The sequence below is a fragment of the Mercenaria mercenaria genome, chromosome 8 (genome assembly GCF_021730395.1).
Source record: "Mercenaria mercenaria strain notata chromosome 8, MADL_Memer_1, whole genome shotgun sequence".
In the NCBI taxonomy this organism is placed as follows: domain Eukaryota; kingdom Metazoa; phylum Mollusca; class Bivalvia; order Venerida; family Veneridae; genus Mercenaria; species Mercenaria mercenaria.
Genome location: NC_069368.1, coordinates 36,203,937 through 36,780,652, shown reverse-complemented (window position 1 = coordinate 36,780,652; position 576,716 = coordinate 36,203,937). Strand labels below are relative to the sequence as shown.

General features: G+C 34.5%; 3 protein-coding genes and 1 long non-coding RNA gene across 13 annotated transcripts; 3 read left to right on the top strand and 1 right to left on the bottom strand.

Annotated features, from left to right (window-relative positions):
* The first annotated feature begins 130,944 nt into the window (after window positions 1-130,944).
* On the top strand, window positions 130,945-453,201 carry LOC123566576 (uncharacterized). Of its 9 annotated transcripts, XM_045360815.2 has the most exons (10): window positions 130,945-131,277; window positions 204,957-205,052; window positions 302,995-303,126; window positions 385,689-386,409; window positions 432,510-432,643; window positions 436,453-436,672; window positions 440,370-440,390; window positions 442,782-443,081; window positions 443,305-443,331; window positions 448,982-453,201. In XM_045360815.2, the coding sequence occupies exons 4-10, from the start codon at window positions 386,331-386,333 to the stop codon at window positions 449,110-449,112; spliced, it is 912 nt and encodes a 303-aa protein (XP_045216750.1). In that variant the 5' UTR covers window positions 130,945-131,277; window positions 204,957-205,052; window positions 302,995-303,126; window positions 385,689-386,330; the 3' UTR covers window positions 449,113-453,201. The 9 variants fall into 9 exon arrangements, with proteins under 9 accessions (XP_045216750.1, XP_045216749.1, XP_045216757.1 ...); XM_045360814.2 differs by lacking the exon at window positions 130,945-131,277 and having other exon boundaries at window positions 204,851-205,052; XM_045360822.2 differs by lacking the exons at window positions 130,945-131,277; window positions 204,957-205,052 and adding an exon at window positions 302,073-302,224 and having other exon boundaries at window positions 432,510-432,634.
* On the bottom strand, window positions 192,582-199,618 carry LOC123536155 (bromodomain-containing protein 4-like). Of its 2 annotated transcripts, none has more exons than XM_045319057.2 (2): window positions 197,737-199,618; window positions 192,582-197,141 (listed from the first exon to the last, which is right to left on the bottom strand). In XM_045319057.2, exons 1-2 carry the CDS (start codon window positions 198,122-198,124, stop codon window positions 197,083-197,085), a joined length of 447 nt encoding a protein of 148 aa, XP_045174992.2. In that variant the 5' UTR covers window positions 198,125-199,618; the 3' UTR covers window positions 192,582-197,082. The 2 variants fall into 2 exon arrangements, with proteins under 2 accessions (XP_045174992.2, XP_053405702.1); XM_053549727.1 differs by having other exon boundaries at window positions 197,737-199,601.
* LOC123565411 (uncharacterized) lies at window positions 328,337-329,224 on the top strand. The gene has a single exon (XM_045359279.2). It carries the CDS (start codon window positions 328,337-328,339, stop codon window positions 329,222-329,224), a length of 888 nt encoding a protein of 295 aa, XP_045215214.2.
* Window positions 453,202-562,488: 109,287 nt separating the features above from the next.
* LOC128559169 (uncharacterized) lies at window positions 562,489-567,648 on the top strand. The gene is made up of 3 exons (XR_008372231.1): window positions 562,489-562,624; window positions 566,285-566,370; window positions 567,539-567,648. It is a non-coding gene; the product is annotated as an uncharacterized LOC128559169 (long non-coding RNA).
* The last annotated feature ends 9,068 nt before the right edge of the window (window positions 567,649-576,716 follow it).

Genomic DNA, 576,716 nt, shown 5'->3' with positions numbered 1-576,716 from the left:
CATTGATGAATTATCTTAGTGCTACACACAAACGTTCCCCATGATGAGTCAGTGTGCAAAATCATGATTTATGCTTATCGGTCAGATTTCAAGGTCACTCTTTAAGGTTAAGTGAAAAATTGTTTCTGCTCCATAACTTGAAGGATTTTTATTACTACACAAAAATGTCCACCATGATTATACTATGTGTCGCGCACATGACCCATGGTTGTCATGTCTGTCTCTAAATTGTTTTGATTGTTTATAAAGATCTGTCCCTTTTCCTCTGTCCAAACTTTGTCAGTAGCTCACTTATTTTGATATTGTTCAAAATAACCAAGACTTACAGATATACAGCATCCGTATGTACAGATCAGCTCACGCGGAAAACCCATTCTACTCGATCCTCGGAGGATGGCCAAAACGAGTATCAAGGCTCCGACTCGAAGTTTCTTCGAGTCAGTCATTTTCCGTCAAGGATTTTCGCTATCTGACTCCGAGGATTTATGCGAAGTCGCTCGAAGGAAGTCCTCGAAGTGACTCGAGATGAAATCCAATTAGCAGAATACACACCTACATTTGTATATTGGTTTCTTTTGTTTCCGAGTCGCTTGACGGAATTCTTTCGAGTGACTCCGAGACGAATAATTTATTACCTAGTATACAAATTCAAATGAGCCTTCGAGTAACTTCGAGGACAGATTTCAGATTACTCGAAGCAGGGTGGTTATATTTTACATAGTGGTACGCGACATAACACAATATTTGTAAATAAAAATAATACTGAATTGTAAATAAAAATAATACTGAAGTTTTTTTATCTTACTTTAAGATAAACCAAATTTTTCTGTTTACTTATGACATTTTATTACTTTTTGAGTGATACGGCAGTAGTATTTTTATCCTATTTATAATTCCTTCCAAATGAATAAAAGAAAGACCGCTTTCATGATGAAAATTAATCATTTCTCCAATAATTTCCATGAATTAATAAAAGTCACTTTTCTTTCATGGCCATTATCTTAGCGTTTATCTAGTATCATATAGTTTGTAGTTTAGTCCATTTTACATCAGTTTATTTCTAAATTTAATTTGCACTGTCAGAAACTATTTCAATATTATATTTAACAAATCTCTATTCTTTAACAGCAGTTATTTGAAATTCTGTTTACGTTTAATTTACTTTTCTAGCGGGCGTAATTTTAAAGTTTATCTAGTTATAAAGTATTCATAATTTAGTGCATTTTTATGACTTTATTTCTAAATTAAATTCGCAAAGTCAGAAATTATTTCTATACCATCATACAACAAAGCAGTTTCCTTTAACGGCGCTCATTTGGAAATTTGTTTTATTATATATGATTGATCATTTATCCCGTTCTACATAAATTTACTTTTAAATCTAATTCGCATGTATTTCAATATCATACTAAACAATTTACTTTTAGCGGTGTTATTTTAAAGTTTATTTTTATAGCTCTTTGATTTAATTTGCAAAGTCAGAAATTATTTAAATATCAAAATTTAACAAATCACTTTCCTTTAACGGCGTTGATTTCAAAGTTTGTTTAATTTCGTTTGATTAATAATTTAGTTTCTCATATTAAATAGATATACTTCTTAATCTAATTCGCATGGTCAGAAACTATTTCAATATCAAAATTCACAACAGTTTCATACATTCAAATAAAAAAAAAAGCTAATTATGTAAAAACAATCCGTAAGTAAGGAAATACTGCCTCGAAGTTTCGTCAAATCATTTCGCGGCACTCGAAATGACCGATTTATTGTTTATTACAGACTCGGAGTCGCGCGGAGTGGCCATAAAATACCGGAAATCATTAAAGTGTTACCTGTATATTTCGACTCGGAGTTCCGTCAAGTAATTTCTCGGAGTGACTCGACGAAATTCCGCTAAAGTAATAAAACTATATCAGTCGGTACTCCGAGTCAGAATTAGGCAGTACTCGGAGAAATTCCTCGCTATGCAAGATTTTTCCTTCGAGGAAAAACGGAAAGTGGGTTTTCCGCGTGAGCCGATCTGTACTTCGAAGACAGGGAAGCTGGCACTTACAGTTTTATACAGCCACAAACCAATTCATGAAAATGAAATCTTGGTAATGATTTAGAAAATGTCTTTTCCATATTTTTCACAGATCTGATTAAGATTTAGACTGTCTTAAACTTTTAATGACGCAGCATCTAGTGTAGTACCGTAAAATACCATAATATATACGTACAATAGCAAATAACTTCTAACTTTTCAAAATGTTTCTTTTGGAAACTGCGATAGATAAATTGGTTCTTCCCTTGTCATTTGCTAACAGAAAGCAATGTAAAAGATCTCCATTACATTCAAAAGCTTTTGTATTTTACTTTGATTTAAAACACTATCGTAGTAACATCCCAGCGAGACCATTTGGAATAAATTGATGGGAATTACATTCAGAGGTGTTTTAATACATCAGTGTAAGCACTCCCAGAGGCATGTCAAGCGTGATGTTATGTCATATCAATCTGTAAATATGACATTTTATGGCGTTTTGGGAGACCCATTAAAATTTTTGTTTATTCAACAATGCTAAATTAAGCCGAAAATGAATTATTTTTTGCAATTCTACTTAAAACTTCCGGGGCAACACAAATAAATAGGAACATCATTTCAATCTGTTCTTGTATCATGACAGTCTGATTCGTCAATAACATCGTCAGCGTGATAGTGGAACCCCTTTAAGCTAAGGGATCTAAATCACTCTCGTTTATACTACTGGAGTAGTGGACAACGTGGAAACTATCTTTAGATATATAATAATAAATATTAAGTGAATAAAGTGAGATATAAAAAGTATTTATGTCATGACACGATTGTAAAGTAAATGCCACTAGATAACTAGTCTACAAACTTAAAAATAGACATCATCAGCGTGATAGTGGAACCCTTTTAAGCTAAGGGATCTAAATCACCCTCGTTTATACATTTCAAGGCCGCAGACAATGACATTTTGAGTTAACTGGAAACTATTTTATATTTGATTTCTGTTGTAACATTTAAACAAGTGTAGCTTTTATTTAGGAATTTTTAAAATAAAAATCTTCTTGTCTGAAACTGCAAGGCCTAGGCTTTTGATTTTTTTGCCCCCGACGGGAAGCATATTAGTTTTCAACTGTCCGTCCGCTCGTTCGTTAGTTCGTTAGTTAGTTCGTTTGTCACAACGTTAACATTTTGCATGAAGGCACTTTACTCGCGAACCACTGCACCCAGTACGTTCAAACTTCACATGCTGATAGTACTTATTGAGTACATCACTCCTACTGACTTTGGGTCACCAGGTCAAAGGTCAAGGTCACAGGTGTCAATGTTAACTTTTTGCATGAAGGCACTTTACTTGCGAACTACTACACCCAGGACCTTCAAACTTCACATGCTGATAGTACTTATTAAGTACACCACCCAAACTGACTTTGGGTCACCAGGTCAAAGGTCAAGGTCACAGGTGTCAATGTTAACTTTTTGCATGAAGGCACTTTACTTGCGAACCACTGCACCCAGGACCTTTAAACTTCACATGCTGATAGTACTTATTGAGTACACCACCCCTACTGACTTTTGGTCACCAGGTCAAAGGTCAAGGTCACAGGGGCCAACGTTAACTTTTTGTATGAAGGCACTTTACTCGCGAACCACTGCACCCAGGACCTTCAAACTTCACATGCTGATAGTACTTTTTGAGTACACCACCCGACTGACTTTGGGGTCACCAGGTCAAAGGTCAAGGTCACAGAGGCCAACGTTAACTTTTTGAATGAGGGCACTTTACTCATGAACCACTGCACCCACGACCTTCAAACTTCACATGCTGATAGTACTTATTGAGTACACCATCCGTACTGACTTTGGGGTCACAAGGTCAAAGGTCACAGGGGTCAACATTAACTTTTTGCATGAAGACACTTTACTAGCGAACCACTTCACCCAGGACCTTCAAACTTTACATGCTGATAGTACTTTATGAGTACACCATACCTGCTGACTTTGGGGTCACAATGTCAAAGGTCAAGGTCACAGGGGCCAACGTTAACTTTTTGCATGAAGGCACTTTACATGCGAACCACTTTACCCAGGACCTTCAAACTTCACATGCTGATACTACTTATTGAGTACACCACCCCTTCTGACTTTGGGTCACCAGATCAAAGGTCAAGGTGCTGCGGGGGCATTTGTCACCATTTGTGCCAGCTCTTGTTGGTACGTTGCATTGCCTAGTGGTCCTTTACCAAGACTGTTCAAATTATTTATCTGGGGTAAAAAGAGGCCATGCCCTAGGGGTCCCTAGTTTTACATAGACTTACATAGGAAAAAACTTTTAAAAATCTTGACTGAAAGTTGGAAGGCCTAGGCTTTTGATATTCAGTATGTAGCATTGCATAGTGGCTCTCTAACAAGATTGTTCAAATTATGCCCCTGGGGTAAAAAGAGGCCCCGCACCGAGGGTCACATAGTTTCTATATGAGCTTTATAGGAAAAAATTACTTCAAAAATTATCTGATCATATTTCCTAGTTTGTTTAGTTATAATTACCTTATGATCCCAAGTAATTAGGGGTCACTTGACTGTAAAATTGACCTGCTGACCTACTTTCTTGTTTTTTTTTAAGATACAGCCTTGAAATTTGGATGACATGTACAGTTTTGCACACCGATCTTAAAAATGATTTTCAGTGACCTTTAATATGACCTACTGACCTACTTTCTTGTTTTTTAAGATTCAGCTTTGAAATTTAGATGACATGTATAGTTTTTCATGCCGATCTTTAAACAGACTTTCAGTGACCATCAATGTGACCTACTGATCTACTTTCTTGTTTTCCAAGCTACAGCAAAAGAATTTGGACCAATTGTAATAATTTTTTACAGATTTCAAAAGTAATCTAACATAATCTTTACCTTGACCCACTCTCCTAATTTTCTTGTTTTTAAAGCTTTAGCTAAGAAATTTTTTCAAGCGAGCAACTCTGCTTAGGTGAGCGATATAGGGCCATCATGGCTGTCTTATTTCTGTATTTTGCATATATTTATAATGTACTTATTGTTGGATTTTTGAAACAACCCATCTACAATATTTTTCCGTTACAGCTTCTTTTTGTTGTGGGCCTACTTTGCGATGCATGGCTCTATGGCTGTATTTGGGGTGATCTGTCCTTCTGGGAAATCTACCCTTACATTTTATCTTTTGTAAAGGCTTGGATTTCTGATTTCATATTCCGCAATAACCTCCATTTGGTCTAGCTGACGCTTAGCTTACATTTAATGTAATATTTATTGACCAGTGTACCCGATTGCTACTCTCAGATATTATTCCATCGCGCGCCAAAAACTCTTGTTCAACTTGAAAATTAATTTACAAACGTACATTAACGTGATCTTTTTACATAGAAACCGTTTTCAAATTGAAATTTTCTCATGAAAACGTCTAAAGATGCAAACTGTGATAAACGCAACGTTTTGTGCATTGCGAAGAAATAAAATACTTTCAACTATAACCTTTAAATAATCCTTAGTTCGTACATGGTTTGGCAAGAGATACGTTCTCGGTACATTTATGAATTTGACTTTAGTTTCGTCATAATGGTTACTTCCGTCACGAGATACACTAATTCCTTACTAGTATGATCCGCCCAGACACATTTGTTAGTATAAATTTTAAACACAACGCCATTATTCGCTCAATACTGGCAAACTAATAGTGATTAAAAGATCAAAATTTCCCGAGTGGCGTTATTTTAATGCTGCTCCTTACTTTACCAGTCAATGCGTTTCATATACGAAACGGTTATTGTAACATACTTTATTTAGTCTGTCAAGGTGAAGTATTTGATGAACAGTATTTAAGAAGTTGTTAGACAGCAATAAAAATATACATATTTTAGACTGTTTCATACTCACTATGCATTGTACATGTGTTTTTCAACCGTTAAATATTTTCAAAGCTCATTGTAAATACTTCTCACAATACTCTAATCGAATAATGAGGATAAAGCATTGTTGTCTAGTCTCAAGGCAAATGTTGAGTTTTGCTAAACTCGGGACTAGAGGGCGTGGACGGAAGCACGCATTTTCACCTAGCTTCCATGAACAGGCTTAATCAAGACGGGCGTGCAAACTTTTCGTTTTTATTGTGTTGATCTACCTGTGGAGTTTCCACTTATTCTAATTGTGCTTCTATAGGGAATATATTAACCTGTTTAAGAGCATAATATTAATCCAAAGGGCATGGTATTAGTTAAGTCACAGACAATACTAGTAGTCTAATATCTAGCAGCTTAAACGCACGACACACAGGAACAAACAATACAAAGGTTGATCATGACTGTCACAATAGAAAAAACACATCTCAAATCTGCAAAATTTGTTAGTATCAGGCAACTTTTTCTTGACTTTATAAAGTTTTAAGGCAAAACGTCTGTGACTAATAGATAATCTTCTTTAAAAAGTCAATAAAACAGACATAACAGCATCGAACAAAAACAATGCCGCACGTGGCACTGGTTCTTTTATTGTTCAAGAGTGGAGATATTATACATTTACTTGTATTTCTGTAGGTAATAAATAAAAGATACAAAAATGAATAGAAATTTTGATCAAATCATCAGAAACGTTTTTGACGTGGTCTAAAACGTTCGCATTGACGGATAGCGAAATACTAAGAAACGGCAGATATATGCCAGGTGGTTGCAAGGTGTTCTACAGGTTTCTGTAATATACTGAAATGGAAAAATGCTACCTAGACAGTACAGAGCATCACTCTGTTGTTTCAAAAATTGTTGTTATCCTGCTTTATTGTTCGGACAAAGATGTATTAGCTGATTGTCGTGTTTAAGCATTAGTTTATTTGGTATTGTATGCTTTTACGTAGTAAAGCACTACATGAGAGATAAATTATAGCCTCTATCCGAGGCACATAATCTGCTATAATCCTAGTTGTCGCCGAAAACGATAAATACACCAAAAGTACCGCTTTGTCAAGGGAAATAGATTAATATGTCTGAGTCTCGTAATAGTCTGAAATGTCTTATCTGTACATTAAACATGACACGCACATATACGAAGTTGCATTGGAATCATTTTAAAATAAAGCAACAAACTTCCATGTACCAATAATGCAATAGCGCTCCACAGATATTTTGTCAAAGACCTTATAGCCCTACAATAGCTTAACTCTTTAATAATATGTTACCACATTAACACTCAATCGTGAACACGTGCATGATATTTTACTAGCATTTATTTCAAACTGTGGAATTTTGTTTGCGCAACAAACCCCCATGTACCGTTTATGTCTTAGTCCATTTGGCACACAGCCCTGCATACTTCGACAGTCTCTGACAAAAATCTGCATTACCCACAGACCGCATGATAGTCCGATCGAATGTCCTACCGGAAGATTACTTATACTTTCTGTACCCTCACAAAACCACGCTTTCCAGGGGAAATAGTATATTAGTCTTCTTGGGCCTACTGTAATAAATTCCATTTTTTTTTATAATTGTATATCTAGATAAGCCTATCATTACAGTTTACAGGTATTATGTATTATATAAGTGTGATGAAATGACATTATGAATTTGTGATACAGACTTGCAAATAGTCAATGTACTTTAATTATCATTCTAACAAGATCCGATTTTCTCTTGGTACGTCACAACTATCACAGTTATTACATCACAGTGTCAAACGCTATAGCGGCATGCTCAAAATCAACACGTCACAAAACGGGCAATTATACGTCACAAAACGGGCAATTATTTCTTAGATGTCGTCAAGAACATATTTAATTGATAATCCTGTTAAAATATGTCTCAAACAGTTATTTTCTCGTGAATAAGATAAAAGTTTGTCGTTCGGATGCATATCATTTATCACTCACTATTAAAATCTGTTATACTTGAATCCATCGTTAAGAAGTAATAGCGACATTAAGTCCCCAAAAGTGTAATACAGTTTCACAAGACTAGTAATGTAAACTTTGTTAGTAGTATCCAAACAATATCACACTATTTATGACTTTGCTAACCTGACCCACGTTTACCGTATTTGGTAGCTATATATTAACATGCTCCAATTTAATGTTTCAGTGTTACTTATCTTTACCACTGTCAAAACAAATGGTTTGGATAGTAAAATGTTTGGTTGGATGATTTGTCACTTTTTCCACAACTTCACTTGCAAGGATTTATTCGTAAAGTGACTGCTTTCTGTTTCTTATAACAGTTTGAGTAAAATAAGAAAAATAAATCACATGTAGACTTTGTGAAAAAAATCAATATTAATATCCCCAAATTGTAACCATAGTTATATGGGCAATTATATAAAAAGTGTATTTGTGAAATGATTTTTATATAAGATTTGCGTAACAAGTTGTTTGAAATACTAGAAAGTCATTGTTTTTCTTGTGTTCATGCAGAAAGTAGATACTAATGTAACTTGGTCCAAAAGAAATAAAATTCTAAGATACATGGTGTATTTTACAAAATATGATAATGCCATGGCAAACCTATTCCAAAATAAATCCATGTTCTGGATACCACACGTGCACTGTTAATCAATGTCTACTTGACTAGAAGCCACTAACATCATTTTTGCTAGACTTACTTAATATGTCAATTAAGTGATCTTAACCCGTCATTAACAGTCAGGCATAAGACACCAGATAATTACATGATGTAACGAATTTACACTAAAGTTATATATCTGGTCGTGTCGTATCAAATTGAATAATTTATTATTCTCTTTGGTAATGTGCTAAATGAACATGTGATCATTTCTGAAACAATGCAGGACCCTTAAAATGGCTCATACCACAACCTATTCTAGGTTCACAGTCAGCAAAATGATTATGGTGGTTTTAAATGCGTTAAGTATTCTAACCTGTTCAGTCTGTAAAATATCAAATATCAATTTTAAGCAATTTTGAAAACATGCCGTTGTTGCCGTAAATTCTCGTTGTTTTAATTATTCCCGTGATGAGCTGACAAGTTCCACAAGTACCACTTTTTGTGCACTGACTAACAGCTCTCCCTGAAAATTCCATGGTCGAAAGCATAAACTTGTTTATAAAAGCACATTAGATTTTTGTTTTTCAAATTCTAAGATGTCACTGAACCTGTTACTGACTGTTTCATATATGACCATCGCTTTGTAAGTTGCTATATTGAACAGTCTCGACCACAGACTGTCATGGACCGAAACTGGAAGCCAATCTCAAATGATTCTTTTCAGGGTGATCTTTTGGATCTGAATTCATTATCAAATAATACTTCTAATGTGAATGATTTGGTAGCAATCTTCAGTAAAACGACCTCTGAAATAATTGACAAACATGTTCCTCTGGAAGAAAGAACTATTACTGTACGGCCAAATATACCATGGTATACTAGTTATCTTAAGTAACTGAAGCAATACAAACGATCGATTGAGAAGATATTCTTGAATGATAAAACAAAAATTACTGAATTCGTTTACAAAAATGTCAGAAATCAATATAACACTGTGGTATCAACAGCAAAGGATGTATCAACAGGAAAGATAAGTATTATCAGATGAAAATTAGTGAGGCAGAAGGCAATATCAAAAAGTTGTATGGGGTTACGTCATGCCTGCTTGGTCGTACGAGGGACAATCCATTGCCACCCCACACAAGTGAAATGACACTTGCAAATGATTTCCTCAATTTTTTGTCGGTAAAATCAAGAAACTGAGAAATGAGTTGACAATATAGATAGTTTTCAGTATACTGCTGCTGAGTCGAATTTCATGAACAACCCTCTATGTGATGCAAAATTTAGTGAGTTAGAACTTATTTCAGAAACCGCCGTTGAGAAACTGATAACATCTTCAAAGCCAACAATCTGAAAGCGAACTTGCCATATTTCATCAAAGTTGTTACAAATATCATCAATACGTCACTGATATCAGGCGTGTTTCCAAGTGAGTGGAAGAGTACAGTCATTAGACCCCTGAGAAGAAAAAAGGCATTCCCTTAGTACTCAAGTACTATCGCCCTGTGTCCAATTTCTCATTTTTATCAAAGACATTGGAAAAATCTTGATTGCAACATTTATATTGAGTCAAATAACCGTTCTACACAATGATCAAAATGTACAGTGATCTGTTAGATGGTTCAGATAAGAAACAAGTTACGATCATGGTAATAATTGACCTTAGCGCTGCTTTTGATACTATTGATATTCCAACTGTTTTGAACATTCTGAAAGTTGATTTGGCATTACTGACACGCCGTTGCAATGAATAGAATCTTATCTAACAGAGAGACAAATGAAAGTCATCATTAATAATGCATCCTCTGAGACTGAATCAATGCATTATGGTGTCCCTCAAGGCTCCTGTGCAGGCCCTGTGATATTTACAACGTACATTGCTGCCCTGAACAAAGTTGTTCAAAAGTATTCTGCAGAACTCTATGGATATGCTGACGATCATAAAATTTCGCTTTCAGAATCCAAGCTGGGAACGTGCAAAATGAGTCAAATGTTTAAAACCAAGTTCGTAGCTGTTTGGATGACATTATTACGTGGATGACGAAATTCAAACTGAAGATGAATAATTCAAAAACGGAAATTATTATCTATGGAACTAAGAATCAGCTAGCTAAAGTTAACATCACGAGTGTAAAAGTTGGTGGTTATGAAATGAGATGCGTTGATCATGTTAGAGATCTTGGTGTGCATATGGATAATACTCTGGAATTTGACTTACGCATTAGAGAGAAATGACAAATTGCATATGGTCAGCTGAAGAATCTGAAAGGAATTCGAAAATACCTGTCACAAAAATCAACAGAAATTCTAGTGCATGGTTTAATTCATTATCATATTGATTTCTGCAATGGTCTTTTTACCGACGTACTAGCGTATCATATTTAAAAACTTTTAAAAAAATCCAAAATCATGCTGCACGAGTTGTGACTAATGTTTCATTTAATAAACCAATTACTAAAATCTTGAAACAACTACATGGCAAGAGTGATGTTTAAAGGTCTAGTGTTGACTTTTTCGATTTATTCAAAGCACTGCTCCATCTTATCTTAGTGAGTCCAAAATACTACATACAAAACAAGATCATCAAATGAAATAAACTTTGCTTTACCAAGAACAAGAACAAAATTTGCAGGTATATCAGTATGTGTAATAAGTCCAAAATGGTGGAATGCCCTTCCAAGAGACTTGAAAGGAATCAAAAGTGAAAATAAGTTCAGATGTAAAAGGTTTTTCAAGTGACTTTACAGATAAAAAGGAGGACAATAATGTGACACTGTCAGAGTTTTAAAGTGACTGTATAATTTGTTATTGTTCCCAGTAAACATTTGACGTCGGCTAGACGTCGCATAGACGTCGGATTAACGTTGGATTTTGGTTGGATTTGTAAACCGTTTAGACGTCGGATCCCGGCGTTGGCTAGACGTCGGGATCCGACTATTTTCCAACTTAAATCCAACCATTTTCCAACCAAAATCCGACCATTTTCAAACGTAATTTTTGCGGTCAAACAAGTAATCAACAGATTAATTTCATATTTCGGCGACCTAGGTCTAATATAATAAGTCTAAAATGTAATCCAATAATTGAAACTTTCAAGTTTGGTCATTAATTTGCACGATTCTTCAACTCCACTAAAATTTCTACCTAAAATGTATGAAATTCGAGAGTTTCAACGTTTCATCGAAAATTTATGCATGTATGCTAGTGCTACTAACGAACTTAATTACTGCGTGCAAAACAAGCATGTAATATTTTAAATTTTGAAGGAAATCTTCAATACGTTGCGGAACTACGTAAGAGCATTAGTGCCAGGCATATGTTATTTATTAACTCGAAATTTCGAGTTACTTTCGAGTTACTAAGTCAAAATTTCGAGTTACTAAATCAAAATTTCGAGTTAGTATCTCGAAAATTTGAGTTACTAACTATAATGTTTTACGTTGATGTATAGGTCCTGGTCAAGATTAGTACCTGGTGTATCCGTCGGGTAGCCCTACAGGGTCATATGATTAAGATGATCGGATAGCGTTTGCTCATAGAAAATATCACTATTTAAACCATGTTTATTTATTTATTTATTTTGTTGGGTTTAACGTCGCATCAACACAATTATAGGTCATATGGCGACTTCCCAGCTTTTATGTTGGAGGAAGACCCCATGTGCCTAAACCATGTTTAAGTCTAGAAGGTTTTCGACCTAGTTTGAGCCGATATGGCAATGCAATATAGACATACCTTAAATGAAAGTGTAGTATTGAGTCTGACCAAGATCAGGTACTTGGACGTATCTAGCTTCTGAGGTCATAGAAGGTGATCGGGAAGTATTCAAACTTAAAATATTTCACTATTTTGACCATATCTAGAAGGTTTTCGTCCAAGTTCGAGCCCCTACCACTGAACATGTAAATGAAGGTATATATTCTAAATACAGCTTGAAATCTGGAGTAGCTCTAGGGGCTATGGTAGATCATACATTGATATGTTCAAGTCCCTACATGTTGGGTAGGTACAATATATGGATGTGTAGACTTCGAAATTTCGAGTTAGTTGAGTTAAAAAACAGAACGCACCTGGAACTAATGCTCTTCCGTAAGGAACCCTTTGTGTAAAGTATTTATAAACCTCCATCTAACCTCCAACAAACATCAAATTACTGGAAGACTGTGTAAACCGATGCAGGCTTATCCCGCGAATGTATGACTAATAGACAACACGTGTAGAAGAATTAAGACCCTTTAGTGAATCTAAGAAATATTTATACACGTATAATGCATTTTTTACTTGAACAGTTTAGAACTGATGAAAAAAAATGCAGTTCTGAAAGCAATTTGGTAACATGATTTATAATTTTTGATGTGCGAAAGTAATATTATTTATAAGCGCATGTTCGGGTCTTTACGCAAAACAAGTAAATATCTTTAAACTGTAGTAGTTTTGCTAAATTATAGCATTTAAATTTACAAAAAAAAAAAGCAACATTCAACATACTTTCTATCCAACCTAATTCCAACGTTTCCTAGACGTCCAAGTCTGACGTCTATTAGACGACCAAAATCCAACGTCTAACCAACGTCGGTACGTCAGGTGTTTACTGGGTTAATAGCTCACCTGAGCACGAAGTGCTCAAGGGTGAGCTTTTGTTGTCAGTTATTGTCCGGCGTCCGTCGTCGGCCGTCAACACCTCCATGCCTAAACCACCAGTCCAATTTTGATGAAACTTCACAGGAGTGTTTCTTGCATGATCCTCATTGAAAATTAGTCAAAGAAATGAATTCCATACAGAACTCTGGTTGCCATGGCTACGGAAAGGAAAAACTTTAAAAATCTTCTTGTCCAAAACCACAGTAGCTAGGGCTTTGATATTTGGTATATGGCATCATCTAATGGTCCTCTACCAGTTTTATTCAAATTATCTCCCTAGGATCAAATATGACCCCAGGGGGGGGGGGGGGGGGGGGGGGGGGGGGGGTGATCACATGGTTTACATAGATTTATATAGGGAAAAAATTTGAAAATCTTCTTGTCCAAAACCACAGGGCCTAGGGCTTTGATATTTGGTATGTAGCATCATCTAGTAGTCATCTACCAATGTTGTTCAAATTATCCCCTTAGGGTCAAATATGGCCTCGACCCGGGGGTCCCAAGTTTAACATAGACTTGTATAGGAAAAAACTTTAAAAACCTTCTTCTCTTAAACCACAAGACCTAGGCCTTTGATAGTTGGTTTGTAGCATTGCCTGCTGGTCCTCTACCAAGGTTATTCAAATTATGCCCCTGGGGTGAAAAGAGGTCCCGCCCAGGGGGTCCCAATTTTACATAAACTTATATAGGAAAAAACTTTAAAAATCTTCATGTCTGAAACCACAAGACCTAGGCCTTTGATATTTGGTATGTAGCATTGCCTTATGGTCCTCTACGAAACTTTTTTTCAAATTATTACCCCTGGAGGAAAAATGGCCCCACCCCGGGGGTTCCAAGTTTTACAGAGACTTATATAGGATTTTTAAAAAAAATCTTCTTGTCTGAAAGTTCAAGGCCTTTAATACTTGGTATGTAGCATTGCCTAGTGGTTCTCTAATGGTTCTCTAACAAGAATATTCAAATTATGCCCCTGGGTGAAAAGAGCGATCCAGGGTCATCATTACTCACTTGTATAGAATTATGACAAAACCGTTTTAGCTCCTCTGAGCGCTAAACCCTGTGTCCGTCGTCCGTCGTCCGTCGTCAACAATCTGACACTCTAGAGGTCACCTTGAAACTTGGTCAGAATGTTACCCTCAATAAAATCTTGGACGAGTTCGATATTGGGTCATCTGGGGTCAAAAACTAGGTCACCAGGTCAAATCAAAGGAAAAGCTTGTTAACACTCTAGAGGTCACAATTTTGGTTTAATCTTAATTAATCTTGGTCAGGATATTACTCTCAATAAAATCTTGGACGAATTTGATACTGGGTTATATGGGATCAAAAACTAGGTCACAAGGTCAAATCTAAGGAAAAGCTTGTTAACACTCTATAGGCCACATTTATGATGTATCTTCATGAAACTTGGTCAGAATGTTACTCTTGATAACATTTAGGTCAAGTTCGAATCGGGGCCATGTAGAATCAAAAACTAGGTCACCAGGTCAAAGCAAAGGAAAAGCTAGATAACACTCTAGAGGCCACATTCATGGTCATATCTTAATGAAACCTGGTCAGAATGTTAATCTTGATGATCTTTAGGTCAAGTTGAAATCTGGGTCAGGTGCGGGTCAAAAACTAGGTTACCAATTCAAATCAAATGTAAAGCTTGCTTACACTCTAGAGGCCACATTTATGATAATATCTCTATAAAACTTGGTCAGAATGTTAATCTTGATGAGTCTTAGGTCGACTGTAAATCTAGGTCAAGTAGTCAAGTAGAGTCAGAAACTAGGTCACCAGGTCAAATCAAAGATAAAGCTTAAAACACTCTAGAGGCCACATTTATGACTATATCTTAATGAAACTTAGCCAGAATGTGAACCTTGATGATCTTAAAGTCAAATTCAGATCTGGGTCAGGTGAGGTCAAAAGAGGTCACCAGGTCAAATCAAAGGAAAAGCTTGTTAACACTATAAGCCACATTTATGACCATAGTTTAATGAAACTTTGTTAGAATGTTAATCTTGATGATCTTTAGGTCAAGTTCAGGTTGGGTCAAAACTAGGTCAATCTGCGTTTTTGTTCTAAAATGGACGTAGTTTATTTCTGCGTTTTTTATTTCTGCGACCTTCGAAAAAAGCAGGAATTAATTTTTGCGGTTTGCATAAACCGGAAGTAAATTCTGTGCATGGGAAATAGCTACCACATTTACTACGTCATAATTAAGGAATCAAATGCATATCGTTCTCGTCAGTTATGTCTTGGTGGCATTATCTAGGTCGGAATCTAGGACAGTGAAGTTAGCGCAGCTGATTTATGTTTAAATAATATTTATTATATAACGTTTGTCAAACTTTTCATAAACCTAGCGTGTTTTGTGATAAACTTGTAAGGAGTACACGCCCGAAACGGTAACCATTCATTCGTGGACAACAAATTTATACAATAACAAAAGCAATCAACCACAATCGATAAGGTGTGAATAACTTGACAACAGACGAAAATCTTGTGAGATATAGATAACGGGTCATTATACATGTATCAAGCAAAATATCAAAGTTTGCTTCCGCGTCAAAAATTCTGCTGATAGTTTAAATGTGCGGAATTTATTTCTGCATGACATCCTCGGCCCGCAGAATAAGCAGAAATAAAACCCCGCAGAATTAACCCGCTATACGGTAACACTCTATAAGCCACATTTATGACCGTATCTTAATGAAACTTGGTTAGTGTGTTAATCTTGATGATCTTTAGGTCAAGTTTAAATCTGGGTCAGGTGCGGGTCAAAAACTAGGTCACCAGGTCAAATCGAAGGAAAAGCTTTTTAACACTCTAGAGGTCACATTTATGACTGTATCTTCATGAAACTTAGTCAGAATGTTACACTTGATGATTGTTAGGTCAAGTTTTAATCTGGGTCAGGTTGGGTCAAAAACTAGGTCACCAGGTCAAATCAAGGGTACACCTAATTTTAAGTTTGAAACTCATGGGAATAGATGAGAATGTTTGTCTTGATGACCTCTAGATCAGGTTTGTTTGTTTGTTTGTTTTGGGTTAAACGCCGTTTTTCAACAGTATTTCAGTCATGTAACGGCGGGCAGTTAACCTAACCAGTGTTCCTGGATTCTGTACCAGTACAAACCTGTTCTCCGCAAGTAACTGCCAACTTCCCCACATGAATCAGAGGTGGAGGACTAATGATTTCAGACACAATGTCGTTTATCAAATAGTCACGGAGAACATACGCCCCGCCCGAGGATCAAACTCACGACCCCGCGATCCGTAGACCGACGCTCTACCTACTGAGCTAAGCGGGCGGGCTCTAGATCAGGTTTGAATCTTGGTCATGTGGGATCAAAAACTAGGTTACCAGGTCAAGTCAAAGGTAAAGCTTGTTAACAATCTAGAGGTCAAATTTATGATATGTCTTCATGAAACATGGTCAGAATGTTAATCCTGATGATCTTTAGGCTAATATGGAATCTGGGTCATGTGGGGTCAAACACTAGTCCACCAGGTCAGATCAAAGGAAAAGCTAGTGAACACTCTAGAGACCACATTTATGACCATACCTTTACGAAACTTGGTCAGAATATTAATCTTAATGATCTCAAGATTAAATTTTAATCTGGGTCAGGTGGGGTCAAAAACTAGGTCACAAGGTCAAATCAAGAGAGTAAAGCTTGTTAACACCCTAGATGCCACATTTATGATTGTATCTTCATGAGTCTTGGTCAGAATGCTTATCTTGATGATCTTAAGGTCAATTTCGAATCTGGGTCATGTGGAGTCAAAACCTAGGTCACTAGGTCAAAGTAAAGGAAAAACTAGTTAACACTCTAGAGGCCACATTTATGACCAAATCTTAATGAAACCTGGTCAGAATGTTAATCTTGATGATCTATAGGTCAATAGGTCAGATGAGCGATACAGGGCCTTCATGGCCCTCTTGTTTGGAATATGACCATCTAGTGATATGCAAATACTGTAAAAAAGTTGTATTTGATATCTGTAATTATTTTTTCTTAAATTAATTAATTAATCCTTTTAAAATAAAATTCAGTTATACATTTTAAGGTTATTGTAAAGCGCAAAAGAATATTTTTATACCTTTTGCGCTATATAAATGTATTCGTATTCATATTTGTATTTGATTCAATTATGCAAGCGTTGTGGCAGGCAGCCATTTTGTTTTAATTTAAATTCATATCTGAAATGTACTTGCAGGATATGGAATATATCCTGTCTCCACGTGACATCTTTTGACCAATAGAAATGCAAGAATCTTGTACGGGCGAGATAAACAACAATACTTCCAAAAGCTCGTATTCAAGGTTTTTAAATGATTTTTGGACGGTTGTCGAAGACACACCGGCCAGTGCAAACACCCCGCCCCCTCCAATAAATAGATATACGGTAAACATCCTTATTCGATTTTTTGAGCACTCCTGTGACTCCGTTGGAATAAAATAGTTCTATACTTTAACAGACGCTTGCAGTTTACGGATGTTTAAAGCGACCCACTTATTCGTTTGAACTGTGAATAACAATATAAAAGAGTGTTTGATAATAAGATACAATGATAACGTGATTCCCGCCGAAACGCGAGGACGAGTCTAATTCATGATAACTGATGAAATAACAATTCATAATGCTTTCACATTACTTGACAAGCAAATATTAGTATTTCTTTCATTTTGAATATCTATTAAGTATATGGCAGCATAATGGCAGCATAGCTCAGTTGGGTAAAATGCAGACACCAATTGGATATAAGGAAATTGTTTGTGGGTTCGAATCCTCGTGAGGATATTTTTTTCAGATTTTTTTTTGTTTTTCCTATTCGTTTACATTTTTGCTTCCGTATTTTTGTTTCTTTCTTTGATGGTTTGTATTGTATATATGTCTTTATATAACACAATAGTATGTTCGTTATTTGCATGGCTTAAGTGCATGCATTTAGTCAATATACCGGTAATCTTAGATATTTAATATTATTTCTTAAATGAGCCGCGCCATGGGTAAACCTACATTCTGCGTTTTAAGGTCACTGATTTTACTATAAATAACATCTCCGATAGACGGAAGATGGTACCCTAGCACTGGTCTTTCCCAGAAATGATGTTTCGGTAAACCGTCTGTTAAAATAGCTGAAATATTGTTGAAATCTAAAAGTAAACCAAAAGAACATATAAAATTAGAAAAATTGTTGCAGGCTATGGCCCATCATCTATCTCATGTAAAGTGGTGAACATTCAAAATGTAATAGTATTTTAACTGTTACTCGGACCAAAAACACGGTCTCACATCTGGTGCGCAATAAACAAGACGACGTCTTGTGATTAATCACAGTATTTTTGTGTTAGTTTGCTGTTATATAACCTGTATATTGTTTTTTTTTGTTTTATACTTGCACTGAATGAGGGTGGTCAATTGGTTAAATTTCCGATCAAATCTTGTTTCATATTGCCCTACAAAGAAGCATGGCCCATTGATCCATAAACAATATTTTCTTGATAGTTAACCGTCGAACCCGTTGAAACTTGATATTTATTGTATGATTATTGAATCACTGTGATTTTCATATAGGTCATCAAAGTTAGTTCGAATTTCAAAGTCACACTGTTGCTTTGATATCGAAAACGATTCTCAGCCGCTAGCTGAATAGTGCGTTTTTCTTTTACAATTTGTCAGCAGATGAGTCTTGCATATCTGTGTTTTACAAAGAGGATATTTATTAAACGAGTTTAATAAAATAATTAAAAATAAAAAAGAAATAAGATAAACTATTTTTATAAATGCCTGCATGTTGAAAATCCTAATTTTGTTTGTTTTTAGGACACTTTACACTAGTCTAACATTGATTTATTACTACATTAAAGTTTATAGAAAACATAATGTTTTTTTCTTTTCTCCTACAACCATGTTTGAAATGGGTTTGTTACAGAAGTGGTTAATTCAACCGATATAAAGAATGTACAAGCCTCCTAGTGAAACCTTTATTCAAGAATACAACAGTCTTTCCCTTGTGTCTATGGTGAGGAATCCAAAATTCTACTCTGCAGCATTTTTGAGACGACACCACAAGAACATGACACTTGTACTGCAGAAAATGGAAACAAGGTTGAAATTAACCTTTATCTGCCAATTGTGCACCATCACAAACAATGCAAACAAAGGCTTACTGTACTTTATCTAATTGTTAAAATGAGCCCTAGTGTGACTTTTGGTAAGCATTTACTTGTTAATGACAATTTTCATTTTTGCTCTGTTTGTATTGACACTTTCAGGACAACCGTCCTGCAGTGCTTTCAGCGCTTTGATTTTATTTCTTGTCATTGCAAACATGACATTACACAAAGTTATGCATATTACTTAGAAATTCAGTCAACAAGAATATAATTTCAAGAATAATAATTTTACATTAAAATTACTTTAAGTACGAACATTTATTTAGAGTACGGATGAGTAAGAATGTATTGACAAACTCTTTCAGGAATAAAAGCATACCGACCGATACATTCCAAAATTATTGATATGATTCCTAAAAGCAAACAACCACGCAAGTTACACAATGGTTATCGACAAAAAATAAGCTGACGCTGAGTTCAAAAGAGAATAAAAAGAGGGAGAAGCGAGTTAGCACTGTAGTCCGTTTGGGATCGGTAACTGATACAGCAAACCATACTATGGATTAGATTGCATCTTTTTTGCTACAAAAAGAGGTTATTATGGAAGAAACATGACGCATATTCTAGATATCTATCTGTGCTAGAATAAATATTCGTCTCTGGTAAAGCATTTCAAAAGTATAAATCATGTATTACATGCAACAGCACGTGAATCGCCATGTAAATAGACGATTTTTCGCCCATTATTGTATTTGCGGATTCAGTGAAAAAAAAATTATGCAACTTGAAGAATGCAACGAAATGATGAAAAACTATCGAGTATTTGTTATAACGTTTGTATATATAATGATAAGCACATTAAAAAGGAATGGCATATTTTACGTGGTTACTGTAACACCTAATCCTATATCGACAGAAGAGTATAATGATAATTCCTATTTATAACAGATTACGGCACGCTGTTGGCATTTAGTAAGGACCGAATAACGCTCAGACTTGAAACAAAAACAGTGTTAATATAAGCATATGTAGGTATGACCGAAAAAAAAATTAAAGCGTACTCAAGTTACTCGCAGATTTGTTGATTTTTCATTTTTTTTGTCCTTATTTTAACATATGAAATTATATACTAATATAAAATGACAGCTGTTATAAATGTATTCAGGAGATTTTACAAGGTGTGATAGCGCAATTGTTTCCTGTGTCAACGGAATAATGTAAAGTCCATGTAATTCCTAGTAAATAAGAAATATAATAAACTAGGTTGAACAATAAAATCAATAACTGTGTAAAAGTGTAAAACTATATATATATAGCTGTACAATGTATTTATAAATAACAATATAAACAGCTTTGTAATATTCATTTAACGGTTAGTACATCCTAAACTTTTATAAAAATGATTAGAGGAAGGAACATGGAAAACATCGAATATTTTATGGACGAGAGTATATTTTTCCATGGAATTTACGAATACTTTATGTATTTAACAAGGTGATGATGGAACACATGTCACATTCAATAATGAGGGTTAAATAACATAAAACAGTTGACACATTCTAGGTAATGCTTTGAACCTATATTTAGATTGCACGGAAAATGTTTGCTTTTCACTACAAACTCATGGGAGAGAATACTACGTCAGAGAGTATTTTTACGACATAAGGTTCGAGTCAAGCATCTAAATAGATTGAGGACATTAACTGCGAAATAAACGCCAAATCGAAGGCTAGAAAACAAAAGAGCAATTACAATAAACTCAAACAATATAGAATTTCGCTGTTTGTATTCGCAGGTCCATTGGTCAAAGGATTTTTCAAATGTTTTGTGCATTTCTGTCGTCCTGCTTTCACGAAAAGTTTAACGAATAAAAAAATCCCAATATGCAATCATTGGAGTTAAGAAAACGAATTATTACAGAAAAAAATCTACTTACGAAATGGTTCGGTTCCTGTGTCTTATAACCATTTTCAGAGAAATAAAATGCGTACATTTAGCATGTTTTTCCCTTTTCAGGTTTCTTTTTATTATAATTCTTTATTTCGAAAGGATTGCGTTTTGGTATTTGGTGACATCATCATCATCTTTTGGTTTGTCCAGTACTTCCAAAGTTAATGTTTTATGTGGTGAATAGTAAGTTAATATTTTATGTGGCCAATATTTCTATACAATGTACGATCGAATTGTGGAGACGTTTTATTTGCTTTCTTCACATGCATGTAGACTTCGGTCGGTATGCTTTAATATAAGCATATGTAGGTATGACCGAAAAAAAAAAATAAAGCGTACTCAAGTTACTCGCAGATTTGTTGATTTTTCATTTTTTTTGTCCTTATTTTAACATCTGAAATTATATACTAATATAAAATGACAGCTGTTATAAATGTATTCAGGAGATTTTACAAGGTGTGATAGCGCAATTGTTTCCTGTGTCAACGGAATAATGTAAAGTCCATGTAATTCCTAGTAAATATGAAATATAATAAACTAGGTTGAACAATAAAATCAATAACTGTGTAAAAGTGTAAAACTATATATATATAGCTGTACAATGTAATTATAAATAACAATATAAACAGCTTTGTAATATTCATTTAACGGTTAGTACATCCTAAACTTTTATAAAAATGATTAGAGGAAGGAACATGGAAAACATCGAATATTTTATGGACGAGAGTATATTTTTCCATGGAATTTACGAATACTTTATGTATTTAACAAGGTGATGATGGAACACATGTCACATTCAATAATGAGGGTTAAATAACATAAAACAGTTGACACATTCTAGGTAATGCTTTGAACCTATATTTAGATTGCACGGAAAATGTTTGCTTTTCACTACAAACTCATGGGAGAGAATACTACGTCAGAGAGTATTTTTACGACATAAGGTTCGAGTCAAGCATCTAAATAGATTGAGGACATTAACTGCGAAATAAACGCCAAATCGAAGGCTAGAAAACAAGAGAGCAATTACAATAAACTCAAACAATATAGAATTTCGCTGTTTGTATTCGCAGGTCTATTGGTCAAAGGATTTTTCAAATGTTTTGTGCATTTCTGTCGTCCTGCTTTCACGAAAAGTTTAACGGATAAAAAAATCCCAATATGCAATCATTGGAGTTAAGAAAACGAATTATTACAGAAAAAATCTACTTACGAAATGGTTCGGTTCCTGTGTCTTATAACCATTTTCAGAGAAATAAAATGCGTACATTTAGCATGTTTTTCCCTTTTCAGGTTTCTTTTTATTATAATTCTTTATTTCGAAAGGATTGCGTTTTGGTATTTGGTGACATCATCATCATCTTTTGGTTTGTCCAGTACTTCCAAAGTTAATGTTTTATGTGGTGAATAGTAAGTTAATATTTTATGTGGCCAATTTCATACATGTACGATCGAATTGTGGAATTTTATTGCTTTCACAGCTTACTTCGCGGTTGCTTAATAGCATATAGGTAGCGAAAAAAAATACGTACTCAGTTATCGCAGATTTTTGATTTTCATTTTTTGTCTTTTACAAAATATACTATAAAGACAGTGTTATAAGATTCAGAGATTTTAAGTGTGATAGCGAATGTTCTGTGTACGGATAATGTAAGTCCATGATCCAGTAATATGAAATAATAAACAGTGACTAAATCAATATGTGTAAAATGTAAACTATATATATTCTGTAAATTAATATAATAACATTAAACGCTTGTAATATATTTAACGGTTAGTACATCCAAACTTATAAATGATTAGGGAAGGAACTGGAAAACTCGAATTTTTATGGACGAGAGTATATTTTTCCATGGAATTTACGAATTACTTTATGTATTATTAAAACAAAGATAGTGATGATGGAACAATGTGTCACATTCAATAATGAAGGGTTTATTAAAATAACTATATAAAACATTGATACAACACTTACTAGGTTAATGCTATTGAACCTTATATTTTAATTAGATTGCACGGAAAATGTTTGCTTTCACTACAAACTCATGGGAGAAATACAACTCAGAGAGTATTTTTACGACATAAGGTTCGAGTCAAGCATCTAAATAGATTGAGGACATTAACTGCGAAATAAACGCCAAATCGAAGGCTAGAAAACAAAAGAGCAATTACAATAAACTCAAACAATATAGAATTTCGCTGTTTGTATTCGCAGGTCCATTGGTCAAAGGATTTTTCAAATGTTTTGTGCATTTCTGTCGTCCTGCTTTCACGAAAAGTTTAACGAATAAAAAAATCCCAATATGCAATCATTGGAGTTAAGAAAACGAATTATTACAGAAAAAAATCTACTTCCGAAATGGTTCGGTTCCTGTGTCTTATAACCATTTTCAGAGAAATAAAATGCGTACATTTAGCATGTTTTTCCCTTTTCAGGTTTCTTTTTATTATAATTCTTTATTTCGAAAGGATTGCGTTTTGGTATTTGGTGACATCATCATCATCTTTTGGTTTGTCCAGTACTTCCAAAGTTAATGTTTTATGTGGTGAATAGTAAGTTAATATTTTATGTGGCCAATATTTCTATACAATGTACGATCGAATTGTAGTGACGTTTCATTTGCTTTCTTCACATGCATGTAGACTTCAGCACAAGGGGTCATGATTTCGCAACTATAACACTTAAAATGATGAGGATCCCAGTACTGTTATTAACAAAACATTCTTCTGACATTTGTAGCAGGTATTTCAAGTAAGATTTTGTATGTGGAAATCTGTGGGAATGCCAATGTGTTTGTCATACCACAGACTTAAAAATGGTACTAGTAACTTCCTCGCTTGATATTCAACATAAGAACGATAGTATTAGGACTGCAGGTGCCAGGTGGGTATCATGTCACGTGTCTACCGCGTGATATTCCCGTGAGGCAGCATTATGATGTTGGGCATTGTGCTCACTGCTTCAGGTAGACACCGTCGTTTATAGGACAGAAAAATTGTTGAAAGGACGATAAACCGGGACACACATAAAATGGCATAGTACAGACGAGGTGTTATTTATAAATGGGCCGTTTCATGAGAAAACCTGTATTAGTGACATGATGCAATTTTTGCATTATAATTAGTTTAATATACTGGAAAATCATGTCTATTCGTATGTTCAAGCAGAAACTAGAAACTAGTGTATTATAATTCAGTTATCTAAGGCAAATAAAATTCTGCCATATTTTACAAATGATAGTAATTTGTGCTGGCATTTCACCTGAAATTCCAAAGCACACATGCACCATGAGAATATAAAAGTATAAAACCCCTGTGACGAAACAAAAACTACCGGTTGAGTTATTTTGCATTTAAATCATTATGTCTCCCCCATAGAGGATATTTGTTTGTTTGCAGTGTGATATAGAAATATATCTTCACCGATAAGGGAGACAATTGAATATTTTCACGAAGGCGGAGCCTGAGTGAAAATATCAGAATTGTCTCCCTTATCGGTGAAGATATATTTCGATATCACACTGCAAACAAACAAATTTTCTTTTTATTTTATGCTTAGTGGTGCAGATCAACGAATTTTCTGTTTATTACATGCTTACATGTTCAAATAAGACCAATACTTCATGATGATATTAGAATATGTTTAGGCTACCGTGTTACATATGATGCATCCGCTAAATTACCATGGACACTAAGGCACATTGATATCGAATATTGGTGAAATCAACACGACGCCATTTTGTTTTTGAAAACAAAAACTGCATTTAAAATATTTTGTTAAAAAAAATGCACAATCCGCGGCCAACAGACAGTAATTACGTATGGATATTTAAAACTTTTCGGTCAATGCCGTCAGTTCGTTAAATAGCCGGAAGCTTGCTTTGTTTACAAACGCGCAATCCAATTCTCACCGGGAATACGCTAAAAATGGTTTCATTTTTTTTGTCCTTATTTTAACATATGAAATTATATACTAATATAAAATGACAGCTGTTATAAATGTATTCAGGAGATTTTACAAGGTGTGATAGCGCAATTGTTTCCTGTGTCAACGGAATAATGTAAAGTCCATGTAATTCCTAGTAAATAAGAAATATAATAAACTAGGTTGAACAATAAAATCAATAACTGTGTAAAAGTGTAAAACTATATATATATAGCTGTACAATGTATTTATAAATAACAATATAAACAGCTTTGTAATATTCATTTAACGGTTAGTACATCCTAAACTTTTATAAAAATGATTAGAGGAAGGAACATGGAAAACATCGAATATTTTATGGACGAGAGTATATTTTTCCATGGAATTTACGAATACTTTATGTATTTAACAAGGTGATGATGGAACACATGTCACATTCAATAATGAGGGTTAAATAACATAAAACAGTTGACACATTCTAGGTAATGCTTTGAACCTATATTTAGATTGCACGGAAAATGTTTGCTTTTCACTACAAACTCATGGGAGAGAATACTACGTCAGAGAGTATTTTTACGACATAAGGTTCGAGTCAAGCATCTAAATAGATTGAGGACATTAACTGCGAAATAAACGCCAAATCGAAGGCTAGAAAACAAAAGAGCAATTACAATAAACTCAAACAATATAGAATTTCGCTGTTTGTATTCGCAGGTCCATTGGTCAAAGGATTTTTCAAATGTTTTGTGCATTTCTGTCGTCCTGCTTTCACGAAAAGTTTAACGAATAAAAAAATCCCAATATGCAATCATTGGAGTTAAGAAAACGAATTATTACAGAAAAAAATCTACTTACGAAATGGTTCGGTTCCTGTGTCTTATAACCATTTTCAGAGAAATAAAATGCGTACATTTAGCATGTTTTTCCCTTTTCAGGTTTCTTTTTATTATAATTCTTTATTTCGAAAGGATTGCGTTTTGGTATTTGGTGACATCATCATCATCTTTTGGTTTGTCCAGTACTTCCAAAGTTAATGTTTTATGTGGTGAATAGTAAGTTAATATTTTATGTGGCCAATATTTCTATACAATGTACGATCGAATTGTGGAGACGTTTTATTTGCTTTCTTCACATGCATGTAGACTTCGGTCGGTATGCTTTAATATAAGCATATGTAGGTATGACCGAAAAAAAAATAAAGCGTACTCAAGTTACTCGCAGATTTGTTGATTTTTCATTTTTTTTGTCCTTATTTTAACATCTGAAATTATATACTAATATAAAATGACAGCTGTTATAAATGTATTCAGGAGATTTTACAAGGTGTGATAGCGCAATTGTTTCCTGTGTCAACGGAATAATGTAAAGTCCATGTAATTCCTAGTAAATATGAAATATAATAAACTAGGTTGAACAATAAAATCAATAACTGTGTAAAAGTGTAAAACTATATATATATAGCTGTACAATGTAATTATAAATAACAATATAAACAGCTTTGTAATATTCATTTAACGGTTAGTACATCCTAAACTTTTATAAAAATGATTAGAGGAAGGAACATGGAAAACATCGAATATTTTATGGACGAGAGTATATTTTTCCATGGAATTTACGAATACTTTATGTATTTAACAAGGTGATGATGGAACACATGTCACATTCAATAATGAGGGTTAAATAACATAAAACAGTTGACACATTCTAGGTAATGCTTTGAACCTATATTTAGATTGCACGGAAAATGTTTGCTTTTCACTACAAACTCATGGGAGAGAATACTACGTCAGAGAGTATTTTTACGACATAAGGTTCGAGTCAAGCATCTAAATAGATTGAGGACATTAACTGCGAAATAAACGCCAAATCGAAGGCTAGAAAACAAGAGAGCAATTACAATAAACTCAAACAATATAGAATTTCGCTGTTTGTATTCGCAGGTCTATTGGTCAAAGGATTTTTCAATGTTTTGTGCATTTCTGTCGTCCTGCTTTCACGAAAAGTTTAACGGATAAAAAAATCCAATATGCAATCATTGGAGTTAAGAAAACGAATTATTACAGAAAAAATCTACTTACGAAATGGTTCGGTTCCTGTGTCTTATAACCATTTTCAGAGAAATAAAATGCGTACATTTAGCATGTTTTTCCCTTTTCAGGTTTCTTTTTATTATAATTCTTTATTTCGAAAGGATTGCGTTTTGGTATTTGGTGACATCATCATCATCTTTTGGTTTGTCCAGTACTTCCAAAGTTAATGTTTTATGTGGTGAATAGTAAGTTAATATTTTATGTGGCCAATATTTCTATACAATGTACGATCGAATTGTGGAGACGTTTTATTTGCTTTCTTCACATGCATGTAGACTTCGGTCGGTATGCTTTAATATAAGCATATGTAGGTATGACCGAAAAAAAAAAATAAAGCGTACTCAAGTTACTCGCAGATTTGTTGATTTTTCATTTTTTTTGTCCTTATTTTAACATATGAAATTATATACTAATATAAAATGACAGCTGTTATAAATGTATTCAGGAGATTTTACAAGGTGTGATAGCGCAATTGTTTCCTGTGTCAACGGAATAATGTAAAGTCCATGTAATTCCTAGTAAATATGAAATATAATAAACTAGGTTGAACAATAAAATCAATAACTGTGTAAAAGTGTAAAACTATATATATATAGCTGTACAATGTAATTATAAATAACAATATAAACAGCTTTGTAATATTCATTTAACGGTTAGTACATCCTAAACTTTTATAAAAATGATTAGAGGAAGGAACATGGAAAACATCGAATATTTTATGGACGAGAGTATATTTTTCCATGGAATTTACGAATACTTTATGTATTTAACAAGGTGATGATGGAACACATGTCACATTCAATAATGAGGGTTAAATAACATAAAACAGTTGACACATTCTAGGTAATGCTTTGAACCTATATTTAGATTGCACGGAAAATGTTTGCTTTTCACTACAAACTCATGGGAGAGAATACAACGTCAGAGAGTATTTTTACGACATAAGGTTCGAGTCAAGCATCTAAATAGATTGAGGACATTAACTGCGAAATAAACGCCAAATCGAAGGCTAGAAAACAAAAGAGCAATTACAATAAACTCAAACAATATAGAATTTCGCTGTTTGTATTCGCAGGTCCATTGGTCAAAGGATTTTTCAAATGTTTTGTGCATTTCTGTCGTCCTGCTTTCACGAAAAGTTTAACGAATAAAAAAATCCCAATATGCAATCATTGGAGTTAAGAAAACGAATTATTACAGAAAAAAATCTACTTCCGAAATGGTTCGGTTCCTGTGTCTTATAACCATTTTCAGAGAAATAAAATGCGTACATTTAGCATGTTTTTCCCTTTTCAGGTTTCTTTTTATTATAATTCTTTATTTCGAAAGGATTGCGTTTTGGTATTTGGTGACATCATCATCATCTTTTGGTTTGTCCAGTACTTCCAATAGGAATATCAACTCAGATAGTATTTATGTGGATGAATAGTAAGTTAATATTATGGGCCAATATTCTTACAATGACGATCGAATTGTAGTGACGTTTCATTTTTCTTCACATGATGTTAGACTTCAGACAGGTCATGTTCGCACTATAAATTAAATGATTGGATCCCAGTACTGTTTTAACAAAAATTTTCTAACATTTGTAGCAGGTATTTCAAGTAAGATTTTGTAGGAAATCATGTGGAAATGCCAATGTGTTTGTCATTACAAGACTTAAAAATGGTACTAGTAACTTCCTCGCTTGTATTAATTCATTAAGAACGATAGTATTAGGACTTGAGGTGCAGTGGGTATCATGTCACGTGTCTACCGTGTATATTCCCGTGAGCAGCATTATGATGTTGGGCATTTGTCTCACTGCTTCAGGTAGAACGTCGTTTATAGGACAGAAAATTGTTGAAGGACGATAACGGGACACACTTAAAATGGATAGTACAGACGAGTGTTATTATATAAATGGGCCGTTTCATGAGAAAATCCTTGTATTAGTGAATGATGCAATTTTTGCATTATAATTAGTTTAATATACTGGAAAATCATGTCTATTCGTATGTTCAAGCAAAGACTAGAACTAGTGTATATAATTCAGTTATCTAAGGCAATAAAATTCTGCCATATTTTACAAATGATAGTAATTTGTGCTGGCATTTCACTGAATTCAAAGCACACATGCACCAGAGAATATAAAGTATAAAACCTGTGACGAAACAAAAACTACCGGTTGAGTTATTTGATTAAAATGTCTCCCATAGAGATATTTGTTTGTTTGCAGTGTGATATAGAAATATATCTTCACCGATAAGGAGACAATTGAATATTTTACGAAGGCGGAGCCTGAGTGAAAATATCAGAATTGTCTCCTTATCGGTGAGATATATTTCGATATCACACTGCAAACAAACAAATTTTCTTTTATTTTATGCTTAGTGGGGCGATCAACGAATTTTTGTTTATTCTGCTTACATGTTCAAATAAGACAATACTTCATGATGATATTAGAATATGTTTAGGCTACCGTGTTACATTGATGCATCGCTAAATTACCATGGACACTAAGACATTGATATCGAATATTGGTGAAATCAACAACGCTTTTGTTTTTGAAAACAAAAATGCATTTAAATATTTTGTTAAAAAAAATGCACAATCGCGCAACAGACAGTAATTACGTATGGATATTTAAAACTTTTCGGTCAATGCCGTCAGTTCGTTAAATAGCCGGAAGCTTGCTTTGTTTACAAACGCTGAACTCAGCTTGAAGGTCAGATTAAAAACAACCCGAAAAACGCAAACAACTGGGGAATATCCGAAAATCAAGCTGCAGAATTAAATATCATCATGGATTTAATGGAAATATTGGTCTAGGAGCTGTATAGCATAACGAATAGCCTCACAATAGGATGGAATTTGGAACACAACTGGCTGGGTGGGGAAGAATTTCGACGAAAATGCTGGCATATTACGTAAGGTTGAGTTGATGTCTTGTGATAATAAACTAAGACAACAACCAACTAAATGTGCTGTAGCCAGTAAAATCTACTATACGATAGTGAGGAACCGAGGAAAAGTGGAGGAAAAACGTATCTATCATATATAGCTATGGCAAGGCAAGCAACCAACTTTGAAGGTAACATTTCTAGAGCATTATTATTTCTTTTGCAAATTTTATCATACACGGGTGGTAAACGCGCAATCCAATTCTCACCGGGAATACGCTAAAAATGGGTTGCGCGACTTCAGGTGCTGGTGTTGCGTATCAATATATACAAAATCGAGGTAGGTGGGTTTTTGTTTTTGTAAATAATGACACATTTACGAGAGTTTTCGAAAAAAAGCAAAATGCTATTCGACACAAAAATGAATAAAGATCGTATGTGTGAAATACCAACTTATTAATTTAAGAATCAGCTCTGTTATCACGAAAAATCTGCTGGCTCGAGCTGTCAAAAAAGCATGGAATCATGAAAAATGCAAATTTTCTAACTCTTGTGCCTTCTTTCTGGAAATGTGACGCTTCTAATGATCAAACACGTTTAAAACAGTCATGAATATTACATACACTTGAATGAAATGCTGCTTTTGGGGGAAAGATTGGCCAAAAATAATCGGGAATTGGGTTGCGCCCCGGGAATGGAGTTGCGCGTATACATTATATACATTATGATGTATACGAGCAACTCCATTCCCGGTGCGCAACCCCATTCCCGATGATTTTTTGCCAATTATGTCCCCGTAAGCAGGATTTGAAGCAAATAATTTTGATATTCGTTACTTTGTAATAGTTGAGTTATCATAAAAAGCATCAAATGTCCTCAGATTAGGCATATGAGGTCAGAAACTTCCATTTTTGTTGATTCCATACTTTTTTCACGCTTCGTGTCGCCTGAGTTTTTGTGATAATAGAGCCGAATCATAAACTACAAACCAGATATTTTACACATATGATGTATTATCATATTTGTGTCGAAAAGCATTTTTCTTTTTTCGAGAAAATTTATTCTTGTCTCATACTGAGCAAAATCATAACTTCACATACCTCAATTTCGTCTTTTTTACGCGCAACACCCGCACCGGACGTTGCTTAACCCATTTTAAGCGTATTCCAAGCGGGAATTGGATTGCGCGTTTACCACCCGTGATTATAGCTAGCTTGTCCTATATAGGATTGTCTAGCTGTACATGTCTCCTGTATGGCTTGAATGTTAGGATTATAATAGGATACCAGCAATTATAAAGGCAACAAGGGGAGTTAATTAAAGAATATATTTCAAGGGAGATAATTTTATCTGAAAAAAAGAAGTTCGGCACTGAGTGATATAGGGAAATATCTCACTGATATTTTTCAGTATTTCACCAGTAAGCATAAAAATAAATATTGTTTTTGCCTTCGCCGATCCGATAATCTGTCCGCATTAAGCTTGTCCGGCTTTCACAGGTAAAACTGCTCGCTGGATTTCGACGAAACTTCACAGGAGTGATCGATACCAAGCCTAGTTGTGCATATCGCCGGCACGTCCCGCTTTGCTGAACAAATGACTACAAGAGCTAAAAATAGAAAAATCTTGATCGGTTTTCACAAGTCAAACTGCTGGCCGGATTTCGACGAAATTTAACAGGAGTGATCAGTACCAAGCCAAGTTGTGCAATCGCCGACACGTTTCGGCATCGCTGCACAAAGTGGCCGCCAGAGCTAAAGATAGAAAAATCTTGTCCAGCTTTCACAGGTTAAACTGCTAGCTGGATTTCGACGAAACTTCACAGGAGTGATCAGTACCAACCCTAGTTATGCATATCGCTGGCACGTTTGTTCCGCTTCGCTGCACAAAATGGCCAGTAGAGCTAAAAATAGAAAAATCTTGTCCGGCTTTCACAAACTGCTTGACAGATTTCGATGAAACTTCACAGGAGTGATCCGTATCCAAGCCTAGTTGTGCAAATCACCGACATGTTCCGCTTCGCAGCACAAAATGGCCGCCAGAGCTAAAGGTAGAGCAATCTTATCCGGCTTTCACAAGTCAAACTGCTGGCTGGATTTCGACGAAACTTCACAGGAGTGATCATCACCTTCATGTATTAAATCCGTTAAAACCAACTACAACTTATATTTTGACTTTCGCCCTGCATATCAACAAACATGCCCCTCTTCCATCCTTAGAATACATATGGTAGGGGGGTGGTGGGGGGGGGGGCGTGGGAGACAAACGTTTTTGTGACAATAACACCTATTTCTAAACTGTTTCTAAATATTCAAATGCATGATGTTTAGTTAGTGATATGCATAATTTGTTACATAAATAACATGAAATATACAAACCATGTACGACGACGTTGCAGTGTTTTCATGACGTTCTTAACGTCACGTCTCTGAATGACTTCGTTGACTTATTTTAAAGAATTGTAGGGAAGATAATTTCTTGATTTTTGTTTTAGATTTGAAAGGTAAAAGAATGTGCTTCATGAATATTTTGTTATCTCAATTTAGTTTTTTTGTGACTTAAAATGAGAAACTAGAAATGTATATCAGGAAATATTCACAATATCACACTTAATCAAACTTAGAGCAGAAGCACCAGTTTAAAGCTACGAGCATAATATCATATCCTTTTGTAGTTATATAGGGAACAGAAAAAGAATATTGATTTCTTTTTGTTTTAAGATCTTCATGATATGTATTTTCTTTTTGTATTTCTATAAACAATATACATTGAGAAATTAACAACTGCTGTCTTAATACTGTGAACGACTTGCGTGGTATTTGTTCAACGTTAATATAAAACACTGTTACTGTCTTTCGACTTTTATTATTTGGTAGCCAAGTTTGAGACCTCACCAGATGCAAAAATAATTTGCTGTGAAAGACTACGGGTTGTCCAGAGATGTTGTAGTTTTGGTTCAATATCAGTCAGCATAAATGATCGGACAATTTGTTCTCCCGTTTTCCATGATTTTCGTTAATAATCAAATTTGCAAACATGCAACTTTTCCTTTTAGTTAATATACTTTCTGTAAGCTTGTTGTTATATGTCAATATTTATATCAAGTAGAGTATGGTGCAAATGCAATCAAAATATTTACATAAATCAAAAATGTCATTTAGTGTCCATCGGGTGCCATTTTATTTGTAACGATTAATCGCATCGAGTCGATATTTGGTCCGAGTGTTTATTTAAACTTAAAATAGATGTTCCACCTTATCACCCAGATCATGTGACACAAGGTGCATAACTCTGACACCAATTTTGCATGAATTATGCCCCCTTTTACTTAGAATTTAAGGTTAATTTTGATGCATTTTCACTGTATCTCAGTTATTACTAAATGGATTTGATTCAAACTTGAATAGATGTTCCACCTTATCACCCACATCATGTGACACAAGGTGCATAACTCTGACACCAACTTTTCATGAATTTTGCGCCTTTTACTTAGAATTTAAGGTTAATTTTGATGCATTTTCACTGTATCTCAGTTATTACTAAATGGATTTGATTCAAACTTGAATAGATGTTCCATCTTATCACCCACATCATGTGACACAAGGTGCATAATTCTGACACCAACTTTTCATGAATTATACCCCCTTTTACTTAGAATTTAAGACTAATTTTGATGCATTTTCACTATATATCATTCTGATTGGCTTAGAGCCAAAGGGAAGTAACCTTTTTTTAACTTTTGTACTGAGTTACTTCCCCCTAAATTCCATGAATTAGTCTATTTTTAGAAATTCTATTTTTAGATTTTCAATAATTTAGGTATTTTTCTAGTTTTTTTATTATGTCCTGTGTAAAAAGTAATAACATTTTTCTGTGGTAACATGTGTCGGTAAGACATTTTTTGTATTCATTTTTAGTGTATCTCTTATATTAGAGATTTTTATATTTACCTCATCCCTCATTCTGGGCACATATACTAGTATTACTTATATGTGCCGAGGAAGCCCAAGATGAAGTACTCCAAAGACGAGAAAAATTTTGTTTTAAGTATTAAATTGTTTTTAAACGTTTTATATTATTCTAAGTATTTTTAAAAAATTTTATGGTGGATGGTTGCCATTCTTCTGTGACAAGACCGTATGGTGGGGGTATAAGACACTCCTGTGACAGTTCTAGTTGGATTTACTAAAAGTTGATATTTGGTCCGAGTGTTTGGATTTACTAAAAGTTGATATTTGGTCTGAGTGTTTGGATTTACTAAAACTTGATCATGATTTGGTCTGAGTGTTTGGATTTACTAAAAGCTGTTTCCTTACAAACGTTGTGAAGCAACAACCTTGTATGACTTTGTATGAGTTACTGGTGCTACCAATTTATCATGATCTGTCAAAAGACCATAATGAGTTAAGGGATTATCTAATTTTTGTCACTTAATATATCTATTTTACATTGTGAAGTTCAAACGAACGTTCTAGGACCATCACCGTTCCCTTTACGCATTATGCTTTTACCCTTCCACAGAATACTTGAAAAACATTGATTAACACAGAACTTCGTATTTGCTGACTTTTGCAGCAATTTCATTTTTTGCACAGCTTAAATTTAGGAAAAATGCGACTATATGCTCCCCCTTCCGGGAGCATAAAAATCCCACAAACGAAGAAATTCAACGGTCGGCTCTAACTTATGGTTGCACAATCTGCCCATTTATCACGATTCGTTGTATCATTAGATTAGTCTATAACTTAAATAGGTTTGTTTTTCACTTAATTCCACTAGGGTAAACAATGTAAGGTAATATCTTAACGGCGTCTGGTTTCTGGCAGAAGTCTAATTAGGCTGTCCTATTTCGTGACATTAACTGTAGACATCTTAATTTGCCAATTGCTGCATTTAATTGGATCATTTGTGGAAGAAAAGCAATCGTATGTCAACCTTTTCCTGTCCTACGAGAAATTTTGAGTTGCCCGCGGGACTTCATTTATGTAATCGGCATATTATGTTTTTAATATAACATATTGTGAATCTTGAGTGTATTTATGTTTTTGCTTTATAAAATAATAATAAAAAAAACATAAGAGTCTTTATTTGTTTTACTGGCCAATAGAAGGATTGCTGATGTGTGATTTGGAAACGTTGGCAACCAGGTACACCAAGCGTCGTATTGGCTGGATACATTTGTATTTAATTTATACTCAACATGAGATTGCATATACACTTCTTAAACACTATACATCATAAGCAATTAATCCTGTTATCACTGGAATTCATACTAAAAATTAGACATCTTGTGAAGTAAATGGTTTAATATTAAATCACAAATATTAATATTAATATCGCTTTTATTATCATCAATACTCTAGTTAGGAGGGGAAGTAAGAATTGTTCAGAGAATTTCACATGGAAATTACGATATTGTTCAAGAATTAAGACAAACGGTTTCACTTAAGCAAAGGCCACTTAAGGAAAGGTACATATAACGTTTTAAACTTAAACAAAACTTGAAGCATCACGCTCGGATATGACTCGAGCAAGTTTATCTATAATATATTGTTTGTGTTCACGCTCATAGACAAAAGAAACAATTTGAGCCAAACAACAATTACTTTTAGATATTTAATAGCCTCTCCAATACGAATCTGTTAGAGGAGTAAAGACAAAGAATGGCCTACATTTTTCAAAGTTATGAGATCCAAAATCAGCATCTGCATAGAGAATCCTACATGAGTGTCTTATTATACTGAATTTATTAAACGAGTTAAATAAAATAGGAAATGGTAAGGCTTTTTCCAGCATTTTCTCACTTCAGAGAGTAAGATAAATTCAATAAGAAAAGGAACAAATATCATATTCCTTTTATCACTTTTCAGCCTTTTAGCTGAAACAATGAAATTTCGTCTCAGACGAAAACAATTTGATCAATTCCATTTTTACTTGTGACGACGTCTGCGTTAAAGTATCTAGTGTAACATCGAAATTATTTGACTTAATTTCACTCCAGCGACGTCAACATACGATACATTGTAATTAGCTTTCCCCACTATCATTTCAATATTCTACATAATTTGAAGCACGGCATAGTTTTCAATATAACTAAATTATACGTGTCTAAAAAATTAGGAATAAAATACCTACTCAATTATTTATCATTCTAACACGACCTGATTCATTTTCTGATTCAGCAAAGAAACAGAACAGAACAGAACATATATTTTATTTATGACTTGTACGTACATACATTGTCATTAGATAAAGAAAATATAATACAAACATAGTCACGTATTCCTAATTAACTATAACGAAATTTTTTGACATAGGTATCGTTCTAGGTAAATCATTTTTAGATAAATGTGGTAACAATTAATTCAGGGATAACTTATCACAAAAGCTTAAACCTGCATAATTTCATATCTGACTATTATGAGGATGAACTATTATACAATTTTTCTTTTCTTACTGTTAATGCTTCTTTAATATTCCTGGCTAATCTAATAAGCATGGTCTTATTTTCTGATTTAAGCAATTCTATAAATTTTAACATTGACGGTCGGTTGAAGAAGTACTTTTTAATATATTGTGTTCTTATTTGTGAGTAACAAGGGCAAATCAGTATGAAATGGTATTCGTCCTCGATATCACGTAAATTACAACAGTCACAGTAACGTTCATTTCTTGATGTTCTGTTTCTACCATATCTACCTGTATGTATTTTAAGAGAACGGGCAGACAGTCTAATTCGTGATAAAAACCCTTCTTTTTTTTGGTAGTATGTCAAGGTACCTTTCATTAGAGAAATCATTTTTACAACGTTCATATAGTTCTAAAACGGTATTATTTTGTATTGAATTATGCCAGTCTTGCAAATAATTGTCAAAAACCCTCTGCTTAAATATTTTAGGAAATACATTACAGTCTACAGATTCAGGATTTGAAAAAAAAACGTCTGCAAAACCATATATACCAAGTAATCTTTTAACATTAGCAGTCCAATTATTATAACCTTTGTTACAATCATTTAAACTTTGTTCATAAATCTTTTTCAAAATAATATTATCTGTGTACAATAATTTACACCAGTATTTCATAATCCTAACATATCTTACATTATATAAAGGATAACGCTGCAATTCACCATAAACACATGTGCTACTGGTACTTGTTCTAACATTTAATATCCTTTTACAAAACTTCAAATGAATACGTTCAATTTCCTTCGACTTTGAGTATCCCTAGACTTCGCATGCATATCCTAACATGGAACTCACAAAGGAATCAAATACATGACATTGTATTTTTGGCTTTAAATTAAACTTTTTGCAGTTACACATTAATACATTCAGTGCTTTATGTGCTTTTCCGCTTAGGTGTTCCTGGTTCATTGCAAAATTACCACTATAATTAAACACAGTACCTACATAATTAACGTTATCTACTATTTCTTATTGATTATTATCATAAGTCCACTTTTCATCAGCCATTGTTCTACCTCTTTTCCTAAAAACCATCACTTTTGTATTTACCTCCAGACCCTAACATTTACAATAAGTACATAATAAATTCAAACTATTTTGTAGATTTTTTTTATTTTAATGAAGAAATTCCAGTACTCAGAGCAAACATTTACCTAGTGTAATTTTCGGCAGTGTCTCACTGCCATCTTCAGCACTGACTGACCAGTTATGGTAGGTCACGTGACGTAGGAAGGTCACGTGATCGGAGGAGAGGTCCGTAGACGGGGGAAAGCTCCAGGCCCTCGTCTCGATTGAGCGATGGTCTCCGCTGTTTTATTTCTATAGCTTCTTTGACTTTGCGTTTGATAAGTCCACTTTCACTTGTCAGAATCTTTGTGTTTTCAGATTTGATGGTATGTCCGGTGTTTTGACAATGTTCATGTATGGCAGAATTTGTTCTGGTCACATGCTCTTTAAGTCTAGTCTCTAATGTTCTGGCAGTTTCCCCGATGTAATCTTCTTTGCAGTTTTCACATTTCACATGGTATATAATTCCACATTTTTTCAGTTTATCGGTTTGATCTTTCACCCGAGTGACCTGACTCCTTATCGAGTTGTATGGTTTGTGGAACATGTTCACTCACTGGTCTTCAGTGCTGAAGAAGGCAGTGAGACACTGCCGAAAATAACACTAGGTAAATGTTTGCTCTGAGTACTGGAATTTCTTCATTAAAATGTTAAATCCAGAGCATGCGAACAACATAATCAGTTGTATTTTGTAGATCTTCGATAGATTTGCCAAGGATGGCCATGTCATCAGCAAATAATAGTAATATCAATACAATATCATCTATAAGCAATCCTGATTCTACATTACTTTGTTAATATATTTCTAAATCTTCAACAAACAGTGAAAAAAGTATCGGCGAAATTACCTCCCCTTGACGTAAACCAACAGCATAATTGAAAAAGTCGGAATATGTATTACAACATTTGACGCAAGATTTTACCTTTCCATTTACACTTCAATGTAAAAGTAATAGACGAGTGATCACGCCACTCGTTAATAGAATTTACAGTAATTTTATCTATACTAGGAAAATTACACTCTTCTGTTAATAAATAATCTATCACAGACGCTCCCTGCTGTGACACAAAAGTATATGATCCGGTATTAAAATCATTACTCAATCTACCGTTAACTATGCGTAGGTTACATGATTTACAAAGGTCAATTAACCTCAGACCAAATCCATTATATGACATATCTAGTGAGGCCCGGTCAATGGGCTTATCGGGCACATAGTCTGGATCGTCTGTGATATTATTTACGCTATCAAAGCTAACAAAATCTCTCTTTTGACCGACTCTGCTATTGAATTCCCGTACCAGATATACTGATCCTAATTTTTCAAAACAACTAACATCATTTTCAATACATTCAAACAAGTCAACATTAACCGTGTTATAAACAGGGGAATTTTCGCCCCAGAGATAAACACCACAAACAAAGACATCTCTCTCAAAATTGAAAAAGTTTTTTTTTCAGTTTAATCCAAATCAGCGTATCATGGCGGTTCTTAACCACTTCAATGCCATCAGAAATAGTATCTCTGTAATAAAGTGCTACACCTCCACTAGGTCGTCTTGCTCTACGATGCTGAAATTTCCTAAAGAAATTGTGTCCTGTATATCGAGCCAGTTCAATGTTACTATTTCTGGATGACCAGGTTTCATAAAGAAAAATGATGTCATGCTGTGAGAGTATGTCAACAAAATCAGAAATTCCTCTTTTATCACTACTCAAACCATTTACGTTCCATGATAAAATAGTGAGCTCACCCCTGCGTTATCCTAGTCCTCAACTTGCTTCCCATCAATAAACCGTTTGTCATACACTATCCGCGCTTGTTTGCCGTCCCTTCTCGCCGCCTTCATTTTCGGCATCAGTTGCCTCGTTTCTCGACAATTTCCTTTGGGAACTGCTCGTATACTTGATGTCGGGTACCACATAGCAATTTACACTGTTTTCTAACATATTCCTTTTCCTTGTATAATGTAAACTTTGCAACTATGTTACGACAACGCAGGTCCCCACGCTTTGGGCCAATTCGATGTACTCTATCGAACTGAATTTTAGCCACAAGATTTGGGCGATTTTCATTTTTTTTTTTTCAACCAAAAATCCTTTCAAAACTTTTTCGCAGTCCTCCGTAGTTCCCGTAGGGGTCTCAGGAATATTTGTAAACACGAGATTATTTCTCATTGACAGCGACTGCAAATATGTGACCTCATTTTGAAGATTATCTTTCTGTCTTTCAAGGGAGGTTACTTTACTGTTTGTCTGGGCTAATATAAAATCGACATTTTTCGACTTTTCTTCAACTGCATTTAACCTGCCACTGTTTTTCTTGTCTATATCATGCAAGTAATTCCAGATTTTTTTTTTAAGTCACAGTCAAATTCACCAACCTTTTTCTCTAGTTTCTCCACAGCTTCCAGCCTCTGAAATGCGAGCCTCAATACGCTTCAAGTAATTAATGATATCCGCATTTGTAGGATCAGCATTTCTAATGTCGCCTGAAACAGGCTCTATATTGCCTTTATTTGACGCCATTCTGTCCGTAAAGCTGAAAATTGTGTGTTATTTTACAACAGTTTACTGTTCTGACGTCACAATTATTACGACATATCGTTAAACGGCATAGCGGCGCGTTGGAAAAGAAACCAACAAAACACAGGCAAATATTTGATGAACGTCGTCAAGGATATACTTAAAAAGCCTTGATAACGTGTTAGAATCGAAATAATATAACTCATTTATTTATTAACTAGTGATTTGCTCTTGAATAAAATCATTGTCGTTCAGATGCGTATTATCATATCACTCGGGCCGCGCCCTCGTGATATAATTACTTCACATCTGAAATCCAAACAATGATTTTATTCAACGACAAATCACTGGATGAGATATATTTAAGAGATAATAATATATCTCATCCAGTGATTTGTCGTTGAATAAAATCATTGTTTGGAGTTCAGATGCGAAGAATTATATCACGAGATCTGAACGACAAACAATGATTTTATTCAAGAGCAAATCACTAAATGTGATATATTATTTCGATTCTAGCACGTTACCAAGGATTTTTTAAGTACATCTTTGACGACGTCCGTCAAATATTTGCCTGTTTTTTGTTGGTTTCTTTTTCAACGCGCCGCTATGCCGTTTGACGCTATGACGTAATAACTGTGATGTCAGAACAGTGAATTGTTGTAAAATAACACACAACTTTCAGCTTTCTTCGTTTGATAGGAAAATGAATGAAGTCGTGTTAGAATATTTCTTAAACATAAAGTAAAATAAAACATAAAAATAACTAAAAGAACTAAACTGAAAGCCTCTGGTTAGTTTTAAATATTATGTTAGTGTTTTTATATCAAATTAAGGAAATAAATATAATAATACTATACATGTACCTTTATCTAGTGAGAAATGAAAGAGTTATTATCATAAATTAAATAATGTATATAAACTTTAAAAATAAATGTATGATCACCAGGGCTGTTAACAAAATACAAGAAGTAATAATTTTGTTCCGTAGTATGTCTGGAGTAGGGCACTTCATTATTGGTAATCACTGTCACACATTCCCGCAGTGTCATGTTTGTTCATGTGTCTCATAAAGAAGCGAACATGCGTTATGAGCCGATCTGAGATAGAGAATATGTTTGAAGATCTGTTTAGATTCGAACCCTGACCCTTGCGGCGACAGCGTATAGCGGTAAAATAATTGTGAAGCTACCAAATTGCTCTTTCGTACACAAACCACTACAAAGTGTTGCGCATTGAACTGTTGTGATCATTACTCTATTGACTGTATTAGATATACATGTAATAAAACGCACCAATGTACCACATGACCTGCCCCAACAGACTGCTGAATATCATGTGACATGATAAAATAGCAAACTTAGAATTACTGCTGCGAGTAAACATCTCATCCATTCTGTATTTTTCTAAAGTCTAGTCTGTCGCATGTCAAGTCTAAAGCCTCGTCTGTCGCATGTCAACTCTTGTATTTTGAAATAGCACTTAAAAAAATAAACAAAAATCAAAGTGGAAACGGTTCAAACAGAATTCCAGTGTGACATTGATAAACATGAAATCTGCATAGACTCTCCTGAAAGCCTTTAACAAAACGTTGTTCCTGGAATACTGCCACTAGTAAAGGATTAAACCGAACACTTGGCAGAATGTATGATGAAGCGTGAGTTCCGTAAGACATTGACAGGAAGAAGCGTATTAACAACCACCAAATACATGTGCCAAAACTTGGGGAATGTACTTACGTGCATCGAGTTTGACTGATAACAAGGAACCAAATGATCTTATGACATGGTCAGCGTCGTCGGGGGATGGATGATCTCTCATAATTCATTAAAATCAAACCGATAAAAGTAATGTTTCTATGTGAAAACAATGTATGGTTAGTTAATTGTGATTTACTCAAATAAACTTGATGAGAAATTTAGTACGTAATATATACACTTTTACAATCCTATTTAAATGATAAATACGAAATTTTCGAATTTTAACGAAGCATTAAATACAATGAAATGGAGGAAGGTCTCAAATATCAGATAGTTTTTAGACTGCAAACTAAAAAGAAAGGACAGTATTCATTTCCGGTTTGTAAGCAACATTGTTCTTGGTATGGGTGCTCATGCGATCAGTGAGAATTTAAGAAATTTTCAGTTCATCGCATTGATGTCTCTGCACTACTTTGTCAAAAAAAAAAAAAAAAAAAAAAAAGAAAAAAAAAAGAGAAGAAAACTTACATACACAGTCATTCTATTAATAAAAACAGTGTAATACATACATGCAAGTATAAGCTTATTTCCTAAACCAAAAGGCTGGAAGCAACAAAACCATAAAACATATTTTTTCATGCTGCATTTAAGAGCCTGTTGTATACACCAATTAACTTTATTAACTTAATTTATTTTAAACACGTGATTTAATTGCTTGATAGATTAACGGTTGTAAAAAATAAATGAAAGATTCGTTTATTAGTGACTGAGTAAATGTCAAACCTTTTCTGGGTAATTACATTCTAGACTGATAAGAACAGTTGTCCTTACAGTACACAAGTTTTATAGAAGCCTAAATGCTAACCTTCTCTTTTTTGGTTTTGATCAAAAATGTATTTATTTTGAAAAGGAGTTGTCAACGCACGCACGCACGCACGCACGCACGCACCCCCCCCCCATACACACACAAGTATGCACTATATCATTGGGTTTTGCCTCACACCGACACATTTATAATTATAGCTCATATTGTCACTTTCCACCTTTCCGTTGCGGGACAGACCACAGTAATGCCATCCTCATATGAATGAAATGTTTGCCCGAAGTGAAGTTTCGAAACCACATCGGTGAGGGGCAAGTGCTTTAATCAGTTGCTCACCGAGGCTCCTTACATTGAACATAACATGAAATAGGAAATCCTGAATCTCTTGAAAAGTAATCAAGCTTGACGCAGAACAGTCCTTCTTTATTCATGCTTTGATACCATGTAACGATGGCCACTCGAATGGGGTTTAATGTTACAGATCAGTAAGGCTGTACAATGTACTCAGAACAGATTGTATACAGGCAATTATGTCGGTAACAGTATCAATTTTTCATTGGCAAAACACACACACACACGCACGCGCGCACGCACGCAACACTAACACACGCACAAATTTCCGAAAGTGGTTTGGGGAGTATCCGTCTCAATGCTAAAATCAAGTCATTCCTTAATGCAAAAAGCCTAACAAAATAGTTCTTAAAAGTAGTTCTACCTCCTTCACCGAACAATCTGTTGCATAATTACACTATCGTACTTAACCTAGCAGACCTGTATCATTTAATCAGTGCGTTTAATATCGGCAATACTTATTATACAGCGCAATAATACAGCCAATAAACTTGTGGGCTTGCAATTAAATGGAACTACTGCTGTTCTTTGTGACCGTGCTATTATCTGTCGGAACCATGTATCATTAGCGTGCATGAGTAACTGAAATTATGCGTTAAATTTATAAACACTTACGGATGAAACTCATTAAAAAAACAAGGTTGATATATAACTGTAACTAAGAAGAACAATTTGGATTTTTTTTTTGTTCCGTGAATACATTTTTGTTTTAATTAACGCTTTCGATTCGGTATTAATAAATTTGTCCGAGTGAGTATATTTTTTTTCTAAATCTGTTTTTGAAACTTGGATGTGTCACAAAATAACCAGAATAATACAAAAACATTCTCTATTCATATATTGATGAAAAGATATAATAGATATAAAAATTCAAAACTGTACTGTACATTTGGAAAATTTGTTCAGCATAAATAAAGAGTTTCTCGGTCCAAAATATAGAAATTAAAAGTGAAGAAAAATAAACATTTGTTTGCTATGTGCAGGCTTGAAACTTGAACAAAAATAACGAAATAAATGCAAACTCTATCGTTCACTTCTGCTACTGTACAGTGTATACACTAAATGTTTGTCCGCACACTGGGAATGTGATATTTTTAGATAGCAGAGCTTAGCGGTGACGTCACAGATCCGATCTTATTATAATGCTGTCGTTGAGACGTGTCTTCACAGGACAATATCAGCCTTTCAGAGAGCTGTATTTTAGGAACGACGTTAAGCCTTAGATCAACAATAAATTTGTCTTTAGATCTATTAGAAATATTTGTGAATAAAACTGACGGGTAAATTTGCTAGTGTTCAAGTCAGTTTACATAAAATCGACGAATATAATGTTTAAAAATATCGTTTTACCTAAAACAATTGTCCCGCCCCATCTAGTTTCTGAAAGCTTTGATTTCAAAAAAGTAATTAAATTTCTAAAATATCAATATTTGAAATAGTTAAGAGACAAATATTCGTGATAATCTTACAAGTGTAAAATCAAGTGTAAAATCAATAACTACTGCAATATAGCATGACAATAAAGTCTGTCCACAGAGCATGTTTCACAATAAGTCCACTAACCCTGGATGATGCTTTATATAAACACCCGAATTGTACTAAACATTCGTATAGGTTCAACATCTGCATATATACTCAATTAATAAATCTCTGTTATCATATTTCACAAGTCAGCAGTGACATTCTAGTCATTTTAACTAGTTAGGACCAAAGAAGCTAATACGTTCTCTATATGGATCTCGAGAATTACAATGAATTTAATATAGAGATAATGTGCATAAAGGGATGTGATCAAATTCCGAACAGTTGACTGTCCCACACATATACAGGTATTATAGTAATTACATATCTGTACAGTATATAAAGCATGTTTGCAGACTTATATTTTTCAATTTATGATAGTAAGTGCATTATAAATATTATATCATAGATGACAAAGTGTATTAAACATTACATTACAATTTCATAAACATTGCGGTGGTCTAGTGGCTAAGGTGTTGGCCGCTCACCCGGGGCTTGTGGGTGCGAGTCCAACCGGGATCACGACAACACCTTCTCATATGAAGCCAGTAACTTGCTTTTTCAGGAAGCCGACTAGGGAATGGTGCAAAAAAAGCTTGAAGCTTTTATCACAATCGAGCTAAAATAAATTAGTATAAATTTAACTAATTCTGTGCTGAAAAAAAAAAGAATTCCCTCATCTGCCTGCTCTTACACCTTAGTAATGGTATGAGTTACACACACACACACACACACACACACACACACACACACACGCACACACACACATATTTGGTTAATTAAAGGGTCCCTATTAAATCTCTATATATAAAATTTTGACCCATAACTGATAATCAAATAGACCCACTCATCGGTTCCTAACACTTTAGGCTAGTTTCATAGGGGTATCTCCGGCCCCCCCCCCCCCCCCCCCCCCCTCGACCATTGATGAAGTGGTAAAATAAAAAACAGTTGGGTGCCAAAAGACCCAATTTTCCACTTCGTGGCCCGACAATAAACTTCTGACCCAACTGTTGACTCTCCGAATTAAATCAGACCCTATAATTAACCAAGTTTAAAACTATATATATTCTCTTCATATGTAACAGTCTCAGGACAAATGTACAGCCTCGACCGGGACTCGAACCTCGGACCTTCGGCTTACTGTACCAACGCTCTACCAATAGAGCTACCGAGGCCACCCGATACGAGGACCGCTACAATAACATAATGCAATTAAAATTACATCGACCAGTATTCTTCAGTTTGCTTGATATTTAAACATTAATGACAATGTTTTCTTCCGTAAAAACGAAGAAAGAGTGTCATGTACCTTATCGTTATCTAAAAACAATTTAAGAGCAAAAATATGGCTTTTAAAAGATTTCGAAAATGACCTACAACGACAACACATGCGGCTCGTATGCTTAACACTGTACATGTACTAACCAAAGAACGCTGGAAAAAAAGGTTATTACTATGCCTATTCTACTTAGGTTACATGCATAGGGGTTGATTATCATGAGAAACGGAAGATGCTTTTGCTGCAAGGTTGATAGCTTGGCTTGGTGTCTCTAATACAGGCAATACCGATATTCGAATAATCAACAATGCAGTTAGAATAAATTCTAAATTCTATATAAATAAGGTTTTAAACTTATTTGACCAAATATGTACCTAGATTATTGCCAGAATATTTCAATAACTTGAATAGTCTTTCAAATCAGTATTTCTAATTATACATCTAAACAGATATGGCTTATCATAAAAGTACTATATTGACAATGGTGGAAGCGGATTATAGACACTATGATAAATCTCAAAAAGGACCGAGTATATGTTTGAACAGTGTATTATTATTCAACTTTAAAATAGTACACACTGTATTAGACCAATTGCGGACATCATATGAAACAGATAGACCTTATACAAAACATAACTGAGTCAATATGAAAAAAGCAGGGCACATTTTCGCCTTGTGACACGCCTAGCTCAAAAGGTATTTGATATAAATTGATGAAACCTTGCATGAGTCTTAATCATGATATGAACTTGTGCACCTCCTATTTTTCATCTGGCTCCACCCCTATTTCCAGAGTTATGGGCCCTGAAATAGTGAAAAGTACACATTTTCCGCTTGTAACGCGCCTAGCTCTAAAATATTTCATATAAATTGATTAAAACTTGCATGAGTCTTTATCATGATATGGAATTGCGTACCTCTTATTAGCTCATCTGATTTTTTGAAAAAAAAAATGATGAGTTATTGTCATCACTTGATCGGTGTCGGCGTCGGCGTCTGCGTGGCTTGGTTAAGTTTTATGTTTAGGTCAGCTTTTCTTCTCACCTATCAAAGCTATTGCTTTGAAATTTGGAACACTTGTTCACCATCATAAGCTGACTCTGTACGGCAAGAAACATAACTCCATCCTGTTTTTGCAAGATTTATGGCCCATTTTGGACTTAGAAAATATCAGATTTCTTGGTTAAGTTTTATGTTTAGGTCAACTTTTCCCCTAAACTATTAAAGCTATTGCTTTGAAACTTGCAACTCTTGTTCACCATCATAAGCTGACCCTGTACATCAAGAAACATAACTCCATCCTGCTTTTTGCAAGAATTATAGCCCCTTTTGGACTTAGAAAATCAGTTTTCTTGGTTAAGTTTTATGTTTAGGTCAGCTTTTCTCCTAAACTATCAAAGCTATTGCTTTGAAACTTGCAACACTTGTTCACCATCATAAGCTGACCCTGTACATCAAGAAACATAACTCCATCCTGCTTTTTGCAAGATTTATGGCCCCTTTTGGACTTAGAAAATATCAGATTTCTTGGTTAAATTTTATGTTTAGGTCAACTTTTTCTCTTAAACTATCAAAGCTATTGCTTTGATACCTGCAACACTTGTTCACCATCATAAGCTGACCCTGTACAGCAAGAAACGTAACTCCATCCTGCTTTTTGCAATAATTATTGCCCCTTTTGGACTTAGAAAATCAGTTTTCTTGGTTGAGTATTATGTTTAAGTCAGCTTTTCTCATAAACTATCAAAGCTATTGCTTCAAAACTTGCAACAGTTTTTCACCATCATAAGTGGACGCTGTACATCAAGAAACATAACTCTATCCTGCTTTTTGCAAGAATGATGGACCTTTTTAGACTTAGAAAATCGTGGGTAGGACAATATTTCTATTATACAAAAAAAATAAGATGAGCGTCAACACCCGCAAGGCGGTGCTCTTGTTTTTCATTTGGGTCTGCCCCTATTTTCAGAGTTATGGCCCCTGAAAAAGTCATATTTTAACCTTGTGACGCGCCTCACTCAAAAATATTTCATATAAATTGATTACACCTTTCATGAGTCTTTATCATGATATGAACTTGTGCACCTCGTACTTTTTGTCTGCCTCCGCCCCCTATTTTCAGAGTTATTGCCCCTGAAATAGTAAAAAATGCACATTTTCACTTTGTGACGCACCTAGCTCAAAAAGTATATGGTATAAATGGATGAAAACTTGCATGAGTCTTTATCATGATATACAAATGGATGAAAACTTGCATGAGTCTTTATCATGATATACTTGTGCACCTTCTATTTTGTGGCTGGCTCCACCCCCTATTTTTAAAGTTATGGCCCCTGAAATAGTCAAAAATGCACATTTTCACCTAATAATGTGCCTAGCTCAAACTCAAAAAGTATTTGATGTAAATTCATGAAGCCTTGCTTGAGTATTATGATGTGACCTTGCACACTTGGCATTCTTCTTGAGGATCTTAACGCTTATTTATCCCCCCGCCAAAGGCGGAGGGGATATTAGAAATGCTCTCCGTGCGTGCGTGCGTGCGTGCGTGCGTCCGTCCGTCCGCAACGATCTTTGTCCGGAGCATAACTCCAAAAGTGCTGGAGGGATTTTCTTCAAACTTCATACACTGATAGAACACATTGGGAGAAAGTGCAGTGTGCAAGAACAATAACTCTACCTTGCCTATTTTTTTGAGTTATTCCCCTTTATCTTATTTTCTTAAAAAAAATTGTTCGGAGCGTAACTCCAAAAGTACTGGAGTGATTTTCTTCAAACTTCATACACTGATAGAACACATTGGGAGGAAGTGTAGTGTGCAAGAGTAATAACTCTACCTTGCCTAATTTTTGAGTTATTCCCCTTTATCATATTTTCTTTAAAAAATTTGTCCGGAGCATATCTTCTTCATGCATGGAGGGATTTTGATATATCTTGGCACAAATGTTCACCACCACGAGGCAGAGTGTCATGCGCAAGAACCAGGTCCCTAGGTCTAAGGTCAAGGTCACACTAAGAGGTCAAAGGATACAAGAATGAAAACCTTGTCCGGAGCATTTCTTCTTCATGCATAGAGGGATTTTAATATAACTTAGCACAAATGTTCACCACCATGAGACGGAGTGGCATGCGTAAGTTCCAGGTCCTTAGGTCTAAGGTCAAGGTCACACCTAGAGGCCAAAGGTCAGATACATGAATGACTTTGTCAGAAGTATTTCTTCTTCATGCATGGAGGGATTTTGATGTAACTTGGCACAATTATACACCATCATGAGATGAAGTGTCATGCGCAGTTCCCTTCTTTAGAATTACTTCCCTTTGTTGTTACTTTAAATAGCTTTTATTGTAACTTTTCATTACTAGACGTAGGGAAAAATCGAGACCACTTTTCTGTAGTACAACATGCATGCTACATCCAATTTTGAGATGTATTTTGACCAGTCTCTACCTGGTAAAGATTTTTGTGTGAACTTTTTTATAATTGACCGTAGGGAAAAAACAATACCACTTTTCTGTGGTACAACATAGATGTTACTTTACAATTTTAGGTGTATTTTAAGGTATCTCTACCTGGTAAGGAGTTTTTTGTGGACTTAGAAAAACAAAAGACTTACAATGATTACTAAACAACCACAAAATTAAAATTCCATTTCAAATACAGCTGCTAGAGTAAAGAAATTTGCTGTGACGAGCGTATATTGTGACATTCTGGCACTCTTGTTCCCTGTTAGCTTTTCATTCCTTCTTTTTACAGTAGCCATATAGAAAAACATCATAGCTGTACTGTTCATGAAAATTAATAAGATTTAGCAGTAAACCACCTCCCCACTGACTTATTCTTTCTTCAACATCTTAAAACCCTTGATGCGGACCACAACTAAATGGTTCTTCAAAGCTTTCCCCAAAATTAATACTTTCAGACACTAAATTGCCAGGAACTTTAGCCTTCAATTATAATATGCCCGGCGGGGGGATTAGCCATGTCTAACATGGCTCTTGTTACAGAGTTATTGCCCTTGATATAGCCAAAATAGTGGATTTTTTGTTTGTGATGCTCATAGCTTAAAAAGTATATGACCTATAATAATGAATCCTTTTCATAAAATGTTAATTGAGGCTATACCCCCTTAAGACTGCAAACGTTTGAATTATTGCCCCTTATTTGTGACAAATGTACCAGTGACGGCACACCCTGTGTCCTACAGACACAATCTAGTTTGTAGTATGATAAAGCTGATAGAAAATTATTGCTACGAAAGTGCATTTTATATGAGGTATCTAAGCCGTCTGAGAACAGCTTATTTCTATTCAGGAACACATTAATGTAGACATCTCGCAATTACTAAATGTGTGATAACTTGGACAGATCATTTTACAAGTTTGTAGGCTGCAGTCTGAATTCAAAACCAAACTACGCGTAAAATTAAAATAAATCATTGTCACACAATTATTAAGGTCATCAATATTTGTTCTAGAAGTCATGTATACGTGGTTCTTGTGTAATTACCGTGTTCAGCTGACATTATTAATATATCATTCATACAGTATATGATTAATGAATTTCTTTTAAATAAAACTAAATACAGACATTTTACTACTAACGCGCGTGTACTAGAATCTAACCCTTCTTCGACTTCATATTTGCTTTCAACTCTTTTAAGAAGATTCTTTTGAAGCGTAGTATGCAACTAACAACAAACATTTTACTGAGTCTTTGAAATGAAATGTGCTTTGTAAGCAGAACTCTAGTGAAAAATAATAACACTGTAATCCGTATGAACCAGAAATGGCAACCATAACTAATCAATTCTTCAGCAAATGGTTAAAACATAAATATCGCTTGGTTCTTAAAGACATTTATTTATGCATGATTTTCTTTCTATCAACGGTTAAACGCACAATTTGTATGATAATGTCAATGTTTGACAACTGTACACTCCCGAGTCCCATGATTAATTCAGTAAAAACAGTGGTACATTACTGTGATTACACTTAAGTAACATGTACTATATCAAATCATATCATATCACGTGAATTACTTTAACATGGGCTCATTTGAAAAATGTACTAACCTATATGTACAATTTTTATAGCTATATGCATGCTTTCCGTTGATAGTCAGAAAATGTATATTGGACGTATGTCTTCAATATTGCCAGTTTTGTATCTTTCCGCTAAGACTATATTGTAGTGTAAGTATATTTATTCAAATATTGCTGGTTATGTACGGTCTTTCTAAACATAATACAAATTGTGCCGAAAATGGTACACAGATCCCTTTATGGTATTTGCCCTTCACTTCCACGCACTTCAACAATCGAGAAATTTAAGAGGTGACCTCTTCAGAGCATTCTTCTCCTGGCGTGATCTTAAGTAACTGAAAGAAATATTGCTTGTATACGATAAACAGATCGCCCAGTCAGCATCTAGCCTTCGAAACAAGAAAATGTCACAAGGACTTAGATCTAGTAAATAAGCGGGGTGATTTATTTCTACCACATTTTGATCTCTCAGACACTTTTGAACGATGACACTTTTTTTGTGAGTTGCCGCAGCATTTTTATGAATTAACTGAAGATCGTGAAGACCAGTCCGTATTTTAGTTTACTTTTCGTTTAACAGCTTCCAGTACTTCGTCTCTATAAAACATTCCAGCGACACTTTCCTGACGGTGTAGAAATTTGTACAACAGTACCCTTGAATTAAAGATAGAATACAAAACCTTTTTAACACTTTTAGTTCTTTGGTAGGTACTGGTCTACGGCATTTTGCCAGCAGTGTCTGATGTCATAAAATTATATCCAGATCTCATTTCCTGGTAGCACATTTGACCCTGTTGGCCTTTTGCTCCTCTGTTAATACGTTAGGCAACCATCAGGCACAAACCTTTCTTAAACCCAAGTGCTTGGTGAGAATCTTATCAGTTCTCTCTGCTAACATGCCAAGAAAAGAAACTATCTCAGACACCGTGTACTCGGCGTCTTCATCAATCAGACGTCTTACAGCAGCAATGTTCTTTGACGTCACTGTTATTTTGGGCCTGCCTTGACGAGCCCTGACTATAATGACTGCCTGAACATTTAAAAATTTACGTATCCACCTATAAACAGGTTTGTGTGCCCCCCCCACCCCCGCACCCATGAGTGGTGGGGGCATATAGATTTGCTCTTGTCCATGCATGCGTGCGTGCATGCTTCCGTGCTTCCGTCCGTCCGTCCGAAGTTCGTGACGCGCCTAGCTCAAAAAGTATTTGATGTAAATTGATGAAACCTTACATGAGTCTTTATCATGATATGAACTTGCGCACTTCCTATTTTTCGTCTGGCTCCGCCCCTTATTTCCAGAGTTATAGCCCCTGAAATAGTCAAAAACGCACATTTTCACCTTGTGACACGCCTAGCTCAAAAAGTATTTGATATAGATTGGCGAAATCTTGCATGAGTCTTAATCATGATATGAATTTGCGCACCTTTTATTCTTTGTCCGGCTCCACCCCCTACTTCTAGAGTTGTGGCCCCTGAAATAGTCAAAAATGCACATTTTCGCCTTCTGACGCACCTAGCTCAGAAAGTATTTATATAAATTGATGAAAACTTGCATGAGTCTTTATCATGATATGAACTTACGCATCTCCTATTTTTTTTATCTGGCTCCGCTACCTATTTTTAGAGTTATGGCCCCTGAAATAGTCAAAAATGCACAATTTTACCTTGTGACGCGTCTAGCTAAAAAGTATTTAATGAAAATTCATGAAACCTTGCATGAGTCTTTATCATGATATGAACTTGTGCACGTCTTATTTTTCGTCTGGCTTCGCCCCTATTTAGATAGATAGATAGATAAATAGATTTATTTCGGTAAGGAGTGCACATACATGGACAATTAAAAACAACATGTATAGTAATAACAACATAATAACATAATGCATACATGAAATTAAAAATAGCCATGACAGGCACACCGTCACCAAGGATTACACAAAAAAGAGAAAACTCTTATTTCCATTGTGGTCCTTTGTGTTGGTGGCATGACATAGAGAGGCATAACAGAGTTTACAGAATTATGTGACTAGATGGAAATTGAAGTATATGACTAGATGGAAATTACACAGCTATATCAAATAAAGAATTATGTGACTAGATGGAAATTTCACAACTATATCAAAAAGTAAATTTGCACAGTTATGGCCCCTGAAATAGTCAAAAATGTACATTTTCACCATATGACGCGCCTAGCTCAAAAAGTATTTGACATAAATTGATAAAAACTTGTATGGGTCTTTATCATGATATGAACTTGTGCACCCCTTATTTATCATCTTGCTCCACCCCTAAGTTTTAAAGTTATGGCCCCTGAAATAGTAAAAAATGCACATTTTTACCTAATGACCTGCCTAGCTCAAAAAGTATTTGATGTAAATTCATGAAACCTTGCATGAATCTTGCACAAGGCATTCTTGTTGAGAATTTTAGCGCTTATTACAGAGTTATGGCCCTTGAAATAGGCAAAATAATGGACTTTTTGTTTGTAATGCTCATAGCTCAAAATGTATATGGCCTACAATAATGAATCCTTTATATAAAATGTTGTTGAGGCTATACCCACTTAAGACTGCAAACATTTAAATTATTGCCCCTTATTTGTGACAAATGTACCAGTGGGGGCACACCCTGTGTCCGTCAGACACATTCTAGTTTTTTCTGATACTGCAGACTAACCATATGAAGCATGCATTCACTGAGTATCTGCCTTGCAGGTATTTCCATAGAGCAAAGTACTTTAATGTATGCTCTAGTTTCAGATTTCTGATCGCTTTTTGTAGCTACATATATTTTGCTTATAATTTATATGACTACTCCTGATACAAAACTAAATAACTCCAAAATGATACGATATTGCGTGTCACCATTTTCAGACTGAGTGCTTTGATTCAGTAAACTATATAATTATACACTTTAGGCTGTAAACTCTGCTCAATGCATAAATAAGTAAAATAAAAAATAAATAACGTATCCGTTTTAACTGTATTTTAATTTATATCCAAATGTATTCATTTTCACACAATAATCCTAAATTTGAACAAATTTAATTCTATGAAACATTTATTAGCACTACCATCAAAATCAGTTTCACACTTCAATTTCAAGTACACCTAAACTTAATCACCGCTAATAATGGGAATGTCCACCGCCTGCATTGCATTCTGCCTGTACATCGTCTTCCATTGAGGAAACAAATGTCTGCAAGAATTGCTGATCCAAAGCAGCCCATTCACGCTGGAGAATGTTCCGTAATTCCGCTACATTACGGAGATTGTTTTCACGGAGTTTAAGCTTCATGTCCGCCCAGACGTGCTCTGGGCTCATGGAAGGTCATGGATCAATAAAGTCGATGTTACACAACGTTAAAAATTTGCACTGGCGAATCATGTGTCAGGCTTTATCAAAGCAAGATAAGCATAAAAACTTAAAATTACATTGTGAATCTACACGTTACACATTGCATTTGAAATTAGTGCTCACCATGAGACATTGTCGCTTACCTGAATTTTTAGAAACATAATTTGCAGATTTGTGTAGGATTCAAAATAAAACCATTTTTAGGACAATTGGTCAAAATTTAAAAAAAGTGATAACACTTTAAAACCCGCGCAGAACGTTCGGCCTTAGGTGTATATATTTAAAAGAGGTAGTGTCTACTCGAAGTGTTGAAGTGTTTTTTAGTTCCACTGTTTATGATACGTCACATAAGAAATAGGAATTTGAGCCCTTTGAGACACATATTACCTGTCAGGATGAAAAAGTTATAACAAAAACATTCGATACTTGAAAGATATATATGTTCAAGACGATTCTATCACAACATATTGGAATGAGTCAAATTATTTTGAAACTGTAGCTTCTTTTGATAAATGCGGCCTAGTAAACATTGAGCAATAACAGTGAAAGGTTTTGCTCCTCCGGGCTTCTTCAGAAAGCATTAATGATTAAAAAGTTTGCTGTCATTTGCCGTCCAAACTTTTCTAAGCCAGTAGGAAATAGTTTGTAACGTTTTCCAGACATAAAAATTAATGCTTTCTATATATTGCATAGTCCTTATGTAATCATTTAGATTACTCATTGATTGATATTCCTCAAGGATATTTCCTTCTTTACATGATCCATTACCAAATCAAATAATGCAATACTCTATTATAATTTTAACCACAGGAGTATACAACGTGGAGCTAAGTCAAATAGCGTGAGACAGAATAACACACTGGTAAATGATGACTCTTATTGAGTAGAAAAGCAGGAAAACATACATTGCAACCTCTCTATAGTAAACACCGTAGAGAAGACTAATTTATGTTTGTTTTAGAGAAGTTGTTGCTTTGGAGTAGTTTATTAACTACAGGTCTATCTAATGATACAAAAATATCGTCTTTGCAGAGAGGTGTTTTCACTTAGAGATGTCCTTTAGATGGGTTATACTGAATTGAGTTAGTGAGCTGAATTTTACGGCGAACCGACACATAAAGGCCACATACACACCCTATAAACGACTGTATTTCCCTTCTTCCTGTTGCGACCGATCAAAACAATAAATTGACAGCTAAAAGTTGAAAAACACCATTTTAAAGACTGATATGCTTTGATGGTATGCATATTTAAATTTTAGTGGAAGCTGAACATGATTTGTTTCTGTATATAATGTGTTAGTCTGATTACAGATAGAATTATAGCAAAAAACTCGATTGATCACTGATTTTGTCCAGAAATTGTACATTGTTGGCGTTAGAAGTACATATTTTCTTGCTTGAAGAATGATCTACATGTAAATCCCACTGTTTCATGGATAAAGAAACAATACTAGTTTGGTAAAATAAAATAAAACCATTGCTAAAATCTCCAATTTGTTTATAACCGTCAATGAAAGAAGAGTCGGTGTGATTTCCTGACTATATGCATGTTTGCTTGAGTACTGTACAAATGTTTTTGACTTTTGTAAAAGAGACTGTATGCCTGTTTGCAACTGAATATCTATGAAATATCGGCTTTTCCTATGCTCTTGTAGTATTTCGTCATGATTATAACCCGCAAACGAAGTTTGAATGAGGGTAGTATATAGGAGTCAACATGCGGTCTGTCTGTTCGGTCTGTTTGTTTGTGTGTCCTCATAAATTTGGTCGCGCAATTACTTGAATACTATTACACCTACCTCTCTCAAACTTTACACACAAACATCGGCAATATGTAGTTAATGCCCGTCTTATTCTTTTCCTTTTCTCTTTAATGTGACACTTAAAGGTAAAACAGGGTCTATTTTTCGTGTCCGTGCCATAACTTCTTTATGCATTAAGGGATCCTGAAATAAGTTGGCACAAATGTTCACCATCATGAGACGATGTGTCCGCGCAAGACTATTCTTTCTAGAGTTTTAACCCATTGAAATCGATTTTATCATCGCAAAGTCATACAGCCGTCGTGTTTACTACCCGCCGTGATTTGACCGTTATTTCTCATATATTTATAGTTACCAAATAACACACAGCTTTCGATATAAATGTTTCTTTACAGGTGGATAATCAGACTTTGACCATGTAAGGGATTTGCTTGTAACTTTAACATCTGATCATTTACACTCATTTATGTTCACTAAACACTTAATACATGTTAGATTTTCACTGGAGGTATTTTTAAAATTTGATTTTCCTATCCTGGTTGCCCAACCAAGATAGAGTTATTTTATCGTAAGTATAAATTGGATAAGCATACTTTGCTTAAGGAAAGGTATTAATATTAGATATATTGTAATATATTTGTAAAATATTTTCATTAACTATTATGTATTGAGATGGAATTCGATAGAAACGCAAGTTTAAAAAAATATTATTATCTCATTATCTCCCTTTGTCTATCTTGGTTGCGCAACCAAGATAGATTGGAAATAAATGAATTCAGAAGCTACACACAGATTTTAAGCTTGCCGTTTGGTCAGATTGTTAAATAGTTGGTATGTCTATCAAATGCAAACGTAAAACTAGAAATTATATCGAAATAAAATGAATTACTCAGCTTTTTGAATACTTTTATATTAAAGGGGAATAATTACAATTTTTTATAAAAAATAATAAAACATACATTGCTAATAGGAATCTAACTCTATGTAATGGGTCTTTTTGTTCCTTAAATAAATCTCTACCAGAATATACAAAAAGTAAAAAATGGCATTAAATGTTGTTTAAATGTGATTGACCACCTTTAAAATATTTTAAATTTGCCGATGATATTAAAACAAAGTCGGGGTAGAACTCACGTCATTTTTAAACCAAGGGAAGTGGATTGAGCCAGGCTTAGCAATGAAAACAACTAAATCCGCAAGGACAGATTCCCGGCGTGTGCAAGCGTTATCACTATCAAATGTAAATTATTTCAAACATGAGAAATAACAGTCAAATCACGACAGGTAGTAAACACGACGGTTGTGTGTCCAGCCACAGGGTACTTGTGGGTGCAATAGTTTTTTAAAAGGCAGTGGCTACGATTACGGTACCGTAATTCTAGCCTCCGATTCTAGGATTACGGAAGTTCCGCATTCCTAGACAATCCTATGAGGATGGATAAAAAAAATTGTTGGCAGACGGACAGACAGACAGTATGTGTGTGTTCGGGTTTAACGTCTTTTTCAACAATCTTTCAGTCATAGAAACGACGGTGTCTACTTGTAGCAGTGAGCACAATGCCCAACTTTATAGTGCTGCCTCACTGGAATATAACTCCGTAGACACGTGACATGATACCCCACCCAGTCACATTATACTGACACCGGGCTGACCAGTCCTAGCACTACCCTCTTAATGGTGAGCGCCAAGCGAGGAAGCTACTAGTACAATTTTTACGTCTTTGGTATGACGCGGCCGGGGATCGAACCCACGACCTCCCGCACTCGAAGCGGACGCTCTACCACAAGGCTACCGAGGAGGTGACAGACAGACAGACAGACACACGTACAGACCGATGGGAGTCAACCTATATTCCCCTCCTGTCTCATCTCATCGACATTTTGAAGTCGTCAGGTAACATTTCTTCGCGGGACTTCCATAGGGAACGGACAGACGGTTAGTTTCTTGCATGACATTGTAGGGACCCTGTGTTTTCTTTCAGTTTCTAATTCTGTATTTTATGATAGTATATGTCTGTGAAACTAATACGGCATACTTGTATGTAAACGATTCTGAAGCATTCAATTCATTATATAATTAGGTAGGATAGCGAGTCAAAGACCCCCCCCCCACAACACACACACCCAATGGATTAGTACATGCATAGCACGAGGGGTTCGACATTAATGATATTATATATATGACGACTGATCAATAGATACAATTTGGTATGTATATTTTTTTATTATAGTTACGCCCTTTAAGGACATAAATCGCCTACTGTAGTCGCAAAATGGAATACAGTGTCAGTCGCAAATACGAGTTCAGATCAAATATCAAAATTGGCAAGTTGGCATACAGTGAATGTTTTTTACCGACTAGATAAAAAGTAATTACTTTCAAAAACGCAACACATATGCAATATCTTATTTACATATATTTATGGAGTATGCATGCTTATTTCAGAAAATGTCATGGACTATTGGATTGCAAATCAATTTGACGTGTTATTCATCAGTTTCGTGACTTGGTCGAGTGAATTTTCATCAGTCAACATTTGGCAGCATTTTGTAAACATTACTTGTCTGTTTCATCTATTATATGACCATATGTATACACATATTTATGTTAGACTATCGTTAAACTTAAATACACATACCGTGTAAAGCAAAATAATTAATTTTAAGACGATTTCTTACTTTCGGCCTGTCTGTTTATTGTTCTGATCGGTCGCAACAGGAAGAGTGGGAGTACAATCGTTTATAGGGTGTGATATATCACATAGAAGAAGTTTTATTGAAAACGTAAATTGAAAGATATCTCTAAAAATATTTATATAAAAACATATATATATAGAGAGAGAGTTAAACATATCAGTTTCAAACATAATAAAATCGCAAAACATGTGAATAAAAATGTATGATGGTCAGATTTTGTGATAAATATGCTTTTTTGTCGCAAAGAATAAAATATGCTGATTGAAACTTTTTCAAACAACTCTTACAAAGATTGAATGCCATAGTATGTACTGCTCTGTGGAGCAGAGTCCACACAGTCGATTAAAATATCTTTAATAGTAAGCGGTACTTGACATGGTATTCATGCTGATCTTTTTTGTACTGAAGGTAAGAATGAGTCAAACGGATCTGACCTATCCGACTGAGGAAAAGTACAACTTTCTCCCTGCGGATTGATGTCTACAAGACAATCGCCGAAATATGCTGATGTTCTATGACATTTCTATGGAATGAAACATAACATACTTACTAAATGTCATAATGGAATTTTTTATTATATTTGGTTCGATACATGTATATAAGAACATGTTACACAGACTTATCTCGATTAATTATAAAAATAATTAAATCAGTGGCTTCATTTTGGAAAGGGTAATGTGTGTCCTTATGAGAGACATAACGAAGCCAAAGGAAAATTATTTTAACTGACGGACTATTTCTTCATAAAATGTTTTAATTAGCAGCACATTAAATAAAAACGAAAGGTCTGTGCAGCTAATGTTTTCGTTAAAATTAGCGCAGCATTGTTCTGTTTATATCATGACGATAACCGAAAGTTGTCACGCAATCAATCCCAGCCATGTCCCTTACAATTATTTAGCTCGGCTGCTTTCACAGGGAAAACACTTCTTAGCAATTAAAGAGCATGCATTTAATGTTCAGTATGGTATAGAAATTAATTACTAATTAATATTTAATTTACAATAATCACAATATCAGAGGAAACATGTAACATGATATCTGGATGTCATGTGGCGAATCATGTGATCATTATGATCCTGATCAGTAAACAAATGAGAAACATATGATGGTGAAACACATTAAAAGTGGTGGAAATTCGCTTTTATCAATAATATATTATACTAGTGCTGGTACAAATTCTATAAAACGTTTCTCAACCTAATCATATATTCATGATTAAATACTGTCAAATCATTATCAAAGCTGAAAGACTTGACTTCAAGTACCGTGAGATTGCTGTAAAAGGTTTCAACTTACTTTATGCACGAAGCAGCACTGGTGTTGAACATTTAATTATCTCTGTTACCTCCCACATGCAGACTGAATCACCCCGTATCAGATTCTTTTTCGCTTGACTGTAGTATATGCTTCCAAATTATACGAAGTAGCAACAGGTCATGCGCTTCGAATGGAATTCGAATCTAAATGTACGATATTCATGCGTTAAGGCTTATCAAGCTCGTAGTTAGTATTAAAACAGTGCTGTCTTTCTACTCATCTAAGGTACACTTAGATTCGAAAATTTTGTGCACGGGCAGTCTTACATGTAGCGAGTCGCAATATTGCACTTCCCTTATGAGCAGAATCAGGGTGGCCATTTTATAAATTGCGTGTATGTTTTGTGCTTTTAATTAATGGCAAGATCAGGATTCTCATACAAGGATAAAGAAAGTTATCAAAACGAAAGTTTTACACCATCCATGAAAAATAGCATGCCAAAATCTACTGAACTTCAGGATATAAACGGAATGGGGGCCCATCCAGCTCGTTTTTTTCACAAAATAGCGAAAATGTTCCCGAGTATCAATCAACAAGCACAGAACCCTTCCGTGATTTGAATTTTCCGCGAAAAATTGCCTCATTGATTCATACAAAGCTGCCAGCAGTTAGTTTTGCAACTGACATCAGAATTTTACATGTATCGGCTGTATAAATTTTCTAAAGAATTAACAATCATTATCTCTCACCTTAATTTACAGACATCCAAAATCATGAAGTTCTAATTATAACAAATATTGACGGGGGCCAAAATTCGAAGTGTACCCTGCTACCTAAAATGTATCTTCACTAAAAAACAGTACATAGAAATTAATAACCAAGGCTTATAGGCTGTCAAATTGAATCGAGATTAATGGATTGATTAGTATGTGATGTATAACTACCAGATATTTTCTGACCAAGTTAAATAAAGATTAATTTATTGGTGGGTGCTAGGGTGTATATATATATATATATATATATATATATATATATATATATATATATATATATATATAGTCAAACCCGCCTGCAAAACCTCCCTTGGGGACTGAAAATGTTGGTATTTGTGAAAACTTGAATTTTTCAAGACAGGTAAAGTGTGACTTTAGTAAGCAGGTTATATGTATTTGAAGGTTGTCTACAGTACGGGTCTGACTGCATAAGGGAGTTCATCGCTTCTTAAGACAAGAGTAAATTACCAAGTAATGTCACAAAAAACAAAACAAGATTATGTGGGATAAGGCCGTGACTTTATTATAGTTTTTAAATGAAAATTGTGGCATATTGTAAATATATAGCATGGTATATATGAAAATGATGAGGAAATATGAAGGGCAAAGCTCCAGCTAAAATGCATGGAAGCAACATATCAGCGCAGAAAACTATGAAAATAAGCGCAGAATATACCAGACCTAATAGGAAATTGTAGGTTCTAGTAAATCGCACTAATGAGAAATGAGGCAAAGATGCTCTCAGAGATCTCTATGACATGAGATGATATATCAACAAAAACTATTCTTCCTAAGTTAAGTAAATACGAAATGAAACATAACACTAAGATCACACTAAGATCACACAAAACAAAATAAAATATTGAAAAATTTGTTTTTAATGTAATTTATGAACAAACGGACCCGGTGCAAGGGAATGGTTATAGCAAACTACTGAGCTAACCGACAGACTTGAAACGTAAGAAAACAGGGTTGGGGGGGGGGGGGGGGGGGGATTTACATGTCTGTTTCAGTATAACCCATGTGTTACAGGTATGTAGCAAAGTGATCCACAAATTATATAATATGTACGGACCGACACGTACATATAATAAATGCAACTTTCGACTGATCACTAATAATCGTATGGCCGATAAGTTGAATAACCCTGTTAATATAAGACACAGTCAATCCATGGACCAGGTGAATGGCCGACTACAAGGTCAAGGCCCCCCTCTAACGGTTAAGGGGCGCCCGCCCAGTAACACCAATAATAAGAGATGACCTACCGAGCGCGAGTTTGCAGATACGAGAAGGTCAACCTAGACAAGTGAGCTTTTATTTTTGATACTGCCGTAGTATACAATTATAATAAAATATTTTGTGGATCATGAAATATTGCTTACAACACGGACAAAAATTAAAATGAAATTAGAATTGACTTGAGCCAAACCTTTTGATAAAGAAGACTTTCTTTACTGTACCCCGAATAAAGATCACCAATTTGTAAGCGCCATTTAAGTCACGACAATAAAATAATTCTAAAATGTTGAAATCAAATCAATGCAAAAAAATGTATATTTACTAATAAAAAATAATGTATGTTCTCTAATAAAATCAAGTTTATATACACATACACCTACTGTGCAAACGCTTTTTTTTAATTTCATCTAAAAATTACCCAGAAAGACGGGTTAATCTTATGCTGCGAGCTGGCTGCCCCAACCCTAACTCATTTCTAATTTTTATAATATTTTTATATATGAAGGGGTGGGGGAGGTAGGGAGAATCCGAGGCTCTGACCAGCGAAAAGGCTCTCTCCACCCCTGCTTTCCGAGTATTTACTAACATCAGTGTTTCTAGTAGATAAAATTGATGTGCCAAACACAACAAAAACAATATAAAAAAATGGGTAATGTCCGTGAACTGTCATCAAATTATAAATCAATGAATTTCTTACAGAAATATTTCAGTTATGTTTTTTTTACAGAATAAATGACATTAAGACCATCTCCTCATTTTTCTGCAAATACTATGCCAGGATTTGTGTAGTAAACCTCGAATGAACTATAGCCCGAGCTAATTGATGAAAACTTCGTGCTTACATTTAAACCAAATTTAACAAAAAGCAAGAAAGAACCATAAAGTACCAAAAAAAAAAAAAAAAAAAAAAAAATAGTAACATTCGAAATGTTTATAAATGAATATATGCAGTTTAAAATCAAGTCGGTTCCATTCAACCGTATTGTTCCATGATGATTAAATGTACCAGCAGAAGCATACTAGCACAATTGAGTTTACACTGACACAATGTAAAGAGTTTGTTCAACAGTATAATGTAGATTACCGAAGCGGCGTGACACGTTTGGTGCAGCAGTACATTTGTAGCAGGGCTCAGCAGTATGGTACACCATTATGGCCCTGAAATAAATTAAACTTGACGGCAGAAATATGTTAACACAACAAATATACGGTAATGGGAAGAGTGGGAGGGAATTTTTGTAAACGATGGATAAGCAGTGAGGCGTTATGTTAAGCAAGACAATACCGAAAATTAATTTACGGAAACATACGGAATCTTCATGAGTGCCAGGTCAATACTTACGGACAATACTTAAATTTATTGGTGGGTGCTAGGGTATTTATATATATACAGTCAAACCCGCCTGCAAAACCTCCCTTGGGGACTGAAAATGCTGGTATTTGTGAAAACTTGAATTTTTCAAGACAGGTAAAGTGTGACTTTAGTAAGCAGGTTATATGTATTTGATGGTTGTCTACAGTACGGGCCTGACTGCATAAGGGAGTTCATCGCTTCTTAAGACAAGAGTAAATTACCAAGTAATGTAACAAAAAAAAAAAACAAGATTATGTGGGATAAGGCCGTGACTTTATTATAATTTTTAAATGAAAATTGTGGCATATTGTAAATATATAGCATGGTATATATGAAAATGATGAGGAAATATGAAGGACAAAGCTCCAGCTAAAATGCATGGAAGCAACATAGCAGCGCGAAGGTGCAGAAAACTATGAAAATAAGCGCAGAACATACCAGACCTAATAGGAAGTTGTAGGTTCTAGTAAATCGCACTAATGAAAAACGAGGCAAAGATGCTCTCAGAGATCTCTATGAAATGAGATGAAATCTATATATTTCAACGAACGTAATGCATTTTAGATTTTAATACTAGTAAGATTTACAATATGCCATACCGAAATGCACATTATGTGTATTGAGGGCCACACAACATTTTATGAAAATAAAATTCGCCAAAACGAGATATGCAGTGAATTCTAAGTACACATTACTTAATAGGTACAGCAGACCATTGAGAAACAGTTTAAGTCTACAGCTAGAAAACACCTTTTGCTATAGTATCTAAATTTTTTAAGATGTATCAAAATCTATGAAACTCGCTGCATATTTTACATATTGTATATCTTTTAACGTTACAATGTCATTCAGGTACATGTACATATGTACATATTATCCAATAGTTCGATTACTATAAGCCAGGGTCATCATGAAACCTTTTGCCCTTAAAGTTGTTACATAACTGATGATGTTAGGACAGATGTACGTACACACGGACAGACAAAGGAAGCAGTGGAATAATTTTATAGAGCCTTTAAGTATGTGCTAGGTAGAATGAAAAATATTTTGTTTTACTTAGGAAGATTATAACTATACCCGTCTGTTGAACTTGACTGCTATATACGCGAACAGACCGACAAAAAAACAACAACATTCAATTAGAAATATTTAGATAACTTTATCTTCTCCTAAATGTCCATTATTAAAATAGATATAATGAAAATGACGGACGCACGAACGGCCAAATGCAGAGAAAATGAAATTATGTTCATGATTCATCGATAACATCCATCGATGTACCACGTTTTATAAAATGAAATCAGTTTAAATTACCAAAGGAACGACTGCACAGTAACGTTTTGACGTAGTTTTTGGATGACATCCATAATCTCTTTAAGTTCCATATTACCATGCCAAGTTTTGTTAACATACCTTCAGAGGCTTCAGTTAAAATGTATTATCTATTTTGAACGAACATCAGACGGACGGACGGACGGACGGACGAATAGGAAACCAATAGGCTTAAGACTTTCAACTAAAAGAGTCTTACTGGAACTGACTTGTTACGTCATAAACAGGATATGCTTGAACAATTTCCTGTGACGTCTTCTTTGTATTCATATTATTCGAAATTATTCAAATCATTATTGTTATTATAATTATTATTATTATCATTATTCTCATATTTGATTCAGATCTGTTTTACACCTATTTTCCGATATTTCATGGTATTTCGTTTTCCATATCAATGCATTTTATAACTTATTCTTTTACATGCAGGCACTTAAGTAATGCATGGACCTAGATAAAACGGATCTAATAGAAATAACCTGGTACAGCAGTTACCTTTCAACACAAGGTGCCGCAATAGCTGCCGATTTTAACCATGTCACGCCGCTTTTATAGCTAAACTGTTTGAAGTCATTAGGAGAATAACCGGTTATATGTATAGGCGTTATGTTAAGTAAGACAATACCCACCAAAATTAAAAGTATTTATTTCTTAAGAGAACATAAATTTACCTGTTTTTGAAAGCAAAATGGGCCGATAATCAATAATGCAATACAGAGCCTCATGATTTTGATACATTAATACATTTTAACCTTTAACGACATTTTGCTTGCATGAGACAAATTAATGGCTTATTTCAATGTCATTTTCATTCAATCAGAATATGAATGTTTAAATGAAATATTTACAATAACTAATGGCTTATAACTTACCTTACTCACGCAAAAGCTGTGAGTAAATCAATTATTCTCTAATCTCAATTACCTTCAACAAGACAAAAAAAAAGAAACAATAAAAGTAGGAATAAGGTATATAATTGGCAGCATATAAGTGTACAATTGTTTGCGAAGTAAATTCATATTTCAACAATCGATTTAATGTTCTTCGTAGGTTCCAAGTGATCTAGCATCCGGGTAAATTTGAACTGAAACGAGACTAAAAGTAACTTTAATCATGTTGTTAAGATAAATGTTTCAAGTTTGCGTAAAACACAGGCGTGAATAATTAATAATCTATTATTTATCTGGTGTTTAAGATTTTATAAGAAAAGTCATCACCAGAACCAAACAGATACAACCAAAATTGTAGCTTTACAACTAACAATCGGAGTGATTTACTTAGAAAATTTAAACAAACACACATTATAAATACTCAAAACTTAACATTAACCTGCGTAGAATAGTAAACATAAACCAAAACAACATTTATTTTATAATGAAATTAACTAATATTTTAGACAAGTGATTTTCATGACAGTTTGTTTCGTTGAAGCAAGCTATAACTAAAATACAAGCACAACATACATCATGGGAGAGAGGGCGGGTACAGACTGTTTGCTGCCAATCATAAACCTCGAGTGGTGAGAACAATATCAGTTCACACTTATATACGCCGAAATATTTCCCGCAATTCACGTGACAAAGAGCGCCCAAATATACTAGCATAAACTTCAGACCAAACTAGTACTGGGATAAACTACCAAGAAAAGTAATTTCGAAACGCGAATAATTTTATTTACTCACGCAAAAGCTGTGAGTAAATCAATTATGCTCTAATCTCAATTACCTTCAACAAGACAAAAAAAAGAAACAAAAGTAGGAATAAGGTATATAATTGGCAGCATATCGAGATAACAAAGAGAGAAAATGCTAACAGTCTTCTGTATCAAAATTATTGACGCAGTAAACGGAAAACAAAGAAATACTTACTAACGATACTTAATTACCGTGGTTACCTTGTACATTAATATCCCACTTCTATGAAGGACCATCAGATCACCAAAGCCCAATCGTCTCAAACCCATTTCAGCAGGAATACATTGCTTGCAGAAAACATCATGCAGCATTCCGTTGCTTGCAGAGCACATAACGCAGCATTCCGCTGCTTGCAGAGCACATAACGCAGCATTCCGCTGCTTGCAGATTACTTAATGCAGCATTCCGCTGCTTGCAGAGCACATAACACAGCATTCCGCTGCTTGCAGATTACTTAATGCAGCATTCCGCTGCTTGCAGAGCACATAACGCAGCATTCCGCTGCTTGCAGAGCACATAACGCAGCATTCCGCTGCTTGCAGATTACTTAATGCAGCATTCCGCTGCTTGCAGAGCACATAAAGCAACATTACGCAGCATTCCGCTGCTTACAAAAAACATAACGCAGCATTCCACTGCTTGCAGATAACCTAACGCAGCCTTCCATTGCAAGAAAACATATAACGCAGCATTCTGCTGCATGCAAATAACCTAACGCAACATTAATAACACATACCACAGCATTCCGCTGCTTGCAGATAACATAACGCAGCATTCCACTGCAGGAAGAGCACAAAAATCAGCATACCACTTCTTAAAATTCCACTACAAAAAGAGCACCTAACTCAGCATTCCGCTGCTTGCAAATAACCTAACGCAACATTCAACTGCAGGAGGAGCACATAAAGCAGCATTCCACTGCTTGCAAAAAATCTAACGCAGCATTCCGCTGCAAGAAGAACACATTACGCAGCATTCCACTGCTTGAAAATAACATAACGCAGCATTCCACTGCAAGAAGAACACATAACGCAGCATTCCACTGCTTAGAAATAACACAAAGCAGCATTTCGCTGCTTGAAAATAACATAACACAGCATTCCACTGCAAGAAGAACACCTAACGCAGCATTCCACTGCTTGAAAATAACATAAAGCAGCATTCCGCTGCTTGAAAATAACCTAACACAGCATTACACTGCAAGAAGAACACATAGCGCAGCATTCCACTACTTGAAAATAACCTAACGCAGTATTCCACTGCAAAAAGAGCACATAAATCAGCATTTCACTTCTTAAAATAACCTAACGCAGCATTCCTGCAAGAAGAACACACAACGCAGCATTCCACTGCTTGGAAATAACCTAACAGAGTATTCCACTGCAAGAAGAACACATAACGCAGCATTCCACTGCTTGAAAATAACCTAACGCAGCATTCCACTGCTTGAAAATAACCTAACGCAGCATTCCACTGCAAGAAGAACACATAACGCAGCATTCCACTGCTTGAAATAGCCTAACGGAGTATTCCAATGCAAGAAGACACATAAACACAGCATACCGTTGCTTGCAGATAAACCAACACAGCATTCCACTGCAAAAACAGCACATAACGCAGTAATCCGCTGCTTGCAGATAACATAACGCAGCATTCCACTGCAAAGACAGCACATAAAGCAGCATTCCACTGCAAGAAGAACACATAACGCAGCAATCCGCTGCTGAGATAACCTAAACGCAGTATTCCACTGCAAGAAAAGCACAAAACGCAGCATTCTGCTGCTTGCACATAACCTAACGCGGCATTCCGCTGCAAACAGCATTCCGCATCTGAAAATAACCTTAGGCAGCATACCACTGTAAGAAGAGCACATAACGCAGCATTCCACTGTAAGAAGAGCACATAACACAGCTTCCACGGCTTGCAGATAACCTAATGCAGCATTCCGCTTCTTGAAAATAACCTAACGTAGCATACCACTGTAAGAAGAGCACACAACACAGCATTCAGCTGTTTGTAATACATACATTGCAGCATTCCGCTACCAGCAACTGTAAGTTAAACAATATAGATAATTCTTTTACATGTAAAACACTAAGTACAGTATTCCGATGTAAATAAAACCCAGTGTGACATTACCATATTTATTTAACCTCAAGTTATTAGTCTCAAGCACCTTTTAAGAGTGTAACATATAGAAAAATAAAATGCACGCAATATATTCAACCTGGGTACTAAGTATGTTTAAAAGTCTTAATTATGAGAACAAAAAGACGATCTGTCTTTCACATAGCCATCTCTTGATGACACATTTCACCTGCCATGCCTCTGCCACAACCTCTCACAATTACTTCTGTTAGCAACCATAGTAACAGCCCCGACCGACAAAGAATGAAGTCCAAAAACATCTAACTGAAGTTTTTGTTTTAAAACCAAGATGAACAGAAGAATAAGAAAGCGGCTGTCTGAATCACTTCGCAAAACATACGTTTATTAAGCTTTTTCTTGAAAATGTCTGAACGTAAAATATATTCTGAAGACACGATATAAGTGGTTTTCGTGTATATTTTTCTAAGTTAGCGGCAAGGCAGGAGGAATGTCCGGTATACGTTTCCGTCCCTAAAACCAACACGTGTCTGACTTTCAATAACTATATCTAACGATGAAATTCTGAAATCTTGAAATCCTTAGTGATTAATTGATAATTGATTCTTAAAATACGGGCAAATGAAAAAAAAAAAAAAAAAAAAAAAAAAATATATATATATATATATATATATATATATATATATATATATAAAGAAATAAACAACATAATCTTAAATCAGATAGGGAATGCTCTCAGAAGGGAAATGTTCAATAAACTGTGTCATAATATTAGAATTCTTTACCACCGGTCTGGCAGTTATTCTTTTACAGTCATATAAACAGTTTCAAACAATCATTGTTACAAGGATTTTGTACATTTGACAGAACGTATGATCAATTAATAGAATAGAAAACCATGTTTAACTTTGACTTACTGCAACAGCTATCACTTATAGACACCAAGTACAATGTCCCAGTGAATGGCGAACCAGGTAACGTCACTTTCTCACACCAGTCACGGAACTTCTTAAATTCAAGAGATGTAAACGGTTCTTTGCCTCCAACAAACAAACAGTTACAGTGAAATCATATCTGCTCATCTTTTAACAGTTTCTCGTCTTCTGTGTGTATTAAACAAATCTGCAAACAAATGTCAGTATTTCAATTAGATATACACTGTCACAGACACAGACAAGTGAAACTAAATTGTTGGTTAAAAAGCTATACATAGCTTATGTTAACTTGTTAAAATATCTCCGACAATAAATAAATTTTGATTTGATTTGATTTGATTTGTCACTCTTTATAACGATGTTTATGTAATATAACTGTAAAAACTGCATACCATTAGTGGTACACCTGTACAAATGGATTAATCTATTATCAACAGCGGGTAAATATTGCATGTAATGTAAGAATCACACATAGATCTACTGTCTCTTTAAATCAAATTTATAATTTGTAGCAGACCTTTATAACACGTTTAATATAAATGTTCAATAACGTCTCTATATACACATCAATAGTATTTCAACCATTGTTTACACAAGGATGATACATAAATTTTAATTGGTATTACATCTGCTAAAATGAAATCATCTAAATTCCCACGGTACTTAACAAGGGGGAGATCTCAAACTAGACTTTAACTGTCAAACTGTCAAAAATCCTTGCCACAATGTTTCAAACTTTACTGTACCGAATATAGAATTTTTGTAATACCCATGTGTCTGAGGTTCTAAATCATGAATTGTGTAGAGGCAACTTTTTATTGTACTCACTAGTAAAACGGTCCATACAATTCACTAACATTATAAAAATAAACTACAAAATCTTTAACAGCAGAAAAATAAAATCACTAAATTTTCTAGATCAGACCTGTTATTCTTTAAAAACAAATGACGGCGGCTTTTTTGATAAAAAAAGTAACATATCCGTAGTAAATTACAGAGAGGATATCTGTATCGGCATTAATTCCAAAATGTGAAATACTATTTTCTATCTGCCTTCCACTGAGTTTTCTGCTACGGAAACACAAAGATTTGCAGAAATTCGCTTGGCATTTAACGTCTGCATAATATGAATAAAAGCAATACTTATCACCTTCTCAATGATGGTGACTTTCGTGAGTGGCTTTGCTACTGTGGATTCTAGCTTGTCGGGCGAATCGTCCCACGTTACCACACGTATAGCAGACGATATATCTAGTTCCGGTTTGTAATCCCGCCATTGGAGCTCTGACTGCACATGTGCACCGAAAGCTTCGAAAAGACTAAGAGAACATTCCAGTTAGCATTTTAAACTTATATGAACACAACAAACCCTATATTAAAAGACTTAATACTTATTTTAGTCCAATATCAGGAGTATATGATAAATCCGCAGTAACATAGGCTTATTTGTTTACGATTAATAACAAAATGCTTGATCTCTGCTCTAAACTATAAACCTGTGTAATAAATGTTCTCATGAAATTTAACGTGCAGATTAACGGACTTGTGTTTATATAACATCGATGGTAAAGCATACATTGTGGTAATCAGGGCGATTTCAGCATTGTGAAAATAAATTCAAAGGACTTACAGCAATGTCCACAGGTCCAAACTACTGACAGACGACTCAGTCACGACTGTGTCTGATTTTTTAAACTTCTCGAGCCTACCCTAACTCTTTCTGCAGCTCTTTAGATCTTTCTGTCGTCATCTAAATCGCCAGCAACCTTCCTCTTTCCTGTCGTATACTGCAGCTCACTCTGTGAATCTTCTCTAAAATCCCACTTCTCATGTTTCTATTCATAGAATTATTCATCGAAGAAGTCATTCAGGTCCCATAACGAATCCTTGTTTGTATTTTCTGAATCGTTCATACTGAATTACAGACTGTTTGCTGCCAATCATAAACCTCGAGTGGTGAGAACAATATCAGTTCACACTTATATACGCCGAAATATTTCCCGCAATTCACGTGACAAAGAGCGCCCAAATATAATAGCATAAACTTCAGACCAAACTAGTACTGGGATAAACTACCAAGAAAAGTAATTTCGAAACGCGAATAATTTTATTTAAGATATTATCAGATTGGTTTTATATTTTTGGTGAATGGTGTTTAATTGTGATGAAGCGCCGTGAAAACATTTTTAGCTCGACTATTCATAGAATAGTAGAGCTATTGGACTCGCCCATGCGTCGGCGTCCGCGTCCGCGTCCGCGTCCCGATTTGGTTAAGTTTTTGTATGTAAGCTGGTATCTCAGCAACCACTTGTGGGAATGGATTGAAACTTCACACACTTATTCACTGTGATAAACTGACTTACATTGCACAGGTTCCATAACTCTATTTTGCTTTTTTACAAAATTATGCCCCTTTTTTGACTTAGAAATTTTTGGTTAAGGTTTTGTATGTAAGCTGGTATCTCAGTAACCACTTGTGGGAATGGATTGAAACTTCACACACTTATCAACTGTGATAAACTGACTTACATTGCATAGGTTCCATAACTCTGTTTTGCTTTTTTACAAAATTATGCCCCTTTTTCGACTTAGAATTTTTTGGTTAAGGTTTTGTATGTAAGCTGGTATCTCAGTACTCACTAATGGGAATGGATTGAAACTTCACACACTTGTTCACTGTCATGATCTGACATGCACAAAGTAGGTCCCATAACTGTATTTTGCTTTTTTACAAAATTATGCCCCTTTTTCAACATAGAAATTTTTGGTTAAAAAGTTTTTGTATGTAAGCTAGTATCTCAGTATCCACTAATGGGAAAGGATTGAAACTTCACACACTTGTTCACTGTTATGATATGACATGCAGTGCAAAGGGTCAATAACTCAACTTCGCATTTTACAAAATTATGCCCCTTTTTCAACTTAGGAGTTTTTGGTTAAATTCTTATATGTAAGCTGGTATCTCAGTACCCACTTACGGGAATGGATTGAAACTTCATACACTTGTCCACTGTCATGAGCTGATAAGCACTATGCAGGTTCCATAACCCTATTTTGCTTTTTTACTAAATTATGCCCCTTTTTTCGACTTTCTTATTCATTCAATCGACAAGGCTGTTGAATAGTCGAGCGTTGCTGTCCTCCGACAGCTCTTGTTTTGTTTGCTTTAGCTGAATGCTATTAGCGGAACTGACGATATGTCAAATATTATAGAGTAGTTATTTTAAGGACTATGCTATTTCGACAATGCAAAATTCGTATGTAAAACTGAGATTGTCGTAACAACGCGAGAAATGCACGGGGATCAAAAAGAAACTAATAATTATAAGAAAATGTATCTCCGAATGAATTATAAAGTATCAATGACACTCAAAAACATGTCCCAACAGTGCACTAGAAGAAAATGCATAGAAATTTTCGGGGCAAGTATTTGGTACCGTAAGTCTCTCATATATATACAATATATATATTCTTCAATCAAGGATATGTCAGTGTAAATGAGTGAGCGTTAGCTTTCTAAGAAACGCCGTTTAAACTATGTTACACGAATCACACGTGCACCGCTCTTTTATAAAACTGTGTCCTCCATGTTTCTTCAGTGAACGAAATAAAAAGGAGTATTTTACCTTAGATTTCTTATGTAGAGTATGATTGACTTTCTAATCTAACTAAAACATCACTTTTTTATAACATCCCACTGTCCGATCTTTCTGATCACTTAACGATCACTCACAATTACAAAATAAAACCAACGTGTCATCAAAATTATCACTTTACACGTCTTCATGGACATCACGGCCTACTAACATTAAATTTGTAATCATGCGCCAACCAAACAATGATGAAAGATCGGTACTTTTTCAAAGACATGTTTTATTTCCTGTAATTTTCTGATATTCTAACCTTCAAACAACCGAATTGTATGCACAGAAATAACGAAACATTTATGCAATATAGCTTTTAGTATAAATTTTGGATCTATCTTTTTCCAGCCCAACAAAAACATGTATATGTCACAAACCCGGTCTGTCCTCGAAATCAGTGTCAAAGGTTACTAGAACATAAATACAATAAATAAACAACCGCTTACTATGTTCTTGTATGTCCTGTAAGATGAAATGGCTCGTGTTTATACATTCATATATATTCCGTATCGGGAACATTGACAATCACAAGTCGATCCTTACCACAAACATGAAAACAGTTACTTTTATGCCTTTGTTTACATTTCAAAAGTAACTATTCACATATACGTTCAAGAACGTAAATTTTGTGCTTTCCGACCCACATGGTGTGTAAACTTCTGTATTTAGAAGTATGGTGTATTCGGCAAACCATTTGTAACTTCCGACGTGGTAAATGTCATTGTCAGTTATGTTTACGAAATTTAATTGAATATTTATGTTTTATACTTGCAAAAAGAAAAACTTGATGGTCATGGTCGCTGGCTTCGAATTCCTCGCCCATCACCTACGTGAGATCAAAACCCACTTGAGGTGTGAAACTTTCACGTAAGGAAGCCATCCAACTGAGGTTAGTGTCTCGATCTAGGTACTAGTCTGAGCCTCAAAAAATGTCTGGAGGGACCCCTGGAGCCTTTCACCACCAACAAAACCTGGGAAAAGTTCATTGTGTCGTTTCGGTGTTACTCACAATCAAACAAAATAAACATTGTTCCCGTTTTTGTTTGTTTGTTTTATATAAATGAATATGCAAAAAGGGTTTGTTTGTTTCAGTGTAACGTCAAAATATAATATTACAATTATATATCAACAGTGAACGCCACATGCATTATTTGTTCACGAGGGGTTATGCTTTATCTTACAGGTTAAAACAAAATATATTCCTATTGTATAAAGGGTAAAGGTAAATATATATGTATATGTGTGTGTACTCGTGGAATTAAATGTTAAGTGTAAAAAGTATATTTCACAGTTCAAATCATCCATGCTAATAATACGTACGATATGTTTGCTTTCTCCACTGTCTAACATGTTCGAAATGATTTATTCGATTTTTATCTTAGAGTTCTAGTTTATTTTTCACCTTAAATTAAAGCAAACGTGTTCATATAATTTTACAACAAACTCTGAAGTTTAGTAGGTTGTAGCATTCTCTAGGTCAATGGTATTTTTATTACCTTCTGTAGTCAGTCATTATCTATTGTAAAAAAAACTCTTTTTAACCAAAGTGGAAAAATTCAGGTACTTGAAAATGCAGCTTTCTAAAGTTAGAATTCTCGATGTCATTTGTCAGACATACCTTGTAAATAAATAATATTATTACAAAATTAATACTGCTATTTCTTTTGTTGCACTTTGCGGACTTATGATAAAGTTATTTGTGTGCATCTGTTCACAACGAAGCACTGACCCTGAGGACTATGTATGAGAAAATATAAGAGTGAACTAAGTGTTGACTGAAAAAGGGCAATATTTATTTTGCCGAACAATACCTTAACAAATATATATTTTCACATATCTGGGCGAAAAATACCGCTTAACAAAATATATATTTTCACATATCTGGGCGAAAACTACCGCTTAACAAATATATATTTTCACATATCTGGGCGAAAAATACCGCCATTGCAAAACAATACATTAAAAAATATATATATTTTCACATGTCTGGGCAGAAAATACCGCTGAAAAATACCTTAACAAATTTATATTTTCACATATCTGGGCGAAACATACCGTCCTCAACAAATAGATATGTTCTCATATCAGAATGGAGTTACAGTCCAATACCATAACAAATATATATATTCACATATTAGGGCGGATATAACCGCCGAAAGCATATCAAGAAATGTAGATGAATTTGCATATTAAGAGAAATCTTTCAAAATTAGAAAATTGTCACTTGAAAGAGGAGGCGGAATGGCATGTGGTGGTAAGATAAACCAGAAATTAGCCAAAATAAAATTAAAGAAAGAAGCGTGCTATTCACTCTTCAATGCTGACGAAGAAGGAAGATGCCGTTTCACGATTGGCTCAACGGTATAAAAGGAATTCATTGATTGGCTTTTACCGTAGTATATAAATTAATATATTTCAGAATAGGACCGATTTGCTCCAAATGTACAACAATGACATAAATAATTTTATCTACCTATAAAATTCATATATATATGAGCGGTACAATTCCTGTAAATGAGCACTACGTAAGCGCTCAGGCCCCTCTCGCACACCATACCTATAGTTCGGACTTCTTTACCGTGTAAAGGCATGTGCACAAAAATGACTAATTTTGCCAACACCTGGTAAATTGTAATGTGTTTTTTAGAAAAGTAATATACGGAAATAGAAAAATAGCTCTCAGCTCATTTACACGGATAGTTTAGCTTTATTATGTATGTTATAGTTTTTCGCAGTTATGCACGATGACATAGAATACTTACCCCGAAAATTGTGACACGAACATAATGATAACTTTTCCCACTTTACTTTTTAAATTAAAGTAAGAGTTCAGCACTTCATGGTTTTGATGTATTGTCACATTGGAATAACGTTTGTTTTACAGTAACTTCGAAATTAATCAGAAATAATATCATGTACCCCACCCACCTAATTCATAATTTCAAAAAAGCATAGGCCTTAAGGGACACTTATTGAAAATGATATCAGTGGGATTAATTATGTGATATGTACAGATTTACTCTCGAAGGATCATTTTAATCCTGTAAAGTATCAAAATATCCTATTCAAGTGAAATCATCCATTTCAATGTAGTTTTGATAGTCCTGTGTTATCACTTCCTTCTACAGTATAGATTTACTATATTAGAAAACAAATCATCTATTAATCCAGTAGAATAACAGAGAAAAGGGACTGAACCTTGCAGTAGGGTATATAAAAGGTATTTTTGCAGTTTCCTGTTCTTTAGACTTCAGTAAATGAGAATCCACCGGATGACATCTTGTCATCTTTGGGGATTTTTTTTTATTTAAGAAAATTCAAATTGGCCGCCATCGTCATTTTGAAACTATCGTGATGTAAATTCTACAGGTACCTTATTATAAAAGTAATTTATCATTAAAAAAAAAGAGTTCTAAAGAAATATAACCATACACTCCTTTACTTTTATAGTCAGCTGAAATTTCATAGTCATGTTAAATGTTTGTTTAGAACATATTTACACAGGATAAGATAAAGAAGGTATTCGTTTTGTTATTTCTTTAATGAAAATTAGCACTTTTACATGGGGTTCTAGATTTACTTTCCTGATATACTACTACCATATTCAAATTGCTCTTCTCTACTCCCAATTCGTTTTCACATTTGTAAATTTAGAAAAGTTGTTGTTGTTGTTGATGATGATAATGCTGCCACTGCTGCTGCTGTACCTATCTGTTTGTGATGTACAGATCGGCTCACGCGGAAAACCCACTTTCCGTTTTTCCTCGAAGGAAAAATCTTGCATAGCGAGGAATTTCTCCGAGTACTGCCTAATTCTGACTCGGAGTACCGACTGATATAGTTTTATTACTTTAGCGGAATTTCGTCGAGTCACTCCGAGAAATTACTTGACGGAACTCCGAGTCGAAATATACAGGTAACACTTTAATGATTTCCGGTATTTTATGGCCTTCCGCGCGACTCCGAGTCTGTAATAAACAATAAATCGGTCATTTCGAGTGCCGCGAAAATGATTTGACGAACTTCGAGGCAGTATTTCCTTACTTACGGATTGTTTTTTACATAATTAGCTTTTTTTTTTATTTGAATGTATGAAACTGTTGTGAATTTTGATATTGAAATAGTTTCTGACCATGCGAATTAGATTAAGAAGTATATCTATTTAATATGATAAACTAAATTATTAATCAAACGAAATTAAACAAACTTTGAATTCAACGCCGTTAAAGGAAAGTGATTTGTTAAATTTTGATATTTAAATAATTTCTGACTTTGCAAATTAAATCAAAGAGCTATAAAAATAAACTTTAAAATAACACCCGCTAAAAGTAAATTGTTTAGTATGATATTGAAATACATGCGAATTAGATTTAAAAGTAAATTTATGTAGAACGGGATAAATGATCAATCATATATAATAAAACAAATTTCCAAATGAGCGCCGTTAAAGGAAACTGCTTTGTTGTATGATGGTATAGAAATAATTTCTGACTTTGCGAATTTAATTTAGAAATAAAGTCATAAAAAATGCACTAAATTATGAATACTTTATAACTAGATAAACTTTAAAATTACGCCCGCTAGAAAAGTAAATTAAACGTAAACAGAATTTCAAATAACTGCTGTTAAAGAATAGAGATTTGTTAAATATAATATTGAAATAGTTTCTGACAGTGCAAATTAAATTTAGAAATAAAACTGATGTAAAATGGACTAAACTACAAACTATATGATACTAGATAAACGCTAAGATAATGGCCATGAAAGAAAGTGACTTTTATTAATTCATGGAAATTATTGGAGAAATGATTAATTTTCATCATGAAAGCGGTCTTTCTTTTATTCATTTGGAAGGAATTATAAATAGGATAAAAATACTACTGCCGTATCACTCAAAAAGTAATAAAATGTCATAAGTAAACAGAAAAATTTGGTTTATCTTAAAGTAAGATAAAAAAACTTCAGTATTATTTTATTTACAATTCAGTATTATTTTTATTTACAAATATTGTGTTATGTCGCGTACCACTATGTAAAATATAACCACCCTGCTTCGAGTAATCTGAAATCTGTCCTCGAAGTTACTCGAAGGCTCATTTGAATTTGTATACTAGGTAATAAATTATTCGTCTCGGAGTCACTCGAAAGAATTCCGTCAAGCGACTCGGAAACAAAAGAAACCAATATACAAATGTAGGTGTGTATTCTGCTAATTGGATTTCATCTCGAGTCACTTCGAGGACTTCCTTCGAGCGACTTCGCATAAATCCTCGGAGTCAGATAGCGAAAATCCTTGACGGAAAATGACTGACTCGAAGAAACTTCGAGTCGGAGCCTTGATACTCGTTTTGGCCATCCTCCGAGGATCGAGTAGAATGGGTTTTCCGCGTGAGCTGATCTGTATTAACTGTGTTTCTTTTCTAGTAGTTTGTTATTTCAACGAAAATGATATTGCAAATAACAACAAGACCTTTATAAATTACTACGCAATCAGCTGAAATACAATATGAAAAGTACGCTATCATGTGGTTCTTATGACAGCCATTTTGAATTCTATAAATAGAAAATTGCCAAAGGATCTCGCGAAAGTCATGAGATACTATGTATGCCCCATCTAATGAACAACATAAAGCAATATAACCTTAACTAAACCCCGCTACAAAGTTTGTTATTATTTTTTTATCAAGAAGAACAGCATTGAAATTCGACGATGGCGGCCATTTCGAATTTTCTTAATAAATAAAAATATTTCCCCAAAGATGACAAGATGTCATCCGGTGGATTCTCATTTACTGAAGTCTAAAGAACAGGAAACTGCAAAAATACCTTGCATATACCCTATTGCAAGGTTCAGTCCAAGTTCTACTGGACAATATATGCAAAGTCATTCCATTTATACAGAGATATATCTACGGGTGTTATTTTGGGAAACATCTTTATAAGCTATAAACTTATCATCTTTATATACATGTATGTAATATTTTAAAATGACATTTACTATAATTGAAATTCAGTTTTTGTTTTTTTTTGTCCATTGCATCTATGGCAATTTCCGGACAGATACCCGGTGCAATTATAACTTTACGTTAAAATTCAGTTCATGTTCCAACAAGACGCGGAAACAGAACGCATATCGATGTTTCCTTAACAAAAATGTAATTGCATAGGATGAAATCAAATACTTTCCCTTTTCTTTTCACTAACGTCAATATGTATCTCAACGAAAAATCACTTTTGTTCTTCATATTTCAACTAAGATTTATTAGGGACTACAGAAATTTCTCAACAATTAGAAAATATCATCATGTAAAAGAATAAAATCAATACTGGCTACAATGATAAATGTTTCATGAGCACAAAACCGTGCTATATATCGCTAACTTCACAGAGACTGCCATATCCACTTTTTCTATTAAAATGTTGACGTTGCTAAGGATTCGCTACTGTCACTATAGTTACTCCAAATTTCACATTCATATTTCGAATAGTTAACGGCTCTGTGTAATAATTTATTGAGTTCTTTTCTATGCATACACGACATTTTATTCTTCTTGTTAGTAAATAAAGACTCTAGTGGAATTTTCTTGGAACTTTTTGACCACCTCTATGACATGTTTTGTATACATTTACATTGGACCAGTTCCCAATTCAAATGATGCATTCTTCATATACATGTATGTCTACGAGGTACGGTCTGAAAATATCCGGACTTTGCATCCTCCTGTCTTTCCACGTGCAGCTACCTAAACATATAATACATGAGCAAAACTACATTTATTGCCTATAAATCGGTCAGTTTATTTTCAGTGAAAAGTGTGTATACACGAAGGTTTGAGCATTTAAACAAGGTAGGTGTTAGGGATACCATGAACTCTAAGCTTGAGGAACAGAGATCTGTAATAAAATTCCTTCTTTTGAGAGTGAAATGGTTGCAGAAAAGTTTTTTCTAAAGCCTACATATCCCGTAGCTGGGTTTCACAATTTAAGGAGGGTAGGACAAGCGTGAGGGACAAGCCTAGGCCTGGAAGGCCTAAGGCAGTGACCCCTACAATGGTTGCAAATTTAACGGTTTTTGTAACAAACATTACAGAGCGACATTGCAAGAGGAAGCTTATCGGTTTAGAATTGGTAAAGCGTCGGCATATCAGATATTACATGCAGAATTAGGTATGAGCAAGGTAAGTTAGTTTAAACAGTATTTATTAGATATATCATGTACATAAATATATACAGTAACATTTACAATCAAAATGATGTAAAGGATCTGAAAACAAGTTTTCAGCGAAAACTTATAATAATTCATTTCCTCAAAGTATACAAAGCAAGGTAAGTGATGGGTGAGTGTCGAAACAGCCTGACAGAAGAATAGCAAAAGTACATTTGGGGCGTTTAATCATAATTGATAAGTTTTTTAACTATATTGTCACTGGCGAGGAGGGGATGTGGGTTCACTATGCTGAACCTAAAACAAAAGCTCTGTCAATGCAGTGGAAACAAGCTGGTTCTCCATCTCCCAAGAAGTTTAAGCTCTCCCCATAAGCTCTCCACATCTGCCGGCAAGGTTATGCTGGTTGCTTTTGGGCTCACTTTATGCCAAAAGGTCAAACTTTGACTACTACATACTATTCAGAAATAATTTTGAAAAACCTCAAAGAAAAACTGAAAGTTTGCATCCCAGGCTAGCCCTGAAAAGTGTCCTTCTTTTGTATGACAATGCTCCGCCTCATACTGCCTCATCTACTGTAGAAATTATCAACACCTACAATTGGCAATTGTCGTCCAACCCTCCGTACAGTTCAGCTCTTGCCCCGGCGACCGATTAAAATGCTCAGAAATATGACAACAGGGCGGCTTTTATTTCAGCTGTAAATCGGCACCTCAGCAGCAGGTCTACTTCGTGGTTTGCGAAAGAACAAAAAGTCCAGATATTTTCCGACCGCCCCTCGTATCATTAGTGTTTGTATATGCTATGAAGAATACAAAATAAACAGTTACTGTTATTAGTCAGAGGTATCGTTCAATGTATCAAATGGTTTGATTGAATCACATGGTTTTGTGTTATATTGCAGTTTTTGTTGAAATAAAAAGATTATCAGTTATTAAACTTGAAGGTAAAACTATACGGTGGATTTCGAGGAGCCATTTTGCAGATTCACCTTGTTGTTGTTGTTACATGTATTAAAATTCCAAAGCGTTATAAATATTTAAACAATGGCAAGTAAACAGAAAAGGAGGCAAGCCAGTATAGATTATATACATTACAAGCCGGTCACCAGTATAGATTATATTCATTACAAGCCGGTCAGAAGACTGATTGGAATAAGGCATACTTAGGTGCAATTTTGAAGCAGATGAAATGCGAATTGTAGCTGACTTAAAACAATATGCCACTGTGGGCCCGAAACTCGTGTGGAGGAACTAATCCAACGGCAAGTAGATTGTTTTATTTAGATTCCCATGTACACATACCTTAATTTAATACGACGCTTGTGTCTCGGTTATATTTTGCACACTTTGTTTCAGCCTATCAGATGGAAAGATATTGATGAGCTGGCGGCAGCAATATTACCAATATACTCAAAGTTCCGTCTATTTATGTTTATTTTTTCTACAAACATGTTGCCATAACTTCCATTAATAATAAATTGTCTTCTTTAACTCATTTCGCACCTGATCCTATATTACAATTCTAATTGCTTATACCTGGCACTCTGTTATTGATTGTAACATTCACTTTTCTGTTCAAAAGATGTTAAGTGTCTTTCGTCTTACTAGAAAACGAAATTTAACATTGTATAACAGACATATTTCAATTTAATTTTCACTTGCCCGACGGGCATTGTAATCTTATTCAGCGAAAAGTGAATAACATGAAACTTTCGGAGTCGACTTGGTCCGTATTCCACTTTTGTAAGAACCAGTATAAGACGAAGAATCTAGACATTTTAAATTCAAAACCTGGAAGCACCTCCTGTATCATTGTAGTAGCACTGAAACATAACACCTTCAGGCGAGATACTTCACAGAAAAATTAGCCGCCTTATTTGATGTACCTTTTGAGTTCAAGTACGTTCTTTTATACTAGTAACTAGTCCTTCATTAAGCTAATCAGCTGAAAGAAATCTATGAAGTGTTCTTTGGAACAATACCGTGCAACCAATTAAACATGTAATGTGCAAAGCCTGTAAAATTCCGGTTTAATCAGAACACATTTAATTTTCACCACAATCAAAAGCATGAATAAGAAGAACACTAAATTTTAGACAGCAACATTATATTTTAGGTTCTCATCAATGGTATTAAACAGAGAAATCCAGTCAATCTACCTAAATACTGTAGAACGTTTCATCTTTTGTCTAAGTTTGTTTATTATTTGGGATATAGCTTTACATATTGAACTGTATTTTGTATATTTAGACACTTTTATTAGAACCTGATGTTGCTTTAACATTTAATTTCACAGAAATGTGCTTCAGTCCTTAAAGCAGTATTTATTAACTATCTGCAGACACAGGTTAAATGTCATTTAATTCGCAACACATATCAAAGTTTGTTGATTTTGCGTGAAACTTTAAAAACAAAGAAGAACGTACTAATACTTGACGTAGACAAGATATTATTTTTACCAAAAACACATAATATTATATTAAGTTTTAAGACGCTATGCTATGACTCTGAACACTCTATTTCCGCATTTTTTATAAATGGATTAAGAGTGAAAACGTATCAAATAAATCTCGTGTTAGATTGTTGGTGCGGGCATAAACATGACTTTAAATACACGTTACGATGCTGTTTTAGATCTATGCATTGGACGTTGTATTTTAGTTTTGCGATGAGTGTTAACTCAATAGTAAATCTATGTATATGTTAGTAATATTCATTGCAATAAAGTTTGTAAATTGCAGAGAACGAAGCATAGACAGTCACTTCTAAATACCTTTAGCTTCATTTTCTCACGATTATTTTTACTGTGCTATGTTTTTAACAGTTCGTTTTATGAATTATAACAGGTGAATGGAATCATCTATAAAGACTGCAGTAAACAATGGAAAGTAGCAAATTCTTTTGACACACTTGTATTCTGTATAACGTTATTAAATACATGCTCAGATTGTACGTTGTTACTTATAGACCTAGAGCTTGGCTAAGCGGAGTAGCGTTTCATTGACACTTTTCCTGTAACAAAATGATGTTGGTGTGAAAGTAAGGCAGGTACCCCAAGTTCCCATTACAAAGGTCGACTGTGTTCTTCTTTCAACTTTCAATACTATGTCTGTTGTCTCTTTGTTAACTGTGAACATCTCGCTCATATTTACAGCGATTTTCAATATTAATAAAAATATAAATTGTAGATTGGTATCTAAGGTAACGTATCTGCTGTATCAAAACACTGTCAATTTGTGCGTGGCCTGCTTTGAATTCTGGACTCAACGCTTACAGGAATTATATTCGTAACTTGGTATCACAAGGGATTTTCTACATAGCAATTCATGCTGCTTTGAATGTTACGGGAGGGATCTGGCTGTATCTGTATTATACAGCACTACAGCATTATTATCTAAAGTATTATGCAAAATAAAACAAGAAGATGTGGCTATGAGATGAAAACTACTCGCCACATTCTGATGTTAGTTAGCTTGCATATATTCCTATAACAACTTATATGATGGATAAAACCTAGCTTAGACGGTCAATAAAACGTTGTTATTTCAGCATTCTAAACTTTTCAGAAGTTCAGATATTTTATTTACTAAAATTACACATTTACTAAAATTAAATTCCACAGTTGGTTTAGAGTTCAATTGTAGAAAAGTTTGCAGGATTAAATCTAAATTATTTAAAGAATCGTCGACCTTCACGGTTCAACATTAATGCCAATTGAATGTTTCTAAGCAATAAATTGTTTCAATAGGAAACACATCGTACATCATTCTGGTTTCCTTTTTAGTTTTTCAAATCATTGCAGGGCATTATTAGACTGTTTTAATATGATTTTTAGTATTTTCATTTTTTCCCTAAATTTCGAAAATGCGAAATCTGCAGGGAAATGAACTTGCGAAGTAAACAGAATTCAAGAAAATTACTCTGTCAAACATTGAAATACAATTAGACATAAATACTTCTCCTTGCAGACATAAAGCCGACAACATATGGTTAAATTTACAAAGTGTTAAGTGCTCTTGGGCGCTGTAACTACTTATTGGTATTTCAAAAACATTTCTTTTCGCTAAGTCTAGTCTGTCAGTACATAAAAATATATTATTTTGTAATGTTACTCTTATTTAGAATATATCGAACAACACAAAAACCTTTGTCATTATCGTGATAAAATCCCAACCTGGTTAGATAATAAAAAGTTGGCCATCAATTTTCAAAAACACGGAATGTTCTATTAAAACTTTGTGGCACAATTCAGTTCACTTTTTCTTCCTATATCATACAAGCGCAAACGTGAAAATAATGACATCAAATACTTTTTTTATTTTAATACTCCATTATTGAAATAGATTCAGTAGCAGTCACAACAGATATCTGATGGAGACATACATTACAGGTTGAAAATAAAGCTGACCCCGCAAGGTCCCGGTACAAAAGGAGATAATGTTCCTTTTTTTAACTTGCTACGTTATGTCCGTTTCATTTATGTCAATGGTGTTACACTTTTCATAAACACCACCCCTATGATATAAATGTATGTGTTGTCTGCTTTTTAGTCTTTGCTGAATACTTCTAGGTATTCTATTCTTACCTTTTTATTGTTTAAAGAAGCAAGAACATTCTCTTGAACAAAATATAACATGGAATTCTCTGACACCCATGCTATTTTGAATGTTACTGCAGTGATTTATCTGTTAATATATTCCTAAACCAACTTTTCATGCAAAATACTAGTAAGTAAACCAATAACGTGCAAATAATGTAAACTGCTTGCATCATTGATTTGGTCAGTAAATCATTTTTATCAAAGCATTGTTCTTCTCACAACTTCTTACTCGTTAACCAGTTTTCAAAAAAACTCTGGTTCTTTGATTGGCATATGTCCATGTCCACGGGTGTGCCGGTGGACTTTCGTCTCCGCCCCATAACTCGAGTTTAGACTGACTGATTGGTGTGTAGGTAGCTTGCATAGAGGCAGAAACAGCAGATTGAAACAGCATGTAAGATTACTACATTCAAGGTCAAGATCACAGTTGCTTAAATTCGAAACCGTTCCACGTTCAGTAACCTGAAACAAAAATGACAATTGTCAATGAAACTTAGAGACAAAGACATTTGGATTGTATACGGAAATGCTAGAATCAAGTTCAAGGTCACTGTTACTAACAAGGAATCGGTTAAACCGAATGATGCTCCCCGATGCGTGTGCTTGTCCCAATATGGGATATTGACCATATCGACATTATAGGATAAATCCCGTTTTCCGGTATTTCCGTAAATAGGGTCAGGGGGCCTGGCGAGATTAACCGATATAAAGACCGTGTACAATTAGCGGTTATTTTTGCCAGAAGATAAGGATTTAAGAAAGTTCTTACTTTCTCACAATGGAAATACTATTCTACAACCTCGGCAACAATTTTTTTTGCAAAAATAATCTGTTTACCTTGAAAAATGCGAATAATTTCACACCTTCGGTATCGAGCCACGGAAGCAGCAGTGTAGAATAAAAGATTAAATTTCAAAAATAAAGTAAACTTTGAGGACATCTTTGCTACATCTTAATAGCAACAATGTTTAATGATAATCTGCAATACTTTTTTATTCATTTTCTTTGTTTAAAACTTGAAAAAAAGGATAATCTAAACACTACCGCCATGTAGCGTAATGGCCGGTACCCCACTCACCGTAAAACCGGGAACGGGCGTTTATTGGTGGTTAATACCGGAAAACGGGATTTATCCTATCATGTCGATATCGAGAATAACGTATTAGAAAAAAAAATGGAAATAATAAAAAGAAGAAATTTGAATAAAGGAAGATTATTAAAGCAAGGGCCAAATCATTAAATGTAATATTTGTCTCTATCATTTTGTGAAGTTTCAATGAAATGCCATTAATACTTTTCAAGTAATGCTCCGAACAAGCCTTATTTTGTATAAAAAGGGAGATAATTCAAAAATTAGGTTAAGTAGAGTTATGGTTCTTTGACACTGCACTTCCCGTCAATGACCTTAATCATTTTGTGAAGTTTCAATGAAATGCCGTTTATACTTTTCAAATAATGCTTCCGAAAAGCCTCATTTTGTATAATAAAGGGAGATAATTAAACAATTTTGTAAGGTAGAGTTATGGTTCTTTGACACTGCACTTTCCATCAATGGCCTGTATCATTTTATGAAGTTTCAATGAAATGCCATTAATACTTTTCAAGAAATGCTTTGGAAAAGCCTTATTTTGTATAATAAAGGGAGATAATTCAAAAACTATGTAAGGTAGAGTTAGGTTCTTTGACACTGCACTTTCCGTAAATGGCCTCTATCATTTTGTGTAGTTTCTTGCCTTAAATACTTTTCAAGTAATGCTCCGGAAAAGCCTTATTTTGTATAATAAAGGGAGATAATTCAAAAACTAGGTAAGGTAGAGTTATGATTCTTTGACACTGCACTTTGCCTCAATGGCCTCTATAAATCAAATGCCATTAATACTTTCAAGTTATACTCCGGACAAAAGTGTGACGGACGGACGGAATGACGGACAAAGCGGCACTTATATTCTCGCCCTTCGGGGAGCATAAAAATAGAAAAACGGTTTCTCGTCAATAACTTGAGTAGTAATGATGTGGGGCTGCAATGAACCTTGGTGTGTGGGCTTCTTGCGGGAGCTTTGGATTGCAAATGAAGTCAGTAGGATCAATACCAAGGTCATCACTACAAAAAAAAAAAAAGAAATATCTCAAATACCGTTCAATATTTTTCAAAAATTCTTTTTATTAGTCTTAGTTTTCCCCACCTACGTCTATACACTTTTGCCATCTTTGTGGGAACTTCTGTATTCTCTCTGCAAACTATGAAGTAGACCTACTGCTGAGGTACCGTTTTACAGCTGTAATCAAAGCAGTCATGGTCCCATATTTGTTTCCAGCAAGCTTTTTTTGCAGTTCTGGAAACAAAATATTGCAGTGACAAGTACTGGGCTGTACGGAGGATGGGACAGTTCTACTGTAGATGAGGCAGTAAGAGAGGGGGCGTTGGCATGTAAAGGAATGACATTGTTCTTGGCTAGCCTGTGACGCAACTTTGTCACTTTCTTTGAGTTTTCTTTTCAAAATTACTTCTTAATAGTGTCTAGCAGTCACAGTTTGACCTTTTGGCATGAAATGAACCAGTTTTATTCCAAGCGAGCTGCATAACCTTGCCCACAGAGGGAGACAGTTTTAACTTCTTGGGAAATGGGGAACAGCTAGTTTTCGCTGCTTTGACTGAGCTTTTGTTTCAGTTTCAGCATAATGAGCACAAATTCCATCCCCAGTGACAATACAGTTCAAAACCTTATTCATCACATTGATCATTTGATCATGTTTAAAACAAGAACTAAACAATGAATGTTCCATACATGGCTGTTGTTCTTATTCAGTAGTACAAGTATAACCATAGTAATCCTTACATAAACTACATTACAAACTGGTTGCTAGACGTTCATCCGAATGTGTTTTGCAAAACGAATGCGCGTCTGCATCTAAGTTTACATGCTGTTGAACTTGTGCATGTGTTATTCCTACAGAGAAACGTGTAATATGAATTGGGTAATAATGCGTCGAACGCAAATCCAGCAATTAATTTATGATATTTAATAGTCCCTAACTACTAGTAGTTTACTACATGTCAGTGTTTAAACATTTCAGAGCGGGGCCGAATAAATGCTAATAACAGCCGCAGTATAGTGCGGTCTGTCACGTGACGCAACGTCAAACCACTATATTTAGTATCTACTTTTACTTTGACGAGCGTGTCGTAAACAAACCACGGGTAAATGTCTGTTGTGTTCCGACGCACACCTATGTTTTGTCGTTGATGGAGCCGCCATAAACTACACGAAAGCTGCAGATCACTACTGACGCATGCACACAACAACGGACCAGACCGGACGGCTATGGTGTCTTTTTTTTGGCGACACTGAGTACAATTTATTTTATCAATTTGTTCGTTGGGACTTAATTTCGTGCTTGGGCTGAACCACGAAATCCACGAAAATTAATTTCCAACGAATATTAATTATTTCACAGTAGCTAGTTTATCATGTCGTAACGGTCAGCTCCAACATTTAGAAAAAAATAGAACAGCACAAAAACATAGAAAGAAGGAGTTGTTTCACATGAAAATTAAACAGCATATAAAAGCATATAAAACATGTATATTACTGTTACTCTACAGTATAAGCATTTAATTCCAGAACCGGACTGCATAAAGGGGCCACATTTTCGGATAGTTTTCTTTCGGACGCTTTCAAAAACAATTTTCAAAGAACCGTTCCATATGTTCGTGTCGATACATTTGCAATAATGTCCCAGTGCTGAAATTTCACATAACTAAGTTTAAAGTAGTTTTAAGCTATTGTTTCCTTCAAATTGCATTAATTGTAAAGGACGACAACGTTTTCATTCCGACGGTTTAGAAATGAAAACATCGAAAACTTAAAGGTATTTTCGTTTTTGTTTGGCAAAACATTAAGAAAATCATATAAGCGTTTTTGTACAGGACTCTTAGAAATGGAAATAGTATTCCATTTGAAGTAGCTAAAAATCTAATTGGAAATGTCAAAACGTTATTTCAATGAAAACATAATTTTGTTCAAACTGATAAATCGTTCAGAAAGCATTATACAGTGTCTGGTATATTGAATGGCACTAGTCCTAAAGGCTTTCTATAATTGCTGATCGATTAGCTGGTAAAGCTAGACTAAATCTGCTAAACTCCAAAGCACATTGAAAAGTAAATAGTCTCGGAATAACTTGTGCCTTGGGCATAATCAAATATAAACTAGTATTTGCTTTTAACGTGAGATAAAACATCCCACATTAGGGACCTGTCTGAAAATACATAGCTAACTATTTCATTTCAGCTGTGTAAAAAATATACCACTAATACCATTAGCATTTAGGTTAATTGTTTTTTTTTCCATGGTATACATCGAATTCTGCAGTATATGAAACACGAGGACCATGATGGACTGAGTTTCACATCTCGCACATGTTTTTTCGGGCTATAGTGATAATTTTAATAATTTTGGTACAGGGTCTCTGTGAAATCATTCTGAAATAAAACAGTGTCAAACAAGATAATTTTCGCAGTGCCTTCTATATACGTTTTTAGTAATCTGGACTGCAGGCAGACTCTAGGCAGACATAATTTCATCTCCACTTCACTGCTAAATATTATATATTTTCAGAAAAAAATCCTTTTTCAAAAGAGCTTGACATTTACGTAACTTAAGACCTACTGCTAGAATTCAACAGTTATTTAGTCTTGCTAATTGAAATTGTATGAAAGTTTAAACAATGAAACACAGAGCATTACATAAAACAAAATGTTATGTTTTGATATTTAAGTTCCCCATTTCTTTTCAGATTTTATTTCTGGTTAAGTTTTACGTTTAATTTTTTGGCGTATAGTATTTTGTTTGGTGCTTTTGCTGTCTGAACTTTATTTAGCAGATTGTCTGTAGGAGTGAAGATAATGTTTTCTTTTTTAAGTGACTCTTTTAGGTCTGGCTTAATGCGGGTGATAATTTGATAATATTTTAGGTATTCATTATTTTCCAGGTTGTATAAGTACTTGAATTGTTCAAAGGTATAAAAAATCATTTTTCCTGTAATCAAATAAATGTTCTAAATAGTTTATTCCTTTTTCATGCCATTCTTTGTAATAAAACAATTTATTTCTATTCCTTATGTCAGAGTTTTTCCAGATTATCTCTTTTACACTTATGTCATTTAATTTAACCTTTTTAATGGTATGCCATGCAATAAGAAACATATTGTTTTTATGCCCCCGAAGGGAGGCATATAGTTTTTGAAGCGTCTGTCGGTCTGTCCGCAATTTTCGTGTCCGGTCCATATCTTTGTCATCCATGGATGGATTTTCAAATAACTTGGCATGAATGTGTACCACAGTAAGACGACGTGTCGCGCACAAGACTCAGGTCCGTAGCTTAAAGGTCAAGGTCACACTTAGACGTTAAAGGTCATTTTTCATGATAGTGCATTGATGGGCGTGTCCGGTCCATATCTTTGTCATCCATGAATGGATTTTCAAGTTACTATGCATAAATGTGTGGCACAGTAAGACGACGTGTCGCGCGCAAGACCCAGGTCTGTAGCTCAAAGGTCAAGGTCACACTTAGACGTTAAAGGTCATATTTCATGATAGTGCATTGATGGGCGTGTCCGGTCCATATCTTTGTCATTCATGCATGGATTTTAAAATTATTGGGCATGAATGTGTGGCACAGTAAGACGACGTGTCGCGCGCAAGACCCTGGTCCGTAGCTCAAAGGTCAAGGTCACACTTAGACGTTAAAGGTCATATTTCATGATAGTGCAATGATGGGCATGTCCGGTCCATATCTTTGTCATTCATACATGGATTTTAAAATAACTACGCATTAATGTGTGGCACAGTAAGACGACGTGTCGCGCGCAAGACCCAGGTCCGTAGGTCAAAGGTCCTAAACTCTAACATCGGCCATAACTATTCATTCAAAGTGCCATCGGGGGCATGTGTCATCCTATGGAGACAGCTCTTGTTGCATATGTTTTCAATGTCTTTATCATTCAAATTACATTCAGATACTAACTTCTCCCTGCTGTGTTGAGAATTGCATTGTAAAATGTCTACCAAAGTACACTCTCGCTGTTACACATAAATCGTTTTACCCAATATGCTTTTATTGAGTTCAAAAAAACATTTGATATCTATCATTTTTAGTCCTCCTCTCTCATAATCAAGTTGTAGCAGATCACGTTTATTTTTTTCTGGTTTATTGTTTCATATGAAATTATACATTAATTTTATTCGTATCCCCCGACGAAAGTCGGAGGGATATAGTTTTGGCGTTGTCCGTCCGTCCGTCTTTCCGTCCGTCTTTCCGTCCATCCGCCTGTCCGTCCGTCCATCCGTCCGGAGCCATATCTAGGAAATGGTTGGAAATATTTATATAAAACTTCATATACATATTCACCACTATGAGTTTTTGCGGCCCGCCAAGTTTCAGTCAGATTTCCCTAGTAACACCAGAGTTATGGCCCTTAGAATTTTCTAGTGTTAACTATATATGGTACTATAAATATGGTAATTTCTGCATCATAACTTTTGATATATTTGACCTAGAACTATGAAACTTAAACAGACTCTTTTCCTTGAACATTTATTGTAAACATGTGAAGCTGTGTACCCTCACCTTACCTTGATCACCCCCTCCAAAAAAAAAAAAATATTATTTTAGATTTTTTTCAAACAAACATCATATACATGTTCACCACTATGAGGTTATGGGGCCCATCAAGTTTCAGTCAGATTGCCCAAGTAACACCAGAGTTATGGCCCTTAGAAGTTTCTAGTGTTAACTATATAGGGTACTATAAATATGGCAATTTCTGCATCATAACTTTTGACATATTTGACCTAGAACTATGAAACTTAAACAGAATTTAGAGCACTATACTGTGGTTGTGCACACACAATTTCGTACAGATTTCTTTGGTAACTTCAGAGTTATTGCCCTTTAATTGTCTGAAAATCCACATATTTGTACATAACAAACTTACCATTTGGCAGAATTTCATTAAATTTCTTTCATTTCTTTTCCCTGAACATTTATTATCAACATGTGAAGTTGTTCACCCACACCTGGCCACCCACTTACCTTGGTCACACCTCCTCCCCCTCCCAACCCCCTCCCCCCTAAATTTTTTTTTCATGCCTTATTTTAGATTTTTTCAAACCTTCCATGAATATTTATCAACATGCAAGTTGTACCATTCCCCAACCTCATATTTCAATTAACTGCATTTAATTTTAAAAGCTTAGCTTATTACAATAGCATATCCCATTCAAAATAAATTCTTTAGCCAGAGTCAAAGTATCGTACATTTATATTATTATGTACTGATTAAACATTTGTTTTCTGTTAAATTGATTTTGACTGATGAAATTATTTGCTTCTTATTTACATCCTTAACTTTTTGCCGGATTTTTTTTTGCCATTCCTCACCACAAACCCTTTCGGCGGGGGATACCAATTCATCGAATTTGCTTGTTTCCTTTAATTTCTTTTCAGACGGACTCGGTAAAACTGTAAAGGGATATATAAGTTTCGGTAATGCAAAGGTTTTTATCACTGTAAGTTTTCCTAGTAATGTTAGTTTTCTGTGTTCCCATTGTTTCAAACAGTTTTTGAAGCTATTTAATTTTGGGTCTAGATTAAGGTCTACATTTTAAGCTCGACTATTCAAAGAATAGTAGAGTTATTGGACTCACCCATGCGTCGGCGTCCTCCGCGTCGGCGTCCGCGTCGGCGTCCGCGTCCCGATTTGGTTAAGGTTTTGTATGTAAGCTGGCATCTCAGTAACCACTTGTGGGAATGGATTGAAACTCCACACACTTATTCACTATGATAAACTGACCTACACTGCACAGGTTCCATAACTCTATTTTGCTTTTTTACAAAATTATGCCCCTTTTTCAACTTAGAAATTCTTGGTTAAGGTTTTGTATGTAAGCTGGTATCTCAGTAACCACTTGTGGGAATGGATTAAAACTTCACACACTTATTCACTGTGATAAACTGACCTACACTGCACAGGTTCCATAACTCTATTTTGCATTTTTACAAAATTATGTCCCCTTTTCGACTTAGAAATTCTTGGTTAAGGTTTTGTATGTAAGCTGGTATCTCAGTAACCACTTGTGGGAATGGATTGAAACTTCACACACTTATTCACTGTGATAAACTGACCTACATTGGACAGGTTCCATAACCCTATTTTACTTTTTTTACAAAATTATGTCCCCTTTTCGACTTAGAAATTCTTGGTTAAGGTTTTGTATGTAAGCGGGTATCTCAGTACACACTAATGGGAATGGATTGAAACTTCACACACTTGTTCACTGTCATGATCTGACGTGTCCTGTGTAGGTCCCATAACTCTACTTTGCATTTTTGTTAAAATTATGCCTCTTTTTTGACTTAGAAATTCTTGGTTAAGGTTTTGTATGTAAGCTGGTATCTCAGTACCCACTACTGGGAATGGATTGAAACTTCACACACTTGTTCACTGTCATGATCTGACATGCACTGTGTAGGTCCCTTAACTCTACTTTGCATTTTTTCAAAATTATGCCCCTTTTTCGACTTAGCAGTTTTTGGTTAAGTTTTTGTATGTAAGCTGGTATTTCAGTATCCACTTATGGGAAAGGATTGAAACTTCACGCACTTGTTCACTTTATGAGCTGATAAGCTCTGTGAAGGTTCCATAACCCTTTTTCCCATTTTTACAAAATTATGCCCTTTTTTAATCGACTTTTGTATTCATTCAATTGACAAGGCTGTTGAATAGTCGAGCGTTGCTGTCCTCCGACAGCTTTTGTTATCAATATTGTACGAGAATATCATGCAAAGTGTTTTTTGTTGATTCAGATGTCCAATAATTTTTTTTTCATATCTGTGTTTACCAACAATACAGCTCTTAAATTGTCGATTTATTGAAATTAATGTTTAAACCCGATACATTTCCAAAATTAGTGATGACATCAAGAAGATTTTCGAATGAGTTTCTTTGTCCGTTGTTTAAGAAGGTAGCATCATCTGCAAAAAGTGTTTGTTTAATTTCTTTATCATTGATCGTCACACCTTTAATATAATTATCAGTGTAGATATATTTTGCTAAGAATTCAATACATATTATGAATAGCAGAGATGATAATGGACATCTTTGTCTTACATCCCTCTTTATTGGAAAGGGTTCAGACAAGTTTCCGTTAGTTATAACTAGGCTACCTATATCGCTGTAAAATAGTTTTACCCAATCAATAAAAGAAACATCAACATTTAGGTGGTGTAAGCACTACAACATGAAAGCGTGGTCGATGCTATCAAATGCTTTCCCCTTTTTTGGTGGTAATGTAATAATTCCTTGTTTTTGTAGGTCTGTTAGTTGTTTTCTTCTATATGAATAGTTAATTGATTTAACGTAGTGTGTTTTAATTGTTTCCCAAAACTCTTTGTAAAATTCACTAGTAATTCCGTCTGAACCAGGACTCTTTTGGTTTTTCATTTCTTTTAAAGCTTCTAAACATTCATATTCAGTTAAATACCCTTTACGTTTTTTCTTTTCACTTCCATTTAGTTTTTTATAGGCTGATTTAAGAAGTCATAATCTGTTGTTTTTTTGTTTGTTTTTTTTTTTTTTGGTCGTTTTGAATACAAATTTTCATAAAATGCTTTTTCTGCTTTAAAAATTTCGACTTGATCATTTATTTCAGCATCTCCAATTTTGATTTTGATTATGTTTTTCCTCTCTGCATTTTTCTTTTCTAAATTTGCGAAATATTTAGTATTTTTTCATTCTTTTCAATGCTTATTGCTTTGCTTTTTACCAAAATGCCATTTATTTTTGAATCATTAAATTTTCAGTTTCATGTTTTTTATTTCTAAACTAACTTTATTATGTTCTATGTCCTCAGTCATATTAACTTTTTGCCTTCCATGTCTTCTATTTCTTTAGCGAGTTTTTTCTTCTTCTTTTTCCACGTCTATTTTTATATTATTTGTGGCATATTTTATTGTCTGGATTACATTCTTAATTTAGTTCTACGATTTCATTTATACTACTTTTTTATGATTGTTTGATATTCATCTTCATTTAATAGACTGTTATTCATTTTAAAATAACCAGGACCTCTTTTAATATCGGTGAAGTCAGTTTGAATCTCCACAACTGAATGATCCGTTTTGTATCCTGGTTTTATTTGCAGATATGAGTAACATTTACCAGTGTATCAGAAATCAAAAAATAGTCAAATCTACTAAAAATAATTGGTTTTGTATTAGAGTGTCATGTGTATTTTAACTGCGTTGGATTATGTTCTGATTATTATATATTATCATTATTAATAAATATAAAACGTTATCCAAAATGTTAATTGAATTACAAAATTGCTGACTACATGTGCGAAGGTGTTTAAAAATACGCAGAAAAATGCTCTGAAGCACTGACATTTCAAAGTACGATACATAAGAACATACTGACTGTAAATTCTTCAGTTCACAAACATTATCTACATTATTTATCATTTCCATGTCAATGGCACTGCCATTCAACCAGTCCACTACCGTTATGGCGTCGTCATCTTAGTCAAAGTAATCAATACATTTTTCAATTTACCAGGGATCTGAGGTTTCCTTGCCCTCAAACGGATTTCCTACACACCTTCCTGGTATCAAATAAAACTGTACATTAAATAGGCATGTGATCAAAAGTTAGACACTGAGCTATGATCAAATTTACATTCTCTTATCCACATCATGTAACACTTTCATTGATTTGGTTCTCTGATGTGGGAGTGCATTTTATGTATATTTAAACCATTTGTATATTATGTTCATATCATCCAAATGAAATTGGACACTGAGCTAAGATTTTGGAATATCAACTGAACATTATCATACACTTTCATTGATTTGTTTCTCTTGTACGGGAGTAAATTTTATGTATATTTAAAGCATTTATGTATAAATTTGTTTATATAAATCCATATACATTAAGTACCTGATGAAAATGAAAGTGGGTCTGAAAAGAAACTACCACTGCGTTTATCTTTTTAAGAATGGCAACACTATCTAAATGAAACTTAATTTCCTGTATAGAGACTATCTTGACATTTCTGGAATAAGTTTTCGGTGTTTTCTGATTTCGGATACGGCACTGGTCATTAGTTTTATTTCCCGCCATTGTATGTTGTAGTTTCATACATAGGGATTAATATTGCATATTGATATCTGCATATAAACGTTTTACAGTTGACAAGGTATAAAAGATGAAAGGTAAAGGTAGATTTCCTGGAAGCACAGAGGCATATCTTGAAGGAAATAGGGGGAGCATTATCAATCCCGTTTTTAGCTCACCTGAGCACGAAGTGCTCAAGGGTGAGCTTTTGTGGTCAGTGATTGTCCGGCGTCCGTCGTCGTCCGTCGTCCGTCAACACCTCCCAGCCTAAACCACCTGTCCAATTTTGATGAAACTTCACAGAAATGTTCCTTGCATGATCCTCATTTAATGTTAGTCAAAAAAATGAATTCCCTACAGAACTCTGGTTGCCATGGCAACCGAAAGGAAAAACATTAAAAATCTTCTTGTCCAAAATAACAGTAGCTAGGGCTTTGATATTTGGTATGTGGCATCATCTGATGGTACTCTACTACCAACTTTGTTCAAATTATCACCCTAGGGTCAGATATGGCCCGGCCCTGGGTGGGGGGGGGGGGGGGGTTGGGGAGGGGGTGTCACATGGTTTACATAGATTTATATAGGGAAAAACTTTGAAAATATGCTTGTCCAAAACCACAGGGTCTAGGCTTTGATATTTGGTATGCAGCATCATCTAGTGGTCCTCTACCTAAACTGTTCAAATTATTTCCCTAGGGTCAAATATGGCCCCGCCCGGGGGGTCACATGGTTTACATAGACTTATATAGGGAAAAACTTTGAAAATCGTCTTGTCCAAAACCACAAAGCCTAGGGGTTTGCTATTTGTAATGTAGCATCATCTAATGGTTCTCTACCAAGTTTGTACAGTACCTGATGACCCCAAGCGATTCGGGATCACTTGATTATTGACCTTGACCTACTGACCTACTTTCTTGTTTTTTAAGATACAACCTTGAAATTTGGATGACATGTACAGTTTAGCACACCGATCTTTAAAACTTTCAGTGTCCATAAATGTGACCTACTGACCTACATTCTTGATTAAGTTACAGCCTTGGTATTTGGATGTCATGTACAGTTTTGCACACCGATCTTAAAACTGACTTTCAGTGACCATAAATGTGACCCACTGACCTACTTTCTTAATATTTTAGCATAAATTTGGCTTTTGAAACATGTACCTCATATTATTCAGATGAGCGATGCAGGGTCATCATAACCCTCTTGTGTACTAAATATGATGTGTGAATTGCAATTAACAATTATTGTAACTTTGTGTCATTGGTATTGATCAATGTTGTAGCAAGTTATTCGATTACTACAATAGTGAACACATGAAATGCTTCATGTCACTGGACAATATTTTCGTCAGTAACTTACCTGGTTTCTATTCGCTAGTATTTAATTAGTGCCTAGCAAGTCTTTATCGTGTGTTCCACCACATGGTGCCTCGAGATCTCGACCAATTGTTAGACGGCTTGGGAGTCATTTCTCAAATTTAAGTCATCCCCTCCTATTTCCCAAAAGATTTTCATGGTCAGGGTAGTCTTATACTGTGATGTCTTATCTGATTCGGTATTTTCATCTTTGTTTTGGTTACAAAATATTTTCAACATATCAGGTTTTTTTTCTGTTATAGAACAGTAAGGTCAGTACTTTAGTTTTGTCATTTTCTCTGTGCGGCGGTTTTTAGCCACCAAATTATGTTTATTCGGTTTTCTTTGTTTAAAATTACATTTATATCTTGCTTTTATAGCACTTTGAATAAATATGATTTTACATCCGGACCTAGGAAAAAACAGGTGCTGTAAACGTTAAACTTACATTCAATTTCTATCATATCAAAATCAACTGGATGCATAGAAAAAAAAGCAAATCCACAAATAATAAAAGCACATTCGATTTGATAGACACTACTGCCCTCCGCCCCTGCCAAAGGTTAGCGAAAGGTTAGTGAAAGCCCGCCCGCTTAGCTCAGTAGGGAGAGCTTTGGTCTACAGATTGCGGGGTCGCAAGTTCGATCCCTGGGCGGGGCGTATGTTCTCCGTGACGATTTGATAAAAGACATTGTGTCTGATATTATTCGTCCTCCACCTCTGATAATTCATGTGGGGCCACTAGTGAGCCACTAGTTAGAGGGACTCACAGCACCCGTCGCTTCTCTACAGCTGAGCCACTAGTTAGCGGGAATCGCAGCACCCATCGCTCCTCTAGAGCTGAGCTACTAGTTAGCGGGACTCGCAGCACCCATTGCACCTGTCGCTCCTCTAGAGCCGAGCCACTAGTTAGCGGGAATCGCAGCACCGATAGCTCATCTAGAGCTGAGCCACTAGGTAGTGGGACTCGCAGCACCCATCGCTCCTCTAGAGCTGAGCCACTAGTTAGTGGGACTCACAACACCCATCTTTCCTCTAGAACTGAGCCATTAGTTTGAGGGACTCACAGCACCCATCACTCCTCTAGAGCTGAGCAACTAGTTAGCGGGACTCACAACACCCATCACTCCTCTAGAGCTAAGCCATTAGTTAGCGGGACTTACAGCACCCATCATTCCTCTAGAGCTGAGCCACTAGTTAGCGGGTTTCAGCACCCATCACACCTCTAGAGCTGAGCCACTAGTTAGAGGGACTCTCTGCACCTATCACTCCTCCAGAGCTGAGCCATTAGTAGCGGGAATCGCAGCACCCATAGCTCATCTAGAGCTGAGCTACTAGGTAGCGGGACTCGCAGCACCCATCGCTCCTCTAGAGCTGAGCCACTAGTTAGTGGGACTCACAACACCCATTATTCCTCTAGAACTGAGCCACTAGTAAGAGGTACTCACAGCACCCATCACTCCTCTTGAACTGAGCCACTAGTTAGCGGGACTTACAGCACCCATCATTCCTCTAGAGCTGAGCCACTAGTTAGAGGGACTCACAGCACCCATCATTCCTCCAGAGCTGAGCCACTACTTAGTGGGACTCACAGCACCCATCACTCCTCTAGAGTTGAGCCACTAGTTAGAGGGACTCACAGCACCCATCACTCCTTTGGAGGTGAGCTACTAGTTAGACGGACTCACAGCACCCATCACTCCCCAAGAGCTGGGCCAGTTGTTAGAGGGACTCACAGCACCTATCAATCCTCTAGAGCTGAGCCACAAGTTAGAGGGACTCAAAGCACCAATCACTCCTCTAGAGCAGAGCTACTAGTTAGCGGAACGCACAGCACCCATCACTCCTCCAGAGCTGAGCCACTAGTTTGCGGGACTCACAGCACCCAACACTCCTCAAGAGCTGAGCTACTTGTTAGAGGGACTCACAGCACCCATCACTCCTCTAGATCTGAGCCACTAGATAGAGGGACTCGCAGCATCCTTCAATCCTCTAGAGCGGAGTTACTAGTTAGCGGGACTCACAGCACCCGTCACTCCTCTAGAGCTGAGTTACTAGTTAGAGGGACTCACAGCACCCATCACTCCTCTAGAGCTAAGCCATTAATTAGCGGGACTCACAGCACCCATCATTCCTCTAGAGCTGAGCCACTAGTTAGCGGGACTTAGCACCCATCACTCCTTTAGAGCTAAGTCATTAGTTAGCGGGACTTACAGCACCAATCATTCCTCTAGAGCTGAGCTACTAGTTAGTGGGACTCACAGCACCCATCACACCTCTAGAGCTGAGCCACTAGTTAGAGGGACTCACAGCACCTATCATTCCTCCAGAGCTGAGCCATTAGTTAGCGGGAATCGCAGCACCCATCGCTCCTCTACAGCTGAGTCACTAGTTAGCGGGACTCACAACACCCATTATTCCTCTAGAACTGAGCCACTAGTTAGATGTACTCACAGCACCCATCACTCCTCTAGAGCTGAGCCACTAGTTAGCGGGACTTACAGCACCCATCATTCCTCTAGAGCTGAGCCACTAGTTAGCGGGACTCAGCACCCATCACTCCTCTAGAGATGAGCCACTAGTTAGCGGGACTAACAGCACCAATCACTTCTCCAGAGCTGAGCCACTAGTGAGCGGGACTCTCAGCACCCATCATTCCTCTAGAGTTCAGCCTCTAGTTAGCGGGACTCACAGCACCCATCGCTCCTCCAGAGCTGAGCCACTAGTTAGAGGGACTCACAGCACCCATCGCTCCTCTAGAGCTGAGTCACTATTCAGAGGGACTCACAGCACCCATCACTCCTCTAGAGCTGGGCCATTAGTTAGATTGACTCACAGCACCCATCGCTCCTCTAGAGCGGAGCCACCAGTTAGAGGGACTCACAGCACCCATCACTCCTCTGGAGCTGAGCTACTGGTTAGCGAGTCTCACAGCACCCATCGATCCTCTAGAGCTTAGCCACTAGTTAGAGGGACTCACAGCACCCATCACACTTCTAGAGCTGAGCCACTAGTTCGAGAGACTCACAGCACCCATCGCTCCTCTAGAGCTGAGCCACTAGTTAGAGGGGCTCACAGCACCCATCACTCCTCTGGAGCAAGTTAGCGAGACACACAGCACCCATCGCTCCTCTAGAGCTGAGCCACTAGTTAGAGGGACTCACAGCACCCATCACTCCTCTTGAGCGGAACTACTAGTTAGCGGGACTCACAGCATCCATCACTCCTCTAAAGCTGAGCCACTAGTTAGAGGGACTCACAGCACCCATCATTCCTCTAGAGCTGAGCCACTAGTTAGAGGGTCTCACAGCACCCATCACTCCTCTAGAGCTGAGCCACTAGTTATGTAGTTTTAGGTAATAATGTGGTCTGACTTTAAAATAGGTCAGTCATTCTCAATATCAAAGTAAATATACTCACTGCACCCATCACTCCTCTGGAGCTGAGCTACTAGTTAGAGGGACTCACAGCACCTATCACTTCTCTAGAGCTGAGCTACTACTTAGAGGGACTCACATCACCCATCACTCCTCTAGAGCTGAGCCACTAGTTAGAGGGACTCACAGCACCCATCACCCCTTTGGAGCTGAGCTACTAGTTAGAGGGACTCACAGCACCAATCACTCCCCAAGAGCTGAGCCACTTGTTAGAGGGACTCACAGCACCCATCACTCTTCTAGAGCCGAGCCACAAGTAAGAGGGACTCACAGCACCCATCACTCCTCTAGAGCGGAGCTACTAGTTAGCGGAACTCACAGCACCCATCACTCCTCCAGAGCTGAGCCACTAGTTTGCGGGACTCACAGCACCCATCACTCCTCTAGAGCTGAGCTACTTGTTAGAGGGACTCACAGCACCCATCACTCCTCTAGATCTGAGCCACTAGATAGAGGGACTCGCAGCACCCTTCAATCCTCTACAGCGGAGCTACTAGTTAGCGGGACTCATAGCACCCATCACTCCTCTAGAGCTGAGCCACTAGTTAGAGGGACTCACAGCACCCATCTCTCCTCTAGAGCTAAGCCACTAATTAGCGGGACTCACAGCACCCATCATTCCTCTAGAGCTAAGCCACTAGTTAGCGGGACTTAGCACCCATCACTCCTCTAGATTTGAGCCACTAGTTAGTGGGACTCACAGCACCCATCACTTCTCCAGAGCTGAGCCACTAGTTAGCGGGACTCACAGCGCCCTTCATTCCTCTAGAGCTGAGCCACTAGTTAGAGGGAGTCACAGCACCCATCGCTCCTTTAGAGCTGAGCCACTAGCTAGAGGGACTCACAGCACCCATCACTCCTCTAGAGCTGAGCCACTAGTTAGAGGGACTCACAGCATCCATCACTCCTCTAGAGCTGAGCCACTAGTTAGAGGGGCTCACAGCATCCATCACTCCTCTAGAGCTGAGCCACAAGTTAGCGGGCCTCACAGCACCCATCACTCCTCTAGAGCTGAGCCACTAGTTAGCGAGACTCACAGCACCCATCACTCCTCTAGAGCTGAGTCACTAGTTAGCGAGTCTCACAGCACCCATCTCTCCTCTGGAGCTGAGCCACTATTTAGCGAGTCTCACAGCACCCATCACTCCTCTGGAGCTGAGCCACTAGTTAGCGAGACTCACAGCACCCATCACTCCTCTGGAGCTGAGCCACTAGTTAGAGGGACTCACAGCACCCATTGCTCCTCTAGAGCTGAGCCACTAGTTAGAGGGACTCACAGCACCCATCACTCCTCTAGTGCTGAGCCACTAGTTAGAGGGACTCACAGCTCCCATCACTCCTCTAGAGGAGCTGAGCTACCCTTTAGAGGGACTGACAGCACCCATTACTCCTCTAGAGCTGAGCCATTAGTTAGAGGGACTTACACATCCATCACTCCTCTAGAGCTGAGCCACTAGTTAGAGGGACTCACAGCACCCATCACCCCTCTAGAGCAGAGCCACTAGTTAGAGGGACTCACAGCACCCATCTCTCCTCTAGAGCTGAGGCACTAGTTATGTAGTTTTAGGTAATAATGTGGTCTGACTTTAAAATAGGTCAACCATTCTCAATGTCAAAGTAAATATAGAGTTAATATAATTGATTAATATGAACGGTGCATGTTAAATGTCAAATGGTTATTAATAACAATGTGATATGTTAGACAGATAATAGTGTGCCATTGTGTGAATTTTGAAGTAAACAGAAGGCGAGAATGCAGATCAATTAAAATAAAGATAAATCATCGTCAAGTTATTTTAAGTAAACATAAAAGCCTTTGTACGATAATAGCTATCTTTTTAGCTTTGATTATTCCATCCTCCCTGTACATTCGATTAATATTTACTTCATATTTTAAAGCATTTCTTTTCAACAGAGTTTATTGTACAGTCCGTGTCTGATAACTTCGGGGTGACTATTTGGACGAGTCTAAGTCAGGAGGGTAATCGATAATTATCATTTATCTAAGTAAACACTTTTATATTATAATACTAACTGAAACGCTTACTTTGATGTAGAAGATTAGTACCGATCGTAGGGTGTTAGCCTTACATGAGCGATTCTTCCATATTTCCATTGTCGCGTTGGTTCGAATCCCCACGTGATTTATACTTTTTAAATCCTTGCTTTTTATTTATATTTTAATTATTTTTTTCAAAGACAATGCAGTAATACAGCTCTACGATATACAATAACGAACTAAAATATGAAAAAAATGATGATGCTTGAAATAACCTTCAGAATATTTTGTAGTATGCATTAAGCATCATTCTTATACCGAAGAGTGTTTCTCTTTGCAAAAAAAAGACGTGGACGCCTCGGACATCCTGACTACACTAATACTGGCAATATACCAGAAAGGAATTTCACCTGCACGAAATTTCCGAGTGTTTTCGTGACTATGCATTCATAATACGATGTGTTTACACAGAGCTGAGGTTTGGTCCCCTTTGAACAGAAATTAATTCAATAATATTTCTATCTAAATAAATAAAAATATATTCCAGGAATGAATGATTATGGTGGTTACCCTGAAAGAGAGAGAAAAAAACAACAAAAAAACCAACAACAACAACAACATTCTCCTCGATTCGAACCTACGGCCTGCAATATTCGATATTTTAAAGACTAATGCTTAACCACTGAGCTACCGGGACTGACAGACGTGTTACAAGAAAATATACCTAATATTGTTGTTTACGTAAGCTGTTTTACCTATTTTGTTAGTTCTATAAGTCCAGAAAACATAAACAAACGTGATGTCACTCCGAAGTTATCATACACGGACTGTATCTAAGCTACTATTTAGCCCTTTATTGAGTTCAAGTTTGGATCAGAAGTATTTAAACAATACACCTGATCTGAAAAATGACAAATAAAAGGTAGGTCTGCATTATATTTTAAATATATGAAATAGCTAAGAAATTTGAACTTTATAATTCAACGTCAATTAGTGAGGCGTGAATTATCCGCTATCATCTGCGTTTACCACAATATTGTTATGGGCTAAAAGTGCAGACACGCCTCGATGCACAAAGTTGAGCTATATATATGTGTGTTTTCAAAGCAACGAATGCTCAGTCTTGTATTTTGTTCACCTTTTGTTCCCTAGTATATGTCAAGGAATGAAACACGTTTGAATTGTTCTAATTTCATAAACTTTAGCCTGGGAAGTCGTTGATAATTCGTGCTTTGTCAGACGAAATCATACCTAATATCTATACATTAAAGATCTCACTAAATTTGCGCTTATAAGTGTTAATTGGCATTAAGGCCAAAAAAATTAATGTTTAGTTTCTCAGGCCCCGCCGCATACGATTTTGACCCGCCGCATCTTAAATTTTTATCAAAGAAAAACTGAAGAAATTCGCGGAAAGAGAAAATTCAACAAAAATTGAGGACAAAAGAAGGAAAATGTGTGAATACATACGAATAAGTCGTCAAGAATGGTTCCTTTGTTCATCAATGTTTTTTAAGTGTGTTAAATATGGATGTACATCATTGGATTTCATATAAAACGGGCAATGTCGTTAATAAAAAAGAAGATAAAAATTTAAAAAAAATCCGCACTGCCTCATTAAATTTTGCAAAAAGTGGCCTGAGAAACTAAACATTAATTTTTTTTGGCCTAATTAGGCTTCTGATAATGCCAATTTGCAGGTAGGAAAAAAGTTAGGAATTGTCAGACTGGATTCCTGGGGACTACATAAACCTTTACGTACAAGTAACAATCTTCAAACGGAGTGAGGTTTATGTAAAATGATATATTTGTACATCACCGGAACATATTGAAATGTCAGTAATAACTTTCTTATACATGTAAGGCTGTACTCGCTCTCAGTATTGAAGACTAACATAGATATGGCTTCAATACACGTGTTTATGTTGATCACATTTGAATCTCAAGGAGCACAAACACAAAGCGATACGAAAATAATGCAGTGATTAAATCATTTGGCTAACACATAAATTGGATCCGTAATGTCATCCACACTTTTACTTATTACAGAAAATGTATAACTAATGTTTGATAATAAAAGGTCCACTAAAAATGTTTGTACAAATGTACTATTTTTTTGTATTATAATCTAACAGAAAACAGACATTATATCATCTTAAACTGTGTATATTTTCTAAATCTTTACATAACCACGCGGTCATGTTTCAGAATATTACATTTTGATTTCGGCAAATGTTTTAAATTGCGTTGCAATGTTGCTTCTTTTTTGTTTGAAATTGTTTGTTGTTCACTGTACGAGTATACATTTAACAAAATGTATAGAACATATACTTGGGCCTCCGTGACTGAGTGTTTTAAGTCAGTGACTTCAAATCACTGGCCCATCAACGCTGTTGGTTAAAAACCTCATTTGGAGAATGTCGGTGGTATTGCCTAGGTGCCCGTCAATGCCTGTTATAATGTACGAAGAGACTCACCACTGTGGGTTCAAAACCTAGTTTTGGTAAGGTTAGTGATTCTACCTATACGTCTGTCCATGCCTGTTATGATGCACGTAGGGCGTCCAGGGTCTTCTTCCACCGTCGAATGATTGTGTGACGTACATGTATTACCCAACACAGAAGATTAATCTGAGAAATACACTCGTTAGTGGTTTGGTGTAAAAGTGTTACCTTATGAGGGCTTCGTACATTCACTTATGACGTACATTAGACAAATAAGAAATCAATTGCTGTATGAAATGTAATAAAGATAAGTATTTTTGCATAAAAATTATTTTTTCGCTGGAACCCGACATGTATTAACGAAAGAAAAATGATGTAAACAAGGCAATTCACGTGTTGCTAATACATGTTTTTGTTTTTATGTTTAGATGATGTGACTGGGCCGAATATTTATTTTTATATGCAAATTGCCATCTTGTATGTAAGTCTGATTTGTTTCTATCAATGCCTTTTTTGTAGAATAAAGGTTGCAGTCTATTCCGTATTATGTTTTGCTGGATTAGCTTCCGGGCCTAATGCACTGCCATCACCCCATACAGAGCCGCATACGCTATGCTTTACTCTCCCTGTTTTCTCTTTTTCGCATTCGGCATAAGCAAAAAAATATTTTAATAGTATTCAATAACCGTGAATACTTGTGTGATTGTTTATTTATATTTATCATATCAACAATGCTGGGAAGTACTAACTGGTATGTTTTATTAACTTCTCTAAAAATGCATATAAATTTTGAGAGCAGGTCAGTTTGATACTATATTCAAAATAATTCTTACAAAATGTTTCATTTGCGAAGTTATATACCTGTTTACCGAATTTTAAACAAAATGTAAGAATTGTTTGTAATAAATAAATTATATTGACTCAGAAGACAGAATGTTCCCGACATCAAATAATTTTCCGCGGGAATTTACATGCGGCATATGGTCGTATGAGGTAAGATAGTACAAGACGTTGCTTAAAGCCATGCTTTGCGACACGTCGATTTGCAACGACGTTTTTTGTCATTATAGATTTGCAAGCAACACTTAGTTTAACTAAAATAATCTAACTGAGGGTGAAAAAGCAGCTTATATATTAAGACAGGAACTTCAGTTTAAACAGCTTAAAATTAAGTATGATTTGCCTGGATTTTATTTGAATTATTCACTTTGAAACTAAACAACTCCAACCTTTTTACACTACGTTCCATACTAAAAATATAGCATTAGGAAACGGTTGCCCCCACTATATGATGTAAGCATTGGGAAACGGTTGCCCCCACTATATGATGTAAGCAATAGGAAACGGTTTCCCCCACTATATGATTTAAACAATAGGAAACGGTTTCCCCCACTATATGATTTAAGCAATAGGAAACGGTTTTCTCCACTATATGATTTAAACAATAGGAAACGGTTGCCCCCACTATATGATTTAAGCAATAGGAAACGGTTGCCCCCACTATATGATTTAAGCAATATAGGAAACGGTTTCCCCCACTATATGATTTAAGCAATAGGAAACGGTTTACCCCACTATATGATATTAGGATACAAAAGAACTCGCTCTTTGATGATACTTTGACAATAGAATATCAAAACAAAGACAACTATCAAACAGGGAATCGTACCAAAATCGCAGCCTCCCTAAAACGAAACCTACAGCACGCAGACGTGCACACCACAAACACACACACACATACACGCGCGCACACACAAAGCCAACACACGAGGACAAAACGAACAAACAAAGGAACACACACACATACACGCGCACACACACAAAGCCTATACAAGATGACAAAACGAACAAACAAAGGAACACAGTGGGGCACCGCCTTGGAACGGTCAATGGCAAAAACACCACTGGGGAGCTTAAACCGGTGAAAGATCTGCGCACCCAACCTCACTCTTACCCCCACCATGTTCCAAAGACACGGGACAGTGTAAATAAAAGTAATCCCCTTCAGGTGAATCTCTAACACACGTAATGGAAACAAAAAGGCATGGCATGTAAAACACAAAAATGCTCGTGTATAAAAATATAAAAAGCAAACCTTTAGAACCAAAAACGTATGTACTCAATGCCTTTTCAGAAGATAGAGCAACAAGAGAAACACCCTTAAGGGCCCGACGAAACAGGCCAGAAGACAGATATCAAAACAGTTCAGTCCTGGTAGGATTTAAAAACTGCTTATCATAGAGTTCTCCCCCTCTTCCGTCAGACACAATCAAAGAGGGAAGCGTAGTGTCCAACTGTAAACGGGTTGAACACTAAACATGCGGTATGTCTCAAAACAGTTGGGTCGTAACCTCTTTTAAGAAAACGTTTTATAATTTTACCAAATACTTTTGGAAAATTACCATGACCCAAGACTGAAGTATTAGTAAGAAGGGCTTTCAGCTTTGCAAGGGACATGTTACCTTATTGTAGTGAATAAGGACCGAGCAAGTAAAACTTCATTACACATTTGACATGCTTTATATAACTTGTGTCTTGTATATGCCACTTGGTCTTGCTATGCTGAATGTTAAAAGTTATTTAAGTATGTTTGTATGCTTACAGAACAATGAAGTGACGTAAGGTCTTTGATTATAATTTAACCTTTGCATTTGAGCTAGGTGTCTGGGTTTTGCGTGCAATAACGCAGTACATCGTCTGCTTATGGTGAATGTTTGTACAAAGTTATACTTTCAAACAAAAGTAACAGACCAATGACAAAAGAAAACTTGAAATATTTGCCTTATTTGTGTGACCTTGATCTGTGAGCTAGGGGTCTCGGCCATGCAAGCGACACATCGTCTACTCATGATGAATGTTTTTTTTTTGTGTGTACTTACCCATTTAAACATATTTTATAGACAATACGATGGCGAAGTGCGAAAGCACGACGGACTGTCACTATTGCACTGTCGCGCTTCGCCATTGTACTATCGTGTTATCGCTATCGTGCTGTCATGCTCCGCCATCGTGCTGTCGCGCTTCGTCATCGTACCGTCTTACCTTCGCGCTTCGCGTTCATAAGAAGCAGGCGCTGGCCCTACCGGAATCCCATGCTTATTTGTGATAGCTTTCTGTGAGTGCAGTGTGCAGTGTATGTCGTAAATGACGAATTTTTTCCTTTCGATTTGCAAAATTTCAAATTTTTATTCTTGATGTATGATCTGACCCTAATAATGGCATCAGATTTAACAACACAAACGAGAAAAATAAGTTTCACTAGAAAAAAGAAGCAGGAAAGAAAGCAATTTATACATGGAAAATCCCTTTCGTTTTCAGTTTGATGAATGCGCCATAAAGAAGGTTGCCTTTTTCGTGTGTAATAATTTTATTTTTTTTATTTTACTTTAAATATTCATTTATTGTATTTTAAGCATTGTTATTTGCCACATTTATTTCATATGATAGGGGGTATAGGCCTTTTATTCCAACCTAAATTCTGGATACTGCTTTGTAAAGTTAATTTTTTAAACCTAATTGATTGTATTAGTTTTTTTTTTTTGATTGTATATAAGTAAGTTTTATATTACAAGTTCTGTATAAGCATTTATGCATTTATTATTCCCCCGCCAAAGGCGAAGGGGATATTAGAAATGCTCTCCGTCCATGCGTGCGTGCGGACGTCCGTCCGTCCGTCTGCAACGATCTTTGTCCGGAACATAACTCCAAAAGTACTGGAGGGATTTTCTTCAAACTTCATACACTGATATAACACATTGGGAGGAAGTGCAGTGTACAAGAACAATAATTCTACCTTGCCTATTTTTTTGAGTTATTCCCTTATATCTTATTTTCTTAAAAAATGTTTGTCCGGAGCATAACTCCAAAAGTACTGGAGGGATTTCCTTCAAACTTCATACACTGATAGAACACATTGGGAGGAAGTGCAGTGTGCAAGAACAATAACTCTACCTTGCCTATTTTTTGAGTTATTCCCCTTTATCATATTTTCTTAAAACATTTTGTCCGGAGCGTATCTTCTTCATCATGTATGGAGGGATTTTGATATATCTTGGCACAAATGTTCACCAACACAAGGCGGAATGTCATGCGCAAGAACCAGGTCCCTAGGTCTAAGGTCAAGGTCACACTTAGAGGTCAAAGGATACAAGAATGAAAACCTTGTCCGGAGCATTTCTTCTTCATGCATAGAGGGATTTTGATATAACTTGGCACAAATGTTCACCACCACGAGACGGAGTGTCACGCGCAAGATCCAGGTCCCTAGGTCTAAGGTCAAGGTCACACTTAGAGGCCAAAGGTCAGATACAAGAATGACTTTGTCCGAAGCATTTCTTCTTCATGCATGGAGGAATTTTGATGTAACTTGGCACAATTATACACCATCATGAGACGAAGTGTCATGCGCAGTTCCCTTCTTTAGAATTACTTCCCTTTGTTATTACTTTAAATAGCTTTTATTGTAACTTTTTCATTACTGGTCGTAGGGAAAAATCGAGACCACTTTTCTGTAGTACAACATGCATGCTACATCCAATTTTGAGGTGTATTTTGACCAATCTCTACCTGGTAAAGATTTTTGTGTGGACTTATTATTTTTTTTTAAGATTAATTGTTACTATAAATAACTTATATTGTAACATTTTTATAACTGACCGTAGGGAAAAAACAAGACAACTTTTCTGTGGTACAACATATATGTTACTTTCCAATTTTAGGTGTATTTTAAGGTATCTCTGCCTGGTAAGGAGTTTTTTTGTGGACTTAGAAAAACAAAAGACTTACAGTGATTACTAAACAACCACAAAATTAAAATTCCATTTGCAAATACAGCTGCTAGAGTAAAGAAATTTGCTGTGACGGGCGTATATTGTGACATTCTGGCACTCTTGTTCCCTGTTAGCTTTCCATTCCTTTTTTTTACAGTAGCCATATAGAAAAACATCATAGCTATACTGTTCATGAAAATTAATAAAATTTGGCAGTAAACCACCTCACCACTGACTTATTCTTTCTTCCACATCTTTAAAACCCCTGATGCGGACCACAACTAAACGGTTCTTCAAAGCTTTCCCCAAAATTAATACTTTCAGACACTAACTAGCCAGGAACTTTAGCCTTCGATTATAATATGCCCGGCGGGGGGATTAGCCATGTCTAACATGGCTTTTGTTAAGAATAGTTGTGCACTTGTTAAGGATTGTTGTATATTGAGTATTTTTTTGTGATTATTAAGTTATTAACTCACACTGCAACTCCTTAAATGTTCAATTTTCTGCCATGTTATTGTAGGCGTACGCATGGCTATGCCCATTGCTCGTTCGGTAATAAACGAAACTTATTACACTGTATTAATGTTTGGAAAAAACAGTGTCTTATATTTTTAGCTCCACTATTTGGAGAATGGGGGTGGTTGAGGGGAGGGGGGGTGGCTATTCTACTCGCCCCGGCGCCGGCGTCGGTGTCGGCGTCTGTGTGAGCTCTCTTGGTTAAAGTTTTTCGGCAACCTTTGTTTTTCTTGTTACTATTGCTTATATCTTACTGTAACTTCACATACACATTGTTCAGCATACAAACAAAGTATGTGCAAGGGCTGGGCCCATTATACCTAAAGTCAAGGTCACCAAGATGTTATACGTAAAGGCTAATTTTAAGGGTAAAGTGTTCCGGCAACCTTTGTTTTTCTGTCATATCGTTGTTACTATTGCTTATATCTTACTGTAAGTTAACATAAACATTGTCCAGCACAAAAACAAAGTATGTGCAGGGGCTGGGCCCATTATATCCAAGGTCAAGGTCACCAAGTTGTTATACTTGGAATTATTTTCATGTTAATTTTTTTCGAAAGCTTCGTTTATAGACATATCTTTGGTACTTTAAAAGATAATGACGACTTGAAATTAAAAAAAAATTCTTTATAATCATCATCTGCATGTGTGATTACAATCTCCATAACTTTAATTGTATTATTGACAGAATTATGCCCCTTTCATACTTAAAAGTTTTTTGGCAATCTTCACTTTCTGGATATAACTTTAGTACAATATAAGATAAAGACTTAAAACTTAAAATGTATCTTTATCATCATCATCTGCATGTGTAGTAACAATCCCAATAACTCTGATTTGTAGTTTTGGCCAAATTATGCCCCTTTCATAATTAAATATTTTGACAAACTTTGTTTTCTGGACATAACTTTGGTACTATATAAGATAATGACTTGAAACTCAAAATATATGTTAACCATCATCATCTGCATGTGTGGTAACAATCCCAATAATTTGTGTTCCTGGCAAAATTATGCCCCATGGTGTATCTTACCTTTAAAGTAGAGGTGTCTTATTGAGACATATATTCATTTTACTGTCAAATCGCCGAATAGTGGAGCGCGCTGTCTTACGGACAGCTCTTGTTAGGTTTATACTTTATTTTTTGTAATTTAAGTATTCATGTGTTTAATGTTTGATATGCATAAATATAGTTAAGCGTTTTGCAAATGCCGATCACCTAACAATAAGGCAAAAACCGGCCTTTGAACCAAGGTGACATGCATTTTAAAGTATCCTTGCTCTGTCATCTCAGTGTAGGTTTCTTACAGGCTTACCTTAGCAATCTTTCTTGAGAGGTGGCTGATTGCACATTATTGACTGTTTGTCTTTCCAAAATACCAGTTGATCAGTATTTCACTGTGTTGTAAGAATAATTTGTATATCCGATATATTAATAACGTAACACATAAGCACAGATAGTGCCTGACTCCCTTTTCATGGTGTCATTGCTATAATTATTGTTGAATTGCTGTTAATAATAGGGTTTGAATCTTTTCTGGCTAATTTGGGTTCATTATGTTGATAACCGGATCCCAGCGTCACACACTATCATAGTATGTCATATACAACAGTTAAATGGAACCACAAATTTGTTAGAGCAAGTACTCGTTGTAAAATACTATGTATAAATTTGGACCAATAAAAAACAAATTCTATAAATAGCACGTCTGCTGAGGTGGATGACAGAGCAATTCGGTATCCAGCGATTGAAGAAGTAGACACATCGAGGATTCAACTAATAATTTATCCCAGTACCTTGATGAAGAAGTTATTGCAACTACACTGTCAGGGTGGATAAATTATTAAAAAGAAAAAGTTTGAAGTTCATAGACTAAAGAAGATTTGCAGAATTTCAACAAGGTTTCGAGCTATAGGGCCAGCGCATAGGAGTTTTACCTTAAGGGTAGTTGAATGCTATAGACGATAACAAATATAGGCTGAACATCGGAAAGCTGAGACAGAGACCCAGAGTTTGATAATCTACTGAGACAGTAGGAGAGTTCCAGCTTATAGACGGTTCAGCATTATTGGCGAAGTACAGCTAAGGCATCGGGGATATACAGTCGAGACTGTTTTAAAAGACCGACTTTGGGAAGCAGCGAAAAAGGTCACATATGACAGGGAGTCTCTTAAAACAGTCTCACTTAACAGGATGACGCTGGTTTCATATATTTTTCCAATTAAAGTACATGAATATAGGATACTTATATATTGGCCTCTTTTAAGGTAGGAATGGAAAATGATTAAATACTATTTCTTTTATTGCATATTGATAAAATATCAATTTCAGATAATTGGCATCATTCGTATGATGTTGATAAAACAAATATAAGCTCATGATCTGGCAAGAAAATAAAGGGGAGCAGTAAAATATAAATGTTCCATTTGAACTATTTTATACACTGAGGTTTATGATATTTATATTTTTGTGTACTAATTGTTCATTGACATTTATTCGATTATTGACTGCATCTTTAATCTGTGTTTCCCTCTTCGTTTCCTGTTAAATACCGCCATATATGGTATTTGAATGCTACATATGATAGCATATAGGCGCTGAGCATTCCAGGAGTTGGGGCATTCATATAGAGTTGTAACTTCAATTAAGAGGACAGAGGCCGAGCATCTATGCGATAGGTCTCGTATGTTGTTGATTCAAAGACATTGTCTGACGGGAACTTCAACAAAAAGACCAGTCAAGTATAGAGTCTCCAGCCTATAGGAGTTTGAGCTAATTATTAATAACTGAAGATAGGAGTTTAAAACATTTAGTGATTTGCCTGATCCCTGAAATTATATAGCTCATAACTGAAATCATTTACGAATCATTGGTACACGAATCATGTCGGCAAGGTAGCCAGCGGAAAATTCTATAATTGAGATATTTGGTCTCACCAGCTCTACGTTTTAACAAAGGACATTCCACATCGTTTGTCAGCTAGTCTAAGACATAGTCACCTAAGCGATTGGACCCAATTCATTGTTCAAGATACTAAAGGCGTAGGCACTTCCCTGGGTCATATAACTCGTATCCTGACATGTGTATAGTGGTAAAGGTGTTTATAGTTACTGTAATGAACTGTCAATATTCATTGCTGCGTATTCAGACGCTTTTCTCCTAAGGAGGTGAAGAAAACAACAACAACAACAATACCCTCTAAGTAAATACAACAACGTAATCGTCAGCATATAACACTTGGGTTATAATTTTCTTGTTCCTTTTAAACTGTGAGTTTCACGCCCATAGGCGGGATAAAATGATGCTTGTTGTGTTTCATTCATTTTACATCTTAGTCCTTCCTCATCATTTAACTTGAAAGTATCATATAGAGCCCACATTCCTAATTAGACATTTGAGCCGCGCCATGAGAAAACCGACATAGTGCATTTGCGACCAGCATGGTTCCAGACCAGCCTGCGCATCCGCGCAGTCTGGTCAGGATCCATACTGTTCGCTTTCCCTATTGCAATTAGAGAAACTGTTAGCGAATAGCATGGATCCTGACCAGACTGCGCGGATGCGCAGGCTGGTCTGGATCCATGCTGGTCGCAAATGCACTATGTTGGTTTTCTCATGGTGCGGCTCATTTATCAGAATTATAATGGTTTTCATAACATCTGAGCTAAGTTTGAAACTCAGTCATTTCGGATGAACAACTACGTAAAGTCTGAATTTAAGCAGAATCTTGTGTATACAATACATTTCGTTCCATATACCGAAACTTAGCAACAATAAAAATTCTGCTCACACTACAAAGGCAATGTGTTTTCTCCAACATTCATGAAACTGCATTAGACTGTCTGTTTGCCTAGGGTCTACAACAAAGACACCAGTATCGTTATATCATCTCCTGTTCTATCAGTACTACGTTCATTTGTACACTGCTTCGTTTGGCACGGAGTTTTCTTTTGCTGCATCTTGCAGCAACTTTCGTACTTATTGGCTTATTGACTACCTGAAGATATGATCAAAACTATCAATATAATGAAAGAACCATTGACATGATGTCGCATCTAAAATGAAGTTAGCTTTACCTCATTAACTACTGTTAATGATAATAATAATATTATAGTACCTCTCGATTTGTATGCCAAGCATATTTGTATTGTATTTTGTTGAATATTATCGGTGACCGTAACACGTCATATTTGCTTTAATAGGCTTTAAAATTAATGTTTTACTATTGACTAAAATAAACAGCCAAATTGCTTCTTTCATTGAGTCAATCTAAATAAACATTTGTTTCTGCAGCACGTTATATCCAGCACCAAATTTCATTTTTAAGTTGAATCACGGTGCGCTTGTTATCTTGTAATAGATATACCGACAGTATCAAACATTAAATCTTTCACAGTGTCCTATAGCTTATAATCAGTCTTTTCATTTGGAATGTCTACAAGGAAAATACAAGATACGTAAACACCAAAATGCACGGATGTATCTAAACTCGTTTAAGTACAACGTTTGTATAATATAATGAAGAGCTGATTAAGAACTGAAACAACACTGTTCAAACAGAACTGAAACAACACTGTTCAAACAGACAGCTTGTTTTCTGGTCCATTTGGATCATAGATATTTACTTCATGTTTTGTGTCAATATACCAAAGTATGTTATATTATTCGAATGGGTATTGCCAGTCTGACTAAGTACATATCCTATTACGCTACGCTTAAGATCTGAACACGGCTATTGATAGCCTCGTTCGACGACCCTTCCGCTAGCCAATCAAAGCTAACATACAACTCTGCAAGCTTAAAAAAGCTTGGTATTCGATATCTACAATTCTTATGTACGTAAGACGTCAGATAGCGTTGCTCATCGTAGGCACTTGCTCTGTAGCGAGGGGCCCCGGTTCGAACCTTGGATAGACTGAAATTTTTCTACTCTTTACATCGAACAAGTCGTCTGATTGGTTCAAATAAAAATAGCAATATTGGAGATCCAAAATATACAGAAGACGAATGTGAATAGGTCGTTCTCAGATCTTCGTTTAGAAGATTAAGTACTTTAGTCAGATTGGGGTATTGCCTACTTCCTACTTCATTGAGAAAATCCAGAGAAAATGGCGTCATCTAGCGTAAGTTTAGACTCGGACACTAAGTATGAAATTGAACAGAGGTAGCAAACTCAGGTAGCAACAAGTTCTACATTTCACATGTAATATCAAACAACCGTAAAAGTTGAATTCGGCTGTGTGCGGCCTTACATCAGTTTCGTTTGTATATAGTCATTGTTCTTTTTTCTGGTATAGTAATTGTTTCCACGAACAAACATACAAGCATGTAAGGAACTACAATTTGTGTTAATATACAAAATACCTCGAAAAGATATAATGTTCTAATGTTCTTGCCAGCTACACACTCAAGAATTATCAAAATGTCGTTTGTTCTCAGAAGTCTTCATTAATCTATTTTCAACATAAAAAGACAGTAGTCTGTTCTGAAAGGTCACTAATTGTAAATTGATGTGTTTGAGTTATTAATTCTCCCTCGCATGAAATATTTTACATAATAGCGTACAACAGCTGTTTCATAGGTAAAAGTATCACATTAAATACAGCACAGTGGCTGACAGATCTATTTGAAAGATAAATAGTCGATATTTTTAGCTCAACTGAGTCAAAGGCCGTCAACATTTTCTAAAAAAAAAACATCTTCTCCTAGAAAACCATTGGGCAGAATTACACTAAACTTCACATGAATGATCCTTGTGTAGCCTACTTTCATAATTGATCAAAGAATTGAATTCCATGCAGAACTCTGGTTGGCATGGCAACCAAAAGGAACATTTTTTTGTCCAAAACTTCAAGGCGTAGATGGGTGAAAAGAGGCCCTGCCCTGGGGGTACCAAGTTTAACATTGACTTATATAGGAAAAAACCAAAGGTCTTCTTGTCTGAAAGTTCAAGGCCTAGGCCTTTGATATTTGGTTTGTAGCATTGCCTAGTGGATCTCTAACAAGATTGTTCAAATTATGCCCCTGTGGTGAAAAGAGGCCCGCCCTGGTGGTCACTACTTTCTTGTTTTTTAAGATACAGTCTTGAAATTTGGATGACATGTACAGTTTTGCACGCCGATCTTAAAACTGACTTTCAGTGTCCATAAATGTGACCTACTGACCTACTTTCTTAACATTTTAGCATCAGTTTGACATTTGAAAATGTAGCTCATATTACTCAGGTGAGCGATACAGGGTCATCATGACCCTCTTGTTACTGTGAAACTATCTGTACGTTTTGTGTGTAGTTTTCGTGAAATGTTGTATCGACTAAATTTCTGCGCTGATAGACGCTGTGTTTTGGGAAACTACTGGCTTGTTATCGACTACGATCTGCGGAACTAGTCAGTCCAATTTATCATTATTAGTTATATTTATTAAAATAATATATTTTCAAAAAGCACTACAGACTATGAAAACTCGCTATCAAACTATCAAAATTGCGTAAAGTGTAAGTGTTAGGTCTGCTATCATTATTGGATTTTGTGTGTCCGTGGAGTTTCATTCTCATTTAACTTTTGGAAAGATCATGATTGACCTTTCGCAATGATTCAATACTCCTAATGTACTCGGAGTTCTGTCCATTTATGTTTAATTTCGTACGAACATGTTCTCATAACTTCTACAAATCATAAATTGTCTTTTTAATTCACGGCGCACCTGATCCTACAACTCTAATTGCCTGTATGCGATAATGTGTATGCATTGGAATTAAAATACAAATTTCAAGTAGGCATCATCTATCTCAATTATATACGTAGTTAACTGCATCATAGTGCACAGTCTGAAAAATATTTAAAATAGCATTTTCTGAAAAAAAGAGTTAATTGAGCATAATATCTCATGCAAACCATGCACTTTTTACCTCTAGGCAGGAACAGATCATCAATAGTTTGAAAGGAAAAATATGTAAAGATCAGATCATTTAATGCCCTTGGGAAAGGGTGACATTTTTGTAATGAAATTTGTCAACAAGCATACGATTTGTTTTTAAAAGTTAAAACTCACATAATTTCGCAAGGTAAAATATGTTGAGAAAGCTATGACTGGAAAGAGAACAATCTCTTCTACACATACATATGCGTCAAAGTATGGGAAAAAATCTAGAAATATAAGAAAATGAAAGAAAACAATTTCAGGACTATTAGATGCATGACTGTGTTATCCTGTATAGTAGATAACACAAAAATTTCCATTGCAATTATGTAACATGGACAGGATTATGATTGACAAACGGTGTTCACTCGACGATTTCACTGTATAAACAGATTGTTTCCTTTGTGTAAAGAAGGCTTAGGGTAAGTCTGTATAATATGTAATCTATTATAACATTCGCTTGTATGTTCAAAGGATAGAAAATGTACATTACTTTTTGCGGGGCTTCAATAAAAAACAAACGTGTTAGTAGAAAATGAAATCACACATTGTATAACACGCATAAGTCAACTGCACTGGCAACCGCCAGAGACATTTCTTTCTTATTATATTTCGTGAAATGAGTATCACACGAAAGTTTAGGACTTAATACATGTTGATTCTTCCATTTCTTTAAACACAGTTCAAGACAGTGCCAGCCTTTCTGAATTAAAAAAAAATCATCGCACGTGCTTATATACTTAACATAAATTTCATTCACTCTAATTTCATTCATATTTTGCTCCGACGAGAACTTGAAGTGTGTATAATGCATATCGGATCCCTCTCTGTGGTAAATGCGAAAACTACGGAATCCTGTTCGTGCCACTTAAATTGTCGCCTCGCCAACACCCGACAACGTGATAATTATCGCGTTGTCGCCTTGTCCGAAAACATATATACATGCGAGATTTAACAATCCTCGCGAGGTTAAGAGGGCGATAATTTTGTTTCCATGGCAACAAATACAAAATGGCGGATTTATTAAATATTTAGTCACACATTTGAACTGAATTTCTTTATTTCTGTAAAATAATTTCTCTAATTTTTCCAGCTATTATGAAAGATATTATGTTTTACACCTTACACTCAAGAAACATATGAATATTAATATATTTAAAAGGTTATTTGCTAAATAAAGGATTCAGCAGTGTGTAAATGATGTCTTAAACACACTAAAATGGCTGCCTCCATGATCAGCCATTTTCTTAAATTTCAAACTGCCATACCTTTTTCAATAATGGTCCGATTTTATAAAATCTTTCAGCGTTATGAAGGACTTGTGAATGGCTTTCATATAGAATTAACTTATTTTCAGGCTTTTCTCACCCTTTAAGTATACTAAAGTATTGGTAAATTTGATAATAAAATTTAAATATGCATGTTATGTGAAATTGTTAATTTATTTTCAATTTAAAAGTATATTAAGGGAGGGAGGTAAAACACCATGATTTATTCCCTTAGAAACTCAAATTTTTAACACTGAAGTTAAGCGTGCCGGTGTAATGAAGTATTTCGACCCCCATAGAATAATGACCCCCGGTCATTATTCTATAGAAAATGTGATTCCTTTCCTGTAAAATATTGACTCCCCTTATAAAAAAACTGACTCCCTTTGAAAACTCTATAGAATAACGACCCCCACCCCCCGGTCATTATTCTATAGAAAAACTGACCCCTCCAAGTAAAATACTGACACCCTAAAGATGACTCCCTTTGAATCTCATAGAATAACGACCCCGGTTATTATTCTATAGAAAAAGTGACTCCTTCCATGTGAAATACTCACTGCCGAAATTACTACATTCGAACTCTCATACAATATCGATTCCCGGACATTATTCTATTTAAAAAAGTTACTCTGTGAAACACCGGCTCCTAAAAAGACTTTCGACGATAATATCTATTAAAAAGTGATCCCCACCAAACCTTAATTACGGACAATTTTACTAGATCTACAACTCTAATACCCTCCATTGCCAATAGTTAACATTTTGATTGTACTACTACTACTGGTGCCGCTACTTCTATTGCTATTACTACATGTACTTCTTCTTCTTCTTCTACTACTACTACTACTACTACTTCTACTACTACTACTACTACAACTGCTACTACTGATACTATTATACCTGCTTCCACTAATACGTCTTGTACATCTACCTCTTCTTCTCCTGCTGCTGTTGTTGCTGTCACTTATTCCTCTGCTGCTGCTGCTACTGCAACTGCCACTACCACTGCCACTACTACTACTACTACTACTACTACTACTACTACTACTACTACTACTTTCTATTGTTGCCGCTACCGTACTTTACTGCCACTGCTAAGTATTGCAACTTCTATTAATACTAAGTTCTATGCTAGCAGTTTCTTGTGCAGTTTTCTTCTGAGGAAAATTACTTCATACCGAAGTTTGCAGGGATTATTGACATTGGTGTGTTTTGTGAACGTATTGTGAATTGTTATTTTCCTGTAATGTATACACCAAGATACAGCGTCTAGAAATAGAATCCCTTTTCCCGTTGCGGAATGCTCTGATTTCTGTGTCAAGTGATGGTATCTGGGGCTAATGGTCAAACGGAAGGACGGACGGACAAAGGCAAATCTATATGCCCCCCTTCTCCGAGTGGGGGCATAAAATGCAGCAATTAGGCCTTAGATAATGAGTTATCACTAAATTTGACTATCGTTTTTTATGGGAGTCAGTATTCTTCGTGAGGTTCAGTTTACTTCACGTGGGGGAGTCATAGTACTATGATCTGGTGGTCATCATTCTACGACCGGGGGGTCACTTTTTCTATAGAATAATGACCCGGTATGGGGGTCAAAATACTTCATCACACCGGTGCCGATAGAAAAGTGAAAAGTTTGTCAAAGAGGGTTCCCGTGCCAGGTGCAGAGAGTCAAGAGGGATCCTGTGAAGCAAAATTGCACCGACCGAGAGGGATCCCGTGCATTATCGAAATCGAAAGTAGGGCGTTTTTAAGAAAATATGTTGAAAATAACCACATAGTGTGTATTTACAAATAAGATGGGATCAACGGCTTCACATCTAAGGTACACGATGCTTGCTACATTCAAGGAAAGTCGTATTTAAGCTTCATAAACACGGGGACCATATGCCGCTTTTCATGGAATAGCACTGTGCATTTTTGCAGGTTCCATGTGCACCGCCGTATGAAAACATCTGCGGATGTCTCTAAATTACATTCTGGTGTTTTAGATGTGTAAATGTTGAGTTCTGCTCAACCCTGAACTAGAGCGCGTGGACTGTAGCCCGTCCATGAACAGGCTCAATCAAACCGAGCCTGCAACATTTTCGTTTATGTCGTGTTGGGCGACCTGTGGTTTTCCAGTTTTTTTTTTAATTTCATCCGAGCCAGTACCCTCCGTCTACATTCCATCTTCGTTTAGACTTGTGTCATCTGATAAAACAAATGTAACGATAAAAAACAAAGGTATATAGCTACGTCTTCCCGTGGTTCATATGTTCTTATGCACAAACCTGTGTTCAGGACGAACATTTCGATTTTCCGAGCTCCCTGACGTTGGAGTTTCACATAGAAACAGAGAGGGATCCGTTTTCTCATTTAGCACAGAGAGGTATGCATACACACCGTGTATTATTTCGTTTAAAGCACAGACAAAGCGAGATGTTTTTAAATTAACAGAAATAACGACACACGACAGCCTTAATTGATAAAGTAACCCTTTATACTAAACAATTGTTCTTTGAAATGAAATCTACAAGAAATTACTTATCATATATAAGAAGCATGAAGTGCAATCAGTCAAATGTGTAAGTTCTTATGCATATATCAGCACTGGCTTAGTGAGTCAGCAGAAGTTTAATATGAAATTTTATTAAGGTGTTGTCATAATCCAAAAGGAACATAAATAAAGCCAGGTTTTACAAATGTATTTTTATTTTTTTTACCATGAATCTGTTTTGTTTTACATCCCATAAGAATCTTCCATATTTATTGGTTAACTTGTGGGATCAGTATGATAAAATGACAAATATTTGGGACTTAACTCGTCCTCTTTCCCCCCCCCCCCCCTCCTCCCTCACCCCAATCATCATGACCCCTCATATTTCGAGAAGGGTCACTTACAAACCCAATATATTGGCATTTGTTTGGTGGAAATATAGAACAAGAACTTGATAATTATTTTCTTATTTCTCATACATAGAAGTTATCCCAGAATCTGTGATTTTTTTTACAAGAAGAGACCACAAACATGACAAAAATGAGTGAACGATGAAAAAACTTGTAGTGATCAAACTGGTTTCTTTGACACAAAATTCTTCAACTGCCAGAAAATCGTTATAGAGTTAGGTTTATAATGTAAAAAATATTCTGACAACAAACAATTATTTTGAGAACTACGTTCAAACAATGACTACTTCGTTAGATTTTTTCGTCAAAGACTCATAGATTGTCATACACAAAACTGGAAAGAGTCTATCTATCGATGGATCAAGTAGATGTCACCATTATAAACATTTTAAAACTTTATTAAATACAGAACGTAACCTTACAATAAATTTGCCATTTAAATACAGGCTAGCAATGTCAAAATTTCGTTGTTCAAGCCATAAGCTGCATGTTGAAACTGGTAGGCACAACAATACCCCTTTTGAATCTCCTATCTACCAATTTTGTTAATCCCCTGCCACAAGTGGTGGGGGTTATAGGAATGATCTCCGTCCGTCCTTCCGTCCGTCCTTCCGTTCTTCCGTCTGTCCGTAACACTTTCGTGTCCGCTCCATATTTCCTAAACCCCTTGAAGGATTTTCATGAAACTTGGGTCAAATGATCACCTCATCAAGACGATGTGCAGAACCCATGAGTCAGCCTTGTCGGCTCAAGGTCAAGGTCACAACTCAAGGTCAAAGGTTTGAGCCTTCCATTTTGTGTCCGCACTATATCTCCTAAAATCCTGAAAGGAATTTTATAAAACTTGGGTCAAATAATCACCTCATCAAGACGATGTGCAGAACCCATGAGTCAGTCATGCCGGCTGAAGGTCAAGGTCACAACTAAGGGTGAAATGTTTGAGCCTTCGATTTTGTGTCCGCTCTATATCTCCTAAACCCCTTGAAGGATTTTAATCAAACTTGGATCAAATGGTCACCTTATCAAGGCGATATGCAGAATTTATGAGTCAGCCATGCCGGCTCAAGGTCAAGGTCACAACTGAAGGTCAAAGGTTTGAGCCTTCCATTTTGTGTCTGCTCTGTATCTCCTAATTCCCTTGAAGAATTCATATGAAACTTGGGTCAAATGATGACCTCATCAAGGCGATAAGCAGAACTCACGAGTCAGCCATGCCGGCTCAAGGTCAAGGTCACAACTCAAGGTCAAAGGTTTTAGCCTTCCATTTTGTGTCCGCTCTCTATCTCCTAAACCCCTTGATGGAATTTTATAAAACTTTGGTCAAATGATCACCTCATCAAGGCAATGTGCAAAACTTATGAGTCAGCTATGCTGGCTCAAGGTCAAGGTCACAACTTAGGGTCAAAGGTTTGAGCCTTCCATTTTGTGTCCACTATGTATCTCCTAAACCCCTTGAAGGATGTTCATCAAACTTGGGTCAAATGATCACCTCATCAAGAACTCATGGATCAGCCATGTCATCTTAAGGTCAAAGTCACAACTCAAGATCAAAGGTTTGAGCTTTGTATCTCCGAAACCCCTTGAAGGATTTTCGTGAAACTTGGGTCAAATGATCACCTCATCTAGACGTTGTGCAGAATTTATGAGTCAGCCATGTCAGTTCAAGGTCAAGGTTACAGCCAATGGTCAAGTGTTTACCCTTTCACTATCCATAGCAGTGGGATTTAGCTGTATTTCAGACTGCCTTGTTATAATAGAAGTAACACTAATATTGTTGAATGTGAATATCATGCCTTTTTTCAATGAAGTATACAAAGTTTTTATAACATACTTAGCTCTGATAATGAAAAGGTCAATATAAAACAGCATTGTATCTTGAGAAGCTTTTAAATAATGTTTGACCTGTTTAAGTGTAATAGGAGCGGAAAAATGTGCAGCCCGATACAGGACTCGAACCAGCGACCTTCTGCTTGCAAGTCAGATGCTCTACCAACTGAGCTAATCGGACTTGCAAGCAGAAGGTCGCAGGCTCGAGTCCTGTATCGGGCTGCACATTTTTACGCTCCTAGGGTCGAACCACAGCTGGGGAATAGTCCTGTATGTAAAATTCCAATATGGGTGATCGTATGTGGTAGAACTGATTTATAAATCTATATGGCCGATATATTTCTGGGGAATTTCTCTACACTACAATGAAGACAAGAGTCAACAATTTAGTGCTACAATTTTATTTATAGAATTAATCTAGGCTATATAAATCTATATTTATTCAGAATTTATTTAAATTTAAATAAACAAAGAAACTTAAAGAATGAAAGTAGAATTTTAATTATTAATCTAAAGAGAAGAAGAGAAATAATTCAATGTTTTAATTTTAGAGATTTGCTGTCAGCAAGTATTATGTGAGAATGATCTCAATTAAACAAATGAAGCTCTTAGGCTTCGGTGACGTACCGGTTTCCCGGTACAGCCTATCTAACTAACAAAATACTATGCACGGGTATATAAATGGAATTTCCCGCGCATAGTCACATGACAGGTATAAACAATTAATAATTGGACCTAACATAAACCAATGAAAATACTTGAAACAATATTATAAACCAATGAAATGATCCGTAGTAAAATACATTCGGCGATGAAGACAATATGGCGGCGCCCATGAATTACAACAACAAGTGAAACAAGAATAGTTAGAGAAAATATTTTAAGCGTAAATCTGACCTGTTACAAAGTATGATATTCAGCAGCCTATAGAACTATTATATTAAGATATGTTTGCTAGTCGACTGTGTGCTGAATCTATGAATATGTATCTCAACTTAATCAGTGTATATGTATACATTTTGTGGGATCACAACTATTTGATTGAACCACTTACTATATATTATGTACTGTATTTTGGACCAGAGGCCTTTGTTACATTTAATAAACTTTTGACTTGACTTGACTTGACAATGAATGGTGTCTTGTGTGAATTGTCCAAAGTAAAACATCGTCTCTGCTTTTAGTAAAAGACGAACGGCATTCCATCTTAAACTGAATAAAAAACTTTTCCTTATACTGTTCATTAACCGGAAAAAAATACGTTTTATAGAATATACGTGAGGTTTTGAGCGTCTAAGTTTGATGAAGCGTAAGAGATATATAATTTTCTTTTTCTCTATATCGGGTGAGCAAAAATACACGTTATTTATAGTTGTACAATGAAATGAGTTTCCTAAAATGTTAATCGTCGTGTGAATTATTTTGTTCCGTATATTTTACCTTATTCATTCTAGCTGTAGCCTGACTCAATAATTCCAGGGATTCTAGTTAACACCAATGCTGATTTGAATGTTACAGCAGAGATTTGATTGTGACTATATTCTTATGCAAACATTTTACGTAAAATAAAATAAAAAGCGTGAAATGGCATACAATACAGTAGAGCTGTCATTGATTGGGTCTTTGTCATATCGACGATACCGATATATCGGAAGACAGATATCGACGATACATCGATATATCGATTATTAAGTTAGAGTAACAACCTATTTGTTCATGTACATGCTATATGCCTTCTTGTTAATGTTATTTTTAGTTTTATTGCCTGCTTTTCATGTGTTTTACTTGTATTTATGTATTTCCCCATACAGGTGGTGCCGACTAGTTGGAAAAGACTGCTATGGTACAAGTTTAGAAATGACCTTTATTGGCAACTTCCGTTACTTAGGGCGTATTTTTTTGCAGGCAGAAAAGTTGTTTTAGAGGGTCTGAGTGTTTATCTGGATAGTTTTTTTTTCTGTGTGTAAAATATCGATTTTTAAAAATGGGAATCGATAATCGATCGACCAAACAATATCGTTGATACATCGATATCGTTTCTATCGATGACAGCCCTACAATACAGCAATATCATTTAAGTAAGGCAAGCGTTTGCAGCACTGACTGGATCGATAAAGCATTCTTATCAAAGTATTGTTTAACCACTTATTTATACTTTTTACAAGTTCAGTAATTAAACTTACGTAAAATGACACAATTACTGATATTAAATTTCACAGTTCGGATGTTTTTTGTACAACATTTTAGAGGATTAGATTGAAATTGTTTCAAACATTAAGGAATCATCGACCTTTACGATTCAAAATTGATGCCGCTTTAGTGTTTCTAAAACTGCGTTGTTTCTGTTCAGAAACACAACTTACACGATTGAATTTTCGCGCTTAGTTGTTCAAATCGTATCAGGGTGTTATAAAACAGTTACAATATATTTTTAGTACTTCATTTTAACATAAATTTTGAAAATGCGAAGTCTACAGGGGAAAATAAGATCTACATTTGAAAATGAATTTGCGAAAGAAATTGAATTCAAAAACATTTCTTTGTCAAACACTGAAATCCATTTAGACATAAATATTTCTCCTGTCAGGACATAAAGCTGGCAACTTATTGTTAAATTTACGAAATGTTAAGTGCGGTTTTACACGCAATGCATCTAAATGCTTTGTTTTCCATGGAATTTATAACTAGACTGGAAGCAAATTCGTTTAATTTATCAGTAGGACACGAATACAAGAAGCCACAGACCCACCTAACTCTTTATGGCAACTTGTTTTAACTATGGCGAGAAGTGACAAAGATTTAAACCATATGTCAGTAAGAGTGTCGCTTCGGGAAAAGCCGTGACTTAATTATTATTATATCATTATAGAAAATTCAATAAAATATCATGGCATATTATACGAAATATAAGTATCATGAAATGAAGTTTCTAGCTAAATCAAAATCATGATAAGTACACATGCACTAGACAATGCAAGGAGAATGCAAAGTGCTACGCAAGTACAGCGACAGGAAATCCGAGGCTAAATGCTCAACAAATTTTCAATATAATGATGAAGATTCTATTTCAGATGACCTAAAGTATGCTTACAATTATACAATGTATACACAATATACCATACCGAAATGCACAAAGTGTGTTGAGGGCCACCAAATATTTTATCCAAAAAAAATCCCATTAAAACTGTACATTAAATATCATAATCTACTTATATAATAACCGCATCCAAAAATTCATTTCTTTAAAACAATCGAAAAATTTAAAAAGTAAGTACACTGCAAGAGCATAACAAGAAACTGTTTATCATAATCTGAATTCAATGTAATGCGACTGTCGAAAAAGCATACTTCCTACCACTTTAAGAATGATAGATTATGAGAGGTAAATGTAACTTTTAACTTCTTATAATCCAGTCTTTAAGAAAATCAAAATCCACTTAAAGCATGGAACTTCTGTATTGTCTTACTGAAATAAACACATTAACAATAGTTTTCACTGTTTCAATGTACATGATAATGTGAAATTTAGCTATTTATTTTAGCTTTGTTACCTTAGTATTGAAATATCGGCTCGATCAAACTCCAACGAATGGAACAAAATATATTCTAAAACAAAATAGAGTACAGGTACGCTCTATAAGTACAGTTGCACACTGTGAGAGATAACGAAATATGCAGTACCACTCCCGACTAGTAGTAATAGCATAAGCTAGTATTGAACGATACAAATAGATAAATTCTTTTATTTTCTCCAATTATGAAGAATAAAACAGAAATATTATAAATATTTAGGAATAATATCTTTATGTACATCAAGTAACAGGTAGCATATATATTAGTTATAATACAAATGATACAATGGCAAATGTTTATAGAGGAAAGGCACACATACATGAACACAAATACATAACAGCATCACAGAATGCAAATCGTGCTGAATGATTGGGTCAGTTTCCACCTTAACAGTCCGGGTACACCTGGCATATTGCCAAAGTTCAAGTATTAACATTGATATCATGGTTCAACAAAGTAGCGACGTTAAATACATTTTTATCAAAATTAAACCAGGATGATATTTCTTAACCTTCTGTATGGTGTAGTGATGCGAATTCAACAAAAAAATAGTCAGCATAAAACACTCCACTTATGATTTATTCATGACTTAGAATGAGAAGCATATGTTTGAAAAAAACATTCAAAAATTTGTGATTTTTGCAAAACGTATAAACTGTCATTATTTTGCCAGTATAATAAAATCTCATATGGCCTGTCTTATGCCTGACTTCTATGGGCAAACATTCAACACATGGTCAATGATGTTATCATACAAAATTAGACAGCTTTTGTATTGTTCTCAGGTAGCAGGGTACACTTAGATTCGAAATTTTGCACTTCCCTAAATGAGCAGAATCTGGGTGGCCATTTTATAAATTGCGTGCATGTTTTGTGCTTTTAATTAATGGCAAGATCAGGACTCTCATACAAGAATACAGAAAATTATCAAAACGAAAGTTTTACACAATCCATTAAAAATAGCATGCCAAAATCATCAATTTTGCACTTTTTGAACAGCCCCCAATGATCCCGCTGCAGGAACAATGCCCAATTTTTTTGCATTTCTCAATTTAATAGTCCCTACTAAACTTCAGGATATAAACGGAATGGGGGCCCATCCAGCTCGTTTTTTTACAAAACAGCGAAAAAGTTCTTGAGTATCAATCAACAAGCACGGAACCCTTCCGTGATTTGAATTTCCCGCGCCAAGGTGACTCACCGATTCATACAAAGCTAGCAGCAGTTAGTTTTACAACTAACATCAGAATTTTACATGTATCGGCTGTTTAAATTTTCTAAAGAATTAACAATCATTATCTCTCACCTTAATTTACAGACATCCAAAATTACGAAGTTCTAATTATAACAAATATTGAGCTGGGGGTGCAAAATTCGAAGTGTACCCTGCTACCTCAATACTGGCGTGACATTAACGTTCCAGCAAGGGATACTATCGCTTCACAGAAGGGACGTAACTCTAGATGTTTTGCATCACTGACCAAAGCAAGAGCTACCTTACGTTTGTATATAATCTAAGCCAGCAGGTCTGGCCTGCACTAAATGCATGTTCATTTCTGATTCTCTTCACGGGGGTAATGACATATTTTGTAAGTAAGTTTTTTTTTTCCATTGTTGTTTAGTTGCAAACATTCCTGTGCTTATTTACTTGTCCACCTTAAGTGTAATTCCGTATTCTTGTAGAAGCAGAAGATCAAGTAGCTGACAGTTGTTACTTAGGTACCTTATAAATGACCAAAACGTTTAGAAGACCGAGTTCAAGTACGGTGTGTCTTTTGTCTGTTAATCAAAAATGAAAGAAGATAGAGCAAATAACAAACTCGGAGTGATGGAGATAAGAAAACCCTTCACTCCCGCAGAAAGTGGGACTCTGTATTACATCTAACAACCTTTTACGATTTAAAAAGCATATAATGCAAAGACAAAATATGAGACAAAAGTTAGAGGTAATATATTGTGCGACACTCTTCACTCCATGTACCAATGTACCATGTACTAACGTTTTAGTTTTACATGGTCGTCTTATTTGAAAACATATTAATTAGTTTTGATGTCAAAGATAAATATAGAGCAAACTGAATCTAAATGATTAATACGAATGGTGCATGTTAAATGTCAACTTGCAGTTAATAATCGTGTGATGTTAGATAGATAACAGCGCGCCTTTGTGGTTCTTTTAAAGCAAACTGAATGCGAGTATCTAAATCGATTAAAATAAACATAAATCATTCTCGAGTTATTTTAGGTAAACACAACGACTTTTGTTCTTAAATTGCCTTACAGTAATAGCTATCCTTTGTATAGCTTTGATTTTTCCATCTTCTCTGTATATTCGAGTTATCTTTATCAAAATAGTTGAAGCGTATCTCTTTAAAGAATGTTTTATGATATTATATATTTGCGTATTACATCTAAACTATCGCAATATTACGGTAGCCTAGTGTTATAGTGCCCGCACTCAAAAGTACCAGCTTCGAGTGCGGGAGGCCGTGGGTTCGATCTCTGGCCGCGTCATACAGAAGACGTAAACATGGTACTAGTAGCTTCGTCGCTTGGCGCTCAGTATTAAGAGAATAGTGCTAGGACTGGTCAGCCCGGTGTCAGTATAATGTGACTGTGTGGGATATAATGTCACGTGTCTACGGCGTGGTATTCCATTCCAGTGAGGCAGCACTATAAAGTTGGGCAGTGTGCTCACTGCTACAAGTAGACACCGTCGTTTATTTGACTGAAAAATTGTTGAAAAAGACGTTAAACCCGAACACACACACACACACACACACACACACACACACATATCTACGTTACGATTGCCCTAAAATGAGCAATTCATCTGAAATATGACAAATGAAATGCAATTCTGCAATATCTAAAAAATTAAATAACTAGATTGCAAGTAGCCATAATTGCGTGTTTTCAAAGTAACCAATTCAAGCTTACTACTTTTCTTTTTGTTCCTCAATATGTGTCATTTGGTCAATCGTTGAAGGAAGCACGGTGTATTGTATAAATCAGTATGTAACTACTTGAAATTAAAACAGTAATGTTTAAGAATATATTCAGCAACATTTTTCAGTTGCATGGTAACAATTATTTCAGAGACGTTACTGTAGTTTGTGTTTAAAATTTTTTTTACATACACAAGTAAGACAAGCTTGAAAACGTTATAATGTAAACTGTATTTAATCTGAATTCATTGCTATTACAAAGATTGCTACTGGGTACTCACTTTTGATTAACATTCATGTCTGCCATTTCATTTCATAAGCATAACATACGCAATAATTATCTTGTACTATAGTATAAATAATTATCACTCATTAAAGGTGACATATAGGTCCACTCGGCCGGGTGCTTTTATTGTGTAATCTACTCTGTGTTATAGTTATATTTTTGCAAATGTCACTATAATAAATAAATTTCTTATCTTGTCTTGTCTTATCTTATAAGTGGGTGTCCGTGGCCGAGTAGTTGATGTCTCTGACTTCTCTCCGCTGTCGGAGGCATAACAGAAATGTTATCAGAAATTAATTGCTGTATAAAAGTAATAAAGAAATAAGTATAAAGTCAGAAGGAAAAAATGATATATAAACAAATCCGATAGATACCTATGGGGATGGATTTATAAACATCTAAAAATGTATTAAAAACGCCATATCATAAAAACGACAGAAACGTAAAGACATTATGTTCGGTTTAAATTGTTTTAAAAATCTGGAAAAGGTTGACACAATAGCAATACACTTTGTGTTTTTTCCGATGTCATTTAAGCTTTGCCACACAACGTATAAGAAAACTATCTAACAGTGATATTTAAAGATTTTGAAGTGCGTTTTTTTTTCATAATACATAGTAAATTATACCAAGATATATCAACAAAAGTTATATTACAATATTGTTCATCGTTAAGGTTCATTTTGTATTTCTGTAATTTCCTGGTGCGTCTTTGTGGATTAAATTTAAGGTTTTTGCTAACAATTTGAAATTTAAAGATTCATATATTATTTTATTATGTGACTGGATGTGAATATATTATTTAAATTTGACTGAGTTGGAAATATATCATTTTAAATTGGAAAAATATTATTTCGTGAGTGGTTGTATAGGAATGATATTCTTGTTTTAATGACTGAATTGGAAATATATTATTTTATGAGTCACTGTGATTGAATTGGAAAACAGTGTTCTCAACATTCAGATGGACAATTACATTTAGTTGAACTATTAACCTTCCTTCGACTCAAAGGTAGGCAGCATTTGCTTATTTAACTCCTACCTTTTATTGGAGTGGTCTAGTTAATTAAAATATATCATCAGGCAGGTTCTAACCAGCTTCTCTAATTGAAAAAAAATTAAATAGCCTTTAATTACATAACAAGATAAATGTTGTTTAATTTGTGAAATACATACTGCATACTTTGTGTTAACAGTTAAATGATATCCATTGATTGACAATACGTGTTTTTTCATTAGATACTGGTTTTATTTCTCGCTACATTTGTCATTGTATTTGCTTTTGAATACACTGAAAGGGGCAGGTTGCTCTTTCTGTCTTGTCAAGAGTCTTTCAGAGCAATTGTCTTGAAATAAACACAGTTGTAAAATACATGTCCGTGTCGAGTTTGTTTTGTGACGATACTACAATCATAATGCAATTCCTGAATTATATTATTACCAAGATCATGTTTTGACCACGATAATTTACATACGGAATGCGGTCATATGATTACAGATCTACCAGACGTTACCCATTGAAGTGTGAGTTGCATCATGTCTGGTATTAGAACGTTCGCTTCTCACCTAACTAATGTTTTTGGCATTCTGTACCTTTACAGATTTGTTTGCAACACTAGAATAAACAATCTAAATGAATACCAGTATGATCTAGCTTGATTTTATTTAAATTGTACAGTTTGAAATTGTAAAACTCACGCATTTTGTTCACAAAATTTTAAATAACGTAGCTAAATTAAGCCTCCTTTTATTTATAAACCAGAAATATGTCTGTAGAACACGGTTGCTCCCACTTTATTATGTTAATACACATAAGAATTTGTCCTTTGAGCAAATGCATTTTGACAGTGGAACATTTAGACTGAAACATTATTAAGACCTTAAGGATTGAGCTTGAAATGTTATCTTATGGCAGTGAAAAATGACCGGAAAGAAAAAATGCATAAAGAATTGATCTTTCAATATTAAGCTTGTATTGTATGTGGCACTTCGTCGTTCTGTGTTGAATGTTCGAAGTTATTGAAACAACTGAACAAGAAAATGATGTTAGCTTTGATTTTTCACTTTTTGCTAGTTGTCCGGGTCTTTCACGCACCACATCAAACAGTTGTGATGAATGTTTATGCAAAATAATGTGAATGTCTGTCCTTTATAATAAAAGTTGCAGCATAGAGATAAAGAGACTTAAAACTTGTCTATTTAGTGTGACATTGACATTTAAGCAAGGGTTCCGGTACACACTACTTAATATGATGAATGTTTGTGCTAAGTTAAATGAATATCTATCATTCCATATAAAGTTTATAGATCTAATATGAAAAGAACAGCATTAAATATTAAAGGTAAGGTTCGGTGTCTTGCCGAACAAAGGTTACACTATATAAACCCCAATCATCATTATTAATTACGGGAACAAAAAAAGATCGCTTTTTACTCATGAATGTTGATGATGTATACACCCTTACGGAAATATTATAGTTTGCCGCGAATACTTTTGCGATCATGCCGCGAATATCAAGCAGATATGCTGCGAACCCTTTATATACAATTGATGCAATGTTCGCGGAATGTTCGTTTGGTGTTCACTTTTCACATGCAAATTAGATATTCCGCGAACTTCCCGCGGACAAGTAGCTGTGAGCTTCCCGCGAACAAGTTACTGCGATCATCCTGCGAACTAGTTGCTGCGTTCATCCCGCGAACTAGTTGCTGCGAATATGCCGCGAACTAGCTGAAAACCATGACTTCCAAATAGATAATCTGATTCAGCTCTGCAAAAGTTTAAGCATCTATTTCATTTTCAAAATTCCTCATGTTTATTCAGACATATGAGTACAGATATTAAACATAAATTTTTAACTCATCTGATTTTTTGGGAAAAAAAAAGATGAGTTATTGTCATCACTTGATCGGCGTCGGCGTCGGCGTTGCCTGGTTAGTTTTATGTTTAGGTCAGCTTTTCTCCTAAACTATCAAAGCTATTGCTTTGAAACTTGCAACATTTGTTCACCATTATCAGCTGACCCTGTACATCAAGAAACATAACTCCATCCTGCTTTTTGCAAGAATTATTGCCCCTTTTGGACTTAGAACATCAGTTTTCTTTGTTAAGTTTTATGTTTAGGTCAGCTTTTCTCCTAAACTATCAAAGCTATTGCTTTAAAACTTGCAACACTTGTTCACCATCATAAGCTTACCCTATACAGCAAGAAACTTAACTCCGTCCTGCTTTTTGCAAGGTTTATGGCCCCTTTTGGACTTAGCAAAATATCAGATTTCTTGGTTAAGTTTAATGTTTAGGTCAACTTTTTCTCTTAAACTATCAAAGTTGTTGCTTTGAAACTTGCAACACTTGTTCACCTTCATAAGCTGACCCTTTACATCAAGAAACATAACTCCATCCTGCTTTTTGGAATAATTATTGCCCCTTTTGGACTTAGAAAATCAGTTGTCTTGGTTGAGTATTATGTTTAAGTCAGCTTTTCGCATAAACTATCAAAGCTATTGCTTTAAAACTTGCAACAGTTTTTCACCATCATAAACAGATGCTGTACGTCAAGAAACATAACTCTATTCCGCTTTTTGTAAGAATGATGGCCCTTTTTAGAATTAGAAAATCATGGGTAGGACAATATTTCTATCATACAAAAAAAATTAGATGAGCGTCAGCACCCGCAAGGCGGTGCTCTCGTCTGACTTACCAGAAACAAGAATATATCCCTGTCTTCCTCTAAGAATCACCATTTACATATGAAAAATGTCTGTAATGCATACAGATTCCCTCTAAACATGTCCAAAATATCTAGTTGTAATTAACTTAATATCAGACTCATACTGTGACCTTACAGATAATATTACAAATTAATTGATCTACAATTACCTGCTCTTATCAAAGTTTACCTAACGATTACAATCTTCTTAGTTCTTCTCGCGATCATGCCGCGATCATTCGTCTTCCTGCGTATATCCCGCAAACAAGTATAAATCGCGGCATGATCGCGTAGCAGCGAATATGCCGCGAATACATCCTGCGAATAGGTATGTTCGCGGCATGTTCGCAGCATGTTCGCATCTTTTTGATCATTTCATAAGGGCAGTTGTTTTATGATGCAGTGTATATCTAAGTTTATGGACCAACGTGATATGTGTTAATACCTCAGTAAGATAGTGCATAAGAAAAAATGTTTACAAACATTCAATACACAAATTTATCGAAATGTAACGTGGCTGGTTATTATGCATTATAGAAATCAAATGTGATTGACTGGTGTTTGACTGGTGCGTTTGTTTTAAAGAATAATTGCTCGTTCAAGTTTGTTTACAAGAGAATCACATTGTGCAATGAATATCAATTTTAATGGACAATCATATGGCCAGTTATTAATCAATGAGACAAGCGGAATTTACGAATCATGAAATAATTCAAAATTTGCTCATTTCTCAGAAAATATCTAAAAACATAATTTCATATTTCAGCGAATTAATGTAGGAATATTACGGGTTCAAGTCGTTTCAATGTCTGTTAGTTGCATCTGTGTTGAAATATTATTTATCAAGTGAAATATACTGTTGTAGATATCTAGATACATATAATGTTTTTGTCAAAACTAAAATTCCAAGAAAATGTAAATATTACACTATATGGATCTTACTTCAGCAACAAAACTCTGTATACGAATTTTAAGGACTTATTCACCAGTAGAAATATATAAATGAAGAAGTACGTGATTCTACTTAAGTCTCAGATTCGTAATAATTTTGCATATGTATTGACCAACGTGTGTGTTTTTCCTGGAAAACCATTAAGATAGCACAATATGGTTGACGAAAAGTTTGGTATCTATTTTGCCTAATGCATTTTAAAAATGGTAGACAATTTAAAATATGTTTTTGAGGTAGCGAAAGTAACCACGCTTGCACCTCTATAACTTTATACAGCATTAGGATACATACATTTGTACAATATCAATATAAAGGTTAATAGCATACCTGTCTATTGATACATCTTGTAAACAGTTCCGACCAATTATTATAGGTTATTAGCTTTGTATCGGGAAAAACTAAATAGAAAAAAAAATAGTGCAACAACACACTGAATTACGTCGCGCACCCGATATGAAATTCAGGCGTCAGTGTATGGAAAAATATTGACGTTTCCGGTACCAGTGTAACTTAACGGGGAAAAGAAACGAGTATGTAATAATATAAAGTCATGAGTGTTGTACCAAACCCCTTGTAATGTGACATATTGAAATACCCACATAACTTATCATTTTATTTGAAAATGAAACACAACTGCAACAAGTATATGGAAGAGGTATTTTCAAAACACCACCCCTAGAGCCAACGGAGTAGTAAGCTTGTGTATGGAAGGGTATCGACTTTTAAACCTAAAATTGATGTTTTAAATTGGTAAGAAGGTTACGTTTGTGTAAACCGGCCTGTCTATTATGCTACGTAATATATAAACAGGGCTCAGGTAATAAATATCAAAATGACGTCGTGTCAATATCACGTGCAATTAATGTCTAGAAGCAGATGGTTTATTATATTTTCTGGTCTTTTGGGATCATGGAGTCCATTCAATTGATGTGTTATTGAGTTCCGCTTAAGTCGGTGCTAGAGGACGTGAGAGGTGTTGCATTTTTCATTACCTCTCACGAACAGATTCAATCAAACCAAGTATTATTATTATTCTACTTGGTTGCATTCTTTGCTTCCAAAGGATCTTTTTACAGATTTTATTGGTATCTGTCTCAATATCGAGCAAAGTTACGGTTAAGGTGATATGTAGTTAGTATAGAACGAATTCTTGAGACATATCACACCTTCCATTATTCAAGCTCTTTCGTTAGTGAATGAGAAACGTCTTTCGGTATTGCTGGTAAGAAAATTTTTGTTAGTTATATAAGCAGTTAAGATAGACCTCGCGGTAATAGCTACATTTGGCAGAAAACATTAACTATATAAGTAAGTAAACGATATGATTAAATTTAAATAAGCACATTATAAAAAACAACACTTAAGACATTTACAACACTAAACACTATTAAATCTTTTGTCTACCTCTCATCTATCTTGAAATGGCTTTATGAATGCAGTAAAATAAACGACACTACTTAAAGATACGATCAAACAATTACGGTAATATATGAAGCTGTAATTCTACCTGTTGACGTGATAAAGTCGTTTTGCCTGAACGCTACAGTAATGATGGTTATAAAATGTACCTTCAGGTCAGTATTCTTATATGTGAGTGGGTAACTTGTAACATGTTGTAATATTTGCGTTTAATAGGCGGCTTATCAAACTATCAAACTAATGACCAGATTATTTCTTTCATTTGACTAATTTGATTTTGCTGCATGCTATATGCAGCATCAGGTTTCATTTATTAGCGGAATAATGGTGCGCTTGTTATCTTGAAATATAGGTACGCTCTTAACTGTATCTTTCATACTGTAAAAGTCTTTATAGTCAGTTGAAGTCCTACTGTAGTATTGTTTTCATAATGTATGTCAACAATAAAAAAAAGAAATGTTTGACAAGATCCCTACTTATATAGGCAAGTAGAAATATAGGTATAATTAATCAAGCATTAAATAAAATTCATAATTACATATAACATTGAAACGACATTTTTCAGATAGACAGTTTGTGGATACATTTTCTGGTCCTTTGTGATCATTAGGTTACACGGTCATGAACCTACACTCATTAATGACACTACGCTTGACCTATAAATATCGCAGAAAAAAACGTCGATATAGAAAAAGGTAAATGAGTACGTACAATATAAAAGATGGTAACTTAGAGTTAGACTATGTTTACAACAACACCAGCAAATCAAGTACAGCAGAGTAGCTTATACCGCTTATATCAAGAACAAAAGTTTCTGGCAACGGGCGGTTAATGCGACAGTGCTTGACAGGTGATAGTTTGCTAATGTATGTTTGCATGTTTGCTAATGTATGTTTATAAATAAGTGATTTGATATTGGCCCTGTTACTGTCCTCGGGCCAATACGACTGCCCTCAGACAAATAACAGGGCCAATGTCAAATCATTTATTTATTGACAATTTTATTAAAAAAACTACATGTACACAAATGATTCAAAATTGTAACACTCAATTTATTAACTGTTCTAAAAATACACACAATATTTTAGCCATTTTATGGAAATGTTAAGTAATCAAAATATATACATTTTGTATATCACAGTGCATTTTGAAAATAAACCAATATTTTTGTTTTACTTTGTCCATGTATTAAAGCACTAATACAAGCAGAATGTCTGTTGTGATTCCTGTATACATGTGTGAATAATTTTGAGAGATATATGCCTTGACATAATCAGCAATAGCTGGAACTTACCTATTTATTTTCTCTAGTGAGTATCTTGCCATTTAAACGGTGATAGAAACTGCTTTAAATGACATTTTTTTGTAGGCTGCAGGCAACAAGACACAAAATTGTACACATATATGTTGATTAAGATAATACAACCAACCAATCCCCGTAACACTTCCATTAACACATACGCATGTACGAGAGTCAAAAGCGGGTCAAAGTATATTTTGGGCATTCTTTCAAAGATATAAATGGATAAAACACAAAGCAATATAAAACACGAAAATTATGCATGCCTGGAACCAATCATGTCATCGGTCTGAATCACTAAAGAGCTTTCTTGTTAAGTCGCACCCTCTGACTGCATATGTGTTGAAAGTCTAGTTTAATGTGAAAAATTAGTATTTACAGCACAGTTCACTTCGTTCATTCCACCCTGAAGCCACTTATATGTAGAATCCTAAAATAACAATGTACAAACTGGATAAGTGTAAATTTCTAAAAACACAACTGGGATTATTAGTTTCTGGATGAACAAATCTGTTTTAGATCAAACAAGTAAAGTTTTTGGAAAGGAAACACCAAAACAGACAAATATAAAACTTATTTACAGGTAGGGGCAATGTTTCTTTCTAAGTATTTATTTGCAGTGGGGCATAGGAAGGTAGATAGATAGATAGATTTATTTCAACATAAAATGTACAAGAAAGGTCACTATCGGTGTCAACGCTTATTCCAGGGCATGCATTTACTTTCTGTAACCCGCTTGTCGATGGCTTTGAACCTGGTGGTTTACTGACTAGTTTTTTCTTGTTTTTGCTTCTTCTGGTATTCATACTTGGTCATGTCATCATAGTACTTGTAATCTGTTATAGCTCTTGCCTGAAGCATTTGGTTTAGTGTTCACTGAAATCTGCTTTGGAGTCTTCTTCTTACAAAAGCAGATGCACTTTGCTGCATCTTTACTTTCCATTTCCCGGATTTTCTCTTTTAAGAAATTGCTCCACTGCTTCAGACCCAGACTCACTTTGCAATCGGGTCATTCTCCCAGGGAAACAGTTTAGCTGCTTCAATGATTTCCTTGTTCAGAGGAAAAGTTCCTGTCTTGCGGAACCCCGACTTGACATTTAATGGTGAGACTTTAGTATGCTTTATCACTTGGGAATATTGCTTTAACATTTACAAACTTTGGCAATATGGAGCTATGGAGAACAAACAATATGCTTCCCAAAAGGCAGGTAGAACAAACAATATGCTTCCCTTTTGGGAAGCATATTGTTTGTTCTACCTGTCCATAGCTCGCATATTTTTCAGCCACTTGATGTATCAGTCTTTAGCGCTTTCAAAAATTGCCCATCTGATGATCTCTGGGTTTTTATGTGATGCATGTCCGTCGTAGATAAGCAAGATCGGATCATTGCTGCAAGACGATGGCCTAACAAGTGTCATAAAATGCTTTTCAAGATAATGCTTGAAAATATCTCTGGCACCAGTCGATGCTTCCTTCACCAGCTCGTCATTCCATCGTTTACCTTTAAATACTAGAAAGGGTGGCAAAGCATAGCCAAGAGCATTTGCGCATGCAATCTCTGTGGTTGTTGTTGAGCGGGGTGATGTAATTGCCTGTACTTTAACATTTGGATTGCGTATGACATTGAAAGGCTTGTGTTCAGGCTGAATCCCTGTCTCATCCAAATTAAAAATCAAATATGGCTTGTCCATCAAGTTGTTCTCTTCCATGAAGTGTCTCAAATTCTGGATATAAGTCTCCACAGATTCCGGTGTAGCTTTTTTTTCCCTGGGTGCTTCAAGCTGTCTGGGTTTTATTGGAGCAATTCCATGCTCCAACCTCTTAAGAAATGCAGACAACAACATGTTGCTCCGTGCTTTATTTTATTTCTTTTTCCAAGATCGTAGGCCATTTCACCTGCCAACTTTTGTGTGTATGTGTTTGACAGTCCATACTTCAGTTCTGCACGTGCCTGCAAATGCTCCGCCAGTTTTTTTCTCCTCCTCTAATGTAAACAATGTTTTATTTAAAAAAATTAACAGGATCATTTATTTATTTATTTTATTTTGTTGGGTTAACGTCGCACCGACACAATTATAGGTCATATGGCGACTTCCAGCTTTGATGGTGGAGGAAGACCCCAGGTGTCCCTCCGTGCATTATTTCATCACGAGCGGGCACCTGGGTAGAACCACCGACCTTCCGTAAGCCAGCTGGATGGCTTCCTCACATGAAGAATTCAACGCACCGAGTGAGGCTCGAACCCACATCGATGAGGGGCAAGTGATTTGAAGTCAGCGACCTTAATCACTCGGCCACGGAGGCCCCTTAACAGGAACAATTCTCCCTGCAACACTATCTCTCAAGGCAGTGTTTGGAACATTAAACAGTCTGGCTGCCCTTTTTTACCGGAACACCCTTTTCTGTCACAAGTTTGAAGGCATATATTTCTTATCCAGCATGTTAGTTGTAACCTAAGAACAAAGAAAAAATATCCACTCAACGACCTGCACAGTTTGAGAGGAATCTGTTAAATCCCCGCCCCTGCACCACCCCAACCCCCAACACACACAATCTTCTCTGGCACTGCAGTCTTATTTCGTTTGACCCTCTATAAGACACCAATTCGTTGGTTGAAAGACGATGGTCTAACAAGTGTCATAAAATGCTTTCCAAGATCATAGTGCTTGAAAATATCTCTGGCACCAGTCGATGCTCTCTTCACCAGCTCTACCTTTAAATACTATAAAGGTGGCAAAGCATAGCCAAGAGCATTTGCGCATGCAATCACTGTGGCTGTTGTTGAGCGGGGTGATGTAATTGCCTGTACTTTAACATTTGGATTGCGTATGACATTGAAAGGCTTGTGTTCAGGCTGAATCCCTGTCTCATCCAAATTAAAAATCAAATATGGATTGTCCATCAAGTTGTTCTCTTCCATGAAGTGTCTCGAATTCTGGATATAAGTTTCCACAGATTCCGGTGTAGCATTTTTTGCCCTGGGTGCTTCAAGCTGTCTGGGTTTTCTTGAAGCAATTCCATGCTCCAACCTCTTAAGAAATGCAGACAACAACATGTTGCTCCGTGCTTTCTTTTATTTCTTTTTTCCAAGATCATAGGCCATTTCACCTGCTAACTGTTGTGTGCATGTGTTTGACAGTCTATACTTCAGTTCTGCACGTGCCTGCAAATGCTCCGCCAGTTTTTTTCTCCTCCTCTATGTCAACAATATTTCATTTGAAAAATTGACAGGATCAATTCTTCCTGTAACTCTATCTCTCATAGTAGTGTTCGGAACATTAGACAGTCTGGCTGCCCTTTTCACCGGAACACCCTTTTCTGTCACAAGTTTGAAGGCCTATATTTCTTATCCAGCATCTTCGGTGTAACCTATGAACAAAGAAAAAATATCCATTCAACGACCTGCACAATCTCAGAGGAATCTGTTAAACCCTCGACCCTGCACCCCACCCCCAACACACACAACCTTCCCTGGCACTGCCGCCTTATTTCGTTTGACCCTCTATAAGACACCAATTAGTTGGTTGAAAAACAAATATACTGGTCTTATACAATAAAATGTATTATTAAATAAGATTCAAAGCAAAGTCAAGAAATTTAGTGTCAAAAGAGCAGGTGCGCGGACCAACTGCATGGCCCAACTTCGTGCAAAATCGTCTGCCGCTCATCTCATTTTGCATGACGGACCCGTAAGTATAAATCTAACGGTAAAATTCGGGGTTTTGGAAGGGAAGAAACTACCGGCTGAAAAATTAAATGGAAACTACGAAGATTTAATGGCAAATAATCAGGAATTTGGGTGCGATTAAGGTAGAATATATACTGTGGCAACCTATTTTTTTTTTATGGTTTTACCTGCTTTTTGCGCATGTTGAGTGATAGATTCACGTTTTCACTGCAGGGAATCACATGATCAAAATTATCGGTAAACCAAAGTTATATTTTGAAGAACATGAATAAATTCCCTATCATGATAACATATGAATTTTAAACATAGCCTAACATATGACTAATAAAAATTGTTAAATTATTATGTAGTTGACAATAATGATAGATATCCTGTAATTACAAACACTAAAGGAAATAAGAAGTCTCAGTTTCTTTGAGTGTTCCAGATAATCAGAAGGTATTTGTGATTGACATCTTTGTAGTTTTAAGATACATCTATGTTGCCATATGATAGGCTATATTTTAAAAGTGTGCCTGACAGTAATTTGAATATTTGTTTTTAAATTCTACTTTCTACAAAAATGATATATGCCTATAAATTAATCAAACATAGCTTCTAACAAAATTTGTAGACAGAATTTAATTAACAAAATTTGACAGTAAATATACCAGACAAAAGTTAAGGTAAAATGTAATATTTAATTATTGGCGTTCGTTCAAAACGTTTAGATGCAACATATCTATATATGTCTCTTGGAGAAGGATGCATAAAAGGAAAGTCTTTAGTTGAAAGTACCGCAGAATTGAAGTAAATTGCAACATTTGATGAAAAAACTAGTATACGTTTTGAGTGTTCACACGTTTGGACACACGTTGGTTGGTGCATTTTACAGACACATTGTACTTTACTCTTTTACATGTAATTAAAAATATAACGTCACTAGACGTGCAGTTTCCACCGAGAAACATTTCAATTTTTTTTCCTTGTATTTGTACTCGTAAATGTAATACTTTCGACAATACAGTGCACTGCTACAATGTGTTCTTCTGTGTCTGTTACATCTGCTTTTTTACGATCCGAAGTTAGTTTGTTAGTGACGAATGAGTAAGAGCTAGAGTCTTTTTGGGTCGTTTTGTATGCTAGAACAGGTTTATGTTTGTGCAAACTTTGTACACTGTTATTGTCGGATAATTTCGAAAGGCCTCAGTATTTGTTTATTTTAAGCACAAACTTTTATGTTTCACATTCAAACTATTTATCAATCAAGGAGTAACAGTATATTTCGGCTGTACTGGTACTGATGATAAACCCGGACAGATGATAAAGTCGACCACCTTGGAAATATTCGATTGCAATCAGTTATTTATAAAACTGAACACACCATCTAATAGTTTCCACTTACAACACCAACAGGTGTAAATAAAAACAAAATTGGTAAATATTCTGTATAAATAAATGACTTATATTTATCTGTATAAAAATATTTATCCAAAATTACTGGGAAAGAGGATGTTTTTTTTTGCGCATGCTCACTGTCGCCACATGAAGGCCTGACATTGGGTCACTTTTCATTAATTGATCAGGAATGACTGTTGCAGCTTTTTAGGGAAAGTTTCAATATAATACTACAAAGAAAATTTTGTAAATGACAAAGCGGTCGAATTTATCATCAGTCAGCCTTCGTACAGTCCCCATTTTACAAACCCCTTTCAGGGCCTGACTTCGTTTGAGTTTGCTAACTTAATATAAATTTGAATCATGTAATGTTTTCAGCAAATGTTAAGCTTTAATTTGATACCGACCATTGATTACAAATTGCAGAGTTAAAAAAGTTACAGGTTAAAATCCTCATTTTCTGTTCGGGTTTATCATCAGTACCAGTATATCAGTTTGTTTTGTAAATAATTATTGATTCTTTTCTGTTACAGCTGTTTGCAATAGCAAACATGCAATCATGTAAGAATTTACACTTCGTCTTGCACCAAAACACTTCGTAAAGATATAATGTTCTAATTTTCTAGCCGGCTTGACATACAGAATAATCAGAAAGTCGTTAGTTCAAGTCTTTCGTTTACCTATTCACAACATCAAAAAAATATCGCTCACTTTTGAAAAGCCGCTAATTGACAGCTGTTGTGTCGTAGTTATTAATTCTTCATCGCATGAAACATTTTAAATAATGGTGAGCCACAGCTGTTTTATTTGCACAATAAACAAGGCCAAAGTATCCCATTAAATACAGGACGATGGCTGACAGATCTATTTGAAAGATGAATTGTCGATATTTTCACTGTAAAACGAACTGTGTATGTTTTATGTGTATCACTTTTTGAAGTTTTCATTAAAATTGTATCGACTAAAACTTCTCGTGAGAAATCGACCAAGATAAATTGAAAATAGCTAATACCGAATACGGTTTGAATCAGTCCAATTTATCATTATCAGCTAAATCTACTAGGAAAAGCACTTTCAAATAATTTAAACTCGTACTATAAAACTGGTTTCACTCATATATTTCATATATTTGCTTTAACATCATCAAATACATTTTGATATCATAAACGCTGCTGAGAACATTGTTAAGCAAATCGCGAAACTTTAAAGGAGAAGAATTAATGTAATTCTTATTTGATAAGACATCAATTCAAGGTTGATGCATTACTGTCTTGAATCCGTCCTCCAAACCTGGTCTGGTATAGTCTGATATTTTTACATAATTTGAAAACGATTTTTATCATAATAATTATAAGAACATCGTGTAGTGTACAGAGTGTTTGATAGTGATGTATTAGAAGTTAACAATTTTAAAACGAAAACAGAAAAATAGACAGCTTAATTATTTCGCATACTCCGGACGGTCAATAAGGCACAAACTATTACTGTGCAAAACAACTAAAAGAGTCAAATTGAATGAGAGAGAAAATATATTTTGAAGGGAATACAATGACTCGGCTGTATCTAAGTCACGTTTATTTAAGTTTCATGACACAAGTAATTTTATGTATTACAGAATGATTATTTCAAATGTAAAAAATCATGTTTTTCAAGTTAAAGATATTTGGTAATCAAGCAATAAATTAGTTTAATTCATTTGCGCGAAGTTCTCGTTTCTGGTATGATCAGACATTCGTTAGAATTGATTTATGCCAGTTAAAAAGCAAGATGTAACAACATTCGACTTCTAAATTAAAGGCATGTGAGGAGCAATCACGATCATATTCCGATTCAATCAGAATGTGTCAAATAAACAGACAATCCAATAAGAATGCGTTGATTCCACTAAAAAATTCTTTGGTAAGAATAAGTACATTCCAATTAAAACTGGTTCAATAAAAATGTATAGGTTTCACTAAACAAATGATTCAATCAGGCAGTGTACATTCCAGTATGAGTAAACATATGTTTCATTAAGAATCAACAGATTCCATTAAACAAATGACTCAATCAGGCTTTGTACATTCCAGTACGAGTAAACATATGTTTTATTAAGAATCAGCAGATTCCATTAAACAAATGACTCAATCAGGCTTTGTACATTCCAGTACGAGTAAACATATGTTTTATTAAGAATCTGCAGATTCCATTAAACAAATGACTCAATCAGGCTGTGCACATTCCTGTACGAGTAAACATATGTTTTATTAAGAATCTGCAGATTCCATTAAACAAATGATTCAATCAGGCTGTGTACATTCCAGTACGAGTAAACATATGTTTCATTAAGAATCAGTAGATTCCATTAAACAAATGATTCAATCAAGGCTGTGTACATTCCAGTACGAGTATACATTTTTTTATTTAAAATCTGCAGAATTCCATTAAACAAATGTTCAACAGCTGTGTACAGTCCAGTACGAGTAAACGTATGTTTTCATTAAGAACAGCAGATTCCATGTAAACAAATGATTCAATCAGGCTGTGTACATTCCAGTACGAGTAAAAATATGTTTTCATTAGAATCTTAGATTCATTAAAACAAAGAATCAATCAGGAGGCCTGTGTAAATTCAGTTACGAGTAAACATATGTTTTTATTAAGAACTGCAGATTCCATTAAAACAAATGGTTCATCAGGCTGTGTACCATTCCTGAACCGATAAACATATGATTTTCTTAAGAATTCAAACAGATTCTTAAACTCGAATGATTCAGTACAGGCTGTGTACTTTACCAGTACGAGTTAAACATATGTTTATAGAAGGAATCAGCAGATTCCATTAAACAAATGTCTGTCAGCTGTGACCATTCCAGTACGAGTAAACTATATGTTTTATTAAGAATCACGATTCATTAAACGAATGATTCAGTCAGGCTGTGTAACATTCTAGTACGAGTAAACATATTTTTTATTAAGAATCAGCTTGGATTTCCATTAAACGAATGGATTTCAGTCAGGCTGTGTACATTCCAGTACGAGTAAACATATGTTTTATTAAAAGAATTCAGCAGATTCCATTAAACGAATGAGTCATCAGGCTGTGTACATTCCAGGACGAGTAAACATATGTTTAATGAAGAATCAGCAGATTTCCATTAAACAATGATTCAATCAGGCTGTGTACATTTCCAGTACGAGTAAACTTATGTTTTTTAATTAAAGAATCAGCAGATTCCATTGAAACAAATGATTCAGTCCGGCTGTGTACATTCCATAACGAGCATACAATATGTTTTGATTAAGAATCAGCAGATTCCATTACACAATGTAATTCAGTCAGGCTGTGCACATTCCAGTAACGAGTAAACATATGTTTCATTAAGAATCTGTAGATTCTATTAAACAAATGACTCAATCAGGCTTTGTACATTCCAGTACGAGTAAACTATGTTTCATTAAGAATCTGCAGATTCATTAAACTAATGATTCAATCAGGCTTTTGTACATTCCAGTAACGATAAACATATGTTTTTATTAAAATCTGTAGATTCCATTAAACAAATACTCAATCAGGCTGTGTACAGTTCCAGTACGAGTAAAACGTATGTTTTATTATGAAATCTGCAGATTCCATTAAACAAATGATTCAATCAGATGTGTACATGCAGTACGAGTAAACGTATGTTTATTAAGAATCTGCAGATTCCCATTAACAAATGAAGTTCAATCAGGCTGTGTACTTTCCAGTACGAGGTAAACCGTAATGTTTTATTAAGAATCTGCAATTCCATTAAAAACAAATGACTCAGTCAGAGGCTTTGTACATTCCAGTACGATAAACCTATGGTTTCCATTAAGAATCTGTGCAGATTCCATTAAACAAATGACTCAGTCAGGCTGTGTACATTCTAGTACGAGTAAACGTATGTTTTATTAAGAATCTGTAGGTTCCATTAAAACAAATGACTCAATCAGGCTTTGTACATTCCCAGTACGAGTAAACATAATGTTTTTAATAAGAATCTGCTGTAGATTCCCCATTAATCAAATGACTCACATCAGGCTGTGGACATTCAGTACGAGTAAACATATGTTTTATTACGAATCAGCAGATTCCATAAACAAATGATTTCAATCAGGCTGTGTACATTCCCATACGAGTAAACCGTATGTTTCATTAAGAATCAGCAGGGATTCCATTAAACAAATGACTCAATCAGGCTGTGTACATTCCAGTACGAGTAAACGTATGTTTCATTCAGAATCAGCAGATTCTATTAAACAAATGACTCAATCAGGCTGTGTACATTCCAGTATGAGTAAACGTATGTTTCATTCAGAATCAGTAGATAACATTAAGCAAATTATGCAGTCAGGCGTGTACATTCCAGTACAGTATAACATATGTTTATAAGAACTGCAGATTCCATTAAACAAATGATTCAGTCAGCTGTGTACATTCCAGTAACAGTAAACATATGTTTTTATTAAGACTCTGTAATTCCATTAAACAAATGATTCACGAGGCTGTGTACATTCCAGTATGAGTAAACATAATGTTTTTATTAAAGAATATGTAGATTTCCATTAACAAATATTCAGCATCTTGTACATTCCAGTATGAGTAAACGTATGTTTTATTAAGAATCTGCAGATTCCATTAAACAAATGACTCAATCAGATTGTGTACAGTCCAGTACGAGTAAACATATGTTTTATTAAGAATCTGCAGATTCCATTAAACAAATGACTCAATCAGGCTGTGTACATTCCAGTAAAGTAAACATAGTTATTTTATTAAGAATCGCAGATTCCATTAAACAAATGATTTCAATCAGCTGTGCACATTTCTAGTACGAGTTAACATATGTTCATTAAGAATCTGTAGATTCCATTCAACAAATGTTCGTCAGTCTGTGTACATTCCAGTATGAGTAAACCTATGTTTTTATTAAGAATCCAGACAGATTCCATTTAAACAAATGACTCAATCAGCTGTGTATCATTCCAGTACGAGTAAACATATGTTTTTATTAAGAATCAGCAGATTCCATTAAACAAATGACTCAATCAGGCTGTGTACATGCCAGTACATAAACAAATGTTTTTATTAATAATCTGCAGATTCCCATTAAAACAAATGATCAATCAGGCTGGTGGTACAGTCCATTACTAGTACACTCTGTTTTATAAGAATCTGCAGTTCCATTAAACCGAAAACTCAATCAGGCTGTGTACATTCCAGTACGAGTAAACATATGTCTATTAAGAATCAGCAGATTCCCTTAAACAAAATGACACAAGTTCATCAGGCGGGTGTATATTCCAGTACGAGTAAACATATTTTTATAAGAATCAGCAGATTCCATTAAACAAATGACTCAATCAGGCTGTGTACATTCCTGTACGAGTAAACATATGTTTTATTAAGAATCTGCAGATTCCATTAAACAAATGACTCAATCAGGCTTGTAACATTCCTGTACGAGAAAACATATGTTTATTACGAAACTGCAGAGTCCATAAACAAATGACTCAATTCAGGCGTGTACATTCCTGTACGATTAAACATAGGTTTTTTTTACAAGCAGCAGATGCCGATTAAACAAATGAACGCAATCAGGCTTTGGTACCATTTCCTGTACGAGTAAACATATGTTTTATTAAATCAGCAAAAAAAAAGGAGTCCATTAAATCAAATGATTCAGCAGGCGTGTACACCTGTAAAACCGAAAGTAAATCATATGTTTTATTACGAATCTGCAGATTCCATTAAACAAATGATTCAATCAGGCTGTGTTCATCCTGTACGAGTAAACATATGTTTTATTAAGAATCTTGCAGATCCATTAAACACTGACCTCAATCAGGCTTGTACCTTCCAGTAACGAGTAAACGAGTTTCATTAAGAATCTGCAGATTCCATTAAACAAATGAACTCAGTCAGCTGTGTACATTCCCAGTACGAGTAAACGTATGTTTCATTAAGAATCTGCCAGATGTCCATTAACAAATGATTACAGTCTGGCTGTGTACATTCCAGTACGATATAACGTATGTTTCAGATTAAGAACTGCAGATTCCATTAAACAAATGACTCAATCAGGGCTGTGTACATTCATACGAGTAAACATATTTTTATAAGAATCTGCAGATTCCATTTAAACAAATGACCAATCAGGCTGTGTACAATTCCAGTACGATGTAAAATATGTTTTTATAAGAATCCTGCAGAATTTTTTTTCCATTAAACAATGACTCAATCAGGCTGTGTACATTCCATACGAGTAAACAATATGATTTTATTAAGAATCTGGCAGATTCCATTAAACAAATGGAGCTCTCATCAGGCTTGGTACATAGTCCAGTACAGTAAACATATGTTTTTTATTTTTAACGAAACTGCAGATTCCAGTAAAACAAATGACTCAATCAGGCTGTTGTACATTCCTGTACCGAGTAAACATATGTTTTATTAAGAATCAACAGATTCCATAAACAAATGAACTCAATCAGGCTTTGTACATTCCAGTATGAGTAAACATATGTTTCATTAAGAATCTGCAGATTCAATTATACAAATGATTCAATCAGATTGTGTACATTCCAGTACAGAGTAAAACATATGTTTCCATTAAGATTCTGCAGATTCCATTAAACAATATTCATCAGGCTGTGTACAATCCTTACGAGTAAACCATATGTTTTTATTAAGAATCTGTAGAGTCCATTAAACAAATGATTCAATCAGGCTGTGTACATTCCAGTACGAGTAAACATATGTTTTATTAAGAATCTGCAGATTCCATTAAACAAATGATTCAATCAGGCTGTGTACATTCCATAACGGTAACCATAAGTTTTATTAGAATCTGTAGAGTCCATAAACAAATGATTCATCAGGCTGTGGACATTCCAGTACAGTACACATATGTTTCATTATGAATCTGCAGATGTCCATTAAACAAATGATTCAGTCAGGCCTGTGTACATCTATACGAGTAAACATACTGTTCATTAAGAATCTGCAGATTCCACTTAAACAAATGACTTAATCAGGCTGTGTACATTCCAGTATAGTAATCATTATGTTTCTTTTAAGAATCATAGATTCCATTAAACAATGAATCAGATTCCAGTCAGGCTGTGTACATTCCAGTATGCGTTAACATATGTTTCATTAAGAATCTGTAGATTCCATTAAACAAATGACTCAATCAGGCTGTGTACATTCCAGTACGAGTAAACATATGTTTTTATTAAATCTGTAATTCCCATTACACAAATGATTCAGTCAGGCTGTGTACATCTAGTACGAGTAAACGTATGTTTTATTAAGAATCTGTAATTCCATTAAACAAATGTTCAGTCAGGCTTTTTACATCAGTACTAGTAAACATATGTTTCATTTAGAATCTGCAGATTCCATTAAACAAAGATTCAATCAGATTGTTACATCCAGTACGAGTAAACATATGTTTCATTAAGATCTGCAGATTTTCCATTAAACAAATAATCATCAGGGCTGTGACAGTCTAGTACGAGTAAACCCTATGTTTTATTAAGAATCTGCAGAATTCCATTAAACAAATGACTCAACAGATTGTGTACATTCCAGTACGAGTAAACATATGTTTCGATTAAGAAAATTCGTAGATATTCCCATTAAACAAATGACTTAATCAGACTGTGTACAGTGTCCAGTATAGTAAACATATGTTTTTCTTTAAGAATCTGTAATTTCCAATTAAACAATGAATCTGATTCAGTCAGGGCTGTGTACATTCCAGTATGAGTAAACATATTTCATTAAAGAATCAGCAGATTCCATTAAACCAATGGTTCAGTTTCAGCTGTGCACATTCCAGTACGAGTAAACATATGTTTTTTTAATAAGAATCTGTAGATTCCATTAAACAAATGATTCAATCAGCTGTGTACATTCCAGTACGAGTAAAACATAATGTTCATTAAGAATCCCCAGATTCCATTAAACAAATGATTCAGTCAGGCAGTGTACATTCCAGTACGAGTAAACATATGTTTCATTAAGAATCAGCAGATTCCATTAAACAAATGATTCAGTCAGGCTGTGTACATTCCAGTACAGTAAACGTAGGTTTCATTAAGATCAGCAGATTCCATTAAACAAATGATTCAGGTCAGGGCTGTGTACATTCCAGTACGAGTAGAAACAGTATGTTTCATTACGAATCTGTATATTCCATTAAACAAATGGTTCAGTCATGCTGTGTACATTCCAGTACGAGTAAACGTATGTTTCATTAAGAATCTGTAGATTCCATTAAACAAATGGTTCAGTCATGCTGTGTACATTCCAGTACGGTAAACGTATGTTTCATTAAGAATCTGCAGATTCCAGTAAAAACAAATGACTCAATCAGCTGTGCACATTCAGTACAGTAAACCGTATGTTTCATCAATAAAGAATCTGCAGATTCTTAAACAAATGACTCTATCCAGGCTGTTAACATTCCCAGAACGATAAACGTATGGTTTAGTAAGAATCTGCAGATTCATTAAACACAAATGACTCAATCAGGCTGTGTACATTCCTGTACGAGTAAACATATGTTTCATTAAGAATCTGTAGATTCCATTAAACAAATGATTCAGTCAGGCTGTGTACATTCTAGTACGAGTAAACATATGTTTTATTAAGAATCAGCAGATTCCATTAAACAAATGATTCAGTCAGGCTGTGTACATTCCAGTACGAGTAAACGTATGTTTTATTAAGAATCAGCAGATTCCATTAAACAAATGATTCAATCAGGCTGTGTACATTCCAGTACGAGTAAACGTATGTTTTATTAAGAATCAGTAGTTTTCCATTAAACAAATGATTCAATCAGGCTGTGTAACATTCCAGTAACGAATACACGTATGTTTATTAAGAATCAGCTAACAGATTCCATTAAACAAAATGATTCAATCACGGTGTACATTCAGTACGACGTAAAACGTATGTTTTATTAAGAAATCAGCAGATCCATATAAACAAATGATCAATGCAGGCTTGTACATTCCCATACAGTAAAACGTAGTTTTATAATTAAGAATCAACAGATTCCATTAAACAAATGATTCAATCAGGCTGTGTACATTCCTGCACGAGTAAACATATGTTTTATTAAGAATCAACAGATTCCATTAAACAAATGACTCAACCAGGCTGTGTACATTCCAGTACGAGTAAACATATGTTTTATTAAGAATCAACAGATTCCATTAAACAAATGACTCAAATCAGGCTGTGTACATTCTCCAGTACCCAGTCAACATATGTTTTATTAAGGAATCTGCAGATTCCATTATTAAACAAATGACTTCAATCAGGCTGTGTACATTCCCAGTACCAATAAACATGTTTTATTAAGTGATCTCAGATTCCTTAAACAAATGTCTCAATCAGGCTGTGTACATTCCAGTACGAGTAAACATATGTTTTATTAAGAATCTGCAGATTCCATTAAACAAATGACTCAATCAGGCTGTGTACATTCCAGTACGAGTAAACATATGTTTTATTAAGAATCTGCAGATTCCATTAAACAAATGACTCAATCAGGCTGTGTACATTCCAGTACGAGTAAACATATCGTTTTATAAGAATCTGCAGAAGTCATTAAACACATGATTCAGTCAGGCTGTGCACATTTCCAGTACGATAAACATATGTTTTAATTAAGAATCAGCAGATTCCATAAACAAATGACCTCAATCAGCTGTGTACATTCCCAGACAGGAAACATATTTTTAGTAAGAATCGGCAGATTCCATTAAACAAAGACTCAATTCAAGGCTGTGTACATTCCATACGAGTAAACAATGTTTTATGGACAATCACAGAGTCCATTAAACAAATACTCAATCAGGCCCCTTTGTGTATATTCCAGTATGAGTAAACATAGTTTTAATTAAGAATCAGCAATTCTCTTCAACAAATGACTCAATCCAGGCTGTGTACATTCTAGTAAAGCGAGTAAACGTATGTTTTATTAAGAATCAGCAGATTCCATTAAACAAATGACTCAATCAGGCTGTGTACATTCCAGTACGAGTAAACGTATGTTTTATTAAGAATCAGCAGATTCCATTAAACAAATGACTCAATCAGGCTGTGTACATTCCAGTATGAGTAAACGTATGTTTTATTAAGAATCACAATTCTATTAAACAAATGACTCAATCAGGCAGTGTACAATTCCGTACGATAAACGTAGTGTTTTTATCAAGAAGTTGTAGATTCGATGACTCAATCAGGCTGTGTACATTCCTGTACGAGTAAACGTATGTTTTATTAAGAATTTGTAGATTCTATTAAACAAATGACTCAATCAGGCAGTGTACATTCCAGTACGAGTAAACGTATGTTTTATTAAGAATTTGTAGATTCTATTAAACAAATGACTCAATCAGGCTGTGCACATTCCAGTACGAGTAAACGTATGTTTTATTAAGAATTTGTAGATTCCATTAAACAAATGACTCGATCAGCTGGGTACATTCCAGTACGAGTAAACATATGTTTTCATTAAGCGAATCAACAGATTCTATTAAACAATGACTCAATCCAGGCTGGTAAATTCCAGTACGAGTAAACGTAATGTTTCATAAAATCTGGCAGATTTCCATTAAACAAAGGATTCAGTCAGGCTGTGTACATTCCAGTACGATAAACGTATGTTTTATTAAAAATCTGCAGGATTCCGTTAATCAAATGCTCAATCCAGGCTGTGTAACATTCCAGTACGAGTAAACTATATGTTTATTAAGAATCTGCACAGATTCCATTAAAACAAATGACTCAATCAGGCTGTGGTACATTCAGTAACGAGTGAAAAAAAAAAAAAATAAACGATATGTTTTATTTAAAGAATCTGCAGAATCCATTAAACAAAAGACTCAATCAGGCTGTGTACATTCCAGTAACGAGTAAACTTATGTTTTATTAAGAATCTGCTGCAGATTTCCTAAACAATGACTCAAATCCGGCGTGTACATTCCAGTACGATAAAACATATGTTTTTAATTACGTATCTGCAGATCAATTAAACAAATTGACTCAATCAGCTGTGGACATTCTGTACGAGTAAACCATATTTTTTATTAAGAAATCAACAGATTCCATAAACCAAAAGGACTCAATCAGGCTTTGTACATTCCAGTATGAGTAAACATATGTTTCATTAAGAATCTGCAGATTCAATTATACAAATGATTCAATCAGATTGTGTACATTCCAGTACGAGTAAACATATGTTTCATTAAGAATCTGCAGATTCCATTAAACAAATGATTCAGTCAGGCTGTGTACATTCCAGTACGAGTAAACATATGTTTTATTAAGAATCTGTAGATTCCATTAAACAAATGATTCAATCAGGCTGGTACATCTAGTACGAGTAAACATATGTGTTATTAAGAATCTGCAATTCCATTAAACAAATGATTCAATCAGGTGTTTACATTTCCAGTCACGAGTAAACCTATGTTTAATTAAGATTCTGTAGATTCCATAAACAAATGATTCAGTCAGGCTGGTGGGGGGTGTAAGCATTCCCGTACGAGTAACATATGTTTCATTAAGAATCTGCCAGATTCCATTTAACAAATAATCAGTCAGGCTGTGGTACATTCTAGTACGAGTAAACATATGTTTCATTAAGAATCTGCAGATTCCATTAAACAAATGACTTAATCAGGCTGTGTACATTCCAGTATGAGTAAACATATGTTTCTTTAAGAATCTGTAGATTCCATTAAACAAATGAATCAGATTCAGTCAGGCTGTGTACATTCCAGTATGAGTCCACATATGTTTTCATTAAGACTCAGCAGATTCCATAAACAAATGATTCAGTCAGCTGTGGTACAATCCGAGTTAGGCGAGTAAACATATAATAGTTTTATTAAGAATCTGTAGATTCCATTAAACAAATGAATCAGTCAGGCTGTGTACATTCGAGTACGAGTAAACGTATGTTTTATTAAGAATCTGTAGATTCCATTAAACAAATGGTTCAGTCAGGCTTTGTACATTCCAGTACGAGTAAACATATGTTTCATTAAGAATCTGCAGATTCCATTAAACAAATGATTCAATCAGATTGTGTACATTCCAGTACGAGTAAACATATGTTTCATTAAGAATCTGCAGATTCCATTAAACAAATGATTCAATCAGGCTGTGTACATTCTAGTACGAGTAAACATATGTTTTATTAAGAATCTGCAGATTCCATTAAACAAATGACTCAATCAGATTGTGTACATTCCAGTACGAGTAAACATATGTTTCATTAAGAATCTGTAGATTCCATTAAACAAATGACTTAATCAGACTGTGTACATTCCAGTATGAGTAAACCAATAGTTTTCTTTAAGAACTGTAGATTCCATTAAACAAATTAATCAGATTCATCAGGCTTGTGTACATTCCAGTAAAGAGTAAACATATGTTTCAAATTAAGAATCCAGCAGATTCCATTAAACAAATGGTTCAGTCAGGGTTGTGGTCTGTGCACATTCCAGTACTGAGATAAACATATGTTTTATTAAGAATCCTGTAGATTCCATTAAACAAATGATTCAGTTCCCCAGCTGTGTACAATTCAGTACGAGTAAACTATGTTTCATGTAAGAATGCAGCAGATTCCATTAAACAAATGATTCAGTCAGCAGTGTACATTCCATACGAGTAAACATAATGTTTCATTAAGAAATACAGATCCATTAAACAAATTGATTTCAGTCAGGCTGTGTACATTCCCAGTACGAGTTAACGTATGTTTCCATTAAGAATCTGTAGATTCCTTAAACAAATGATTCACGTTCAGCTGTGTATCATTCTAGTACGAGTAAACGTATGTTTTATTAAGAATCTGTAGATTCCATTAAACAAATGGTTCAGTCATGCTGTGTACATTCCAGTACGAGTAAACGTATGTTTCATTAAGAATCTGCAGATTCCATTAAACAAATGACTCAATCAGGCTGTGCACATTCCAGTATGAATAAACGTATGTTTCATTAAGAATCTGCAGATTCCATTAAACAAATGACTTAATCAGGCTGTGTACATTCCAGTACGAGTAAACGTATGTTTTTCTTAAGAATCAGCAGATTCCATTAAACAAATGACTTCAATCAGGCTGGTGTAACATTTTCCTGTAGCGAGTAAACATATGTTTATAAGAAATCTGTAGATTCCCTTAAACAAATGATTTCATCCAGGCTGTGTACATTCTAGTACGAGTTTAACATATGTTTTATTAAGAATCAGGCAGATTCCATTAACCAATGAGATTCAGTCATAGCTGTGTACATTCCAGCACGATTAATCATATGTTTTATTAAGAATCTGTAGATTCCTTAAACAATGATTTCAATCAGCTGTAACATTTCCAGTACGAGTAACGTATGTTTTATTAAGAATCAGCAGATTTTCCATAAAACAAATTATTCAATCCAGGCTGTGTACATACCAGTAAGAGTAAACGTATGTTTTTATTAAGAATCAGCAGATCCATTTAAACAAATGATTCAATCAGTATTGTGTACATTCCAGACGAGTATACGTATGTTTTATAAGAATCAAACAGATTCCATTAAACAATGAACCAATCAGCTGTGTACCTTCCAGTACGAGTAAACATATGTTGTTATTAAGAATGTCAACAGATTCCATTAAACAAATGGACTCAATCAGCGTGGTACATTCCAGTACCAGTAAACATATGTTTTATTCAAATCTGACAATTCCATTAAACAAATGACTCATTCAGGCTGTGTACATTCCAGTACCAGTAAACATAAGTTTAAAATTAAAGAATCTTCAGAGTCCATTAAACAAATGACTCACAATCAGGCTGTGCACATTCCTGTACTAGTAAACATATGTTTTTTATTAAGAATCTTGGCAGAATTCCATTAAACAAATGACTCAATCAGGCTGTGTACATTCCAGTACGAGTAAACATATTGTTTTTATAAGAATTCTGCAGATCCATTAAACAATTGACTCAATCAGGCTGTGTAACATTCCAGTACGAGTAAACATATATGTTTTATTAAAGAATCTGCTGATTCCCTTTAAACAAATGATTCAGTCAGCGGGCCCATTCCATAACGAGTAAACATATGTTTTATTAAGAATCACAATTCCATTAAACAAATGATCAATCAGGCTGTGTACATGCGCAGTAGTACGAGTAACCATATGTTTTAGTAAGAATCAGCAGATTCCATTAAACAAATGACTCATCAGGCTGTGTACATTCCAGTACGAGTAACATATTGTTTTAGATTAAGAATCAGCAGATTTCCATTAAACAAATGACTCTCTATCAGGCTGTGTTCGTTCCAGTAGAGTAAACAAATGTTTTATTAGAATCATCAGATTTCCATTTAAACCAATGACTCAATCAGGCTTGTGGTACATTCCAGTACAGTAAAACAATGGTGTATTAAGAATCAACAGATTCCATATACAAAATGAATCAATCAGGCGTGTAAATTCCAGTACGAGTAATACGTAATGTTTTATAAAATCAGCAATTTCCATTAAACAAAATGACTCAATCAGGCTGTGTACATTCCAGTACGTGTAAAACTCTGTTTTATTAAGAATCAGCAGATTCATAAAGCAAATACGCAATCAGGCAGTGTTACATGCCAGTACGAGTAAAACGTATGTTTTAGTAAGAATTTTGTAGAATCTTTACACAAAATGACTCAATCAGCTGTGCACAGACCTGTAGGGCGAGTAAACGTATGTTTTTAGTAAGAATTTGTAGATTCTATTAAACAAATTTGGGGGGGTGGGGAGGCTGGGGGGGGGGGGGGGGGGGGGGGGGGGGGCGGGGGGGGGGGGGGGGGGGGGTCAAATCAGCAGTGTTACATTCCAGTACGAATAAACGTATTTTTATTAAGAAATGTTTGTAGATTCAATTAAACAAATGACTCAATCAGCTGTGCACATTTCCAGTACGAGTAAACGTATGTTGTTATTAAGAATTTGTAGATTCCATTAAACAAATGACTCGATCAGGCTGTGTACATTCCAGTACGAGTAAACATATGTTTCATTAAGAATCAACAGATTCCATTAAACAAATGACTCAATCAGGCTGTGTACATTCCAGTACGAGTAAACGTATGTTTTATTAAGAATCTGTAGATTCCATTAAACAAATGATTCAATCAGGCTGTGTACATTCCAGTACGAGTAAACGTATGTTTTATTAAGAATCTGCAGATTCCATTAAACAAATGACTCAATCAGGCAGTGTACATTCCAGTACGAGTAAACGTATGTTTTATTAAGAATCAGCAGATTCTATTAAACAAATGACTCAATCAGGCTGTGCACATTCCAGTATGAGTAAACGTATGTTTTATTAAGAATCAGCAGATTCCATTAAACAAATGGTTCAGTCAGGCTTTTTACATTCCAGTACGAGTAAACGTATGTTTTATTAAGAATCAACAGATTCCATTAAACAAATGATTCAATCAGGCTGTGTACATTCCATATGAGTAAACATATGTATCATTAAGAATCTGTAGATTCCATTAACAAATGATTCAATCAGGCTGTGTACACATCCAGTATTAGTAAAACATATGTTTTTCATTAAGAACTCTGTAATTCCATTAAAACAAATATTCATCAGGCTGTGCACCTTCAGTACGAGTAAACGTATGTTTTCATTAAGAATCTGTAGATTCCATTAAACAAATATTCAGTCAAGGCTGTTACATTCTGAGTACAGTAAACGTGTGTTTTTATTAAGAACTGTAATTCCATTTAACACATGACTCCGTCAGGCGCTGGTACATTCTAGTACGAGTAAACATATGTTTCATTAAGAATCAACAGATTCCATTAAACAAATGATTCAGTCAGGCTGTGTACATTCCAGTACGAGTAAACATATGTTTTATTTAGAATCTGTAATGGTGATGATGTTCCGTACGGTCTGGCAGTTTTTATCCCAGAATATATCACACGGACAATGCGTCTATTTTCCGAATCTTTCAACAGTTGCGTCATGACGTCATCATGTTTCAACGTCATATTATAAGGGTTGAGAGTTACTGATCAGCCGTGAAATTATTTTAGTTAAACGTAGATATATTTTCACAGAGTTTATAGACAAATTCTTATTTTTGAGGGGTGAGGGGGAGTTTATTTAAGAAATAACCATATCAAGTCCAGGAACAAGAGTACAAGTAATGCCGCACACTGGTTAAAATCTGACAGTTTATAATGCTGCAGTGTAAGGCGGTACCATGCTTTCCTTTTGGCATTTAAATAACTGTTTTTAATATGTTTGAGGTATTACATAACTTACGCACCACTGGCTTACAGTTATATTTGGAAGTCATATCATTCTAGGGCGGTGCCAGCTGTGTTAAATGTAGTTGTGTCTTTCGGCTGACATTTCGGCATCATGGACCGCAGGTTTGCACTCCCGTATTTGATAATACCATGTATTTTCACTCTAAAATTACATTAACTGAAAATAATTGATTAGAAGCTAACTTCAGACGCCTGTCTGTTAACAGTAACTTGATTATCGACGGAGTTTTTCTTTCTTTTTCTGGCGTTCAGGAGTTACTCAGGTGTTTTGTAAATTGCTTCAGTATTTCCACGAGATGTCTTTGTGTGATTTTAGTGCATTTCGATGCATCTCTGCTTGGTTTCATTCGTTTAAAGGCAAAATCATGGGCACTTACATCCAGTGGTGACACACACTGTGTATAACTGGGAATGGGACCTTGCGAACATGTTGGCATCTTCAGGGTGTATGGTAATTTAATACAACGTGCGGTTGTTTCCGGCAGCTGTTCACTGTTTGATTCTAATTGGATAGTACTGTAGCTTTAATTCTTAATATATCAACGAAAAATTTGATTAGATACTAACATTTGACGCTTGCCCGAGTTTTTCTGGGAGCCCTACTACGTTGTGTGTAGTTATGGCGGGTGATTGCATGACTTGCGAGCACACTGAATTACGGATGTGTTTGGGGGTCGTATAATTCTAAGACGGTGCCCAGCTGTTTTTCAATGCAGTTGTCTCAAACTGGCATTTCGGCTTCATGGACTGCTGGTTTACACTCCCGTATTTGATAATACCATATATTTTCACTCTAAATACATTAACTGAAAATATTTGATAGATACTAACTCGGACGCGTGTCAGATTGTAGTGGCTTGGTAATCGACGGTGTTTTTATCTAACGTTCCGGAGTTAATCAGGTGTTTATAAATTGTTTCAGTATTCCAAGAGGTGTCTGTATATAATTTTATTGCATTTTCGATGCATCTCTGCTTGGTTACGTTTGTTTGGAGGCAAGGTCGTGGGCGCTTACATCTAGTAATGACGAACACTGTGTATAACTGGGAATGAGATCTTGCGGGCATGTTTACATTTTTAGTATATGGAAGTTTGATGCAACGTACGGTTGTTTCCAGCACCTGTTCACTCTATGATCAAATTAGATTTTACTGTATGCTTTATTTCTTAATATATTAACTAAAATTTTGATTAGTACTGACATTTGATGCTTGTCTGAGTTTTTTTGGGGGTCAGCTACGTCCGTTGGACGATATTTTTGCCGGGATAGTTTTCCAAGATCCGGGAATATGCTTTGGTAAATGGTTCTGCTTGATTTTATGTTGCGGTGTATCTCTGCATGTTGGAGGGGCGGTTCGGCGCATTTCTACTTGGTCCATTTTAGTTCGGGCAGGTGAGGTTCGTACGGTATGACGGGGGTCTGGACGAATGGGTGATCTAGAAGCTTTTGGTCGTTGAAATTGTTTAAATATTAGAGATTCTGTCAAATTCGGACGAAAATTTGATACATACTCGGAATTCGGAATTTTAGTTTACATGGTTCTATGGCGGTGCCCTAATGGTTTCACTCATTGTGTTAAGGTAAGTATCTCGCATTGTCACAATTTGGAGAGGATTGTTGTTGTTGTCTTAGGTTGAGATATAGGTTAGTCTGGTTTCGGATTTCGGGTGTGGGTCTCGCCGCCTGAATTGTTTTATGATCACATGGATATTAGGATGGATAGATTGCTTGTTGACTCAGTAGATGGTTTTTGGGTGGCAAACAGCAGCCGTTTTGATCTGAATCAAATGCAAGTAACCAATGACACATATAATATAAAATATTTTTGGGAACGAAGGCAGATTAGATGGTCATCACAATTACTACATAACACTTTGTCTTATCATCTACGATATTCATAGTGATTACTTGTTGAACTGGTGGCCACCTTCAATAAGGATCCAGCCAGGTCCTTACACAAACTGAATAATGAATAATGATTTAAAACAAATGGTTTACAAAAATCTCCATAATCACTTTTTCATGGAAGATATTAAACTTTGAAGAAGACTTGTGAACAGTTTTGCTTGGGGGTTGCTTCGGATTCGGGCCGGATAGGCAAGGAGCGTTGCGCGCGTAAAGGCCTTAACTTGCCATTAATTCTTCGCAAGGGAATTTATCTGGTATTGTTTCCGGGGAGTTCATCGGGCTACTGTTGATGCATGTCGGGATGTGTTGATGCTTGTCTTTCGGAATTAACCAAACTGTTTTTATACAGTTGGACACGGCTGGTTGTGTTTGCAATGTCATGTGGGAATATTTGAATGGCACTTTCTGCGTGCCAGTTCATTCATTTCATTTTTACAACTTGATGTTGCCGACTCATAGGTACAGTGGTGAAGAGCACATACTTTATGTGTCAAGCCGCCCTATACACAATCATAGAAATGTTGAAAAAGTCCGCGTAATCTCTTGGTGAAGGCTATAGCAAAGTTTTCTATGAGGAGCGGGCCTGTACGGGTACTAACATATGTATAATACGTTCTACCTTTGAACAATATAAATTATAAATGTATTGTGCTCCTATACAGTTTTATTTTCTTACCTAGTAGAATGTATCATATGGTAGTCATGCTTCTGAACTATATAGTTTATAGTGGCTATAATGCGGATACAATCACAGTGACTGACTGGTTTTTATCAAATAAAAGGTGAATGATAGAAGCAAAATGGGCTTGTATGTTGTTTTTTGCATTCATTCTGATCTGTATCATATCAGCCTGTGATATGCATCAATATGGGTGCCTATATAATGGTGGGGCTTTGCATAGCACGGGTCATGGGGAATGGAGGTCGAGCACCCAATGATAGGTGTGCCGCGGCCGTTTCATGCAGAAGGACCATCAGAAGGCGGTGCCCAACGATACACGATCCTTTACATCTGTGCATCTGTGAAAAGTGGCAGGGATGCGCGCGCGAGGTTTTGCAGTTGGGGTACTCGAGCCTGGGAACGGAGGGGAGGAGGGGTTGCAATGGTGATGATGTTCCGTACGGTCTGGCAGTTTTTATCCCAGAATATATCACACGGACAATGCGTCTATTTTCCGAATCTTTCAACAGTTGCGTCATGACGTCATCATGTTTCAACGTCATATTATAAGGGTTGAGAGTTACTGATCAGCCGTGAAATTATTTTAGTTAAACGTAGATATATTTCACAGAGTTTATAGACAAATTCTTTTTATTTTTGAGGGGTGAGGGGAGTTTATTTAAGAAATAACCATATCAAGTCCAGGAACAAGAGTACAAGTAATGCCGCACACTGGTTAAAATCTGACAGTTTATAATGCTGCAGTGTAAGGCGGTACCATGCTTTCCTTTTGGCATTTAAATAACTGTTTTTAATATGTTTGAGGTATTACATAACTTACGCACACACTGGCTTACAGTTATATTTGGAAGTCATATCATTCTAGGGCGGTGCCCAGCTGTGTTTAAATGTAGTTGTCTTTCGGCTGACATTTCGGCATCATGGACCGCAGGTTTGCACTCCCGTATTTGATAATACCATGTATTTTCACTCTAAATACATTAACTGAAAATAATTGATTAGAAGCTAACTTCAGACGCCTGTCTGTTAACAGTAACTTGATTATCGACGGAGTTTTTTCTTTCTTTTTCTGGCGTTCAGGAGTTACTCAGGTGTTTGTAAATTGCTTCAGTATTTCCACGAGATGTCTTTGTGTGATTTTAGTGCATTTCGATGCATCTCTGCTTGGTTTCATTCGTTTAAAGGCAAAATCATGGGCACTTACATCCAGTGGTGACACACACTGTGTATAACTGGGAATGGGACCTTGCGAACATGTTGGCATCTTCAGGGTGTATGGTAATTTAATACAACGTGCGGTTGTTTCCGGCAGCTGTTCACTGTTTGATTCTAATTGGATAGTACTGTATGCTTTAATTCTTAATATATCAACTAAAAATTTTGATTAGATACTAACATTTGACGCTTGCCCGAGTTTTTCTGGGAGCCTACTACGTTGTGTGTAGTTATGGCGGGTGATTGCATGACTTGCGAGCACACTGAATTACGGATGTGTTTGGGGGTCGTATAATTCTAAGACGGTGCCCAGCTGTTTTTCAATGCAGTTGTCTCAAACTGGCATTTCGGCTTCATGGACTGCTGGTTTACACTCCCGTATTTGATAATACCATATATTTTCACTCTAAATACATTAACTGAAAATATTTGATTAGATACTAACCTCGGACGCGTGTCAGATTGTAGTGGCTTGGTAATCGACGGGTTTTTATCTAACGTTCCGGAGTTAATCAGGGGTTTATAAATTGTTTCAGTATTCCAAGAGGTGTCTGTATATAATTTAATTGCATTTCGATGCATCTCTGCTTGGTTACGTTTGTTTGGAGGCAAGGTCGTGGGCGCTTACATCTAGTAATGACGAACACTGTGTATAACTGGGAATGAGATCTTGCGGGCATGTTTACATTTTTAGGTATATGGAAGTTTGATGCAACGTACGGTTGTTTCCAGCACCTGTTCACTCTATGATTCAAATTAGATTTTACTGTATGCTTTATTTCTTAATATATTAACTAAAATTTTTGATTAGATACTGACATTTGATGCTTGTCTGAGTTTTTTTGGGGGTCAGCTACGTCCGTTGGACGATATTTTGCCGGGATAGTTTTCCAAGATCCGGAATATGCTTTGGTAAATGGTTCTGCTTGATTTTATGTTGCGGTGTATCTCTGCATGTTGGAGGGGCGGTTCGGCGCATTTCTGCTTGGTCCATTTTAGTTCGGGCAGGTGAGGTTCGTACGGTATGACCGGGGGTCTGGACGAATGGGTGATCTAGAAGCTTTTGGTCGTTGAAATTGTTTAAATATTAGAGATTCTGTCCAAAATTCGGACGAAAATTTGATACATACTCGGAATTCGGAATTTTAGTTTACATGGTTCTATGGCGGTGCCCTAATGGTTTCACTCATTGTGTTAAGGTAAGTATCTCGCATTGTCACAATTTGGAGAGGATTGTTGTTGTTGTCTTAGGGTTGAGATATAGGTTAGTCTGGTTTCGGATTTCGGGTGTGGTCTCGCCGCCTGAATTGTTTTATGATCACATGGATATTAGGAAAGGATAGATTGCTTGTTGACTCAGTAGATGGTTTTTGGGTGGCAAACAGCAGCCGTTTTGATCTGAATCAAATGCAAGTAACCAATGACACATATAATATAAAATATTTTTGGGAACAGAAGGCAGATTACATGGTCATCACAATTACTACATAACACTTTTGTCTTATCATCTACGATATTCATAGTGATTACATTGTTGAACTGGTGGCCACCTTCAATAAGGATCCAGCCAGGTCCTTACACAAACTGAATAATGAATAATGATTTAAAACAAATGGTTTACAAAAATCTCCATAATCACTTTTTCATGGAAGATATTAACTTTGAAGAAGACTTGTGAACAGTTTTGCTTGGGGGTTGCTTCGGATTCGGGCCGGATAGGCAAGGAGCGTTGCGCGCGCGTAAAGGCCTTAACTTGCCATTAATTCTTCGCAAGGGAATTTATCTGGTATTGTTTCCGGGGAGTTCATCGGGCTACTGTTGATGCATGTCGGGATGTGTTGATGCTTGTCTTTCGGAATTAACCAAACTGTTTTTATACAGTTGGACACGGCTGGTTGTGTTTGCAATGTCATGTGGAATATTTGAATGGCACTTTTCTGCGTGCCAGTTCATTCATTCATTTTTACAACTTGATGTTGCACGACTCATAGGTACAGTGGTGAAAGAGCACATACTTTATTGGTATAGTGTCAAGGCGCCTTATAAGCAAACAATATGTTTTCTAAGAATCGAGCGTATTCCATAACAAATGAACTCAATCAGGCAGTGTACATTCAGTAGAGTAACATTGTAGTTTCATTAATGAATCACAGAATTCCATTAAACAAAAATGATTCAGTCAGGCAGTGTACATTCCAGTCGAGTAAACATATTTCATTAAGAATCAGCAGATTCCATTAAACAAATGACTCAATCAGGCAGTGTACATTCCAGTACGAGTAAACGTATGTTTCATTAAGAATCAGCAGATACCATTAAACAAATGATTCAGTCAGGCAGTGTACATTCCAGTACGAGTAAACGTATGTTTCATTAAGAATCAGCAGATAACATTAAGCAAATTATTCAGTCAGGCTGTGTACATTCCAGTACGAGTAAACATATGTTTTATTAAGAATCTGCAGATTCCATTAAACAAATGGTTAGTCAGGCTTGTTACATTCCAGGAACGAGTAAACATATGTTTATTAAGAATCTGTAGATCATTAAACAAATGCTCAGTCAGGCTGTGTACATTCCTGTATGAGTAAAAAATATGTTTTATTACGAATCACGATTCATTTAAACAAATATTCATCAGGCGTGTACTTCCAGTACGTAGTAACATATGTTTTTATTACGAATCAGCAGATTCCATTAAACACATGATCAGTCAGCCCGGTACATTCCTGTATGAGTAAACAATATGTTTCATTAAGAATCTGATAGATTCCATTAACAATGATTCAATCCCGGTGTGTAATTCCAGTACAGAGTAAACATATGTTTTATTAGAATCAGCTGATTCATTAAACAAAATGATTCAGTCAGGCAGTGTATTATTAGTTCACAGGGGGTAAAACACATGTTTCAGTTATTAGAAATCAGCCAGATAAAATTCATTAAACAAATGATTCAGTCAGGCTGTGTACATTGCAGTATGAGATAAACATATGTTTTCATTAAGACAACAGTTTTTCAAAACAAACTGATTCAGTCAGGCTGTGTACATTCCAGATACGAGTAAACATATGTTTTATTAATAAGAATCAAAAATTTCCATTAAACAAATGATTTCAGTCAGGCTGTGGTACATTCCAGTACGAGTTAAACATATGTTTTATTAAGATTCTGTAGATTCCATAAACCAATGGTTCAGTCAGGCTGTTACATTCAGTAATGAAGAAACTATGTTTTATTAAGAATCAGCAGATTACCCTTAAAACAATGATTCAGTCAGGCAGTGTATATTCCAGTTTCGAGTAAACATATGTTTTATTAAGAATTTGCAGATTCCATTTAACAAATGATTCAATCAGGCTGTGTACATTCTAGTACGAGTAAACATATGTTTTATTAAGAATTTGCAGATTCCATTAAACAAATGATTCAGTCAGGCAGTGTATATTCCAGTACGAGTAAACATATGTTTTATTTAGAGATTTGCAGATTCCATTAAACAAATGATTCAGTCAGGCAGTGTAATTCCAGTACGAGTAAACAATATGTTGTTTTAGTTAAGAATTTGCAGGGTTCCATTAAACAAATGATTCAGTCAGCAGTGGTATATTCCAGTACGAGTAAACAACGTTTTATTAAGAATTTGTAGAATTCCATTAAACAAATGATTATTTCAGGCTTTGTACATTTCCCGTACGAGTAAACATTGTTTCATTAGAATCTGTAGATTCCCTTAAACAAATGATTCAGTAGGCCCGTGTACAGTCCTAGTACGAAAAACATATGATTCATTAAGAATCTGTAATTCCATAAACAAAATGATTATCAGGCTGTGTACATTCATACGAGTAACATATGTTCATTAAGAATCTGTTAGATTCCATTAAACAAATGTTCAGTCAGGCTAGTGTATATTCCATTACGAGGAAAATATGTTTTATTAAGAATCTGAGTTTCCCTTAATCAAATGACTCAATCAGCTGTGTACATTCCAGTACGAGTAAACATTGTTTTATTAAGAATCAGCACTGGTCCATATTAAACAAATGATTCACGTCAGGACAGTGTATATTCCAGTACGAGTAAACATATGTTTTATTAAGAATCTGCAGATTCCATTAAACAAATGATTCAATCAGGCTGTGTACATTCCAGTACGAGTAAACATATGTTTTATTAAGAATCTGCAGATTCCATTAAACAAATGATTCAGTCAGGCTGTGTACATTCCAGTACGAGTAAACATATGTTTTATTAAGAATCTGTAGATTCCATTAAACAAATGACTCAATCAGGCTGTGTACATTCCAGTACGAGTAAACATATGTTTTATTAAGAATCAACAGATTCCATTAAACAAATGATTCAATCAGGCTGTGTACATTCCAGTACGAGTAAACATATGTTTTATTAAGAATCTGTAGATTCCATTAAACAAATGACTCAATCAGGCTGTGTACATTCCAGTATGAGTAAACATATGTTTTATTAAGAATCTGTAGATTCCATTAAACAAATGATTCAGTCAGGCTGTGTACATTCCAGTATGAGTAAACATATGTTTTATTAAGAATCAGCAGATTCCATTAAACAAATGATTCAGTCAGGCTGTGTACATTCCAGTACGAGTAAACATATGTTTTATTAAGAATCTGCAGATTCCATTAAACAAATGATTCAGTCAGGTTGTGTACATTCCAGTAAACATATGTTTCATTACGAATGTGAAGATTCCACTGCACAAAAATGATTCATCAAGAATGTCTACGTTTAAATAAACAGATGGTTCAATACGAATGAGTAGATTCCAGTTAACAGATCCAATAAAAATATGTACATTACAATAAGTAGATGGTTAGATTCAGTTGTGTTTATCTTCAATCCCAGTAAACAAAATTAAATTAGAATATGTACATTCCCATAAATAGACCGTTCAGTTAGAATTTGTACATTCAGAAACAGATGATTCAATACATATGCGTAATTCCAATAAACAGTTCAAAACTAATATGTACGTTCCAATGTAAGAATACTTCAATTAGAATGTGTACATACCAGTAAACAGAGGTTTTCATTCCAATAAATATATGGTTCGGTACGAATGTGTAGATTCCAGTTTACAGATGGTTCATTTCATTGTGTATATTTAGTAAACAAATGCTTCAGTCAGAATGCGCAGATTTCAATAACTATATAGTTCAATAAGAATGTGCAGATTCCAATAAACAAATGGTTCAGTATCAAGGAGAAGACGACATTTGATAGAACTGAGAGAGTGCAAAGTCAGTTAAGAGGAACTTAGTTTATGAATACTAAACTAATTCTGGGAACTACTGTTTCATTTATAAAACGGTCATGGCTTCAATGTAAACTTTCTCTCAGAACTTTATTTTTAGCTCACCTGAGCACAAAGTGCTCAAGGTGAGCTTTTGTGATCGCCCTGTGTCGTCGTCCGTCTGTCCGTATGTCCCTCGTCGGTCAACAATTTTGACTGTTAACATTCTAGAGGTACAATTTTGACCTAATTCTTAATGAAACTTGGCCAAATATTACCCCAATAAAAATCTTGGAAGAATTTGATACTGGAGTTATCTGGGATCAAAAACTAGGTCACCAGGTCAAATCAAAGGAAACGCTTGTAACACTCCAGAGGTCACAATTTTGGCCCAATCGTAATGAAACTTGGTGAGAAAATTACCCTTAATTAAATCTTGGACGAGTTTGATATTGGGTCATCTGGGGTGAAAAACTAGGTCACCAGGTCAGATCAAAGGAAAAGCTTGTTAACAATTTAGAGGTCACAATTTTGGCCCAATCTTAATGAAACTTGGTTAGAATATTACCCTTAATAAAATCTTGGATAAGTTTTATATTGGGTCATCTGGGATCAAAAACTAGGTCACCAGGTCAAATCAAAGGAAAAGCTTGTTAACATTGTAGAGGTCACATTTATGACTATATCTTCATGAAACTTGGTCAGAATGTTAATCTTGATGATCTCAAGGTTCAGTTTGAATCTGGGTCATGTAGAGACAAAAACTAGGTCACTATGACAAATCAATGGAAAAGTTAGTTAACACTCTAGAGGCCACATTTATGACCATATCTAAATGAAACTTGGTCAGAATGTTAATCTTAATGATCCATAGATCAAGTTCAAATCTGGGTCAGGTGGGATCAAAAACTAGGTCACCAGGTTAAATCAAAGAAAAAGCTTGTTAACACTCTAGTGGTCACAATTTTGGCCCAATCCTAATGAAACTTGGTCAGAATGTTACCTTCAATAAAATCTTGGACGAGTTTGATATTGGGTCATCTAGGATCAAAAACTAGAATGTTGATCTTGATGATCTTTAGGCCAATAGGTCAGGTGAGCGATACAGGGCCTTTATGGCCCTCTTGTTATAAAACGTATTATTTCCTCTAAAGTAAAACATTTGTATGTTTAAACTATTTCTTTTAACTTCACTACAATTTTCTTTTTTTTCTTTATTCATTCTTTTTGATATTTTTAAGCGGACTTTTCTAAAACCAATTAATTTACTCCCAGGTTCGAAAGGACCTGAAATAACAACATTACTAAGTCCAAATACGGGGAAGACTTCTTACAGGGCTACATAAACATGGGGTCTAAATGCTAGGTTTTGTTGGTAAATCAAATATTTAGGAGAGGGTCGTTCGGAAACAGAAGGCGCAACAAAGCTGAATAAAATAGGGTTTTTATAACAGTAGCATGATCTTGGATGTTGTATTCGACTCGAGGCTCGGAGGCGCACAGTGTAACCCAGCCTGAAAAAATCCACGAGAGCCGAAACAACATCCAAGACCGAGCTACTGTTATAATGGCCCTTTTATTATATACATTTTACCTTTTGTGTGTTGTTTTCAGCAAAAGATGAATACATACACATCTGCAACACATAGCTATTTGTTTACCTCGTGCAGGAACATGTACGTTGCATGCATTGATTGCCACCCGTTCAAAACCGCGACAGCATTGATTGCCAATCGTTCAAAACCGCGACAGCATTGATTGCCAACCGTTCAAAACCGCGACAGCATTGATTGCCAACCGCTCAAAACCATTACCGTTTTATACGAATAATAGTCATAAAAAAATTAATGATGATCAGTTTTGAAATTTATAGATCATATGGCGACTTTTCAGCTTTTCATAGTGGAGGAAGACTCTGAGTGCCTCTTCGGGCATTACTTCATTACATGCAGGCAGGCACCTGGGTAGAACCGAAGTAATAGAAGTATAATCTCTGATACTTTTGTATACAATGATCACCGTTTGTTGGTAACTTTGTCGGCCTTTTGTCAATTAACTCAATTTGTTTTCGGTGAGGCATGCCTGGACCCCTTTCTCCCCCTCCCTTTCTCCGCTTAAGACCCTTAAAATGTGACCGTTCATGTAGAATGGTTACATCCCCAGTACTACCAGTATTGGTCCACTTTTTGCAAAGTCTTTCAATAAAAAAACTGGACGAGGGCTTTCATGTAAAATCTCAGCCTATATTAAAGTTTTCTTCTCCTTTAAATTAAAAATCTCAGCTAAATCAAAGATTAATAACTGACTTTTATCTAAATTAATCAAAACATTTTTTAGTTTGAGAAGAATCATCCTGTCACGAAAAATACTTTTTGTCCAAGCATAATATAATAACAACATTAATAATGTATGGTTGAACACCCATAGAATATACAGGATGCTTCTTTATGTTCTTCTGATTATTTAATGAAGATTTCTGGTGCAAAATAAGTACTAGTATCTAGTTCCAAATACCGTTTGAAGCAATCATACCATACCCTGTTTTATGTTATAAAACTATAGCATTTAATATAATTTAGTCTCATAGAAATATTGCTGGACGTTAATGAAACGACTTTTTTCTGTGCATAATTAATAGTGAATTATTTAAAGTAAACAATTATAACAATAACTGCTTCGTAATCTGTTACAAAAACATTCAACGGACATAACATTTGAGTGTGTACGTTTTAATTTTCAGAATTTGATCCAGACTGATATATTAATGTCTTAAGATATATATGTTCGCTTGAATATCTATCCAGAGATTACTTTCCTCACATACTTATACAGTTTGATCTAATTTGTCTTCAATCCACTGACAATCAGTCAGATTTATTCTTACGTACTGGACTCTTATTTCCACAGGTGCTGAAAAAACTTCGTCTTTCAACCTGGGACATAGAATAATCCTATAATAAACGCTTCCTTAAGAAACTAGTGCTTTAACAAAATGGCGTTTTATTTCATGGAATACGGTATACAAGAAAAATAATTTATCATTGTTTGTAGATGTGCACGTTCAAGTTCGAGATTGTCTGTGCGTTAGCGAGTCCCCTTTGCGTTAAAGGTACCCTTGAATCAGATATTTCCTCTGGGGACCTACAACCAAGTAAAAAACGTCATGTAAGCTAGTGGTTTCAGTGCATGAGACCTGACTGTCTATGCTTCAACTGAGTTGTTTACTTAAGTGCTTAGTAAACAGTTACTATTAAATTAATCTTAAAACTTCTCAGTTAGCTTATGGCATCATAACAGAACAATATATTGCTCTTACCTGGTCATAATATCTTAATATCTTTAAATAAAATTAGTTGTCCCTTTTGCGATGAGAAAACATCTTATTATTTTTTTTCTTTAAACAATATCATTTACATATATGATTCTGTCGTTTTATATCCAATATGCAGTTCAACTTCCTTGACATTTGTTACGCAAGTACTTGGGTAAATGTTTTCCATAATAATGTACGTAAACATATTTCATGTTATACGTGTACATAAAACGGAAATAAATGGTTTATGAGAAAGTGGATCATTACAAGTGAGAGGAGATGTTGGTAGTAAGTCCAACTACATGCCATTTATAGAGACAAAATACTAATATCCTATATTGTTCAAAGTTGAGAGAAGAGATGATGAACACTATTTCAAATCTCTCTCCTGACGACAAGTAATCAGACATTTTACGCGACTCAACTTCCAATAATTTGATAAGGTCACATTATACATAAAATAATTTTGGCTTTATGCTCGAAAGTTAATGAGATTTTCATCTTTATTTCTTTGTCTCCATACGCATATTACTTAATAGCATTCGTTGTTATGAAATTGAATAACGTCTGGATGTACTGAAGTATTCGACCTTTCTTAAGTGTTTGACCTTGTAGCAGTCGATTGCTTTTAGGATGACGTGTAATGCCATGATATTAGATGTATACTTTTTGGAGGTGTGCTTCACATGGCACAAATGTATCACATGAGACAACGTGTCATGTGCAACACCAAGACCCGTAGCCCAGAGGCCAAGGTCACACTTTGATGTCAAACATCAGTAGTGTTTTTTCCTGTCCGGTCCATAACTTTGTCATCCTTAAAGAGAATTAAATATTACATTACACAAATGTATCTCATAATGAGACGACGTTTCATGCAGAACACCTACACCCCAAAAGGTCAATGTCACACTCAGCGTTCAAAAGACAATAAATTGTGTTTTTCTGTCCGGTCAAAATACTCTGTCATCCGTCGAGGAATTCCAATATTACTTGACACAAATATTTCCCATAATGTGACGACATATTATCATAGCAGCTCACGCTTCGATTCAAATGAAGTTCTACTGGGGACATGCATTTTTTCAAATGTAGTCTCTTGTTTGAAATGTCATTTAGTGATCATACAGGTTTATTTTTTAAATTCCACTCAGTAATCGTGCAGACGTACTTTTTATATTACACACAGTGATCATACAGGCGTACTTTTTAAGTACCACTTAGTGATCATACAGGCGTAATTTTTAAACTTTACTAAGTGATCATACAGGTGCACACTTTTAATGTCATTCAGAGATCATACAGGAGTACTTTTTGAATGCCACTCAGTGATCATACAGGCGTATATTTTAAATGTCACTCAGTAATCATACAGGCGTACTTTTTAAATTTCACTCAGTGATGATACAGGCGTAATTTAAAATTTCACTCAGTGATCATACAGGCGTACTTTTTAAATGTCACTCAGTGATTGTACAAGTGTACTTTCTTGAAATGTCTCTCGGTGATCGTGCAGGCGTGTTTTTTAATGTGCCTCATTGTTCATACATACGTTCATGTTTTATTTCTGCTTTAGAGGACATACAGGTGTGACATTCTTGAAATTTGCCTCAATGATTGTACAGGCATGCTTTGTTTAAAAGTTCCTCTGTGATCATTTGGGCGTATGTTTCAAATGTCCAACAGCAGTATATTATAAATCAATTACATTTTCTGGTCCTTTTGGATCATTAAGTTCATTCAACATGTGTAATTACAAGATACAAGATACAAGAAACTTTATTTAACGTCGGATACTATATATAACAAAAACATTAGCTTAAAGCTATTTCCCGACAAACATATGTAAAAAATAATATAACTATTAAAAAAGGCTGTAAAAGAAAAGTACATGGTTAAAGCATAGCATAAAAAAAGATAAGCATATTATATTGGTACATGCAAGTAAAAATACAAGTCTATGGACATAAATAAGAAATTAATAGTTGACAGTCGGGTATGTGACAAGTGTGAGACAAAAAAACCTAATTCCCCAAGTAAAGTACTTATATCCCAACCTACCGAAAGAAAGATGTAGAAAGGGAAAAGGGGCTTGAGAGGGTCATACATAGTGCCACACCCGCCTCTGTCATCTACAATGTTATCACAATAAAAACAAATTGGTATCATGCATGAAAGAGAGAGAAAAAAAGATATATATAAGAAATATATATATGAAGAATATACTAAATTATGACTTATATTACTATTTAAATGTAAGTACTTAGTTAAAATGAAAAACTATTGTTAAGATAATGAATAAATGGATAGATGAAGTAGTAATAAAACGTTTAAGATATGCTTCGCCTGGTTTTGCCAGCTGTACGGCCAGTCCACACGCGGTGAGACTCCACCAGGCGACAGGGAAAAAGTTTGTCTATGAAAAAGAGTTCTAAGATAACAAGCAGTATGATAATAAGTGGGTAGAGTTGGGTATAAAGAGAAAAAAGAAACTAAGCACAATGCAGGGTAAATAAATATAATAATAATAATAAAAAAGAAATCAGCACAAAAAAAAAAAACCCTAAAGAACATAAAAAACAAAAAAACATGGAAGCAGACAAACAAATTAAACTGATAAATGCAAAAAAGTCTTTAACTGAGGACGAAACTAAGAAGCACACAAATAAATAAAGCAACATAACAAGCCAAGCAGCAAAGAAAAGTATAAAAGCAATTATAAGCACATGGCACATTTACATTTGGGACCTGTCCAGGTGCGGATCAGCCTGACAAATTCCTTGTATTCCTGTGCAGTCCTTATATCATTTGGCAGACTGTTCCACACCCGAACGGCCTCAAACCTAAAAGAGTTCTTGCCATACCTGACTGTTTTTACTGTTGGTATTTCTAATGTGTTTTCATATCTGAAATTACAAGAAGAAGATTTTACATTTACTAAGGATCTAATATATTCTGGTGAGATGTTGTTTATCATTTTATAAGTTTCAATAGCAATTGTTCTTAATCTGCTTAGGTGAAGAGTAGTTACTTTAAGTTTGTTTAATAAGGTTTCATAAGATGATTCATAGTCATTATAAACAATTCTTAAGCCACGATACTGTAATTTTTCAAGCTTTTCAGTATTTGATTTACTACAGAAATGCCACACGAGCGGACAGTAGTTGAAGTTGGATCGGATGAAGGATTTAAAAATGACCAATCTTGTTTGAAAATTTAGGAATTTACTTAGCCGTTGTAATACATTTAGCTGTTTTGCTGCTTTGCGACATATGTTGGTGACCTGGCTGTCAAAATCAAGTAGGGAGTCTAGTGTAACACCTAGTAGTTTGACCTCGTCTTCACACGTGATTTCATTGTTATTTAAATTGAAAGATTTGACCGCGTTATTTGATTTCTTGCCTATGCATATTGCTTGAAATTTTTCTGGGTTTGCCTGCATTTGATTGATTTCAAACAAAGTAATTAATTCTTTGCTTTCAGATCCGAGTGTTTCTTTGAAGGTGGTTAGGTTCGGGTGACTGAAAGACAAGGTATTGTCGTCTGCATAGTTATATAGGGTTGATTTCTTAATAAAGTAGAAAATATCGTTTATGAAGATGTTGAATAGAAGAGGCCCAAGTATTGATCATTGGAGTACTCCTTTTATGATTTCAAGCCATTCGCTTTTGAAACAATTGATTTTGACCATCTGGCACCTATTTGTTAAGTAACTATTGAGTAACCCGCAGGCTTTTTCTGAGAGACCATATGCCTTGAGTTTAAGGAGTATTAAGTTATGAGGTAGGCAGTCAAACGCCTTAGATAGATCCATGAGAATGGCGCCGACATATTTATTTTCATCTAGGGCCTTTTTCCAGTCTTAACCAGACGAAGAAGAGTAGTTTGACAGCCAAGTGATGGTCTAAATGCTGCAAGAAGGAAGAGGTGGAAGATATTACTAAAGTTGGTATTTAACTGGTTGCAGATTTCTCTTTCATAAAGTTTTGACATAGTGGGAAGGATACTCACTGGCCTGTAGTTCTTTTGGATAAAGGGATCATCTTTTTTATAGATAGACGTGACCTGTGCCTGTTTTAATTTTGATGGGAATTGACCTTTGATTAGGATTGAATTAGCCATAGCAGTGATAGGAGGGGTAAGACTTTGGGACCCTGCTTTGATTATTTTTGCTGGTATACCGTCCACTCCTGTGGCTTTTTTACTATCCAGGTTTTTAATACTTTTAATTGAGTTCCGCTTAAGCCGGTGCTAGGGGGCGTGAGAGGTGTTGCACATTTTACTACCTCTCATGAACAATCTCAATAAAACCGAGTCTGTTATTATTCTTCTTGGTTACATTCTTTGCTTCTAAAGGATCTTTTTACAGATTTTATTAACTATCACAACATCAATCTTTAAGTGCCGTGTGGCGGCTGTAAAAAGTCTCCCTGAACTTGGATTCAGAGTTGTTATATTTTCTGGTCCTTTGGGATCATTGAGTTCATTCAACATGTGTAATAGAGTTCCGCTTAACCCGGTGCTAGGGGACGTGAGACGTGTTGCACATTTCATTACCTCTCATGAACAGACTCAATCAAACCGAGTCTGCTATTATTCTTCTTGGTTGCATTCTTTGCTCCCAAATGATATTTTTGCAGATTTTATTAATGGTGATTACCGAATAAAGAAGTGTGTGTGTGTGTGTGTGTGTGTGTGTGTGTGTGTGTGTGTGTGTGTGTGTGTGCGAGTGCGTGTGTAACGTCTTTTTCAACAATTTTTCAGTCATATAAACGACGGAGAATAAAACAAGATTTTGCAAAATATTTGGTAATGCAAAATATGCTAGAAAAACTAAGTATGAGCATTTCATTACAATTCATTCACGTCGTTTACGAAGAACATGGTATTGTCAAGTGTATCTAAAGGAGCACAATTTATATAACAAAATAATTAACATCAGTTGGAATCCAGTGTTTATTATGCTTATGACAGTGCAAGCATCATTTGGCTTTACAGGCTTGCAATGTAATTAAGTCTAAGTCCCATATCACCCGTGAAAAACATCAATACCCACATGGAAAGATTCTTTCAAAGGCCCGTCTGTAATCATCATTTTGGAATTGATCGTGAATAAGATCCAACATATCCATATTGTATGACCCGGGGTCACAAACTGCAAGTGAGCAATTTCAAAGATTTTAAAATATATGCTGAATGAGATCCATGTGATTCCATGTGATATGGAACAGGATCACATAAATACAAGTATGGAGATATTTCTGTCATTATGGAATGAACTTTGAATATCGTGTAAACAATTTACATTATACTATATTACTTTCCATATCTTTGAGAAGGAATCCTTAACACGCTCTGCCATTTCCAAATTTTGACATAAGTTCACTTATAACTGGAACATTTTCAGTACAGACCATTGAAATGATTTCCATATTCGGGTGATAAATTCCTTATCACATTTAAAACGAGTCACTGTATGTCTGCCATGCTTGAAAAGATTCCATAACACTTTGGAACAGATCCACTAATGGAAATATACTTTCCCGATAAATACATCCATTAGCAGTGTTTGAGCTCCTCGCCAAAACATTGTTTGTATGCATTGAAGAATATTCGCATTTCCGATTCGAGTCGTGCCATACAATCAATTCAAATTGTCTATTATTTTCAACAAGTTCTTTTGGTACGGGAAATCCTGTGAAACTGTTTTGTGGTAATCGATTTATTCCGGATCACTAACAGGAGTTCAGTCCCAAAAGTATTGCTTTGGTCTATGTTAGTGGCTTTGAAGGTTAAAATTTTCTTAAATATCTTGTTTTAATCATATTTTATTCAGACAACAAGTAATACATACATCAATGCGATTAAATTTTTGTATAGAAAGAAGGAAGCGCCTCTGCAGGTCATGATATATGGACCTGAAACCGGTTATATACATAAAAAAGCCTATCCTAACAATAACGTTGAAGTCAATTGAAAACTGCCTGTAATATTACATTATACTTAATTGTTACTTTTTTAGTCTTTTACCACCACAAAGGGCTTTATCATTTCATTTCTATGACACATAAGATAAACAGGGTGTATCAGAATTCATTCCTTTATTTTAAACAATGTTTAGTAGTGATGTGACAAAATTGACAAAGTTTCTAAAGAGGACATGTTATTTATAGGCTTTCTAAAGGGTTCGTTCCAAATGGAAAAATATATCAACAAATCTGAAAGATGGGAAATAAGACATAATATAGTTTTCTGTCATATTAAATGCCGATATGTTGACGTAATGCTGCTGTAGAAATTTGGCTAATTCAGATTTTCTGATAAAGAGAAAAACATTTTGTTTCTTGTACTAAGTTCAGAAATTTTCAACTTTTGAAAATAAAAAAAAGCGTTTCTTCTTCCATTGATTCTAACACAAACATTTTATGTCAGATCTTAATTATTATTAAATTAAATTCAACTACTTTAATGTAAAACAAAGCAAATAATTTCTTAATACATTGCAACATATGTATATTGCTAAGTATGGAAGTGTCCTACTCCATAAATTCTAGTGAAAATGCTATTTTCTAAAAAACAAAATATTGGGAAATTTTCCACGAATGTCATACATTCTTCTCAACTTATCCAATTTCATGAGGAATATATCTTACCATCTCTTTAAAACTAATGTCTTTATATGAAAGTCCTAAAAGAGTCAAGACTATAAACATATCTCTTACAAGGTTCTGATATCACTCATATAGACCAAATAAGGTTAGACAAAAGGGTGAATGGGTCTAAGATTCCAATAATTTTTGAACAATCATAAATTTACAAAGCTATAAAGCGATTTGGAACAATGTCCAAATTTAGCTACGATTCTAATGTGTTTGTAACAAAGACTAAAATTACTAATATGATTCCAATCTGCTTGGAACAGTTTAGTCATAAATAATATAATTAGGCCTTAGGCCTACTACATAAACGATGAGTTCGAGAAGTAATTCAGGAATCAGACCTATTTAATAATTTTCATGGTATCAGTCTGTCCTTTCTGTAGGATTACCGAGATTACCAATACCATATATTAATATTTTAGCAATGTAGATCTATATGTGTTATGTAGTATGAGACTTACACATGAACAAAACATCCAGATCAAGTCCAAACCTATTAGAACATCTTTGTGACACCAATCTGTTTGTTGCTACACTTTACCACAAACAGAAAACACTTTACTTATTGCGTACTTTGAACATGTCATTAAAAAATACAGCTAGTTCTTGTAAGCTGTTACACAGACGTCGGTCAAACGACAATATTAACATATACGTGTAATATGCCACTCACTTTTGGAATCAGTGTGTATAGTACCCTTAAATCAGTATCAACATATATATATATATATATCCCATAGAATAGAATTTAAGTTTTAATGAATAAAGATTATACATTTCGTAGTATCCGTGGCTGATAAGCGTATCTGGCTTCCAACGAATTAATGTTTACTTTGATTCTGAGGTAACAGACACCATTCAATCTGAGTTGGAAATTCTTTATTGAATGTTCAATTGTTTTATGGTACTAACTTTTACTTACAAAATAGAATGAATCTAATCTTATACCAATAAAGACAAAGCTCCACAATTGTTGTTATATTTCCAAATGAGCTGTTTGACAGAACCCCTGGCTCTGGAGAGGGTCAGCTTTGGCAGTGGAAGGGGCGGGAAAGAGGATGAATGTTGTACTCGTGCCCTGCGCAGTTGTGACTTCATTTCCTAAAGAACCAATTTCAGCACACTGATCACCCTGATCTCAACATTTGATACTTTATTTCTTCGGAAGCAAGAACAACGTGGATGTTTGAAACTTCACAAAATTCAATTAGAAACATCAGAGCATACGAGATCAATGATAAATTTCATTTCAGAGACACATTATTACGCCATTTAGACGCCGACCTTTGCTTCTCATAATTTAAGTCAGTTTCAAATTCGGTTTCGAAGTCGCCGCAGTATTCAAATTCGGAATACGATATGTCTATAGAGGAAATTAGATTTAGGAACAAAGTAAAACATCTCATTATTACACTTTTAACTTTGAAAACCAGTATAAGATAAACGCATCAATTGTCAAGAGACAATTATAAGAAATCGCAATGCTAAATTCTATTAAATGTTGCCGCGCCATTGAAACAAATATCATAAAATTTACCAACAGTATTGTAAATTTCATGTTGCTGTGTCTCCTGATTTTGTCGTTGTATTAAAAAAGACTGAGGTGACTTACGTTGTATATGTGTATTACACAGGAAGTACTGAGCTATCGTGAAGTAACAAACTTTCACTCTTCTACTGATATTACAATAATTCTATGGCTTCCTGTAAATATAGAAATGCTAGATTATTCAAACAAGATTTCGTGATATAGTATACAGTTCATGGATCATCGGTGTTCGAATACTTAGTAAATCTCTTTCAATCACTTGAAATTGTATTTTTGAACAGCACCAAAGAAATAAGTATTGTCATGAAAGCAAGCAATCCAAAAAGCGTGTAGATGACATGACGGCTCTTTGCAGTTTACCCTGTGAATTCAGGCTGAAAACACGGCACGTGAAATGTTTAAGCCGGTGCTAGGGGACGTGTGGGGTGTAGCACTTTCTATTGCCTATCATGAACAGACACGGTCAAACTGAAACTGTTATAATAATGTTTAGATTTTTAACAACATCACATTACAAATACTTGAATCAGTACTGCCTGACATGCACCATAAAATACAGGACAAATATTGGAAACAGCACTACAAGACAGTATTTGAAACTTCGTCAAAAGTCAAAACATTAAGCAGCACTACAAGACAATATTTGGAACAGCGCCGCTAGACAACACTTGAAACAGCACCACAAGACAATACATGAAACAGCGCCGCAAGACTACACTTAAAACAGCGCCACAAGACAACACTTAAAACATAACTGCGAGACAACACTTGAAAAAGCACCACAAGACAACACTTAAAACATAACTGCAAGAAAATAGTTGACACATAACTGCATGCCAATACTTGAAACAGCTCCACAAGAAATACTTAAAACATAACTGCAAGGCAATACTTGACACATAACTACAAGACAATATTTGAAAACGCGCCACAAGACAATACTTGAACGGTGCAAGACAATTATTGAAATATAACTGCAAGACAGTACTTGAAAAAGCGCCACAATACAATACTTAAATCTTCACTGCAAGGCAATAGTTCAAAAAGCGCCACAATACAATACTTGAATAGCGCTGCAAGACAATACTTGAAACATCGCTGCAAGCCAATACTTGGAAACTTCACCGGAAGACAATACTTAATATATCGCCGCAAGACAATACTTGAAACAGCGCCGCAAGACGAATTTGAAAGGGCATCACAATTGATATTTAAAACAGCATCGCAAGATAAACCTGAGACAGCATCATAAGAAAAATGTTTGTTTGTTTTGGGTTTAACGCCGTTTTTCAACAGTATTTCAGTCTTGTAACGGCGGGCAGTTAAACTAACCAGTGTTCCTGGATTCTGTACCAGTACAAACCTGTTCTCCGCAAGTAACTGCCAACTTCCCCACATGAATCAGAGGTGGAGGACTAATGATATCAGACACAATGTCGTTTATCAAATAGTCACGGAGAACATACGCCCCGCCCGAGGATCGAACTCACGACCCCGCGATCAGTAGACCAACACTCTTACCTACTGAGCTAAGCGGGCGGGCTTTAGAAATTGTTAAAACAGCATTACTAGACAATACTTGGAACAGCGTCACAATAAATACTTGAAGTAACACCGCTAGAGATCACTTGATACAGCACCACGTGAAATACTTAAAACAATATCGTAAGAAATGCTTGAAACAGCTCTGCAAGAAATACTTGAAATAACACAACGCAAAGACTTAAAACATCATCAAGACACCATTTTTGAAACAGCATCAAAAGAAAAACTTTAAACAGCATTCACAATAAATAGTTAAAGGGAAAGGCAATGTTGTTCCTGTGTTAATTGTATCTGTTAGAATTTCTTAAATCATTTAAAGAAGTGAAAGAATTTTCAAAATCGGCCTAAAATGAGAAAGTTATGAGCATCTAAATATTTGATCAAAATGGCGGCCATTTTGTTTACATGGTAACAAAAACAAAATGGCATATTTAAGTTATTTCCTAAATAAAGAATTCAGCAGTGTGTAAGCACTAAAATGGCTGCCTCCATGATCAGCTATTTTCTTAAATTTCGAACTGTCATAACTTTTTCAACAGTAGTCCACTTTTAAAAATTATTTCAGCGTTATGAAAGGCTTAAGGCTGGCTTTTATATACAAATAACGTATTGTCAGGCATTCCTTGCCCTTTAAAACAGCATTGCAAGAATTAATTGAAACAGGGCTATACTTTTAACAATAAAACAAACCAAAATCTGTAATCAACACAACAAAACTAAAACTCCAAACAAAGTAAATAATTGAAACAACATCATAAGACATTTTTTGAAACAACTTTACAATAAATGCTTGAAGCAGCACCGCAGACTTTACTTGAAACTTCACCGACCCACAATACCTGAAGCATCATCACAAAATACTTCAAGAAAAACTGCAAAGCAATACTTTAAGCACAACCGCAAGACCAGACTTGAAACAGCAGCGCAAAACAATACCCAAAGCAGCGCCGAAAAATATATTTATACAGCGGCAAAAGACAAAATTGAAATGGTACCACAAGACAATAACTGAAGCAGCGCCGGAAGACGCTACTTGAAACAGCACCACAAGGCATTAATTGAAACAGCACTACAAGGCATTACTTGAAACAGCTCCACAAGGCATTACTTGAAACAGCACCACAAGGCATTACTTGTAACAGCACCACAAGTCATTACTTGTAACAGCTCCACAAGGCATTACTTGAAACGGCACCACAAGGCATTACTTGTACCAGTGTCACAAACAAAACGCATGCATGTACTTGAATCACCAAAACAGAACTAACACTTGAAACATTCTTGAAACAGCATCACATGACAGGGATGTAAACAAAATTATAGATAATTACATGTTAGTGACATTTTCGTTTCCATAGATTGCTTTAATTATTTTGTGTTCTTAAACTTATGGCAAACGTTGTTACAAGTTGTTAAATGGAATGAACTTAAATGAACTTTAGACATCAATAGCCTGATCGTCTTGTAAATTACATCTACAGAGTGTATTAACGTCTGCAATTGCACTTAATGCCCTTGTGATAATATTGATGTGTATTTCATCGTTATACTGATTGTTTATATTCACTTTTTCTGTGAAGTGTTATTGATTAAAACATTGACTTGTCGGTTTAATGGTTGAAATATTTGCAGAATCTCAATACAATATCAACATTCATTGAAGACAAAGACATTAAACAATGTTATATTACATGAATACTGTAGTTTAATTGTCTACAGCGAGATTTAATTATCTTTTTATTTTACTCCTACACAACATTTATAAAGCAAAAAACGTTTCAATTGTAGCACTTTAATGTCTGCTCGCTCCATTTGTAATTTAGTCTATGTATTTCCTCTTCTTTTTATTTGCTCTTCTGGAAACAGTGATCAGCGTATTTGCATACGAAACAATAGCAACAGAATATCATTTGCACTGTTGCATTAATTTTAACGTTCTCAAAACGTACCCAAATTATGTTGGTTCAAACCGTTCAACCTAAACGACCCAAAATTGTGTTACTTAAAAACAGTCCCGACCAAACGTACTAAAATTCTAAATCTGCATAAAATTTCAGTAGTTGAATGCTCAGCTTTCAAGTATAAATGTATTCTGTGTCATCTTAGGTTAAACTTTTGTAAATTTTAGTAATGTATTTTTTTTTTGTATAGCTTTTTATCAGTTAAAGCGATTATAAATTAAATTATGATATTATGACCATACATGAAACGCGTCAGTTTAACAGTTTAAGTGTGTTACAGTATACTGTAAAATCGATTTTCTGCCAGATTGTTTATCTGAACAGATTTGATCAATTACCTTTTGCTTACGCATAATTAAGATGGTCTTGCGTAATAAAATGTTCTTAATACATTACCAATTGCTTACCATTTTACTTTATTTTTTGAAGATTGTTTTATTACAATATTTTATCAATTTGTCAGATATAAATAAACATTATTTATCATTCTATAATTATAATACAAACATTTAAATGATATTTTTGTCAGTCATAAAAGTTGCAAACAGGTGTATTACAGTTTACTGAAAAATCAATTTTCTATCAGTTAATGTATAGCAAAAGTTCCTTCTAGAGCACATCTATATGAATATATAATGATCATCTTGTACCATTTTGGTTGCAATTTCTGTTTTAAATATGGTCTTCAGTGTGTGGAACCCCAGGACTGGACGCAAAGACAAGACCATTTTACCTTATTGACATATATATTCGCTTTGATCAAGTAATTCATGGCTATAATTTAGAAGTATCTTTCCCAAATCTCGTGAATGTGACATCCGGTCATTCGAAGAGTGAATTTGTTGCGCACAATGAGAGGATCGCAATGTGGTTTGTTTTACATATTGTCCATGCATTCGAAGGTAACTATGTATGTTAACCTTTGTGATAAATAAGATGTTTGGCATGTTTCAACAACGCCACTTTTTCATCCTTAGGTTTAGTGATATGTAATCCGCGGAGCGCGATCAGCTAGAGAGTCCCCTCAATTAGGAAAGAATAATTTTAACGTCAGAGGTTATTTCTAAGGTCACGGAGTTTGATTGGCTAGCTTGTAATTACAACAGTTTGCTCGGTCAAGTGTGACTTACCAATTCTAAAACAGAAGGAACAATCATTGCAGATTTCCGGTCGCTTTTGGATGCAAATTCTGAATATCTCGTAGAAAATCTGCTATGCCACTTTCAAACTTGTATCCGCGAAACATTTTCACGCCTCTCAACATGTTTAAACTTCTTCAAAAGTATATGGAAAAGATATTCATCATTCTACAAACAATCTGACGACTGTCCGCAGCGCCGCACCATCTTCCGGCGTCGCCAAGTTTACATAATGTGTTTGAACACGTGTATGCATAAAACGAAAACTGTTCAACAACTAATGTTGCCTATTATTTGAAATTTCGCAGCCCGACGTTAGAATAAAATACAGTTACGTATATATAAACGGTTAGTGAAAATATTGGCAATATAGATGTGGTTATTACAGTTTTCAGACGAATCACAAATTATATAGGTTGCGCCGCTCACATTAATCGGATCTCAATGAAAGCTGCAAAATCATTTTCTGTTAAAAAACATTTATAATTTCTAGGAAATAGACATTATATACATTTGTGTAAAATAATTGCAACTGGACGTCAATGAAAATGATTTATTCCTAGTCTACGATTTATTAGGACGTCCCTCGTACATCCGTATATCACTAGGTATTGAAAAAACTGAACCCAATTAACTTGGTGGTTTCAACATGTTGAAGGTAATTAGACAGATGTTTTCTGCACGGATAGTGCTTGCGGGATTCCGAAGTTGATTAGTTCTTATATCAGGTTCACTGTATACTTATATTTACGCCTCAGCTATTTCCTGTCTTACAATTTCCTCCATATAGCGTCTGAACTATGGCGAAGTAGCATGCCTTTCATAATTAAGCAAAATTAATAGACTGCGCTTTTATTCCGCCAACGGTGTGCTCAAGTCACTGGTTTTCACTGTTGTTTTTTGTTGTTTTTTTTTTGGGGGGGGGGGGGGGGGGGTTTGGTTTTTTTTTTTGTGAAAATCTGTCCTTTCAAAAAATATAAGACGTGTTGCCAGATAATTGTAATATTTTGCAAGATTCTGAAATACCAGTCAAATTGCATTAGTCTCAGTTTTTAGTATATTTTTATTACTAGTACAGTCTTGAGTTTAACAATACGGGAGGGTTTACTGACACTGACACAAATTTAGATTGTATGTTGACTTTCAGGTTTAAGGATTGTGGGGAAAGATCCCAAGTGTTCCTCTGGACACTAAGTGAGACGTCTGCGGGCTCTTTGTAGAGCCATTCTAGTTACTTCTTTTAAAATACGTTTCAGATACTTCGCATGTTTACCATAAAAAAGTTTCGTAACCCTCGAATCATGGCTATTGAACTAAATGTTTCGATTATGTGGTCGCTGTTATTTGAACATGTGGAAACTTTCAGTACACTAATAATTTTCAAAGGAACCTCGATTAATAAAGAGCATGCATCAGAAATTAAGATAAGGGAGTGAACTTTTTATCATTTGCATTTCTGTTGGCTTGAAAGTGCTGCATAATACAATATCAATAAATAGAACTTTGATAACTATTGAGCTAAATATATAGTGCAGAAACGCCAAAATTGTGCTGTAACATTTGTTATCATGCAAATTGTAGAGAGTTCCTACTGAATATATATCAGTTTAACAAACACATAGATATCGAGTGCGATCTCAAGTGTGGAACTGTGACTAGGTAGCATCCGGTAAGGAAGAAATAACTAGATTAAAATCACATTACCACGGACAATATAGATTGTTTTATCAAATATTTAAAGTTTCATTATATAATGTTAACAACTGTTATTACTTTTTCTTTGCATTGAAAATACCATGGTAGGACTAAGGTTGACAAACGGTGTTCACTCATTAATTTTTATTCTATAAGACGTGCTGCTTCCGATGAACAAAAAGAGATTTTTGTATAAGTCTCTACATTAAATATGTTAATAATTCTACAATATTTTATTAATCAAGATGTTGATGTGTACATATACGACTTCAGACATTGATATGAATGTGTGATTCGTTTGTTGTTATTTGTATAGAGGTATACTGTCTGTGTTTGTTCGATCCTAGCTCGTCCGTCTCTCGTTAATGGGTTAAACTCTCTAAAGTTCAGCAAACGGGTTGTTACACTGCATCCGTTACCCTTGGAACGACTTGTTACACTGCATCCGTTACCATTGGAACGACTTGTTACACTGCATCCGTTACCCTTGGGTTAGCTGGGTAGTTTTTTGTCTTTTTACAAAAAAAAAATAATAATTTTATAACTACCACATTCATAAGTAAATTATGATTTAAGTAACTTACTACTTATAGACTACATGTAATATGAATTTTGTAAAAGTCATTGACTTCTAACTATCTCTGTAGTTTAGTGATAACGTGTTCCCGTTAAATGCTTAAGTGGTGAGTTGGCCGCCTCATAGACTCGAAAAAGGTGTTACAAGGGCGCATTGGTCTCAAAATTTTCTGAATTCCCGTCGTAGAATCGCCACTACATTATGTCTGACTGCGAGGCTTGGTGCCACTATACTATTGAGTACAATCTCTGTATTATCATGCTCATTCATTTGTATTTATACCAACACCAAACTTTGTTTAAGGGTGGACGTGGGTATGGGCTATATAGGAATCACTTTGTCCCGTCCCGTCCAAACCAAGAGAACTAGTACAGATATCGTGTTGTAACTTACAACATATTTGACAATCGTATGACAAGTTCACATACAAGTTCTATAGCTCTGACTTTTTGTTTTAACAAAATTACTCGCCCTTTTCATCTGATTTTTTTACCAAAATTGACATTTCTTTCAATATTTACTGAAATTTATTCATGCATTAAATTTAAATTTCACACAAACATTTAAGATCATAATGAAACTTTACACACAAACTTCTATAACTCTGTTTTTATTTCGACTTTTCGAAGAAAAGGTAGAGCTATTGCACTCGCCCCGGCGTCGGCGTCGGCGTCGCCGTTGGTTAAAGTTTTTGATATGTCAAATATCTCTGTTACTATCAAAGCTATTGACTTGAAACTTAAAATAGTTATTTACTATCAAAGTCTACACCAGAAGAAACAATCCCCATAACTCTGATTTGAATTTTGATGGAGTTATGCCCCTTCTTGACTTAGAATTTTTGGTTAAAGTTATTGATAAAGTCGAATATCTCTGTTACTATCAAAGCTATTGACTTGAAACTTATAGTTATTTACTATCAAAGTCTACACCAGAAGAAACAATCCCCATAAGCCTGATTTGAATTTTGATGGAGTAATGCCCCTCCTTGACTTAGAATTTTTGGTTAAAGTTATTGATAAAGTCGAATATCTCTGTTACTATCAAAGCTTTTGACTTGAAACTTTAAATAGTTATTTACCATCAAAGTCTTCCCCAGAAGTTATAATCCCCATAACTCTGTTTTGAATTTTGACAGAGTTATGCCCCTTTTTAACTTGGACTTTTTTGGTTGAAGTTTCTGATAACATCAAATATCTCTGTTACTATAAAAATAGTTATTTACTATCAAAGTCTACACCAGGAGAAACAATCCCCATAACTCTGATTTGAATTTTGACAGAGTTATGCACCTTTTTAACTTAGAATTTTTGGTTAAAGTTTTTGATTAAGTCAAATATCTCTGTTACTATCAAAGCTATTGACTTGAAACTTAAAACAGTTATTTACTATTAAAGTCTACACCAGGAGAAACAATGTCTATAACTCTGATTTGAATGTTGACAGAGTTATGCCCCTTTTTAACCGATAAATTTTTGTTAAAGTTTTTACTGGCAAAGTTCTAATTCAGAGTCAAGCACTGGGAAAAGTCGAGCGCGCTGTCTTACGCACAGCTCTTGTTTTGACAAAGCTATTCCCCTTTTTTACTTTAATAAAAATGTATTCTTTGAACATCTCTTAAACAAATGAAAGTATTTCATTGAGATTTCGAAACAGGTTGAAAGGATCATAAGTCAAGTTCACAATGCCAGGTCCCGTTACTCTGGTTTTTGTTTTGAAATAACTGTGATCCTTCTTTACTTTAAAAATGGATAAAATGTAAAGAGGGGGGGGGGGGGGGCGCAGTTAGGTGTCTGCGCAAAATGTTTTTTGACTTTTTCTATATTTTATGACAATATACCTACATGTATTAAGTTTCATTCACAAGTGTTACTGTTATCAGTTTTGACTTACTTTTATAGAAATTCACATTTAAAGTGGGTGGGATAATTTGACATGTAACCAGCCAGGAACACAATCTCCGCCGCGTTTTTAAAAATGGTTCAAACTTTTTACCTGAAACTTTCGTGATAAAATTAGTATGCAGTGGACATTTACACAACATGTTGCGTTTTAAATTGTCTTGACTACTTTTTTCAACACAGAGCCACAAAGTGGCCTAATCAAATTTACTGATTTTCAATGGACGAACTTCACCAAAAATCAAAAACAGTTTTTATTAGTTGAGATATTTAGGTGTTATTTTCAGAAGATATTGTAAGCTAAATAAACATTAAAATGACAATATATCAGTACACTCTGATTAATATTGGAAAAGTGGTACACTCTCAAACTAGGTAAAAGTGGGTGGGGTAAATAAACATGCGAAGCTAAACATTCGAAGCAACACAACTATAGGAATAATAATTTTGCAGTTCAAGAAATTGCCTCAGATTATCTACTTCTATCTTAATTATGCCCGTATGAGTGGTGGGGCATATAGATTTGGTCTTGTCCGTGCATCCGTGTGTCTGAACGTCCGTCCGTCGCCCGAAATTCTTGACGTACCTAGGTTAAAAGTATTTGATATAAATTGATGAAAAATTGCATAAGTTTTTATCGTGATATGTACTTGCGTACCTTTTATTTTTTGTCTCGCTACGCCCCTTCTTTCCAGAATTATGGCCCCTGACATAGTCAAAAACACATATTTTCACCTTGTGACACGCCTAGCTCAGAAAGTATTTGATATAGATTGATGAAACCTTGTATGAATCTTAACCATGATATGAACTTGCGCACCTTTTATTTTTCTACGGTCTCTACATTCTTTTTCCAGAGTTTTTGGCCCCTGAAATAGTCAAAAATGCACATTTTCACGTTGTGATGTGGATAGCGCAAAAGTATTTCATAAATTGATGAAACCTTGCATGAATCATTATTGTGATATGAACTTGAGCATCTCCTATTTTTCGCCTGACTCCGCCCCTATTTCTAGAGTTATGGCCCCTGATAATAGTCAAAATGCACATGTTCACCTTGTTGTGCGCCTAGCTCAGAAAGTATTACTATATAAATTGATGAAACCATGCATGAGTCTTTATCATGATATGAACTTGTGGAACTCCTATTTGTCGTCTGGCTCCTATTTCCAGAGTTATGGCCTCTGAAATGGTTCAAAATGCACATTTTACCTAATGACGTGCCTAGCTCAGAAAGTTTGATGTAAATTCATGAAGCACTGCATGAGTCTTGATTATGATGTGACCTTGCACATCTGGCATTCTTGTTGAGAACCTTAGCGCTTATTACAGAGTTATTGCCCATTAAAATATCCAAACTAGTGGATGTTTTGTTTGTGGTGCTCATAGTCAACAGGTATATGGCCTAGAATGATGAATCTTTGTATAAAAATATTTGTTGAGGCTATATCCCCTTAAAACTGCAAACATGAATCATTGAATTATGCCCCTTATTTGTGCAATGTACCAGTGGGCGACACACCATGTGTCCTACAGACACATTCTATATCAAATACTTTCTGAGTAGGGTGTCACAAGGTGAAAATATGTGTTTTTGACTATGTCAGGGGCCATAATTCTGGAAAGAAGGGGCGGAGCCAGACAAAAAATAAAAGGTACGCAAGTACGTTTCACGATAAAAACTCATGCAATTTTTCATCAATTTATATCAAATACTTTTGAGCTAGGTGCGTCAAGAACTTCGGGCGACGGACGGACGCTCAGACACACGGATGCACGGACAAAACCAAATCTATATGCCCCACCCACTCATACGGCATAATTAAGACAGAAGTAGATAATCTGAGGCCATTTCTTGAACTGCAAAATTATTATTCCTATAGTTGTGTTGCTTCGAATGTTTTAGCTCGCATGTTTATTTACACCCACCCACTTTTACCTAGTTTGAGAGTGTACCACTCTTCCAATATTATATCAGAGTGTACTGATATATTGTCATTTTAATGTTTATTTAGCTACAATATCTTCTGAAAATAATCACCTAAATATCTCAACTAATAAAAAATGTTTTTAGATTTTGGTTGAAGTTCGTCCATTGAAAATCAGTAAATTTGATTAGGCCACTTTGTGGCTCTGTGTTGAAAAAAGTAGTCAGAACAATTTTAAAACGCAACATGTTGTGTAAATGTCCATTGCATACTTATTTTATCACGAAAGTTCCAGGTAAAAAGTTTGAAACCATTTTTAAAAACGCGGCGGAGATTGTGTTCCTGGCTGGTTACATGTCAAATTACCCCACCCACTTTAAATGTGAATTTCTATAAAAGTAAGTCAAAACTGATAACAGTAACACTTGTGAATGAAGCTTAATACATGTAGGTATATTGTCATAAAATATAGAGAAAATCAAAAAACATTTTGCGCAGACACCTAACTGCGACCCCCCCCCCCCCCCCCCCCCCCCCCATTGTAAGAGCTGCTCATGCATTTGACTGAAACTTCGTACGGACCTTTGATATCATAGTGTTTGTTTATTTATCAAGTTCCGTTACTCTACCTTTTATTTTGACAAAATTATTTCCCCTTTTTACTTATAATTAAATGTAGCAAACTTACTGCTTTCTGGAAAAAGCCTCTTAAACTAATGAAGGTATTACACTGATCCTCAAAACAGGTTTAAAGAGTCATATGACAAGTACATGTACAAGGTCCCAAAGTTACTTTATATATGCATGTCAATAACTGAAAAAAACACAACATAATTTTATCTTGAATCTTTATAAAATATGTATGACTCAGTTTTTGTTATCCCTTTCTAACTTTACACGTTATTTAATATTTCAAAATTCAAGACAATTAATCCACTGAAAGGAATTCCATATAACTTAATCTGCCACATTGAATGTAAAAAGTACAGTGAGTATTATTTTAAAGGATACAATGAGTATTCAAACTTTTCAAACAATGCTTTTAGTGGGGGTATGGATAGCCTTTAGAGATGGCTCTAATTCATTATTTGAGCCGTGCCATGAGAAAACCAACATAGTGGCTTTGCGACCAGCATGGATCAAGACCAGCCTGCGCATCCGCGCAGTCTGGTCAGGCTCCATGCTGTTCGCTTTTAAAGCCTATTGGAATTGGAGAAACTGTTAGCGAACAGCATGGATCCTGACCAGACTGCGCGGATGCGCAGGCTGGTCTGGATCCATGCTGGTCGCAAAGCCACTATGTTGGTTTTCCCATGGCACGGCTCATTTGTACTCTGAATGCGCCCATCCCGCTAAAGTGCCACGTTGGGATAAATTTGAAAACCTGGAGTTCAAAATCATAGTTGTTTCATAGTTCAATATAGAGCAGATCAGAGTTTTATTAAAGACCTGTACATGGTTCATCGTCATGCAAAATAAACAACATATTATTATAATGTAATGTCACGTTAACATGATTGTTTTAAACAAATTAATATGATTATTCAACAAATAGTATTGTTAATGATAGAGGATGAACAGTTGTAATATAACATTCATAAATACTTATAAAATTATACCAACAATTAGGCTTAAATGTATCGTATACTGTAATAAATTTAAACAAAAAAAAAACAAATATTTCTCATATCAAAAAAAAACAAACAAAAATAAACGATTTCCAGATATAGATAAATGATTTTCTGAAAATGAAAGTCAGTTATATCTGATATCGATATACGATCTTCTATTATATAATAATTACGTTTCTTTTTTTTCTTTTTTTATCTAAAACTGAGTTTGTGTTTCCTGATGTCAACAAGTTAATTTTGATGTCAAGAAATAAATAGATGTTCTGATATAAATAAATGATTTTCAAAGCGGGAAAAAAAGCATTTCTTAATATCAAAAAAATATTTTGATATAAAAAATAATTCTTGAATATTTTTATATCAAGAATTAAAATGCATTTACATTGGCTCCCAAATAATCCTCCGCGTCAGAACTGCAGGCGATAAGTGTGCAGTGCAGTACTTTTCAGAACAACGACAACGATAAAGTATAATTATCAGAAAAGGGAGATAGCACATAAAAAACATTAAGCTTTCGATCAGTTAAAAACAATTTATTAATTGATATATGTAAATCTTAATGTTTTGGCATTGATTGTTCATGGCTTTTTACAACATGAAAGAATTGTAAAATAGTTTGTCATTCCGGACAATCGGAAATAATGACATATAAGAAATCCGGAAAAATCGGAAGTAATATAGAAAACATTTGCAGTTTGTATAAATTCCGGAAAATCGGAAATATTATGCAATATGAATATTTATTCCGGAATTATCGGAAATAATGTATTGATATAATTGTTTGCTCCGGAAATTCGGAAACATTACACTCCGGATATCGGAAGTATAATATGTTATTCACATCTACTATGAATTGAAAAACAGACAACGTGCTGGCAAATGCCAGTTATTTAGAGTTAATATCCCAGTTTCAATTTAACACTGAAATAAAATTATAGAAAAATTCCAGTCTGTAACCACACTGAATGTCTTTAAGTGTCCAGTATGAAACAGGATCAGCACAAGTTGTCCAAATAGCCATGACGTTGAGAGTGTATCAAGTTTTTTGCTTCATGTACATATCGTCAGAATGAAAGCTGAAAATAGATATAAAACAGCAGCAGAAAGAAGTATATGATACAAGGAGAGGGTGGGTGGGTTTACAAATAAACTTTTCCTTTCCTATGAATTTTGATGAAAGATGTACAAAATTTAAGGACGAAAATGTACCTGTTTTCAAGAAATGTCCAAAGTGACGGGGGAAGGTTGGATAATCGTTAATTGGTAGGCAAGGACGACGGAGTTGGCTCCCTTTCAAATAATATGCACTATAGAAATACTGAAGATTTCCATAATGCTACTTATCAGAAAAGGGAGATAGCACATAAAAAACATTAAGCTTTCGATCAGTTAAAAACAATTTATTAATTGATATATGTAAATCTTAATGTTTTGGCATTGATTGTTCATGGCTTTTTACAACATGAAAGAATTGTAAAATAGTTTGTCATTCCGGACAATCGGAAATAATGACATATAAGAAATCCGGAAAAATCGGAAGTAATATAGAAAACATTTGCAGTTTGTATAAATTCCGGAAAATCGGAAATATTATGCAATATGAATATTTATTCCGGAATTATCGGAAATAATGTATTGATATAATTGTTTGCTCCGGAAATTCGGAAACATTACACTCCGGATATCGGAAGTATAATATGTTATTCACATCTACTATGAATTGAAAAACAGACAACGTGCTGGCAAATGCCAAGGCGCGAACAGAAATGAGTCCATAACCATTTATGTTCGTGACCCGCCATAAATCCCCAAGATATATGCGGAACAGAACGTTGTCAAAGATGAAGCCACAAACAAAAAATGCCAATTTGACAGACGAAATACCAGGAATTTTAAGGAAAAAACCTATTAGGTGTCGTTGCAAAATGGAATAGAGCACCTTGTAAAATATTAAGGAAAATGTCATTTCCTATGTCTGACAGATGAGTGCCGTCTCTAAATAATTCTGGGGAATTTTCAATGATATCAGGATACTGAATATAAGCCCCGCCTTGTCTCATAAGGTAAGTACCTATGCAACTATTAATTCTTTTTCGGGCCTTCTCAAGCTTATAATGAGATGTTTCGTTTCGATAAGCGATACGAGGTAAAATGGCCGACCAAACAAATAATATTCCAGGGTAATTGGAAACAAGATCATGAAATAAGGTTTTTAAATACCTAACAATATAAGATAAACTTGTCTGGCCAATATCGTTTCCAGCGCAGTGGATAACAATAATATTTGGCAAAGGATGGGGAGTTGTAATTAAGCCGTTTAACCTGAGACAAATGTGTTCGATTTTCATTCCGGGCTGGAAATCCCAAAGAATGGAGCCGCCTACACACTCTAAGCCTAAATGTACACCGTCCGGTCTGTGCTGAGACCTCCAAAATGCATCTCTGATCAATGAGGAGCCAGTCACCCAGACTTTGAAGTGATCTAAAAAGAGTCTTATTGACTTTTATAATGAATAGATTAAATACTAATACTCATGTCTGGAATGTTTAAACGTATATAACTTTTGTATGCATTTGATTTCCAACGACCTAAAGCTTTGATTTCATCATCCGATCGGCCTAAACTATGCAAATATGTTGCTCCGCCAATTCGAAAGCTGTGTGATTTGAAGTAAGTGGTCGGCATTCCCGAAAACATTAAAACTTTTTTAAGGACCTGATTAAACTGGTAGGATGTAACAGGGGAGCCATCGAAATGGCAAAGAAATAATCCTTGAAAGAGTGGTCTGCATAATAAATAACTTTGTAAGGCATCATGAAGAAATTTGTTTCTTTGTGAAAACTGAATGACAATTTCGGCACCCTTACCTAGTTGATCAGTTTTTGAACCGCGAAGTAACAGTCTCACATTTGAAGACGTTACTTTAACATCATTGAATTGTAGGGCATAATTGTTAGTTGATTTGTTTGGTAACGATATTTCACTTACTCTTAATAAAGCACTAAATGCTAGTGAATATGCAACTGAAAACAAGCACGCTTCATAACGAGATGAACATACATGAATTAAATTTGGCAAAATTTTTTGCGAAAGCATAGGAAGGGTAATAGGTAATCTATTGTCTTTATGCCTTTGAAGCCTAGTCAGACCAGTAAGCATACGCTTAACAATAAATGATTCAGTTTGATCGGTAAAACTATTAATTTTATTGTAGTAACTGATTGCCGCAATATGACAATTGACAGTTTTAAACGAGTAATTATTCTGGGACATAAAAGCTATGTATTCAACGATGTGATGTAAAGGCGGAGGCCAAATTCGTTCATATAACATATTTGATCTAAAATGTTCAAATGAAGCTTTGCCGCTATTGTAGACTTTGTGGGTATTTTCCGAAAGAGAAGCCTGGATGAGAATGTTTATTTCAGGTTGAAAAGATGTAGAAATGTTTCTGGGATTTGCGTAGGAATTCTGGATGCCTGGTCCGGAAGAAGGCTCCATAGGCGGGTCCACTGAAATCGACTTATAGCATCAGATATTTGATTAACTTTACCAGATATGTGTACAGCTTTAACCTGTATATTGTTCAAAAGGAGAGATAGAGTTAACTGACGGATCAAACACATTACTCTATTATTTCGGGATGATTTTTTGTTAATAATATCTACCACTGAATTATTGTCTGACCTCAGTGTTATTTTCTTCCCTTGTAAATGAGTCCCCCATGTGAAAAATGCTAAGATAATAGGGATCAATTCTAAGTAAGTGATATCTTTAAAGATATTATCATCCCAATGAGATGGCCACTGAAAATATAACCAGCTTCCTTGAAAATATGCCCCACAACCTAAAGATCTTGAACCTGCTGCGTCTGTAAATAATTCCAATGTATCACTGGAAAACCACTGAAGGTCACTGAATATGGTATGTCCATTGAACTGATCAATAAAAATAAGCCAGACTTTTAAGTCTTCTTTCATTCCCAGAGATATTCTAACTAAATGAAAAGGTTTTTTAACACGAGACATAGCCTCATAAAACCTACAGTTGAAAGCCCTTCCTGATGGAATAGCTTTAGCGAAAAAATTTAAAAGACCAACAAGGGACTGTAGTTTTTTAAGTGTTATTTTTTTAGAATGAAAGGCTTCTGTCAATAAAATCTTAGCTGTCTCAATTTTGTCTTTCGGAATTTTTATTATTCCTTTAATTGTGTCGATTTCTAGTCCTAAATATACCATTTTTGTGGTTGGACCTTCGGTTTTTTCATCATTTACAGGTACACCCATATCCTGACAGATGAAATCGAAAGTATCTAAAAGTTTTTGACAGTTATTGCTGTTATTCACTGAAGCGAAAAAGAAATCATCCAAAAAATGGTCAATGTTTTTTGAGTTTGCCTCTTTTGATACGGACCACTGAATGAAAGTTGCGAACTTTTCGAAAATTGAACAGGAAATGGAAGCTCCTTGCGGTAACATTTTTTTGTATATAGTACTTATTATCAAAATAAATACCTAAAAGATCAAAATCACCTGGGTACACGGGGCAAAGATTGAAAGCTGATTTAATATCCTTTTTTGCCATAAGGGCAGATTTTCCTAAACGCTGTATAATTTCTATGGCATTATCAAATTTTGAGTACTGTACTGAACAAATTTCAGGGTCAATGAAATCATTTACAGAAAAACCTACCGGATAAGAGAGGTTAGAAATTAGACGCCAACCTCCAGTTTTCTTTGGCACTAGGCCAACTGGATTAATTCTCAGGTTGGATAATGGTTTTTTAGAAAAGGGGCCTAAAATACGGTCTAGATCAACCTCAGTTTGAAGTTTGTCTTTCAATACTTCTGGGTGATTATTAACAGATGTTAAATTTTTGGAAAAAATAGGGATCCGTGGGCCAGAATAATGAAGATGAAATCCTGATTTGAAACCATTATATAAGTAAATTGCATCTTCTTGATTTGTATATAAATCCAAATATATTTTTAATATGTCAGTTTTGACCGGAGTATGGCCTAATGCCCATAGATTTTGCGGAGAAATGAATCGCCGTCTTGGCCCTGGAGATCTTCCTCTGAAATTAGCAAAATTGACTAATTTGGCACAGGAAACAGATGGATGCTGAGCGTTACATTTTTGACATTTATGTTGGTAACGACAGTTAGCTTTTGTACAAAATCCTTTATAATTAAAGTCATAGCAAGGTTTGGCAGAAATAAAAGCGGGCTGATCGGACGGTGGCGAAACCATGCATAACAACCACAGTTCCGCATCAATGGTGGCCCAATCTGAGGCCGGATTACTAGCTTTGCGGATGCGGAACTGTTGGTCGTAAGAGACCCAGCCTGTTGAATGCCTTTTTGCGGCTAAACGTATTGTATGCATATAATGCAGTAAAGACTTAGACTGGGTAGGATGACGATCAATATATATGTTAAAATATATCAGAAATAAATCAGTCCATTTTTCAATGGAATCGACTTTTTCGTTACTTGTTTTTGGTTTGAATCCAAGAAGACCATTAGTTAACGGAATGATTTCTTGTTCCGGCTCGGGCTGTTTGAACGATAACAAAGCTAAATTGATATATTCACCATTCCATATTTTTTGCTTTAATTGATTTGAAACATGTAACGATATATCGTTACAAACAGAGTTAAAAACATTACCAGGCTGAGGCAATGGCGGCATCTGTGGTGGAATGGCTTGAAGTGCAGGCTGCATGTCATCTGGTTCCGGCTGTTGGGGGAGGTCATGTAGATTCAGATGAGGTGGTTGAGGTCCGTCTTGCAGATGAGGTAACATGTTGTGATGTGGGAGATGTTGTGGAGGTAGATTCAGGTCTGGAGGAATTTGTGGTGGTTGCTGTGGAAGTGGTGGAATTTGTGGTGGTTGCTGTGGAAGTGGTGGTGGTGGCTGCATCTTTGGAACTGGCAAAGGTACGGGTGGTATCTGGTGCTCCACCTGGGCATCTGGCCTCTGGCGCATATACTGAACTTGATTTCGGAGTGCTCTCCCACGACCACGTCTCGCTCGGGGCATGATGTCAATCAACATGAAAGGAAAATTAAAATTCTAATATACTAATTTCTTTGAGGAGGTTGGGGGAAGGGGTGGGGGAGAGGTTAAGTGGCAAATATAGTTCAACTATTATATACCTATCGTACATACTGGAAATAAATATAAATCATTATAGGGAACATTCTTGAAAATTGAAAAATAAAATTGAAATTATACAAATTAATATAATCTGCAAATTAATAAATGCGGTAAAAAACAAGGGTACGTGTTGTAAAGTCTACGTGTTGTAAAGTCTACTAGTCCGTAGAAATTGGGAAATTTAATGAATATCGTAATTAGAAAGCCAACGTTACACTAAAAAATTGGAATAATGACATATCAATATTGCAAGAATCAATCCGAACAATGTAATAAATAATATATATGTAAATTTTGTAATATCATATAATATATACATATAATTGCCGGCACACAAAGCCGGTATATAAACATTTGACTGCACGCCAGCAAAGCATAATGGCAAGTCAACATTATTGTGATCATGGCCAGACAAAGCCTGTATATAAACATTTGACTGCACGCCAGCAAGGCATAATGGCAAGTCAACAATATTGTGATCATTCCGGATAATCGGAAACAATTCATATATTATATGTTTGTATCCCCGGAATGAAAATCGGAAGTATATATACAAACATATAAACGCAGTCAAAATTTTTTGACTGGCACCAATTTGGTACAATGGCCAGACAAAGCCCACATTACAAATATGACAAAAAGCCATTAGGCAAACACAAATATTCTAAAGCCCACCAAACAGGGTATAATATTATGGATATATAGATCTATATATTTAGCATCCATATAGTCAAAATAATAGAAAATCTAATTATCTCAATATTTCCTGGATCACGAAAAAATTAGTTGGACTCATCTACAAAAGTATGCCGAACTTCAGTTAAACGTCGTTATATGCGATCAGCTGTGTAGATCAGATCTAAGCTGTATACATAACACGACTTCCATGAAACACATATAAACTGGGTCATATCGACTCCAGGCTCTTTACCGCAAATAAATGCATTTAATAATGGCAAAATAAAGAATTAAAATAGGATTCGCATCAATAAACAATATTTATATAAGATCTCAGTAAAAATTAAAGAATTGTAGATAAACTTGAAATTAAATTCGGCCATTTTTTTAGCGTTACACAGACGATGTATAAATGCAAGAAAATCCATCAAATTACTGAAAAATCTTCAACTAATCCGTAATTGAAGTACGATGAAAATGTGACATAGATATTCATGTTTAACAATGCAATATGATTTTTACAAATAAACTTTTCCTTTCCTATGAATTTTGATGAAAGATGTACAAAATTTAAGGACGAAAATGTACCTGTTTTCAAGAAATGTCCAAAGTGACGGGGAAGGTTGGATAATCGTTAATTGGTAGGCAAGGACGACGGAGTTGGCTCCCTTTCAAATAATATGCACTATAGAAATACTGAAGATTTCCATAATGCTACTTATGCTGAAAATCTCATCATTTTATGCTACGTAATTTCAGGTAAAGCACGTGCATTAAAATTACCGTTAAAAAATTACCTATCGATAGGTCTGAACTAATCAAATGAAAATTCAGGGTCAAGGGGGTGCGCAAGTTGAAAGATATCGACCTATAATAATGTATTATGGAAAATCTCGTTGCTGATATGTGTTATGCACCGGTGATTGCTTGACAAAGATAAAATATAGTTGAAGTCACTATGTATGACTAATCTCATCATACAGGATTTAAGAATGATTTTTTACCTCTCATGTTTTTTATTAACAGATCCTATTATATGTTGAGTTAAATTATAAGTATTTTTTTAAAGAATGAACTGGTACACGAAATTATACAAAAACCGTCTTAATTAATAGAATTAATTAACAAAATATCAGTAAATGAATAAATTACATAAAACATATCAGTATTCAGATTTATTGTATGTGTATATTTGTGTTCATATTATTTCCATAAAATATATATTTTAACCTTCCGCTATAATCATGCATGTTTGTAATGTATATATATGACGATGAACGTTTAATGTTCAAGTCTTTCTGTAAATAAACTTCTGTTCTGTTCTGTTCTGATAAAGTTAGAATTATATAACATATTGATTACGATGTGAACCCGGCTTTCAATTACGTTTTGTATGTGTCCATTATATTTCAAGTTACGTATGGGATAGTTCCTCGACCCGTCAATTCTCTCTGATCGTGAGAATAAGCGGGGTAACATTAACTAGTACCTAAATATTCCATGTAGAAGTCCAACACAGCAAATGAACAAATAATGAAGAATTTACAGTAAGAAGACTGTAAGGCAAGTCACTTATCTTTTACATTTTCAGGAAATGTTGTATGCTTACTGGTTTAGTGATTATGCTGTGTAATTTGTTGCGTGAAATAAATAGCAACGTAAACACCAAATGGTAGCATATTGAGTAATCAGCATGCAGAACTAATTAAGATATTTAGCTTCTGGCACCAGCGTAATTATCAGATTAAAAACTCGTTAGGAACTTTTTTAATTCACGTACTTGAATGAGCCTTATTGGCAAATTTATTAATAATTCATCGTCTCCTATCTGGATGACATTCTCTGTATATAGGATTAATGATTTAATTTACATTCAGCGTTCAAGTAGAATACTGAGCGCTCCATAATGTGTATATCGCTAAGCATTGGAGAGAAATGTACCTGAACGGTCACGTGGTGCTTGCAAAGTAATTACACTATATATATTCTTTCTTCGGAAAGTGGTTTCGGGACTGGAGTTAATTAGTTCTTATGTCAGTTTTCAGAATATTTTGAATAACACCGAAGTTATTTCCTGTCCCTACAATTCAGATATTCGATACATTCAATAGTTTAACGATACATCTATGTTTAAAGCATCCTTAATTTCTTTTTCCTATAGCAAATCTTGTGTTTTTATTTAAGTGTTAACTTTGTAAAATCATTATTATAATTCATACATAGATAACAACACAATTAGGTGTGTTAGATTCCATTTTTCATACAATCTCATGCATTGTTTATATCGCATTAGTGAAAACTCGACATTAATTTAGTATAATGACAAACAATGTCTGCCAATATCTATAATAATGAAAAAGATAAGACCCGTAGAAGTGATGTTACCTTTATATTTATATACAATATTTAAAAAAAAAATGCAAAATGATTTTATCATAAATGTGCACTCACTGTTTTTGGAATATAACATAATGGTACAGTGTTTCATCTATAACAGCAACATGTATTTTCTTAGACTTCTCGCGGAAGCAGATTTACGATAAGAAATAAAAAATGTTTGAACTTATATCCATTTGTATTATTTCACAAACATAACATAATAAAAACAAAACACTGCGTTTTATCTACTGCAATGCAAAAGAGTTTAAGACTGTTCAATATTTTTTTTCAAGTCGTTTAAAAGAGATGCCGACTACGAAAAATGAATATTTATAAACATTTCGTTAAAATGAAGAATGCTTTGACTCTGGTAAAATTTGAAAGCAACTAAAGCCGTCAGCACATAATCATATTTACTGAAATTACCTCATTTATAGATTGGTATCGACAGATATGTACATTTTCAGCGGCGGGAATTTTGTGCGACTCTTAAAGAAGGCAATTATTATTCTGCGAAAGAACGATACAATGACGTCACTAATATCGTCACATACATTACGGAAAATATGTAGACGTCTCGGATCCAGTTGAAAATACACGGATATTAAAAATATGAAGTTTCCATATTTTAACTGTTTCGTTTCCGTGTTGATGATGCCATACATTTAAAAAATGTTTTTCAGTCAGACAATGATTTTGCCTAGAAAGAGTAGCACATGCTCTAGAGTGAATTGATTTATCTATATAGACCTACGAAGCAGTTTCTGATAGGAAAATAGTCAGTGGTTTAGTTGACCAGTTCTTGAAGTCTGCTTTTTTTGACTACAAACGTCTGCAGTTGACGTAATGGTATTCCATAGTGCCGTCAAGGATGTGGAAAGTATTTAAAATCAAAACAATAGGCTATATATCACTTCACTAAAGTTCAGATGTGAAGGAGCGAAAGATGTGATACTGATATGCATCTGAAAAACAGACAGTGATTTTAAAGACAAAATCTCTGTTTGATATACATTATTTTGATTTTAAGTTATTTTTTTACTCTAATAGTATCTTCATTCGTGATTTCGAATTCCTTTTCAGCTTTGACGTAATAATTGTGATGTACAAACTATTCTATTGCATAATAACGCGCACTTTTCAACAGTGTAATGTGCATCTTGTTGAGTCTTAAGTTTTGCTGGGAAAATATGTAAAAAGAAATTAAAACCTAAGTTTTTGTAAGCTTCTATCCGTAACTGAAGACGCAGAAAATCCTAGGAAGATATCTTATTTGTAACAACAGTATACATAGAACAATAAGGTAGAGCCAATTAGCAGTTGTGACTACAGTGAAAACTCAAAGACTAGTGCTTGTAACAATGGATGGACTTATCTGTATCTGCTCCAGCAAACCCCTGCAGTGACCCTCTAACACTTGATATATTTCAAGTTTCAAACTGGTGCTTACTTTGCAGCTATTCTTAAAACTTCCGTTTGTGAAGTACAACATTTTCAAACGGAAACGACCTAGCTTAAATAGCGAATATTTGTTCCCCATTAAAGAGCGCTTCATTGATGCCAATGAATTATTTAAACGCTTTGATTAGTTCCCGCATGAATTCAGATCTCTTAACTTAATTACTAGCTTTTAACAATGTTTTGTAACTCAATGGTTAAGTGATCAAAGATGTTCTTTATAGTTCTTTTGTTTTGAAATATTTACGAATGCCTAAGACAACATTAAGACAAATATTAGTTAACGCTTATCTTTGATAAGCCAGTTTTAAATGTACACCAAATTATCTCTAGGACCGAGTAAAGGCAGGGAAAATGAACGACAGTTGAACGAATTCTCTATATACATATGTACGGCCATGACACGTTTGAATAAAAAGGGCATTTCTAAGGTTTAATTTCACCTGTGATAAAGATACGTGTATTTATCCAGTCGGCGGCTGAATATGTATTAATTACTACACTTGATTAACATCCAGGAAGTATTTTTTCTTTGCAAAAGTGAGTTTGACAATAAATCAGTTCATGCATGTCTCTTATGTTCTGCTTCAAACGGTATATGTTATGTTGTTTTAAAGTTAATAAATAAAAAAGTATGAGGAGAGCGCCAACGGTCGGACCAGGAGTCATGGGTAAAATCTCGGTTCAAGCGCACTCTGATCACGGTTCTAGCAACCACTTATAACGGCAGGAGTACACACACAATTCAATAAGGAAATAGAATATTGAATATAGTAAAGTCATTTAAGTTTTTAGAACTGCAGACTCCATAAGAACTTATTGAGCGATTGAGCGTAGTTAAGTCAAATTCGTTTTGGGAACAAAAAAAAAATAGTTATGCGTAATAAAGTCGTCACTTTAGTTTTAAGATTGCCAGAAATCAGGAACAGAGTTATTGTGCGTAGTTAAGTCAGTTAAGTTGTAAGAACGGCAGAACTCTATAAAGAAGTTATAGTGCGTAGTTAGCCTAAGTCACTTAAGTTGTAAGAATGGCAGAACTCCATAAAGAAGTTATCGTGCGTAGTTAGAACTGCAGAACTCCACAAAGAAGTCGTTTTTCGTAGTAAAGTTGCTCAGTAGTGAGAACTGCAAAATTTAAAAAAAAAAAAAAAAAAAAAAAAAAAACAACATTTTATTGTTTGTAATAAAGTCACTTATGTTGTAAGAACTTCAGAACTACATAAAGAAATTATTGATTGCAGTTAAATCACTTAGTGATACATTCTGAAAACTGCATAGCTCAAAAAATAAGCCACTTAAATAGTTAGAACTGCAGAACTCTATGAGAATTTATTGTGCGTTGTTAAGTCATTACGTTGTCAATGGAGAAATTATTGAGGGTAGCTTTTAAGTTATTTAAGGTGTGAGAAATGTAGAACTCCATAAAGAATTTATTGAGCTTAGTTATGAGAATTGCAGAATTCAATACAGACGTTTTTGATAGTAGTAAAGCCACTCAAGTGGTGAAACATGTAGAATGATTGAGGGTAGATGTTGACTCACTTAAGGTGCGTGAAGTGCAGAAATCACTGAGAAGTAATTGAGTTACTGAAGTTGTGACAACTTCAGTATAACATGGATTTATCGAGCGTCACTCATTGTGGCAACTGTCTATACAATCCATGTAAAATGATTGACTTTAAACAGAATTTACTCAATGCTTTTCAACTAGCCTATATTCGAGAAGGTGTTTAATAGTGTAAGAAGAAACTACTTTCTACTAAAACCGCTTTAAATACACAGAGGTGTAATAATGTCGTATCAACGTGCCTTTAAATGCAGTACAATCATAATTTTAAAATAACAATAAAACTTAAATAAACTGTTTTTACTCGTAATAATACTAGCAGTTTCTAATTAATTCCGAACACACAGACAGTAATCACCAGAATGTGATATAATTATTTCATTTATTATGCAAAAATATTTCCGATTAATATGCTGTTTGATCGATATGCGATGTTTTTGTTGAATTCACTATTGTTTAATGATTCAAACCAGAAGGCAATACATGAATCATGTCAGTACTAGAAACTTTATCGATGATTAAATCGCCACAGCCTTGTGCAACGGTCGGGACAATGCGTCGTTAGAAACTGTGCAATCAAGATCCTATAAAACTGGTTATAATTTTTGAGGTCGTTTATAAAGTGACTGAAATGATTTTACTTTGCAGTAGCGGGAAAGTGACGAAGTATCGGGCTTTACTGACATGAAAATAAAGTGTATAACGACTGTTATAAAATTCAATTGGATAACAATTCATAATAAGGTAAGACTCTTCTTCAGTCATCTGCGGCTATGTATTACACTTCTTAAAAGATTCACGCCTTTGCGTCCTTTATTGATTTCACGTAAATTATTAACAAAATGTTTAGATTAATGCAATAAACTAACAATCTTTAAATGTAGTACCTACTGAACTTAAATGTTATTTAAGAAATTCGTAAACAGAAGGTAATACGCTAGTGATCATAGAGCATATAAAACATATACCCCACTATCTATTTCGGATTTAGGAACATTTCGAACCATGTGCGATAAAATGTTTTATGTCATTTGTTGTGCTATCAATTACATGCTCAGAATGAAAAAAAAAAAAAAAAGAAACCACACAGGTTTCTTTGACATTGATATGTAAACGTATGTCCATTACTCCCTTTCATTACGCGGCAGATGTTATCACCACATGTATATTTATCAGCACCAGTCCAGTGATTATGATGGTATTTAAATAAAAAAAACAACAAAATAGCTGGGTGTTTTATGTACAGCAAGGTTAATCTGAATGGGTTTTTAAGTTTAGTCACTTAGTCACTTTAAAGCAAAATTTTAAGACATTTTTCACTATTTCTATATTCTGTTAGAGATTGATTTAAGGAACAAAAAGACCCATCACATACAGTTCGTTCACATTAGAAACATTTGTTTTATTTTTTTACATAATGTTCTAATTACCCCTCTTTAAATGGAAGTATTTTGAAAAGCAGCATATTTCTTTAATTTCAGCATTATTTCTAGTTTTACATTTGCATTTGGTAGATATCAGACTGATATCTAAAGGATCATAATGTTGTTTTTTTTTCAAAATGTGGCTGCCGCATTTTCCGTTATGAACATAAAATATATTAATTTCTTCTTAAGGACGTATGCTAGAATTTGGTGCGAAAATTTTCCCAATAACAGAATTTCTTCAAACTTTGGATATTGAAGGACAATCATCTAAGAAACAAAAAAATGCAATAAAAATCATAGGTCACCGGATTCGAAAAAGAGTTATCTGCCCTTGAAAACGGTATTTCACCCAAAAATGACGTTTTCAAGGGCAGATAACTCTTTTTCGAATCCGGTGACCTATGATTTTTATTGCATTTTTTTTTTTGTTTCTTAGATGATTGTCCTTCAATATCCAAAGTTTAAAGAAATTCTGTTATTGGGAAAATTTTCGCCCATCTCATATACAGGGAATTCTAGCGTACGCCTTTAAATGCTATTTCCGATAATTGTATTTCAAAGGTTTTGAATCTACTGTTTTTTTGGTTACCTCCCTGTATGATTTTAACTGTAAAAGTTCATGTGCAGTCTTAAAAGTAACACTTTTCTGAGCACATGAACTGTTTTAGCATAAAAGTTTAAGCCTTATGGAACTTTTAAGACTGCATAAAGCTTTTGAATTCCTTTATTTCTAATTTCTCGTGATTAGTCAGTCATGGTAAGCAAAGGAAGGTTAAAATAATTTTGTAAATTTCATTACTGTAAAAATAAAAGTTTGACAGTTTTAATCAAATTGTTCTTATGTTCGTATCATGACATTAGAAAAGTGAGTTTATCATAATTATTTATATTTCATTGTTGAGCAAACAGGATAGGAAAATCAGATTTTAAAAGTTCTCATTGAGAAAATACTCCTTGAACATAGATATGAATGATCAGATCTTAACATTTCACACAAATCCAAAATCTGGTAAGCACACTTAAATTAAACCAAGCTCTTCTGATTTAAGTATAAAGATATTTTTCTTCCCTTTGAATAGCTCATAGCACATGTTATGACTATTGTACTATGTTGCGATTGTGAAACTTAAGATAAAAATGCAAACTTTGACATTGCTTCTTTCAGCAGCTTTCATCAACAATAAGAATCCAATCAGTAGATGATGAGGATATAAATGATAAAATCCTCATAGTATATGAGAAAACAAACAATCTAGTAGCATTTATTTACTGATTAAATACTGACAATATATCAGTTTAGGTTTTTACTCGGCATATTGGCTATTAATTTGTCATTAGCCGTCCAGATAAAATAATTATATAATAATAATGACAAGTCCTTATTAAACAATAAGAGTTTCAAGTGCCAGTGCATAATTGCCTATGATAAAGATGTTTTTAATTTCAGTATTATAAATGTTTCCGCATTCAGGTAGCTACATCTTATGGGATGTTTCTTAATATGTTGGGTCGTGAATTTCATTTACCGCCGCTTTGTGAAACAATGAACGTACAATTAAGCTCTGTAGAGCTTTTGAGCGACCCTATTTTAAGAACAGTTAAAACCAGTTATACTTTCCCAGCAATTTGCTGGTACCGATTTACAGCTGGATCGATCGAGGCAGTCGTGATAAAATGCCTTGCCAAAGGACACACCGCAATGGGAGTAGCCAGGAATCGAACCAGGGGCCTTCACCTCCGTAGGAAAGTGTCTTAGCCCTCTCGACCAATTCTTCCACTACAAGTCATAACTAATATATTACCATTAAACTACAAAGCTCATAATTATCATATAATAATACTGAAATATTTTTCTAAATATTTTCTAAATATCGAAGTTCAGGTGCTGTTTGAATTCTAGTTCGATTCCCGGCGCCGGCACTGGAATTTATGAAATGCTATACTAGTAGATTTATAGTTTTTCCATCTCCGCAGTACTGGTTAAAATCACTTGGGACAAGAAGAAGTGTACTGGTATGCTGTACATCTGGCACGCTAGAGAATCTAGAGAATATATTCAAAGGTGTAGGCTGTCTATGTCAGCTGGATCTCTCTCCCTCTCTCTCCCTCCCTCCCTCTCTCTCTCTCTCTCTCTCTCTCTCTCTGATGACTTGGATGTGTGCTTGCGTGTTCTAAGAGCGGGCGGAGAACTGTCTGTAGCTCTGTCCCTCTGGTCAGATCTGTCTGTATCTGTAATTGTAGAGGATCAGTTTCGCGCCTTAAATTGCTACGTTGTATGTAAAGGATTCTATGTTATACCTAGAATGTGTTTGAAGACGTATACAACTGAACTCGTATAAAATGCTTACACAAAACGTTTAAGAAACGTATAACCAGATATAATGTTTTGATATTAAGTCACATGAAGCTGTTCACGAATGCATATTTATACAATATATGTCCAAATTATTGAATATTGAATGTAACTAGATCTATGCTGTGCATGTTCTAAAATGATTTGAAATTGTACTGTAATGAGATAGAAACAGAAAACACAATTTAGACTGTAGACACCGTTTCCGTGGAATATGGACATTTTAAAAACCATGTAATTTATTTAATACGCATATCGTATTTCAAATATTAAAAAAAAATAGATTTCATGTAATGTCAGGTATTCTGATTTAACAAAGAAGTAACTGCTTTTTAATTGGTTTAGCGCCATTTCCAACTGGCAGTTAACCTAACCATTGTCCCTGGATTTTTAACCAGCACTAACCTGTTCTCTACAAGTAACTGCCAACTTCTCCAAGTGAATCAAAGACACTGACGAAATGACCTCTAACAATGTCAGTTTGCGTGGGGATCAAACTCGCGAACCCGTGTTCCGCTGATCTGCACTCTCGCCATTGAGTTTAACATGTGGCGTTTTTATTTACGACCAGTATACAGTGGCATCATTCTTGTGCGTTGACTCGCATGTTTCAGTTTTACGTGAAATATCATTTCTTCAAACTAGGGCTACCCACACTCTCTGTTTGTAATTATAGGGTCATACTGATTTTGTTTATGATGCGGCTGTCACATTTATGTATTAAGCATCAAACCTATCAATTTCTCTTCTGTAGTTGTTATCTCCGATATTGGACAATGGTTTGAGTATTTGATTTTATAGTAGAAAAATATTATTGAATTCATTGCTTTATTACCTCCCTTTATAGCACTGTCTGTATCAGTTCATGTGATTCTTTTCTTACCGTGTAAGTATGCGTGTTCTCTGTACAGTAGCGTTATGTATTATTACAATAAGTTAAACGCTTTATAATGAAACGTTAAATGCATGTTACAGTCATTCTGCCTGATGAGATACCACTTTAATTAATTACAAACTGTCATTCAAACTTTAATTTCCCTTTAAAGCTCACTTTGTTTGTTTGTTCCGAATCAACTAAATCATCCGATTGCATCTGACTGCACTTGTTTCCCGTTCATTATATGACGTACACAAAGTGATTGCAGTAATAAAAATGCACTATCTAATTATGTACACCCGAAAGAATTCGTTGACCTTCGGTCATAGTACTTTTGCATTTAGTAAAATTAGAATTTTTACGAACTACCCTCTTTTGATTGTTTGTGGTGAGACAGATGGTGGAATCCATAAAAAGCAATGTTAATTGTCCACTGGGACTGAGGTACGGGTGACTTCAGTCCTTTATAGTTTGGCCTTTGATTGTGCTTCTCTCGCTCTGCCTTCTGCAAAGTTCCTGAGTACATCTGTATGTGTTTCACATATCACGCCCTTTGTTTTCATTATGCGTGTTAGGAATTCGACTGTAATAGTAGTGCCCTGTAATTTCAGAACTTTATTATTATGTTTGATGAACAGGTTTAAATTCCCCCAATTATATATTTTGCTGCTGACCGACCGGGGGCCGAAACTCCGCTGTGCTGCTGTATTTGTTTGTTTTTCCTCCGTGACTGTCACTTTGTCTACATACATGATTATTAATAAATGATATTAGACCCACATTCATATTTGAAGATATGAACAGTTAAAGATAGACACACAACTGTAGGGTGCTTGAGAGGATTGTGTTATTGGATTGCCGTTTTCCTGTTAGATAAATGTCCCTGTAACCAACAATACTAGTAATATTTTCCAGATACTTTATTATTATTTTTTGATTCAGCAGACGATTATCTGTATGATTCGACATTGTCTGTACAATTTGATATACAATGAAGCTTTTACTACTTTCTTTATGCTTGACATGTCAGATTTTTATGTCAGTGTCATACTTTATGCGTATAGGAGCAAACATTGATTTGACATTTAATCAGTTTATAGTTGAAATTCATTGTGTAACATTTTGTACCTTTCCGTTGATCGCCCATCGCCTAATTATCAAAGCGCGATAGTAGCATAGGGGCATGGTTGAAAAGCAGGTAATTCTCGAGTCGGATCTTTCCAACTGCACTTACAGCTAGTGGCAAAATGTTTAAGTCAATAATATACTGGTAGGATAGCGGTGGTTGAATGATATGTTGAAATAATGGAATACTACTATAGCTATCCTACATAATTCTCATTCCATCTTACTGTCGCTATAATGCCGTCCTACTATCCTTCCATCGCTTTTTGGAAAATAAGGAATCCATAAAACTATGTCATTTTACCGAATCAATACGTTTTCGTGCTGAAATAGCAGATGAATGGGTATCACTAACTGAATGTGGTTGTTTGACGTACGCCACAAGAAGGTGATGTTAGGATTATCTAATAGCATTTCATCGCTTTCTTGTCGTCCTGTTCACGCTCCCCTGTTACACTACAATCGCTTTCCTGTCGTCTTGTTTACGCTCTCCTGCTACACTACAATCGCTTTCCTGTCGTCCTGATTCGCTCTCCTGGTACTCTACCATCGCATTCATGTCGACCTGTTTATGCTCTTCTGTTACTCTACCATCGCTTTCCTGTCGTCCTGATTCGCTCTCCTGGTACACTACCATCGCTTTCCTGTCGTCCCGATTACGCTGTCCTGTTTAATACACCACCATTTCTTTCCTATCATCTTGTTTACGCTTTTCGGTTACACTACACTCGCTTTCATGTCGTCCTAATTACGATCTCCTGTTACACCACCATCGCTTTCCTGTCGTTCTGTTTTCGCTATCCTGTTACACAACAGTCGCTTTCCTGTCGTCCTGTTTACGCTCTCCTGTTACACTAAACTCACTTTCCTGTCGTCCTGCTTACGTTCTCCTGTTACACCACCATCGCTTTCCTGGCGTCCTGTTTACGCTCTCCTGTTACTCTACCATCGCTTTGCTGGCGTTCTGTTTACGTTCTCCTGTTACTCTACCATCGCTTTCCTGGCGTCCTGTGTACGCTCTCCTGTTACTCTACCATCGCGTTCCTGTCTTCCTGTTTACGCTTTCCTGTTGCACCACCATCGCTTTCTTGTCGTCCTGTTTTCGCTCTCCGGTTACACTACACGCGCTTTTCTGTCGTTCCGTTTACGTTCTCCTGTTACACCACCATCGCTTTCCTGGCGTCCTGTTTACGCTCTCCTGTTACTCTACCATTGCTTTCCTGACGTCCTGTTTATGCTCTCCTGTGGCTCTACCATCGCTTTCCTGTCGCCCTGTTTATGCTCACCTGTTACACTACCATCGCTTTCCTGGCGTCCTGTTTACGCTCTTACGTTACTCTACCATAGCTTTCCTGGCGTCCTGTTTACGCTCTCCTGTTACTCTACCATCGCGTTCCTGTCGTACCGTTACGCTCTCCTGTTGCACCACCATCGCTTTCCTGTCGTCCTGTTTTTGCTCTCCGGTTACACAACACTCACTTTCCTGTCGTCATGTTTATGCTCTCCTGTTACTTTACCATCGCTTTCATGTCGTCTTGTTTACGCTCTCCTGTTACTCTACCATCGCTTTCCTGTCGTCCTGTTTACGCTCTCCTGTTACTCTACCATCGCTTTCCTGTCGTCCTGTTTATGCTCTCCTGTTGCTCTACAATCGCTTTCCTGTCGCCCTGTTTATGCTCACCTGTTACTCTACCATCGCTTTCCTGGCGTCCTGTTTACGCTCTCCTGTTACTCTAACATAGCTTTCCTGGCGTCCTGTTTTCGCTCTCCTGTTACTCTACCATCGCATTCCTGTCGTACCGTTACGCTCTCCTGTTGCACCACCATCGCTTTCCTGTCGTCCTGTTTTCGCTCTCCGGTTACACTACACTCGTTTTCCTGTCATCCTGTTTAGGCTCTCCTGTTACTCTATCATCGCTTTCCTGTCGTCTTGCTTAAGCTCTCCTGTTACACTACACTCGCTTTCCTGTTGTCTTGTTTACGCTCTCCTGTTACACTACACTCGCTTTCCTGCCGTCCTGTTTACGTTCTCCTGTTACACCACCACCGCTTTCCTGGCGTCCTGTTTACGCTCTCCTGTTACTCTACCATCGCTTTCCTGGCGTCCTGTTTACGCTCTCCTGTTACTCTACTATCGCGTTCCTGTCGTCCTGTTTACGCTCTGCTGTTACTCTACCATCGCTTTCCTGTCGACCTGGTTATGCTCTTCTGTTACTCTACCATCGCTTTCCTGTCATCCTGTTTACGCTCTCCTGTTACACCACCATCGCTTTCCTGTCGTCCTGTTTACGCTCTCCTGTTACTCTACCATCGCTTTCCTGTCGTCCTGTTTTTGCTCTCCTGTTACACCACCATCGCTTTCCTGGCGTCCTGTTTACACTCTCCTGTTACACCACCATCGCTTTCCTGTCGTCCTGTTTTCGCTCTCCTGTTACACCACCATCGCTTTCCTGCCGGCCTGTTTACGCTCTCCTGTTACACTACAATGGCTTGTATACCCACCATTTTACGCTCTCCTGCTATAAAGAATATAGCAACAACACCTGACTCTCGTATTAAACGTAGAAAGGAAATATAATTAGTTTTTTTCATTCTCTGCAAATGGATTGATTCAACAGCTGTTACCTTAACCAAGAATTGCTTAAGCCTATGCACATTTATTTATGATGTGAAGACATAATATAGAGTAATGGTGTCGTTTTACGTGTAATTAATCACATTGTAGTTTTAACATGTTTAGGTAGATGCAATTATATCAGAACTACGGTATTAAGAAAAAATACATAAAATGCCGGTGCATTATTGTGTTCAGTAAAATCTTATTATGACATTGGTTTTCAGGAAACAGAATTCTTTGGTTTTCTACTCCAGAAGCATACTTAAAGCGAAAATGTATCTAACTGCAGTCGGCAGCTGCCAAGTGCTGAAAATTCGGGAAAAAGAAAACAATTACACGGTGGGGAAACCAAGAATGCAACGTCATCAAATAGCAGCGCAAATGAGCTGACCACAAACAAATTTACGTCGATTCAGGTCAGAAAAGTCTTGTAACTTTTTTATTACTGCAGCTTTCGACTCGAGATAAAGAGCACCGTACCCGGCCTGGAGTATACTATTCTGTGGTAGTGTTCCATGTTGTACGTATAGCTTGGTTTTTGCTCGAAAATGCGAACAGTTGGCAAAGAGGGTATGAGCTGTACCACACTTTTGTCTAAGAAAGTGAGTTTTGATCGTATTTTCGTGAAATGAGGACAGATTTGACGCTCATTTAATATCAGTGACGAGCATAATAGTCAACCACTGTTTTATTTTGCTATTTACAAGGATATCTGACGATATTTTATTCAAAACAAACAACATTATTAAAATGAGAACATCCACACTGACGACTTTGTTGGAGAACATCCACACACTTAATTACCATTATTGCAGTTATGCTTCCTAAAAGCTATGTCTTAGGCAGTCAAGCTACGTTGTTCAACAACCAGTGTCGTCTATACATACAATCAGCAGTTCTAACCATTTACCTCGAGTCTAGACCAGTTAAAATAGATCTGCCTAATCATATGGCAATGGCTGAGCACATGTTAGGCTAACATTAATCTCTGTGTATAGTGTGGCATAAGGACACGGTGTTCAGATTGGTTGCATCTTAGGAAAAAAATTTTAAGATAACAAGACAAATTTGCATAAAAGTCCTGCAAACAAAGTTTCAAAGCAAATAGAGGATTGGAATAGTTATTGTATTGTTATTTTGTTTATAACTATATCCACCCCAAAGTGCATAAAACACGGATAGTTAGTACTTTAACTAAATATTATAACTAAGATATTTTAAATCTTATTTCAGCAAATGGAAGTCTCTTTCAAATATCAAATACAATCCAACCTTATACATAAAAAGGGCATTATCACTTAAGGTGATTATGCACATTTGATAAACCGGCAGAAAGGCATACAATGTATTATCATTGCGTAGACTAAAGCCTGGGTTCTGCATACGGAACCGAAATTCTTTTATTGAATGGCAATCCCATGACAACAATATTATATTTCTAAAGATAAAACGTGATATTAAAATTGTTCGAACATTAAATAGTTCTAAATAGTGCCTTTAAATCAGCTTGAAATGCGCTGATCTCTTAAAATAAAGGCAACGTCTATAGCCTAGTGGTAGAGCGTCCGCTTTGAGCGCGCGAGGTCGTGGGTTCGATCCCCGGCCGCGTCATACCAAAGACGTGAAAAATGGTATCAGTAGCTTCCTTACTTGGCGCTCAGCATTAAAAGGGAAACTGGCCTCTTCTCTCATACCCTCGTGGAGATTGATCCCATCAGGAATGAGAGGTCGAGAGTGAATAATATAAGTTGTAGAACTTCCTTCACAATCATCCTAAAATGAATTCTGTATAAACTAAAATAAAGGTACACGTAAGACCGTAGCTTATATTTTCGACTGAGAAGATTCATTAAAAGCTTCATTGGGGACAATTTACTTTTGAAAAGATGATTATATAGGCACATATTACAAAAAGTTACTTAAGGTCAAAACATTTTGTTAAGCAGAAAAAATCACATGACACTATCAATTTACATTTGCCAAAAGTTGCAAGTTTATTCTATAATTTGGAAAAAATCGGAGTTTAATCGAATTTTAAATCAGTGAAGAAAAACAAATGGATCAGAACTTGTAGAACTACCTTAGGCAACATACGGGAAAGATTTTCATGTGACGCCTTCAACTTTCGTCAGTATTTATACACCTTTCCACACTCCTCACAGCCTTGGTTTTTTCTCTCCGCTGTGATTGTCTTAAGTGATCCCGCAGAGCAGGTTTTCTGGCTGAAGCTTAGCCCCTAATATCGCACTTCAATCAAATGCTGCTTTATTAAAATAAATTTCCCATAATTTGAAATGTACTGCAATGCTATTGGACAAAAAATAATTTCAAACATTAAATACTGTTACAACTGTATTAATAAATTTACTAGTTGTGGACACCTTTTGATATTAGCAGATCTTAATAATTTCAAACTATTTTATAGAGCTTGAGCCGTATTGTTCATTAATAGAAGTTCAGCCAGGAAAATTGTAAGGGTGTTTAAGTATAGGTTTGTGGTTTGGCAAAAGAAATTTACATATACTTTGTTATCTCGCATGTGTAATTGGTGCCAAAATTATTTAAATGAAATGAGAAGATATATTTTTCTAATTATTGGCTACCTGTTTAGTATTTAAAATTATTTTGTGAACAAATTTAAGCTCCGCATACAGTATGTGACTTACCGGGTTAATAAACGACTGGAAGTAAATGTTGATTTACCAAAATTAATTTCCCAACGACATTTGTTGTTGAACAACGTAGCTTGACTGCCTAAGACATAGCTTTTAGGAAGCATAACTGCAATAATTGTAATTGAGAGTGTGGATGTTCTCCAACAAAGTCGTCAGTGTGGATGTTCTCATTTTAATAATGTTGTTTGTTTTGACTAAAATATCGTCAGATATCCTTGAAAATAGTAGAATAAAACAATGATTGACTATTATGCTCGTCACTGATATTAAATGAGCGTCAAATCTGTCCTCAATTTACGAAAATACGATCAAAACTCACTTTCTTAGACAAAAGTGTGGTACAGCTCATACCCTCTTTGCCAACTGTTCGCGTTTTCGAGCAATAACCAAGCTAAACGTACAACATGGAACACTACCGCAGAATAGTATACTCCAGGCCGGGTACGGTGCTCTTTATCTCGAGTCGAAAACTGCGGTAATAAAAAAGTTACAAGACTTTTCTGACCTGAATCGACGTAAATTTGTGTGTGGTCAGCTCATTTGCGCTGGGTTTTGATGACGTTGCATTCTTGGTTTCCCCACCGTGAATTAACATAATAGTTATGGTTGACGCTGTTTGATGTCATGTTTTAAAAGGACATGTCAATAGACACTGATACCGCTTTCATTTAATGTCATGTTTTAAAAGGACGGTGACCCTGCTTTCAGTTGATGCCATGTCTTAAAAGGACGTGTCGGTACATGCTGTCGTTTGATGTTATGTTTTAAAGGCAGTGACTCTGCTTTCCTTACATGTCATGTTTTAAAAGCACGTGTCAGTAGGCAGTGATTCTGCTTTCCTTTCATGTCATGTTTTAAAAGGACGTGTCAGTAGGCAGTGATTCTGCTTTCCTTTCATGTCATGTTTTAAAAGGACGTGTCAGTAGGCAGTGATTCTGCTTTCCTTTCATGTCATGTTTTAAAAGGACGTGTCAGTAGGCAGAGTACCCTGTTTTCTTTTGATTTTTAATGGCATGGTTCAAAAGGACGTGTCAGTTGGCAGTGATCCTGATTTCGATTAAAGTCGTCATGTTTTAAAAGGGTTAGTAGGCAGTGACTTTGCTTTGCTTTCATGTCATGTTTTAAAAGGACTTGTCAGTAGGCAGTGATTCTGCTTTCCTTTCATGTCATGTTTTAAAAGGACGTGTCAGTAGGCAGTGATTCTGCTTTCCTTTCATGTCATGTTTTAAAAGGACGTGTCAGTAGACAGAATACCCTGTTTTCTTTTGATTTTTAATGTCATGGTTCAAACGGACATGTCAGTTGGCAGTGATCCGATTTCGATTAAAGTCGTCATGTTTTAAAAGGACATATCAGTAGGCAGTGACCTTGCTTTGCTGCTTTCATGTCATGTTTTAAAAGCACGTGTCAGTAGGCAGTGACACTGCTGTCGTTCGAAGTCATGTTTTGAAAGAACGTATCGGTAAGCAGTGACCCAGCTTTCCCTTTCATGTCATGTTTTAAAAGAACGTTTCGTTTGGCAGAGCCCCTGCTGTCGTTTGAAGTCTTGGTTTGAAAGGGCGTGTCAATAGGCAGTTTGAAGTCGTGTTTCAATAGGATGTGTTAGTATGCAGTGACCTTGCTGTTTTTTGATGTCATGTTTTACAAGGACATTTCAGTAGGCGGTGACATTGCTGTCATTTGATGTAATATTTAAAAGGACGTGTCAGTAGGTTGTGGAGGACGTGTCAATAAGAAAAGCATATAAATAAATATGATATCAGATAAAACCAAGGAATGTATAATTATTAGCTTTCAGTTATTTTCATCCTTTTACATATTTTATCACTTTTGAAGGAATTATCAATGTCAGGTCTAATTGTCCACATTGTAGAGTTGTTTCGAGAAAATGTCTTTTAACTGGGTTAGGGGAATTGGAATATTGGGATGTTTGAGTGTAAGTCAATTACTCCTACATGTTGACATAAGATTTTGCTCACATCATTTTCATGCCCAGATGCACTTTTATCCGCCGATGATCTTCTCTGTTAGAGTATTATTAGAGGACTTGGAAAACTCGATTTTCTAATGTAAAGATATATTTCCATCAGTTTCTAGAATTACTGCTGTATCGTATGAACTAAGAAATATAATGGAAAGATGTATATTATGAAGCAAACGGCTTTCTATAGATTTAAGATAGACAAGTTTATAACGCTTTGGAATGCTTTAGATAACATAACTGCAATTATTGTTTTGAACTTCCACTGACAGCTGCTTAAAGAAGAAAGCGGAACATCACTCATACTGACTAGTAAGATTGTTTTATCCTCTGCTTGTTGATGAGCCTTGTAAGTTTTTCATGTTTAAATATACAATTAAACATTACAAGTTTACAAGACAAAGCCATATAAGAAGTACGATTGATTGCTTCGATTTGTTTTAAGGTAGTTATACATTCAGTTAACTATTTAAAAAAACTGAAGACAACTAAAATGTTTAGTAATGTAAATTATCTTTATTTATAAATAAAACACCGAATTATTGGGGGAAATACAGAAATATGACTTAAAGGTCAATACATGAGAAAACATTTATAACTGACATTGCATAATAAATAGCTTAAAATACTGGAAAATAATTAGTTTTCTTGTCTTCCTGCAGCATGTAGGATGTAGAAACCAGTACATTGTAATTTCAAATAATTTATCCAAGACGCAGCGAATCATCTAATATTTGTGTTGTCATGAAAGCCAAAATTCAAAAACGCCAATATGTACAATGACAACATAGGGGTTAAAAGCTGCACAAGAAGTACATCGTTCTTTTATTTTCTAGAAACTGTTTTTCAAAAGCCTGTATGTCACTTTTGTAATTTACATGTCACATGTCATGCAAGACCACATTCGTGCTACACTTGTATTTCACGAGACGTACAAGCGCATTTGGAGACTTTAATATATATTACTTAAGACATCACAACTATAGAAACAGTGCAGGTAACTTCCTCAAATATTCAAATATTCAAGTGAAAATACGTTTTACTCATAACTATTTTCTTATTTTAACTGTGCTTTTGTCACTAATGCAGGTTTTGTCATAGAACGCTTTCCTAGAACTATTGTCTATCAGAACAAAGGCAAAAGGAAACGTTTAAAGCCACAATGTATTATGTATAGAGGAGGAAATAAATGTATGGTTGACACTCGATAGCTCGAACTAGCTTACCTCAGATTCCAGCTATCTTGAAGACATTTCATGTGCCGCCCCGAAACATCATTTTAAGTCGAGTTTCGGTTATCTCCAAGTAAAACGCTCAATTTCTTGGAATTCGAGATACTGAGTTCCAACACTATATTTGTTAAAACGCCATTTGCAATGAATCAAAATGCATTGTATCATATTCCCTATATGTACATTGTCCACAAGCTAGACCAATTTCTGTTTACTTATCTTTACCTCGTTTAAGAATTTCTAGAAAAGCAGACGCCATGTATCTACTAAAAAGGATTTATCATGTCAGATTTGTCAATGAGAGACTTGCATCAAAATTAAAATGCTTTGACTTGCTAGGTTACCTTCTCTCATTTTTCTACCAAATTGTAAACAATACACCCACAATTTTTCGCAAAACCTCTTTGTCCATCTCATGTGAATAGATAGTGTCCTATAACCTGTTCGTCATTACACAACTACACCATATGGTTTCCATGCTTGTCCTTTTTCATCAGTTAAAAGACAAATATCAGGTGATCCTTTCCGCAAAATTGCACGAGCGATCTAATGTCATGAACAAAAATAACTTAATCAAACCTGGCAACCGAATTTTCAAAAGAAACGGAATTCAGTTATAGCTGAAACTCACATGTATCGATGGTAAAGATCAAAACGACTGTGTGATTTTTTATCCGGACTTAAGGATATTTCATTCAGATAAGAAGCTGAGCTTATTTAAAAGTAAATCCCAAGTGTAACGTGAGCTGTATTTGAGTTGTTCTATCTATATGCTGTAAAGGTTGATATTCTCGCCGTTACACATTGTATTATGATTCTCTGAAAATCATGGAAACCAAATATTTTGTAACAAGCTACTGTCAAAATGTCAAAATGTTTGAATGCTATACGTTCAGACGGGTGTAAACTACTTCAGGACTTCTGATAAATCGTCAAACTTGAAGGATCCTTAGCGTGTTTCTAGGATTTGTCAGAAGTCCAAGTGCGGAGAAATTCCGTCCGAACACACAAAAAAATACATGAAACCTATCGCAGTGTCATATATTCTTGTAGAAATAGACAGATTTGCTGCTCGCATTTATATTATTACACTATTATTATTTGATTCGCAATTTTACATTCCCGCAGGAGATGAACGATACAGTAATGATGTCTGGTTGCCTGTAAAAACTACATAACGGAGCGTAGAGCAATCAAGCAAGTGTGTGGGTAAGAGATTGGGAATATGTTCTAGACAAACGATGAAAATTGACATCTGATACACTTTTGATTCTCGCTTCTGTTTTGAAAGTATTTATATATCCTGTTATGACAAAAAATAACAGATAATGAAAAATAATGTTGCATCATGTGACGACATTTACTTCAACAACGTGTACCATCTGGAGGATGCGACTTTTCAATGGTTTTTACAAATTGTAGAAAATGTTTCTTCACAATTTATATATCTAAGTGCGTAGAATTTCGTGAATACTTCCCTATGAAATGTCCACTGAGGCAGGTATTTGAAAAACTGCATATCTCGAGTCTTTCACGAAGCAAACGTGCGATATCGCTATTCTTGCATAAAACACAACTAAAGTGCTGGAAATATCTAAATCTATTCAGCTGACAAATGTCGATCGAAGTCGGCCAATTCAGGTTTAAACTGCTGCAACAGCAATGTTATGAGAGGATGCTGACGTTGTAGGGCCACTACACGAGGTAGATTTTGAACTCTAGATTTACCCTTATTAACTTCCCTATAAATACCCCCTGATGCAGGTATTTGAAAAACTGTATATCTCTAAAGTGCTGGAAATATCTAAATCTATTCAGCTGACAAATACCGATCGAAGTCGGCCAATTCAGGTTTTAGCTGCTGCAACAGCAATGTTGTGAGAGGATTCTGACGTTGTAGGGCGTCCTACGCGAGGTAGATCTTGAATTCTAAGATTCGCCCTGATTAGATATCTTTACCCGCTTTGGGTAGGGAAGAATCCCCGTAAACAATTTTAAATTCTTGCAGAATCTTTTTGACTGGTATATTCAGAGAACAACGCATTTTATGTAGGACCTAATTTCTTCGTACCTGGAGCCTCTATGCTTACAAGTGTATTACGAGAGTAATGTGTTAAAATGCTTGTAACACCAATTGTGTTGAAATTTTCCATTTACATGGTTATTGAAAACCTCTAGAAGTACATGGCAATCTTAGAAGTTCATGAAAGTTCATGAAACCCCTAGAAGTTCGTGAAAACTCCAGAAGTACATGAAAACCCGTAGAAGTCCATGGAAACAATAGAAGTCCTCAAAAACCTTAGAAGTCAATGAAAAAGCCTAGAAGTCCATGAAAAAAAATGTTTTGTACCTGTTATAATTTCTACGCAAATCTCAAACCTTTCTGAATTCCCCTCGTTAAAGTGCAAATGAATAACGTAAAACTTAATAGCATACTTAAGATTTTTAAATCTGAAGCATTTTGCATCACAAAATGTGTTTAATAACGGCAAAAACGCAGTGCACATTTGGCTGTATCAAAGAAATAATTGGTTTTAATGAAATTAATGCTTATTCTACAATGAGGGTGCTTTACTGTACTAAAGGAACCAGCTTGGGGATCATCGGTTCAATTCGAATAAAAGGATATCATTTGTTTAACTTGAGATGGCCATCCAAGAATTTCTTAGTGCCATCTAAAATTACTATGGATGTGTTGCTGACACATTAGTAAATAAAGATAAGAGGGAGGGCTTCATTTTATGTACTAAAACCAAGTTGTAGTATAAGTATCTGGTATAATATAAGAAGGACAGATCCATTTCCTATGAAGTTATACAATAAACGAATCCGACAGGGTAAATTATGGAGGTTTAAAGACTATTCTCTAAACTCTAAAATATGTAATCTTAATTGACTATTTGTGACATCTCTGTGAGCATTGTTTATTATTATGGTCTCGTCATACCAAGCTCGCTTTCAGATGTTTTTTTTTTTTTGTAACGAGAAATTAATGAACCATGCGTTTAGATCTTTTCCAATACCATGGGAACAGTTACAAGCTTTTTAGACTGTAGAGCGATGCAATTTGCAAGATACATCCATCAAAATAGCCGATAAAATAACCAAGTTTGATAGACATTCAATTATAAATGACTTCATCGTTTGCAGTTATCCTACTTGTATCTGTGCTGCTGTCACAATGATTCAAAATATCAGTTAGACCTGATTGGTTTTCTGATTGTTTAGTGCAACAATTCCATATAAATTACAGAAGACATTACGTTAGCGTTCATGTATACTCTTTTATTATATACCAATATAAATTCTGTAAAAAATCGGCTTGTATTTCACAAGTAAATATGAACAGGTAGAAAAAATCCGTATTGTATCTTTTGTATTATATGTTGCCGGCCTACTTTCATTAATTTTCATGACCTGACACAGTTCTATAAATAGCGCACATAAAAACTTCACTAAGTTCCATTTTAATAATGAAGATTTCGTTCAATTTCAAAACACCAAACAAAAAGATAGAGGAATATAATAAAAGGGTCATTATAACAGTAGCTATATATCTGGGATGCTGTATTCGGCTCTCGTGGATTTTGCAAGGTCGGATCTCACTCGACGCATGCGCATACAGCATCTCAGATCGAGCTTCTATTACAATAACCTATTATATGTATAAGGTAGATACAGACATAAGAACTTACTGTTTGATCTGCATGTTTCTTAAGATTTCATTTTTTTTAGTATTTAATTGACCAAAAGTTTATACAAGAAAAAGTATAATATTGGTAATAAAACTGACATAATTAAAAATATCTTTAAAATGCAGGAAGATCCTACTATCACTTCTAGAGCTCAATATGTCTTTTCTGGATTAAACAAAAGGCAAATTAAATGAAAATTCCTGATCAGTATGTCAGTATGATTTCAGGTCGGCATTAAATCTCCCAAATTGGGTACCCCTCATTGAATGTACATTATATTTATATTATAATATTATATTGTATATATATTTATGTAAATGTTTTGTATTTACGCAAATATGCGAAAATTACTCATTTCGCCGTGTTATTGACAGAATAATTGAACGTGCGCTCCTGAATTTCAGTGCATATTACTGCGAAAAACCATAAATAACCCATAAACTACAAGAATACTTGTGATTGTTCAACCTTTTTAGCACTTTTCTACTTAAATATGTTTTATTACAAAATAACATCAAGTACCCATTTGGCTTCAATAACAAATTGATTGTCTATAACAAATATAACATATTTAATTAGTTTTAAAGGAGACCTTAGTTCGCGTGAAACCCATTCAGGGATTATGAATTTCGTGATAATTGTGTGCTTTAATTAAATGCCAATGTGATAATGAGCCAGTTACACTCAGTCGAAATAAATGATATTTTTATTTCTAACTTAAATAGTGCTATGATCATGAATAAACAACTTCGTTTATAGTTCACATTATTTCTTTATCAAAGTGAACATCGTTTGCACCTCGCTGAAACATGTTATCAGATCTTAAGCACTTTTAGATATAAAACATAAATAAAAATTCATGAATACATCAAGGGAAAATTCAACATGTAGCTTTTACGAGTGAAAGATAACTAAATACTAAAAGTAAATCAAATTACTTTTCTGTGTATTTCATGTATTTTCAATGGTCTCTGCACACTTTAAGCACTTGCTCCATGTAGCACAACATCGTGATGCCAGCACGTCAGTATGACGCCGCGATGTACATGTAACTTAAAAAAGTTAAAATTAAACGATTATGTAAGATTTATGGATTTCCTTTACATTTGGATATGAAAGTACGTACATTTTTATGTTCATGCAGTAGTTATATACGTTTTGCCTTTATTTAAAGATATTCATGATACGAATTCCCGATTACTCATAATTCACAGTCTTCCATAGTTAAGGATAATTCCGTAACACAAAACAAATGTCCTTGCTTACCTTGTACAAATGTCCGATTATGTTTCTTTTTCACAGAATTTGGGGAATGGGGTCGTGGGTTGGAATCTCAGACTTTTTGTATATTCTACACGATTATTAATTTAGAACAATACCCGTGAGGTCATTCCTTCTCAGTTCCTGCTTCGCGGAGAGAAACTGTCAGAAAGTTTGGGTGAAATGATTTTCATTAGAATACTGTTTACCGTTAGTGTCAAAACTTGGATTTCTTGATAATCTATTAAATTTTTGTCGAATTTTGTTGCATTGTCATACTGAAACAAATATCACACATTTATGATTTGAAACAAGTGTGCAGTGAGCCAGCAATAAAACAAAAATAATATCTAATTTCACACGTAGATATAATAACGCTGTAATTTGAACTTCTGTAAAGGTCTTCTGTGAAAAATAGATTGTTCATAAATTGTTTATTTATTGTTTATATTTTTTCTGAAAATGAAGGGCTAGAAAACCCACTGCAAAGGCAACAGGCCTACGATTTAAAAAAAAAAAATGGAATAACACATTATTCCGTTGGAGGCTGGAATTTCAAGATAGAACCTACATGTAGAATCCCTTTATAAGTACAATGTAATAAACCGGAAACAAGGTTTAGCTACATAAATCTTCAGAAGTAGGTTTTATGAGTACATTTTGGACATGTAAATCATATAAAAACTTCAGCTAGCACGTACCAATACAATATTATCAAATCACCTGTTTATTATCAGAACGTTGCCTGTGAGCTAGTAATTAACGTACGTATTGTCCAATAAATGAAACACATGTTATCTTGATAAAAACAAATTGTAACTCCATAAACAAGTGACAGCAAAGGAAAATACGCTGGAACATTCATATACTTTTAGCTAGTTTTCTTTTCAGATGTAAAAGATGCATCCGTGGAGGATTTTTTTCTCTCAAAAAGTCATCTAAGAAAAGAAGCGTCATGCACTAGTAAAGATAATGCTGCCAATCTGCTCTGGTATAAATAAAACATGTTGAAATAAAACTACGACACCGGAAATACGTTACGAAAATTGTCGTTGAGCTGTCTTGCATCTGTTTGAATAGAAAACATAGATAAAAGGTTTTTATCAAGTGAGTGCGTGAGTTGGGTTTTACGGCGAAGCGACACAAAATGGTCATTTATCGTTGAGGTTTTTATCAAAACTGTTTTGCGACATTAAAAACTTAATAATATACATATACGAGCTCGAAGTACATGCATTTATTTTTGATATCGGACACCTAATGTAGTTTTACTATTCAGGAAAGTAATAATAATTTGTTTCTATTATAAATAAAGTATCAGATATGTTTTTAAGAAATTTAGCTTAAAAATTGATGCCAATATATTCTCTAACTATATCACGACTATATCATGGCCGGCTTTCCATATATTTTGTAAAATTGTAAAAAGAACCTTTGTAGTTCCGTTCAGTTGTATTTTCTTTTGTTGAACGACTACTTGCAGCTGTCTTGTACAACAAGTAAAGAGGAGCTTGAGGCCTAATGATTTGTAAGATGTTTCAAGCTCTTAAGTGCTTCCATTTCCTCAGATGTGCATCATTCGTTTGTTTTTTAATGTGGAACAAAAGCTAAACATGAAATGATTCAAAACAAAACATATGCAGAAAATAATACAGCATGGTTCGCTTAATGTTCTCCTTTGAGGTAAGAGTTCGTTGAGTGTTAAATTCAAGTTTCGTATGTACCTATACACATTTAAAGGAAATGTAAAAGCTCTAAGTTTCGGCCTTTCTATCTGCACAGTTAATTAATCTGTTCTTATATGAAGAAGTGAATTAAAGATTTTAGTCAAGTATTTATAGTGTCCTAGTTTAAATCGTCTTTTGAGAAACAAACACGATATTCATTATTAAAAGTACTCTATTGGCACCCGCGTTTTAACTTGTTACCTTTATGACACCTTGTTACCTAAATGATCATAGACTGTTAATTCTACTTCCAGATGTTACATATTCAGTATAGTGTTACCTTATATAAATGTACAAACGTAGCCTTTATTTTAAACAAAAAACTATCAAAATGAGTTTACTCGGCCCCTTTCGCGGAGCTGAAAATGTATAATACATTTAAACGACTTCTTATGACGTCATCAATTCTGTCTATTTCACTCTTGTATAGACCTCTGGTAGTGATGTTCCGATTGTCGCCGATGTTCGATTAATCATCGCCAAAGTTTCAAAGTCGGCGACATCGATTCTGAATAAAAGAATCGATTCCAGTCGCTGATTTTGTAAAAAAATCAAAATCCCGCTTTCAGGACTTTTTCAGATACTTCTCGCTGTTTAGCTTAAATACTTTTGCTCTTTTGTAATCTTTGGGTTAGTATTTCAAAATATCTGCTCTTTTAATTGGAGAACGCTGTCAGGTCAGTTGTCATGATCGTAACAATAATAAAAAATTTGTTGCCCTGGCAGTAAAAGATTAGACGCCTTGAAATATTTTGGGTTCTGCATGAAGCCTGAATGCCGGGTGTTGGCTCCTTTTAAGGAAAACCTTGATGCTACTAGAGCTGTTTGCAAAATATGCTTTAAAGGCTGAACACCACTAAATCCAGCTGTTCTTTATTTCATATAAATTCCACTAACTTCATAACGATTTTTTGACATTTTCTAGCATATCAGATTTCAGAGACTTCTATTCCCATAAAGAACTAGATCGCTACTTTAGAAAAACAAAAAGAAAAGGGGGTGTTAACTTTTATATAAGAAAACTACAGTTCGTTAAATACAACCCGCTGAATTTACTACTTTTCGCTTCTTTTGATTTCTCTTTTCGAGACATTAAATTCTTACGCCGCCATTTTTACCTAGCATGTGGTAGCAACATGCCGATTTCAAAGAATGCAAACAGATACATACTGAAACGCGGTAGGGTAAAAGTAAGCACGTTGCTGCCGAGAAAATGCACTAGGAAAGGAAAAAAGATTAGTACTATTTATATTTGGACTATTTGTCATTAGACCTGCGGAGGCTTACATTCTATTTGGTAGTGATCAGTCTATAAGAGAATTTTTTTGTTTGATATTTCCATGAAATTGCATTCATTCTCAAGGTACCCCTATTTTACAATGATTCTGTTAAGTTTTGGTGCAAAATATTGAGAAAATGTAGAGAAATGACAATTCATTACAGGTCACCCACATCCCCAAAAATACGCGAAATTTAGCCCTGTGCAAGCAATATTTCAATTTATTTTACCGTGTTTGTTGAATTTTCATTTAGGATCCATTTAATCGTTACGATGTTTGTCATTTTCATTTAGAAACATGCTAATTTCAATAATATTTAGGCAATTGAAGTGCTTAAACGCGAGAAAAGACATTTACTAGGTCCTAAAACGAATCAAAATAGAGCCACCTGGTCGAAAATTCAATATAAATTCCAAAAACACAAAGAATTTAAGAATTTTGCAGCCATTTGTTACTGTTTTACATCATAAAGAATAGATTAATGCATTTCCGTTCATTTTCGAGGAGTTTCAGAAAATACCATGTATTGCCCCTTATAGGCTGAACACCACTAAATCCAGCTGTTCTTTATTTCATATAAATTCCACTTACTTCATAACGGTTTTTAGCGTCCCCACCTTGGTTAAAGTTTTGGTGCACTTTCTCTTTTTTCAACTTATCTCTGTAATTACTTGAAAGATTTGATTCAAACTTGAAATACTTTTTCCTCATCATCATCCATATCATCTGACATAAGGGCCATAACTCTGGCACCAATATTTCATGAATTATCCACCCTTTTCACTTAGATTTTCAGGTTAAAGTTTTGATGCACTTTCACTCTATCCTGTTATTACTGAATGGATTTGATTCAAACTTAAAATAGTTGTTCAGCATCATCACCCACATCACATGACACAAGATGCATAACTCTGGCACAATTTTTCATGCATAACTCTGGCACCATTTTTTCATGAATTATTCCCCCTTTTTACTTAGAATTTCAGATTAAAGTTTTGGTGCACTTTCACTCTATCTCTGTTATTACTGAATGGATTTTATTCGAACTTAAAATAGTTGTTCAGCATCATCACCTACATCACATGACACTCATCATCATCCATATCATCTGACATAAGGGCCATAACTCTGGCACAATTTTTCATGAATTATTCCCCCTTTTTACTTAGAATTGCAGGTTAAAGTTTTATGCACTTCCACTCTATCTCTGTTATTACTGAATGGATCTGATTCAAACTTAAACAATTGTTCAACATCATTACCCTTATCATATGACACAAGGTGCATAACTCTGAGACCAATTTTTCATGAATTATTTCCCCTTTTTACTTAGAATTTTAGGTTAAAGTTTTGATGCACTTTCACTCTGTCTCTGTTATTACTGGATGGATTTGATTCAAACTTAAAATAGTTGTTCAACATCATCACCCACACCATATGATGCAAGGTGCGTAATTCTGGCACCAATTTTTTTATTAATTATTCCCCCTTTTTACTTAGAATTTTAGGTTAAAGTTTTGATGCACTTTCACTCTGTCTGTTATTACTGAATGGATTTGATTCAAACATAAAATAGTTGTTCAACATCCTCACCCACACTATATGACACAAGCTGCATAACTCTGGCACCAATATTTAATGAATTATGCCCCTTTTTGCTTAGGATGTACTTACATAGTGTTTTGATACATTTTATCTTTACCTCTCTTATTACTTTAAGTTGATATTTTTGACATAGACACAGGCTATTTTGCAATATCTTCATCCACAATTGGAGTCATTAAACACTCCAGTGACAGCTCTAGTTTCCTTAGATGTGCCCAGTTTCACTATCCAGCATCAAAATAGTCGAGCGCGCTGTCTCCTGTGACAGCTCTTGTTCGACATTTTCTAGCATATCAGATTTCAGAGACTTCTATTCCCATAAAGAACTAGATCGCTACTTTAGAAAAACAAAAAGAAAAGGAGATGTTAACTTTTATATAAGAAAACTACAGTTCGTTAAATACAACCCGCTGAATTTACTACTTTTCGCTTCTTTTAATTTCTCTTTTCGAGACATTAAATTCTTACGCCGCCATATTTACCTAGCTTGCGATAGCAACATGCCGATTTCAATAGAATGCAAACAGATACATACTGAAACGCGGTAGGGTAAAAGTAAGCACGTTGCTGCCGAGAAAATGCACTAGGAAAGGAAAAAAGATTAGTACTATTTATATTTGGACTACTTGTGATAGGCCTGCGGAGGCTTACATTCTATTTGGTAGTGATCAGTCTTTAAAGCGTACATTAATGAAGGTACCCCGCCCACTTTCTTTCTAATTGGAAATAATTTTCAGATTTTATTTGATAAGCTTTTATTATTCCTTCAATACAAAATAGTGGATTTACTTAAAAAGATGATAAACTAATTCCAGACCTGCCAGCAATGGCCCCAGCATATATTCCATGTCAAATGTGGCAGTGCATCTAGCATGACTTGAATCCAAGGCCTTGAGTCATAGAGAAAAGATGAATTCTTGTTACTTTTGCATTTGGTCCAATAGTTCCTCCAAGATCGCAGTTTGGACTTATTTGTTCGAACCTTTGAACAGCCGGTTAAGCTATCGGTTGGTTAACTTTTAAGGCTATATGTCGACATTTTAGAAAAATTTGAAAAACAAATCTTTGAGATAAGGACTGCCTTTATAGTGAAATAAAAAAAATCCCATCAAGACAAAAATTTTGAATCAAGATCTAACCAGCAGATAGGTTAACAGCCGGTTAAAGATTCGAACAACTGGGCCATAATTGCCCAACAGTTGCTAAAGGCTGTACAGTACAGCAGCTGTGTCATAGAATTCTTCATAAAAGTAATAAAAGTAGTCATACAATAATCTGAAAGTCTTGAGAAAGGTTTGCTGTTACTACCATATTGCCACATTACAAAAGTCTGTATTGATCTTTCGGTTCCGATTCTTTCGATTAATCGAATCGGAGAGAGATCAGAATCGGACCGATTAATCGATTCTGCTTCAGCTGTCCGATTCTCACCACTAACCTCTGGCAAGTTAATTGAAATGGTTCAGTTTGACACATTTTAAAATCTAATAGAAAGTTAAACCATTTGATTTATCTCCATCTAACTTCGTCTAAAGCATCCTCGTGTACAAGTTTATTCAAATTGTTTTGCTTAACTCGTTTTAGGAGCCCCAAGAGTTAACAATAGAAGACAAAAAATGAATAATCGCTTTTCATGATAATTATACTTAATAGATTTTCATTAAACTTGGTCTGTAGCATCCTTGTTTGGGCTCCTTCCAATATCTTCACATGGATTTATTTGGCCCGTTTTATAGACTACTTGTGCTAAAATAAGAGAAGATCCTGTTAAGCAAATTCTCACGAATCGTTTGATGGATCTTCGCCGAATTTGATCGTAACATTTTTGTATGATTGAACTTCATTCAAATTTGTTGAGTTTGTTATGCATTGCTCCCTTACGGGGACCACTTGTGCTAATAATAGGAAAACAATCTGTAAACGATTTCTTCTTATGAACCACTCGATGGATCATCACCAAATTTGGTCGGTAGCATCCTTTTGCAGATCTTTATAAAATTTACTCGGATTGTTTCGCTCGGATAAGTTAAGGAGTCGTCAAAGCTAAAAATCATTTATATGGATCTTCACCAAACCTGGTCTGTATGATCCTTTGTCAAACCCTTATAATTCTGCTCAAATTATTCTGCTTGACTGCACTTTAGTTATCTATAAAACATTGTAACAATTTAATCTAACAGTCAGCTCGCCATATGTTGACTTTGTCAGAAGCCCCCTTTAATGGACATGTCCTCTAAACTAGATTTAAAATAGAACTGGTAAATATAATCAAAAGCCACATGTGCGGTCAAATTGCCAATACATTTACTTACTTCATCTTGACTGGGGTCATCATGGGCCTCCTTTTTCTATTCTGAATAGTTTTTCTCCTGTGGAAGCTTTCATGCATTTTTGGGTACGATGTTCAGATACGTTTACTGTATAAGCTGCCATATTTGTCTTCCTTTGGCATTGTTTGAGTCTATGAAAATAACATTTGTGTAATATCTACGAAATTGTTTATTCATGTTCAATGAATATTTGAGTTACCGAGACATTTTACAACCATAGCTGTACCTCAAGGAATAAATGGATTGCTTTTATCCTGACAGTTAGTTAACTTTAATGTTATATACATATCAGAGTCAGCACTGTCTGGATATGAAATCGATATTCCAGATTATGAAATATTACATTCTCAGTGTTTGAATGCACAACGTATTTTTGTTTCACCAAGCTAGGTAAATACAAAATAAATACATTATTTGTTATTTCTAGACACATATTCCGATATAATCTGGACATGTCCAAATCGCCTTTTGTTTCTAGCTCTGAACTGGTGTTTCAGTATGAGCTTTTAATATAGATGGATGATTAGCCGTCCACCACCATAATTCACACAAACATCTCTGAAATTACATCATGCTTGGTATGTAATATCTTGTCAATGTGTTTTTAAGGTATCTTCAATTGGCTCCGACTGACTGATTTTATGGGCTACTGGAACTGAAAATAGTAAATAAAATTTTGTCGCATGACTCATTAAAAGTTATGGGTAGGTTTCCTGGAAGCACGGAGAAATGCAAACACAATCACACATTATTATTCAACTTTACAATATTACACACTGTATTAGATCAATTGCAAACATCATATGAAACAGACAGAGCTAATACAAAACATAACTGAGCCAATATGAGAAAAACAGGGCCAATACGAAAAAACAGGGCCAATACGGAATTCAAGCATTTTGATTGGTTCAAAAACGAGGGCCAATACGGAGAAGCCACTTCCGTTTGATTTTTAAATGACGCCATTTTGTTTTACATCAGAGTTATAGATTACATTTTTTTTTCACATTTTGATAAAAAAAGTCATCCAACATGTTTGAATTTAATAACCAAGTATGACTGAGCGGGATGTACGTCTTCGGAGATTACAACGGTACTTTCGCTTATTCGGTATTGTGTAAAATGCAAGTGTTTCCTGTCAGAAATTCTAGCAGCTGTCAAGGAAAATAATAAGAAAATATGGAAACTCAGATTAATTAAAAGGATGAGACTTATCTTTAACAGACATTTTGATAGTGTGGACTATTTGTGCAATGATAAATAGCGATTCAAGTGCTGGAAAGTGGATGAATAAATTGGCGAACAAGAGTGTCAGTTGTGAACTGCAAACAATTTCGGATAAAAATTAAACGAGGCATGGGACTATATAATATGTGCTTGATTGGTTGTATTATCTTGATCAACACATATGTGTATAATTTTGTGTCTCGTTGCTTGCAGCCTAAAAGGAAACGACTTTTAAAGCAGTTTTTATCACAGTTCAAATGGTATGGTACTCGCTAAAGAAAATAAATAGGAATTCCAAAAAATAAGGTATGTTCTAGTTACTCTTGATTTTGTCGCATTAAAAGTATCTTTCAAAATTATCTCAAGTACCTACATACAACTCATTCTGTTTTACTGGCGAAAATGATCATGATTTCTAAAATACGTCTAAACTGTAAACAACTTGTCAAAGAATGACACGATTTTTCACCTGAACGTGCATAGCTGTCATAAGGTAACTCACAGAGTTCTTATACTGTTACCGCCAACAGTTGAAAGTTGAATAATAATATTATCATTAATCAAGCGATTTCATATTGGCCTAGTCGTCAAGGGTAGTCGTATTGGCCCGAGGCCGTAGGCCGAGGGCCAATACGACTGCCCGAGGACAAATAACTAGGCCAATATGAAATTGCTTGATTAATAACATTATATTTCAAAACAGTACCGTCTAAATTAGGAACAGTAGCAGACGGAATACAACAAATACACAGTTATTATTTGAAATATCAAAAATGGTCCTGCTTGACTGGTTTTAGGGAAGGTCAGAGCTATAAAAGAACAACCTTTAAATTACCTTTACTTATGAACCTTTTGATAAATCATCACTAAACTTGACCTGTGGCATCATTGTACGGTCTTCTGTTACGTTTATTTTTCTCAAAGGGTTCACATGACTGATTGTAGGGGTCATTGGTCCTAAAAAATAAGAAAAAAAAAGCTTTTAAAGGGCTTCTCCCCATGAACCACTTGACGGATCATCACCAAAGTTGGTCCGAATCATTATTGTAAGGTCTTCAAATTTTTGTTTACACTCGACTCATTGTAGACGTTTAGACGACTTCCTCTCAGAAGTTTTTTTTTTCAAATGGGTCGGCTTAAAAAAGGGCCACAAGATTTATACTGGTAAAACAAACTTTTAAACTACTTACTTTCATGATCCATTAAATGACTATCCATCACACTTGGTCTGTTGCTTTGTCTTTTAAATTTGTTCGAATTGTTTAGTTATTTTAAGTATAAGTACAGAGTTAGGTTTCTTCTATGTTAGCCTATATTATATACATGTCACACACATGTTTAACCTAGGCCAATAATTTGAACAATTACGGTAGACATTACAAATCTCACATCACACGCCAAATAATCAAGGCTCCAGTAGCTATTATTGATTCAGAGAAGAAGATTTTCAAAGTTTCTTTTATAAAGTAATAATACAAATAGTAAATACACGTCAGACACAGGGGCGTGGCCGTTTTTTTACCTTAGGGTAATAATTTGGACAAGTATGTTAGAGAGTCAAGCCCTTATATCACATGCCAAATATCAATTTAAGCTCTAGAGAAAAGAATTTTTAAAGTCTGATAGCTGAAAACCTATTTTTATCCAAAAAGACCCGTATATTCAATGAACCGGAACCATTTGAACAACTTTGAAAGAGGGCTACCTAGAAATCATTTGTATAAAATTTCATCAAAATCAATTCATAGGTTTTGGAGGAGATGTTGTTTAAAGAAAGTGTTGATGAAAAGTGATCACGCCCTGTGGCGGCCATGTTTTTTGACGAATCAGAAAAATGAACAGTATTTGTAGAAGGTCACACAAGGACAATGTGTGTAATATTTTTCTAAATAGGGCAAGCAGTTTTATACAAGAAGATTGTCTAAGTTTCTACTGTATACAGAAAGGGAAAAGTGACCACGCCCCCTGGCAGCCATGTTTTTTGACGAATCTGAATAATTTGAACAATCTTAGTAAGGTGTCACACAAGAACCATTTGTGTTAAATTATTATAAAATCGGGCTGGCAGTTTCACACAAGAAGATTTTTTAAGTTTCCACTATATATATATATATATATATATATATATATATATATATATATATATATATATATATATATATATATATATATAGGGAAAGGTGGCCACGCCTTCTGGTGGCCATGTGTTTGGCGAATCAAAAATATGTAAACATTTTTGGTAGAGGGTCACACAAGTACCATTTGTGTAAATTTATTCTAAAATTGGGCCAGCAGTTTCACACAAGAAGTTTCTTTTAAGTTTCCACTATATACATAAAAGGAGACCCCCTGGCGGCCGTGTTTTTTTAAGAATTGGTATAATTTGAACAGTCTTGGTAGAAGGTGACATAAGGATTATTTGTGTGAAATTATTTTAAACTCGGACAATCGGTTTTGGAGGAGATGTCGTTTGAAGAGTTTTCTGTTTTAGCTCTCCGACTGGTGGCCCCTATGTGCAATCAAGCAAAACCGTTTGAACAAGTTTGGTAGAGAACCATCTAAGGAAGGCCCATGCAAAGTTTCATCAAAATCCATTCAGTGCTTTTGAAGGAGTTGTCTTTTAAACGCAATTGTTGACGACGGACGGACGCAAGCACGCACACACGACAGACGACAGACACTGCGTGATCGCAATAACTCACCATGAGCATTGCTCAGGTGAGCTAAAAACGTGAAATGATTTATTCTCATGACCACCTACATGGTTAATTACCAAACCGTTCAGTAAACTCTTGATGGAGCTTCTTCAAACTTGGTCAGAAGTATGGCCTAAGGTCACGGTCATCTTCATTCCTATTAGGCTGGCTAATTTAAAAGTATTTTATTCAGCTCGCCTGGATATAAAGTTTATGCTGAGCTGTTAATTGCAGATGGATGGTCCGTCGAAATAGGAGGATCGCTTTAGAAAGAATATGACCCCCAATAATTGTACGTCAAAGGTCAATGTCTAAATAAATTAAGGATAACCTCATTTCTTGTCAGTTAATGGAAGGCATTTTAGCTTGAATGTCAAGCGCCGTGGGAGGATAGTTTAAAAATGACATATGTTATTTGACAATGACGCTTAGATTATATCACTAGCTAGGAAACGCATAGACGATCATCAAAACCTTCCGTTTTGGTGTCATTTGGTGATACCTTCAGACAGAAAATGGTTTACAACCCAAAAGTGCAGATTGTTTACATCATAGTATCATAGCACAAGTGTCTGTGGTCAGTAGATGATCCATATTGTTCTAGATGTCAGTAGTTCAAATGTCAATGCCACTGTTGTTTTATAAATAAGCATATTTATTATGACCAGTGGTTTCTGTTTGAAATTACTAATTATTAATGTTTGAAGTGTATGAATTATTGCCGTGTTGGTGGATTTTTGTTAGCATGATTTGAGTGCAATAGTACTTAAAATGATGAAACAAGATATAAATTAAATTTCGCATTCGCACATCAAACGGAAAGTCATTGGCCATGAAGACTATGTTTACATATTGCTTGACTTTAAATTTTATATAAATTAATAAATATGATCAATTTCTAGAGGTAGTTTACATACAGTGTTGATTTTTGAAATTATGGCTGCTTATATATCTGTCATATTTGTTAATATGCTGGGAATTATTTGATTAAAGCTCCTCCGGCTTTTTTAGCTCACCTGATCACGAAGTGCTCAAGGTGAGGTATTGTGACCGGTCATTGTCCGGCGTTCGTCGGCGTGCGTCGTCTGTCGTCGTGCGTCGTCCGTCAAACATTTGCCTTGTGAACATTCTAGAGGCCAGAGTTGTGACCCAATCTTTATGAAACTTTGTCAGAATATTTGTCTTGATGATCTCTAGGTCAAGTTTGAAACTCGGGAAAAACTAGGTCAGTAGGCCAGATCAAAGGAAAAGCTTGTTAACTTTAGAGGCCACAGTTGTGACTCAATCTTTATGAAACTTTGTCAGAATGTTTGTCTTGATAGTCCACAGTTGCGACTCAATCTTTATGACACTTGGTCAAAATGTACTCTTGAGGCCACGTTTATGACCATATCTTCCGGAATCTTGTTTAAAATGTTTATCTTGACGATCATATGGGGTCAAAAGCTAGGTCACCTGTTAAGATAAATGAAAAACCTTCTATATGTAGGGGATGCATTTTTCATTTGAAGTGCATGAAACTTTGTCAAAATGAAAAACCTTCTATATGCAATAGGGGATGCATTTTTCATTTGAAGTGCATGAAACTTTGTCAAAATGTTTGTCTGCATGAATTCTTGGAGATTTTTATCTTGGTCACGTGGGGTCCAAAACTAGTTCAACAGGTCAAATAAAAGAATAAGCTTATTTACACTCTAGAATCCACAGTTTTTATTCTGTCTTCATAAAACTTGGTCAGAATGTTTTTAATAATTAAGTCTTGGATGATTTCGAATCTGTGTTATGTGGGATCAAAACCTAGGTCACTAGGTCAAATCAAAGTTTTTATACACTCTAGAGGCCACCTTTTCTCTCCAATCTTCCCGGACGTTTGTCAGAATGTTTGATTTTATAGAATCTTAGACAAGCACGAATCTGGGCCATGTGGGGTTAAAAACTAGGTCACTAGGTCAAATCAAAGAAAATGCTTGTTTACACTCAGGAGGCCACATTTTTGGTCCAATCTTAATGAAAATTGGTCAGTATATTTGTCTCCAAGAAGTCACTAGGTTAAACATGTTTACACTGTTATGGTGTGTTTCTCAGTTGAGCGACCTAGGGCCATCTTTGCCCTCTTGTTTATTTCCCTTTTTAGCTCACCTTAGCAATGCTCAGGTGAGTTTTTGTGATCGCTCGATGTCCGGCCTCCGTCTCTCGTCTGTCGTCATTTAGCTTGTGTATGCGATAGAGGCTGTATCTTTAAACTTATGTTCTTGAAATTTTGTCAGAATGATTAGCTTGATGAAATCTAGGCCAAGTTTGAAAACGGGTTATCTGGAATTAAAAACTAGGTCACTAGGTCAAATCCAAGAAAAACCTCGTGTATGCGATAGAGGCTGTATTTTTCAATTGATCTTCATGAAATTTGGTCAGAATTATTACCTTGATGAACTCTAGGCCAAGCCTGAAAATGGGTCATTTGAGGTCAAAAATTAGGTCGCTAGATCAAATCAAAGAAAAACCTTGTGTATGCGATAGAAGCTGTATTTTTCAATTGATCTTCATGAAATTTTGTCAGAATGATAACCTTGATAAAATCTAGGCTAAATTTGAAAATGGGTTATCTGGGGTCAAAAATTAGGTCGCTAGTTCAAATCAAAGAAAAAAACTTGTGTATGAGTTAGAGGCTGTAGTTTTCAACTGATCTTCATGAAATTTTGTCAGAATGATAACCTTGATGAAATCTAGTCCAGATTTGAAAATGGATTATCTGGAATTAAAAACTAGGTCACTAGGTCAAATCAAAGGAAAACCTTGTGTATGCGATAGAGGCTGTAATTTTCAACTGATCTTCATAAAATTTGGTCAGAATGATTGCCTTGATGAAATCTAAGTTGAGTTTGAATAAGGGTTATTTGGGTTTAAAATGTAGATCACTAGGTCAAATCAAAGAAAAACCTTGTGTATGCAATAGAGGCTGTATTTTTCAATTGATCTTCATGAAATTTGGTCAGAATGATTGCCTTGGTGAAATCTAAGTGATGTTTGAATATGGGTCATCTGAGATCAAAAAGTTGGTCACTAGGTCATATCAAGAAAAGACTTGTTTAAACTCAAGAGACCACATTTTTGGTCCAATCCTAATGAAAATTGGCCAGAATATGTGTTTCCATGAAATCACTAGTTCAAACATGTTTACACTGTTATGGTGTGTTTCTCAGGTGAGCGACCTAGGGCCATCTTGGCCCTCTTGTTTGTTTATTTATTTATTTATCTACTGGTTTTGTTACATGATAGTAACACATGCAGTCCATTAATTGTGTCCATTGAAACGCATCCGTTTAATTATAATTAAAATGTCTATTTCCTGCTATAGATTGCTTAAGATTACTTAAGTGACTTCAAAATTTATGGATATCTAGATCCGGTTTAATAAAAAAAAACCTGTTGCCGATAAGCTTGGTCTGACAGGATATCGCAGTCTGCCTGGTATACTATTGGTGACTTTAACACATCATAATTTGGATAGTGTTTTATCTTGCATCGTTATAGTGCTACAGTAACTGTTAAAGGCAAGATCTTGGCAGTGGGCCAAGGGATTTCTGTCTACATTAGTACAGTTGGGGGCTAATGACTTTCACAGTATGGTTCCAATAAACAGGGGTCAATGTTTATAGGCAAGGTCAGCCTATATTATAACTGTACGAATAAGTGAGAAGAGGAAACAGTGTATTTTGTTATCAAACCTTATTTGATAAATATTTGATTACTTTAAAAAATATATCATATTTGGCACTTCTTTATTAAAAGAAAAAAATGTTTGTTGTTCAATAGAAACTTTTTTAGAATATATTACAACATTTCACAATGTTTTTAAGAAGAAAAGGAATTTCTTATTTTTTTCAAGTTTTATCACATACAGATTTGATATTTAAGAAAAATGCAACATTCACTCATATAAAGTTTTATTTTACTAGATAGAGTATTTCTCAGTATTCCTCAATATAGATAAAACAACAATAATCTGATTTTATCCTGTCATATTATATACTAAAAATGATGATTGCAGATATAAGAGAAATTCATTTTCCCATTCTTTTTGTTTTGTATATAACATAACATATACTTTATTATATAAATATAATAGTAAGATCACTTTCGCAAGTACGACCTTTTTCATTATTATGAAATTGGTAGATATTGTTAGTCAGTACAAAGAAATAATTGAGATTTCACTAAATCAGTGTTTTTTCATTATTATTATTATTATCATCATCATCATCATTATTATTATTATTATTATTATTATTATTATTATTATTTTTATTTCTATACCAGTACTTTTTCTTATTACTATCAGTAATAATAATAATATAATAGTAATAATAATAATGATAAAATTATTATAATTATATTAACTTTTTCCATTCACTTATGAAAAATATTTTTCTTTCAACCCCACTGCACACATCTTCATGGTCTAGCGGAGACCCCTGTTTGGGGGTGCGGGACACATATATAGTACTGGATCTAGGCCTGTAAATATTTTAATACATATGTACGTCTACTTTCGACAGGAATATCAGCCCATAACACTTTTAAATTATAAGATGCTTGGTGTCAGAATATTCGGGCAGTTTTTAGGAGAAATAGAAAAAGACTTAATATGTAATGTCAATCTATTTTTATAAATGTACGCTGTGAAATTTTTATGATGTAAATTACAGCAAAAGGCTGAATTATCATAATTAAGCAGACTCTATTTGAGACTTTTATTTAATTGAGCAGACTCTTTTTGAGACTTTTATTTAATTGAGCAGACTCTATTTGAGACTTTTATTTAATTAAACAGACTCTATTTGAGACTTTTATTTAATTGAACAGACTCTATTTGAGACTTTTATTTAATTGAACAGACTCTATTTGAGACTTTTATTTAATTGAGCAGACCTTATTTGAGACTTTTATTCAATTGAGCAGACTCTATTTGAGACTTTTATTCAATTGAGCGGACCTTATTTGAGACATTTGTTTAATTGATCGGACCTTATCTGAGACTTTTATTTAATTGAACAGACTCTATTTGAGACTTTTATTTAATTGAGCAGACCTTATTTGAGACTTTTATTCAATTGAGCAGACCTTATTTGAGACTTTTATTCAATTGAGCAGACCTTATTTGAGACTTTTGTTTAATTGATCGGACCTTATCTGAGACTTTTATTTAATTGAACAGACTCTATTTGAGACTTTTATTTAATTGAGCAGACTCTGTTTGAGACTTTTATTTAATTGAGCGTACTCTATTTGAGACTTTTATTTAATTGAGTAGACTCTATTTGAGACTTTTATTTAATAGAGCAGACTCTATTTGAGACTTTTATTTAAATGAGCAGACTGTATTTGCTATATACTGTTGCTGCTTGATCAGCGCCAGTGAATAAACGAAAATTTTGCTCTATTTCGAGCAACGGTTATAATCTCATTATGAAATAATATTTTAATGTCCTTTAACCTTTAGCAGGCTGACGGCAAGTGATTTTGCCTTTGAGACCAGTGCAGACCCGGATTGTTCGCTATTCAGTCAGTAAATTTTCAGTGAACAGCCCTTTGAAAAATAAGCGGTGCTGCCCAAACTAAATGATAGACTAGTTCAGTTTAGAAATTTAGCAGGTAAAGGTTAAATGCCCTTTCTCACAGTCACAATTGACATCCTACAAAATACTAGTATCTTTAGAGCATGAATTATTCAGCTCCCATAACATTAGCATATAGTTTGAACACAGACTGAAATTGTAAATGACACTTTTGCACCAAAAGAATACATTAGCTGAACATTAACGATTGGCCGTCTATATGATAAAATCTTTTGAATAATAGTTTCGTCAGTCTAACGTATTTTCATACAATTAGAAATAATTTACGACCCGGTTTAATTGCTTTTAATTCTGTTCTACTATAGTTAATGGTATTTTAATGGAATTGTGTAAATTCACATACTAGTTACAATTGGTACTTAAAAAAATCACACTTGAATTCTCCTTACACTGGTTCTGTATGTGAGAGAAGCCATCCATAATACTTTTCACTTTTATAACGAATTAATTAAACAGTAAATGAGTTATGATGAAACCGGTAGCACAAAATACGTTATTTAAAAAAAAAATAAGTAACTAAAAATCAAGAGCTGTGTATGATTAAGATATAATTACATGATTAAAACCAATTAATTTTAACTTTTTTTTTTTTCAGAAAATTCACACATTTTCGTTTGTATAATACTGTACTCCTGTAATCGGTAACGTGAGACAAAACTCCTCTGGGGAAATACTCTACTCTGGAACAACGAATTCAGTTTTTGAGGTCTATAAATACTAGTACCGCCTAATCATTTCTTTACTGGAAACAAACTGTTGTAATATATGATCAATGCATCAAAGGAAATAAAACACAAGATAGCTGAGTTTGCGATTTTTTAAATTCTAAAGTGATAATATATAGCACGTATATATAAGATGAATGTTACTGAAACGTTCATATGGTATGTACCCTATTCAGTATTCACCAAATAATTACAAACATGAAAACTTGAAATTCAAAGGCAAAGAAAGCCATTATCTGTCATTCATCATTTACTTATTTATAAGCTAACCTATTTACGTGAAATTCTTTTAAATTTATTGTATTAAAATCTCATTAACAGTCTCGTTAAAAAGACATATTAAGGCATCAATTATCAGTTCAGTCAAAAATTGTACTTTTAAGTCAAAAGAATAAAATTTAATCGGCATTTGGTCAGAGACTGATAATTTAAAGTATCAGAATGATAACTAAATCACTTTTCAATGGTTTGACTTTTAAACGCAGAAATTGCATACTTAAAATATTCTAGCATTGACATTTGCAATAATGAATGACTAAATGAGAAAAGATTGTTTACTTTTAGAACATTTTTTGATCAAAAGTCAAAAAAGCAAATTTTATTTTTCAATGTTGGGACCTCGTCATCCTTGGAATTCAACAAACATGGCACGATTTGAATATTTTATATATTGAAAATAACGTCATCAAAACTTTAACCAAATGTCAAAACTATAAAGTTGTCTAAGCTAGTTGATGTTAATACATCAATGTTACATAATCAGGAATTTTACATCTACACAGGCAGAAAACGCGATTTATTAGCAAATATGAAAACAAATGTGCGAAATGTCTTTTCGGTGTAATGAAGAAATGAATTGAACATTCTGGCATTTTTAGCACTTACTATCTACATAAAAGTCAGTTAGCGACTTGGAATAAACATATAAAGGTTTTATTATTCATTCTCAGTTATAAATTCTTTGTTCTTGCCAAATCGGCACTACACTTTGTTTTGTCATTAAACATATTTTGATTTCGCCTAATGCTATATAGACTGGTAAGTAAGTTATTTATGGTATTTCATCCATATGCCCCGATATTAAGCGCTTCCAATGCAATACAATGTAGTTTGCGAAGAAACTAATGACCATTTTCCAGATCATTTTAAGCATTTTAATCGTTGTCTGCTCTTTTGATATGTTTGACACTTTATCATGTCAAGACGTCGGCCTACGTAATAGTTATATTACGTAATAGTTATATGATATGAGACCAACCAATGCTGTCGTTTCAAACGTCATTAATATGAAACGTCTGTGATAAATGACGTCTGTGATAAGTAGTATCTAGCATGTGTCTCAGACGTACTCCTTTGTGTCCTCCGTTTTGGAGGACAGTTTTATTTCTGAAATTATTTGCAATGAAACGATCATCTAAATGTCAAACTGTCGGACAAATTAGATAGTAATTGCGTTAGGATGAGCCGACTATATCTCCTATAGGAATGTAAAGTAGCATATAAGAGATGTAACTGCATTTTGACTCATTTTGTAGCGAGATGTTACGATGTAATTTGTTTTATTGTATCTTCTCTGCGTTATGTGTTGAATGGAGTTCATTACTGGTCAATGACATTAATTTCTGCATTTTGCGGCAATCAAATGCTGTTATATCTTCATGGAAGTAAATGGTTGGTTCATCTAGCAGCCATATAATGATGGAAAATGTATATAAATCGTATGTTATGCAATCTACTATAGAACCAAGAAGTCGGAAGAGAATTGAGGAGAAGCAATGAAACAACTAATTTAAGTCTTTACCACATATTTCAAAAAAGACTCCTTTGACAGTCTTAAAGACTGCTAAAATACAAAGTTACCTACCCTTTGTGATTCTTTTATTTGGGGGAAGAGGAATGTTTGTGTTATTACATAGAAGATATAAGACGAAAACAATCCAATATGTAAAATACTGGACTGTCCGAAGAGTGTCAGGGCTGAGGACGGTATTGGATCATTTGAAGCTTATATCTTACTTCAAACATTGTTTTTATGACATAACAAATACAGAAGTAAGTTTAAACATTGATGTAAACCATTCATCATTATCATTAATTCCGTTTTATTTATCTTACCGCATCTAATAACAGTTATTATTTTATACCAATTCAGTTTTAATCAATCGAAAGCTTTCTTTCACTCACGTGACGATACATTGTATTTTGTGATTTAAAATGTACTCACAGATTCTTAAGTAATATCCAAAATCTACAGGAAGAAAATTCAAATCTTTTCTCAAACTCTAGTCCAAAAGAAACCCCTTGGACGGGTCAACTCTTCCTATTCATCATAAGGAGTCATTCAGAATTACTTCCCTTTATATATATCACTCAGATCTGTAACAGGTTACAACACACTAAATAGCTGTTCTTTATTCTATATAAAATTGTCATATTTCCAATGGCTGCAGCACACACCAGGACCTATATTTAGCTCACCTGTCACGTAGTGACAGGGTGAGCTTTTGTGATCGCCCTTCGTCCGTCCGTCCGTCCGTCCGTCGTCTGTCCACAATTTCCTTCCGAAAACTGGCCAAATCCCATCATGGGTTCCAGAGTTATGGCCCCTTAAAGGGCCAAAATTTGCTAATTTGGCTTGTGAACACAATAGAGACCACATTTTGCAATTAATTTTAATCATACTTGCACACGACTTGTATTGGTATAATATCTTGGTTCCTTTCGAAAGCTGGCCAGATCCCATCATGGGTTCCAGAGTTATGGCCCCTTGAAGGGCCAAACTTTGTTATTTTCGGCTTGTGAACACGATAAAGACCACATTTTGCAATTGATTTTAATCAAACTTGCACCCAACTTGTACTGGCATAATATCTCGGTTCTTTTCGAAAACTGACCAGATCCAATCATGGGTTCAAGAGTTATGGCCCCCCTTAAAGGGCCAGAATGTGCTATTCTTGCTTTTGCAGCCATATAGAGACTTCATCTATGGTTTGCGTTGATACTAACTTGCAAAATATCTTTAACAACAATAGATCTTGGATCCCATGATGAATCCGGCAGAATCAATTATAGGAGTTACGGCCCCTGAAATAGCCAAAATTTGTTAATTTTACCTTGTGAACACAATAGAAGTGACATTTTACATTCGAGTTTAACCACACTTACACACAACTTAAGTCACAATAATATCTCGGTTCCTTTTAAAAACCGGCTAGATTCGGCCATGAGCTCTAGAGTTACTGCCCCTGAAAGGGGCAAAATTTTCTATACTGGCCCTTTCAGCCATATAGAGGTTTCATTTATGCTTTGATTTTATACAAACTTGCATAGAATGTTTATCTAGATGAACTCTAGGCCAAGTTCGAAACTTGGTCATGTGGGATCAATAACTAGGTGACCATGTCAAATCAAAAGAAAAGCTTGTTAAAACCCTGGAGGCCACATTTATTATCCTATCTTCATGAAACTTGGTCAGAATGTTTATCTTGATGATTCCTATGCCACTGGGTCATGTGGGGTCAAAAACTAGGTCACCCAGTCAAATTAAAGAACAGCTTGTTAACAATCTTGAGGCCACATTTATGATCCTATCTTCATGAAACTTGGTCAGAATTTTCATCTTGATGATTTCTAGGCCATGTTAGAAACTAGGTCATATGGGGTAAAAAACTAGGTCACCACTCAAATCAAAGGAAAAGCTTGTTAACACTGTAGAGGCCACATTTATGACCCTGTTTTCATGCAAATTGGTCAGAATGTTTATCTTGATGATTCCAAGGCCAGGTTTAACAGGTGAGCGATATAGGGTCATTATGACCCTCTTGTAAATGTCTGTAACTGACATTTGCTTGAAATATATTGTCAGTGCTGAATAAAAAATCAAAAGAAAAGTAGGGGTCATGTTTGATGCAAAAAAAATATTTTCAGTCAAACACACAAACTACAAACTCAGCTAAAAATGAGACCCCAAATTGTAGTGTTGATGTATGATCTAAGTATCCATGACAAATTCTGTCATGTTATTATGTCATTATGAAAACGCTACCTACATATTAAGCATAGATCTGTCATGTGATTTCAGCAAAAAAGTGCAAAGAAAATAAGGAAAATAGCTCTACAGAGCAAAAAACTGAGAACTATTTAAATCCACCATTATGCGACCTTTTTTTCGCGCCATTTTCCTATTTAGTGTCTGTATGTCATCATTTGGAAGAAATCCGCGATAACTTTCTCATTTTTGAACAAGTAAATGTAGGCTCTCAAAATTTAAGTTAGAACATTTTCTATCCGAAGATCATGCTTTCGGTTCAAAATATGATTAACATTTACATAAAGGCAGTCAAGCACAGCCTCCTACACATTAAACAAAGGTTATTACATAACAGTTTACTATAATTATTGTAACTAGTTTCAATACAGACAGGATAATCTGATACAAGTCCCTAATACATTTGGAGGTGAGAATAAGAAAACAGTCCACAAGCCTGAGGATAGGCGATGAAAATATATATGCATAAATTTCTTGGACAAGAAAGGCTTATTTTAAAGTAGAAAATGAACGGTTACAAGTGGACTAATTGCATGCATATATGATAATAATATATCGGCTGTTTTGTATCAGAATGATAAACATTCACATTCCTGAAGAGTCGGTGCACTTGGGATGGACGTCATACTTTAAACTGTATTGAGTGGAAATTGCCACCCCCACCCAGCGGCTTTTTTATAATGTTTATTGTTTTGAAAAGGTCAGACCGACACAGCTGAAGTCTTATTGATTGCGACTTTTCCAGTTTTCAGTGGTGGAAGAAGACCTCTTAGAGCATCCGAGTATTACTACAGGCACGGGTGCGTACACGGGTAGACCAACCAACTATATATCTTTAAGCCAGTTTGATGGATTATTTACTACATCTAGAATGAAGTAGCGAACCGACATGTCTGCGTAGCAGAGTAGTAGTTGGAACATTTCAATTTTCAAAATATCCAGATCAGCTTTTACTTCATTATAAAATCGATTTTGATGAAGTAATTTTCCATTCAAGTTCACATGGAGAAAAACTTGCATTTGGCCCACATTATTAAAGTTTCTTAAAAACTGAAAAAGATTCCCGGAGAACTTTTGTGTGATATGTAACCTCTATATGGATATAATTACAAATTACAGACGTAATTCGTTACCGTCTTAGCGGAACAAGCAGTAGAACATAGATATACAAGTAATTTCTTGTCAATAACAAAAACACTATTGAACGTACTTGAAAATCGTGCTTCATAGTTTTAGTATATTCCTATTGCTCCCCACCAATATATTGCCTATCATAACGACACTGTTTTATTTTCTGATGAAAGTTCACCTGTAGTTAGCAAAGTTCTGTGCTTTGATTGAACAATTAACCTGAGGATTTCACATTCATATGTATAGCTGTGCTGTTGTATATGCACGAGTTATTCTTGCATAGAAGTATGGTCAGGAACAATAAGCAGGCTCTCAGTTGAAAAAAAGTCATTTGAAAGATGAAAATAACATCGAATATTCTACAAGCTGAATTTGCGCACTTAAACGAGTATTGAATCAAGACACATCTCAATCAACAGGGAATAAATGGCGGTTGATTGCATTTGTCTACATCTAAAATTAAAATCTCCTTTTACCATTGACAAATGCGCTTCTATTTTAGATAGCAATTCCTGTAATGGATATCTGTGCAGACAGTAAGTTTCACAAAAAGGATGTATAACTTTGGTGTCATTTAAAAAAGATACATCTTAATTGAAATAGTGTTTTCGTTGATAGTTACTGTTTTCATTATTCAAATCTAGTTTGAAGTTCAGAGTCCTCGGATCGTATTCATCAACGTTTAAAGACTAAAACTTAGCTTTCATCGCTTAATTTTCTTTCTGCCCTGTCGTATTCAAGTTTTGTAGAGGGTAATGAGTATTCACTGTCGCTAAAGATTCAAGATTATAAACAAAGTTATGACAACTTGAATATTTACCACTGTAAAGTGTTAGTTTCAGACTAAACGTGTTTGGTAAATACGGGCCCAGCAGGATATAGAGTCTGCTTCTACTCTGTTCATTCATCAATGTCACTATACACGAAATATGCTATTGAGATAATAATTCTTGCCTTACTGTTCCATTAGCTTTTAATTTGAAGTATTATTTCTGTACTTTTCTATTAATTGCTTATGAAATTATAACAGTAATGGTGTTTGATCTTACCTGGTATCAGTAGTGGTAGAATAATTTGTTTCTGTCATCAATATATCATGTTTTTGTTTGAGTTCTATACAGATACATTCTTTTATATTCTACAGTTATAGAATCCCAGCTTAGAACTAGAACTAGAACTATGTGCGATAAAAACCTCTGGACGCAAGTTATTACAATGACTTCTCACTTTGTTTAAAAAAATTAATTAGAATAGGTTACGGCAATGTAGAGCGGACACGAAGTTAACTATATGACCTTGCCGTCAAAATATGACTTGGACCTAAGATCTAATAACCTGGGTTTTAATCTCTGCACATGTTATACGGGATTTAAAAATCCCGCTTTTTCTATAAACAAGACTTCGTGGCGGTTATAGTAGAGCAGCAAAACCTGATAAATGGCTTAGTTAATGAGTAACCTAGCCACAAAAAGTTACAAAACATGTCATATACCAAAATGTTTGGCAGGGTCTGAAGTTTATCGGACTGCCGGCATAAATTGCAAATTTTTGGTGCGGACCGAGAAATCCAAGATGGCGTCCAAGATGGCCGCCACTTTAAGATTTTATAGGTAAATTTAAAAATAAGGTTGTAAATAATTTATGAAGAAAAACCCTGTAACTTAATTGTATACAAGTATTTAAACTAAAAATGTGTAAAAACATATTATATTTTTGAGGTCACTCAAGGTCATTTCAAGGCCGTAGGCAAGGTCAAAAGGTCAAAAATATCTAAAATTACTATTTTGTCTGCAATTGTTTTACATTCTCTCCAAATTCTGTGACATAACTGGCCATTTTTTCATATTAGAATAAGTGTGTGTGTGCATGACAATTTTGTTTGCAGTATTTTTGAGGAGTACATTTGGCTAACATGGTTACCGTGGTGAAACAAAATTGATTCTAATATATCTGTTATTAAGATCTAGTTGGTGGAATTACATACAAATGTGAAAAAAACACATTTTACAAACTCCCTTTAATTGTTTGTAGTGAAAGATTCTTTTAAATGTTATATTGTTGGGAGTGATTGAGGTCATTCAAGGACAGTTGAACAAAATTGCTAAAAAGGACACATAAAAGAACACTTTTTAATATACTGTAGGCGTACACACGTTTTCATTCTTTTTCAAATGGTAAAAAATTTCATTTCAGAATAGACCTATGTGTTTTACAATTGTATTTGCAGTCTTAATTAAGATATATTTGCAATATAATCAAATGTTTAAAATATGTTATATTTTAGGTTTATCAAGATAATTTTTAAGTTTATATGTATTGAGGTTAAAATGTCAAAATAACCATTGTATCATTTTTTAACTATACAAAATGATATTTATATCATTTTTTATCTATTAAATTGTTTCGTTTCTAAAAAGACATATTCGTATTTATTTCCTACATTAACAAATAAACTTAAACTAATATGAATTCAGTTACATCAATATTAATACCTGTATTTAAATAATCTTTTCTTTGTAGTTATAAAATACTTAAGCAGCACTTGCATAAACATCTTGAATTACAGTTGCTGCATGTTTCATTTTGAAGGTATACCTAAGTTCCAACGTTTAAAATTGACATAAACATTTTTCTTTTTCTGAATTTTGAAAAACTACTGCCTGTAGCGAGACAGAAAATAAGCTAACCAAGGACTGGGTTTATACGAGATATAAAGAAATAAGGCTGTTTTGTAACGTAACCCTGAAAAATATTTCTACGCTATTTTCTATCTTTGTGGTAATGCCAAAGCCTCTTTCAGACTTACTAGTTATGGGTCAAACATCAGATAAAGTGAGAATGCACAATACGATGAAAAATCTGTTAACGTAATGTGTGTAATTATGAAATAAGTACAATTAAAAGATAAAAACATTGCTTACAATGCAGTGGTTTTTTTTGAAATTTCATTTTTTCTATTTTTCAAACAACATGTTTTTTTTTTCTTTAAGAAAGTATAGCAGGAAAATTCTCCAAATGGGAATGTGGAGCAATTTCAATTTTGTGTTTTAACTTGAGTGTATGGATGCAGATGGTAGGTGTATATTCTAGCTATGTCATGTATGGGTGGATAAGAGTTTTATATGGTGGAGTTTTGACATTTTCACTGGTTGTTGTGATGTTTCGTTTTATGAAGCCTAAAGTTAAATTTACATTTGAAGCTATTCTAATGATAAGTCAATGTTTTCTAACAACTATTTGACATGTGGCTTTAAAACTTTGAACACTTGTTTATATATATTAGTCTCTATCTTTAGGAAAGAGTACATAACTCTGTCAAGTAATTTGGCTGAATTATGGCTCTTTTGGACTTAAAAATGGTTCAGATTTTGTACAAGTCCATGTTTTGTAAAAAAACTATTTGAAATGTGGCTTTTAAACTTTGAACACTTGTTTATTATAACAGTTATTACCAGTAAGCAAGAGTAAGTAACTCTCTCATGTATTTTGGCTGAATTATGGCCCGTTTTTGGTCTTTGAAATTGGTTCAGATTACGTACAAGTCCATGTTTTGCATCAGCTATTTGACATGTGACTTTGAAACTTTGAACACTTGTTTATTATATTAGTCTCCATCTGTAGACAAAAGTACTTAACTATATTACATATGTTGGCTGAATTATTCCCCTTTTTGGATTTGAATATTGGTTCAGTTTTCGTACATGTTTCGTCGAAACTATTTGTATTTGACATGTGGCATTGAAACTTTGAACACTTGCTTTTCACCATGATTTCCATCTTTAGGCAATAGCTGAACTGTTTCGGCTGAATTATGGCCCTTTATGGACTTTGAAATTAGTTAAATATTTCATACCAGTCCATATTTTGTCAAACATGTTTGTCAGATGGCTTTGACCACTTGTTTACCACCATAGTTTACAAATGTAGGCAAGACTACATAACTAGGACAAGTACTGTAGCTCAGTTAAGGCCATTCTTTGACACAGAAATTAGTTAACTTTTGCAAACCATTCCATATTTTGTCTAAACTGTTTAATATATAGCTTTGGTGGATTCATATACATTTTTTTGAAAAGAACAGATGTTACAAACTTACTTCTATTGTGTGAAGTAAGAAAATCTATTGAGTAAGAATGCCACAGATCACTCGAGAAATTGTAGGCAAACACCTTAAGAAGAAGTTTGAGTGGTTTACCTTTTCAAAAACTAAACTTAGGTCTAGCAAGATCAAATTGATTTGTTTATAAATGGTGATGTTTCTAGTCATTTCATCTGTTAAATTAAATATAATCAGTCAGACAAGACTTGCATGGGCAGTATTGCATTTTCCATTACTGCTCATGAACAGACTCAATCAAACTGAGTCTGCAATTTTCACTGTTTGCATTGTTCTCGGTGCTTCCGAGGGATCTACTTTCCAGATTTTATTTACTTCACAACAACGGGTGTTAAGTGCTGTGTGGCGGCCGTAAAAGTCGCCCCGACTTCATCTCAGTGTTGTTATATTTTCTGGTCATTTAGATTTGAAGATTAAATACTGCTTAAGCCGGTGCTAGGGGGCGTGGGCAGTGTTGCATTTTCCATTACTGCTCATGAACAGACTCAATCGAACCGAGTCTGCAATTTTCACTGTTTGCATTGTTCTCGGTGCTTCCGAGGGATCTACTTTCCAGATTTTGTCATGAAAGCCATGTTGGAGGTCTTGAAGAATGTTGTGTTACGTAAGGTGAGCAAAAATTTAACCAAAACATACAAGTTTATGGCATAAGCCAATAGTCTGCTAAGTTACTTGGGTCTCCCTCTTTGAGCAGCAGGACTAATCCGCTAGGCTAGTAACCAAAGGAAATAGGTTTGGAAAATTATTACCAGAACATCAACAATTTCTACCCGAAGCGCTTAAGGACAACTGGGTGAATACAGTCTTATTCTGAAGCTTTGTCTGAGAAAAGGTTAGCTAGAACTTTTAGACCATGCAATTCTCTAATTTAGGATTTAAGAAATATTGGGATACTGGCAATGTTACAATAGAAAGATATTGACCCTCTGTTTTTGAAAACCTTTTCTTGTTTGAAAGATTATGGTGATTTGTTGACCAATACAAATTGAAACTTGGTATCTAATAAATTTGCTTTACTGTTTGATTTCATGGTTCCTGAAACTGCAGATTTAAGTTGGATGTAAATATCTACTAGAGTTTATCTATAAAATAATATATTTTATATTGGAAAAGTGGCAATTTGAAGGTGAAAAGCAATTAGCAGTGTCATTTTCCAGTGACATCAGTTACCACAAAAGATCTGCCTTTGTACAACCATTTTACATTTGTAGATGTTGAAGCCAACAGAAATTGGTAGATATCAAAAACATTTGAAGATAATGTTTTTTCTGAGATGAGATATTAACTAACTGTACAAGGAAACACTTCCTTTTGATTGGAAACATTCTTTTATATGTGGTTAAAAATGCTAAAGGAAGCGTTATATCTGCAATATTTTGTAATATATTTTAATGATTAAGATGTTTGAAGAAGACATGATAACTATAACAATTGGGTGTAGATTATTTACCATACCAGATAGAAAATCAAAAGTTGCATACGTAACTAAAGTGATTATGTAATTTCTATTATAACATACTATTTTCAACTTTGAAATGGAACATCTGTCAATATTGTTGTTAACTCAGGCATGTGACGTCACTAATGACAGCCATGGTGTTAAAACGTATTATATACTTAGTATGAATAGTACCAAATTTATGTTAAAATAAACAAAAACCTTTTGGTACATTTGTTGATAACATGATATTGTCAATAAACGACTTAGGTGTGCGTTCTGCTCTAATGGCAGTGGTTTTATGGTTAAGGTATCAACCGCTCAACCTGAGGTCTCTGAGTACGAGCCCTACTGGGGTCATGACCATGCACACTCATATGGCATCGGTACTAGTTTTTCCATGAGACGGACTCGAGAGTGGTTCAAATAAGCTTTAAGCTTTCATCATAATCAAGCTGAAAAAGTACATACTAATGGCACATCTAGTTTCACAATGGCCCTCGGGTCATTATGTCTAGAACGCCCACCGAAACCGTGATCTTGACGTCTACTATTGTTACTTCTACACAGTCAAACAAGCAAAATATGTATCATTATAGCATATGTTTAAACAAATGTACAATCTTTAATATGAAAATTCGTGCAATTTAAAATATTGAAAATGTGTATAGGGTTTAGGTGGTTTTAGGCTATTTTCACCCTTTGACTTTGAATAAGATCTTGAAAATGGCCGTGACCGGTTTCCCTATAACTAGATCTAAACTAGTGGCTATATTGAAATGCATTTGGTTTCACCATGATTACAGTATATGGTAACAAAATTTTTTACCCTAAAATAATGAATTGTCATACACACAAGCCTAGTCTGATATATGAAAATAAAAAGTTATGATATTCATTTTGGAGTCTCAGAATGAAGAAAGGTTGCAGCTGAAACGGTGATTTTAGACCGTATTTGACCTTGTGTATGACCATGAAATGACCTTGAATGACCTCAAAAATATAACATTTATTTTAAATCTTTTTTTAGTTCGAATAATTGTACGCCATTAGGTCACATGTGTTTTCTTCATTGATATTTAATAGCCTTATTTTTGACGCGACCTAAAAGGACAATAATAGCAGCCATCTTAAAACACTACAATGACATTGACAATGAACCAGAATATTCTGTTTGTTAAAAACTGTCTTTCAGAAAAACAGGTTTTCTGTTACATGCGTTTTCTTCATAAGTATATTAATCTGCCTAATAGAGATTAAATTCCGGCCATAGTAAAGAACATTTAAGTATTACTATAGTTACCATATCTATCCTCCCAATTTGTAAGTGAAAAAGTAATTTTGGTCTATTTTGACCTTGACCTTGACCTTGACCTTGAAATTACATTGACCAGTTCCAAAATTATATCACTTCTTTTTACTACACACAACAGAAGTAAGTTTGTAACATTTGTTCTTTTCAAAACCTTGTACATGAATCCACCAAATAGATCTGAAATAGCGGCTATATTGAAACGCATTAAGTTGTTCAACTATGGTAACCATGGTAACCAAATGTACTTCTGTAAAATAGTGCAAATGGAACTGCAGTAAACATAGATCTACTCTGATATGAGAAATGACATATTACGTCATTCAGTTTGGAGACAATAAAAAAGATTGTATCTAAAACAGTGATTTTAGACCGTTTTTGACCTTTTGACCTTAAGTATGACCTTAACATGACCTTGAGTGACTTCGATAATATAACAATTTTAACAGTTTCTTAGTTTAGATACTTGTATGTGGTTAAGTCACTTGTGATTTCTTTATAAATATTTACTAGCCTTATTTTCAAATCTACGTATAAGGACTAAAAATGGCGGCCATCTTGGACGCCATCTTGGATTTATCAGTCCGCACCAAAAATTTGCAATTTATGCCGGCAGTCCAATAAACTTCAGACCCTCCCAAACATTTCGGTATATGACATATTTTGTAACTTTTGGTGGCCAGGTTGAATGCTAAAACTGGGGGTTTGCTGCTCTACTATTAAGAATATATTGAGCAGACAAGAAGTTAAGACCTCCAAATGTGACCTCGGCCTTAGAGGTTTGCGCTCTCCACGCCAACTTGGTAACATAAACAATTTAATTAAATGTCAGTTTTATGAAAATCTTGCAAGAAGTTTTGATAAGGACATGAAGTTAAGCTGTTTGAAATTTGACCGCGAAGTGTGACCTTGACATTTGACCTTGTGACATGTCTTTTACGCCCCTCTACATGTTGTTTTGATGAGGTTAACTATTAAAGCTAGTTCTATGAAAATCGCTTCATTTGTTAAGAAGATATGGAATGCAAGCAATGGACGAACGGACTGACCGTCGGGCATGTCAACTTCAATACAGTCTCATTGTGGCATAATGATATTAAAGGCACTGACCTGCAGATCTTGTCTAAAATTATCTTTCTTTAAACTTGAAGTTTGGTCATATTATGAACGTTAGAACTCGAGTATTTATTTCTAAGCTATCTTAAAAATACCAAATAAAGAAAAAATATGTCCGAGTCGGGCATTAAACCCGGACCGCCACGACAATTAAAACTTTCCTGCGGTTTTGACCAATACACCACGGAGCAATACGTACTTAACGATTGTTAAATACAATGATTTATAATTAAAGCAGTTTACCTCGAGTAACCCCTCATAAAATGATAAATGGTTTTCAATTTGAATGTAAAAATTGGTAAAAACAACTAATTTTCATGTGTTTCCAAAACATATAGTTTTAAGTGTCAACGCTTTCTTAAGAAATATAGCATTAATTTTCTGATAACTAAAGTGTTTCCTTTCTTCTTCTTGTTGTACGATCTTGAGATCGTGTTTAAGCCCTTAAATGGAACTTGTTCCCATAATTTTCATACTAAAAAATTTACTCAGGTCTGGCTGGGTCATTTTTATAGTAATTTAATGTTTTACAGTAAAAAATATCATGTCCATAATCTCCGAGATCATTAAGATGGTTAACTGAAATAGTGCATTGTTATGCATAGAATATTTCACAATAGTAATTTCAAACACATATGTTATTTTATCGGGGGCCTCCGAGTGATTAAGGTCGCTGGCTTCAAATCACATGCCCCTCATCGATGTGGGTACGAGCCTCACTCGGGGCGTTGAATTCTTCATGTGAGAAAGCCATCCAGCTGGCTTACGGGAGGTCGGTGGTTCTACCCAGGTGCCCGCTGATGAAATAATGCACGGAGGGGCACTTGGGGTCTTCCTCTACCATCAAAGCTGGAAAGTCGCCATATGACCTATAATTGTGACAGTGTGACGTTAAACCCAACAAAAATAAATAAAAAATGTTATTCTTTCCCACTAGACCAATGTCATTATTATATATTTCTACCCGCTCTGTTGTGTGTGTTTAGGTTAAAACATACCCAAACCAAAATGTAAAAAGATATTCTCTGTTTTCAGAGAGAGAAAAAATGCGAAAATAGATTGTTCCCTTAGTGTACTTTGTATTGACTTTACTAAAAAAATGAAAAGTACTACTTAATGACGACTGTTCAAGTTATAAAATAAATATACCAAAAAAGAGCATTTTCCATTTAGTAGTTTATTTATAGCATCGATTATTTATATTATGCTGTCATAATGACTTTTCGTTTCGTTACAAAACTATCATCAAATATTTAAAGGTCCGTATTGCATTTGTTTAAAATGTGGCTGCCATGTTTTCCCTTATGAACAGAAAATATATTAATTTCTTGTTAAATCCTATTTCTGATTATTGTTTTTTTGGTTGCTGGTTTATCCCGCTACCAAAGCTAAAGTGTATTTCTGACAATCATAGCATCTTTATTTTATTCCGAATCACATCCAAATGATGTTCATGTGCTACACAAAATAGTCCCATTCATGAAAAATGCGGATGAATTATCAATGAACAAGCAGTACTTATTCAACCTGTATCCACTCACACTGACCATTTAGATTATATAAGATCTATCAATGATGGTTACATCACAAGCTAGGTCAGGCAGAGTTCATCTTAGATATGAGGCGCATTAAATTTGTATTTGTTTCTCATTCATGTATATTCATAGACTGGCATTTAAACAGAATTTTCAAAATAAATCTACCAAAACCCGCAACCATCAGACATTTCAAGGCTTTGATTATATTTGTCAAAGGTTTGAATATTGATTAACATAGTAGAAAGTTTTAATGAATTTTATGATTACCTTTCTTTATGACTCTGTAGAGTGAAAGTCCATGTGTATTATTAAAAGTAGCAATTTTCTAACCATGTAATTACGCATAATGTCTATTTGGACAGCTGTATTTAAGCCTTATGGAACTTTAATAAATCTTGCTTTTTATTTGCAACGAGAACGGAATTATATGCTATACTTTGCCAAAACATTTATGCCACTTAAAACAACATAGTAAAAGATGGGTTTTTGTGCCCCTCACCCCCCCCCCCCCCCCCATGAGTGGTGGGGGCATATAGATTTGCTCTTGTCCGTCCGTCCGTCCTTCGAGAATGTTTTGTCGCGCCTAGCTCCAAAAAGTATTTGACGTAGAGTCACAAAACTTTACAGGAATGTTGGTCAGCATGTGTGGTTGTGCACCTGGGGTTTCGCGTCCGGATTCATTCAGTATTGTAGGAGTTATGGCCCCTGACCTAGGAAAAAAATGTAATTTTAATGTTTTCAGTTTTTGTAGCTCCGAAAATATTTTACCTACAGTCATTATTTCACTACACAAGACCAGACTTCTTGGCCAGACTTACTAAAAAAATGTTTGTGAAACATGTATGTTAAAAAGTACTTGACCTAGAATCATAAAACATTAGAGGGTTGTTTTATAGCCTATGAAGTGTTCTCTTTAGGATTTTACTCAGCTAGGCCAGAGTTATGGCCAACTAAGTGGAAAATACACATAAGGTTTATAAAGGTTTGTGTTGCAAACATCTTAAAAATTGTTTAACCTGAGTCATTTAACCATGTTACAGTGGCAAGAGTGGGAGCACCAGGTTTATTATCATAGATGTGATCGATACATTATTTAGCTAAAAGTTGTGCGTTATAAAGATTGCGAACTGAAAAAAAAAACATCTTTAAAAGTATTAGGAAACGCTTTTTGACACGAATAATAAACAAATTTGAATTGAAACTTAATAAGTAAAAATACAAAAATGTAGTTCGTTATTTATGATTACCCGCCCGCTTAGCTCAGTAGGGAGAGTGTTGGTCTACGGATCGCCGGGTCGCGAGTTCGATCTCCGGACGGGTCGTAATCTATGTTCTCCGTGACGATTTGATGAAAGACACTGTGTCTGAAATCATTCGTCCTTCACCTCTGATAATTCAAATGGGAAAGTTGGCAGTTACTAGCGGAGAACAGGTTCGAACTTTACAGAATCCAGGAACACTGGTTAGGTTAACTGTCCACCGTTACATGACTGAAATACTGTTGAAAAACGGCGTTAAACCCAAAACAAACAAACAAACAAACATTATAATACTTTCATCATGAAAATGTACACATTTGAAAAAACAAGAACTGATATATTATGAATGAATATTACGTTTTAAATACAAAGATATTATACAATTATTGCCTTGACATTTCAACAGGTCCACATATCGACCTAACCAAAATTTAATAACATGCAAAGATACAGAAAAATTTTGCAGTTGATCCTTGTTCTAATGTGGAACTTGTTCCGAACGATTGATGAAACAGCCCAATTATTATCTATAGTATTTTACACAACAGAGCCTGAATTTATTTTTAAACGAACACTGTACAAACGCAGAGATTTGATGTTGTACGTGTTTAAACATTTTGTCATCAGTCAGTTTACATAAATAATACTTTATCAAACTATTACACAGTGTTATCAAGAGGTGCATTTGACTGTTAAAATTTGTTTTACTATTGTTGCAGCTGTTTATTGTAATAAATGGAAACATGAGATATCAAATTGAGTCTAAGATACTGACTACTGTAGAAACATGATTTCAACAAAATTGGTATATCAATATGTATTGATTTATTAAAAGTCCACTGTACATGTAACATAACGGGGAATAGAAACGAGTATGTAATAAAATATTTTATTGTCATGTTTATTTTGATACAGAATTTGAGAATCACAGACCTTATAGATGGCAAGAACATCTTTGCGGTTGGCCAGATCATGATTCGAAATCTGCTTTCCGTTTCAGGTAAATAAAATGCTCACCTGGTGTTGTGATATTTATTGAAAGCATCCATAAATTCCACTGTTTCAGCCTTGCAACTTTGCCCAATTTATATGGCCTTGTTGAGCAAGAAAATTGTAAACATTGGTACATTTTCAAAAGATATCCTTATTAATTTTACCTCTTGCTGACCTCACAAGACTCACAAGATCCCTGTTATCTTTACCTATAACCTACCGGCCTCCAAAATGATTGAGACCATCAACTGATTGCAGGCATTGTTGACTGTAGGCCAAAGACAAAGTTCTCCTTTGTTATTTAGCTGAAACTGTTTTCAGTCTCAAGATCACTGTGACTTTGACCTCTGAACATTAGCGCATCATCGACTGGCCACATGCAATCAACCTATGAAGTTTTACAACTGTAGGCTGAAACGTTCATATCTTGATGAGTTGAGCCGTTTTCAGTTTTAATTTTACTGTAAAGATGACTTTTGACTTACTGGTCTCTTTAACAATAGGGTTCAGCTATTGGCTGCAGGTTATCAAAAACAACGATGAATATTCAACAGACAAAGCCACGTTCCAAAACACAGTCTCCCTAAAGCGCAACCAACAGGACACGGACGTGCACTAGACCAGCACACACAGACAAACACAGACACAGACAAGGACAAAGCAAACACGAGGACAACACGAACAAATAACGAAACTCAGTGAGGCACTGCCTTGGAACGATCAGCTGGAGTTGAAAGCTTCAACCGGTTTATGGCGCACACATAACTTCACTTTTACCCCCTTGGATGAAGTTAAACGACTGTGTGCTAAAACAGTCTTTCCTTATTAGGCGGAAACCTTTTTCAGTTTGAAGATCGTTTTGACCACTGACAGTTGACACAATAGCGGTCATCTTCCGCCAATAGAAGTGTGACTATTGCATGACTAAGCGTTCTCTAGCTATAGATAGAAAACAAGCTGGAGTACCTACAGAGAGATATTGAGCAAAACAATTTACCTCCTCTTCTTCAAAGAAGACATAAATATGTGATCGATGAGTTTTCTCAACAGGGCCCAGTGGCGAAGAAGAAATACATAAACATGGGAGATGTGAATGTAGGACAGAAAACAATAATGCTCAAGAATGATAATTAAACTTGTAATTAGGATAAAAGTGACAGTATATCACCACCGGGAATCATAGTCAACTATAATACAAGACTGTACAACAGGCCAAGTCTCCAAGCTGTTAGGTTATCCCAGGAGATATTTGTGCAACTAGGAAAGGTCGTTGCGGGCAAACGTGAAGAATTAGTACAGAGCAGATAATGACATTTCTTTCTGGTGAAGTAGGTCGTTGATTTTAAAATGAATATAACATTTGCTACATTACACTAGAGTGACAGTTCCGTTTGGTAATACTTGTTACACAGACAATTTTATTTTGCGTAGAGAACAAATTGAATATTTTGTTGATGTATTTTTAATATTGAAACAACTAATACATCACAGTTACGATACCTGAAAGTACACAGAAAGGAACAAAAACCTCATTATGTTCATTTACATTTTATATTTAGACAAAAAGGATTTATTTTTATACATTTATTGATCAATGCTTATTTCGTTTTTGTGCTCTTAATGTTTGAACTACGAATAAGCAATATAAAAATGCTTTCATCGCAGTAATCTTTTCTTTGCTTTGGGATTGGGAGGGAAGAGCTATACTAATGGGGGTGGGCTGAATCGACGGATTTATATAGCGCCTGGTGCAGCATATACAAATAGTCGTGGATTGCAATATTATTTGATATTGGTTTAACAACGATATATTAATCAATGTTTTATTTTTTTGCTTCACTTCTGCACAATATTTATTTAAAACACAATGAGAAGTTAAACTGTTAGAAAAGGTGCCTATCCTCTCTGCGATTCTTTTGTCTCACTGAAATTACATTAAGTTTTGTCCCGAAGAAAACTAATGCATCATAATTACATCATGTGTCGTTAGTTTAGAAATGTCTCATTATCTAAGATAATGTTTCAATTACGACATTAACCTTACTGACATTTACAAGCATAAAAGTTTGTATTATATCGATTTGGACTTGATTTACACACGTATATTTTTTTTTTTATAAAGGACGAGCAATTAAACAGAATTAAACAATATTGGCAGTAATTTTTTACAACAACGAATTTGCAGTTTACAGAACATTAGAAGCATTCGTCATGCAATTGAAACCTGAGGTATGATAAAATGAATTAAGATATTCATGATTATTTGACTGAACAATACTGGTTGGCGGACACTTTGTAATAAATCCAATTTCTTATACTAGATAAATGTGTTTTGCACGTTTTAGATTAATATTTAGCCCGCGTGCTATAGTATAAACATATTTTAAGCCATTTTTGCAAATAGGATGCCCACGTTTTTTAAACAAGTGCTCTTATATGAACCAATTTTGTGATAACGAGTCCAATATTACGAAGGTGAGAGACACAAGAAAAGCGCAGTCGTGCATTACATTTACAGAAAAACGTGCGTAGAATGATTATAAGGATCTACAGAATCATATGTAGTTATTTTTTACAAGGTTGAGTACTTTACTGAGTTCTATTGGACAGCAGTAATAATTCATATTTATTCGCCTCGTTGAGTACACTGGAATTCAATATTGTACTCATTGTTGAATTACTTCTCCATTTCATACCATGATAAAATGAATTCATATGTAGGCTAGACAAATAATATCTGTCATGTGTTTACGAATCGGATATTTCCTTTCGATTCGTAAACACATGACTGATATTTGTTCTTGCATATCGTATACACGTTAGCATTTTATTCTGGCACATTACTTTTCTTGCATACCGTAATTTACAAATAACAAGTAGAAATACTTTCTTTGTAGCACTCTTTCTTATAGTAGAGAATGAACTCAAAGCGCGGGAAATTAACGTCCGTAAGCAGAATAGTTTTAGTTTTATCGTTTGTAGCGTAACGGTATGTAACGGTAAAGTAACGTATTTTTAACCGAGAAATATACTATAAGGAACGGAGAATAACTATCAAGGTACCAGCTTTTTTTCGTATTTTACATAAACAATATAAGTATCAGTGCATGAACCACTAGTTGTCATTAACAGCACGAGAGTCATCATTCTGGCATGGGGGTGCCAGATGGGTTTTGCCGGCATGGGTAAAATCATCGGTGTGCCAGAATATATTTATAGAACTCCCAGTGTCGAAAACACTGAAAACATTTTTATAGGAGTTGCAACAATGGCTGAACACTAAGGAATAAGATTTAAACAGACATGTAAACGATGAAGTGTATTCAAAGGCGAAAATAAAATAATATTATTATATTGAGCAATATTATTTATAACTTCAAAATACATATCTTTCTCTATGGTACATGCATTTACCAAATACATACATACACTCGTTTATTTTTTCTTTTACATCTATAATATCCAAAGTAGTCTTTTACAAAAGTTAAACCAAAATTGCTGTTGTTTATCTTAGAGACAATCTGACTGACATCGATTTAGAACTTTCTATCTAAAATGGAATCTTGCTTGACATGGCCATAGAAGATTGTATTTTCAATCTAGTCTATTGTAATGATCTAATATTTATTCTAAGTTGAGTGAAATGCCTTTGAATCAAAAAGCGGCATAGCGCACAATTTCCTTTTCAAATGCTATAAAGTTGTTCATTTAATGTTAACAGCTACTAAACCGATACTTAAATTGTTGTAAAGAGTTGTAGCATGCAAATAGTATCAAATCGTAGGTTTCAATACTCTATAACATTAAGACAACTTTAAAGCTTTATGTCTTGTTTAGAAACTCGCACACAAAAGGCCGTACTCTTATTACACGAACAGACCTGTCGTGCCAATTATAGATAAAATTACAAATGTAAAGACATTAAAGCACTTCTTGTTACTCCTGTTACTTAAATGTTCCACCAGAGTTCCGATTGTAGCAGCTTTGATTGCTTATAGCATTCAAACAACAATTGTGTAATTGAGATACTTTAAAGATTGAGAAAAAATTCCTGTAATGTTAACGCACTCGATAGCGTTCACTAAACTTTTTGGCATAACAAATCTTGTTTTGATTCAAGTATAGCAACTGTGAAGTCATAAAGTAAATTGCGATCATTTATGTTCTAGTGTAAATCGTTTGAAAAATGCAGAACAATTTAGGAAATCTCAAGCAGCATGTCAGACAAAGGACACATGTTGTATGTGGTCGGAAGTAGATTCCTGGAGATATTAGTGCAAAACAGTCACGCATGATAACAAACACCCTGTCACACTGTGAGTTGATTTTAGCAGGGAGTGGTTCACGAAGTCATATATTAATATATCAAAGGCTTATTCTTTTTTTAACCAACTATAGTAAAATCGTCTTTCATTTTTTGCAAAAGGGGAGTATTTCCGATCGAGCTCATATCAAATTAGACTATCCTTTAATTGCAATTGCAAGTATTTCCAACTAAGCTCATATCGAATGCCCACTATCCAAAAGCCGCGGTTTTGAAATAGTCTAGGAAGTATCATGTCGAATATACCACTCTTTTAAGTCAAACCAGCTATACAAGATAGTCGAATGCATCATTGCAGATCAATGTATTGTTTTTATCACCCTTTTATTATATACTTATTTCTATTGTTATATCGGTAAAATGGACTAAATTTAGTTAGATAAGACTGAAGGATTCGTTTGAAGCGGTAGACACTTTTTACGCATGGAACGTCAATACGGCACCATGACGTGGTTTCCGGTAGAATATTTTCCGTACCTGATGGGAGTTGAATACAGGATTCTGTATTCCTCCTTAATGAAATACTTTAGACAGAAAATTCCTTTTGTTTTAGTTTTTGTTGGGTTTAACGTCACGCCGACATAACTAAAGTTTAAAGGCGACTTTCCAGCAATTTATGGTGGAGGAGGAAGAGCCAAGAAAATTCGTAGGTGTATACTAGTATTAATTTACTAATTAATTTGTCGAAATCCGGCCAGCAGTTTGACCTATGAAGTCCGGAAAAGATTTTTCCGTCTTTAGCTCTGCCAGCCATTTTGTGCAGCGAAGCGGAACGTGCCGGCGATATGCACAACTAGGCTTGGTACTGACCACTTCCGTGTACTGACCACTTCCATGAAGTTTCGTCGAAATCTGTCCAGCAGTTTGACCCATGAAAGCCAGACAAGATTTTTCTATTTTTAGCTCCGGTGGTCATTTGTGCAGCGAAGCGGAACGTGCCAGCGATATGCACAAATATCAAACAAGTAATAAACAAATACAGCGTGTTAAACAGATATATTTTCTCAATTTGCTTATTTGCATTGACCTGGTCCGGCTTATAAGTGTTATGTTTTGTCTTCTTGAAAGAAGATAGCTTATCTCACAGTAAATGTGTATAGATCAAACAGATAAATTCTTGAGAAAACAAGGGAATAAAGTATTGCCACGCAAAACAAAGTCTCCTACCGGAAGGCAACTGATTTTCTCTACTACAGTATAATATAACGATATGACAAAAAGTGTAAGAAATCATCAAATCAAAGGGAAGTAATTTTGAAGAAAACACACCAACAACTTCCTTTAATTGGATCCATATGATACATGACCTTATATAAAGATATTTTACAGATTGGGCATGAAAATATCTACTTTGACATTTGCCCTTCAAGTGTGACATTGACCTTTGAGCTAGGGGTCTGTATATTGCGCATAATGGTCTCATACTGGGGAACATTTGTGTCAAGTAATATTATAATCCTTTAATGGACGACAAGTTATGGAACAAACAGGAAAAAAACCTATTGACCTTCGACTGTGACCTTGAGCTTTGAGTTATGTGTGTCGCGCAAGATACGTTGTCTCATTTTTGGGGAACATTTGTGTCCAGCAACATCAAAATTCCTTAAAGGATGACAGAGTTATGGACCGGACAGGTAAAACATCTATTGACCTTTCACCTCTAAGTGTGACCCTGACCTTTGAGATAGGGTCTTGGTGTGGCGCATAACACATCATCTTATTATAGGGTGCCAAGCATTATTCTTTTATGAATTGTTGAGGTTTAGACCGGACAGGAAAATTACAACCTTTTGACCTACAAGTACGGCCTTGACCTTTGAGCTTGGGACCCGAAAGTGGTATTTGACACATCATCTTATTATGGGGTACATTTGTGCCTAGTAATTTTAAAATTCCTTCATGGATTATTGAGTTACAGACCAGGTAGGAGAAAAGCCTTGTTTTGACCTCCAAATGTGACCTTGACCTTTGAACCAGGGGTCTGAGTTTTGCGCACGACACGTCGTCTCATCAGGGGGAACATTTGTGCCAAGTTATATTAAAATCCCTTGATAAATGACAGTGTTCGATCTAGACCGGACACGAAATTGCGTACAACTAAGCGATGCATATTTTAAAACATTTTTTTTAAATTCAGATTTGTGTTCTTTTCCGCATTGTTACAGATTTATTTTGCAATTAAAGCTGTTCGCTTCTGGACGAGTAGGCTTCATTTTGTGCCAGTTTGACATATTAATTACAATAATTATTTTTAAAAAAACTTGCCATCCTAATCAGAAAAAAGAGCAACGGGTTATTGTTATTTTTATATAATTGTCATTATACATATATCATATATCATTAACTGCTATGTAAACAGGAGCAATTTCAGGAGGTTTGAAGCTTTAGCTACATTTTGTAGAGAAAAAAAAAACAACCTTAACTAACAATTCATCTTGAACCTGTTGTCCAGTTGAGCAGCACAGAACAGGTTTACAACGGGGTTTCTCTATTTCTTGTTATAACAAATGTAAAATCATCAATCGTACTTAATCGTTAAGCGTAGAAACTATTAGGAGCAGAATTACACCGCCTTTCCATTTAGTTTTTCTTTAGTAGCACGTGTGCTTACACATTATAACAAACACCTGTAACGTTATTACCTATCTAATCTGTGTTTATGTCAAAACACATCAGTGGCATAATCTGCCGTTAAAAGCTATAATTCTTGATTGATGATTAAAACAATGTTGCGAATGTTTTGTCATCATGTAAACACCCTGATAAAATAATCATGATTGAGTCGCCTTATTATAATGATATCTTTTGCGGGAACATTCAGAGCTTAGAGACATTAAAGAAATAATTTATTGCAAAAGAGTGTTTTAACACTATTTATGCACGATGGACGGTTATACGTCGGGCGTAATAATTTCACGAGGGCGCAACCCGAGTGAAATTATTTGTACGACGTATTACCGCCCGAGTTAAAACACGGCCTTGCTAAAATTATTTCGATTCTAATACGCCCTTAATCTAAAACAGTAGACAATATATAGTAGCGCTCTTTCTTTGTCGCAACAAAAACATTGACGTCACCGCACGTTAATGTGACGTCATTCTAGCGTAACGGTGTTTTAACAGAGAAAAGCATATTAGAATTTTGATTAGGGGAGGCTTATATTTGGTAAAAGTTGATTTTATGTAGTCTATATGGACGTTTTTGCACCGCTCATTCCCTGTTGTGTAAATAAAGGTAGTAGGAGACAACGAGCAAAGGGAGCGAAAAGTTTCATGATGTCTAGGAAAATAACATCCTCAATATTGATCATCTCTTTTTGTTTGTTGCCTAGGAATATTACCTACAAGTTAGATGCCATGCTTGTAATGTAATAATAATTTGCAAGCATAGCAAAGAAAAAACAAATGTGATTATTGTGATTTATAATTAAGTTAATTAACTGTACATCAGTGGCCGAAATTCGGCTACTTCCCACTTAAAAACGGCTTCTTTGGAACCAATATCAATTGCAAATATCGGCCATTTTCATATTTAAACCGTGATTTACCAAAGTGGTGGCATAAGACGACACTTGTACTACTTAGAGTAAAATCAAAAGTATACTGATAGTGAAATACTTTCATTTACATATTATTATATATACTGAAATAATCACCATGATCTTGGTATTACATATTGGGAATGATAACAGGCGACGGTCGCGAGAAAACTATGCATCATTTCGCTTTTCTCTAATATAAACAATACTGATAAGGAAACGAATATAAATGTCAACTATTCATCCGTTGGTATAAATATTACTTATCAGCAGCGAGCAGGAAATAGTTTATGTATAGATCTTTTAAATGTCATGGAAACACGTATGCTTGACAGATTTTAGCGGCACGCCACGCCCCCTGAGTCCGCAGCTTAAAAAAGCACGAATTCAAAATGTTTTCAAACTAGACTGAGTCTATAAAGTGAGGCCATTAAATTACCAGAGTCTGTTCTTTACTTGTACTGGAGCGGTACAAATTAGAAATAATGTGTGTGTGTCTGTTGTTGCTATGTTGCACTTCCTGATGCTGTAGCAAAAACATTGCAAAACATTTCAAGAAGATGTTCCTATAATGTTTCTTCTAGAGAAATGATTTGTCTTTGTATTTTATGTATATACTTCTATTATTATTCGATTTCATGCGAGACTCCATTCCGGTCTGTCTCGAAGCTCTAATTATAGACGAGTTTGCTTGTATGAATTCAGTATAAAAGCTTTCCTGTCCCATTCATTCAGGGCATTAGCTTCTTTGTTATTATTTATGAAGGTATTTTATTGTATCAGTGCTTGATCAGATTTGTTTTGTTTGTCTGCTGTTGCTTTTACCCTAGCCTCCGACAGTATTTCAGATAGTGTAACTGTGGCCAGGCCCCGTGTTTACAAAACATTTTCAGTCTCAGCTGAGTATGATAATGAAAACTTACTTGTCATGTATATTTGTATGTCTAAACAGCATGTTTAGAACTAAAATTTAAGTTAAGGTGTATCACGTTTTGAATTTCCGGTGAATGACAAAAAACAATATCCAGTTCTTTCCAAAAAATCGTCATGTTATGGTTCAACCAAATAGTTTCCTTTTCCTACCAGAAAGAAACAATTCTTATACCCTAATATCGAAGTTTGGTACCTTTATGACAGACAATAAACTAAAACAATAGAAATTCTTACGTGACTGATTATTATTATTGACTAGACTTTTGCTAAAAAAATGTGCAATTCCTTGTATAGTTTTTTCTGTTTTTGTTTCTTTTGGGTGTATTGCCATTTTTCAACAATATTTCAGTTATTTAACCTTAACAGTGTTCCTGGATTTTGTACCAGTACTTACCTCATCACATCAAATAATTGCCAGCTTCCTCACATAAAGCAAAGGTATCGACGTCAGAATAAAACAAAAAGTTCATAAAACCAACGGCAGTTGTATCACGCTTATTTAATCCAAATTTGAAAGGAATCCGACGACTTTTTAAAAATCTCGACAAATACTCTACATACTACCTTAAGCGGATTGGTCATTGTATTGTAATAACAGGGGTATATATACATATATATTCAAAATAGACCGCTTTGCGTAATGTTCGCAAGCGAGCTGTGTGAGACTGGCAACGCTCGACTATTCAACAGCTCACAGCGAACAAGTGTGTGAAGTTTCAACCCAATCCCATGAGTGGGTACTGAGATACCAGTCCGAGCTTGCACAGAAGACCTTTACCAAATCGAGACGCCGACGCCGACGCAATGGTGAGTCAAATAGCTCTATATATTCTTTGAATAGTCGAGCTAAAAATTAATTAGTTATCACATTTGTATTTCTATGAAAACAAGAGACTACTTGTAAATAAATGCATGCCCCTCCACCCCTCGCACATACTGCTTCGTCTGAATGGAAGTGATGTTTGGTCATTTTTACCCTAACATATATGTAATGGATCAGACAGGGAAAACACTCTATTGATCTTTGACCTCTGAGTGTGCCCTTGATTTCGAGTTAAAGGTATGGGTGTTGTGCATGACAAGTTGTCTAATTCTGGGAACAGCTTTGCCAAAAATGTTGAAATCCCTTGGTGGGTGGCAAACAGGAGAAAATCTATTGACCATTGACTTGTGAGTGTGACCTTGACATTTGGGCGCGGGGTCTTGGTGTTGCGCATGAAACGTCAACTCATTTTGGGATACATTTGTGCCAAGTAATATTAGAATCCCTTCAATGATGACAGAGTTACGGACTAGACAGGATAGAAGACACTACTGACGTTGACCTCCATTTTAGACCTTGATCTTCGAGCTAGGGGTTTAGGTGTCGTCTCATTTTTGGAAGCATTTGTATCAAGTAATATTTAAATCGCTTCAAGGATCACAAAGTTATTGACAGGGCAGGAAAAATATTCTAAGTATATAAAGGGCCTTAATTCTAACAAATATGCAAGTAAGACGTATAGTTCTTGGTGACCTACTTACTCAACAAGAGATGAAAAATAAATGTGCAAAGTTTCACGAGTAAATCTGTTTTAGTTCCTGAGAAAAGGTGACAACAATACCTCGATTTTTAGCTCACCTGTCACAAAGTGACAAGGTGAGCTTTTGTGATCGCGCAGCGTCCGTCGTCCGTCGTCCGTCCGTCCGTCCGTGCGTCCGTGCTTAAACTTTTGCTTGTGACCACTCTAGAGGTCACATTTTTCATGGGATCTTTATGAAAATTGCTCAGAATGTTCAACTTGATGATATCTAGGTCAAGTTCGAAACTGAGTCACTTGCGTTTAAAAACTAGGTCAGTAGATCTAAAAATAGAAAAACCTTGTGACCTCTCTAGAGGCCATATATTTCACAATATCTTCATGAAAATTGGTCAGAATGTTCACCTTGATGATATCTAGGTCAAGTTCGAAACTGGGTTACGTGCCTTCAAAAACTAGGTCTGTAGGTCATATAATAGAAAAACGTTCTGACCACTCTAGAGGTCACATTTTTCATGGGGTCTTTATGAAAATTGGTCAAAATGTTCACCTTGATGATATCTAGGTCAATTTCGAAACTGGGTTACATGCGGTCAAAAACTAGGTCAGTAGGTCTAAAAATAGAAAAACCTTGTGACCTCTCTAGAGGCCATATATTTCACAAGATCTTCATGAAAATTGGTCAGAATGTTTATCTTGATGATATCTAGGTCAAGTTCGAAACTGGATTACGTGCCTCAAAAACTAGGTCAGTAGGTCAAATAATAGTAAAACCTTGTGACCATTTTAGAGGTTGCATTTTTCTTGGGGTCTTTATGAAAATTGGTCAGAATGTTCATCTTGGTGATATCTAGATCAAGTTTGAAACTGGGTCACGTGCGGTCAAAAACTAGGTCAGTAGGTCTAAAAATAGAAAAACCTTGTGACCTCTCTAGAGGCTATATAATTCACAAGATCTTCATGAAAATTGGTCAGAATGTTCACCTTGATGATATCTAGGTCAAGTTCGAAACTGGGTTACATGCCATCAAAAACTAGGTCAGTAGGTCAAATAATAGTGAAACCTTGTGACCTCTCTAAAGGCCATATTTTTCATGGGATCTGTATGAAAGTTGGTTTGAATGTTCATCTTGAAGATATCTAGATCAAGTTTGAAACTGGGTCACGTGCAGTCAAAAACTAGGTCAGTAGGTCTGAAAATAGAAAAACATCGTGACCTCTTTAGAGGCCATACTTTTAAATGGATCTTCATAAAAATTGGTCAGAATGTTCATCATGATGATATCTAGGTCAAGTTCGAAACTGGGTTACGTTCCATCAAAAGGTAGGTCAGTAGGTCAAATAATAAAAAAAACCTTGTGACCTCTCTAGAGGCCATATTTTTCATTTTTTATGAAAGTTGGTCTGACTGTTCACCTTGATGATATATAGGTCAAGTTTGAAATTGGGTCAGCTGCGGTCAAAAACTAGGTCAGTAGGTCTAAAATTAGAAAAATCTTTTGACCTCTCTAGAGGCCATATTTTTCAATAGATCTTCATGAAAATTGATCTGAATGTTCACCTTTATGGTATCTAGGTCAGTTTCGAAACTGGGTTACATGTGATCAAAAACTAGGCCAGTAGGTATAGAAATAGAAAAACCTTGTGACCTCTCTAGAGGCCATATTTTTCATGTGATCTTCATGAAAATTAGTGAGAATGTTCACCTTGATGATATCTAGATCAAGTTCAAAACAGGGTCACGTACCTTTGAAAACTAGGTCAATAGGTCAAATAATAGAAAAACCTTGTGACCTCTGTAGAGGCCATATTTTTCAATGAATATTCATGAAAATTGGTCAGAATTTTTATCTTGATGATATCTAAGTCAAATTTAAAACTGGGTCACATGAGCTCAAAAACTAGGTCACTATGTCAAATAATAGAAAAAACGACGTCATACTCGAAACTGGGTCATGTGGGAACAGGTGAGCGATTCAGGACCATCATGGTCCTCTTGTTCGAAGTTAGAAAGGAGTATGCTTATACTTACTAAGGCATTTCAGTAGACAAGCCTGGCGGGTATTTGCATCAGATTAAATGTATTTTAACCAAACTCCTGTTTTGTAACATCGGATTAGATGTGTTTGTACCAGGATTTTTATTTTGTAACATCAGAACTTATTTATTTAAACTAGAGTTTCTATATTGTAAATAAGGATGTTGAATTTTGGAATCGAGCACGTTTGTAACACTCCTTTTATCAATACCGGATATCATGGTGTTAAATCGACCACCTTTACACAGGTAAGAATAATAATATTATTTTAACAAACACCTCTTTTCCAGACCTACCAGCATTGGTTCTCGAGAACTTTTTGTTTCGATATCGTACTGTAATAAGCTTCATTTAGCAAATAAGAAGCTTCTCTAAAACAACATGCACCTGTTCTTAGCTAAACTGTATTTTGTTTGTGTATGTTTAGGAGCCAGTTCTATTCCGCATTAGGTCTACCTTTGTAAATATGTTCTTTTTTTTTTTGAAAATAGATTCTTCGGTGACATCATGGACTTTATTCAATCCGAAAATGCTTCTCTTTATCTCATTTTATTCACTAATGTTATCTGAACTCATAGCACTAGAAATGAAATCATGCATATAATTAACGGGTCATAAGAATAGTGCCTTGATCGGCAGTAATGCATTCGGCTCTTGGGAAATTTGCCAGGCCAGATCACTATCGCAGTCAGCGCCTTATGAGATCCAGTCCCTGACCTGCAAAATTAAATCAAGCCGAATACAAAATTGCACACGAACGTACCCTATAATATATATCCACCACATGGGAACCGTCCTGCCATTTTTATCTAAATTTTGGAAGTCATTCACGAATCTGCATTTATGTTCTAAAAGCTCTAACATTTTCATGGTATAATTCGTTTTCTGATATGAAAGGAAAGACGTTTTATCTTTGATTTATTATCAAACAGTTATGTTATTAATATAATTGCCCAATTTTTGTGTGATGTTGAGCGTGTCAGACGGTATACTTTAGAACAATTATTTTTGTCAGCTTCAGTGTTGTGTAGTATAAAAGCCTTTTCTTTAATTTTCATTCAGAACAAGAACTTAATAAAGAGAACATCGATCATTTATTTGTGTTATCGTATTATACAGAGACGAAATATAAGTGAGATATATCCTGACATTGTCATTTACAAGTGTTCAAAGAAACATAACTGACCACTTCCGACTAAGAAGATGAGGCTTATATAACACTGACCATGGTCTACGTTCTTTATTTTGTCCTTTAAATTGGTTTGTATTTTCCATGTGTCAATGTATATTAGTTGTGTGTCAGTCAGATGCAGTTAATATTCTATACTGACTAAATGGAAATTTAAAATTCGAAGCGTCACACCATTTGTCGACGAATGGTCAGATGCAACTTCCACAATCATTCTATCGACATTTCCGCTGTCTGCATAATAAACCGAAAGAAATTTGTTATTCCTGCCCACTGGAAAATCAGAGGATTCTTGAAAGGCAGCCAAAATATCAATCAGTCGTACAGCAAAAATTGTGGGTTAAAGTCATGTAATAAATTAATATGAGCCGTGCCATAGGAAATCCAACATAGTGGGTGTGCGACCAGCATGGATCCAGACCAGCCTGCGCATCCGCGCAGTCTGGTCAGGATCCATGCTGTTCGCTAACAGTTTCTCCAATTCCAATAGTCTTTAAAAGCGAACAGCATGAAGCCTGACCAGACTGTGCGGATGCGCAGGCTGGTCTGGATCCATGCTGGTCGCACACCCACTATGTTGGTTTTCCCATGGCACGGCTCATATTGTATGTATAAATTCTCTTGTAATCAGCGAGTCACACATCTACCACGTGACCGTCCAATACACTAAATAGTAAAAACATTGCACAGGATCTTACCAGTAACCAGAAACTTGCACAATAAATGATTGTTGGAACACTGCACTAGTTTCAAGGTTGAAAATGTAGTTTACATATTCGAAATGTGCAAAGATTTAGAAAATTAATAATGGTTACAATTGAACGTTTTTCTAAATCTTGGGTCATACATATTTAAAGTGTTAAGAATATTTAGCAAGTGATTTAAAAATAAATATTGTAAGATTAGAGGGGAAATGCAAAACATGTAGGGTCCGTTCCAGGGTAAATAATTTATGTTTCTACAAGCATAACATAAATGCATCTGTAACACTTTAATAGGAAGGAAAAGTCAATTATTATAAAATAATATATGAAACTGATATAGACATTATATTTCCTTTCCATTTCTATTCAAGTTCTATTATAAATTGCATACATTTGCTGCATTTAACATTAAAGTAAACTTCCCGGCTATTCTGTTCACCAGACGGAACAACTGCGACGTCATCTAACAAACGTTATCCCTGGCTATACGTGGACGTCGTCAAAACAGCTAAGCAGCGTTGTCGTAACTTTTGCGCCTTTCCTTTTACTTGTCATACAAATTGAATTGTCATAAATTTTAATAAAAAAGAATAGGGCGAATACGAATATTATAGAAATTTGTACAGAAAATATAAGATCATCAAATGAATATCAATCCGAAAGCTTCATTTGTTTTTACAATGAGTAAATCGCATTGGAACTTTGTTTTACATACTATTTAGATGTTTTCGTCTCATTAAGCAGCTGTAAATTACACGAAATAGTACTGCAGGTAATCGATTTTTTGTTTTGTACGCAAGAAACTCTTACAAAAAATACAAAAAGCATGAACCACGTGATAGACAAGGATTCCTCTTTTTTTCCTACACAATGTTAGGATGTAAACTTGCTGTTCCTAATATAACAGTAACTTAAATACTCAATATTGACTCATGGTGTATTACTCATAATATTATTTAAAGCTGACTGAGATATTTTACATGACTGGCACATGTACAACTCATTCATTCCGGAAATGTATGAATACTGCAAATTATTCAGCGGCTTTTATGCATATAGTATTATGTTGGAAGAGAGAGAGAGAGAGATACTTATTCATCTGAGCGTAAAAATATCAATATTTCATTATTCCATTTCTCAAATTGCTCCTTAAGCACAAAATTGTCAGTGTGAGTATAGAAGTGACGTCTGAAAGAATAATTGATTAAATTCTGTCACACTTAACATTCTAACTATAGAAATTCAATTTTGCGTTTTCAACTGACTACTGGAAATAATTTAGAGAGATCGTCAACACGTAGTCGACAATTAACTTGAAGTTTCCAAAGGCAACTATTTCTGCCTATTGTTGCACGGGAAACAAATTGCACACGTTTGTACTGTAGTTACACATTTCATAGTCCATACATATCTGGAAGACGACATGATGTAAGCATTAATGCAATCAAACGGATCACTAGCCAAACAAGTAACAATGTGAATGTCATTCCAGGTGTACATGTAGCCACGTGCCTTCTGTTTTATATACAAAAAAAGGCAAGAAGTTAAGATTTAAATAGCAAACTCCCACATACAGTAATAAGCTGTGAAAATGCTGCAGAGTACTGAACATTCTTTTGACATCTGCTATTGCACTGAATATTGAATGAACAATATATAATGAACAATTTAACACACTAAATTAAAATACTTCATAAAAATTCTACAGGTCTTCGGCAATAACAAATATAGTACATTATTAAAATAGTATTGTTATATTGCGTCAAAGACGGAGTGGTATTGTCCTGGTGCTGTCCGTCCGGCTGTTCGTTCGCGCGTGCGTCCGCCTGAAATAATTCAGAAAGGATTTCACATAATTATTCATTTGCACATGACTCTGTTCATAGCATAATCTCCATTGACTCAGTAAAAGCAGAGATTTTCCCCTTGAAAATAAAATGAAAAAGCTTATGATTCGAAAGTATAGTTTCATCCTCTTTAATTCAGTAAAAGCAGAGTTTTCTCCTTGATTTTGTAAAATATAGGGATTTTTCATGTGTCTAAATAACTACTGGTGGATCTTCTTGAACTTTACACAAATTTAGATCACTAAATGGCCATCGTGCACACCCATATTTGTCAGGATCACTTCAATAACTTATATTTATTGCCCTTTAATTATTTTACCACAAAAAGTAATTCTGATTAAACACAAAATTAACCCATTGATGGATCTTCATGAAAATTAATATAAATACAGATTACTTTTGGGCAGAGCTTTCCCCTTGATTTTGTGAAATATAGGAACCAATTAACAAACCACAATTGTTATGTACATAACTTGTGTATAGCTGGAAATTAAATATCTTTCAAAATATAGTCCTTGCAGTAAAAAACAACAACAACCAGTTTGGTAGGGGATGTAAATTTACAGAATTTGCTTGTGACTATATGCATTAATTTTCTAGCCAGACACTGTCACAGTCCAGACAAAACAAATAGAATTGGCAAGATGATAAATGATAAAAGATCATCAAAAGAACATGAATATACCAAACCAGAACAAAGTTATTCCAATGATACATGTAGCGAATTTATTTTCTTATTATTTTATCTGCGCTGCAAGACGATGCTGAAATGGAATATTGGTTGTATATAAACTGTGTAGCAGTGTGACATGACCAGTGCCTTCCCTGTCGTTGGGCAAACATATAGGATTGAATGTCAAGATTTTTTTTATAAAGATTCATCATTTACAGGCAATTGTTTTCCCAACTGACAGGAAACTGGACTAAACAGGATATCAATTAACACATGCTGTTCCTTTCGTAAGTTAAATACAGGAGTATCATAATATATCAAGTTTTGTCTTATGTAGTAAAAGTTTTAATATCATTGCAATATGTTGCTTTTGCCTCAGTTTTCAAGATAAGAATATAATAAGCAATATTGCCTTTAACGCACTACACATTCATAAATCATTTTGAATGTTCAGCAAAAAATAACCTATTGCCAGTCTTTGGCATATTAAAAAACACAATGGACTATAATGTATTATGCAGACGTTATCTATTAGTTCTACTTCAGTATTGCTTGGATTCGTACGACTTGATAACACATAAACTGAGTTTTTTTTATACATTTTTATACATTTATGAACTCCATAACATGATTGCATTTTGGTGTGACCTGTCCCAAGAGACGTGGGGTTTAAATGCATTATAATAGGGAATTATTTGATAAGATTTTATTGAATGAAAGTGGTATTTATTTATTTATTTGGGTTTTACGGCGCACCAACACAGTATAGGTTGTAATAAAAGTGGTAATATCATTAGTGACTATCATTAGTTACTTGTTGAGAACTTGAAGGGAGATGCTCTAATGTTTGCCGTATAAGTTAATGTACGTATTACACGTTACATTTATTTTGTTGATTAAATAATCGTAATAAATGTGTTAGAGGCCCTGTTTTATCATAGCGCATGAACAACTGGTTTCTTAACTGGTCTACAAAACAGGCAAAAAGCAATCAAAGATGATCATATAAAGCAATTTCTATATTTCCATAGACAACGCCTTAGATTTCTGTTTTTCTAGGTTCTACCCAGGTACCTACACGAATACCATATCAGCACTTGCGTTCTTCCTCCATGAGAAATCAGATTAATTTATCGGCTAAAACCATAAATCTTGAGCATTGCATAAAAATATTTCAGAATCCTGGAACACTGTATCCTCTGCGAAATTTTCTGGTTATTGATTGGCACTCAGACTCCGAATCCGACTTGTAGATCTTCTGCTGTTATATACAACATCAATTTCGATTCTGCCAAATACGTTTCGTTTTATTTTCTGTAATAGTTTTGTGTTATGCTTAATGTTTTTACTTGAAATTGAAATGGCTTTAACATGTTGCAAATTAATGAAATTTGGGGGTAGGAAGGTTTATCTTTTTACAGTTTGAGATAGATGATTGATTTGGCTTGGAATTCCTGTTGCTTTTTAATTGAATCAGTACATTTCGCTGAGGGAGGATATAATTTTTACTGTTTATTGCATGTTGATGGCTTATTTTAAGCACGCTTTAAAACCTTTCTGTGGAAAATGCATTGTACATAGTAATTAGTATCTCTATTTTTTTTTATATCAGGCTATCTACCACAATAAACATGCTGTTAAACCGGCACAGGCGTTGACTGGTTTTGTAAAAACTCTGCTAAATGTAAACAAACATTGTGATACACTTTTATGATAGATCTATTATTAATTCATCAATACGCATTGAAGATTGGTGAAATGTTTAATAACCTCTTGATAAATATTTATGATAATTGATAAATGATAATTTTCATAACAGTTTATCAAGACGTTAAGATGATACATTGTAGGGATAATACACGTTTTTTTGTGTATTAACGTCTGCAGAAGCCCGCGGGATTGTTTGTGACCGAGACCGAAGGTTGAGGTCACAAACATATCCCAAGGGCATCTGCAGGCGTTAATACACAAAACAAACGTGTATTGTCGCTATTCTTGCATAAAAAAAACATTACACGACGACTAAATGCATTGTTTTCATATGTGATGACTTGACGATTCCGGTACATTTTTTATTTACCATTCTTGTTGTTCTTGGAAATGGTAAACATGTTTTAAATATCCATAACCGGGGCACACATAACAACAACACTACTAAAGCGTGATTTGAAGGTTTTTAAGCATCTTGTTTTTATTTTTAGTTATTACAAACGTTACATTACACATAATTTTGCATATAACTAAAAAATTTGATAAACAGGAACACAATTATTTTAAGAATAACAACTTTACATTCGAATTATTTTGAGTACGAACAAACAGAGTACGGATGAGTACGAAGCTAGTGACTAGCTTTCGAGGTTTATTATATGAATTCTGCGAACAATCAGGTAAAAACAAACCGACTGATACTAGCAAAAATCATTAACATAATACCTTAAAACGAGCAATAGCACAAGTTACACGCGATACTTATTTATTCACAGTTATTTACAATAACTGAACAGACGCTTTTTAAAGGGAGTAAACTCTAAGAGAAGCTAGTGCGTACATTGCTGGGGGCAGTACGTTTGGGGTTGGAAACTGATACAGCTAAACATACTATGGATTACATTGTATCTATAATGCTACAAGAAGAGGTTATTATGGAAGAAACAAGATGCAGATGCCAAATATCAGTCTGCGCAGAAATACATACATACGGCCCTGGCAAAGCATTTCAAAAAAAAAAATCATGTATTAACAGCACGTGAATTGCCTTGTTTGCACACAATTTTTCTCCCGTTTATACATGGACGGATCCAGTGAAAAAAAGTAGTTTTTATGCAAGAATGAACGTTTGCATTTAATGTTAAATTTAAATTTCTTGTAAATTCAGATGCAGTAGTGATGACGTCACGTCAACATAACATTTGGCGCCAAAGCTGCGCTGAGAATGGTTGCTGTTATATCTTATTTACTCATTTATATATATAAAACATTTATGAATCGGAATGATATAACGGAACGGTAATACACTTTGAATCGATTACTGAATTCACGTCTAGGCACTCCTAAATCAACATGCAACACCTTGCGGGGTTTTAATAAAGAAAAAGATTAATATTTTTTCTTAAATCAACAGTAATATTGTAGAAATGTAACAAAATGTGATGTTAACGCGTGTATAGTTAGGTCTGTGAAATCTTTTTTTTAACTTTATCATCTGTTTGTCTTCTTTGTTTTAGTAGGACATAATGTCGGGTCCGTGTAAACTTCAATAATCTGAAAATCATTTTCTGACCAAAATGCAGTTGCAATAGCATATAAAACTCCGTAAAACAAAGGACAATAGCAATATCTGCTATGAATATTATTTTATGTATTTTTAAAATATTTCTTATGTGAGATCTTCCACGACCGGCCTCGTAAGATCTTAAATAAACTGAAATATGTTTTTCTATGCTCACAACAAAAAGAAAACAACGATGAACGAGTGCACTATAACAATGGAAATAAGACACCTTAAGAGCTTATATTGATATCCTCAATGTGTCATTTTCTTATCAAATAACAGCTGATGCAAATGCATTATATATCCAGCTAAATTGACCATTTGGCATTATATCAAGCTAACATTTATCAAACTACCATGATTCAATCTGATTTTAGCGGGCTTAATAGACTCTAAAAGCCAGGAGAGTGTTAGTGGCTATAACTGTACCGACATTCTATAATCTGATATCGCCCCATGATAATTTCTCATGGGTTTGGTGTCTATTCGGAACCAAATAAACATGGAAACTAGTGTTTAATTACGCCGTATTATAGATTAAATGCTGCAGTGATCTGTCAGCCTCTAGTAAAAACGTATCTTATGGGAAATGAACATAGCCTATGAATATGTTTAATTACTGGACATTTTAACATTTGTGAACCGTTAAAGAACATGATGTAATTTACCTTACGAATATTTTGCTAGAGTGCTTTAAAGATATGAAAGTGCATTCAGTACAATTTGGGAATTTATTCATTCTACAACGTTGCTGCAGAGGTGTGAATGACGTTCTACAAAATTAATATTTAGAAATACTTAAATATTTTGTATTGGGTAATTTACCAGTAAAAATCTGCTGTTCTGGGTCAATTTCATAGATAACTTGGTTACCAGCCTTCATTATGTATTAAATAATTGTGTATCATGTAGCCCGAGTAGTGACAATGTTATCAATTATTTGCAACTGCAATAAATATAAAGATTATTTAATACGATGAAAAATGAGTTCCTTGTAGTCTTTTCGTCCTTTCGTTATGCAAAAGAATGGAATGAGGACAATTGCTACGCGACTTTACCGGCGCATCAAATATGAAGGCCTTTTTTCATTGTTTCGTTGTTTTATCCACTTAACAACGAAACACCGAAATGACCGTCGTATTTTACATGGTTCGCCTTCCGGTAAATATGCGCAATTAGAACGAGTTCTTGTAAATATAAGATGTTGAACTATTGAGTTCGTGGGTAGCAGCGTTATGGAGCGGACATGAAACAGTCGCGTTGGGTTTTGACGTCAAAGTCATCAAGTGTTCATTTGTCTAGATGTGCTCTACATTTTATCCACGTAGTTTTAAAATCGACCCCTGCCTTAGAAAGTTACAGAGCGGACAAGAAGCGCCATCCCTCACTGGTTGGGGACTAATAACCGATGCAGCAAGTGTATTATAATACAAAAATGTACTTGTAATCCAAGTAATAAAATAGTGGAACAGAAATATGTTGAATGACTATTTACATTCAGTGCTAGGATGCCAAAAATATTTCAGAATCAAAACGAGGAGAACAGAAAATGGAAAATTATCTGCAGTGATCTATAACGAATAGATCGCAATCAAGCTGTTTCCTTTTACCACTTTATTTCATTCGAAATGGCATGCCTTTAAACAAAATAATGGAGCATTTCTTCTACAAATGAATTTGTGTTTATATACCACAATACACTGGAACTATTTCTGATTATCTTTATCTGGTTTCAATGCAGCTGTACTAGCTGACCCCTTTAGAAGATATTTCATAAGTAGCACTGTTTCTTAAATCCGACCAGAATCTTGGTACATTTAAACTTAAATGAGGTTACGAGGACAAATGACGGTGAACTATTGGACCTTTAAACAAGAGGTCCATGATGGCTATATATCGCCCACCTGACTCAAATGGGTACATGATTTCGACAAACTTGGTGGAGGACCTCTGCATAATGCTGCGAGCCAAATATCTTAACCCTAGGCTTCTGGTTTCAGACAAGACGATTTTTAAAGATTTTTTTAAATAAGTATATGTAAAACAAGCGGCGAGGCTAATTTTGACCCACCCAGGGACATGATTTGAACAAATTTGGTAAGGGGCCACTACACAGAGCTACATGTCAAAACTGAGCTCTAGGCCTTTTCAACAAAAGATTTTTGAAGTTTTTCCTATAATAGTCTATGTAACATGTCAATCTTGGTAGGGTACCACAACATGCCAAAGGTCATTATGGTTTTAGACAAGAAAAGTTTTAAAGCTTTCACTATATAAGTGAAAGAATAGAACCTTGGGGTGGGCCCCATTTTTTTATTTGAACAACCTTTGTAAAGGACGATTTAATTTAGACAATTCTTATATCTAAGCCCTGGGCCTAGCAGTTTTGGTAAAGAAGATATTTTAAGATTTTCTTTTGGTTGCCGTATTGCCATGGCAACAGAATCCCGCATGAAATACTTTGATCAAGTTTGGTAGACGACCATACAAGGAAGAACCGGGCCAAGTTTCAAAAAAACTTCCACCAAATGGTTTCAAAGGAGTTGAAGAAAAGTGTAGACAGACGGCGCAATTAATATGATAAACACTAACTATATTTTTGTATTAATGTTTTGCGCAAGTGTACTGGTAGGCGAAACAATGAAAGGACGATGTTTTGTCATTTGTCGTCCTTTCGTTGTTTTATGAGCAAGCCAACGAAAAGATGACGCGTAGTATCTATTGTGTCTTTCGTTTTGTCGCCCTAAATCGTCGGCTTTTCGTGCTTTTTCGCAGGCGAAAACAACGACAGAACGAAAGGACTAGAAAAGAAATGACGAAATCGTCGTCTTTTTCGCGGAACAAAAATAAACCGTAGAATACTTTTCGAGCTTTACGAATTTTTAAAGTTTTGTTGTGTAGATATTAAGCAAGAAAGTGTCTATTTTCTAGCTGAAAAATGAGAAATTGTATTCAAAGGTCCGAAAATTCATTTTAAATAGATATCTAAAACATCATTATCGCCATTTGCTGATTAGTTTGCTTCAACCCCCTGCAAACCACACATCTTTTATCTCTAGGCATAGAAAAGGCATGCACAATTCCTATAAAGAAGCTTTAGTTGGTAAGAGTTCAATGATTTAGAAAGAAAAACTATGATAAAAAAGACTAAGTCTGAATTCTTTTTTTTATTTTTACATTGTGAATTGAAGACTGAACACCTTTTGTAAAGCATTCTCCTATTCTAATGATTTCACTGTAGTAGAAATAGAGAATATTAGGTTATTGTCTGAAAAATTTAAATTTATTAGGCGAGTTGAAGAAAATATATTAGGTGAGGCTGTGCCGAGCCTTATATTTTTTCGTAAACGAGCCTAATAAATTTGAATTTTTCAGACAGTAATCTAATATTCTATTTATCCTACCTGTTAGAAAATAGGGGAAAAAAGTCATTGGACAGAGCAACAGCGTGCAGACTTGACGTCATATATTACGTTTGCAAGTGCAATTCTATTTGTGGATAAAATAGAAAAATTGCAATAACTTCTTTGTTTCTGGATAAAAACTTTTGATATTGCCACTTATTTTCTTAGTAAGAACATTTCCAATACAATGATAATGGTTTCTGTGAAAAATTCAGAAAAAAGGTGTTTGCAAAATTTCAGGCTGAAGTGCTGTAAAAGTGAAAAATAGTAATAACATTTTTGTTTCTGGATAAAAACCTAAAATTTGACCACTGATTTTCTAAGTTCAAGCATTTCCAATACAATGGTGATGGTTTCAATGCAAAATTTTGATAAAATATGTGATTTCAAAAGTTCCCGCAAATGTGATATCTTGACACTGACTAGATAAAGCAAAGTTTATTAGGCATGCCGATTTTGTGCTCTATCTTGTATGAGGGTAGGATAAAAGTAATCTATCTATGTTATACGGGATGACATTGTGTACAAAAATCAGATCAAGAAATGCCCTTGGGAAATTTTGACATGTTCTGTAAATTTGTCAACAAACAGACGGTAAAAATACAAAATAACTTAAATATCTCAAATATCCAAACATCAAAGTTACTAAACAAGTTCTTGGCTGTTAGATACATAACTGCGTATATATATAGTACACGTAACAGTAACATACATATTACATTTCCATAAATTATAGAATTTTGGTAATAATTTACTTTTTGTAAATTGGTTGTTTCCCTTGAATATAAAGAATTTAGGTTAAAGTTCCATAAGACTAAAACAGATAAAGCAACTGTCCAAGTAGAGAATATTTTTGATAAAATGGCTAGAAATGCATTACTTACACCTGAACTTATGCAGTCAGAGCCACAAAGGGAGGTAATCAAAACAATGGAGTCAATAATATTTTTCAATGTGTTAATCAAATATTCAAACTTTTGACAAATGTATGAGAAAACAATTATTAAAAAATAGGACGAAACACAAAAATAACATGTTGTTATATTTCCTGGTCCTTCGGGATCATGGAGTCCATTCAAGAGATGTGTACCTAATAGAGTTTTGCTTAAAATGGTGCTAGGGGGTGTGAGAGGTGTTGTATATTTCGTTACCTCTCATGAACAGACTCATTCAAACCGAGTCTGCTATTATTCTGTTTGATTGCATTCTTTGCTTCTAAATGATCATTTTACAGATTTTATTATATTCACAAAAATTACAGGCATTATGACCCTTTAAAGAATAAGGTTCACTTAAGCCTTACATGACCTACAAGGTAATTGAAAAAAATATATACATGTTTGCTGCTAGAATGTTTTTCTTCTATATGACATTATTTTTTAAAACAGAACTGTTTTTTTTTTCAGTTTAAACATGTCACTGAATATTTTTGAAATGCATTTTTTTTAGAAAATGGGCATGTCTGCCATAATTAGGTCACACTGGAATGTTTTTACATGTAGTAGTGAGCAAGAACTTGGAACACAAAATATATTTCGATTATTGGTCCATCTTGTCATTTTTGAAAATTACAATGTGTTTAAAACCTGCAATGTTATAAAAAGGTTTCGTTTACATCAGATATTTTCTTCAATGATGAATGAATTGCAAAATATTGCATCAACACTTCTTCATGAAAGATAATTTAGGCTATGCTCCATTTAGAGACTCACTTTTTTAGGCAAAGAGAAACTTCTCCTCTTAACGTAGTGGATGGAATTATCTTTAAATATCATTTTTCATCAAAGATAACATAACAGTCGGTTTAAATAGAGCATGGGTACTTATTCTATGAATGTTTACGGTTCAATAGTTGTCTAATGAGTTATTGCCCTTTGATTTTCAGTTCGACTATTTGAAGAATAACCGATCTGAGCCATCTGCGTCGGTGTCTCGACTTTGTTAAGCTTTTATTTGTAAGCAAGTGTCACAGTAACAATTTAACAGAGTTCAATAGTGGCATATTGAAGCTTAATCTCATCATCTGACATGAAATGAACAGATTTCTACAGAACAGAACATTTTCTTTATTTCTATAAGTCTTGCTCTTTTCGACCTAACAATTCTTCTTGGGGTTTGTATGTAAGCTAGTATCTTAGTTCCTACAAATGGGTATGGATTGAACTTTTACGCATAAGTTCACTGCGATGATCCCGACAAGTACTGCTAAAGTTTTGTTACACCAGTTTGCATTTGACAATTTTTGTTGAGTTTATGTAGTAATTTCTGGTACTACATTCAACACTTGTTGGAATGGAATGAAACTTGTTTGTTGTGACAAACTCTGTTTACTTTTTCAGTTAATTTAAAACCTATTTTCGGCTTGAATTCATTGACTGCAGTTTTTTATTTGATACACATATATATTGCGCAAAATGATTTTATGGATTGATATCTATAAAGTGCAGATGTGCACATTATAAAGAAGTTGTTGATATATTAAACTGTTGAATTAGTTGTAATTATATTGTTACATTTACTGTGACATTCTAATTCCTATATAAAATTAGTATGTACATGTCATTCCCCTTTATGCTTCATTTTATTATTATTATTATTTTTATATTGATGAATCATTGTTTACTGTAAAGCTTGTTCTAGTTTTGAGACATCATGTATGTCAATAAGGGCTATTTATAGACCATGGCTTTCTGGACGGTTACATAAACAGAATCTGAGTATTTACACTGTTTAAAAGACTGGGTTGTTCTGGATTTTTGCAGGATCTTCGTTTTATTCTTGGTTGTACATGAATGTGCTTAGAACCTTCCATGATGCTTCCATGATGCTTTAAATAGAAAGCTGTCTGAGGACAGGGCATTTGGATGATTTGGATGATTTGGAATTAATATTGATTGGACTTAAATTTGACCAGGACAGGTTTTGGACTATTCTTGCATATTAGATAGGACGTAACGGCTAATTAACAATTTTAAGGCATTTGAATTATTACTTTTCATAATAACCTTTGTTATTGTTAATAGTTGCTGGTTTGTTTTTCTTTTACATTAAGTATTTTAAGTAACAAGCAGACGTAACAAAACTCTATCTTACCAAGATTAAATCAAATAAACCCTCTACTTCTAAAATACAAATAGAATATAACATTGAACATTTCCGAGTGTTTTTCAAAGGTATATGTGAATAATATTTATGCATCATTTTGTATCTTAGTAAAGTAAACGAATATGTGAAAGGAAGGTTACACTGAAAATTTGCTTATGAATGTGTGCGTGCGTACATACGTGCGTACATGCGTGCGTGTGTGTGGGTGTGTGATAAACAGAAAACATTATAATTTGATTTTACATATGTTATAAGATCAGTTGATTATGATTGGACATAAACTTGTTACACAACGTTATGAAGCTGATACCAAATCTTGTATCTTGAAAATGTTAAATCATATGAATGGTAATGGTATATAAAAACTGAAGACAAAAACATATAACAGTATATTTTGAGGAAAGACAATTCTTGTGATCTAGTTTAAGCCAGAGAAATACACGAGACTGTATGATGTTCGCACTAAACGCTCATAAACTATCGATCCTCCTCAAGATTCGTTACTTTATTTCTCAGATTTGTTCTAGTACTATGATTAATTCAAAATTAATTGATCACTGCCAGCTCATAGATCATTTTCACACCTTAGGGAATTGGAAACACATACTGAACAAAGCTAGACCCCGCATATTATCGACTGTATGAATTGTTTTAATAAATTATTCGAAAAAATATACAGAACAATCTAATTATGCTACGCTTTTGATTGTCGGGCTTTGGCAAATTACATTAAAAGTTGACGTCACAATGACAAATAATTTAGATTTACCCTACGTTCTAGAAAAGCACAAAGGCCATTCTCTGTTAGTATCTTTTTTAGACGAAAGAGCTGGACAAAAAGAGCTGCATCAAAGGAATGGAGGTAAATCCGTATCTCATACAGTAATCCGTTCGTCGGCGTGTACGTTTGCTTCTTCTAAATTGGTTAAGTCTGTGCATGTAGACTGGTATTTCAGTAACCACTTGTAAGAATAGATTGTAATTTCATATACTTGTTTACTGTGCTAATATGACATGCATTTCATAGATTAGACAGCTGTTTTACTTATATTCACAAAGTGTTGTTGCATGTAAGCTGCTATCTCAGTATCCAGTGACTAGAATAAATTGATGCTTTTTATGCAACACATCGACAACATAATTGGGTATTTGTTTGCAGTTTCACAAGATTATGTCCCCTTACGTCGTTATGAGCAAGTTGGTATTTCTGTAACCATTTGTTGAAGTGAATTGAAACTTCACACAAGATTGTTTCTGTTGTTTTTTCCACTGTAATGATACAATATGTGATTCGTGAATTCCATAATTCCAATTTGCTTTCTCACAATGGTATGGCCCTTTTAATTTTTTTTTGTAAAACCTTTTTTTCGTGGCAGGCTTTTTCAAAGCCTCCAACAGCTCTTGTTATTCATTATGGTACTGTTGTGGTTATTTTCCACGTTAAAAAATGTCAGTTCTAGGGGTTTCAGGCAGTTGTTCGCAGGGGTTACCATTCTGAGTAATTCGTCTGGGACATATGGCCTTCCCGATTTAACTCGGAATTGGTAAAACTGTAAAATGTCATTAGAGATGTGGTTTGGTATGAACAGTCACCTTATTAAATGAAAAACTTGTTGGTAACTAAATGGAACAAGAAATGTCTGTCTCATGTATCACAAACAAATTTTTGATAAAGAAAATGTCAAAAATTCCCACATTTCTAAAATATGAATCTGTGATATTGTAGACTGAAAGCCGTGACATGGAAATAGGATCGTCATGACAGTCGTGACAAATAGCATTAGTTATATGTTGCTATTTAACATAACCTGTTTAAAACTAGTCTCTTTTCTAGGCAAATACTACTGTAGTATCAAAACTCACTTTAGATATTGAACATACATATCTATTCTGTTGAAGTTTAGGAGTATATCATTAAAACACATAAATATTTGATAATTTTACCAAACAATCTACCTGACCATTACATGTTCTGTCGTATTGTCGCGTATTATGGTTACTTGAAATATTCTGAAAAGGTTGTCCCTATTTTAAAACTGAATGCCATTTGTAAAGAAATTAAAAAAAAAAACAATTGCTTAAAACTACGTTCAACCTAGTTAATATGTGAAATTTCAACACTTGGACATTATTGCAAATGCATCAAAACGAATACAGTGCAACCTCTGTAGAACAACTCCCTTTGGGAGATACAAATATTGACTGTTATGTAGAGGTTGTTGTTCTGGAGAGGTAAATTTGAAAGTATATTTCAGCTTAAGGAAATGTTGATGATGTTGCTATAGAGAGGTTTTTGCTTAAGAGAGGGTCGCTGTAGAGAGGTTGTACTGTATATGTAATAGTTCTTTGAAAATGGTGAGTTTTTAAACGCGTTTAATTGTCCGAAAATGTGGCCCCTTTATGCAGTCCTTTTTCCGGAATTCAATGTATACATCTGTTTACTGACAATTGTTTTGTAGAGTAATATACATGTTTTATATGCTTAGTTATGAGCTTGTTACCTTACAATTTCAAAAAAAGGCAAACTTTCGTTCTATTATCTGATCACATAGTCCAGCATAACAGAATTTACTATACATGGGCTGAGTGAAGCAGAACTCAACCACAAGACCACCGCAACCAGCACAGGTGCAGAATAAATCAGCCACACCAAAGCCTAGCCCGACCTGGACACACACTATTTGACATTCAGCCAGTAAAGATATACTGAGATGCCAGGCAAACAATATGGATCCCGGCCAGACCACACCCCAGTGCAAGCCAATCCGCACCCCAAAAAATTGCAATCGTGCTATAGTTGGTTTCCACTTGACACTGCTCAAGTCACAACTTTACAATAAAATATATACTAAGTGATTAAAAAAGTGTTAATATGATAAATAGAGTTACTTCTTTCCTCTATGATATTGTAACAGTTCTTGACAGTAAAATTTACAATTGCTTCCTGATGTAGTAAGATCCTCAATTTACCAGTACATGACAAAGTCTCGGATCCATTAAACAACTGTTCTGCTTTATCACTTTATCAAGAAGTTGATTTGAAATTCTTAGCCAACGGACACTATAAAATTATATGCTTTTCATCCTCAACAGTATCACAAATGAAGAAATCGTCCTGAAACTCGCGACACTTTGCCCACAAATTCGATACCAAGGCTCGTCCAAACTATTTCTTGGTGTGATCAATTTCAAAATTTTGATTTGATCTTGCAAAATGCACGTGAAATTCCTGAAAAGTACGGGCAGATTTTTCTTTCAGTAATTACTCAATAAATGGACAAGATTTCATTTTGTAAATATCGAAGCGGCATGGCATGTAGGAAGAAAGATATTAGGAAACAAAAATAGTAAAAAAGTTGTGTTCAGTATATTTAACCTAAAATGATGTTATCCCATTCTCAAACATTCTTCATTATCATATTCGGTCTTGTTTTATTTTTAGTATGGATTAAATGCAACTTTACGACGAGTACAAATGAAGGGCCTTCTGGCATGACTTCTCAAATATATCTTGCAACTTCTAAGAGACTCATCCTGATTTAGGCTGAGGCAGTGGCCCAACGATATTGTGTTTGCTACAAAACCATGGGATTAAATTAAAATAACTGACACTCTTTCAGATAAAAGTCTTGTAATTGTATGCCTCTTATCTGATACGGATAGGAACCAGATAGTATCTGACACTGAAGTGTCTTCTGTATCTTGCATTGTCAGAAGAGTTATCCATATTAGTAACCTGGAACGACTATAAATTTTCTTGAATAAAATGTGCACTGTCATCGGGCTAGGTTTAGTTTTCATAGTGAAATAAAAATTTGCATTACCTTCTATGCCAAACTCCAGATTTAGTGGTCACAGGTTTGAATCCTGGTAGGAATGTGATTTGACCGCGATCCTATCAATGCCTAAATAATTATCAGACTTCCTGGAGATAGTCGTCGAGCGTAAGATACATGAATTGTAGGAACCTTAACAGAAATTGATGTCAAATAAATAGGTTAAAATCAATAGATGTTATTTTGTTCGTCTGTAAGAATAAAAAGCATTATCATTTCTCAAGAAAATTGCTCTGGGGGCGTTTATTTATTTTTGCAAATTGGTATATCAAGACGATTGATAAACGTCTGGACGTCTCTTCCCAAGCTATAACTTAATTATACCTGTAAGGCATGCAATGTCAAAGGAAATAAGCTGCAGCACGAATGGATCATAGTAACATAAAGCATATATGGTAGTCTCTAACCACACAAGGAGAAATGCTCATAATAAACCTATTTTCCTGTCAAGACGTTCCGGTTTTATGTCTGTACGTGTACATTGTTTCTTTTATACTTCCCGTTTAATATTCTTAGCAGAATGTTTGTGAAAATAGTCTGTAAACTTTTATTATCTTTAATTAAACCTCTTCCTGGTGTTATATGGATCACACTGACGCGTTTATTTTTATTTTTTTGTTCCCTAAGGTCCTTAAATATGTGCCTCACATGACAGCAGTACTGATTTCCACAAAGCGGACTCGATAGTGATTCAAATAAGCTTGAAGTTTTATTACACTCGCGTTGAAAAAAAAAAATAACTAAATATGTATCATGGATCAAAAGTCAACAGAGTAAAAGGAGCCATTTCCCTAACTAATGATATTTTCTTCAACTTATTGACCCAGCGGTAAATTTCATACGTTTTACGTCATATCTATATTAATGTAAGCAACAATTTATCAAAATCTGCACTTATAAATGGCTTTTGCCTTAAATGCTTAAGTGAGGAACATATTGTATATGTTAGTCAATTCAGCCAAACTATTTATTTCTCTACGGATAGTTTACTAGCTGTCGGACGAATAATGTGTTGTCTTAAACTGCCCTATTTATAGTGCTCTGAAATGTCAAAAGAAAATGAAAAACTAAGCAATGGAAAAGGAATATTTATGTAATGTGTCATGCAAGATGGATGGATAGATAGATAGATAGCCACACAGTACATCTATCCATTTTCAATTGATACTTGGTGTGATCAAGGTAACATTTGAGACGGACGTAATAAATACGTGAATTCCGAGTGTAAAATGGAGGAAGCTTAACAAACCTGCAAAGAAATAGTTTTTTGTGTCAATTGTCTTCGAAGCCTGCCGTGCCAAACTGTTGCTTTATAGGATTTCTTATTCTGTTTATGCTTTATTTAGTATAAAAAAGATTTTACATATAACTGGCTACGTGTCATTCTGTTTAAATACGGACCGAGGCCTTTACCAAACGCTTTAGACAATCTATATAGTCAAGGTCATACCCGGATATCAAAGCTCTATAGATTCTTTCCTTTGTCATGCAAAAAGGATTTATATATCAATTTATACAAATAATTCCCTGGATGAGACGACGCGTCACGCGCAAAACCCGGACAGTTAGCTCAAAGGTCAAGGTCACATTTAGAGTTCAAAGGGCAGTTTGGCTTTTTCCTGTCCGGTCTGTAACTGAACAATCGTAAATGGAGTTTAATTTCACTTGGCACAAATGTACCCCATAATAAGACGAAATGTCTTTCGCAGCACTCAGACTCCTGGCTGAAAGGTCAAGGTCACACATGAGTGTTACAGGTCAATAGGATTTTTTTTACTGTATGGTCAATATATCTTGTCATCCATTAAGGGATTTCATGATAAGTTGGCAAAAGAGCTCATAGGACGTCTTGGTAGTTCTGGAATAACTCATTTATAAAATCTTAAACCTATAAGAGAAATGCTAATCTCTACAGTGACACTGATTCACAACTGAGATTAAGCTTTTTTCAAGATCCTCGGAGAGGAAGAGATAAATCTATGTGATAACTAATACATTCGGTTGTAGTCTCTTAAATCCTTCTCTCTGAGAAATAAATACACCTGCAAACTGATTGATGTATGGAAAAGAAAGTTTTCAACCTGTAAGAGCACAATTTGCTGTCGGCTCTTTGTAATGAAGGTAATAATTCGTGAGAGAGATGTTGGAAAAACAGTTAACAAAGTTTTGTAGATATGATTTCCAGTCCATAACATATGTCATTGAAATAGCTTTTTGGCAAAACGTGAACACGCTTGTCTTGCGAACAGACATCACAACAAAAGTGAGTTTTACGTTGATGAAATTCCAGATACGCAGTCACAGTATTCAATTCACATTTGTTTAGTTTCATTTTTCTTGCTTTAAGGTGAATTTTAGATAATCAGGTACAATTTTTATTAAAAGAGATCTTGATTAAAACAAAGCAAAAATGTGAGTCACCTCACATATTACCAGAAGATATTGGCTAAAGTTACAATGTTGTTAGAAAACAGTTTTACCATCTGTCATTTTGGTGTGTGAAATACGATGAATATTGACATTTTCAGTAAACGTTAAATTAATCAATATAAATAAGTCTTAAAAAACTGTTACAATATTCCATTTAGAGCGAATCAGTTAAATTTTATTATTCAAATTTTGTATTTTTCTTGATCCTTATTGTTGAAGATATTTTAAGTTTTCTACAAGTAGTATCAGTCGCTGTCCTGCTATTTTTCAACAGATTTTAATTCCTTCCCACAGTTTAAGCTATTTATTTCTCTGCGGATTTTTGGAGCAAAAACACAGAAAGACGGAATCATGCATCTGTCAAAATGGCATTGGCTTTCTTGTAATAAAATAGTTGCCACATTTTACCATTGGCAAAGTACTCCATGAAATTGCATATGTGAGTTTCGGTAATTTCTGTTGACTATGATTTTGCCTGTAAATGCCAAAAATCAGAGTTTACAAAATGGCAGAAGCTCTCAAATGATCTTATTTATGCAAAACATAAGCAAGACAATTAATTTCAACCCGTTATTATGAGGAAAAAACTGTGAATTCATTCATTAAAAAATATAGGTTAAAGATTTTACAGACTATCTATAAATATACCGCTTTTGTAGATCAGTGCATGCTACATAATGGTATTAATTAGAAACATGCCATTAAAAAAAGAATTGGAAAAAAAGTTCAAATTAATGCAAAGGAAAATATCCTGCTTGCTCAATGAAAACCGTACCCGCCTCCTAAAAGTCAAATATAAAAGTAAAACAAAATATTTTGCATATATCAGTTTGGAGTAGCCTTTAAGTTAGAAAACTGCTCTAAATATATGTAACGATATTGTTTTAGGAGCACGCCCTAACAGTTGTTTAATGCTGACTATTAGAAAAATGGAAATTAGTGATTTGTTTATCATTTCTTGTCATAATATAATAAAGCGTACGGGAAACTTCCCAGAACAGATGCTTTAACACAGTAAAAAAAGTCTCCCCCAAATAAAACGCACGTGTAATCAGTCAATTTTGTTTTCCTTCGAACTATTGTTACAACTGTTTTTCAAAGTTCAAAGAAAGAGTGTATGAGAAGGCAAAAACTGTTTTGGCGGAAATGTACTTGAATTTCATTTTATCAGTAAAAGAAAAGTATCTGTATCTTGTTTCTGGTTGTAATTCGGCAAATAAAATGATAGGATCGCTTGCTCGGTTTTTTTTTTTTTTTTTTATAAGTTGGGTCTTACATAAGTTTTCAAAAGGGGAGTCTATTGGAAAAACACAAATTTAATAACATTTTCGCGAAAGGAAATTTTTCTACGTGGTAGTTTTTAATGAAAATTCTCACAGTCGTAAATAAATATGGTTAAAGAAAGTGTATAGGCCCGTGTGTTTATCTTTTACCGTGTTCACACTAGCAGATCGGTTTTATTTTTATCAGGCACTAATTGGCTATCATTGGTATTTGACATTTAAAACCCATCAAAATATAATCTAGTTTGCATCCACACTAGGCAAAGAAATGTGGTTTAAATATATACATTCAATGTTGGAAGTAAACAAATATTTTGCAATAAGCAAAAAAAGGTTACAAAGAATGAGGCTGGCAGAAACAAGAAGGAATAATCAATGTTTAAACTCCTATGTTCATCTAAAAATTTCTGTTCATTCCATCTATAGTCCATTTTGAGAATCAGCATGACTCCATATTGCAATTTAATGATTTTGCTTCATCAACACTCCAATTGCTTTTGCCAGCCATAGCATCAATTGTTTGATACAAAAGAGAAACACATGGTATTCTTCAGCCAAAAGGTAAGATCTGGGGATTTGGGATTGTAAAACCAGTTATAACTCACATTTGTGTTCACACTTGTAAAATAATGTAGTATTACTTTTTGATATAGCATTAAAACCACCTCCCGAGGTAGTTTTAATGCTATATTACAGAAACCACTTGACCTTTACATAATTCACCTTTTACACCACATATAGTGTGGACGCAAACGAGTTTAAAAAATAAACCCAAGGTAATATAGGATTAAAAACGTAGTCTGAACACGATATTTGAGATATTTACCAATGTTTGAATACATCCGCGTAACGTAAATACAAAATATTTATACGTATTTTGGGCTGATATTTTCATATCATCAACAATTTTAGACGGCTTTTGTATCAAATTAGAATTCTGGCATGATACTGCATATTAAACAATAGGAAAATAGTCTTTGGCACCACGTTGACATTCAGAACAGAACATTTTTCATTTCCAATTTCCCCAACCACTGACATTAACACATTGCATAATTGTATCAAGTATATCTATTTATCAATCTCGGATTTATGATGTAATTATGTCTAACAGAAATAATGTGTGGAATGTTAATTCAATACGTAAGCTCTAAATCATCGCAGACAGCATTGTGCATTTGACTTCCTCTGTGTATATTGTTTATATAGATATATATTGTTTCAATTGTATTTATAGCGGTGCCGGTGTACATCTTTACTGTATGAATCAAAGTCACTGTGTGCTTTTCTGTTTGAATTTAAATTTCTTTGATTTTACCTGTAAGATGTTTGGATACCTTCAATCACTTTTGTCCCCTCCCCTCAAGTATTTTGAGACCTCCCCTCAAGTGTTTTGAGACCTCTCCTAAAGTGTTTGCATAGCTGCCCACAAGTGTTTGCACACCTCCCCACAAGTGGTTTGAGACCTCACCCAAGTTTTTCATACCTCCCCTCAAATGTTTGGATTCCTCTTCATTTTAGTTACCGCTGTTTGTAGGAAACATCATACTTTATCCAAAATATAATTTTACGAAGTTTCTTAAAAATGTTTGACTAACATGCATATTACGTTTATCTATGTAGTGTGGGTGTGAATAACAAAATTCTTATTTAAATATACGTAGCATTTTCTCAATTGGGCACTTTTGTCGATTTCAGTTTGAAAGTTTTGCAATCATTTGAATGTTTAGTATAATTTTTCACTACAATGACTACGTTGTGAAATATGGTACTAGGCAAACAATAAAGGATTAAAATAAATATGACAATCTCTGACAGTAGAGGTATTTCTTGTGCAGAGCAAACTATCTATATCCTAACAAAACCTTCAGAAATTTTACCTTGCTTCTTACTGCACAATTTGGTATATACTCGAAATCATGAACGGTAATGAAACGGAATATGAAATTCGAAAATAGAAAATAACTTTCCAATGAAAAATCACATAAACCTTAGCTTTGTCAAGCAGTTTTAATATACACCTGATATGAACGTTATCTTATATTTGCAAAACATAATCAAAAGATTTTGACAATTACATGAAAACCAGGAGATGCACTGCTATGACTTAGTTTACTTAACTGTATATTGTTTCTTAAGAAATATAGCCAAGGCATGTTGAAGGTAGAAATATAGCCAAGGCATGTTGAAGGTAGAAATATAGCCAAGGCATGTTGAAGGTAAGGAAGAAATATAGCCAAGGCATGTTGAAGGTAAGAAATATAGCCAAGGCATGTTGAAGGTAGAAATATAGCCAAGGCATGTTGAAGGTAGAAATATAGCCAAGGCATGTTGAAGGTAAGAAATATAGCCAAGGCATGTTGAAGGTAAGAAATATAGCCAAGGCATGTTGAAGGTAGAAATATAGCCAAGGCATGTTGAAGGCCAGAAATATAGCGAAGGCATGTTGAAGGTAAGGAAGAAATATAGCCAAGGCATGTTGAAGGTAAGAAATATAGCCAAGGCATGTTGAAGGCCAGAAATATAGCGAAGGCATGTTGAAGGTAAGGAAGAAATATAGCCAAGGCATGTTGAAGGCCAGAAATATAGCGAAGGCATGTTGAAGGTAAGGAAGAAATATAGCGAAGGCATGTTGAAGGCCAGAAATATAGCGAAGGCATGTTGAAGGTAAGGAAGAAATATAGCCAAGGCATGTTGAAGGCCAGAAATATAGCGAAGGCATATTGAAGGTAAGGAAGAAATATAGCCAAGGCATGTTGAAGGTAAGAAATATAGCCAAGGCATGTTGAAGGCCAGAAATATAGCGAAGGCATGTTGAAGGTAAGGAAGAAATATAGCCAAGGCATGTTGAAGGCCAGAAATATAGCGAAGGCATGTTGAAGGTAAGGAAGAAATATAGCCAAGGCATGTTGAAGGCAAGAAATATAGCGAAGGCATGTTGAAGGTAAGGAAGAAATATAGCCAAGGCATGTTGAAGGCCAGAAATATAGCGAAGGCATGTTGAAGGTAAGGAAGAAATATAGCGAAGGCATGTTGAAGGTAAGAAATATAGCCAAGGCATGTTGAAGGTAAGAAATATAGCCAAGGCATGTTAAAGGAAGAAATATAGCAAAGGCATGTTGAAGGCCAGAAATATAGCGAAGGCATGTTGAAGGTAAGGAAGAAATATAGCGAAGGCATGTTGAAGGTAAGAAATATAGCCAAGGCATGTTGAAGGTAAGAAATATAGCGAAGGCATGTTGAAGGTAAGGAAGAAATATAGCCAACAGGCATGTTGAAGGTAAGAAATATAGCCAAGGCATGTTGAAGGTAAGAAATATAGCCAAGGCATGTTGAAGGGAAGAAATATAGCCAAGGCATGTTGAAGGGAAGAAATATAGCCAAGGCATGTTGAAGGTAAGAAACATAGCCAAGACATGTTGAAGGTAAGAAATATAGCCAAGGCATGTTGAAGGGAAGAAATATAGCCAAGGCATGTTGAAGGTAAGGAAGAAATATAGCCAAGGCATGTTGAAGGTAAGGAAGAAATATAGCCAAGGCATGTTGAAGGGAAGAAATATAGCCAATGCATGTTGAAGGTAAGAAATATAGCCAACAGGCATGTTGAAGGTAAGAAATATAGCCAACAGGCATGTTGAAGGTAAGAAATATAGCCAAGGCATGTTGAAGGTAAGAAATATAGCGAAGGCATGTTGAAGGGAAGAAATATAGCCAAGGCATGTTGAAGGGAAGAAATATAGCCAAGGCATGTTGAAGGGAAGAAATATAGCCAAGGCATGTTGAAGGGAAGAAATATAGCCAAGGCATGTTGAAGGGAAGAAATATAGCCAACAGGCATGTTGAAGGTAAGAAATATAGCCAAGGCATGTTGAAGGTAAGAAATATAGCCAAGGCATGTTGAAGGGAAGAAATATAGCCAAGGCATGTTGAAGGTAAGAAATATAGCCAAGGCATGTTGAAGGGAAGAAATATAGCCAAGGCATGTTGAAGGTAAGAAATATAGCCAAGGCATGTTGAAGGGAAGAAATATAGCCAAGGCATGTTGAAGGTAAGAAATATAGCCAAGGCATGTTGAAGGGAAGAAATATAGCCAAGGCATGTTGAAGGGAAGAAATATAGCCAAGGCATGTTGAAGGTAAGAAATATAGCCAAGGCATGTTGAAGGAAAGAAATATAGCCAACAGGCATGTTGAAGGTAAGAAATATAGCCAAGGCATGTTGAAGGGAAGAAATATAGCCAAGGCATGTTGAAGGTAAGAAATATAGCCAAGGCATGTTGAAGGGAAGAAATATAGCCAAGGCATGTTGAAGGTAAGAAATATAGCCAAGGCATGTTGAAGGGAAGAAATATAGCCAAGGCATGTTGAAGGTAAGAAATATAGCCAAGGCATGTTGAAGGGAAGAAATATAGCCAAGGCATGTTGAAGGGAAGAAATATAGCCAAGGCATGTTGAAGGGAAGAAATATAGCCAACAGGCATGTTGAAGGTAAGAAATATAGCCAAGGCATGTTGAAGGGAAGAAATATAGCCAACAGGCATGTTGAAGGGAAGAAATATAGCCAACAGGCATGTTGAAGGTAAGAAATATAGCCAAGGCATGTTGAAGGGAAGAAATATAGCCAACAGGCATGTTGAAGGTAAGGAAGAAATATAGCCAAGGCATGTTGAAGGGAAGAAATATAGCCAAGGCATGTTGAAGGGAAGAAATATAGCCAAGGCATGTTGAAGGTAAGAAATATAGCCAAGGCATGTTGAAGGGAAGAAATATAGCCAACAGGCATGTTGAAGGTAAGAAATATAGCCAAGGCATTTTGAAGGGAAGAAATATAGCCAACAGGCATGTTGAAGGTAAGAAATATAGCCAAGGCATGTTGAAGGGAAGAAATATAGTCAAGGCATGTTGAAGGGAAGAAATATAGCCAACAGGCATGTTGAAGGGAAGAAATATAGCCAACAGGCATGTTGAAGGGAAGAAATATAGCCAAGGCATGTTGAAGGGAAGAAACATAGCCAACAGGCATGTTGAAGGTAAGAAACATAGCCAAGGCATGTTGAAGGTAAGAAATATAGCCAAGGCATGTTGAAGGGAAGAAATATAGCCAAGGCATGTTGAAGGGAAGAAATATAGCCAAGGCATGTTGAAGGGAAGAAATATAGCCAAGGCATGTTGAAGGGAAGAAATATAGCCAACAGGCATGTTGAAGGGAAGAAATATAGCCAACAGGCATGTTGAAGGTAAGAAATATAGCCAAGGCATGTTGAAGGTAAGAAATATAGCCAAGGCATGTTGAAGGGAAGAAATATAGCCAAGGCATGTTGAAGGTAAGGAAGAAATATAGCCAAGGCATGTTGAAGGTAAGGAAGAAATATAGCCAAGGCATGTTGAAGGTAAGGAAGAAATATAGCCAAGGCATGTTGAAGGGAAGAAATATAGCCAAGGCATGTTGAAGGTAAGAAATATAGCCAAGGCATGTTGAAGGTAAGAAATATAGCCAAGGCATGTTGAAGGTAAGAAATATAGCCAAGGCATGTTGAAGGGAAGAAATATAGCCAAGGCATGTTGAAGGTAAGAAATATAGCCAAGGCATGTTGAAGGTAAGAAATATAGCCAACAGGCATGTTGAAGGGAAGAAATATAGCCAACAGGCATGTTGAAGGTAAGAAATATAGCCAAGGCATGTTGAAGGGAAGAAATATAGCCAAGGCATGTTGAAGGTAAGAAATATAGCCAAGGCATGTTGAAGGTAAGAAATATAGCCAAGGCATGTTGAAGGTAAGAAATATAGCCAACAGGCATGTTAAAGGGAAGAAATATAGCCAAGGCATGTTGAAGGTAAGAAATATAGCCAAGGCATGTTGAAGGGAAGAAATATAGCCAAGGCATGTTGAAGGTAAGAAATATAGCCAAGGCATGTTGAAGGGAAGAAATATAGCCAACAGGCATGTTGAAGGGAAGAAATATAGCCAACAGGCATGTTGAAGGGAAGAAATATAGCCAAGGCATGTTGAAGGTAAGAAATATAGCCAAGGCATGTTGAAGGTAAGAAATATAGCCAAGGCATGTTGAAGGTAAGAAATATAGCCAAGGCATGTTGAAGGTAAGGAAGAAATATAGCCAAGGCATGTTGAAGGTAAGAAATATAGCCAAGGCATGTTGAAGGTAAGAAATATAGCCAACAGGCATGTTGAAGGTAAGAAATATAGCCAAGGCATGTTGAAGGTAAGAAATATAGCGAAGGCATGTTGAAGGGAAGAAATATAGCCAACAGGCATGTTGAAGGGAAGAAATATAGCCAAGGCATGTTGAAGGTAAGAAATATAGCCAAGGCATGTTGAAGGTAAGAAATATAGCCAAGGCATGTTGAAGGTAAGAAATATAGCCAACAGGCATGTTGAAGGTAAGAAATATAGCCAAGGCATGTTGAAGGCCAGAAATATAGCGAAGGCATGTTGAAGGTAAGGAAGAAATATAGCCAAGGCATGTTGAAGGTAAGAAATATAGCGAAGGCATGTTGAAGGTAAGAAATACAAATGTATAGCCAAGGCATGTTGAAGGTAAGGAAGAAATATAGCCAACAGGCATGTTGAAGGGAAGAAATATAGCCAAGGCATGTTGAAGGTAAGAAATATAGCCAAGGCATGTTGAAGGTAAGAAATATAGCCAAGGCATGTTGAAGGTAAGAAATATAGCCAAGGCATGTTGAAGGCCAGAAATATAGCGAAGGCATGTTGAAGGTAAGGAAGAAATATAGCCAAGGCATGTTGAAGGTAAGAAATATAGCGAAGGCATGTTGAAGGTAAGAAATACAAATGTATAGCCAAGGCATGTTGAAGGTAAGAAATACAAATGTATAGCCAAGGCATGTTGAAGGTAAGAAATACAAATGTTTAGCCAAGGCTGAAACAATGTAATGGTTATATTTTCCCAGATGTACATTAGAATTGTTTGTAATCCTAAGAGGTCTCTGCTCATATCGGCTTTGAGAAATATCTGTTGAAACATTTCATTGATTCTCATCACTTTCTAATAAAACCAAGAGAGAATATTAGAAAATATGTCAGAAAGAGCGATTTACAGCCTTCTGTAATTTGTTTTTGTGTTAACTTGCAATTACAGTATACAATATAAAAGTCAAATTTGGGAAGATGAAACAGAAGTATGTCGACATGTATACGACTTTTTTCCTCCAAAATAAGAAACACACATGTATGTACTTAGTTGGAAGAGTATCAAATTGTCCTGTTACAGTTTGTTCAGAAGGTAAATATATTGCAGAAAGTAATAAATATCGCTTTAATGGATTAAGGATTTAGATAAACGAGTTAATGCCATGGACAAATTTCGACCAAAACTACAACGTGCTAATTGATTTCTTTATGTTATTTGTCCATCTTTTATACATCACATTCGCAAACATCTCAGCGTGATAACTGCGTGATAGATAGATATATATCCTTTTTTGCGTAAACGCGATAAAATAATAAGATAGATCACTTTGGAGTTTTGTCTTGAACTTTGAATGTTAGTTTTTAAATACTATGATATTGATGGACGAGTGTGCATGTTTGTAAAACAAAGACTTATTCCATTGGCTGGTGCTTCTATCGTAGTCACTTTTAATACCGTCACTGCTTTATGTAATAGTTCGTGCATAGTTTTGAAAAGTATTTAAGAAAAACATTAGCTAAAGTACCCACAATATTTGCTTTGCCTAAGAAAAGACGGTGTACGCCTTCATGCAGTTTCCCGTACAGTAAAGGTATATCTCGTGCGGATTGTAGAGTGATCTCAGAAAATAAGTTAACGTGAAACTAATTATAAACTGGAATCAATGCTGATAGTTAATCATAAAACAGATATTTGGCTATAATATAACAAGGTGGTTTATATATTTGAGCGAATAATGTTGTCGATACAATGTTTTTAAAATTCCAACTTTAATACCGTTATACACAATTTTAACACGATATGTACTTTGCAAATTGTTAATTACATTTCTGATACAGTGGATATAAAATTCTATTTTAGAACAAATATCATAATTATTTTTTGAAAAATAAATAGGAAGCTGTTAGGGAATAATATTGAGGCTTCGGTGCTTTTGTTTGTTTGCTTGTTTTCTCACTGACGGTGCTTAAGGCGGCACCAGACTGTGTACTTACGAGTTTACGTCGTCTGGAGTAATTCTTTGATTCCATAAAGTATACATCCAGACATACTGTGTAACGGAGTCCAATGTCCATGTTACGCAACGTTGTAACTAAATGTGACCTTTATGCTTACATTTAATAAAAACATATTGCATGCATCTCATTATTCGCGGTACCACGTCTGATCCATGTATAATTAACTAAAGCACGGACTAAAGGTAAGTGCAGGGTTGGCATGCCCTAAACGCGTTTAAACCCTCAGTTTCCTTTTTATAGGTTACTGACCGTTCCAAGGCGGTGTCCTTATTCCCAACTGGTTTTCTGTCTGTCTTTAGTGTTGCGTATTTTGTCTTGTTTGTTTCCTCCTTCTCCTCACTCCCCCTATCGCCCCCATCCTTTCCCCTTGTAGTTGCGCTCCCTTATTTTGACATCCCCTCCCCCTTTACTATGAGTTGGTTTTCGTGCCCCCTTTATTTTGGCTGCCGGGGTCCTAGGGCGGTACACGATTGTTTTTTTTCCTGCTTGTGTGTGTGCGTTTGTGTGCTGCGTGTCTAAAGCGGTGCCCTACAGTGTTGTTGTATCTTGCTTGTCTGTTTGTCTGTGTTAGTTGGTTGGGTGTGGTTGCGTGTGTTTATCTTTGGTACATGGATGTCTGCGCTGTTGTGGTTTGCATTGTAGTGTATAACTGTGATTAAGGAACGTGGCGTTCCCTTTGTGTATTCATCCTTGTTCTACTTTCCCCTTCCCCAAACCCCCTTTCTGCCCCTTAGCCCCCCCCCCCCCCCCCAATCTATACTTTGCATAAAATTTAAATGTACTTGTTGTATTTTTGAAGCAACCCGTCTGTAATGTTTTTCCGTTACAGTTTTTTTTGTTGTAGGCCTACTTTGCAAAGAGAAATATACCCTTACCTTTTAGCGCTATGTAAAATGGACGCTTTATAAATGTTTGTTGCGTTACAATATCACACACTATTGAAAAACAATGCTTTGATAACAACACTAAATGACTACTGTTTATAGAACACAAAAGGTAGTTCTGAACTGTTTAACATCAGTTTGTTTGTACATAGTTCCATATATATTACATTTATTGGACTAACTATTCATAATAAGTCAGCTACCATGTGACTACCTTGCAGGAGAAAAAAAGAATATACAGTTGTTTATTGTTATTATATTTTGTTACTTAGTATCATTATTTAAAACTGAAAATGGCACAGAATAAAGAAATAATAATTGCCAATATCTTACTGGAAAAAATTTAGCAGAAAAATATATAACAGTTAAAAAATCTAGATTAACGTATGAGTGATTTTTGAAGACATAACACAACGAACAAGCAAACGATAGACGAAAGAAGCATTAGAATGATACATGGTCTTAATGTTTGGCCGCTAGATGTTCGCTTGATAATACAATATACCTTGACATGTTATTATGACACATAGCCATTTTAAATGACGAAACATATGACGTATTGTGCAGTTGATAATGGGGCTGACTTTCAGATTAATAGCAATCTATCATAATGTTTAAATCATTCGAAATCATTAGAATCATACACCAAAGCTATTTACTTTGATATTCTATGAGTATTTCTATGAGTATTATAAAAATACAGTTACATTCCTGCTATAGTATAGTAGACTGATACTTTTAAGTGTTTTTATTTTGTACGACACCTTTGTCTGCATTTAGGCACTACCGTTAGTTGATTGGAGCTATTTTCTGAAGCTGTTCAAATTTTATGTATTGTATCCCTTTTCTCCTCAAAACGTAGCTTATCGGAGCTAATTGAAAAATTCTCCTATACAAGTAAATGCGAAAAAAGTAGTATTTAAAAATGTGTGTGTACTTTTTTTATTTTAAAGTTGTGTCTAGTCGGAAGGCAGGCAAATAGCAACAATGTTTTTATATGTTTTTTTTTTCTTTTTGTCAAAAAAAAATAATTATACAAAGAGGTTTGCCACTTTTAGTGTTCTCTTAATATACCAGTCTTAAATATTCACCGCCGGCAAAGAGGTGTTGGAAGTAAGGAATATTTCATATATTCAGTGTACAGCTTAACATAAACATCTATTATATATATTACGTGTGAACATGTGAGACCTGCATCATAGTCGGATTCAGTTATAACTGAGAACGAGGAATATTTGTTTAGTGTAATTCTATGCCTACTGGAATAACAGTGCTGATTTGAGCAGATGTTACATAAAGTGATATAATTACCCGCCAAGGCAGATGTGAGTGTTTTATTTTAAAAATTTTGTTGTTGTTAATAATGGGAAAAAATGTATCGGGATAAATACTTCCAGGTAAAGTGTGACTGTATGAAGGGTGTAAAGGATTGTTATTTGAAACATTTCTTACATAAAAGGGGTTAGTATGATACTTTCACCAGACATTTTAAGTGAAATAGGAATGACTGACTGATATGGATGTATTGTGTTTAGAATTATTTTACAGTTTGTAATTAGCATTTAACTTAAAATGTGACATCTGTATCATGTTTCAGAAGCTTTATGTGCTTCAGTGCTTAGGAACACTTTTTTAATAGCTTGCCGAACAATAGTTTTAACTATTGACCTGCAAGCCATTGAATAAGCGTTTATTACATGACATTGAAATTAATTTTCACATTTTTACTTTTACATTTTTAACTTAATGTATGTTAAATATAGATTGGTCGCATGGTACAAACTATTGACCAACGATTGATATCAGGGGACATGTAATAACTATATGTATAATATAGTCACTAGTACAGATATAACTTAACTCTTCTTATTCCTTTCTTTTGACGATTTTCTAAATTTAAATTTGAATTGCTTTTTCAAATACTAGTTTGGCGGCCAATTGAGCAACTGACTGTCAGAATTACCGTCGATTGGTAAAATAACAAATTTAAAAATAACAAACAACAGAATATGCTTCGCAAACAGGATATTGCAGTTTAGAAAATCTCTCAAAGATACAAATTTTATATTCCTATTTCTGTTTCCTCTATTTGCAGAAAACAGACACGGAAATATTTACTACAGGTAAAGACGAGGATAATCAAATTTGTGACTGATTATTATAGGAAGCCTTTTGCTAAAAAGAATTGCTCATTACTGGCTGACAACACCTGTATCAAAACATAAAGGTATGGAGTAATTATGTATACCATTTAGTTTTACAAACTACAAAGTGTGCAACGAAAACAGTATATAATAAAGAACATGTATGTATGTCAAAAGTATGACTTTAGGATGTTATTGTACAGAGAACATCGTTGCTCATTGTTTTTCATTATGTTTTGACGAGGTTGTGACGTGTACGTATACTGTACGCGTACATGTTGTAGATCGCCTTAAAATAATAATGTATCTACATAGATATGACGAATTAATAGTACATGTTTCAGACAACAACTTTAGTTTTGAACGTATTATACGCGTATAGAAATGAATAGGTTAAGGTTCTTGTAAAGCCTTTGAAACCGCCCCTTGGGTGAATTTTTGGTCTAGATTTTTTACGCCACACAGGCCTTGGTTTATCATAAAGCATATACCCAACTATTCATAATAAGTAGAAGAAACTTTCAAAACAGGTTATTCTCTTTTGAACAACATATTTTGTCTTATATCACATGTTCTTTGACTGTTCATGTTCTATTTTGTAGAAGATATCAAGCTTCTTTTTCAAAAGTATTTTGTCATTACTTTTATAATTATTATGTGTTTAACAGATTTGTCAAGGTACTCCGGGAGTTGAAAATGTTACAAACCATGTACATTCCAAAAAATGCAATTATTGCAAAATGAAAGTGAAAGTAGAGCTGTCAAAATGACAAAAAAAAAAACTGCAATATTTATGACAATATAAAAGTAAACTAATTTTCATTTACCGGAGTACCTAGATAAATATGTAAGGCACACAATAAAACAAAAGAGAAATGATATGTTTGAAAAAAAAAGTTTGATATTTTCTAAAAAATAGAATGTGGTCAGTCGAAGTACGTGTTTTGAAAGACAAAATACATATTACCAAACAAGGTAACCTTTATAGAAAGTATTTCTTCTTCTTCTGAACAACTCCGTATATAATATATGTTATGAATATTACGGGTCAGTCAGGTATAATTTCCAAAATGAAAATTTACCCGAGGGGTGGTCCAACTGTAGCACTATGGTTCTAAACTATTTTTCCGTCGTCTTGGCAACAATGCATTATCAGTGATGACGTCACAACTAAGGGCGCCAAAATGTCGAAATACTGCCGTTTTGAGTCCTCTAAAATGCCTAATTATGATTTAAAATCAGCGAAACTGTACATTTTAACACTTTATGTAATTTATATTAGGACTAGCGTGTGTGGAAGTGATATCGCACCATATTACAACGAACATTTATCATTTGATAAAGCAAACCATGTTCCTTCTGAAATAAAACTTTGACAAAAAATCGGCAAATATACGCGAAAATTACATTTTTTAAAATCTACAGGCCCATTAAAAGTCTGAATTTCGGCACAAGTGATCAATTTGCAAATGAAATGTCAAATAAAAAAGGGAACTTTACGTTTTCAGTTTTTCGCAGTACTTTGTTGAAGACAAACTGTCCTTCCGATTTTTGGACGTACAACTCAACGTTTTGACGTTAGATGCCATGTACGTAAAGCGCGCCATAGCAATTTGATATCTATACATATGTTCGTTCTTCGAGGAGATCACATAATAAGCAAATATAACTAAGGGTAATTAATTGTAAACTTTGATATCATATCGTGCGTAGTTGATAAAAGTAAGTGAATGTTATAAGGACAGCTCCAGAATTAATTGTATGGGAGGGTCGGAAGGCACTTTTTGAAAAAAAAAAAAGAAGAAAAAAAAACACCACCCATACTTTCTTATTATCCTCCAACCCCACTTCCCATGATTTTTGATTTTCCTCCACCCCCACTACCTATAATTATGAATTTTCTACTAACTCCCACCACCTACAATTACTAAATGTACAAACATCGAAACATGGAAAGAGTCTTTGGAATTTTTCCTTTCTACATCTCAAAACGTCTAAGAGTCATCAAACTGCTTCATTCCGCTTTGAAAATTGCCGTTAGAATGGAAAAGTGTCTAAACCCTAGGCCACCCATCTGATTTATCATAAGCTCACCCGTAAAGCATGTTCGTTTACAGCTTCCAACCCAGCACTTCAAGAAGTGAGTCACCAGAACAAGTGAAACAATTGCCATTACATACCTGTTAGTGTTTAAACGTTAACATCCTTTATTATTTTTGAAACCATGAATATAATATTAAATACTCGAATAAAAAAAATCATAAGAGCCTGTGACGGACGAACAGACACGATATAAATTCAAGCTCTTAAGCATGCATTTTATTTGGTTGTAGAGCATTTTGTTAACAATAACATAAAAGCTTCAACACGATGTTGACGCAGAAATATAACACCAAAACGTAATTTTCTATAAACATTCGGTCATTACCGAAGGAACATCCTGGAAGGCACATGCTGTTTTCCCGCCAAAATACAAAAAAGAAAAGTTTGCTTCCCTATCTGTCAAGGAGACCCGATATTTACGCATATTCAAGTCGAATTTCCGTTACGTTTCCAGCTTAACGTTTACATCTTCCGAACAGTGTACGAAAATGTATCATGTTGTGTCATTAAAACATACATGTATCATGTCTTCATGCCCTGACGCTGACAAGACTTGTGATTTATTTAAACAGTCATGATTTATGGAAATTCAGTCATCCGTTCATCAAATAATAGCCTCGGAGTCAGTGGCGCATTGGTTAGCAGGTTCGATTCCCGGTTGCGGCTGATATCCTGACTAGTGTTCAGTGCTGGGTGATATGCTTAAATTGGTACTGTTTCCAGCAGTATCGGCCTAGACTGGATGCTGGGGAGGTAAATATGACACCTGCCGTGGGCTCGGCTGGAAATAAGTTGTTCCATCCATCCCAGGTGTGGACTTTCGTCGACTACCCACGTTAAATAAGGAACTTAAGCTTCAACTTCTTTTAATGATTTCACGCAGTATATGTTTTAGTAAACTTTTTTAAAGGCATTGACCTCTTGATCTTAGGACAACAAAAAAGAAAAAACATAGATATCAAAAATTATTGCTATGTTTCTTAAGGTTTTAAAACTACTCTCTTGATTTGGTAGTTTAAGACAGATTAGAGACAAAAAATCGTGTTCTAATGGTCAAAACATGACTGAACTTTAAGCGAAAATCTGAAGGCCAGTGCCTTTAAATGACTAAACGTAAAAGGATCTTGTGATTTTTGTCTACATACTGTTTAACCTATAATGGAAATAATGTAAGACTGGTTATATTTAGGAAAAGATGTGAAATATTTCGCATGTCACATTTTTGTTTTACTTCAGCGTAATATAGGTTTATAAAAAGTTTTCTTTTTACGATGGTGGCTTTGTCATTAATACTTCTAACTGCAAAAATGCACTTATTTATGATAGGTCTGTCTATTATTTACATTAATCTGGGTGGGGGAGGGGGGCAAAATATGACTGGAAACTAACAGAAGATAAGTTCATATTGCAAATCAGATAAGCATGCAGGTATTTTAAAGAAACTGATGTTCGCGATTTTTTACAGTTTAACTTTTCAGTGTTGCATAAGCGATTTAACTGAAAAATATAGTTCAAATACATGTTAAGCCACGTATTAGAAGAGAAAATATTGCGTAACTCTGTAGTAAATATAATTGTATGCAATATTAGTGACTTCACATAATTGTAGACGAGAATGACTGCTGGGAATATTATACTGTTGGTTTTCTTAGAGATTTACACATTTTGCTGTGGAAAAAAGATTTCCGAATCGGCTAGTGCTTCACAATTATATCAAAATACCTGAGGCAGATATGTCCTTAATATGGATGATGACGATATAACAATTCCGTCGGCATTGGATAATGAAATCGGTAGCATTGATTTATCAACATATGATTTTGTGTGGAATTGCACGATGAATCTGTACGCCTGTTTTAAGTAGTCGTGCAGCATGTAAAATTCGACTAATATTAGGGAAAAGTGATTTACATGCAAGAACAAAATACTCAATTCACGCATGTTTTCGTTTCGGCCTGCCTCGATGTCATTTAGCTACATTCTATTTCTTTTTCCCTGGTTCAGTTTTTGGTGCGTATGCGAAAAAGCCATTACTAAGATACTCATACGCGCAACGTGCCAGACAGAATACACGTGCGAATGAAGGGCGGGATTAAGGACGCTGACTGCAAATTCAGCGGGAACGAGACAAAAAAAATATTAAATGAACATAAATAAAAGGAAAGCTCATATTTGTTAGATCGGTGATGTCAAAATTACGTTCCGTGTATCGCGGTCAGTTAAGTAGCGACGTGTAGTTAAAAAGGAAGGAAAATGTCCTTGCATGAAACCCAGATAGCTCGTAGTGCGTCAATATTAGAAAGACTGAGGCATATTCACAATATTGTGAAAAACTGAAAACGTAAAGTTCCCTTTTTTATTTGACATTTCATTTTCAAATTGATCGCTTCTGCTGAAAATCAGACTTTTAATGGGCTTGTAGTTTTTTAAAGATGTCATTTTTGCGTATATTTGCCGATTTTTTGGTCAAAATTTTATATCAGAAGGAAATGGGTTGCTCAATAAAATTATAAATGTCCGTCGTAATGTGGTGCGATACCACTTAAAAACACACTAGTCCATATGTGAATTAGATAAAGTATCATATTGTGAAGTTTCGCTTATTTTAAATCTTGATTAGATATTTTATAAGACCTATTACGGCGGATTTTGGGCATTTTGGCGCCCTACGTTGCGACTTTCGTGACGTCATCACTTATTATTTATTGTTGCCAAGACGACTGAAAAACAAAAAAAGGAACTATAGCGCTATAGTTGGACCAAGTTTCATCAAAATCGGAAGGAATGTCATATTTGATGAATAAGGTTTCGACCCACCTTAAGCCGTCACTACTAAAATTACTGAGACGAAGCGCGAAGATATTCTTAAACGTTAAATTGTGTTAATTACAACAAACTTGAAAGAGATTTGTATTTAATTTGTTGAGGGATAGTTGACGGATAGTAAATTCGATTTTCATTTCATTTCGCTTACTTTATCCTGCCTTGTGACACATTTTAATGTACCATGTTAATATAGTTACAGGATTTGAACGCAAAATGCACTCAATCTAAATATTTCAAAAGTAATATTTCAGGTAGATGAAATTGCAACTTACATGTTACTACAGTACTTTATTGAAAATGAAAAATAGTATTCTAGATACTATTAGACAGATTATAGCAATCAAACTCATTTCAACTGAGAGGCGACGAAAATTGCATACGCAATTTCAGACATTGATGTGCCCTCAATAGTGCAATTCAAAGTGATGTTTTTCGCTTTTCATTGATCATCCTGGGCTCATTATAGCTAATCTAACAATTGTAGAATATCATTATTTTAGGCAGTCTTCTCCGAAATCTGATTAAATTCATTATTGCGGTCTTCTAGGTGGATTAAGTTAGATCATTTCCGCTTGTCGGAATTGAAATTATGTACCTTTTTATGTTCTTTGTTACAGATATCCCTATTACACTTGAATTATTTCTAACAGTTATCAGTTATAAAAAATAATCTTTTATGTTTTATCTACTTTATTAAATAGACTTAATTACGATTACAGTAGCAGTCTTTAAGTGTCATGTGGCGACTGTGAAAGTCTCCCCGTACCTGAGTTCTGTGTTGTTATATTTTCTGGTCCTTTGGTATCATGCAGTCCTTATATAATTCTATTCAAACCGGACGTGAGGGGCGTTGCACATTTCATTATAACACATGAAGAGACTGGGTCAAACTCTGCTATTATTTCATTATATCACATCAAGAGACTGGGTCAGACTCTGCTATTATTTCATTATATCACATGAAGAGACTGAGTCAGACTCTGCTATTATTTATATCGCATGAAGAGACCGGGTTAAACTCTGCTATTATTTATATCACATGAAGAGACCGGGTCAGACTCTGCTATTATTTATATCACATGAAGAGACTGGGTCAGACTCTGCTATTATTTATATCACATGAAGAGACTGGGTCAGACTGTGCTATTATTGCATTATATCACATGAAGAGACTGAGTCAGACTCTGCTATAATATCACATGAAAAGACCGGGTCAGACTCTGCTATTATTTATATCACATGAAAACACCGGGTCAGACTCTGCTATTATTTATATCACATGAAGACACCGGGTCAGACTCTGCTATTATTTATATCACATGAAGACACCGGGTCAGACTCTGCTATTATTTATATCATATGAAGACACCGGGTCAGACTCTGCTATTATTTCATTATATCACATGAAGAGACTGAGTCAGACTCTGCTATTATTTCATATATCACATGAAAAGACCGGGTCAGACTCTGCTATTATTTATATCACATGAAGAGACCTGGTCAGACTCCGCTATTAGTTATATCACATGAAGAGACCGGGTCAGACTCTGCTATTATCTATATCACATGAAGACATTGGGTCAGACTCTGCTATTATTTATATCACATGAAGAGACTGGGTCAGACTCTGCTATTATTATTTATATCACATGAAGAGACTGGGTCAGACTCTGCTATTGCTATTATTTATATCACATGAAGAGACCGGGTCAGACTCTGCTATTATTTATATCACATGAAGAGACCGGGTCAGACTCTGCTATTATTTATATCACATGAAGAGACCGGGTGATCAGCATTATTATATCAATGAAGAACCGGTAACTCGCTATTTATATATCACATGAAGAGACCGGGTCAGACTCTGCTATCATTTATATCACATGAAGAGACCGGGTCAGACTCTGCTATTATTTATATCACATGAAGACACTGGGTCAGACTCCGCTATTTATATCATATGAAGACACTGGGTCAGACTCTGCTATTATTTATATCACATGAAGAGACCGGGTCAGACTCTGCTATTATTTATATCACATGAAGAGACCGGGTCAGACTCTGCTATTATTTATATCACATGAAGACACTGGGTCAGACTCTGCTATTATTTTGCTTGGTTGCGTTCTGTGCTTCCAAAGAATATCTTCCACACCAAATGCTCGAACCATTTACGTTAAGGTATATCTGGTTCGTAATATCATCGCTAGTTTGAAATGTTGGATGTAGTAAATGATCCCCCCACCACCTCCTTTGCATAAATTGCGTTTATATAGTATATACTTAACATGACACTAAAATAAAACAGTAACGCTATAGTTTTGACCTTTCAAATGCGCCAATTGACAATGACTTCAATAATAAACATCGTTTACACACCACATTTGACACTTTAAACTGATTGCAAGATTGCGTTTCCCGTAACATCAAACATGTAAATAGGATGTCTTTAACTCTGATAATGGAAATAAAAAATCGGGGCATATGCTAAATCTATCATAATTACTATGCATATTTAGTGAATTTGAATGACAATTTTCAATGATTGTTAACATAAGTAATATAGAGCAGTATAATTATATCGTGCTAATCCTACCTTTTATTTACTACAATACCTGTTCATGATAATTGTGGCATTTTGTTACAAGCAAAAATGTATTCTCTTCGCAACAAAAAGCAGGGTGATATCTCGCTTTATTACTGAATTGTTAAAAGTTTTTTTTTTCCCAAAAGCTAAACTGACAAAAACATCTGAAGCATTGAAGCAAGGGTAAATCATATATCCTAATTGTTTTTACTGAGAAAAAAAAACGTTTTCATTTCCCTCTGTATTTTTGATAGTGGAGTAGAAGTAAATTAATAGATATCAGTACCCGATAAGTACCTACACCCGAGGCAAGAGTTGTCATTATTGGGAAGACTGAGAAAAAGTCTAGAAATTCCATTTACTGATATAAAAATAGCTACCATATAAACCACATTTGTAAAATCAATTTTGGTTATTTGCAATAAAACTTGGAAAAGGATTTCTAGAAATAGACTATTTAAATTGTTTCCGGTTCTGTATCTACTTTTTATGCAGTTATATAGCGATTGGCAGGTAATCTATACATACCTTACTATGTTCTGCATGTGACTGCCACCGCACTGTCTTTGTGGTAGACTGATCGGACGTAAGAGACAATACATAGAGAATCGAATATATACAGCATTTGATAACACTGTTATTCTATGGGACTGGCCGTTTGTTGTGCATAGAGCACATACTTTTTTATTAATTCCTGTAATTATTTCGCTATATGCGATTGGTCATTTTCCATGATTTTTGACCAATTTCGAAAGTTTCACAACTTATAACCTATTAGTAAATTAAAATTTACGTCAATGGCAATATTCGCATGTCAGTGTATAAATGACTTGCCTGTTGTGTAACGTCAGTTTCTTTGTGGTGTTGATGTATAAAAACTTTCTCTACAAAATTGTACGTTGATTTGAAGCCGGATAATAGTACTTTGACTTTGACCCTTATTGCGCGCGCGTTGGTTCCATGCTGATCAAAGTAATAATTCCCCCGACGACTTCTACAGAGTAACTTCACTATATAAAGTATAGAATTACAGTTTAAATACTCCGTTAATAAATATGATCAGTAACAAAATCTGTGTGGAAAAGTCATCAAATAAATTAAGTTTTTATTGTATCCGCATATTATACAGCGTTTGAAACTTATAAGTAGATTGTAACATTTGTATTGTAACATTTGTATTGTAACATTTTCTAACAATTTAAAAGTACGCATGGTATTATTAGTTTTAACAACACTCCGTCGATTATAGCAGCTGATGAAAAGAAACAAGACTTTTCCTATATTATAATTATATCATACCAGATTTATATACATGTAGTGCCATTTTCATGATAGACATGTTCAAGTGCGCTTTACATACACAGCCACTCAAAACGCTAAATTGATCATCTGCTAGTACAGACACATAGAACTTTGACCGGAGGGACAGAGCAAAATAAAGTCACAGGAAGAGAGATAGAAATCCATTAAAATAACCTAGCCTAGCGCTTTGCTTATTTGTGGCGGGTAGCATTCATTTGTAAAAGGAAAAATATTCATAATGTATCAAATTATTATACTAAATGTTTATATTATTTCAGTTTTTCTTTGAAATAATGTGAGTGTGGGTTAGAATACTGTTTCAGAAATTTTGAAATCTGTATTGTTTCAACAAAACTTTCAGAACATTGATTGCAATCCAGAAAATAGATGGAGATTGCAGATACTTGTTGTGATCATATAGAACATCAATTTTGATACTGCCAAATATGTTTCAACATCTTGTCTGTGGTGCTGTTTCTTGTTCTTTTGTTCTAAAGTGAACGTTTTCAGCATATTGCAAAGAAATTATATGCAGACGTTTATTTTTACAAATGTAAGACAGTTGATTTTGTCTGTAAACAAATCACACAAAAGAGCTTTATTTGTTTAAATGTAAGATTAGTCTTAGAATTGTTTGCTTACCGTGCATGGAAAATAAAGGTTGTACGGGTCGTAGATTACCTCTTCGTTAGGCTTGTTTATTAGAAAACAAAGAATATACTATTATATAAGTACTAATATCGTACCATGTATCATGCTTTATATGTACTGTAACATTATATAGAACAGCCATATTGTGTATATTGCGATAAACAATATTTATTTTTATGCTAATTTGACTAAAATACTAAATGCGTCCATTAACAATGACTTAAATAATAAACATCATGCACAAGAGTTATTTGAGACTTGAAATTGCTTGGGAGATTGCGTTTGTCAAGCATCAAACATTTTAGATAAGAAATATTGTTAATCAGTCAATAAAATATTCAGAAGTAGCGACCTGAACCAATACGACTATCCTCAACCAAATATCAAAGCTAGTACGAAATCAGCTAATTAAAGAATATTATACAACATTTCCTAAAGTCACGAAATATCCCTCCTGTATCATACCTGGAGACATCAGCAGCATCATGTCATATAATGGAAACGGCTGTATTACAAAATTAATGTTAATTACAGATACATTAAAAGAAAATGTTTTAAAACTGAATTATAGTAAAATCAATTCGTTAACATTTAACAAATTTATAAAAATAATTAACCTTAACAGAGTAAAAACGAACAAGTCGTATATAGGTGACCTACAAAACGTGTACATATAGATTTTAGAAAAAGAAGTATAGGTTTTGTGTGTGTTCGGATTAAACGTCTTTTTCAACAGTTTTTCAGTCATATAAACGACGGTGTGTACTTGTAGCAGTGAGCACAATGCCCAACTTTATAGTACTGCCTCACTGGAATTTCACGCCGTAGACACGTGACATGATACCCCACGTCACATTATACTGACACCGGGCTGACCAGTCCTATAGCACTACCCTCTTAATGCTGAGCGCCAAGCGAGGAAGCTACTAGTACCATTTTTTACGTCTTTGGTATGACACGGCCGGGGATCGAACCCACGACCTCCCGCACTCGAAGCGGACGCTCGCTACTAGGCTACCGAGGCGGTTGTAAAATACATGTAAGTTATCGTTCGTTTTAAGACTGACAAATAGACTTGCTGTATTGTAACTAACTGTTGGGAAACACTAACAGAAAATAATTCATTTGATAACATTCCAAAACTCCTACATTCATTTTGTCATATTGTCCCATCACATAACCTGACTTGAATAAGATCAACCGTTGTTACAGTATGGAGATAATTTCCTGCCTCATTCCATTTGAACATGTCTAGAAACTTTGCAATCGGACTGGTTTTGTATGGAATGTCAAAGGATTTCAAATGGTGTATTGGAACTAGAAGACATGTTTCTGTATTGATATGTCAAGAGCCATTTTCATTTTGTGGCTCCTATTCATTTGTTATATACATTTCATAGCTAAGTTCTGTATTAAATACACGTTCTTTGCAATTTTTAAGACTTTAAGTACTCAGTTGCCAAATGCAATTTTCATGAAAAAATCATAATATATTTATGCTGATTATGAACAGCCACAACTAAAATTAGGTCGTATCTCATTGCCTTTTCAGTTTGTAGATTGCATTTTGTAATAAAACATTTAGATATCTATGTCTACAATGATTTTCTGATTATTTTAATAAATTCGTACTGTTCTCTGGTTCTTTTACAAAAAAAATATATATATCGCTTAAAGTAATCATTGACGGTCACAGTATTTATTTTAGATATCCTTGTTAATATGTACATTTTTGTACGTGTATCTGTATATTTTGCGAGGTAAATCTAGTTAGTTCTATATAAATTATATGTGTGATGTTTGCAGTACGCCAGCTGCAGTGTACTTTGAAGAATTTCTTTATCTTGTGGAATAAAAAAGTCTTATAAGCATTTGCTCTTTATGATAGAAAATACTAAGCGTTAAACATAATTAACGGGTTTTTGTGAATGTATTTACCCGTCTATCACAAAAGCCATTAACACAAGTTTCGAAATATTTTCTGAAACGTCTATGAAGCAAGGTGTTTTGAAGGGTAAATTGCTATCTCGAAAACATTATTTTCCTGCTTGCAAATGGCATGTGCTTTGCTCTCACGAATGAGTGAAAGAAACTTGTCATTTTTGAAACAAGAGCATCATATGAAATGTTCTATTGAATAGATATGTCAACAGAACTTTAAAGCAAATAACAAATCTAATAATAGCACTCTGAAAAATAACGAATTGAGTAAATATTACTCTTTGATGCATTTTGACAAAATCATAACGCTTTTCTGATATCAGAAAATTGGTATATCTTTCTTTGTTGTTTCGTTTAGACCAGTTTTGCTTGAATATAAAACTAACTTTGCTTGAATATGAAATTAAGAATCAGCCATTATAAGGTTAGTATCAAAACTCCTTGATGCATACAATCTGTTTCTAAAAATAAAAATCATTCTATCTGGATCAAGGTCATTTTAAGTAAATGCTCTTGTTGACTGCATTGCGGTATGATAGTGTTTTTTTATAACTTCTATATGTCTTGTTATTCCTTGTATGTTGAGAAAGTGTGAGAAGTCAGGATCTGCTTAATGTAAGAGTATGAACGCAAATTGATTTGACTCAGTTTTTCAGTAGTTACCACCAGAATACCAAACCACGGGACATTAGTTGACATTTTTGGATCTAAATCCTATATATGGATTCCTTAATACAGTTCTAGTTAAGGAATTCGGCGTATCCTGCAATTAAAATGATGTACAGTTTTCATATTGCGCCCTCTTTGAATTGTACATCTACAGTGGTGTAAAGCACTACGGGCTACGGGGCGAAACAGTAGACGACGTATGTGTTACTTCTTTACGCAAAAGAAAAGTTCAGAATTAGTACTCATTTTTCCCAAGTACTGAAATCAAATGAATGTGTTCTGCTATTTAGAATTCGTTATGCGTTATGTCTGTATGGCGAAATAGCAGGAATGTTAATATAAAGCATATGTCGCAATGACAATGATTCATAAAAACTACCATTACATTCCGAACTCAGTTCACTGCACAATCTTTTTGTCTACATTGTTTTCATAGCGTTGATTTTGATTTCCAAACTAATCTTATTTGGTTTATTTACTGGCAGATGTTACATATAAAAACACGATTTTAATTTTGAAGTTTTTCTAATCTAAAATGTTTTATACATAGTGACAGTCTAGCCAATGCAACTCATTAAAGTAGTATTTTTTTGCAAAATTGTACAAAATATTTTGTATATATATGGGTATTTTACTTAAAAATTCCACGTTCGCCTAGAAACTCCATGAACATATTTTCTAAAAGGTTATAAGACGATCTCCCACGATTGTACATTTGTGCATATCTATTTCTAATGAAAGGAGAGTTTTTAGTGAGAATGCATTACAATATATGTCAGTGGCGGGAGGACATATCGTCTGTTATAATGTTACATACACATCGACACAAATTAGTCAATTATAGTGATTTCCCTGCTTTTTATTTTGTACCTTAATTTGCGTAAAAACTACTTTTTCACTGGATCTGCCCATGTATTAACTGGAGAAAAAATCGTGTGCAAACAAGGCAATTCAGTGCTGTTAATACTCGATTTTTATTTTTGAAACCTGGTATCTGCTAAAAACCTCTTTTTGTAGAATAAAAGATGCAATCTAATCCATAGAATGTTTTGCTGTATCAGTTACCAACGCCAAATGCACTGCCCTCAAAAATGTCCGTACTCGCTTCTCCCCATGTTTACTCCCCTTTTAGAAGTCGGCGTCGGTTCAGTGTTGTACGTGACCGTGAATGTTTAAAAATCGCGTGTAACTTGTGCGACTGTTTGTTTTTAGGAATGATATAAATGATTTTAGTAAGTATCAGTCGGTATATTTTGATCTAATTTCTCGAAGAATTTACATAAAAAGCTTGAAAGCTTGTCACTACGTTCGTACTCATCCGTACTCGAAGTGTGTTCGTACTCAAAATAACACGAATGTGAAATTATTATTCTTGAAATTGTGCTCCTGTTTACCAAATGGTTAAGTAATATGAACAATTATTTGTAATAACAAGAGATTTAAAAAATTCGTTTAAATACCTTCATCACGTGCTGTTTGTAGTGTAGTTGATTTCTAGGCCCTGGTTATGGATATTTAAAACATGTTTACCGTTTCCAAGAACAACAGAATGGGAATTTAAAAATGTACTTGAATCGTAATGTCATCATATATGAAAACAATACATTTAGTCGTCACGTTATATTTTTTATGCAAGAATAGCGACAGTACACGTTTGTTTTGTGTATTAAAGCTTTTTACCAGTATACTGAATAAGCGTATTGAATTGTTTTGTGAAAACAACAATATAATCTCTGATGCTCAATTCGGATTTCGTAAAGGTCGTTCCACTATTGATGCATTATATATTCTTATGTCAATTGTTCAGAAATATATAAATGAAAATAAGAGATTATATGTTATATATGTCGACATGTTTAAGTGTTTTGATAGTATTTATCGCAATGCTTTGTGGTTAAAGATGTATAAAACTTGGCATTCAAGGTAAAGTGTTGAGGATAATAAAAAATATGTACCAAAATGTTAAGTCATGTGTAAAATCTTGCTCATCATATTCTGACTACTTCAGTTACGCTATCGGTTTACGTCAAGGGGAGGTAATGTCGCCTCTATTGTTTTCACTGTTTGTAGAAGATTTAGAATTATTTTTACAAGATAGTATACATTCTGGACTACACATTGATGATATAGTTTTGATTTTGCTATTGTTTGCGGATGATATGGCCATTCTAGGTAAATCGCCCGAAGAAATCCAAAAGCATTTAGACAACCTTTATTTATACTGCAGTGCTTGGAGTTTAAAAGTTAACAAAAACAAAAATAATGGTCTTTCGTAAACGGGGGAGATTACGCCATGATGAAAAATGGTCCTATAATGGCCAAAATATTGAAGTAGTTGATAATTTTAACTATCTAGGTACTGTTTTTATGCCCCCGAAGGGAGGCATATAGTTTTTGAACCGTCTGTCGGTCTGTCAGTCTGTCGGTCTGTCCGCAATTTTCGTGTCCGGTCCATATCTTTGTCATCCATGGATGGATTTACAAATAACTTGGCATGAATGTGTACCACAGTAAGACGACGTGTCGCGCGCAAGACCCAGGTCCGTAGCTCAAAGGTCAAGGTCACACTTAGACGTTAAAAGTCATATTTCATGAAAGTGCATTGATGGGCGTGTCCGGTCCATATCTTTGTCATTCATGCACGGATTTTAAAATTATTTGGCATGAATGTGTACCACAGTAAGATGACGTGTCGCGCGCAAGACACAGGTCCGTAGCTCAAAGGTCCTAAACTCTAACATCGGCCATAACTATTCATTCAAAGTGCCATCGGGGACATGTGTCATCCTATGGAGACAGCTCTTGTTAATTATACAGGTAATTTTTCATTAAACCAGGAGCATTTAGTTGGTAAAGCCCTTAAGGCAATGAACACACTATTATTTAAATGTAAACAATTTGATATAAAACCAAAAATATTATGTCAGTTATTTGATGCTTTTGTAGGTTCGATACTAAATAATGCTTCGGAAATATGGGGGTATACAAAATCTAAAGAGATAGAACGTTTACATTTAAAGTTATGTAAAAGACTATTACAAGTCAAAATGAATACATGTAATGCTGCAATGTATGGAGAATTAGATAGATATCCTCTATATATTGTTAGAATGTAAGAATTATTAAATATTGGTTTAAACTTGTATATAGTAATAACATTATTCTTAAAACAATATACAATATGGCATAAGACGATTGTAATAGTGGTTGTATAAATTGGGTATCAAATGTTAAGAAGTTACTAAATGATTACGGATTTTCATATGTGTTTGATAATCCTGATACTATTCATATTGATAAATTCATACATGATTTCGATTAAGAATAATCGATACATATAAACAGGAATGGAATATAAGTGTTAATAACAGTTCAGTACTAGATATGTATAGAATATTTAAAACAAGTCATGATTACGAATGCTATTTAGACGTACTACCTCGTAGTCTTAGATTTTATTTTGTTAGACTAAGACTTTCTGCTCATCCTTTAAGAATACAAACGGGAAGATATTTACGTAACAATATTCCACGAAATGAACGTTATTGTTTGTGTTGTAATAATAAGACTTTGAGGATGAATTTCATTTTATTTGTATTTGTCCATATTATCAGCAAATACGTAAAAACTATATTAAGCGACAGTATTTTGTAAATCCATCAGTCTTTAAGGAGGTAGGTTACCTTCATATTTGTATGTGCGCATGTCCAACCGGAAGCTAACGTGACGATTTACGACGACGTTTACGACAAACTAAATGTGTTTGTATATTCATTCTTCTGAAAACAAATCATGAATCTGTCTTCGATCTGATGCTTTATGGTTTAATTATGCAGAAATAATGAATACATTGCCGCAGAAACGCTTCAAAACAATGTTGCCTTAAAATGACGTCACTGACGTCATGACGTTACGTGTCAGTTACCGCGCAAAATTAATAGTTTTCATCTTGAAAGTACGTAATTCTGTGCATTTTTATTATTTTAACTATTTTCAAATAACCATTATTTGTTGAAATATTTTTATGAGTCTTTTGCTCTGAATAAAAATCAATATTTTGCTTCTTTTATGTAGTTATATTGAAATGTTATGCGGAATGTAAGAAAATGGATGATGGTAACCAATGTTATTTGGAATATAGTTGGGTGAAAGGTTACTTGTTACGGCCACTTTCAAATAAAAAATCTAGCAGTTTGATTTGTAATACCTATTTTTCAGGTTCCGTTGATAATTTGTTACTTATATACTAAAACTAAGATCTAAAATTGTTCAAATTTCGGTAGAAAATTGTGGTTTCTTGAATTGAATTGATGTTACCATGGAAACGAAGCCCGTGACCTATGTATTTAAATGTAAAATTCAAAAGCGTTGACACTGGTCTATTTAAGAAACACAGCTTCGGCCTTTAATTTTCATTTCAACAATATCCATGAGAATAATAGCAGTATGCTAAACGATTTTTCCATGAAAAATGCCAGACGAGGGGTACTGCGGTAAGTATTCTAAGCTGTGAAATTTGTTTGAATAAATGCAAATAACACGAAAATATAACTTACGTAAGAAATAATATGTTTTATAGCTACATTAACTAGAAAGATAATCTTATTCAATATTTTTTATAAGAAACTACGACAAAAAGCAAGATATAAGCTATTTTAAACATCTCTGTTGCCATGGTTACTTTAAACTTTAAGAAAAATAGGGTACCATATAAAGTGCTTGGTATTTTGCTAATAATATTACCCAAATATTCAATGTTGGTCATTAACAGAATGGCACTGAAGCCGTCGCAAACCCCTATTTTTATACATAGTTGTTTAAAAATGAGAGAAAATGCGTTACCATGGAAACACGAGCCCCGCGACATATACATTTTAAGCTTTTATTAGAAAGATAACTTGCATACTAGTAAAATTATCAATTATGCAGACTTCTACGGATATCAATGAAACTAAAATACACTGAAAAGTGTTAAATATCCGTATTTTCCTTCTTCTTTCAATATGAAATACCTTTGGAGGGTCATGTTCTTCAAACCAGGATAAAAATTGAACTTGAAGGGACAGAGACAAACGAAATTGAGATTGTAGCAGTTAAAACTTCATATTACACGAAAAACAAAAATGTGCTGCGGTTCAACTAATTTGAATTTACCCTTGTAACAAGGTAACCTACCTCCTTAAGTTCCATTCATTACTAAATTCGACCAACAAAGATGAGCTTGTTAATGTGTGTAAATATATCAAAGAAGCAATCAAAAAAAGAAATTTGGTTATTAATAATACATTATTATAATAAAGAACCCATGTCATTGTATTCTCACTTCCTTTGTTAATTACATTTTATTTGAGTATATATTATATGTCTAGGTATAGTTTTTTTTTTTCTAGTTGTTAATAATATTTTTGTTACTTTCTTTAAAATTGTATAACGTGACTATGTATATTGTTATATTGGTGTTTAGACGATGTACGATGTACAAGTCTCAATAAAATTCTGTTCTGTTCTGTTCTGTATTTACATTTGCAGAAGCCCTTGGGATATGATTGTGACCGTTACCGAAACATTCCCTCGGGCTTCTGCAGGCGTTAATACACAAACAATGTGCATTTTCCCTACAGTTGAAAGGCAAATATAGTTTTAGAGGCCCGGCGACATACGTTAGGGTGTACATACTTCGCTCAAATAAGTGATTCAATACTCCTCTGCGTTTAACTGCTAGTATCGTAGAATCAATAATTTAGACTGTTTGATTGACTTAAAACAAGAATATTTCTGTAACCTTTATTTCAATTAAATAACTTGTCCTTTCGTATCCTATTACACAGCAGAAATTGCTGTAATATATCCTGCAATTTACGTTATTCACATTCTTTATCAAATTATCTAGACTTATCGCCGTACAATGCTTGTATATGCACGTTAACTTTCCCTTGACAGTTAATTCTGTATAATTCTACAACTTGCTTTTCTTTGAAAGTCAATGGTAGTGCCTGAATAACTTGGCATGTAAAATGTCGTAATTCAATTGTTTGCAAGTATTTATTCTCATCAAGGCTTAACTATTGCTGTTATTTTATGAATTTGTACTAGCAGTAAAATGTGCAGTTTTTCGAGGCAGGTATGCAATTTGGAGTTGCCTTTAAAGGGTTTTTTTTGTATTACGTGAATGATTTGAATTATGGCTTTTTAAAGTATATTTGATAGCTGATTTAATAGTTGATTTTAAGAAGTTATATTTACATATCAGTTTCATACATAAAGCTTTAATTACAAAAACTAGTTTGGAACATTGCTAAATTGCCCAAGTTCACACTCTCTTAAGAAACAAGAATAAGTATTTTAGTGTGTTTTCAGATTTGATTCGGGAGTTTTATTTCGAAAACTTCGTACTATGTTAAATGCAAAGATGGAAGGAGAGAGAGAGAGAGAGAGAGAGAGAGAGAGAGAGAGAAATATCCTTCCCCTTAAGAACCATCATAAGCATTATCCGACCCCCACCCACCCCCTCTCCACCAACCTACACACACACGCACCTTTTGTTATAAAAATGCTTACGTACATTTGAATTAGTATAACCAAGGTTCATCACTTCACACAGGCATTCCGTTGACTTTCATCAAAGTATTACTCTCTGAGTTATAATCATATAGTACTGGTGAACCCTCTGAGTTATAATCATATAGTACTGGTGAACCCTGAGTTATAATCATATAGTACTGGTGAATCCTCTGAGTTATAATCATATAGTACTGGTGAACCCTCTGAGTTATAATCATATAGTACTGGTGAACCCTCTGAGTTATAATCATATAGTACTTATGTTGTTTATGTATATATGTTATTGTATTATATCAATTTGTAACAAATTTGATGTAAGTTTGATACTTTAGCATTGATATATTTGTAATTTTCGCTGAAATATCGAGGAGATGATATTGCATAACACGATGCAAAAGGACGAAATAATGAAAACAGGACGCGAATGTATGATATTGATATCACTTCTTTGCATCGTGTTTTCGCGTTTTCGAATTGCATCGTATCTTGGCGTCTTTGTATACATTAATGTCGAACCTATAGCATGAATAGGGAGAAACAACGATAAAAATGATATAGATTTCAAATTCCATACATGTGTTTACCATCGTAAGTTTAACGGGTAGACCACGAACCATAACTCTTTGATGCATATCGCTTGTTTTAACAAAAAATACAACAAACAAACAAAAAGGAAAAAGAAAACAACGTTTGATCAAGGTCGAAGGAAGCTTTAGGGTATTATTTCAAGCACGGACTGGCAATTGGAAGAACCATTTGTCTTCCGCAAGCCAGCTTAATAGCTTCTACTCAATAGAAAAACATATATCGTACCCACATAGGGTTCGGAGTCAGCCGTATTCAACTGTTTCCGTCATGAATTGCTTATTCAAACCCCTGCATGTAAGTGCTTGTAACACACGTATTTTAACTATGTTTCTACATGCCAGTATTACTATAACACGTTTGAATCTGACTGATTAAAGCAAGAACCTTTTTTGCTTTATTTGAAATTGTGTCGTCTATTGGTAACCTTCAATCTCCAATATATAACTTGTCGTTTTGTATCCCATTTCGCAACAGAAATGGCGTATTCGGTTGTAATATACGAAGATAAAACTAACTGCAATTTACATAATTTACCTACTTTATCAAATAACACAAAATTACCACCGTATAATGCTTGTATATGCCAGTTAACTTTCCCTTGATAGTTAATTCTGTATAATTCAACAATTTGCCTAGCTTTGAAAGTCAATAATAGGTTCTGAGTGTCCTATACAAAACGCTGTAATTCAATTATTTGCAAGTATATCCTCCGTTTGGGTTAGACATTGCAGTTATTTTGAGAAAAGTCAGTTTTTCTATGTACTTCACAGAGAACCTTTACTAAATTTCCGCAGAACTCGGGAGTTAGATAGAGTCAATGTGTATTTCAACATCTCCTAACTTTGGCTAAATATCTCTAGCTGATTAAAACCTGTTTGATTTGTGATTAAATATTTTAAGCTGGTATGCTTTTTACAATATGATTGATTTGAGGATTCCGTAAAAGATTTGTGTTTATTACATGTTTTTCAGTGAATAATCAATAGATTAACATGATATATATATCTGGTAATTTTTCATTGAAACCTGTCAAATTTATTTTTCACTGGTAAGAAACTATAAAATGGGTAAATTTAGTCAAAACATGATATAAAAAGAAAATTATTGTGTTTCAAATGTAAGGTCAAAATATCTTTACTAATGAACACCCACCATATCTTACATTTTCACCCATGCCTATGCCACTCGAGAAAATGCCGCCAATACCAATATCAGTACCAAAGATTTTATTCGCATGAAACATTAAACAATGTTTATAGCAATACAGAATATTATCCAAAGAGAGAAAGTTATTGCAGCTGGTGTTCTTTCGTGAAAGATAATAAGGTAATTATAACAGTAGCTTGCTTTGGGATGCTGTATTCGGCTCCAATGAATTTTGCCAGAATATCTAATGTACGAGAGCCGAATACAAAATCCCAGATCTAGCTAGTGTTATAATGACCCTTTTACTATATACCTCCACCATTTTGTTTGTTGTTTTCTTATGGAACAAAATCTTAATTGTTTTTCGATGTTAAAATAGAACTAGTGAAGTATTTATGTGTGCTATTTATAGAACTGTGTCAAGTCATGCATATTTAATGAAAGTAGTCCGGCAACATACAATACAAAAGGTTTAATACGGATTTTTTTCTGCCTGTTCATAATTACTTGTGAAATACAAACCGTATTTTTGACAGAAAGTATATAGTTATAATAAATTTCGGCTGTGACTAAATACAGAGTTGGTGCGCCCGTGATATATTACAGACTCCGGTATATACCGGATTAACTAAATTAGAACAAAAATACATTAAATGTATATATTTTGTAACCATGGTGATTCTAACCCTAACCTTTAGTCAGTATATTATGCACATTATACACTAAATGCGTGCGGACATGCAAAAAAATGAGTAATTTTGCCGTGCGTTCCATTTGATAATAATTCCGCGCATGCGCAAAACGGCTGCACCAACTCTGCAATGAGGAACATTCATAAATTTCAGTCTTTCACTGAAATAAACGGTGTACACCAAGAAGAAGAAGAAGACTGAAATAAACAAATATCCTCTATATCTTCTAATTGATTCAAGTTGAGGAGTCACAAATATTTGGAGCGAAAGAAACGAGTCATTTTATTCCAGCGTCTGAAAACTGTTTGTTATGATATGATTTTAGAGTGAGTATTAATTTCGTGATCTCGTACAAGTTTACATGAAGAACGACAAATTATAACACATTAAATTATTACAATGTTTGAAGAATAAAAAAGTCTGCCGTATTGCCATACTGAAAACGTATAATTCTCTAATTATTTTTTTTTTTGCCCAATTTAATATTTTAAAAGGATAGATCTTGGGATAGGATGATCCAGTTTAGATAAATTAAATAAAAAAGAATTCAGTGAACTATTTTGGCGTATTTATATAATTCGATTCAGCTGTTTTATTTCGGAACCTGCATTTAAATATATTAACACAAGGTAAACGAGAATTATTTTAAATGCCAAGCACGGTTAATATAATTTTGTTTAGTCTCATTTTGAGTCATCAAAAGTTAATTACTGATTCACCAATTTTTAATTATTAATACTACCAATTTTCTTAATTTGAAAAATCGAACCGAAGTTAATTCAGTTTAGTCATCAAAAGAGTCTGGTTAACTATTGAACATGTAATAAATTGCGAGAATTGCAGAGTAAAGATCATTCAATACGCATCTAATTCAGACTTGCGGATTTTAATCAAGTGAAATGAAATTACTCTAAGATTCAATGAAAGCATTTTTTTATGTATATACGAGAAGTGGTGCGACTGTCTGCCAGTTTCACTGTTTTACTTGATCTGTAATTATACTGGTAAAAAATAAATATACATAAAATTACCATGGTACTCGTAAAATATTATTTAACTGATGAACCATCTTCTCTAAAAGTGGCTTGGAAATGATTTTATGAGATCGCGAATGTAATAGCTTGGAGATACTTTGAATATTATAGTATTGATGACTGCTTGTTCTGACAACAAAATATAATTTTTATTTATATGCTGCTATTGAGAGGCAAAAGGTCACTGGTAGAAAGTCCTTAAAACTGATCAAACTGATTCGAAAAAACTCTTAAAAGTATCGTAATGCAATATTTTACATGATAAAATATATAAACAGGAGCTAAAATTATCTGTGAAATATAAAAGTGTGACTGGGAACCTCATTTGATTTAAAGAAGGATTTTAAATTCATAAGAAATCTTAAAATGCAATTTAATACTCTGTTGACCATGCACATAAAAATATTTTAGTAATTAAAATAATATTTTTATAATGTTTTATTCAAAAAGTGTTTAATGTAATGTAGGGATAACGCGTTTTTTTCTGTTAATACATCTTCAGAATTCCAAGGGACTGGCTGGTTCACGAGTTCGTTAGCATGAGGGTACAAACATATCCAGAGGGATTCTGCAGGTATTATAACGCGAAATGAACACGCGCTAACGCTGTTGTGCCATATTACGCCGCTTGTGTACTTTGACTTTGTCCTCTAATTTATGAAAACTAAAGTAAAGAGGGAGTTGGTTAAATGAAAATGTCAGAAGTGGTATATGGAGTACGATACATGTATGTTGTCTTTATCTATTATATCTATTATATAAGGTAAAAATTATCGAAAATGGGATAAAACATAAAGAGGATATTTGTTTGTTTCTGTATAAGATTGAAATGTCTTTTACAAATCTACACCAGATGCAGAATTTTCACGAGTGGCATAGCCACGAGTGAAAATGAAAAATACGGTGCTCATGAGTGAAAGGTATTTTGATCTTACATGTATAACAGTTTTTTTTTTATTTCATGCTTTAAATTTACCCATTTTATAGTTTCTTACCAGTGAAAAAGTGAAAAAAATATATAGATATTTTTCACTGTGAAATTACCAGATACATTGCATTCCAATAATGTAGATAATTCACTGAAAACATGTAATAAAAATGCATTTTTGATCATAATAACTTTAGTTATTGCTACCTGCTTTCCTGGTAACCTGCTGATGAATGTGTAATTGATGAATCTTTATGAGTTAGTTAAAACTTTGAAAGCTTTATTTATTGACATTGTAAATTTCCTTGGTAGAGGCTTAATTAATTTTATGTCTCGGAATTTGCATATAAAACATGTTAGTTGTATTTCTTGATTGCACACTTTGTGAAACCGTTAGTTGCTGTTGTGCGCCAAGCAATTACTGTTAGGTTTAATAATAATGCCTAAGATGATTATATTATCCGTGGTGAGTATTCCAGCTCGAAACGCGATGGCACCGAAACAAGGTTAAATATTTCACTGAATACGCATATCATAAGAAGAAGAACTCACGTGGCAGTTTTTCCAGCGTAATAGTCTTTTTTGTCAAAATTATATTTCGACTAATATTTTAAGAAGTAAAAACAATTAATGACATTAAATGTAATAATACAACAACAGAATAGCATAAAAGACAGAACATTCAAGCTATTTCCGCTTAAATATCAGCCGAAAGATACCGATTCAATGTTTATCTTTAGTTTGAAATGTATTATTTAGAACGTGTCATCTGAATAAACTAGACAGGCAAAACTTTATCTTGTAACTGGTACAATAAAGCAAATTGTTCCGAAAGAAAACTTTAATGGCGCCAGCGTCAAATGCGTTCAAATTAAATCTTGCAATTTTGAAACTTTCATTGCCCAAAGGGGCTGAAGTTAAAAATTAAAAGATAATTTATCATATTTGATAATGACGAAAAATTCCAAATCAATCAAGATATTTGAAAAAAAAAAATGTCTATTACCACACTGGTATTTGAAGTACCAGTGGTAATTGTCTTTTGTCATGGAAAAGGTGAATCGAACAGTAATCATTTTCTTGCATACCGGACATGAGTTTCGGGTGTTTTCACGGGTACCTGAAAGCCCAATCTTATTCCTGGGCAAATTCCGCGCAGTGATTACCTCCCCTAGGGCTAGTGAAACGTGGAAATCATGTGACCTTGCAAAATATTCAAATATGGAATTTACTGTGTCATTATAATACCCATCAAACTTGACACTCGGGGTGTAAGATGATTCTTGTGGTGTACATGGCTCAATAACGATTTTCATTTATATTTTTCATACACTCGGTTTTTATTTTTAGCTCATGTGCTTTTATGATCAGTCACTGTCGTCGTCCGTCCGTCCGTCCGCCCACTTTCCTTCAAACAACGTCATCTCCGTCCGTCCGGGTTTGTGTCGTGCATGTCGTAAAAAATGTTTGACTCAAAGACATTAAACCTCACATGATTGTTATTCAACATGTGAAGAAGATAAGTTTAAATTGAACAGACTGACAAGAATAATGGTTCATGACTACCTCATAAATATGCATAAAAGGGGCCTAAAAGTTTGTGTCTCATGTATTTCGAAAAGTAATTGACCGATGTCCATAAAAAAAATTACAGGAATATAATTCAGCATGTGGGGGATTTCTATCGGTAAGGCCAGAGTTATGACCCTTGATAAAGTAAAAAATATGCATAAAGTGCATAAAAGTTTGTGTTACAAGTATGTTTAAACGTACCTGGTTTTGGAGGGGTTTTTGTCAGTCAGACCAGAGTTATTGCCCTTGATTATTGCAAAATTATGCAAAAGTGGCATAACGGTTTATGTCGCACATATCATAAATAGTCATAAAATTTTTAGGGGATTGTTATATGGTATGTGATGCTGCGCACCTGGTGTTATTTTTAGGATTTCACTCAACCGGAGTTATGGCCCCTGAATTAGTGAAAAATACACATAAAGTACTTTAAAGTTAAACTAGAGTTATTGTCCTTGACTTACAGAAAAATAGACATTAAATTTTTAATCATTTTTGTAATCAACTTCAGCATACACAGTTTGACTTTAATTTGTTAATGCTTGCCTTTAATTTTGTAGGACATGAATTACAAAACGAGACCCACGTGCACAAGTGACAAAGGATACGTTACGAATAACACGAATTCATTTCATTTTATTGGCATATTCAGCAAAATATTTTGCCCTTGGCCATTTACAAATGCATTCAAGAATGGCAAAGACTAGGTTAGAATTAGCGCATAATGAAATTTTACATAGTGACAAAAAGTACAAATACAGATCAAATTTATCAAAAGAAGAACAAGAAGCGTTAAAACATCTCAGTCAAGATGAAACGATTGTCGTGAAGAAAGCAGACAAAGGTTCCAGTGTTGTTATAATGAACAGAAAGGATTATATTTCCGAGGCTTATAGACAGCTAGAAAACAACAAATATTATGAGAGACTTGATGAAAACCCCCAGAAAGTGTTCAGTAAAGACATACATGATAGTCTTAACAATTCAGAAAATATTAGAGAATCAATTTTAGAAAATCTATACCCCTCAAACGTAGTCAGAGTCCCACAATTGTATATATTACCTAAAATTCATAAAACGTTTGACCCAGATTTACCCCTAGGTTACCCAGGGAGACCTATTATTTCAGGTTGTGGAGCTTTAACTGAAAATATGTCTGCATATGTTGATACAATCTTGAAACCATACATGGAATCTTTACCTTCCTATGTAAAAGACACTACAGATTTCATCAAAAAGTTACAAAACCTCTCTAGCATAGATAAAGATGCATATCTTGTAACACTGGATGTAACATCTTTATACAGTAATATTCCTCATGGTGAGGGCATAGATGCTTGCAAATATTTTATGGAAAATAGTAGTAGATCACAGGATTCTATTAACTTCATTTCTAAAATCATAGAATTAATACTTACAAAAAACCACTTCCAGTTCAATGAAATTAATTACATTCAAAGATCTGGAACTGCTATGGGAACGAAAATGGCTCCTTGTTTTGCCTCTCTATTTATGGGTAAACTTGAAAAAGAATTTATAGACTCCTGTGATAAGAAACCACTTATCTGGTTACGTTTTTAGATGATATTTTTTTCATCTGGAATCATTCAGAAGAGGACTTATTAGACTTTTTTGACAGATTGAACAGTTTTCATGATACTATAAAATTTACATATTGTTACACTAAATATACTGCTACGTTTTTAGATGTTAACATAGAAAAAGATGAAAATGGTATCCTGCACACTAGTGTTCATGAAAAAGACACTAACAGTCATCAGTATATAGAATTTTCATCATGTCACCCAGTTTCATGTAAAAAGGGTATTCCCTTTAGCCAGGCTAAGCGCTTTAGGCGTATTACTTCGGATAATACCATTTTTGACAAGGAAATGGACAAGCTCAGAGAATACTTTCAAGCACGTAACTACCCTGAATGTGTTATAAATGAGGCATTAAAGAAGGCCTCTTCTCTATCAATGCAAGATGCTCTTAATTCGTGCTGTAGCAAAAATACGGATAAAGTCATTCCTTTTGTATGTACCTACAATCCATCTTTGCCCAATATTGGTAAAATAATAAACCAATATTGGAATCTTTTAAAGTATTCTCAACAAGAGAGTGTTAGACAATTATATGACTATAAACCTATTGTTGCTTACAAAAGACCCAAGAATATTCAAGATGTTTTAGTTCATTCTAGGCTGAGTAAGAAAGACAAAAATTGTAGTGTAAGTAAATGTTATAGACGTCGCTGTACACACTGTTTAAATATTAATGAAGATAATTCATTTTCTAGTTCCACCAATTCATCTTGTTATAATGTTAGACATGATCTGTCATGCAATTCAACTGATGTTATTTACTTAATAATAACATGTAATAAATGTTTTAAACAGTATGTTGGACAAACGCACCAACAATGTTCACAAAGAATGAATAGTCATAGATTTGATATCAATCATTATCCAGAAACTACTACTAATGTTTCTGAACATTTTAATTCCCAAGGACATACTATCCAGGGTTTCTCTTTTATGCCCATTGATAAAGTAACTAATCCTTGGAAAAGGCTTTTAAAAGAGACTTCCTGGATGTACCGTTTGGGCACTGTGTCTCCACAAGGAATGAATTCAAAAATTCTGTATTAATGCCTTTCTGAAATACTTGTTATATATGTATATTTTATTACTTGTATGTATTCCATAATCAGTTTTTACTAGTGCCATTCCTTAATCATTGCTCTTATACTGCATTTTTTCACCAGTTTTTATGTATCATACTATGATCCTGTTTATGATTTTTACGCCAAACTCTTTGTTTAATTTTGACGTTGTCGTCATCGACGTCGTTTGACGTTGACGTCACTTCCTTTGTTATGTTTATTTTGAACCCTGAAGAAGGCTGATGTAGCCGAAACGTTGGTTAAAAATAAAGTGACTTGTTTTTAAAAAGTTTTTGTAGTTTTGACTACTTTTAATACTTATATACGCATAATTATAAAGGAATATTAAGATAGTTGGAAGAATGAAACAATGCCCTATATGGACGACACGTTTTTAAAGTACTTCAGTTCATGTTGCGCTCTTAATAATAAGTATTACGTGATTATTTAATTAATGTGGTATTTTTATATTGCAAAGTAGGTAGCTTGAGATGATGTCCGATGTATTATATCCAGAACGTCCAAACGATAACGTCACAAGCCTTTCCTATATTTTTATTTAGGAGTTCGTATCTTTATTCGGCACCATGTCAATGTATCCATTACTACTGCTGCTGATTGATAGGTAATGGCCATATCATGAGACCTTCAACCAGCCATTTATTTTGAAAATGCTCATTGAATTCTAGAGGAGTGTCATCTTTCAAGGAAAGCTTTAATAATTTGATCAAAGTGCACTATCACCTTTGCAGCGGCAGCTGCCAGTGTATCCAGTTTCAACAATTTGACATATAGCAATGATTGCTGCTGTTCCATGATTTTCTAATGACACTGAACGTAGTTTGACGAGGTCAATGCTTTTGTTTTTACATATTTCCTTGAATATTTATCAGTTAGCTAATAGGTACTACACGTATTATTATTCACAGCCTTATTACTCTGCGCGCCTGTGGGCGCGGAGTATTTATGATGGCTTATTGTCAGTGCAATGTATGTCGTAAATGATGACTTTGTCCTTTCGATTTGCAAAATTTTAAAAATTCATTTTTAATGTCTGGCCTGGCCCATAATAAATAAGTCATCATTTTTAAAAACACAAACGAAAGAAATAAGTTCATAAGACAGGAAATAAATCAAAGAGCAGAAAAGAAAGTAATTTTTGTCGGACATCACTTTCAAAATTCCTTTCCTTTTCAGTTTGATGAATGCGCCAGAAAGAAATAGTTTTGATCCATAAACTCTAAAACATGTGAATGTGCATTTCTAAAGCACATATTGATGGCTTACCAAATATTGTAAGTAATTAAACGTAAGCGTATCTAAGTAATCTGTTCTGTACCGTTTGAGTAATTTGCGTAATGATATTGGCAGTAGCTGAGCAAATGTTTCGCGCAAATAAATAATCTGCGCGTTTTGTAATCGCGCAACGCAGATAACCAATTTGTGGTTTAAACATACTGATTTTATCTTACGACAAACTTTTATAAGAGAACCTTTCATATAAAATTCTTTAATGATACAAATGACAAAAACCAGAAATGCTTGAAGGTGTGAATTTCCCGAGCCGTTCTGTTTTAAGTGTATATTTCTATAAATAATAGAAAAAGTGATACATATACCTATGCAGATACTTAAACGTCCTTAGAAATTTACGTATTATTTCGTTTTTTTTAGAGTTACTAATCGTCATCTCAGTTGTATTTTATAAACACTTATTATTCTTTAACATTTAAAAACTGAAATTGTAACTTTCACAAACACACGAATAAAATATCAAATTCTGACAGGTAATTCTTTGTAACTGAAATTGTAACTTTCACAAACACGCAAATAAAACATAAAATCCTGACATGTATTCTAAGCATTTTTCATAAAATTTTGTTATTTTTACCAAGGAAGTGTAATTTACGTCCTTATTATAATTCAAATTAAATTATGCCAACTGGTAATCTAAATCGCCACATTGGTTTTTCCTTTTAAAGTGTGAGTTTCACGCATCTTTGTTAAACATTCATGAAACCCAATCAGACTGTCTGTTTGCCACGGGTCTACAACAAAGACACCAGTATCGTTATATCACCTCCTGTTCTGCCAGTACTACATACACTGCTTTGTTTGGCGTGGTTTCCTTTTGCTGCATCTTGCAGCAACTTTCGTACTTGTAGTTATATTTAAGTAAGATATTTACAAAGGGAGTGCGCGCAGGAAATTTGTTTGACAATTATTTATCTCTACACTCTTAAATAATTTCTGGCCATGAAATTGCTTGCTATTGATTAAAATCCAGAAAACAAACTTAGCAGGGAAGAAATTTGCTGTAATACAGAATATCAATTCTAATCTTGCCATATATATTTCATAATCTATTCTGTCAAAGTTATTTTTATCTATTTTGTTCTCTGCACTTGGCAATACAAGAACTGGAGCTTGTTGCTATAAAATCTATTTATTTTATGTTTTTCGGTGGTTTATCGAAATATAACGGTGAATTATATCCTGATAAACTCACTGACCACTCAGTGAAAATTATCAAATCTGATACCCGGATTAACGTCAAAAAGTTTACCAAGCGTACTGAAAGCCGGAAACAATATGACGATGACGTCGTTAAAATGACGTCATCTTTGCGATGCTTCCTGATAAAATTTCCCGCAAATTTCGACATTTTATTGAAATAAACACAACAAAAGTAGAGTTTTAGACATAAAATAAACAGAAAAATTGTTGGTATCGATGTAATATCACGGTAATTTCACTCGTGAACACCAAAAGTTGTTATTTTCACTCGTGGCTGCGCCACTCGTGAAAATATCACTTTTGGTGCCCACTCGGTGAAATTATAACGTGATATTACACCGGAACCAACAATTATCCTCTATATAATATTTGGATCTTTTTATTACAGAAAAAAGATCATTTTGCTTTTTTTTTCAAGTTAGATTTCTATTGCGCATAAATAGTCTGATAAAAAGTAGCTAAGGGTCAACATTCCGTATATCAGTTTTAGCAGCAAGACTCAGCCATAATTCACCAGTCATAATATTTCTCTACTGTCAAAATGCTGTCATATAGCCACGATAAACTACAATCATACACAATATGTATGCTAATCAGACACAATTACAGATTTTATTACATTTTATACATTGTTTTGGCAAATCAAAGTTAGAAGTTTATAACTTATTTCTATTCTATACATGCGAATTCCAAGGCTTCGATTTTGTACATTAATCTATATTCATTCAGAGAACCTAGAACTTCTTTAGCACAACACCAACGCTGAGAATTTAGGGAGCATTAAAGAAGGCCATTGCTAACTTGGCATCACAAGGATAAAATGAAAAGTAGAGAGCATTAAATATTATGTGTGCTTATTGAGCACCACGCTAATACGGAGGACGTTAGCGAGTATCAAAGAAGATATGGGCTTATTGATAACCAAACTATATTTAAACGAGGGTATCTCAAAGACAAAATGAGCTTACTGAGAACCACACTGATACAGAGAACTTGAGAGACCCTCATAGAAGGTGTTTGCTGTTTGGAACCACACTGGTACAGCTAATGTAAGAGAATTCATTAACCTTTAGCCTGCTGGCGGCAAGTGATTCTGCCTTTGCGTCCAGTGCAGACCAAGATCAGCCTGCACATGCATGCAAGCTGATCACGGTCTGCACTGTTCTCTATTCAGATAGTAAATTTAAGTGAAAGCCCCTTCGAATAATACATGGTACTGCCCAGATTGAATGATGGACCAGTCCATTTTAGAAATTTAGCAGGGTAAAGGTTAAAGAGAATATGTGCTTAATAAGCACCTCACAGGTATAAAGAACATGAGTAAGCATCATAAACGATATTTGCCAGACGAGCATCATACTGAAACAAGTAACTTGGGAGAGCTCGAAGAAGATATGTGAGAGCATCATACTGAAACAAGTAACTTGGGAGAGCTCGAAGAAGATATGTGAGAGCATCATACTGAAACAAGTAACTTGGGAGAGCTCGAAGAAGATATTTGACAGACGAGCATCATACGGAAACAAGTAACTTGGGAGAGCTCGAAGAAGATATGTGAGAGCATCATACTGAAACAAGTAACTTGGGAGAGCTCGAAGAAGATATGTGAGAGCATCATACTGAAACAAGTAACTTGGGAGAGCTCGAAGAAGATATTTGCCAGACGAGCATCATACGGAAACAGGTAACTTGGGAGAGCTCGAAGAAGATATGTGAGAGCATCATACTGAAACAAGTAACTTGGGAGAGCTCGAAGAAGATATTTGCCAGACGAGCATCATACGGAAACAAGTAACTTGGGAGAGCTCGAAGAAGATATGTGAGAGCATCATACTGAAACAAGTAACTTGGGAGAGCTCGAAGAAGATATGTGAGAGCATCATACTGAAACAAGTAACTTGGGAGAGCTCGAAGAAGATATTTGCCAGACGAGCATCATACGGAAACAAGTAACTTGGGAGAGCTCGAAGAAGATATGTGAGAGCATCATACTGAAACAAGTAACTTGGGAGAGCTCGAAGAAGATATGTGAGAGCATCATACTGAAACAAGTAACTTGGGAGAGCTCGAAGAAGATATGTGAGAGCATCATACTGAAACAAGTAACTTGGGAGAGCTCGAAGAAGATATTTGCCAGACGAGCATCATACGGAAACAAGTAACCTGGGAGAGCTCGAAGAAGATATGTGAGAGCATCATACTGAAACAAGTAACTTGGGAGAGCTCGAAGAAGATATGTGATCACTGAGCACCACATTTATTCATAGAGTGAACGTTGGAGTACCACACTAATAAAGAGAACGGGAGAGAGCTTAAAGTTCTTTTATAAGCTCTATAGGACCACATTCGTAACAGATCGCATTCGTAACAGGTAAAATGTGTTACGAATGTGTTTGTCCAACATGGGGGTTGACATGAGAAGCATATATGTATCATGTTGAGTTTTATAATGCAAGTGTTCAGTGAGTTGGTTGTCATCGCAACATCATTAATTGACTGTCATAAGCACCATCACAAGCTAGCGTCGTCGTTGCCGACGTCAGTGACGTCATAAAGTTGTTTGAGCCGCATCATGAGAAAATGGGCATCTACGCAGTCTGATCATGGCCCACACCGTTCGCTGTTATTTCAAAGAAGGCTTATTCTACCAGAATATGAATTTTTCTGACCCTAATTCAAATGCATAAATGCACAGGTCAGCCTAAATATAGACTTTCCGGAAATTCACGAAAATGTCCGAATGCCAATTTTCCCGTGACGTGGCTCAATTTTTATTAATCATTCCTGCATCTACTGCCAATACCACTATAATATGATTACAACTTTAGCTACTTCTACTGTTACCTCGACTTGCTGAAATGTAGACCCATATGCTCAGGTTATTGGTTCGAACTCGGTGGCGACGTACATTTATACCTATCTTTCGTCATCCAGAGCTGTTTCAAGTTCGTTGACAAACAGGAAGTTGCCATGTCATGGGACAAATTATATACAACTTTTCACGGACGGAGTCGTTAGCCTTAATTCTAGAAGGGCCTGACCTTGTGCTGCGAACTAATGTCTATGAAGATTTTAAGAAAATACATCTTATTTTCTAATTACCCTCACCGAACTGAGCCCGCCTGTGAGGTTATAGGTCTTGTTTAATCATAATCCCGCCTTGAAATAGCGGAGTCTGTGCGTTCGTGCAGTTTTATATATATATATATATATATATATATATATATATATATATATATATATATATATATATATATATATATATATATATATAGGTTCTTGCCCTTGGCATAACTTGCCCATACATATTCATATACATGTATTCATGCATTTGGTAAAAATGAAATCTTACAAACCAAAGCCGATATGGGAAATTTCTAAGTGACATGTACATGTAGTACCATGCTACTATGAGCAGATCAGTCATGATAACGGTATTTTTGCCAAGTTTAATTGCCAGATAACAAACCAGTACCAAGATAATAACCTAACTCTCTAATCAACAAGAGGGCCGTCATGGCCCACTATCGCTCACATGAGTAATACTATACTATACATGTTATTAAATGTGCGATTTTTGCCATTTTAGGGGTCATAACTCTAAGACAAATAGCATGATATGGCTACTCTTCGATGAAAAAAAGCAAGATCTTAATGATTTATAATTTCAATGCAAGTTTGGTCAAATTCAAATAAAAATGTGATCTCTGTCATGTTCACAATGCTAAAATCAGCAAATTTGTCATTTTAGGGGCCATAACTCCAGCACAAATGTTGCTATATAGCTGGTTTTCGTAGGGAACCGAGATGTTATAGATATATAACTTCTATACAAGTTTGGTCAAAATGAAATAGTAAATATGGTCTCTATTGTGTTTACAAGACTAAAATAAGCAAATTTTGCCATTTCTGCCATAATTCCGAGACAAATGGCGCGATATGGCTGTTTTAAAAGGAGGTGAGATCCTATATAAGTTTAATAAAATCAAAAGATAAATGTAGTTTCCATTGTGTTGACAAGGATAAAAATCATCATTTTTTTGCCAATTCAGGGGCCGTAACTCCAAGTCAAATGGTGCAATACGGTTTTTTAAGGAACCGAGATCTTATAGATATATAAGTTGTATGCAAGTTGAGTCAAAATAACAAAAATATGGTCTTTATCGCATTCACAAGGCTAAAATCAGTAATTATTGCCATCTCTGGGGCCATAACTCCAAGACGAATTAGGTGATATGGCTGGATTTCGAAAGGAACCGAGATACCATAAATATATATATATATATGTTCTGTGCAAGTTGTCAAAATCAAATAATAAATGTTGTCTCTATCGTATTCACAAGAAAAATGTGAACGGACGGACGGTCGGACAACAGACGACGTACAAAGGATGATCACAATAGCTTACTTTGTCACTTCGTACAAGTGAGCTAAAACATGTTACAAATGTGTTTCATATGTAAAAATGCATATTTTTGTTCATTTTTCCGATTGAAAATGACATGTGACAAATGTGATCAGATGTCACATCAAAAATCGGCATCGATCACATTCGTCTCAAAAATTGTTACATATGTGCTTAATTTCTGTTACATATGCGATCTCATCTGTAACACCTGTTACATATACGATCGCATTTGTAACACCTGTAACAAATGCGATCTGTTACGGATGTGGTCCTACAAAGCTCTCTCCCGTTCTCTATATTAGTATGGTACTTAATAAATATATATCTTATTTGATGCTCTATAAATTGTTCATGCCGTACTTTTATTTGCTGAACAAATTATTTATGAAGTGCCATATAAAAAATCTCCAGTTTTTTCAGTTTGTCGTGTCCTACATTGAACCTTATGACGAAAGTATTTTGATATTCGAAGAATAAGGAGAGCATGCTCACATTGACATTTGGTGTGACAAGTGTAACTCTACCTGCGGTTTTTCTAGAGTTCTGCGCCTTTTTAACTTTAAAATATTTGTTAAATTTTTTTTTCATAGAGTACAATGCGGTGTTTTCTTCACTGCAGAAACGATGTTAAAACTTCACACTCATCTTTTTGGTAATAACACAAGGTTACGACATCAAGTTCTGTAACTCTTTCCTGATGAAATTTAACAGAAATATCATTCTTCTTGCGCTAAGGAAATCTAGGTTGAAGTGCAAAACATTTCACTCTCCAGAGTCAATGTAGATATTGAATTGAAACTTTATACAAGTTTTTGAGGTGGATAAAACATGATGAGAGATGCATGTACTTTATCAGAGTTATGTTCCATTTTGGACTTTGAAAATGCTGGATCATATATTTTACATTGAAATCACTATCTCCTAAACTCTTACATGAATTTGGACGGTATACTTATTCTTAGACAGAAAATCTAGTTTACTGACAAGCCTTCGCATTTTCTAGAGTGTTGTCATAATACAGCTCTTGTTATTAGTAATACAAGTCATGCTGAATAACTGATATAATAACGTGTATCTATACAGCCGATGTGTTATCTTGATATTTGTGTCATATATTATTATACATTTTTGTATAATATTTATATATTGATTTATATTGATCTGTGCCATTACGCAATATGTCGCTGATGAAGGCCGCTTGGTAATTTAAAATCCTATATTTGTGATTTATAATTTTATCATACATCAATATTAATTGTATGAGTATGACTGAGTCTTAATTATAACAGTCGGGCTTGAAAATTTACATTCTTTGGCACTCAACACTATTTTGTTGGCGTTATACCATGAGAGCATGCAAAAGTACAATTGAATGTGGAATAAACTCAGTTGTGAGTAAAACTTAATAGAGTGTTGTAAGAAATATAGCCAATACATGCCGAACAATCCAATTATAATATTTTCTCAGCGGTACATTAAAACTTTTACATCGTAATCTCACGAGATCTCGTATCTGTTTTCTAAATTAGCTGATGAAACATCTCATTGATTCTCATGTCTTTCTAATAAAACGCAGACTTTGTTTGTGTATGAATGTATGAAGTTCTGTCGGAGAGAAGGATTTATAACCTATACAGTCATTTGTATTCGTGTTACTTGTTATTACAATATATAATATAACAGTCAAACATCTGTCTACGTGGCGCACAATGTTACGCATATAGGTTTGTATATTGAGATGTTCCTGGCATCCAGTTATTACTTTTGTTTGAAGAATTTTTTATTTTTATAATCACGTATTATAGCTGAACTTCAGCTTCACGTCTGATTATCATTTGATTAGTGTAAACATGTATTATTGTCATAATCTGGTTTCACCATATTATATATCTAAACCTATTTAGCAAATTTCAAACGTGTTTTTTTTTTCAATAACAGAATCAAAATTTGATGTACATTGGTTTCTTCCCGCAAAATGGCAATAGCTATTTATTGGATTCAAATTACATAATTAGCTCCCCGAAACAAGCGTGTTACTGGATTCTTCTGTTATCATAACCATATTCGAGTCATCCGGCTTGGCCTGTAGCATCCTGCAATAATTGAATGGTTCCACTTGATTATGTTTAGCCGCTGCCAAAGTTAAAATTATAAGCGCGGCTTATGTAATAAGGTTTAGGACTCATTGATGCTTTACTCCTAGACGGAGGGAGTGGAATTTGTCTTTCAGCTTGCTTAGCCGTGCTCTTAAAAGTTATGCTCTTAGTGCTCCGACTTCGGACAAATTGTTGAGTACATTGATGTACTTATACCTTAGATTGACCTTAATCTTATGTTTTACTTGATATGATCTGGTATTTTGTCACTAATGTTGGAGCCTTTCTCAGCGGGGAGTGATTTTATTTAAATTGTAATGTCTAACTTATCAAAAATAGGGTAAGTGCGAGTTAGGCATGCCCTAAGCCTTTATATAGGTTACTGACCGTTCTAAGGCGGTGCCCCTATTTTCAGCACGTGTTCTGTCTGTCTATCTCTTATTTTGTGTTGCGTATGTTATCTTCTCTGTTGTTAGCGTTTCTTTCGTCTTTCTCCTCACTGTGTTTGGGATGCTCTGTGCTTCTGGGAAAGCTATCTTTTATGCAGTTCAAGTTTAATATCCAACTTGTCAACGATTATGTGTATCCTAGGCACAGAGGTTTGCCTAATAGTTCAATAGCAACATAAATATGTGTCAAAAAAGAAATTTTACAACCAGCTGTCAATTCATGAAGTAGGTATTCACTTGAGGGAAAATACTTGTACCAAACTTTATATTAAACCACTAGCAAAGATCGGTATTCAGTTCCTGATGTGACGGTAGAGTTGGATATATACGTAAATACATATACAGATATATTAATATATGTGTCAGATCTAATTAATTTACTGACAGGACAAGTTGGTGTTCTTTAAGATAATGTATTTATTTATTTTCATTTTTTTAAACTTACTTATGGATTCTTTTATTCTGATGTCTGGGAATAATCTTGAAATATGATCAGTTTGAAAAGAACAAAATGATAAAATTATATTTAATCAAATTTATCTTTACAAATTTTAACCCATTCTTCTGCATTTGTATATAAATGTTCAATATTAGTAAGACCTAAAGACTTCAATTAAATCAACTGTGTGTTCGTTTTCACATTATTATAGACTTAACATAGACTGTAAGACTTGTTTCCAGCCTCCGCTGGAAGTAAGACAATTTGAACATTTCCATTCGCGCTACGAATACTAGTATATTTGATATATTCTGGTGATTTTCAAAAAGAATAAACAAATATCACCAATGTACCAGCGATCATGTATCTCGATTCAACAATTGATAAAACAAGAAAAGAAAAAAATGAATATAAAAAGGTTATTTGACAGAAAAAAATATGAATAAACCGTTTATAGTGTTGCATTTATGACCCTTACCATCTCGCTGATATTTTCGTAATAGAAAACATAATCAGCCTTTCAGTTGTTTACGGACGATTAATTTCCAGACCCGCCTTTTACATTTGTTCTCAAAGGTAAGAGCAAAACGATTTGGAACCGATGCAAGTATTTGAAAGGTGTTGTAAAACCTAATAAATGTTTCGCTGAATGTTTCTAACAGACGTAATTATAGTACGGAAACATTGTTTTCGCAATTTATGTTATGCAACACATGTGTCTTACGAAAACATATTGAGTTTAGAAGCAGCTATATGTGAATTCTTATAACCTTTTAACAAGATTTTGTATAATGATAGTAATTATCAGATGTTGACATTAAGGAATACGGTTTTTCTTGGGTTTACAAACGATCACTCCGGGATACTGAATCGTATTTCATTTGTTCGTTACGTTATTATTTTGATACAGTATGTTTTAAATTTGTTTGAAACGCCCAGCCGTGTATCCCTGCAGAGTCTAAAGGTATCGAAATAGCATACTTATCAAAGAACTAACAAAACGAAAACGTCAAATACATTTGAAGCGTTTGAAGTAAAACAGATTATTACGTCCGGTAATGTTGTAACTATAAAGATGATCTGTAAGCTTTAATTGGAGCTGCTAGATGAAACCGCATAAGTATCTCTGTTTAAATGAAGTTGTTACAACAGTTAGTGACAATGCTGGCTAAATAGTGTTAGTTTTTTTCATGCGACAGTCCTGCACTTTCTATATAACGTTAATAAGCAAGTAAAACTATCATGAACATTCAGTTACGGCTGATGGTGTATGAGGAGAAACTGGAAAACCTAGAGGTGGGTCACTTGTGACACTGATTTCAAAGCTTAAATTACAGTCTAAGCATTAAAAATATAAATCAAAATAGGAACTAAAATCAGTCCAATTCTTCGCAATGTTCTTGATCTGGATATATGATAGAAGTTAAAAGCTTTAAAAGCTCAACTCCACTATTTGCTCTTATTTTGGATTTTTAGCGTTACCTCGATATAAATATAAAAAAGGAATTAAAAGTTTTCAGACCGTCAATATGATCTTGGCTTTGAACGTTCGATTTTAATCTTGATATGAAACAGAATTCAAAGTTCTCTAAATCTTTACCGAGAGCTTGCTCTGAATATGAAAATGAACCTCAAAGCCGACAACTTGACTGTCCGGTTATCGAAACAGCAACTAATTGTTTTCCAAAATTTCAGATCTTCGGTGTGATCTTGATCTAGATATGATATGGGAATCGAAGAGTGTTCGGTTTTTCATTGTGACCTTGGTTGGATGTGATACAGGATTCAAAGCCTTTACAGTTCTTCAGTGTGGCGATGACTTAGACATGATCTAGACATGATAATGAAATTGATACCAAAAGTGTTCTAATTATTTAGCGTGACTTTAATTTGGATCTTCATTTGAACTTGATCTGTGTTATAATAAAGGAACCATAAACTCTCAAAGTATCAAGTGACCATTATCTGGATACAAAATAGGAACATATGCTTTCTAACTCGTTATTTCGACCATTATCTGGATATGAAATAAGAACTAATGCTTTCTAACTCTTTAGTTTTACCAGCCATTATCTAGATATGAAGTATAGGTTAATAAATGGGAGAGAGGTGCCTTTGAGTGATAATGGCCCTGGCAAGGTGATAATAGCCCGAGGGATTTAGCCCGAGGGCTATTATCTTCTTCCAGGGCCATTATCACTCAAAGGCGCCGCTCTCCCATGTATTTACCTGTTTATTACATGTTTACCTATAACATAGTGAGACTTTTTTTTGTGTCATTTTTATGGGTACTAGCTTGCATCTTCTGGCACAATAAATTTCAGCTTTTCAGTTTCTATATTATTTGCATAAGAGTCTATTTACTGTATAAAATCAAAGACCTGGATAGTTGTACTTTCTTGCCTAATGCATAATTTAGGGATAAAAATATGTTATTTCACGAAGAATACACGATGTTACGCTCAAGATGATAAAATAAAACGGAAATATTCGCTGTTTACCTCCATGAAACGCCATGACGTCATTTCTGTTTACGGACGTTAATTTCCCGCGCTAACGCTAGGGGCATTATCGATAATGGCCCCGGAGCTTATTATGATAATGTGATAATGCATGACGAAATGCGATAATGGGAGAATTTTCAGCACAAATTTGTTACTATTTATAGGTACTCATGTAATAAATAGGAATAACAACGTTAAGACATTCCAGCTCCATCGTTTGATCCTAATCAGAATGTAAAATAGGAATCATTTTCTTCTAACTCCTCAATATAGCCTTGATCTGGATCTTTAGTTTCACCTTGATCTGAACATGAAACAGAAACCAAAGGTTTTCCATTTTTCAATGTGATCTTGATATGATGCTTCTCTATTCTTCTGTATAGGCAGATGCTATTTTATTTGAGTTTTTTGATACTTAATATGCTGTTTCTTACTGTTTTTCTCGGGCTATTTTGTCAATAGTTTGAACGAGGTGTACTGTTATAGCTAGAATGCAAACAACAGCGTTTTGACCTTTTTATTATATATACCTTTTCTTTGTTTTCACTTTTTTTCATTCGCAGCGCCATCAATATTTAAACGTCGGTCTGAACATTTACCGATCATATGATTATTCAATATGAGTTACGGGAAAGTATATGAAATACATGTACTGAATGAAAAATTAGTAGTTTCAGTCACTATTTTCTGACGTTGATGAAGTTTTGTTGGTTAAATGGTCTTTTATTCTGCTTTATTTTATGTGTGTTTAAGGGTCTTACATTTTACTTTGTTATTAATTGGAAAAAGGTCAATTATTCATTATAGATTATGTCACATCTGAATACTATCTATATGAACGAGAAAGGATGAGCATGACCTGGACTTTCATGGTGGTATATATTACCAATAACTTTTAAATTTGTGAAAATTGTGAAATTTTTTCCAGAAAAGAAAATGATATTCGCCAAAAAAAAGAATAAAGTTTCCGTGATTTGATTGGAAGTTTTCGCGAAAATAGTATCCGGTCGTCGGAAAAAAAACTGCCAGAATAGTGCCTACAACTGCATAATGATAAGCATTTAACTTTTCGCGAAATCTATTTGTGACAAAAAAAATGTAGATTTCGTGAAAATAAAAGTTTTGACGAAATGAAAACAAAAATTTTTGCGAAAATTAAAAAAAGAAGATCGTTATTTTATTTGAACATTGAAGTAGGAAATTCATTCATTTTGCTTGAAATGTTTTAGGTTTTGGAAGATTTTTAGCTAATAAAACAATTTTTCAACAAACAAAAATTCATGAAAGCAGTCCTTATTCATGAAAAGAAAGAAAATGTTTCGCGCGAAAATAACTCTGTATCGTATGCAGTACTTGGCACTTTCGTAGATATTCCACCTGATCAAAGAAGTATAATATATTTATTTTTATAGCTCTTTGACCTGATAGTGAGACTATAACTTAAGTGGATGAAAGCCAATAGCCCACTATATTTCTTTTAATAATAGTCAATAAATAGATTCTTGTTAAGTACTTATGCTCTTTTGAAGAAATATTTCCGCTATGTGTAAAATTTGCACCCGCACAATATTTGCGTATCAAAATTTTGTTCACATGCAGTTATGTGTTTTGAGTGCAAGTAAATAAAAATAATAATTACCATGTTAATAATAATCAACAGTTTATGAAGGCAGTTAGACATTACTCTTTAAGCTCACCTGAGCATGATAATAATAGTAAACATTTTATGAAGGCAGTAAGACATTACTCTTTTAGCTCAACTGAGCATGATTACAATAGTACACGTTTTATGAAGACAGAAAGACATTACTTTTTTAGCTCACTTGATCACGATAATAATAGTAAACATTGTGCGAAGGCAGTAAGACATTACTCTTTTAGCTCACTTGAGCAGGATAATAATAGTAAACATTTTATGAAGGCAGTTAGACATTACTCTTTAAGCTCACCTGAGCATGATAATAATAGTAAACATTTTATGAAGGCAGTAAGACATTACTCTTTTAGCTCAACTGAGCACGATTACAATAGTACACGTTTTATGAAGACAGAAAGACATTACTTTTTTAGCTCACTTGATCACGATAATAATAGTAAACATTGTGCGAAGGCAGTAAGACATTACTCTTTTAGCTCACTTGAGCAGGATAATAATAGTAAACATTTTATGAAGGCAGTAGGACATTACTTTTTAGCTCACTTGATCACGATAATAATAGTAAACATTTTACGAAGGCAGTAAGACAGTACTCTTTTAGCTCACCTGAGCACGATAATAATAGTAAACATTTTATGAAGACAGTTAGACATTACTCTTTTAGCTCACCTGAGCAGGTTTATTAAAAGTAAACATTTTATGAAGGCAGTAGGACATTACTTTTTAGCTCACTTGATCACGATAAAAATAGTAAACATTTTATGAAGGCAGTAAGACATTACTCTTTTGGCTCACCTGAGCAGGTTTATTAATAGTAAACATTTTATGAAGGTAGTTAAACATTACTCTTTTAGCTCACCTGAGCACGATAATAATAGTAAACATTTTATGAAGGCAATTAGACATTACTCGTTTAGCTCACCTGGGCACAAAGTGCTCTGGTTAAGTTATTGTGATCACTCACCGTCTGTCGTCCGTCCGTCCTTCCATCGTCGGTCCGTCGTCCGGCATACCCGTATATGGTAAGGATTTTTGTGGACTTAGAATTTTTTTGAATTTCTTTCATTTGTTGTTCCTGTCCGTTGGGCTTCAACAGTCAAGTTATTTAAATTTTGCTCCCGTCCTCTGATGTAACCCTTCGGGCGTATATTGCCCCGCTTGGCAGAGCTCTTGTTTATATTTATAGATGTTGTGAAACAATCAACAACTGTAGATTTTTATGCAAATTTTAATCAAAGTGTTGTGCTATGACATATTGTATATATAGTACAATAGTGTTTATACATTATTGACAGGTATCAGATCATTATGTTAAACCGCATTAGAGAAAATTGGTGACATTCCAGTAGGGACCTTTTTATTGCATGGCAATACTTCATTCACTTGTTATATATAGCGTTCCTAAACTTGCGCTTTGATTCTTAAGCAATGCACTTACGTCTATTAATGTCTATCAATAGTCCATGTTACATTGAAGTTTCTACAGTACTTTTGCAGAAATTCTAAACAAAATGAAATACTAGAAAGGTGCTTCTGTCTTAGCAAAATAAGCAAAATAAAAAATTGAAACATTTTATCATAAAATCTATTCAAATCAGAATAGGCTGGTATTATGTGTCTCTCCTCTTAGTGGAGCTTTTAAAGAAGTGTCATCGAATTTGTGATGGCATGAAGATGTCATGTGATTATCAAGCGAAAAAAAAAGACTATCTGATTGTCGTATTTTTTTTTCTTCGTGGTTTTAAAGCAAACAGAAATGGGAAGGCAATCTTTTTGTCATTTCACAGTTTTTAGAAAATAACTCTTAGTTCTTTTCGCTTAAAATCTCACGCTTTGCCTAATTATATACAGAATGAGTAATAAATATTATTAAACCGTCGTAACAATAAGTATACTTACACATAACACAATAATTGCTTTTAAATAAGTGTTAATCCTCTGTATAACGAACTTACTTAGTTCAACAGGGAGAACGCAGATCTACAGCTCAAGGGGTCGTGAGTTCGATTCCCGTGCAAGGTGTATGTTCTCCGTTAAAAGACATTGTGTCCGAAATAATTCGTCCTCCACCTCTGATTCATGTTGGGAAGTTGATAGTTACTTGCGGAAAACAGGTTTGTACTGATACAGAATCCAGGAACACTGATTAGGTTAACTGCCCGCCGTTACATAACCAAAATACTATCGAAAATCGGCATAAGACCCAACACAAACTAACTAATTCTTTTATATACAGGTATTACCTAAAATTTATTTAAAATACCAAAGTCTTTCAAGCATTGTTATAGATTTGAATGCAACAGGTGTAAAGATGGGTGCTTTTCTTTCTAAAATTCTCATCAGCAATGCAGATTTACAAACTAAAAAGGGGGAAATGTACTTATAACTGTGTAATAATTTAATTCTCCTATCCCTGCCTATGTGTTACTTTAACGAAGAGATTATCTTTTTAAAAGACTTAGATTCTGGAAAGGGATTTCATTGAAAAAAGAACATCAATATCTTATGACCAGTACTGCGGAGATGGCAGAGCAGTAGAAGAACGATTTAAGTTTCGAACTAACTGACACTGTTAATGTTTATGTTTTAGTATACTGAGGCAAGCACTGAACTAACGTGCGGTTCAAACGACTCTAACTCAAGTCAGTCAATGGTTTTACAAGTTTCATGTAATATATAACACTATTATTTCTTTTTTAATAATGATTCTTACACAACCCATAACATGTCTTTATAATCATATAGGAAAACAACCTGTGTACCATTTTGCTTGGCCGTTACATTTTACTCCTTCCGCTTGTAACCTAAAGTCTATGCCATAATTCCATTTTACGGAATATTCCGTTTATCTAAGGACTAGTTAATAAAAACAAGATAAAGTTTAAAAGTGTACTCACATTTATTTTGATAACATCTCGTACTGACTCGTGAGCAGAGCCATAAACACGTTATAACCTCTATGACAAAGCTAACCAGACGCAGAAGTGGCATCATAACAGTATGAACTGTAAAACTAGATCGAATTCAAATTTTGATTTGACTTAATTTTGCGTTATAAGATAATTTGCTTTATCAATACACGTTATCATTCCATTATGTAGTGTTTTCTATTCGGGGTGTTATTGCCACAGATTGTTGAAATATTGCTTTGATATATTAAACCTATTTATCAAATAAATAAGAGACCGTCGTTTGGGTGTGAAATTGAGCGGGGGGGGGGAACAGTGTTCTCTGCATAATAGGCTACTTAGTCTGCTGGTTATATAAAATTACTTTCCATTATATCTACTTGATCCTGCGAAAGTACAGACTTTGGTGCCAAACCTTTGAGGGCGTAAAGCATAGCATATGTTGCCCACCACATCCATTCTCAAAGTAGGGGACCCGGCGTCCCCTCAGTTCCTAGACCTATACAAAACATTGTATACAATGTCATCTAGTAAGCACTTTTTAGGATAGGAATGTCTCTATGTAAAACTCAAACCACACTTACTAGAATCGTGGCTGTCAATATGGACCATTTCGCTTTATATAACTACGGGGGGTGTTCGAAAATGGCGTTAAACCAAAAACCATGAAAGGTTTGTTTCATGTTGAGAAAGGGATTGGTCTCGTAATGTAATTTAACGTTGAACATCATTTATGGATGATCTTGTTTTAATTACTGTTCATTTTAATCTTTTACCAATACATTTTCTTGTATGTATGTGTATGTATGTATGTGTTCCTTATGTTTTTGTAAAGCACTTTTGAACGTACATATTTTGCATGAAAAGAGTGCTATATAAGTTAGGTATAATAATAATAATAAGATAAGTATCCAGAAAAGTTTCATAACTTATTTATTTATATGGTTATAAAAAAATGAAAATTCTAAAAGTGATACTTTGATATATTTTGTACATAATCCAAATGACAAAATGATACAGATTGCACTCTTGCAAAATCCACAGTCACTATGGTAATTATCACTTTTGAATTTTTTATTCTAATAACCATATAAATAAATAAGCTATGAGACATTTCCGGACACGTTTCGAACACCCCTCTTATACGAAAAATACATATGCAAAACCCTAACATGCCTTATAAACGTCTAGTAAAAAAACTTTCATTTTAAACAAATATCGGTATACACGTGAATTGCCACGGAAATTGTATTTTAACAAAGCGACTTGTATTTTAACAAAGCGACTTATTTGTTCGATACTGAATTTGGAAGTTTTTTAGTATCCCAAAGGGAAATATTTGTCCTAACAATATAACAACGCCAGTGTGGTTAGATAGTTAACGGTCTATGGTTAATTAATGACTTTACGCTTACCGACTTGAAAGGCTTTAATTTCCTTAATCCTTATGTGGTTTAAATGATTAATGATCGAATCATACCATCCTTACAGTCTGCACAAGTGTCCTCATTTAAATGTAAATATTAAGACATTTATATATAATAGGGATTTTTTTGTGAATTCTCAATTCATTATTGTGTGAATATCGTTGTGTCAAATATAATCTGAAAACCTTGGTGTAGCACGACAGACATACAAAAGTGGAAATAAATATAAAGGGATGCTATTCTATTTCTTACGGCCTACAAGAAGCTATAGTGTTGTTCCAGCTAGAATAATGTGTGTGTAATATATAATGTGGAACTTCAACAATAAACTCAGGTGAGTTTGTTTTAACATTAAAACTATACCGGTTTTAATTTTTCTATAGATTTTGGAATGTTGAAAAAATTAAAAGAACCCGTGAAATATATTTCATAAAACTTTGGATATCAAACAGTGTCACAAACCACATAAATGTTTCATGGAGGGATCAATCGGCAACAACATGCATGCATGGATATTTATAAAATCACCGATCGCGTTCATTACAATTGGTTATACATAGGCACACTATCAGATAATCTACAACATACAATGTACGATCAATCATACATCAATCATACATCTAAAGAAGAATATCTATAATATTTATTGACAGCATACAATGCAAAAATATGAATATTGTAAATTGTATGGTCTAATATATTGATCAATAACCAATCGCCTACAACATGCATGTATAATAAATAACACAGGTGCAAAGAAATTAAATTCACCTCTGTTGCAAGTTTAAAGAGATTATAACTTGACAGTACACACATAACGGAACATCATACAATCAGTGTAATTAATGTACCTGCATTCTAACTGGAAAAGAACGAGCGATAAAATCTGTATAACAGGTAGAAGCGTTAGAAGTTCTAATACAAGAACGCCATGAATGACGTTCATAGACCAGTGGTAAAAATGTGAGCTTACCACATTCATTTTAAATAGAACGAGATAATAACTGCAAAGACTGTTTTCATTACATTAGAACAGAACAAAGATCGGCTATTTAATTAATACGTAAAGGCATCGATAACTGTTACTGCTGTCAGTGAAGAAATGCACATAGAGAGAATGTGAAAACGGTAAATGATTCCTGTCTTGTTTGTTCAGATGTTATATTCCGCATTAGTCTGATACGTTAACTGAGAGTTGTTGACCGTATAGCTGACAATTCCTACTAAAATAATCTTCATGTGGAAGTAATACACTGACGAGATATGAAAACGCAACACACATATGCCTGAATATATTTTTACTGCAGAAAGCATCACCTTGAAATTTTCAACACATACACATCTCGATACTCTATACCCATTGTGTTAATTTTACGGTCTGTTTGAACACAATTGGTATGGAGTATCGAGATGTGTATATGTTGAACATATAAAGGTGGTGCTTTTTGTAGTAAAAATTATATTCAGGCATATGTTTGTTGCGTTTTCATATCTCGTCAGTGTATGTACTACATGTATGAGTTATTTTAATAAAACTCATCGTTTTTTTTTACTTAAAAAAATTGATTGTATGAATATTTGTATCTTCCTAACATTTCAGGATATTTTACGGACATCGGCATTTTTTGTTTTTGTTAGCAATTTACGGTATCCCAAAATGATTTTAACATTTAACACATGTTAGATGTATGCTCGATTAGAAACAATTTCGTGCTAGGTATCTCTAGAGAGCAAACTGATGGTAATTGTATTTCCAGCTGATCAGGAATGATTTAACGCAAAATAGTTGGCATTTTGAACTTAAGTGACATAGATCTTTTTTCAGCAAAGACATGTTTCCACCTTTGTTAACTCAATACTCAATGTTTGTCCTTTATTTCGAATGTTCATGTTTAACCAGCAACATACTTGAAGATCGAAATTCAGATTTTGAAAACTTTTTTTCAAGTCGAATTCATGCCCTAAATTCAACTGCAGCTCGAAATTCTACTTTTTGAAAATCCAAATCTCGATCTTCGAGCTGGCTCGAACTTAAAGTCGTTCCAATTGTGAATTTCGATCTTCAAGCAGGCTCGAAGTTCAAAGCTCGCTAGAAATTTAATTTCGATTTTCGATCTTCGATGTCAGTGCTAACTTCTCGACGCTACAGTTTTTTCAATATTTTATATGTAATCTGCAGGTTTATAAACTTAAAAGAATTGATGAAAATAGATTTAAGATTTATAAGAAATTAACTGAGTTAAGTAAGTTTTTGTTTAGTCAAACGCCTGTCGTTACCTCGACAAAAATAATTCCCTATTGTCAACGACTTCTTGGACGCTACAACCACTTGAGAAACTGATGAGGATCCATGACGTATCAGATACGATTTCAAGTAAGAATTGAAAAAACTCGGCCTGTTTCGCGTCTAGCGTTTCCTGTTTCAAAGAACTATTCCCAGTATGATTTTTGAAAAGTCTTTATGGTCATTTTCCACTTACAGGTCTTTTACAGCTGTAATGTCAAAAAACAGGTCTTTTACAGACGTTTTACAGCTGTAAAACAGGTCCTAATTTCGTACAGGAGTGCTTGCTTTGAGATAATTTACCATGGTAAAAGTGAATTGCACATTTCAAAATGTTTTTGAAACAAATTGGAATAATGTACCGTGTAAAACTTTAAAATACCATATTTTATCTAGAAAGATAGTAAAGTTGCCGTCTTACTCACATGTTTTCATTTATTCTTATCGCATAGTGCGGCAGTTTTCCTTTGATCTTTGCAGTATGTTAAACATGGTAACACACATTAATACTACAAAATCTGTGCTGATATTTTACAAAACTGTTACGCTATATATCAACACAGAAATCTCTATAGAGTTTCATTAGAAAAAAAAACTGTTGCGATATATATCAGCACAGTAAAACTGTTCCAATATATATCGCAACACTTTTTCTCTATTGAGGTCCTATCAAGGGAGTATATTTTTTTCCTTTCAAAGAAAAGACGATTTTAGCTCCAGTTTACAGTTCACAGAGAAAGAATTATCACAAACACCTACATTTATAAAGTAAAAGAATAAATAAACTAGAATATTTCAAAAACTCGATAGTTATCGCCAAATTCAGAAATACATGTCAAAAATGAAATTCTGAGATTTCATAATTTTATTTATTTTTACAAACAAAACAACAAGTTTTACAATATGTTTGGCCAGTGAAATGCAAAGATTTAAAACCAATGCAGAAATCTGTTGGATACCTTTATCTGGGAAACACATTTTCTAAAACAGAAGTTTTAGTGTTTCAGTCAGCGAGGTGCAGAAAGGGAATCAGAAGAGTAAAAATAATGATAAACAAATTTAAATGAAAATAATATATAAATTTTAATGATAAAACTATGCGATAAAACAGTTATAATATGTAATGCTCGTATGTTACGAGGAGATATCAGAGCTAGGGGTACATCTCGGTATTTTTCTCTGCACATATCTGTCTCGGCCTACCGGCCTCGACGATATGTGCAGAGAAAAATACCCTCGATGTTCCCTGGATATATCCTGGTAACACACTCTCACACATATAACTATATAATACTATAACTATTACATATCGTGCGTTTTCGTGTTCTGAGAGTTATTCGAATATATGACGGTATGTGCAGAAATACCTTAATTGTTCACCTTCCATTTTAATGCACTGTCCTTACTATAAAAGCGTACATTTTTACATAGAAAATTGTATTTTACAGTTACTCTTTTAAAACTGATATTATTGTTTAAAACAAAAACTATGTTATTTTATGGTTTTTTTTAAATATTGATTTTATAAGTGGGGCATGTTTCAAATGTAGTTATCATTTCGTCGCAATACTCCAAATTATACTGTCTTTATATGTAGAAAGACCCAATGAATCGTTAGACACGCCATAAAAATAAACATTTTTTTTATATCTTTTTTAAAACCTTTTAAACCCACATATTGTCAGTATCAATCAAAAAAGATTATTCTCCTGGGAGAGTTAACTTAATTTCCAGGTCTGATACGAAATATTTGAACTCTCTTAGAAGTATACATCCAAATTATGTACTTCTCAAAGAGTGTTAGCTTATTTCATAGTGTATAAATTATATCTAAAACTTCTGCTTTCAAAAAAGTAGTTTTGCACACTTCAACGTTTGATGTGTTTATTTGAAAATACTCCAGTATAGAATCGATACTATGTCCATATGAACATTAAGTGTACTTATGAGAATAAGCGCTCAAGAACTGTTCTTTGATATGTTTAAACGCATGTTGATTTATCTTTCTGTCTATAATCGTATATGTAAGGATAGCAAAACAGAGGCAAGAGCTGACGTTTTTGCCATTTCTGTATTTTTGTTACCAGAGAAAAAAAGTTTCATATTTTAAGACAACAATATTATATACTTGATAAAGAAATTTCTGATTACAACACTAAATGGTAATGACAGGCGGAACTTTGACAGACAATCGCAAATGGATCATATACTGTATCTAGCTTTTTAAAGACATTTGATTTCCCTCAGGAAATCCTGAAACTGTTCGTACTGTCAACACATATCCCAATATTGCCTTTAATTCAGCTACCACCAGACTGATTACCAACACTGAATTAGCTAATACCGAAACATTTACTAAGGTCAACCGACTATACTTGGGCAATTTTCAAGGATTAACAGACCATACTTGGGCAATTTATCGACATTAAGTGTTTGTCAGTGGATGTACGGCTCAAATGAGCATACCTTTATCAACTTACTGTATAATTAAGTAAACGTTTTAAAGAATATTTGCTCATAATTGGAGTCAGTTTTTGGACAGCTTTGTTCCAATTTTCTGTCCCTGTATGAAATAAAAATTTACTCCTGCTGAAATTAATGGAATGCATATCAATCAAATACATATTACTTAGCTCTGTAGTCTACTTTCTATGAAATAAAACAAAGTCCCTAGTTATTTTCTTTTCGTGTATTATGAAATATAACTCTGATAGATTATTCTCAAATAACATAAATGAATGACAGAAATACATTTGTAATACATTATCTTGACACCATTCTGAAGTTTAAATTTACTCAAAAGTTTGCAGAATTATTTGATAAATAGATTAAAACATGGCATATATAAATGCGATATCTTGAAAACCGTCGGATAATATTAAACAGATTTAAGGCTTCTGCTAAGAGTAGCCAATTTATTTCCTGCTTACATCATTGATTTTGTATGTTTTATCAGTTTATCATACGGTAGTTTTAAGAGGCAAAAGCAGATATTTCAAATTATGACTAAATGCTTACCGCACCGTCGACAGATACTGTTCGATTCTCAGTTAAGTTACTCTGATTCCGCAAAGTACTCGCCCTTTACCGAAACACATTTATGTAACCTTTTTACCCAGTCGTAAAAAGCAGATAGTCTTCTTTTGGTAGATGGTTTACAACTTCCACCTATTCAGAAGCCAAAAAAGACTTAACAACCTCGCACTTGTGAGAGGAGGCGTTGTCGTGTGTAAGATGGACTTCTGGCCAGTTTCTTATTGTAATTTTTTTCACGTTCTTCAGTACAGAGTTCTTGTAGAACCGTCCAGTGACTGTATGACCAGATGGACAAGGCACTTGAACGACTGGCCCACTATAATTTAACTTCGGAAAATTGCATACAAAATCTATTTCGAACGTATGGTTCTCTTGGCAATACTTGTGGCATTTTTTATCTTTTCGCTTCCATTGCTTATTATCAGCTCTTCTCTTTGGCTTAAACATGTGCCCCTAGGTTTCGTCACCTGTAAGCACGACTATCACCGCCTTTGTATGTTTTCAACAGTTCCCTGACGCATTTAAGGTGTTGTTTCGTTTGCTCCTCAGTGAGCAAATGAGGTACCCACCTAGTGCAAACCTTTCTCAGGTCCAAGTTTTTACGCTTTTTCAGAATTGTTTGCACACTGTCTTTTGATTTGTCAGTACAACTGACTATATCTTTCACCGACAATCGACCACGGCTTTTACAGCAGCAATGTTTGCCTTGGTAACAGACGTTTTAGGCCTACCAGAACGGGTATCTTCTTCAACAGATAATTTCCCAGCTTTAAAAGATTCAACCCAACTAAAAGCTGTGCGCATTGAAATGGCCTGAGGTCCATATATACCACACAATTCATCGAATATTTGCTTTGAATCTATATCAAGCCTTACGCGGCATTAAATATAGCTAGGAATTTCAGTCTTTTCGTTCATTTTACAAAGTGACAAGTAAATTGGCCAGTGTTTATGACGACATGCATTTCAATTTGAAAAAACTCGGTCATTTGAAAAGCAATTTGCTCGAAATAAACGAATATCATTAGCTATTGGTGCAATAAAACGTTTAAAAATACCTGGGATAAAACTACGGAAGGCCATTAGTGACAGAACTTTTTGCAGGATCCTCGTATTAGCTGAATAACGACCATACAGAAGAGCATTTTCTATTTTTGTGAAGAAAAAAGAATGCTTTTGTTTTAGAGATTGTGTTGGCTTTAAGATAATTATATCGAAATGGCCAACATTTGATATAATTGATTGATCCATAATTCTATTATTAGAAGGACTGAAATTTACAACTAGCAAGAAGACTACATCAGTCACAAGTAAGTTGCATCATGCTTCTTGCTTTTTTTGTTTATGTTTCTTAGGTTACAATTAAGGATCTTTTAATGATGGTCATTTTTAAATGAATTGTCACTTTTACTCACATAAAGGATCCTTGTACAAAACCCAGATTTTTTTGTAAAGATAACATAATGCTTTACAGTGTGACCATAATTAAGCCGACATAGAGGTTTTCGAAGAACTATGAGACATTTACCCATGTGTTAATTTTTTGAAACGGGTTTATTTATTGAGACCCTTTTAAATAATGAATAGTTATATTGCTGCTATTTCCATGCAACTTGTTCCCTTTCCTTCTGAATAAGATATAACAAAGTAATCTTTTACGGCCATACATAAATGTCCAGAGGAAAGAAAACAGATATGAACTTAACACGCGACAATATCCCATGAGAAACGCTGTAAAATATTTCTTTCGTAGATGATCACAAAATAGCCGATTCATTCTTTGTTACCGAAAAAACAACAACATGGAATGTGATTATTTATTAATTACGGTTATAAATGTGTGTGCTTCTTGTGCTGTTTAGGATGATATTACGAAATTTGAACACTTTTTTTCAAGATGAAATGAGACAAAGTCACGCACAAATCGTGGAAAAGACCAATCCACAACATATTAATGGTTTAACTACGCCTTGAATAATGGCAATGTTCTCTTTGACAATGCATTATAAAACGTGATAGTGAATATCTTTCTTGCTATATGTACGTTTGATTCTCAGTTAAGTAAAGGAGAACAACCGAAAATTGTCTTATTTTATGCAGAATGGGCTAATCTTAGCGCACTGCCTTTCCAGAAGACATTAGAGAGCATATTAACTGTGAAGACCGTGTCACCTCGATAGTGCCAACCACTGGCCGGAAGGCGAGACCGTGTCACCTCGATAGTGCCAACCACTGGCCGGAAGGCGACACCGTGTCACCTCGATAGTGCCAACCACTGGCCGGAAGGCGACACCGTGTCACCTCGATAGTGCTAACCACTGGTCGGAAGGCGACACCGTGCCACCTCGATAGTGCCAACCACTGGCCGGAAGGCGAGACCGTGTCACCTCGATAGTGCCAACCACTGCCCGGAAGGCGAGACCGTAGCGCCTCGATTGTACCAACCATTTGCCGGATGACGAGAGACCGTGTCGCGTCGATTGTGACAACCACTGGTCGGAAGGCGAGACCGTGTCACCTCGATTGTGCCAACCATTTGCCGGATGGCGAGATCGTGTCGCCTTGAAAGTGTTAACCACTGGCCGGAAGGCGAGACCTTGTCGCCTCGATAGTGCCAACCGCTGACCGGAAGGCGAAACTGCCAAACACTGATCGGAAGTTTCGCCTCCTAAATTGGTTGATTGAGGGCTGTGAAAGAAATGTCATTGTACTGTTTTGAAGAGAGGTCGTGAATTTTACGTTCAAAACGGTTTTAACAATAGAATAAGATATGCTCTGACGGATGAAACGGTATTTCGCACATTATTTTGTAGCATGCAATTTGACTGACGAGTTTAAATTTGCGACGGTTTGTTTTTAAGACAACGACACTGGTGTATCTGAACAGAAACCTACATGACTTTGTAGAGTCATACTCACCATTTGGAAATAATACGTCGACCCACCTGAAATATTCCCTTTTAATAACGATATTTTATTTGCAAAACATACGGTCTGTAATACTTTCATTACAATCTATCCTTATGTAAGGTTTTTATATCCGTTAAAAAGTTGCATTTATTAATACCTTTATTAATATCTGAAAAAAGCTTGTGCAGAGAGAGAGAGAGAGAGAGAGAGAGAGAGAGAGAGAAAATGTTAAAAAGAATAGATAAGCTTCAGATTCGTTGAATTTAGTTTTCCAACCTGATCTATTGCTCTCAAATTGAATTTTACATTTCCACAAGTACAAAAAGCCATATTCAAAACGAGAACAATGGCATTGTTTCTCATCAGAACTCAATTTACGAAATAAACACACGATTACGATAACAATTGTTCGTTAAATATTGTCATATTTGAATTTTAGATACACTTTGCAGGGTGAAATTTGACATTCAGTCATTCACTGTATCTGGACTTTGAATAAAATTGATTTCCTCTGGGATACTTTTTTCAGCAAATTGATCATTTCTTGACGATTTTGTACATTTCGTTCTCTGAATGCCAGATTAATATCCTGCAGTACCAGTGGTCAAATCAATATTCTATTGACTTCATCCCGTTAGACAGTGTGGTCCACATAGATGCTTTTCACACAACCAAAAACATTCTACAAACTATAAAACCGGTTACCAGCAAATGGAGACATTCAAATCAAAGTACGAGTGATACTCTTTCAGTATTAAAGCTACTTTCCACAGAACAGTCACATTCGTTAAAGAAAAAAATGTTCTACTTGAACGTTGTCAAATAATTTGTTTTCTTTATTGAAACAGTGAAAATGTTAAAGTCGGCGTAATTTTAAAGAATTCGATGGAAAATTCCACGACACTTAGCAATTATAAAAATAAGACTGTTAACTCGGCGCATGCGCAGACATCTATTTTGTAATGATGCCGGACCGTAAGAAGTCAGAAACGATTAACGAAATTAATGATTATGTTGAGAAATAATTCATACTCCGTAAACCAAGACATACCAGTTATGGTCAAGTTGTTTTACTGAAATCAAGGAACTACAGCCTGCGGTCGCCATTGTTGATCATTAATATCCGGAGATTATTTTTGACTTATGGGAAAACCAACAAAAATACAATATTTTCAATTTCGCATTCTAGAAATAGATGCATTTCCATTCCATTTAAGGTATCCGATCCACAAATAAGCAAGTTATATATAACAGTGCTATTTCAATATATCAAATATTGATGCCTGGTAAGCTCATATAATTTTGGTATCATTTGAAAGTGTATTTTCACATGACAAAAATACGTTATAAAATTTTATTTTTTTACTTTATAATTTTCAATGATACTTCAACAAAAATCCAGTTATTACAGTGTATTTATCATTTCGCATTCATAAAATATGACTAATGATACTTGCATATTAGTTATGGTCATTTTATTTACTAAATCTTGTTTAGCAGACACAACTCTTTCAAATGATACAAAAAACAACAACAACAACATAGGGTCACCAGGCAAAAAGATTTACCTATTTGTGTATCGGATACCTTAAGGTAACTTTAATTATTACTGTCTTGTAACACTTTTCAGTACTTATTTAACTGAAACTGTTTCGCTTCGCATGCCCATTTGCAATAGGAGCGATGGTAAATTAGTAAAAACGAAAATGTCATTTATCAAGTGATACCAATCTCTGTTAAATCTTTTATATCTCGGAGTTAAACTAGACACTATGGTTTGTATGAACTTTAAAGGTAACCCATTCTAATTGCAGCATCTGTTGATGTGAGATGTCTGGTTCCGTGGTTGCACAATGATTGATTTACAGTTGAAGATCCCTTGTGAGCTTGCTTGGATTGGTTCCACACTATTTTCCAAAATGGAATGCGGGATTTTTCTATTAAGTTACTTTATGTCCTTACTTCTTACTAGACCGCCTCGGTAGCCTAGTGGTAGAGCGCCCGCTGCGAGTACGGGAGGCCGGCTTTTCTTTAGTTTTTTTTGACATTGAATTATTTGATTTACTCTAGATGATAGCTTGTTTTTATAACGGTTGTACTAATTTCCTATGACTATCTAATTAGAACATAATATTCTTTCACACCGCGGACTGGCGTTTCCGGTGGTTTTACCCATGCTGCAAATCTTTTCATGCACATCAGACCAACAAAGAGCCGTTTTAGTTTTATCGTTTTTAGCCAAAGGTTATGATTACTAACGTTGAATCTAGACATGTACTATAAGGAGAGAAGTGCAACTACCAAGGTATTTGTTTTTTTATGCCCCCGAAGGGAGGCATATAGTTTTTGAACCGTCTGTCCGTCTGTCAGTCTGTCGGTCTGTCAGTCTGTCCGCAATTTTCGTGTCCGGTCCATATCTTTGTCATCGATGGATGGATTTTCAAATAACTTTGCATGAATGTGTACCACAGTAAGACGACGTGTCGCGCGCATGACCCAGGTCCGTAGCTCAAAGGTCAAGGTCACATTTGGACATTAAAGGATAGTGCATTGATGGGCGTGTCCGGTCCATATCTTTGTCATCGATAGATGGATTTTCAAATAACTCGGCATGAATGTGTACCACAGTAAGACGACGTGTCGCGCGCAAGACCCAGGTCCGTAGCTCAAAGGTCAAGGTCACACTTAGACATTAAAGGATAGTGCATTGATGGGCGTGTCCGGTCCATATCTTTGTCATCGATGGATGGATTTTCAAATAACTTGGCATGAATGTGTACCACAGTAAGACGACGTGTCGCGCGCAAGACCCAGGACCGTAGCTCAAAGGTCAAGGTCACACTTAGACGTTAAAGGTCATTTTTCATGATAGTGCATTGATGGGCGTTTCTGGTCCATATCTTTGTCATTCATGCATGGATTTTAAAATAACTATGCATGAATGTGTGACACAGTAAGACGACGTGTCACGCGCAAGACCCAGCTCCGTAGGTCAAAGGAATTAAACTCTAACATCGGCCATAACTACTCATTCAAAGTGCCATCGGGGGCATATGTCATCCTATGGAGACAGCTCTTGTTTTATCGAATTTACATTTTTAACAGCACGAAAGTCGCCTGGCATTGGGGTGTCAGGTGGGATTTGTCGCCCTAGGCAAAATTGCTGGAAACGCCATACCTGTGTGAAAGAAATATAAGATAACAACATATAATATATGCCAATATGTTCCCTTAAGCTTTAGGTGAATACTTAGACAGATTTTCACCTCACCTGTCATGCTAGTAGTAGTACAAAAATGCAGTGTTTGAGCCTAGGACCCTCAAACTTGGTATGGAGATTGGCCCTGGCTAGTACGTGACCCATAGGTCAAAAGGGACTGTTGCAAGAAAATATTTATCCTGATGATATTTAAAGTGTATGCCTATGTGATGTCAAAACTTGATCTTATCATTAAGAGCAATGGTACTCAGGTGAGCGATATAGGCCATCATGACCCTCTTGTTTTTCTTCCCTTCGTTGATTGTGCGATATAAAACCTGGGTCACACGATAATACGTAAAGTTACTAAAATATTACCTTGGTCACATGACGATACACAATATTAACAAAACATAACCTCGGTCAAAAGACGACAGTCCTAAAATTTACCTCGTAAAATGTTCTTAAAATTTCTTTGGAAAAAAAACGAATATAGATTTGACAATGTATCAAAGATTTATGTCTGGATACTGCTGTCCGCCAGTGTAGAATGTATAAAGAGAAACCAACGTCAGTTTCAGTTGTATTTCTAGCTGAAATTTCTAAACCGATTTCCCCAGATACCTACTTTCTTGTCGGAGGGAGTCGAATTTCATCTGCTGAAGACACATATTGTCATTGCTTCTTAACACTTAAGTTTCATGCGGTATTCAGCCGGACATTATTTTATCACATACAATGCTAATTGTCACAGAGAAAAGAGAGCCAAGACTTCTAAAATGTCTTTATATTATATTTCCGGATCTAAATGTAAGATATTTCTGGGCAGTGGCAGGTGTTATATTAACTTAAAGGTTCTATTGAATAAGATATTAATGTCTCAATTCAGTTGTTTTTTTTTTAATTTAAATTTAGGAAAATGTATGAATAAATATGTCAAAATGGTCTACGAGGGCACGCAGAGTACTTTGTGTCTTACACATTGGCAATTTGCCGCCACAATAGACTCTCTATGCCATATTTTTATTATTAATAAAATCGTTATACATCGTTATGAAATATCAGAAATAAAACTGGCTAAAAATAGTGAGTAATTGAATAATTTATTTTCTTTCTATTGATACTTATAATGCTATAATGCGAACGCTAGCAAATAATAATAAAAAAAAAACAATTTTCATTGATACCGTGGAATTAAATTCTGGTAAAGTTTATAATAAATTGAAAACCAAATGAAGTTAAAGCAACCTTTTTAACATAAATAAAATGTTTAATTTACATCAAAATGTGTTTATTGGTAAAATGTTTATCAATATAAACTGTAGAAGAACCTTTACGCACTTATATGTAAACATTTATAAGCAAACATGCTTACTTGTGTACCATTATTTTATACTTAATTTGTATTAAAACATGTTTGTTTGTAAAACATTTGTCAATATAATCTGTACAGAACGCTTTACTTACATATATGTAAAACATTTATAAGTAGAACATATAGAATACAGCCTGCTAACTTGTTTACCAGTTCCCCATACTTAATTTATATTATAATATGTTTGTTCGTAAAACATTTATCAATATGATCTGTAGAGGGCATTTTACTTACTTATATGTAAACCATTTGTAAGTAGAACATGTAGAGTGCACTCTGCTTGCTTGTATAACACCTTTCACATACTTAATTTGTAATACAACATGTTCGTCTGTATAATATCTATCAATATAGTCTGTAGAGGACGCTTTGCTTTGCTTAAATATATGTATAACATTTATAAGTAAACGTGTAGAATGCGCCTTACTTAGGTGCGCGCTTCTTTTCCCATACTTAACTCGTATTGAATCACGTTTGTTTGTAAATACGTTTATCAATATAAACTGTGTAGAATAATTTGTTTACATACATGTAAAACATTTATAAGTAGAACAGGTAGAATGCACTCGCTTACCGGTGTACCACTTTTCGCAAACATGTTTGTTTGTTAATACAATTTGTATACACTTTACCATGTTACTTATAGGTAAAACGTTTATAAGTAGAACTTATAGAAGGTATCTGCTTACTTGTGTAATACGTTTTCGATACTTAATTTGCATTACAACATGTTTGCTTGTATAACATTTATTAGTACAATCTGTCGAGGATATTTCATTTACACATATGTTAAACATTTATAAGTAGAACAAGAAGAATGTACCCTGCTTACTTGTGTATTACTTTTCCCATACACGTTTGTTTGTAAAACATTTATCAATAAAGTTTGTAGAGAACGCTTTACCTATATACATGTAAAACATGTACAAGTAAAACAAATGTAGAATGTACCCTACATACTTATATGCCGCATTTCAATTTTCTTACGTTACTTACTTACAAGTAAAACATTAATCAAGACAGGAGGTTATATGCCACATTATATTTATATGTGTATTTTATTCAAGAGAATGCTAATCCTGTATTTAAACATACTTGTTTTTAAAATCATACGATAGTAATAAATAGTAGAGTACATCGTACTTTCTGAAATGACAGATTTTTGTTTGTAAAACGTTTATAAGTGCAAAATTCAGTGTACATGTTATTTGCTAAATTATATTTGTCATGTACTTTCAAGACATATTTGTAGAAACTATTTTATTACAAAGGCAAAATCATACTGCTCAAATACATTTTTTTTTCTGAAATACAAACAATAACTTTCATGTATCAGATTCAACATTCGATATACTAATTATAATGTTATACCAACCAAATTTGTCAGACATTTTTGGCGGAATTCTTAGACAAAATAATGATCTGACTTGTTGCTTTAATTTCGGTTTTTTAAATATTCAATCAGAAAAGTGGATTCACCATATTTCGAAATTCATTTCTGACATATGCAAAATCGGAAATTTTGTTAGTTTGTTCCCCCGTAGATTTACTCAAATTTTAATAAGAAAAATAACTCACATTTCATTGTTCCAGTCGTTTAAGTAAATCCAGTTTTATAACTTATATTGCATAAGTAAGTTTACCCTTTTCAAGAATGTATTCAGTCAGTATATACTGTAACACTGACACACTTTTCTACTTTTAGTTTAGATTCAATTACCCAGTAATTCTGTCATTCACAAATATTATTGTAACAACAATTGACCTAATGAAATAACAACTGACCAATGAAAACCTTGATACTATTATCTAATTTGTTTATGAATACTTTACCTAGCTAATCCGCTATGCATCTTTCCGTTTCAATTGTAATGGATAATAATAGATAGGCGTGACATGTTATGCCTCTGTCCACCTATGCGGATGTACATGTATATTTTCTTTTGTTACAGTTACTCAATTTATTTGTTTGTATATATTATTAATATTTATGTCTTTATTCGCACTTTACTGACAATGTATAGTAATGGTATAGAAGTTCACAGTATTACTTAAACTATTAAACTATATCTTTAAACTTTGTTCAAGGGAGACAAAGTATATAAAAAAACACCTGTGTCCCGACTTTTAGTTTTGTAACTATACGATGTGCTATATAATGCACTGTCAAAACAAACTGTTCTCATTCTACGTTCTTCTTTGTTTATTTTCATATAACTTTCACGAAAGTCCCTATTTTTTTCTTACCGTTATTTTTTTATATTACTTACATTATGGTAGCTTTATGTTACGTGTCTTGAAATATCCAGATAGGTGATAATGTAGTAATCTTTTCACAAAACTGTCAGGGTTTAGGAAATTGTCAAAAGAGAAGAGACTTATTTCATTATGTTAGAAGTAAAAAATATAATATAATATGTTTGCAAGATATTCACATAACAAAACAACTTTGTGCGTTTGTAAAGTCTGAATGGGGAAACGAAATATATATTTGCCCATTTACAAGCAATAGTCGAGGAGTTATGACCCTTCTACCAAATAATTTTGAACAAAAAGTTGAAAATGTTATAAAAGATGAAAACGGAAACTTTCTTATTCTAGATTTATATATATTTCAAATAAGATTTACATTAGTTAACCTATATGGCCCGAATGAAGATAATCCATCATTTTATCAAAATATTTACCAGAAAGTTTATAACATTGGAAATGATAATGTTATTTTTTGTGGTGACTGGAATTTAGTCATTGATCCCAGTTTAGACTATGAAAACTATGTATCTATCAATAACCCAAAAGCAAGAAAAATTGTAACGAACTTAATTGAAAATGAACATTTTATTGACATATGGCGTATTTTCATGATAATAAGAAAAAATTCACATGGCGGAGAAAAAACCCAACCCGTAAGCAATCTAGACTTGATTTTTTTCTAATAACTGAAAATACCATGAACTTTGTAACTGATTCTAATATCATCCCTGGTTACAGAACCGATCATTCAGCTATAACACTCAAATTAAAATTGAATAATAATGAAAAAGGAAAAGGCTACTGGAAATTTAATAACTCATTACTGAAAGATGAAGACTATATAAGTTTAGTTAAAAATACCTTAAAAAATTTAATTGAGGTACATACGGTAGTCAACCAGAATGAAAATATACCAGTAGAAGATGACAACTTTAATCATCAGCATATTAATTTAGATATAGACGATCATTTATTTTTGGAAACATTTTTAGTCATTGTCCGTGGTGAAACTATCAAATACTCATCATATAAGAAGAAAGAAAGTATGAAAAGGGAAATTGATTTAGAAAAAGAAATTGTTTCAATAGAAAATGATATACAAAACAATTATAACACTATAGATAACATGATATTAGTCCAACTTCAAGAAAAGAAGACAGATCTCGAAAACTTACGGAAACATAAGTTAGAAGGTGTTATGTTAAGATCAAAATGTAGATATGAAGATCTTGGTGAAAAACCAACTAGCTATTTTTTAGGTCTAGAAAGTAGAAACTTTATAAATAAAACAATTAACAAACTCATAGATGAGAATGGAAAAGAACTTTTTAACACTAAAGATATTTTATCTTACCAGAAAGAGTACTATGGCAAATTATATAAAAACAATTTTATACCATCAGATGTATCGTTGACTGAAAGTTTTGGCGAAAACATATTTAAACTTTCTGATATGGAATCACAGAAGCTAGAAGGAGAAATTACACTTGACGAACTCACTGCTGCAATAAATGGTATGAAAAAAAATAAAAGCCCCGGTCTAGATGGATATACTGTAGAGTTTTTTAGCTTTTTTTGGAAAGACATTGCACATTTTATCTTGCGGTCAATTAATTTTGGGTATAATAATGATAGATTGTCAGTGACACAAAAACAGGGTGTTATTACTTGTTTACCAAAACCGAATAAAAATAGACAATACCTTAAAAATTGGAGACCAATATCCCTTTTAAATGTCATTTATAAACTAGCTTCGACAGTCATTTCGAACCGCCTTAAAATGTTTTTAGACAAAATAGTTCACACCGATCAGAAGGGATTTATTGCAGGCAGATTCATTGGAGAAAATATAAGATTGATTTATGACATTTTGTTTGAAACTGAAAAACAAAATATTCCAGGACTATTGTTATCAATAGATTTTCAACAAGCTTTTGATTCTATTTCATGGGATTTTATTCATAAAACATTAGAATATTTCAATTTTGGACCTTCCTTTAGAAAATGGATAAAATTATTTCAGCAAGGAAGTGAGACTTGTATTTTACAAAATGGGCATTTGTCAGATTTTTTTCGTTTAGAAAGAGGTTGCAGACAAGGAGATCCAATATCTCCTTATCTTTTTATTTTGTGTGCAGAAATACTTGGATTAATGATAAGAATGAACAATAATATTTCAGGTGTAACTATTAGTAACAAAGAATATAAAATGAGTCAATACGCAGACGATACGCAGTTGTTTCTAGATGGAACTGAACAATCTTTATGTCACTGTTTGAGTACACTAGACAAGTTTTATAAAATTTCGGGATTGAAAATAAACATTGAAAAGACAAGAGCACTTTGGATAGGATCATTGAGTCAGTCATTGATAAAATTATGTCCAGATTTACATTTAGACTGGTCGCAAACACCTCTAAAAATATTAGGTGTAACTTTTTCTTCACATGTCAAAGATATTTGGGATTTAAATGGTCCACTTGTTTTAGAAAAATGCAAAGATTTGATACGCTCGTGGTCAAAGAGAAACTTAACTTTATTTGGCAAAGTAACAGTTATCAAATCGCTTGTAATTTCGAAATTTGTGCATTTGTTTATAGCATTACCAAATCCCCCGTCAATCTTAATTAATCAATTAAATAATATAGCATTTAAATTTTTATGGAATAATGGACCGGATAGAGTAAAGAGATCAATTATAACAAATGATGTTGATTCCGGTGGTTTAAAGATGATAAATATTAACACATTTATACATAGTTTGAAGTTGAGCTGGTTAAGAAGACTTTCATTGAATAATTGTGATACTTGGAAAGATTTAATAAATTTTCCTTTCAAGAACATTTTCACTTTAGGTGCAAGTTATACCAAGTTAATGGCAGGGAGAATACAAAATCCATTTTGGAAAGACGTTCTTAAAAGTTGGTACTGTCTTTGTGAATCTATTGATATTACAGACCTGCAACACATTTTATATTCTCCTCTTTGGAATAATCACAACTTCAGATTCAAAACATATATGAATAACAATTGGTACAAGAATAAGATTATCAATGTTATAGATCTTCTAAATGAAAATGGAAATTTTTATACGATAGATGAGTTAAAACGTATATATTCAGTAAATGGTACATTTTTAGACCTACATAGGATTATGAATAATATACCAAACGAGTGGAAAGAAAAGATAAGAAATAATAAAACAGCTGTCCGCAAATACAACGTAGATATTAACCCATACTTAAGATTACTTGTTAAAGATAAAAAGGGCAGTAGCTCTTTTTATAATACCATTACAAGAATTAAGGAAATATACATACCAAATAAATGGAACCAAACATTAGGACATATCTCAGAATTAGAATTTAAATTATTTTGCAAAAAATAAAACAATCAAGGAAATCAAACTAAAAAATTTTCAATTTAAGATAAATCAAAACATTCTAGTAACTAAATCATTTTTGTATAAAATAAATAAAGTCGACAGCAATTTATGTTCATATTGTCGTCAACAACAAGAGACAATAGAACATTTAACATTTGAATGTGCACATGTTAATAAGTTTTTATTTGACTTAAGTAATTGGGCAAAAGAAAGATTTAATATTGACATTAATTTACAGGAAAAAAATTTCATTTTTTCGTATGATACCTGTACCAATCGAGCTGGAAATTATCTTGCTTTACTTCTAAAGTATTATGTTTATAAAACAAAGTTTAAAGAAAACTGTTGTAGGTACCTCTCTGTACCAATGTTCAAAGTTTATTTTAAAGATAAACTTATAAGTTTGAAATACATTTCAGCCATAAATAATAAAATATCTGAATTCGAAAAGAATTGGTCTCAAGTTATCGAAACGATAGATAACTAAGCAAAAATTAACAACAGAATTTAAGAAATAAAGCAAAGTAAAATATTTCCTAACCTGCCAAAAGATCATCTTTAATAATACCAAAATATTGAAAAATAAAAACTTGTTAATTCCGATCTTTTATTAATAGAGCTAACCATAACTGTCTACTAAGAGTTATTAAGGGATTTTTCATTTTATTAAATCAGTTTCCCCCATTTTTCACTTTTTTCTTCCTCTTTTCTTTTTTTTTTCTTAAACAACTTGCGCATATTTCCGTTAAATATGTGCTCTTTTTTTTTCCTGTCTATATTTTTTTTCTCATACACACTTCATCATATTTTCGTAAAATATTACCCCAATTTGTAAATTGCCTGATAACAACTGTCAATGGCAATATACGACTTAAGATAGTATATGAAGTAGTTATAAAAAAATGTATACATAATAGATCACTAAGATTACATGTTGAACAATATGTCTTGATATTTACATTATTAACTCATGTAATTGTACGTTTGCATCATGTGTTTATATGTATCTATATATGTACGTTTGCATCATGTGTTTATATGTATCTATATATGTATACAATTTGAAATAAACGGGGTTACAAAAAAAAAAAAAAAAAAAAAGTTAAAGCATTAAGTCACGTACGAGAACTGAACACACGTTCTTCTTTGTCAGACGATCATTCTACCAGAACAAAGATCTGAGGATAAATCGTAAAACGCTTGCTTTATTTGCGGGCATTGCAGGCTGGAACAACTGAAGAGCGAGCGCACATTTTGAATAATTTTCATATTTATCTCCCATTACATCTAATGTTTTACTTTGCTACATTAAAGACTCTGCTAGGAATTGAATTTCATTTCTTTTGTTATATAAAAAGAGGTTAATTAAGTGGTTCATTTAAGCACAAGCCATATCAAGCGGGTAAGAATCACCTTTAGTGATCTATATGTCTAGCTAGCTGTGGAAATCGTATTTATTGTTCCACTTTTATTTATATGTGCTATATTTTTTTCAAGATAATATACTCAGTTCCAAAAGAAAGTGTGCACTTTTTAAGTTTAAATATTTCAAACAATTCCCCGACGTTTTTGTTTCATTTTTTCATTCACCAACTCTCAGATATAACTCAAAATCTAAAATGCACACCAATTTGTTTACGAACTGATTTAAATTTTGGTACCAAACATAAGTTCTCATGAAAATAACCGAGAAAAAATAACAGAAAACTAAGTGCACACTTTCTTTTGGAACCGAGTGTATTCAGTATAACAACATTTACATGCATAAAAACTCAGGGAAGAAATAATTGCTATTTTAACAAGGATGTATTTGAAACTATTATCATGACAGATGTCTGATGCCTGTTCAATGTCAGATGGTTGATAACAGATTGTTTCTCTTTTCAGTTTATTTTCCAATTTAAATGCACTAGATTTTATACAAATGTACTTTGTTTTCTTGCTAAGTAAATCATATTATTATTAGTATTTTATATGCTGATGAAGGGTTATTTTACCATATCTATAAAACGTAGTTCCATGCATCATGAGTGGTAGACAATAGATGTTCCTTTTGTCTTGGTAAGCTTACATGGCATCAACCTAAACTATAGCGAGTTAAAACATTTTTTCTATTTTCAAAAAAAGCAATATTCAGTTGATAAAATACAAATTACATTTGCAATTACACCGGTCATTTACAGATTGTGTATCAATAGCTTTTGGATTAGCTCATATAACCAAAATGTTTTGAATTAAATATCGTATGCTTGATTTTTACACAATAATGAGAAAAATGATAATGACAAAAATAATTAGGTCTTTAATACTACCAAGTAATTGCATTGTACTAGTTTGCTATATCTTTTTTGTAAATCAACATATATGAACGCCCTCGTGGTTCAGTTCTTGCATATCTGAGCTTTGAATCATGTAATCATACATCAAACAACAAAAAGGTCTTGTTTATGTTCATTCTTGCAATATTGCATGTAAAAGCGTTTGTGCTAATATAATGCAGATATATTTTGTCATTCAAACCTGTAGTTTATTCATTAATACATTTTTTATAATGATCTTTTTATGAAATACAAGAAAAGAATGTTTTAATCAGTAACAGTATCTTTTTATATTATTTTCCTGAACGACAATATAGTTGTCCTGTTAACACTCAGCATATTTCACCTTGTCGATAGAAATAATCTGACTGTTATGAAAATTGAATAAAAATATGCAACAAACTCTCTCGTTAAGGTCTGTTATTATATATGTATATTCTCTTTCTGCAAGACTAAATTGAGTTGCAAGGCTGAATTTTGTAATATATTAAGACATAGATCTATCTGTTTGTATTGCAAATATATATGATTTCCCTAAAGAAATCTCGTAACTGTCCATCATGTATACTGCTATTACAAATGCAACTTTTAATTTTTTAATCGCTATCTTACCGACATTTGTCCAGATTGGTCGGTACGGGGGACTATTTTTATGTATTCAGTTGCGAAGTTGAAAAGTCTAAATCAGAACATGAATAAAAGACGTTCTATTGTATCTTGTTTTCAAAATAAATTTGTCATTACTTTTTGTCCCTTCACCACCCCCACCCCACCCCATTTTTTCCCTTAGAGTTGCCCGTCCATCACTCTCACTCTGTGCGTCCTTCCGTCCGTCCGAATTTGTGTCGTTCATATCTCAATAAAGTAATTAACCCAGAGTCACCAAACCTCACAGGATTGTTATTCAGCACGGAAAGTTGTGCACCATGGGTTTTAATTTGGACCTCACATAGCCAGTCCAGAGTTATGACCCTTGACTTAGTCTAAAGTATTCGTTAAAAGGGCGTACGTTTGTGTCGCATGTATCTCAAAAAGTATTTAACTCAGTATTTTGAAACATTACATGAATACTTTTCAGCTTGTAAAATTGTGCACCTAGGGTTTTGTTTGAGCTACCACTCAACCAGACCAGAGTTATGGCCCTTGACTTTGTCAAAAATATGCAAATAAATGCATGAAAGTTGTGTCGCACATATCTCAAAAAGTATTTGATCTAGGTTCATGAAACATGACAGGAATATTATTCAACATGTGAAGTTATGCACCTGGGATTTTGTTTTAGACGTTTTTTTTAATCAGACTTGAGTTATGGCCCTTGATTGTCAAAAATATGCATAAATAGGATGCAAGGCTGTGTCAAATGTATCTCAAAAAGTATCTCACTTAGAGTCATAAAACTTCAGGAGACTGTTATATAGCATGTGAAGCTGTGCAACTGGTGTTCTGTTCGGAATTTCGTTCAACCAGACTGGAGTTATGGTCCTTGACTTAGCGAAAATACCCATAAAGTGCTTAAAAATTTGTGTTTCAAATATGTTAGAAGTATTTCACCTAGAGTCATGAAACCATGTAGGAATGTTATCTAGCACTTAAATTTGTACCTATGTTTTTTATCATTTCATTTTGCAAGACCATAGTTATGACCCTTAACTAAGTACAAAATAATAGCTTATGTACAATGTATCTCAAAATGTATTTAACCTAGAGTCCTTAGACATTTGAGGATTATTTTATAGCATGTGAAGCTGTGCACCTAGTGTTTTTTAGGGGATTTCACTCCAGCAGGCCAGAGTTATGTTCCTTGACTTGGTGAGAAATACACAAAGTTCGTAAAGGTTTATATTAAAATATTTCACCTGGAGTCACAGAACCATGTACAGTGACAGGAGTGTGTACGTGTGTATGTGCTACTTCATATAGGTCAACATAAACTCAGTGGTTTAGTGAAATAAAGCGGACATACCCTGCTTAAAGACCCAGCACGACCTAGTGACCTATTTTTTCCTTCCACGTGAACTTATTGCAAATCATTCTGACAATTTAACATTCAGACGGTAGTGATCGAGCGTATGTTTCCGGCAGAATAATCGACGAAACAATTTTCAAAATTGAATTTTTCCAACGATGTTACTGATTCGATCGGCTGCTCAAACTAATTGCGTTTGTACAACTTTTCCCAGACTTTTTTTTTCGAAAACAAAAAGGAATTTACTGGTATTGGCAATTATAGTTATTTCAAAAAGAGTGCTTATTATATTAGAATAAACAAAACATGATATCAGTATTTAAACGATGCAAACGAAAAGTCCGTTTCATGGCGATTGATCACAGCGAAAAAATAGAGATATTGGATAAGCGTGGGGGAGCATAGATACAATGGCAGACGGAGTGAAAGCAAGCATTAGTTTACATACCAGACAAGAGTTGATTTGCATTAACTCCAGTGTCTGTTTCACCATAAGAGACCATTACATATAAGTGACTTCTTGATTGAATTTACATATTCATACGTTACTGGAAATGTTACTGAAAGTGCTGAAGTAGGCGTGTTCATTCAGACTGACGTCTGTATATATGGTATACATGTGGAAGTAGTAAAATTTTCTGAATATAAGATTTTTGGACTATAGAATTCTATATTTACGTTTAAATAAGTATACTAAAAAGTACTGTATATAAAAATGTTCTGATAAATATTTATCTAATAATTTTAAAATATTTATATTCTAAACATAGTTCCTAATGTGTTATAATTTTCTTTGTTTTAACTTTCGTGATTATTGTATAATAACCTCCAAACTTAGAGAATATTCATGGCGAAAATCATCCGGAAAGTACAATACTGTTTATGTGACTAAGTACATGTAGTCATATTCACTCAAATGTACCCTTGTTCACACTCTTTACAATTTTCACACATGCGCTGAAGGAAGAATCATTTCTGCATTCTACAAAATATTTTATGAACTGCTTTAACATTAGTCTTTGCAATGAAATGCTGAAATGGATAGGTCCTTTCGTTCTCCAGACCTGAATACCGGTAGTCTACTTGATCCTAGAGTTTGATCTACTGGTGGTATCAACATGTGATCAGTATGCGCTGGACGAAGCAAGGATAAATGTATGCCTAGCAACCAGAAATAGTGACAAACAAATGAAATTAACAAAGATAAATTTAGTAACATAAAACAATGGAATGTTTAATTCAACAATTGTCAGTTTATCAAGCAAGTTTTTATGATTTCTCTAAAAGAATACAAGTATAAAGAATTGTACATTCCTTATATCATAGGCAAATTTCAGTTGCGAAGTCGCTTTCGAAAACTTTAAATTTCATATCAGACAAATATTTCAGAATGACGTTGTGTAGGTTTAGAAATATTTTGCACAAGCTGTTATGTACAATAAGTACAGCTGAGTTTGCATTTAATTTAGAAGAAATGTGGCGTGCTTTAACTGATTCAGTGTGCGTTAACTATTAGAAGATAAATACAAGTTTATTAGTGTACCTTATATTCATTCTGTAAATAATCTAATCATTATAATCAAGCATAGATATTTGTAAATATATTTCCGCACCGATTTGCATTGGCTTGGAGCTCAGAAAATGCATATTTCTCTTTAGAAAAATATAGATACTTACCTTAACGTTTAGGTATACAACAAGTAAATGACCTTTAAAAATCAAGGTTAATTTTGGATACATGGATTATGTTTAAATCTTTATTTTCAGCAAAGAATCAAGTGAAGAATCATACATAACATCTGAAAGGGACGATATATTCCTAACTTAATCACCCGCATCATTTAAAATATTGTGTATACCAACAAATAAATGTCCTTTAGACTCTAGTACGTTTGAAAAGTCTCGAAGAATCCCACGAGAACTTATCTAATGAAATGTCATTAAGCAGTGGTTTATGTACTTTATTCTGGCACATGATATTCAATGTTACTGGACAGTATTCTTAGTGTTATTCATATGTAAAACAGATATATTTGATATGAGTTCCATTTTAGCTCACCTGAGCACAAAGTGCTCGGGTTGAGCTATTGTGATCGCTCACCGTCCGTCCTTCCGTCGTCCGTCTACTTTCCTTTAAAAAAAACATCTCCTCCTAAACCACCAGGCCAATTTTGATGACACTTGACAGAAATGTACCTTGGGTTGTCTTCTTAAAAAATTATTCAAAGAATTGAATTCCATACAGAACTCTGGTTGCCATAGCAACCGAAAGGAAAATCTTAAAAATTCTTCTTGTCCAAAACCACAGGTCATAGGGCTTTGATATATGATATATAGCATCATCTAATGGTTCTCTACCAAGATTGTTCAAATTATACACCTAGCTTCAAATATGTCCTCGCCCTGGGGGTTCACATGGTTTATATAGACTTATATAGGAAAAAACTTTGGAAGGATTTTGATATTTGTATGTGGCATCATCTAGTGGTCCTGTACTGAGATTGTTTAAATTATCTTCCTAGGAACAAACATGGCCCCACCCTGGGGGTCACATGGTTTATATAGACATAACCAAAACCACATGGCCTTGGGCTTTGACATTTCGTAAGTAGCATCATCTAGAGGTCCTCTAACAAGATTATACAAATTATCTCCCTGGGGTCAAATATGGCCCAGCCCTGGGGGTCACATGGTTTTATAGATTTCTTGTCCGAAACCACAGGGTCTAGGGCTTTGATATTCGGTATGTAACATCATCTAGTGGGCCTCTACCACGATTGTTCATATTATACGACTAGGATCAAACATGGCCCCGCCCTGAGGGTCACATGGTTTATAAAGACTTATATAAAAAATAACGCTTGCAAATCTTCTTGTACAATTTCACATGGCCTAGGGCTTTGATATTTGGTATGTAGTATTGTGTAGTAGTCCTTTACCAAGATTATTCAAATTATTCCCCTAGGGTTAAAACTGGTCCCGCCCTGGGGCACATGGTTTAAATAGACTTGTTTAAGGAAAAACCTTTAAAACATTCTTGTCTTAAACCGTAAAGAGCAGAGCTTAGATATTTAGTATGTGGTATGCTCTAGTGGTTTTCTACCAAGATTATTCAAATCATGACCCTGGGGTATATATATGCGACGCCTAGGGGGTCCATTGTTTTACTTTGACTTATATTGGAAAAATCTTTAAAAAACTTCTTCTCCTGAACCATACGGCCCGGACCTTAGATATTTGGTATTTAGTATTGTCTAGTGGTCAACTATCAAGTTTGTTCAAATCATGACCTTGGTTTCAAAATTTACTGCGCCCGGAGTCAGTTTTTACATTGGCTTATATAGAGAAAAAACTTTTTAACAATCTTTTCTGAAATCATAAGGTCCAGAGCTTAGATATTTGGTATGTGGCATGCTTTAGTGGTTCTCGAGCAAGATTTTTCAAAACATAACCCTGGGGTCAAAATAGGCCACGCCCAGATGGTCCCTTCTTTTACATAGACATTTTTGTTTTTGAAGCAGTGGCAAAGGAATTTGGACCACAAGTATAAATGTTTGATACAGTCTAGATTAGTCTTAATCGCGACCTTCTGACCTACTTTTTTGTTTTTGAAGTTACAGCATAGAAATTTGGACCACCTGTATAGTTCTTTTTTCTTGTTTTGATATAGCTTTCAATACTCATCTTGAATAGTCTTAACCTTTACCTACTGACCTACTTTCTTGTTTTTGAAGGTACAGCATAGATATTTGAACCACGTGTATAACTTTTGATACAGATTTTAATACTCATTTTTAATATTCTTAACCCTGACCTACTGACCTACTTTCTTGTTTTTGAAGCTACAGCAAAGGGGAATAACTGATTGACCACTTGAATAATTACTTAACAGATTTCAGAAGTTATCTTGAATAATGTTTACCATTATGTACTCATCAACATTTTTAGCTCGACTATACGAAGTATATGGAGAGCTATCCTACTCATCCTGGCGTCGGCGATTTTTACACTTTCTCCTTTTTTCTCCTTTAAGTTATCTCTGTAATTACTTGAGAGATTTGCTTTAAACTTAAAATAGTTACTTCCTCATAATCACCGACATCATGTGGCACAAGGGTCATAACTCTCACAGCAATATTTCATGAATTATCTCCCTTTTTACTTATAATTTCAGGTTAAAGTTTTAATGAACTTTAACTCTATCTCAGTTATTCCAAAATGGATTTAAGTCAAACTGAAGGTAGTTGTTACACATTATATCCCACATCATATGACCCATAACTCTGGTACCAATATTTAATGAATTACACGCTCCCCCCCCCCCCCCCCCCTTTAGAATTTTTGTTTTGATGCACTTTCACTATATCTCAGCTATTACTTAATGGATTTGATTCAAACTTAATATAGTTGTTCAACATCATCACTCAGATCATATGACACAAGGGCCATAACTCTTGCACCAATATTTCATGAATTATTCCCCCTTTTACTTAGAATGTCAGGTTAAAGTTTTGATACACTTTCACTCTATCCCAGTTATTACTAAATAGATTTGATTCAAACTTAAAATAGTTGTTCCACCTTATCACCCAGATCATATGACACAAGATGCATAACTCTGGCACCAATATTTCATGAATTATGCACCCTTTTACTTAGAATTTAAAGTTGATTTTGATGCATTTTTACTGTATCTCAGTTAATACGAAATGCATTTGATTCAGACTTGAAGTAGTTGTTCCACATCATCACCCATATCATATGACACAAGGTGCATAACTCTTGCACAAATATTTTATGAATTATACCCCCTTTGCTTAGAATTATACTTATGTAGTGTTTTGATACACCGTTTCTTTCCCTCTCTTATTACTTAATATTTTTGACACAGACTCAAGCAATATTTTCATCCACCATTGGAGTCATTAAACGCTCTAGTGATAGCTCCAGTTTCCTCATATTTGCCCAGTTTCACTACCAAGCATCTAAATAGTCCAGCGCGCTGTCTCCTGTGACAGCTCTTGTTTTTTTTTTAAGCTTTAACAAAGAAATCTGTTCAAGCAAGAAACAAAACTCAGGTGAGCGATATGGGGCCATCATGGCCCTCTTGTTTATATACTTGGTGACTAAAAAGTCTACGACACTTGCTCCAGTTTTGTTCCTGGTTCCTGGCAGCACAATGATAAGTATAATCAGTTTATTCTAAACGCCGAATAGCAATACTAAATCAATTAATTCTTTACACACGGTAAGAATTTATGACCAAACGAATTTACATTTTAACGTTCGATTTTTGCTCGGTGATCGGCAGAGGTTCAAACTCTGGTAAGTCTACAAATCTGTTCATGTTGCTTTTTTTCTTCTGCGATTCAACTCTTTATGTCCCCACACAAATTTATTTATCTTTAGGCACTAAAGCCTAAAATATCATCACTTAAACTTTAAAAAAACAAGTCGAATTCAAACAGACAAGACTGATTGTTTCTATTAACGCAGAATGTAACACACACAGTTATGAAGACTTTTTTGTATCTAATTTAATACACTTTCATTACGGTTCACTTTTTCTAGGTCAACTACAGTCACATATATGACAATGCCGCCACTGTATCGCCTTGCCATTTTTTATTAGGTTTAAGTCGCGGGGTATCATATTGGCGAAGGTCAATATTAGAAATGGGTGAATTAACAATAAAATGTCATAATTTGATACCAAACTGATAAAGCTTTAATAACAATGATCCCTCGGCACTTCCTGTATTAAAAGTATTTCCTATACTCGCCGTCTAACCTTGATGACAATTTGGACATACGAGATGGGAGTTCATTTCAAAAGCAATAACCAATGAAGGGAAAATGTCCTATATATCATTTCAACTGGGGGGAGGGGTGGGAGGGTCTGAGGAAATGTCCAGCTGACCATTTGTATCGGGGGGGGGGGGGGGGGGGGGGGCAAATGTCGCGGGGACAAATGTCATACAACCGAAAATTTAACATGTGAACCGTATTGGAAAAATAGCTCGAATCTTTTTTATCCTCCTGTTCTAGTCTCAGGAGAGGTCAGAAGGCTTTATGTGATGCCAAGTTCGGCAGTATTACTAACTTCTTTGAGGAACACATTTCTTTTCAAATTAAATACTGATTCGTGCTGATCCGTCCCGAGCATCATCATCAATGTTGTTTTTTTTTTCAATTTAGTACTGCATTTATTTTTCTCTTCATGCAAAGGAGATTCCCGAAACACTTGTAACAATGCCTGACTGTGTATTCGGCTTAGGCCTGAATTTATCATTGCTTCTTTCTGCATAAAATATTAAAAACGTAATATATAGCGGTCGTGCATGGTTGTCCCGAGGAAAGAAAACAGATCAGACCTGAACACGCGACAACATCCCGTGAGAAAACACCGTGAAGCGTTCCGTTAGGAGATAATCAGAAAATAGCAAAATCACTCTTTGTTATTGGAAAACCATAACGTTGTACATGCTTATTAATTAATCAGGCAAAATAACTTTTGAGGAGGCAAGTTACTTTAGTTTCCAACTTTCGCTTAAGCATACTATATGGTGTTATGAACTATGACTTTTTCAAGCATTACCTTTAGTCTAGAGAATAAAATATTGTTGAAAGTTTAGTCCTTGACTACAATTCTGTTAGGAATTTTAGTGCAGATCAGATAAAATGCAATAAAGACAATATTTTGTGTGTATTTAACACCTTTATTAGATCATTTAACAGGTTACATCTAATTATATGTGTTACAGCGTTCATAGGTTTAGCACGAGTTTTACTTCTTACGTTCATTTGCATAAATGCAGGTTGTAAATCAACATGCTGTTTACCGTCATGCGTTGTTATTCTTGTTGCATTAGCAGTTTTAGATGGAGTACACGCCCGAATTCCAGGCATTGCCCCCTTCGAAGCGTTTCGTTTCATCATCAAAATTATTTAGGAAACACATTCGTCAGAGATATATGCCGTAGATGTATTTTCCTTGTTAACAATTAAGCTACAAGATGATTCACGTTGCAGCTTGTAATTTAGTCGGTTACAATACCACCTTGTTGTACAGTGCTTAGTTTGTAAACATGAACCTGGTGTAAACGTGAAAAGTTATGCACTTGAATCTTGATGTGTAAAAATCCAGCACTACCAAATAAGCCTAGTTATTTTGCACTTAAATAACACGCGAAACATAACAGGCAGTGGTCGCATCGTTTGGACGGTTCTTGAAAGTTGATGAATTAAAATAAATATTGCAAGCTACCAAAAGAACGCATATCAGTATGGGCAAAATGTTTCTAATTTTTGACGAATTAGTCGTGTATAACAATGTAGACCTACTAGTATTACCTTTTAATTTCGTCGCTCGGCTGCAAATATCAATTTAGCATTACGGACATATCTGCCTCTTTCTTACTGCAAATAAAGTCGTTTTTGACTGCATTTTTTACATGTACAAAGCATTGTGTAGAAATTATCTCAAGGGTGTTTGATAACAGTAGACAGTGCATTTGTTTTCGATACCAAGAATATTATTTTAGCATTTATTCGATAAATCTTAGAATCAGCTACACTGCATGTGCTCTTAATTCTTGTATAAACTAAGTAATGATGAGCGGTAGGTATATGCCTAGATCTAATCATGGAAGTCAGTTTCTTTTCAATAATGATAGTGATAGAGAATGAATAAAAGAAATATCAAGGTTAATGGAATAAAGGTAAAAAGATTAGTTATCAAGATAAAACAGTGCGATTTGTGTCATAATAAACGCGTTAGCATAGATTCTGTCAAATAATGTGCATTCTGCAATAATAATTTATAAACTTTAAGTACTGATGCATTAACCAAAGCGCTACAGGAAACCCGTATTATATGAACAACATTTACCTTTTAAGAATGATAACAAAGCAAGGATAGGACCGTAAAAGACCGAAATCGGGCCAGTTTACTGTTTTCATTTAAAACACTTTATATCTCCCATCAAATTTGTATGAGAAGAAACAGCCTCTTAATCAATTGTTCCATTTAAATGTGGTTTGATTTAAGTGAAAAAAAGGGATTGATCCATTGTCAAATCCCCAAAACAATGTATTGTCAATAGAAAGGTGTGTTTTATGCCAGTAGATATTACTGCTATGCAATCATTACTTCATGTTAGATACCGTGGCTATTTGTTTAATTTTTAATGACTTTGGATATCACCAAATCCACAAAACAATGTATTGTCAATAGAAAGGTTCGTTTATGCCAGTAGACATTACTGCTATGCAATCATTGCTTTATGTTAGATACTGTAGCTATTTGTTTAATTTTTAATGACTGGATATCACCATCACGCAATGATGCTCGTTCCTCGTGGAACAAGGCTCGTGAAAATAGGTTTTTGCCCAGATTGTTTTCCTTTAAACAATTTTTTGGCAATACGTATGTTACCATTAAACAATTACAAGTTGTGAAATCATGTGAATATCAAAAAAACATTCTAAGTAACATAGAACTACCTCCAAGAACTCCAGACAGGAAGTGGATGCTCTTGTCACTAGGTAAACGCTGTGTTTCTTCACAAATGGATAAACAGGGCAAGCTTAAGCGATTAAAACTCTTTAGCAATTCTGTTACGCCAGAGAAAAAAAATCATTGCACTTTACCTTGTTTACAGTAAGATATGTCGTTTTCTACTGTAAATAACACATTTGACAGTGTTATAATGTCTTTCTGTTCCCATCAACAGCCATAAGTCACCATTTTAAAGGCGGACATTTGATATCCAGTGCATTGATGTTATGATCTTATTTTCTTGCAAAAAAGACGGTAACATAAAATTATAACAGATACTAACAAGCAAGTAAAGCTCGGCATCAAAAATGTGTGATGTATTTGCACATTTCAATCTGTATTAGACAAAAGCATTTATAATTAGTAGGGACACAATTTGAAAAGGTTAGATAGATGTCTTTTAACTCGTTGGCATAAAAATTCAGCGAAGCCTTTACCTACATTGGTTACGTTAAGAATTAAATATAAATATATATGAATATATATTTAGTTATATATACAAATGTATATTATAGTACATGTACGCGTATCTTATGTCCACATATTGAAAACTATTTTAATTAATGAATAGACCATTTCGCCCGGTGTTTGACCTCAGGTAAATGATTAGCAGGACTTGTGTACCTGTCAATGATGTAATATCCTTCAATAGTTTATTGTTACAGAATTCCTTAGACACACATTTGGGAAATAAAATGTCTTAGTATGATGTGCGCTGATCATTTGCGTGGGTTACATTACCCCACAACATTCACCGCGATCATGACAACAGTTTACTGAAAGCAGGATTTAGCATAAATTAAGCGCGCAGACGCATGTATGCACTGCCACACACTCACGCGCGCATTTTTTTAATCAGTGACAAACAGGTCAAGGTCTGCTTATCATTTTTTTTTTCTTAAAAAAAATCTTTTTACGCACCTTCTCTAGTAACCATATCTGGATATATAGTTATACAAATTTGATACATCATTTTTCCCATTCAAACGGGTATGCTTGAATATTTTCTGTAAAATTTGAAGGACTATAAATATCACGCATGCATTATGTTTTCCGATAAAATTGGGTTCCTTGCAGTCTACGAAACAATTCTCCCTGGGATAATAGTTTCTATATTTCTATTCTATACTTCAATGTGTAGTTATATTTTATGTGAAAACAATAAAAGAAGCTTGAGTATGATAAATATTACATGCATATTTGTATTTGTACATGCAGAATAACTTAATATCGCGTGAATAAAAATACAGATAGATATAAAATAGACTCAAACTTGTCCTTGAACACGCCCGAAGAAATAACGTCGTCATTTTTTCCATTTGATTAAATAAAATGCGCGTGTTGGCTTCTCCATTAAGCAACTTCACTTAATCTATAAATGATTTAAGCTGTCTTGTTTATTTAACTCAAAACAACTTTTACGCTAAATGATTTTGTAATTTTGTACTTAAAGCCCGAGACAGAGCCTTAAAAGACAAATTACAGATCAGATATTTTAGTAAATGATTGATTCACTTTGTCGGTAGATAAAACCCAAGCGGAAATAAAAATATTGTTTCAAGTATTTAAAATAAGTTTTGTTGAAGAATAAAATGTTGGGCGCCTTCAGGAAAGATATAAATGCAAGTTTTAATAAAATTAAACACTCCATTATCAATTATACAATCATCCATCTTTTGAGTACAATACTTTAATGATTTTTTCTCCGATTTGCGATTTTATGTATGACTTGTATATATGTATACGTGGGTACATATTCCGAACGCCTAGTGTCCAACTTCTTCTGGTGGCGACTACCACAGATAGTTTGAATCGTTGGTGAACGTTGGTGCATAGTAGCACAACTAGGCCGATTTTTTTTTATTCTTTAGTACTCGTTACCAAAATGCGTTAATATCAATTTGTTGAGTAGCAGCGCATAAAGATAAACCCGACTTAAATTTCATATTTTAAAAATATTAACAATTACTACATAAAATTTATGTAAACAGAAAATTAACACGTGTATGTGTATTAACAGTATTATGCATTAAGTTTACAGTAGAACACCCATAATACATGTATAACTAAACACAATATTAAATGTACTACTGCTTAAAACCTTGAAGTTTGTTTTTAACAAACGACTGTGCTGGACTACATTAGCTATGTAAGTAGATCTTCATTCTGAATTAATTTGTATATTGAATTTATGTATTAAATAATGTTAAATACTTTCGATGAGAATATACTACATTTGTAGTAAATATCTACATATGAGATATTTAAGTGAAAATTGAGCATTGGATATCTGAAATATACACCAACTAACTATTCAGGTAAATGCTTTATTACCGTAGCTTTGATCTCTAGTGATGGTGATCATAACTTGCTAGCGAGTGCTACTACAAATTCGAGCTGGCAGTCTCAAACATTCTGTCAATATGAATATTACAATTTCAATAAACAAACGGACAGGAAACAAGCACTTTATTTTTTGAAGCGTGACCCGCTACACTGGCACGCAAACTGAACACTAATTCTGATCCTACTGTAGAGGTTTCTGCGAATATCTGATTAGAGCATTGTGCTGATCACTTACAAATTATACCGCGGCAATTCGTTAGCAAACGTTTCGGATAGGTTTCAATGGCAAATAGACTGCTGGTGATCAAATATTGACAAAACCTTGACGCACGTCTAATGGTTAATAGAGATTATGAAAGGATATTTAATTGCAACTGAAAACACACAAAGGAATGTAACAAAGCAATTTCAGCTATAAGTTACTGGTATTTAACGATCGCTGATGAGTCTATAGTAAACGTGAATACATTTTCGGAATATTATTGCAGGAACTATAAAAAAACGTTTTGCGTTTACCGCTTGATTAACTTACGTTTGTTTCGGTGCAAATCATTATTTCTTTAATTTCTACCCAGTAAGAGGAAATCACTATCTGTTATGCTATTTAGTTACACAGAATTTGGGATAAATTGAAGCTGAAACAATTGTGTTAAGTATTTTTGGAATTTCTTTTCGATAACTGAAAGATTATAAGTGTGAGATAACTATAACATCACAAGTGTAAGAAACTACAAGATTTTATAAACGGGTGTTTCATCTTTAAAATTTAGTCAGTGGATTTAAATGTGTTTGACAACCTTATTAGGATAAATCTGGCTTCTTATTAAACTGAAGTTGCGTTAATTAATTAAGATGACTCGTATGTGAGACAGATACAGCGAGGTAAGAAGATTAGGAAAAAACTGGAGGAAATGAAAGGACCAAAGTGGTTTAATCGCAAATCACGGAATATAACAAGAAAACACAGAGGTCTGTTCACATTGGAGTTTTATATTCTTTTTCACCTTTCATTTGATTAATTTTAAAACAGTACTTTTGGTTAGCTTAAGAAGGACGCCGCCAGACGAAACAGAGAAATTACTCCACCAGTGGGAAATATACTTGTGAGCTAAACTCAAACTTGCAAAGGTATTATTCGCAACAGTATAACTAAGCTTTTTGAATATGTTTACCTGTCTGAAACAACATGTTTAGTTCACTTTAAAAACTTCAACATGCACCAGCAATGCTGCATCTACAATAGAAAACATATGTGTATAATAAAAATAATTATGTGGAATACTTTGGCATCCTTTTCGACGGGGAATGACAAACTACGAGTCTAATATAATACAATACTATTCTATGGTTGCATAGTGTAAGCGTTATATAGGCTCTCCTGGTTGTAATGCTAGATTGGAAGTTGAAGGCATAAAAGCGTTCTGCAATGTGCCAAGTGACTAAAAGCATTAGCTTAGATAAAGAGACAGGGCTATGTATTGGGTTTGTTTCCAGTGATGAAAAATAATATTTTCGTGTCTAAGTTTTGACATGAACTGATTCATTAGCCAAAAAATGTAATTGTGTCCCATTTTCTATGATAGCAGCCTATTCATTTACATTAAACAACAGTACATGTATTACTTAGAAATGTATTGCATTTCGTGTTCATGACACCGGTGATGTGTTGACGTGCTTTCTTTTTCTGCAACAATAATTGGTAATAAACAATTAGCTGACATTGTCTTTTATAGATCTTTTTGTGAAAAACATTGCGTGGCGTAATAACATGTACAGTCAAACCTGCTTATTAAGATTATTTTTATGACATGAAAAGAAATTGTCTTTATTGACAGGCGTTTACTCTCAATATATTAGGTAAATAACACTATTTATTGTTAAACGGGAAAAGAAAATAGTGTCATTACAGACAGACTTTATTGTAATGGTCTTTATTCATAGTTGTTGTTTTGACCAGGTTTGACTGTATAAATATCAACGTCAGGAAAAGCTGTTGGACTAATAATTATAAACGATCAAATAATAGATCTAGATTGAATGTGCTTTTAATAACTGAAGGTTAACGGTACAAACAATGCTGCTTCTATTTTGTGGCATATTCTATTCTTAAATATATTAAGTAGCGATACATTCTAGATACAGATGTCTTTCATTTTATCTATTGCATGACTTTCTATCATATTTACATCATTGTTAAAGTTTCAGTTTCCGAAAATATTCTTTAACAACGTTTTCTATTCGTAAATATTTTCATTTTATATGTAGCTGTATGAATTCAAGCTTATGGTGATTGAATTGATTTATTGACAGCTGGAACAACTACTGATAAAAAGTGCACTTCTTCACACAGTTAACACGTACAATACAGTTTTTGTAACCAAGTTAAAATATTTGACCACTCCTACAAACAGCCATGTAAACTGGGCACCTGTTGTTTCAATTATAAACATTTGTGTATAGCTAATCCCTCTCAATAATACTGCTGAACTGAAATCGGTATTCTGATTTACAAATATTGTTACTTTTCCTCTAAGAAGTTGACATAACTAATTTATCTCAAACAACTGTTTAAACAATTTACCCGTTCAGACAGGCTATACATGTAACGAATAAATGCATATACAATGTATTGCGTAATACAATAGGGTACATTGCACCTCGTCAATATAAAAGATTTGTGTATGAAAAAAATTGTATTTTTTAAATGTTTTCAAAGACATAATCTATTATACAAGCACTTGGTTCGTAATAATACCTATATTCTCCTGTTACATTTTTTTGTATACAAATGTTTTATCATTCTAAAAAATACTGTTCTTGTAGAAGAATAATTGAAATAATATAGAATATACCTGGTATTTTCGCAGTAAAAATATGGAATATATTTTCACAATTTAAATATATACAATTGGTAAAAATTGAATTTAGTTCAACATGAAATAAATGGAAGATTTGTTTGTCTTACATGTAACATCAAACTAACTTTCATCAAGAACGCATATTACATGTTCATTTGCGACTACCGAGGTTACGTAAATTATTGCATCTGGTGTTTACGCAGATTTGAAAGTTCGATCTGACACTCAAACAAATAAGCCAAGCATCGATAAATTGAATATATGAAAGACAGTCGTCTTCTCTATTTTATGTGATATAAAAATCGTATCAGAAAATATTAAGGCATTTAAACTAAGAAATTAAATGTTGAAAACCTTCAGAAATATATGTCATGTTCATACATCTGAAACAGACAGTAAATAAAGTTAGGTAATTAAATCAGTTCAGCTGCACGCTAATTGTCTTGAAATATAATTACTATAACATATCACTCTCTATTTTCAGACTTTTCTTTGAAGCCAGTGTGATGTATCGACTGCATGGAAATACAAAGCAACACGAATTCCATATCTGTAAGAAATACTGATTGTTAAAGATCAAAGCTGGAATAAAGACGACATTCTTTGTTTTGTCTTTGAAGACAAAGCAACTAGGTTACTTAACTTCGGACCTGTTTCTGTGACAAGACAACTAGGTTACCATCCTTAAACCTGTTTCTGTGATAATCGGATAAAAGATATATACAAAAATAACACAGAAAATAAAGCGATAGAGAAAAAAAGTAACCACTTTGGATACAGTGGTCGCTGTCGACTTTCTATTGGATTTTGTCAGTTCTTCGGCTTCTTTAATGAGCTGAGAGTAGCAAATTCGGTTATCTGGCCAGAACACAAGTATTGTGAAAATATGGTAGCCACTGTTTAAGAAGATAAAGGAAAATGCAAGGTATGCTCGTGCAAACAGGAATAATTTGAGTGTTGAATTAAAACAAAATGGAATAATCATTATGCCCGTAGTGTGTATATATATATTTGAAACGTTTTACGCAATTTTGAAGTGTTGAAAATGTAGACAACATTAACATATTACAGTGCAGTTTAATTGATAATGTGGATTTAGTTTTATGGAACATCGTGATCAAGAATTATGGGACAGCTACCAGTACAGGACCGGCTGAAGAAAGCCGCAGTTCTAACATTCCTCGTGTCTCTTACAATACATATTGGTAAGTTGGTTTTGTTTTGTTTGTTGTTTGTCTACCGCTACAGTCTTACTTATTACTATTATTAAAACGAAATAACAATAAAAAGCGGTAAAAAAGTATCTCTAACTGTATTGCTATAAATGAGTAAAACCTTGACAGGACTGGTACGACAGGTGATACTTTAAAAGAATTTAGGCGGTTACAGTATTCTTTTGCATGAAAATAGCGTTGGTAACGGTAGCGTACTGCAGATTTTATTTCTGTAAATATATGTGATCTTTAAGTTTTTCTAATATATAATTAAGTTATTTCTATGAAGGTCTCTCAGTATTGGATATGTTTTTAAATGTGTGTTTTGAATTACTGTACATAAACTAAACTTGTTATGATGCCTTGGCCGGGACCCATTACTTGGATAATCAATTTAAGCAATTACGTAATACAGACTAAGTTTAATAACTCTTGAACCGGTCGGGTTGATATTATAAAGAAAGGCTTAACACTGTTGCATTGAATAGTATCGAAATTATTCAGATATATTTAAATGACCTATGATGCCGTGAAAAATTGTATGTTACAAGTTTAAAACATTCATTTTTTTTAATTTAAGACTCGTTGAATGACTTTAGAAGTTTAAATCATGAGATGGAAATAGTTTAATGTAAATTTTGAGAAAAAACGGGACACACTTCGAGCGCATGTCTGTCAGAACAGTTTAAACCATTTATTTAGAAACAATAATATATAATTTAAATATATAAATATGTTGGTTGAAAACTTTCAGTGAGTACTATGAACAGTACCTGCGCTCAAAAATGTTCTTTCTTTTTTTTTGTAGCTATAGTTTCCTATTTTCGGAACAAAATATCTCCCTTTTAAAATTTTCAAATCTATTTTTGATGAATTACGTACATTCATTTTAGCAAGAAATTGTTTTGCTTCTGAATTGTCCATGTTACAAAAATATATAAGAAAAGAAAGCAGTAGTCATTAAAAAAAACATTTCAAAATACATACATGTAACATATACATGTATATTTTCCAAAATTAAATGATAATCCAGCAATAGTATCATTACCTGGTATTACATGATGCCATGTATAAATTCTTAGTACATAGTTTATCCTATATAATCTGTTTATATTTGTACAAAAGTTTACTCGGCTAAAAAGTCAAAACAATAAAAATATGTGTGAAAATTAATTTCAGATGTCATACTGTAAAACACTTACTGAATGGCAAGAGAAACAATAGCAGGTGCTTTCGTTTCTTTTTTAACTAAACATTCTTTAATAACATTGAACTATTTAAGCTGATATATTTTAACGAACCGTTAAAAGATGATACATTAAAATAACGACTCTAAATTTTTTATTTAAAAAAAGAAATGGTATTAATATAATATTTATAATAACAATACTTGGACCCAATAACGGCTATTCCAGTCAGTATATTACTGCACCAGCATGTACATTATAATAAGTGCAACATTTTATTCTAGTAATGGGCGGAGAGAGCACCGAAAATGAAAATTCCAAAAATATTCTTTGATACCGATGCGACAAAAATCTGTGAGGATTTTCAGATAAGAACATTGCGAATGTACTACACATAAACCACACTTTGTCGCAGTTATGTTAGCATGCGCTAGGAAATTGGATAGACGCATTCAGAATTTTATGTATAATTATCAATTCACTTAAATCCTTAGGAATATGATAATCATAATCAAATGCGTATGAAATACATATTCCGTTTTTACTCAGCCCGTTCTGTTGTTTACATATCTATAGGTTTCATGACATTAAATTGTGAGGTCTACTGAAACTTGGGACTGAAACCAAGCGTCTGTGAACCATACAGATGGAGGACTGGAGGGATGCTTGGGTGGATTGACTGTAATTTTAACTTTAGCTTAAACAAAATGAGTTGAATCATGTTGGCGACCGTCCAGTACAGTCTGAAGTTTCAACTAGATATGAGCCGTGCCATGAGAAAACCAACATAGTGGGTTTGCGACCAGCATGGATCCAGACCAGCCTGCGCATCCGCGCAGTCTGGTCAGGCTCCATGCTGTTCGCTTTTAAAGCCTATTGGAATTGGAGAAACTGTTAGCGAACAGCATGGATCCTGACCAGACTGCGCGGATGCGCAGGCTGGTCTGGATCCATGCTGGTCGCAAACCCACTATGTTGGTTTTCTCATGGCACGGCTCATATGTTAAATACTTTAGCAGGAGCAAAGGAATATTGACTGACGCATTCAAAAGATTCAAACAAAATTATCTTTTTATTGAAATTCTTAGAAATATGATGATTATCGATAAAAGCTCTTATGAATACATTTCCCCTTTTTATTCGGAAAAATGACCGGGCTGAAAATACAAAACTTTGCCCTGAGAACATATTTATATGACCATTTTGCTGTTTTCTTGCTCAATGATATCAACATACAAGTAAACATGTTACACCATTCATTAGAAACAATAAAACGAAAGAATGACGTTCGACATTGTTATTTCCTACTACTACTTTTATTAATGTGCATAACTTCTAATGTGGGCAATATCGTAAGAAAACGATCTCAAATAAAAGTTAAATTGCTTTTATTTGAATAGATGCATGATATATATTTTACTGTTTGACGCTTAACCTTTCACATGTAGAGAAAATGATACATGCCAAATAATATGTTCATTCAACATGTTTAAGACATTTAGTAAAAACAAACTTGTTTGCATTACATGTAAAATCGAATTTTCGCTGTATTTTAAATCATGTCTTCGCATCTGACATGGCATTTCGTGTTTCTTCAGTGCAAGATATTCCCCTGGCAAATGTTTCAAATTTCCTTTTAATTTTTGACTGTTTGTATCTAATAATTCACAAGTGATGAAACTTGTTTTAGTGGTGTTAAATCAATACTTCTTTAAAATCCTTTGAAAGGGTATTCATTATGTTTATCGTGATGGCTGTTATGTGAAATACAGCTCTCATTGCTACAACCGGCGTCCTTGGGCGTTTATTCCCCGGATGGAATTGAGTCGAGTCGAATCACGTAGATCGAGTGAAACGCTCTAACACCAGGAACCGGAAGTGAAATTTTACAGCCTTGTTTACGGCGCTTGTTTACATTATCGACGGGGGTAAATCAACATTTCTACAAAAGTAGTGTAATTTCTTCATTCAAATAATATTTTAGGAGGTGGTGTTGAATTTTGACCCGAGAACAATGTTCGTGTCATTAGGACGATTCTATCTCGGGTCGGACACAGAAGAATAAAGCACCCAAGGACGACCAAGGATTTGGGAAACTTGAGGTCTTTAATATAGGTCAAAGACACACCACAAAATAACTGTATTCTTTTGTATTTCCATGATGGCATTTATACATTATTTGACAGTTTTCTATATGTATATAGGCAAACATTTCCCTACAGACAGAATTTATTTAAACTTTGTGTACTGAGTGAGAATCAAGTTTAAAACGGAATTATGTATTGAAAATCATAGGTACTGCTGCTTGATCTTGAATTATCTGCCCTTGAAAATCAGAAAATACTCAAAAATCTAATTTTCAAGGGCAGATAATTCGAGATTAAGGCAAGGGAACTTTGCATTTTAATTAATATTTTTCTTTAAGTTATTATTTGCATTCAGTATACAAAGTTTAAAGATATTCGGTTCATGGGAAAGACCAAGGCTTTGAGGTATCATTTTGTCATGTTCATAGTCAAGGGCATTTGAAACATCTTTATTAACAAAGTCCCATAACTGCAGAATATTTATCTAAAAGAACGTAACATGCACTATGCACAACTAAAGTTGGTACTGATCACTTGAATGTGTGAAGTTTCATTAAATTGTGTGCAAGGGTTCGGAAGATTAGGCGCGCAGAAGATTGCTTAGGCAGACTCTATGTATATAGTATAGTAACAAAAATCAAAGTCCTTTAACTCTGCATTTTTTTTTCTATTTCTGTTGTTACTGATCACTTGTGTGGAGTTTCATTAAATTTCGTCAAGGGGATGAGGAGAAAGATTGTGTCTATGTGTATAATATAGTAACAAAAAACAAAGTCCAATAACTCTGCATTTTTTTTTTCAACTACTGTTCTGAAAGAACTTAACATACCACATGCACAACTACTGGTGTTGCTAATCACTTGTATTAAATTCCATTAAACTGTGTCAAGGAGATGAGGAGAGATGGTGCGTACGAGATTGTGTTGACGGACGGACGGACAGACAGACAGACTGTATCTATGTATATAGTATAGTAACAAAAAACAAAGTCCCATAACTCTGCATTTTTTCCCAACTACTTCACTTGTGTGAAGTTTCATTAAATTGTGTCAAGGGGATGAGGAGAGATGGTGCGCACAAGATTGTGTCTATGTATATAGTATGGTAACAAAAACAAAAGTCCCATAACTCAGCAAAAAAAATATGACAGAACCTAACATGCCTCATGCACAACTACCGTTGTTACTGATCAACTACTGTTGTTACTGATCACTTGCGTGAAGTTTCATTAAATAGTATCATGGGGATGAGGAGAGGTGGTGCGTGTGTTGACGGACATACGGACAGACAGACAAAAATAAAGATCAATTAAATATGATTTAGGCACTGAACTTGAAACTTTTAAGCCGTCCGACTGCTTTTAATTTTATCATTATCAGTATTTTGTGTATTTTGTTACGTAAACAAGTGTAAAATTATCATCATAGATCAATATAAAAAGACACAAGCTTCAAACATGTTTTTCCCATCGCAGTCTCCTTTCCACGATAATTCCGAAAACCGAAAAAGCCCTACTTTATCCGCCCTTTTTACGAAAAATAGCATCAACTAAAGAAATTTGAAGTACATCGTAACTTTTCTTAATATATACCTTTTTATCTGTCGAATACTGCTTGTATTTCACAAGTAAATATGAACAGGCAGAACAAAGTTCAGTATTGGATCTTTTGTATTGTATGTTCCCGGACTACTTTTATTAATGTGCATAAATAGCGCACATAAAAACTTCACTCAGTTCAATTTCAGCATCGACACACATTAAAGATTTCGTACGATAACAAAACGACAAACAAAAAGATGGAGGTATATGATAAAAGTGTCATTATAACAGTAACTAGATCTGGGAATTTGTACTCGGCTCTCGTGGATTTTACGCGCTTCGTAAGATCCGATCTCGGGCCGAATACAGAGCATCCCAGATCGAGCTACTATTACAATAAGTCCGACAGATTATCAATGTTTTTTTCAGTTCTACAAATATATTGTCTTCTCAATGCCAAAACGTGTCATACATAATCATTACTTTATGTTGGCACAAACATGTAACGTAATTTTATGATGCAATATACACATTCCTGTCCGTCCCATTAACCTTAATCAGACTTTATTATAACTTGCAGTCAAATCGTACAGTGGGATCTCGTTATATTCTTCATGATCTCATCACACCAGCCAAAGATCCAATTCTTCACACAGTACGAACATATTTCTCACGTCTTTTTTTGTGAAATTTGTGATCGATCTCACGGTCTGGGGTGGCATAACTGATTCTCTTTCAGATTTTTTAAATTTTATTCTTTTGTTTTAGAAAATTGTTTGCGATTTCCAGAAAATAATCACAGATATCCAAAAATGAACTTTAGAAATAAATAGTGCCTTAAAGTTTCAAAGTTTATTTCATTCACCGCCCAGTAGGTACACATATACAAAAACATGAGATAAATACATTCATATAACTAAATCATTATATACATGAGGGCAACAATAAAAACTATGTTATTCAAAAAAGAATACAGATATGGGATTTACAAAATATAGTACACCATATCAAACAATTTTGATGCTGCGGCCTAACATTTTGATCGTACATGGATATATGTTGATATACCGTGTTGGTTTTTGGAATACTAAGTTTTCTTTTTATTCACAGGGCTTTCTTGTCTGCAATGTTTATGGTGAGACGTGTGTGGGACCATTTTAATTATCTTGATGTATGCAGCGTTTAGATTTGACTTACCAATTTTGTTTTTTTTTAAGAGTGCGAAGTAATTCGCTTATATAATGTTACTATCCTATATATATGAATTTATAAAGACAGTAACCTAATGTTCTATTTATCCTTCCTCCAACTTAAAATCACTTTTAATCAACATTACCCACCAACAACAGTTTTACAATTAATACGCCATTAATATGTGTGGTCAATTTACACCCCTCTTTAGTACTTTTATTTGAAATGGCTTTTAAAAATTCCTAACATTATAAAGTAAAAGAGGAAAAATAAGGCTAATCTTATGTTCTGTATCAACCTCTGTGTGAAATAACTTGAATTTGCTGCCAAATGAAGTTTTATCCGAAGCTCACTTGCAATTTTAACACGCCACTTGAAAGAAAAAAGTAGGTATCCGTTTCTTCGACGATTTGATTCAGTAATGAAATATTCCTTGATTTAAGTGTAGAAATCTAAAATCATTCGCAAACGTTCCGGATGACACAGCTTCCGTTTCCTTGAGCGATTCCATTATAAAATTTTCTTGGGGTAATTACACATATACACTGCAGGTTTCACGTACCTAATAAAAGTTCGTTTATATAAAAATTGCTGAGGTTAAATCGTTGCAAAAACGAGTCTTTAGTAGTTTGGTCTCAAAAACGAGATGGCGTCCGTCAAAACGTTTAGTCACTGACCTAATAACCCATAGTTTAGCGATTTAGCCCTTTATTCCGCATGAAGGCAGGATAAATTGTTTTGTAGATTTATAAAGATTGAAATCAATAATGCGTTGTGTATTTTGATTATGTCATGTTTGAAATAAAACATATATATCTATTAAGCTGTAACTTATCATGTGTCGAGATGTGGTATATCTTGTATGTTTCTCTGCGTCATATATGTATTTACTGTATAATATTTAAATTCAAAATAAATTTTTATGGAAAGAAAAAAAAACGTATATCGTATAAACAACATTAGTGTAACGATATAAAGGATGGCCTTTTCCGCGGTTTTACACATACAATCTGACATCATTTACAAAAAAAATTGCAAAAAGAACAGTAAATTATAATTAAAATTTATTTCTCAGACCTTGAAGATCAAAATTGAATCGTCATGACTTTTTGTTCCTTAACCTTATTCAATGAGGTCTAAAATAAAAAGCAGGAATTGTAATGTTATAGGAACGCGAATAACAATTGAACGTGGTCGGGTCCTTTTGGCTGTTTCAAAGATAGATATCCTGACATATAGGCTATATTGTTTTCCTGGTACTAATGGAAAGCAAACCTCTTAATTCTGTAGAAAGCTGCTGTAAAATGTAAATATAAGAACTGAATGCTTTTTATGTGTTTAAATAACGGGTATAAACCATATTTGGACTTCTTTCTAATTACCCAAGAATCACTAGCGCGATTCATGGATTTGCCAGAAGTCCAGATGTGGTTTATATCCGTATAAACGCATAAAAAGCTAGCAATTAATTCTTAATGATCCATAACAGTGATAATAAGTTCATAAATAATAATGCATATTCGAATCTGTGTTTATACTGAAGCGATAACGCATGTTTTTTTTCTTCTTGTTTTGACATCTGCAGAGTGTTATAACTGGAAACGAACATGCGCTAACGATATTTCTAGCATAAAACGTGTAAAAAGTAGTTAGTGAATATATTGTCCCTCAATGTCATTCAATTTCCATGAAATGCGCGGGAATGTTTGCAGTTTGGTACATTAATATGTTTCTGCTTTACCACGGAACTCGCATATATACAAAAATGTTTTAACAGCACGTGAGCGCGAGAAACTCTCTTTTAACACACGTTTAATCTCCTGTTAAAACACCCCGAAAAAATGACAAGAACAGCAATTTATGCTATAATACAAATTCCAGTTCGTGGTTCACGTTTTAATAAATATCAAGGGGGCACACAATTTATACTGCATATATTTTGTGAAAGTAAAATCTAACTCGTGGTTGATGTAATTACAAAACACTGGCCTATATATCGTATGTTTTGAACGTTACAAAATGTACTTTTCATAATATATACGTCTGTGAAACAAAATGTAGCTGTTTAAGACAGAGCTCAAGCAAGACTCTGAGACTTTTGCAATCCATACCAATTTTCTTCAATATATTTATCAATTCTCTATCTCTTTTGTCTCTATTATGTAAATGATCCGTTCAGTAAAAGGTCTTTTGATTATCGTATTTCTGAGACTCAGACAGTTTCATCAGAAAACTAATAACGATCTAAATAATGTCTCAGTGACATGTTGTTCTGTAATATTTACTTCAGGGATATATAAATATACGTATATAGATATAGCTATTGTAATCTGGGAGCCTTGTATTTATTCTTCTTGCTCATAATTCACGTACACTTTCAATATCGCTATCTTCCAGTTTCACATACACATATATACATATATAATGTATTGTTGCGCTTCAGTATTGAAAAGTATTTATGTTAACTTGATAACTGGAATTCTAACACGACTTTATTCATTTTGCTATTAAACAAAGAAGGCTAACAGATGTGTATTATTTTTACAACAATTGTGACGTCACAATTATTACTTCAAAGCGTCAAACGGCATAGCGGCGCGCTGGAAAAGAAACCAACAGGTTAGAGATCACCATTTGTTTTCCCATAGACTTACATCGTAACATTATGGCGTGTACGGCCTTCCATACATCGAAACATGTATATCTAATTACATGTACAAGTTTTTCAAGAACTATCTTAGTTCTACCAAAATATCGGACGAAAAACATATGAATAGTGATACTTTATTTAAGTAATTTTCGTTTGAATGAGATGACCCCCTGTTTACATCATTGACAGGCGGGAGAAATTCGTTTGATAAAACTTTTTTCAATACACATAAAATGTAGCAAATTTTGTCAAAATGTATAATAAAATACTGTAAATGCAGTGAAAAAAATATCAATTTTGAAAAAATAATCACTTCCTGGGTTTGTTTACATGACTGACCAATCAGAACGCACAGACGTTACCTTATTCCCAGGTAAACACTTACGTCATTCCCAGTAAGTTCCCTGTACTTTTTGAATTGGTGGTCTCTGACCAACAGAAAACAGGCAAACATTTGATGGATGTCGTCAAGGATGAACTCAAAAATCCTTGGTAACGTGTCATGATAGTTCAAAGGTCAAGGTCACACCTGAAGAACAAATGTCAGCATTGATCTTTTCCTGTCCAGTCTGTAAAATATTTCTGTATAAGCTCATAGACTAGCTATGTCATATGGACCAAATTTAAGTAATGTGTTGATTTATTTTCTTCGGAATTTCTTCCCTTTTATATAATAATTTCTTACATTTTCTCATATTTTTCCACCAATTTCAAAATGAAATGTTGTCAAATGTTATACTTTTTAGCTCACATGAGCCAAAGGCTCAGGGTGAGCTATTGTGATCACCCACCGTCCGGCGTCCGGCGTCCGTCGTCCGTTGTCCGTCCGTAAACTTTTACTTTAAACGACATCTCCTCATAAACCGCTAGGTCAATTTCATCCAAACTTCACAGGAATGTTCCTTGGCTGAAGCTCTACAATTTTTTTTCAAAGAATTGAATTCAATGCAGAACTCTGGTTGCCATGGCAACCAAAAGGAAAAACTTTAAAAATCTTCTTCTCAAAAACCAGAAGCCCTAGAGCTTAGATATTTGGTGTGAAGCATTGCCTAGTGGACCTCTACCAAATTTGTTCAAATCCTGACCCCGGGATCAAAATTGACCCCGCCCGAGGGGTCATATGATTTTACATATGAAAATCTTAAAAGATCTTCTTCTCAAAAACCAGAAGCACTAGAGCTTAGATATTTGACCTGTAGCATTGCCTAGTGGACCTCTACTAAAATTGTTCAAATCATGACCCCGGGATCAAAATTGACCCCTCCTCAGGGGTCACTTGATTTTACATAGGAAAATCTTCAAAATTTTTCTAAAAATAAACCAGAAGGCCTAGAGCTTAGATATTTGACATGTAGCATTGCCTAGTGAACTTCTACAAAATTGTTCAAATCATGACCCCCGGGGTCAAAATTCACCCCTCCCCAGGGGTCACTTGATTTTACATAGGAAAATCTTCAAATATTTTCTAAAAATGAACCAGAAGGCCTAGAGCTTAGATATTTAACATGTAGCATTGCCTAGTGGACCTCTACAAAATTTGTTCAAATCATGACCTCCGGGTTTAAAAATGACCCCGTCCCAGGGGTCACTTGATTTTACATAGGAAAATATTCAAAAATGTTCTAAAAATAAACCAGAAGGTCTAAATCTTAGATACTTAACATGTAGCATTACCTAATGAACCTCTACAAAATTTGTTCAAATCATGACCCCCGGGGTCAAAATTGACCCCGTCCCAGGGGTCACTTGATTTTACATAGGAAAATCTTCAAAAAATGTCTAAAGATAAACCAGAAGGCCTAGGTATTAGATGTTTGACATATAGCATTGCCTAGTAGACTTCTACAAAATTTGTTCAAATCATGACCCCGGGGTCAAATTGACCCCGCCCCATGGGGGTACTTGATTGTACATAGGAAAATCTTGAAAATTTTCTAAAAATAAACCAGAAGGCCTAGAGCTTAGATATTTGACATGTAGCATTGCCTAGTAGACCTCTACAAAATTTATTTAAATCTTGACCCCCACGGTCAAATTGACCAAGCCCCAGGGGTTACTTGATTGTACATAGGGAAATCTTCATAAATTTGCTAAAAATAAACCAGAAGGCCTAGATCTTAGATATTTGATATGTAACATTGCCTAGTAGACTTCTACAAACTTTTTTCAAATCATGACCCACGGGGTAAAATTGGCCTCGCCCCAGGGGTTACTTGATTGTACATCGAAAAATCTTCCAAAAAATTTCTCAAAGTCATCAGTTTGACATTTGAAACATGTAGCTCATTTTACTCAGGTGAGCGATCCAGGGTCATCATGACCCTCTTGTTTATATTTATAGATATTATTAGCAGCTCTAGATATTTTATACAAACGTTTTGTTATAACATATTGTATATATAGCCCAATATTTTTATACATAATTGACAGATATCAGATCGTTATGTTATACTGCAGTAGAGAAAATAAGTTGCCTTCCAGGAGGTGACATTGTATTGCATGGCAATACTTCATCTTTCAAAGACCAGTCTAAATCTCATTGTGCTTATCGGTTTTGAAGTGAGTGAAGTATGAAGATGCCTTAAGGCTGGTTTGGATCTCTGCTTAGAATGATATAAACGGGCGTTAATCGCCATTTCAGACCTTATTGGGACTTTGAACGCTGTGAAATATAGAGAAAAGATACTAGATTTTTTCATAGTTTAAAGACATCTATCCATCACGCTTCAGTAAATTGCATTATACCAAAATATTTTTATGTAGAATTGTTAGGCTGGTTCTAAACATTTCGCACTGTTATACATTGTATCCAGTGTCAGTCAGTAAATCCAGAGCACCATGAGAAAAGCATGTATAATTAATTCGAGTTTAATTTGAATAAGCTGGATAGGTATCTTCAATGTTTACAGTTCCAAGGCTTATCTGTGTCACCATCACTGAGGTTTATGATTATGAAGAGAAAGAAGAATAGTTAACTTAAAATTAAAGACTTATGCCTTGTATACTACATGTATTTCATAACATTTTCAGACACAAACGGTAGTTGATTACACTAGGCCAATGTCTTTTTTTTCACTCGCTATGTTGGATGCCTTCGGGCCTAAACATGTACTTAAATCAGAATTCTAAATTCTCAGTCCCTGGTGAATTATTGTTAATTAATGTAAAAGCGTTGTACTTTCTATTTCAAGATTTTCTATAGCTAATCGAAAGCCAAAACAAGACAAATATATTTCTTTGTGTCACGAAGAGTCACGAATTTCTGTTATTTCAGTGACAAATGGAGCATTTAAATTATTTCGATGGAAATGAGATGTGAAACCAAAATTTGTACTCCTGTTTGGCGCCATATAACCTATACTGTGCTGGTGCGTCGTAAAACCCAAGTAAATAAATAAATAAATAATATGTTATACTACATTTAAATCTATGAAAACTGTACACATTATTATACGTAAAAGAATCGGCCAATATCGGTCGACATCATATGTTGTTTATTTATCAATCGTTCGGCCGATTCCGTTCCAATATGGAACTACTGCCTGGAATATAGGTTGATGCGTTATTGTTCCGAAATTTATCTGCTTTGTTGTGTGAAAGAATCTTTGCCATTCCAAAATGTCGACAGCACATGTGGTAAATAGAAGATATGTACGACCTCAATCTGTAAACGACAAAACATATTACGGAAATTAGATAATCATCAAGGCAGATCAAGTATACTTCATATTTCGGGTATTTTTTTAATTATTTGTTATTCAACAACGCGGTTGGGATATTTTGAAGTTATGTAAAGCATAAGGTGGTGATGCTGAATTTACATATGTATGTATCAAAGATATTAATTCCTCTTCATTTAGGTTTATCCCGATTGTTTGAAAGTTTATATCTTTTCAATACTGAATTAAAAAAACATATGGTGTATAGACACAGAAAATATGATATATAATACATAATATCTTACGAATGTTGTCCATTACATATATAATTCAAAATGCACTCAGAATTATGATCGAAGGCTAGGATTTGTTGAAACTGAGTTTTCATTCCCTTTAGTTGCTCATCATTGAGAGGAGTGATCATTTTATTTTATTTTTATTATTTATTTTTTTTTTTTTGGTTACTGAATGGTTTCTTTACATTTCCTGATATTTATATGAAAATATCTGCTAAAACATATAGTGACAATGGACTGTCTTTTTATTCTGTTACGTTGTCAAATGCAAAGAATAGTTACAACTATGACAAAATGCCCGTCCACAAAACCATGACCCTACGGTAACTTGAAAAGTTTGTAAATTTTTTTTTAAAGAAACTGTATGAGACTTTTTGTTGCCAAGTCAAAAAATCTTATGTCAACAAAATGACTAGTGTAAAGTACGACACCAAATTGATACTTTGATAACTTAGGAAGTTCAAAAGGTTTTTGCATGGAACATTTTACGCACATAGGTAAGAGGCATATTTTATCTTAATTTGATTTTCTATGCCCCGGATGGATGGCATATTGTACAGTACGTGGAATTTTAAGTTTTTCTGTTTTCGAATTTTTGAAAATTAGTCGAATTCAAAATTGCAACCTAAATACATACTATACGTCAACTAATTCAGTACTAGAGAGGTAAAAATGACAACTCGATTTATTTTCTACATTATTCTTACAGTATTCGAACATTTTGATATTATTGTTTAAAAAGTACATAATTTCATTTAAAGTCAGACAACGTATATATGTGTTTGTATAAAACATTTTTTTCCATGGATTGGGGGTAGGGGTTAATGTGTGTTGGGGGGGGGGGTTGCACTTGGCGACCTTTTGCGGGGCATCATAACGACGTTCGGCGGGGCGACCTTTGGTGAGGCGACCTTTGTCGTGGCAATATTTGATGGGGTAAAGTTCGGCGGGGCTTTTTGCGGTGCCATGCCACATTGACGTTCGACGGAGCGCCATACCGACGTTTTCGGGACGACATTCTGTGGGGCGACGTATGACGAGGCTACGTTTGGCAGCGCAACGTTTTGTTTAAATATGACTTACTTAGTTTCGCACTTTAAGACCACACTGGAAGTAAATGCATTGCTGCTTTGGCGGCTCATCCCAGGTCATGAGTTTTCTGTCTAATACTTGTTGAAATGAATCAAGCTAATGTACAACTTTTGATTGAACAACATAGTCATACATATTCACCGTGCCATATGTGCCATAAGTGACAGGCGTGTTCTGGTTCTTTCATAAACATATGTGTTGAAACAGGCAGGTGGCGAATTATGATTTCTCTGTCAATCGTAGATAGTTAATGAAAGGCTTAACAGATAAAATGAAAGAATTAAATATTACTCCTGTTGTTGCTAGTTCTTTTATTTGTGTTGGGGTTATCAACACTCATCATAAAGTATTATGTATACGTTCACTTCCATATTTTCATTTTATCGTTTGGACTCAGTACTCGCTGAAATAAAATAAAATTTTCTTGTCCTTCATCTCAAAATATTTCATATAAAGTGTTGCCAATATTATTCACATGTGTCAATTTCAAAACAGAAGTAGGAACTTTTAGAGTAGACGATAATAAAACCCTATCGCCACAATCTTGACTGGTCATGTAGAACTCTTGGTATGGTATTTAATAAAATTAGAGGGTCAGTGTAACATAGCACAATTATTACAGTTATGACAACAGCACTGGAGAGGGGACATTTTAAGCCTGTTTTATCATCTTTGATAATGTTAAAATGATTGATTACACGGATAAAGAACAATGCGGTGAAATCTTTTTGTACCTTAATAATATTGCACACTGGTTTTTGTTAATTAGAAGATATATAGAACGTATCATTCAGTCGTTTTGCCAAAGATAAAGGTCACATAATGAGGTTAAAGGTCAAATAAGAAATATGATTGAGTCTGATCATGTAGTATATCTCTTGAAGATTTCTTGACTACCTTGACACACAAGTTAAAGACAAACGCAAAGAATCCCGAGCCACTCCAGCGGCAATGTAGATTCAAGGTCAAGGTCAAACAGTGACAATCAATGTCAAAAAGTTGGAATTTAATAAACTCAAAACATAAATGGTTATCATATTGAAACTGTATTCTGCCCAATGGTATTATTCAATATGTTGATGATAGCTTTAAACCATGTAGCTCCCAGATCAAGCTGAAGATCAATAAAAAGTTTATATGCATATATGCATTTTGGGGCACTTTGGGTATTTTTGTGTTAAAACAACAAATATACTTTAAATAATTTATCCCTTTTACATGTCACGTATTGGGTGAATACTTTTGTTCATTCACTTGCTTCTGGAACGTTGGATAAAAGCCCGCCATTAAGCTTAACGAGTGATACTATAAATCAATGTTGCCATTTGCTGTACAATCATGTTCAACTGGTATATTCCTAAAGTATATTTTAAATGTCTGCTTTTGCATTACTTGTGGTATAGAACAAAAATACATCAATCAAAACATGTTTCCGGCGCAGGAAAATGAAAGAAAAATAAAAGGAAAGGAGCATGCCAGAAACATCATACTTTATTCTTGTACTGCAGTAAAAAGATTATTTTCAGTCTGGAAAGAATTGAATACACATAGAAACAATAGATCTTTTGATAAAAAAATCTAATATTGGCTGTTCATTGCGCAAAACTCATTAACAAGATGCCTTTTTCGAGACAGCTTTTTGATGATATGTATTGACAAAATAATTTTGGCACCGAAGAAAGTGATATGGGTTTCTGTTCTTATATTACTTTAAATTCGTGAGAAATGTACTCGAGCAGACAAGAGTGAATCTTAATGGGATTTCTAACCGGTGCCACGGGCGAAATGAAACAACAGGGATATCACAGTTGTGTTTTACAAAAAGATTAACATAAAATTGAATAAAAGGATATTACCAATTCTGACCATATGAAAAGTATGCATGGTAGTTAAGTAAACAGAAGTCCACGCAACTCCTCCCACACCACCTGCCGGGTTTATACCAAACTTTCCAAGAGAGGCCATTGCCAAGGCAAGTTGTGCGTATTGTCACCAAGTAGAATAACGTCAAACTTCACAAAAGTGATCGTCGCAACGCCTAGTTTGCATATAATCGGCAATATCCGGTTTAATGATTATCAGCAGAGTTATGGCCTTTTATTCGACAAATTTTATGATTATTGGCAACCTCTGTTATATTATTTTGCGTGTTTCCACCAATCTTGTGATCATCGGCATATTCCGGTTCACTTTGGTGGAGTTATGGCCTTTTTTTGTTGTCAAATTTCTCTTACGCCATTGTGCAGGTTTCCACCAAGCCTTACAAGTGTTACCATTGCCATGCTTACGTATGCATACTCATCGGCATATTCAGGTCTGTGATTTTCAGAGTTGTTGTCCTTGATTTGTCTTATTTTACATTGTACTACTTGCTGAATACCATTGGGTTGAATTTAACTGCCACGAGTGATTAGTTTGAAGCGTAATTGTGCTTATCATCGGCATCTTCACGTTAAATACTTTTCATTGGAGTCATCACCATTGGTTTGTTGAATTCTTCGATGTTTTTACCGCAAGTCGAAATTTTACCAAACTTTACACGAATGATCTCTGCCAAGCCTAGTCGAGTTAATTGTTGGAATGTTATGGTTCAGAGATTTTCGCTGGGATTATGACCTTTAATTGGTGACATTGACAAATCATATGCGTGGCAAGTGGTGGAAGACATATGTTTCTCGTGAAAAACATCTCTAGTTTTAAAAGTTGAATTTCTATTGAATGGCTGCTATATTCTAATAAAAGTCTTTGATGAATGTAATATTATACATATTCTTCTATTTATTTTACTCTTTCTGCCTAAATATTTATCATTTAGATTTAATACGCTATAAGAATTTCATGTTGGTTATACATCCAGTGTACAATTTACCTGCATCGGGTGCTCATTAAATATGAAAAAGGACACATTACCAGTCATAAATGTTCTGAGCAGATCAATTACATGACCAGTATCAGATTAGATTGACTAATAATACGTATACATATTTTTAGTGTTAATGCTCAGTGTTGTTTTAATTTCGAGGTCCTTTGTGGTTATGGTGTCATTCATGATTTTTTGTTGTTTTTTTTTTGTTGTTGTTGTTTTGTAATACAACATGTATATTCCTTTTTAAATTGGTACTAGCGGTCGTTAGATGTTGCACATTGTGTGTTTCCTTTCACTAATACGAACCGATCGGCTATTTGGTTAGTAGCTGGTAGGAGTCAGAAGGATCTTCATACAAATTTGATTAAGATTTGTCATACATGAAACAGCCATAGAATATTTGCTTAGTTCTTAACAAAATCGTAGCAAAACTTGCCGTGGGAAAAGTTTGTTAATTACTCTTATCTATAACCTACATTGAATGTGACGTTAGTTTGGTACAGCAGCAGCTTGCCTTTCAACGTTAATGATATTAACACATTGAACTATGTAAAACCTCGATATGTAACGTTTTCTTGTTTTTACCTGAACAATTCCTTAGAAATCAATTACATCAATCATAATTACAAAATATTTCTAATAAAGATTTTGTCAGAAAAGATGCGGCCGATTTAAATTTGATAAGAATACCTAGGTCAAATGAAACAGAAGCAATGCCAAAACAATGCAAGCGGAATGATATTAAAAGTAAAACCTAAGAAGGCGATAGTCCCATGTGGTTCTGTGATGACAACTTGTGAATGAAAAAGGAAACCATTGACTTACACTTGCCGGATAGTAAGAGGCGGCTGATAGGATCTGAACATCCTGCTACATCTGGTTCCAGCAGATATAAAAGTTTTAATTCCATACCTCATATTTTATTTCGTTGTATGAGATGTGAAACCAAACTTGTGAGTCCTATTGTCCGATGAGACAGTTAGATGTACCCTTTGTTCATGGTCCGATATCAGTGTCGCACATGTCTCCAAAAGTATGATCTACAGTAGTAATCAAGCTTTATATTAGCAGTACTTTTATTCAGCCTGTTTTAGTTTTAAGTTCCTGCGGTTTATATCATGGCGGTACTCAGATGTTATTTCTACGAAAGTTCACGTTACCGTAAAGCTTGCTTCTGGAGCAAGTCCCTGACCTTCAGACTGGCTAATATGAATAAGGCAAAGCCTGAGCGTCACCTCGAGTGTTCTAGTTTCTTTTTTCGTTACAGTTTAAGTCAGAAAAAGCAATCACTTCCAACAGAAGACAGCGAAACTTATTAATACTGCATATTCAAAAATATTTTTAAAATGTATGTAAAGTAATATTTAAGGTTTTTAGTGAAATCTATATTTTTAATATTAATCACCAAACAAATGGACGTCTCTTTTTCATTGCAGGGCAGTAGCGATTTTCTTTTAACGATACATTATATAGTTTAACTAAACGTCGTCGAAACTGTGTAACTTCCGGATACGAAATATAATTATATCATCTTATTTTTGTGTAACCGTATTGCTCGCTATCAGCCTCTGGATACGTCGTCGGTCATGATTGATAACCCCAGCTAACGGGCAATTATTGTATATAATTTCCTGAAATAAACCAATCCGTGGACATTTTAAAAAAAGTATATTATCTAGAAGGTTAAAATACCTAATGGAATAATCGATCATTTGCTTTCAAATGTGTATAAAACATTATGTTGTTAAATAGTATTTTTCAGATGTTTTGTATGTAAGTCAGGAGGGGCGCCGCGGTGTAGGACCACATTCGTAACAGATCGCATTTGTAACAGGTGTTACAAATGAGATCGCATATGTAACAGGTGTTACAAATGAGACCGCATATGTAACAGAAATCAAGCACATATGTAACATTTTTTGAGAGAATGTGATCGATGCCGATTTTTGATGTGACATCTGATCACATTTGTCACATGTCATTTTCAGTCGGAAAAATGAACAAAAAAGTGCATTTTTACATCTGATACACATTTGTAACATGTTTTAGCTCACTTGTACGAAGTGACAAAGATAGCTATTGTGATCATCCTTAAAAAGTTTGTACGTCGTCCGTCGTCCGACCGTCCGTTCGTTCACATTTTCCTTGTGAATACGACAGAGACAACATTTATTATTTGATTTTGACAAAACTTGCACAGAACTTATATATATCTATAGTATCTCGGTTCCTTTCGAAAACGAGCCATATCACCTTATTCATCTTGGAGTTATGGCCCAAGAAATGGCAATAATTATTGATTTTACTATTTCATATTTACCAAATTTGTATATAAGTTATATATCTATAACATCTCGGTTCCTTACGAAAACCAGCTATTTAGCAACATTTGTGTTGGAGTTATGGGCCTTAAATTGACAAAATTTGCTGATTTTAGCATTGTGAACATGACAGAGATCACAACCTTTATTTGATTTTGACCAAACTTGCATTGAAATTATGTATCATAAGACCTTGCTTTTTCTCCTCGAAGAGTAGCCATATCACGCTATTTGTCTTTGAGTTATGGCCCCTAAAATGGCAAAAATCGCACAATTAATAATATGTATAGTGTAGTATTACTCATGTGAGCGATGGTGGGCCATGACGACCCTCTTGTTGATTAGAGAGATATTTTCGTTTAGGTTAATATCTTGGTACTGGTTTGTTACCTGGCAATTAAACTTGGCAAGAATACCGTTATCATGACTGGTTCTGTTCATAGTAGCATGGTACTACATGTACATGTCACTTATAAATTATCCATATCGGGTTTGGTTTGTAAGATTTCATTTTTACTAAATGCATGAATACATGTATATGCATATGTATGATTAAAGGGGAAGATGCAAACCACATGCAATCCCTGTTCAATCCCATCGCAGGTTGTATCGCTTTAACAGCAATAAAGTGCACTAAAATCAAGAGCAAGGCAGTCTCAACTGACATAGAAAGTTTTGTAAAAGCTGAACACCTGGTATAAATACATTTATATATACTTAAAAATAGTGACTAGCTTGACTATTCGATGACTGCTTATGGCTATTGATCCTGATGTCGTCGGCGTCCGCGGGTTCGCTGCAAGACAGGGTTTTCGTTTTCGTTTTGTTTATCTTTGTCAATTCGTATTGCTTTAAACATCAAAGAAAACTTATACTGACGACAATGGATACATCAAATGAAATATGTCCCATTTAAAACCCTGACGTGAACTTTATTGGAGACTATTTTCTAAGAGAGTTTAGTTGCCAGTCCTGGTGTCTGCATTCGTATGGAAACATTCTTATTTTGTATCTCTATAGGAGCGGCACGAATAATTCCACAGGTGAGGGTGGTGCAGTGGATAGTTTTGCAGATTACGAAAACGGCGGAGCGGGTTGAATTCCAAGTCAAAGCCGAAATTTCCAGAGATATTGTGTCTCTCATCCACCCAGTTAAGACCTTACGTGTCTCCATATCGGTGCGTTTTACCAGACCCGTAAACGAACGTATGAGTGTAAACTCGTATATGAGCCAGGGTAAAATTTCAATTGAAATTAATCGGAAGAACTAACCATCGACTAGAGGGTCGCTGGACACACGTTTGAGACCGGGTGAAAACTACTCGTATCTGTTGAGATTTTCGCCACTCGGTGCTGTTTCAAACTGGGAAGTTGTCGGTTACTAACAAAAAGATACTGTTGTACTGATTTTAATATCATTGACATTTTTATCATCATCATCATCATCATCATCATCATAATAATAATAATCATCATCACCATCATCTTGGACCATTCTACAGAGTGCCAAAATTTGAGACGTTTGCAGTAATAGGTGTAATATGATCACTACAGATTTTCAATAAAATGCTGGTTATTTGTACCAAAGTATTAGGAAATCTGACTAAAGCGAGTTATGATTCGTGCACAAACATATATATTACAACAAAATAACAAAACAAATCTTAGTTCAAAGCTGTGACCTTGATCTTGGAGATAGCAACACACCTTCTATCCATGCTGATCATTTGTACCAAATAATTTGAAAATGTGACTATGCATGGGCAAGTTATGCCAAGGACAAGAACCCATATATATATATATAACTGCACGAACACACAGACTCCGCTATTTCACGACGGGAATATAATAAAAGAAGGCCAATTACCTCACAGGCGGGCTCAGTGGGGTGAGGATAATTAGAAAATAAGGTGTATTTTCTTAGAATGTCATAGACATTAGTCCGCAACACAAGATCGGGCCCTCCTAGACTTAAGGCTAACGAGTACATAATTTGTCCCATGACATAGCAACTTCATGTTCTTCAACCAACTTGAAACAGCTCTCGATGACGAAAGATGTATGTCGCCACCGGGTTCGAACTAGTAACCTGAGCATGTGGATCTACATTTCAGAAAGTCGAGGTAACAGTAGAAATAGCTGAAGTCATATTATAGTTGTAGTGGCAGTGGATGCAGAAATGATAACAGAAATTGAGCCACGTCACGGGAAAATTGGCATTCTGACATTTTCGTGAATTTCCAGAGAGTCTATCTTTAGGCTGACCTGTGCATTTATGTATCGGAATTAGGGTCAGAAAATTTCATATTCAGGTAGAATAAACCTTCTTTGAAATAACGGCGAACGGTGTGGGCTATGATCAGACTGCGCGCACACTGATTGCAAAGCCTCGAAGATTCCCGAAGGCCCATTCTCTCATGATGCAGCTCAAATAATTTTATGACGTCATTGACCTCGACGACGACAACGCTAACTTTTGATGGTGCTTATGGTTAGAGACCACCAATTGTTTTCCCATAGACTTACATTGTAACATTATGGCGTGTACGGCCTTCCATACATCGAAACATGTATATCTAATTACATGTTTTTCAAGAGCTATTTTAGTTCTACCAAAATATCGGACGAAAAACATATGAATAGTGATACTTTATTTAAGTAATTTCCGTGTGAATGAGATGACCCCCTGTTTACATCATTGACATGGCGGGAGAAATTTGTTTGTTAAAACTGTTTTTCAATACGCATAAAAAATAGCAAATTTTGTCAAAATGTATGTGCAGTGAAAAAATATCAATTTTGAAAAAAATAATCACTTCCTGGGTTGTTTACACGACTGACCAATCAGAACGCACAGACGTTACTTTATTCCCAGGTATACCCTTACCTCATTCCCAGTAAGTTCCCTGTACTTTTTTGAATTGGTGGTCTCTGACCTTATGGCAGTCATTCAATGATGTTGCGATGACAACCAACTCATTGAACATTTTCAGAATAAAACTCAACATGATACATATGCGCTTCTCATGTCAACTCCCATGTTGGACATACCCATTCGTAACACATTTTACCTGTTACGAATGCGATCGCATACGTACGAAATCTGTTACAAATGCGATCTGTTACGAATGTGGTCCTACACCGCGGGTTTCTTTATAAATGAATTTAGCAAAATTAACGGGGATGTAACATCTTAAAACAAAAAAGGGAGAAAAAAATACCTCCACCAATACCCAGACATGTTCAAAAATAACAGAATTAGAATTAAGGCCGATTTTACAATATACAATACAAATAACTACGATTTGGAGTACATCCAGGCACCTACCTGAAATTGATGACAGGTCTTAAAATTCAAATTTCGCTGGGCCTACGATTGAATAGTTTGGCTGGAAACGGCTATATAACTACGCAGCGCAGCGTAAACAAATAAGAATGAAACAGTATTTTGCAGTTTGTTTACAAAGGACACTTGGGATATTAAGTCACATAAGTCGTGTTAAATGGCCGAATGAAAATTAGTGTCACTTACACACTCAGTTTTCTTTGACGAAACTTCAAATCAGAGAACTATCTAATAGCACAAACAGATACTAGTATTGCACAATATTTTCTTAATTTAAAAGCATTTGACTAAATGATTTTCTGTACAGTAGTTTCTTCTGCACTGAATGTCTTCGAAGAGCTCCGGTCAGTTATATTTGACTTTAATAGGCTATTACAAAATGCTAGTTGAAAAACTTAAAGTGCACGTCACACGCAAAAATATTGTAGTAATAAAGGCAAAGAAATTACAAAGAGAGTTGAAATAAATGTAGTAATGTTTGTGTGTTGCTAAATATCGTATCGATATGTTCAAATAAACACACATGAATTTGAATTAAGCGCATTATTAAAGTTTGGAAGAATCAACACCCAGAAAACTTCTGGAGAAATGTTATCGTATAGCAGAATGGTACATGTGTGTATACATGAGAACACAGTGGTACAAGACATCCTATTGATTACAAATGTTTGGCACCAAAAGATCTTGTAGTGTCAGTTCCTATTAGCATTTATCGCGGAATTGTGACTGTGTATAAAAGTAAAACTGACAAGGTTGTTGTAAATGGCACTATTCCTTGTAAAGATAGCAATCTTCGACAGATATATTGTCGATTGCCTGTGTTAGTTTTAACACCGTTTTCAACACAATGAAATGATTTCAAAATGATGATAATAATAATAATAATGATAATAATAATAATAATAATAATAATAATAATGATGATGATGATGTAGATGATAATGACGAATGCGAAGGTGGTGATAATAACAATAATAATGTGCACAAAAATGGTAGCGATAATGACAGTATCTGTTTTTTAAATGATGATAATAATAATAACAACAATAATGGTTAAACTACTACCAAGAATAATTATAAAACAATAATCTCTATAAAGAATAGTTTCGACGAATAGTATGCTCCTTTCATACACGTTCTTTCCAAGGAGACCACCATCAAATGATAAAATAGTATAAAACTGAGTTTTGTTTGGCTCGGCGTTCCCCACTACACTTTTTCCTGTTGGTACAGCGAATGTTCAAAAGTAATGATTTTGTACTATTCGTCTCTAGTGTCGTCGCCGGATTGCAAACTTGTCTCCAGTTTCGCATTTTATCTGTAAACATTTTTTTATCTGTAAACATTTTTTCAGTATAAGGATCGTTTTAGAAATACCACAGGGGTTGTCTAAAGATTATAAAATCCCGAATTTACCTATTCTTTCAAATATATATGATATTATTTTTAAAATGTTTATTGGATAATAGTTTTAAGTTTGTGTATAAAATGTCTGAAAATAATTATTTTTACGTCAGTTGTTTAACTTTTTATTTGTTATAAAAACATCATGTTTTCGGCTATTCTGTAGCTGTAGATAATGCATGGGAGTGACTTCTCAAATGTATTACAAGTTTAGCTGGACTATACGAAGTATACGGAGAGCTATCTTACTCGCCACGGCGTCGGTGTCGGCTACCTTCCGCATCCACACCTTAGTTAAAGTTTTGATGCACTTTCTCTTCTTTCTCTTTATCTCTGTAATTACTTGATGGATTTGCTTCAAAGTTAGAATAGTTATTCCTCATTATCACCCACATTATCTGGTACAAAGGGCCATAACGCTGTCACCGAAATTTTATGAAAAATACCCCCTTTTTACTTAGAATTTCAGGCACTTTCACTCTCTTTCAGTTATTTTGCTAAATACTGTTCATCACCCACATCATATAACTCTCGCACCAATTTTTCATGAATTATACTCCATTTTTATTTAGAATGTTAGGTTAATTTTGATGCATTTTCACTATATGTCTTATTACAGGAGGGATTTGATGCAAACTTAAAACTATTGTTCGTTATCATCATCCACATAATATGACAAAAGGGTCTTAACTCAGGCACGAATATTTCTTGAATTATGCCTCATTTTTACAAAAAAGTTCATGTTAAGTTTCGATGCACTTTCACTTTATCTTTGTTATTACATAATGAATTTGATCAAAACTTAAAAAAAAACGTTCTTCAACGTTGTCGTCCTTGTCATATGAAACTAGATCCATAAATCTGGCACAAATATTTAGTGACTTATGTCCCCAATTTACTTAGAATTTCAGTTTAATATTTTTTGCTTCTTCTCTACAGTATATCTCCTGTTGTTACGAAATAGATTTTATTCAAACTTAAAATGGTTGTTCCACATGGTCAACCACATCATATGACGTAACGTTCCTGATTCTAGCACCAAAATGCTACGAGTTATGTCCTATTCTTACTGGAATTTCAGGTTCAAATTGTGATGCAATTCTGCTCTATCTCACTGATTAGTCCTCTACTGGTTGAAAACCCGGACCCCCAGCTTAAAGGTCAAGGTCACAATTTGAGGTCAAAAGTCAACAGGGATTTTTTCCTGTCCGGTCCATAACTCTGCCATCCATGAAGGGATTTTAATATTACTTGGCACAAATGTACCTCATAATAAGACGATGTGTCATGCATAACTTTCAGACCCCTAGCTCAAAGGTCAAGGTCACACTTGGCAGTCAAATGTTAACATGGCATGAATAGGGTCTGTTTCGTGTCCGGTCCATAACTCTGCCATCCATGAAGGTATTTTAATATTACTTGGCACAAATGTTCCCCATGATGAGATGACGTGTCTTGTGCAAAACCCTGACCCCTAGCTTAAAGGTCAATGTCACAATTGGAGGTCAAATGTCAGTAGTGTTTTTTTCGTGTCCGGTCCATAACTCTGACATCCATCAAGGTATTTTAATATTACTTGGCATAAATGTTCCCCATGATGAAACGCCGTGTCATGCGCAATACCCAGAACCCTAGCTTAAAGGTCAAGGTCACACTTGGAGATCAAAGGTTAATGGGACATTTTTCCTGTCCGGTGTATAACTTTGTCATGCAAAAAAGGATTTGAATATTAAATGTTCACCACTATGAGAGGGAGTGTCAAGCACAAGAACCTGGTCCCTAGGTCGAAGGTCAATGTCACACACAGATGCCAAAGGTCAGATACAAGAATGACTTTGTCTGGAACACTTCTTCTTCATGCATGGAGGGGTTTTGATGTAACTTGGCATAAATGTTCACTGTCACGAGACAGATTGTTATGCGCAAGAACCAGGTCCCTAGATCTAAGGTCAAGGTGACACTTAGAGGTCAGATGCCAAATTCGAAAATGACTTTGTCCGGAGCATTTCTTCTTTATGCATGGAGGGATTTTGATGTAACTTGGCACAAATGTTCACCACCATGAGGCATTCTTGTTTTTTAGAGTTATTTCACTTTGTTTTACTATAAATAGCTTATATTGTAACTTACTTATTACAGGCCGTAGGGAAAAATCGAGACCAGTTTTCTATGGTACAACATGCATGTTACACCCACTTTTTAGGTGTATTTTGACCTATCTCTACCTGGTAAAGAGTTTTGTGTGGACTTATATGGATTTTTTTACTATAAATAACGTTACCTTTTTGATAATCGGCCAAAAATGCTATATGAAAACAACTATAGGGTTTTATATATACAAATTTTAATCCATGTCTTTTGTTTACAGTATACTGTATATATAGTACAATATTGGTTATACATCATTGACAGATATCAGTTCATTATGCTATACTGCAGCAGAGAAAATTAGGTGCCTTCCAGTAGGGGACTTTGTATTGCATGGCAATACTTCATTCACTTGTTTCATTCAAACTTCAGATAGTTGTTCCACATTATTAGCCACATGATATGACACATAGTGCATTACTTTTGCAGGAATGTTCAGTGAATTATGTCCCGTTTGTACTTATTTATTGTTTTGATACACTTATCTATCTCTGTTATTACTAAATACATTTGACAAAGATTTAATCAATTGTCCTGTATCTTCATCCATATTGGAATAATCAGACAGCTCTAGCTTCCTCAGATTTGCCCAGTTAGCATATCCAGCAGCACGCTGTCTCCTGTGACAGCTCTTGTCTTGCTTCATGTGCATCAGGGCATTAGTTGGACATGTTGTACTTAAGTGATTAGGCATTTAGGGCTTTTTAATAAGTATATAGTTTTATTACTTGCGGGTTTAACAATTATTTTAGTCCCCTACCGGTGGAACACCGGAGGGGACTATAGGTATGCAGTCCGTTCGTCCGTCTGTCTGTCCGTCCGCAAATCTGGATCCTGCAATTACTGAAGTATTCAAGCTAGGTTAAAAAAAAACTTGGTAAGTGTATAGAAGGTAGTATGTAGATAATGTACGTACATGACTTATGCTTGTAGGTCAAAGGTTATTGTCACTGTTGAAGGTCAAGTAAAATTGTTTCCGCTCCATAACTTATATATGCATTGATGGATTATCTAAACAGTACACACAAACGTTCCCCATGATGAGACAATATGTCAACACATGATCTATGCTTGTCGGTTAAAGGTCAAAGTCACTGTTTAAGGTCAAGTGAAATATGGTTTCTGCCCCATTACTGTTTAACTGCATTGAAGGATTATTTATTACTACACAAAAATATTCCCCATGATTAGACTATTTGTCGCGCACATGACCCATGGTTGTCGGTCAAATGCCAATGTCACTATGGAAGGTCAAGTAAAAATATGTTTCCGCTCCATAACTTTTATGTGCATCAAGGGATTATTAATAATTAATAATACTGCACACAAATGTTCCCCATGATGAATCATGTTTCTTGTACATGATTTATGCTTGTAGGTCAAGGTCACTATAAAAAATTTAGTAAAAATAGTTTTTGTTTCTTAGCTCCTAAATGCTTGAAGTATTTTAGTCTGAACACTGTTACCAACAACCACAAGGGACAAACACTAACAAAGTTTTATACCGGTAGAGAACTTCTGTATCGCCACTGCAGTACTCTGTCACATGTTTGTGCAAGTTTTACATATTGTACACATTTGGCAATGGTACATGTTTAATATAGGATTCAGTGAAGTACACAAAGCAAAATAAGGTAATTACGGTGATAAAAGTTCTGCAAGAAAGCAGGCAATCTTTAGCTTGGAATAATGGTAATTAAAAGTGTATTACGGTAGAAATTCTAATGCTTCATGAAAACCAATGATTCGCGGAGTAATTTTGGAAAGTCTATAGTTTTGTAATTAGAGATCAAGGCTTATGACGAATCACTAACCAAATAGTTTATCATGATTTCCTTATCATACACCCGAAGGGACGTATTATGTTATGACCCCGGTGTCCATCTGTCCGTCCGTTCGTCCGTCCTCCGTATGTCTGTCCGTCCGTCCGTTAGCAATTTCGTATACGCTCTGTTATTCTTGAACCCCTTGAAGTATTTCGAAGAAACTTGACACATATGTTCACCACATCGAGACTACGTGCAGAGTGCATGTTCTTGATGGCTCGCTTCAAGGTCAAGGTCACACTTAGGGCCAAAGGTCGTATGAGTGTACTTCCTGTCCGCTCTGTAACTATTGAACTGCTTGAAGGATTTTATAGAGAATTGGCACAAATGTTTACCACATCGAGACAACGTGCAGAGCGCATGTTTCGGATGGCTCGCTTCAAAATCAAGGTCATACTGTCCGTCTGTTAGCAATTTCGTGTCTGCTCTGTAACTCTTAAACTGCTTGAAGGATTTCGAAGAAACTTGGCACAAGTGTTCATCACACCAAGACGACGTCCAGAGCGCATGTTCTTAATAGCTCGCTTCAAGGTCAAGGTCACACATAGGGGTCAAAGGCCATATGAGTTTGTTCCCTGTCGGCTCTATAACTCTTGAACTGCTGGAAGGATCCTAAAGAAACATGACACATATGTCGACGTGCAGAGCGCATGCTTCGGATGACTGTCCGTCCGTTAACAATTTCGTGACCGCTCTATAACTGTTGAACCCCTTGAAAGATTTCGAAGACACTTGACACAAATGTTCACCACATTGAGACAGACGACATGCAGAGCGCATTTCTGGATGACTCGCTTCAAGGTCAAGGTCACACTTAGGTGTCAAATGTTATACCTTTGGGCGTATATTGCTCCGCAATTCGGTGCTTTTGTTTCAAAGTATCACATTTAAAAAATCATAGTATCACAGTAAATATTCACGTATAAAGCATAGTCTTCAGAATTATCACAGTATCAGCGTAAAACTTCACAAGTATCACTGGTAAAACTTTACACTTATCATAGTTAAATCTTTACAGGTATCACAGTCAAATTGTCATAGTTTTCATTGTATGGTATTTACAAGTATTACAAGGAACATTCACAGTTAGCACAGTTATCTCTTCACAAGTAACACAGTAAGAATTTAAAAGTATCACAAGAAATAGTTCATAAGTATCAAAAAAAGAATTTTACAGTCATCACAGTACAAACTTCACAGGTAACACAGTAAAAACGTCACAGTAAATCACAGTAAAAACTGACACGTTCACTGGAAATATTTCACAGTTACCACAGTAAAATCTTCACAAGTATGAAACATTGCTACAATAGAGCAAGACCACTTTGCTCAGTTTGTACATATTGACCCTTTACTAAATATTAACCCTTACCCTGCTAAATTTCTATATTGAACTTGTCCATCTTTCAATTTAGGCAGTACCATTAACTGTTGAAAGGGATGCTTACCAAAAAGATACTGCCTACGGGTTGTATAGCTGGTGGTCAGACTGACGGTATGGTCGCAATAAGAAATAATAATTTTATTTATGTCCTTACAACTGAGTTTACATTAAAATATACAGAAACAAATGCTATAATTTGTTTATGAATTCATCCTGTGACATAAGCTTCCTTAATCTGTCAGAAAGAATGTAACTGTGGGATGGGGGAGGGGGTTGGGGGTGCTAATATCACCGTGGCTGTCTTGTTTGTTTTCCTGTTAAATGTCTTTAATCTAAATAACCAGCCTAGTTTTATTGATTTAAAATTCATATTCCTTCTTTAAAGACTTATTGACAAATCTAAGTTTATGTTGTTAGTATTATAGTATTTTTGTTAAAACAAACGTGCTACTAGTATTTAGGTTCGACACTCTATAAATTGAATACTATCGACGTATTCATAGAATTGTGGAATAGCGTTATTATGATCCTAACGAATGATGTCATTATACTGCCCGCAATTCTAATTCAGCAACAAGAACTTAAAACCCTGTCTTCGCTTTGTCTGTGCGTTCTTGTTCTTAAACAAATTACACAAGTACAAAACGAACAGAAAGTAATTGACAAATAAGCGTGTAAAACATAAACGTTAGTGTAAAAATGAAAACAAGAAAATGAAACATTCAACGAAATAAAAACACAGAATTGAATTGTCAGCATTTTTGTTGTGGTTATACCTTAGGTGATGTATAACTTATTACGATAAGGAAATAACTCAAAAGAATCAAGTTAAGGTAAGATTAATCCAGCGACAGGCTATGAGCCGTCTCTGACATCTTCCAAGAAATGATAAATATTAACGTGTTTGGGAGGAACAAGTTAAACATTCAGTTACGCAGATTAAAAAAGAAGTGTTTAATGTCGAATTCTGGTTACACGTCGTTCCATGAATGTTTAGTTCCTACAGATCTAATCTTGGAGAAATAATGTGTTCAGGTTTTGTAACGAACTGTCAAATTCATCACCGTGTTTAAGCCTACAAGGTGACTGCAGGATTTGCTTGACTCAAATTTTCAAATCATTCTATGGAATTAATTCGTCATTAAGTGTCCCAGGAGAATGAGTGTACAGCTAATATATCTAATTTCATGTTCATTGTTCGTCAGTCATTGAAAACAGTGGAAACGTTTGCGCTATTTTCAGGATGTTCACCTTAAAGATGATCACCCTCCGTCCGTCGTCCGTCAACAGTTTTTTTTTTTGTAACCTAAAAAGCACTATTTCTTTCACAATGTTCTTAAAACCGATACAGACTTTTTTTTTTTTCAAGAAAAAACAGCAGGTGTAATTAGTCAAAATTGCCACATTTTGTACATGTCGTTTTCATACACGTAATGTTTCGTGGTTTCAAGATCTAACGAACGTTCAATAATGTACAAGATTGTTTTGGTAAGACTATGGCCCTTAAAGTGAGTCAAAATTGCCACTTTTAAATTGGCTCAATGGTAACAATATTATATAAAACCTAAACTCTAATGCCAATTGTTTGATTCTCTATAATTACGATTTCAAAAGTCAAGTCATAATTGTTACGTAAATGTTCATATTGGATATAATATATCTTAATATTTTATAGGCTGGCTGATAAGGTTGCTCAGATATCCATCTTTTGGCCAATGTTTTGATATCTTCGTAAGTTTAATATGGTACACGTAGTTCCTTTAAAGGTATTATGAAGACAAGATATGCATTGCATTCATTCCATTGGTAAAGGCGAGAAAGTGATTGATTTCAGCGAATATTTTTGCTTATCCGCTCAGTAATGTTGTTCCATGTTACTCAATTCAAATTTCATTTATAGGTTATTTAGATAGGTTCCCTGTGCGAAATCTGATTTATCATACACTAGTTACGGCGATATACATAGGAATAAAATGATAAATTGATTACACATGCTTGGCACCAAAGCATTCTCTGTCAGTTTCCATTAATATCTATCGGGAATTAGGAAACTGAGGCAAGTGTAACTGACAAGGCTTGTATAAACTGAACTCTTGTTCGCAAACAAAATCATCCCTGATTTAAGAAATATTATAAACGTTTTAAGCATATATATATAAACAATACGAAGAGATTATACGCTTGCGGAATAATTTCAGAGGGTAGCTAGATTGAATTATTACACAGGACGTATAACCGATTCGGAGTGTTATAATATATTGAACAGCAGGGTCCTACTATATTTTATTTTGATTCTAGTATGTCTTGTATGGAAACAAGTAGATGAAATTGAGAAGATCTACTTCAGAGCGCTTGTATGGCGCCAGTTGTAAAAGCTCGACGTGACGTCAAGATGTTACCGTGTTTTAGTAGCATTATAATACGGTAAGGAACACGTCCTGCAGAATAACTGGAGTACATAGACGCCTTGTGAGTTGTTCTGAGCGCCTAATGCCATGTTATTGACTCTATGTATTAATTAATTAATTGTTATACCATTCTGTTATACAATTTCGGCTTTAAATATATAATGACTTTTCCGTTGAGTGCTCGTCCAAATATACATGTATCTCCATATAGTACAAACTCCATATTGACTTCAACATTCTGTCGCATCGTGTGACCGTTCCGTCGCATCGTGTTATCGTGCTGTTGTATCGTGGTATCGTACAGTTATCGTAATACGGGTCGACAGTACAAAGACGCATATTTGAAATATTGATTTTGGGGTAAATAGTGCATGACAGATCTTGTTTTGTTTATTCCTTAAAACCGTGATAACTGAGCGACGGCTGATGGTAGAAAATGAACAAAACAGGATTCCAAATCAACACTTCTTTTTGTATTGTTATAACCTTATCTATGGCTTTGTTTATTCTCTAAATAACTATTTCTGTTGTTGGCACCACCTATAGACAGGTTTTGTATAATTGATACAAACTCCAATATCACTACACTAAAAGTCATGTAATTAAAATGTAAATGAATCCGTTATTTAGATATATTTTACAAACAATGGCATCTTTCTCATTTACATACAGAAATATACATAAACACCATGTTCTGCAGACAGAGTGATGAACGAAGTACAACAGTAACTATTTAACAATTTAATTATCAGATTGACAAATTAGTGTTGAAAGAAAACATCAGCTATGATTGCTTCTTTTTGAAAACAATAGCCAATCATATTAATATGTATTACCCAGCAAAAAATGACTAAATACAAATGTTTAATATATATTTTATTTAATTAAAGATTGGCACAAAATTGTCATGACTGGATTAATATTACTAGTAAATATATAGCTTAATAAATGCAGTTGAGTAAAAACTTGAATTGAAATTATTCAATATGAATCGACGTTGTTTCTTGCCCCGTCCACGATCGCAAGAGTTTTATGATATTAAAAACGCTGAAACACATCTTTGTCCCGACACCGGCGACAAATGTTTAAAACAGACTTTCTGTATTTGTGCTTTGTTCGTCATTAGGATTCAAAGCATCTGGTTGTAAACCCAAATGTTTCAGCTCTCTCCAGTCACGACGATGGGTGATATCCTGCAAATATAAAACAAACACGAGAAAACCGGGCAGGGTTGGGAGGGAAGTTTTTAAACTAAAATTTTTGTTTAAAGTATCAATGACTCTACCTCGTTCAGTGGACTCAGAATCGAAAAGACTGGAATCTGGCGAGACGGGCGTTTATATACCTGACCCAGAATTCCCTGGTCACGTGAAGGTATGGTGTACAAGTGGAGTCATTTTTGCCGAGTAAAGAGTTTAACCCTAATTCGGTTAAACTGAATATTGTGTATAAAATTATCGTATTAAAATAGTACATCTTTGTCAAGTTTTGTTTAGTGCTTTTGTTTAATTTTTGGGAAAAATGAAAACATAGAGCCACAAACTAACTGATAACACCGGGAACTTTGGCTCATAGAACTGGAATATATTGATTTTATAAGCGTGTCTGAGTAGTAAACGGTTTTTATAACCGGAGGGACAGCCTTGTGTAGAGGTATATATGAAATACCTACAGGCCTGAAACAGGAAGACTTTTAAGACCAGTTTTTGCTTTGACTTTCATTGTAGCATTTTCAAAGATATTGTAAATTATAGAATCAAAGTTTAGAACGTCACGTTGCACACTTGTAACTTTCTCTTTAATAATATGACCTCACAGTCCGTACTTGTAACTATTTTCATAAGGGATTAGGTTACTGTCTTTTAGAACTTATATGTGTCTTCGGAGAAATTGCAGAAATACATTAACATAATATATCCTACAACTGATTATGTTTTTTAACTGTATATATAGTTTACTCTCAAATTATGTTATAATTGTGGAACTGCAAAGAAGATTACATCGGGGAAACTGCCAGAACATTAGAGACTAGACTTAAAGAGCATGTGACCAGAACAAATTCTGCCATACATGAACATTGTCAAAACACCGGACATACCATCAAATCTGAAAACACAAAGACTCTGACAAGTGAAAGTGGACTTATCAAACGCAAAGTCAAAGAGGCTATAGAAATAAAACAGCGGAGACCATCGCTCAATCGAGACGAGGGCCTGGAGCTTCCCCCCGTCTACGGACCTCTCCTCCGATCACGTGACCTTCCTACGTCACGTGACCTACCATAACCGGTCAGTCAGTGCTGAAGGCATACAGACACTAAATAGCCTGAGCACCTATGAAAAAATGGTAGTCGCATAATGGCGGATTCAAATAGTTCTCAGTTTTTTTTGCTGTAAGAAGGATTTTTCCTTGAAATCATTGCTATATATTGGTTGAAATCATATTGCATGCCTATACTTGACATACTGGTAGCATTTGCATGTTGAAAAAAGACTCCAAACTGATTTAACATGTGAAATTTATTCATACACCCCTACCCTAAATTGTGATTGTCATTTCAGTGTAAAAATTACGGTGTGTCCGTTTGACCAGAAATATTTTTCTTGCATCAAACATGACCCCTACTTTTCTTTAGATATTTTTACAGTATAAATGTTGCTCTACAAGAAAATGTAAGTTAAAGAAATTTAAAATGGGTCTAGGTGTGTATTGCAGCATTGTGAAAACTTGTCATTTTATATAGAATATATAGTGGTGGCTATTTAGTGTGTTATAACCTGAAGAAGGCAGTGAGACACTGCCGAAGATTACACTAGGTATCGATAAATGTTTGCTGAGTACTGGAATTTCTTCATTAAATAATATATCCTGTTTATTCTGCCAATTCACTTGCAATAAAAAGCCTACTCTCCCGATGCGCACCTGCATTAACGTAACGCAGTAATATAATTTTAAATAAACACCGAGAATGGTCACAAAACAAAACGAAATGTACAATTTCATCATTTATGTGACTTTTGAGTGACGTGTAATGTGCAAAAACGGATCACAAAAGTCACAAAATGACGCTGAAAATTCAACAATTGTACATAAATCTTGGATATGCTTAATATATTAGTGAATGACATTAAAGGGAAGTGCAGTCAGCATGAAAAAAAAAAACAACAAAAAACTTTGTCTTCAAAATTTATTAGTAATAAAATCTCTTTTTTGTATATATTATTGTATAATTTGTTTGTATATTAGATTTTTAGCTGGCATTTGAAACAGTTTTGTTGTCTAAATACATTAACTTACCTCCCATAATCATGGAACAAAATCTTTTTTCGTTTGTTTTTTATTCTAAACAAATATTGTCACATTGCCTGTCTGTAGGTTATATTTGGGATCTCATTTATAGAAGTTGAGAGTAAACTATATATACAGTTAAAAGTTAAAAAGTCAAAAATGGAGAGATGTTGTTTTCATAAACAGCAAAAGTTTTTTGTAGGTCAGACTTGTTTGTTTTGTTTCTTTCTTTGGAATTGCAATGTGGTTTTAGAAATTGAACAAATAAAACTCAGCATTGAAATATTGTATGTATTAAAATACGAGTGCGTTACGATTCTATTGACAAAGAAGTTCCTACAAAGGTAAACTCCTTAATAAATTCATTTCCCGACGAAGATCAGTCAATTTCAAGCTTGAGATTACGGGAGAAGAATTAACTTCATAATTAGAATAAACGAGTCGCGAACTGATCTGTGAACGTTAGTTACGATAAAGAAATGCCAAGGAGCATTGTTGGAATTATACCTTATAAGAACTTATTGTTTTTGTTACGGAGCCGAATGATTGTTTATATTGAAATGTCAACTAAAATCAGGACTAGGTAAATGGCATGTACATCTTTTGTCAAAACAGTAGTCATTTTAAAATAACCTTTTTTTTAAATCTTTATTCAAATCATTGGCGATTATTTCTTATAAAGCCAAAATTAATCTAAGATGTAATTTGCGATTATTAGACGTCGTATGCGTTTCTACATATAGTGGCAGAATGACAGCACACGACTTAGATAGCACACAAGTCTAGAAATAGATGTAAGGTTGTTAATGGTCGTATTCGTCTGGGTCTTTCGTCGGGAAAGATTTTGTCAACGTTTCTTATTCGACTGGTTCGTTGAGGTTTATTTGGTGAGAACAATTCCAATCGTTTTGAAACTGCCGTTATATTATTTTTTAAACTCACACAAATAATTTCCAAACACAGACCTTTATAAAAGGAACTTCTCATTCATTTTCAACTTCCAAGTACAGTTTTTATTGAAAAATAAGATCACTATCGGTGAAATAGAACGCATTCTAAAATTTGAAAAGTATTTGTTTACTGAGAGACGTTATTAACAATTTTTCGAACATTTCTGCTATGTACATGGACTATATGAATACATAAGCAGTATTGTGTTGTGTGCAGTTTTCCGTTCAGCTGCACATTATTTTTGCTAATTATACACCCTTTTCGGTTTTCTCAAGTGAAAAATGCCACTGGCAGACAAATACCGCCATTTTATTCCATATCTTGCAGTACAATAATTGGCTGTCATTTGCAGTAAACAAACCTGCCCTGTATAGAAAGTAATGCTTGCACAAAGTCGCGAGTGTTTACATACTGCGACACTTGTGAGAGAAAATGTTCTGCTAGAATGCTTGGTAAGGATTTATTTAGCAAGAATTATTTACCATGACACAGAAAAAAGATCATGCAATGTAAGCATAACTATTTACCAGGAACGGTTTGCATGAAAACAAAAAAAAGATTATTACATGTAAGTTTTAAATGGTAAAATTGCGGGCATACTTTCTGATATTTGAATGAAATTTCAACGCAGATATCCACAGGATAGAGTTGATATGTGAGAGGTCAATAGATTGTGTTCTTATACATGTAAGATATGGTAAAGTAACATGTGCCCGTATTCTAATGAACTCATCAAAATCATCTTTTAAGGTAGAGACAGGATCGTAGATTTGTTTTTAGGAATTTCTTCCCTTTGTTGTTCCTGTCCTTTGGGCTTCAACAGTCAAGTTTTTTAAATTTTGGTCCCATCCTCTGATGTAACCCTTCGGGCGTATATTGCCCCGCTTGGCGGAGCTCTTGTTTAAATTTAGTACATGACTATAAGCTAGTTCCCTGTCATATTGGTCATATTGACTTCATCGTGTCTGAATGGTAAAGGTCGCTGGCTTCTAACCACTAGACCCTCACCGATGTAGGTTCGAATCCTCGCTTTGGATGTAGAATTCTTCAGGTCGTTGGTTCTACCCAAGTGCCATTCCATGCCTAAATATTGCAAAGAACCTGGAATCTTTCTCCACCAAAAGAAGTCACCATATTACCGAAATTGTTCCTGTGTGGCTCTAAACGCAGTCAGAAAAGTTCATTTGAATTTAGTCTATATATAGCAGATAATGGAAAACAGTTCGAACGGTTCTGACAGGATGTTAAAAATGATGGCCATAGGAATACCTAAAATATCGAAATGTTGCAGTCGTTTATTACCTGCGATTTTGCTAGGTACCTCTATGCTGCTTTGGCAACAGTAGAACCGTCAATGTCTTTTTAATCAGACCTTTGTATCTTAGAATAGACAGTTGTTTCCACTAACTGTGGTATATTTCTTAATTTGCTGGACTCAAATGTGAGCATTAACACATAAATGTTAAAGCAGAGACAAAACAAATATTTCTTGTAATTAGCAATCTGCACGAATGTTGAAGCCATGTATATTGTATGTTTCCTAGTTTAGATCAGCATTTTGTTACTCATAATGTAAAATTAGCCAATTTTATTCCATTCTTTGTTGTTTTTTGTTTTTGTTTTTACGTTTTTTTTTTCGGAAGCAGCATCAATTGCAGCACAGAAAGCGTTTAATGGTGATTATGAGCATGTATATATACTTCCTTTTGAGATTGCTATAATAACAATAATAACGATGATGATGATGATGATAATATTACTGAATGAATAATTACAATAACTTTATTTCCTAGTGTGGTGGACAGATAGCTCAGCGGTTTGCACACTGGCCTTCCAATCCTGAGGTCGGGGGTTCGATCCCCGGCAGCTACTCGGGAATTTTCAGAAACGCTTTTCAATGTTTCCCACCCAACTAGAGGTGTACTGGTCAGGAACCCAGGCAATCCTTGCGTGTATCAGTGCTATACACTGGGCACGATAAAGAACCAGGCTGTCTATTCGCAACGAGCTAGGATAAGTTAGCCGGACAAGCCTGTATCTGATTTCTCATCTCTTTGTCGTGGGGGCTTTGTCTCACTCTGTCCCTCCGGTCAGATCGCTCTGTTTCTGTGTACTAGTAGAGTATGAATTATGCGCCCTGTGTGGCTGCATTTGAACTATGTAAAGCGCCTTTGAACGTGAAATTGATCATGAAAAGAGCGCTATATAAATCTGGTATAATAATAAATATTTAAGGAAGATAAGATACCTGGCTATAGACATAGACGGTGAAAGACATAAACTGGGACACAACGTATTACAAATTGATTCTAAGTAGTATAAATGGAATGTAGCACTATGACTGGACATTAACAGCAGCTTAAACGTGCAGATGTTTTTATGCCCCCGAGCATGCAACGGTTGAACTGTCTGCCCATTTGTCCGTCCATTTAATCGTCGTTTGTCCGTCCGAACGAGATTTTAACGTTTTATCTACAGTCAACACTAATGACACGATTTAGTTCCTACTAACACTCAACAATCCTTGTGGCAAGACCTACAAAGTGACCTATATATAAATTACATTGACCCTAATATGGCCTTCACTGTCAAACTTAAAACCGTACTAGACAACATTTTTGGCCCTACAACCCACCTAACTTGCCTTTGTTGTTGTTGTTGTTAGCTCACCTCAGCGTTTTACTCGGGTGAGTTATTGTGATCACCCTGTGTCCATCAGTGTCAAAATTTTACACCTCCTCCCTCTTAAACTACTGATCAGAATTACACCAAACTTGGTCTGTAGCAATGCCTTCTGTTTTGTTCAAATCGAACCACTTGATTGATTTTAGAGGTCACCAAAGCTAAAAATAGAAAGATCTGTGAACGACCCTGTCTCGTGAACCATTTGATGGATCATCACCAAACTTAGTCTAAATCATCATTGTAAAGTCTCATCTTAGATATATTCAAATGATTTCGCTTGACTGATTTTAGGGGCCACCAGAGGTGAAATAGAAAGTAGTTTTAAACAGTTTCTCAATATCATCATAAAACTTGGTATTTAGCATCCTACAAAGGTCGTCTTGATTTTGTAATAATTTGAAAATGTAAATGTAACATCATTATTATGAACTGATATCTGATAAATCAAAAATAATTACAAATTGTTATCTGATTGATAAAATAAATTACATGTGTAATTAGTGCTTGATAAGATTCTACTATTTGCATATTTCATGTTTGTTTTCATTTTTCCCATTCAAATGTCTTGATTTTTTTAGATGCACGACTTACATGTATTACCTTAAAATTTTCAAGCAAATTAACCTTGAGAATGCTGGAATCTGATTGAGAGGCTTGTGGAAGTGCAAGTCAGATCAGGTTGATTGTTTTATTGCCATAGGCATTTTTTCCAATCAACCCTGCTGACTTCTACTGATAAAAACATGTAGGTTTCCTGGTTAAAGGCGTACGCTAGAGACTCTGTATATGAGATGGGGGAAGTTTTTCCCAATAACAGATTTTCGTCAAATTTTGGATATTGAAGGACAATCATCTTAAAAAATGATATACAATAAAAGTCATAGGTCACTAGTATTGAAAACGGCATTAGCCCAAAAAAATCCGCCCCCCCCCCCCCCCCCCCCAAAAAAAAAAAAATAAATAAAAAAAGATATTGCAAGAAATAAATTAAAATCATGTTGTGATAGTATATACAACTACATATAAAAGAAGAGAATATTACAGAGACAATACCACCAAGAACTTTTAGTGCAAAACAATTGATGAGTGGAAATAGATTTTATGTTTTAAAATCTAAAGTCACACCCAAACAATTATGTCCTAAGGAAGGTCCCAGGTGCCACTTCACAATTTCAAGCATAACCGAGCACGTTTGATAGAACGGCTGACCTTCTATAAACCAGTCGGATGTCTTCTTCACGTGAAAACTTCTACGCTACAAGCGAGATCTCGAACCCACTCCGGTGATGAATTAACCGAGAAGGATCTGTCATATAATGCTGTTTTTAGTGTAGCAATTTTGAGGTGTTCATTTCTATAAGTGTATCGTGGTGTCATGTTATGTTTAGATAAACAGGTTAGTTTATAAGTGTAACAGATCACTCGTTTAGTGGGACATAGCCGCCTCAGTTCCCTGAACATGTCCGCAGTGAGTGTCACGGTGTCCGCTTTAAGCATTATCCTAGCAGCAGATTTATGGAGCTTAGCATAATCCTTTAACCTTACCGTGATTAATTCTGTTTAAAATATGGTCTCTGTCTTGCCGCCTTTTTCGGCTAACCTATTGAGTCAGTGCCCAGTGCTGTTATTGAAGATAATGCGACGAGACTGTTGTAAATTTAATTTAAAGATCTCCGACATACAACACAGTATTTTTACTTTAACATTTGAGATGCAGATCAACTTTGATTCGAAGAAAATGCACAAAATTGACATGCAAAATAAGAAGAGATTTAAAAGAACAATAGTGAAACAAAGTTAAAACAATTTATTAATAACTGAATTTAATCCGAAAGATATAGAAGTCTCTTTATTGATGTTTGTATCTCATAACTTTTCTATTGTTTTATGCAGGTTGTAACCTGAAACCTTGTATTGTATTACAGAGATCACAATTTATTTGTCATGTTTCTTGAGAAATCTATAAGACGTTTTCCTCATATTTAAGCTGTGATTTATTTACTTTAGCTTTTCCGTAACACGGATTTTCCATGTTTTCCCATAAAATGTTACAGAATACAAGTAATTTTATGCAACATTTTAAAAATCTTCGAGGGTGGTAATTGGAGCTTATCAGTTTTTAAAGAATATTGAATACTTTTGACTTTATTTTCAAAAAGAAATATTCCATTGTAAAGGCATGCGAAGACGTAATTGTAAAGAGTTGTCAAGTTAACATATACTATGTGTTATGTTTAACACAAAAAGGGTTTGTATTAATTTAGCCAGGTCCAAAAATGAAATGTAACTATATATTTTGAGCAAACATTTATGTACCGTTTTTAGCTCGACTATTCGAAGAATAGTCTAGCTATTCTACTCACCCTGGCGTCGGCGTCGGCGTCGGCGTCACACCTTGGTTAAGTTTTTGCATGCAAGTACATACAGCTATCGTGTAAAGGTATATAGCTTTGAAACTTATTTATTCTTTTTCTAGGTCAATTACCAACCTCACTGGGTTAAGTTCCATAACTCTAACATGTATTTTGAGCAAATTATGCCCCCTTTTGGACTACTGGTTAAAGTTTTACATGCAAGTTACTATCTCCAAAAGGCCCATAACTCTGACCTTCATTTTGGCCAAATTATGCCCCCTTTTGGACTTAGAAAATTCTGGTTAAAGTTTTGCGTGCAAGCGCATACAGCTATTACTAAAAGGCATATAGATTTGAAACTTATTTTTTCTTTTTCTAGATCACTACCTACCTCACTGGGTCAGGTCCCATAACTCTGACATGTATTTTGGCCAAATTATGCCCCCTTTTGGACTTAGAAAATCCTGGTTAAAGTTTTGCGCGCAAGTACATACAGCTATTACCAAAAGGCATACAGCTTTGAAACTTATTTATTCTTTTTCTAGGTCAATTACCAACCTCACTGGGACAAGTTCCATAACTTCTTACATGTATTTTGAGCAAATTATGCCCTCTTTTGGACTTTGAAAATTCTGGTTAAAGTTTTACATTCAAGTTACTATCTCCAAAACTAATGCAGATATTGAATTGAAACTTAACACGTTTCTTTGGGGTTATAAAACTAGTTGATAGCATCAAATCCCATAACTCTGATATGCATTTTGGTCAAATTATGTCCCCTTTCAAACTTAAAGCTCTTTTGAGTAATAATTTCCTGCTTCTGTGACATATTTCGAATAGTCGAGCTTGGCTGTCTTACGGACAGCTCTTGTTATTATTTTAGGTCATTTAATCATGCATTTACTGATGTAATGAAGCCTTATGAAGGTAAAGTAGCAATTATCGGTTTTCTAATAAAGTACAACATTCATCAAGGCACATAAGCCTTCAAGGCGGATACTGGATTATCAAGGGTCAAGCTTTCCAATCATTCTAAGAAATTCATTAGCCATTAAGTATCCCGTGGGGATAAGTTGGAATCTAATTATCTACTTTTATTTTCCTACTTTTAGCCAAAACAGGCAGAAATCTATATGTAGAATGTATTATTTGCTAAAATGGGTTATACATTGATGGTTTCGGAGTATTATCCGTCCTGTCAACCTTATAAGGGTAATTATGTTTCGATTTCAAGAGCCCTCTGAGACTAATATTACCCGACAGTTTAAACACTTGGTACCTAGGTATGTTACATTGAATAAAGGTGATTATTATATAGTAACAAAATTGAAGATAGACTCCTGTAAGACAAGCTAGTGACTGGAAGCATGCATTATAACTGGTTACTGGATTGCCTTTAGATGTTAAATGCACTCTTAATCTACATTAGCTAGCAATCATAGATATGACCGTGCCATTAACATCAGCCTTGTCATTGCCATTATAACAGCACGCCCCGGAAAATCAGACGTTGTCCGGGCATACGGATGGTGTATATATATATATATATATATATATATATATATATATACTCCAATATCTAATGATAGTGTGATTGAAAGGCATTTCGTTGATTTTTTTTCTTTAATATCTCTCTTATATAAATATCTCACTTATATATATATACAGATATACGTTAATTGTGGGTATGGACGTATAGCTGCAAGGTCACTTCCCGATTTTTCCTTAATGAATATCTTTTTCACAAATAATATAAGAATATAGTCTGAACAAACTAGAAACTCATACAATGTTATGAGCCCCTGGTTACGGGGCGTTTTCTCCATACAATGTGCAACGTTCTTGCGGAGATATTTCAAATTCTCGTACAACTTGATAAGCGAAACCATTTTTATACTCACGCAATGTCACAGCTGAGGAAATTAGTTACCTTTTGCAATATGATTGTCTGATCTCATTTATGCTTGTAGTATTTTCAATATTGTATGGTGACATGTCTCTGAACTAACCAGACACCATTAAATGTTGACCTTTGCATTAGATTGCATTGAACATGACTGCTGGCCAAATAATTAGTATTGACTGTGTAATACAGCATTTCAGTAACACTGCATTATGAATTCATGAGCTAAAGTAAATATAAACGTATGTGATGCAGAATTGATGCCTTCCATCGAGATGTTCTTGCATATTACATTAATATACTTTACGTGTAAAATGTATTGAAGAACGGACTGTGATTTTACAACGGGCCTGTGTGACTCTGTTTTCTTACTTGCATAATGGTTCATTGCTCGAGCATGTTTGACGGCAAAATCGCCCAGTCTTTACTCGAGCATATAACGGGAAAACACTAATAAATGACTATTATATACCTATATAAATTCTGTAAAAAATTGTCTTGTATTTCACAATTAGATATAAACAGGCAAAAAAAGATTCCGTATTGTATCTTTTAATCTCCGTATTGTACCTTACCGTATTGTATGCTACCGGACTACTTTCGTTAATATGAATGCCCTGACACAGTTCTATAAATAGCGCACATAAAACTTCACTTAGTTCCATTTTAATATCAATAAACATTGAAGATTTTGTCCAATAACAAAACAACAAACAAAAAGGTAGAGGTACATAATAAACGGGTCATTATAACAGTTGCTAACAGATCTGGGATTTTGTATTCCGCTCTAGTGAATTTTGCAAGGACGGATCCTATGTGGCAAAAATCCACTCGAGCCGAATACAGCATCCCAGATCGAGCTACTGTTATAATAACCCAATTATATTGTCCCTTAACGTCATTAAATTTCCATGAAATGTACGGGAATATATTTTCTTTCGAATTATCCGTTTTGGGACCGAAATACTTTTACGCTATGCCACGAAATGCGCATAATTTTTTATATAAAAAGATTATTTAACAACAGCACGTGAACGCGAGATTCTCTCTGTTAACATGTTTACTCTCCTTTTAAAATACCCCCGAAAAATGTCAAGAACAGCAATTTAATGCTAGAAATATTGTTCATTTGCCATCCAGCACAGCTTTTGACGAAGCATAGCTTGACACAAAGTTTTCCCGAATGGTATCAACATATATCAACATCCGCTTTTCAATGTTCTTTATATTTTTAATTTTTTTACTTTAAGTTTATGACTAAGTCGAAATCTGGTGGTCCAATATTACTTACAAAGGCATTGGCCTCCAGATCCTGCGACAACAACAAAAAGAGAAACTATTTAGATATCAGGAAATTAATGCTATAATTCTTAAGAAAGCTTTGAAACTTAATTACTGATAGACCATATACATGTTATGGAAATACATGTGAATTAGTTGTTTTACTAATTTTTATATTGAAAATTAAAAACTGCTTAAATTATAAATATCTGTATTTAATGATCGTTAAATACATATTCCTCTATGGTGTACTGGTAAAGACAGCGAGAAAGTTTTTTTCTTGATTTGGCATTTTTAAGATAGTTTAGAAACAAAAACACACATTCTTATGTTCATAATATGACCAAACCTCAATTTTGCCTTGAAGGGTAATGGTAAATATGCGAGCGATTTAGGGTAAACATAGTTCTCTTTGTTTTTGTTAAGTAGATGTGGTTGCATACGATATCATGTAACTTTAACTTATTTCATTAATTTAATTTGTATCAAAAATATTGTAATACTTAACATTAAGCTTTGTCTTTGAACTTTGTGGATATATTGGATATCCATTCTTTCAGCCATTTAAACTGGCGGTTTTCGTAGACTAAAGTAGCATTATCTAGGCATGTTTTGATATGATGGTATCGTGATATACATTACCTAACCATGTAGTTGGAACTGGTTTGAGATATACATTACCTAACCATGTACATGTAGTTGGAACTGGTTTGAGATGCATTATAGACTATGCTACAATAACGTTAGCGCATTTTACCATCTTCACAATACGTTGGTATCTTAACCCTACCGGGCTCGTGCACTAATCAATCCCTCAGGATTCTCGGGCACTAACCAATCCCTCGGGATTTTCGGGCACTAACAAATCCCTCGGGATTCTACCGATGCTACAATAAAAAAAACATGCGTTATCCCTACAATATTACTCTATCGATACAACAATGGCGTGTTGCGTTTTGTTATTTCCATTATATTTCTTCAAATGCATTCTTTATACGTTAGGGAATGCTATTGTCTGAAATAAAATCTTAAACTGACATTGCTCGGAAGAGTTAATGATGGTGAAATGATGTAATCTCGTTTATTTTCTATATCATATTTTGTATCATATTAGTTCCTTCTAAAGACTCTGGAGCACTTGTCTTTGGTTAATGATCTATTCGTAGTCGGACCTCGTGCAATACAATAGAACAATTGAGTTATGGAACAAAGAATACACTCGGGACATTAAACAGACTTGTGATTCCATTAGGGTCTGTACGTTAATATACGTAAAAGAAACGATATGGTGAGATGTCCACTCGAGGGAAACGGATATTTTGAAATCGTTATTGTGTGACCGTAAAATACCATAATAAGGAATTAGTGTTGTTAAAACACATTGTGTCCAAAACACATTGTGCCTATGCATAAAAAGACTTTGTTCTAGACTCTTGAATCTGTCTTCTAGACATAGGCACAACACTTTCATGACAATATGTTTGAAAATGAATAAACTATTGAATCACATTGTATCAACGATTTGTAACAGACCCCGGCAGTCAATAATAGCAAAATATTGGTTGGCTTTGTACATGTTATTAAACCTAGCGTTTAAGGACCTTCGTGTCCAAGCGTTTCACCCGCACTCCGTTGTATGGTTCGAAACTTCGCTTTTATGCGAGAAAGCTACCTAAGTGAAACTCGTGCCTGAAATAATACTTGGAAAGGCACACGTGGTCTTCTTCCACCATCACAAGCTAGAAAACTGAGGTATGACCGTGCCTGTTTGACTTAACACAAAACAAAAACAATTAAATTTAAAGTTAACTTTAAATAATAGGTAGAATAACTAGACCCGTGACTTATGGGCACTGTCAAACTGCCTTAGAAAGAATAGAATTCATAGTGTTGGGGTACTATCTGCGCTTGCTTTTGAAACGGGATGTGATATTGCTAGTAATGCTCACAAATCCAACGAGTATTTTTAAAATTGGTTAAGATGCAATCATTTTCCGAAAGAAGGGTAATGTAATTGTGAAAAATGTTAACAAAAACACAACCAACTTCATACATGTGTAGGAGGCATAACTTTGAACCAGTGTATGTTTCCTCCCTAAGAATCAAGAAAATAAATTGTGAATTATTCAGTATCAACTAGGTCTGTTAAAATTGTATCACTATCACTGGCTTTTATATTATAATTTTGCATCACGTATAATGTATAATTGTTTGTATGTTACAGGTACAAGTTACAGCGTAAAACATGACGGTGAGCCATACTTTCTAAATACAGAAACCAACATTACAATCCACGAAGGAGATCTTGCTAGATTAAAATGTCGTGTAGCGAATCTCGGACCGAAAATGGTAAACGTGGTAGGCTACATATTGTCTTGTGTATTTATTTTTTCCTTAGGTCAAAACAGGTCTGTTTCTGATCAAGCGACATATCGAATGTGTTACCTTCTAAAATTAATATAACCTCTGTGTTACTGTATATTTGCTTTAGTTTAGCCCTCGTTTCTAACAAATATTAAAAATGATATTTGGAAATATGTATAAGTTGTCATACCTTGTTTTCTGCTTCATTTCATAGTACAATAATGCAACAATGTAAGGTTTCAAGATTCTTTGTTAATTCCTTTATGTTACCTTTTTAAAAGTTTTGTTGAGCTGAACAACTGTTTCACGATTAGAAATTGATACTGTTTTGACCTTGGCAAGTAGCGTATAAGAACTTGAAAATTACTAAAGCTCAAGTCATTTCTAAAGAATATCCTATATTATATTATTTTATCAGCAAAACTTTTATTAGATCTACCTGTTACCGTTTCTAATTGTCAATCTTTTTACTTCCCTAGAAATAAAGGTGACTTAATATTCATATTAAACATCACTGAAGTGGAACTATGAACTGTTGCCCTACGACAGTTTGTTAACACTTTAGGAGTGTTACAGCAATGAGAGTATTTTTTTCTCTGTCAGTTAAATTAATCTCTCTCTTCTTAAATTATTGTATTTAAGAGTTAAATTACGCCTGGAAAAATGTAAAAAACAAAGTGAAGATACATTTTTGTCATGTTACAAGACCCAGGGGACGGCATAACTGATCACATGTCCACAAATCATTTAATACAACTCATTTAAGTATTTTCCTTCCATTTGATGACAGAAAAGAATGTCCGAAAAACAGAAATAACTTGTTTAGTGCCTGTTTATTATCTATTGGCACCACTTTGCAACAACTATTGTGAGATGTGAATCAAAACGAAATAAACGACAGGTCGGTGTCCGTGAAGGCTGGTGGGCAATTTCGATATATATTTTAATATAGTTTTGAACACGTTCTGTATTGTTGTTATTGATAAGTATATAAGATTCACACATATCAAAGGGGATTCTGTATTGAATTCCATCTGTCAGTTTAAAACCTGTAAATTTACGTCTCATCGAGTATTACTTTGAAATTCGCAATGCATGTAAGTTATCAAACATGTACCAAAAATGAATCAAAAATGAACTCAAAAAGTCTTGTTGTTGGAAAAAACAACTATTTTAGAATAAGATCAAAATGAATATAAGAAAGTTCTAATAGGCTGCTTGCGGCTAGTCGAGTGATGTATTTAAGACTCGTGTACTTGTATGGTCTTGGTAGTGCGAAGATTGTTTTGTTTGAATATAGATCATCATACGTTCTATGTAAGTAGCTTTGCAGTTGAAGTTGCAGAAAACGTGTATCATATGCATGATAAACACTGCCCTTCATATTATATGAAATTATTTGCAACTCATAGCATGTTTGATATGAAGACACTTTTTTGTTATATGAACTCCTCAGTATCAGAAAACAGACAATGCAGGGCCATTGAGTGTGAGGCAGTTTGTGCTAGAGATTTTTGAAACATTCTCGATTATTCTAATTAAAAGCACTTGCTTTAATTAATGTTATCCTGTTTACCACAAGCAGTATTTTAAACATTTTGTCTTAAGTTTTGATGCATTTGTTTGATGCATTTCTTTGTTGGTTTGTCGGGTTTGAAATAACACCGACAAAGTAATAGTATGACTTTGCAGCTTTAAATGTATTGGAAGAAACTAATAGCCCATCTGAGACATTTCGGGTTGGGTGACTGTGGGATAGAACAAGCGACTTTACACAAGCAAGTTTGATGGCTTCCTCACATGACGATCCATGTAAAGCTTGAACATCCAGAGAGGAGAGTCCAGTGATTTGAGGCCATGGACCTTAACTACTCAGTCACTTCACTGTTTGTCGACTCTACATCTTTTACATTTATTTAGTTTGCTGGATGTTCATGTACCCTATAACCTAAATTGGCAACAGCTAAATGGTATTGAATGCCCATGCCTAAATAATAGATTGTTTAATGCAAGTCTGTCTTTAACAGTGTTAATTGTTAGCGCCAAACCTTAGCTATACAACAATTCTATTGATGTTGCTTCCTTTTCAAGAGTGGCAAGGAACGATTACACGTTCCGTTAATGTAGAACAGGAAACTATAAAGCGAAATATCGCACTCAGGCGCATTGTCGTTTTCTAGCCCTTCATACTAAGCTTTATTTTGAAAATAGCGGGAGTTCTACATATAAAGCCTTACATAGCCAGGAATACGTATGAAGCACATATCTAACTAAACTTTATCATTACCTTGTGCACATATACAGCATGAATTCAACGTCAATACACAATGTATCCCATACTTTTTATTCGAGTAAATTGTTTTATAGTGGAGTTTTTTGTATTGTTTACATTATCTTGAATTTGAAACCTTATATTAATTGTTACATTAGTATTTCCCCTATGCACAATATTCATTAGTCTCACATTCATCTAGATAAAGAAAAATCCTATTCCTCGTGTGAACAATTATATATTTTGTAATTTATGATCTGTAAAAAGGTATGTCCCACTAAAATTGTGTGCTTTTTATGAAACAAATCACATTTTCCCTGCGCTTATTTGATTCCTTGTTCGGAACCTGCCTTATACTGTTGAGAATGTCAAAACGATTATAATTTCGTTCCGTACTTTTCCTTTTTGTCTATGTAACTGCTGGTGCATTTTTTAAAAATCCAATTGACAATGATATTAACATTTTGTAATTAATGTACATTTGTATCTTATTACTTTTATAAATCCGTGGCTTTACATTTAATTTTATTGGTTCGATTCTACCCTGCATCTAGGTCATTTTTATGAATATGTATTAAATTTTTAAATGTATTTAGCTGATAAAGGGGACGGTTATTGATGCTCCAAGTGAATTTCCCGTTTAATTTTATTTTATTTTGTGTGGAATTTTAATACTACATTTACTTTCATTGTATTAAATGTATAGAGAAAACCATGACAAAGGCTTACACGTGTCTACATTGCTTATTATTTTGAATGAGTTATATCGAAGAAACAATAAATAACACCTTGATGAGACAGAAATGAATTATATATACACCACATGAAACACTATTCAGACTGAACGTATGTATATGTCTTTTCCTGATAGTAAACAATTTAAGTGTTATTTATTTACTATAATGCGTTCCTTTTTGTGGACAAATTGGTAAGTTGTTATATAATAAAACACCAGAAAAGCACTTGTTTCCTTCTTGATGTATAACGTACATGTATGAAATAATAAGTATGTATAAAGCAGCTAGATCGATCGTTTCCCTTGCGGCGCTCAACTAATTTGTCATTATAGACCATGTGATTTGTAAACTAAATTTTAAAAGAATTACTTTTCATTGAATATAACGTGATAAATCGAAAACCAAAATCAATTGCTACGTACAATACTCATTGACAGAACATAGTTTAAAAAGACGGAAACATGAAACACAACTAAGACAAGTTTGATTTAATCTTTAAATCAGAAGTAATGAAATTAATAACACACCTCACACCAACCCACTCCCCCTTGCACAACATTGAGTATAAGAATATCTATATCTTAGACAATTTGGTTTAATTTTGCAATTATTCTACCAGTGTTATGGATTAAATTATTGAAAAATACTAAAATTCCTTGTCATGGTTTGTAAGTTTTGAAATAATGGGAAGTAGAGAGGAAAATTAGAAAAGCATTCAATAATGGACGTCAGTAACATGCCTTATTTTCAGTTCTGTGTACTGGTATAATGTTTAGTCTATGTGAAATTGCTAGGTTGTCTGGCGAAGGACGAACATGGAGTACCCTTTGACGATTGGGGAAATGACATTTTCTCCCGACGACGGCATGTCGGTAGACCATTCACAAGTGACACGCAGCAGTAGCAGCTGGGATCTGTTGATTAAAAGCGTCAAACCACATCATGCTGGAGTGTATGAATGTCAAGTCACCTCCAACCATCTTATTGCTCAATATATTACACTCAATGTAATTGGTATGTATATAATTATATATAAGGTCTACACTTGCATTTTACATATTTCTAGCTTGAAGCACAATAGATATAGATATAGTTATTTGGAACATTGGTTTTATGTTGTTGGTATGAACAGAAGTCATGCCGATCTAGAGACAGAGGATAAGTTTTGAAAATACCATATTTATTTATTTGTATTTTTTAAACCAACAGAGATACTGTATTTAAAATAGAGGATGCAGTCTGACACCGTGAGTGATATGTGTACAATGCATATAAGCTTTAACAAAATTGGCATATGATTGGCAGGTAAACTCTTAGCTACATCTCATTAGCGGCCAAACAGTTATTCTTTAAACATACAAAGGTTCATTTAACTGTTAAATTCTTAGTGTTAAGTAAGGGAGCAAGCTCTACCTATTTTCATGTATTTGGTATTACGTGGCCATGACTTTAACGCTACCCACTAGCAATCGAACTGGAAACCCTGTGTGCGATGTGGGCAAAGTTTATATTTTTCTTTCTTTAAAACACAGAAATATTATAATTAATGAAGGAATAAGAAAATGAAACATTAAATATTAGCAACTCGAAACAAAATTTTCGAAACAAATTTTAGCTAAACTAATTACTTGTGTATGTATTATTGTGAAAGTTTATGCAAATTACGGCGTCTTAAGACAAACGTTGGACTTGTAAATTTAATCAGTGTGCCTTTATAAAAGTTCTAAATAAATTTTAATAAAAACAAATTTCTTTACCAAAAACAGACAACATTCATCTGACGCTAAGAGAAATGTAAAGAGCTAGAACAAACAATTAAAACCAAAATAGGAATAGAACCAGACAATACTTATTATACAACAAAAACAAAAAATATTCATCAAGTACGCACCTTGAGAATATTCATTAAGTACTAAAACATACAATCATTTGGCTCAAAGAAATGCAAGGGGACAAACAGTATTTCATTAATCAGCAAAGTATAAAATATAAATTAAACAAATTAAATAAAACCCAGAGAATAGTCAGCCAAATTCTGAAAATATTCACTACAAAAAGGATACATATTCCTGATATACTAAAGACAATAAACAAGACATTCATTATGAACCAAAGCATCCAGAATAGATAAAGTTTATAAACTAAATACAAAACAGACAAAGCAGCTAAAGAGACAATGATTATAATTATCAAGAACAAAGATAAACAATATTAATTTGACACCAAAACCAGAGCCAAGGCGGTATACATTTAGTACAAGGGACAATAAACATTATGAATAAAAACAAGACAAAACGTTGGTACCAAAACAGGTAATATTTTTAGGCAGAATTGACAATATTCAGTAGACACCATAAAAAGCAATAATATCTTTAACTTAATTTTTGTGAGGTACATCTGAGATTTTTATATTTTGCAGAATGAAAAGGTATCAGTAAAAAGGAAGCAGAGGAATAATAAAGATGATACTACAGACCAACAAAAAATAACTTTTTAATTTTTGTCAATGACGTTATGGAATTTCTTTGATGGGAATTACAACACAAGTTCGACTCATATATGTAACAATGGTCACAAAATAAAATATACATATTGAATCGAAATTAATGAAAAGTGATAAAACATGTATTACCATGTTGCATTCAACTTGCAAAAAAAAAAAAAATTGAAAATTGATAAATTGATGTACGTTTTTAATTTTCTTCATTGTATTATGCACTGAAAAGAAGTATGTATTTTGTATAAGAAACTAGATAATGAGAGAACATAACCCCTGAAATTTATCGCAATTTTCATGTCGTTTAAATGCCGCTTGCTCAGAAACCTGTGTTTTCTTTTTGTCATATTTAATCCTCTATGTATGGTTTTTAGAATTTAGTGTACATTTAGAAACACGAACTTAGTATTGTTCATACTATTTTTTCTACTTTAATTGAATTATGTTTTTACTTAGTAATAATTATAATGTGTTAGCTTTCAGTCCGTAAACTTGTCTTTTAAAGTTTGTTTGGCCTTTATTGTAGTTCAGAATTTAAAACTGTGACTGCCAGGTTTTCTGAAGGACAGATACATTAATCAGTTAAAAGGAATGTTTTGCTAGTGGTGGCAATATCTACATACACATGTTTATATAAGTTACTTGTTCCGGTATTTTCGTATATTTTATGCTTTTTAGAAATCAATCAGGGAACATGTATATTTGCTGCTTTGTCCGTCGATTCGTTGGCATTTCTTTTCGAGAGCATAATAGATAAAGTCGATGATACTTAGTGTAAAATGAATATTATGTACTGTTTGACTGTATTTTACAACTTTCTCTGTTTCTCTCTCCCTCCCCCACCTCCCCTAAAATACAAACCAAACCATATCTGAAACTAAGACGGTGTGATGTGCTTTTGTACCTAAACACTGCACTAGTAATTTTTGTTTGAATATTTTTTATTCATATTCATCAATGTTTTAATTAATCATTAGAACTTAGACAGCCCACAGTGTCCAAGAACTAAATATCTCGCTTATGAGTCATTAACTTATCATTCACCAGAAGGGATTTATGGACTTAGTCAAACCGAGTCTGCTATTTATCTTCTTGGTTGCATTCTTTGCTTCCAAAGGATTTTTTACAGAATTTATTGCCAATATCTGTTAGTCCGCCAATCAGTGGTTTTGTCATTCTGTCACACAAAGTTGGATTATGCGAAAACTCTAAAGTGCTTGATATTTTTATGATACTTGGAACAAGGACTGGATGCAATACGGGAAATATGTACTTTTTATTTTGTTTCTATGGCAACGAATAGTACAAGAGCATAGCCTAAATGCAAAGCAGGCTTCTATGATAATTTTTACATAACGATACATTGTTTCGTGATGACCATGTTGAAAAGGAAAACTGAAAAATGTCAGTACACTTCACGACATCATAGGAGAAGTATTGGCAGATTGTCTTTGAGTGACAACCACAAACGTGAAACAAATACAATGATAACGTCATTAATAAGCAAACACAAAGATTATTCAATTTGGTCTTGTCACTAAACAGCATAGCTGGTGTTCAACGACATACGCTATACAGAGGCGAGTTATTTATTCACCAGTGCAACTACGACTGTTTTTCTAACCACCAGGATTTTGAAGAAACTAATGTGGGAGACGACTTGAACTTCGTTGTTTATTGACCAACGACTTGTTAAACTATGTACAACATCACACTTAATAGATGAAACTTTAAGAAGATCCTTAAGAAGAAATAAGGATAGCAGACTCGGTTTAATTAAGACGTGCAACACCCCACAAGTTTCCTCCAGAAACATTGACCCCGGTGTAATTTACCCTGCTTATTTTTATGTTAGTGGAATAGTAAGCATGACCTGTAGATGTGTGTAACTGATAATTTAATGGGTAAATATTCCGTTGCTTGTTATCCTAATATTCATAAGAGTGGTGCTCAAACTTTGCAAAGAAGTCTTTTTAACATAAGTTATTAATTTACATTTGAAAATATACAGTATTTCATGATAAATATGAGGGTACAAGATCATAATTACTATAATTGTGTATCAAACATTCGGAGTACATACATCAGTTTTAGTGATGGCTTTTGTCTGTGTAGTATTTAAATTTTGTTATGTTTTTTTTTTATTTTCCGTTATTTTCTCATTACATATAGATGCAGCTTTCTCAACTGTTATACTGAACTCTTCTTTTACAGAACGTTCCAGTGTGAAATCTGGTAAGTATGTATTTCATTTGTAATGTCGCGTCATGTTAATCCTGAGGTCAAATATTGTCTGCAACCGCTCCTGAATTTAAAGAAACTAATTCCAATTATCAGTTAAAAATTCCTTAAAGCAGACACACTTTAAGTGTTCATACTGCTACTGGTAATCAAATTATTGCAATAATTTCACCCATTCCTGTTATATTCTCTGCAATTTTATATAATAAAGATGATTTACGGATAAGAATGGCAATTCTGTTAAACGAACTGATGTTTAACGCTAGCAGTGAGCTTACTTAAGTTGACTTAAGTTGATGGTTAGGTCGTCAGAATTCACTTTGAAGTTGTAGTCAACGTTCACGCCATGACATATTTATTTATTTTGAGGTTTTAAATTACACGGAAGTGTCATCTTATTGGACGATAAGTGCAATACAGCGTGAATAACCCCTTGAAAGCTGTAGCCCTAAAGACAATTATTCCCGCAAGACTATTTATCCCCAAATGGCAAAAAAGCACCATCGTACTGACATCTTTAGTATATATGTGTTTCATTAATCTGTCAACACTGACTGCACTTTCTTGAATCAATTTTACATGAAACGGATGCTGCATTAGTGGCATTTCAAACAATGTCGTCATATTTGCGGCCAACCAAATTTTCTTAAAACGAAGAAGAAAATCAGTGTGGAATAATCATAAAGATTAAGATACCATTTTTAAAGTGACATCGTAGGAAAGACTGATAATATGGTTTTTAAACTTAGAGATATTAGTTCTATTAATTTGAATTAATAGTAATTAAAAAGAAAACAAACACTATCATTTCTTACTTCTGTTTTAAAAGCTAAACATACTGATTGTATACTGGCATTTAACATGACGGCCAACGAAAGTTAAGGTTCTAGAGTGGATGCAGTTGTCCAGATGTAAAGCTGTCTGACTATAAAATCAGGGATCGTGGCTTCGATCCCAAGCCCCATCAACTAAATATTTACACTGGAATAAAGAGTTCCGTGTATGTGTACGTACACATAGGAACCTGGAAAGCGTCTGGTATCGGGGCATCTTCTGTATCTGCTGTTTGCCTCTACGGCGCACACTTGAAAACATAATTGTGATTAGGCTTAATAAGAAATTATGGTGATAACTGTATGTAACAGTTGTTGTCGCTTTACTGTATCAGTTCGGTGCATTGTATGTATACACTATTGTATTGCTTCATTAGATAACATCTAGTCGTTTTGCACCTTATAGTTTTATTCCTCAAATTTGTTTATATTACTGAGCTGAGCAAGCGACGTTTCAATCCAAACAATGTGTTTTTAATTCTTTACAACGAAATGTATACACAACTTGAAACCAAGCATCCACAGCGTAAAAGTGTATTGCAGTTTACTGGACAAACACAAAATTTAAGGATTAACAGCATAATATTATTTGTAAGAAGCTCGTTGCGGTAAAATAAAAGTTCTGTGTACATTTTTGCTACCTCTGGTAAAGTCATTACAGGGCTGTAAATATACAAAAGCCAAATTGCAAATCTTGTGCAGTAATTCGAACAGTTAACCGGGCGAACACAGTGATGTTCTGTTTTTTTACAAAGCCATATTTCAGCAAAGCATCCTTATATCCAAAGCAGATTCGCCAATAAAATATCTAGAGTCGTGTGGCAGCTTGAAAATACTGGTCCTCTGGTCAATTTTCACAAGGGGCAACATAAGAGAAAATTGCAATTTCAATGACATTTTCGTGTATAGAAAAACATTTACAATGTAGATTTTCAATGACAGTTTTCATAGTTGTTGATTTATGTATTTTCAATTCGACGGCTAAATGAAGTCACAGCGAAAAAATCGTGAGCGTATCATATCAATGTTTTTACGGCATCTGTCAGTACGATATTCTAACGTTCATCCTTTTACAGAAAAAATATAAATATGGAAGATAAAAAGGGGCAATGTTGACAAATAATTCTAAGAATTCGTGTCGAGTTTTAATTCAAAAAGTTATATTGCTTAAGACCAAGTTAGAACAAGTAATCAGTCAACCTCATTCCTGTTATTACCATTTGCTATTCTTCTACCAGTCAAAATACATTTCCCTACCGTAAAAACTGTGTTATCCTTGGAGGTGTCACTATGACCACTCTTGTTTATAATATATTTTGCATGGTGTGCATCTAGTCTTGGAAGGAGAAATGTATATCTGAAGGATCAAGTTCTTTTACTGCCGTAACAGAAATGTTGAAATTACACACTTGATCTATTGAGTAATTTGAAATAATCAAAGAATTCACAGACTTTGTTAATGTCACAAACGATGTCAAACATTTCACTAGTAGCTAGTCAAGAATTCACTTGTAAATATTGACATTGTTTTCAAAACTGATTTTCATTGCAGCATTGAAGTTGTCCGGAACCAAATTCGTGAACAAAGGGGACAAAATCCATTTGATATGCAATGCAACTGGGACAGTTCGTGCACCGGAAGCAGTAGATTGGTTCTACGAAGGAAATCGAATACACCCTTCAAATCCAAAATGGAGGGGACGTGTTGAAGTGTTAAAGCACGAATCGTTCGAAGGAAAATACTTCATAAGTGAATTGATTGTTGACCATAGTAAACTAAAAGATAAAGGACATTATGTGTGTAGAAGTTCTGACCTTACAGTTGACAGTTTAAAAGTACACGTTTTAAATGGTGAGTCTTCTTTAGCGCTCATTTGTTGTTTTATAAAAGGTGTCCTGCTGAATAATACATTGACTTAGTATCAATTTATAAGAGTAAACAGGGATTAATTTAATCTTTCTTTAAGTTATCTAAAAAAATCTGTTATTTCACATACAATATTGTTTAATACCATCTTTGATTTATAAGTTGTAATTGTTTTAGTAAAGAAATGTTTTTGTTTTGTTTTTTGCAGCTGATAAGGACAACTTAACACGACGGGGTAAGTAACAACCACTGCATTATGATCAAGTTTCACTTTTATCTTGTTCATTTCAATGAATTCGTTTATTGCAGTACCATTTAGTTTTATCACATAAAAGCCAGTTTAATAGCAAATACTGTATTTGTGTTCTATATGATATCAAGTCGTAGGAATGTGATAGTACCTCACCCGTCGTACCGTTAGCGGCGGATGGATATAGAAATGTATTAAAATGCTTGTTTGCATAATAAACGCTCTAGTTTCAGTATATGAATTGCTGGTGTATGGGGGCCACAAACGTCTATCATGCACCCCCCTCCCCCTAGACTTTTTTCATAGGTACCAAATTATTTGGCAGGACCAACTCTTTCAAAATGAAAAATGTTCCCATCAAAAAAATCTTTTGAATTATAATATATGATTTCACTGTTTCCATGGCAACCGTTCATTCTTGGATTCTTGGAAAGGACAACAATATAAATGATAATCAGTCAGATCTTGGTCAGTTTTGTGATAAAACAATAAAAAATGTCAAAATAGAGCTGAGACATTAATATGATAATTAATTAATTTGCATATTCATAAATATTAATGAGAATGTTACAAAATGACAAAATTTTCTAATGAAATAACATTTTCTAAGATTTAAATAAATTTAAATGTACCAAACAGTTTTGATCTAAAAGTCTCTCAGTGTTTTCTAAAATAGTTACTCTTGTGGTATTTTTTTACTCCAAACTAGGTATGCTTAGCTAATTTGCATAAAATGAACCAGTGCCGCAAACAACGAATAAAAAAAATCTGAGACCACTAAACTGAATAAAGTGATATAATTAATTGTTCCCAATGAATGAACGATTTTGTGATTTATATTGTTCGCAGACATAGAGTAAACACTAATTGAAGGATGTTATGTGTTTTACCTTATTTTATTGCACCAAGTATTAAGAAAATATTCTAGAAGCATATATAATATTAGTTATTTTGTACTATAAGAACCCAATATGTTTCTTAACTTGTCAGACAATGAGATTTTTTTCCTAACCCACTTTAAAATACGTTACTATTACCTTTGTTTTAAAAGATATTTAAGAAGAAATATTAATTGAAGCCATAAGTATCACAAACTGATTCATTTAAACTATTAAGGATAAATGTTAAGATATTTTTCTCTTGTTATTTCAGAAATTTCTTAAAATATATATTGCACCATCCACGTTATTATTATTAAGAATGACAAAATGTACAAAATAGTTTTTGATATTTCAAATTGTACAGACAAAGACTAAATTGTACTATGTGGTGGAATATTCCTGGATATACTGAAACATTTAGAGTAACACTGAGACAAACTACGCATCAATCATAACAAAATAAAATTTGAATATCAATCAAACTAGGTATCAAAGGCTATGATAAAGGCATGACCTGTCTTTGTCAAAATTCCAAACTGTAGCAAGAGACTTGAGAGCATTTATGATAAAATGATACAAATTGCTTCAGAATCAAAGTGTAATCAAATGTCGTTCATAAAATATAAAGTGGTTTTTGGATAGCTTATGATCTTCTTTTGTCGGTTGTTTTCCATTTTATAAATAATATGTTATAAAGCAAAACATTGTTCATAACAGCCAACAAACAAGAAAGCAAACGTAGTAGGTACCATTAAAGTGAAAATATCGTATTTTTATATTCAGATTTAACTAAGCCATTCAATTCTACTATAACAGAACACTGTTTAAGCTGTTTAATATAGTGCAAGTGGCGTGAGTGCAGTTTCACATTTCACTACATCTAATGAGCAGACACAATCAAATCAAGTCAGCTATCAGTTTGCTTGGTTGTGTTTTTGAGCTTCCAAAGGATCATCTTAAAAAATCATTTACTATCACAAGCACAGTGTTTAAGTGTCATGTGATGGTTGTAAAAAGTCTCATCGTACTCGAATTCAGTGTTGTTAGATTTGCTGGTCCTTTTGGATCATGTTTACTAATACAGAATTCCACTTAACCCATTGCTAGGGGGCGTAAGGTGTTTTTCACACTTCATTACCTCTCATTAACAAATTGATCCAACTGAGTCTGCTCTTTATTTTCTTGGTTGCGTTCTTTGCTTCTAAAGGATCTTAAAGATGTTATTAAATGTTTTCAGCAACTCTCAAGTGTTGCCCAGAAGGCACTCGGTATCTTCCTAGTAGTTTTGAATAGTATTTTCTTAACAATTTATTGTTTTCAAGCACTTAATTTTGTTCACATTCTTGACAGCTTTTTGCAATGTCATAAATTTAACTCTAAAGGGTTACTTAAACTACCTGGATACAATTTCATCTTGTTTTTTTTTTTTTTAGTTTTTTATGTTCGGTGCTGCTTTTCAGCAGTGAATATTTTATTGATGAGCGCATCAATATCTCAGTACAATGCATGTGCTTCTGAAATTCAAAAAGAAATGCTTTATTTCTCACGTAAATTACTGCATAGATACACTTCACAATCATACAATTTGAAAACAAAAATAAATATCAATTGAAAACACATTTTCCATGAAAGGCAGCCCCAAATCGTAACCCTATTATCCGTGTATGGATGTTTACAGGGATGTGTACATAATCAATATATATCGAAAATATACATGAAAATACATGATCGATGTAAAGTTAGCGTAGAACGTGCAAAGTATGTTACAAACAGATTCCTCCTTCAGATAAGTACTTGAACTATAATTTCATATGATGCAGCTCAAATGATCACTAGTTTATTGATCACAGTTTTAGCTCACCTGTCACGAAGTGACAAGGTGAGCTATTGTGACCGCTTGATGTCCGTCGTGCGTCGTGCGTCGTTCGTCCGTCAACAATTTCTAAAAAAAATCTTCTTCTTAAAAACCACTGGTCAGAATTATACCAATCTTCACAGGAATGATCATTGAAGGGCCCCCTTTCAAAATTGTTCAAAGAATTGAATTCCATATAGAACTCTGGTTGCCATGGCAACCGAAAGGAAAAAAATCTTCTTGTCCAAAACCACAGGGCCTAGGGCTTTGATATCTGGTGTGTAGCATCATTTAGTGGTCCTCTACCAAATTTTTAAATTATCCCCCTAGGGTCAAATATGGCCCCGCCCCGGGGGTCACATGGTTTATATGGACTTAAAAGAATTGAATTCCATGTTAACATAGACTTATGTTTAAAAATCTTCTTGTCTGAAACCACAACACTTAGACCTTTGATATTTGGTTTGTAGCATTGTCTTATGGTCCTCAACCAAAATTTTTCAAATTGTACCCCTGGGATGAAAAGAGGCCCTGCCCTGGGGGCCCCAAGTTTTATATAGACTTATATAGGAAAAAACTTTAAAAATCTTCTTGTCTGAAACCATACGACCTAGGCTTTTGATATTTGGTATGATGCATTGTCTTGTAGTCCTCTACCAGACTTGTTCCAATTATGCCCCTGGGGTTAAAAGAGGCCCAGCCCTGGGGTCATTTAGTTATTATGTGAGTTATATAGGAAAAAATACTAAAAATCATCTGATCCTATTTCCAAGACTGTTTAATTATAATTACCTGATAACCCCAAGTAATATGTTGTCACTTGATTGTGACCTTGACCTACTGACCTACATTCTTGTTTTGTAAGGTACAGCCTTGAAATTTTGATGACATAAACAGTTATGCACACCAAGCGTTAAACTGAATTTCATTGACCATGAATGTGACCTACTGACTTTCTTAATATTTTATCATCAGTTTGACATTTGAAACATGTAGCTCATATTACTCAGGTGAGCGATCCAGGGTCATCACGACCATCTTGTTTTTATCATGCTGTACAGTTTAAGTTATATCTTGTTTCCAGAGATTTCTGTTTTAGCATTTGTTCATTTTATGCAAATTAGCTAAAATACCTAATTTAGAAAAAGTATTTACCTTCAGAGTAACACAATGACACTGAGAGACTTCAAGACCATATTAAAACTGTCTGATATATGTTTTCTAAATAATTGATGTAATAAAACAAGTTTATTGAAATGGTAACGTAACATGTGTTAAGCGTGTTACATACTGATTCTTCCTTCAAATAGGTGTTTAAACTATATTTCCGAACAATACAGCTCACATAATCGTTTTTTTCTCGCCTGAGCATGAAGTGCTCAAGGGTGAGCTTTTGTGGTCAGTGACATACAGAACTCTGGATGCCATGGCAACCGAAAGAAAAAACTTTAAAAATCTTCTTCTCTAAAACCACAGTAGTTAGGGCTATGATATTTGGTATGTGGCATCATCTAATAGTCCTTTACAAAGTTTGTTCAAATTATCCCCCAAGGGTCAAAAATGGCCCCGCCCTGGGTGTGGGGGGGGGGGGGGCTTTGATATTTGGTATGTAACATCATCTAGTGGTCCTCTACCAAGATTGTTCAAATTGACACCCTAGGGTTAAATATGGCCCCGCCCCGGGGGTCACATGGTTTACATAGACTTGTATAGGAAAAATAGCTAATTCGTTATGATAATGTTTAAATGTGAAAAACTAAGACTAACCTAGTGTTTTGTGCTTGAGTAATGACTTCTATGTAATGTTAAAATAATTAAATTTATTGGCAAGTGAAGTTTTATCCGAAGTTAGTTGACGTTTGAATTAACTTTCCTCACCAAGTAAACGGTAGACCTTCTGTTAAATTCATATAGGCAATAATGCCGTTTGGTTTGGAAAAGAAAGAAAAAAACGTTTTCCAGACGGTCTAAATTCAAGAACATTCCTTTCTAGATGCAATATTCCTTGGTTCAAATGCAGAAAGGTCAAACCCTTCACAAACGTTATTGATGAGTCAACTACCGTTTCTTGAGCGGTTCCGTCTTAGGGGTAATTGCAGATACATACGTGATAGTCTCATACCTTATAAAATTCGTTATAAAACTCTTTGCATAAAAACAAATGTCTTTTGTAGCTTTTTTAAAAAAAAAAAAACAAGATTGTATCGTTTCGATTATAACTATATTCTGATACACTTCGCAAAACTTTTGCTGGCATAATCAATAGCTCCTCATTTTTCATGAAATATCGGTTTTATTGTCAGCTGTAAACATTGATAAACAGAAAACTTGTCAAACTTTACATATGCGATATACAAAGTCAGCTGATAATATAAATCTTGTCACAGTTCATACAGTTAATTACTGATTTTATGTCCCCAAACAATATTTCTTAAAATGGTGCTGCTGTACGGAAGGTTGGTGGTTCTACCTTGTTGCTAACTTTGCCTGATATAATGTCGGTAGGGCACAGCTGCTGTCTTTTTCACCATCAAAAACTGAAAAGTTGCCGTATGAACAAAATTGTATCGACATGACATTAACAAACAGCACAACATGATTACAAGCTTATCAATTTCATAGAATTATTACAGTTGTTGGGTATAAAACAGAAGTACAAGTCATAAGGCTAATAATGAAAACAGTTTCCTATCATTTTGCTTGTTTGCGTTTCATAAAAGATCTTCTGATAGATTTGATTATGTATGATGTAATTTGATTATGTATGATGTTGTATGTAACAAATTGTTTCGGAAATTTTATAATTTCATGAACCTGAAAGCAGTAATCTGTCTGGTTTTTAATTAATGAATATTTATTTTTCCTTTGCATTAATTCTCCCTATTGTGTATACTTGCAGTTTCTGGGAACGAAGTCCACAATTCAAGAAGTGGACAATTTAACAAAGTTCCTGAAAATGCAACAACATTGACTCGTGCTGACGTAATTTCTGTGCTTATGTTTGCAATAGTGGCTCTCACTTGGAGATGAAGTTCCAGAATGTGATATGATAAATGAACTTTCTACACAGTGCCTTCTAGAAAGTGGTAAAGAAGATTAAATTATATTGAAGGGGTTCGTTTCCGAAATGATTACATTGAACTTTGAAAGTTACTGTTATTTGCAGACTGCATTGTCAATGAAAGGAGGGAAGATTTAAATGACCGCCGAAAGAATTCAGCAAAACTGAATTGCATATCATTAACGACTGTTGTGTTGTGATCATAATCGCTTCGTTACCGACTTCTTGACGAGACGTTCAGATTTTATTATATGGCCAGTGAAATAGACTTGTTTGTGTCGGTATGATATTACTGGTCAAAGTACCATAAATAATACTCATTTTGTTTTATATAAACTCTCCTTCATGTCTGTCTTTCTTTCTGAGTTTGGAAAAACAAACTCATTACAGAAATAGACTTGTTTACAATATTTGTATGTCTACAATATCAAATAAGTTAGTTGTTTAAAACCATTTCACATCCCACAAAACGTTCAAATATAGTTTACAATATTTCTGTACCATTTTGTTTCATTCACTTTTCATTAGAAAATTCCTGCAGATAGATCGGTGTACTATTTACAAATGTTACGTTCAATTTTGAAACGATTGAGCGTTGCAGTCAAAGACGCCGTTGAATATGTGGATGCACTGTTACGTTAAAATAAGAAAGTTTGAGTTATTCCGCCTGTCCCACTAGTTATTACATAGTATGTCTTTATACCATAGTGCTTGGCGATGTATGGAAACGAATGTGCTTCAGAAGTTGTCCTTTCTGTTGCCAATCTTTGGTTAGGCTAAGTTTTCATTATCTTTCAGGAAATAAATGGGCGAATGCATTCACTTTGCTGATATATATTTAACAAGCACAGCATTTCAAACAACCTTAAACTTTAAATATATGTATTTGTAATGTTTGTATATCATCCGTAAAGCTCCATGTTTTCGTAACATTGACTGGAAAGTCTAGTAAATTTTTATATTCGTGTATTTGAAGATAAAGCACACATGTTTCAAAAACATGATTATATGAAAAACATGTATGCTTGTGAAATGACATTGTAGGTACTGTTCGAGTTGTTATTTTTCTACTCATGCTTTCATCATAAAAGTGGCTATTTTCAAAACCTTTAAAGTATTAAATGTAGAAATAGAAATTTTAAAGGCACTTTACGTCAATTTAAGTTTATAAAAAGCTAGTTCGATTTTCAAATATTGTAGAATTTCCATTTTATTGAGAATACCGTATATTTTAATGACCTGTTTGATGCACCAAATTCTTAACAGGTTTTATTTGTATCGTGGCGTTAACAAGCCCATGTATAAACTATACACCATTCTAACTTCTGTAAGATCAGTTGTAGTATCTGTAAAACTGAAATGGCCAAAAATGCTTTTTCCAACGTCAAATCCTGATAAATAATATAATTAAAATTTGAAAACTTTTTGTCTAAAATGGACAATGGAAAATACCTTAATTCGATTTTAGGGGATAATACAAAATTGATCTGGATGTATTGAAAATTGCAAAAGGTCACGTTACCGCCCTTTGAGTTCTTCAGAATGATGTACAGTTGTAAATGAATGGTAATGTCTGGAAAGACTTTGTTACAGGACAGGTAATTTTAACGTATATTGCTTTTTATCGTTTGCATGTCACAGCAATATGTTTTAAGGTCACATAACGACTTTGCAGTGTCTTCGAGACGTAGACTGTCAGTCGGATATATATACGGTCTTCCTTTAAAAATGTATTACCGAAATGACTTCCCTATTAATCTTTTTATTGTGGTACATTCGAAAATGTTTAGATCAGATAAGTTGGTACTTTTCTTTAACCAAACAATTCTAATACATAATTGTGTTAATATCTACTGTTGATCCATCTAATCTGATTTTCGAGCATTGCGACTTATTTTTATACGCCAGTTGGAACAACGTAACGTATTATGGGAACGCCACTGGCGGGCGGGCGGCGTCCACAGACTTTGTCCGGAGCATATCTTCTTCATGCATGGAGCGATTTTGATGAAACTTAGCACAATTGTTCACCATCATGAGACGGAGTGCCATGCGCAAGAACCAGGTCCCTATATCTAAGGTCAAGGTCACAGAGGTCAAAGGTCAAATTCAAAAATGACTTTGTCCGGAGCATATCTTCTTCATGCACGGAGGGATTTTGGCACAATTGTTCACCATCCTGAGATGGAGCGGTATGTGCAAGAACCAGGTCCCTAGATCTAAGGTTAAGGTCACACTTAGAGGTCAAAGCATACAAGAATGAAAACTTTGTCCGGAGCATATCTTCTTCATACATGTGGGGATTTTGATATAACTTGGCACAAATGTTCACCACCAATAGACGGAGGTCATGTCTAAGGACAATATCACAATTAGAGGCCAAAGGTCAGATGCAAGAATGACTTTGTCCGGAGCATTTCTTCTTCATGCATGGAGGGATTTTGATGTCACATAGCACAATTGTACACCATCATGAGACGAAGTGTCATGCGCAGGTCCCTTTTTAGAATTACTTCCCTTTGTTGTTACTATAAATAGCTTATATTGTAACTTTTTCATTACTAGTAGGGAAAATTCGAGACCACTTTCCTATAGTACAGCATGCATGGTACATCCAATTTTGAGGTGTATTTTGACCTATCTCTACCTTGTAAGATTTTTTTTGTGTGGATTTTTTTAAAGATTAACTTCCCTTAGTTGTTACTATATGTTACTTATATTGTAACTTTTCATAGCTGACCGTATGGAAAAACCAAGACCATTTTTCTGTGGTACAACATAGATGTTACTTTCAAATTTTAGATGTATTTAACGGTATCTCTACCTGGTAAGGAGTATTTTTGCGGATTAAGAAAAACAAAAGAATTACAAAAATTACTACACAACCACAGAATTAAAATGCCATTTGCAAATACAGGTGCTAGTGTAAGGAAATTTGCTATGATGGGCGAATATTGTGACATTCTGGCACTCTTGTTGCAAGATCGGAATATGTCTGTATAACTTATTATGAAGGTCTCTGAGTTTGGGAGCAGGATCTTTTTAATTATTTTAAAAAAGACAATTTTAGATTGCTAAAGTCTTGGCCAAAAACGCATTTTTGCAAAGTAAAAATTTGTCGAATCCCCAGTTTCTAAAAATATTTATTTTGAAACCTTTGCAACGTTTCAGCTTGGAAATGTTGTTTTTATATTGAGATATCCTAAATGTTTTTGACAGCAGATCGACAAATAATGCAAAGCTTTGAATTAAAAATGTGTCCAAGATAGTTATTTTATGACAAGTTCAAAATTAATCATAGTATTTTAAAAATATAAAAATTTTTTATTATCAGCCTGGTAGTTTTTTTGCACGATTTATAATATCAGTTGTGTTGCCTTATATTTATAGAGGAATCAAGGAAACAGCTTGTTACAAAAACTGGATCATTGTAAAATCTTGAAATTTATTTGTTGATAATTTAGATATGATCTAGTTTCGATGTTTTCTATTAACCCAAAATCACCGATATATCATTTATATATGGTAACGTTATTCTGTTATTACAGCTGTCTTTGATGTTTAGATAAGTTTGTTTCAGCCTCAGTAAGAGGTTGAGTTTAATGTGTTTTGGTTTACAAACTCAGTCAAGTATTTCACTGAAATTTTATTGTATTCATTGCCCCAAATGGTAATTTGGTGTAATGTTGTCGGAACAAAAATACCGGTAACTCATTTTAGTCAGAATAATTTCTATGTATCATTTTATGACATTTTGTAAATATTCGTATAAGTCGTGTTATTTGCCTGTAATGACACATTTTGAAAGCGTGTTTTTGTCTTTTCATTGGCTGTAAAACTTGGAATCGTGAAAACATTTTCATACAATTTGTTTTCAAACATGTTCGAGAGGACCTCAACTTATTTCCATTCAGGCAAAAAACAAGTCTGCATGTAAAGTTATTCATTATCCATTCCAAATTCTACATGAATCTACATGTAATGTTTTATGTTTCATACTAGACATTTAAAATTGTCTTCTGTTTCAATATTTTTAATAAAATTTCAAAGTTTGAATATATGTTGTGTCATCAAGTGAATTCTGATCAAATACTATCATTGATTAGTTAATATAGGATTCAAATGAAGGAGTCACCCATACAGCGGGCGAATACGGAGGTTTATTCAGAATATAATAATATTTTAATTTATTCCTCTAGATCTTCACCAACGGCAACACAAAATCTTATGATGCTTGTATCTTTGAAAAAAAAATATACCTTCCTGCAACATACTTCTGGAAAAACTGTCGTCTCTTCTCTTAATTCAAAATATGAATTATTATTTATCACAAAACTGAAGTTAAAGTTAATTACTGTGGGGAATTTTGATTTTCATTCAGTGAGCGTGTTCAGTCTGCCTACAATAGCTGTGTTAACTAAAGATAGTCCTTAGCGAAATTCCAAAAATCTAGATGCGTGCATATACATTACTGATAATTTTGAAGTCGACTACATAACTGTATTTCCTATTCTGTATTTGCCAACAGTTTCCAATATTCAGAACACTGTGTGTTTTTTAACCAAAAGTGTTAAAGTCTGACTCTTAACTTTGGGTAGTTCTGCAGGCTCAAATAGAACATTTTTACAATATAGAATTTGATTAAACCCTGATTTTTCAAAACTTCAGAATATAATCTTAGAAAATTCAGCAAATAAGGAAGATAGGGTCGTGGGCTTGGTTTTTTGCCAGACTGATTTGAAAAATTTGGACCTCACGAAATTTTTCATAATGGGAGTCAATGGGAAATAGAAAATTTTCTACAATGTAGATTCAATGAAACTTCACGTAGTCATAATAAACATATGGTCTATAATGTGGTGAAAAAAAATGTATAGGTCCGTGTGCTTATTTTTGAGAGATTTGATCATGATTAAAGCGAACCGCACATTTCAAGCTAATTTCAAGACATTATTTTGAATTATTTAACGTGTCAGATGTTTTGACCTCATATTTTAACTTGAGAAAGATAGTAACAGTGCCAGTGTAATAAATTATCTCACGGGTTGTCATTAATTCATAAAATGATTTTCATTTCCGTACGGCTAATCCAGGCTTTAATCTACGTTTTCCGGATAAATGACGTTACGCCATCACTTCCGGTTTATAAATGACGTTACGCCATCACTTCCGGTTTATCCAACGTGCAAGAACCGATGTAACTCATTGCAGAGTTTGAGCGGTCGTCTGCGCATGCCCGAAAATGATTATTAATTGTAGCACACGGCAAAAATATGCATGTTTTTGCACGTCCGCACGCATTTAGTGTATAATATGCATAATATACTGACTAAAGGTTATGGTTAGTATCACCATGGTTACAAAATATATATATTTAAGATATTTTTCGTCCAATTTAGTTAATCCGGTATATACCGGAGTCTGTAATTTATACCGGCGCTCCAACTCTGCATTTAGTCACAGTCGTGCAGAACTACCTTACGCCATCACTTCCGGTTTATCCAACGTAGTTCTGCACGTTGGATAAACCGGAAGTGATGGCGTAACGTCATTTATCCGGAAAACGTAGAATAAAGCCTGGATTCGGTGTACGGAAATGAAAATAATTTTATTATTTAATCAAAACCTGTGAGTGAATTTATTATAATGGCACTGTTGCTATATTTCTAAAGTCAAAATATGATATTAAAACATATGACACGTTAAAAAAATTCAAAAAATGTCTTAAAATTAGCGTGAAATGTCCGGTTCACTTTAATCTTGGTTAAATATCTCAAAAATAAGCACACGGACCTATATATTTTATTTCACCAAATTATAGGCCACATGTTTATTTACAACTGTGAGAAGTTTCATCAAAATCTACATTGTAGAAAAATTTCTATTCGCAAAAATGATATGAAAGTTATGATTTCCCCATAGACACCCATTATGAAATATTGCCTGAGGTCCACATTTTTCAAATCAGTTTAGCAAAAAATCAAGCACACGACCATATTGTTTTTATCTGCTGAATTTTCTAGGTATATTCTGAAGTTCTGAAAAATCAGAGTTTAAGCAAATTCTACATTGTAGAAAAAAATTCTATCCAAACGTGCAGCACTACCTTAAGTATGCATTTGAATTTTATCTCATTTTCCCTTTCTTCGGAGTAAACCGTGCCGTGTCGGTTTACGAACAGCTCCAAATGCATCTTTAAGTATTAAGGTCACTGTGATTTTTTTAGGGTTCTCCAATTGTCAGTTGAAGTCATATAATGAAAACATACACCGTCACACTATGGTTATGTTTTATGAAAGGGAAATGGTTTGAAGAAATTAAAGAGGGTCACCAGAGAGACAATGCTGAAAATTATTTTAATTTTCTGAGAAGATTCTCAGTGTTCTTATTAAAACTAAATTAGAATAACCTGCCCAGCCTCTGTCAGCATTTCTTAACTAGCAGAAACATCTGAATACGTTTGATTTGGCGGAAGAGTAACCAAAACACATTTCTGTAAAATATCTTGAAATCGGGCCAGCAGTTTCTGGTAATATGAATCTTAATGTTTCTACTATGATTATATACAGTAACGTAAAGGAAAACCTGCCACGCATAGCGGCCATAAATTTCAACGGAAGGAAAGAAATATCTCGGTGAAATTGTTACAAAACGCCGCAATATTTCATAGGCGACTGGGATTTTCCTTTTTGTTGCCATGATAACTATAATTAAGGATGGATAACCAAGATATGAAGAAATTTGAAAGTGAAAAACACCAGAAGGCATCTGTGAATATTACCTTAGTATAAACCTCGTGAATTGCCGTCTGATTTGCCGAGTTTTATTGTTCAGATTCTTGAAAAGTGTACCCATCTGGCTAATGCCCTTGCGGTTCAATTCCTACGCATCTGAAACCAGACGGTATTCCTGGCGAAGCCTTTATTATCTAATAAGTATTTATTTATAGAATAACACAATTAATATATTTTAGGAAAATATTGACCTTCGTTGAAACGTCTGATAGAATCAAATTTAGATTTTTAGCAAAAAATTATATTTCTATACAAAACATGATATTTAGTTTGTAAATGAATAGGAAGGATGTCACAAAAATAGTACTGTAATTGCGAAAATGAGAAATTTTAATCAAATGTATAAGTATAATAGCGTACAATGTTTTGTTAGTGTTACTTTAAATGCCAGATCGCAAAACGTGACAAATTGCTGCTAGAACTTATTACTTATGAAATTGTAAGTGGTTTTTTTACACTTTCCATGTTATATCTGAACTTTAATAACTAATTATTTGAATGTTTTGTTTAACTGATGACTGAGTAATGGTTTAACATTTGAAGATAATGAATAAAAAGCGTACAGTAACGTACTATTAAACTTGATCATTTGTTGCAAAGCCAGAACTGTCTTCCTTTTCTATAAAGCAATTCTTAGTCTAGCATTCTCATATAAAACTGATTGGCATATAAATATCATCTACAAGATATTAATGTCTGGTATGTTGTAAAATAAATATTTGTGCGTTTGCTTTATTCAAAATACAGACGATAATAACGGATTTTGATCGGTATGTCAAAAACGCGACCTACAGCAAATTACCCATAAATCATCCGAAATGACATTTCTCAGAATTCGTATTCGATTTGAGCATGTTATATTACCAAGGGAGTCAGAGTCACACAATATACATAGTCATCCTGAGAGCTGATATCAGCTTTCCCAGGAAAGTTATCTCAGACTCGTGAATCGCGCTATATGTTGATAGGTAGTCTTTCTGCCGAAATTGAGTAGATACAAATTAATGTTCTGACAAGAAGGACACTGCTGTGCATTCAGTTAGCTAATATAAGCATGTATCTTTGCTTATAATTGATAATACAATTTACAATAGTTTATATTTGTATAGGTAAATTCACTGTATTTAATCTACACAAAGGTGCCATTGTTCCGTTTCTTTTCTGTCTTTTTGTGGGTTTTTGTTTGGTAAATGTTTGCAGCAGGTTTCTTAAGCTGTTTCTCATAGGCCTAGCCACTCTCCAAGTCTCCAATTCTGTTTCGCAAAGGTCTTCAACAGCGTAGCCGCTCATCATCACTGTAATAAAAAATATTCTGCTCAATCCGGTACAAGGTGCGTGAGGGGTTTTGAACATTTCATTATCTCTCATGAACAAACCCATTCAAACCGAGTATGTCACTATTTTGTTAGGTTGTATTCTATGGTTCAAAATGATTTTCTTATAGAATTTATTAACTATCATTATTGCAGTATTTAAGTATCGTCTTCTGTTGTAAAAGGCCTCTCCGTACTTGAACTCTTGGTTGTTATTTTATTCTGGTTCTTTTGGGTCGTGGAGTACATTCAGTTATACTATTATAGTATGCATCTTAAGCCCCGGAGTATTTGTGGTACAACCTGCAGATTTGGTAGGCGGTAATATCATTATTGTTTCGCCTTTAAGTCTTTAAAGGGGTAGGCCAGTAGTTTTACCCAACTAAGATATTAATTTTGACTTTTAATAGGCAAGCAATTCCCTGAGTGTTTTGTTTCTTGACCCATATTCAAATGTTCAAATTCTTATTCACGTTTCAATTTTAGCTCAGCAAACTTGTGTTGAATATTGACTGGTCATATAGCACACACTTTGGACCGACGATTTACACGTATATAAGGAGCCATGAAGTTTTATCAAATGTGACCGTACAAACTCCTCCTCCTCTAAAACATGTTACAGACATAACAATTTTCAAATTTCTACAGGAATACAAGTCTCTTTCTACTAAGAAATCAAAATAGTTTGATATTGATCATTTATGTATACCTATGATGTTTTTCATACTTGGGTTGTTCTCCGACCAAATTTTAGTTACACATAAATATATTACTCATGTCAATTATAGCTGAAAGTGAAAAGTATTCTCTTCTTAAAAAAATGAAGAATACGATTTTGAAATGAATATCTGAAAAATACGATTGCCCTAACAATATAACGTAATTACTTTCTTTTTGCTACTCATATGTTTTGAAGAACATTTTCTGAAAATGAGTAGAAAGGATATACTAAAATCGTGGCGAAAGTAGTTTCGATACCAATCGGATTTTATCATTGAAGATATATAGCTGTTTACATCAAGTAAAAATAGCATGGCAAGATACAAATACTGGCAAATGCAGTGTTTATTACGCAGTTATTTAAATATTCATATCGATAACAATCCTTGGAAGTAACCAAGCAAAACAACTGCAGCCTCGTATAATAAAGCTTGTTCATGAGATGGGCAACAACTCTCACGTCCCCCACTAGCACCAACTTAAGCAGCTAGATCTAGCATTCAATAAACTACATATTTTTGCTTGTCGAACTAGGCAAGACAATGGACCCCAGGCTGGCAACTCTCGGTTTGATAAGCACTTAACCATTTCGAACCGAGGGTTTGGGCATGCAAAGTACTACGGTAAGTCTGGTGAGAGGATCGTTCGTCTGTTAATTTTTTTAAAGTTGCCTAAAATACATTTATGTAACTGCTGAAAAGGTTTGATATCAGTACTAGCTTTTAAAACTGCAAAAGTTAGATACTAGTATAGAAAAGAGAAACGATATATTTAAAATCTGATCAATTATTTAACTCTTCTTGAAACTTTACAATCTATCAGATGATAAAAGATTTCCTAGAATAACACTAAAAGAATCCTTAAGGAAGATAGATGTTTTCCTAGAAATAACTTGGTTAAATTCAACTTTTCGACTAGCTATTGATTTCAGAGCATTTCAAGAAGCAGTCAGTCCAAATCTCAAACACAAACCATGTACTGTATGTTAGAATGGCAGAGGAAGGATTCATCTCTTCGCTGCAGAATTACAACACATGACAATATCTTCGTCTTCAGGAATTACAATATGCATCGTAAACATTGGCGTCGTTTCAAGATTAAATTTGTTTTTCTACTGTAATGAATATTTCATGATATATGTTTCGTACCGTTTACAAGCAAGTGCAACAAGACATTCGTGACCTGCATGCAAGGTATATATGCAAATATATTATCATTTTTATATGCCGCTTTGGAAAAAAAAACGGACATATCATGTGGTGATGCGTGCGTCTGTCCGTCGTATTTCATGTCCGCAGCAGTTTGAATATATAATGCCACTAAAGTATTTGGGTTTTTTTACAAATGACATTTAGTTGACTTCAGCCTTACACACGCATCTAGGTATTATATTTAGTAAAGTTTAATTCATTAAGTGAGAATTTTCTAGATTTAAATAAGTACCTTATGATAAAATATTAAAGTGAAAGATTGGAATAGTACATCTTTAAGAAAGTTTTACGTCAATAAACATGTCAACGAAATTTTATTTCAAAATTTGTTTGAAGAAATGAAGAGATAAGACATCAAATTTCGACATTCTTTAGACTAAATGACGCTTTGGTCTAGTGTTGTTAGATAAGCAGCGATGCAAAGTTTAGACTAGAGTTTGATTCTCTGTAAACATACAGTCAATTACACTTGTGTATTACTGGTGTAATGAATGATATCTGGGAGAGTGCAAATGTTTATCTACTTGACAGAGGAGTATACAAACGTTTTGTTCATGGTATTTGATATATATCATACAACAATGTTAATTGTTCAACAGCAAAACGAAACCAGTTAAAGTTGGTTCTATACTGAGTCTCCTGGACATTAAATTTGTATTAATGTTATCCAAGTCTATTCAGCAAATTATTGTAATTATTCTAAATATGATACGAACACTAATATCAAGCGAATATATGTGTTGGCCACTGCCTGGTCTTTCATTCATCTTTACAATATCACTTTCAACAATGCTATGTTTGTCCTCTTTGTTCACCTCAACCAGGAAAGAAATGTATTTACACATTGATAACATGTATATTCTCATATATCATTCCTTCCTTTTCAAACAAATATGTGAAACCACTCGTTTGATAACTGGCCATAAGCAAAACTCTTATATAACTAATTTTAAATAGTTATTTTAATCCCAAACGCTATCGAGGATTTAATATTAGCATACCGGAACGTGGCTTGCGGTGTTTCCATCGGTGTAGGAAGATTCCATCTTACATCTCGCGTGTGTAAGACGACATACATCTATGCAGCTTTATGCAGTAAATTATATCAAAATAATTACATAAAACTGAACAAAATCAGACCTTCATATTTCCCCGTTGTTTCTTATAGTATATGTCTCGATTAAAATAAAATGTTAAGGAAAGACATAAGGTTACGCTTAATGTAATAAAACAAAACATTATTTGTCTTTGAAATGTCATGGCGTCTTTCCTGTTTATAGGTATTGATTTCCCGCGCTTTGTTGAAATAAGCTGCTGTAGGAAAATAGTGCTATAAAAAAGACAATCGTTTGATATTTCTTATTTTATTTGCTGATTTTGGCAAAAGAAAAATGCGTTGCTGGTATGTTTTATACATGAACATCTCATTCCATTCACGTTTTTCTCACAGTGAAGGTCATAAAATATGTTATAGTATAGCTTAGATATGGTTATTTTCGCATTCTAAATAAATGATGAAATAATACTTACAACGGTATAAAGCTTTATACATTCACATGAGAAAGAAACTAAAGTACTCTATCTAAGGAGGAAGCACAGTTGGTCATTGTCCAATCCTCTCTGTGGTCCTCCATTATATACATTAACAGGATATTCCTGCCTACCTAGCGGGGAAAGTATACATTTGTGTCGGCACGCGCCAGAGATAGATATCTTTCCCTAAGGAAAAACCTTGTCTAAAATATAGTGCGTTTAACTGACGTCACATAGTAGTGGCACTATTATGACGTCATAAACTGTAAAAATAATACCAGAAAAAGTCAGCTTTTTCCTTACCCTCTGGACAGCTTGGATCATTTCACACTGTCCCTCGGGTAGGGAAAATAGTATCATAGTATATACATGTACAAAACAAAAAATACAGTTAACAAACTGTAATATAAACATAATGTGGAAAAGAAGTTATAACTTCATAATTACATTTTGTGCTTTTCAAGTTCTCAGCTTCTTTTTTAAAAATTATATATAGGTGTAACCCGGATATTAAGAATTACATCCCTTCATTTATTTTGTACCATTTGTAATTTGAGTAAACAGACGAAAGTGTTCTCTATATCAATAAGGTTTGTATATTTTATAAATTCCATTCTTCTACCAAAATAATAAAGTTTTGTAGTGTAAATTCATACATTAAAATGTATAGAGCTATCGTAAGAAACGCCATACTTTGACAGAAAAACTGAAACTGAATAATTTGACAGAACGCTCATTTAAAAATGAAACGGTGATCAGACAATGAGAAAAGTGTTGATACTGTTAACCAATAAGAATTTAGGCGTTTAAAACGAAAGGTCGATGCAGAAAATAATTATCATAGAAATTGATTTGCACTTTACAGTTGAATAGACGATCTTAATGTATTATCTGTTTTCTCCTTGAAAGCTCTGCTACCTTGGAAAGGATAAATAAGTTAACATATGATAGTAAAAATTAAATACCGGGTCGTAGTTGAGATCTATGGGTAATTAGAACATAGAAGGTTGTATAGGCTCATGTTAGTTGAAGATGTAAAACACATAAGACATACAACCAATACAATTAATGATACCAATAGTTCGTGTTAGTTGAACATATTAACAAATAATTAACAGTGATTTTACTAAAACTGTTTATTTCATATGTAATCAATCTAAATCATTTACGAATCATTTGTCTAAAATCATAGACAAGGAAGCCCAAAAGAAAATTTGATATAAGAATAAACATATAAGGTTTAGCTCGTGTGAGTTTGACTATAGATAAAAATTTAAGTTAATAAGTGCTTCAAGTCGTATGATTTAAATATTCCGCTCGGTAAACGTTACACAGGCACACATTTTCTAATAAAGGATGACCTGATGTCATTCAATGATGAATAAAAGGAAATATATGAACATGTATCAAACAGTGAAAAGAGTTTAAAATTAAACATTGGAGTTCAACTGATTAAAAGTAAAGTTTAAGATTAAATGTAAAACACTATTTTATCTGAAAAACAAAAAGAAACACCACTTAACTCAAGTAAGAGTAAAGTGAAATACATCAAATATTTTAAACTGAATACAGAACAGAATGAGTGATGTATTGTTTTATAAGGTTGTGAGCATATGTAACTGTGTCTGTAAATTTCAAGATTCTGTTTAGAAAATATAGGATGGTTGATTTTAGTGATCTAATCCAGCGAATGGCTGTTTCACTCTGATTAATTATATTCATTATAATAAACTTGTAAAGATATCATTGTAACAGATAAAGAATAAGCAGCTCCGATTTATGCTCTTGATAGAACAGAAAATATATTGTCATTGTTCAATTTTTATGTTACATAAATGGTATCCTGATTTAGCGAGCACACATATTGCCTTATATTAACATTCACTAAACATTTTATATTGGAAGAAATAAAGCGTTTAAAATAAATCGTATATACAAAATTGATGTAATAATACAAAAGACGGTCCTTTCCGCGAGATTACGCGCAATCTGACGTCATTTACAAAAACAATCATGGACAATATGGCGTTGTTCGAAATATTCTTTCAAAATTTCACTAAAACATTTCAAAAGGAACAGATAATTATAGCTAAAACTATTTTTTCTCACGTTAAAGATCAAAATTGGATCGACATGACTATATGGTTTTTCATTGGATTTAACGATACTAGGAACTATATTTAATCAGATTGAACGTAGGTGGATCTTTCTGGCTGTTCTATATAGATGTTGAAAAGATCGATATCCTGACTTTTACTTTTATTTTCTTGTACTCATGGAAAGCAAACCACTTATTTTATAGCAAGCTATTATTTTTGTACGTTTAAACGGGTATAAACCATATTTGGACTTTTTGCAAATCAAGAAATTAAGATTAAATGTAAAACAGAAGTCACAATGTGGTTTATAGCAGTATAAAAGGAACAAAAATGCATTTGATTCTAAAATAACAGCATTGGACTGGACAAAAAGCTTCAATACCGTCACCAAGTACTTTGTAACCATACGAAAGAAAAGTGCGAACGGAGTAAAATTGGAGAAGGCGAAATCAGGTATGAGAAAATGGGCATGAAAGGTAGGGCTGAATTGGTGTGAAACCATTCATATGCAAAAAAATATACAAGACATAATATTATAATAAAAAAGTTTGAATAGGGGCAACGTTGTGAAATAGTCAGTAACATTTGTAAAGAAGGCTGGGGACATTCAAATGCGTTTGGGGCATACCAAAATAACATTTACCCTATTTTCAACTAGTAAGATAAGACAGTATGAATAACATAATTACCTATTGAGAAAGATTAAAACACCGGACTGTATAGAATGAAACAGAAATATAGCAGTGCACAAATCTAATTACAACACATTTACTTTGAAACTAAACAACTGGATTCATTTAGGTGGATAATGCTGAAAATTTTTCAGTGCACACATTTCAAACATTGATACACACTATAAATTCACTAATTACAATGTACTACAGATTAAATTAACACTTTTACTATGGAAATAGATTAATTGAAGTAAAGATAAAGTTTACTAGATGATCCGTTAAATTGAAAAAGAATGGCTCTTGCTGAATATGACATGGTAAAAAAAAGAACGCAAACCTTAATGTGTCTTAAGGTATCTATTATAACCTCTCGACTTTACGAAGTATAATTCCTTTCCCTAAAATAATTGTCTGCCTGTTATTTAAAAGTAATCTTGTTCAGCATTTTATAAATTGATATGTCAGTCATTCAAGCGAGTATGTCAAGTTTATTGCTCTCAGTGTTTGAGGAGTTTTAGATTAGCTGTGAAGGTCGGCTAGAAATATGGATTACGGTGTATATCGGAAGATTGTTTGGAATAGCAAATCACGCATTCAGCTTAACTTTTATACTGATTTTTACTTTTATACCTTTTAGATTCCTGAACACTGTTATGACACACTCTACTGTTACATAAAATATATATAGTCTGTAGTCTGTGTTTATAATTTTTTCATTTATCAGTTTATAAGGCACTTTGAACACGAATTTTTTTGTTTCAATAATTGTAATAATTCAGCAACAAAGCACGGCAGTTTTTTTTTTTAATTTTGTAAAAAATGTTTTCATCTATTAAATGGACATATAATATAAAACATCATACAGTTTACCACTAAGAACCACTAAGGACGGCTAAGGAGGCACTAAGGAACACTAAAGACTAAAAAGATAGCACTAAGGGGTTACCAAGGGTACAATAAGAAACCTGAAGAAAAAACAAGTTAATAAGAGCTGTCTGTTGACAGCGCGCTCGACTATTTGAACAATTGATGGAAGTATGTGAAAACTGAGATAAATCTGAGTTTGCTCTAATGCAAGACTTCATGTTTGGATACATATTTTGAATCAGTGTCAAACATTTCCCATTCATATTTAAATTGATAAGTTTTCCCCAAAGATCATTACGCCAAACTGTATCGAATGCTTTAGGTCGATGAAGGCACAAAATAATTTTTGCCTGTTATTATAAAGATACTGAATCAAAATATGCAGAATAAACATATTATCGGAAGTTGAAAATTGTGTTTCTAAATCCTGCTTGACATTTATGGAGAAGATCATTTTTTTTAATATATTTATTTAACCTATTACTGAAGATATTCTGACGCAGAACAATAATAATACTATAAAAGAACAACACAAGACAGTTGTATGATTACATTGTTTTTACTATTAACAAAGTTATATAGCAATTAATATCTTATTTCGTTTTGATTAATGTTTGGCAGAAATTGTTCACATCTTCACATAAATGCCAATATACAAATACATATGATATAAAGTATATGGTTAAAATGCAGATGTCGAGGCCCTGGGAACAAAGGCCTAATACAGTATACTTGAAACAAACAAAATTCTTATTACACAAAGTTAAGATATACTGGTGGAGGCTGACCTAACCGCCGAACCTTGGATCAGAATTCAACGGAGATCAGGTATATGAAAACAGGCATACTAGTATGTCGTGTTACAATCGAAATAACAAGTTCCCAAATGTGATTTATCATAGAATAACCCGAGTTTTTCGTTGTTCTTATGCAAAACAATATATCACGAAGGCCGTAGGCCTAGACCTTCGTGATATATTCTTACGCATAAGAACTCAAAACACGGGTTATTCTACGATAAATCAATAATAAGTTCCTAATCGTGATTTATCATAGAATAACCCGAGTTTTTCGTTGTTCTTATGCAAAACAATATATCACGAAGGCCGTAGGCCTAGACCTTCGTGATATATTCTTACGCATAAGAACTCAAAACACGGGTTATATATTCTACGATAAATCACGATTAGGAACTTATTATTTCTTAATCATCAAGTAGAAACAATCGCGGATCCTTCGATTAGAAGCAAAAACAACCCTGACATATATTTGCAAACGACCTTCTTCCATGTGCAGAATTGAAAGGACGTAAAAGGAGTTTAAATCGCAACAAGTATATTAATATACCAACAAGACATTAACTAAAACGTTTCCTTACAACAGGATTGGAGCCCCTTCAGTAACAGGTTTTGAACGGTTAACATTAAAAACACATAACTGAAGATAGATTGGCACATAACAATAATAATTCTATACAAGAACAACTGAAGACAGTTGTATGATTATATAGCAATTAATATCTTATTTCGTTTTGATTAATGTTTGGCAGAAACTGGTCACAGCTTCACATAAATGTCAATATACAAATATATATGATATAAAGTATATGGTTAAAATGCAGATGTCGAGGCCCTGGAAACAGAGGCCTAATACAGTATACTTGAAACAAACAAAATTCTTATTACACAAAGTTAAGATATACTGGTGGAGGCTGACCTAACCGCCACGTGTCGAGATTTTGGAACAACTTGGAAAAATCTTGACAACCGCCAATTTCCCCATGCAACTCAGCAGAGCAATGGGTCTGTAATTCTCTAGCGCTTTGAAAAATCACCTTTATTTTTGTAAATGGGGTTTATAGTTCCAATAGTCCAAGAGTCTGGAATAATTCCATTGTTAAAAACAAGGTTGAACAGTTTTAGATATATGCCCTTCATAATATGATAAGCTGACTTTATATTTTCATTTACAATTTTATCTCTGCGCTAGCTTTATTGTTTTTAAGGATTTTACTGCAATATCTATTTCGTTTACTGAAATACTATTGCTCATATAAATATGTATTTGATCTTCTTGCGCAATACTATTTGTGTTTTCTGCGGCAGTGTCAGAAAAATTTACATTTTTAAAGAAATTATATAAATCTGTTATCATATTAGCTTCGGTATTGTTAGACTTCTTAGATCCATTTATTAATTTCCATTATTTTCCAGGGTCACGCGTTTTCAGTTTGTGTAGCTTATCAACATTTGTATTTTGTAATTTATTATAATGAATTTTCGTGCTGTTCTATAAGTTTTTGCTTTTTATCGTCAAATTTCTTTTATTATTTTAAGTTTTGCGTGATTCATACAAATATTTAGCCCTATGAAAGTCCCTTCTTGTTTTTTTATGTTGTAGTCCAAACCATTTTCCTGTCCTATCATTATTATACCCCCATAAACGAAGTTTCGGGGTATATAGGAGTGAGCTTGTCGGTCGGCCTGTCTGTCGGTCGGTCCGTCCTTTGGTTTTCATGGTTTCCGGACAATAACTCATGAAAAACTTGGCAGATTTAAATAATTTTTGGTACACAGGTGTAACATCATAAAATACAGGTCAAGTTCGACTTTGGCTACAAACCACCATTTTTACGTAGTTATGGCCCTGTTCCACCTTACAATTTGCCAAACTCATGGTTTCCGAACAATAACTCTTGAAAGGCTTGACATATTTAAATAATGTATGGTGCACAGGTGTAACATCATAAAATTACAGGTCAAGTTCGACTTTGGCTACAAATCACCATTTTTTTAACGTAGTTATGGCCTCTTTTCATTTTACAATTGGCCATACTTCTGGGACAAGGCCGTATTGTGGGGGTATTATTCGTCACTCCTGTGGCAGTTCTAGTTTTTAATTAATTTCTGTAAAATAATTTTCCAGATAAAAGCCGAAAGATTCTTGTGATGTTTTAAGAAACAAATCTGAGAGGGATGCAACTACAACATCCAACATTTTTGGTTAAATGAGTTATTCTCTTCTAGTTCCTGTAACTTACTCTGTATCCATTGTACTTTCACCATATCGATATTACTCATGAAACAATTAGACTTTGCATTATTCCAAAGTTTAACGGTAGAAAATTTTTGTATTGTAGCTTCCTTACTCTGGATACTTCTAATATTGAATGAAAGACTTACAGAGTAATGTGCATCCGAATATAGCGGACAAAAATCTAAAACGTCTAATGAACAAACATTTTTCAAAAGATTTGACAAAAAATAATCAACTGAAAGAATTTTTTTCATGTTACTTTTTTGTGGTATATCACCAATAGTCCTTCTGGTCTGAATGTATCAATTGTTTAATTGAAGAAATTCAATTAATCTATAACCATAATAATTCACGAAGTTGTCACTGTTTACGCGTTCCTTACTTATATTTAATGATGTTTCAAAATATTCCATTTCTATAGTGTACTCATCAGATACATTATCTAAGTTTTGTGAATAAAAAATTATCGGTCTACCACAATATAATCATTCAATGTTTTTATTCTTGAGTTTAAATCCCCAAGAAGACAGACAGTATCATACTGTTGATAAATATTTCCTTAAATGGATCTTCAGAATATTCAGAGTATTCTGGTAATCACACCGCACATACATGTAACATCGTTATCCGACTGTACAAGTTGTTTCGAAACACTAAACCACAAAACAAGTTTACAGTCAGTTTCTATCACCTTAACGTATTTTGATATACTTGCGTTCATTTATAACAATACCTTTTCTACATTTTCTATAAAAATCTAGATGTAACATCAAGATGGTTTAAATTCTTGAAAACCTATAATGTCACATTTTCCTACTAAATCAATAAATTCCGGCGAATACATTTTTGACTTTAGTCCACACACACTTGGCGTTAAAACATTTAAAGATTTATTTTCAAAAAATATTTACTTTTTTGGCCTTACTGAATTCAGACTTGTACGTGACGTTCCAGTATGTGACCTATCTGGAAGCAGCGTTTTTACATTATCAATACATGATCCGTTATGATTCTGTCATTTTAACATTAGTATTTTCAGGATTCCATATTTTCGAGAAAACAGGTAATCTGTGCAGATAATTAAAATTATCTGACAGAGAAACTTTATTTTGAAAACATAAGTTATGTTGATCGTTTAATGAATATGGCAATGGGGTATAGTTTTTTGCGACGCTCCTCGATATCTCGCGGGAAATGTTCATAAATTTAAAAAAAAAAAAAAAAAAAAAAACTCTCGGCCGTCCATTTGCATAACTGCGGTCTGAATTTACAAGACGAATAACTTTGTCGAAATATATCGATGTAATATCTAAAGAACACTCCTATAAAGGTAGAAGAATAGATATTTACAGCATCAATTAAGCTTATATCTTGCATGAAAATGGTCTTTACCAGGCGGGAAAATGGTATTATATATTGATATGGACTAAATTCGAGTGGACCACGAAAGCACATTCGGTGAATTGCTAGCTTCGTACCTTAAAAGCATGGCTATGTATTTTTTATGATATCGATCACGTGACTTGTAAGTCTACTTTTTGACGTCTTTACTATTAGGCACAGCATTTAGAGAAAAGTAATAAAGTTAATCCACTGAGTGTCAATTAATAAGCTCATTGGTTTTAGAGGCAGGGAGTAGTTTTGTAATAAAACCTTGATTTACTTTCTAAATAAAATAACATGTTTAAGCATTTATATTCAATCGTTATCATTCAATTGTTTCTTCATGATGATTATAGAAATAATAAATTCATTCAAATTCATTTCAATTTTATGTAATGAGTAATCGTTTATGAGACACTTTTCTCACTATAATTGTTCACGTCTAGTCTCATACTATACAAATTTGCATGCATTTTATATCACTTATTTGCAGATGATACGGAGTGGGTATCGTAAGGTGGTCAATTTGGGTCGTTTTTGTCTAAGAATTAAGTATCCAGAGACAATATTTAACTCGTTGTCCGTCGTGTAAACGCTTTATTTTCTCGGCTGAAAATGTCACATATGGAATGCTATTTATGTGTTGCATTTGTTCTGGCACACTATTGGCTATATTATTTTATTATAATTTTTCTCAATGTAACTTCAATGCGTTTTGCAGAATTTTCGAGTTAAGTAGCATCATGTTTTATCATTATCGTACTGGATTTACATAGTTTTCCTTTTCATGATAAACACGGTCAAAGGCGCTTTACATAGCGCATTAGAAATGAATAACGTAATTATAAAGGTAATTTAACATATACAAATTACCGGAGCCGAAACCGAACCGAGAAAGTAGAATTCATTATGATCACTTGGCCATTTCATATATACACTGGAAATTAGCTGAAAAGGAACTCTACACCAAACCAACAACTTGCATGAATTGAAATCCTAGTTTGGAAACCGAATTAAGTTCGGAAAAAAGGAATAATGTCATACGTTTTCACAATTTTGTCAATTTTTCTTTGCTAATGCAAAACATCACTTAAGATCATAAAGAATCCTCAGGCAATTCTAAACAAGCTTGTGGAATTCTCCACAGTCTACTTTTGTGTTTATGAATCACATAAAGCCATTCTTTCTCCGAATGCGATTTCGACGCTTTTAAATTATCGATATCCAAGCAATAACATATCAGTATCACCGATATTAGGGGTTTTCACATTTTTATCTATCCACACACATTTTAAGAAGAGATCCGAGTGTATTTGTGAATGCCGACTATGAAAGGGAAAATTTCAGTTCGGCGTCGGTGTATATGTGATAGACTCAATTGTTACTGAACAGCTCTAGTTAAAGTGTAGTTCTGGAGAACTTTATATTAATTCTAATTTGGGGTTTTTGAGAATTATGTTTAGAGCGGGCATTATTGGAATCATAACAGATTATTGTTATTGCTGTAAAGTGAAATTAACCCCATTCAATGAAATCTTTTTTTTTTTCAAAATATTTTAATTTTAGCATTAGCACAATACTAACAAGAGATATTAATTCAGGCAACACGACAGCGATACTACTGACATATTTTATGGAAGGAAATATTATCCTGTGTATCGAATGCGAGATTCCGCTGTTTAAATCCTGTGTGAAAGATAACTTTCCTTCTGTAAATGACGTATAACAAAGCACATTTATGTAGTAGATTCATGCAGTAATTGGTTTTTTCTTGACATATAGGATAAAAATAAAATAATTCCTTGATTAATCAAACGTTATTTTTAAGAGATGTACTCTATCTTACGCTACTGGTGATAAATTCCGTAAAAACAATAGTTGAGGTGCGGACTTTTGAAAGAACAATATGGCATAAGATATGACGTCAACCACGGTTCATCGGCCGTATGTTAGGACTTTTAACCATTCGGTCTAACACCGTATTGATTCAATTCCTGCGCTTTTGAATTCTAAACTGCGGTACATCAGAAGATTCTGCCTTGATTTTTTGATAATGGAACCCGAAATTCTGCGTTGTTGCTTTAGTTTGAAAAGTTTAAACGTTTTTTTTCATGTTTATAGGGACGAAAATCTCCAATTTGTATTTCTTGCTGTACTATATAACGAGATCATTACTTGTACTCTATGAACATATAAAATCAACAATGTAATTCATTTTCAGAAAATCAGAGAATGCTGAAGTCAAAATATGAACTAAAGAGTTAACTGTCAAGATATTTTGTTGTATGACAAATGATTGTACTTACTCCATTTTATCCTGAGCAATAAAATTGGCTCTCAAGTGAACGGTAGTTTGCATCTCCACTGCCGTCCATGAACAGGCTCAATCAAACCGAGTCTGGAACATTTTCGTTTATGTCGTGTTGGGCGACCTGTGGTTTTTCTACTTTTTCTACTTTATCTAAAAATGGCTGGCTAACTACAGCTATACACTGAATGCACTCCATAGTGCTACCCTTGGCATAATGATTCGTGTACAACTATTTTCAGAAGATTTATATCATATGAGCTTTAATTATGTCATGGATCAGGCAAATCACTTAATGTTTAAAACTAATAACACGTAACTAATGATGTTCACCTTAACTTCCTACATGTTGAAACTATTATTATACTCGGTTGTTTTCTGTTGATGTTCCAGTTAGACAAAGTCTTTGAAGTACAATATACGAGACCTATCGAATGGATGTTAGTCTATGTTTTTCTAATTAAGGTTGCAACTCAATATATCAGCCCTAACGCATTTATGCTTAGCTCATATGCTATCACTTAAAGCATTCAACTACAATCAAATTATATGAACTGTACTTTGACTCTGTTTACTTCACATATAATACTAAGTCTTGTATATTTGTAGGCTAAAACATTTCTTCAGCTTAAATAGCTCGCCAGCTCTGAGGAAGGCACGAGTTGTAACACATTATTAATAAAAATGTGTTGAAATTTCTTATCATTGTTGTTAGCTATGACTTTTAAGCGCTGGTCTAATAGCTTGACTCCTTATTGTTCCTCTCTGCATACGAAACTGGAACTTAATTCCTTTACATTTTAATTTCATGACAACTACATGAAAAATTACGGAAAAGGCTAAAAGTAAAATGTATAAAACGAGGCTGGGTTCATAATAGAGGGTGGGGGTTAAGTAACATTATCTACAGATAAGACAACATGTACATAACCTATAAAAAGGTACGAACGCGAGCATGTTGAAAGTAGGGACACAGCCTTGGGCCGGTCTGTAACCTTTGTAAAGGGAGCTGGGTATATAGTACATGCAAACCTATCATACATTCAACTTGTAAACTAAATAGGTTTGTAAGTTGAATAAAATGGTACATATTTACAAGGTTAACAAGGTTAATCCGGTAAATGGTATACCAATATTGTGAATAACTTGTCAGGAGTCAAAGCACTAAGAACATACCTTTCAAACGTAAGTTGCAAGAAAAAAACTTCACACCCTGTGTTGGAAAAACATTGAGTCTCACACTTAAAAGCGTACATGAAACAAGTACCTTTACAGTGGCCAGTCACCAAACATGAATTGTGTTCAAAAAGATTTGCATTATATCCTCTTTAATACATTTTCTAGAGGGTTAATAAATATTGACTAAAATTGTTATGTTAAATTGTACGCATTTCATTTCAAGTTGAAAAACTGTTTAAACCTTGTGTTGTATTTCTTCAAAAGTTCGGACGATCTGTGCTTGGACTTAGCGAAACCCTTCCGATGTTTGTTACATATGTAACCCTATCATGTAATTACTTTTTTGTGTTACGTCGATTTTCATGATTAAAATCCCCATTTAAGCATGCTCTTGCAAAAAGAATAAGTCGCATGACGCTGCTCGTAGGTCATTGCAAGTCTAAATAATTACCTTAATTAATATAGCTCTTTCATGTTATCGAGAATTAAGAGGTCAGGCTTTACCTATTGACTCGAAAGTACTAAAGTTTGCGTGACTGTGTTCCTTGAACATGGCTTTTTCGTTTGCAGTTGTGTCCTTGTTTTCTACAGATAACCCATATTGTTGTCAAATTCTTTTGGTTTTTCTTAACAAACAACTTAACATACATTGCTAAAGGCACTTGTAATGGGATAACACTATTTGATTTAAAAATAAAACACATGAAACTGAGAAAACAATAAAACAATGCCATGAAATCTCTAAAACACAACGTCTTAAGATTTTGAATGTATCAAGTGATTTACTTTTGCGTGATGCTAGCGGCAGTTCATTTCATCAGTTTTGGACTAATAGTACAGAAATTTCTGTCATTAAATGTTTTGCACTTGTTATATGGGGCAACATGAGAATCTCAAACTTTGTCTACTAGGAACATACTCTGTAAGCAGTTCTGTTACACAAGTTCTCTGCCAATGTGACAGCTATACATGAAAGAAAGTATCTTAAACCCAGTCCTTGCTTTCACCGGCAAACAATGCAGGTCATACAATGCTTGTTTGGAACTGTCAAATTTCCTCCTGTTAAGGACAAGTTTTGCATTACATTGCAGTAATCCAGAGGTGAAATAACTAGAGACAAAACTAAAATTTCAGTGTCTGCTTTCGTTAAACATTTTCGGATGTTCTTAATTCGTAGGTAATTCAACATGGCTGTACGACATTTGGGATTTACATTATTCTTAAAGTTCAAGGTTTCATCAAGAAATGCATCAAAATACCTAATTGTGCTTTCAGGTTTGATATCATCGTCAGCAATGTTAATCGAATTTGTAAGTTCAAATTTGTAACTTTGTTCAATTGAGGTCTGCAACCAAACATAATAAATTCAGTTTTCGAAGTGTTCATTTTCAGTTTGTTTCTATTCATCGGATCATTGACTGTAAATGCTCAACGTTCGGCGTCTTCTACAGCTTGTGATTCTACGGAAGCAGATATGGGACGAAAGTTTTTATTTGCTATATGATCATCAGCAAAACCGTAGACTATATGGATTGGGAATGACATCAAAGAGAGTTCCAGCATACGTGATACACAGCCACGGAACAAGGCAACTGCCTTGGGGCACACTGCATTCAAGCTGGCGGTGTGATGAATATGCATTGTTGATATTAACATTACAAGAACGAGGCATTAAGTAGGAGTCTACCCTTTGAAGAGCTGTTTCACAGACACCATACTGTGCTTTTAGGACATCTGGCAGAATATCTTGCTCAACAGTGTCAAATGCCGCACTTAAGTCAATTGCAATAAGGACCTTCCTGTTTCTCAATGCAACTTAGAAGATAATTAACCAACCGAAGCAGCGCAGATTCGAGGAGTGATATTTCCTATGTGCAGACTGGTTCTTAGGTGAAAGACTGTTTTGATTTACATGTTTGTTTAATCTGTAAAGAACAATTTTCTCAATAATTTTTTTACAGAAATGATGTGTCTCACGGGACGATAGTTGCAAGACCAGCCTTTTTAACAAATGTCTAACAACAGCTTGTTTGTATTTCACAGGAAAATCACCTTGTTGTAATGAGAGATTCACCAATTTAGAGATACTAGGGAGAAGTTCGTCTACATGTGATTTTCAGAATACAAGTTTGCAAAATATCTGGAACAACTGATTAGACATTCCTAAAAATATGTAACTCTGAAGACGTAGTATTCAATTCACTAATAGGTTTTTTCACTTCATCTCGAGCCAATTCAGTAAATCTGTCTAAATTTTGTACATCCCTTACTTGAGGTTCCAAGTTTAGGGATTGACGTATGTTTGAGATGTTTGCCATGAAAAAGTCAGCAAATTTTCGGCCAATGAAATATTAGACTCTCCTTGAGGCAATGGGTTTTCAGTTTGGTACCATTTAGTTCAGATACTAATCCATACAGATTCTTGGAATCACCGTTAACATTAACTATCTTTTCACTGAGTGTGTTTCTTTTTTTACATTTGATTTCAAATGACGGCAAATAGATCTGTTTTACCGTAACGCCTCCATGCATGCTCAGACTTTCTTACTTGTTGTTTTCGATGTTGCAAATTTTCATTGAACCATGGTTTGGGTGCTCTCTGAATTATAGTTTTCTATTTAGAGGAGCGTGTTTATTCAGGACATCATCTATTTCCTGTTCAAACTCATTCACAAACTTGTTGATATTCTGTGAATTAACGTTTATTGCAATTCAGATTCGTTCAAATTTTTGAAGTTTCGAACTGATACGCTCCAACTAGAAATAGTCTCTTTTTAACATCTGGGAGAACCTTAACATTACAGTGATCAGATAAAAATGGTCCAGGCTCACATTTCTCTACATGAACAGTAACTCAGTTATGATTAGATATATCCTCCTTTATGAGTACTGAAATCAACATGTTGTTCCAGGCCCATTTCTACTAGGGAGTCCTTACAGTTAGAAATAGCAATGTTGACACTGTTAATATGCAAATTAAAGTCACCCATTTTTCATAATGTGATAAGATGTTTTCGGTGAAGTCATAGAATTCAACAACGAACAGGTTACCAGTCGGTAGAGCCGTGGGTCTATACAATCCCCACTACGTATTAGGTCAAATGTTTTAAAACAAGTTTCCAAATTCCATATTCAAAGCTTCGAACAATACCGTGAGTTACCCTTCGCATATTGATAGTGTTTCTACAAGTTGTTGCAATATCGCCACCTTTTTAACACTTAATTTACAGCCATTCTGGTTTAAGGCAGAAGTTTCAAACTGATGTTGTTTCTCGTCCGAGTACCAAGTCTCAGTCGAAAGAGCGAAGTCTGTTTTCTCATTCCTGAAGTATTAGCACTTTGTTTACAACAAATCTACAGTTCAGAGTAATGCGTGATACATATCCGCTTATATGTTTGTATTGATTGCATTGATTATGGTATATCTATTTTTTAAAGTTCACACCATTTTGTTTAGGAATTACTTTACTTTTACCACCTAGTTGACTTAAGTGCGTTTTCATTTTACAGGCTATCTTATGTAAGGTTATAATCTACATGCCGCAGGGTCTAGTTTCCCTAATCCCCTATTGTTCGATACCGTATATCCAGTATCCAATAACTGATCCCTAGCGTAGGTATACTTTTCAGGTGAACGACAGGTAATGTCTGCTGTAAATTCATGAAGAAAATTATCAAAATTTCATTGGATGCAAGCCACTCAATCACTGGAGATACAGCAACATAGAAGCACAGAAAGATTCAAAGTACATTCATATCCATTATAACCAGTTTTCAGCACAATCTCCACACAAATAGCAGAGTTATTATGGTAAGATTCAAGAGCAAAGAAAACACGCCTGTCTCATACGCCGACAGTGTATATGGATAAAGAGATAAGCGCAGACACTTTCTCTACGAATTGTGAAGTAAACTGGCTGCCTCTACAACTCTTATCTCAGATCAAAATCAGTCTCTTGAAAATATGTACAATAAAGCTCGAGCAAGTTAGGTTCTAAGCAACTGCCATTCGACATCTTGTGGTACAGTCGACAAAAGGCTAAATAAGAAAGAGTTATTTTTCCTATAAAATCTACTGCCACATGAGGAAACGGGCATTTCTTCTTCTGCAAAAGTTCTTACGTCCACTTTTGGAATCATTTTCAGCATATATCACGTGACCTGCAGAACCCACTTACAGCGTTAGTTATCCCAGAGCAGTAAAAACTTACTTTCGTTGGATGTAGACACTATTGCTTTTACAGTTGATATCTACCCAGAAGTCATTTGCAATTCCTAAATCATAGATCAAGGTTACCAAGACCAAAGCCTCATCTTTGTTAGTAAATTGAGATGTATCAACTTGTATCCTTGCTGCAGGAAATATCCCTGTACGTTTATCTATGTTTGTCATAATTTACTTGGCTCTCTTCAGATTTTAACCTCTATACCCGCTCTTCAAATTAAAGTTACTTTTACAAGTAACAGAGTCAGCGGTACAGCAGTGCACTATGACGGTTAAAGACTATTCGTTGTCCGATTTGTATGCAATTTCTTAAAAGTGCACGGCGGAAACTTCTGTCATCTAATCGTTTAAAATCGCCCTTCTTTCTACAGACTCTATGTGTCAAATCTTATGCTTGACGCCTTTCGCTTTTTTCTGTCACCTTTGGTATGGCTGAGATAGGTAACTGTCTGTTAGATGAGGCATTACTTTTAACAGCCAAGATTAAAGTTCATTGCCATGTTAACACAGGTTGAACGTTAAACAGACAAAAATGTTACAAATGTACTTGTTGATGAATGCTGGTGCATTCCATACAAGAAAAGAAGATATATGGCTATGATTCTAAAAATAAATCCGTATTTATATTCAATATATATCAACACGTCTCTGTTTTTTTTTTCAATATACTTTTTGTACAAAATTGTTTTTATAGTGTATAAAATATCTATTGACATTTTAGATATATAATAACATGTTTTCTGCTATGGAAACAAGTGCAAGCAAAAAAGCGTAACCTAATCAGTCGACACAGTCAAACCTGGTTAAATCTGCTACATCGAGTTTACGGTACAAGAGGCTTAATACACCAACCTTTAAAGTATTTGAATAATACTGACCCCAATCGGATTAAAATCATCTTCTTTTAACTATTAGCGTAGGACCTGAAGACAACCGATAGAGGGTCACGTTCAGATGACCTTTCTGCATGCCAGTCAGAGCTTTGCTTTCAACACTTTGAAAGTGAAATTAGAAGCTAAAAAAATCTATATATAGCCTGGGATTCCAGTTTTCGATATGTTATTATCACCGGTTTATAATACATATGGCTGCGCCCTCAAATATTTTTCTTTGCAAAGTAGTAAAATAATAAAGCAAACAGAAGATACATAAGGCGGAGTACGCGCATCGGAAATAATTCTTTGCTCTAATTTAAACTTCTCGATTTTAAATCTTTTCAAAGCATCGTGTAATTCGAAGGTTAAGCTACTAGTCGTCAGACTGGTTTAAATAAAATAGATTGGTGGAAATAAAGAAAAGTAATATCTGAAAACCGACGTTAACTATCATAATTATGTTTAATGTTTCAACAGCGATTCAGAATACTAGGAGAAAACAGGCGTAACCATGGATTCGTGCATTAGATTTTTCGAACCAGCAGTTACGAGCGGTTTCTCTTACTTGAATCTTTGATGTAATTTTGTTTTGTTTCGTAAAAATAAATAATTTTAACAAAACAACACCAATACAAAACCTTTTTATTCTATAAACATTAAATCGATTTTGACCTTGATAACACGGAATGTATTCAAAGTACTGAAAGTATAGAAAGATTGGCGGCCGCAAAGCACTGAATAAAAACTGTGCGGGAAAGATAAGTTTGCAATACCCGAAACCTAATAAAGAAATAAGAGAGGAAGAATTGCAACGCACTATAAAGTCTCCTATTGGATAGGAGCATTGCAAACAAAGAAATGGGTATTATAAAGAACCTTAGCAAGAAACGGAGGAAGGAGTATAGAATGTGAAAAAATACCATATGCTGCCAAACTAAGCTTCCGTTCGAGCATAAACTCTCGGTTTTTACTCTTGAAATTTGATAATGAGTTTGGTAAATTTAGTCAACATTCAGAGAAGCTCACTGCTCTTACTCATGAATTCATTAATATTTTTTTTTCTTTTTTTAAAAAAAAAATGGTTAGAGACCACCATTTTTCCCATAGACTTTCATTATTACATAATGGCGAGTACGGCCCCCGAAACTTATATTTATATATCTAATCACATCATAAGATTTGTCTCAGTTCCACCAAAATAACGGATGAAATAACAATAGTGATACTTCGTTTGAATATTTTTCACGTGAACGATATGACCCCCTGCCCCCTGTTTACGTCATTGGCATAGGGAGAAACTCGTTTGATGAATGTTTTTTCAATACACGTCAAATGTAACAATAATAAAACGTACTTGCTGTACGGCTTTAACATTTGGGAGACTGGAGAAAAAAAACTTTTACTGTTTAAAGTAATTTCTATGTAAAATGTTAAAAAGTAAGGAAATATGATTACAGCCGCTTAATTAAATCGCAGTCTCTCGACGCTTGTGCTCATCGAGTGTTTATGTTGCCGTTTATTAATGAAGGAACATCCTATTACGGGTTTAGGGGTATAAAATGACATCATTTTAATGTCTGTAAGCGTTTCAGTGTACATTATTTATTTCCATTCTTCTGGTAGCATCAAATAAGTAATATGTCTAAGATTCGTAAATAGACGATGCTATCGAAACTGTAATTGCAAAAATCTATTGGTTAAGAACGAATGAACATTTATTATTACCAATGCATGGAAAATTGTGTATGAAGAAGAACTATTTAAAATGCGCATGCTTAGATTTTGTGTTTTTAGTCTCGGAAGCAAAAATTAGCATATAAGTATTGAATTCTGAGGATGGTATACTATAGTCACGCGATGCCTAAAATGATAAACATCTTATATAAAGTTTGAATAGAGGATAATTGTTGGTTTCGGTGTAATATCACGTTATAATTTCACCGAGTGGGCACCAAAAGTGATATTTTCACGAGTGGCGCAGCCACGAGTGAAAATAACGACTTTTGGTGTTCACGAGTGAAATTACCGTGATATTACATCGATACCAACAATTTTTCTGTTTATTTTATGTCTAAAACTCTACTTTTGTTGTGTTTATTTCAATAAAATGTCGAAATTTGCGGGAAATTTTATCAGGAAGCATCGCAAAGATGACGTCATTTTAACGACGTCATCGTCATATTGTTTCCGGCTTTCAGTACGCTCGGTAAACTTTTTGACGTTAATCCGGGTATCAGATTTGATAATTTTCACTGAGTGGCCAGTGAGTTTATCAGAATATGATTCACCGTTATATTTCGATAAACCACCGAAAAACATAAAATAATACAGACTCATTTTATCGTGATCAAGCCCTTCGTCTCCTATCAACTATTACAACAAGGTTACAGGTTCGAACCGTACGTGCGGCATGTGATTTTTGCCCATTTGTTTACCTCAAATTATTGTTCCTGTATAGTTAAGTTATTTCATAATGTACAATTGTAATTATATGGTTCAGTATGATTCAGCTATGTCACTAAAGACAGTTTGATATATATGTTGTGATATATTATTACATTAATTGTATATAGATGCATTATTATTGCCACTGCTTTTAACATAAAACAATACTTCATAACACTTGCATTCACTTTACATTTTGAATGGAAAATAAAAAGCGTTCTTTTCCCGTATAAACAATATTGGTGCAATAATATAAAAAAAACGTCCCTTTCCGAAAAATTGCACGGTCATTCCAAAATATATGAACAAAATGGCGTCGTTCGAAAAAACTCTTTCAAGTTTCAAAAAGAACAGTAAAGTATAACTTAAACTTTCTGACGGTAAAGATCAAAATTGAATCAACACGACTGTATGATTTTTCGCTTGATTTAATGATATTTTAAATAAAAACCAGGAACTTTATTTTAATCGGAAAGCGAATGATAATTGAACGTGGGCGGGCCCTTTTAGGCATAGGAAAAAGAGATCAATATAATTGCACCTTTACTAATCCTACCAGGTGTTGTGTATTACAAAAGTGCTTCTATTGTGACATTTTGTTACAAGCAAAACTGTATTATCTGCGCTGTAAAATACTTACTGGTATTTCATTTTATTAGCGGCTTGTTAAAAGTTAATTTTTACCAAAAGTAAGTTGACAAAATCATAGGAACCGGTGGTTCAGGGGTAAATCAAACACATATTAATAAATCCTAAACGATTTTGTTGTGCAAAAATGTATAATATTGTGTCTTAAACCGTTTTCTTTTCCTACTCTATTGTGTAATTGCAAGGGAAGTAAACTAATAAATATCTCTGCTTTAAAGTACTAGCCCAAGGCAAGAGTTGACATTCTTTGCGGATCACAACTTTGAATTAAATATTAAAATTTCTGTTATTGATATTAGCAAAACTAACATACATTACACATTTGTGAAACCATTTTTGTTAATTTCAAGGACTTGGAAATCAATTTCTAGACTGTATTTAATGTATTTCTATCAATGAAAATGTTAGGGTCTATCTCTAGCCCCTTTGGCTATTATAGCCAAATGTTAAAACGATCAATATCCTGACATTTATTTGATTTTTGATACTCTTGAAAGCAAATCACTTAATTTTGTAGCAAGCTGCCTTAAAAATGTAAATATAAAAGTTGAATACTATTTTTGTGCGTTTATACAGTTATAAACTACATTAAGACTACTTGCAAGGAATAGCCCAATGTGGTTTATACCCTTATAAACGCATAAAAATAATACTCAATTCTGAAGTAAACGTAACGAAGAAAATGAGGAACAGAAATAGCAATTCTAAAATTAAGAACATAAATCAGAGAAGAAAAATAGCGAATAAATACACAAAGAAAAAGTTCAATTTTCGACTTTTCATGAGATGTTAAAAAGATAAAAGCTGAAGTCGAATTATTTCTTTATGTCTACACAGTATTACGGTGTTCCATTTGGACAATCGTGACTTTTTATTTAATACTAAACCGCGATGCACGATGGTACGATGACGAAAACGTGATGACACGATGATGAAACAATGATGATACGATGGTGAAAACGCGATGTCACGATATGATGAAATTGCGATGGTGCGATGGTGAAAACGCGATGACACGATGGTGAAAACGCGACGGTACGATGGTGAAAACGTGATGGTACGATGATACGATGATGTAAACGTGATGGTACGATGACGAAAACGCGATATTACATCGACATTTTACCATCGTACCATCGCATCATCGCGATTTTGTCATCGTACCATCGCGTTTTCAACATCGTACCATCGTTGTTTCATCATCGTGCCATCGCACCATCGCGTTTTCGTCATCGTACCATCGTACATAGCTGTTTAGTATTAAATAAAATTCACAATTGTCCAAACGGAAAACCGTACAGTATTCAAAATATTATGGTAACAGACCTGTTATCGCGGTAGGTTAAGCATAATTGAGGGTTCGAACCCCGGATAAGCCTGAATGACAATTTGACTGTTTTTGGGATTCTAACATTAACTGTTGATCTGTGAAAAAGAATCCGCGGTAACTACAATAGAATGGCTTTAGTAAAGTGGTTTAATCTTGGTTCAATACTTTTACAGAAACCCTTGATAAGATTAGCTTCGACTGACAATACAATGTAAGAATTCGGATCAGACATCAAAATGAAAACGATATATTCAAGATCTAATCAATTATTTTTGCATATAGAATCATATTAAATGAAACGTTATATGAGAAGTTTTCCTAGAAATCACGGAATTACATTGAAATGTTTGATTAGCTATCGATTTCATATTTGTTCTAACAAAACTTCCTTCCCTATTTCTAATGCAGAATGCCCTGTACCATAGAACGTACCGAGAGATGAGATAAGTAAAGAATATGATAGATTTGGACTACGGTCAACAAACTGCGTCGTTGTAAGTCATCTCCAATCGCTTCATAATGGGAACAGATTTGTAGAACATCTAAACTATGATACAAAAAGCAACGGTTTCATCATCTGGAATTTAACTGTACATCTTAAACGTTTACTTCTTTTGTAGATTGAGTTGTTCTTAACACCGCAGTAAGTATAAGGCTGACGAGTACAAATCAATGAAAAGGAAGCTGCCTGGAAAAAATGAGTTTGTAACATTTGATTAAGGCTTTAATATCAAACTAAGGCAAACACAAGGTACTGTCGACAGCAATAATCATAATACAATGCATGTTGTGTATTGATGTTTCTGACCAAATATAGTAAAGAGTCAATAATGTTACTTAACTCTGATTTGTATGCTTTCTTTGTGATGTATATGATATAAGCTACTGATGCGGAATGTTGTCTGCAGAAAAATTGTAATGAAAATAAATCATTTCGTTAGATTTTTAGTATGTCTTAGGAATATTCTCAGATATTGGAATGAATTCTTTCCATTTTCATGTGAATTTCAGAATTAATATATTTATTTGATCAGTCATGTAATATTCTTTGGACTGCAGTAAGCATTTAAGAAAATTATATCAATTTGCCATAAAAAATTAATGTATTGTTTGCTTCAGTTCTTGGACCTCATATTGAATAAAAATTTCAAATTGGTCATTCACGTATTCTGTCCGTAGCATCCATGAAACAGACATGGCAACATACCATTATGGTCGTTGAAATTGATAGAGTATATATTGAGGTATATGTGTAAAAGTACTACAAAATATACCAATAGAAAATAGCTTAGTAATTAATCTGAATTAAAAACTTGACCTATCTGACAGAATCAGTCGTAAACCAAATGTTCTAAAATATGGCAGAATTTTAAAATGTTCATCTACTTATTGATAAAACATCTGTAATAACAGATGAGGATACCATACTTCTTATTCTACAGATGATGACAAAGAAAACAACTCGACCAAGAACAGTCAGACAATGAAGAAACAGTATTATACAGCTAACTAGCAGATTTCAATTCAGGAAATCAGGTTACTGCTAGATTCCGTCCATAAATGTAGGTTACTGCTAGTTTCCATCCTTTAGATTAAGATTCTGCTAGATTCCGCGCTTTGTAGACACAGATACAAGTTATCAGGTTACTACTCTATTCCACCCTGTAGATACGAACAGGCAGAAACATATTCCGTATTGTACTGTTAATCGTATTATGCATACTATTATTATTATTATTATACCAGATTTATGTAGCTCCCTTTTCTTGATAAACACGTGCAAAGGCGCTTTACATAGAACAAAGACAGCCACACAGGGCGCTATTTACCCTCTGCTAGTACAGACACAGAGCAATCAGACCAGAGGAACAGAGCGAGACAAAGCCCCCAGAACAGAGAGAGAGAAATCCTATTAGATACAGGCCTGTCCGGCTAACTTAGCTTAGCTTTTGTGAATAGACAGCCTGGTTCTTTAACGTGCCCGGTGTATAGCGAAGCCGTCTTTCCTGGGAAGAAGCAGCACTGGCCTCTTTGGTGTGAGACACTCGAGAGCATCTCAGAAATGTCCAGTTCTTTTTAATATTGATACACCATGAAGATTTAGTTCGATCTTCAGTAGTCAAAAAACAAAAACAAAAATCAATGCGAAAATGGTTGATGTGCATAATAAAAAGAGTTATTAATAGCAGCTATATCTGGGACGGTCTTCACTGAAATCTCGTAGATTTTGTCAGGCCAGATCAAACACGCCGTTTACGCACCTCGTTTGATTCAATAGATCCTAACACAAATGTACGGTATACTATTTTATGATACTTCTGTCAACCACATATCCATTTATTCATGTAGACAATTTTCTCTTAAAATGTCACATATATATATATATATATTATCTGGCAAGTGGCAATATTGCGTGTTATCCAGATAATTATGTTAACAGGGCAAAAATGCTTGCTAGTGCCCACTACTGCCATCTACATATTCACATAAATAAGTGGTTATTGTGAAAGTTTTCTTGATTACACAGTTAATATTCGTAACAAAATTGCGGATTCTCGGTTAGGCTTTTCGTAACAGTTGTTCTCAAAATGAAGTGTCATACATATTTAAGCTACTTGACGATGGTGTTAAATGTTGGATCGCTTTATATTTAAATAAGCACCTTTCATGTCATTAAGATGTTTTTTGATTTGAACAGTTTCTAAACTATTTCTCAAAATATGAAAATTTCAAATTTTTTTTCAGCCTAAACCTGCATGATGACCTAAAATTCCTACCACCATTTCCTTTTTTATCAAGAGAAATATTTACACTATAAAACAGTTTTAAAAATGTTTTCTGCACTTTCACTTCAGCTTAATTCATTTTAGAAAAATCTATGGCAACGGATTTTGTTTTTCGTCAGTTACCCATTTATATATATATATATATATATATATATTTTTTTTTTTTTGCATTCTTACTTGTTTATTGTACATCTTACTGGCATATACTGACTGCGAGATACATTTATGGTGCATATGTGTGGTGCTTTCTTTCACAATAATTTCATGAAAACCAAAGCTACCTGGTAAGGACTTAATCAGTGAGTAATATCAACGGCAGGCAGTGTTCAAAAGCATTAAATTTTGAGCATTTTTTTTTAAAACTGAATGATTTGGTAAAAAAGAGTTCATTTTGACCTTCTTATTGATATTAAAACCCATCTGGTGTAAGTTTTGTTGCCGTATTCATCACAAATAATCAAATAAAGACCAAAAACATCCATTAAAGACTGAATCGGTGTGTATGTATAAGCAATGACAGGCAGTGAAAATGCATTAATTTCGAAAGATATTTCAGAAGCTGGATGTTTTGCAGGAAAGTATTTGATATTCTGATTTATAGTAAGAATTTCTAATATGTCACGTTTCTTCCAGTATTTTACAAAATGATTAACAGCAACGCAACTGCAGTCACCATCAGTGTTTTGGGCGGTTAGATGTAGAGGAGGGACCGACCAGTGTCTATTTTTAAATATCTTAATCATAACTGACTAACTGACAAAACTCAAGATACCTAGTTAACTTAAGAGAATATGTGGATGGCACTAGTAGGCACTAACAGGCAGTTTTGTCCTGTTAAGATACGTAAGTGGATAAAACGCAGTTTTGTCACTTGCCAGATAATAACTGAATAAGTCACATTTTCACGAAATATTTCGAGATAAATAAGTGGATATGTGGTTGGCAGAAATATGCCACCATAATTTCCCAATATAATGTCACAAAAAATACTAAAAAGAGATATCTACTGGTTGCTCTAGGATCTCTAAACAGATGCAGCTTGCATATATACCTCACTAACAGTAATACCATACAAATATGAAATATGATAATACTTCATTTGCATTTTAATGAAATTGCCAGTAAAATTATATATATGTTTCACTAAAACATTGTTGTTAAATCTTCTAAAGCATGAGATGTTAGATCAATAATCCTTACATCCCATGCCTATCTAAATCTAGAGTCACAAAATACCCCAGTGACTGAAATTGAGGATGGAAAAAACGGAATATGTTAATATATCAATCACTAAACAGACATAATCATAAAATTTAAGTGAAACGTATTTGATAACGTATATTTATAATGATTATATTTATAATTACCATGGGTCATCATGAAATGAACAAAATGAAAACAAAATGAAGACAAAAACAACCCTTAATGTGTTAGAGAATCCAGCTGATAGAACATCAGCTAGTAGAAAATGTTGAGAATTAATCTATTAAGGTATTTCTGCACTTTTGATATACCCGAAATAATGGCGTAATGTCATATATCCGGATAACGTACTCGGCTTAAGGAAACGAAAATCATTTTATGAATTAATTGTAACCTTTGAGAAAAATTACTAAAACTGGAACGTTACTATCTTTCTAGAGATAAATTATGATATTAGTATGTTTGACAAGTTAAATGATTTTAAATGGTTTTAAATGATGTCTCAAAATCAGTTTGTATTGTGTGGATCTCTGTAATCATTTGCAATTATCTCAAAAACAAGGACAAGGACCTATTATAGACCATATGTTAGTTTCATCAAAATTGATATTTTAACAAAATGAAAACTTGTGTGAAGTCCAAATGTTTTAAACAAGTCTAGCAAAAAATCAAGCAAAACAAATGTATTTAATTTTCTAAGTTTATTCTGTAGCTCTGAAAAATCAAGGTTTAATTAAATTCTACATAATAGCAACAATTTTGATCCGAACGTGCAGAACTGCCTTAATCTCCACATGTCTCTATTTATGATGATACTCTTGCATAACAGCTATTTTTTTTCACTGGATCCTTCCACGTATTAATGGGAGAACAAGTCAATTCATGTGCTGTTAATACATGATGTTTGTTTTTTTTAAATGCTTTGCCAGGGGGACGTGTATATATATACGTCTGACATCTGCGTCCTTTTTCTTCCATAATAACTTAATCCAAAGTATACTTTGCTGCATCAGTTGCCAAACCCAAACTCACTCCCTGCAACATTGCACTTAGGTACTCGCTTCTCCTCTTGTTTACTCCCTTTTTTAAACTCGGCGTCGATTCCCGTGAATGTATTGAATTGCGTGTAACTTGTACGATTGTTTGATTGTAGGAATCATATTAATGACTTTGGGAAGTATCAGTCGGTATGTTTTTATCTAATTTCTAGCTGAATTCATATAAATCTTGAAAGTTATTCACTACGTTCGTACTCATCCGTACTCGAAATGTGTTCGTACTTAAAATAACTGGAATTTAAAGTTATTATACTTGAAATTGTGTTCCTGTTTACCAAAGTAAGATGCAAAATTATGGGAAATGTCATGTTTATCATAACGAGAAATATTTTTTTTTCAATATTCAGTACATGCTTTTGGTAGTGCTGCCGGTTTGTGGGCACCGGTTACGGCTATTTAAAACATGTTTACCGTTTACAAGAACATCAGAATGATAAATAAAAATTGTACCTGAATCGTAAAGTCATATAAAAACAATTCATTTAGTCTTCGTGTCATATTTGTTATGCAACAATAGCGACCATACACGTTTGTTTTGAGTATTAACGTCTGCAGAAGCCCTTGGGATGTGTTTGGGACCTCGACCTTCGGCCTCGGTCACAAACCTTTCTGCGCATTTCTGCAGACGTTAATACACAGGAAACGTTTATTATCACTACATTAATAGACAATTTATAATGTTTTACTAGGTGTTAAGGCAGACCGACACAATTAAGGATATGTTGCCATTTTTTATCTTTAAATGGTGAATGAAGACCACACTTACCCCTCCAGTCATTATTTCAGACACGCATGGGTTTCTTCCATCGTCTTTACGTAAACAAGATGTTTTCGCACATGAAAGACCTCTATATTGCAAGCGAGGTTTTAAACCTTTATTCAATGTGACCAAATGATATCCACCACTCGGACACGTAAGCTCCAAGTACGAAAGTAACTTTGTGTTTATCTCTATCAAGAATTCTTAATTCTTCTCATCAATCTGAAATTTATGTTTATTAAATCTGCCGGGAGTAGTTATTTCGGAAGTAAATGAGACGGGGGGATTTTCCGCGATGTCAATTTCATTTATTTTATCATTTTTGATTGATGACTTTCCTGTAATAAAAAAATATCAGCTCGTAAATGTGAAATATCAAGAGAATAAAGGTTCATGAAAATATGTGAGGATACTTTATGATACATGTATTATCATTGCACTATCCGTGATTATGGCGTGTTTTCTGTCAATGTTGGGATCATTTATTCTTTAAACTTAGAAATTATCTCTGAATATTATTCTGGTATATTAACAATTCATTTAATTCCAGCAAGTTTTATTAATAGCAAGATGAAACTGTTTTTTTTTTTTTTGTTTTTTTTTGTTTTTTTTTTTTTTTTGTTTGAGCTCTCGTTTCGGGTAACCCCGTTTATTATCCCCGTAACTGGTATAATAGTGGTCGCAGGGCCATCCGCCTATTAACCTTACAATATCCATAAACATTTAAACATTTAAATACATAATAAAAGTTACTACATGCATACACGGTACCATACATAATATCTTATCAACAAACAGTTGATGATATTTCTAATTTTAAGATAACAAACGGACCTCAAACATTCTGTTTAAGAAAGAAAAAGGGGAAAAACTGACAAAAATACAAGGGAAAAATCTGAAAAAAAGGTGCTGCCCGTTTCCTACTATCACTGGATTTTACATCTAACGTTTTGTCAATGGGTATTGTAATTTCTTTCTCTTAATTAGGGTATTGGTTAGTAATCATATATTAAGTTTTTGTAATAAAATTGACCAGTTTTCCTCAAAGTGATGAAGATCATTGTTCATCTTGGCGATATACTTCATTGTCATGAATTTTTGTTTTAAGTATAAAACAAACGATGGAATATTAAGAAATTGTACACAATTTTCTTTAAATTTTGATTTAAAAATGTAATACTTAAGCAATAAAGAAATAAGGCTTCCTTTAGAGTTAGCGTTAACAAATGAGAAAAGAAATTGTTTTTCTTGTATGTTCAAATCTATTTCACACATCTCATCCACTGTTTGATATTTACTATAAAATTATAAATAACTGGACATGAATTAAAGATATGCTCTATTGTTTCTCGCTCGTTTTTGCAGTTAGAGCATAAATTATTATCTATTTTATGTATGAGATGTAAAAATGAGTTTGTAGTAAGAATATAATATAACTTTATTTCTTTTATTGTCTTGAAGTTTTTACAATAATCTTTAAATTCGTTATCGGAAATCCCCATTGAGTGTACCCATTTGTCCGCTGCCACGACACTCTTTGTATCTGTAATTGTATTGTAAAAAATACTACTACCTTTTTTATCTTAACTGTGTTAAAATCCATTTTTTTTTTGTCAAAGTTTGTCTTAGCTCTTCGCTGTGTTAAACTACGTCACGTTCACGTAACGTTGACCTACACTACCTATTAAACGCTGTATATATGCCAGAGACGGGTGCTTCCCTATTTCATCCAAGTATTACTTACAAAAGGCATAGGAATCGAAATAATTAAATATATAGCAAATGCAAAAGCATGTTTAAACATATCTAAACTTTCTGAATCGGTTATACAACACGTAAAATAATTCATAACTAATAGTGTAGATATATTAAAATATATATCTTCTAAATAGTATTCCTTAACTGAGTAGGGACTTTCTTTACTGGTTTATACACGGTGAGGATGCGTACACCGGATATTGCCATTAAGTGATAAGGTATTTGCCAAAAACGTGATTATTTTTCGTCAACAAGGTAAGTAAAACCCCGATTTACTATTGTATTATACTACTACAGAAGAAAAGAGCATTATTTTTCATAACTAGATACTGTGTATATGCTCTCACAAGCGTAAAATGAGTCAATGTTAAGTAGAAATGCTAAAATTTGTGATAAAATGATAAGTTTATCATTTGATAAATGCATGCCGTAAACACATTTGTCCCGATATCATAACCTATTTGCATTGTGGGGAAAATCTTAATCGTACGATTTATTTAGTTACATACAAAGAAAACATGTGCAAAGTTTCAGCTTTGTAAATGTTCAAATCACGGAGAAATCTGTGATAAATGAGCGTCGATGGTGTACTGCTGATTGATTTTTCTAAGTAATATTTGTACTGTGTATTGCAGTTTGGTGTACCGAGTACTGATATTGAAAAACGTGCATATTTTCAGCATTTATGGTCATTAGATAGACAAGGCTTGTAATTCCATTGACCCAAATGGTGGAATGTCTTTTCTGTTTGCAGATGACATTAGACTTAACAGCGAAAATAACAAGCACCAGTTTGAACACTGATATTACAATAGTCACTCCGGGAAACTGTCAAAAGACTAGCCATTGCCGAGTAAAGACCTAGCCACAAGTTCAGCCGTGAAGTTTTATAATAATGTAACACAGGATATGATTACGATAAGTGTGGAAAAGGTCTCCCCTTATAAGAAGAGCAAACATGAAAATATGTTATCCTTTTGCCTTCATACTACAAAGAGACATAAACCTTGGTCAATAGACGACCTTTATCGATTATGGTGTCAATAGTTCAAAGGTTAAGGTCGTAGGGGCTTTGAACTTTTAAAGTGGTTTCTCCTCAATAACCTTAGACTCATTTGACGTAGAACCTTCGAACTAGTTTCACTTGAAATGGTCTTAAAATAATATAGCCAACGCTATTTTATTGCTTTAAATGCATTAATTTAATTGTTCTGAAAGATAATTAGCTCACCACTTGCTTCATACGAAACAAAATGGGTATCATATGCACTGAGCAATTAATTTTAATAGTAGGAGAAAACAGTGTCATGTATTATTCTTGAAATACATTTTGCACTCTTCATTTGCAAGATATATGTCATTTCTATGCAAACAGTTCGTTATCACCTTTATGTGATCATCTTCCCTGTTGACCAAAATAGTATATTTATTGTCAAGGTCAACTTCGAACTATAACAAGCGATCGGGAACTGACTTGAAGATCATTCCGATTTTTTTCATGTATTCAAACTGTTGAATGTAAAATGTTTATGCTTTATGATCTTTGGTTTAAACATATTTATTCCCAACAAAATACATAACTATATTTATATACTAACATTACAAGTACAGTTGGTAAAAAGGATTAGAACGAAAGACAAATCTTATAGAGTTCTTCTACTGTCTTATTATGATCTTTGATATTTTATGAATTTGTGTTTACGTTTCGAGTTTGTTTGATAAATACTCCAATATACATGACTATTTGTTCTTTGTCAAAGTAAAACATGGCTTTTACAATATTGCTTGTCTTTACTGTTTAGTAAAATAAATCTGTCACAACAGAACCGATTTCAGTATCAATGCCCAGTCGTATGTGGAAGTAATGTACACTCATCACTTTTAATAAATATTCGTCTGCCTTGCTTTTCTCTATCCTTTTAATTTAGCGTCCGAAATGCGGTCTCTGTTATGCAACCAGTTGTATAATTGTAAAAACATTAGAAGAGTTATAAGCCTGCTCTTCAAAACAACTAGCAGTCTTCACTATACCTCATATTAACCATATTAAATGTCGATGAAAACATTTTGCGACGTCAAGAAATATAGGAAACTATAAAATCAGTTAAAGAAAACGTTTCTTGGCAAACAAACTGATTAAAGGCTATTTATTCATCCATCTATTTTGTCACATTCTTTCATAGACTGTATAACAATACTCTCCGAAAACCTTATCTGTCCAGGGAATTGCACTCTGTGTAACATTGAAAGTTCCATGTACAACGCTGTGTATGTGTTTCTAGATTATATTTTTGTACTGGTAGCATTGTATAAATGTTGAGTTCTGCTAGATGGCGTGGTAGGTAGCATACATTTCTATTGCCGTCAGTGAACAGGCTCCTCACCATTTGCCCAAATCAAAGGTTTCTTTCTGTTGTAAATTGGTCCCTTTTGTAAGCGGGTTCCTTTTTGAAACATGTATGTTAACATTTTCTGAATCAACAGTATTTTTTCTGCTTTTTTCTCTGCATATGTCTGGTGCTATCTTGTAATTTACTTTTTTGCGATTTTTGTCGTTAGCGTACTTTAATATTCTCGTCATTTGGGTAGTGTTCAACAAAATGGCATACAATGACCTTAAATTTGTTAGTCGAGCCAGTCATAAACACACATAAACAAGTTGAATCTGCAACGAAAAAAACACAATATAGTATTTATTAGTACAGTCGGGCTTTCCGCCAGATATTGAGAGTAAGTCTTAGTGGCATCCCAATGAAAAATTTTAAAAGATACCTTTAACTGTTTTTGAGATAATTCATGTAATATCAACATAAACAATGCTCAATGAAAGAATAGAATATATATATATATATATATATATATATATATATATATATATATATATATATATATATATATATATATATATATATATATATATATATATATACATTTACAACTGGTAAGCATAACAAAAAATATTGCCCACTGTTGCACTATGGTGACTACGAGTTACGTTTAAAGCTTATTACATGAATAAACGCTATAAATATCAATGCAAATAATCACATATCTTCAGGGCTAAAGAAATTACTGTTCTGTACTTTGAAAAGGAAATTATAATGTACATTTTGCAAGATTAATTCTATAAAACTCAGTGATAATGTAAACAATACACAGTACAGTAAAATGTGATACAGGTCAATACACAGTACATATATTTGCAATACACAGTACACCATTGGCGCTCATTTATCACCGATTTCTCCGTCATTTGAACATTTACAAAGCTGAAATTATGCACATGTCTTCTTTGCATGTAACTAAATAAATCATACGATTCAGAATTTTTATCACAAGACAATAAGTGACGATATCGGGAGAAATGTGTCCTCGACCTGCATTTATCAAATGATAAAGTTGCCATTTTATCACTAATTTTAGCGCTCCTTCATAAGATTGACTCATTTTACGCTTGTGAGAGCATATACACAGTATCTAGTTATTACAATTAATGCTCCTTTCTTCTATAGTAGTATTATACAATAGTAAATAGGTGTTTTACTTATCTTGTTGGCGAAAAATAAACACGTTTTCGGAAAATACCTTATCACTAAATGGCAATATCCGTTGTACGCATCCTCACCGTGTTATAGTCATACAAACTGCATCATTTGATTCAAAGCTCCTGAGATCTGAACATTTGGGGAAAAGCGTTTGTAAAGTCTTTTAGTAAAGTCCAATATCATTTTTGTTTTGTGAACTTACTACGTATTTTTTTTTATTTATTACACGTAACAATAATAATTGGAAATACATCTCAATTAATTGCTTGAAATTGACAAAAATGTTGCCTTCTCACAAACTGAAAATAGTAACTATAAATGAAACTGTATCTTATCAGTGTTTGGACACTAATTTTAAAAGTAAATTGACACTTCGTATTATCTCATATTTTATTTCGAATGCATTTGCGATTCATGGGAGTATTTTGTGTATCAGTTGCTAGTAAAGCCTTAGACTAGAATGTTTCAGAAAGGCTAATGAAAATCAAATAAAAACCGTACTTCGATGCAATTGTGCTGCCTTATTTAATTTCAAGTGTAGATTTATCAGACTGAATGAGAATTGTTCTTATTGTCGGTTTTTATATGTACAATGATGAGGCTAATAGAATGATTTCCTTGAGTAGTTATTCCAGCAGTAGCCATCTATAGGCACATTGACTTCAATAAGACGAAGTGGCACAATTATAGGTAGAAACCCTTCACGTCAGTAATTCGACGTTTGTTTCTGCATTATTTCTGGAGAACGATTTAAACGAAGCGTATATTAGTTCTAGTATAACATCGAGTTCGTCTGCTGAATATTGATTATTAATAATTGATAATCAAAGTGTCTCAGGCGGCAGGTGTACGTAATCTGTACCTATATCTAGTCTGTGACTGAATGTAATTGAATTTCTTGCATGCCGTATTTTTTATTTAATGGAGAAAAATGAAGTTAAACGAATGTCTTTCTTTTAAGCACTATTTTATTATAGTAGCGTATGAATTTAAGCATTCATTCAGAAATTACCGCACGTGAGTCATCTTACACTCGGGGTGTAAGATTTTTTTTTTCAGCACTGGTAAAAGCAAGAGAAAATCCTGTCCGGCATGCAAGAAAAAAATGATATCACATTTCATTAAAAATATTTTTTTAGAAAGAAAATGTTCAATGCCATTTTGGCAATCAAAATATGTGCTAAAACCTTAATATTATATATAAACACAGCAAACATTTTAAAGAGTGAGGTTAGGGGGCATCATGTGTTTATGTGTGTGTGCGTGTTAAGCGTCTTTTCACGGTCATATTAACGCCGGTGTCTACTTTCAGCAGTGAATACATTGTCCAGCTTTACAGTGCCGTCTCGCTGTGTTATCATGCTGTACACACTTGGCATGATATCCCGTTACATTATACTCATGCATGCAAGAAAAAGAATATATCGCTAGTTGAAAGTGCGGATGAAAATATCTGGCTCTGGGGTAACTGTTTAGGCGGTAACGAGGCTGAGTTACCGCCTAAACAGTTATCCGAGAGCCAGATATTTCCATCCATACTTTCAACCAGTGAAAGATTCTTATCCGATTAACGAAACGGGATACTCCGCGAGAAAACGAGCGCTTATTTCTCGAATCTAATATCTTTATATTACAGACGCATGCGCGTTAAAAATGTACAATTTCAAAGATTATATCAAATATTTAAATATATCAATAAATATCACTTGGATCAAGTAAAACTGAAGATATTATCGGTAATGTATTTTAACACGATGACATACATGAAACTGTACAAATGACGTCATGCTTCCAATACGAAAGTTACTCGTCGATCTGGTTGAATAGACTGAAAATCGGCATGTAATAATTAATATATGTACATGTAATACAGTTACACATACCTAGCGTTATAGCCCATTTATGTAGCTCGATCACAATGAGGTAAAATTTAGTAAGGAATATATCATTTTCATTCGGTATGAACAGGTCTTGTTGGTACCTAAGCTAATACAGAGGACGCCAGAGGTTATGCCTGTTTCTCCTGTTACTTAAGTTTTATTCCTTTTAAAACTTAATTTAGTCTAGTCCGATTTTGCAGATATAAGCTTATTTAAGAAGTTACAAGCATTTTGTTAGTATTTGGTCCAACATACTTTTTTAACATAATTTGGGTATGCTGAATCCAAAAATATATGTTGTCCATCTGGGAAATGCCTCTGAAAGGGTTAAAAATGGGGGCAAAAATGACCACTGTTTTAACAAAAACTTTTCCATCAATATTACTTTATGATACAAACCTTTATCTTTAGATACATTTCAGCAAATTATTTCATGTTATTAGTATAACTGAGTAAATATTTATCAATAAAATATATCACAAGTTAAAAATGTGAACTTTACGGGGTTCTAAAAGGGAAATTTGTAGACAATTTTAAAAAAAAATATATCCAACATCATTTATAGAATAGAAAAATGAGAATAAATATATGATTGAAAACTTCCGCCGGAATTTTATGTCAAAAAAGAAAATATTTTGATGAAATGGTTTTGCAGTTCTAAAAAAGTCATTTAAGAAAAAATAAACAATGGGGAAGTTAAAACTTAATTAACATGACATTGTTTGTAATGAACCGAAAACCGTGTAGAACGTATTTTATCCTGGTAAGATCATTCTATTTAATAATCAACTTTTTAATACCTTAGAATCATAATAATTGATGAAAATTAAGTGTGACAGAGATTAAGATTAAGGCTAATGTGAACTTAATTAGTATAAACAACCCAGGTCTCTATCACAATAACAATTAGAGTCAAATCATGTTTTTAAAGTCTTTATCTAAACTCTTTGGAGTTATTTAATGTACATTAACTCTGACAAGCACACACTCTCATGATCATTAAGGTTTTAGAAATGTCATGAATACTTCATGGAATCAGGACTTTTCGAAGTTGTTTTTACAGGTAGGCCAGCTCTACATGTATATTTTATTTCTAAACTTTTTTAGAGATGCTTCGCTTTATATACTTTGTTATATTTTAAGATTTGGTGAAATTGTATTTATTTTAATTTTCAGTATCTGTGATAAGTTCATTTATAAGAATCTGTTAAAGCTAGCTTTATATATACTATAATTGCTTGTGAATAATAAGTAATAAATATCATTTTGTTTAATAGGTTTTATAATATTCCAAAGTAAGAATGGACAAGACTTTGCATCTCAAGAGACCATTTCAAGATAGCACAGAAAAGTGCATCATTTGTCAGGAGGCAAAATCTGACAAAGCTTTAAACTAAACAACCTCAAGGCCTAACATCTCTAAAAGAGTGTGCTGAATCAAGACTTGTTTAGAGATTTTTTTCTAAATATGAAGCCATTAGCACTGGCCATTAGTAGAATTGAAAAAATAGATTAAAATGACAAAAACTCTTGAAAGTGTTATTTTAATTTTGTCCACAAAGAACTAATACATACTTTTCAGTCAAAGCTAAGTTTAATATAGAACAAACATCACATTAAGCTGCATCCTCATCAAGCTTATCATATACTCCTACTAAATTAAAAAATGTTCTGTCAAGAAAAAAAAAGAAACATAAAAAACTCTTTAACATAACTAGTCAGTGATAGTATTTTAAAGGATGCTAAACATGACGACACAATGCGATTATGACTCTCTGATGTCAACGGAGGGCAAATGTCATAAAAAAAAACTTTAATTCCTTTAGATACAGAGTTCGCAAAACCAAGTCGGACATTTCAAATATGGGTCTTGCCATGATCTTTCTTTTACATGAACGTGGGTATGCTGCAATGAAATCGCAAATACTGCAGCTTTCAGACAGTTGCAACAAATACCGCATACGTACTGAAGAGACTTCTTCAACAATTCTTTGTCATTCATTTAATTCTAAGAAGCCCTACAACGTAAAATGAGAAACCAGTTTTAGTTTGTAACTCAAATATTTATATATTCCGATGAAAGGAATACACTTCTTGTTCCATATGAATGTTTTGCGTCAGTGCTTAAAGATGCCCATTATAATACTACTGGTAATAGTGATGAACGGGTGACAACACAGAAATATAATTCCACTGACGACTTGTTGATACGTAGCACTAAAATTAAGGGCTGATATGTTCTCTCTGGAAGGACATTCTGGACTGGGTGTGACTGAAAATTCTGTTCTGGAGTGTCTGTTTATGTTTCTGAATTCAACGTATGGTGGCCAAGAGCTTCTAGATGAAGAATTTGACCATAAAGATCTGAATCTGATCTGCAAACAAAATTATTAAGTGTAGCACAAGATATTGTTTATGGAGTGAGTGATGGTAAAAAATAATGGTCCCCTAAACAGGACTTGCAAGTACATAGCACTAGATGACTAGGTTAAAACATTTAGTTAACCTATTTCATAGTGCAGGACACAGATTGAGCTACAGTGACATACTAGTAGACACATCTTTAGCTGAAAAACAAAACCTGGAATCAATGGATCCTGAAACTGGTCATGTTTTTCCGCTGAATCTTACTTAGAATGAGATATCGAGACATTTAACACTATTGTTCAGAAGTGTATACATATATCAGGAAGACTGGGACAGTCACATTCAGTTATAACTGTTGATCAGGCTCTTTACTTTAAGCTTGTGGATTTGAAATGGGCAGTGCCCCCAGAATGGGTGGATTGCAAGTATCAATGAATTATTTGAAATCTGGTGTAACGTTTTGGCACTTCCAGCAAATAAAATTGACGTAGTACATTTTTATCAGAAGCCGATCATGCAATCACCTACAGAAACGACGTTGGTTGTTGGCGTCGGCTTTTAGGATGAAGAAACTGTTGAAAACACTGTCATTAAACTTAATTTGGATGAATTAAAGGCTAAACACGAGGAAGCTGACACAAGAACCATTCTCCATGCTGTTCACAGCAGTAAACGATCAAATTGTGTCACTGTTGTTGTTTCTGCCAGAGATATTGATGTATTTGCTCTTACTATGCCACTTGCAGGAAATAAATGCAACAGTATGGATGATGGCTGGAACAGTGAAAAAATGAAAATACATTCAAGTCAACACAGTGTTAAATAAGTCCTCAATAAGAGTTGCGTAGAAATCTACTTGCTTTTCATGCACTCACTGGCTGTGTCACAACATCAAATTTCTGTGGAATCTCTAAAGATCTGTATTTAAAGTGTTTACAGCCAGTGCAAAACTTATAGAAGGTCTTGGATATGGACAACTGTCTGATGAAGTAAAGAAAAACTATGAATATTTTATCTGAAAAGTGTATGGCCAAGATGCTGTAGTATTGACAGTGCTCAAAATGTTTGGCAGGTCTACAAGTCCTGAACACATACCCCAACCAGTGATGCTTGCTCATTTCACATTAGAAGAGCTTATTATCAAGCCTTGGTATGGTACAAATCAACTGTTCTCAATTCAGAATTGCCCGCACCTTCCGACATGGGATGGAAAGTGGCAGATGACACACTTAAGCCAGTTCTTATTACCCGTGATCCAATTCCTCAAGCTTGTATTGAGTTCATTGCTTGCAAGTGTACATCTGGATGTAGGACCCTCAGATATGAATGTAAAATGACTGGGCTGTTATGCACAGATATAGATAATGTATATGCGATAAAAGCATTACCAGCTGTATGAACTCAAGGCAGTAAATTAACATGAAATAAAGCAAATATTTCAATATATATTATTTTGAAACTATTATATGATAAGCAGTTTATGGATTTAGCTTCTGTCCTTTAAAGTGATTCCAAATATGTTATTAGTGTACTGTATTCAGCAATAGTTTTGCAATTATAACCAACGTGAATTATTTGATAATCATCTTTTTGGCGAAATATGCAAGTTTGAGTGGGTTTTTAATTGCTTTTTTCTCCTAACGGAGCACACATTTGGATTAAAAGTTATTTATCTTTGAAAAAAGTGTTCTTAATTTAATCTGTTACTATGTTACACATAACTTTGATGAAAAAAAAACCCACATATTTTTGGATAATTGTAAAACTATTACATATTTATATTAGAAATATCTTAATTTGGCGGCCATTTTGTTTTCCGCCATTTTGACCTACAAAAAATCATTTGTCAGATGGCCAACATATATTTTTGAATTCAGCATAGCCAAATTATACTAAAAACGTATATGGGACCAAATACTAACAAAATGCCTGTACCTCTCACATTTATTGAAATCTGGACTAGACTAATTTGTAGCAAAACATAATTAAATTGGTGTAAACAAAAGTAAATTGGTTTGGCTTCAAGCTATTCAAAGAACCAGAAAATGTAACAACACTGAGTCTGTAAAACACTTATAGCATTTATTAAATCAGTTAAACTAATTCTCACACATAAAACTGAAAGCAAATTTCTGATCTGCTACAGAAGTTAATATGTTAAAAGACAAAAGTGGCAGGCGAGAGACTACGTGGAAACTGACCCCTTAATTATTGCAGCGAATCAATGCAAATAAAGACATAAAACTAGGAAAGTTCTTCGCCTCCTACATACAACTGCGTGTAGTCAATGCCTCATGCCTATTGCCAATCAAAAACGTCATTATTGACGTAATGTCGGCATATCATTCAGCGCCATGCAGGCGTCAATGGTGCTACAATATTTGATCTACTAATTATATAAAAGACAGATGTGTTACACTCACATACTTATCATCAAAATCAATTATTAGGCGCACAAAATAATTTACTAGTCTTCTACAAACATGTTACCAAGAGGTGTCTATCTCTTTCGCCGTGTTTTATTGTTGGGACAGGTAACCTTAGCTCTTCGCTTTGTTAAACTACGTTACGCTCACGTAATGTTGACCTACACTAACTATTAAACGCTGTATATATGCCAGAGACGGGTGCTTCCCTATTTCATCCACGTATTACTTACAAAAGGCATAGGAATCGAAATAATTAAATATATAGCAAAAGCAAAAGCATGTTTAAACATATCTAAACATTCTGAATCGGTTATACAACACGTTTTTTTTTCAGCCTAAACCTACATGATGGCTTAAAATTCCTACCACCATTTCCTTTATCAAGAGGAATATTTACAAAATCAAACAGTTTTAAAAATGTTATCTGCACTGTTCAGCTTAATTCATGTTTTAAAAAAAAATGGCAACGGTTTTTGTTTTTCGTCAGTTACCCATTTTTCGATTTTTAGGGTGTAACAGATAGTCTTTTTTGCCTATTTGCATCCTTACTTGTTCATTGTACATCTTACTGGCATAAACTGACTGCGAGGTACATTTGTGGTGCATGTGTGTGGTGTTTCCTTTCACAATAATCTCATGAAAACCAAAGCTACCTGCAGTGAGTAATATCAAGGGCAGGCAGTGTTCAAAAGCATTAAATTTTTAACATATTTTTAAAACGCTGAATGATTTGGAAACAATGGAGTTTATTTTGTCTTTCTTATTGATATTAAAACCCATCTGGTGTAAGTTTTGTTGCAGTTTTCATCACAAATAATCAAATAAAGACCAAAATTATCCATTAAAGACTAAATCAGTGTGTATGTATAAGCAATAACAGGCAGTGAAAATGCATTAATTTCGAAAGATATTTCAGAAGTTGAATGATTTGCAGGAAAACATTTGTTATTCTGATTTATAGTAAAAATTTCTAATATGTCACGTTTCTTCCAGTATTTTACAAAATGATTAACAGCAACTGCAGACATTATCAGTGTAAAGCGGTAAGAGGTAGAGGAGAACCGAACAATGTCTATTTTTAAATATCTTAATCATAACTGACTAACTGACAAAAATCAAGATAGTTAAGTAAATATGTGGATGGCACTAGTAGGCATTAACAGGCAGTTTTGTCCTGTTAAGATACTTAAGTGGATAAAACACAGTTTTGTCACTTGCCAGATAATAACTGAATAAGTCACATTTTTACGAAATATTTCGGGATAAATGAGCGGATATGTGATTGGCAGGAATATGCCACCATAATTTCCCAATATAATGTCACCAAAAAAATAACATCTAAAAAGATCATTAACAATGAGATATCTACTGGTTGCTCTAGGGCAGCTTGTATATATAACACACCAACGGTAATATCATACAAATATGAAATATGATAATACTTCATTTGCATTGTAATGCAATTACAGTAAAATTGTATATATGTTTCACTAAAACATTGTTGTTTAATCTTCTAAAGCATGAGATATTAGATCAATAATCCTTACATCCTCTAGCGTCGCAAAATACCCCAGTGACTGGAACTGAGGATGTAAAAGACAGAATATGTTATATATCAATCAAACAGATATAATCATACAAATTAAGTGAGACGTATTTTATAACGTATATTTATAATGATTATATTCATAATTACCATGATGGATCATGAAATTAACAAAATGAAAACAAATGAAGACAAAAACAACCCTTAATGTGTTAGAGAATCCAGCTGATAGACCATCAGCTAGTAAAAAATGTTGAGAATTAATCTCTTAAGGTATTTCTGCACTTTTGATATACCCGAAATAATGGCGTAATGTCATATATCCGGATAACGTACTCGGCTTAAGGAAACGAAAATCATTTTATGAATTAATGGTAACCTTTGAGAAAAAATATTAAAACTGGAAGGTTACTATTTTTCTAGACATATATTATGATATTAGTATGTTTGACAAGTTAAATGATTTTAAATGATGTCTGACTCAAAATCAGTTTGTATTGTGTGGATCTCTGTAATCATTTGCAATTATCTCAAAAACAAGCACAAGGACCTATTATAGACCATATGTTAGTTTCATTAAGATCTACGTACTAGAAAAAATCTCATCAAAATTGATATTTTAACAAAATGAAAACTTGTGTGAAGTCCAAATGTTTTAAATAAGTCTAGCAAAACATCAAGCACACGAATCTATCGTTTTAATTCGCCAAACAAATGTATTTAATTTTCTCAGTTTATTCTGTAACTCTGAAAAATCAAGGTTTAATTAAATTCTACATAATAGCAACAATTTTGATCCGAACGTGCAGAACTGCCTTAATCTCCACATGTCTCTATTTATGATGATACTCTTGCATAAAAACTATTCTTTTTCACTTGATCCGCTAAAGTATTAATGGGAGAACAAGTCAATTCATGTGCTGTTAGTACATGATTTTTATTTTTGAAATGCTTTAAAGTTATTATTCTTGAAATTGTGTTCCTGTTTACCAAACTAATATGCAAAGTTATGGGTAATGTCATGTTTATTATAACGAGAAATATTTTTTTCAATATTCAGTACATGCTTTTGGTAGTGCTGCCGGTTTATAGGCACCGGTTACGGATATTTAAAACATGTTTACCGTTTACAAGAACATCAGAATGGTAAATAAAAATTGTACCGGAATCGTAAAGTCATATAAAAACAAGTCTTCGTGTCACGTTCTTTATGCAAGAATAGCGACAACACACGTTTGTTTTGTGTATTAACGTCTGCAGAATCCCTTGGGATATGTTTGGGACTTCGTCCTTCGGTCTCGGTCACAAACATTTCCGCGCATTTCTGCAGACGTTAATACATAGAAAACGTTTATTATCACTACATTTTAGACAAATTATAATGTTTTACTAGGTGTTAAGTCAGACCGACACAATTAAGGATATGTTGCCATTTTTTGTCTTTAAATGGTGGATGAAGACCACACTTACCCATCCAGTCATTATTCCATACACGCATGGGTTTCTTCCATCGACTTTACGTAAACAAGATGTTTTCCCACATGAAAGACCTCTATATTGCAAGCGGGGTTTTAAACCTTTATTCAAGGTGACAAAGTGAAATCCACCACTCGGACACGTAAGCTCCAGGTACTAAAGTAACTTTGTGTTTATCTCTATGGAGAATTCTTAATTCTTCTCATCTGCTTATTGACCAATCTGAAATTTATGTTTATTAAATCTGCCGGGAGTAGTTATTTCGGAAGTAAATTTAAATGAGACGGGGAGATTTTCCGCGACGTCAATTTCGTTTATTTTATCATTTTTGATTGATGACTTTCCTGTAATAAAACATATCAGATCGTAAATGTGAAATATCAAGAGAATTAAGGTACATGAAAATATGTGAGGATACTTTATAATATTATCATTGCACTATCCGTGATTATGGCGTGTTTTCTATCAATATTGGAATCATTTATTCTTTAAACTGAGAAATTATCTATGAATATTATTCTGGCATATTAACAATTCATTTAATTCCAGCAAGTTTTATTATTAGCAAGATGAAACTTTGCAGTTTTGATGCTCGGTATAATCGTATAAAACATTTAACCAATATCTTACTAATATAAACTGAATGTTTTCTTTTTTGAATTGCAATAGTTTTATCACCACTTTGTAGGCATAGCACTACAGACGAGAATTTTTACATTTTGTAATAAACTTTATTACCTGTTTATAAATATGACATTTTGATAGAATCAGTAATTCCCTATCTGCATTGCAAAATGTTTTATTTTTCAGTAAATGAGCGCATGGAAACAACGGCAACAGGGATGTAACAAAAATCACAATAAAAATATATTTTATTTATTAATTTTCGGAAATTAGCTCGTAATATGAAGAAAGAGTTTTATTTTGTTTTCTCAATTCCTACCCCCCTTTACCATAACCAGATCAGTAGACCATAGAAACTTACAGGCATCATTCCGGAGTTGTCGTTTTTTGCGATCAGTAGTTTTAATAAATATTTACACTAAAAATGCATATGATGATTATTTAAAAAAAAACAACAACAAAAACACGTTGTTTTTTATTATTATTTATATTAAGAAATATTTATTTCTCAGCTTTTTATTTGATTTTCTTACTCTCAATGTTTTGGGAAAGTTCTATGTTTACAAAAAAGTTGAACAATACAATTGTGCTGCTAGCTGAACCAAATCTGCAAAAATCACTAGTAAACACAATGTCGGCAACTATCTGACAACCTTTTCTTTCAAATTAATTTTAAAGGACAATACAACAAAGTTAAATGTTGAACTTAGATTTTTTTAATCTTAAACATGAATTTTTGTGCCTCTTAAAGCTAGATAAGGTCGTAAATGTATAACATTTCTAGAGATATTAATAATATTGCGATATATTCCTGATGATAAATAATATATTTTTTAAAAAATGCAAAATTTCAAATGTTTCGTTAATTATACGTACTATCCAGTGTTTGTTTCTAAGGTTTGTTCAGTGCATGTGATCATTGTAGTACCATTCTGATAACGGCAAGATAAAAATAGTTCACTTTCAATGCAGATTGATATTTGTTCAACATTCATTTACAGACATCCCTCTGGAACAAAGTAAATGGAAACGGTTAATTGTTACATTTGTGTATCTGTATGACAGTCGCTACAGACGTCCCTGGATATTGCTGCGCGGATGAATGAGACAGATATTACGCGACACTGAAGCCGGACGAAACGGTTGCTTGAAATGCAAAGTTAGTATACCTTTTAACAAGTATTAAAACGAGGTACGTTATTTAGACACCTTAACTAGTAAAACAAGAAAGTGTGAACGAAAATATACAACCATCTCGTTAACCTAGTGGTAGAAGGCTCACTTCAAGTACGGGAGGTCAGGGGTTCGCTTCCTGGACGTGTTATACCAAAGAAGTGAAAATGGTACTATTAGCATCAGCAATATGGGGATAGTGCTAGGACTGCTTAGGTATCAGTATAATGTAACGGGATATCATGCCAAGTGTGTACAGCGTGATAAACCAGCGAGACGGAACTATAAAGCTGGACACGGTATTCACTACTACAAGTAGACACCGGCGTTAATATAACTGTGAAAAGACGCTTAAAACGCACACACACGCACGCACATACGCGCGCGCAAAATATACTTTGACATATAGCTGCAGGTTTGTTCTGAAAATTAGACATAAAAGTGATTCCTTAATAGATCTGACTCATGGGACATTTAAAGTAAATTTCTATTTCAGAAGTATATATTTTGTAGACAATGTGCTTAAGAATATACACACCAAATTGTTCAAAACAAGTAGGAGGGGCTCTTTACAAAAAAGCAGCAGGTAAAGTCACGTTCCAAAAACTGATTTGGTCTAAATTTATTCCTTTTTTCTTTATTAAAGATACAATCGTAATAACAAGACTGACTATACATTTATTCATGTAATAAAACAATTATTGACTTTTTCATTGGTTGATATCAGGATTTATCAACCCTCAAAAGGTTATATATTCACCTCGCCGAAGAAGTGATAAAGAAATAAGGAAAAATTTAGACTAAATCAGGTTGATATTGGATTTCCAAGCACCTACTTGGATCTATTTTTATTTTTGTACTATTTATAACCCAAGATAAATTGATATGATATGTACTCATTACTTTTCGAACCGTTTTCAGCCAATCAGAGAAACAATAGAATATAGTCATGTAATAATTATTAATGAACTGTAATATCATTTTTTTTTCTTGCATGCCGGACAGGATTTTCTCGTGATTTTACCAGTGCTGGAAAAAAATCCATCTTACACCCCGGTGTGTGGTGTAAGATGACTCACGTGCGGTAATTTATGAATGAATGCTTAAATTCATACGCTACTATAATAAAATAGTGCTAAAAAGAAAGACATTCCTTATACTTTATTTCCTCCATTAAATAAAAAAATACGGCATGCAAGAAAAAGTATATATCGCTAGTTGAAAGTGCGGATGGAAATATCTGGCTCTCGAATAACTGTTTGGGCGGTAAATCGGCGGAACCTCGTTACCGCCTAAACAGATACCCTAGAGCCAGATATTTCCATCCATACCTTCAACCAGTGAAAGGTTCTTATTCGATTAACGAAAACAGGACACTCCGCGAGAAAACGAGCGCTTATTTCTCGAAAATGATATCATTATATTACAGACGCATGCGCGTTTAAAAAAAGTACAATTTCAAAGATTATATCAAATATATAAATATATAAATAATTATTCAATACCTATTTTATCTATCCAATCGCGAACGTTCATTTGCAACACGTGACCGTACAATATATCTCGATATTTGGATGCAGGTGCGTACAAAAATCCTGTATTTTCTGTATTTGGACGGTTCAACAGTCCCATGTTAAACATACGATAAAGCCCGAAACGCGTGAAAATGTTCCGAATGTAAATCGGATGAAGTAGACGCTCTATATACAGAGTTTGATTATGCATCTTGAAATCTGGATTTAATTTGAGATTTTTGTTTACAACACACAAAAGCGATTCAAGGGATAACAATGCTATCTGATTTAGATATTAAAACGTTCATTAATAATGAAAAACTTAAAAATACTTTAAAAAGGATCATCAGATGTTGGAATATTTGAAAAGTCGCTAAAAGAAGCCGTTCCGGACGAAACCTAGAAATTGGTATCAGCCCTGACTGTCTGAATAGCTACCTCAGCAGTTTTTATTTAACGGTTAAGAAACAAAATGGAGCAGATTATGAATGGCAGCGGACGGGCGGTCAGCATCCAAAACATGTCTGCTCTATAATTCAGTTTTGGTCGGATCTTCACCAAACTTGCTGACAATGTTTGTGGGCATTACATCTCAGCCAGTTTCGATAACCAGCCAAATTGTACCAGGCACTCTTTGATTATAGTCCTTGAATTACTCGAAAAACGGGGAATTTAGCCTTGTCCGCTCTTTTAAGTCGAACAGTTTTCATCCGATCTTCACCAAACTTGCTGACAACATTTGCGGGCATAATATCTCAGCCAAGTATTATTACCACTTAAATCGCCAAATGGCTGTTGTAGTGAGGTTGCACCATATACTTGTTTTAATGATGATACGCAGAAAAAACAACATTCAATGAATTGCGTATATTACGTATGAAGTAAAATAAATATAGAATAAAAAGGTTATTTAAGGTCTAACATTGTTCTGTATTTGCACTCATACCAAGCTGGGAAAAACTAGAAAAGGCAGGAATACAATATTCAGTGAAACATTTATAATTTAAACTATTATTATAGTAAGATAAAATAGATATAGAATAAAAAGGTTATTTAACATTTTACTGTACAATACGAGATATATTTGGACGAGTACCCAGCTGAGAAAACCATATTGAACTCGCCTAGCGGCTCGTCCAATATGGTTTTCTCAGCTGGGTACTCGTCCAGATATATCTCCGTATTGTACAGAACAATGTTAAAAAACCTAATAATATCACTTGGATCAAGTGAAACTGAAGATATTATCGGTAATGTATTTTAACACGATAACATACATAAAACTGTACAAATGACGCCATGCTTCCAATACGAAAGTTTCACGTCGATCTGGTTGAATGGGCTAAAATGGGGTTGTATTAATTAATACATGTACATGTAATACAGTTCGACATACCTAGCGTTATAGCCCATTTATACAGCTTGATCACAATGAAGTAAAATTTAGTAAGGAATATATCATTTTAATTCAGCATGAACGAGTCTTGTTGGTACCTAAGCTAATACAGAGGACGCCAAACGTTATGCCTGTTTCTCCTGTTACTTAAGTTTTATTCCTTTTAAAACTTAATTTGTAGTAAAACATAATTAAACTGGTGTAAACAGAAGTAAATTGTTTTGGCTTCAAGCTATCCAAAGAACCAGAAAATGTAACAACACTGAGTCTGTAAAACACTTATAGCATTTATTAAATCAGTTAAACTAATTCTAACGCATAAAACTGAAAGCAAATTTCTGATCTGCTAAAGAAGTTAATATGTTAAAAGACAAAAGTGGCAGGCGAGAGACTAAGTGGAAACTGACCCCTTAATTACTGCAGTAAGTCAATGCAAATAAAGACATAAATCTAGGAAAGTTCTTCGTCTCCTACATACAACTGCGTGTAGTCAATTCATCATGCCTATTTCAAAACAAAGACGTCATTATTGACGTACTGTCGGCATATTATTCAGCGCCATGCAGGCGTCAATGGTGCTACAATATTTGATCTACTAATTATATAAAAGACAGATGTGTTACACTTAATTCACATACTCATCATCAGAATCAATTATTAGGCGCACAGAATAATTTACTAGTCTTCTACGAACATGTTACCACGAGATGTCTATCTCTTTCGCCGTATTTTAATGTTGGGACAGGTACCCTTATCTCTTCGCTGTGTTAAACTACGTCACGTTCACGTAACGTTGACCTACACTAACTATTAAACGCTGCATATATGCCAGAGACGGGTGCTTCCCCTATTTCATTCATGTATTACTTACAAAAGGCATAGGAATCGAAATAATTAAATACATAGCAAAAGCAAAAGAATGTTTAAACATATCTAAACATTCTGAATCGGTTATACAACGCGTAAAATAATTCATAACTAAGTGTGTAGATATATTTAAGAAATGATTTATAGCAAAACGATTCTTTATCACTATTTATACACGATGGGCGGTTATACGCCGGGCGTAATAATTTCATGAGGGCGCAGCCCGAGTGAATTATTTCGAACGACGTATAACCGCACGAGTGTATAAATAGTGATAAAGCATCGTTTTCTATAAATTATTTCGATTCCAATATGAATTTTATTGTAGAATTTAGATCAAATATGACAGAACTGTTTCTTCGCGCATGCATGGCGCCAACTGTTAGGTCGTCACGCTCTTTGTTTATGCACTCCAGGACCGGAAGTGGTAATACAACTTGCGGAAGAGTTCAGTTTGGGTGCAAAAGATGGCGAATTATTCTGCACAGCGAATCACCAACTTAATATATGTGTAAATTAATCAAGATAGTTGTTCAATGTGACATTTCGTTTTAAACATGCTATTAAGTAAAACATTTGATCAAATTTGAAAGCGCTATTTCTTGATGAATACATGGCGCTAAACATCACGTCGACGTGACGTCAACATTATATCGTTGTGATTGTTAATCATATTAGAATAAAATATATATCTTCTAAATACTATTCCTTAACTGTGTAGGGACTTTCTTTACTGGTTTATAATCATACAAACTGCATCAATTGATTCAAAGCTCCTTAGATCTGAACATTTGGGGGAAAACGTTTGTAAAGTCTTTTAGTAAAGTCCAATATCATTTTTGTTTTGTGAACTTACTGCGTATTTCTATTTATTACACGTAACAATAACAATTGGAAATACATCTCAATTAATTGCTTGAATTTGACAAAAATGTTGCCTTCTCACAAACTGAAAATAGTAACTATATCAAATGAAACTGTATCTTATCAGTGTTTTGACACTAATGTTAAAAGTAAATTGACACTTCGCATAATCTCATATCTTATTTCGAATGCATTTGCGATTCATGGGAGTATTTTGTGTATCAGTTGCTAGTAAAGCCTTAGACTAGAATGTTTCAGAAAGGCTAATGAAAATCAAATAAAAACCGTACTTCGATGCAATTGTACTGTCTTATTTAATTTCAAGTGTAGATCTCTCAGACTGAATGAGAATTGTTCTTATTGTCGGTTTTTATATGTACAATGATGAGGCTAATAGAATGCTTTCCTTGAGTAGTAATTATTCTAGCAGTAGCCATCTATAGGCACATTGACTTCAATAAGACGAAGTGGCACAATTATAGGTAGAAACCCTTCACGTCAGCAATTCTACGTCTCTGTCTGTCTTACTTCTGGAGAACGATTTAAACGAAGCGTATGTTAGTTCTAACATCGAATTCGTCTGCTGAATATTGATTATTAATAATTGATAATCAACGTGACTCAGGCTGCAGATGTACGTAATGTGTACCTATAACTAGTCTGTGACTGAATGTAATTGAATTTGAAAAATGTATCTTTCCTTCGTTCAATCGTTTATCTTTCCTTCATTCAATCATTTATCTTTCTCATGGGAATTTTTTTTTTCAGCCTAAACCTAAAATTCCTACCACCATTTCCTTTTTTATCAAGAGAAACATTTACAAAATCAAACAGTTTTAGAAAATGTTTTCTGCACTATTCAGCTTAATTCACTTTTCAAAAAATCTGTGGCAACGGTTTTTGTTTTTCGTCAGTTACCCATTTTTCGATTTTTAGGGTGTAACAGATAGAGATTTTTTTGTCTTTTTGCATCCTTACTTGTTTATTGTACATCTTACTGGCATATACTGACTGCGAGGTACATTTGTGGTGCATGTGTGAGGTGTTTCCTTTCACAATAATCTCATGAAAACCAAATATATCTGCAGTGAGTAATATCAAAGGCAGGCAGTGTTCAAAAGCATTAAATTTTTAACATTTTTTTATAAAGCTGAATGATTTGGAAACAAAAGAGTTTACTTTGTCCTTATTGATATTAAAACGCATCTGGTGTAAGTTTTGTTGCCGTTTTCATCACAAATAATCAAATAAAGACCAAAATTATCCATTAAAGACTAAATCAGTGTGTATGTATAAGCAATAACAGGCAGTGAAAATGCATTAATTTCGAAAGATATTTCAGATGTTGATTGTTTTGTAGGAAAATATTTGTTATTCTGATTTATAGTATACTAAGAATTTCTAATATGTCACGTTTCTTCCAGTATTTTACAAAATTTTGCAACTGCAGACACCATCAGTGTTTTAAGCGGTTAAAGGTAGAGGAGGGACCGACCAGTGTCTATTTTTAAATATCTTAATCATAACTGACTAACTGACAAAAATCAAGATACCTAGTTAACCTAAGTGAATATGTGGATGGCACTAGTAGGCACTAACAGGCAGTTTTGTCCTGTTAAGATACGTAAGTGGATAAAACGCAGTTTTGTCACTTGCCAGATAATAACTGAAAAAGTCACATTTTTACGAAATATTTCGGGATAAATAAGTGGATATGTGATTTGCAGAAATATGTCACCATAATTTCCCAATATAATGTCACCAAAAAAAAAACAACTAAAAAGATCATTAACAATGAGATATCTACTGGTTGCTCTAGGGCAGCTTGTATATATAACACACCAACGGTAATATCATACAAATATGAAATATGATAATACTTCATTTGCATTGAAATGCAGTTGACAGTAAAATTGTATATATGTTTCACTAAAACATTGTTGTTTAATCTTCTAAAGCATGAGATGTTAGATCAATAATCCTTACATCCTCTAGCGTCGCAAAATACCCCAGTGACTGAAACTGAGAATGTAAAAGACAGAATATGTTATATATCAATCACTTAACAGACATAATCATAAAATTTAAGTGAAACGTATGTTATAACTTATTTTTATAATGATTATATTTATGATTACCATGTTGGATCATCATGAAATGAACAAAATGAAAACAAATGAAGACAAAAACAACCCTTAATGTGTGAGAGAATCCAGCTGATAGATCATCAGCTAGTAGGGAATGCAGATAATTAATCTATTAAGGTATTTCTGCACTTTTGATATACCCGAAATAATGGCATTATGTCATATATCCGGATCACGTACTCGGCTTAAGGAAACGAAAATCATTTATGAATTAATGGTAACCTTTGAGAAAAAAATTATTAAAACTCGAAGGTTACTATCTTTCTAGAGATAAATTATGATAGTAATATGCTTGACACGTTAAATGATTTTAAATGATGTCTCAAAATCAGTTTGGATCTCTGTAATCATTTGCAATTATCTCAGAAACAAGCACAAGGACCTGTTATAGACCATATGTTAGTTTCATTAAAATCTACATACTAGAAAAATCTCACCAAAATTGATATTTTAACAAAATGAAAACTTGTGTGAAATCCAAATGTTTTAAATAAATCTAGCAAAAAATCAAGCACACGAACCTATCGTTTTAATTCGCAAAACAAACGTTTTTAATTTTCTAAGTTGATTCTGTAACTCTGAAAAATCAAGGTTTAATTAAATTCTACATAATAGCAACAATTTTTGATCCGAACGTGCAGAACTGCCTTAATCTTCACATGTCTCTATTTATGATGATACTCTTGCATGAAAGCTACTTTATCACTGGTCCGCCCAAGTATTAATGGGAGAACAAGTCAATTCATGTGCTGTTAATACATTTTTTATTTTTGAAATGCTTTGCCAAGGACGTGTGTATGTATACATCTGGCATCTGCGTCCTTTTTCTTCCATAATAACTTAATCCAAAGTATACTTTGCTGCATCAGTTACCAAACCCAAACGCACTCCCTGCAACAATGTACTTAGGTACTCGCTTCTCCACTTGTTTACTCCCCTTTTTGAACTCGGCGTCGATTCCCGCGAATGTATTGAATTGCGTGTAACTTGTGCGATTGTTTGTTATTAGGAATCATATTAATAACTTTGGGAAGTATCAGTCGGTATGTTTTTATCTAATTTCTAGCTAAATTCATATAAATCTTGAAAATTATTCACTACGTTCGTACTCATCCGTACTCGAAATGTGTTCGTACTCAAAATAACTGGAATTTAAAATGATTATACTTGAAATTGTGTTCCTGTTTACCAAAGTAATATGCAAAATCATGGGTAATGTCATGTTTATCATAACGAGAATTTTTTTTCATGATTCAGTACATGCTTTTGGTAGTGCTGCCGGTTTGTGGGCAGCGGTTACGGATATTTAAAACATGTTTACCGCTAACAAAAACATCAGAATGGTAAATAAAATTGTACCGGAATCGTAAAGTCAAATAAAAACAATCCATTTAGTCTTCGTGTCATGCTTTTTATGCAAGAATAGCACGTTTGTTTTGTGAATTAACGTCTGCAGAATCCCTTGGGACAGTTTGGGACCTCGTCCTTCGGTCTCGGTCACAAACATTCCCGCGCATTTCTGCAGACGTTAATACACAGAAAACGTTTATTATCACTTCATTATTAGACAAATTATAATGTTTAACTAGGTGTTAAGTCAGACCGATACGTTGCAATTTTTTATCTTTAAATGGTGGATGAAGACCACACTTACCCCTCCAGTCATTATTTCAGACACGCATGGGTTTCTTCCATCGACTTTACGTAAACAAGATGTTTTCGCAAAAGAAAGACCTCTATATTTCAAACGGGGTTTTAAACCTTTATTCAAGGTAACCAAGTGAAATCCACCACTCGGAAAGACGTCTATATTGCAAGTGGGTTTTAAACCATTATTCAAGGTGACCAAGTAAAATCCACCACTCGGAAAAACCTCTATATTGCAAGCGAGATTTTAAACCTTTATTCAAGGTGACCAAGTGAAATCCACCACTCAGAAAGACCTCTATATTGCAAGCGGGGTTTTAAACCTTTATTCAAGGTGACCAAGTGAAATCCACCACTCGGAAAGACCTCAATATTGCAAGCGGGGTTTTAAACTTTTATTCAAGGTGACCAAGTTAAATCCACCACTCGGAAAGACCTCTTTATTGCAAGCGGAGTTTTAAACCTTCATTCAAGGTGACCGAGTGAAATCCACCACTCGGAAAGACCTCTTTATTGCAAGCGGGATTTAAAACCTTTATTCAAGGTGACCAAGTGAAATCCACCACTCGGAAAGACCTCCATATTGAAAGCGGTGTTTTAAACCTTTTTTTCTTAGTTCTTCTCATCAACTTATTGACCAATCTGAAATTTATGTTTATTAAATCAGCCGGGAGTAGTTATTTCGGAATTAAATGAGACGGGGGATTTTCCGCGATGTCAATTTCATTTATTTTATCATTTTTGATTGATGACTTTCCTGTAATAAAACATATCAGATCGTAAATGTGAAATATCAAGAGAATTAAGGTACATGAAAATATGTGAGGATACTTTATTATATTATCATTGCACTATCCGTGATTATGGCGTGTTTTCTATCAATATTGGAATCATTTATTCTTTAAACTGAGAACTTATCTATGAATATTATTTTGGTATATTAACAATTCATTTAATTCCAGCAAGTTTTATTAATAGCAAGATGAAACTTTGACGTTTTGATGCTCGGTATAATCGTATAAAAACATTTAACCAATATCTTACTAAACTGAATGTTGTTTTAATTACAATAGATTTATCACCATTTTGTAAGCATAGTACTACAGACGAGAATTTGTACACCTGTGGTTAGTTTTCTTGTGATAAACTTTACTACCTGTTTATAAATATGACATTTCGAAAGAATAAGTAATTGTCTATCTGCATGGCAAAATGTTTTATTTTTAAGTAAATGAGCGGCGGGAACAACGGCAACAGGGATGTAACAAACATCACAGTCAAAAAAATATATCATTTTTTATTAGTTTTCGGAAATCAACTTGTAATATGAAGAAAGAGTTTTATTTTGTCTTGCTCAATTCTTACCTCCCCTTGACCATAACCAGATCAGTAGAACATATAAACTTACAGGCATCATTCCGGAGTTGTTGTTAATTGCGATCAGTAGTTTTAAGGTGATGTCACTTTTTGAATTTCCGGTGAATAACAAAAAACCAAAGAATATTCAGTTGTTTCCAAAAACCGTTATATCATGATTCAACCAGATAGTTTCCTTTGTCTACCAGAAAGGAACAATTCTTATATCTTGATATTGAGATTTGGTACCTTTATAACAGACAATAAACTAAAACAATAGACATTCATATGTGACGTCGGTGAGCTCAACAAAGCAATTTCAAGCATAAATATTAATGTGGAATGTAAAGTAAGTTACACATTACAATATCCGTCCAAGATACTTTCAAAAACAATGCATTTGCAGAATAGAGAGATAAAAATAATTTTGACAGCTCGTGAAAACTAATGACAAATTTTGACAGGTATATGATGACTCATGACCTAATTAATTTTTTTCTGTTATTTCTATTTTCCAGTTTGATTTTCATAAAATGGGTATTCTTTATTGTAGCTTACAACTCATACATTAAAACAATAAAAGAATATATTGTTACCTCATTGTTGTTTTGTCTATCCATCTCTCGTACGATTTCCTACTGTTTCAGTCATTTGTCAGTAATTAGAGCAACTCACAGTGTTGCAATCATACAAAACATATCCCTTATTTTCACATAGATATTGAGGATTTATCTAATGAGCACATGTATTGGAAACACAATTACAATACCGACTGCGTATTGTAATAATGCTAAACTATCTAAGCCGTGACGTCTCCTTAATATAAATATATTTAAGAATATATTCATTTCTCAGCTTTTTATTTGATTTTCTTACTCTCAATGTTTTGGGAAAGTTTTATGTTAACACAAAAGTCGAACAATATAATTATGCTGCTAGCTGAACCAGATCTGCAAAAATCACTAGTAAACACAATGTTTACGGCATTTTTGTTATGCAATGTACAATCGAATTGCGAATTTCTTTCAAATTAATTATAAAGGACAATACAACAAAGTTGCTGAACTTAATTTTTATTTTAATCTTAAACATGAATTTTTGTGCCTCTTAAAGCTGGATAAGGTCGTAAATTTATAACATTTCTAGAGATATTAATAATATTGCGATATATTCCTGATAATAAACATATTTTTTAAAAAAAAATGCAAAATTTCAAATGTTTCATTAATTATACGTACTATCCAGTGTTTGTTTCTAAGGTTTGTTCAGTGCATGTGATTATTGTAGTACCATTCTGATAACGGCAAGACAAAAATTGTTCACTTTCAATGCAGATTGACATTTGTTCGACCTTCATTTACAGACATCCCTCAGGAACAAATTAAATGGAAACGGTTAATTGGTGCACTTGTGTATCTGAATGACAATCGCTACAGATGTCCCTAGATATTGCTGCGCGGATGAATGAAACAGATATTAAGCGACATTGATGCCGGACGAAACGGTTGTTTGAAATGCAAAGTTAGTATACTTTTTAACAAGTATTAAAACGAGGTACGTTATTTAGACACTTTAACTAGTAAAACAAGAAAGTGTGAACGAAAATATACAACCATCTCGGTAGGTAACCCAGTGGTAGAGGGGGTCACTTCAAGTGCGGGAGGTCAGGGGTTCGCTTCCTGGACGTGTTATACCAAAGAAGTGAAAATGGTACTATTAGCATCAGCATCATGAGAATAGTGCTAGGACTGCTTAGGTGTCAGTATAATGTAACTGGATATCATGCCAAGTGTGTACAGCGTGATAACCCAGCGAGATGGCACTATAAAGCTGGGCACTGTATTCACTGCTACAAGTAGACACCGGCGTTAATATGATTGTGAAAAGACGCTTAACACGCACACACACACGCGCGCGCGCGCGCGCACACACACGTGCTCGCGCAAAATATACTTTGACATATAGCTGCAGGTTTGTTCTCAAAATAAGACATAAAAGTGATTCCTTAATAGATCTGACTCATGGGACATTTGGTATTATCATTAATTTAATTTGAATGATTACATCCCCCTTTAGTCAATTTGTATTTTAGAAGTATATATTTTGAAGACAATGTGCTTAAGAATATACACACCAAATTGTTCAAAACAAGTAGGAGGGCTCTTTACAAAAAGCAACAAGTAAAGTCACGTTCCAAAAACACAGCCTCCTAAAATTGCAAACCACAGCACACGGACGCGCACAAGACCAGCACACGCAGACGAGTATACGTACATACAAAGACATAGCAGACACATGAGGACAAAAAGAAAACAAATAAAGGAACACAGTTGGGCACCACCTTGGAAAGGTCAGTTGTAGAACGTAAACCAGTTTATGATGCCCCCTAACCTCACTCTTTAAAATCTTTTCTGTGTTTATATATAATATTAAGGTTTTTAGCACATATTTTGATTGCCAAAATAGCATTGAACATTTTTTTTAATGAAATGTGATATCATTTTTTCTTGCATGCCGGACAGCATTTTCTCGTGATTTTACCAGTGCTGGAAAAAAAACAACTATCTTACACCCCGGGGGTGGGGTGTAAGATGACTCACGTGCGGTAATTTATGAATGAATGCTTAAATTCATACGCTACTATAATAAAACAGTGCTTAAAAGAAAGACATTCGTTTTACTTTATTTCCTCCATTAAATAAAAAATACGGCATGCAAGAAAAAGAATATATCGCTGGTTGAAAGTGCGGATGAAAATATCTGGCTCTCGGGTAACTGTTTAGGCGGTAACGAGGCTGAGCCAGACATTTCCATCCATACTTTCAACTAGTGCAAGATTCTTATCCGATTAACGAAACAGGATACTCCGCGAGAAAACGAGCGCTTATTTCTCGAATCTAATATCTTTATATTACAGACGCATGCGCGTTTAAAAAAGTACAATTTCAAAGATTATATCAAATATATAAATATATAAATCAATATCACTTGGATCAAGTGAAACTAAAAATATTATCGGTAATGTATTTTAACACGATGACATACATGAAACTGTACAAATGACGTAATGCTTCCAATACGAAAGTTGCACGTCGATCTGGTTGAATAGACTGAAAATTGGCATGTAATAATTAATATATGTATATGTAATACAGTTAGACATACCTAGCGTTATAGCCCATTTATATAGCTTGATCACAATGAGGTAAAATTTAGTAAGGAATATATCATTTTCATTCAGCATGAACGAGTCTTGTTGGTACCTAAGCTAATACAGAGGACGCCAGACGTTATGCCTGTTTCTCCTGTTACTTAAGTTTTATTCCTTTTAAAACTTATGTAGCAAAACATAATTAAATTGGTGTAAACAAAAGTAAATTGTTTTGGCTTCAAGCTATTCAAAGAACCAGAAAATGTAACAACACTGAGTCTGTAAAACACTTATAGCATTTATTAATTCAGTTAAACTAATTCTAACGCATAAAACTGAAAGTAAATTTCTGATCTGCTACAGAAGTTAATATGTTAAAAGACAAAAGTGGCAGGCGAGAGACTAAGTGGAAACTGACCCCTTAATTACTACAGTGAGTCAATGCAAATAAAGACATAAATCTAGGAAAGTTCTTCGCCTCCTACATACAACTGCGTATAGTCAATTCATCATGCCTATTTCGAAACAAAGACGTCATTATTGACGTACTGTCGGCATATTATTCAGCGCCATGCAGGCGTCAATGGTGCTACAATATTTGATCTACTAATTATATAAAAGACAGATGTGTTACACTTAATTCACATACTCATCATCAGAATCAATTATTAGGCGCACAGAATAATTTACTAGTCTTCTACAAACATGTTACCATGAGGTGTCTATCTCTTTCGCCGTATTTTAATGTTGGGACAGGTACCCTTAGCTCTTCGCTGTGTTAAACTACGTCACGTTCACGTAACGTTGACCTACACTAACTATTAAACGCTGCATATATGCCAGAGACGGGTGCTTCCCCTATTTCATTCATGTATTACTTACAAAAGGCATAGGAATCGAAATAATTAAATACGTAGCAAAAGCAAAAGAATGTTTAAACATATCTAAACATTCTGAATCGGTTATACAACGCGTAAAATAATTCATAACTAATAGTGTAGATATATTTAAGAAATGATTTATAGCAAAACGATTCTTTATCACTATTTATACACGATGGGCGGTTATACGCCGGGCGTAATAATTTCACGAGGGCGCAGCCCGAGTGAATTATTTCGAACGACGTATAACCGCACGAGTGTATAAATAGTGATAAAGCATCGTTTTGCTATAAATTATTTCGATTCTAATATGAATTTTATTGTAGAATTTAGATCAAATATGACAGAACTGTTTCTTCGCGCATGCATGGCGCCAACTGTTAGGTCGTCACGCTCTTTGTTTATGCACTCCAGGACCGGAAGTGGTAATACAATTTGCGGAAGAGTTCAGTTTGGGTGCAAAAGATGGCGAATTATTCTGCAAAGCGAATCACCATCTAATAAAAAGAATATTACATTTGTGACTTTCCATATTAGATTTAAAACTCGTTGAATAAAATTTAATATGAAAAGACACTCATGTAATATCCTCTATGTTAATCATATTACAATAAAACATATATCTTCTAAATACTATTCCTTAACTGAGTAGGGACTTTCTTTACTGGTTTATAATCATACAAACTGCATCCATTGATTCATAGCTCCTGAGATCTGAACATTTGGGGGGAAACGTTTGTAAAGTCTTTAAGTAAAGTCCAATATCATTTTTGTTTTGTGAACTTACTATGTATTTTTATTTATTACACGTTACAATAATAATTGGAAATACATCTCAATTAGTTGCTTGAATTTGACAAAAATGTTGCCTTCTCACAAACTGAAAATAGTAACTATAAATGAAACTGTATCTTATCAGTGTTTGGACACTAATGTTAAAAGTAAATTGATACTTCGTATTATCTCATATTTTATTTCGAATGCATTTGCGATTCATGGGAGTATTTTGTGTATCAGTTGCTAGTAAAGCCTTAGACTAGAATGTTTCAGAAAGGCTAATGAAAATCAAATCAAATAAAAACCGTACTTCGATGCAATTGTGCTGCCTTATTTAATTTCAAGTGTAGATTTATCAGACTGAATGAGAATTGTTCTTATTGTCGGTTTTTATATGTACAATGATGAGGCTAATAGAATGCTTTCCTTGAGTAGTAATTATTCCAGCAGCAGCCATCTATAGGCACATTGATTTCAATAAGACGAAGTGGCACAATTATTGATAGAAACCCTTCACGTCAGTAATTTGACGTCTGTTTCTGTCTTATTTCTGGAGAACGATTTAAATGAAGCGTATGTTATTATCCTCGCTCTGTTAAAATACATTTCAAGTATAACATCGAATTCGACTGCTGTTTTGAATATTGATTATTAATAAATGATAATCAAAGTGACTCAGGCGGCAGATGTACGTAATCTGTACCTATTTCTAGTCTGTGACTGAATGTAATTGAATTTGAAAAAAGTATCTTTCCTTCATTCAATCGTTTATCTTTCTCATGGGAAATAACGTTCCCAGCTTTGATTCTGACACTGTGGCAGGACTTCCTTGACCGAGCAGCTAAGGTCGCTGACTTAGAATCACTTGCCCCTCGCCGATGTGGGTTCGAGCCTCACTCGGGGCATTGAATTCTTTATGTGAAGTCATCTATCTGGCTTACGGAAGTTAGGTGGTTTTACCAAAGTTCCGAGTCGTGATGAAATAGTGCACGGAGCGGCACCTGGGGACTACCAGCACCATCAAAGCTGGAATGTCACAATATGACCTATACTTTGGTTGGTGCGACGTTAACCCAACAAAAACAAAAAATCATGGTGGCGTTAACGTTGTATGTTAAATCAACTCAATAATTCTGTCTTATTAGCTAGACTAAAATATTTTTTTCTAAAATGAGACTGTTCCGTTGCAATCATATCGATACTTATCCTTTTTTATGGCCCGGCGTTAAAAAGATGGGTGGAGCATATAAGACTACTTCTTACTACTTCTTTGAGCTATATGTATATATTTATTTGCGCGTGTTTGCACGCGCAGAAGTATGTGTGTACTTGTGTTGTGCGTGAGCATATACGCGTGTCTAAGTGAAATTAATTTTCTTTTGCTAAATGCACTGTTGCAACTTTGAGAGAAAATTTTGTCCAATAGCATAGAATTAAGATACTCATCACAAAAGCAAATGGTTATGTTTGACATATATGAAAATACGTTTAAAAAGAGATTATGCTCAAATATAATATATATAAAATAATTTGTCAAAGGATCACATGCTCTACTTACACATTTATTTGATATTGTTATGTAAGTCTAATACATTTTGTAAGGATTCTACATTATTAATTTAGATTAATATCTAATGATAAAAGTGTGCATCTTTAAAAAGTTTAATAATATTATGTTGTATTATCTATAATTTTTTGAAAACAAATGCTCAAAACGGATACCTTCAGGGAAAACGAAGAAAGGTCAGCAAGGCGTATTTTGATGTCATTCTGCAAAATCATTACACTTAACAAATGTTTCAATATTTTAGTTTTGAAACAATGTCATACATTGCCTATACTACTCTTTGGTAAGAATTCATTTTATATTTGGTTTTACTTCATAACACTTTTTTTTAACATAACAAGGTTTTCATTTAAAAACTATACAGTTTAAATTTACTGCACATTTGAGTCATTCTTTTCGCTTTTGTACAGACTTGTTATCTAATAAAAGTTATATTTTTACATGATATTCAATTTTTGTTAGAAAAATTGTTAAACAAGAAGTATCTTTAAAAGAGATACACGGCCGCATTAGCCAATGTACACTTTAGGCTACAAAACGTGCATGCTCTCTGCACTTTTATATATGGTCGGGTATTTAGAAAGCGAAATAAAATATAGCTTTTAAAGTAAAAGTTTCATGTTTTTTATGTAAAACATATTTTACACAACACATATTTTACATCATAGTTATAATAATCATAATCTAGGAAACTTTGACAAAAAAGTAAGACCAAAAAGGATCGGCCGAAAAGTGGGGGATGAAATGACCAGTCTGAAATGGTCATGGGATACGAAATGACCAAAATGGGGACGAGTTGACTAGGGAACGAGCTAACTGTAAAACGATTACGGGAGCTCACTCATTATCAGAGTGGCAGAGTTGGCAGGTTTGTAGTCGAATTCACTACCGAGGGGATTCAGGTTTATGACGTAAGCTATTTCCACAGGAGTCTTGCAACGGATTATGCTGTCTAGCAATGCAGCTCAGAGCACCTGCACATCCCTCAAGAAAATATTATCTATTACATTCGAAAACTTGTGGACTTTTCCATCCACCAATCAAAATGTACAGTTTAAATCAGCTGTTAAATGACCTTCATCCCAGATTTTTACAGGAAGTAAAGGTGAATGCAATACCGGTCTGCGGTCAGAAAAACCTGTTCAAATACCAACATATATCAATTTAATTTACAGGAAGAGCTGAATACGGTCTGCGTATCAAATGAAGGGTGTGATTAGCCGATCGATTAAAGTCGTGTCTTCCAGACCGCAGCTGTAATTATTCGTCGAGAATAAATGAAACAAAATTGCACACCTACGAAACCTTTGTGAAACATTAAAAGAGAACCATTTAAAATGTAGAAGTGTGGTGTTTTGATTTGCTATTTGCAAAATGTTAGATAGATGATGATAGAATAACACAAATGTATTAAAACCTCGTAAACTTCTTGTCTTACTACAATTCGCCAACCATCTTTCTTAAAGATATTTCTTGTAAACTTGTGCTGTATTTGAAATTTCAAAATTAATCAATATGAACTCCATTCTAACAATAAATCATATAGATGTCCTTGTAAATATTCACCGGAAAGAAATGCGTTTCAGTTTGTAGGCGATTGTACAATAAATAAATGTTAACTCATTCTGTTTGGTCTACACCTGCATGTAGCGCAGAAACACCGAATTATATACATGTAAGAACCCTTATGCTGAATAAAGCTCATTTCCAAAGTTTAAAATTCAACATTTCTATTTGTGTATTCAGATGCGGATTAAGATTTCATTGGGACACTGAAAACAATGGAAATATACCATAAAACCATTTTAGCATTAAACACTCATTTTGAGACTCTTTCATTTTTTTCCAAATAATTGTCATGATTGCATTTATCATTTTCATTCAAAGTATTAGCCTATACATATTTGATAATAGGTCCTTGATAGACAATTAATATGCAAAGTTGTTGATGCATTTTTTACATGTATATCAAGCATTACTGTCAGTACATATATATTATACCACTACAAGTAGTTCTCATAATTCCAGAAGAAATCACTCAACCCCTTATTTATATCATCTTGTCATTTGACTATGGTAAAGTATTTTGACGAGAGAAAAAAAACTTGATTATCTTGACCGGATGGACTTCCAAGAAATAATAACGATAATATTTCTCGTCGGGCACAAACTCACAAAAGTACCAGCAATACCTCTCTGAGAAATAATCAGACCGCCATTGTACAACATCAATCGAAATAAACTCAAAGGTACATTGAGTTATCAGCCGTTCCTTGTATAAATGTCTTTATTTAACGTAAGTCTGTATTATATTTGAGATATTTGTTGTTAAGTTGTATCCTACAGTCTTCTGCTCTCTCGGATAAATCTATTCAATATAGGCGCATCGTTATCTTATAGTCATCAATTCTGTATTTCTTAAAACATAAAATTACGAAATCTTCCTGATATATTTTTATTCTGGAAGTTAAACTGTTTTCGAAATTCGCCAGTATCACAGTTAAAAAAGTGCTTTGAAACTGTGAATAATTTCTGTGAAAATTAAAACAGTATCTTTTACAGAATCAGAGAGATTTCATTTTTACCGTTTATACACATTCTGAAATCCTATCACAAAAAGGATTATAACTGGCAATTTTTTCTGCAGTTTATGCGAAAGTTGCTAATTTCATCGTAAAGAGAAGCACGCATATCTCACTTTTTGTTACAAATTACAAGCCTTTTTTATTCGTTTTACCAGATTTTATTTCACGAAACATGTCGCAATCTGCTTAATGTCGCCGGGAACAAAATTAGAAATTGTTGTCTTTATTTTGATGTTTTTATGCACGATGTTCTGAAATGGGTCGCCATATTTGACGTGACGTCAGTTTATATATTGAGCTGCGGTAGCCTAATGGATAAGGCACATGCCCCGCAATCGGGAGGCCGAAGGTTCGAACCCTGTCAGAGGCGGATCTTGTTACTGAGGAGAGACCGGTTGGTGAGCCGCGAGCTATAGTTAAATTATGATTACCGACTGCCTACCTGCCTGGTGCCTGGCATTAAAAAATAGGAATCGGGAAGTAATGGTTTCAGTAGGGGTGACACTATAAAAACAACCACTTTACTTTTATTGTAATAACCGCTGTAGAAATAACTTATTACAAATCACTAGCTATACATTAAAGCAAATCACTAGCTATACATTAAAGCAAATCACTAGCTATACATTAAAGCAACTATTGTAAGAACAATATGACAGCTACTTTTAAGATATCATAATTGTTTGCTACCATGCAGATGTAACAAATGTTTCCAGCTCTCTCTACACTTACCAAAGTATACGCATTATTCACTGAGGCCCTGACTTAAAATAGCTTATTCACAGTTGAGAACGCATTCTGCTCTCAAAAAAAGTATTCGTCCATCCACTAACATTTCAAAATTGATTAAACACAAGGAAGAGTTCAAATTATGTACAAAAGAAACCATATCAACTAGACAGGTTCTACTCGACATGACACCAGTTACATCTACAAGATATGAGCTACTCGACATGATATACTAATTACATCAGCTAGATATAAGCTACTCGATAAGATACCAATTACATCTACTAGATAAGAGCTACTCGACATGATACCAGTTACATCTGCTAGATATGTGCTACTCGACATGATACCAATTATATCAGCTAAATATGAGCTACTTGATACCAGCTTCATCAGCTAGATAAGAGCTACTCGACATGATACCAGTTACATCTGCTAGATAAGAGCTACTTGACATGATACCAGTTACATCTGCTAGATAAGAGCTACTCGACATGATACCAGTTACATCTGCTAGATAAGAGCTACCTGACATGATACCAGTTACATCAGCTAGATAAGAGCTACTCGACATGATACCAGTTACATCTGCTAGATAAGAGCTACTTGACATGATACCAGTTACATCAGCTAGATAAGAGCTACTCGACATGATACCAGTTACATCTGCTAGATATGTGCTACTAGACATGATACCAATTATATCAGCTAAATATGAGCTACTTGATACCAGCTTCATCAGCTAGATAAGAGTTACTTGACATGATACCAGTTACATCAGCTAGATAAGAGCTACTCGACATGATACCAGTTACATCTGCTAGATATGTGCTACTCGACATGATACCAATTATATCAGCTAAGCTACTTGATACCAGCTTCATCAGCTAGATATGTGCTACTCGACATGATACCAATTATATCAGCTAAATATGAGCTACTTGATACCAGTTACATCAGCTAGATAAGAGCTACTCGACATGATACCAGTTACATCTGCTAGATAAGAGCTACTCGACATGATACCAGTTACATCAGCTAGATAAGAGCTACTCGACATGATACCAGTTTCACCTGCTAGATAAGAGCTACTCGACATTATACCAGTTACACCTGCTAGATATGGGCTACTCGACATGATACCAGTTACATCAGCTATATAGGTTCTACTGGACATGGTACCAGTTGCATTAGCTAGACATCAGCTACTCCACATTATACCAATAACATCTGCTAGATATGGGCTACTAGACATTATACCAATTACATCTGCTAAATATGGGCTACTCGACATAATACCAGTTTCATCACTTAGATAGGTTCTACTCGACATGATGCCTTTTACATTAGCTAGATATGAGCTCCTCGACATGATACCAATTATATCAGCTAAATATGAGCTACTTGATACCAGCTTCAAATGTACATACCATTTTCACCAGCAGGATATTGGCTTCTCAACATGATACCAGTTTCATCAGCAGGTTATCGGTTACTCAACATGATACCAGCTTCATCAGCTAGATATGGGCTACTTGACATGATACCAGTTTCATCAGTTATATATCGGTTATTCAACATGATACCAGTTACGTCACCTAGATATGGGCTATTCAACATGATACTAGTTACATCAGCTAGATATGATACCAGTTACGTCAGCTAGATATGGGCTACTTAACATAATACCAGTTTCATCAGCTATATATGGGTGATTCAATATGATACCAGTTACATCAGCTATATATGGGCTACTGGACATTTTACCAGTTTCATCAGATAGATATGGGTTACTTAACATGATACCAGCTACATCAGCTAGATATGGGTAATTTAAAATGATACCAGTTTCATCAGCTATACATTGATTACTCATTATGATAACAGTTACATCAGCTAGAGGTGGTTACTTAACATGATACCAGTTTCATCAGCTATACATGGGTTACTCAATATGATATCAGTTACAACATCTAGATTTAGGCTTTTCGACATGATACCAGTTACAACATCTAGATTTAGGCTACTTGATATGATACCAGTTACAGCAGCTAGATTTAGGCTACTCGACATGATATCAGTTACAGCAGCTAGATTTAAGCTACTCGACATGATATCAGTTACAGCAGCTAGATTTAAGCTACTCGACATAATACCAGATACAACAGTTAGATGTGGACTACTCGACATGATATCAGTTACATCTATTAGATAAGAGCTACTATAAATGATACCAATTACATCCGCTATATATGAGCTACTCGACATGATGCTAATTACATCTACTAGTTAAGAGCTACTCGACATGACATTAGTTGAACAGCCAGACTTAGGCTACTTGACATGATTCCAGTTACATCAGCCAGATTTAAGTTACTCGACATCAGTAATGTGACAAGGATGGACGTACCGGCGACAATAACTATCAGAACAAACACCCTTTACAATATTTACAAATTTATTTACATAAAATGATTATTAACAATGAATAAATGATAAATAGAAAAAAAAACTGATTATAAGAAAGAAAAAAATCAGAGTTCAGTATCTCTAGATACAAAGTTCTAACACTGACAGTTCCGTTGTAACATGACGTGGCACAGTTGTTTCAGTTAATTTCGAACTTTAAGTAGCTCAAAAAAATATAACATATCTTCAAGTAAAGCCCCTTTAAACCGTGAATATGGCTCCCTATGATGGTAGGTGATTGCATCCCTGAGCTGACTTCAGAGGATAACAAAAATCATCGTCTTTGCGGTTTACGGCACAACCATGGGGCGAAGCTCTGCGCTGGGAAAATCACATCCGGGCGGGTGAAGACAAGTGAACCTCGGGTTTTGTACTTCCGGGTTGTGACATCATCACCAGGTAAAATCGTCTGGCGGAAGAAGCTAAAATATATAACATATGGTAAGCACCATAGCAAAACAAATAAGTCAGGGCATAAAACTGCTCCTTTGGGTACACCACACCTCCGTAGGCTCCCATAAATAATACGTGCTACTTATACAAAATATATGTGCTACTAAGTTCATACGTCACGTGATTAAAATACATCACTTATTACTTTCATTATTTCCAAATTTAATAATTTAAAAAGTCTAAAGTTGTAGTATGAAAAAGATATGAAGTTTGATGAAACATTTTAGATATGGAAATGATAAACTGCAGCTATTATTTACAACTACAAATTAACAAAATTCAATGCAAATCAAACGTTATACCATAGTTGGCATCAATATAATATCTAATGCCATACAACAAAACGGACATTGTATGTATATGCTATAGACTGGCACACAATTTCAAATTACAATAATATATTACATACAAGGTACTAAACTTGCCATATAGATTTATATATTACAATACAATGCAGTAATGGCGTTCCATAATAACGAAATATTTGACATATATGTTTTTGAAATAGTATGTTACACAAATTTCAGTACAAATCTTACAGCTTATAAAAACGAAACATTTTAGACTCCTCTTTCGAAATAATTTACAAAAGTCTGAAAAATTTAATAAATAGTCCTGACATATCGAAACTAGCCAAAATCACATGCCGAAAAGTAAACGTTACAGAATTCTGTAGAATGACCAAAAATTTACTAAATAAAAATCGTAAAAATCATACAAAATTCTAACAAATAAATTTCTTACCTCGATCGAGCATAAATTTCTAGCAAGAAAAATCAGTTTGACATAGATTCGTCTAATGTCGAAATGTGGTGTGCGCTAGTCATATCTAGTCCAGTCTATTTGTAGGGTACTGTCCCGCCAATTACTAAATTTCATGGGACTCACGACTAATGCGTGTGCACTATTTGTATTTCCACGGGATTCACGATATAGTCGGGAAATCTGACTACTTTGGGGCGGATTGAAATTGACAATTTGAGGCCCGTTATAGTGGTTTTGGGGATAAAAACATGAATTACTGAAGTTTATAATATATCAACTTTCTTATTACTGAACCGAATTTAATAAAATTTACATGGAAATTTAAGTTATGAAATACAGAAAAACATTAGAGGTATTTTGTGCGAAAAATCAGATATTTACCTCAATAACTCAAAAATTTACAAAAAGATGATGCAATACCTGCATTTACACTACAGATACAATAAGGCCCGTATGTCAGTTTGTGACAAGTTACATCAACTTGATTTAGGCTATTCGACATGATACCAGTTATATCAGCTAGGTAGGAGCTACTCGACATGATATCAATTTCATCAACTTGATGTATGCTATTCGACATGATACCAATTACATCAGCTAGGTAGGAGCTACACGACATGGTATCAGTTACGTCAGCTTGATTAAGGCTTTTCGACATGCAGCTAGGTAGGATCTACTCGACATGATATCAAATTCATCAACTTCATTTATGCTATTCGACATGATACCAGTTATATCAGCTAAGTAGGAGCTACTCGACATGATATCAGTTACATCAACTTGATTTATGCTATTCGCCATGATACCAGTTATATCAGCTAGGTAGGAGCTACTCGACATGATATCAAATTCATCAACTTGATTTATGCTATTCGACATGATACCAGTTATATCAGCTAGGTAGGAGCTACTCGACATAGTATCAATTTCATCAACTTCATTTAGGCTATTCGACATGCAGCTAGGTAGCCGCTATTCCACATGATTTCAGTTACATCAGCTTGATTTAGGCTACTCGACATGCAGCTAGGTAGGCGCTATTCCACATGATTTCAGTTACATCAGCTTGATTTAGGCTATTCGACATGATACCAGTTATATCAGCTAGGTAGGAGCGACTCGACATGATATCAGTTACATCAACTCGATTTAGGCTATTCGACATGCAGCTAGGTAGGAGATACTCGGCATGATAACAAGTACATTAACAATCAACAAGTTAAGAGAAAACGGTTCAAACATATTCATCTTAAAATATATTTCTAATATAATACTTAAAATAGCTGCTACGTAATACCTTCGTGGAGATATTCGTACTTATTCTCAGAAATAAGAAAACAAAGCCTCTAATGCTTCTATTTCGAGCGTGCCGTTGCTCCGTACTGAGATCTTATGAATGTGTCTTACAAAATATATTATAGCCAAAATTCCCTTTACTCAATCAAGTGTATGTTTCATTTGGTTCAATATCAAATTTCAAATTGGGTATGTGATTTATCAATAACGGATTGGTCATTGATAACTTACTCCCAAAACAAAGAATCGTTTTGATCTTTTACGCATGTGGACTGTCCGGTTGATCGTCATCATTGTAATCAATCAATAAATGATTTTGTAAGAATCTCTGATTGTAAAAACACAATAGGGCTAAGATTTAAATTTTTACGAACCTTGAAGTTGCAAAATTGCAGTAACTGTTTCAAAATGAAATCATTCAGAAAAGAAGAATTTGAAAAATACTATTTGGAAGACTATGATAGAGACGGAAACACGAGAGCAATAAAGATAATATCTGTTAAAATGAGAGAATTTGAAATGAAAGAAAGAGCACAGCAGCCCGAACTGAGATTTTATTCACATGTTAATGTTACAAAACCTTATTTTGTTTATCTTTTTCAGGAAAAGGAAGTTGACAAATATTTCTTCACTTTGAAAAGTTGCTGAGGATTTTACACTGGCCTAAAGGTCACTTGAACAGAATCTAATAGTCTTAATAGGCAAAACATGTGTATTTATATTCTGTTTGATCAAACTCTAATCATTACAATGTCAAAAAGCTTGTTCTTTATAATTGCAAAATTTTCCCGAGGATATAGGCAGAAAATTAGAAATATTTAGAAGGAGAGGAAGTTAACCAGACTAATTTAAAGATCAGAAGACAAGTTATATGACAAATCGAATTTGTCTAAGAAAATGAATAAAACTAGCTCATTCAAGTAATATCACTAACGATAAACATAGGTAAACCGGCTTCCTAACAGTTATACTGCATATTAAATTATGGTTATTCGACTGACTATGTACAGTTAGTACGATTAATTCCTTATCCCAACGTACATATGTAATTTTTGTCAGAAATCTGGAAAGGGTGTTTCTGAATAAAAGTAACAACAACGTATTAAGGCCAAAGTTCTTACTACTTTAAGGTTAGAACCACATAAAACTTTCAGAATCATAAAATGCAAGAAGCGTAAATAAAAGTGGACTCGGTTTGATTGAGTCTGGACACGAGAGGTAGCCAGGTAATTACCAGTATATAAGACTATTTTTACCCACTCGTAACTGACTCACCATATGTAAATCTGACCAGATACTCATTAAAAAAGAAAATTCCTAACTTTTTCCTTTCGTGTGCAATTACACGACTTATGACTAAAACGTTACTATGAACACTCAGCCAGTTTTTTGATGACGAAATTAATAAAACATTTACTCACACACAATTCAAAACCCCAACAGTCCGTTCTCCGCCAAGTCTATTGTTATGGTATTGCACCAAGTGTAGGCTGCATTTCATTCCGCTCACATTGATTTCATTATTTCTCGAGAAATACTACACATATATATGTGGAAAGTGTCTTGATAGTGTATTAGTTCATTGGGAGGGGATTGATGTAAATAGTTTTGTAAAATATTGTGAAATATTTGCATTTTTATTTTTTTTTTTTCAATTCATTTGTGCTTTTTCCAGAATTAAGTCGAATATTTCAATATATTTCTCTTCACACACAAGTATTGACCAATTATCACTTTTAGCTTTTCGCTACTTGATATTGAAAAGTATGCCTGGAGGAAATCTCGGCCAGACGTTACTCTTCTAACTACAATAAAACAGTTAGGTATTTTGAAAAACAGAGGTACAAGTGGGGATAAATATAGAGTTAAGTCAGCATGGGATGTCAATGAAGGGGTCCATTTGTATAATTTACAAGTACTCCCTGAAGCAATCACAATTATAGTTCGACCACGAAATGAAATCTGGCAAGTTATCTCTAACTACATAAAACATTAGGATTTGAAAACAGAGGTACAAGGGGAAATTAATTAAGTCAAAGGATGTCAGAAGGGCCATTGTATAATTACAAGATCCCTGAAGCAATCACAATTATAGTTCGACCACGAAATGAAATCTGTATAAACATTTCAAATTGTATGGACAGCCAAAATCTTGAAAATCAGCAGCGTAATACCAAAATAGATATGAATAGAAGTGAGAAGAAAATTTGTGTACATGGTTTCAACCCAAGATCTGTCAAAAATAAGACAATTTCTCTGTGTGATTATATAGTTTCAAATGATTTTGGATAAAACGTGTATTGGCGACCTTGTACCGAATGGTTATTCAATTTAAAATGTTGCTCGGTGCAGCGGCAGCCATGGATGGGGTGTGGTTCTCATACATAAATCTGTGGTTGCATCTAGTCGTGACAAAAATTTCAAACAATTTGAACACATGGATTGTAATTTGGGTATCAATGAATTTACGGCACAAGTGACAGTGATATATAGACCACCACCAAGATAACGAAACGATTTATAGACTAGTGTGTTTCTAGAGGAAGAATGGCCTACTTTTCTGGGCAGATATGCAACAGTTGATAAAGGCATCATCGTTCTGGGAGACTGAATTTTCATCTCGATATTCAATCAGACCGAGATGCTGTCATATTTGAAAGTGTACTTCAGTCATGTGGTATGCATCAACACGTGAATGGACCAACCCATACCCGCGGTCATACATTAGACGTTGTAATAACCAGGAACGACAGCAAACTAGTATCAGGTGTCGAGGTCATCACTTCAGGTCTTTGTAACAATACCGGCAATATGTCACAGGACTTCTATGGAATTCACTTTAACGCCTGTGCCACAAAACCAGCTCAGGTGCGGAAGTCGGTTTCTTTTCGGAAATTACGTTCTATTGACGTGCGTTCTTTCAAACAAGACATCTCAGCGTCCCTTGCACTAAATACCTTTCGAGAAGGCACAGACGTGGATCAGCTAGTGAATGCATATTCAAATAGATTATCCTTACTGATAGATGAACATGCTCCCTCACGCACAAAAACTACCGTTCTTAGACCTAGCTGTCGGTGCTTTAAAGACGAACTTCATGAGGCTAAACACTTAAAACGCAAGCTTGAGCGCTAAACTTACAATCGACTATCAACTTTATAGGGACCAATGTGCTACTGTAAGGAAACTCATTCAGGCCCGGACCGACTACTTCTCTGATAAGGTAAAGTTGTGTGGCACTTACCACAAAAGTTTGGCTAAGTTAATCAAAAATATATTTGGAGACAGTCATGATGCTGCCCGTCCCTCCAACTCATCCTCATAGGAACTTGCGCAGACGTTCAGTAACATTTTTCATCGCAAAAATTGAAAACATAAGGAATTACATATTACAATAACCTTATTTTCCAAACTGATTGTGATTCAGCAGACTTGCATTGTCTAGAATACCAGGAAGTAGCAAATTTTCTTATTGATTTGGCTCCTGCAACGACAAAAGAGGTAATTTAAAAACAAATCATACAAAAATCTCCAAACAAGTCCTCTGAACTTGACCCTTTACCAACATGGCTTTTGGAGAAATGTCTTGACGAGCTCTTGCCATTGATAACAAACAGGATTAATACATCAATGAAATTAGGTTATGTAACAAAAGAGTTTAAAAATGCTAGGATAAGACCCATGCTTAAGACACCAGGTCTTGAACCAAATATTCTCAAAACCTACAGACTAATCTCCCTTTCATTTAGAAAATCTTAGAAATGGTAGTAGATGCTCGTCCTAAGAGGCACTTGATTGAAAATACGCTACATGAGGGACTGCAAACGGTTCTTTTTCTACTTATACAATTTGAATTTCTTGGTTCAAATTTTTGTTAAGGTCCACTTCACTTGAATACTATAAGAACTTTTCAGACTTGTTTATCATCATTAGGTGAGTAAGTAGGCCAGGTGCCGTAAGTCTGATATGTCTGAATTATTACTCTTTATGTACTTAAAAAATTTGAATTTCTTTTTTTTTTTTTTTTTTTATTTAGGTCATTTTTTCTACTTGCTAATAAACATTATATTAGTGTGAAGGTCAAAAACCACAACTCTCTTTTGCATTTTGTCATAATTATGAGCAATTTTAACTTTAAATGTCCGTATTTCTCTGTTGTTTTTGTTCAAGTTCACTTTTTTGAATACTTTCTATAGCTTTGAAATCTCAAACATTTTTGTCATCAGTTAATATGAGTAAGAAGGCCAAGAACCATAATTCTTTTTTCTATTTTTTGATAATTGTTTCAAATGCGATAACAACAGGTTAAGATTTTAAATTTTTGTGAGTTTTTACATTTCCTCATTTATATTTTTAAGGATCGTTAAATCAAATGTACAACGCCATTGACTATGACATTGTATAGATATAGGCGTTTAATCAAATTAATCAGTTTCAGTTTCTTTTTCGGCGACGCCGTCTAAGTTCGTTTTTGTTTTCCTATGCCACGTGACTTCAGTTTGCCAATCAAACTACTTGATAACGCATTATAGATAATTTATCAAAACGGAAGATTTATGCAACACTCTGCCTGATTGGACGAGAGTGTCAATTTCTTTCACTCTGTTGATTGTGCTACGCTGAGTGAAATGTAGACAAAGCGTTTATCCTAAACGACGCTGCTCACAGTTTTAAAGCCAACTTTGGCTCAGTATATTTAGCAAGAATATTGATATATCTCAAAATAATAAGTAAGTTTAATAAATATGATAAAAACCTGTTCAAATACCAACATATATCAAATTAAAGAAAGAGCTGAATACGGTCTGCGTATCACATGAATAAGGGTGTGATAAGAGTCTTTTATGTAGAGAAGTGCTTTTTAAAAGATTTTCCTTGTTACAATTGTAGTCTGTATATGAAAAAGGTTTCTTGCTTTTGTGACTTATTCAGTTTGCATATTGAAATGAGTACTTGTTTGCTTTGATATATTTGTTACAAATTATTTAACTGATTTGTTATATATGAATATTTTTTTTAGTATTGTATGCAAGTATTGAACTCAGTTGAAATCTGTTTCATTATATATATGCTATATAATAACTGAATCTCATTTTACACTGAAATGAAGGTACGTTGCATACAGTTTATCTATGTGATATAACTGCGGTCAAAATTTGCTTACGAAACAGAAATATTGAAATAATAACAATTGAATGTTTTGCTTGACCTTCACGTTTTATAGGTGTGACGTCATTGTCCAAAGATTCACGAATAGCGAATATGCATTTGTTAAAGCGGGATCAGTTGGCCTATTTTAGAAATAAATAAAAATAATAAATAAAAAAATCCTTTAATTGATTTTTTCTCATGTATTCTAATCAAACTTGATTTGTAGCATCTTTAATAGGCCCGCAGCCAACTTTGTTCAGCTGGGACATTTGACCCCTTTTAGGGGCTGCTAGAGCTAAAACTAGAAATGCCTTTATACAGCGTCTCATGAACAGCTTGGTGGATCTTTGTCATACTTGGTCTGGAGCATCATTATAAGGTCCTCTTCCAAATTTATTTTTATAGGAACTTGGGCCCTATTAGGGACCACTATAGCTAAAAGTAGATATGCCTTTCTTCGTATTAACCACTAAAATGTAATGGATTTTTATTAAACTCGATGTGTAACAATATCGTAAGGTCTCCTGCTATTTTGTTACAAATGGGGATAGGGACCAATTTAGCTAAAAATATAAACACGTTTAATGACCTCTTCTCATGAACCGCTTTATGAATCTTCATCGAACTACTGCTGTAATTATTCGTCTAAGGATAAACGAAACAAAATTGCAACCCTACGAAACCTTTGCGAAAAATTAAAAGAGAACCATTTAAATTGTTGAAGTGCGGTGTTTAGTTTTGCAATTTGAAAAATGTTAGATGAAAGATGAATGTTAGATGAAAAATTTATAAACTTCTTTCTTTATTACAATTCGCCGACCATCATTTTTAAAGATATTTCTTGTTTAACATATTGTCCAGCACTTGCAGACGCAATGTTTTTGTCTACTTCTACGAGGCACACATTTTATAACACAGTAAAAACGCTCCCTTGACTCATGAATAATAATCCGATCTGACTAATTTGGAGTCATGAGTTTAATCGACGGGCGAGGAACAGGTTCTGTCTGACAATTTGATAGAGGACACTGTGCCTGAAATTAACTACAAAGGACGGGATATGATAAGATATGCGAAATGGCCCCCTAAATAATTAGAATATGAAAACTCCATAATTGAAATTTTAACTGTCTAAAACAAAAAAGAAGATCATAATCGTTAAAACTATGACTTTTAAAAACTTCAAAACCAAGTTATTTGTACGACTCAGGCCTTTAAAATAGTCGAGGTCCGTGACTTTTACCGTTTTTACAAGCAATTTACACACTACACACTCGATTTTCAATGTGAGCCGGACCTGGTGTCAAGCTGAAGTTTTGATGAGAAAATAAGGTTACTAAAATATACATTTTCAGAAAATATCAGCTTGACACCCGCTCCAGCTCATATTGAATTTCCACCTTTTTTGCAATTTTTAGCCTCACTTTTCTTTGAAGGAAAACAGGATAACGTGCTCATCTCTAAGTAACCGAGCATCAAACAGATACGCGGGAGCTTTGTTCTAATCATATCGATGTTATAGTTTCGTGTCAAAGGAAACGTTTTTGATTAAGGTTTAGCCGCATTTCACAAAACAACAGATTTTTTTTAGCGAATGCACTATGTTGCAAATGCTTCAGAACGAAGACATGTAACAGATTTTAAAAAATGGTGAGTTTTGAAAGGCGCTGGACTGTCCAGAAGTGTGGCCCCTTCATGTAGTCCCTTTCCAAAATTCAATACATATATGAATAAATTGACAATGGTTTTGAACAATGATATAAATGTTTTATATGCTGTTATATTTTCATGTAAAACAATGCTTTCTTTCTATGATTTGAAGGCGTTCCAACTTTTTTCTCTGAAACATGGACCTATACCTTAAATTAAGTTGAATAAACTACATAGATATGCTTCCATAGTTGTAATACCGATCTAACTCGGTTCCGGCGACATTTCTGCGGATACGTGTTTTAATTATGTGGTAAGGATTTAGTAATATTCAACTCGTATATTATTTATTCAAGTAAAATGAACACCTATGTCGTTTTTTCAACTTACTTGATGAAGATACTTCATTACATATTTAAATAAAAAATCACCGAAAATATGAAAAAATGGAAACTTGTAAGACAAAGTCCTGCCTCCTGATTTATTCGACGAAGGTTTTGTTTTATACGAATGTCACACAACAAGAAGAACATTCCGTATACGAAACAAAAACAAAACACTTAATATGTAAAGAGATATAGAAGCAAAATTGTTTATTTAAAAAGTTAATATTTCATCAAGTATGTGAAATAACTCGCTAAATTACTATAAATCCAAATAAGAGCTGTCCGTAAGACAGCCAAGCTCGACTATTCGAAATATTGTCCCAGAAGCAGGAAAATATTACCCAAAAAGGTTAAATATCAAAAGAGTTTTAAGTTAAAAAGGGGGAATAATTTGACCAAAATGCATATCAGTTATGGGACTTGCTGCTATCAACTAGTTTTATAACCCCGAAGGCACATGTGAAGTTTCAATTCAATATCTGCATTAGTTTTGAAGATAGAAACTTGCATGTAAAACTTTAACCAGAATTTTCAAAGTCCAAAAGGGGGCATGATTTGCCCAAAATACATGCCAGAGTTATGGGACTTGACCCAGTGAGGTTGGTAATTGATCTAGAAAAAGAAAAAATAAGTTTCAAATCTATATGCCTTTTAGTAATAGCTGTATGTACTTGCACGCAAAACTTTAACCAGAATTTGCTAAGTCCGAAAGGGGACATAATTTGGCCAAAATGAAGGTAAGAGTTATGGGACTTGCTGCTATCAACTAGTTTTATAACCCCGAAGACACATGTGAAGTTTCAAGTCAATATCTGCATTAGTTTTGGAGAAAAAAACTTGCATGTAAAACTTTAACCAAAATTTTCTAAGTCTAAAAGGGGGCATAATTTGCTCAAAAACATGTCAGAGTTATGGGACTTGACCCAGTGAGGTTGATAATTGATATAGAAAAAGAAAAAATAAGTTTCAAATCTATATGCCTTTTAGAAATAGCTGTATGTACTTGCACGCAAAACTTTAACCAGAATTTTCCAAGTCCAAAAGGGGGCATAATTTGGCCAAAATGAAGGTCAGAGTTATGGGACTTGCTGCTATCAACTAGATTTATAACCCCGAAGACACATGTGAAGTTTCAAATCAATATCTGCATTAGTTTTGGAGACAGTGACTTGCATGTAAAACTTTAACCAAAAATATCTAAGTCTAAAAGGGGGCATAATTTGCTCAAAATACATGTCAGAGTTATGGGTCTTGACCCAGTGAGGTTGGTAATTGATCTAGAAAAAGAAAAAATAAGTTTCAAATCTATATGCCTTTTAGAAATAGCTGTATGTACTTGCACGCAAAACTTTAACCAGAATTTTCTAAGTCCAAAAGGGGGCATAATTTGGCAAAAACGAAAGTCAGAGTTATTGGACTTGTTGCTATCAACTAGTTTTATAACCCCGAAGACACATGTGAAGTTTCAAGTCAATATCTGCATTAGTTTTGGAGACAGTAACTTGCATGTAAAACTTTAACCAAAATTTTTTAAGTCTGAAAGGGGGCATAATTTGCTCAAAAAACATGTCAGAGTTATGGGACTTGACCCAGTGAGGTTGGTAATTGATATAGAAAAAGAAAAAATAAGTTTCAAATCTATATGCCTTTTAGAAATAGCTGTATGTACTTGCACGCAAAACTTTAACCAGAATTTTCCAAGTCCAAATGGGGCATAATTTGGCCAAAATGAAGGTCAGAGTTATGGGACTTGCTGCTATCAACTAGATTTATAACCCCGAAGACACATGTGAAGTTTCAAATCAATATCTACATTAGTTTTGGAGATAGTAACTTGCATGTAAAACTTTAACCAAAATTTTCTAAGTCTAAAAGGGGGCATAATTTGCTCAAAATTCATGTCAGAGTTATGGGTCTTGACCCAGTGAGGTTTGTAATTGATCTAGAAAAAGAAAAAATAAGTTTCAAATCTATATGCCTTTTAGAAATAGCTGTATGTACTTGCACGCAAAACTTTAACCAGAATTTTCCAAGTCCAAAAGGGGACATAATTTGCTAAAAATACATGTCAGAGTTATGGGACTTGACTCAGAGAGGTTGGTAATTGACCTAGAAAAAGAAAAAATAAGTTTCAAAGCTATATGCCTTTAATTGATGGCTGTATGTACTTGCATGCAAAAACTTAACCAAGGTGTGACGCCGACGCCGACGCCGACGCCAGGGTGAGTAGAATAGCTAGACTATTCTTCGAATAGTCGAGCTAAAAATGCAAAACTGTTTCTATGTTGCTATGGTAACGCATATGAAATGAAAGTTTAGAATTTTAGTTTTAGAAATTTTCTTGATACGAAATGAAACGAAACAGACATAATAGTTAGAGAATAAGCCAAGGTAGATGTATAAAATAAAAACATCTTATTTTTTAGAAGAGTTTTTGGTCGTCCTTACATGAAAGAGTTATCTCCCTTGTTTTTTGCACGATCATTCTGTCTTAGAATACAAAATAAAAATTCGTATCAAGAAGTTGAATCACTGTGTATTGTGACGACATACAATTTATACGGTTCAGCAATATAAACTAAAATATATTGCAAAATAGTTTTCTATACCCCCATTCTAAATGATCAAATATCTTTTCAGTGGAAGTCTTAGATAGATGTAATAATCAATTATTTTTGGTTCATTACCGACGTCTGGTCATTATATCTTGGTGGATTTTGAAAAATATAGGTAAATACCAATGGAATGGTGTTGTTTTACATGCATATTTAGTGGGGGGCATTTTTGGTCCTTATCATATCCCGTCCTTTGACAATTACTTGCGGACTAGTACAAGTTCGAGCGTCACTGGTAAGAAAACAGCCTACAAACAACAATTATTGCCCTTGTAAAACATATAAAACAGGATATTACATTTTCTTGTATTTCAGTTCAGCGTATCAGTCTTATTAGTGGAAATTATTTTGGTCTAACAGAAATATTTCATACATGTGTCAGCCGATTCTTATCAAACATCTGTTGTAAGTTTTAACTAATACATGTTCATGGTAAACTTTATTGCTCCGGAATTTTAAAAAGATATACCGGTATCGAATAGAATTTATACTGACCAATTTTAAGTTTAGAAAATATATTTCGAGAAACGGCAAATGTAACGGTGTTTTATAAATCTTTAAAAACATTTCTATAGAAACTGTTTGTTTGCCTCAAAATGTCTCTTTATAAATAACATGTAACATTTTATTTCAGAAGTTTTACACAAAGCTGATATGTTGCTAAACATGGTATGGGCATGCGGTTTTGATGCTACAAAGTTGTCATCTAAAGACTAGAGAAAGAACATGATTTGCTTACATTATATTTAATCAAAATAAGATAGAAAATAAAACGAATTCGGAAAATACGGATTCATTCAATAATACATCTTGTCGTTTTTCAACGTACTGTCTAAAATACTACATTGACGTCGCTTTTGCTATCCAATTTCCTCAATTTCAGATGTAATTTATCCCGAGGTAATAAGGTACATTTATCTGTCCCAAATTACCCACCTAAAGGAAGTGAATCCGTGAAAAAGCAGTCCCTCATTTCATGATAGATTTGATTGAAAAGGGATATCCTGAGCTTCTGAAAGTAACCAAAGTTTTTATAGAACCGGTGTAAATAAAGTGAAAGGGGTAAAAATGCTGGAAAATAATTTCTTAGCAAATGACTTTCTACGGATTTATACAAACAGTAGACTGGAACGCTTCATTTTGATTAAAAGCAATACACTAGTCATTCTAACAGATGTGAGGAGAAAATGAGCAGGTCAACAGGTCACTTAACATGGAATTTAGTGTTTTTCTCGGATATATTTCTATAAAGAATGTATTTGCTTTTGTCTCCTGAACATTGTGTCAAGTATTGCATTGATATATTTATATGTAACAAACGGGAAAATAATTGTACTTTTGGACCGATAGGTTCATCCAAGGCCATTTTGCTTGCCAACGCAGCATTAAGCTCCCACCCAAAAATGTTTCAATAACTTCTCATATGATACCAGTACTGGTTTTTCCAAGAAGCGGACTCGAGAGTGGTTCAAATAAGCTTGAAACTTTCATCACAATCGAGCTAAAATAAATTTGCATAAACTAATAAGACCTTTATACTTAGACCATTCTATTAACATATGTATACAAATAAACTTGCAGCAAACTTTTCATTCCCCACATTTAAGTTTAAAAGGTCATCACGAAAATTACAAAGGTTTTGGTCACATTAAAAAGTCAACAAATAATTTGAAACTCTATATTGAATTCACTCAGTTTCAAGAAACGGTCAAGAGATAAGGTCAGATAAGTTTATTGTAATTATTTCCTTTACTGAACTTCCGATCAAGATTTTGTACAATATATGTCATAAAGTAAACTCGAGGAGATTCAATAGAATAAATAAAACGGTGCTTTCAAATTCTGCGTGCTATAGTTTTCATTCACACATTATATAAATTGGACATTGCAATATATGGAACCGTTTTGTCTTTATATGGAACAAACTTTTCATTAAATGACAGCAAAACATGATAATACAGATTCGATTTCCCTTGATATTCATTCAAAATGTAATATATGGAATTCCGAAAAGACAAATCACTTACTGAATACATAAAAAGGTACATAGAATAAGAGCGACCTCCCCTTTATTTTGCAAATGGCATGGAGGAAGGTAAGGGAAGTAACGTTCAATGATCTGTTAGAGTGACCTTCCCTTTATGTTGGAGATAGGGAAATTAAGTCTGTATACTTAAAAACAGGTTATATTTTGCAAATGGTGTCGAGTGAGGAAGGGGAAGAAATCCGTTTGATAAGAAACAGGTTGGTTAGAGTGACCTTCCCGTTCTATCGAAATGGCTTCGAGATAACTAGCGGCATTTTCTTTCTGGTCTGGTGCCAGTGGGTTACAGTGACCTCGCCTTTAAATTGCAAATGGCGTAGAAGAAAGAAGGGAAATAACTCTGGGCGACTATAAAACGGGTTAGTAAGAGTGACCTCCCCTTTATATTGTAAATGGCGTCGAGGAAGATAGGGTAAATAACTATGAGCGATTAAAAACGGTTCGGTAAGAGTGACCTCCCCTTTATATTGCAAATGGCTTCGAGGGAGGAAGGGGAAATAACTCTGGGCAACTATAAAACGGGTCGGTAAGAGGGACCTATACTTTATATTGCAAATGGCGTCGAGGGAGGGAAGGGAAATAACTCTGGGCGGCTAAAAAAACGGGTCGGTAAGAGTGACCTCCCCTTTCTATTTCAAATGGCGTCGAGGGAGGAAGGGGAAAAACTCTGGGCGACTATAAAACGGTTTGTAAAAGTCACCTTTTATATTACAAATGGCGTCGAAGGAGGTAGGGTAAATAACAATGGGCGACTATGAAACGGGTCGGTAAGAGTGACCTGCCTCCTCACCACCCCCACTCCCTCCCCAACGCCTACCCTCTTTTATATTGCAAATGGCGTCGAGGGAGGTAGGGGAAGTAAATATGGGCGGCTAAGAAACGGGTCGGTAAGAATTACCTCCCCTTTATATTGCAAATGGCGTCGAGAGGAAGGGAAAATAACTGTGCGACTATAAAATGGGTAGGTAAGAATGACTTCCCCTTTATATTGCAAATGGCGTTGTGGGAGGAAGGGGAAATAACTCTGGGCGGCTAAAACATCGGTCGGCCAGTGACCTCCCCATTAATGGCGTCGAGGGAGGAAGTGGAAATAACTCTGGGCAAATATGAAACGGGTTTGTGAGGGTGACCTCCCCTTTATATTGCAAATAGCGTCGAGGGAGGAAGGGGAAATAACTCTGTGTGATAATAAAACGGGTCAATAAGAGTGACCTCCCTTTTATATTGCAAATGGCGTCAAGGAAGGGGAAATAACTCTGGGTGACTATAAAACGGGTAGGTAAGAGTGATCTCCCTTTTATATTGCAAATGGCGCAGAGGGTGAAAGGGGAAATAACTCTGTGCGATTATAAACGTGTAAGAGTGAGCTCCCCTTAATATTGCAAATGGCGTCTAGAGGAAGGGGAAATAACTGTGTGATTATAAAACGGGTCAGTAAGAGTGACCTCCCCTTTATATTGCAAATGGCGTCGAGGGAGGAAGGGGAAATAACTCTGGGCGGCTAAAACATCGGGTCGGCCAATGACCTCCCCATTAAAACGAGCTTGTAAGAGTGACCTCCGCTTTATATTGTAAATGGCGTCGAGGGAGGATTTTTTGTTTGTTTTGGGTTTAACGCCGTTTTTCAACAGTATTTCAGTCATATAACGGCGGGCAGTTAACCTAACCAGTGTTCCTGGATTCTGTACCAGTACAAACCTGTTCTCCGCAAGTAACTGCCAACTTCCCCACATGAATCAGAGGTGGGGGACTAATGATTTCAGACACAATGTCGTTTATCAAATAGTCACGGAGAACATACGCCCCGCCCGAGGATCGAACTCACGACCCCGCGATCCGTAGATCGATGCTCTACCTACTGAGCTAAGCGGGAGGAAGGGAAATAACACTTGGTGACTATAAAACCGATGAGTGACCTCCCTTTTATATTGCAAATGGCGTCGAGGGAGAAAGGGGAAATAACTCGGTGTGATTATTAAACTGGTCAGTAAGAGTGACCTCCCCTTTATATTGCAAATGGCGTCGAGGGAGGAAGGGGAAATAACTCTGGGCGATTACAAAACGGGTCAGTAAGATTGACGTCCCTTTTATATTGCAAATGGCGTCGAAGGAGGGAAATAATTCTTGGTGACTATAAAACGGGTAAAAGTGACCTCCCTTTTATATTGCAAAAGGTGTCGAGGGAGGAAGGGGAAATAACTGTGTGATTATAAGTCTGGTAGGTAAGAGTGACCTCCCCTATATATTGTAAATGGCGTCGAAGGAGGAAGGGAAATTACTCTTGGTGACTATAAAACCGACGAGTGACCTCCCTTTGATATTGCAAATGGCGTCGAGGGAGGAAGGGGAAATAACTGTGTGATTATCAAACTGGTCAGTAAGAGTGACCTCCCCTTTATATTGTAAATGGCGTCGAAGGAGGAAGGGAAATAACTCTGGGTGACTATAAAACGGGTAGGTAAGAGTGACCTCCCCTCTATATTGCAAATGGCGTCGAAGGAGCATGGGAAATACTAACTCTGGGTGACTCTAAAACGGTAAGGTAAGTGTGACCTCCCCTTTGCCATTGGCGTCGAAAGAGGAAGAGAAATAACTCTGGGTGACTATAAAACAGGTAGGTAAGAGTGACCTGCCCTTTATATTGCAAATGGCGTGAAGGAAGGGAAACAACTCTGGGTGACTATAAATCGGGTAGGTAAGAGTGACTTATCTTTTATATTGCAAATGGCGTTGAGGGTTGAAGTGGAAATAACTCTGGGCGACTAAAAACTAGGACGGTAACAGTGACCTCCCCTTTATATTGCAAATGGCGTCGAGAGGAAGGGAAATAACTCTTGGTGACTATAAATCGGGTAGGTAATCGTGACCTCCCTTTTATATTGCAAATGGCGTCAAGGGAGGGGAAATAACTCTTGGTAACTATAAATCGGGTAGGTAATCGTGACCTCCCCTTTATATTGCAAATGGCGTCGAGAGGAAGGGGAAATAACTCTGGGCGACTAAAAAAATGGGTCGGTAAGAGTTACCTCCCCTTTATATTGCAAATGGCGTCGAGGTAGGGAAATAACTCTGGCTGACTATAAAACGGGTAAGAGTGACCTCCCCTTTACATTGTAAATGGCGTCGATGGAGCAAGGTAAATAAGTCTGGGTGACTAGGAAACGGGTAGGTAAGAGTGACCTCCCTGTTACATGGCAAATGGCGCCGAGGGAGGGAGGGGAAATAACTCTATGCAATTATAAACGGGTAAAAGTGACCTCCCGTTTATATTGCAAATGACGTCGAGTGGAACGGGAAATAACTCTGGTCAACTATTAAACGGGTTTGTGAGGGTGACCTCCCCTTGACATTGCAAATGGCCTCGAGGCAGGGGAAATAACTCTGGGCGATTATGAAACGGATTTGTAAGAGTGACCTCCCCTTTATACTGCTAATGGCGTCGAGGAAGGGAAATAACTCTTGGTGACTATAAAACGGGTAAGAGTGACCTCCCTTTTATATTGCAAATGGCGTCAATTGAGGAAGGGGAAATAACTCTGTGTAATTATAAAACGGGTCAGTAAGAGTGACCTCCTCTTTATATTGCAAATGGCGTCGAGGGAGGAAGGGGAAATAACTCTGTGAGATTATAAAACTGGTAGGTAAGAGTGACCTCTCCTTTTATATTGCAAATGGCGTCAAGGAAGGGGAAATAACTCTGGGTGACTATAAATCGGGTAGGTAAGAGTGACCTTCCCTTTATATTGCAAATGGCGTCTAGGGAGGAAGGGGAAATAACTCTGGGTGATTATAAAATGGTAGTAAGAGTGACCTCCCCTTTACATTGCAAATGGCGTCAAAGGAGGAAGGGAAATAACTCTGGGTGACTATAAAACGGGTAGGTAAGTGTCCCTTTTATATTGCAAATGGCGTCAAGGGGAAATAACTCTGGGCGATTATGAAACGGGTTTGTACGAGTGACCTCCCCTTTATTCTGCTAATGGCGTCGGAGGAAGGGAAATAACTGTGTGATTATAAAACAGGTCAGTAAGAGTGACCTCCCCTTTATATTGCAAATGGCGTCGAGCAAGGGAAATAACTCTGGGTGACTATGAAACGGGTAGGTAAGAGTGACCTCCCTGTTACATTGCAAATGGTGTCGAAGGAGGAAGGGGAAATAACTCTGGGTGACTATAAAACTCGGGTCCGTCAGTGACCTCCCTATTATATTGCAAATGGCGTCGTGGGAGAAAGGGGATATAACGATGGGCGATTTTAAAACGGGTCAGTAAGAGTGACCTAAAAACGGTTCGGAATGTCACCTCACCTTATAGTACAAGTCGGTCAGGATACAACCTTTGAATTTTGCATATAAAGGAAGTAAACTTAGTTAAGGAAGGTCATATTCAATGTCGGAAACATTTCCGAAACCTCAATAATCAATGCAATTGTTTGACATTTCATTTTTTTTAAAGTAAACAACACGACTCAGTGGCGTTTATTCATTTTTCAAGCAACAATAAATAACGTAAAAAACATTTTCAAGTATAATTTTAGTGTTAAAGTTCTGAAAAATAGATCTTAAAATTTAATACATGAATTAAAAATTCACTGAATCCTAATGAAAATGGTAAGCTTACTAATATATTTAAAGTTCTGACATTTAGAAAGAAAATCATACATTACTATAATATAAAGTATAAAATGTATATAATTAATACACCTAGAAGACAGACATGGTAAGAGAGGGAAATTGTTAATTTTCAAATGTGAAAATGTACTCTTCTTAAGTCAGGATTATAAGCGATGAAATATCTAACAACAGTTATACAGATACTGTAATTTTGAATGTCATTTTAAAATAGTAAATTTCAAATTCAAATGTGAAAATGCACTCTTCCTGTGATTATAATAATATCAAACATGAAATAGACTACTTTCCGTCTTAAGTGTATTAATTTTGTTTTTAGCCGTTATTCCTCAAAATATTCATGTTTGTTACCTACTCCTAATATAAAAAGATATAGAAAGGGACATTCGTTTGTTTGTTTGTTTGTTTGTTTCAGTACAAGATCGAAATATCTTTCACTGAGTAAATTTAAGTCTGGTGTTCCCGAGTGCAAGATAATTCAGTATTACACGTTCTTTTTTATTCTTACAATTATGGTCGGTTTAAAAGCTCACTTACAGTTTATGTTGTATTGTTTTATATCTTGTCGAGTTAGTATAAATTTATCTAATCGTATCTCATCTCATTCCACCGCGCAGATACACGAGTGTTACGTAACGTCGTGCTGTATTTCATGACGTCATAATGCTTATGTTGATAGTTCTACAAGATACACATTTCGTTTACATTTTAATCGTTTGGATTTATTTTAGTGGTTTTGTACATCTTTGTCTTTTTGAAACAAATGTCCAGTCATATCCTTTCGCGTTCAAGTGTTGTTCCGTACTAGTGAAAATTATGTTTGTATTTCTCTCCGTTTGAAACAATGAGTTTATCATGTTATAATCTAACGTTATATTTCAGTAATTCTTCAAAAGCGCGAACTAAAAATGTTTGCCCACAATTCTATTAAACATTTGATCAGTACATCTTTTTACCCATCATTTCTAAAATCATTTAAAGTTTAACACATTGTTCCTATAAAAGACAAAATTAAAGTTGCTTTAATATTCATTTCAGCCCCAAGAGTGCTCAAGAGTAAGGTGTCGGTTAAGAGTTATGCGGTTAAGAGTTATGCCAAACAGTGTAAAATTCAGTGTACAAGAAATGAGGCCAAAATGACTTTCAAAAGCTACATTAGGTTGACCCAGACAAAAGACGGTAGAATGTGTATTTGAATAAAACTATAACGATTTTATCTGTACATTCTGTTGTTACTAGAGTATGAAATTTTATTTCAAGCATTCAGAGTATTACTGAAACATAACGACACATTATAGCCTGATAAACCCACAGATTTAGAAGTGAGAAATCCAAACGCAACTTTCACTTGCACGCAACATCAATCTAACGCGAAAGAATATGAATTAAATCTACACATAATCGGATAGTTTTTTAGCAAAAAAAAAAGTAGAAAATAACTTTATTAAAATGAAAAAGAAATCAGTCTCGTAGAACTATATTACTTTCTCCAACATATTTATTGCCATAAGAGCAAGCGTAACGTTACGTGTGACGTACACTGATAAATTGTACATGAAAATGAAAAAAAATCTTTAATTTATAAGTAAAACTGAATTATTTCAAATGTTTACATTTGCGGGAGTTGAGTCTAGAATGAGTCTGTATTTCGATCTATCACTGAAACAAACAAATATCGGAGTTTAACTCATGTCCCAAATGTTTTATTTGTGTTCATAAACAGATCTACGCATATTAATTTATCTTGAAAACTACCCTGTCCATTTAAAAGTAACTTATATTTGAGATGCTTTTGAAATAATTAACCAAATCAGTATTATTCTATGTGGTTTCTACAAAATACTGGCTGCCCCTGTTATTTTAATTTTTCAAAGTCAAATGTGAATTTTGTGTTCAAAAATTATTTTTTTAAATAATACAAAAAAATAAAATGCATAATTTCAAGCCAAAAACAAACCTAGCTAGAATTACTGAATCGTCTAAAAATAGTCCGACTGTATCACCGATCTTAAATTATATAATTTTCTAAATTTACTGAAACTATTTATCCTAAAATTTAACAAACACTTGTAAAATAAATGATACAATTCAGCTATTATTATACATTTAGCTGCTTAAACATGAGCAGTTAAGCTATCACTGAAAGTGATTAATACCCCCGAACTTCTGTCACCATGACTTTTGACCTTTATGTGTGACTTTGCCCTTGAACCTAATGATCAACGTTAAGTGGAAGTAGGTGCTGGGAGATGAGGGAATCTAAGAATCTAAAAACTATGTGTCAGAAATGTACGAAAAAGGTTTTCTGTGAGTGGCTAGAGGTAGCAGTGTATGTAGGGAGGGGTAAGGGTTATGAGGGGTAAACAAATCCAAATGAAATACAAGTGGAGTATGAAAGATGTAAAAGAAATATAGAGAAAGTGAGGGGGTGTTGCTGTAGAATAGGAGATAGGGGTGAGATGTGATGTGTGAGAGATGTAAACAATATACATGTATAGGGAAAAATTTGGAAGTGAGTGGGGTTGGGAGTAGAAGTGTGGGAATAAGGGATACTTAAACATCATATAAACATATGATATACAAGATATACATTAATTTACAATATAATTAATTGTAAAGAAAATGTAAAATAAATCTTCTTTGTTTTGAGCGAGAAGTGGTGAAATGGCATTGGTGGAAGTAGGTGAAGACAGGTGGGTAGCGGAGATGAGGGGAATATGAAATGTGTTTGTGTGAGGAATGTATCTTTGGGTAGGTGTCGGGATTGGGGTATAGACAGTGTGGGTAGGGATACCAGTGCAAAGAAACAGTATGAGTTATATGTCAAACTGAGAAGTGTGCCATAAAACTTTAACCAACATTATTATAAAATCTGACCCCAGTGCCCTTGATCTTTGACCTACCTGTTCTTAAACCTAAAGATGTTTGCCCTTTCCTAAGGTCAATCCTTATGTAAGGTTTGGTGATTATATGGTTAAGAGGATATGGTGAAATTGAGAAGTTTGTCAAACTTTAACCAGCACTGTTATAATGTTTGACCCAGTGACCTTGACGTTTAGGAAGCCAGACTCTAAAAGTAATAGATGTCTGTCCCTTACCAAGACTAACACTTATATGAAGTTTGAAGTTAAAAGGGGAAGTAGTAAAGAATATATAGTGACACAAGCTTGCTATAAAATTTTAACTTGAATACATCGGTGACAGTGACACCGACGCAAAGGCAAGTATAGCAATCATCTTTATTCTTCGAGTAGTCGAGCTTTGTACCTTCCAAGCCATTTAGACAATATGGAGCGGACTATATATGACTTTTGACCTCAAAGAGTAACCTTAACTTTGGACCTAGTGACATGGGCTGTGAGCTCAGCACACCGTCTTGATGTGGTTAATAATTGATGTAAGTTTTATGAAAGCGGACACGATGGAGGGACGGACGAACAGACTGGTGGACATACGTGACTCCAATATAACCCCATATACTTTGTACGTGGGGATATGATTATAAACATATCAGCTTATTTCTAATTTGTTAAAATATGCTTGTGTCAGGGTGGCTGTGGTGGTGTCATGCTTATATCCTGTGCAAGGTTTGTCATGGATTCATCATACTTCGTTCTTCCTTCCGCATATATTTCTCTCTAGTGTGTTTGAAATCAATCTGAAAATGATTATAAACTAGAAAATGCTTTTGTAAAAAAGCGCATGTCTCCCCCAATGCAAAGTCCTATAGACAAGAAGTCAATAGAGGTCAGGAGCGAAAGTCAAAGAGACACTGATGGTTGGCTGCAATAGGGATTATCTACTTGGCATGTCCAGTCATCCCGCTAAATTTCAACACTCTTGGCCTAGTGGTTCTCAAGTCACCGTTCAGGCTCCTGTGACCTTGACCTTTGATCAAGTGACCTCAAAATAAAAAGGGGTCATCTACTCTGCATGTCCAATCATCCAATTAAGTTTCAAATTGTAGGTCAAGTGGTTCTCAAGTTATTTCCAAAAAATGATTTTACATGAACAGGCCACTGTGACCTTGACCTTTAATAGACTGACCCCAAAATCAATAGGGGTCATCTACTCTGCATGTTCAATCATCCTATGAAGTTTCAACATTCTGGGTCAAGTGGTTCTCAAGTTATTGATCGAACTGGTTATCAATGTTCAGGCCCCTGTGACCTTGACCTTTAACGGAGTGACCCCAAAAACAAAAGGGGTCATTTACTCTGCATGAACAATCATCCTATGAAGTTTCAACATTCTGGGTCGAGAGGTTTTCAAGTTATTGATTGGAAATGGTTTTCCATGTTCAGGCCCCTGTGGCCTTGACCTTTAACAGAGTGACCCTAAAATCGTTAGGGGTCATCTACTCTGCATGACCAATCATCCTATGAAGTTTCATCATTCTGGGTCAAGTGGTTCTCAAGTTACTGACCGGAAATGGTTTTCAATGTTCAGGCCCCTGTGACCTTGACCTTTCACAGAGTGACCCCAAAATCATTAGGGGTCATTTACTCTGCATGACCAATCATCCTATTAAGTTTCAACAATCTGGGTCAAGTGGTTCTCAAGTTACTGACCGGAAATGGTTTTCAATGGTCAGGCCCCTGTGACCTTGACCTTTAATGGAGTGACCCCAAAATCGATAGGGGTCATCTACTTTGCATGTACAATCATCCTATTAAGTTTCAACATTCTGGGTCAAGTGGTTCTCTAGTTATTGATCGGAAATGGTTTTCCATGTTCAGGCCCCTGTGACCTTGACCTTTGATGGAGTGACTCCAAAATCAATAGGGGTCATCTACTCTTTATGACCAATCATCCTATGAAGTTTCAACATTCTGGGTCAAGTGGTTCTCTAGCTATTGATCGGAAATGGTTTTCAATGTTCAGGCCCCTGTGACCTTGACCTTTGACGGAGTGACCCCAAAATCAATAGGGGTCATCTACTCTTCATGACAAATCATCCTTTGAAGTCATAACATTCTGGGTCAAGTGGTTCTCTAGTTATTGATCGGAAATGGTTTTCAATGTTCAGGCCCCCGTGACCTTGACCTTTGACGGAGTGACCCCAAAATCAATAGAGGTCATTTACTCTTCATGGCCAATCATCCTATGAAGTTTCAACATTCTGGGTCAAGTGGTTTTCTAGTTATTGATCGGAAATGGTTTTCAATGTTCAGGCCCCTGTGACCTTGACCTTTGACGGAGTGACCCCAAAAACAATAGGAATCGTCTACTCAAGCAGCCCTACAACCCTATGAAGTTTGAAGGTTCTAGGTCAAATGGTTCTCCAGTTATTGCTCGGAAATGAAGTGTGACGTACGGACGGACGGACGGAAGGACGGACGGACGGACAGGGCAAAAACAATATGTCTCCTGGGGGAGACATAATAATTAAGACACGAAATACTTCAAGATGTAAGGTCAAATCAAATTTAACTAAATATTTCATGATTTTTTTTTTCTATTCAGAGTAATCAGCAAAAATATATCTCTCCCCTTCCTTCGCAAGCAAAATAAATAAAAATTTGGAATGGAAATATTTAACCAAAGGCAGCATATAAACAACAAGAAACTAGATATTTTACGCTGTTGTGACAGTGACCTTTGACCTATGCGCTTTGCATATTGTCTAATCGCCACAAACCTTTATGACAAGTTTAAAGTTAATAACTTGAATAGTTATTGAGTTATGTTCCGGACACAAAATACGACGGACAGACAGACAGACCGACAGACGCAAGCAATCATGCGCCATTATATAAAATGTCCGATTTTTTAAACGGGCATATAAAAAGGTATAAAGTTTCAAATCTATAGTATTCAAGCAAAGTGACCCAAAACAAAAGTAACAAAAATACCAATTTTGTCAATTTAAATGGGCTTTCATGCTACAAAATGCAAGAAAAGTATTATGATTCTTGGCCTATTTACTTACTGAATAATAATAAACAAATGTATGAAGGTTCAAAGCTGTTAAAGTTGCCCAAAACAAAAACAAAATAACCAAGAAACAAGCAAATTCGATGAATTGGTATCCCCCGCCGAAAGGGTCTGTGGTGAGGAACGGCAAAAAAATATATCCAGCAAAAAGTTAAGAATGTTACAAAGAAGCAAATAATTTCATTAGTCAAAATCAAATTAACAGAAAATGGATGTTTTTTTTTTTTTGGGGGGGGGGGGGGGGGGGGGGGGGGGGGGGGGGGGTGAGGGTACAAAAGTTTACATGTTGATTATAAATATTGATGGAAAATTAATAATGAAAAAAAAAATTGGGGGGGGGGGGGGTACACAGCTTCACATGTTTAATAATAAATGTTCATGGAAAAGAATGAAAGAAGTTTAATGAAATTCTTCCAATTTGTTGGTGTTATGTACAAATCTGTGGATTTTTAAACATTTAAAGGGCAATAACTGTATGGAAAATTGACCAATAAAAAAAAAGAAAATGACGGGCATCATCAAAGTATGTTGGTTCATATTTATTTCAAGTTTGATGAAATTCTACTTGCTAGTAACTGAGAAATGGCTGCCCACGGACATTTTTATGCATTTTTCATTAAATCAAGGGCAATAACTCTAAGGGAAATTGACTAATCGAAAAAAAAATTGAAGGGCATCATCACAGTATTTTGGTTCATGTCTATATCAAGTTTGATGAAATTCTACCTGCTAGTTACTGAGAAATGGCTGCAAACGGACATTTTTCATTAAATCAAGGGCAATAACTCTAAGGGAAATTGACCAATCAAAAAAAAAATTGACGGGAATCATCGCAGTATGTTGGTTCATGTTTATTTCAAGTTTCATGAAATTCTACAAGGTAGTTACTGAGAAATAACTGCGGACGTACGGACTAACGGACGGACTGACGGACGGACGTTCCTACATAAGGATACTTATGTGGCTACTCTTTTGTTCTCTCTATTGTTCTTTTAGCCACGTAAGAGATAAATAGCCACATAAAAGCCTTACGGAATGAATGACATCAAAGAAAAAGTACAGTTACCTATTGTTCCTATAGCCACCTAAGTATGCAAATGTGAGCTCGGACTGACGGACGGACGGACAACACCATTTCAATACCCTCTCCCGATTTCATCGGCGGGGGATAATTATAATTTCGCATACATAAGGCGGCATAATTATAACAAAATGCTTGCGAGAGATATTTCTACTTATTCACCTAATGATGATAAAAAATTGTGCACAGTTTTAAAAGTTTTCTATATAAAACAAGAGCTGTCAATACGACAGCCAATGCTCGCCTATTCGAAGCAAGAATATTACCCTATATGTTTAAATATCTGTAGAGTTTCGGTCCAGTATCTGCATTGTTTTGGAGATAGTAACTTGCATGCAAAACTTGACCAGAAGTTAAAAAGTTCAAGTGAATATAATTTTGCAAAATAAATGTCAGAGTTACCGAACTTGATGCTATCACCTAGTTTTATAACTCGGAAGACACATTTGAAGTTTCAAATCAATATCTGCCTCAGGTTTGAAGATAGTAGCTTGCATGCATAACTTTAGCAAGGATTTTCTAATTCAAAAAGAGTGCATAATCTGCCCGAAATACATGTCAGAGTTATGGGACTTGATTCTAAGAAGTTGGTTATTGACCTAGAAAAAATGTTTCAAAGCTATATGCCTTTAAACAATAGCTATATAGATACTTGCATGCAAAACTTTAACCAGGATTTTCTAGGTCCAACAAGAGTGCCAGAATGTCACAATATATGCCCGTCATAGCAAATTTCTTTACACTAGCACCTGTATTTGCAAATGGAATTTTAATTCTGTGGTTGTGTAGTAATTACTGTAAGTGTTTTGGTTTTCTAAATCCACAAAAAAATCTCCTTACCAGGTAGAGATACCTTAAAATACACCCTAAATTTGAAAGTAACATCTGTGTTGTACCGCAGAAAAGTGGTCAATTATAAAAAAAATATAAACAAGAGGGTCATGATGACCCTGGATCGCTCACCTGAGTAATATGAGCTTCATGTTTCAAAAGTCAAACTGATGCTAAAATATTAAAACAGTAGGTCAGTAGGTCACATTCATGGTCACTGAAAGTCACTTTTAAGATTGGTGTGCAAAACTGTACATGTCATCCAAATTTCAAGGCTGTATCTTAAAAAACATAGTATTTTTTCCTATATAACTCATATAACAAGTAACCTAGAGCGGGGATTCTTTTCACCCCAAGGGCATAATTTGAACAATCTTGGAAAAGGGCCACTAGGCAATGCTACATACCAAATATCAAAGGCCTAGGTCTTGTGGTTTCAGACAAGAAGATTTTTAAATGTTTTTCCTATAAAGGTCTATGTAAAACTTGGGACCCCCGGGGCGGGCCCTCTTTTCACCCCAAAGGCATAATTTGAGCAATCTATATAGAGGACCATTACATGATGTCATATGCTAAATATCAAGGCTCTACGCCTTATGGTTTTGGACAAGGGTTTCAAAATTTTCCTTATATAAGTCTATGTAAACAATGTGACCCCCAGGGTGGGGCCATATTTGACCTTAGGGGTATAATTTGTACAACCTTGGTAGTGGACTACTAGATGATGCTACATACCAAATATCAAAACCCTATGACCTGCCGTTTTGGACAAGAAGATTTTTTAAATTTTTCCTTTCGGTTGCCATTGCAACTAGAGTTCTGTATGGAATGCAGTTGTTTGAATAAATTTGAAAGGGGATTACCCAAGGATCATTTCTATGAAGTTTGGTGTAATTCTGCCCAATGGTTTTTAATAAGAAGATTTTTTTTAGAAATTGTTGACGGACTGACGACGGACGACGCACACCGCACGACGCACGACGGACATTGAGCGGTCACAAAAGCTCACCATGCTCAGGTGAGCTAAAACGTTACAATAAAAGTTATTTATAGTAACAACTAGGGGAAAGCTATTTATAATAATAACAAAGGGAAATAATTCTAAAGAAGGGACCTGATGGTGTACAATTGTGCCAAGTTACATCAACTTCCCTCCTATATGAAGGAGAAATGCTCCGAACAATGTCATTCTTGTATCTTACCTTTGGCCTCTAAATGTGACCTTGATCTTAGACCTAGGGACCTGGTTCTTGTGCATGACACTCCGTCTCATGGTGGTGAACAATTTTGCGAAGTTTCATTAAAATCTCTCCATGCATGAAGAAGATATCAACCGGACAAAGTCTGCGGACGTCGCCCACCCGCCCGCCAGGGGCGTTCCCATAATACGTCCCGTTTTTCAAACGGACGTATAAAAAGGGAATTTCAAAGTTTTATATAGCATATCTTTAAATGATAGCTATACGTACTTGCAAAAATAACTTTTACCAATGTGTGACGCCGCCGAGGACGCCATCGTGAGTACACGGTTCATGACAGTGAATAAGTGTGGGAAGTATCAATCTATTTCCATCAGAGGGCACTGGGAGACCACTGGGATACAAAAACCAACTAAAACTGCTAAGTCGAGAAAGGTACATAATTTTGTAAAAATGCAAAGTAGTGCAACTGAGCAGTGCATGTCCGATTATTTCAATGAACAAGTTTGTGAATTTTCCATCCATTTCCCCTTGTGGGTACTAATACCAGCTTACATACAAAAGCTGAACAAAACTTGGGCGCCGGCGAATTGGCGAGTGCAATATTCTCCAAGTAGTCGAGCTTAAGGAAAGGCCATAATATTTCATTAAAATGATATTAAGAGTTATGAAAGCTATGTCATTTAGTTGGTATGAAGGTCACGCGAAGTAAATGTGAATTTTCATTCAGTTACAATGTGTAGTTAGTAGTTACTCAGAAAACTAACTCGCCGACAATCGCAATTAGAATTTTCTTGAAAAATGTCTAAGTAAAAAAGAAATATATTTTCGACAAAATAATAGAAAGACTTATGAAACCTAGGTCATTGACTTGATACTATTAAAGGGAAGGAATGTATAGTTTCATTCAGTTTCGAGGAGTAAGAACAGAGATATCAGCTTGTTGAGAATCATGAATAATATTTCCGGGTAAAAGTGGACAGTATTCATGACAGAGTGGTTCTGGGACCTTATGTCATATGATGTTGAGGTTCAAGTATTTTAGATTTGAGAAACAACAGAGTTAAAGTGAAAATGCATAAAAACTGAAATGGCCGCAGACGCGAACGCCGATGAAATTGTGAGTAGGATAGATCTCTACATAATTCGTATAGCCGTGCTTTAAACAAACTATTGCAGAACAGATGTCAAAAAAAAATAAAAAACAAGAGCTGTCACAGGAGACAACGTGCTCGAGTATTCCTATGCTGGATAGTGAAACTGGGCACATCTGAGGGCACTGGAGCTGTCACTGGAGTGTTTAATGACTCCAATGGTGAATGAAGATATTGCACAATAGCTTGAGTCTGTGTCAAAAATATTAAGTAATAAGAGAGGTCAAGATAAAGTGTATCATATAAATACTATATAAGTATAATTCTAAGCAAACATTGGGCATAATTCATTAAATACTGGTGCAAGAGTTATGCACCTGGTGTCATATGATGCGGGTGATGATGTGGAACAACTACTTCAAGTTTGAATCAAATGCATTTCATAATAACTGAGATATATTAAAAATGCATCAAAATTAACCTTAAATTCTAAGTAAAAGGGGGCATAATTCTTGAAAAAAATGGTGCCAGAGTTACGCACCTTGTGTCATATGATGTGGGTGATGATGTTGAACAATTATTTTAAGTACGAATCAAATCCATTCAGTAATAACAGAGATAGAGTGAAAGTGTATCAAAACTTTAACCTGAAAATCTAAGTAAAAACTGGGAATAATTCATGAAATATTGGTGCCAGAGTTATGGCCTTTATGTCAGATGATGTGGGTGATGATGGGGAATAACTATTTTAAGTTTGAATCAAATCCATCAAGTAATTACAGGGATAAGAAGAAAAAAGGAGAAAGTGTAAAAAAAAAACTTTAACCGACACCGACGCCGGGTCGAGTAGGATAGCTCTCCTTATACTTCGTATAGTCGAGCTAAAAATCATTAATTACTTACAGACAGAGCTAGTATCAAACAGACTTTTTAAAGGTATTACCTGGAACGCATCGCACTGCCATCTGTTGGAAATAACAAACACAGGACGACTTGATGATATGTTTCTGCAATCGATTCTTTTCTATGTCTTTCAGTAACGTAAAACTGTTTTCTTGCCTTTTCAAACCTGAAATAATTATACATCTGGTGCTACAATAACCAGTAAAATCCATGAAATTCAATCAAAATATGCTAAGAATAGCTTAATGATTGGCGACCGATTGCCAGGCATGTCTTTTCAAAGTAATTCTCTTGCCTATTATGTATGAGCCGCGCCATGAGAAAACCAACGTAGTGCATTTGCGTCCGGCATGGATCCAGACCAGCCTGCGCATCCGCATAGTCTTGTCAGGATCCATGCTGTTCGCTTACAAAGCCTATTGCAATTAGAGAAACGGTTAGCGAACAGCATGGATCCTGCCCAGACTGCACGGATCTATGCTGGTCGCAAAAGCGCTATGTTGGTTTTCTCATGGCGCGGCTCATATATTGTTTAATATCGTTGACTTTGAATCATTTACAATGCTGTGGGTCCACTTTGTTTCATTGGAATCCGGTGGAAACTATATGTGAAGCTGTGTACACAATGTTCTGACCTAGTTGAAATATTTCAAAGTTTCAATGTCCGAAAAAAGGACTACTACTCCAAAAGAATATGACATGAAAATCCGTATGTAAGTTAAATGTTAATGTTGTATACCAAGTTTCATCTCAATAGAAATTTGACAGACGGATGGACTGATATACCCATGAGCCTTTGAAACCGTGGGCATAAAATATATCTGACAATTTATGTCGTGTCATAATTCACCTTTAATGCGTGCAAAAACATTTCTATGCCTATCTGAAGAGTCTTAGAGATAAACAATTTGCAGATAACAATGTGTATTTTATTAATCAAATACTTTGGTTTTAAAATAAAATTTGGGGTTTTAAACAGGGAGAGTATGATAAAGTCCAAGTAAAATGTTGCGATAAACCGACTGAAATTAGTACCATTTGGCAATATTCCGGTCATATTAAAAATATGAATTACTGGTATTGGCGCCAAACCATGCCATATGCAAAAAGTGCGGTTTATCTCCAAATAGGGAGAAAATATGTATAACCAGAAAATGCTTTTATAAAAAAGCGCATGTCTCCCCCAATGCAAAGTCCTATAGGCAAGAAGTCAATAGGGGTCAGGAGCAAAAGTCAAAGAGACACTGATCGTTGGCTGCAATAGAGATCATCTAATTGGCATGTCCAATCATCCCGTTAAATTTCAACACTCTCGGCCTAGTGGTTCTCAAGTCACTGTTGAGGCTTCTGTGACCTTGACCAAGTGACCTCAAAATCAATAGGGGTCATCTACTCTGCATGTCCAATCATCCTATGAAGTTTCAACATTCTGGGTCAAATGGTTCTCTAGTTATTGATAGGAAATGGTTTTTCATGTTCAGGCCCCTGTGACCTTGACCTTTGATGGAGTGACCCCAAAATCAATAGGGGTCATCTACTCTTTATGACCAATCATCCTATGAAGTTTCAACATTCTGGGTCAAGTGGTTCTCTAGTTATTGATCGGAAATGGTTTTCAATGTTCAGGCCCCTGTGACCTTGACCTTTGACGGAGTGATCCCAAAATCAATAGGAGTCATTTACTCTTCATGATCAATTATTCTATGAAGTTTCAACATTCTGGGTCAAGTGGTTCTCTAGTTATTGATCGGAAATGGTTTTCCATGCTCAGGCCCCTGTGACCTTGACCTTTGACAGAGTGATCCCAAAATCAATAAGGGTCATCTACTCTTCATGACCAATCATCCTATGAAGTTTCAACATTCTGGGTCAAGTGGTTCTCAAGTTACTGACAGGAAATGGTTTTCAATGTTCAGGCCCCTGTGACCTTGACCTTTGATGGAGTGACCCCAAAATCGATAGGAGTCATCTACTTTACATGTACAATTATCCTATTAAGTTTCAACATTCTGGGTCAAGTGGTTCTCTAGTTATTGATCGGAAATGGTTTTCCATGCTCAGGCCCCTGTGACCTTGACCTTTGACAGAGTGATCCCAAAATCAATAAGGGTCATCTACTCTTCATGACCAATCATCCTATGAAGTTTCAACATTCTGGGTCAAGTGGTTCTCAAGTTACTGACTGGAAATGGTTTTCAATGTTCAGGCCCCTGTGACCTTGACCTTTAATGGAGTGACCCCAAAATCAGTAGGGGTCATTTACTCTTCATGATCAATCATCCTATGAAGTTTCAACATTCTGGGTCAAGTGGTTCTCTAGTTATTGATCGGAAATGGTTTTCAATGCTCAGGCCCCTGTGACCTTGACCTTTGACAGAGTGATCCCAAAATCAATAAGGGTCATCTACTCTTCATGACCAATCATCCTATGAAGTTTCAACATTCTTGGTCAAGTGGTTCTCAAGTTACTGACCGGAAATGGTTTTCAATGTTCAGGCCCCTGTGACCTTGACCTTTATGGAGTGACCCCAAAATCGATAGGGGTCATCTACTTTGCATGTACAATCATCCTATCAAGTTTCAACATTCTGGGTCAAGTGGTTCTCTAGTTATTGATCGGAAATGGTTTTCCATGTTCAGGCCCCTGTGACCTTGAACTTTGATGGAGTGACCCCAAAATCAATAGGAGTCATTTGCTCTTTATGACCAATCATCCTGTGAAGTTTCAACATTCTGGGTCAAGTGGTTCTCTAGTTATTGATCGGAAATGGTTTTCAATGTTCGGGCCCCTGTGACCTTGACCTTTGACGGAGTGACCCCAAAAACAATAGGGGTCGTCTACTCCAGCAGCCCTACAACCCTATGAAGTTTGAAGGTTCTAGGTCAAATGGTTCTCCAGTTATTGCTCGGAAATGAAGTGTGACGTACGGGCGGACGGACCGACGGAAGGACGAACGGACGGACGGACGGACAGGGCAAAAATAATATGTCTCCTGGGGGAGACATAATTAAAAATGCAGGATTTCTCAAGACCAACTGAATCAATGTCTTTAAAACCAAGTTAACAAACCAAACAATAGAACCGTGTAATATGTAAAGATAAAATTACAGTTGTCAGTAATTGCCGAAAGAAAGGAAAAGAATGATGTCAACATCGTATAACAATTGACCACTGAAAATGTTCTTTAGATATTACTAAGAATTTAAAACACCGACAAAACTCCAAAAACATCGGACACCGAACTCCAGAAAAAATGAGCATGTACTTCAAGCTGATAATGTTAACCAAGTTTCATTTGAATTGTAGGACATGAGCACACAGTGTTCTGATTTGGTCGTTAGTCCGTAATATTTCGACGTCCGAGAAAAAGGCCATAACTCGAGAAAAAAATCAGACATCGAGGTTCCGACAATATATACATGTCCACTTATGTTTCATTGGAATCGGGTAGAAACTGACAGCTGAGTACACGATGTTCTGATGTAGTTGTAATATTTCAAAGTCGAAAAAAGGACCATAACTCCAAAAGAATATGACATGAAAATCCGGACAATATGCACATGTCAGTTAAATGTTAACGCTGTAAACCATGTTTCATTTCAAAAAGATATAAACCGTAAAAGCAGCCGAGTACAAAAGAAATGTGACTGACGAAAAGACGGATAGTTCAAACTCTATATACCTCATGGGCCTTTGACACCGTGGGCATAAAACACGTCGTATCATAATTCACCTTTAATGCATGCAAAAAAAAAAATATTTTCTATGCCTATCTGAAAACTCTTAGAGATAAACAATTTGCAGATAATTATAGGTTATTAGCTTTGTATGGGGAAATATGCACGAGTTCTTCAGCGGAAATATTGCGCGACTTTAGGAGCGCAATATTCATCCGCTGAAGAACGAGTGCCTATTTCCCGATGCAAAGATAATAACCTTTTTATTACATACGCATCTACACGTATAAATATAATGTAAATATCATAAATTTATGAAATAGCCTGAATAGATTTGACAATACTGAACTAAATAGAAAAAATAGTGCAACAACACACACTGAATTACGTCACGCACCAGATACGAAATTCAGGTGCGAGTGTACGGAATATTACTGATGTTTCCGGTACCATTGTAACTTAACGGGTAAAAAAAATGAGCATGTAACAACAATTTTTATTTTCTTGGATATCAGTCTGTTGGTGACATAGCCTTCATATTTCATATTAGTGTAGATGCGTATGAAATACAGATCAGCTCACGCGGAAAACCCATTCTACTCGATCATCGGAGGATGGCCAAAACGAGTACCAAGGCTCCAACTTTAAGTTTCTTCGAGTCAGCCATTTTTCGTCAAGGAATTTCGCTATCTGACTCCGAGGATTTATGCGAAGTCACTCGAAGGAAATCTTCGAAGTGACTCGAGATGAAATCCAATTAGCGGAATACACACCTACATTTGTATATTGGTTTCTTTTGTTTCCGAGTCACTTGACGGAATTCCTTCGAGTGACTCCGAGACGAATAATTAATTACCTATACAAATTTAAATGAGCCTTCTTTTAACTTCGAGGACAGATTTCAGATTTCTCGGAGCAGGGTGATTATATTTTACATAGTGATACGCGAAATAACACAATATTTGTAAATAAAAATAATACTGAATTGTAAATAAAAATAATACTGAAGTATTTTTATCTTACTTTAAGATAAACCAAATTTTTCTGTTTACTTATGATATTTTATTACTTTTTGAGTGGATACGGCAGTAGTATTTATAATTCCTTCCAAATGAATAAAAGAAAGACCACTTTCATGATGAAAATTAATCATTTCTCCTATCATTTTCATTAATTAATAAAAGTCACTTTTCTTTCACGGCCATTATCTTAACGTTTATCTAGTATCATATAGTTTCAAATTTAGTCCATTTTACATCTATTCTATTTATTTCTAAATTGAATTTGCACTGTCAGAAACTATTTCAATATTATATTTAACAAATCACTATTCTTTAACGGCAGTTATTTGAAATTCTGTTTACTTTTAATTTACTTTTCTAGCGGGCGCAATTTTAAAGTTTATCTAGTTATAAAGTATTCATAATTTAGTGCATTTTTATGACTTTATTTCTAAATTAAATTTGCAAAGTCAGAAATTATTTCTATATCATCATACAACAAAGCAGTTTCCTTTAACGGCGCTTATTTGGAACTTTGTTTAATTATATATGATTAATAATTCATTCCGTTCTACATAAATTTACTTCTAAATCTAATTCACATGTATTTCAATATTATACTATACAATTTACTTTTAGCTGGTGTTATTAAAAAGTTTATCTAGTTATAAATTATTTTTAATGTAGTGCATAAATTATACATAATTACACGACTTTTTTCCTAAATTTAATTCGTAAAGTCAGAAATTATTTAAATATCAAAATTTAACAAAACACTTTCCTTTAACGGCGGTGATTTCAAAGTTTGATGATTTGGTATGATTAATAGGGAATCGATCCTACCGATTTTCGTCGCATAGCGACGAAAATCGGGATCGAATCCCACTACGGTAACATACGAGGGTATCCAAACAACACATACTATCCAAATAAAAAAATATGGAGTTCCGGTTTAGACCATGGGCGTGCGACGACCCCGATGAAATTCGGGATATCACGGTCTTCGTTAATGTTAATAAGCGTCAGTCAGATCAGTAGGCGAAACGCAATATCCGCACAATAAGATGTCTGCGACCCGAAAGAATATTCAAAGTAAGCTGTTAATTTTGTTGCGTCAGAAGCTAATCAGCCGGTAACGTGACTACACTGATATAATTTGTGATACAAACATGCTTTATTCAATACTGAGTAGCATTTTTAAACGGCGACATTTTGAATATTTTTATATTTAGAGTGAGAGTGGGTACAGTACTGTTACACTGGCGCCGACATTTTGAAAATTTGAGAAAACAAAAACATTCTCCAACGAGTTCTTCAGCTCGGGGAATGAGAGAATAGATTCACCTTTGTGTCGCTTTTCAGATCGTATTTTAATTCCTTTCCGGTACTTTAGTTTCTTTGAACTTCTCTGTTACTCACTAAGGATACAGTATTGAATTTTTGAAATTAAGAAATCCGTGATTTTACTTGCAGGCATGACTGATAAATGGAATTATTTTACTTTTATATAGAATATGGACGGCACTCCAGTACAGCATGTGCATGGTTGGACCTGTTGACATTTTTAGAAACGTGAGTAACTAACTTTCCATTGTATAATAATAATGTAAACAAACACCCCACCCATAAAAAGCATAGAAATTCCTTATTGCTCAGCCCTAAGGCTATATATATATATATCTATATTTTTTTCTATAAGCCGACCCGATTCCCTGGTAACAGGCTGGTAACATTGCCCGATCGGGTTTTCGACATAAAAACTAACATTTTTTGAAAAATAGTAAAGATATTTCTTTCAAACTTGGTTCATATGACACAAATTAAAATAAAAATAACTTGGTTGCCTTCAGTTTTGGTAGAATTATTTCCCCTTTTCAGATTTTTATGACGCATAATTTTTGAATTCCAAAAAAATTATGTGTTAATGCATTACATTATGCTATTTGCGTTTGTTTCGTATATTCCACACTCATTTGACACTGTGCAAGTTGAGCTTATGATTCTGCCAATAAGCTGTGCTCAGCCTAAATATAGGGAATCGGATTGGCTTATAGAAAAAAATATAGATTTTAAACAGGCTGGTAACATTCCCTGATCTGGCTTTCGACATAAAAACTAACATTTTTTGAAAAATAGTAAAGATATTTCTTTCAAACTTGGTTCATATGACACAAATTAAAATAAAAATAACTTGGTTGCCTTCAGTTTTGGTAGAATTATGTCTCCCCCAGGAGACATATTGTTTTTGCCCTGTCCGTCCGTACGTACGTACGTCACACTTCATTTCCGAGCAATAACTGGAGAACCATTTGACCTAGAACCTTCAAACTTCATAGGGTTGTAGGGCTGCTGAAGTAGGCGACCCCTATTGATTTTGGGGTCACTCCGTCAAAGGTCAAGGTCACAGGGGCCTGAACATTGAAAACCATTTCTGATCAATAACTTGAGAACCACTTGACCCAGAATGTTGAAACTTCATAGGATGATTGGTCATGAAGAGTAGATGACCCTTATTAATTTTGGGGTCACTTCATCAAAGGTCAAGGTCACAGGGGCCTGAACATGGAAAACAATTTCCAATCAATAATTAGAGAACCACTTGACCCAGAATGTTGAAACTTCATAGGATGATTGTACATGCAAAGTAGATGACCCCTATCGATTTTGGAGTCACTCCATTAAAGGTCAAGGTCACAGGGGCCTGAACATTGAAAACCATTTCCGGTCAGTAACTTGAGAACCACTTGACCCAGAATGTTGAAACTTAATAGGATGATTGGTCATGCAGAGTAAATGACCCCTAAATTGTTTTTGGGGTCACTCCATTAAAGGTCAAGGTCACAGAGGCCTGAACATTGATAACCAGTTCCGATCAATAACTTGAGAACCACTTGACCCAGAATGTTGAAACTTCATAGGATGATTGAACATGCAGAGTAGATGACCCCTATTGATTTTGGGGTCAGTCTATTAAAGGTCAAGGTCACAGTGGCCTGTTCATGTAAAATCATTTTTTGGAAATAACTTGAGAACCACTTGACCTACAGTGTTGAAACTTAATAGAATGATTGGACATGCAGAGTAGATGACCCCTATTTATTTTGAGGTCACTTGATCAAAGGTCAAGGTCACAGGAGCCTGAACAGTGACTTGAGAACCACTAGGCCAAGAGTGTTGAAATTTAGCGGGATGACTGGACATACCAAGTAGATGATCCCTATTGCAGCCAACCATCAGTGTCTCTTTGACTTTTCGCTGCTGACCCCTATTGACTTCTTGCCTATAGGACTTTGCATTGGGGGAGACATGCGCTTTTTTTACAAAAGCATTTTCTAGTTATTTCCCCTTTTCAGATTTTTATGACGCATAATTTTTGAAGTCCAAAGAAATTATGTGTTAATGCATTACATTAATCATTTCATTATGCTATTTGCGTTTGTTTCGTATATACCACACTCATTTGACACCGTGCAAATTGTCAACAGTCGGGATAGCGTTGATAAGCGCAACTTGGCGCAGACATGCAATTCAGCTCGATCTTTCTTTGGAATATGTAATACTGTTTACATGTCGTACTGATACAACCACATTTTAAAATAAATCCGTATTGATATGGCCACATTTTAAGATTAAGTCATATCTGATCCCTAACAAATTCGTAATTACAAAAATACAGCCCTTATCTGGAGCTCTGAAGCATGCTCGATTAGTTGGTCAGAATTATGAAGGAATTGAATTCAAACTGTTCCATAAATGCAAGAGTTTAAGAGTTAGTCAGAACCATAATCATGCAGAAGATGTAATTACTTTCACAAATCACAGGACTCAAATTTTGGACTCGCTAAATGCAAGTCAGTTTCATGGAATGCGAGTTAAGATAAAAATTTCACACAATTTATTTTGCAAATACAAATAATAGTCAAAATTGTTGCAGTTTTGGTTAATGTTTGTAGATTCCCTTTCATTTGAGGATAACAGAAAACATAACATCTTTTTTGGTTAGCCATTTTTTGTTGAATGGATTACTGATTATATTAAAAGAAATGTAGAGGTCTATCTTATAATTAAATCTAGAACGCAGGCTATCTTACTAATTCTTACATGTATACAGTTGAATCGGTATTTATAATATTAAGTACGAAAATTTGCCTTGCCGTAGTTTCAGCCAGTAGTTAAGTTACGCCATCAATGATGCGTTCCGAATTACTTTGAGGGACATTTTGAGTTATAACGCACAAAATTGTATGCCAAGGAAAACCGTGCAAACAATATTTATGTTCTAGCATGATTTTTTAGGATATTCTAACATTTTTAATTGAAAGTCTAAATTTGCAAGTAGATTTCAGATTTAGCAACAAGAAAAAAAGCTACGTGCTAAAATTTGCAGTACGTTGGTCAAAAAAGTTAAATTTGAGCTCTGCAAATGCAAACTGAAGCCGCTCACATTACTTGTTGTTCCGATGCATTCAATTCCTGTTCTTCTAGGAATCCCCAGTTGATCATGTCCCAAACAATATGATGAAGTATTTTGAGGGTATAAGCTAGACCGGTTGTTTTATGGTTCAAAATTCAGCTTTAAGTTCAGGCATGTGAAATAATAATTTGGTGTCAGGCTTGGAAAATTTTCTATCTGGTTGCCAGAATGGGTTAGTTGAAATCTGAATTATGTACAATGCACACATACTCAAATATGTTTAAAGTTATATTTATACATTTAAGAATCATGACCGTCACATACCAATAAACAATTGTAGCATTTTGTCGGCTCCTGTGTTCATACTAAACTGAGGAAGGCAGAACAAATTCTTCTAGCTGCTTTACAAGTCTGTTTTTGCCTTTTAATGATATCGAGCAAAGTGAATGTCATAGACCACCAAGTCAAAGAGGTACCTGGAATTCACTGGGTTAAAGTAATGGTTTACTGTTCTGGCTGGTCAGTCGTGTAAACAAACCTAATCTCATACAGTGACTTTTCTTTTTCAAAACTGAAATTTTTAACCGCATTTACTTTGTTTCATTGTACATTTTGACAAAATTTGCTACTGTTTTATTTTCATTAAAAAAGTTTTATTTCACAAATTTCTCCCGCCATGCCAATAATATAATTGGGGTCATTTTATTGGCATGAAAATTGAAAAACTGCAAAAAAGATGTTACCCTTAGACCTTTGAAATTTCAAAACTGATGGTTGTCCATGTTTTCTTAATTTGCTCACTTTTTCACTATTTTCAGGCATCTTGGTCTATTATACAGAGTATTGTTGTACTGCTCCAAAGTGCTTGTTGACAGACTGAAACCACTTGCTTGCAGCTCATAAGGTATTTCTATCTTTCTGTTTCTTTATTATATAGTTGCAGCTGTGGGCAGCAGTTTCAATCATTCAAAAAGCATGATAATTACTGTATACAAATTAGTATTTGTGTGGACAGATTTTTGCGATTGAGTCAGTGCACAGAATCAAATACCAAGGAACATTAGGAGTATAAAAAATTGTCTGTTTCCTGTATCCTGACCTACCATAAATTTTTGGCCAGACCCTAAATGTTTTTATGGCCTTTGAGAACATTTTTGTTTCAACTTTTTGACAAAAAGTTGCAAAATTGCACTTTTTATGCTTTAAACATGGACAGTGATGTTATAAATCAACTTACTAATGCTCTAGAGGCAATACACCCCTATTTGTATTTATTTTTTGACACAAAAATAATTTCCAAAAAGTCTCCCTAAAAATAATTTTAAAAAATCCAAAGAAAAAGTTTTTCCGACCTACCTACCCTAATTTTTTTAGCATGTTACCGGAAACAAAGAATTTTTTTTAGGCCTTAGTAAAGACTCCCATTTCATTTTCTTGATGAAAAAACATTTCTGGACAAAACCATAAAAATTAATACATGTATGCAAATTTAAACAATTATTAGCTCGATCACATGTCACAGGGTGACAACATGAGTTGATGTTCGTCATGTGTCAACAATTTGTAAAAAAATCTTCTTCAGAACCCTTGGGCAGATTTACACCAAACTTCACAGAATGATCATGGGGTGGTCCTCTTTCAAAATTACCCAAAGAATTTAATTCCATATAGAACTCACCGAAAAGAAAAACTTTGAAAATGATTTCTTGTCAGAAATTGTTAGCCGGCAGGGCTTTTCATCCTTATATGACAGAGGCCTATATTCGGCCACTTCCCAATCCAAAAATATTGCATTTTTTTCCCAGCATCCCAAAATGCAAGGTAACATTTCCCAAAAATCACATCAACAAATGGTTTAATTTTGTTTACAGCTTAGTATTAACGGAGGAAGCGGTTCTCAGATATTGATTTTTTAGTGAGCTTTTGTGATCGCGCTGCGTCCGTCGTCCGTGCGTGCGTCCGTAAACTTTTGCTTGTGACCACTCTAGCGGTCACATTTTTCATGGGATCTTTATGAAAGTTTGTTGGGGTCTCTTTTTATCAATTTACAATGTTTGATTTGTGTTTTACAGGTTTACTTCTTGAGAGCAGGCAGCTACAAAATGGAAGGTCGACAAATCCAGTATACTTGAAAAGCAAGAAAGAAACACCAAAAAATATGAAAAGACAGAAATACAAGTGAACTTGAATAAAAAACAACTTTTAAGGATAGGAATTCAGGGTTTACTTGGAAACTAAATTTATTTTGAGAGCAGCAGCGATTGACTAAGCTCTGTTACTTTAAGAGATAATGTATTATCACATTGGTTTTGTTATTGTCGAGTCCGCTTGTGGAAGCGAAGACATAGTTGTCCTAATGTCTGTTCGATGTATGTGCGTGCGTCCGTCCGTCCGTCCGTATTTGTTTGTCCAGACCATAACTTGGACATGCATGGAGCAATCTGGTTTATATTTGGTATGAATGTTAACCTCAGTGAGACGGAGTGTCGTGCACAAAACCCAGGTTCCTATCTCAAAGGCCAAGGTCACACTTACAGGTCAAAGGTCAAATTCAAAAATGACTTTGTCTGGAGCATTTCTTCTTCATGCATGGAGGGATTTTGATGTAACTTGGCACAATTGTTCACCATCATGAGATGGAGTGTGATGCGCAAGAACCAGGTCCCTAGGTCTAAGATCAAGGCCACACTTAGAGGTCAAAAGTCAGATACAAGAATGACTTTGTCTGGAACATTTCTTTTTGATGCATAGAGGGATTTTAATGTAACTTGGCACAATTGTTCATCATCATGCGACGGAGGGTCATGCGTAAGATCCTAGAATTACTTCCCTTTGTTGTTACTATAAATAGCTTACATTTGTAACTTTTTTATTACTGGTCATAGGGAAAAATCAAGACCACTTTTCTGTAGTACAACATGCATGTTACATCCAATTTTCAGGTGTATTTTGACCTATCTCTGGTGGTGCGGATTTTTGTGTGGACTAAGAATTTTTATGCCCCCGTCGGTCTGTCTGTCGGTCTGTCAGTCTGTCCACAATTTTCGTGTCCGGTCCATATCTTTGTCATCGATGGATGGATTTTCAAATAACTTGGCATGAATGTACCACAGTAGACAACGTGTCGCGCGCAAGACCAGGTCGTAGCTCAAAGGTCAAGGTCACACTTAACGTTAAAGGATAGTGCATTGATGGGCGTGTCCGGTCCATATCTTTGTCATCGATGGATGGATTTTCAAATAACTTGGCATGAATGTATACCACAGTAAGACAACGTGTCGCGTGCAAGACCCAGATCCGTAGCTCAAAGGTCAAGGTCACACTTTGACGTTAAAGGTCATTTTTCCTGATAGTGCATTGATAGGCGTGTCCTGTCCATATCTTTGTCATTCATGCTTGGATTTTAAAATAACTACGCATGAATGTGTGACACAGGAAGACAACGTGTCGTGTGCAAGACCCAGCTCCGTAGGTCAAAGGTCCTAAACTCTAACATCGGCCATAACTATTCATTCAAAGTGCCATTGGGGGCATGTGTCATCCTATGGAGACAGCTCTTGTTTTTTATTTATTTATTTTTTTTTTTTTTTTTTTTTTTTTTTTTTTTTTTAAATTTACGTTCCTTTGTTGTTACTGTAAATAATTTATATTGTAACTTTTTGCAATCTCTTTTATTTCGCATAAATGTTTGCCTCAATGAGACAAGGAGTGTCATGTACAACTCCCAGTCCTTTTGACAGCTGGCGGGCTCGACATATTGCCCATGGGCATCTAGTTGTCATAAAACATACTAAATTTTCATTAATCTTTTTTTAGATAATTGTTTTCTTGTTTATTTTGTAAAGAATGTCTACTACAATGTAATTAACATAGTTACAGTAAAGTAATATTTTTCATGAGATTTTAAAGAGAATGTTCTGTTATATCCCCATGTAGTAAGCTTGTCTGTCTTTCAGTCAGTAGGTTTTCATGGCTTCCAGATGATAACTCATGAAAAGCTTGACCGATTTAAATATTTTTTGGTACATAGGTACAGGTCAAGACGACTTTGGGGTCAGTAGGTCAAAGGTCAAGATAACTTGCAAACGCTTTGGCCTGGAATCATAGCTTTTGTAACACAGGTGTAACATGATAAAATACAGGTTGTTTGAATTTGAGGTCAATAGATCAAAGGTCAAGGTCACAGTGACCTTGAACAGTTGAACTGTTTCCGAATGATAACTTGAGACCTTAAGCCTAGGATGATAAAGTTTGGTACACAGGTGTCACATCATGAAATACAGGTCAAGTTTTACTTTGAGGTCAGTAGGTCAAGGTCACAATAAGGCAAAACAGTGAAATGTTTTTCAGATTATAACTTGAGAATGCTTGAGCCTAGGATCATGAAAATTGTTAGGGAGGTTGATTATGACCAGCAGGTGACCCCTAATGATGCTGAGGTTAGTAGGTCACAGGTCAAGGTCACACTGACCCGGTTCTTTAAAATAATGCACGGAGGGGCACACCATTAAAACTGGAAATTCGCCATATGACCTATCTTGTGTCGGTGTGATGTTAAATTCAACAAAATAACGGTTCTTTAAAACAGTTTTTGGACAATAACTTCAGGATGCTTGGGATGAGAAACACAAAATTTAGTACAAGGTTGGTCTTGACCAGCAGATTACCTGTATTGATTTAGAGTTCCAAAGGTCAGGATGACTGGGAATATTTAAACCTTTTCCATACAACAAGGTGAGTTTTTGTGATCGCCCTGTATCTGATGTCCGTTCAGTCCGTCGTCAACAATTTGACTGTTAACACTCTAGAGGTCACAATTTTGACCTAATTTTTATGAAACTTGGTCAGAATGTTAACCTTAATAAAATATTGGACACATTTGATATTGGGTCATCTGGGATCAAAAACTAGGTCACAAAGTCAAATCAAAGGAAAAGCTGGTTAACACTCTACAGGTCACAATTAAGAATATATCTTCATGAAACTTGGTCAGAATGTTTATCTTGATGATCTCAAGGTCCATTCTGAATCTAGGTTATGTAGGGTCAAAAACTAGGTCACTAGGTCAAATCAAAGAAAAAACTAGTTTACACTCTAGAAGCCACATTTATGACCATATCTTAATGAAACTTGGTCAAAATGTTAATCTTAATGATCCATAGATCAGATTAAAATCTGGCTTAAGTGGGGTCAAAAACTAGGTCACCAGGTTAAATCAAGGGAAAAGCTTGTTAACACTCTAGAGGTCACAATTTTGGCACAATCTTAATGAAACTTGGTCCGAATGTTACTCTCAATAAAATATTGGACGAGTTTGAAATTGGGTCATCAAGGATCAAAAACTAAGTCACCAGGCCAAATCAAAGGAAAAGCTTGTTAACACTGTAATGGCCACATTTATGACCATATCTTAATGAAACTTGGTCAGAATTTTAATCTTGATGATCTATAGGCCAAGTTAAATCTGGGTCAGGTGGGATTAAAAACTAGGTCACTAGGTCAAATCAAAGGAAAAGCTTGTTAACACTCTAGAGGCCACATTTATGACTGCATCTTCGTGAAACTTAAACAGAATGTTAATCTTGATGATCTTTAAGTCAAGTTTGAATCTGGGTCATGTGGGATCAATAAACTAGGTCATCAAGTCAAATCAAAGGAAAAACTAGTTAACTCTTTAGAGGCTACATTTATGATCATATCTTAATGTAACTTGGTCAGAATGTTATCTTGATGATCTTTAGGTCAATATGTCAGGTGAGCGATACAGGGCCATCATGGCCCTCTTGTTTATTTGTTATTGTTGTAAGAGAAATTGTACATTTTAGAATACAGATTACAGCAAGTCACATTTTCTTTATTTTGACAATACTTATTTCAAAGCCTGACAAAAGTATCCAGTACTGTTATTAAAAGTTGTTATTCACAGTTCAGCTCTATTTCTTGTATGGATAAAACAAATTATGTGATCTGTGATCATTATAAATGTGTATACAGATAAACCTTAAACATGTGAACATTTTATTCAATAAATAAAGTGTAATGCAAGTCTTTGTAATGTGTATATAAAAGCAAAATTAGGATTTGTTTTACGAGTAATTTCAGAATTACACTTAACACAAATCGAAAAAAATCAAGCCTGCACAAGAAGGCTAATATGTCTCCCTAGACTGAGCTCTTAACCTGCGGTGGTGCAAATAGATTGTTGATGTGTGTCTGTCTGTTAAGTCTTGTTAACAGTGAGTTGCAATCTAGTAACTTTTCAGTTTGTATGATTTTTAGCTCACCTGAGCACAGTGTGAGCTGATGTGATCACCTTAAGTCTGTCATTGTGCTTCTCAACAATTTGCCTGTTAACACCCTAGTAGACAGTTTTTTTTAAAAATGTTAAAGGGATGAGTTGAAGTCTGATCGATTCCCGATTGAGGCATTGCCTTATTTCATATTAATTTAGTTTATCATAAGTAAAAAATACTTCTTAATCTAAATGGCATGGTCAGAAACTATTTCAATATCAAAATTCACAACAGTTTCATATTTTCAAATAAAAAAAACAAGCTAATTATGTAAAAACAATCCGTAAGTAAGGAAATACTGCCTCGAAGTTTCGTCAAATCATCTCGCGGCACTCGAAATGACCGATTTATTGTTTATTACAGACTCGGAGTCGCGCGGAGTGGCCATAAAATACCGGAAATCATTAGTGTTACCTGTATATTTTCGACTCGGAGTTCCGTCAAGTAATTTCTCGGAGTGACTCGACGAAATTCCGCTAAAGTAATAAAACTATAACAGTCGGTACTCCGAGTCAGAATTAGGCAGTACTCGGAGAAATTCCGCACTATGCAAGATTTTTCCTTCAAGGAAAAACGGAAAGTGGGTTTTCCGCGTGAGCTGATCTGTAAAAAGATTATTAGATTTGTATCGGGAAATATGTACTTGTTCTGCAGCGGAATAATATTGCACTCCTGCAGAACTCGTGCATATTTCTCGAAACAAATCTAATTACCTACAGGTCTTACATTAATTAACTTTCAATGCACAAATGACAGCATATGACACTAAATTAATTTTAGTCATTTAATATTACGAAGCAGTTGATCTATTAGTTGCTAAGTGATGTACTCTAAGACAGAGCAAACTCTTCAGTATAGGGTTTATATTTTTATTTCCGAAACAAACGCCTTATAAACTGGCATCGCCTTTGAGATCTGTATGTTATACAAGTCAGTATCAGCGTTCATGATGACGACAGTTAAATCTAAATATTTTATCAGTTTCACATTGGAAGGTAATTCCTGGCGTTACTTCCGTCACTGGTGCCGTCTGGTAGAAGCAACTGGGCTCGTCTGGTAGAAGCAACTGGTGTCGCCTGCTTGATATAATTGACAACTATTTTGCATGTTATAAATCCTCTTATATCATTTAGATATTATCCTTAAGTTTTCGAAATAATTATTTTGTAACATTTAAATAACTACCAGTCAATGTTACGTAACTTGACAAATCCCTAAACATGTTCAGATAAGTCATGTTCGGAAAAAGATAAGGAAAGTTATGTGACAGAACCAGATATTAGTCCATATCGTATGATCTAGGAAACTGCTACTCGTCAGATGGTTTGTGTCCTTCGTTGGATAGTTTCTCACCAAATACTTCGAGCTTTACAATCACCAAAGCCAGAAACTGTATGCGCATGCCCGAAGCTCCCGAGTCACACTGGGAGAAATGTCGACCTTAGCTTTCTAAAGGTTTAAAGTCATGCACTGCTAACTAAATACTGCTAGTCATTATTTAACAACTGATATGGTTACAATAAAAATAATTTAAATAATGTAGGCTTTTATGATAACCGGAATGTATCAAATTTGTAGAAAAATTATTTAAATGAAAATAAATCTGCATAACTTGATTGAAAACTGCACGCCTATTACAGATATAGCTTAAGAAACAAGTGAATGAAGTATTGCCATGCAATACAAAGTCCCCTACTGGAAGGCACCTAATTTTCTCTACTGCAGTAAAACATAATGAACTGATATCTGTCAATGATGTATAAACGATATTGTACTATATATACAATATGTTATAACAGCACACTTGGATTAAAATGTGCATATATAAAAACCCACAGTTGTTTTCATATTAATTTTTTTTGGCTGATTATAAAAATGTTATCATGTAAGTTATTCATAGTAACAACAAAGGGAAATTAATCTTAAAAAAAAATCTATATAATATAAGTCCACAAGAAACTCTTTACCAGGTATAGATAGGTCAAAATACACCTAAAAATTGGATGTAACATGCATGCTGTACCACAGAAAAGTGGTCTCGATTTTTCTCTACCGCCAGTAATACAGAAGTTACAATAAACTCTATTTATAGTAACAAAGGGACATAATTCTAAAAACAAGGGTGCCTCATGGTGGTGAACATTTGGTCCAAGTTACATCAAAATCCCTCCATGCATGAAGAAGAAATGTTCCGTACAAAGTCGTTCTTGAATCTGATCTTTGACCTCTAAATATGACCTTGACCTTAGACCTAGGGACCTGGTTCTTGCACGTGACATGTTGTCTCATCCAGGGGAATATTTGTGCCAACTGATAGCTAAATCCTGCTTTGCATGACAAAGTTATAGACCGGACAAGAAAAAAATCCTCTTGACCTTTGATCTTATAGTTTGACCTTGACCTTTAAGCTAGGGTACTGGGTGTTGTGCATGCCACGTCGTCTCATCATGGGGAACATTTATGCCAAGCAATATTGTAATCCCTTGATGGATGACAGAGTTCTTGATCGGACAGGAAAAAAACCTTATTGACCTTTGACCTCCAATTGTGACCTTGACCTTTGAGCTAAGGGTCTGGGCTTTGCGCATGACATGTTGTCTCATCATGGGGAACACTTGTTCTAAGTGATATTAAAATCCCTTAATGAATGTCAGAGTTATGAACCGGACACGAAACAGACCCTGTTCATGCTATGTTAACATTTGACTGCTAAGTGTGACCTTGACCTTTGAGCTAGGGGTCTGAAAGTTGTGCAAGACAAATCGTCTTATTATGAGGTACATTTGTGCCAAGTAATATTAAAATCCCTTCATGGATGGGAGAGTTATGGACAGGAAAAAAGCCTTATTGACCTTTGACCTCCAATTATAACCTTGACCTTTAAGCTAGGGGTCCAGGTTTTGCGCATGACACGTCGTCTCCTCATGGGGAACATTTGTGCCAAGTAATATTAAAATCCCTTCATGGATGGGAGAGTTATGGACCGGACAGGAAAAAAGCCCTGTTGACCTTTGACCTCCAATTGTGACCTTGACCTTTGAGCTAGGGGTCCGGGATTTGTGCAGGACACGTCATCTCATCATGGGGAACATTTGTGCCAAGTAATACTAAAATCCCTTCAAGGATGGGAGAGTTGTGGACCGGACAGGAAAAAAGCCCTGTTGACCTTTGAGCTAGGGGTCTGGGTTTTGCGCACAACACGTCGTCTCATCATGGGGAACATTTGTGCCAAGTAATATTAAAATCCCTTCATGGATGACAGAGTTATGGACCGGACACGAAATTGCGGACGGACGGACGGAATGACGGAAAAGCGCATTCCTATAGTCCCCGAAACTCGTTTTCAACCAGTAGGGGACTAATAAACTAATGACATATACAAATTACATACCCCGTTGTGCCCTAGAAAAACGACCAAGCTGCACAATCCACTAAACCATTGTGAAATCTACAACAAGACTTCCTTGCAGTGCTTGTGAAGTCAACATTAGTTACCATAGCTGCACCGTCCGCTAAACCATTGCGATATCTACAACATTATATCTTCACATGTGCTTGTATTCAACATCAGCCATCAGTTTTGAAAAATCTGCAGAGAAATGCATGCAAAATAGGATAACATAGGTAGCAATATACATACCTGTTTATGATAAAGAGAAATGCACATTTTGTTTGGTCTGCGTCTCTGTATCCTGCTGTGACTTTTTTTCCGAGTACCCCATCATTCTAGTGGAAAAAAATAGCAATACAAAACAAAACGAATAAAAGCAGATATACAATAGAACAGTTGCGCGCGCTTACCCAGATGTCGTCTGCACCTTTTATTTGTCGTCTGCACATTCATGGTACGTCTCGGCTATCTAAAATTGATAGGACAAGAAATTATTAAAACACACCTCAATACTTAACTTATTCATGTAATTGTGTACATGAATAAATAGTAATATCATATCGCTAATGGTAAAAACAAAATACAATATAACGAACTGAAAGACGAAGAACCCGATTCGACAAACAATCTGCACTAACAAAAACCCCTTTTGACAAAACCATTTACAACCGAGAAAACCACACAGGCGACACCACGAACACAACAACAAACACTAAAACATCTCCACAAAACACCACAACAAACACTGAAACACCTCCACAAAACACCACAACAAACACTGAAACACCTCTTCAAAACACCACAACAAACACTGAAACACCTCCACAAAACACCACAACAAACACTGAAGCCTCTCCACAAAACACCACAACAAACACTCAAACAACATCACAAACACTAACTAGCCAATGTAAACGAATCCCTCACAAAACAGCAAACACCGAACACACATAATACCAAAATGCGTTGCTACCATTTTGAGGTGTAACAATGCACTATTACGCAGATTAGGTCACATCAGATTGTATTTTACAAGAGATGCCACAAGACCCTGGTCAACACCCTTGTTATTTCACGGTTAGACTACTGTAATGCCTTGTCAAGTGGTAATCCAAACAACACACTTAACATGTTGCAACATGTCCAGAACACGACAGCTCGCGTCATCACTAAGACGCCCGTCGTAATGATTTAACACCGGTTCTGAGGGAGCTCCATTGGTTGCCAGTGAAATACAGGGTGCAGTACAAGGTTCTGACCAACACCTTTAAAGCTTTACACAGTCAGTCCCCTGCCTATGTAAGGGATATGATAAACCGGTCAGAAACCTTAGATCACAAGACACGCTGTCAACGGTTATGCCAAAAACTAAAACCATGATGTATGGCAATCGCAGCCATAACTGCTCCAAAGCTTTGGAACTCCCTTCCCGTCGAGATCAGGGAAGCTCACACGTTAGCTGCTAAAACCCACTTCTTTAAGCGTAAAACAGTATTTTATCCTAGGGTCACGTAAATACTTTTAAATATGTATGTATGTTTTGTCTTGTTATATTCATATGTTTTA

What these genes read in the sequence shown, in the direction of transcription:
- LOC123536155 (XM_053549727.1), bottom strand. Translation starts at nt 196,542, where the DNA reads ATGTTACCGCAAGGAGCTTCCATTTCCTGTTCAATTTTCGAAAAGTTC.
- LOC123565411 (XM_045359279.2), top strand. Translation starts at nt 328,337, where the DNA reads ATGGCAAAGACTAGGTTAGAATTAGCGCATAATGAAATTTTACATAGT.
- LOC123566576 (XM_045360815.2), top strand. Translation starts at nt 386,331, where the DNA reads ATGGGACAGCTACCAGTACAGGACCGGCTGAAGAAAGCCGCAGTTCTA. An exon ending in TATTACACTCAATGTAATTG is followed by an intron (nt 436,673 to 440,369) that starts GTATGTATATAA and finishes CTTCTTTTACAG; the next exon opens with AACGTTCCAGTGTGAAATCT. An exon ending in ACGTTCCAGTGTGAAATCTG is followed by an intron (nt 440,391 to 442,781) that starts GTAAGTATGTAT and finishes TTTTCATTGCAG; the next exon opens with CATTGAAGTTGTCCGGAACC.